Source organism: Monodon monoceros, unplaced genomic scaffold (genome assembly GCF_005190385.1).
Source record: "Monodon monoceros isolate NGI ecotype Baffin Bay Population unplaced genomic scaffold, NGI_Narwhal_1 Super_Scaffold_11, whole genome shotgun sequence".
NCBI classification, from domain to species: domain Eukaryota; kingdom Metazoa; phylum Chordata; class Mammalia; order Artiodactyla; family Monodontidae; genus Monodon; species Monodon monoceros.
The window spans coordinates 70,899,457-71,378,186 of NW_021703767.1; the positions used below are offsets into that span (position 1 = coordinate 70,899,457).

Genomic DNA, 478,730 nt, shown 5'->3' on the forward strand with positions numbered 1-478,730 from the left:
TTAATTTTAGTGGGAGAAAAAGAGGAAGTAGGGAGACTAGTCAGGAGGCTATTAAATGAAATGAAGTGAGACACGATGCTAGTGATAAGACTAGGGTGATGGCAGTCAGGATAGAAAAAAGTTAAGTCCATCTAAACTGTATGGAGGTAGGAGTGGCTACGGTGCTGTAAATAGATTGGATTTGCAACAGTGCAGTAATATTCTTACAGGTCTTTCCAATTCTGGTCTTTTCTACACTTTTCACAGATCACAACTCTGATCATGCCCCTTTGAAACTCAGAACCTTCCAAAGACTTTTCATTATTTATGGAATAAATTCCAAACTCCTCTATCCAAGAAAAAAATAGCATGAAGGTTGTTGTAATAGCTATAGGATTTAAAGTTATCCTTTTATAGTCCAATACTGACTGAGATAAAGATCTCTAAATAAGCAATAAATTCAGCCAGCTATAGAAGTAAGCCACACTTGGACTTCCCTGGTGGCACAGTGGTTAAGAATCCACCTGTCAACGAAGGGACACGGTTCAATCCCTGGTCCGGGAAGAACCCACATGCCGCGGAGCAACTAAGCCCGTGCACCACAACTACTAAACCTGCGCCCTAGAGCCCACATGCCGCAACTACTGAGCCTGCGTGCTGCAACTACTGAGGCCCATGTGCCTAGAGCCAGTGCTCTGCAACAAGAGAAGCTACCGCAATGAGAAGCCTGTGCACCGCAACGAAGAGGAGCCTCCGGTCGCCGCAACTAGAGAAAGCCCACGTGCAGCAACGAAGACCCAATGCACCCAAAATTTAAAAAAATAAAAAAGAATTAACTAATTCCACTACTGATGAAATAAACAAATCCTGAAATAATTTATTAAAAAAAAAAAAAAAAGTAAGCCACCCTCGACCAAGATCATCCAGGCTCCAATCAAGGAAAAGAATCCTTATGAGTGTACACCTTCACTGGAGAAATGGCAGGTGTGAAGGATGAACATGCCAACCCAAGGATAAGGGACAACATAGAGTCTGGAAAAGGCCTCAGCTTTAGAGAACCAGAAACTATTTTGTCATTGCTCCCAGTGGTGATGAGACTTGGGGACTAGCCCATGCTAACCAAATGCACAACAGACTGATGTGTAGCAACTGCAAAGGTAAGTGTTACTTAATATTGAAAAATACAGTACAGAGTACTCAAGTTTGGTGTCAGCACTTTCCATGCAAGAAACTCAACAGGATTAGCTAAATTATTACCAGAAGTTTACATGACGGTCATGGAATCAGAGCCAGGAGAGTTGATTAATAGATGGGGTTTTTTTTGTTTGTTTTGTTTTGGTTTTTTTGGCGGTACGCGGGCCTCTCACTGTTGTGGCCTCTCCCGTTGCAGAGCACAGGCTCCGGATGCGCAGGCTCGGCAGCCATGGCTCACGGGCCCAGCCGCTCCGCGGCATGTGGGATCTTCCCGGACCGGGGCACGAACCTGTGTCCCTTGCATCTGCAGGCGGACTCTCAACCACTGTGCCACCAGGGAAGCCCCCATTTAAGAAAATTTTTTTTTAAGTAAAAACTTTTTGTTGTACAGTAGGGTCTGAGTCTGACTTTCATTCAATGTCTAAGGAGAAAAGAGGGCATACAATTTGAACAAGGGAAATAAAGAAAGGCACTTTTTTTTTAATGCCTTCAAAGAAGGATATGTTCATCTTTTTGAAGAGTTTAAGGTGCATTCCCCGGTATTCCAGCTGGATGATGGATCAATGCATCCTTCCACGTGGAAAGAAGCTGCATAGTATAAGTGGTCAAGAACATGGGCTTATGTGTCCATGCACATGGATACTGATTGCATGCATGTGACCTTAGGCAAGTTACCTAAACTCTTTGTACTTGTTTCCTTGCCTGAAAATGGGAGTAATAACATTTCTGCTATGGATTGAATTGTGTCTCCCGAAAATTCATCTAATCTCCAATCAATGTGATGATATTCAGAGATGGGACCTTAGGAGATAATTAGGTTTTGATGAGGTCATGAGCTTGGGGCCCCCATGATGAGATTAGTACCCTTGTAAGAAGAGACACCAGAGTGCTCTCTCTCTCTCTCTCTCACGGCCCCCTGCCATGTGAGGACACAGGGAGAAAAAGGCCATCTGCAAGCCTAGAAGACAGCTCTCACCAGAAACTGGTGAGTTTGATCTTGGACTTCTAGCTTTCAGAACTGAGAAAATCAATGTCTGTTGTTTAAGCCATCCAGTCTATGGTATTTTGTTATGACAGCTGAAGGTAAGACAATCTCCCTTTTGAGTGATTATCAGCATTAAATGAAATGACACATGTAAAGTCTGACACATGACATGCTACGTGCTTAGCAAGTGTTAGCCATGGTTACTAGAAGAATAGGGTTTACCAAGTAAAATGAATGGTTGTGTTTTGTGAGGGCACCTTTCCCCTGGACATCTCTGAAGACATCCGACATATTTCTATGGTAGAATACCAGCTTTGCCTCCCAGATGAAATGGAGTTTTCCAGAGGTAACAAAAGAGATCTGTCAGGGTCAGGATACGTAAATGAAGAGTCCTAAGAACGTTGCCTGGAATCACCAGCTTGTGGGTGTCTGGGTGAAAACGCAGGTGCACGGGGTGATCCCTGTTTCAGTGTCACCCCCTCACAGAGGCCTTCCCTGACCACTCACTCTGTACAGAGTAGCAGCCCTCCCCATTTCTCCACACTTTTACCCTGCTTTAGTTTTCTTAAAAGCACCTGACATTATATGATTTGTTGTGCATTTTTTGTCTGCTCACTAGAATGTAAGCTGCACAAGGAAAGAGTCAATTCTTTTTTTTTTTTTTGAAAGAGTCGATTCTTTTTTCCCCACCTCTGTCTCCCCAGTACTCAAACATCGCCTGGTACATGTGTTGAATGAATGAATGAATTTATGATAGTGGTTAAGGACACGAAACTTGGCATCAGTCTTCAAATCTTGGCTCTGTCACTTAGGACATGTGATCTTGGGCAAGTTACTTACCTTGATGAACCTGAGTTTTCTCATCTGTAAAATGGAAATAGGATGAAATAAGAAAATATATAGAAAGTGCTTATCACAGTGCCTGGCATCTAGTTAGCACTGAACCAATGCTGGCCACGTTTTCTCTTTCTCACCCTGATGGGCAGAGGAGGGAAGAGTAATTTATTTCCCTGAAGCACAGGAGACCTGCTTTCTCTATGAGCCTGCAGCTGTGGCAGCTGGAATGAAGAGCTGGACAGGCTGCAGAGAAACTGGAGACAGGAGGGGAGTGGGAAGCAGTACTTAATCCCATGAGAGCTGCTGTGAGAATAAGACTGTGGACCCGCAATTTCTATTTTTTAAAAAATGAAGGAAGGAAAAGAGAAAAACAGAAATTCTGAGAAGACAAAATGTTCACATTCACAACAGATGTGACTACTACTGTGGTGAAACAGAATTTCAATGAACCAGGAGCCCCATCCTCCCTGCTTCCAGTTTAGACTGAAATCCTTAGCCATTTCCCAGTCCAATGGGGTGATTCAGCTGAAGGGCTCTAAGCTAGCGAGTGTTTCACTGGAAACACTCCCCTGCCAAGCTCAAGGCTCCTTGTGGGAGTAAAAGAAGCAGACACTCTCAGGGCTTTTGTTTGAGAGGAGGAAGGAACCTTGACAAAGAGAGACTGGAGCTGTGCTCAGAGTTTGATAAAATGATTTTTTTCCTCCCTTTCTTTGCCTCCCCCAGCACCTCTCCCCTGAATCCCTATTGAACCTGAAAGTATTTTGCTTAAATAAACAGTAGACAGTGACATTAGCTCTTCAAACTGTTATAAAATGAGAACACGTGTTCCTTCAATGTGATGTGCTCAGCCTGTCTGTTTTTAGACTCATTTGGCTATAGTGCAGGTAGAGTTTTGCTGACAGAAGCCCATAAAAATGCAAAGTCAATGGGAGCCACATGACCTTTCCATCATCAACTGGTGAATACCCTCGGAAAGGAGAGAAAGAAAAGCCAGCTAATGCTTTATCATGAAACCACATGGGTGTGCTGGGGGTCAGCATGCGAATTTACTGTTCCCATCAAGTAAGTCAGCTGACAAGAGAACATTGATTTACTTGACAGGATATGTGTTAACGTCTCTTTTGAAAACACCGCATCCCATCACCAAAACAACAACAACAACAACAACAAAGTAAATACTAGGGTAGCATTTTTCAATGTGTGCTCAACACAATATTGCAGGATATTAATAGGTGTTACTTGATTTAAATTTTTTCTTGCTGTGATTAGATACATTTGAAAAACACTGATTTTTTTTTTTTAACACCGGTTCCTTTATTGCAGGACTTCTTGGACGATTTAATATGCTGATGTACATCATATATCTTTCTAAGAGAGATAGAAGGTGCACTATTTCCCAAAATTATTTGACCACAGAACTCCTTTTACATAGAACATCTCCCAGGAAGAGTATCCACAAAGTTTACAGGTTGGGATACCCCTAGAAAGCAAGTAGAATCTTATGAGGAAAGCCACCCAGATTAAATTTACCTTATTTTGCAAGTTTTAGCATCATTTCTCTCCACAACCTCCCCTGATTCTGCATGGCTTAGAATTCTTAGCATGAGAATAGTTCCCCTGGGTGGTGATTTTAGGGTCAAGGTCTCAGATGCGGCCATAAAGCCCCTGGCAGGGAAACAGTTGCAACTTCAAGGCTCTAAGCATTGAAAAGATGGTGTTTCTCATATATAATTCCAAATAAAAATAATACTAACCTGTGAAACAAATGAAAAAGAGCCCAACAAAGTTTGGATTTCCCCCATCAAACTCTGGAAATACTTGGAAGGGCAGGGCTTTATGGTGTGCCAAGCAGCTACCTAGTCTGCTCATTGGGTGGCCCAGCACTGCCCTGGAGAGACGTCTTCCCGCCTGGGAGAAGGGAGATCCTAAGGATCCTCTTTACTGGTCTACCCTTGTACAAATGGACTTAATTCAATCTCTTTCCCATCTGTGAAAGGAGACTCAGGAAGGTGAAGTGGTAGAAAGCTTGTAACAGGAAGGGAGCTAGAGATATAAGCCCACTAACAGGCCTGGGGCAACAGGGAATTGGTCCTAGTTCAGCTAAGTGGATAGTGGATTGTGTATTGGATGGTTTTGCCTTGGGCCCTCTTTTTTTGTCTTTTTTAAAATTTTTTCCGGTCTTTTTTTTAGTCTTTTGTTCTGAATAACTATCATGGATTCTACACTTAAGGTCTCTGTGGGGCAATGTCTGCATTTACATGAAGTCTTTAATGTAAATCTTTGATAAGCAAGAACAGACATAATCTCTTTCATATAAGAACTCCTCCATTCCCACCCCCCCTCCCAGATTCTGAGCACCTCGAGGGCAGATTGCTAGATCCTGAGCACTTATGGTATATTAACGAATATATGTGGAATCTAGAAAAATGGTACAGATGAACTGGTTTGCAAGGCAGAAATAGAGACACAGATGTAGAGAACAAACGTATGGATGCCAAGGGGGGAAAGCGGGGGTGTGGGGTGGTGGTGGGATGAATTGGGAGATTGGGACTGACATATATACACTAATATGTATAAAACAGATAACTAATAAGAACCTGCTGTATAAAAAAATAAAATAAAATTCCAAAAAAAAATAGTGATGGTTTCTCCTTTTCCTCATCTTCTTGACCTAAAATGAGGTCTGCCTAGAGAAAAGGAGATTAAATGGTCTCAGATTTTCAAAGCCAATGAATATTGTTTCTTATTTCTTCTCTGAAAGCCTTCATTATAGTCACTAATTGAACAAATATTCATTGCACATGAATTAAATGCCAGGTACTCTGCTAATTGCAAAGGTAACAACCATAAATAAGACATAGTTTCTGCCCCCAAAGTCTATGTATAGAACTGGGAAGGCAGATCTTAAACAAGAAATTTAAAATAAGTGAGAAGTGTCAAGATAGATGTATCGGGACTTCCCTGGTGGCACAGTGGTTAAGAATCCGCCTGCCAATGCAGGGGACACGTGTTCAAGCCCTGGTCCGGGAAGATCTCACATGCCATGGAGCAACTAAGCCCGTGTGCCACAACTACTGAGCCTGTGCTCTAGAGCCTGTGAGCCACAACTACTGAGCCCGTGTGCCACAACTACTGAAGCCTGTGCGCCTAGAGCCCGTGCTCCGCAACAAAAGACGCCACTGCAATGAGAAGCCGACGCACCGCAACAAAGAGTAGCCCCCGCTCACCGTAACTAGAGAAAGCCCGTGTGCAGCAATGAAGACCCAAAGCAGCCAAAAAATAAATTAAAAAAAAAAACAACAACTCACTTACTTAACAACAACAACAAAAAAAGATAGATGTATCAATAGTATGGAGCCTGAGGAAAAATAGATTGGTGGGTGGGTGGGGTTTTTTTTAACCTAATGTAGCAATCAGAGAAGGGCTTCTTTTTTTTTTTAAAATATATTTATTTATTTATTTATTTTTGGCTGTGTTGGGTCTTCGTTGCTGCGTGCAGGCTTTCTCTACCTGCGGCGATCGGGGGCTACTCTTTGTTGCAGTGCGCAGGCTTCTCATTGCGGTGGCTTCTCTTGTTGCAGAGCATGGGCTCTAGGTGCGCAGGCTTCAGTAGTTGTGGCACATGGGATTAGTTGCTCCGCAGCCTGTGGGATCTTCCCAGACCAGGGCTTGAACCCGTGTCCCCTGCATTGGCAGGAGGATTCTTAACCACTGTGCCACCAGGGAAGTCCCAGAGAAGGCTTTCTTGAGAAAAGTGATATGTAAGCTTATAACTGGAAGGATGAATTGAAGACAGAGTGAAGCAATATTCCAGGTAGAGGGAAGAACATGTTCAAAGATGAGAGGGAAGAGATATAAGAGGAACTTAAAGGCCAGGATGGCCAGGTATCAAAAGGAATATAACAGAAGATGAGTCTAGGGAGGTAGTGAAGGATCAGATGCCAGGCCAAGGAGAAATTTGGACTTTTTCTAAAACACAAGAGGAGCCATTGAATGATTCCAAGCAAAAGAATGAATTACATGATGAGATTTAGATTGTTTAATATAGAATAACATTCTTTCTAGACCTATCTTCTACTTGGACCTAAGTACACCCTTGCCCTGAATTAGGTTCTTAGGAAGGCTTCTGTTCCCATTCATTGCTGGATTTTAAGTAGAAAAATGACAGCTGGCTCCACTGCCAGGTCTTGCAAGCCATAAGATACAAAAAGAAACTTCCAGCAAGGAAGTCTTCTTCCCCAGATGACTGTGAGAGAGGTAAGTGATGGATCTTTACTACCTGTTTGCATTTCTCTATTTTCTGACTCTCATTTGGCCAGAAAAAAAGGCATGAGAATTCTCTCCTAATTGTTCCTTTCTTTTCCTCCTACCATCGCTATAGATTTTCAAGTGGTATTGGGCAACCATACAACCCTGTCTAAAGTTGCTCAACAGCATCAAGGGACATTCTGCTCCTTCTTTCCATCTTTCAAAACAACTCTGGCTTTGTCATAAGCTGTACTTTTTATGGCAATTATAGTTGTTCATGACACTTTCACCTGCAACAAAACCTATTTTAGCTCTTCTGAACCATTCCAAATGTTTTAGAATTTAACTGATCAGATCTTAAACCAAGTTCTCATCTGTTCTCAGAACAGAACAGGTTGAAGGCATTTCACACAGACCGCAGCCCAATAGTATCAATTCATCTCAAAGAAGCATAGCAGAGAGACAGTGTCCTCAGCCATGCAAGATGTCTGATTCAATGTGCTTTCAATCCTGCAGAGCTTGTGGCAACAATTTCCTTGTTATTCTTGGCAATTTAAGTTACCCTTTGTGAAATCAGTAGTGTTGGTAGGCCACGCTGCTAATTATTTGGAGTGCCTGGTCAGGCTTCCAGAGGCCAAGATCAGCTAGTTCTCTAATCTGTCTCCAGCCCTCCCTAAGCCTGAGCTCTTCAGGCTTCTATGATCCTTTCTCACTGCACCATGTTATTTCATGCTCAGCTTTTTTTTTTTTTTGCGGTACGCGGGCCTCTCACTGTCGCGGCCCCTCCCGTTGCGGAGCACAGGCTCCGGACGCGCAGGCTCAGCGGCCATGGCTCACGGGCCCAGTCGCTCTGCGGCATGTGGGATCTTCCCGGACCGGGGCACGAATCCGTGTCCCGTGCATCGGCAGGCGGACTCTCAACCACTGCGCCACCAGGGAAGCCCTCATGCTCAGCTTTTAATCAAGATCCAAAGAGCCAAACATGATATAGGCTTTGCTAGTTGAACAAAAGGCAAAGAAAATATCACACTTGGAATTGTATGTATCTTGCTATTGAGGGCAAATTCTGTGATGACTCTCTGCAGGGTAGAAAGTAACAGATTTTTTTTTTTTTTTGGCCTTTTTAGTTAACAAGAGTCACAGACACAGATGCTGAACAGGGTCAGATAAATGAATGCAGTAGGCCAGGTGGAGACTGTAGTAAGTGGGGGTGTGTGCCCCACCTAAGGAGAGGAGCACTACTTCATTCCAACAGACTGTCGCCAGAAAGGCCCAGTGAAGCAAAATCTTCTGATTTTCTAAGAGAAGCCAGAAATATGAGCTTTAATGTGAAAGCCCCTCAAGTTTTACATGTTCACCACTATTTCAAAAAATTGTTTAATATGTAGGAATCAAAACAAAAAGTGTTTGTGACCAGATTCGACCCATAGGCCACCAGTTTGGCTTCATGTCCTTTGCAGATTCATCAGGTTGTCACCTGCACTCATTCAAGTCATGGGCAAAATTTTGACCAGGACAGAGCCTGGTAGAGTCTTCCCTCTGGATTCACATGTATCCAATCAATCAGAACCGTTTGGTGTGGTGGAGTGCCTCCATTCTCACCCAGCTTATATTTCTCCACCTAATTTGAAAGGCTGTTATAAAAGAGATTTGGCTGAAATCCTGTGGCTACAGCATTTCTCTATCCTATGTTCTAGCAGCCTTAATCTTAAAGAATTACCCAAATTAAAAAAGAAAAAAAGGGCTTCCCTGGTGGTGCAGTGGTTGAGAGTCCGCCTGCCGATGCAGGGGACACGGGTTCATGCCCTGGTCCAGGAGGATCCCACATGCGCGGAGTGGCTGGGCCCGTGGGCCATGGCCGCTGAGCCTGCGCATCCGGAGCCTGTGCTCCGCAACGGGAGAGGCCACAACAGTGAGAGGCCCGCGTACTGCAAAAAAAAAAATTATCCAACAAGTTAGTGGCTGAGCTGAAACAGTGTGGTCTCTGCTATCCCAAATCTCCCAATCTATTTGGAGACATGAGAACATACACCTGAAACACAGTCAAGAGGACTGGGCTCTTCTCTTCTCCATCAGTAGAGAGAAAATGGGATACGACAAGGGAGGGCCTTAGAGGGACACAACCATGATCCAAACTTAATAACAGAGCTGCAGGTAGGTAAAAACCTCTTTGGCTGAATCTACTTTGACCGTGTCATGTGCTTTCCTGTGACTTTTTCCTTCTGCAAATTGGAGGAAATGAAATTTTAAGTATGGGCTGTTAGTCATTTGAAACAGTTTTCCTCAGCATCTGTGGAATCTCCTTCCTAGAAAGGTTGTTATAGTTGGCGCAGACGGGCTGTAAGGAAGATCTGGCAGGAGATCTGGGCCAGATAGTAATTATAGTCCCTATAGCCATAATCCTTTAGCAATGAGGACCAAGAAGGATGGCATTTGTTTCAAGTATCCATGACGAGGAAGATTTCATACTTAAGTGTTGCTTGGTCCCAGGTCAAAGAGGTTCCAGCCACATCTCCCCAACTTATGCCTGTGTCGTGCTTTCACATCACTTGTGTGTAGCTTAAGAAGGGAGGAAAAGGACTTCCCTGGCAGTCCAGTGGTTGGGACTTCACCTTCCAGTGTGTGGGGGCGTGAGGGTTGGATGCCTGGTTGGGGAGCTGGGAGCCTCAGGGTCAAGGAACCAAGGCATAGAACAGGAGCAATATTGTGACAAATTCAATAAAGACTTTCAAGATGGTCTACAACAAAAAAAATCTTTAAAAAAGAAAAGGGCAGAAAAGAGAACTCAAAAATGGATCCACCACTACAGTTTTAAGACACTTCTTAGGAATCCTTTGTTCTCTCGAGTGAAAGAATTTTTTACTATATGACTAAAGAACTAACCATTATTAAATCTGCACATACTCAGAGCTTCAGACAGTTTAGCCTACAGCAGTGCTCAAAAGCTTCTCTGCCCATCTTGAGTTCCAGCCTCCTGTGATGCCATAACTCTAATATCACAACTGACCTCCTGTCCTCATCCTTGTTTCTAAAATCTGAACAAAGAACCCTGAGCTCGGCTTTAGGTGGGAGACATGGGGTGTCTCCCTGACTATGAAAGTATGGGAGACCCTGAGATGAGTCTACAGGGAAGATACTGGGAAATCTTGATCCCTGCAGGGCTTTCAGCAAAGAATTAACACCAATCTGTTAGGTACAGAAACTGAGGAAGATGTGACCCCAAACCAACCTGACCCAGACCTTGGAAGGGTTTCAGTTATTTCGAGTGTTATCAAGAAGCCACTAGGAAGAGAGTTGCCACAGAGAGGGAAAAGTGGAGAGTACTTGTTTTAAGCCTCAAATGTCCAAATGACCTTCCAGGACCCAGTGGGACACTACCTCCTGGGTGCTGCGTGGTCCATCAGCTTCATGTGTGAGTTCTGAAAAGGCTCTTCCATTCAGCCCAATTTCTCCCCTTTGTCACCAGCTTCTTCTTTAGGTCCAGGCCTCAGAGGAAAAATAAATCACATTTTCATCCTATTCACCTTTGCTTCCCAAGCATGTCCATGAGAGCTGTCTTAGTCTGTCTGGACTGCTATAACAAAAATACCATAGGCTGGGTGGCTTAAACAACAAACATTTATTTCTCACAGTTCTAGAGGCTGGAAGTCCAAGATTCAGTGTCTGGTGAGAGCTCTCTTCCTGGTTCATAGCCACCAGCTTCTTTCTTGCTGTGCCCTCACATGGTGGAAAGGGCAAGAGAGCTCTGCAGCCCCTTTTATGAGGACACTAATCCCATTCATGAGGGCTCCATCCTCAAGACCTAATCACCTCCCAAAGGCCCAGCCTCCTAATATCATCACATTGGGGGTCAGGATTTAAACATATGAATTTGAGGAAGACACAAACATTCAGACCAGAACCAGAGCTGTGAGAGTTCTTCCCTACATCAACCTGGATTCTGATGGACTGAGTATTGTTCTCCATAATCCTGGTTTCAGTCCTGAAGTAATCTTAAAGAGTTACCTTACCATCTTATACATCCCTTAACTCCTGGAAAAATCAATTTAGCCATGACAAGATGATGGTTATCTAGCTTTTTAAAGACACAGTGTTTTTCTTAAGCAATTTATTGAACAACTATCTGTACAAGCATGTTCATAGTTTATAATAAGAAAATTAGTAACAGCCTAAATATCCATTAGTAGGATAATGTGTTGTTCCTGGAAGAGCTTCTGTATCATTTAAATTTTTGAGAATGAAAATGCTTTCATATTACTTGTGTCAAGTCATTGCTGTAGCCTTCTAAGTGGTCCCCTACCTTTGTTCTCGCCCTTTGTAATCGTTCTCACTGCTTCTTCTGTGATCTATTAAAATGCAAATGTGACTGTGGCACTCCTGGGTTTAAACGGTTTGTGCCTCTTTGTCTACCCATCACATTCGAGCTCCTCAGTGTAAGAGTCCTCATGATCTGTCCCTGCTCTCCTCTGCAGCCTCGGCTCCTGTGCCTGTGCTCTGCTTTTCCTACCACACATGACTTGTCGCCATCCCTGAACCTATCAGTCTCTTTCACAGCTACATGGCTTTGCACTTGCTCTTTAAAAAAAAATAAATTTATTTATTTTATTATTTTTTTGGCTGCATTGGGTCTTCGTTGCTGCGCGTGGGCTTTCTCTAGTTGCCTCGAGTGGGTGCCACTCTTTGTTGCACTGCGTGTGCTTCTCATTGCGGTGGCTTCTCTTGTTGCGGAGCACAGGCTCTAGGCGCGCAGACTTCAGTAGTTGTGGCACACGGGCTTAGTTGCTCCGTGGCATGTGGGATCTTCCCGGACCAGGGGTCTAACCCATGTCCCCTGCCTTGGCAGGCAGATTCTTAACCACTGTGCCACCAGGGAAGTCCCTCTGCTCTCTGCTTTTAGTACCTTCCTCCTCCTTCTCCAAAATCAAATTCTAACATAACGTCCTGCTCTACTCTCAGAAAAAGAAGCCCACCTGTTCCAACAGCCACTATGGGCTCTTAGCTCGCTCTGCACAAAGTGTCTGTGTTCACGCTTCGCCTGCCCCTCTAGAGTGCGTGCTCTTGGGAGCTGAGAGGTGTGTTCATCTCATATTCCCCACTGAAGCACAGGCCCTGTTGGACGCTAAATATTGAATGAATGAAGACATTAATGAATGAACAAGTGTATGATTCTTCTAGTGCTTATATCTATTAATTCCTGGTGTTTGTTTTAGGCTATACCCAATTATTTAAATCATGTTCACATATATAAAAGTATTGGGCTGGGGAAAGAGAGGTCCCATGCAAAGTGTTCATTCTCAGCCTCAAACCCTCTGACAGATGGACCTGCTCACAAGAAGAAAGCTCATTTGTGATCCTTAGCTACCCAAAATCTTCTGTGACACTTGGAACACATCCGGGGACTTAGCTGGGATACACTATGTCTTTGGGGGGATCAGAATCATCTTAGGATTTGAGCCAAACTTAGCCCACGCCACTCATTTGGTTTTTTTGTGCCAGGACAGCACAGGTATGGGGGTCGTTTTTTTTCTTAGGCCGCGCCTTGAGGCTTGCAGGATCTTAGTTCCCAGACTAGGATTGAACCCGTACCCTCAGCAGTGAAAGTGCGGAGTCCTAACCATTGGACCTCCAGGGAATTCCGTAGGGGTGTTTATTGTCTAAACCTGTGGCCAGAACAATTTTGAAGTCTGAAAGTATTCCAAACATGGTTAAAATGAATTCCCCAAGATGGCTTATTTGCGTATGTGTGTGAATTTGCCTTAGGAATAATTGCTGACACTGACGAAAGCACTGACCTCTCAAAGCACACCACGCTTGTAGCACAGCACTTATAGTGCACTTAACAATTGGTCCTCTACAGCCTCACTGGAAAGGAAGTTCCACAGGGCCAGTAGGTTCATTTGTTCCATAATTATTGATACACAGAAAAGAATATATATAACATACATGTAAGTTATGGAGCATAGCACTATTTCTTATCTTTCTATCCCTACTGCCTAGAAAAATGCTTGGTACAATAAATGTATGTTGAATAAACAAATGATTCTTTTATGAATAAGTGAACCAGATAGAACAGCATCTCCCAGATTAAATACCCATCAGTTGTCAGATAGCTAAAGGCATTATTCCAAGGTGGACTTAACTCTCTACTATATGTATGAGAACCAAATTTTACTTTCCAGACTGATCCTCTTCCTGTCTACAGTTTGCAAGTTCAGTAGTGTGAGATCTCTATCATAGGGCTACACGGTGGAGACAACATGGCGTGACTGAAAGACCACTGACTAAAGGCAGACAATTCTTTAGCCAGAGCTCTACCATTTTATAGTTGTATGACCTTGGGCAAACTATACACCATCCCTAGGAATCAGTTCTTTAACCTATTAACAGTGGGTTATTAATACTTACCTGCTGGAGTTTCAGGGAGTGTAAATGAAATAACATCTGATGTTAATTACCTTCTCACATTATTTCAGGTAAAGAAACCTGTCTAAATATTTCTAGACAGAAATCATTGACCTCTGCTATTGATGGCGTACTGGAAAGTAGCTTAAAAGCTGTATTTACAGAGTTGCCATCAACCTGGGGGTTTCTGCTTCCCTCTTAAATTCATGGGCCATATCGGATTTCCTCCTTATTACCTTGCAGTTGCATCTTTCCTTGGTGGCTTTATATTGCTTTTTGCCCTTCGTGGTAGCTAAATCCTACACACGGCATCCATGGAGTTTTTGTCTTTCACATATTCCTGAGGAGTCACTTTGGTTTTTCCCCTTGATTTAACCTTAGAGACAAATCAATAGGTAACTATGGTTCTCTCCTGAACAGTAAAAGAAAATGGAAAAAAAAACAAACAAAAGAGAGAGCGAGAGAGAAAGAAAAGGGAATTTTCTGTGTGGTAATTCTCACAGTTTATGGTAATGCCATGGCTTTGTACTTTTTTCTGATGGACACACCATAGTTCAAGCAGTTCAATTTGGTTCTGCATAAGCAGTCCCCTCTTCTGGAATAGGTTATGTATTGTGAAGTGTAATTACAAAGCCAGTCATTTAAAACTCACAATGCCAGTGCCCACAGGAATGAGGTTACCCTGGGTCACTGGGTTCTCAGGGCAGTCCACAAAAGTCTATCTAACCCTGAACGTTGCTGGCCTGGAGCACAAGATGCAGCTACTCCCAATAACTCTGTACGTCCTTGGCTCTGCAAGAGGAGAGAGGGCACTCTGTGTTCCAGCCCCAGGTGCCAGGGACACAGCTCTCCCTTACTCCCTACTTGGCTGGGCCCTCAGCTAGGGGTTGGGCTGTGCCAGGGAGGGGGCTGGGGAGAAGGGCAGAAAACTCTGGGCACCAGTGCCAGAAATTTGACTCTCTTAGAACCTCATTCTAGTCCTTCAATAATAGTAATAATAATGACATTTGTATGGTGCTTTATGATTTACAAATGACATATTTTCATCCTTATATCTCACTGGTCTCATTTGGTTCTTACAAGTCTGTTGACAATTTGTAATTGTTATAATTTCATTTAACAAGCAAGAAAACTGAGGTTCAGAAGTGAAAGATTTTTTCTAAGGTCAGTGGGGAAGGGTGTGAAAAAAAGACCAATTGCCACCCAAGCATGGGTGCTTTTGACTAGGTCTTCCTCCACGCCCACGTTTGTATTTCATTTATTTACAAAACACTTCATGTTTACTAGGTGCCAGGCACTGTTCTAGAGTTCTACAAATATCAGCCCACTTAATATGGCTCAGTCCTGAGTTAAGTTTTGCCTTATTTTCTTTTTTACTTTTAAACTTGTGCCTTGATCACCGTGGATTCATCTTAGAAATGGGTGGTGACTTTAACAATGTTCCCCAGGGGCACATGTTTTAGTCAGATGGGCTTGGACTACTGTGTCAAGTGATCTCTGACTCTCATATTTCTGTTATCAGGTGAATTGTTTTCAAGAGTCAGACTCTGCCACATAGTTTAAATATGACGTGAGCCTTTATATTCGCAAATCCAGCAGGCCTCTCCATCATAGCCTTTTTTATTTGAAGACAAAAGAAACTGTCTCCAACCAGAGCTAATGTCTCAGCCAATGGAATATTGCCCTTAATAAACCCTCTACTGAATATTTCATCCGAGTCTGGCAGTTCTGTGCTTCTTGGCGCCTAGAGAGTATTTGACCAGCCTAAGAGGAGAGTAGCCCAGCAGCTACCTGAACAGGATCTGAAATAGACCTCTGGCTTTGAATTCTGGCTCTCCTTCTTTCTATTTTTGATCTTCGGCAAGTTATTTACCCTATCTGTGTCTCAGTTTTCTCATCTTTAAAATGGGGACAGTAATAGTGCCAACCTCACAGTGTTGTTGTGAAGCCTGTCCCATTCTACAGATGAGAAAATTGAAGCTCAAGGAATGGTAAGGAATTTTCCCAAGACCACACAATTAGTATGTGCTGGAGCTGGGGTTTGAATTTAGAGTTGCCTGTTTCCAAAGCACATACTTTACCAGCTGTAGGGATAGATTCAACTCCTGGCCAGGTGGTCAATCAGATGTGCTATGTTGAGAACAATTCTGAGACTGCATTGGAGCTGAATGGGAATGAGTGTAGGCACAGGAGGGGAGATGGCATATGTCATTCCCACTCGGCACATCCACTGATAGACCTGGATATCATTTAGGAAGGGGGCCCCAGCCTGGGAGCTCCTGTAGGGCAGATGCCACATCTTATTGGTATCTGTCTCCCCAGCTCTTAGCACAGTGCCTGGCCCAAAGTAGGTAGTAAATATGCATTGAACTAGATTGAATCAAGCTGTCCAAAGACTTGCACCCTGAGGATAGGTCCTCTGCACTCTGGATTTGGGCAGCTTCCTTCTGTTTGCCTTAAAATAAGGCAAACTTCTAGTCCTAAATGAGACTTGGGGAGGCTCATATGTCCATATGTTAAGACCTTCTATAGCTTCCACCCTTATTTCAAGGGCAAATTTAAGTGTAAAAATGATACAAACAAGATATGTTGATTTTATTTGACTTCAGTCACTACAATGAAACAACAGCCAGTTTATCCAGCCAATTTATCTTCCTCTCCACTATGCCTACTCACTCTTCCTCCACTCCCAATTACAAAGGCAAATGGATACTATCTTAAGTGTGGGAAGTAAGAAGGACTGATGGGTTAGAGTTTAGAAGTAACATCCTATCTTTGGAACATAGTCAGCCTGGGACCATTGATTCTGTTTCATTTTTCCTTCCTGATTTAAAGAGTAGTGGAAGTCTGGAATGTTTATTGTTTCATGAGAGTCTGGGTAAAAGGAGTATTTGACTTGGTTTCATAAGCAAACCCTGCTCATCTACTTAGGTGTGACCCAGGCGGAGTGCACTCTGGAAAACTTGCCCTTCAGAGTGTTGTTCTTTGAAACCCAATCTAGTGTGTATCCCTAGAAGGAGGCATGTGGTTACCATCTTCTTCCTTTAAACTAAAATGGTATTTAGATCCTGCAGCATGAGGAGACTGGCTTAATGAAAGCAAGAAGCTGGAACAGATGACTTCTTCAATCTTCTTTTAGCTTAAAAAATATTATTGGTCACTTCCTCTTAGCCAGGTGCTATGCTAAATGCTTTTATGTACATTATCTCACTTAATTCTCATAACAGCTGTAGGGGGGAGGTATCATTACCTTACTGTACAGATAAAATCTTAGACTCCAGAAGGTTAAGTGATTTGCTAAGATTGCATAGTTCCCAAGTGGTTAAACCTCATTTATTCAGTAAATGTTTGTTGAGCCTCTGCTTGTTGCCAGGCACTGGAATAAACTCTAGAAATACTGAAATGAATAAGAAGTAGCCCTGCACTCAAGAGCTCCCAGTCCAAAGACAAAGATGGATCTCCAAATGGATTATATAATCAAATGTAGTAAAGGAGTGATAACTGTATGGAAGGGGCATCATGGGAGCACAGATAGAGGAACTCGACCAGCCTGGTAGTCAGGGGGGTCTTAGATGATGAAAGAGTAAGCACTGAACTGGTGAAGGAGGGTTAAAAAGGGACAGACTGCATCCCAGGCATTGGGAGGGGGCAGCACAAGCAAAAGCATGGAGATGAGAAACAGCATTAAGTGTGAGATCCACAAATGTGGGGATTGCTGGACTAGTGTAGGTGTGGAGATGGGGCTGGCATGGTAAGCAGGGGCCAGGTCAAGGTTGTCCCTGTAGTTTTGCTTTTCCAATGACCTATACTCTTCCCCTTGAAACTTATGCTCTGTGAAGAAGCCTGTCCCCTGCTGAGAATCCTGAAATGGCCCCAGGGACTTCCCTGGCGGTCCAGTGGTTAAAATTCCATACTTCCACTGCAGGGGGCACGGGTTCGATCCCTGGTTGGGGAACTAAGATCCTGCGTGCCGCGTGGTGCAGCCAAAATAAATAAATTAATTAATTAAATTAAATTAAAATGGCCCCAAACAGTTACTCTTAGGTGAAAGTTTAAATCGGATAGTCTACTGGGAGGGAGGGTGTTGCTGCAACCCAGAGAATCATTTCTCCTCTAGGAGGCTCCTGGGCCATCTCTTAGCGGATCACGTATCTAGCCAGATAAGAAATTGAAGAGCTAGGGACAGAGAATAGAGTCACTGTGTAACAGTGGGTGACTCCTCTGAAGCCCACACCCTCAGTGAATTGTTGCGATGCAGCAGTTAACTTTGACCTCTCCCCTCCCACCCTGGCTTTCTCTCTGTCTCCATCCTCCTACAAACTATCTATACACCTCTGCCCTTTTCCTGTGTTTGTCTTTGCTGTTCCTTCTTTGAGCTTGCATGGGATGCTTGTCATCACTGACATGAACTGAATGTATAAGGCTTGGCCTCCACAACAGCGTTTCCTAACTGAACTGCAGTACAGTCAAATCAGCGGCATGAATCCTCTGGGACCCAAGATTAAGAGGATGAGATGAAAGCCTCTAAGTGGGAAACACAACAGCTAGATCAGAGTTTCCCAAAGTGTGGTCTGTGGACCACCTGCATCAGAAGTGTTTCTGTTGAGTGGAGATTATAGGGTCCCAACCCAGGCCTATCGATTCCAAATACCTTGGAATATAGCCAAGAATTCTGTATTTTTAACAAGCCCACTGGAAGATCCTTTATATGTGTGTGTGTGTGTGTGTGTGTATGCATATATATATGTGTGTCTATATATATATAAAACAATTGCCTAGAACAGGAATCACAAAATGGCAGCCATAGATCAAACTCACTTGCAGATCTATCTTGTTTGGCCCTTACCGTGTTTTAAAAATCAGAACATTTTACTCAAAAATCTAGATTTCTGGCTTCTCTCTATAGAGGCAACCTGGAGCCTATATTCACACAATGATCATCTGAAGCTAGCTACGTAAGGACCATCCTGTTTCATTCAGCATGCTGTCAGTCCCCAGAGCCACCAGGGCCTCCCATGGCTTAATATCCTCACCTTTGACTTGGGCTCCTCCAGGACAGGTACCAGGTTTTTGTCATCCATGAATCCTCAGTCTCTAAAACCAAATTTACAGAAGAGAGTGAATAAATGATGTTGACTAAATGAATGGGCACAAGCTTGATGAGAAACTCCTCTTGGTTTGGATAACTTAACTGCAAGCTAAAAAAAAAAGCCCTGATCTTGGGTGCAGGACACACAAGTTCTCATCCTGGTTCTACTGCTGATATCTTTGGCTATATCACCTCACTTCTCAGAGTCTAAGTTATCTTAACCATAAAAAGAGTTATAAGGATAGATTTGATTCTAAATTCTTCAATCTCGAACAGCATCTCTAAGTTGCGGGTAGTTTCCATTTTAAAACTGTGCGTGGTAGAAGAGGATATTGTGAAACTCAGCCCCAGCCAGCGTCTCTCTCTGAAGCTCCACACTCACAATGCCATCTGTTCACAAGGCAGTTTGGAATCTTAGTCTGACCTGAGGAGGTAGCTGACTCTCTGCATAGTCACAGAATGGTCGGTATTTATGGAGAGAGACTGGGCTAACGCCTTCAGTTATGCACAGATGAAGTCCAAACACCTCAGCACAGTGCAGAAGGCTCTTCATACTCAGCTCCCTGCCAGATATCCCTGTGACGCCCCTCCTTTCACCAGCAGTACTCAGTTACCTAGCTGCCCCCAAACCCATGTTGTTTCTCCCCTCTCTGCCCTTGTATATAGTCTTTTCCTCACCCCATTCAGCCATCTAGTGAATTCTACTTGGCCTTTAACACCCGGTGGAAAGACCCCTTTGGGAAGTTTTCTAGCCACTGCCCCTGAACCCCTTCTCCAGGCCTAACTTTTCACTCTCTCTCCTCAGTACCTTTAACTTTGCCTTGTACATGTCCCTGTCATTACATCATCACAGCTCTCCTTTATGTGCTGGCTCCCCTACTAGACTGTGATCTCCTTGAGAGCAAGGATCTAGGACATGTCTCAGAAGCACAACCAATGCATGTTGAATGGAGGCTCACCAGCCCTAAATCCCATATGCTGGAAGGACTGCACCTCGGCGAAGAGCTGACCATTAGCCCTGGTCTTGCCCACATTCCCCCTCCCCCAACACACACACTTATGCATTTTCAGATGCACAGCTCATGGCTGAGCTTTAGAATGACAGGTGATGTTTGCCACGAGTTGATTATCCTGTGTTTCAGCATCAGTGCTGCATAATGTTAATTGTAGGGATTATGTGTAAATGATTACTTTCTGTAGCACTTAGCAATAACGGCATGGCATAGGTAGCATTTCCTAAATTGTTATGAGGAATCCTCTAATCCTCTTTTGGAGAATGTAAATAGACACTGTATTAAAACAGTAATCCTGGGCTTCCCTGGTGGCGCAGTGGTTGAGAGTCCGCCTGCCGATGCAGGGAACGCGGTTCGTGCCCTGGTCCGGGAAGATCCCACATGCCGCGGAGCGGCTGGGCCCGTGAGCCATGGCCGCTGAGCCTGCGCGTCCTGTGCTCTGCAAAGGGAGAGGCCACAACAGTGGGAGGCCCGCGTACTGTTGGGAAAGTCTGAAGACTTTATTAGCATATTAAAGGTTCAGATGTCTGGCGATAAAGAACGAAGTTTAATTTTGTTTCACTCAGTGTTTCCAAAGCTCAGTGTTGAGGAATTAATACTGAATTAGAAGTCAGAAGACTTGAGTTCTCATTTCCCCTCTGCCAATAATGCAAACGTGTGATCTTGAACCAGACACTTCCCCTTTTGGAGCCTCAAATTCCTCATTTGTAAATTGAATGGATTGAAAAAAAAATCTAAAATGACATGTCTGGATTAGATTATTTCTAGCAGCGCTTCTAATCCCCATTTTCTATCCTGCTCAGAAGGGATGAACAACTCTGGTTTTGATATCTTTGCTGGGCTAAAAGGCTTACACAATGATTACTTAGCTACATGCTTTCAGTTCTGCTCTGCCCCACCCCCCGGAACAGCTGGGCAGGACCTAGGATGTTCCCTTAATGCAGCTGTTTCCTGTGGAAGGCCAGATCTGATGGGAAATTATCTGGCAATTCTGAGCTGGCTGTGCCAACTCCGGGATGACCTTTTTATTTATTTATTTTCTGGGACAATCTTTAACATTGTAAGGATCAGCCATCCACTTTTCTTCTGCTTTGCAAGGAATTCCCCATTGCAGGAATCATTGCCCCGAATATCCAGAAAACAATAAATTTGATAGTAAAGTGAAACTCTGGGTTAAGGAGGAGCTGGTGGGTAGGAGAGATTTGATAGCAATCATCAACCAGGACCCTAAAAACCCCAAGTACCTGCCAGGAGACCAGATCCCCGAGAATGTAGTGAGGAGAGTAAGGCCCAAAGTTCCCCTGGTCTTGAGAGAAAATATAGCCAAACTGGTTCCGTTTAAAAGTACATCTGGCTGGGCTTCCCTGGTGGCGCAGTAGTTAAGAATCCACCTGCCAGTGCAGGGGACGTGGGTTCAAGCCCTGGTCTGGGAAGATCCCACATGCCGCGGAGCAACTAAGCCTGTGCACCACAACTACTGAGCCTGTGCTCTAGAGCCCACGAGCCACAACTACTGAGCCTATGTGCCACAACTACTGAAGCCCGTGTGCCTAGAGCCCGTGCTCCGTAACAAAGAGTAGCCCCCACTCGCCACAACTAGAGAAAGTCCACGTGCAGCAGCAAAGACCCAACGCAGCCAAAAATAAATTAATTAAATAAATTAAAAAAAAATAAATAAAAGTACATCTGGCTGAAGTCAGATTTTGGAATCACAGAGTTCATGTGGACAGGGGTCATTGGTATTTCCTGCTGATGGAGGCCCTATTAGCGTGACGTCATGTTCAGAACAGAAAGCCCGCACTTGCTGCTCTGAAGGGTAGCCCCCAAATGGCCACTGTTTAAGACTCACATTACACATAAGCAGAATGGTGGTTCCCTCTGGATATCATCTCGGCAAAGTCAGAAATACCATTACTCAGAATAATCTGTAGCCAGGATTTTCTTCTTTCGTAAGGTACCACCACTCCAAGATCGTTCCTTCTTTCCTTTCCTTTCCTCTGTCCTAAAAAGTTACAGAGCATTCATCCTAGAGTCATATGACAAAACTAAAACAATTTAGTGTGATGCTCTTTATTCCAGGGAAAGCAGTCCATGGACTGGGGAAGTACAGGGCCTCATCAGCAGTGGACTGCTCTTCCCAGGGATTTTGGGCAAGAGCAAGTTTTGCATTAGAAGTGGCAACACGAAACAGGGCATGACTGGCTAGGAGGCCCTATTTTCTAGGGTCAGGTAAACCAGCTAAAGCTGAGCTGGAGGACTGAGATTGGTGTTAGGCTTCCTTGACAGTGAGGCATTTCCCGTAAGTGCTGCTGACTTAGGTTTAGATTTGGCGGTGAGGGGGTGGGGCGGGGGTGGGGCGGGCACTGGGCTGCCTCCATTTTGTGGGTCCCAATAGAGGAATTAACTTTATGGCTGTATTACAGATTTTGCACTGGGCACCATGGTATGTCACGGAGCCCACGTGGGTGTATGTAGTACAACTCTTATAGGGATTGGGTCCAAAAGTTAATGTCTAAGGCAAAAATCAAGTATTATCAGAAATACCCTTGAAAATATTTAAAATCATCCCCAAGGGTGGTGAAATGGTCACACTATGAGAAGCACCAGGACAGCTGAGGGACCTGAGTTTAACTGAGGGATTCTGTCATTCATCCCACACTTCTCCAGGCCATTGACTCAGTGTGTGGAATGGTACTAGTTAAATTACAATGTCTCTCTCAGAGTTTTATTTGTTTTGTTCTGTTTTGGCTGAAATTGAACTTGTGTAAGCTACATATGTGTATGTCACTCATTCGGTGAAATACATAGAAAAATACCTACACTCATCCTGCTAAGTAAGGTTACTCCCCAGGAGAGGACTGGGATTGGGGATGCTAAACAAAAAGAGGGTCAAAGAGGACCTCAGGCTTCTCTATAATGTTTTTATTTTTATTTAACACAGAAAATGCATTCACATTTTTCTTGTGTAACATGAAAAGATCCCTGACTACAAGTTGCTCACTATCAGAGGGAGACAGGCATGAAAATAAACAATAATATAGATAGTTATAAGTGCTATAATAGCATTTATGGGAGGCCACAGGGGAGGGGAGCAATTAATTTTTCCCTGCTACTTAATCTCATCCCTGTCCTTTTATTCTGTGTTCAAGGAAATACAGTTGAAGCCCTGCTTATCTTGCTTCAAGGTGACCTAGATAAGGCTTGGACATTTTTGCTTGTCTTGCTAGGTCCCTCCCCTGCCCCAGGGAAGGGCAGCTCTTATAGTATGTAGGGCTAGGAGAAGCACATAGACATTAGAGGAGGCATCTGCTTGAGTTTTCTAATCTGCCACGTTTTTTTCTGCCATCACAGGGATCTTGCTAAGGGTGAGAGGGGACCTTGGACATTGGACCTCAGTGTGTTGGCCCACTGGTGGGCTCACTCTTGGCAGTGACTTCTCCTCCTCTTTGTCCTTTGTGAGGTAGAATGGACAAGAATTATTATTTCCTTGTTATGGACTTGGAATCAAAGGCACAGGAATCAGAAGCAGAGATGAGAACCCCACACTGGGTTGCTCCCCAGCCCAAGGCCTTGTCCATCTAACCCTTCACGCTCTCACTGACCACTTCAGAAGGCAGTTATAATAAGCTCTGAAAGTAGAACCCTTGTGAAAATTAATAAAGGGGAACCTCAATAAAATGGAGTTGGGAGGCCAGAAAGGGGAGCTCTTGTGCATGTTCCACTCAACGTCAACACAGATCCTAACAGGAAGAGACATACCTTGCATCTCAGGCAGGAAGTTACACTACTTTAGTACCACCATTAGGAGGAAGATTTTCTCCTTGCATGGCAACAAGTCAGCCAATGAAAAGCCACTATACTTAGAACACCAAGTTTCTTCCAATGGGCTTTTTGTTTTTAATAGTCCCTCTCAACTTCCCTTCTCCTCTATAAAAGAGTTTCCTCTCCTCTGCTTTACAGGACTTACATGTGGTTCACCATAGTTGCATTTCCCAAATTGCAATTCTTTGCTGTTCCTGAATAAACTTGTTTTGCTGGTAAAATAACCAGCAGTTTTATTGTTTTAGGTTAACACCTAGAATCCATAGCAACAGAACCATAGGAAGTCCATTGGATATATGTTCAGAGTACTTTCCTGACACAGGCTATATAGCGTGAGCTCTGTTCCAGACCTAGTGGGAAAACTCTACAACTCTTTTCCTGGGAATGAGGTCCTTCTCAAGTTGTGCTTAGTATACTAAGAATTGCAGACCTGCCACAACTAGGACCTGATGCAACCAAATAAATAAATATATATATATTAAAAAAAAATTTTGCAGGCCCTAGACTGAGATGGAATTCACCACATTTTATCTGTGAGATCCTGAACAGATTACTTGACCACCCTGAACCTCAGCTCTTTACCTGTAATATGGGAAAAAACACCACCCTCCTCACTGGATAACCGTGAGGAATGAAGAGAAGTCAGATGCCTGGCCCAAGGCAGGCATTCAGCATATTCCTACTCAATCTTTGGATCTTTCCTACAGGGGGTATTGGCTGCACAAACACATGGTAGGACTTGCCTGGTTTGGTGAGTTAGCTTAGTGTGAAAAATCAAACCTACAAGGTATTCGAAACATTAATGTTTGCACCCATGGAGAGGATCTTCGTTCAAAAGTGCCTCTTTTCAGACTAACTTGGGCCTGAAAGAATAGAGAAAGAAAGAAAGAAGGAAAGAAGGAAAAAAGAAGGAAGGGAGGAAGGGAAAGAAAGAAAGAAGGAAACTTTGAATGCGTCATTTTTATTGCTTCTTTTTTTTCCACACACAGAGAAATTGAGATCAGTTGGCCGGGGCTGTGGACATCCTGAACTCATCTTATCTTTTTATACATTTCAAGAAGCGATAAAGTGCTTTTATCAGTGTTCGATGTTGGTAATGACTGCATTGTGTGGTTTTCCAAAGACTTTCTCTTGGATGAAGGCATTTGATGATGGAGGACATTGGCCATTAAAGTTTTTAGGCTTCTGTCTCAGCAATAAAATGAGATGAGGATGTATGGCAGCATTTATACATGGTTTTCCTCTAGGATTAATTCTAGAGCTCACTGTCCCCAAAGATCTTTACTTTTAAATTAGCTGAAACACTTTGGTTGCCATAACAGAATTCATTTAAAGTGGCTGAAGGGAAAAGTGAGAAATATATATTAAAAATGATTAAAGAAGACAATTTAGGTGATACAAACAAACCTTATTTAACACTTCATGAAGCAGGCAGCCTCCATTCCCAAGGGTCCAGAGAACTGCAAAACGGGGCAGAAGGCAGATAGCTTTCATAGGATAAAGAACAAAGAAGAGAAAAATAGAAAATATTTGATGAACTGGGGCCACACAGTCAACCTTGTTCGGGGTGAGAAGGAAGAAGAACATAAGTATAGAGCCCAGAGCTGGATTGGCACTTGGGGGTTGGCTGACTGGATATGCTGCATTTCTGATCACATGGAGCATTTACGGGGCCATGAAAGTTATCTAAATTTCCATTTGCTGACATGGTACCCTGGGAAGGGGTAGCCTAGAAATTTATTTCAATATGTATTTGTATACGCTATATACATGTTCATGGATATGCATATTTATGTATATGTATATTCTATGCATGTACACTATGTATAATGTATAAGGATATGTATAGTCCTTTCTTATGGAATCTGAAGACAGAAATACACTAAAGCTGTAGAAGACGAAACTGCAGAGGCATTGTTGGGCCATCTTGCATGTCTGTTGAGCTCTTCTCTCCTCCCCTCCCCCTCCCCTGGTGTTATATAGCTGTTACCACTCTCCTGAGAGAGTGACTGATGGATATGGTTCCAATTAGTTCTGAGTCAGGGCTGATTAGATCACAAATTCTAATTCCTGGCTTGGGTAAGGTGTCCATCCTGGCCAATGAGCTACTATAGGCAGAGAAAATGAGATACCCAGTGCAGAACTGGCTGCTGGAGCCTGTCCTTAATGGAAGGAAGACACATTCATTACAATTTATGACCAAGGACTGGAGATCAATCTGGACTGTGTATCAACACGGCATAAAGAAAGCAAACATGACCAAATATGAACAAATATAACCAAAATGACCTGAATCATGACTGAGAAGGATAAACAAAACAAGGGCCTGCCTTGTGGGTGGGTTTAGATGGAGAAAAGGAAGCAGGGTTTGATGGCAGTAAAAAAAAAAAATGGGATGAAGAGAATCCTTGTGTATGATACCTGGAGGCAAAGCGGCAGGATAGTGTCACTAAGAGAGAGGAAAAGCGAGCAGGAAGGGCAGCTGGGGCCACTGCCTTGCTCCCTAGAAGAGAATCTCCCCTAATTACTCCCACGTAAGCATTTTGAAATCCCTTCCCCTTCCAACATCCTAATTCTAAATAAGGTCCGTGTCTTTGATTTCCCATCTTCTTCCCTAATTAAAGGAAAGCATTTGGGGCTTCCCTGGTGGCACAGTGGTTAAGAGTCCGCCTGCCGATGCAGGGGACACGGGTTCGTGCCCCGGTCTGGGAAGATCCCATATGCCGCGGAGTGGCTGGGCCCGTGAGTCATGGCCGCTGAGCCTGCGAGTCCTGAGCCTGCGTGTCCGGAGCCTGTGCTCCGCAACAGGAGAGGCCACAGCAGTGAGAGGCCCACGTAGCGCAAAAAAAAAAAAAAAAAAAAAGGAAAGCATTTAAAAGAAAATAAACAGTGATGGCAAAAATAATAGCTTCTGAGGCAGACATTGCTATCCCCATTTTATAGACATGGAAAATGAGTCTCAGTGTGATAAAGGAACTTTCCCCCAAGTCACACGGCTACTAGACAGTGACACGAGTCAGACCCAGGTGTGCTGATTGCTGCCCACCACACCTCAGTGTCCTGTATGGGGGGGATGAGGAACTGTGTCAGCTTCCTACTGCTGCTATAACAAATTATCACAAACTTAGTGCCTAGAAAAAGGCAAATCCATTATCTTACAGTTCTAGAAGTCAGAAGTCCTAAAGTCAAGGGGTTGGCAGGACTGCATTCCTTCCAGAGGCTCTGGGAGAATGTGCTTCCTTGCCTTTTCCAGGTTTGATAAACTACCTTGCATTCCTTGGCTCATGGCCTCTTCTTCCATCTTCAAAGCCAGCAGCATTGTGTCTTCGAATCTCTAACTCTGCTTCCATCTTCTCTCACTCTGATCCTCCTGCCTCTCTCTTCTAAGGACACTTATAATTACACTGGGCCCACCAAGATAATTCAGAATAATCTCTCCACCTCAAAATCCTTAACTTAATCACATCTGCAAAGCCCCTTTTGCCATGTAAGGTGACATATTTCACAGGTTCCAGGATTAGGATGTGGACAGCTTTGGGGACCATTATCCTGCCTCCCACATGACCCACATCTGTGTCACTGACCACTGTACCCCCAGTACCTAGCACAGTGCTTGTTGCTTATAAAGTGCTCAAGAATATTTGTTAAACTGATGAATGAGGAACAGTAAAACAGACTAATTTCAAATCCTATCCTCTGCTTCTGTCTGCTTTTATATTTTTATTTATTTATTGGCCATGCCACGCTGCTTGCAGGATCTTAGTTCCCCGACCAGGGATTGAACCCGGGCCCCCGGCAGTGTAAGCAGAGTCCTAACCACTGGACCACCAGGGAATTCCCTGTTTGTTTTTATTTTAATTTTAGTTTTTGGTTCATCTATCTTATGATATGATAGGACCAGAGGGACAAACTCTATGGCTGAGGGATCAGTTCCTCCAGTGAGCCCCGAATTTAAAAATGGACAAACCTTGATACCAGAGTCTATCTTCTTAGGTTGCGAGTAACTCTAGGTTGTAAATAAACTCTTCAAAGTGCAGACTGACTGCCTGTGACCTACAGCGGTGAGGCCTTCAAAACACTTAAGTTCAAAATAAACCACAAACAAACAACCCAATTTTAAAATGATCAAAGGACTTGAATAGACATTTCTCCAAAGAAGATAGACAAATGACCAATAAACATATGAAAAGATACTCAACATCATTAGCCATCAAGAAATACAAATCAAAATGTCAATGAGATATCACTTTACACCCATTAGAAGAGCTACAATAAAATTTTAAAAAATAGGGCTTCCCTGGTGGCGCAGTGGTTGAGAGTCCGCCTGCTGATGCAGGGGACACGGGTTCATGCCCTGGTCTGGGAAGATCTCACATGCCGCGGAGCGGCTGGGCCTGTGAGCCATGGCCGCTGAGCCTGTGCGTCCGGAGCCTGTGCTCCGCAACGGGAGAGGCCACAACAGTGAGAGGCCCGCGTACCGAAAAACAAAAAAAATTATAAAAAATAAATGTCAGGGAAGATGTGGAGAAAGTGGAAACCTCATGTATTGCTGGGAATGTAAAATGGTACAGCTGCTGTGGAAAACAGTTTGGCGATTCCTTGAAAAGTTAAACGTAGAAGTATCATATGGCCCAGTAATTCCATTCCTAAGTATAAACCCAAAAGAATTGAAATCAGGGACTCAGTGTCAATGTTCATAGCAGCATTATTCACAATAGTCAAAACGCAGAAACAATCCAAATGTTCATTAACAAACGAATGGATTAACAAAATGTGATATATACATTTAATGTGATATACAATTAAATATCTTACAGCTGTAAAAACGAATGAACTTCTGACACATGCCACAGTATTGGTGAACCTTGAAAATATTATACTAAGTGAAATAAGCCAGACACAAAATAACATATATTGTATGATTTCACTTATATGAAATAACTAGAATAGGCAAATTCATAGAGACAGAAAGTAGATTAGAAGTTACCAGGGGCTGGGGGAGTAGGGAAAGGGAATTACTGTTTAATGGGTACAGAATTTCTCTTTGGGGAGATGAAAAATTTTGGAAACAGATAGTGGTGATGGTTGCACAACACTGTGAATACACTTAATGCCACTGAACTGTACACATAAAAATATTTAAAATGACAAAACTGAGGATATACGTATTTTGCCACAGTTTTTAAAAAAAATAGTAAAAAGGGCTTCCCTGGTGGCACAGTGGTTGGGAGTCTGCTTGCCAATGCAGGGGACACGGGTTCGTGCCGCGGTCCGGGAAGATCCCACATGCCGCGGAGCGGCTGGGGCCGTGAGCCACGGCCGCTGAGCCTGCGCGTCCGGAGCCTATGCTCCGCAATGGGAGAGGCCACAGCAGTGAGAGGCCCGCGTACCGCAAAAAAAAAAAAAAAAGTAAAAAGTAAATACATGAAGAAACCATGAACATTTTCTGTCAGGGAAAGAAGAGCTTTCAGTGAAACAACACTGCCACAGTGTAAAAAGCATCAGTCCTCAGACTTAGAAAACAAAATTATGGTTACCAAAGGGGAAAGGTGATGGGGGAGGGATAAATTAGGAGGTTGTCATTAACATATACACACTACTGTATATAAAATAGATAATCAACAAGGACCTACTGTATAGCACAGGGAACTCTACTCAATACTCTGTAATAACCTATATGGGAAAAGAATCTGAAAAAGAATAGATATATTTATATGTATAACTGAATCACTTTGCTGTACACCTGAAACTAACACAACATTGTACATCAACTATACTCCAATATAAAATAAAAATTTAAAAAAAGTATAAGGGGACTCCCCTAGTGGCGCAGTGGTTAAGAATCTGCCTGCCAATGCAGGGGACACAGGTTCGATCCCTGGTCTGGGAAGATCCCACATGCCGCGAAACAATGAAGCCCGTGCACCTCAACTACTGAGCCTGCACTCTAGAGCCCGTGTGCCACAACTACTGAAGCCTGCACGCCACAACTACTGAAGCCCACACGCCTATAGCCCGTGCTCCGCAACAAGAAGCCACCTCAATGAGAAGCACGTGCACTGCAACGAAGAGTAGTCCCCGCTCACCGCAACTAGAGAAAGCCTGCGGGCCACAATGAAGACCTAACGCAGCAACGAAGACCTAATGCAGTCAAAAATAAATTAATTAATTAAAAAGAAAAAAGCATAAGTCCTATAAATCCCAAGATTCATAAAGGACAAATGTTTAATTACCGGGGCTTGGGGGAGACAAATACTCTGAGGCCTTTGTAGTATAACATAGGGTGCAGCTAAACTAGTTTTATCAAATCTTATCAGCCTTAGGGAAAGACCTGGGACTGATATATGTGAAGTTGTTTAACAATATGCTGATTTTAGGGTTTAACGAAACAAAGCAGGAAAGACAAGAATTGGCAGGTGTTGTATCTTCCATCTGCCTGGGATTTAAGACAGTGGGAACAGAGTGTACTTGTGATGATAGGACATATTAGAAAGTACAAAGGGGGAATTTTGATGAGGATGTGGCAAAAAGAATCGCAAAGGTCTTTAAGGCAAACAATAGAACCGATTATATACAGAAAATTTTAATATGTAATCATAAAAGAGTTCAAAGCCATGGAACCACCAGATATATTTGGTCTATGCAGTGTTTAAATTAGTTGCTAATGGGAATTCCCTGGAGGTCCAGTGGTTAGGACTCAGTGCTTTCACTGCCACGGCCCGAGTTCAATCCCCCGTCAGGGAACTAAGGTCCTACAAGCCACGCGGTGTGGCCAAAAAAAAAAAGTTGCTAATATTTAAAAATAAAAAGATTTTATATCAAATTATGTTTTATAGCTTCTCTTGAAAAATTGGAAGATCTGTCAAAACTGGGTCCACAGCCTTTCCTGGAAACAGGACTGGTGCTGAGAGGCAGCTGCGCCCTTAGAAGGGTGGGGTGGTCTCCAGTTTGTCCCTGGAGCTTCAGCCATACCATGGGCATTGGAATACCACACTGCCTCCAGGACCAGTCCTTTCTGAAATATCTGGTTCTTTAAAATGGAAACTGTGTTTTTGCTCTTATTTCTTTTGCCTTAGGAGATAGAGCCAAAAAAAATATTGCTATGACTTATGTCAAAAAGTGTTCTGCCTACGTTTTCTTCTAGGAGTTTTATGGTTTCAGGTCTTACACTTAGGTCTTTAATCCATTTTGAGTTTATTTTTGTATATGGTGTGAGGAAATGTTCTGATTTCTTTATTTTTTTTCCTACTCTTATTTTTTTTAATTTTTATTTATTTTTTATACAGCAGGTTCTTATTAGTTATCCATTTTACACACATCAGTGTATACATGTCAATCCCAATCTCCCAATTCATCCCACCACCACCACTCCTCCCACCACTATCCCCCTTTGGTGTCCATACATTTGTTCTCTACATCTGTGTCTCTATTTATGCTCTGCAAACCGGTTCATCTGTACCATTTTTCTAGGTTCCACATATATGCGTTAATATATGATATGTTTTTCTCTTTCTGACTTACTTCACTCTGTATGACAGTCTCTAGATCCATCCACATCTCTACAAATGGCCCAATTTCGTTCCTTTTTATGGCTGAGTAATATTCCATTGTATATATGTACCGCAACTTCTTTATCCATTCGTCTGTCGATGGGCATGTAGGTTGCTTCCATGACCTGGCTATTGTAAATAGTGCTGCAATGAACATGGGGGTGCATATGTCTTTTTGAATTATGGTTTTCTCTGGGTATATGCCCAGTAGTGGGATTGCTGGGTCATATGGTAATTCTACTTTTAGGTTTTTTTTGGCTGCGTTGGGTCTTTGTTGCTGCGCGTGGGCTTTCTCTAGTTGCAGCAAGCGGGGGCTACTCTTCGTTGCGGTACGTGGGCTTCTCATTGTGGTGGCTTCTCTTGTTGTGGAGCACAGGCTCTAGGCATGTGGGCTTCAGTAGTTGTGGCTTAGGGCTCTAGAGCGCGGGCTTAGTAGTTGTGGCGCATGGGCTTAGTTGCTTCACAGCATGTGGGATCTGACCAGGCCTTGAACCCTTGTCCCCTGCATTGGCAGGCGGATTCTTAACCACTGCGCCACCAGGGAAGTCCTTATTTTTAGTTTTTTAAGCAACCACCATACTGTCTTCCATAGTGGCTGTATCAACTTACATTCCCACCAACAGCGCAAGAGGGTTCCCTTTTCTCCACACCCTCTCCAGCTTTTGTTGTTTGCAGATTTTCTGATGATGCCCATTCTAACTGGTGTGAGGTGATACCTCATTGTAGTTTTGATTTGCATTTCTCTAATAATTAGTGATGTTGAGCAGTTTTTCATGTGCTGCTTGGCCATCTGTATGTCTTCTTCGGAGAAATGCCTATTTAGGTCTTCTGCCCATTTTTGGATTGAGTTGTTTGTTTTTTTAATATTGAGTTGCTTGAGCTGTTTATATATTTTGGAGATTAATCCTTTGTCCATTGATTCATTTGCAAATATTTTCTCCCATTCTGAGGGTTGTCTTTTCATCTTATTTGTAGTTTCCTTTGCTTTACAAAAGCTTTTAAGTTTCTTTAGGTCCCATTTGTTTTTAGTTCCATTACCCTAGGAGGTGGACCAAAAAAGATCTTGCTGTGATTTATGTCAAAGAGTGTTCTTCCTACGTTTTCCTCTAAGAGTTTTATAGTGTCCGGTCTTACATTTAGGTCTCTAATCCATTTTGAGTTTATTTTTGTATATGGTGTGAGGAAATGTTCTAATTTCATTGTTTTACATGTGGCTGTCCAGTTTTCCCATCACCATTTGTTGAAGAGACTGTCTTTTCTCCATTGTATATCCTTGCCTCCTTTGTCGATCCTTGCCTCCTTTGTCGTAGATTAATTGACCATAGGTGCATGCGTTTTTTTCTGTTCCATTGATCTACATGTGTGTTTTTGTGCCAGTACCATGTGGTTGTTGTTGTTGTTTTTAAATATTTATTTCTTTATTTATCTTTGGCTGCATTGGGTCTTTGTTGCTGTGCTCAGGCTTTCTCTAGTTGCGGCGAGGGGGTCTACAGGCCACAAGTGCTGGCGAGGATGTGGAGGAAAGGGAACATTTGTAAACTGTTGGTGGGAATGTAAATCGGTGCAGCCACTATGGAAAATAGTATGGAGTTTCCTCAAAAAACTAGAAATAGAACTACCTTATTACCCAGCAATTCCACTCCTGAGTATATATATGAAAAAAATGAAAACACTAATTCAAAAAGATATAACCACCTCAATGTTCATAGCAGCATTATTTACAATAGTCAAGATATGGAAACAACCTAAGTGATGCCCATTAATACAGGAGGAGGGAATGAAAGTACACTGTGGCATGCACTGACTAACCAAAACATTCGTAGGCAAAAGAGAGAAAGCTTGCCCTGAGGGGAAGATGTGTGAAGAAAGAAAAAATTCAGAAGCACTAGGCTTTATGATGGATGCCACTGATTTGGGGGCAGAAGCAAGGAGAGATGAGAAAATTGGGCAGCAATCATGATAGAAACATGTCGGACAAAGAGGTGAACTTTTTGTCTGTGAGACAAGGGGGATTCAGAGATGTGTGACACTCTTACCCACAGATGAAGTACTTGGAGAAGCAGACTAAAAAGAAAAGGGAAAAACTGACCCTAACTCTGAGCTGGACCTAGAACTCACTGCTGACTAAAGAACTGTGGCGAATAATAAGATTTAGTTTTTCCAAGAGGAATTTTGTTTATGTGGGAGAAAAAATATAAATCAGTAAAATCATTCCATAAGCTTGTATGTTGTATAAAATATCTCTGGGGATCTCCGGTAATGGAGATATCTAAATGTTTCTCTTGGATTATTTAGCAGTGAGCTGCCAGGAGGTAAGGGGCTGAATGGAATGAGCTTGGAATGGGTTCTGTGATTAAGAACCCTCATAGAGAAGCTGAGGCAGAAGCTCAGTCAATTGAGCACAGTGTACCTGTGACCCTGGCAAGTGAGGAGCTAGGTTCCCAATCCCTAGCCCAACTTCACAGTACCAAGGAAATACTTCCAGCCAGGTTTCATATTGGGGGGCAGGGGGGGATGGGGAAGGGTAACCTGGCAGAAGTCACAGGTAAAGCCTGCTTTTTCTGATTCCAGGAAGCAGGTCCATATGTGTACAAGAACATAGCCGACAGCTATATGCCTGTGTGAATTACATCTGGGCTGTATGCACAGAGCTGAATGATGACTCATGTGAGGCCTGGAGCCTTTGGTAGTCAAGATTTGCTCTTGCTTTGCTAAACTGAGTGGTAACTGTGATTGCACACAATTTTGGTGAGGTGTGTTTTGGGGACTAGGGAGAGAACGCTGCTTTGCAAACCCTAAGACAACATCAACCCTTCTCCAAAGACTGTTAAGTAAATCCCCATGCCAATTTCTATGTACTGGGTTAGTACCTGTTTTTTGAGCTTCTCAGTGAGATCAGAGGGGAAAATTCCAATGAGAAATCAAAAGACTCTTGGGTAAAAGCATCCTTGGGCAGCTAGGGTGAAACTCTTCATGTCCTCATGCTGGTGCCTTGCCCCTATTCCTAGCTGGTTTATCAAGTCTTACGCTGCTGCTTCAGGCCTCAAAACCCAGCCTCCCATGGTTAAGAGAAGATTAAGGAGCTGCCCTGGGGATTAAGGTCTTGGGCACCAGGCTCAGACACAAACAGAATCCTAGGTTCACAGTGGAGACTTTCCTAGCACCCAGGATGCTCTCAAAAGACTGGACTAGGGAGGTTGATCAATTCTAGAAGGTATTGGTCGTTGAGAACAGGCACCATAAAACAAGAGCATCTTGCTCATTTTTTTTTCCCCCCAAAAGTTCAAGAATTATTTATTGAGTATCTACTATTGGCTGGAAATATTTTCAGCTCTGGAAGACATCAATGAGAATAAAAGAGATCTGTGCCTCAGAGAGCTTACATTCTAATAGGAAGGGGTGAGCCCCATGACATTCTTCACAATGTTTCTGTCTCTGCCTGTCCTGCTACAGAGGTAGAGTGGGAAAAAACATTTGAGACTTGTCATATACTCATTTTGATCTACCTTGCAGAGCAGGCATATGATGGGGAAGGGCTACTGTGGGTTTGAGATTATCCACAATTGTCTAGCATCCTTTTTTTTTTACTGCTTGCTGTTCTCATTGACTGAATAGTATTGTTATCACCAAGACTATAACACAAGTTTCACTTTGACTGAGCTTAGGGTTTGAGGCATAATATGGCCAACCTTTTACAAGCCTATAGGCCAACTATCACTCCCAGACTTTTTCAGATCACCCTCCTTGCACTTGCAAAGCTGAACCAAGAAATCAGCTCCACAGGGGGCCTTCCTTTCCACACCCACAAGACTCACCCTTGTAATGTTAATAGTTGCCAGAGTCCACCCTGAGAGTCTGCTGCTCACTCCAGAGTGAAGACACAGAACTTAAGGAGAAGAGTTTGGTTAATTTCTAAACTTTCTTGAATAATTATTTATTAATCACTCACTCCGTGCCAAATGCTCTCCAGGTACTAGGGGTGTAAGGGTGAGCTTAAATGGGTAAAGGGTCTGTTGTCATAGAGCTGATAATGCTATTGAAGGTGGAGAGAAGCAGAAAAAAATTAACAATGTCCGTCAATGTCTTCTACACATAGCACTTTTCAAATTTTAATGTGCATTCCCTAAAGGGAAGTTTCTCAGCAAATGGGAATGAGAAGGCATTAACCAATATAAAAATGAAAAGAGGGCTTCCCTGGTGGCGCAGTGGAAGCCAGGTTTCAAACAGGCCCCAAATGGGTAGCATATGATGCCAGTGTGTCTAAAATCATTCAGCAGAGGTGCTGGTATGCACATACTTGAAACTTAGCAAGCTCTTTCCGTAAGATTCTTACAGCAGAAGGTGACTATGTCTTTTTTGCTTAAATCTTCCTCCTCCCCGCAGAGAATGGAAGGAGCAAGCAGATGAAACAGAGACAGAGAACCCCAAATGGCCATAACCCACCTCAGTGGCAGAGACTCAAGTCCTCAAAATTTCCTTGTGTTGAGCAGAAATTCACTTCCTATGGATCAGGTCTGTACTTTGAAGCCCACAGAGAAAGAACTTTCTCTTCCCAATGACAACCCTTAGGCTTCTGTTCTAACGGAGGAAGCTCCCTATTTCCTTGATATACATATGTTCATTCTAGTATGCCAGTTTCCAGGCCCCCATCATCATCGTCATTTTGTTCTGATTTACTCAAGTTTGCCAATGTACTTTCTTTTCACAGTATGATTTTTTAAATGAGGTATAATTGACATATAACATTATATTAGTTTCAGATGATAAAATAATGATTTGATATTTGTATATATTGTGAAATGATCACCACAATAAGTCTAGCTAACATCTGTCACCACACATAGTTACAAAAACATTTTTTTTCTTGTGATGAGAACTTTTAAGATCTACCCTCTTGGCAACTATCAAACATAATTTGCTAATATACTTTTTAAAATATGGCACTAGGAGTTGAAATATTTTTTCTTGGGAAAGAGTAGTTATGCTGCACACATAATGTCTGACAAGGTAGAAGGAGAGAGAGATGGAGGTAATTTTAAAGAAGTGAGCTCAAGGACCAGAAAGATGGCATTGAAGATGGCACTGATGGTATTCGGTATTGAAAAACTGGGAATAATTGCTCAAGTGTAAGATGATTTGGAGTTGGTTATGCTTCCCGGTGGGAAACAGGAAATACAGATCTAGAGGAAGAATAAGAGATTAGGATTGAAGGTATAGATTAAAAGGTCTTTAGCCTAGACATGGCAAGAGTAGCTAGTCCATTGAGAAAGGCGGAGAACTCCCATTTGGGCATGAAGGCGGAGATGAAGGCGGAGACTCCCATTTGTCTAGGATGACCAGGCTGTGCCAGATGTTCTCCTAGCATTAGCATTACCTAGCTTTACAGTTTTGTAAGGTGGGAATTACCCGCCTTCATGAGGAGAGTAAAAGGTGAAGTAACTTGCCCAAGGCCACCCAATTACTAAGTGAAAGGGCTGGGAATCCAACTCAGGTGACTTCTCAGGGAGTGTGATGAGTGCCTCAGGAACTTTTCCCCAAACTAGTGGTGTCAAGGATCAGTCACCGAGCACTAGGGCATGAAGGTTTCCCAGGTGGTCTGTAGACTGAGTGCAGATTTAGTGCTTATGAAACAACAAAGTCCACAGTTTATTGGGAGGCTGGGTAGCACAGAACTTAATGGTTAGGAACACAGGCTTTAGAGAGATCTGGCTTCAATCAGGCTCTGCCCCTTGCTTGATGTATGTTCATGGGAAAATGTCTCCAACCTTAGTTTCTTCACCTATGAAATGGTATTAGTAATACCAATTTTATAGCATTGTTATAAGGACTAAATGAGATCATGTTTGTAATGGATGTATTCACATATCCATGTAAGTAAAATGTGTATAAGGAGTATTTATAGTGGAATCTAAAAAATAAAACACATGAATATAACAAAACAGAAACAGACTCACAGATACAGACAATAAACTAGTGGTTACCAGATGGGAGAGGGGCAAAATGGGGTAGGGGATTTAGAGGTACAAACTACTAGGTATAAAATAAATAAGATACAAGGGGGTTTCCCTGGTGGCGCAGTGGTTGAGAGTCCGCCTGCCGATAAGGCGGACATGGGTTCGTGCCCTGGTCCGGGAAAATCCCATGTGCCGTGGAGCGGCTGGGCTCGTGAGCCATGGCCGCTGAGCCTGCGCGTCTGGAGCCTGTGGTCCGCAACGGGAGAAGCCACGACAGTGAGAGGCCCGCGTAACGCAAAAAAAAAAAAAAAAAGATACAAGGATGTATTGTACAACAGAGGGAATATAGCCAATATTGTATAATGACTTTAAATGGAGTATAATCTATAAAAATATCGAATCACTATGTCGCACACCTGAAACTAATATAATATTGTAAATCAACTGTACTTTAATAAAAAAGAGTATGAGAAGTGCTAAAATAGCAAGCATTTGACAAAACGTAGCTATTTCTTTTCTTTTTTTTGGTCTTCTCTTGTACTTTATTATATGTCTTTTCATGATTTTTTATATTTTATTGAGGTAACACTGGTTTATAACATTACATATTTCATGTATACAACACTGCATTTCTACTTCTGTATTCAGTACAGCATGCTCATCACCAAAAATTCAGTTTGCTTCCATCACCATACAGTTGATCCCCTTTATTCATTTTGCCTTCCCCCTGGCCTCTTCCTCTCTGGTAACCACTACTCTGTTCTCTATATTCTGTGTGTATTTTTGTTTGGTTTGGTTTGTTCATTTATTTTTATTTTTTAAATATTCCATTTATGAATGAAATCACATGATATTTGTCTTTCTCTATGTGACTTATTTCACTTAGCATAATGCTCTCAAGGTCCCTCCATGTTGCCACAAATGGCAAGATTTCACCTTTCTTATGCTGGGTAATATTCCATTTTATATACATCTATATATCACATATTCTTTATCCATTCATCCATTGATGGGTACTTAGGTTGTTTCCATATCTTGCTTATTGTAAATAATGCTGCAGTGAACATAAGGGTGCATATATCTTTTCGAATTAGTGTTTTCTTATTCTTTGGATAAATACCCAGAAGTGCGATAGCTAGATCATATGGTAGTTCTAGTCTTCAGTTTTTGAGGAGCTTCCATTCTGTACTCCACAGTAGCTGTGCCAATTTATATCCCTACCAACAGTATATGTCACCAATGTCCTTGGGATATTGATAGGGATTACAATGAATCTGTAGATTGCTTTAGGTAATATAGACATTTTAACAATGTTAATTCTTTCAATCTATGAGCACGAAATATTTTTCCATTTATATGTAAGTTGCCTTTTCTCCACATCCTCACCAACACTTGTTATTTCTTGCCTTTTTGATAATAACCATTCTGACAGGTGTGAGGAGATATCTCATTGTGGTTCTGATTTGCATTTGCCTAATGATTAGTGACGTTAAACATCTTTTCATGTTAGTGTTGGTTGTCTGTATGTGTTCTTTGGGAAAATGTCTATTCAGCCCCTCTGCCAGTGCATGTGAAACAGGGCGCACCTTTCTATTTGATTCTAACAATTCAACAGATTAGAAATTAGAGGCCTTTCTTTTCTTTTCCAGTAGGTGGCGCCATAGCACAAGTTTTTGGTTTCTCTTGTCTGAGCTGCCTCAGGTAAGAGACAGAACTTTTCACCCTCCACTGCCTCCATCAGAGGTGTGGGCCCATGTGGTCCTTATCCCTGCTTTTGCCTCCAGGGTTGTTGGTGCCTTTGCTGCTGCCAGTGACCACCTGAAGCACCAGGATGGTGGGTGCTTCCTCTGCAACTCATCTTACAAGTTGCAGGCTCTGTGGCTCTCAGCGGAGGGGCAGGGTGGAGAGGGGAGCCAAGGTCATTAAGGCACCTCTGCTGTGTCTGGTGTTAGGTTCCTGGGCTCTGCCACTGCCACTGTGGTGTAGGGTGCTGGAGTCATGGGTGCTTCCACAGCTGGAGGGACAGGGTCCGAGGCCCCACTATCACTGCTGCCCAGTTACCTATGGCCATGAGTGCCACTGTAGCCAAGAGGCTGGAGTGGTGTGCACTGCCTCTCCTGCTGGGCTTTGGGCTCAACTGGGGCTTTGGGCTCAACTGCCACAGCCAGAGGGCCAGAACTGTAGGCACTGCCTCTGCTGTTCCCCCAGTTCTACCTCCTCTATGTGTTCCAGTCCACCCACCCTTAGTTGTACAGATGTGTGGAATTCTCTGGCATCCTGATATGTTGAACAGAGGTACCGTGTTGAGTTGTGGATGTTTTACTGGTTGTAGATTGAAGGGGAAATACAAAGATGGTATCTTCTTCTACCATGTTGCTCTCCCAAAGGGTAGCTATTTCTTCCTGGGCAAATTTTCATCTGTCCCTGGCACTTAATATCAAGCCTCTTTCTAAATTGGAGAATGGGCGTGGTGGATTGTAATGTGTCACCTTGGCTAGGTTAAGCTACTTTTCCCAAAATTCCCTTCCCTGTATATTTCCAGTTAGGATTGTTCACAGAGACATTCTTGCTGGACATTGAGGGCAGAAGTAAAGCAATAGCCATTTTGCAGTTCACACACATTGTTACTTATTTGCTGGCTCACCTTGCTGATGTGAGGCATCAGCCAGGCCTGTACTACGCTATCTTCCTTTGGATCCTCCTACAGAATCTCTGGCTTTTGGACCAGGTGTGTGTGTTTAGTTCTGTGATGAAGGGTCCCAGCTTCTCCAGGACATCTGTACCATCAAGGTCAGAGGCAACAAGGACTGACATGGTTTTATTGTGGGCTCCATCCTGTGTTTGCTCTCTTCCACTTTACATCCAGGCTCTCTTTCCAACTGCCTGTCTATTGACTATATATATCTCCTAGTTAGGGTTGATAGATTTAGTAAATAAAAATACAAGTTGCTCAGTGAAATGTGAATTTCAGATAAACAACAAATAATTTCTTAGTATATCATTATTTGAAATTAAAATCTGTGTGTCCTGTTTTTGGTTTTTCTTTGCTAATTCTGGCAACCCTAAGGGTGGGAGAGAAAGTGACTAGAGAAAGATAAGATTGCTGTGCAGAACCCACTTGAGTGTACACACATTCAACTGAGTACTTTACCCTAGCAGGGCTCAACTGCCCAGGTATAAGTTAAGGCCAAGGCTGATAACTGAGTTCATCCAAAGTTGGAATTTCACCAAGTGGATCTTGGTAAGAAGCACAAGACAGTTTAGGGCAGTAGTTTGCAAATTTGAGTTTCCAAGAGCATCACTTAGAGGACTTGTTAGAACACAGATTGCAGGGCCCTACCCCTAGAGTTTTGATTTTTTAAAAAAATTAATTTACTAATTTATTTATTTTTGGCTGCGCTGGGTCTTTTTTGCTGCTCATGGGCTTTCTCTAGTTGCACTGAGCAGGGGCTACTCTTCGTGGTGGTGAGCGGGCTTCTCATTGTGGTGGCTTCTTTTGTTTCAGAGTATGGGCTCTAGGCATGTAGCCTTCAGCAGTTGTGGCTCGTGGGCTCTAGAGTGCAGGCTCAGTAGTTGCGGCACACAGGCTTAGTTGCACTGCGGCATGTGGGATCTTCCCGGACCAGGGCTCAAACCCGTGTCCCCTACATTGGTAGGCGGATTCTTAACCACTGTGCCACCAGGGAAGCCCCACCCCTAGAGTTTTTGATTCAGGAGATCTAGAATGGAGCCCAAGAATCTGCATTTCTATGGGAATTCCCTGGTGGTCCAGTGGTTAGGATTCCAGGCTTTCACTGCCAGGGGGCCAGGTTTGATCCCTAGTCAGGGAACTATGATCCCCAAGCTGTGAGGCGTGGCCAGAAAAAAAAAAAAAGAATTGCATTTCTCATGAATGCAGCTGGTCCAGGGGACCATACTTTGAGATCCACTGCAGTAGACTGAAATGGGAGAACATGAGATCTAATGTAGATAAGGGGGGAGAGTAAGGATGGAGGAGGCTGAGGGGGCACAGAGGGTATAAGAAAGAAAGTTTGTATTCCTTGTCTTCACAGTGAGCAGAAGACTGTGATGGCTCCCTCCAAACGGTTAGCTGTTCTACTTCCTTCTAGCTTTTCTTTCCTCTAATTTTGGATTATGTACTGTTCCTGTCTTTCCTCTAATGCTGGCATCTGCCTCCTTTTAACCAGGGAATTTTTGAAAACTCTGGTGTCCAGTCTGATCTATGGGAAGCTGGGCATGAAAACAAATGCACTGATGGAGGCAACACTGCCACAGAGGTGCAGAAGTGAAGGGGAAAAGCCTGTGACTGGTAAAAACTGTTCCAGGGAAAGCATCCAAATTAACTAGTTTTTCTTCCCTCTGAGAAGGTTAGGAATTGGGAAAATCCAAAGAAGGAAAGCTGGGTGAAATGAGGAAAGTAGCTAAGATTTTGTTTCCAGGTGAAGCTCTTCAGGAGCCAAAATATTCCCCACAGGAATCTTCACTACCAAGTCCTTTCTAAATCCTTAGCTATGTCATGGAATAACACATTTTAACCAACTCTTCAAGGAACGTGGCCTTTAATGAAAAGGATCTAGATTTTAGTACGTATATAAATATATGTAACATGCTGGACTTACAATTTCCAAAATTTACAAATAGCTCATACAACGCAACAACAACAAAATAACCCAATCAAAAAATGGACAGAAGACCCAACTAGACATTTCTCCAAAGAAGATGTACAGATGGCCAACAGGCACATGAAAAGATGCTCAATACTGCTAATTATTAGAGAAATGCAAATCAAAACTACACTGAGACATTCACAGAAAGATAGACAAAATGAAAAGGCAGAAGACTTTGTACCAGATGAAGGAACAAGATAAAACCCCAGAAAAACAACTAAATGAAGTGGAGATAGGCAACCTTCAACAAAAAGAATTCAGAATAATGATAGTGAAGATGATCCAGGACCTCGGAAAAAGAATGGAAGCAAACATCGAGAAAATGCAAGAAATGTTTAACAAAGGTCTAGAAGAATTAAAGAACAAACAGAGATAACAATACAATAACTAAAATGAAAAATACACTAGAAGGAATCAATAGCAGAATAACTGAGGCAGAAGAATGGATAAGTGACCTGGAAGACAGAATGGTGGAATTCACTGCTGTGGAACAGAATAAAGAAAAAAGAATGAAAAGAAATGAAGACAGCCTAAGGGACCTCTGGGACAACATTAAACGCAACAACATTCACATTATAGGGGTCCCAGAAGGAGGAGAGAGAGAGAAAGGACTCGAGAAAATATTTGAAGAGATTATAGTCAAAAACTTCCCTAACATGGGTAAGGAAATAGCCACCCAAGTCCAGGAAGTGCAGAGAGTCCCAGGCAGGATAAACCGAAGGAGAAACATGCTGAGACACAAAGTAATCAAATTGACAAAAATTAAAGACAAAGAAAAATTACTGAAAGCAGCCAGGGAAAAATGACAAGTAACATACAAGAGAACTCCCATAAGGTTAACAGCTGATTTCTCAGCAGAAACTCTACAAGTCAGAAGGGAGTGGCACCATATATTTAAAGTGATGAAAGGGAAGAACATACAACCAAGATTACGCTACCCAGCAAGGATCTCATTTGGATTCGACAGAAATCAAAAGCTTTACAGACAAGCAAAAGCTAAGAGAATTGAGCACCACCAAACCAGCTCTACAACAAATGCTAAAGGAACTTCTCTAAGTGGGAAACACAAGAGAAGAAAAGGTCCTACCAAAAACAAACCTATAACAATGAAGAAAATGGTAATAGGAACATAAATATCGATAATTGCCTTACACATGAATGGATTAAATGCTCCAACCAAAAGGCACAGGCTTGCTGAATGCATACAGAAACAAGACCCATATGCTGTCTACAAGAGACCCACTTCAGACTAAGGGACACGTACAGACTGAAAGCGAGGGGATGGAAAAAGATATTCCATGTAAATGGAAATCAAAAGAAAGCTTGAGTAGCAATACTCGTATCAGATAAAATAGACTTTAAAATAAAGAATGTTACAAGAGACAAGGAAGGACACTACATAATGATCAAGGGATCAATCCAAGAAGAAGATATAACAATTATAAATATATATGCACCCAACATAGGAGCACCTCAATACATAAGGCAACTGCTAACAGCTATAAAAGAGGAAATCAACAGTAACACAATCATAGTGGGGGACATTAACACTTCACTTACACCAATGGACAGATCATCCACACAGAAAATTAATAAGGAAACAGAAGCTTTAAATGACACAATAGACCAGAGAGATTTAACTGATATTTATAGGACATTCCATCCAAAAACAGCAGATTACACTTTCTTCTCAAGTGCACACAGAACATTCTCCAGGATAGATCACACCTTGGGTCACAAATCAAGCCTTGGTGAATTTAAGAAAACTGAAATCATATCAAGCATCTTTTCCGACAACAACACTATGAGATTAGAAATCAATTACAGGGAAAAAACCATAAAAAACACGAACACATGGAGGCTAAACAATACGTTACTAAATAACCAAGAGATCACTGAATAAATCAAAGAGGAAATCAAAAAATACCTAGAGACAAATTACAATGAAAACACAATGATCCAAAATGTATGGAATGCAGCAAAAGCAGTTCTAAGAAGGAAGTTTATAGCAATACAAGCCTACCTCAAGAAACAAGAACAATCTCAAATAAATAATCTAACCTTACACCTAAAGGAACTAGAGAAAGAAGAACAAACAAAACCCAAAGTTAGCAGAAGGAAAGAAATCATAAACATCAGAGCAGAAATAAATGAAATAGAAACAAAAGCAAAGATCAATAAAACAAAAAGGTAGTTCTTTGAGAAGATAAAATTGATAAACCTCTAGCCAGACTCATCAAGAAAAAGAGGGAGAGGACTCGAATCAATAAAATTAGAAATGAAAAAGGAGAAGTTACAGTGGACACCGCAGAAATACAAAGCATCATAACAGACTACTACAAGCAACTCTATGCCAATAAAATGCACAATCTGGAAGAAATGGACAAATTCTTAGAAAGGTATAACCTTCCAAGACTGAACCAGGAAGAAACAGATAATATGAACAGACCAATCACAAGTAATGAAATTGAGACTGTGATTAAAAATCTTCCAACAAACAAAAGTCCAGGACCAAATGGCTTCACAGGTGAATTCTATCAAACATTTAGAGAAGAGCTAATACCCATCCTTCTCAAACTCTTCCAAAAAATTGCTGAGGAAGGAACGCTCCCAAACTCATTCTATGAGGCCATCATCACCCTGATACTGAAACCAGACAAAGATACTACAAAAAAGAAAATTACAGACCAATATCACTGATGAATATAGATGCAAAGATCCTCAACAAAATACTAGCAAATAGAATCCAACAACACATTAAAAGGATCATACACCATGACCAGGTGGGATTTATCCCAGGGATGCAAGGATTCTTCAATATATGCAAATCAATCAATGTGATACGCCATTTTAACAAACTAAAGAATAAAAACCATATGATCATCTCAATAGATGCAGAAAAAGCTTTCGACAAAATTCAACACCCGTTTATGATAAAAAACTCTCCAGAAAATGGGCGTAGAGGGAAGCTACCTCAACATAATAAAGGCCATATACGACAAACCCACAGCAAACATCATTCTCAATGGTGAAAAACTGAAAGTATTTCCTCTAAGAGCAGGAACAAGACAAGGATGTCCACTCTCATCCTAGCCACGGCAATCAGAGAAGAAAAAGAAATAAGAGGAATACAAATTGGAAAAGAAGAAGTAAAACTGTCACTGTTTGTAGGTGACATGCTACTATACATAGAGAATCCTAAAGATGCCAACAGAAAACTACTAGAGCTAATCAATGAATTTGGCAGAGTAGAAGGATACAAGATTAATGCACAGAAATCTCTTGCATTCCTATACACTAACAACGAAAGATCAGAAAGAGAAATTAAAGAAACAATCCCATTCACCACTGCAACAGAAAGAATAAAATACCTAGGAATAAACCTACCCAAGGAGACAAAAGACCTGTATTCAGAAAACTATAAGACACTGATGAAAGAAATTAAAGATGACACAAACAGATAGACAGATATACCATGTTCTTGGATTTGAAGAATCAATATTGTGAAAATGACTCTAGTATCCAAAGCAATCTACAGATTCAATGCAATCCCTATCAAATTACCTGTAGCATATTTTACAGAACTAGAACAAAAAATCATAAAATTTGTATGGAGACACAAAAGAGCCTGAATAGCCAAAGCAGTCTTGAGGGAATAAAACAGAGCTGGAGGAATCAGACGCCCTGACTTCAGACTATACTACAAAGCTACAGTAATCAAGACAATATGGTACTGGCACAAAAACAGAAATATAGATCAATGGAACAGGATAGAAAGCTCAGAGAGAAACCCATGCACCTATGGTCAACTAATCTACGACAAAGGAGGCAAGGATAATACAATGGAGAAAAGACAGTCTCTTCAATAAATGGTGATGGGAAAACCAGACAGCTACATGTAAAAGAATGAAATGAGAACACTCCCTAACACCATACACAAAAATAAACTCAAAATGGATTAGAGACCTAAATGTAAGACTGGACACTATAAAACTCTTAGAGGAAAACATAGGAGGAACACTCTTTGACATAAATCACAGCAAGATCTTTTTTGTTCCACCTCCTAGAGTAATGGAAATAAAAACAAAAATAAACAAATGGGACCTAATGAAACTTAAAAGCTTTTGCAAAGCAAAGGAAACTACAAATAAGATGAAAAGACAACCCTCAGAATGGGAGAACATATTTGCAAACGAATCAATGGACAAAGGATTAACCTCGAAAATATATAAACAGCTCATGCACCTCAATATTAAGAAAACAAACAACCCAATCCAAAAATGGGCAGAAGACCTAAATAGACATTTCTCCAAAGAAGACATACAGATGGCCAAGCAGCACATGAAAATCTGCTCAACATCACTAATCATTAGAGAAATGCAAATCAAAACTACAATGAGGTATCACCTCACACCAGTTAGAATGGGCATCATCAGAAAATCTGCAAACAACAAAAGCTGGAGAGGGTGTGGAGAAAAGGGAACCCTCTTGCACTGTTGGTGGGAATGTAAATTGATACAGCCACTATGGAGGACAGTATGGAGGTTCCTTAAAAAACTAAAAATAGAATTACCATATGACCCAGCAATCCCACCACTGGGCATATACCCTGAGAAAACCATAATTCAAAAAGACACATGCACCCCAATGTTCACTGCAGCACTATTTACAATAGCCAGGTCATGGAAGCAACCTAAATGTCCATCGACAGACGAATGGATAAAGAAGATGTGGCACATATATACAATGGAATATTACTCAGACATAAAAAGGAACGAAATTGGGTCATTTGTAGAGATGTGGATGGATCTAGAGACTGTCATACAGAGTGAAGTAAGTCAGAAAGAGAAAGACAAATATCGTATATTAACGCATATACGTGGAACCTAGAAAAATGGTACAGATGAACCAGCTTGCAGAGCAGAAATAGAGACACAGATGTACAGAAAAAACGTATGGACACCAAGGGGGGAAGTGGCGGTGAGGGGGTGGTGGTGGGATGAATTGGGAAATTGGGATTGACATGTATACACTAATATGTATAAAATGGACAACTAATAAGAAACTGCTGTATAAAATATAAATAAAATTTAAAAATTTTTTTAAAAAGAATGTCTCTGTGTATAACTGAGTCACTTTGCTGTACAGCAGAGACTGGCACAACACTGTAAATCAACTACACTTCAATAAAAAAAGGTAATAATAAAATATGGAAACAGAATGCAGTGCTAAAACTAGCCTGAACTCTTACAAAATATAATCAGACAAAAAGGCTGAGCATGGGGCAGAGAATACTCTTCTATATTAAAAGAGGCTAAAAAGACTTAGCAACCAAACATGTGAACCTTGCCTCTGAACTGAAATAAAAATGCTGTAAAGACATTCTTGAGACCAGTAGGGATGACACGACTGAATGGCTGTTTATTTCCTTGGATGTGATGTGGTGCTCTAATGGTGTAGAGTGGGGTCTCTCAGCCTCAACACTTTGGGAGACAGATAATTCTCTCTTCTGGGACTTTAGCAGTATTTCTGGCCCCTGCCCACTAGGTGTTAGGAGCACTGCACCTGTTCAGGTGCAACAAGCTGAAAAGTCTGAGACGGTTTAGAATAAGGAATGAAGGGTTGCATCACATCATGAATTTACTAAAGAAACACCTTCAAATGGTTAAATGGTGAATTTTATGTTAGGTGTATTTTTTCTCAATAAAAAAAGTAATTTAAGAAAAAACGAAACTACAATGAGATACCATTTCACACTGGCCATCATTCAGTAATGGCCATCATTAAAAAGTCTACAAATAACAAACGCTAGAGAGGGTTTGGAGAAAAGGGAATGCTCCTACACTGTTGGTGGGAATGTAAATTGGTGCAGCCACTATGGAAAACAATATGGAGGTTCCTCAGGAAACTAAAAATAGAGTTGCCACGTTACTCAGCAATCCCACTCCTGGGCATACACCTGGAGAAAACTATAATTTGAAAAGATACATGCACCCCAATGTTCATTGCAGCACTGTTTACAGTAGCCAAGACAAGGAAGCAACCTAAATGTCCATCGATGGAGGAATGGATAAACAAGGTGTGGTATATATATATACAATGAAATATTACTCAACCCTAAAAAAGAAAAAAATAATGCCACTTGCAGCAACATGGATGGGCCTAGAGATTATCATACTAAGTGAAGTAAGTCAGACAGAAAGACAAATATATCACTTATATGTGGAATCTAATAAAAAAATGATACAAATGAACTTATTTACAAAACAGAAACAGACTCACAGCTCTCGAAATCAAACTTTTCGTTTGATTTCCAAAGGGGAAACATGGGGAGAAGTGATAAATTAGGAAATTGGGATTAACATATACACACTACTATATATAAAATAGATAACTAACAAGGACCTACTGTATGGCACAGGGAACTCTACTCAATATTCTGTAATAACCTATATGGGAAAAGAATCTGAAAAAGAATGGATGGATATATATGACTGATTCACTTTGCTGTACACCTGAAACTAACACAACATTGTAAATCAACTATAACCCAATAAAAATTTAAAAAAAATAAAGGATTAGAGAAAAAGTGATAGTAATTGAGGACAAGCTTATACATAACTGACATCCCTAAAGAGTAAAACTGAAAATAGTAAATTAAGGTAAAATTCGAAAAAATCATTTGAAATTTTTAGACTTGGATCTATGGAATAAAAAGGTACACACTGCCTGCCAGGAAAAATAGACCCAGAACAGTCGTGACCAAAACATATCTGTTTACAGAAGCTTAAACCTTTAATACATTCATCCCTCAGAATCCGCAGGAGGATTGGTTCCAGGATCCCCTGCAGATACCACAATCTGTGGAGGCTCAAGTCCTTTATATAAAATGGCAGAATACAGTAGGCTGTCTGCATCTGCAGTTCCATATCTGCGATTCAACCAACTGGGGATAGAATTTATGCAAATATGGAGGGCCAGGGCCAACTGTGCTCTTCAGATCTCAGACCCTATTCACCTCAGACAATGGTGACTTCCCTTTCAGGACTGGGAACTCAGCCACCAAACCTAACAAACGTGCTCCCGCTTCCGTCCATGTCCTACTCACAGTGGAAGGTGCAGTGCATTCTTCGTGCTCTGCTCCCACCTTCTAACCTCTCAGAGCCTGACTTGATTGGGCATCTGTCTTTTATCTTAAGCCTTTGTTCTCTCCACTCTTTCTTATCAGCATGCTATATGTATTATCCCATCAATTTCAAGTCTAAACTTCACCGTAAATAATCGCTTAATTGTCCTCCTCCTTCACTGACTCCAGGACAAAGACCATATCTGTCTGTTTCTTGTGTTCCTATGGCCCAGCAGAGTGCCTGCCACAGTTGGTGCTAAATACACGTTGAATATAGTAAGTACGCAACAAATACTTCTTCAATGTTCAGTCACTAGATTCAGTATCTCCACTGTGCTAAGTGTCAGAAGGCACTCTCAAGTGCACTTACACCCTGGAGGCAAGTACAAAAGGCAGCCCCTCCCCATCCAGCATTACAAGGTCTGGTCATTCTGCATGCACACTCTTGCTCCCCTGGCCCTTTCTGTTTCCCTCGTCTTTGACTCATTTCTTAGTACCCGATTCTTAGGCCTTCATTCTCCCTTGTATTTAGACTTACCTTCACTATCTGTTTCTTCCTCTGGGCACTAATAAGTTCCGGATCTATGCCTTTGGCTTACTTTTAGCAGCTGAATGCCACACCCGGACCGGTGCCTGCCCTCCCTGGAGCTGAACTGCTGCGGTTCCTCAGCTCAATAGACTCCAGTCTGCTCATTTTCACCACCATGCTCCTGGGCCACAGTGCATGGCAGCCACACCAGGCATTGTCATTCCCAACCTGGAATTGAATGGTGGTATGAAAATTACAAAACAGCAGGAGCGAACTGTAGGGGGAGGGGAGTTTCTGCCAAATTAATAAATTAGTGAGAACTGCTGGCTCCCTCCCTCCAAATCAATCCTTGAGAAATGGAGGGGTAAGACTCCCTCACCACCACCCCCAGTTAATAATACCACCAAATAGATATGCATATATACTTCAGAAAACTGGGCTGTTTTGAAATGGTAATGGGGAGACAGGAGGAATGGTCAGAGCCTGGGGTGGAGGGCAGCTGTGAGAGGATAAGTTAGAAAAAAAAAAGGAGGAAAAAACCCCATCTATGGAGATCCAGCATGGGGCACACTGCTGGTGCCAGGGTTCTGGGGCAAAATCCCAGAGTGGCAAAGCCACAGACTCACCTCAATCAGGCTGAGGACTGATTTGCCTCAGATATTTCCCTTCTTCACTTTTCTCTTCATCACCATGAGGCTTATCCCTAAAGATTATTTAACACCTGTATAGCACTTACAGGCTCCCTCTTTACTCCTCTGTCAAACCTACTGTAAGAAATGCAGATTTTACACATTTTATTTACTTAGTAACAAGCATAAAGCTTTACAACTAACCAAATCATTTTATAACAGTGGCATAACCTGTTTCATCTGACCTCTGTTAAGATTCAAGGCTCTGGGGCTGGTCTGGCAAGCTGTGCGGAGGCGCGCGACATTTGCTCTATTCTCTGTAGCTACCTCACTTCCATTAAATTTTCAGACCCTCAACCAAATATATCAAAGTCTTCACTGTGTAAACACTAATGAGCACTCATGTGTGTAAGCACATGTGAAATCTCTTTCAGTCAACCTGTAGCCTTCTTAAAATGTCATTAGGAGACCTAATGGGGTGGGGTGAGGGGGGAGCCAGGAGATGTTCAGATATTGTGATTTGAATATTTTCAAATGAGACAATGTCAGAAAGTTGAGTTACTGTTTCTGTTGAAATTGAAAAAATTGTTAGTGGCACTGAGTGTTAAAATGGCATCGAATCTAAGATATACTAATGTCTATAGGCAGAAAAAAACATTTCTATACATATAAAATGAGAATGGGGACTTCCCTGGTGGCACAGTGGTTAAGAATCCACCTGCCAATGCAGTGGACACGGGCTCGAGCCCTGGTCTGGGAAGATCACACATGCCACGGAGCAACTAAGCCCGTGCACCACAACTACTGAGCCTGCACTCTAGAACTCGCGAGCCACAACTATTGAGCCCGTGTGCCACAACTACTGAAGCCCAGGCGCCTATAGCCCATGCTCCGCAACAAGAGAAGTCACCACAATAAGAAGCCCACGTGCCACAACAAAGAGTAGCCCCCTCTCGCCGCAACTAGAGAAAGACCATGCACAGCAATGAAAACCCAACACAGCCTAAAATAAATAAATAAATAAATAAATAAATAAATAAATAAATTTATTAAAAGAAAAAAAAAATGAGAATGGTATTGGTCATCTACCAGAACATCAGATGGTGTATTTGGACTTCTATCTCCAAACAAGTCCAGTTTATTTCAAACATTAAGGAACAAACTTCTGGCAGAACACTAACAAGCTGACTTAAATAAACTGCTCCATTTCAACGTATCTACCAGACAGTTGTTGACAAAAGACTCGTTTATGTATTGACGCCTATTAAATAAGATATATTCTATGAACATACCAAAAGGTAGTATAAACAGGTAATGTATGAGACATAGACACTTTGTCTTCAGTATACCGTACAAATAATATTGAATTTATTCAACTACTTGAAGTAATTTGTTGTACATAGTTTTAGCTACTTACATGAAATATTTAAAATGTTAAAAAATCTAAATATTATCATTAAAATTTCCCACAAAGATCTCAGCTCAGCAAGTAGGTCACAGAAGCTGTGCTCAGTCCATTTCACAGTTCTTGGCTCCAGGCCACAGGACAGGATGGCTCTGAGTGCACATGGTGAAGGCACGCCCCAGGTACGTTCTCTCAAACTACAGTCAGTTTATGAGGAAGAATCACGCTCCACACTCCACAGCCACAATTTACTTGCCGCTACCAAATGGAGTGCGGTCCTGCGGTGAGACTCCTGCCCCACAGCACAGAACAAATGGGACAGGAATAATCTTCAGCCAGAGACAGCTGCCCTGAATTGTTTTAGTCGGCTGTCTTTCCTGCTTAACTATTTGAGGAGGGTTATTCCCTGTAGCTTTACATAAGACCTGTCCCTATTCTTTAAGTAGGACAATTTTACTCCATGTAAAGTAAAAATTGAATTATGTTTCATAATAAACACCTCATCGTCCCCATATAGAGTGCATGGCTGTGTTTGTATTCCTCATCCAGGTTTAAAAAAATTGATGGTGTTAATTAAGTAAAGACAAGACGCAGATTAGTTTCCATTTTTATTAAAGCTGTGTTTTTTCTAAGTAATATATTACACTTAAAGTTAAATACCATAAATATAGTTCTTAAATCTATTTTATTTATTAAAAATGTAAACAAAAAGAAAATAATTCACCACTCCCTCCCCAACCCTGACTAAATGTATCAAAAAAAAAAAAAAGGTCATCCTTTCAGGTAAGTTCTTTCTTCAGAACGAGTAGCACAGACTTTATTAAAATATGTTAGTCCTCTTGGGCTGCAGGGACATGGCACGGATGACTGGTGCCAACTGTGAAACAGGTCTGTGGGGCTGTGACTGAAGTCCACCTCCTCCTGCCAGGACTACTCAAATGCCCGCAGAAACGGGCTCTTCTCTCACCATTCAGTGTCCAACGACAAGGACAGCGCTAAGGCACTGAGCACAGGACACTGTGATGAACATGGTGTGTAAGCTGGCATACTCCAGGAAGTGGGTCAGAGCCAGCAGTGACCTAGCAATTCTGCATGAATTAGTCATGCAGAATATTAGAATATTCTGAATATTCATGAACATTAGTCACAGAATATTAGAGCTGGAAAGATTCTGAGAAAGCATCTAGTCATTTTACAGATGGTCTCAATCAGTGAGTCTTCTAATACTGAAGAGAATATTGATAAAATTTTATGGAATACTCTGGTATACTTATTTATGTATCTTCCTAAAACTATTTAAACTTCATTAATGTTTCACTTTCAAATACTGATAAACTCTAAACCAACATATTAGGCTGAAACTAATTTTAAGCATAATTTATAACATTTTTAGAATGCCTAGTTGATCTTAACAAAAATAAGTATCCTTAAGAAATAAGTAAGGGAAAAGGATGTTTTTCAGGAGAATACAGAGGGATCTACATTAAGACTACCTAACTGCTTTCCAGTTTCTTTAAAGCTATCAGCTCAAGTCTAGTGACAAGGCTTTTGCTTCCTTCCTGTAAATTCTGTTCTTGAAAACCTGAGAGACAAATTCACTTGTTAATTTTGACATTGGCGGGGGGAGGAGGAAGGGTGAGCTGTGACAAAGCGAGAGAGAGGCATGGACATATATACACTACCAAATGTAAGGTAGATAGCTAGTGGGAAGCAGCCACATAGCACAGGGAGATCAGCTCGGTGCTTTGTGACCACCTGGAGGGGTGGGATAGGGAGGGTGGGAGGGAGGGAGGCGCAAGAGGGAAGAGATATGGGAACATATGTATATGTATAACTGATTCACTTTTTTATAAAGCAGAAACTAACACACCATTGTAAAGCCAGAGAGATGTAAAAAAAAATAAAATTGATATATTATTTAAATTGAAAAAAATACTATCAAAATGAAACTAAGTCTGAACTGAAAACTGAGGTAGTCAGTTTTTATAAGGACTTGACCCTTTTGAGTCAGAAAGGGACTTCAGTCTACTATCCTCAAATCAGCTATCCCCATTCCCCTTCCCTGCCCCACCTCACTCCCACCATGGCTGCAGTCTGCATGGTCTCTTTCTCAGTGAACTGGTTTTGTGAACATAAAGAGCATTACCTGCCACAGGATATTGAAATTGAGGTCATCTCAAGTTCTTCAGTTCAAAACTTAATTCTAGCCTGCTAATTCTGCATTGAAATTTCAGATTTTAAAAATCCTTCTTTTTAGAAATTTAGAATTTTATCAGTGGTCTTCTAAATCTTCACTGAGTATACTATGCAGAATCAGTGATAAGCAACCACTTTCAAGACTTGTTGAAGAGGAAGGAAGACACCAGCACTGTTAGTTACCCTCAAAAACTCAAGATTTCTTAACACCATACTTTACCAGGTTCTACGTTTGTGCAGAGAAAACACTGGGCTACCAGATTCCAAGCTTAACAAATATATATATAGAAAAAATGTCATCTATAATATTTTCTTCAGAAAGTCATTAGTGCAAATATAATTATATCAATAAAAAGTAAAGCAAAAATATATTTCAAGTATAAAAAGCACCATGCTCAGAAACAATACTACCTAAATGGCATTACTGCACAACAGTCAAAATATAATTGAACCTATCACTGTGAGTCTCAAATATATTATGAATCCATATTATTTTTGGTGAAATTCTTTGTACAACTTTGCAGGATGATTCATAATCACATTGGGTATATAAGTTTAGATTTTTATAACTTTCTTTAAAAATATACTCTACATTTTTCTCTGACTTTTCATGATTTAAAGTATGCAGAACGTAGGCAGAAACACCATTGGTATTAGATTTTCTTCAGCTGAGGCTGGCTATGCTAGAGACCCCCAGCTTTTCACAATGACAAATACCTCCAATTTAAAATTGTAGGCAAATAAGTATTTTAAATGTATGCATTTTTTTTAAAAAAAGGTGACTTTCCTCTATGCTGGAGTTGCTGTTTGGCTCCAGTGCCAAACAATAAGTTGGAATTACTCCTTAGTAATTATGCTGTTTGTTCACTTAGCAGTTTCTTAAACTGAGTGCTCAATAACTGTATGCTGAATTAAAGGGCCAACCAGTGAATGAATGAATGCATGTCCAAGGGCTATGTTTCTAATGCCACAGGACTTCATTAGCTTTAGAGAGAAAAACTGGGCATCATTCATCATTAAAGATTTTCAAATTGGGTTTACTAAGTAGGGTTGGTCAGCTCTAGTACAAGAGCAGAATTGCCTCTGGGGACCAGAATCTATGGGTGACAGAAAGAGTGTCAAATACAAGAGGTAAAAGACATTACCTCCTTTTAAAGCAAAGGCAACCTTCTGACTTCTGTGGACTAAGCCATACCCTGTGTGGTAAAGGGGACCCTATTGGATAGGCCCTACAACCAAACCTACACTTTGCTATAAACAATTCAGACCATCTTGTTTTGACTTATATCTTTTCTTCTTACACATAAAATAATTTTCAGATAGTCAAATTCTTCTGTAACAACTCCTAAGCCCACTTGAAAATAACTGCATACCTGTCTATACCAGAATTTCTTTTTATCTTCATTGGTCAAAAAGGAAAGTTCTATTTTTGTTGGATTGCAGTTGTCATAACTATTATCTGAAAAACATACAATTAGGTTTTCTTTTATTTGCATGTCTTCAATGTTTTCACAGGGCAGAGTATTTTTCTCTCTCTGCTTCCCAGTTTTTCAAGTCATTATTAAACTAATGGAGAATACAGCTGGAAGCTACTCTCTGAAGATCAATTAGTACAGATACAGCTACCAACACCTAATGGTTCAGCAGGAAACTGCCACACAGCTGGTTTGAAAAGGCTAGCATGGTTAAATCATAAGATTTAGCAAAACATAATTTTTAAAAAAAACAATGAGAACAATGATTTAGGTGTACCATATACAGTCATTAAATTCAAAATAGGTATAATAGTGATGTAGAAATCCCAATTCAAGTTATTTTCTGTAAGTCAAAGGACAATTTATACTTTTGAGGACAGGGTCCACAACTTATAACCTTGCAATGATTAGCTGTTCTTTAAATTATTGCACCAGTGATGAACTTTCCCATTGTTTTAGGTTAATGAAGATGCTGAGGTATGTAATAACTGAATTTTTCACCTATTATCCCATTTTCAAAGGAAAACTTCAAGAAGAGTATTTATCCTGAAAAATAAAGAGACTTGGTGATTTGGAATTCCTCCTCCTTCTCCAAACTTTGAGGCTGTTGGGTTGCTGATGAGGAGTGATTGCTGTGAAGCTCTGCTTCAAGATCTGATTATGGTCAACACTTCCAAGCCAAAGTCAGGAATGCCACTTCTGCCATCTGCATAGGCTGGCACTCGCCCAGATTTTGTGCTTTGTTCAGAGGAACATGACACAAAGGAATGTCTTCAGAATTCACTTTTCCATTCCTAATGCCATACGCACAGAAGAAATCCAGCCAGCAGAGGAAACAGATTGCCTAGCAGAAGCCAAAGGGTAACCACTGGGCTAGAGGAACAGGAACAGAGATCTAGGGTTGAAAACAAAAAATTGACTTTCCACAGACATTTTTGGAAAAAATTATACCAACTAAAATGTTGACAGATGAGTAGAGGTAATTATTAAAAGGTGAAGAAGGACTACCTTGAAGAGTAGAATCAAGAGTGACTTCCTGAAATCCATATATGCAAAGTCTTTTTTTATATTTATAGAAAAAGAACAAAATATTTATGTAGGAGAAAAGAAGATGTACCTACCATATCAAGGTTCAAAATCAGCACCCAAGAAAAGACAGGGTAGTATCCTGGCAAAGCTAAAGATGCTACACAGGAAAGTAAATGAAATTCTTGGCTATTCTGACATGGGATGCTGGACTCTCTTCTATTCTACCTTGTCCCTTCTAAGTAGGGTGACCCTATAATTTATCATCCCATATCAGGACATTTTGAGATAAGCGTTGAAATAAATTTCTAGTCTCAAGATGGAGCCTCTCCTGCCCATGGCGCCAAAACAGCAAATTAAAACTTAGATAACTTTCATGTTTGTGTAAATGCTCCACTTGACCAGAACCACAGAATATCCAATCAGCCAATCTCCAACCACCGAGCCAGGGTGGGCTCTATACTTATTTCTTTGTTCCTTGATCTTTCTAAATAAGGTTAGATACTTAACCCCGGCCCATCAACCTAAGCTGAGTACTTCTTCCTTGTTTCCTGCTTGTAGCCCTTTTCCCTTATTTTACAGTTCTCTGGACTCCTGAGAGTAGAGACTGCCTGTGTGAAATAAAATTTGCTTTGATCAACTAAATTGTTCTCTTTGATAATTTTAACACAAGGGAATTATTAGTAATCATACCAGGACAATAGGCACGTGGACTGTCCCAGGCAAAACAGGACATACGTTCCCCAATCTCTAAATATCTACCCATCTATCCATATCACCCCAGGCTTGATTTGGAAACAGCAGAAGATTCTATGAGTTTTGGGCAGTAGGAGTATATTTTAATTTATCTAAGAGTTGTTCTAACAGCTAAAACTATTTCCCCCAAACAATTCTCAGAATAGAGTACATTTTTTAGCAGTCAAGAGACCAGGTCAACCTGACTTTATTTCAGGATGAGTTGTCCTTTCTACTATTTTGACCAATAAAGAACCAAGCAAGCTTCAAGTCTGACTTGCTTAAAAGGTAAGAAAAAAAGGACTGGTTTTTCAGCTATAGAATTAATAAAATGATAATGTTAAGGCACTGGAGCTTGTTCTTCTGAGAACTATACAGTGTGGAATAAGTATTTTAAAAAACTATTTCACTGTATGTAATACAAGTAAACCATGGAGAACTTATATTCTTCCCCAATGGAACCAGCTGGCAATCGTTAAATGTTAGAAAAATCAATCCTTCTCAAAGTATGGTACCTGAGTCAACAACATCAGCATCACCTGGGAACTTCTCAGGCTCCAACCCAGATCTTCTGAATCAGAAACTCTGGGGGTGAGTCGTAGCAATCTGTGTTTTAACATGATTCTGATGCATGCTAAAGTTTGAGAACTTCTGAGCTCGAGCTGCAATGTCCAATATGGCAGCCATTAGCTATAAGTGCTATTTAAATTGAAATTAACCAAAATGAGATGAAATATTTAGCTCCTCCATCACAGTAGCCACATTTCACATGTTTAATAGTCACATGTGGCTAATGACTATTGTTTGGGACAGCACAGATTATAGAACATTTCCATCACCCCAGAAAGGTCTACTGGATAAGTTCTGGCTAATGACTATTGTATGGGACAGCACAGATTACAGAACATTTCCATCACCCCAGAAAGGTCTACTGGATAAGTTCTGGCCTACAACATCAGGTAGAGTGGTCTTGGCTGGAATAAGAAATAGACCCTGGAATCACTAATAACACAGGCATATCCCTTTATCTCCCGATTCTCAATTTGGCACAAAGGAAATAGGAGGAGAACTGAACTAACTGTTGTTTATCTACTGTTGGTACTAACATTTAACAAGCTATTAAAATATTAATGGCCGCTCTGGAACATTTGTTGTCCTTCAAAAACACTGCACTTTCTGTGACAGTGCTCTTTAAAAAGGAAAGATACAAAGAGCGTGTTTCAAAATGAATCAGAGACTATCAGATCTCGGTTTTGATCTGAACCTCATTAGCCGTGACAGTGAATATATCACTTAATCTCTTTATACCTTAGTTTTCTCATGTGTAAAATCATAATTCCTACCTCATTAGGTTTTGTGATGATTAAATACAATGATATAGACATAAAGCACTCAGCAAAGTGTCTAGCATTTAATAAATAGAAACAAAACAACCTCCAAAATCTGAAGAGATCAGAAAATTTAGAAATAAATCTTTCATATTCACTAGTGGAAACTATGCCTAAAAGGTATCTATTCCTTTTTTTTTTTTCTAAAAGTCATCTATTCTTGTAATATTTTATACATTTTTCAAAACTGTGGTGGTGATTCGGAGGTTACAATCCTTTTTTGAGCATGCTTCCTCATAGAACTGGTTAACAGGGGAAGAAATCACAACATAGTACCACAGTATCAGAAGGGTGACTACAAAGAGGGAGCTGGATAAGAAGTCAAGTCTAGGGCGCAGGTTGGTGGAGGGGGTGGGGTCATTTGCAATCTCTACTCCCCACCTCCTTTCAACAGGTTCACTTGTCTTTGCCATGCTCCAAGGACAGGAACTAATCACTTCACAGGTCCTTGAACTAGTCTGGCTTTCTCCTCATTTCTACACGTTTTACTGTACTCCTAAGATTCTTACCCCTGAACCAGCTGGAGTAACTCTCTCTTTAACTCAACTCTAACTGCTAATGGCTCAATCAATGCTCATCTCTTGGACACTGAAATGATGATATTTCTTATAGTTAACTCTGAGATTAGGCCTGAGCATGGGAACTCCATCAGAACCACCTATTTGTAGACTAGCAGCCCTTTAATTCTAGCCAAAGCAATTTAACAATAACAAAATCAAGTCATCCTATCACTTCATATGAAAGTTGACTAAGAATATTTAACACTACATTTATCATATACCGTATCAAAAGGACCTGAGATCTTTTAATTCATTGTGCATTACTATTATAACTGCAGAAAACTCAGCTGGCTCACAGGAGTTAAGTGAAAAGAGTTAACACAGCAGGCCTGAGATGGCCATCATTTGAAAGTCCTGTTTGCAAGGACAGCCTTTAGCTGGTGTCTGGGAAGTGGTTTCTTCCAGACTTCACCCACTGTCCCCTTTCCCTTTGCTGATTCTGCTTTGTATCTTTTTGCTTTAACAAAGCTTAGCCGTAAGTACAACTAGAGGCTGAGTCCTTTGAGTCCTAGAGAGTCATGAAATCTGGGGGTGGTCTTAGGCACCCCTAACACAAGTATTAATCTCCCCAAATTCACCCTCTACTTATAGCCCATGTCTTGATAAAGGCCCCAGAATGTGGGAAAGAAAGGGAATTAAATTTTAGAGGTGAAGAAACTTTGAGCTATAAAGTGAACGTAGCCCTTTGTTTTCAACCAGACCATGGAGCAAGCAAAGGGCTATACAGTTCCATTTAAAAAATACCTCCAGTTGAGAAAATGAAACATGGCCTATTCCAAAATATCAAACTGTCATAAAATCTCATAGGTCATTTAATTAAAATATCATAGACCATAGGTCAAAGCTTTCATTGAGAGTTCATGAGTTCTGCTTTTAAAACTCTTAGAAATGGGTCATCAGCCTCAGTTTGCACATCTTCATCAACAGGGAATGCACTCTTCTCAAGAGAGTCCCTTCTATTCCTCTCCTGGTTCTAAAGGATTTTACTGGAATCTGTCTCCCTACAACTTTAATTCATTGTTCTCAGTCCTACTCTCTGGAGTCTCACAGAATGAGTAATATATCTCTCAGTGAAAACCACTGTCTTTGCCAGCCTGTCTTTCTATCTCACTGCGTATATTTGCATCTCCCTGCACCTTTCTCTTCTTTGTGGGCATGTCAATCCCTTCTTTGAGCATCTTTTCCAGTGACTTTCCCGCTCTTTCGCCTCACCTAGTTATAATATAACTAAAATATATTTAATTGCTTTTTGTATTCATGAACAGAATTTTTACTCTTACTTTCAAAATGAATGGCTGAAACATTAACTTTTTGTAACCTTCAATGAATGTTTTTGTGCAAGTCAGAGGTTCTTCACATATCGAAAGTTTCCTCACCCTCACTCTTACTGAAGAGAGGTGTCAAGTCTACCTACCTTCAATTTCTAACCATGGAGGGAAGGCGATCTTCCCATAAAACTGCAATTAGAAGAGAAGACGCGCAACCTATTTTAGAGCTTCCTTGCAGGGCATTTTCAACATCTTGTAAGAAAAGTCCTTCTCTGTACTCCAACCACAGAGACTACTCACCTAGGGGTAGAGCTCGGGTCAAGTTAGTAGTTGGAGGATCTGTTTCTGGGGGACAGAGCTCACAGAAGTCCCAACATGATGGGCAGAGCAAGTTTCCATCGTGAATCCAGCCATTCATCTGAATACTGACGGGGAGGACCTGCCCGGCCCGACTACACAAATATGAAGTATCCTGAACCCAAACCTTCAGACCTTGTGGAGAACAAGAAACCTTCAAAATGTGAAAAAAAAAAAAATCAGATCAGTAAGATTCTAGTATGTGAGCCTTCTCCCTCAACTGTAGGAAAATATGGCAGAATTTACTAAAAATGCTGGCTATAAAAGACAATTTGGAATGTGGGCCTCATTTAATTTCATATAAAGAGGGTTAAATTATTCATGTTCTAAAAGAATTTCACTCTGTGGTAGTAGTAGTTCTTAGACTTTTTGTCTAGAACCTTTTAAAAAATCTAATGAAAGCTACGGACACTTCCTGAAAAAAACAAGGTAACATACAGCTTTACATACAATTTGGATTCACAGACCCCTGAAGCCAAGTTATCAATAATAACATTTCTGTAGATTCTAGTATCCTCCTATAATTCAGGTTAAATGTCTGTCAAAGAGCCATGAATCATGTCACTTTTTCTACAAGTTGCTAAATTTTGTAACTCAAATTTTTTTAGTTGTTTTAAATTATAAAAATAGGGCTTCCCTGGTGGTGCAGTGGTTAAGAATCCGCCTGCTGATGCAGGGGACACAGGTTCGAGTTGTGGTCCGGGAAGATCCCACATGCCGCACCCAACTAAGTGCGTCCAACTAAGCCTGCGTGCCGCAACTACTGAGCCTGCGCTCTAGAGCCTGCGAGCCACAACTACTGAAGCCTGTGTGCCTAGAGTCCATGCTCCGCAACAAGAGAAGCCACCACAATGAGAAGCCCGCACACCGCAACGAAGAGTAGCCCCCGCTCTCCGCAACTAGAAAAAGCCCATGCATAGCAACGAAGACCCAACGCAGCCAAAAATAAATAAAATCAATTATAAAAACAATATATGCTCATTGTAAAAAAAAAAAAAGCACACTGTATAGAAATGACATAGTAAAAGTTTGTTATTCATTATCCCTATCCCAGATCCTCTGCTCAGAGATGAAAATGGTCACAGTGATTTTATACAACTGGTAACATCTTTAAAAGCAGGATTCATATCTCATATACAAGGGGTAACTAATGAAATCAATTTTAAAAAACAAACATATTAAAGTTAACTTTAAGAAAATTTATAATGACTGTGTTGTCTTCAAAGTTGTTTTTTTAAAATAAATTTTATTTATTTATTTATTTATTCATTCATTCATTCTGGCTGAGTTGGGTCCTCGCTGCTGCGCACGGGCTTTCTCTAGTTGCTGAGAATGGGGGCCACTCCTCATCGCAGTGCACAGGCGTCTCATTGTAGTAGCCGCTCCCATTGTGGAACACAGGCTCTAGGTGTGCAGGCCTCAGTAGCTGTGGCATGCGGGCTCAGCAGTTCTGGCTTGTGGGCTCCAGAGTGCAAGCTCAGCAGCTGTGGCGCACAGGCTTAGCCACTCGGTGGCATGTGGGATCCTCCCAGACCAGGGCTTGAACTCTCATCCCTTGCATTGGCAGGTGGACTCCCAACCACTGTGCCACCAGGGAAGCCCTCAAAGTTGTTTTCTAAAAAGACTTTACATTATGCTACTTCACCTTAAATATTTCTGGATCTTCTCTCCTGGAACTATCTTCAAAGAAAGTGCATGGTTCTGAGTATGTTTGATGGTGGCAAATTTTTACTTTGCAAGTAGATGTAAATTTTGGAAATACCCAAAACTTGCCCAGATCCAAGTCTGGTAAAGGCAGTTGACTAAACTGATTAAGACTAGGTCAACATAGGTATGATGTAAAATACTGAAATTGACTTCTTAGAAGGCTATTAAACTATCTCTAAAAGCAATTTAAAAAGGAGTTCCAAAAGTGTTTTTCAACAATGGAGTCATTTTAAAAACAACTCTTTTCATCAATTAAGTTTAAATATAACATTCATTTGGAAATTTAAGTTATGATAAGCTATCAAGAAAATAAACAACAAAGTGTAAACTCTTCTATAAGTCTGTCATTCAATGACCCACACCCAGTAAGTATCACCACAGCTGCAATGCAATGTAATCATTCTTTTAAGTGAGACTAGACTGAGTATTGTGCTTGGTGCTGAAAAGGATACCAAAGAAGTCCATGACACAGTGCCTGACCTCTAGCAGCTTTAATTGAGGAGAGAAGGGTAGGATATACAAATTTCCCCCCAAAATTAACAGTGTCAGACTGTTTTATGATAAAGATGTAATAAGAGGCAATAAGAAAAAGAACAACAAAGATTAGAAAGTTTCATGGAATAAAGCATTTATATTCTAAAGATGTGCACAGGGCTTGCATCACAGTGAGGGAGACATGTTGTGAGCTGGTGGGCTGTGTCAGAGTCCAAGTGGGTGAGGAGAGTAACCGCATAGGGGTGGATGAAGATGGAAAGGATGTGAACAGAACAAATAATAAGCATATTAAGGACAAAGAGAACCAGATTTCTCACTGCTTGAAAGAAGAGTTACAAATATGGGAAGGGAGAAAACTAAAATGAATTATTCGGTGTTAAACTGGAATCAAAGATACTGGTACAAACTCGTGGTTATATATATGCACATGTATGAGTATATATAAAATTACATACACACATATATTTCCTAGCTCTGTTCACCAAGAAGGCCTGGGGAGCAGCTGTATCCCAACAGCAATGAACAATACATCTAGCACCCAGACTTTTTTTTTTTTTTTGCAATACGCGGGCCTCTCACTGTTGTGGCCTCTCCTGTTGTGGAGCACACGCTCCGGACACGCAGGCTCAGCGGCCATGGCTCACGGGCCCAGCCGCTCCGTGGTATATGGGATATTCCCGGATCGGGGCACAAACCCGTGTCCTCTGCATTGGCAGGTGGACTCTCAACCACTGCACCACCAGGGAAGCTCCCCAGACTTTATTTTTTTATCTTTTAAATAAATTTATTTATTTATTTTTGGCTGCGTTGGGTCTTTGTTGCTGTGCACAGGCTGTCTCTAGATGCGGCAGGCGGGGGCTACTCTTTGTTGTGTTGCTTGGGCTTCTCGTTGAGGTGGGTTCTCTTGTTGCAGAGCACGGGACCTAGGTGTGTGGGCTTCAGTAGTTGTGGCATGCAGGCTCAGCAGTTGTGGCTCGCGGGCTCTAGAGCACAGGCTCAGTAGTTGTGGCACAGGGGCTCAGTGGCTCTGCAGCATGTGGGTCTTCCCGGACCACGGCTCAAACCCCTGTCCCCTGCATTGGCAGGTGGATTCTTAACCACTGGGCCACCAGGGAAGTCCCTAGCACCCAGACTTTAGTCTCTAAATACCTCACTCCACTAAAAGAAACAAGAGCTCCTTGGAGAAATGATTAATTCCAGGGCTGTGGCAAAGAAACTGAAGATGAGCCTAGAATATCTTGTGCTAGAAAGCAAGGAAATAGTTAAAAAGATAGGACAGCCAAAAGGACACAGGAACCAACCTGAAGGGCTCCCTCCCTTTGGCTAAATCTGGGGCAACTTAAATATCCAAATAAATAATGATAGTAATGGTAATACCCACTGAATAAAATGCAATCTGTGAGTCAATACAGATTTAAATGCATAAATTAATAAAATGAAGGTATGATAATAAATAAGTTATTGATATAGTACTTTTCCCCCCAAATACTTATTAATTAAAAAGGGAATTAATTAAAAGAGAAAAACAGTAACTTGACAGTGGAGAAGCCTGGTAGATACCAGCAAGTTAACATGACCAGCAAAGGGACAAATCAAAGAGTGCACCACCAGGGACTTCCCTGGTGGTCCAGGGGTTAAGAATTGTCTTGCAATGCAGAGGATGCTGGTTTGATCCCTAGCTGGGGAACTGGGATCCCACATGCCATGGGGCAACTAAGCCCGTGCACCACAATTAGAGAGCCCACGTGCTGCAACTAATGAGTCCGCACACCACAACTAGAGAGAAGCCCGTGCACTGCAACGAAAGGTCCTGCGTGCCACAACTAAGACCTGATGCAGCCAAAATAATATTAAAAAAAAAAAAGTGTACCACCAAAAAAACACAAGCATCACTTCTGTGATATTACTGCCCAAAACATATTACATGAATTTAATCATGAGGCAACATCAGGCAAACCCAAATGGAGACACATCATAGATAAGAACTGGCTTGTTATCTTTAAAAGTGTGAAGGTTATGAAAGTCAAGAAAAGACTGAGGAACTGTTCCAGATTGAAGGAGACCAGAGATGTGACAACTACTCAATATGTGATATCAGTGCAGATCCTATTACTACACGGACATTATTGGGACAATTGGCAAAACTTGAACGGGGTCCAAGAATTAGATGTATCAGTGTTATTTCCTGATTTTTTTGGTAGTACTGTGGTCATATAGGAGGATGTCCTTGTTTATAAGGAATACACATTAAAGTATTTAGGGGTGAAGGGGCAGACTATCAGCAATTTGCACTTAAATGACCAATATTTTTGTACCATTCTTGCAACTTCTCTGTCAAAATAAGTAAAACAAAGAACAGAAAACAAAACAGCTAATCCAAATGCTAATTGTTTGGAAATCATGCACATTTTCCCATATAAATGGTTGTGAGTATTAAATTAAAAAAATTAACCGACAACGCTAGGTACTACAGGGAAGCCAAGTACATTCAGTCTTTGTAGATGGTATTACAAATCTATGTAATCCCTTTGTGGTGGTGGTGGTGGTGTAGAGAAGACATTAAAACAGGCTGAAAAGGTTATCCTCCTATTATAGTTCACACTGTTCCAGCTTTATCCCCTTTATCCTAATAAAAAGGTAAAGCATGTAAATATACTTACAAAAGCATTTTTATATAGTGAAAAGTGAAAATTAATTCAATATCTCACAGGAAAATGACTTCCCTAATTATGATACTTTAAAATGATGCAATGTTCTACAGCTATGAAGAACAGTAAGTATTATTATTGGGAGAACTTGGAAAAGGTATCTTGGTCTGTATAAAAAGTACTAAGTCACTAAAACAAAATTATGTATTCTGATTACAACTAGATCAAAACTATGTATTTAAGCAATACATAATCTTTAATAGGATGAATTCATCAGAAAATGGTTGCTGGATTATAGTTGTCAGATTATAGGATTATAGCTGGAAAGTATTTTTAATTGTCTTTTATAAGGTTTCAAAGGTAATTTTACATGAATTGTATGGTGTGAGTTATACCTCAATAAAGCAGTTACCAAAAAAAAGAGTTAATTTTAAAGAAACTTTAAAAATAATAAGTTAAATTGTTAGCTACATTAGTCCATTTAACTCTTGTAGGTGAAATGGCACAACAAATTCTTATGTTTGAGTTTTCAGGATCACACTCTCTTCCCTGATGTCCGTTAGTAGGGTATGGAATATTCATTAGGTTTGATGCTCCTAAGTTACAGAATGCCTGTATCTCAGTAAGTTCTACGGTGATGCAGTCATTTAATATCAGACATGCAAATAATAAATTAAGAAAATAGTAGTTTGCTCTCTTTGGACTTCTCATTTCAAAGGAAAAAAATCTACTATTAATCAGTAGTTGATTTATTAATTCTTAAATACATGCTTTCTTCAGATTTTACAAAATAAATTATAGCTTTTTTTCCATTACAAATTAGTTTCAAAGAACAAAATTACAGAACTTCCCTGGTGGCACAGTGGTTAAGAATCTGCCTGCAATGCAGGGGACACGGGTTTGATCCCTGGTCCGGGAAGATCCCACATGCTGCGGAGCAACTAAGCCTGTGCACCACAACTACTGAGCCTGTGCTCTAGAGCCCGTGAGCTACAACTACTGAGCCTGTGTGTCACAACTACTGAAGCCCACTTTGCAACAAGGAGAAGCCACCGCAATAAGAAGCCCACGCGCAGCAGCGAAGATCCAACGCAACCAAAAATAAATAAATAAATATTTAAAAAAGAACAAAATTACATGTTTCCTAATATTTCCTTAGGATCTATGCCCAGAGGCAAAATTGTTATAAAAGTTGCTGATATACAGCAACTATATATACTTTTTAAACAGAGAAGGGCAATTTCTCTCAAAGAAATGACAATATTTTGACAAAACACAAATATACAAACTAATATTTACAATGAATAAGTTAAAGTATTAATAAGTAGAAATAAAAGATATAAAATGTATTTGAAAATATAAAAACCATATAATGAGATACAATTATGTAATATTTGGTACTGTTATTAACAATCATATGGTTTACCTGATAGCATCCACTCCCCCAGTCCGGGTAACTCAGCTTCCTTTCACACTTTTCCATGACAAATGCTGATTTCTGAATTAGACAAACTGAATGAGGTCCATACTTTTCAGCACCATAGTTTTTAAAAAGGTCTGAAGCAAATCAGAAAAGTTTTCTTTATTAAAAATTGACTTTGGGCTCAAAGAATAAGAAATTGAAGTATTCCACTCTTATAATTAAAAGTTGCTTTAAAAATAAAACATGTTTCATGGAAATTTTCAATTAAAAAAAATCAAGACAGAGGGTTCCAAACTCAAACTGGATTCTCAATAAAGCAATTAGTAGGATAATTATTATATCAGAAACAAGAGATAAAATTGGGCCTAAAGCAACTAAGTTAAATATATAGAGGAAATGGCACTAAGAGTCACCTTCAATGGTGTCCTAAATAGGAGTCACTTCCCAAGTGACCCAGATAGGATGAGGCCAAGTGATTTATATAATGAAGATTTTTTTTGAGTGCTGCAACTTTTGCAAGACGTTCTTGTAGTTTCAACTTATGCCATCTCCTGGAAGTCAATAAATGACAGGTTGAGCTGGTCTTCTTAGACTAAGCACAAACCTGCAGAGGTATGGGGCAGACTAAATGACCCCTAACTAGCTAATGGACAAAGGAATGAAGTCCTTAAAGTCTAGAAATTAAAAAAAAAAAAAAAAAGCCTAGGAATAATTTTCTCTCTTTGCACTTAATACAAGTTTCACCTTTTGAAAGCAGAGTTCAATTAGCCCATTTTGAAATATTATAAAGATAAAAATTTTATGTCAGTTTAAAAAATCTTAATTGTATAAGCTAAGAAATAAAATGTAAAACAATAAAACAGAACTTTATATTTCTTTATGAATATTTCAAAGTCTTCAAAACACATAGTGATCATTGTCAAAAAAAAGAAAAGAGGGGTCAGGCCAACCCTCAGGCCAAATCCTGAGAAATACCTGTTTTTATAAAGAAATTTTTATTGGAACAGAGCTATACTCATTCACTTACATATTATCTGTTAACTGCTTTCACACTTAACAGCAGAGCTGAAAAGTTGCAACAGAGACTGCATGACCCATAAAGCCTAAAATATTTACTATCTTGCTTTTTATAATAAATATTTGCCAACTCCAGCTCTAAAACATTAAAATGTGGTATCTTTGGCAAACCCATAATTGACAAATATGTGCATTTCTTTTGCTGTAACATGCAACTGTTGCGTAGTTATGTCATTAGACATTTATTAAGTAGGTGTGATGGGAAAAAAATGACTGTACAAATCCAGTTACATCTGCCAGGTTTAAGAATAAAAGGAAAAAAATTATGGAAATTTTAATTTTAAATGATTTAGTCTGAAATAAAGTATGGAATGGGGGCGAGGAGGAAAGGACCAGGTTGAAAATTTTGATGACCACAGGCAGAAAAACTACTTATTGCTCTTGATTAACAAATCAGATGTGAGAACATTTTGTTTACAAAGGTGGTTAGTATGAGCTATAACTACTATTGCTGAATATCCAATTGCCATACTGTTTATTTCCTTGATGACCTGTTCATTTACTAAATGGGAATAAATAAGATGGCAATACTAGCCATGGGACAACAGTATTATTCTGATATCTGGAGAATGACACGTTATGTTTAAATTACATAAAATGCACATTCCTCAGGAGAGGAAAGAATAGGATACCTAATACGATTTAATAAAAAGAGTTCTGCATTGGAGGATCTTGCACTGACATCAATTAAACGTATTACTTAGTAGCTCTTCCCTCATCTGTGAAATTCGATAATATCTTCTCTATGTCTCTTGTCAGGTTTTTAGAAGAACAAAATGAAATGATAAAAGTGAAATTGTTTTGCAAATGAGAAGTGTCATGCAAATATAAGGTATTACTAAATGGTAGTGTGTGTACACCCATGTGCAAGTATATCTAATAGCTAACAATCCTTTCTATGTGTTGTAATTCTAAGCACTTACTGTATTAATTCATTTAATTCTCACAACTCTATGACAGGTATTATCCCTTTTGTACAGAGGAGAAAACTGAGGCACAGAGAAGTTACTTTGAACAGGTGGATAGCAGTGGAACCACAACATAAACTCAGACAATCTGGCTCCAGGGTCTGTATCCTTAACCACTATTTTGTATTGCTGATATATACTTTTAATATGTATATAACATTTAATTTCACTAAACTACTAACCTGGTTGATTTTCCAATACTCTACAATCTGAGCTGCGCTGATATTCACCACTTAAATGCCAACTGAATTCCTGACTGAAAGGGCAGTAGTCAGCAATTTCTACTGAACCACCATAATAAGGTAGATCTTCTGCAGGTACTCCACTGAGTTCATCAAAGTACTACAAAGAAAAAAATATTAGGAAGGCAGGAGAGTAAGAAACATTCTATATAATCAAAACAAAGCCCACAGGCAATTTATAGCAACCAATTAATGCTGTATAACACAAAGAAGATATTAATCTATTTTTTTCATACATAGTACAACACAAAGATAGTTAATATACTACCTGAGGGGTATTTTGAGGTTGTTGTAGTTTTTAGAAATAATCAAGCTAAGTAAATTAGTCTGTTTTTTATTAGATGACAAATTTGACTAATGTTTTAAAAGGATGAATAGGAAGAGTTTTAAGAGCTGACAAAACACAAAACTAATGCATAGAATTAAGATGTTTTAAATTTAATGTACTTCAAGTGTTTTTAGAATTAATTTATATGTTGTTTTGACAAACTTGAAAAACCATAAGAAAATGAATGAGATTATATATATAAAATACTTTGAACACCAAAGGAACAAGGTATCAGATAAATTTTAAAGATTTCACATTTTAAATTATATTACTAAGTGTAGAAATATATAGTTGCCATCTTCTGGTGTCTAAAGCACTCAGTGTGGTCATAAACATATGTAGGAAGCTCAAAATTTAGCAACAATCACTTTAAATTCACTTCTGAGATATCATTTCTGACTAATGGGTCCTTTGTCAATGGCAGGCAGAGCTGAGGCTTTTTTTAGAAATAGCCACTTCAACAAAAAACTTAAAGGTCAAATCAGAGATTCAGACTGGACACATGGGACCATTTCCTTCACCTTTCAGATCTCATTAGGCAAACTTTTCTAAAGCAGAACTTTCAAGTCTTTTAATTAACTGGACTACAGTACCTTAGTTACTCTATTTTATTTCCTTTTTAAAAAAATTTTTTATTTTATAATGGGTGTAGTTGATTAACAATGTTGTGTTAGTTTCAGGTGTACAGCAAAGTGATTCAGTTATACATGTATCTATTGTTTTTCAAATTCTTTTTCCATTTAGGTCATTACAGAGCATTCAGCAGAGTTCCCTGTGATATACAGTAGGTCTTTATTGGTTATCTATTTTAAATATATCAGTGTGTACATGTCAATCCCAAACTCCCAATCTATCCCTCCCCCTCCCCCTTCCCCCCTGGTAACCATAAGTTCATTCTCTTAAGTCTGTGAGTCTGTTTCTGTTTTGTAAATAAGTTTAGTTGTATCATTTTTTAAAGATTCCTCATATAAGTGATATATTTGTCTTCTTTGGTTAGTTTCTTTCTTTAAAGAACCTTGTTTTTGATATAAAGACGAAGACTTTGGAAATAATTAAAAAGAAAATACAAACAATTTATAAAAAAACAGATCAAAATAGGGACTTCCCCAGTGGTCTAGTGGTTAAGACTCCATGCTCCCAATGCAGGGGGCCCAAGTTCGAACCCTGGTCAGGGAACTAGATCCCACAAGCCACAACTAAGACCTGGTGCAGACAAATAAATAAATATATATATATATTTTTTAATAGATCAAAATAAATATTCTAAATGTCTCTTACCATTACTACAAGACATTGCTAGATATTAATTAATTGCTATCAATTAACACATTGGTTATAAAGAAATGGAAGAATTCTTCAGTTTTTTCTAACTTACAGAAAACAAATGGGGGCTTATAAATTGAAAAACTTAAGAGAATTCACTCTTCTAATTCAAAATGGAGACTTCTTTTTAAAAGGCTGATTCCTGAAACCGTGCCCCAAACAAGTGTTACCTGGTACTCCTGAGGTAAAGGTTTCGGAAACTTCTGCAAATTACACACTGCAACTGCTCTCTGGTCCTGTCTGCAAGTTAACTGCAATGGATTACTTCTGAGCGTGTTACAGTAAGGGCTCAGCATTTGTCTCCTGTATACAAAGGTAAAACACCATGGTATCAAACTCTGAACAAGATATTATAAGTCTATTCTAGAGTTTGTCTTTTCCATTACAATTTCAATATGTTTTAATACCTTAAAACTAATTGCTAAACCAGCTGTAAGTTATAAACTTACTTTTCAAAGCACAAAGGAAATGCTTAATGTAGGTGTGAGGATTAATGCTAGATATATGACTATTTCACTGTTACTAAATAAGGTCCTATTTATCTCTTTCTCCACTTTTGCCATAAAATGGAGTCCCAAGGCCCCTAACCAGTCTCCCTTCTTCTCTCTACCTTTCAGAGTCTTCTTACATTTGTTTTATTTATAATGTCTAAGGGTTTTAGTTGTACTTAGAAGGAGGAATAGGAAAGAGTACATCTACATCTTCCCAGAAATGGAAGTAGGACTTGTATTTTTATATTATTTTTAAAAAAAGGTTTCCCGGGGGAGTTCCCTGGCGGCCTAGTGGTTAGGATTCTGGGTTTTCACTGCCATGGTCCGGGTTCAATCCCTGGTCGGGGAACTGAGATCCTGCAAGCTGCACATGGCACCATAAAAAAATTCCCCAGGTGATTGTGATGCATTCAGACTAAGGAACTATGTTGGGGAATAATATGATGTTATATCCCGCAGGCTTGCAAGCCTGGTAGATGCCCAGCCTCCAGACTGAAAAAAGAGCACAGAGACAGTGACAAAGACATCAATGGTTTATTCTTACACATCTGAAACAAAAGCATCCTGGCGTGACACCCCACCGTGTATGGCAGGCTGCAGGCAGGACATGGCAGCAATCTTCCCTACTCAGGGGAGAAAGGGGCTACCATTTATGGGGGAACTGACGTCAGGCGGGCTCATCAGTTACCAGGGAAGCCAGCAGCTGGGGTGGAGGCAAGCATGTAGGCAGTTACTGATTAAGCCCTATAATTCAGAGAATTGGATAGTCGTGTGAATGAAGCAGGGACTGGTCGAGCAGATGAACAGAGAGCAAGAGGACAGCCATCTTGAATGGCCTGACCATATACCTTTTATTTGGCATTTTACGATTAACAGAACTTTCAAATAGTATATAATCTCATTATTTCTAAAAGGAACCCTCCAAAGTAGACGTAGTATCTTCATTTTACTGATAAGTAAAAAGTTTGAGACAATTAGCTTGCCCAAGATCATACAGCTGATGAAGGACACAGCTGAGACTTCAATCTCTCTCTCCAAGGCCAGTGCCTTGCTCATCACAGAAGTACCTGGTGATGGGTACTTGTGTTAAAGATGTTATTCTTATCTTTTGTCATCTGGGCTAGGCCTCAAAGCAGTTTAAATCACTCATAGTTTCTACTAAGGAGTCTGACGTCTGAGTTACAAGCCTGCTGTGAGAAAAGCTGCTCCTAAGCAGTAGCAGGAAGCACTGCAATTACTTTGGGGACAGCTAGTTAACTCCAGCACTACAACCTGATCTGCCAGTGTAGCTGTTCCCAAATTTTGCTGCACATTAGAATCATCTAGAGAGATTTTTAAAGTCTCCATGCCCACCTTGCACCCCATACCAATTGAATCAGAATGTCTGAAGGCAGGAATCAGGCATTAGTATGACTCATAAAAGGACAAACTGATAATTTGAAATTCATCAAAATTAAAAAACTTCTGCTCCACAAAAGCCGTATTAAGAGAACTAAAAGTCATATTGGCATAAGACACGAAGAGACATCTCACCCAAGAGGATACGTAGATAGCAAATAAGTACATGAAAAGATGTTCAACATCATTAGCCATTAGGGAAATGCAAATTAAAACCACAATGATATATCACACTACCTTTCAGAATAGCTAAAATAAAAAACGGTGACGGGGGCAGAGTCAAGATGGCGTACTAGGAAGATGCGGAATTTTCGTCTCCTCACAACTAGGGCACCTACCAGGCTCCCGTGGGGCACCATGGAGACCTAAGAGGATGGGAAGAAACCCCAGTGACTGGGTAGGATGTGGGGCGTGGGGGAAGTGACGGGGGAGGAGAAGTGGAGGCGGGATGGGACTGGCACCCCTGACGGGCGGCTGGGGAAGGGGAAGGGATCCCACACCCCAAGGGGGAAACGGGAACCACTGGGAGGGCAGAGGATCAAAAGGGAGCGTGGCCAGGTTTCCCCTGCCCACCTGGACCCCCAGGAACCTGTTGAGAACCCAGGCCTGATCCTCTGCCCACCTAGGCCCCCTCCAGCCACAAGGGTCCTGAGGGAGTGGGAGGGAGGGAAGGGGGAGCTAAAGTAAAGGCTGGACCTACGGGACGGGCAGCCCTGAGGGGTTGATGGGGGAGGGGAAGGAGTTCCTACACCCAGCGGGACCCACCCACAGTTAGGGGTCCAGCCCAATGGTGGACAGCCTGGGGGAGACAGTGGGGGAGGGGTGCAAAGGAACAGGAGGGAACGGGGCCAGTGCCTTCCCTGTCCACTTAAACACCAGGAAGCCTGCTGGGCTCCCAGGCGTAATCCTCTGCCCTTGGAGCCTCCCTCCTGCCACACAGAGCCCAAGCCCCGCCCCTACACCCCCACCCACAGCCCCACCTCTACACTCGGAGACCCCCTCTGAGACCCCCTCCAATGGCGCTGGGCCTAAACCCCACCCACACCCCCTCACGCAGGGCCCTACGTCCAAACTCCGGAACTCCACACTCCAGAGGTCCTCCTTTCGATGTGCTGCCTCTCCCCTTCTGGGCAGGTCCTAAGCAGAGGCCCCGTCCCATGCTCAAATTTCACCCCCCACCCGCCTAGGTCCTGCCCCACCCTAAACTCCGCCTTTGCCTAAGTTCCACCTCCACCCCCCCAGCCTAAACTGTGCCCCCATAGCCAAGGCTTTTTCTTTTTTCATCTTTTAGATTGGGGTTCTGTTTTACCTTGTTGATTCACTGTCGTTGATTCTTTTATATTTTTCCTAATAAAGCTCTTATTTTTCTAATTTTATTTTATTCTTTATACTTTGTTAATGATCTCTCCTTTTGGCTTGTTGTCCCCCTCCCTTTTTCTTCTTTTTTTTGCTATGGTTTTATTTTACCTTGTTGCAGTTGTTTCAATTATAGTTTTATTTTTCCTGATGTATTTTTATCTTTCTAATTTTATTTTGTATTTTATTCTTTAATACTGTACTGTTCCTTTTTTTCTTTCTTTCTTCCTTTTTTTTTTTTTTTTACTGTGCCATGAAGCTTGTGGGATCTTGGTTCCCAGGACAGAGGTCGGGTGGGAGCTCTGAGTCCAAACTGCTGGACTAACAGAGAACCTCAGACCCTAGGGAATATTAATCAGAGTGAAGCCTCCAGAAGGTCCTCATCTCAGCACCAAGACCCAGCTCTGTCTAACTGCCTGCAAACTCCAGTGCTGAACGTCTCAGGCCAAACAAACAGTAAGACAGGAATAAGCACCACCCATCAAAAAAAACAAAACAAACAAACAAAAAGAAACGACAAAAAAATATGTTACAGACGAAGGAGCAAGGTGAAAACCTACAAGACCAAATAAACAAAGAATAGGAAACCTACCTGAAAAAGAATTCAGAGTAATGACATTAAAGATAATCCAAAATCTTGGAAACAGAATGGAGAAAATACAAGAAACATTTATCAAGGATCTAAAAGAACTAAAGAGCAAGCAAACAGTGATGAACAACACAACTACCAAAACTACAAATACTCTGGAAGGAATCAGTAACAGAATAACTGAGGCAGAAGAACGGATAAGTGAGCTGGAAGACAGAATGGTGGAAATAACTGCCAGGGAGCAGAATAAAGAGAACAGAATGAAAAGAATTGAGGACAGTCTGAGAGACGTCTGGGACAACATTAAACATACCAACATTCAAATTATAGGGGTCCCAGAAGAAGAAGAGAAAAAGAAATGGTCTGAGAAAATATTTGAAGAGATTATAGTCAAAAACTTCCCTAACATGGCAAAGGAAATAGTCAATCAAGTCAATCAAGTCCAGGAAGCACAGAGAGTCCCATACAGGATAAATCCAAGGAGAAACATCCAAGACACATATTAACCAAACTATCAAAAATTAAATACAAAGAAAAAATATTAAAAGCAGCAAGGGAAAAGCAACAAATAACATACAAGGGAATCCCCTTAAGGTTAACAGCTGCTTTTTCAGCAGAACTCTGCAAACCAGAAGGGAGTGGCAGGACATATTTATAGTGATGAAAGGGAAAAACCTACAACCAAGATTACTCTACCCAGCAAGGATCTCATTCAGATTCGATGGAGAAATTAAATTACCTTTACAGATAAGCAAAAGTTAAGAGAATTCAGCACCACCAAACCAGCTTTACAACAAGTGCTAAAGGAACTTCTCTAGGTAGGAAACACAAGAGAAGGAAAAGGCCTACAATAACAAACCCAAAACAGTTAAGAAAATGGTAATAGGAACATACATATTGATAATTACCTTAAATGTAAATGGATTAAATGCACCAATGAAAAGACATAGACTGGCTGAATGGATACAAAAACAAGACCCGTATATATGCTGTCTACAAGAGACGCACTTCAGACCTAGGGACACATACAGACTGAAAGTGAGGGGATGGAAAAAGATATTCCATGTAAATGGAAATCAAAAGAAAGCTGGAGTAGCAATTCTAATATCAGACAAAATAAACTTTAAAATAAAGACTATTACAAGAGAAAAGAAGGACACTACATAATGATCAAGGGATCAATCCAAGAAGAAGCTATAACAATTGTAAATATTTATGCACCCAACATAGGAGCACCTCAATACATAAGGCAAATGCTAACAGCCATAAAAGAGGAAATCGACAGTAACACATTCATAGTAGGGGACTTTAACACCCCACTTTCACCAATGGACAGATCATCCAAAATGAAAATAAATAAGGAAACACAAGCTTTAAATGACACATTAAACAAGATGGACTTAATTGATATTTATAGGACATTCCATCCAAAAACAACAGAATAGAGGACGGCTTGAAGATGGCAGAAGAGTAAGACGCGGAGATCGCCTTCCTCCCCACGGATACACCAGAAATACATCTACACATGGAACAACTCCTACAGAACACCTACTGAAGGCTGGCAGAAGATCTCAGACCTCCCAAAAAGCAAGAAACTCCCCACGTACCTGGGTAGGGCAAAAGAAAAAAAGAAAAAACAGAGACAAAAGAATAAGGACGGCACCTGCACCAGTGGGAGGGAGCTGTGAAGGAGGAAAAGTTTCCCCACACTAGGAAGCCCTTTCGCGGGCGGAGACTGCGGGAGGCGGAGGGGGGAGCTTCGGGACCGCGGAGGAGTGCACAGTGACGGGTGCGGAAGGCAAAGCGGGGAGATTCCCGCACAGAGGATTGGTGCCGACCGGCACTCACCAGCCCGAGAGGCTTGTCTGCTCACCCGCCGGGGCGGGCGGGGCTGCGAGCTGAGGCTCGGGTTTCGGTTTCGGATGGAGCGCAGGGAGAGGACTGGGGTTGGCGGCTTGAACATAGCCTGAAGGGATTAGTGCACCACGGCTAGCCGGGAGGAAGTCCGGGGAAAAGTCTGCACCTGCCGAAGAGGCAAGAGACTTTTTCTTCCCTCTTTGTTTCCTGGTGCGCGAGGAGAGGGGTTTAAGAGCACTGCTTAAAGGAACTCCAGAGACGGGCGCGAGCCGCGGCTAAAAGCGCGGACCCCAGAGACGGGCGGGAGACGCTAAGGCTGCTGCTGCCGCCACCAAGGGGCCTGTGTGCGAGCACAGGTCACTCTCCACACCCCTCTTCCACGGAGCCTGTGCAGCCCGCCACTGCCAGGTTCCCGGGATCCAGGGACAACTTCCCCGGGAGAACGCACGGCGGGCCTCAGGCTGGAGCAACGTCACGCTGGCCTCTGCCGCCGCAGGCCCGCCCCGCACGCAGTGCCCCTCCCCCCCCCCCCCCCACCCCCGGCCTGAGTGAGCCGGAGCCCCCGAATCAGCGGCACCTTTAATGCCGGCCTGTCTGAGCAAAAAACAGACGCCCTCCAGCGACCTACACGCAGAGGCAGGGCCAAATCCAACGCTGAGCTCCTGTGAGCTGTGAGAACAAAGAAGAGAAAGGGAAATCTCTCCCAGCAGCCTCAGAAGCAGCGGATTAAAGCTCCACAATCAACTTGATATACCCTGCATCTGTGGAATACCTGAATAGATAAGGAATGATCCCAAATTGAAGAGGTGGACTTTGGGAGCGAGATCTATGATTTTTTTCCCTTTTCCTCTTTTTGTGAATGGGTACGTGTATGCTTCTGTGTGAGATCTTGTCTGTATAGTCTTGCTTCCACCATTTGTCCTAGGGCTCTATCCGTCCATGGTTTTTTAAAAAAATTTTTTTTCTTAATAATTAATTTTAATTGTAATAACTTTATTATACTTTACCTTCGTTCTTTCTTTCTTTCCTTCCTTCCTTCCTTCCCTCCTTTAGACAACGAATCACCCCAAATTGAGGAGGTGGCCTCTGAGAGCAAGATTTATGATTTTTCCCCCTTTACCTCTTTTTGTGAGGGTGTATGTGTATGCTTCTGTGTAAGATTTTCTCTGTATAGCTTTGCTTCCAACATTTGTCCTAAGGTTCTATCCGTCCCTTTTTTTTTCTAAATATTTTTTAATTCAATAACTATATTATACTTTATTTTATTTTTACTGTATCTTCTTTCTTTCTGTCTTTTTTCCTTCTTTCCCTCCTTCCTTCCTTCCTCCCTCCCTCCCTCCCTCCCTCCTTTATTTCCTTCTTTGCTTCTTTCTTCCTTCCTTCCTTTCCTCCTTTCCTTCTTTCTTTCCTCATACTTCTAATTCTCTCTACTTTTTCTCCCTTTTATTCTGAGCCGTGTGGATGAAAGGCTCTTGGTGCTCCAGCCAGGAGTCAGGGCTCTGCCTCTGAGGTAGGAGAGCCAACTTCAGGTCACTGGTCAACAAAAGACCTCCCAGCTCCACATAATATTAAACGGCGGAAATCTCCCAGAGACCTCCATCTTAACACCAGCACCCAGCTTCACTCAACGACCAGCAAGCCAAAGTGCTGGACAACCTATGCCAAACAACTAGCAAAACAGGAACACAACCCCACCCATTAGCAGAGAGGCGGCCTAAAATCATAATAAGGCCACAGACACCCCAAAACACACCACCAGACGTGAACCTGCCCACTAGAGAGACAAGATCCAGCCTCATCCACCACAACAAAGGCACTAGTCCCCTCCACCAGGAAGCCTACACAACCCACTGAAACAACCTTAGCCACTGGAGACAGACATCAAAAACAACGGGAACTACAAACCTGCAGCCTGCAAAAAGGAGACTCCAAACACAGTAAGATAAGCAAAATGAGAAGACAGAAAAACACAGCAGATGAAGGAGCAAGATAAAAATGCACCAGACCTAACAAATGAAGAGGAAATAGGCAGTCTACCTGAAAAAGAATTCAGAATAATGATAGTAAGGATGATCCGAAATCTTGGAAATAGAATGGACAAAATGCAAGAAACAGTTAACAAGGACCTAGAAGAAATAAAGATGAAACAAGCAACGATGAACAACGTAATAAATGAAATTAAAAATACTCTAGAAGGGATCAATAGCAGAATAACTGAGGCAGAAGAACGGATAAGTGACCTGGAAGATAAAGTAGTGGAAATAACTACTGCAGAGCAGAATAAAGAAAAAAGAATGAAAAGAACTGAGGACAGTCTCAGAGACCTCTGGGACAACATTAAACGCACCAACATTCGAATTATAGGGGTTCCAGAAGAAGAAGAGAAAAAGAAAGGGACTGAGAAAATATTTGAAGAGATTATAGTTGAAAACTTCCCTAATATGGGACAGGAAATAGTTAATCAAGTCCAGGAAGCACAGAGAGTCCCATACAGGATAAATACAAGAAGGAATACGCCAAGACACATATTAATCAAACTGTCAAAAATTAAATACAAAGAAAGCATATTAAAAGCAGCAAGGGAAAAACAACAAATAACACACAAGGGAATCCCCATAAGGTTAACAGCTGATCTCTCAGCAGAAACCCTACAAGCCAGAAGGGAGTGGCAGGACATACTGAAAGTGATGAAGGAGAAAAACCTGCAACCAAGACGACTATACCCAGCAAGGATCTCATTCAGATTTGATGGAGAAATTAAAAACTTTACAGACAAGCAAAAGCTGAGAGAGTTCAGCACCACCAAACCAGCTTTACAACAAATGCTAAAGGAACTTCTCTAGACAAGAAACACAAGAGAAGGAAAAGACCTATAATAATGAACCCAAAACAATTTAGAAAATGGGAATAGGAACATACATATTGATAATTACCTTAAATGTAAATGGACTAAATGCTCCCACCAAAAGACACAGATTGGCTGAATGGATAGAAAAACAAGACCCTTACATATGCTGTCTACAAGAGACCCACTTCAGACCTAGAGACACATACAGACTGAAAGTAAGGGGATGGAAAAAGATATTCCATGCAAATGGAAACCAAAAGAAAGCTGGAGTAGCAATTCTCATATCAGACAAAATAGACTTTAAAATAAGGACTATTAAAAGAGACAAAGAAGGACACTACATAATGATCAAGGGATTGATCCAACAAGAAGATATAACAATTGTAAATATTTATGCACCCAACATAGGAGCACCTCAATACATAAGGCAAATACTAACAGCCATAAAAGGGGAGATCAACAGTAACACATTCATAGTAGGGGACTTTAACACCCCACTTTCACCCATGGACAGATCATCCAAAATGAAAATAAATAAGGAAACACAAGCTTTAAATGATACATTAAACAAGATGGACTTAATTGATATTTATAGGACACTCCATCCAAAAACAACAGAATACACATTTTTCTCAAGTGCTCATGGAACATTCTCCAGGATAGATCATATCTTGGGTCACAATCAAGCCTTGGTAAATTTAAGAAAATTGAAATTGTATCAAGTATCTTTTCTGACCACAACGCCATGAGACTAGATATCAATTACAGGAAAAGATCTGTAAAACATACAAACACATGGAGGCTAAACAATACACTACTTAATAATGAAGTGATCACTGAAGAAATCAAAGAGGAAATAAAAAAATACCTAGAAACAAATGATAGTGGAGACACAACGACCCAAAACCTATGGGATGCAGCAAAAGCAGTTCTAAGAGGGAAGTTTATAGCAATACAAGCCCACCTTAAGAAGCAGGAAACATCTCGAATAAACAACCTAACCTTGCACCTCAAGCAATTAGAGAAAGAAGAACAAAAAAACCACAAAGCTAGCAGAAGGAAAGAAATCATAAAAATCAGATCAGAAATAAATGAAAAAGAAATGAAGGAAACAATAGCAAAGATCAATAAAATTAAAAGCTGGTTCTTTGAGAAGATAAACAAAATAGATAAACCAGTAGCCAGACTCATCAAGAAAAAAAGGGAGAAGACTCAAATCAATAGAATTAGAAATGAAAAAGGAGAAGTAACAACTGACACTGCAGAAATAAAAAAAATCATGAGAGATTACTACAAGCAACTCTATGCCAATAAAATGGACAATCTGGAAGAAATGGACAAATTCTTAGAAATGCACAACCTGCCAAGACTGAATCAGGAAGAAATAGAAAATATGAACAGACCAATCACAAGCACTGAAATTGAAACTGTGATTAGAAATCTTCCAACAAACAAAAGCCCAGGACCAGATGGCTTCACAGGTGAATTCTATCAAACGTTTAGAGAAGAGCTAACACCTGTCCTTCTCAAACTCTTCCAAAATATAGCAGAGGGAGGAACACTCCCAAATTCCTTCTACGAGGCCACCATCACCTTGATACCAAAACCAGACAAGGATGTCACAAAGAAAGAAAACTACAGGCCAATATCACTGATGAACATAGATGCAAAAATCCTCAACAAAATACTAGCAAACAGAATCCAACAGCACATTAAAAGGATCATACACCATGATCAAGTGGGGTTTATTCCAGGAATGCAAGAATTCTTCAATATACGCAAATCTATCAATGTGATAAACCATATTAACAAACTGAAGGAGAAAAACCATATGATCATCTCAATAGATGCAGAGAAAGCTTTTGACAAAATTCAACACCCATTTATGATAAAAACCCTGCAGAGAGTAGGCATAGAGGGAACTTTCCTCAACATAATAAAGGCCATACATGACAAGCCCACAGCAAACATCATCCTCAATGGTGAAAAACTGAAAGCATTTCCACTAAGATCAGAAACAAGACAAGGTTGCCCACTCTCACCACTCTTATTCAACATAGTTTTGGAAGTTTTAGCCACAGCAATCAGAGAAGAAAAGGAAATAAAAGGAATCCAGGGCTTCCCCGGTGGCGCAGTGGTTGAGAGTCTGCCTGCCAATGCAGGGGACACGGTTTCGAGCCCTGGTCTGGGAGGATCCCACATGCCGCGGAGCAACTAGCCCTGTGAGCCAGTTACTGAGCCTGCGCATCTGGAGCCTGTGCTCTGCAACAAGAGAGGCCACGATAGTGAGAGGCCTGCGCACCGCGTTGAGGAGTGGCCCCCACTTGCCGCAACTAGAGAAAGCCCTCGCACAGAAACGAAGAGCCAACACAGCCATAAATAAATAAATTAATTAAAAAAAAAAAAAAAAAAAGGAATCCAAATCGGAAAAGAATAAGTAAAGCTGTCACTGTTTGCAGATGACATGATACTATACATAGAGAATCCTAAAGATGCTACCAGAAAACTACTAGAGCTAATCAATGAATTTGGTAAAGTAGCAGGATACAAAATTAATGCACAGAAATCTCTGGCATTCCTATATACTAATGATGAAAAATTTGAAAGTGAAATCAAGAAAACACTCCCATTTACCATTGCAACAAAAAGAATAAAATATCTAGGAATAAACCTGCCTAAGGAGACAAAAGACCTGTATGCAGAAAATTATAAGACACTGATGAAAGAAATTAAAGATGATACAAATAGATGGAGAGATATACCATGTTCTTGGATGGGAAGAATCAACATTGTGAAAATGACTCTACTACCCAAAGCAATCTACAGATTCAATGCAATCCCTATCACACTACCAATGGCATTTTTCACAGAACTAGAACAAAAAATTTTGCAATTTGTATGGAAACACAAAAGACCCCGAATAGCCAAAGCAATCTTGAGAACGAAAAAAGGAGCTGGAGGAATCAGGCTCCCTGACTTCAGACTATACTACAAAGCTACAGTAATCGAGACAGTATGGTACTGGCACAAAAACAGAAAGATAGATCAATGGAACAGGATAGAAAGCCCAGAGATAAACCTACGCACATATGGTCACCTTATCTTTGATAAAGGTGGCAGGAATGTACAGTGGAGAAAGGACAGCCTCTTCAATAAATGGTGCTGGGAAAACTGGACAGGTACATGTAAAAGTATGAGATTAGATCACTCCCTAACACCATACACAAAAATAAGCTCAAAATGGATTAAAGACCTAAATGTAAGGCCAGAAACTATCAAACTCTTAGAGGAAAGCATAGGCAGAACACTCTATGACATAAATCACAGCAAGATCCTTTCTGACGCACCTCCTAGAGTAATGGAAATAAAAACAAAAATAAACAAATGGGACCTAATGAAACTTAAAAGCTTTTGCAAAGCAAAGGAAACTACAAATAAGATGAAAAGACAACCCTCAGAATGGGAGAACATATTTGCAAACGAATCAATGGACAAAGGATTAACCTCGAAAATATATAAACAGCTCATGCACCTCAATATTAAGAAAACAAACAACCCAATCCAAAAATGGGCAGAAGACCTAAATAGACATTTCTCCAAAGAAGATATACAGACTGCCAACAAACACATGAAAGAATGCTCAACATCACTAATCATTAGAGAAATGCAAATCAAAACTACAATGAGATATCATCTCACACCAGTCAGAATGGGCACCATCAGAAAATCTACAAACAATAAATGCTGGAGAGGGTGTGGAGAAAAGGGAACCCTCTTACACTGTTGGTGGGAATGTAAATTGATACAGCCACTGTGGAGAACAGTATGGAGGTTCCTTAAAAAACTACAAATAGAACTACCATATGACCCAGCAATCCCACTACTGGGCATATACCCTGAGAAAAGCATAATTCAAAAAGAGTCATGTACCACAATGTTCATTGCAGCTCTATTTACAATAGCCCGGAGATGGAAACAACCTAAGTGTCCATCATCGGATGAATGGATAAAGAAGATGTGGCACATATATACAATGGAATATTATTCGGCCATAAAAAGAAATGAAATTGAGCTATTTGTAATGAGGTGGATAGACCTAGAGTCTGTCATACAGAATGAAGTAAGTCAGAAAGAGAGAGACAAATACCGTATGCTAACACATATATATGGAATTTAAGAAAAAAAAAATGTCATGAAGAACCTAGGGGTAAGACAGGGATAAAGACACAGACCTACTAGAGAATGGACTTGAGGATATGGGGAGGGGGAAGGGTAAGCTGTGACAAAGCGAGAGAGAGGCATGGACATATATACACTACCAAATGTAAGGTAGATAGCTAGTGGGAAGCAGCCGCATAGCACAGGGAGATCAGCTCGGTGCTTTGTGATTGCCTGGAGGGGTGGGATAGGGAGGGTGGGAGGGAGGGAGACGCAAGAGGGAAGAGATATGGGAACATATGTATATATATATATATATAACTGATTCATTTTGTTGTAAAGCAGAAACTAACACACCACTGTAAAGCAATTATACTCCAATAAAGGTGTTAAAAAAAAAAACACAGAAATATAGATCAGTGGAACAAGATAGAAAGCACAGAGATAAACCCACGCACATATGGTCACCTTATTTTTGATAAAGGAGGTAAGAATATACAATGGAGAAAAGACAGTCTCTTCAATAAGTGGTGCTGGGAAAACTGGACAGCTACATGTAAAAGAATGAAATTAGAACACTTCCTAACACCATACACAAAAATAAACTCAAAATGGATTAAAGACCTAAATATAAGGCCAGACACTGTAAAACTCTTAGAGGAAAACATAGGCAGAACACTCTGTGACATAAATCACAGCAAGATCCTTTTTGACCCACCTCCTAGAGAAATGGAAATGAAAACCAAAATAAACAAATGGGACCTAATGAAACTTAAAAGCTTTTGCACAGCAAAGGAAACCATAAACAAGATGAAAGACAACTCTCAGAATGGGAGAAAATATTTGCAAATGAATCAACGGACAAAGGATTAATCTCCAAAATATATAAGCAGCTCATGCAGCTCAATATCCAAAAGCAAACAACCCAATCCAAAAATGGGCAGAAGACCTAAATAGACATTTCTCCAAAGAAGATATATAGATTGCCAACAAACACATGAAAGGATGCTCCACATCACTAATCGTTAGAGAAATGCAAATCAAAACTACAATGAGGTATCACCTCACACCAGTCAGAATGGCCATCATCAAAAAATCTACAAACAATAAATGCTGGAGAGGGTGTGGAGAAAAGAGAACACTCTTGCACTCTTGGTGGGAATGTAAATTGATACAGCCACTATGGAGAACAATATGGAGGTCCTCAAAAAACTAAAAATAGAACTACCAAATGTCCTAGAAAACCCACTACTGGGCATATACCCTGAGAAAAGCATAATTCAAAAAGAGTCATGTACCACAATGTTCACTGCAGCTCTATTTACAATAGCCAGGACATGGAAGCAACCCAAGTGTCCATCAACAGGTGAATGGATAAAGAAGATGTGGCACATATATATATAATGGAATATTACTCAAGCCATAAAAAGAAACAAAATTGAGTTATTTGTAGTGAGGTGGACGGACCTAGAGTCTGTCATACAGAGTGAGTCAGAAAGAGAAAAACTAATACCGTATGCTAATACATATATATGGAATTAAAAAAAAAAATGGTTCTGAAGAACCTAGGGGCAGGACAGGAATAAAGACACAGACATAGAGAATGGACTTGAGGACATGGGGGGGGGGAAGGGTAAGCTGTGACAAAGCGCGAGAGAGGCATGGACATATATACACTACCAAATGTAAGGTAGATAGCTAGTGGGAAGCAGCCGCATAGCACAGGGAGATCAGCTCGGTGCTTTGTGACCACCTAGAGGGGTGGGATAAGGAGGGTGGGAGGGAGATGCAAGAGGAAGGGGATATGCGGATATACGTATACATATAGCTGATTCACTTTGTTATACAGCAGAAACTAACACAACATTGTAAAGCAATTATACTCCAATAAAGATGTTTAAAAAAAAAAGACAATACCAAATGCTGGTGAGCATGTGGAGAAACTGTTATTCCTCATACATCGTTGGTTGGAATATAAAATGGTATAGCCATTCTGGAAAAGAGTTTGGCAGTTTCTTACAGCACAAAACTTGCAACTACCGTATTACACAGTGATTGCACTCCTAGGCACTTATTCTAGAAAAATGAAGATTTATGTTCACACAAAATCCTGTACACAAAAGTTTATATCAGCTTTATTCACAATAGCCAAAAACTAGATACAACCCAGATGTCAACATGTGAATGGTTAAACAAACTGTGGTATATCCATATCATGGAATATTATTCTGCCATAAAAATGAGCAAAGTTTTGATATACACAACAACTGGGTGAATCCTCAGAAAATTATGCTGAGTGAAAAAAGCCAATCCTAAAAGGGTATATACTGTTATGAGTCCATTTATATAACATACTTGAAATGACAAAATTACAGAAATGCAGAACGGATCAGTAGTTTCCAGGGGTGGGAGGGAAGTGGGTATGGTTACAAAAGGTCAATAGGAGGGATCCCTGTGGTGATCCAAATATTTTGTATCTGACTGTATCAATGTCAATATCCTGGGTGTGATATGTACTACAGTTTTGCAAGATGTTACCAATCAAGGAAACTGGATAAAGTACACATGAGATCTCTATTTTTTCTACAACTGTATATGAATCTACAATTACCTCAAAAAGTTTAAAAATATATACATTTGTAAATAAATGAGTGTGTGTGTGTGTGCGTTTCCCCCAAAATTGGAGACTGTATTTTTTAAAAAGCTTGCTAGGTAATTATGAGATGGATCCAGATTAGAGAACCACTATTCAAATGTTGCTTTATGTTTTTGATACTGAATCAATAGTTGCATCTATGTTTATGAGTGCATTCTCTGAAGAAAACAAATAAGAATGCTAGAGTATGCAAAATTTTGCAATATATATATTTATGAATTACAAGGTAAACAGAAATGTTTTATGGCTCTGGTGCTCACACTGTAGATTCTTTTGGTATATGCTTTAAAACAATACTGTGGCTACTTATTATGATATTATCATAAAGAACTGTAGTAGATGGTTTTCTACACATTTTGAAATTGAACTGTTTAGACCACATTTTGAAAATAGGGACACTATAGGCTCTGGATAGAGAACAAAATCAGGAATAAACTGTGTCATCAAAGACATTAGGAGGAAATGCATCCTTACTTTTGTCTCTGCTGATCAATCCAGAATTTACAGCTCCTCCTGACAAAGTCACAGCCCAATCCTCGGCCCCAGTCTAACTTCTCAGCCATGCTGTAATTAGCTTTATACCAGCTGTGGAAATAATTGAAACAAAGCACTTTATATTACTGTCATTTAAAAAACAACTCCAGCATACCAATTACAAATCTCAACAATGAGCAAACTAGAACCTCAAAAAGGACTTCGGTGACCATCCCCACAGATGAGCATTTACAAACAAAGTCCTTGCTGCACTGGATCACTGCAGCAGGGACTGTGAAATTTTAGTCTTGAGGAACCAAACCGTGTTCCCATTGTAATTTTCAAAGATGATATAAGTCACAGAGGAGAAAATGATTAAGGTGTGAGACGAGAATAAAGGGCAAAGAAACAAAGAGAATGAGAGAAAAAGAGAAGGGAGTAAACTGAAGAAGAAAAGTAGAATTACTAGTTGTCTAGCCTTTACCTAATCTGATCCAGTTGGCCCTAGTTTCTTGCTTCCCTGGCCTTGAATTTGTGATATTCTATCAATATGGCTCCTGCTTGTGACTAAACATTACACCATTATAATAAGACAAATGAATACTATGGCCAATACATTTAAAATGTTCCAATTTCAGAGAAAAACCACAGTGATTTATCGATACTTTCCTGGCAAAATTAATCAAAGGCAATGAAACTACTTTTAGTTTTTCTTCTTTATTCTTAATGACAAGATTAGTTTACAAGTTATAAAGCTATACAAAATAGCTTCTTTCATGCTTGTATTATATCTTCTCCCCTTAGAATTACCAAAACAGTAATAAATACACAGGCTCAAAAGTTGAGGGAATGATAAGAATCATCCCCTCCACTCTAGCACTTCCCACAAAATCTAACAACAGCAGAAATATGTAACATAGCATCTTTCAAAACCTTCTCCCCTTTCAAAGAACAGAACACTGAGAGAGAAACTGAAGAAATAAAGCCTGGCACTCCAATACCAAAATGCCTGAAACCTCTGCAGCTACAGTGTAAGTCACCTTAATTAGCTAACTTGGTATCACAGCAGGTCAAGCTGCTCGGATGGTAACAGGTGCCCTCAATCTTGCACACTAGCAAGTATTTTAGCAGTGCCTAGGTAAGGAAGTCCTTCTCCCAAAGGATAAAATATAATGTAATTAGATTCCCTTAGGAATTACCATATCTAGTATAGGTTGATGAGTGCAAAGCATAGTATCAACACTGTCATTAAATCATCTGCTAGGCACTCCAGCTACATTTCTCGAAACCTCCTTCATGTTTTCTTTGCAGTTCTTCCTGTACTATTAGTCAACAGTTATTAAGCACTTCTTATGTGCTAGGCACTTTGCTAAGTGTAGCTAAGGCTACAGCAGTGAATAAACACTTTCTGCCCTTGTGAACAATATAATCTAGTGGGGAAGGCAGATAACAAAAAGAAAATTACAAGTGTGATAAGTAGGACAGGGGTTAAGTACAAGGTGATAATAGGAGCACACTGATAGGGAAACCTAAGCTAGTCTGGGGAATTAGGAAAGGTTTTTCTGAGGAAGCAACTTTAAGCTAAACCTAGAAGGGTGAGCACAAGTTAGCTGAGGGAGCAATTAGAAACAAGATTTCTTGGTGGCATTAGTGGGTTGTGAAATCAATTTAGTGGATCTTAATCAACGTTTCTTTCTCTCTCTCTTTTAAAATCAATAGAATACATCTGTAAAAAAAATTACATATTAAAATAAAAGATTAAAAAATAAAATCAATAGAAAAGAGGACTACATTGTAGATAGTAAGGGTAAATATTGTTTCGTGAAACTTTGAATGATTCAGTTGTTTTTAATTAATTAATTTTGGGCTGCACTGGGTCTTTCTTGCTACGCGCGGGCTTTCTCTAGTTGTGGTGAGTGGGGGCTACTCTTCATCGTGGTGTGAGGACTTCTCACGGCAGTGGCTTCTCTTGTTGTGGAGCACGGGCTCTAGGCGCGCGGGCTTCAGTAGTTGTGGCATGCGGGCTTCAGTAGTTGTGGCCTGCGGGCTCAGTAGCTGTGGCTCACGAGCTCTAGAGCGCTAGTTGTGGCGCACAGGCTTAGTTGCTCTGCGGCATGTGGGATCTTCCCGGACCAGGGATTGAACCCATGTCCCCTGCATTGGCAGGCAGATTCTCAACCACTGTGCCACCAGGGAAGTCCCGAATAATTCAGTTTTACATGTAATAGCTAATACTTAATTGGCCCTTACAATGTGCCAAGTACTCTATTAAGGAGTTTACATGTATCAACTCATTCAAGGCTCATAAAACTGTATGAGGTAGATATCACTTTTTATCCCTATTTTATAGAGGAAAGAACTGAGGCAAGGATACAACTAGTAAATGGCAGAGCTGAGATTTGAATCTAGGGTTCTGGCTTCAATGTTTTTGAGCTTTTAAAAAAAATGGAAATATTCACATATCATAAAACTTACCCTCATAATATGTACAATTCAATGTTTTTAGTATATTCACAAGGTTGTGCAACCATTACCACGATCTAATTTCAGAACATTTTCATCACCCCCCAAAAAACTATGTACCCATTAGCAGTCACTCCTTAGTCCCTGGCAACCACTAGTCTATTGCCTGTCTTTGTAGGTTAGCGTATTGTGGACCTTTCATAGAAATGGAGTGTGGTCCTTTGCGTCTGGCTTCTTTCACTTGGCATAATATTTTCAAGGTTCATACGTCTCGTAGCATGTATTAGTACTTCATTCCTTTTTTTAAACATTTTTAGAGCAGTTTTAGGTACACAGCAAAACTGAATGGCTAGTACAGAGTTCCCATACACCCCCTGCCCTGCAACACACATACCCTCCCCCTACTATCAATATACTGCAACAGAGTGCTACATTTGTTACAATCAATAAACCTACATTGACACGTCATCATCACCTAAAATCCATAGTTTATATTAGGGTTTACTGTTGGTGTTGTACATTCAATGAGTTTGGACAAATATATAATGACATGTAGCCATCATTATTCTGTACAGTATCATACAGAATAATTTCATTGCCCTTAAAACCCTCTGTGATCTGCTTGTTCATCCCTCCTTTCCCTTAACCCCTGGCAAACACTGATCTTTTTACTCTCTCCATAGTTTTGCCTTTTTCAGGATGTCATATAGTTGGAATCATACAGTATGTAGCCTTTTCAGATTGGCTTCTTTCACTTAGCAATATGCATTTAAGGTTCCTTCATGTCCTTTTATGGCTTGACAGCTCATTTCTTTTTAGCTCTGAATAATATTCCATTGTCTGGATGTACCACAATTTATTTATCCATTCACATACTGAAGGACAACTTGGTTGCTTCCACGTTTTGGCAATTATGAATAAAGCTGCTATAAACCTCTGTATAGAGGTTTTCTTGTAGGCCTAAGTTTTTAATCCATTTGATTAAATACCAAGTAGCATAATTGCTGGGTTGCTATGGTATGAGTATGTCTGGTTTTGTAAATCAATGCCAAACTATTTTCCAAAGTGGCTGTATCATTTTACATTCCCATCAGCAGTGTATGAGGGTTCCAATTTTCCCACATCAATATTTGCCATTGTCTTTTTTTTTTTTTTTTTTCTTTTTTTGGGCTTGCTGCATGGCTTGTAGGATCTCAGTTCCCTCACCAGGGACTGAACCTGCACCCTCGGCAGTGAAAGCGCGGAGTCCTAACCACTGAATTCCCTGCCATTGTCTTTTTTATTATAGCCATCCTAGTGGGTGTGAAGTAGCACTGTGGTTTTCATTTGCATTTCCCCAATGATGCTGAGAATCATTTCATGTGCTTATTAATCATTTGTATATCTTTAGAGAAATATCTATTGAAATCCCTCACCAATTTTATTTATTTATTTGTTTGTTTGTTTGTACGCAGGCCTCTCACTGTTGTGGCCTCTCCCATTGCGGAGCACAGGCTCCAGACGCGCAGGCTCAGCGGCCATGGCTCACGGGCCCAGCCGCTCCGTGGCATGTGGGATCTTCCCGGACTGGGGCACGAACCCGTGTCCCCTGCATCAGCAGGTGGACTCTCAACCACTGCACCACCAGGGAAGCCCCCTCACCAATTTTTAAATTGAGTTGTCTTTTTATTTCGAGTTGTAAGAGTTCTTTATATATTCTGGGTACTAGATCCTTATCAGATAGATAATTGGCAAATATTTTCTCCTTTTGTGAGTTCTTTCCACTTTCTTGATAGTGCCCTTTGAAGTACAAGTATTTAATTTTGATGAAGTCCAATTTATCTATTTTTTCTTTGGTTGCTTGTGCTTTTGGTGTCATATCTAAGAAATCACTGCCTAATCTAGTATCATGAAGATTTACACCAATATTTCCTTCTAAGAGTTGTATAGTTTTAGCCTTATATTTAGGTCTTCAATCCATTTTGAGTTAATTTTTATATATCATGTGTGGTAGGGGTTCATTCTTTTCTATATGGATATCCAGTTGTCCCAACACCATTTGTTGAAAAAACTATTCTTTCCCCATTAAATGGTTTTGGCACCCTCGTCAACATCTTTACTCTTCACCATTATATATGTATGTGTGTACTTTGGTGGTGATGTATTTCTCACTGTGTGAGACACCATGCCTAAAAAACTTCTAAACAACATTTTGCAGAATGTGTGAAGGGCTTTGGGCAGTAGAAAGGACCACCTGAGATGCAGGGAGACATTAAAAAAAGGCAACTATAGTAATCCAAGGAAAAGATAATGGTGGCCTTGATAAATGTGACCCAAAAAGTAGACAGACTCCTGGGATACTGAAGAGCTAAAAATTAAGCAAGATTTATGATTGATTAGATGTGAGAGGTAGGGAGAGGGAGTTGTCAAGGATGATTCCCAGGTTTCTGGATGGAAACATGATAATGTCTTTTACTGGGAGAAGAAACTTAGCTAATCTACACTGAAGTCTTATGGATTTATGAAAATTAATTTCCATATCTACAATTTAAAATGCTGCCAGATACTTAGAAACATCTGGCTCATTTTTCTCTTGCATCAGAAAAAGGAAGAAATGCTTTAAAATTCACCAGTGCCATGGTTTCACTAGTCACTCACACACTCCACAGTGCTTTTATATGCTACTGGTATCTTAAAGAAACTAGCATTATTTACAGAAGGGCTATAAATAGGTTGTTGAACAGAGCAGCAGGACCACTTTTGTTGGCCATTGCTTGTTAGAGATAAATAGGAAAGAGCTATAATGGCACTAAAAGGAATCCAGCATTTTTTTTTCTTTTCAAAACTACGAATTTCCCGGGCTTCCCTGGTGGCGCAGTGGTTGAGAGTCCGCCTGCCGATGCAGGGGACACGAGTTCGTACCCCGGTCTGGGAAGATCCCACATGCCGCGGAGCGGCTGGGCCTGTGAGCCGTGGCCGTTGAGCCCGCGCGTCCGGAGCCTGTGCCCCGCGGCGGGGGAGGCCACGACAGTGGGAGGCCCATATACCGCAAAAAAAAAAAAAAAAAAAAAAGAATTTCCCTACTTGGTCCACTGAAAATGACGAGAAGCAATGACAACCCAGTAGAAATGAACACAGTCCCTAGATTGTGGTTTCTAAAAGCTATTCTCCATCAAAAGGAACATTCCAGTGCTCCTTGGAAGACTGGCTAATGCCAGATGTAGGATGATATAGGGTATGTGCAGATCAGCCTGGTACATCCTGCTATACCAAAAAGCAAGGAAGCTATCAAAAACTGAGACTTGTTAAAAAAAAAAAACCCAGGAACCCACAGCAAAAAAGACTCCCACCGGAGTCATTTAAAAACAGTATTCTATTGCTTTACAAGAAAGTTCTACTGCCTTAAAAACCAGGAATCTATACATAAACCAATTTCACTTACAATTAAAAAAAATTGTTTAGGTAAGCTTTTCCTTCATACCCGCATGGCCTCTACTTATTAAAAAATCTCATAATGCCAGGGATTTATTTCTATTCATTACTATACACCTCAGGGTCTCAAACATTTACTGAATGAATGAATGGAGCTGGTACAGGTAATGGATAGCTAACTGCACAAAATTTAAAAAATAGGTACATTTTACTTCAGTGTAAAATGTCAGTATTTTCTTAAGCTAATGTTTATTTCATCTTAATAGTAATCTTAATATTCATTTCATTTTAACAAACAATTCATATAAAATTCTCACAGCTGTCTTACCCAGTGTCCTCCATTAACGCCAGAGTGATTCGAGAGAGGACTCGGTTCTGGGTGTGAGAACCAGTCATTGCTTCATTCTGAAAATCACCAACAGATTTTAATTAGAAGACTGGACTCCTTGCAAGTCCCAATAATTTCTGTGAGTGCTTTGATGTATATTTAAAATGTTGCAAGTGTGAGGGCTGACAAAATACTGACTTAAAATAGTGGAATACATAAGTCGTCTTTAAGATGACAAGACTGAAGCTTAAAGCAAAATCTACTTTCTGCCTCAAATGTCTACAGTGTATACAATTTCCCTGTAATGATAGATAACTAGCATTTAGAACTCTGTGATAAAAATGAAGATAAATACATGGAAACAGAAATACTATAAAAACATTACACTATTCAGGCAAAGTAAAGTGGGTGGTTGAGACAGATGCCCAGATAATGGAGTGGGGAATGGAATACTTGCCTGAATTACAAAGAAAATGCTTTTATAACCAACTTCCTATACTTTGCGATCACAGAAATACATATTAATATGCAAAACAAGTATCACAGAATCATAGGATCAAAGGAGTTGCCTGAGGGAACCAAAATATCAAGGTCTACTAACTACCCAATGTCTTTTTTTTTTTTTTCCAGTGTCTTAATTCGTATAATAAAATTCCTACCAGGAGGTCACCTAATGGTAAGGACTTCACTGTCTCTCAAGGAAGCATATTCTATCTTTGGGAAGCTCTGATTATTCCTTTTTTTGGGGGGGGGGGGCGCCTGTACGGCTTGCAGGATCTAAGTTCCCAGACCAGGGATCAAACCCATGATTTGATCAGCAGCGAAAGCACAGAGTCCTAACCACTGGACTCCAGGGAATTCCCGTATTCTGCTAACCTTTATGTTGAACGCTGGATGGCCATCTCAAGTACTTTAATATCATCTTTTAAAAAAAATAGTTCAAGGACACAAAGCTCATTTCAGAGGAAAGGCAGCAGTTAATGAAACTAATAAAATGACTACTCTCAAGTCTTCTATTGAAAACTAAGTAAATTTTCATTTCTGGACAATCTACAGCTTTCTAAAGGGAATCACTTGAGAAAACTGCTTAAGGAAAATAAACTTATTCCCATGTGAGAAATAAGTGTACATGTCTTCCGTAAGTTTTTATCACTGTTACTTTGTGGTCACCTAGATAAGAACAGTCAGCACAAGCATTAATTTCACTCTTTTCATAATTTTGCTAACTTGGATCATGGTGTATGTAACCTGCAACTATTTAATTATTTAAACAGACGTCTAAAACAAAAATACACACACACACATACACACACACACGTATACACCCTTTGACCCAGAAATTCCATTTCCAGGGATTTGTCCTTCCTTTTTCTATATAAACAAATGTGATCTTGCATTAACTTTCTAGTTCTGCTCCCCTGGAAACCTAATAAGGGTGGAATGTCAACTGTGTTACTAGGCAACAGGACTTAAGGAAAAAACACCACCTGTTATGCCTCTAGACTTGGGATTACTATAAATGAACATGAATACCTGTTGGTAAACCACAGTTTTGGACTTCTCTGTGTGCAGTGATTCTTATGGGTATGTCCCTTATAGGCATCTGGAAGTTATGTCTATGAAACTGTTAAAAAAAGATGTTGGTTCTTATTTGGGACATGGTACTTCTAAGCCAGGCTGGTTCTTGCACCCCTCTATTACGGTCTTGTGCTTATGGTATTTGAGCTGGAGGGAGAGGGAGAGAGGCATGGATGACAGCCGTTAGACTACTGTGTAGAGCACTAGAGAAATGCCTGACTCTGACATGCTGACATGCTGTACTTTCTTTCTTGTATCCTTCTAATGGTTTTTGAATGTGACCTGTTTAGGTCTTATAGGTTTGACTGACTGTTTAGTTGAACCAAAGAACACCTACTGGAATGCCACTCCTGTAAGGCACTGAAGATATAAATAAATTGCTCATTACAACATTTTTAAGACAAAAAATTTAAAACATAATTATTCATTAAAAAGGACTGTTTTTACATTCATATAATATTATGTAGCTGTTTAAAAGTAAGTAGATCCATGTATACAGTCTATTCTACTAATGCATGTATTTTTGTAATGTAAATGAGCTCATGTGAGACTAGTAAATAAAGGAATGACATCAGTATAAGATGGAATCATGTTGGTTCATAATGATTCCTCTCTGGATTTTAATGTTTTATGCAATGGAGCAATAGCAGCTAAATTAATCACTTTGCTTGTACACCTGAAACTAATACAACATTGTTAATCAACTATGTTCCAATATAAAATAAAAATTAAAAAACAAAAAACCAAAATACACTAAGACAGCAGAACAGAGGAATGCTGTGCTGTGTATGATGCTCATTCACTCCATGTTCTTCCAACTGGCTCAGTATGGCCAGAGGCTTTGTCTTCGAAGTGTTTGTTGCATTGTTCTCTTACCTTTGTACATTTTACTCTTGTCCCCAATATTCAGATTTATAGTCTCCCATCTACCTACCATTGCCTTTTGCTATTGTTTAAGGTAAAGAAATACTAGAGTAAATATAGGAGTTTATTTATTGGAAATATGATGTCTTTTCAGACTGAGCTAGTACTTCTATTATGACTTATTGCTTTTGTTAATAACCTGGTATTTGTGTTTCCTACAATCCTTGTTACTTTTAGTGTTTGATTTTGAAGAAAGAGGTTCCTTAGGATAGCATACATTGTATGATAGCAGAAGCACTTATACTGCCTTGGAAAGATGTCTAAGATATATTGTTAAATGAAAAAAGTTGCATAAATGTATGTATGAACCTATTAAAAAAAAACTGTGTGTCAGTGTTTCTGTCTGTCTAGCTAACATTTCTGGAAGGATATTTAAAAAACTTAAATAGTGATTACATCTGGAAAGTAGATCTGGAAAGCTAAAGGGGAAAGGGACTTTTTAAATTTTTTTACTTTATAACCTATTATATGTTTGAATAAGTTGAGTACGAATTCTTTTATTAAAGAAAAAATATGTCTAGTAAAATTCTAAAATAAACTAACCTCTAATAATCGCTTTTCCCAATGATTGAGCTCAGTGCCCATACCACCTTGATTTTCAAGTTCCATTCCCTCCAGAATTGGACAGTTAAAATGTTTTCGTGCTTCATCCTAAGAATCAGAAAAAAATAAGTAAATAAACCCTACAAAAGTACAACATAACGGCAAACTCCTTACCACACTGGATATAATAAAGTAGTTATTGAAGAATTACTTTGGTGAGAAGAGAGAATGTCTTTTAAAAATATAGTTTTTGTTTGTTTGTTTTTGTTTTTTGCGGTACGCGGGCCTCTCACTGTTGTGGCCTCTCCTGTTGCGGAGCATAGGCTCCGATGTGCAGGCTCAGCGGCCATGGCTCACGGGCCCAGCCGCTCCACGGCAAGTGGGATCTTCCCAGACCGGGGCACAAACCCGTGTCCCCTGCATCGGCAGGCGGACTCTCAACCACTGCGCCACCAGGGAAGCCCTAAAAATATAGTTTTTAATATAATTAAATATTTTGATACTGTCACACTCTTCTTTCCTATTGAACTACTATTTCTCTTAATATTTTTTCCTCTATTTGAAGGTTTTGGCTTTAAGTCATATATTTCAAAAAAGTTATAGACTGGTATGATTGCCATTTGCAACTGTTGTGTCAACAATGATTTTAACGCAGGTATAAACTGCTCTTATTATGGATATAGTTTTTGTAAGAAAAATAAGTTGTTCATTAGAAAACAATTTTGTTCATTTGGTTTCGTCTGTCCTTCAGTTAGAGATTTCCAGGGATGGGAAATATCCCAAGAGCAGTGCAAAAGTTCAGACGTCAGAAGGAGCTGTGTGTAGTCAAGGAAGGGGGAGAAGGGAGAATAGGTTTCTGTCATTAAACAAGAGGGTGTGATGATTAATTTTATGTGTCAACTTGGCTGGGCCACAGATAACTGATCAAACATTATTCTGAATGTTTCTGTGAAGGTGTTTTTGGATGAGATTAACATTTAAATTAGTGGGCTTTAAGTAAAGCCGATCACTCTCTGTAACATAAATGGGCCACTCAGTTGAAGGCCTTCATAGAACAAAGGCTGACTTTACCCCTGAGCAAGAAGGAATTTTGCCAGCCGACTTCTTCTGGACTCAAACTACAACTGTTCCCTGAGTCTTCAGGTTGCCAGCCTACCTCACCAGATTTTGGACCAGCCAATTACTTAAAATAAATCTCTTTATCTCTTTCTCTCTCAACACGTCCTGTTGGTTCTGTTTTTCTGGAGAACCCTGACTAAAACAGACTCCAAATGAAACGACCAGCAATTATGCATATAGTACCAGGGATCCTAAGAGGTATCACAACAGACCACTGGTATCACAACTTAAAGCAGTGGGTAGAATGCAGCCATAAGAGTCATGGCCAAATTTCTGTTTCCTCAGATTGTGCTTGGCCTGTAGCTTTACTGTACCGCCTTTATATTATGTTTCCTACTACAGGCTTTGAAATTTAATCATTAGATCTTAAACAATAATGATTAGTAAAGAAGGGACCATAATGAACGAAAAGAGCAGATGGCTCATGAGACATTAGGTTCAGTGATACTCACAACAACACGAGGTGTTACTAGAAGATACACAGTGTGAGGAACTCTCTTATTATCTCGAATATCCCACAATCTCTCCACTTTTCGAACTACTTTATCACTCCATTGATATAATCCAAGACTGCAATTAAAGAATAAAAAGACAGTCCTTTTTGCAAATTCACCACCACTTTAAGTGTAAAAGTGTTTATGAATATCAATATGAAATTAAAATATTTGAGCTTACTATACACCAAGTGCAAGCAAAGACTTGATAGCATTTTCTAATTTAATCTTTTCAATAACTTTATGAGATTATCATCACTATTTTGCAGGTAAAGAGACAGAAGCTTAGAGAGATGAAGTAACTTGCTCCAATTCAAATAGCTAATTTTTGGCTAAGATGACAATGAATTACTTGCTCTTAACAAATTTACTGGATAAAACAAAAGCATGTCTAGAGACATATCCTAGTACTGCACATAACAAAACTTAACAAAAGGTGACATTTTAAGTTAGTGGGAAAGCATAATTTACTTAATAACTGTGCTGTAAAACTGTTTATCCTACTAGGAAAAACAAAGTTAAATCCCTATTTTACTCCATATACAGAAATAAATTCCAGACAAATGTCAGTAAAAGCAGCAGAGTAAGGACCCCTGAACTTTGTGAAAGCAATAGGGAAAGTATCAAAATTGGCCAAATGAACTTTTTCAGAACTCTGGAAATTAACCAAAGGCTTGTAGTAATCCAGGAAGCACTTCTTTAAGAAAAATGGATGAATCTCAGTAAGAACAGCAAGCTTTGTGGCATTTTCCCAAGCCCTCTCTCCAGCTTTGTGGCAGCTTTGAAAACCAACAGCCCACAATCATGGTGAAAACCAGCAATCTGGCAGCCAGAGGGAACAGAAGGGGGTTGACTGGCAGAATGCATTAAAAAAAAAACATGATCCAACTATGTCTACAAGAGACACAGTTCAGAGTCAAGGATACAAATAGGTTGAACGTAAAAGGATTAAATGCCTTTTATGCCCATGCCTTAGAAAGATTATTAATTCCTTTCCTTTTCCCATGGCAAGGCAATGTTTAAACATAAATAGTGAACAAAGCCAACAAGAAAATAATCAGTTTTTACCTCATTAATAACTTCAATATCCTCTTCATCATTCACATTTCAAGATTAATGGTTTCTCCAAATAAATAGGTTAGGGCCAAATCCGACTCTTTCTATGTCTAACACCTGAATTTCATATTATTATATTAGTCCATTTATACTGTAAGATTTCCTGCTTTTGAGGAATATCCAGAATGTAAGAAAGCACTGCAAATTATCAGCTTAACAATGGTTCCTGTGTGTAGTAATCTCTCTCCTCCTTACCTACATCACTGTGTAGATGCTGCCTATCTCACTATTTATGTGTTTCCCATAAAGACCACAATTCTTAGGAAAGACCAGACTTCTCCCATACCACCAAATGAACACAATCTAGGAAGTAAAACATGTATTTCTACATTAGAATTGTTTCTTCACATGTACTCTAAAAAAATACTATGATGAATAAAGTACTATCTGTTTTAATATTTACTTCTAGCTACCTAAATGGAGATCTTCGTGTGAGAATTAATTTCTCACACGAAATTACATCCATATACCACTACTCTGATAAAGATATGAAAGAGTGTCAGCACCCCGAGAAGGTTTCCTTATGCCCCTTCTCAATCTGTTCAACTTGTATGGCATTTAATAGCCTGCGGCTTCAAGTAAAACTACTAATCTGTCTTTTATCGTTGACTGTTTTTAAATTCCATATAACTGAACTATGACTTTTTTTTTTTTTTGGCTGCGTTGGGTCTTTGTTGCTGTGCACGGGCTTTCTCCAGTTGCAACGAGTGGGGGCTACTCGTCATTGCGGTGTGCAGGCTTCTCACTGCAGTGGCTTCTCTTGTTGTGGAGCACGGGCTCTAGGTGCGCGGGCTTCAGTAGTTGTGGCACACGGGCTCAGTAGTTGTGGCTCACGGGCTTTAGAGCACAGGCTCAGTAGTTGTGGCACACTGGCTTAGTTGCTCTGCAGCATGAGGGATCTTCCCAGACCAGGGATCGAACCCGTGTCCCCTGCATTAGCAGGTGGATTCTTTTTTTTTTTTTTTTTTGCGGTACGTGGGCCTCTCACTGTTGTGGCCTCTCCCGTTGCGGAGCATAGGCTCCGGATGCGCAGGCTCAGCGGCCATGGCTCACGGGCCTAGCCACTCCGTGGCATGTGGGATCTTCCCAGACCGGGGCACGAACCCATGTCCCCTGCATCGGCAGGCGGACTCTCAACCACTGTGCCACCAGGGAAGCCCATGCAGGTGGATTCTTAACCACCGCGCCACCAGGGAAGTCCCTGGACTACGACTTCTTTTATTGAACCTTGTAACTGTGATATTCATACACTTTATTGCATGCAGCAGTAATGTGTTCTTTTTAGTGCCTTGTAGTTTTTGGTTACAGAAATATATCACGATTTATTTATCCATTCTTCTACTGATGGACCTTTGGGTGGTTTCCATTTTTTGTTTATTAATAACAAAACTGCCATGAATATTCATTTACATGTCTTTTTGTGGACATGTGCTCTTAATTTAGAGATTTATTTTTTATATAAATGCATGCAAATGGTTATAGTTCTGTGACTGATATTCTATATAAAATTCTTGATAATTTTTTTTTAGTAATTCTTGGTATTATTTCTTTTAGGCCCTGAACCTCTAGGTCACTGTTAATATGATGTGCTAAATAAAATACCAGTTAACATGTAAATATTGCCATGTACAGGCAATAATTATTAAAAAACCAAACTATAACCAACCCATATTTTCCCATGGCCTGACTCTCCTATAAAGTAATACAAGCTACAGACTGGTGGAAAAGAGCTCTGCCTGGCAAAGAGTCCTGGCTCTTTGGATAAATCACTTAAGTTTTCTCCATCTTGATTGTTTCATCTGTAAAATGAAAAGGTGAAGCTAAATGAACTCTTCTTTTTTATTGGAGTATAATTGTTTTATAATGTTGTGTTAGTTTCTGCTGTACAATGAAGTGAATCAGCTATGTGTATACATATATCCCATCCCTCTTGGACCTCCCTCCCACCCTGCACCCCCATCCCATCCATCTAGGTTATCACAGAGCACTAAGCTGACCTCCCTGTGCTATACAGCAGGTTCTCACTAGCTAGCTATTTTACACATGGTAGTGTATACATGTCAATCCTAATCTCCCAATTCATCCCACCCTTATATCCTATCTTGTTTTAATAAGATAGGACATACAATCTTCTTAGGCTAGCCATAAAGCCACTATTATTTATGGAACTTAACATGCTATGATTCTCAGTTGCTAGTCTTAGCACTCTCCTAAAAGAGAAGAACAAGAACAAAAAAAACCAAATACCTATAGTTAAAAGGTGGGAGACCATCTGCAAATCTTGAAGTTAGAGGATTTCCATCTTTATCATGGTAGAATGCAAATAGCCCAGCAGAGAAACCCTGTAAGAAAAAGTTCAAAATGTCTTACAGTGAAAAATATCAAATCTGATTATAGATATCACAACATGCCACTATCAAAAGAGAACACTGATACAACCACATAAAAGTGTCAGGCCAATACTTCTACAGGAACTTGCCATATACTGGAAGTGGACTGAAATTAAGTGTTTCATATTATGAATTTTAAATTTCAATTACTTGAGATAATTCTAAGTGAGGAAACCAAAAGTAATAGTAACAAAGACATTCTTTGGTTGGTATAGGCAATGCATTTATTTGTTTAAAGACTTGTTTATAATAGTTGGTCCTCTTCACATGAACTTACTAACAAACTCTACAATTGCAACCAGGGAAATGTTACTATTAACAACAATTAACAATACAGTTTAGAGCAGGGGGGTGTGCTAGTAAGATCACTCATAAAAATTCAAAGTCTTTGATACCAAAGTCCATATTTAATATATATCTATATCTAAAATAAAAAAGACTATAAATGTGTGTTTATGTGGGGGGGTGTATACTTCGGAAAAAAGACTGGAAACATATCGAAATGTTAGCTGTGGTTCTTTTGGTGGTAGAATAATGTGTAAAATCATCTGTATTTCTAAAAATTTTTTACAATGTGAATTTGTGTGTTTATAATCACATTTTTAGACAGTATTTTAAAGAAGTCTTCAATTTTAATAAGATAGTAGCTACTTCACATAAAGGTATTCAAATTCCCATTCTCTATCCCCTCTCCCAAATAAGATGAGAAAATGGGCAAAAAAAAAAATTACTGACATTTGATATCTCCCATTTCATTAGTGAGATTTCTTTTCTTACTTTCTTTCCTAACCTAATAACTAAAACAAAGTGCTTTTGTAACTACTAATTTAAGTATGTTTTTTTTCTTTTCTTTCTTTTCTTTTTTTGCGGTACACGGGCCTCTCACTGTTGTGGCCTCTCCCGCTGCTGAGCACAGGCTCCGGATGCGCAGGCTCAGCGGCCATGGCTCACGGGCCCAGCAGCTCCGCGGCATGTGGGATCTTCCCGGACCAGGGCACGAACCCGTGTCCCCTGCATCGGCAGGCGGACTCTCAACCACTGCGCCACCAGGGAAGCCCTTAAGTATGTTTTATACACTGAGACTATGCTATAGTTTATATCCAAATAACTAACAATCACAAATGATCACTTAATTAATCTATTTCTTTGGCAAATGTCTTTGCTTACATAACTGTGGCCTGTGTCATTCAAGGCTTGCCAAATGATTAATGGAATCCAGAGTATTCTTTTATTCCTACATTTCTTCTTTTTTAATCTCTGAAGATGCAAAGAACATTTAATGGAGTCAGGTAAGAAAATCTAAACAGTTTTTAATATACAATTCACTGAAGTTATATAAAGCTTAAAATAGTATGCTGTGCCTCATCTTTCATAATATTCTAAATACACATTTTTTTCCACAATATCAATTTGAAAATTTTTCTAAGCACTCACATTTCAGAAGGCTTATCTGGTATTGAAAGAACCAGGAATGACTGTATTTGATAGCTAGAGCATATATAACTTTATAGGGAATACGTGTATTTGTTAAACATTTAATTCTTAGCATCCTCCAGGATGGTTTTTGAGACAAACTAATATTTTAAATTTCCTAGGTTTTTACAATTTTTTAGAATAATTCAAATACACAAAAAAGTTTAAAAACCTAATAGAAACTTATGTATACTCTTTAAGAGGATTTAAGATATTCGTTTTGCCAGATTTTCTTCAGACTTTTTTTTAAGAAATAAAACACTGCAGAATAAATATCGTTGAAGGCCCATTACCTTCACCCTTTCTCTTCCCACTTTTCCCAGGGGTAATCACTACCTTAAAGTCAATGTACATAGTAACTCTCACACATGTTTTTATATTCAATGGTGTCTGACTTTAATTTGAGATTCCCTGATTGCTAAAGTAAATCTGAATATGTTCTCATATACTTCTTGGCCAATTGGACCTTTTCTTTTGTGACCTGCCTGTTCATAACCTAATTTACCTCATGTCTGGGACCTCTGCATTCATGTTCACTTATATACTAGACTTAAAACCTGCTGTTTTTTTCCGGTTCTCTCAACATCAAGTATCTATTGTTCTTGGAGCTTAAAGCTTAAAATGTTACTTAGAATGATGCTTGTCTTTCATCACAATAGCAGGTTTGACTTACTTTTTTAATAAAAGGAAAAGAGATGATTCATTTTAGAATCTCCTTACTTGAAGACCAGAAGTGCTATCTGGATACACTAGAGTTTCACTGAATTATCCAAGGTATTTGCTGATTTAAAGACTGAGGTCATACATAATAGCTCATGAAATAAGACTAATAAATGATAGTCACTAATTTTATTATACCTTACTATGTAGAGCATGGTGCTAAGCCATTTATGTTTCATCTTATTTAATCTTCAAGAAAAAAATCCACTGTAGTATGTACTACTATATTCATTTTATAGATGAAACAGAGGCTTACAAAGGCTAAATAATTTGTAATAGATCCCAAAGATTTTTAGCAGTAAAGCTAAGGAGATTCACACCTAGATCTGTGTGATCCATTCTCTCCCTCTCTCTTTTTTTAAATAATGTACTCTATAGTGGATGCTACCATTTTTTTTAAAATTTTTGTTTTTTATAAATTTATTTATTTATTTTTGGCTGCGTTGGGTCTTCGTTGCTGCATGGGGGCTTTCTCTAGTTGCGGTGAGCGGGGGCTACTCTTCGTTGGGGTGTGCAGCCTTCTCATTGTGGTGGCTTATCTTGTTGTGGAGCACCTGCTCTAGGCACGTGGGCTTCAGTAGTTGTGGCATGTGGGCTCAGTAGTTGTGGCTCACGGGCTCTAGGGCACAGGCTCAGTAGTTGTGGTGCACAGGCTTAGTTGCTCCGTGGCATGTGGGATCTTCCCAGACCAGGGATTGAACCTGTGTCCCCTGCACTGGCAGGCAGATTCTTAACCACTGCACCACCAGGGAAGTCCCATTCTCTCTCTTAATCACTGCATTTTACTCCCATCTATTTTCTAAACACATGAATGACATCAGGAGGACATTTCCTAGGTTTTAGGCAACTTTATTTAATTCCCCAGACATACTGTAAAAGTTTACTACTTTGGACCAATTGGGGAAAAGCAAAGTTCTGAATCAGTTAATATATATAAAATTCAGAAAGTCTAAATAGACCAAGGACACTTTTAGAAATGAGATCTCTGTAAGAGATAAGATCTATAATTAGCATATCAGCTATCATTTTAGATGAAAGTGAATTTTTTTTAATTACTAAGTTTCTTCTTAAGAAGCTTAATCATTCTTTCAAAACTCCTATTTGCCCAATGGATTTACTTGTTTCATTATTTTACGTAGTATAAGTCAACCGAGCTGCTATCCTAATCATTAAAAATTGTCTACTGGCAGAGGCCTATTCAACTAGGTTTTACTGAACACGATCTAAGAAGCCACAAAATCTTAAATTTTAACACATACATCAAAATGAGAGTATAATCAGAAAATCAAGGCATGAAGGAGAGAACAATAGTTAACAGCAAAATTTACCAGGGCATGAAGAATCTCATGTTTCACTGTAGACAGCATCCCAACAAACTCCTGAGGCTGGGTAGAGATCATATTTGGACACAGGTTAGCATATCCTGCAATTGGCCTGTTAAAACAGACATTAAATTTTTAATTATATTCCAGGACAATATGTATTATACTTATTAACCTATATTTTTCTATCAAAAACTGATCAAGGTCAGAAAAATCTTTGTGAAATATCAAATGTCATTTTACAACATAACATCTAACTTTCACTATCTTTTACTTTCAAGACATATACCTGTGTTCTCCTATGACATGGCTAATCAGCAGCTGTTCCCTCAAGAGGACAGAGTCAGTTAATTATACTTCAGTGTGGATTTGTAAAGTATGTCAATATGTACCCAAAAAGGGAATGAACTAAAAAATTTAAATTATAACACTATTTTTCTTGCAAAATTCATTTCTGACTTCAGCATTTCACTATATATATATAGGCACAGGGACAGACAAGTAGGTAGAGAGGAAAAGTAGGTACAAAAGAGGACAATAAGCAAATCATTCAGGTTGCTGCAAGTTGCTGAACCTTCTGATTTCCATTTCACTATCTCCTTTCTCCTGTCCCAATAATGCCTTCATTAACATAAATTTTTTTAAAATTTATTTATTTTTGGCTGTGTTGGGTCTTTGTTGCTGCACATGGGCTTTCTTCTAGTGTCGTGAGCAGGGGTTACTCTTCGCTGCAGTGCGCAGGCTTCTCACTGCAGTGGCTTCTCTTGTTGCAGAGCACGGGCTCTAGGCGCACGGGCTTCAGTAGTTGTGGCTCGTCGGCTCTAGAGCGCAGGCTCAGTAGTTGTGGCGCATGGGTTTAATTGCTCTGCGGCATGTGGGATCTTCCCGGACCAGGGCTCGAACTCATGTCCCCTGCATTGGCAGGTGGATTCTTAACCACTGCCACCAGGGAAGCCCAACATAAAGTTTTTTATCTTCCTATTATCTTCTTTCATACAGTATTCTATACCTTCTAGAATCTACAGAATTCTATATCTCTTTCTGAGCCTAGAACTTGAGAGTCCAAGAGCTCACGAGGACCCACAGTAATTCAATCAGTTTCACCACGCACCCACCTGCCTTTCAAAAGCTGTGACAAACAGTAAGGAACCCCAAGGTATTTCTCCCAACACTACCTCAACATTTTACTATAGAAATACCACAAACCTCCCCAAATGGTGATGGCCTATTTACAGAGTAACATTTGCCTTATTTAGTTAAAAAAACATACAGTGCACTTTCTTCATACTTGAAAACAACAGATTTGCACTTAGAAAAGGATGAGTATAATTCACTCACCAAAATATTGCCACGGTGACCTCTAAGATATAAAATAAACGTCACTATCAGGCTTAAACCCTGTCAGGGACTTCCTACTGCATTTATTTTTTTTTTTATTTTTATTTTTTCCACGGTACGTGGGCCTCTCACCGCTGTGGCCTCTCCCGCCGCGGAGCACAGGCTCCGGACGCGCAGGCTCAGTGGCCATGGCTCACGGGCCCAGCCGCTCCGCGGCACATGGGACCCTCCCGGACCGGGGCACGAACCCGCGTCCCCTGCATCGGCAAGCAGACTCCCAACCACTGCGCCACCAGGGAAGCCCCCTACTGCATTTAGAATGAAACAGACCTGTCTACTTCTCCCTCCAATGCATCCCCTAAAGCTCTCATCCTCAAGCACAGTTTCCACTGGAGTGGCTTCTAAGAGCAACAGGTAGACACAGCATTTTCCTAACATAAGCTCTTTCTCCAGCTCTTTATTTGGCTGAAGCCTATCGATTTTCAGGTTATATCTAAAGTTTCACTTTTTCAAAGAGGCCTTTTTTGCCCAGTTGATCTAAATTATGTTTCCCCCTTTTGTTCTCTTTTATGTTGCAACACCCTGTCTTTTTCTACAAAGTATTTATCATATTTGAAGTCACATGTCTATTTGTATCAGTATTTAACTAACATCTGACTCCCTCTGTAATTTGTAAGTTCCATGAGACAGGTACACGTGTCTATTTTGTTCACCTAGTCTGCTGGCAACATATTAAGCGCTCAAATATTTATGGAATGAATTAACGCAATATAGCAGTTTTGAAGGAAAGTTTCACTTCTATCAAAAAGATTCAAAAAGAACAACTTAAGATATTGCTCTTCTAACATCAACATTCTCCTCATAAGCAACCAAAATTTTCCCCATGTATGAGAATACATACATGAGTAGCTTCAGATTCACTGACACGAGGAACATTTATTCTTTCAGCTAGTCATTCATACCTAAAGTGAACCAAATGTTCAAGTGCCTTAAAGAAATATAATAGCAGTGAAATGAAAGTGATATGCATCTCTGGGCTATGGGATTCTCATCTATGTGATAACTCCTATGTTGGATTCTCTCCCCAAAAGACAATTAGATACTTTAAGTACCTTCAGTATTATCAGATGCTGAAAGGAGCTGAACTAATCCAGACCCATCTCAGCATGGGATTTTATATCCCTCTCCCTACTTCCCCAGGGAAGCCATTTTGTTCCTAATACATAAGGTTCACTTTAACATGTCTTTTGTTTAAAAAAGTAATAAAAGCTCATTGGAAAAAGCTATATATCCAAACATATAGAAATGTATGAAGAAAAAAGTAAAAATTCCCTATTTTACAAACTACCACCACTAAATTCCACTATCACAGGTAACTGCTATCAACAATTGGGGTGCTTTATTTTTTAAAGTGACCAGCCATCCTGGTTTGCCTAGGACTAAGGGATTTCCCGAGATATGGGACTTTCAGGGCTAAACCAAGGGTACTCCCGAGAAAATTGGGATAGTGGGTAATCCTAATTATTTTTGACTTTTACCTTAGCACATTCAAGTCCATACACAGAATTTTTGTTTGTTTTTTTTTTTGTTTTTTGCGGTACGCGGGCCTCTCACTGCTGTGGCCTCTCCCGTTGCGGAGCACAGGCTCGGGACGCGCAGGCTCAGCTGCCATGGCTCACGGGCCCAGCTGCTCCGCGGCATGTGGGATCCTCCCGGACCGGGGCACGAACCCATGTTCCCTGCATCGGCAGGCAGACTCACAACCACTGCGCCACCAGGGAAGCCCCATACGCAGATTTTTAAAACAAGTATGAAATCGTATTATGTACACTGTTTTGCAATGTTCTTCTGACACTCAACAGTATACTAAAAATGAGATTGTGTGTGTGCACAATCCATATGGTTTAGGTCAAATTAAGATAAAGAGCCATGATTTTGCAGCACTGCTATTATGAAGGTATATTTCTCAAAGACACCTACTTTAAGAAGTATCTCATTTTATCAAGTAACTTGTCATTCATTTAGCACTTCAAATACCATATTTCCTTGATATTGAGACACCAGTAATTATAAAATATCATAAATTTAATGACAGCTTCTCAGGAAAAGAGGAACAATCTATTAAATACATATATTCTTTTTACTAAACAATAGTACATATACATCTTCAAAACCACATAGCACTTCCTTCTTCAGTAATATATTAAATATTTGACTCGATGCATTCTCAACATTCAGAAGCTAAAGATTTTTGAGTTAATTTCATGGATCAATAATTATATAGTAACATGCTAACAGACTGCTTTCATAATCCATGATGCTGATTTTGACCTCCTTACCACCTTCAGTATTGACAGTATAATTCTGAAGCATATATTAGTGTTTCCTTTGTATTGGCTACTTGGTCCTACTAATAATTTCATTTTTTCCTTAAATTAATTAGCTATCAATAGAAGTGAAACAGCTCTTTAAAGTCAGCTAGTATTTTGATAGGTAGATGAATGTTCAGGAACTCAGCAACGGTCCTTACATTCACTGGACCATTGAATGTGGTCACATTAATTCTCCTAGATTTGAGAACGTCACATACAAACTATACTGAGACATACCAGTTTCTACTGCCTTTAACTGATTTGTCTGGTGTGTAACAGGCAATCTTCTGTATGCATAACAATTTTATTTCAAGGCTGCTTCACTGAGAAAAAATTTTTAGAATATTTTTTAAATAAAAAAGAGGGAGTGGCTAGGCCCGTGAGCCATGGCCACTGAGCCTGCGTGTCCGGAGCCTGTGCTCCGCAACGGGAGAGGCCACAACAGTGAGAGGCCTGCGTACCGCAAAAAAGAGAAGAGTCTTTTTTTTTTTGGCCAAGCAACATGTGGGAGCTTAGTCCAACCGGGGACTGAAGTGGTTCCTCCTGCAGTGGAAATGTGGAGACTTAACCACTGGACCGCCAGGGAAGTTCCGGGACTCTAAATTTTTTAGAGACAATTAAGCTAAGTGAAGGACATAATCATATGACAATTAGATGAACAGTTATTTTGAACATCTTACAATTCAGCAAAGAAGTACTAAAATTAAAGTTCAAATTGTTTCCTTAGAGAGGTGTCATCACTTTCAAAGAAAATTCTATTGACAGTAGACTTTTCCTTTGGAATTGGTACTTATATTACCATATGCATAGCAGTTGTATAACCTGGTTCCCTCACCACACCCCAATCCAGGCAGTATGCCATTTCTTACTACTGGAGGTAATCTCGCAAATGCAAACTTCTTGTACTCTCAACACTTAGAATATGGTTTAAGAGTTCTTATTTTAGATCTTGGGAAATAAGTCTCAGGGGAAAGTTTACCTGTCCATTTTTGCTTCCTGCTGACAATAGGCTGCATAAGAGATGATGTTTTCATGGCTGCACCTCTCAGTGGCCAGAGCACCAACATAAAGAACAAAGTCTGCATCCCGGACTCCCTCTTGGTCTGGCACACCCACTGCTCCACAGGGCCACTTACCCCCACAGCAGACTCTGCATTGCTATGCCCATGGGGGACAACAACGGAAAAACAGACCAGAGATGAGGTTAACTATCAGGACTTTTAATTTATAAAGAATCCAGACTCTAAATATGTATGATTTAATTTTTATTTATTATCCTTCAGCTTTTATCAAAATCCATACCTCTCTCTACTCAATTCCTATCTCTAATTTTAAATTTATTTTATTAAAATTTCTACTTTATATACTATGATCATAAATGTATAATATTAATTAAAACAAACAATTGCTATTTATAAAGGGCATGCAACCAGGGTACAAAAAAGACAGCAACAGAAAAGGTTTTATTAAACCCTGAAACTAGGTGAAAATTACAAGGGACCTTCTTGTACACATTTTTTTTAGCAATTTCCCGTGAATCTATAGTTACTTCAAAACTAATTAATAAAAAACTTTATTACTGGAAGTATTTTCCTATTATAAGTAATTCATGTATCTTGTTAAAAATTCAGATAATACAAAAGTATATAAGGTAAAAAGTTAAAGTCATCTTGTAATATTACCTTTGTTTCTAGTTTTCTAAGCAAACTTTGCCCTTTTAACATACATTTTTTAGAGAACTTCTTCTATCAAAGTTCCTAAACAATCATAATCTCCAAATTATAAATAGGAAAATCAGTAAATGGTGTTTTTTTTAAGGCATAGGTGATGCTTGTAGAGAGAGAAAAGACAGAAATTCTCATTTCATTACATTGTTTACTCTTGCTTCTCTAACACATGTATTTATAATTTTAAAATTCAATTACTTTAATCTGTTAATAGTTGATATTAAGAAAAGCTGTGATTTAATAGCATTCTTTACATGATCTCTCATTTATTTAAAAAAAAAAAATCAGGACCCCCAAGAAGATAAGTAGAAAGCAGAATTTGAAAAAGCCAAAAGAATTAAAAACAAAAATACCTTAGAAAAAAAGCAAAGAAATATGCCTTAAAATGTCTAGGAAATATCTCTAAATGTCTCAAGAAAAGAGATAAATATGTAATTAACAGGTTGTTTCAATTTTTAAACATGTTCCCAAAACCCTCTATGCTTTCAAGAAATTTGATAAAAGAAATGGAAGCTGAGTAAGTTAGCTGTATTAGTGCCAATATACAGGGTTCTAAAAGCCTTTGGTGAGCTTCAAATACTCTGAGAAAACAATTATAAAGTAAACTTCAACTATATGCTTAATTTTGCTTACAAAGTCAATGTTTAATAATGTATTCATTTTCTAAAAGTAATAAGAGAATACAGCTCAATAGAGAAAAGCAGCTAAAGCAATAATCATATTTTCCAAAATATAGGTATAAATAAATTGGCTTTCTGGTTTACACATTTAAACTTTTTATATTTTTTCTGATACAAATAATAGATGCTTAATATGAAAAATCAGAACATTACAAAACTGTATAAGTTAACAAATAAAAGCCCCCCATAATCCAACTCAATGAAAACCATTAAAATTTTATATGTGTCTCCAGATTTTTTAATATATGTATACCTCCAGATTACTTCATAATTTTTTATATGTGTGTATACACTTCTTATTTTTTATGCTTTTATTTCAGCTTTATTGAAAGCTGAATAATTGATGATAATTTTTAATTTTTAAATGAAATAGACTAACTACCCATACTGATTTACAACTTTTTTTCCATTTAAAAGCTTAACTATCTTTCCAAATCAGTATATAAAGATCATTTTGTTCTTTTTTTTTTTTAATATTGTTCATTTATTTTGGCTGCACCGGATCTTAGTTGTGGCATGCAGACTCTTAGTTGCAGCATGCATGTGGGATCTAGTTCCCCAACCAGGGATTGAACCTGGGCCCCGTGCATTGGGAGCAAAGAGTCTTACCCGCTGGACCACCAGGGAAGTCCTTCTACTTCATTCTTTAACAGCTGTGTAGTGCTCCATTATGTGGTTATGCCATAACTTAAGTAATATTAATATAGGCATATTTATAGTTTTGCAAAGAATATCCTTGAACATATATTACATAGCTATAAGTATTTTTATGGAATACGTTTCCAGGTTGGGTTAAAGCATATACATTATTTTTATTTGAAGAGATAATGTTAAATTGCCCTTTAAAAATTCTGAGGTATATAGCTGCTAAAAGATGTTTTGGAGGGCAAAGATAAAGTCCTAAGCAGAAACGATTCAGCAGCCTCAGAGATAAATTGAAAAAAGAAAAAAATAATTAAATTCACTTGAAAACCAATAAAAGAATAAAATCAGCACACCTAACTGTGATTACTTTTGGTAGAGAATGAAGCTTTTGAACTTAAGTCTGTAAAATCTTCTTAGTGACAATCACAGATTGAAAATCTGTCATAAGTTTATCCTAAAGAATAAGAACATTGCTAAGAGCAGGGTGAAATACCTGGAGGTGCTCCTCAGGCACTATAACGGGGCCACATCTTGTATGCTCTGCGCATTCCCCAGTGCAGCATCTATGGTGATCATTTTCCTTCCGTAGGTATTGGTATTGGTTTGTTGCACATTGTCTTCAGTTCATTCATACATCAAAGTTTAATTACAAAAAAAAATAAAGATGAGTTCACAGCAGTTAAAACATTGTAAAAAACTAGTAGCTGCTATATTTATTTCATTTATAATAGCTATTATTTTAGTTAGAAAAGTAGTCTAATAAAGAATTTTGGTTCCATGGCAAATCCTTCTGATCTGGGTTTTCAAACACTCAAATACTTCAAAAGCCAATACTGTACACATGAAGGAAGGGGATATGGGAAAAAGCCAATACTGTACACATGAAGGAAGGGGATATGGGAAAAAGGGTACAAGCTATACCCAAGGAAAAGATCCAGTGGGTCACCTCATAATGGAAAATCGGGGAAAGAATGATTACCCAACAGATGCTCTTTTATTCTTTTTAAATATCTTACAGTTTGGTCTCCAGGAACCAGCATAATAAAATACTCCAGCATAAAACTCACAATTTGCCATACTGACAGAGTGGGGTGGGCAGAGTACTAAATAACTGAAGAAAATGAACTGTGTGTAATGTGACATACCTACTAAGTAATATGGTGCCCGCAGGTCTACGAACCTGAAAAGTCTTCTCTAAATAAGAAACAGCTTGTGGAAAAAGTTTGGTCTAAATAAAAGTTGGAAAAAAAACCAGTCAGAATTACAGCTAAAAGATAAACTATATTTAAAACAAGTAAGCATAGGATATTAATGACTAAGGGGAAAGAAGGAAAAAGCCTTATAATTCTGGAACATAGGTACTAGTCAAAGGTTGTGTGACTAGGGCTAGGGAAACATTGAGTCTAGGTGCGAAGGAATTTCCTCATTTACTAGTTTAGTTTGGAGGAAAGAACACCAGAAAGTTCCTTCCCTGCCCCATTTAAATAGAATATTATAAAACATAAATCACAACTATTAATATTACTTTAAATTTGAGACCGATTTAGATTATTCCAACATGAAGGTAGTTTATGTTAAGAAAATCGTATATTTAGAAGATCTACTTTAGCCTCACCCATTTCTGTGACCCATAATGAAGTGGCTTAATGTGTGTGTGTGCCTCTGTAACAGTTAAAAAACTTATGAGGCTAGCACCTCTATAAATGACCTTGGCATTTCATACTATCAGGCCAATTAATCTTCACGAGAATGAGCATTTCCACCAAGAGAATAGTGTTCTCAATGTTTTTAAAACATCGTCTTTTTCATCCTATCCGAAGCATGCTCTGCTCCCCTAAAACTTAAGAGGACAAGTAAAAATATGAGAATGATTTAATATCAAATTATAAAATGAGAAGACTAACTTAATATCAAATATGAACAAAGTTTTGGTGAGTGCATCATAAAAACACCTTGGTGATAATAGAAATACATTCACTACCAACACCTTTTATTCAGTCATTCACAGAATAGTCATGTGTATGTTTTTCATTACTGAAGTAAAATTTACATACAATAAAATGCACCATTTTAAGTGTCCAATTCAAGCTATGAGTATTTATTACATACCTTTACAAGATGTCTTTTCTCAGGGAGCAACCTGAAAATGATGACATAAAACATAAAGATTGCCATGCTGAGGGCAAACCACTATCTCATTTTTGTTCAGAATGCAACTGGCAGGAGTCCCAAGGAATGCTTTGTGGAAGCATGCCATATCAGTCCCTCTAAATCTCAATGAACATTTAAGAGTTGATCACATACTGTCTCATTCATTTGGGAAGTTAAAGATAGGGAAAGACATCACCTACTCCCAATAGCTCTTCATAAACTACTACAGATTCATAATTTATCTCTTTTCTGGACACCCTCTTACTCTAAATTAAAAATTAGGCTATATCATCTCTCTGGTTAATAATTTTGTAAATGTTCTTACTATTGTATATATTAGTATTTTGTCTTATTGTTCCTCCAAGTACTTAAGTGCCCTCCAGGTCTGTTATTGACCACATAAGTAGACATACACTGGTGTGCTTAAATTATTCATGATGTATAGATTTAAATCATATCCCATGGCCTTCATCTTTCTAAACTAAAAAGCATATTTAGCTTAATTCCATTTTGAGGGTACACTAGCATCTACTTCCATTTATGGAACTCCAGGTAACAGATGAAAATATTTTCAATAGTTTGATTCTTAATAAAAAAAGATGACAAGGGCTTCGCTGGTGGCGCAGTGGTTGGGAGTCCGCCTGCCGATGCAGGGGACACGGGTTCATGCCCCGGTCCGGGAGGATCCCACATGCCGCGGAGCGGCTGGGCCCGTGAGCCATGGCCGCTGGGCCTAAACGTCTGGAGCCTGTGCTCCGCAAAGGGAGGGGCCACAACAGTGAGAGGCTTGCGTACTGCAAAAAAAAAAAAAAAAAAAAAAAGATGACAAATAATGATGTACTTACTCTTCAATACTTTTATCGTAGACAGTCTTGATTCTTAAATGTTCATTAACATCCCTCTTTATAATATGATTTGCCTTAAGATGGACCTTATTTATGACCTGAAAAAAAGGAACAGATTTGAAAAAAATGTATAGATTAGTTAATTGAGGTCCCAACTTAAAATTAGTAAACTAAATTTCAAGTGTAATACCCAGAAAAAATACAAGAACTAAATAAACTGAGAGACAGTTCATGCTCATGGATAGGAAGACTCAATATTATCAAGATGTCAGTTCTTCCCAACTTCATCTATAGATTCAATGCAATCCCAGTCAAAATCCCAGCAAGTTATGTTGTGCATATCAACAAACTAATTCCAAAGTTTATATAGATGGCAAAAGACCAAGAATAGCCAACAAAATGTTGAAGAAAAAAACAAAGTTGGAGGACTGACACTACCTGACTTCAAGATTTACTATAAAGTTACATTATCAAGACAGTGTGGTACTGGCAAAAGAAGAAACAAATAGACCAATGGAACAGAATAGAGAGCCCAGAAATAGGCCCACATAAATACATTCAACAGATCTTTGACAAAGGAAAAAAAGCAATACAATGGAACAAAGATGGTCTTTTCAACAAATGGTGCTGGAACAACTGGATATTCACATGGGAAAAAAAAATGAATTTGGAGACAGACCTTACATCTTTCAGAAAAATTAACTCAAAATGGATTATAGACCTAAAATGTAAAACACAAAACTATATAAAACTCTTAGAAGATACCATAGGAGAAAAACCAGATGTCCTTGGATATAGTGATGACTTTTTAGATATAACACTAAAGGTACGATCCATGAATGAAATAACTGATAATTTCAACTTTATTAAAATTAAAAACTTCTGCTCAATGAGGGTTAACATCAAGAGAATAAGAAGACAAGCCATAGACTGGGAGAAAATATTTGCAAAAGACAAATCTGATAAAGGACTATTATCCAAAATATACAAAGAACTCTTAAAACTCAACAGTAAGAAAATGAGAGACTTCCCTGGCGGTCCAGTGGTTAAGACTCTGCGCTTCCAATGCAGAGGGCCCGGGTTCGATCCCTTTTCGGGGAACTAAGATCCCACATGCCATGCCCAGCGCGGCCAAAAGAAAGAAAAAGAAAATGAACAATCCAAGTAAAACATGGGCCAAAAACCTTAACAGACACCTCACCAAAGAAGGTATATAGACGGCCAATAAACATACAAAGAGACGTTTCACATTATATGTCATCAGGGAAATGCAAATTAAAACAACAAAATATCACTATACACCTATTAGAATGGCCCAAATCTGGAACACATACTATACCAAATGCTGCCAAGGATGTGGAGCAACAGAACCCTCATTCATTGCTGGTGGGAATGCAAAATGTACAGCTACCTTGGAAGACAGTTTGGCAGTTTCTTACAAAACTAAACATACTTTTACCATAACCACCCAGCAATCATGCTCTTTGGTATTTACACAAATGAGTTACAAACTTATAACCAAACAAAAACCTGTTCATGGATGTTTATAGCAGCTTTATTCATAATTGTTACAACTTAGAAGCAGCCAGGATGTTCTTCAAGAGGTGAGTGGATAAATAAACAGTGGTACATCCAGACAATGGAATATTATTCAGAGCTAAAAAGATGAGCTATTAAGCCAGGAAAAGACATGGAGAGACCTTAAATGCATATCAGTAAGTGAAATAAGCCAATCTGAAAAGGTTACATACTATATGATTCCAACTATATGACATTCTGGAAAAGGCAAAACTATGGACACAGTAAAAAGATCAGTGTTTGCCAGGGATAGAGGGGTGAGGGATTAATAGAGCACAGAGGATTTTGAGGGCAGTGGACCTACCCTGTATGATACTGTAATGATGGCTACATGTCGTTATACATTTGTCCAAACACATAGAATGTACAACACAAAGAGTAAATCCTAATGTAAACTATGGACTTTGGGTGACTATGATATGTCAATATAGTTTCATCAATTATAACAAACGTACCACTCTGGTTGGTGATGTTGATAATAGGGGAGCCTATGCATGTGAGGAGGAACAGAGTATTTGGGAAATCTCTGTACCTTCTTCACAATTTTGCAGTGAATCTAAAACTGCTTTTAAAAAATAGTCTTTAAGGGCTTCCCTGGTGGTGCAGTCGTTAAGAATCTGCCTGCCAATGCAGGGGACACAGGTTCGAGCCCTGGTCCAGGAAGATCCCACATGCTGTGGAGCAACTAAGTCCGTAAGCCACAACTACTGAGCTTGCACTCTAGAGCCTGCAAGCCACAACTACTGAACCCACATGCCACAACTACTGAAGCCCATGTGCCTAGAACCCCTGCTCCACAACAAGAGAAGCCACCGCAATGAGAAGCCTGCGCACCTCAATGAAGAGTAGCCCCCACTCGCCACAACTACAGAAAGCCCGCGCGCAGCAACGAAGACCCAACACAGCCAAAATAAATAAATAAATAATAGTCTTTAATTTAAAAAAATGAAGATGAGAAGACAATGGAACAAATAGTTAAAGCACTAAAAGAAAGATATTCAATACTGAAGTGTATCTCCAATGAAACTACCCTTCAAAAAGGAAGAGGAAATAAAGATATTTCAGATAAACAAAAATTGAGAGAATTCATCACCAGCAGACCTCCACTACACGAAACACTAAAGGAAGTTCTTCACGGTAATGGAAATGACACTAGAGGGTAACTTGGATCTTGTCTTAGTTCAGGCTTCTGTAACAGAATACCATAAACTGGGTGGCTAACAAACAACAGAAATTTACTTCTCACAGTTCTGGAGGCTGACAAGTCCAAGATCAAGGCGCCAGAAGACTGGGTGCCTGGTGAAGGCCCGCTTCTTGTTTCTTAAGGCCATAGTCTGGTTGTATCCTCTGGCAGAAGGGGCAAGGAGCTCTTTCATGACCTAATCATCTACCAAAGACCCCATCTCCTAACCATTATATTGAGAGTTAAGCTTTCAACATATGAATTTTGAGGGAACACATTCAGTATATACAAGATCTGTAGGAAGGAATGTGGACAAGTGGAAATGTTAGATAAGTAAATACAAAAGTCTATTGTGTAGAAAACAGTTAACATAGCAGGCCTAAGACTACTATCTTTAGAAAGACCTGCTTGCAAGTTTGACCTTTCACTGGTCCCAGAATTTGAATGGTAAACTGTCCCTACACTGACATAAAACTTCCCTAAGCAATAAGGCAGTCTCACTGTGCCCAAACTGTTAACAGAAATAATACAGTTTATGCTGAACATCTGTTTACTTCTCAGAGTCAGGAATGTTAGTGACTGAAATTGTGCCTACATGAACCATCTCCAATAAAAACCCTGGACTCCTAGACTCAGACGAGCTTCCCTGTAGACAACAATTTGTACTTGTTCTTACAAGTTACTGCTAAACGGATTAAGCATGTCCTATGTGACTCCACTAGGAGAGGATTCTTGGAAATGTCAACAAAAATTCAACTAACAATCAAGTTAAGAAGAGAAAAGGGTATTTAATTTGGGCCAAACTGAGGATTATAACCTGGGAGATAGACTCTCAGTTCTGAGAACTGTTATGCCCATTAGAAGTCAAAGGCACAGTCATATACATTCTCAAGACAAAGAATCATACATCAAAGTGACATACTGATATTTTACATAAAGTTCACCAAAGATATATAGTCCAGGTAAGCACGTACAAAGGCAAAGAGAACAGTAAGTCACTACGGCCCGCTACAGAGTTGGGAAAGAATGGTATTCTTTTAAGAAATTACATTGCTAGTGCCAGAAGAAAGGGAAAAAAATTGATCTTTATGATCCAGCAGGCATTCCCATCTTTGAGGAGGTCTGGTTAATGTGTAATTCAGATGCACACGAGGAGGGAGGGAGGAGGCCCAAACGGACACAGAGACAGAACCTTATGTTTAAATTTTCTTGTCCTGCCTTAAAATACACATTTTATTTAATCAGAAGCTTGTGTCCGGTTTCCTTCAGTTTTTGCTCTGGGAGCCATTTCTTTTTACTGATTGTGCTTGATATGTATCCTTTCACTGTAATAAATCTTAGCTGTGAGTACAACTACGTGCTGAGTCCTATGAGTCCTTCCAGCAAATCACCAAACCTGGGGTGGTTTGGAGACCTTCAACACAATTACACACATATTTCTTTTCTTCTTTTCATTTCTTTAGAGACATTAACTGTTTAAAACTAAAATTATAAAATTACAATTGTGAGAGTTATAATATATGTAGAGTTATTATATATTATGGTAATAGCAAAAGGACAAGGAAATAGTGACACTATACTGTTGAAAAGTTCTCGTATTTAACATGACTATAAACTTTAAGTAGATGTCATAAATTCAAGATACATATTATAATCAATAGAGCAAACATTCAAAAATATATTGTACTTTACTGTTGGTTAATTACACCTCAATTTAAAAAGTAAAGCAAAGAGATACAGCTAAAAAGTAAACAAAGGAATTAAAATAGAACACTAAAAAACAGAAGGCACAAACAGTCAAGTGAAACAAAGAGAAAAAAATAGCTAAACTGCCAATCCAAACTCAACCATGTCAAAAATCACATTAAATGTAAACATTAAATGTAAAAGGACTGAATATTCTTGTTAGAAAGCAGAGACCGTCACACTAGAGAGAGCAAGATGCAACTATTTGCTATCTATAAGAAGCCCATTTTAACGATAAAGACAGAGAAGTAGAGAGTATAAGGATGGAAAAACACACATCATGTAAACACTAATCAAAGAAAGCCAGAGTGGCTATATTAGTATTAGACATTTCAAAACAAGGAGTATTAATTACCAGGAATAAAGAGAGGGGCACTATGTAATGCTAAATGGGTCAATTCACCAAAAAAATAACAATGTAAAATGTGTAAACACCTAACAGCAGAGCTGCAAAATACGTGAAGCAAAAACTGAAAACTGAAAGGAGAAATAAACAAATCCACAATTATAGCTGGTGACTTCAACATTCCTATCTCAGTAATCAACAAAAGTAGACAGAAAATCAGTAAGGACATGGGAGACCTGAGCAGCACTATAACTAACTTGACCTAAATGACATTTATAGAATCACCTGCCCCAACATGAGCAGAATGTACATTCTTCTCAAGTACACACAGAACGTTAACCTGGTTAGATTTTTGGCTATAAAACATATTTTACTATAAAACAATCCTTAAGAAATACAAAAAACTGAAATCATACAAAGGATGTTTGCTATCCATAACTAAATTAAACTAAAATGCAATTAGGTAAAGATAACTGGGAAATCTCCAAATATTAGAAAATCAAACTTTTTTTTTTTTTTTTGTGCCGCACCATGAGGCCTTCGGGACCTTAGTTCCCTGACAAGGGATTCACTGTGCCCCCTGTAGTGAAAACTCAGAGCCATAACCGCCAGGGAATTCCTGAACAACAAACTTTTAATTTATCCTTAGGTTGAAGATGAAGTCACAAAGGAGATCAGAAAATACGTTTAATTGAATGATGATAAGATTATAAGCAATTAATATTTTTTAAAATACATTTATTTATTTATTTTTGGCTGTGTTGGGTCTTTGTTGCTGCGCGCGGGCTTCCTCTAGTTGCAGCGAGCAGGAGCTACTCTTCTTTGCGGTGCAGGCTTCTCAATGCTGTGACTTTTCTCATTGTGGAGCATGGGCTCTAGGCACGCGGGCTTCAGTAGTTGCGGCACAAGGGCTCAGTAGTTGTGGCTCATGGGCTCTAGAGCACAGGTTCAGTAGTTGTGGTGCATGGGCTTAGTTGCTCCGTGGCATGTGGGATCTTCCCAGACCAGGGATTGAACCCGTGTCCCCTGCACTGGAAGGCAGATTCTCAACCACTGGGCCACCAGAGAAGCCCAGCAATTAATATTTGTGTAATGTAATTAGTGTTTAGAAATTTATAACTTTAAATACTTATATTAGAAAAAATAATCTCAAATTAATGACCTAAGCTTCCATCTTAAGAAATTAGAAAATGAAGGGCAAATTAAACTCAAAGAAAGCAGAAGAAAGTAAATAATAAAGAACAGAAATCAATTAAAAGGAAAACAGAAAAATGATAGAGAAAAATCAATGAAACCAAGTGGCGGTTCTTTGAGAAGATCAATACAATTGATATATCTCTAAGCAGACTAAGAGAGCAGATACCAATTACCAATATCAAGAATGAAACAGGACATATCACTATAGACTTTACAGACTGTGATATTGTGATTTATAATAAAAAAATATATATTTGGTCTTTGTCCCATTTTTGGAATTTCCTAAGACCTCTGGAATTTCCTAAATGATAAAAGTGATCAGGCGTCTTTTGTCATGTTAATGAGGTAACTTTTGGAAGCACCTAAGGGTGGAGACTGGTTACCAGTGGAGCCAAGTATGTGAATAAAAGATTGGAACTTTCAGTCCTTTCCACTCCCTCTAACCTCTGAGGAGAGGAGAGGGGCTGGAGATCAAGTTCAACCACCAATGCCCAATGATTCAATCAATTATATCTATGTAATGCCTACCTAAAACCCAAAATGATGGGGTTTGGAGAGCTTCCAGGGTGGTGAACACATGGAGATTCCGGGAGAGTGACATGTTCAGAAAGCACAGAAGCTCTGTGCCCTTTCTCCATACGTTGCCCTATACATCTCTTCCACCCGACTGTTCTTGAGCTACATTCTCTTATAATAAACCAGTAATCTAGTAAGTAAAAATTTTTTCTGAGCTCTGTGAGCCTCTTTAGCAAATTAATCAAAACCAAAGAGGGGGTGGTTGGAACTTCCGATAGCTGGTTGGTCAGAAGCACAGGTAACCCCTTGGACTTACATTGGATCAAATGGGGGAGAAGGGGCAATGCTGTAGGTCTGAACTCTTAACCTGTGGAATCTGATGCTATCTATGGGTAGACAGTGTCAGAATTGAGTTGAATTGTGGGACACTCACCTGGTGTTGGAGAGTGGCTTGGTGATGTATGGAAAACCCTTGACACATTAGAATTGGTAACTCAGAACCCTTTACAGACATTTAAAAGATCAAATGGGAACATTAAGAAAACTGTATTTCCATAAATTTGACAACTTTGATGAAATGAAATTCTTTGAAAGATATGACTTACCAAAACACAATCAAGAAGAAATAGATAACCTCAATAGTCCAATATCTATTAAAGAAAATAAGTTCATAGTTTATAACACTCCAATAAAGAAAATTCCAGGCTGAGATACCTCCATTCATGAATTCTACTAAACATTTAAGGAAGAAACAATACTGCTTGTATACAAACTCTGAAAGTAGAAGAGGAAGAAATATTTCCCAATTCATTCTATAAGGCCAGCATTACCCTAATACCAATCCCAAAAAAGCTACAGAAGGAAAAAAAACCAACTACAAACCAATATCCTTAATGAATACATATGCAAAATCATCAAAAAAACACTAGCAAATGAAATCCAGCAAAATGTAAAAAGGGTAATACATCATGATCAAGTGGGGTTTTATCTCAGGGGGATGCAAGCCTAGTTCATCATTCAAAAAATCAATCAATGTAACTCACAATATCAAAAGAATAAAGAAGAAAAGCTACATGATTATAACAATTGATGCAGAAAAGACATTTAATAAAATTAAACACCCATTCATGACAAAAACTGTCAGCAGACTAGAAACAAAAAGTAATTTTCTTAACCTGATAAGGCACATCTACCAAAAATCTACAAACTAATACTTTTCTTTGCATTAAAATTTTTTATAGGGACTTCCCTGTGGCGCAGTGGTTAAGAATCCACCTGCCAATACAGGGGACACAGGTTCGATCCCTGGTCCAGGAAGATCCCACATGCTGCGGAGCAACTAAGCCCACGTGCCACAACTACTGAAGCTCACGTGCTGCAACTACTGAACCCACACACTGCAACTACTGAAGCCCGTGTGCTCTAGGGCCCGTGTGCCACAACTACTGAAGCCCGTGCAACTAGAGCCCATGCTCCACAACAAGAGAAGTCACCTCAATGAGAAGCCCGCATACTGCAACGAAGAGTAGTCCCTGCTCACCGCAACTAGAGAAAGCCCACGCGCAGCAGTGAAGACCCAACGCAGCAAAAAAGAAAAAAAAATTTTTTAATACAATTTTGAAAGGTTACTTTCAATTTACAATTATTACAAAATATTGGCTATAGTCCCTGTGTTGTACAATACATCCTTAAGCCTATCTTATACTCAGTAGTTTGTAGTTCTCCCCTCTCACCCCCCTCACTGGTAACCACTAGTTTGTTCTCTGTATCTGTGAGTCGGCTTCCTTTTTGTTATATTCACTAGTTTGTTGCATTTTTTAGATTCCACATATAAGTGATATCATACAGTATTTGCCTTTCTCTGTCTGACTTATTTCTCTTAGCATAATGCCCTCCAAGTTCCTCCATGTTGCTGATAATGGAAAAATTTTGTTCTTTTTTAAAGCGGAGTAGTGTTCCATGCAACTAATACTCTTAATAGTGAAAGACAATGTTTTCCCCCTAAGATCAAGAACAATGGAAAGATGTCTACTCTCACCACTTGTATTCAATGTTATAATGAAGGTCCTAGTCAGTATGATAAGGCAATATTAACATTAAATATTTGTAATAAGCAAAAGATACATATTGTAATCCCTAAAGCAAACACACACACACACACAGACACACACGCAGCATGCGCACGAACCCCACAGACAAGTGAAATGTATCGATAAAAGGATGGAAAATTCTAATTGTAAGCAAGGTGAAATGGCTATACTAATATCAGCAAAGCAGACTTCAAGACAGAGAGTATCACCAGAAATAAAGAGTAATATATTGTAATAATAAGGGGTTAATACCTCAGAAATACATAATTACAAATGTGAATGTACCTAACAATAGATTCAAAATCCATGAAGCAAAAGCTGACAGAACTGAAGGAAGAAAAAAGACATTTATAATCTTAGAAATTTTTAAAGACTCTCTTAGACAAAACATTTTAAGAATATACAAATCTGTAGCCAATATTTTGTAATAACTGTAAATGGAATATAACCTTTAAAAATTGTATAAAAAAAGAATATAGAAATCTGAAGTGTACCATCAATCGCCTCACCTTTTTGACATGTATAGAAAGCTACACTCAATACCTATAGAATATATATTCTTTACTAGTACACAGAAGAGTTTAGCAGGATAGAGCGTATGCTGAGGTATAAATAAAACAATCTCAAATTTCAAAGAACTGAAATCTTACAGAAGATACCTCTAAATTAGAAATCAGTAACTATAAGATATCTAGAAAAGGACCACATATTTAGAAATTATATATTAAACATTTTTAATAATCCATGGATCAAAGAAAAAATTACCAGGGAAAATAAAAATGAATTATCACTTTGAATGAAGTGATAATTAAAATACAATGTGTCAAAATCTGTGGAATGTAGCTACAGTTGTACTTTGAGAGAAATACAGGTCATTAAATGTTTATGGTAGAGAAGAAAGAAAAGGCTAAAAAACAATGATCTGGGACTTCCCTGGTGGCACAGTGGATAAGACTCCATGCTCCCAATGCAGGGGGCCCAGGTTCGATCCCTGGTCAGGGAACTAGATCCTACATGCATGCCGCAACTAAGAGTTCACCTGCCGTAACTAAGGAGCCTGCAAGCTGCAACTAAGAAGCCCACGTGCCACAACTAAGGAGCCTGGGAGCCGCAACTAAGGATCCCATGAGTCACAACTAAGGAGCCTGCCTGCCACAACAAAGATCTGGTGCAACCAAATAAATGAATAAATAAATAAACATTAAAAACAAAAAAGAAAAAAAAACAAACAAAAACAAACAATGATCTAAGTTTCCACCTAACAATATGAGCAAAGTAAATCCACAGTAAGTAGAAAGGAAAAATAATAAAGAACAGGAAACAATGAAATAGAAAACAGTAATTAAAGAAAACTACCAAAGCTAACAGTTGGCTATTTAAAATGATTAATAGGGACTTCCCTGGTGGTGCACAGTGGTTAAGAACCTGCCTGCCAATGCAGAGGACACGGGTTCGAGCCCTGGTCCAGGAATATCCCACATATCGCGGAGCAACTAAGCCCATGGGCCACAACTACTGAGCCCGCGTGCCACAACTACTGAAGCCCGCATGCCTCAAGCCCGTGCTCCACAATAAGAGAAGCCACCACAATGAGAAGCCCACGCACTGCAACAAAAAGTAGCCCCCACTCATTGCAACTACAGAAAGCCCATGTGCAGAAACGAAGACCCAATGCAGTCAAAAATAAATAAATAAATAAATTTGTAAATAAAATAAAATGATTAATAAACTTAATAAGCCCTTAGAAAGAATGGACTAGAATAAAACAGAATAAACCCAAATTACCACATTAGAAATGAAAGCATGCCTATCACTCAGATTCTACAGACAACAAAAGGATAAATTATTATGAACAATTTTATGTCAATACATTTAACAATTCAGATGAAATAAAGTCCTTCAAAAACACAAGTTACCAAGACTGACATAAGATCAAATGGATACTATGAATAGACTTGTATGAGAGAAACTGGATTTATCGATCCCTACATAGTGGTTTCTTGGGGCCAGAGTGAAAACATGGGTTTTCTGCAAATGAGCACAAGGGATCTTTCTGGGGTGATGGAAATGTTCTAAAACTGGACTGTGGTGATGGTTCTGTAGATTTGTAAATTTATAAAAATCACTTAATTGGACACAAGTGGGTGAATTTTATGGCATATAAATTATAGCTCAATAAAAGTATTTAAAAAAACAACTCTCTACAAAGCAAACACTAGATCCAGACAGTTTCAGTTATGAATTATACCAGACATTTAAGGAAGAAATTTTCTTTTAGAAAATACATGATAGAATTTCCCAACTCATTATGTAAGACCAGTATAATTCTGCTATTAAAAGCTAACAAAGGGACTTCCCTGGTGACGCAGTGGTTAAGAACCTGCCTGCCAATGCAGAGGACACGGGTTCAAGCCCTGGTCTAGGAAGATCCCACATGCCGCAAAGCAACTAAGCCCATGAGCCACAACTACTGAGCCTGAGCTCTAGAGCCCGCGAACCACAACTACTGAGGCCCGCATGCCTAGAGCCTGTGCTCTGCAACAGAGAAGCCACCGCAATGATAAGCCCACGCACCACAACGAAAAGTAGCCCCCACTCACAGCAACTAGAGAAAGCCTGTGCTCAGCAACAAAGACCCAACGTAGCCAAAGATAGATAGATAGATAGACAGACAGATAGAAAAATATTTTTAAAAGCTAACAAAGAAGATGGCAGAGTAGAAGGACGAGCACTCACTCCCTCTTGTGAGAGCGCCGGAATCACAACTAACCATTGAACAATCATTGACAGGAAGACACTGGAACTCACCAAAAAAGATACCCCACATCCAAAGACAAAGGAGAAGCTGCAATGAGACAGTAGGAGGGGCATAATTACAATAAAATCAAACCCCATAACTGCTAGGTGGGTGACTCACAAACTGGAGAACACTTATGCCACAGAAGCCCACCCACTGGAGTGAAGGTTCTGAGCCCTATGTCAGGTTGCCCAACCTGGGGGTACGGCAATGGGAGGAGGAATTCCTAGAGAATCAGACTTTGAAGGCTAGCGGAACTTGACTGCGGGACTTTGACAGGACTGGAGTAAACAAAGACTCCACTCTTGGAGGGCACACACTAAGTAGTGTGTGCATCAGGACCCAGGGGAAGGAGCAGTGACCCCATGGGAGACTAAATGAGACCTACCAGCTAGTGTTGGAGGGTCTCCTGCAGAGGCGGGGTGTGGTTGTGGCTCACCATGGGGACAAGGACACTGGCAGCAGAAGTTCTGGGAAGTACTCCTTGGCGTGAGCCCTCCCAAAGAACCGGGTAGGCTCCAGTGCTAGAGCGCCTCAGACCAAACAACCAACAGGGAGGGAACCCAACCCCACCCATCAGCAGACAAGTGGATTAAAGTTTTACTAACCTCTGCCCACCAGAGCAACAACCAGCTCTACCCACCACCAGTCCCTCCCATCAGGAAGCCTGCACAAGCCTCTTAGATAGGCTCATCCACCAGAGGGCAGACAGCAGAAGCAAGAAGAACTACAATTCTGCAACCTATGGAAGGAAAACCACATTCACAGAAAGATATACAAAATGAAAAGGCAGAGGACTTTGTACCAGATGAAGGAACAAGATGAAACCCCAGAAAAACAACTAAATGAAGTGGAGATAGGCAACCTTCCAGAAAAAGAATTCAGAATAATGATACTGAAGATGATCCAGGACCTCGGAAAAAGAACGGAGGCAAAGATCGAGAAGATGCAGGAAATGTTTAATAAAGACCTAGAAGAATTAAAGAACAAACACCTAGAAGAATTAAAGAACAGATAAACAGAGATGAACAATACAATAACTGAAATGAAAAATACACTAGAAGGAATCAATAGCAGAATAACTGGGGCAGAAGAACGGATAAGTGACCTGGAAGACAGAATGGTAGAATTCACTGCTGTAGAACAGAATAAAGAAAAAAGAATGAAAAGAAATGAAGACAGCCTAAGACATCTCTGGGACAACATTAAACGCAACAACATTTGCATTATAGGGGTCCCAGAAGGAGAAGAGAGAGAGAAAGGACTCGAGAAAATATCTGAAGAGATTATAGTCGAAAACATCCCTAACATGGGAAAGGAAATAGCCACCCAAGTCCAGGAAGCACAGAGAGTCCCAGTCAGGGTAAACCCAAGGAGAAACACACAGAGACACACAGTAATCAAACTGACAAAAATTAAAGACAAAGAAAAATTACTGAAAGCAACAAGGGAAAAATGACAAATAACATACAAGGGAACTCCCATAAGGTTAACAGCTGATTTCTCAGCAGAAACTCTACAAGCCAGAAGGGAGTGGCATGATATATTTAAAGTGATGAAAGGGAAGAACCTACAACCAAGATTACTCTACCCAGCAAGGATCTCATTCATATTCGATGGAGAAATCAAAAGCTTTACAGACAAGCAAAAACTAAGGGAATTCAGCACCACCAAACCAGCTGTACAACAAATGCTAAAGGAACTTCTCTAAGTGGGAAACACAAGAGAAGAAAAGGACCTAAAAAAACAAACCCAAAACAATTAAGAAAACAGTCACAGGAACATACATATCAATAATTACCTTAAACGTGAATGGATTAAATGCTCCGACTAAAAGACACAGGCTCACTGAATGGATACAAATAACACCCATGTATATGCTGTCTACAAGAGACCCACTTCAGACCTAGGGACACATACAGACTGAAAGTGAGGGGATGGAAAAAGATATTCCATACAAATGGGAATCAAAAGAAAGCTGGGGTAGCAATACCCATATCATATAAAATAGACTTTATAATAAAGAATGTTACAAGAGACAAGGAAGGCTACTACATAACGATCAAGGGAACAATCCAAGAAGAAGATATAAGAATTATCAATATATATGCACCCAACATAGGAGCACCTCAATACATAAGGCAACTGCTAACAGCTATAAAAGAGGAAACAGACAGTAACAGAATAATAGTGGGGGACTTTAACACTTCACTTACACCAATGGACAGATCATCCACACAGAAAATTAATAAGGAAACACAAGCTGTAAATGACACAATGGACCAGAGAGATTTAATTGATATTTATAGGACATTCCATACAAAAACAGCAGATTACACTTCCTTCTCAAGTGCACACGGAACATTCTCCAGGATAGATCACACCTTGGGTCACAAATCAAGCCTCAGTAAATTTAAGAAAACTGAAATCATGTCAAGCATCTTTTCCGACAACACTATGAGATTAGAAATCAATTATAGGGAAAAAAACATAAAAAACAGAAACACATGGAGGCAAAACAATACGTTACTAAGTAACCAAGAGATCACTGAAGAAATCAAAGAGGAAATCAAAAAATACTTAGAGACAAATGACAATGAAAACACAATGATCCAAAACCTATGGGATGCAGCAAAAGCAGTTCTAAGAGGGAGGTTTATAGCAATACAAGCCTACCTCAAGAAACAAGAACAATCTCAAATAAACAATCTAACCTTACACCTAAAGGAACTATAGAAAGAAGAACAAACAAAACCCAAAGTTAGTAGAAAGAAAGAAATCATAAACATCAGAGCAGAAATAAATGAAAGAGAAACAAAGAAAACAAGAGCAAAGGTCAATGAAACTAAAAGTTGGCTCTTTGAGAAGATAAACAAAACTGATAAACCTTTAGCCAGACTCATCAAGAAAAAGAGGGAGAGGACTCAAATCAATAAAATTAGAAATGAAAAAGAAGAAGTTACAGTGGACACTGCAGAAATACAAAGCATCATAACAGACTACTACAAGCAACTCTATGCCAAAAAAATGCACAATCTGGAAGAAATGGACAAATTCTTAGAAAGGTATAACCTTCCAAGACTGAACCAGGAAGAAATAGAAAATATGAACAGACCAATCACAAGTTATGAAATTGAAACTGTGATTAAAAATCTTCCAACAAACAAAAGTCCAGGATCAGATGGCTTCACAGGTGAATTCTATGATACATTTAGAGAAGAGGTAATACCCATCCTTCTCAAACTCTTCCAAAAAATTGCAGAGGAAGGACCACTCCCAAACTCATTCTATGAGGCCACCATCACCCTGATACCAAAACCAGACAAAGATACTACAAAAAAAGAAAATTTACAGACCAATATCACTGATGAATATAGATGCAAAAATCCTCAATAAAATATAGCACAGAATCTAACAACACATTAAAAGGATCAAACACCATGATCAAGTGGGATTTATCCCAGGGATGCAAGGCATCTTCAATATACGCAAATCAATCAATGTGATACACCATTTTAACAAACTGAAGAATAAAAACCATATAATCATCTCAATAGATGCAGAAAAAGCTTTTGACAAAATTCAACACCCATTTATGATAAAAACTCTCCCGAAAGTAGGCATAGAGGCAACCTACCTCAACATCATTAAGGCCATATACGACAAACCCACATCAAACATCATTCTCAATGGTGAAAAACTGAAAGCATTTCCTCTAAGATCAGGAACATGACAAGGATGGCCACTCTTGTCACTATTATTCAACATAGTTTTGGAAGTCCTAGCCACAGCAATCAGAGAAGAAAAAGAAATAAAAGGAATACAAACTGGAAAAGAAGTAAAACTGTCACTGTTTGCAGGTGACATGATACTATACATAGAGAATCCTAAAGATGCCACCAGAAAACTACTAGGGCTAATCAATGAATTTGGTAAAGTTGCAAGATACAAGATTAATGCGCGGAAATCTCTTGCATTTTTATACACTATCAACGAAAGCTCAGAAAGAGAAATTAAAGAAACAGTCCCATTCACCACTGCAGCAAAAAGAATAAAATACCTAGGAATAAACCTACCTAAGAAGGTAAAAGACCTGTACTCAGAAACTGTAAGACACTGATGAAAGAAATCAAAGATGACACAAACAGATGGACAGATACACGATGTTCTTGGATTGGAAAAATCAATATTGTGAAGATGACTATACTACTCAAAGCAATCTACAGATTCAATGCAATTCCTATCAAATTACCAGTGGCATCTTTTACAGAACTAGAACAAAAAATCTTAAAATCTGTATGGAGACACAAAAGACCCTGAATAGCCAAAGCAGTCTTGAGGGAAAAAAACAGAGCTGGAGGAATCAGACTCCCTGACTTCAGACTATAGTACAAAGCTACAGTAATCAAGACAATATGTTACTGGCACAAAAGCAGAAATATAGATCAATGGAACAGGATAGAAAGCCCAGAGATAAACCCACACACCAATGGTCAACTAATCTATGACAAAGGAGGCAAGGACATACAATAAAGAAAAGACAGTCTCTTCAATAAGTGGTGCTGGGAAAAGTGGACAGCTACATGTAAAAGAATGAAATTAGAACACTCCCTAACACCATACACAAAAATAAACTCAAAATGGATTAGAGACCTAAATGTAAGACTGGACACTATAAAACTCTTAGAGGAAAACATAGGAAGAACACTGACATAAATCACAGCAAGATCTTTTCAGATCCACATCCTAGAGCAAAGGAAATAAAAATAAACAAATGGGACCTAATGAAACTTAAAAGCTTTTGCAAAGCAAAGGAAACAGCAAACAAGATGAAAAGACAACCCTCAGAATGGGAGAAAATATCTGCAAACAAATCAATGGACAAAGGATTAATCTCCAAAATATATAAACAGGTCAAGCAGCTCAATATTAAAAAAACAAACAACCCAATCCAAAAATGGGCAGAAGACCTAAATAGACATTTCTCCAAAGAAGACATACAGATGGCCAAGAAGCACATGAAAATCTGCTCAACATCACTAATCATTAGAGAAATGCAAATCAAAACTACAATGAGGTATCACCTCACACCAGTCAGAATGGGCACCATCAGAAAATCTACAAACAACAAATGCTGGGGAGGGTGTGGAGAAAAGGGAACCCTCTTGCACTGTTGGTGGGAATGTAAATTGGTACAGCCACTATGGAGAACAGTACGGAGGTTCCTTAAAAAACTAAAAACAGAATTACCGTATGACCCAGCAATCCCACTGCTGGGCATGTACCCAGAGAAAACCATAATTCAAAAAGACACATGCACCCCAGTGTTCATTGCAGCACTATTTACAATAGCCAGGTTATGCAAGCAACCTAAGTGTCCATCGACAGATGAATGAATAAAGAAGATATGGTACATATATACAATGGAATATTACTCAGCCATAAAAAGGAACGGAATTGGGTCATTTGTTGAGATGTGGATGGATCTACAGAGTGTTTTACAGAGTGAAGTAAGTCAGAAAGAGAAAACAAATATCGTATATCAATGCGTATATATGGAACCTCGAAAAATGGTACAGATGAACCAGTTTGCAGGGCAGAAGTAGAGACACAGATGTGGAGAACAAACGTATGGACACCAAGGGGGTGGGGTGGTGGGATGAATTAGGAGATTGGGATTGACATATATACACTAATATGTATAAAATAGATAACTAATAGGAACCTGCTATATAAATAAATAAATTAAATTAAATTAAAAAAAAAACTAACAAAAACTTCACTAAGAAAGGAAACTATAAGCCAACATCATTCATAAACATAGATGCAAAAGTCCTTAATCTATGAGCAAATTGAATTCGGAAGTGTATTAAAATGATAATACATAATAACCAAGTAGCGTCTATTCCAAAAATGCAAGATTGATTTACTATTGGAAAATCCAATGTGATATACCATATCACACTACATATTATATAATTCCATTGATATAAGCTTAGTTCTAGAATAGGCAAAACTAATTTGATATGAAATCTAAATCTAATACCAAAAGAAAAAAGGAACAATAGTAGCCTTGGGTGGATGGGAGAGACTGATTGGCACAGGACAGGAACTTTCTGGAGACTTGAAAATGTTCTACATTGTGATAGAGTTGTGGGTTTTACACGAATATACATGATTGCATTTGCTACATTTCAGTATATATAAACCTTACAAAAAATTTTTTTTAAATAACAATAACAGTGGGAAGATGGGGAATGGGTAGAAGTATATGAAACAGAACTAAGAGAATACTGTTAAGTGCTGAAGCTGGGTGAAGGGTCATGGGAGTTCATTATGCTATTCTGTTTGGGGGTTTGCTTTAATTTACATAATAAAAACAAAAACAAAACAAAACGTAGAGTTTTTAGTTGAGAAGAAAATATATGAGTCAAAATGTTTCGTAGTTCCCCATTACCAATAAAAAGTTACTGTAATTTCCTGTTGCAATTAACAGAAGTACAGTCACTAGTAGTACAATGAATAGTAATTGCCTATACTTTGTGTCCAAGCTAAAGCAAAGAGATTGGTTAGAAGGACTTGCTACTACATACTCTACGAATAACTAGTAAAATTTATTAGGAATATGAACTCTCAAGAAGAACTTAATAGCTTGCTTTGAATATCTGAAGCACTATCACTATTTAGCTTGTTCAGTCAAGAGCCATAAATAAAAATAGTGGATGGAAGTTTCAGGAAGAGTTATCAGCTCTATATTTTTATCATATCTGGCCGTGTCATGCGGCATGCGGGATCATAGTTCCCCGCCAGGGACTGAACCCGTGCCCCCTGCAGTGGAAGCTCGGAGTCTTAACCACTGGACCAGCAGGAACGTCTGTGTTTTCAGCTCTATAAAAAGAACAATGATCTCTCCAAAAAGCAAAGAGGCTGCCTTTGGAGATAACTTCCCTATTTGTGGAAATGTTCAAATATAAGTAGATTTGTACACTGGCAACAATCACAAGAAGAAAACAGCTATTAAGGTTCTTTCTAGTACAGAGATTTTGCAGTTCTCTGAACTATTTTCTCTTCTTTTGATCTAAATTCAAAGAGAGAAGGGCAGGGCTTTGTGGGAATGTCTTTTAAAAAGAATTCACTAGGTGGGTGGGGGGAACTGAGGAGATGTTTTAAGGGTACAAACTTGCAACTAGTAGATAAGTCCCAGATATCTAACGTACAACATAGTGATTATAGACAACAATACTGTATTATAAACTTACAAGTTGCTAAGAGACTAAATAAAATAAAATAATTCAGCCAGAATGCAGTGTCATGATAAAAGCTGTAATACAGCCACAAACCCCAAACTTAGTATTCTGGCATATATGGTTATGAACAGCATGCATAGAAATTTTTGGAAATTATCACAAAAATGAATGGTCTTAGATTTCTGGGCTGACCTGAAAATTTCTAGATTAATCTTTCTTGTTAAAGTAATAAGACAAATTATAAAATCAATCACAACATGCAGCCCTGACCCAGGTACTGTGTCTTCTTTCCTCAAAGAATACTGATTATTGTGGGCCCTCCTCTGATCTAAGTACTGTGGAGAAACACTAAAGTATAAGACACAAACCTTATCCCAAGGAAAATTACAATTGAACTACAAAGGCACAAACCATCACCACACAGCGATACTTGGTTAAGTGCCAGAAGAGAGTACAGATAAGACGTACTGTGAAATGGAAAGAACATTCTACTGGGGGTGGTTTCAGCAGGCTGCCTTGAGGTTAAGGAACTCAGAATGAAAGAATTTAGACAGGAATAAAAATGTAATGGGAGGGAGGCAGGCACTTCCAGGACAGGAGAACAGGGTAAAGCAAGCAATGTGATGAAGTAACTTGAAAATCAACCTGAATTTTGTCTCCAGAGAATCCCCAGTATCCTCTCAATGCCTTTGTCTAGCTCTCCTATCAATTTCTTCTCAAACCTTTAGATCAGTGGTTCCCAAAGTGAGGTCCTTGTACAAGCAGCATCATCAACTATCTGGGAACTTCAACTGCAAACTCTGAGGCCACATCCCAGATCTAATGAGTCAGAAGTGGGCAGAGGGAGGGAATGGAGCGGCAATCTGTGTTTGAACAAGTTTTTCAGGTGATTCTGACGGCCCGTTCAAGTTTGAAAACGATTGCTCTTAGGACTACCTGATAAGCACAACCCACCGCGCAGGAAACTGATGACGTTCTGAGCGCCTAACTGAGCCACTTTGCTGGGTGCAGGAAGGGAGCTGATACCAGGTCCCAGCCCTCTAACAGTTCAGTCTCTGGCCCAATCTCGCTTTCTCCTCCAGTACCCCTTGTTCCAATCACCATCCCCTATGCCATCGCCTCCCGTATTACTTTACCCTCACAGGGCCCCTCTGTCGCCCTACCTCAGACTCAGAGGGGACGTGGTGCCGGCAGGGAGGAGAACTGCCCAAGGAGACAGGAATAGATGTAGCGCTTGCCCAGAGCCCGCCCAACAGGAGTAAAACGCCTCGGACCCATAAAGAACCGCTCCAGTGCCACCGGCTCGGGCCCCGGCCTGAAGTCGAGGAGCCCGCTCTTCCACCCGTCTCGGCCGCCATCTTCAGGCCGAGCATCGTTACCATGGAGTACGTGACGCCTCCGCGCCCAGCGCCAGCCCCGCCCCTCGCCTCTCCAGGCAGGTGGAGGGACTTAGCGGTGGAAAGGTGCTTCTTGATTGGCTAGCGTCACCCATAAGAAGTTCACCGCGGAAGACGCTGAGTTGCATCACGTCCATCGCGTCTCATTCGCGCGAAACAAGCCAATAAAAGCCACTTGGCGGCCCACGTGAGCTGAGCTGTGGGAAGACTAGTGGGTGCTGTTGGTAATGGGATGTTGATATGTCGGTGTCCTTACTGAGGCAGTTTTTCACTTTTTAATTCAGTTATTCACCGAAAAGATATGCACTCACTAGGTGCCAGGTGCTTAGACACATGCAAAATCTTTTATGGTTAGCTCTCTGTATAAAAGGTAAGTGGAATGTAATTTTCATTTTTACTTATCCTGAGTCACCAATTCTAGACCTACTTTTTAAAAAAATTTAAGTGTAGTTGATTTACAATATCGTGTTAGACCCACTTAAATGAAAGTCATTTTCTGTAAAATCAAATGTGTTCTTTACTATTCAAGCCCATCCCTTAACTTCTATGAATGTAAGAATTGCAACTGCATTAACCCCTGAGACTAGGTAGATCTTTGCCATTAAGGCAACTATCTTAAAAATTGAGCCGTGAGGAACTATAAGAAATTGTAAGTTGGGACAAATCTCCTTGTGGCCCACAAAACAAAGAATTAAAACCAGGGACTGAAAGCACCGAGCTGTAACAGTCATTCCAGGAACTTTATATTGTAAATTACTATGCTAGGAACTGTAGTAGAAAAAAAAAAAAAAGGACAGAAAATCCCCAAGAATTTACAATTCATTGGTGAAGATAATGTACTTTAAAAAAAAAAAAAAAGAAAAAATGGTTGAGGCATTTTACCAGTAGTAGTAGATGTGTCTATCATCCCACAACTAGTGGAAGCTGGGATTTCAAACAAAATATATCACTTTATAACGTACTCTATACACAAAACCACAAAGAAATTACGGATTGTGAGTAAAGAATGATACCGGTCATCTCAGTTTCCTAGCGGTAAAGGCAGTGTCATGCTGGTGGAGGGGCAGTTTCAATAGTCTAAAGGACAAGCTGCTAGCCGTTTTAAGTTCATTTCTGTGAAACATTCAACTCCTCCAATGTAGCTTTGGCTTGAGGACTGCCTTTGCACTGACTAAACCTCGCTATGGGTGCAGAAAAGCATAATACAGGCTCTCACTCCCCCCACCCGTCTCCTAGTCCCCCAACTTTGTAAATGCACTGTTACCCGCTCAGCAACCAAAGCTAGGAAGTTAGTTTTGAAGACTCCTCTCTACAATCAATTGGTTTTAACATTCGGTTAATGTTTAGTCTGCTCTATTAAAGTACTCAAGTATCTCAGTTAAGACTGCAAAGCCTACCTGGTTTTCCCTTCCTTCAGTTTACGCTGGGTTGCCACAGGGATCTTTCTAAAATATGAATCTTGTCACCTGTCACTCAAGCTCTTCAGTGACACTCTAATACAAGAATATTGTTAGAACTTCCCTGGCAGTCCAGTGGTTAACACTCAGTGTTTCCACTGCAGGGGGGAAGGCTTCCATCCCTGGTCGGGGAACTAAGATCCCTGACATGTCATGGGCAGTGTAGCCAAAAAAATAAAAATAAAGACTAGGGCTTCTCTGGTGGCGCAGTGGTTGAGAATCTGCCTGCCAATGCAGGGGATGCGGGTTCGTGCCCTGGTCCGGGAAGATCCCACATGCCGCGGAGCGGCTGGGCCTGTGAGCCATGGCCGCTGAGCCTGTGCATCCGGAGCCTGTGCTCCGCAACGGGAGAGGCCACAACAGTGAGAGGCCCACGTACCGCTGAAAAGAAAAAAAGACTATTGTCTAAAATCCTGGCACCTGGTAGTTTTCTAGACTTACCTTCCAATTACTTCCAATTGGTTTCAGTCACACTACATAACCCAGTTAAATTGTTCAAGTGCCTTCTGGTTTCGCAATGTTTGTGCCATTTCCCTTTTCTGAAGTACCACCCCCAAGCATCTCTTCCTCTATTCGACGATCCCCAAGAGTACAGCTATTTAACTGGCACAACAAAGTAGTTAACCTTTAGTTTATGTTGGCTGTTTTTTTGTAAATTATGTTTTGGCTCCGTTGGGTCTTTGTTGCTGCTCACAGTCTTTCTCTAGTTGCAGTGCGTGGTCTTCTCATTGTGGTGGCTTCTCTTGTTGCGGAGCATGAGCTCTAGGCGCACGGGCTTCAGTAGTTGTGGCTCATGAGCTCTAGAGCGCAGGCTCAGTAGTTGTGGCACACAGGCTTAGTTGCTCCGCAGCATATGGGATCTTCCCGATCCAGGGCTTGAACCCATGTCCCCTGCACAGGCAGTCTTAACCACTGTGCCACCAGAGAAGCACCACCCCGCCCCCACTTATTTTTTAATGTCTTTTGGTTGTGTCGGGTCTTAGTGCGGGCTCTTCCTTGTGGTGCTCGGGCTTCTCTCTAGTCATGGCACGCGAGCTTACTTGCCCCGCGGCATGTGTGATCTTAGTTCCGCGACCAGGGAGCGAACCTGCATCCCCTGCATTGGTAGGCGTATTCTTTACCACTGGACCATCAGGGAAGTCCCCTAACCAAATTTCAAGTTGTGGGGCCATGAAATGAACTGCTTAGATCCCACGAAGAGAGCATAATTGACCAATGACTCCAAGCTGCTTCTCGTTACCATCCACCTCATTTGTCTTGAGGCCATGGCTCCCAAGGGTTGCTGCCAGACAAATAAGACTGGCAGTACAAACACAAGCCCCTTTTCGGTGACTTCCAACAGCAATTTTGGCTTCAGGGCCACCATTAAACTAAGCAAACCGTAGAACTGCTGCGCGCCTTCATGCTAATCATTTTTTAGAATCTGCTTCTTAGAGAAAACAAATACAATTAAAATCTGTTAAAAGGGGTGCTGTTTGGTAAACTCCCAGTTTTCTGTTGGTATTTTCAGTGGAATGTCAAGATCTGTTGGTTAATAAAAGGAGTACCTGCTACTGCATCAAACACCTAAATCCACCATACTCGAACTGATGCCTTGGTTCAAACTTGTATTCAGCACATTCTGAGATTTAAAATATTCTGCAGCCCTGCTTAGTTGCCTTTGTATCATGCCAAAACGTCTCAATCCTGCACTTTACTATTAAAACATGGAGTAAAGGACAGCAACCCTGTCCAGGCAATCCTGACCACCCCCCACCAAGATTTTTTAAGGTATGTGGCAATTTAGGGACACATTCAACTTACACATTATTCCCAGTCAAGTGTTATATACTGGATGCTTTGTCCAGTCACAAATCCCAAGGATATCTCATCTAAATGAGCTGCCAAATACCATCAATATAATCCTCAAATTTCTCCCAACTACCATTTTTAAGCCCCAAGTTTCCCAACCAATCTATATTAAGCAAGTGCATGCTACTACAAGGTACGTTAGGAAGGTAAGATATTTTCAGTTTCTTTCAATTTAATGAGGGAGGTAGTTACCAGTACCACAGCTGAAATAAGGGGAAAAGTTATAGATCCATTTGATGTGGAAATCTGGAAAAATTTCATGGTGTATATCAATACTGGCTAAAAACTGACTTCTACCCTTCCTGTGGGTACCTCCACTTGTCCAAAAACTTTTCATAGGCTAGGTTCCAGCATTCCATCACTGTAAACCTTCCAAGATACTCCTTTCCACCGTCCCCAAATAAAGCTTATTTGTAACCTTCCCCCCAACATTTAAGGTCTTATATTAAAATACATCCTATCCTCATCAAAACCCTCCTGTTGTCTAAATCTCTGTAATTGCCATATTCTCTGGGCTCCGGTATACTCTGAAAATGCCCGATAACCACCACCATTTAAGCACTTCGCAACTGAATTCAGGGCAAAGAATTTTTTAAGCCGTGTTAACAAAAATACAAGGGAACAAATCCACACTTTTATTTATTTACTTTTCAGTAAGTTTAAATCCTTGAAGGGTACAGCATCTGGTGGGGAGGGGAAAGAACATAATGTCATTAAGTGCATGTTATATACAAACAGTTATTGAATACCACAACATGAATAAATCTCCCATTGTCCCATTACCCATCTCTGAAAGGCACCCAATGACTTATAGCCTACTGGGAAGGGAACTAAATTTTTAGAGCCTTCAGTTTCTAGGTGAACATTCTTTAAGAACCAGTACTGGGAACCTGAGAGTCCATTTAATTTTGCTTCCTCTAACGATAGTAAAAACCTCCTCTGATAAGAAATCTCAACTGCTCAGCAGGGTTCAAAAGTACCTTGTGACCCCAAGGATGTAGCCATGTCTATTAAAAATAGATCCTAGGGCTTCCCTGGTGGCGCAGTGGTTGAAAGTCCGCCTGCCGATGCAGGGGACACGGGTTCGTGCCCCAGTCCGGGAAGATCCCACATACCGCGGAGCGGCGAGGCCCGTGAGCCATGGCCGCTGAGCCTGCGCGTCCGGAGCCTGTGCTCCGCAAAGGGAGAGGCCACAACAGTGAGAGGCCCGCGTACCGCAAAATAAAATAAAATAAAATAAAATAAAATAAAATAAAATAAAATAAAATAAAATAAAATAAAAATAGATCCTAACCGAAGAAAACAGGAGCTATCCTGTTAAAAATATCACAGAATCTGGAGTTGAAGTCCTGGGACATGAGCATTGGTTTTCCTCTATAAAATAAAACTAATACCTATTTGAACAAGACTGTCATGATGAAGAGATCGGAAATATTAATTATGGCAGGAAAAGGCATGTTGAATTTTTATTTTCTAGCAATTACTTCAGAGCCCAATAAATATATTTGCCATAAAATTGTTCATTTAAATAGGTGACCCTCGAACAACACAAGTTTGAACTGTGCGGGTCCACTTATATACCCAGATTTTTTTTCAGTAAATACATACTGCACAATCCGCAGCTGACGATCCACAGATGAAGAGGCCAACTGTAAAGTTGTACGTGGATTTCTCACAGTGCCCCTAACGTCTGCGTTGTTCAAAGGTCAACTGTGCTATTCCCCACCACCCCCAGGCAGCTTTAGCAATTACCTGAAATCTAGGCACAATCCATTTGAACCCTTTGCCTTCACTTTTCTTACAATGCCAAGAAAATGTTCCATAATACATTTACACAGTAGCCCCTAATTTTACAGCATGATCTATTGGTGACATTTTATAATCACAATAGTCCTTAGTAGTCAAAGCCAAACACCGTGAGCTTAGTTTGATTCAAAAGGTGCCACATTGCTAATAATGTACTTACCACACGGATTCTGTGTCCAATGGCCTTAGCAGGAAGGTTGCTTCGGAATTTGGCACGAACCATGCCACTGTTTCCATGAGCACGAGTTATCTTTCCCCAGATTACTCTGGTTTTGTTAGGTTTTCCACCAGGAGTTACTGTGTTGCTGATTTTAAAAGATTTAAAAAGGCATGAGAACCCAGACAACCAGTACAGTGTGGTACAAAATCAAGGTGACTTCTAGACCAGTCGCCCTCAACCCTAGCTTAAACGGTAATAGCTGTAATATGCGGAGGGGGCAGGGAAGGGGGGGACAAGAAATGTGAGGACATTTTGAGTGTAGGGAGAGAGGAACTTGTTTTTAATTTTAAATAGCCAGGGAAGGGCTTACTAAGAAGCTAACACCAGAAAAAAGACTCGAAGGTAAGGGAACAGCTTGTGTTAAAAACTGAGGGTGTGTCCCTGGCTTGTGGAAAGGCAAACGATGCCAAGAGATGAATCCTAGCTGGGTTAAGAGAGGACAGAGGGAGCCCTGAATGCATACGGTCTTAGAAGCTCCTTAATGACTTTAGCTTTTACTAAATGAGATGGGGAAGAGTTGGAATTTGAGCAATGTACAGATGATTTGACTTATAATTTTAAAGGATTGGGAAATCCCTGGTGGTCCAGTGATTAAGACTCCACGCTTTCACTGCCAAGGGCCCGGGTTCAATCCCTGGTCAGGGAACTAAGATCCTGCAAACCACGCGTGGGAAAAAAATTTAAAAATTTAAAGGATCACTCTGGTTGCAGGAGGAAAGGGGGATGGGGGAGATGAAAACATGTTCCCAAAGATCTTTTAAAAAACAATTTAAATACACAATAGTCCACCCATTGCTTCCACCCCCGCCCCCACCTCTATCCCAGAGATTTTAATTGATCTGGAATGGGTTTAAGAACCAATGCTCTAGAGATAACATCTTTAAACATCTATAAAAATTGTAACTCCAAGAGATCAACAAAATGAATTAAGCGATATGAAAAATGCTCTATAAAACCTTAAGATCATAATACAAGGACCTGACGCCTTCCTTAAAACAATAGCTGTAATTTTTCTAAGTGCAGAAGACACCTATATTCAACACTAACCATGAATTTCCTTGAACTCCCAAAGTAGAAACCACAACAGTACCATTTACTTAACTAACTTCAAACGAGACCAATCAAGTGAAAACTCAAAAAGCACAATACTATCAACTTACTTCTTTGCTTTGTACACGTAAGCACATCTCTTGCCTAGATAGAATTCAGTTTCATCTCGAGCATATACACCTTCAATTTTCAGGAGAGCTGTGTGCTCCCTCTGGTTCCGTAGACCCCGCTTATAGCCAGCAAAAATGGCCTTGGACCACAGCCTAAGACAAAATATACTGTTAATCGTAAGCTGTTAAAAGATCTCGCTTAACTTCAACAAACCACACGTATGATTTGGCTTGTAATGACAACCACCTAGAAGTTACCTATATAGCAAACATCTAAAATTTTTCCCCACCAGTTTTAAACTCACATGTAGGCTCACGCCTAATAAACTACAAGTACAAAGCAATGATATTTAAAACGCATACCTTCCAGACATATTTGTCGTTTTAGAAGTCCTGTTCCCAGCAGGCCTTAAAACAAAAATAAATCAGTTTAAAATCTTGCAACGCGCGTTTCCCACCTAGTCTCCTCTGGAATAGCGCCCCAAACTCAGAGAATACCTGATAACTAAGGAAATTCCAAAAGGAAGACAAAACCTAAAGTAGCAAGACAGTACACTACAGGAAGTAACTCCTAGAAACCCCAAAAGAAAGCCTTAATAAAGTTCACGCCACGATCATGGGAAAAAAAAAGATCAAGGAGCCAGAGAAGCACGCAGAGAACAAGACTTTTAAACACTGAATGGGAAAGAAAAGCTAAGGAAAGACACAGTAAACAGGCAAAGCCAGGTTTGAGGTGGGAGTAAATGAACAAAGAACCCTGCCTAAAAGTGCCACTGCTGCCAGACAAAATGCATCTATTTTATATTTTACTCCGCTAGGGACCGCAAGCAACTCGTTACCGGAGCACCCATTCTCGGAGGTCAGGGGACCAGCACCATCAGTCCCGTATCTCCTCCATCCTGTCCTCCCTGTTGCTGGAATCCATAGAAATCATCAGCTGGTAGAGCCTCGGAGCCGCACCAGCATCTCATGAGAAGCATATAGCCGAGCCGACCCCACTTATTTGCCCCCAAAGTTCAGCCGCGTAAACGCCACACACCTCCACAGGGTCCAAGATGGCTGAAAAAGAAACAGAAGGCCCCGCCGCGTGGCCTCGTGGGTAAACACCTCTCCGCCCCGCCCCCCCATTTAGGTATCTCCCGCCACCGCCAAAAAAATAAGCTTCAGAAATCGTCTTCTGACTGAAATAAGCCACGTTCAAGAGCACTCGTACAATTCTTTCCCTAAGTCCTTTTATCTTTGTAAACTGCAACATGTACTATATACTTTGGAACAGAGGGAGGCAAAATGGTAGCCAGCTAAAGAAGAAGAACAGGTCCTCCAAAGCTCTGCGTTGCCATAGAAACACCTTAGCTTGGTTCCGGCGGCGTCGGGTGCTGTAGCGGGAAAAGTGAAGCCCGACTGGAGGACTACCCCCGCCTCGAATACCCCAGATTTGATTCGCCAGCAAGTGGGTATCTTTCCTTCTTACCACATAGCAGTAGGGCGAACGGAAACTCTCGGATCCTAGCCAGGAAGAGAAAGACTGCGAACACAAAGGCAGGAGAAGAGAGCTCTTCCTTCTCTTTATCTTTTGTCCCCCACCACCCCCTTACTCCTTTCCTCCTTCTACTCCTTTATCTCTTTCCAGAAATGACTTAAGTTCTTACCGCCAGTCTTCATTTTGACTCCGAGGGTGAACAGCACTGTCCTGAAAAGGCTTTGTTGCCTTTTAAGGAGAAGTCATTCAGCTGCCAAACTCTGGCGGCGCGCAGCACCGTGGTCACGTGCCATAGGTCTTCAGTAAATATTCGTAGACTAGAATGGGATAGCTTAGTGGACGTGAAAAATTTACATTTCCTAACTATTGCACATTTATGTGTTGCCCTATGGATTCATTCCTTTTGTCAGCAGTTTGTTGAATGACTGACTACCATGTACGAAATTTTGTTCTTGGCTCGGAGGAGACTGCAGTAAACAGAACAACAGAAAGCTCTGCCCTCATGGAGCTTACATCCTAGTAGGCGGAGCAAGACAATGAGCGAGTAAAATATATGGCACATTAGAAGGTAATGTGAGAAAAAATTTTCTCTCTGGAGATTGGCTCCAGATGGGGCAAATGGCAGATACCTAGAAATATGCCACTGATTTAAGCTGGTACCTGATGGACCAGTGGTGAAGAGGTGAGGGGAAGAGTCGTTCAACTTGAAAGAATAGCATATGCAAAGACCCTGAGTTGGAAGGGAGCATGATTCCATAGGAGAAAGAAGCCCACTGAAGCTGGAGCCATGAGAGCAATAAAAGGGCAGTGCCAGATGGATCTGGAGAGGAACAGAGGAGCCCAGATCATGCAGGCCCTATGGTCCAAGTTAAGAATTTTACTTTTTTCCCCAAGTTAGTGAGAAACCATTGAAGGGTTCTAAGGAGAGACATGATGAGATTTTCAACTTTAAAAGATGAGTTCTTCATTTCAAAAAGATCACTTTTAATTTGGAAGCTGTGGGGCTTCCCTGGTGGCGCAGTGGTTAAGATCGGCCTGCCAATGTAGGGGACACGGGTTCGAGCCCTGGTCTGGGAAGATCCCACATGCCGCAGAGCAACTAAGCCCGTGCGCCGCAACTAGTGAGCCTGCACACCACAACAACTGAAGCCCGTGCGCCTAGAGCCCATGCTCTGCAACAAGAGAAGCCACTGCAATGAGAAGCCCGCACACTGCAACGAAAACTAGCCCCTGCTCTCTGCAACTAGAGAAAGACCCAATGCAGCCAAAAATAATTAATTTTTAAAAATTTGGAAGCTGTTAGAGTAGTTCAGGCAAGAAACAACAGCTATATTCAGCATGGTGTTGGGGGAGATGGAAATTGAAGGTAAAATCCACAGGACCTCATGGTGGTTTGAATTGGGGGAATGCTGACGTCAGGATGGCAGGAAGGAAGCAGAAATGACTCCTGAGTTTCTAGTATTGAGGAATGAGAAGCCATAACAGAACGAAAGCACTGGATTCTACATAAGCATAGTCCCATCTTACCTATGTGAGGCACACTTACCTATGCCCCAGGCCTAAAAAATGGAAAAATAAAGAAACAACAACACAGCAAAAAACCAAAATCTTAACACCATGCTATTTCCTCCTAAGACTGTCCTTGAACCAGAAAATTTGGCTAGTTTGGAGTATCTTTTTTTCAGTTTACATAAAGATTCTTTAATTTTTGCATATAAGATGTTTGTTGCATGAGACATACTTGTAACTGCCCTCCTCAGGATCACTTTACTGTGGACAAAATCACACTGGAAACTTACCATTCATTATTCATTCAGTATAGAGCAAGAATCTCCATAGGGTGTTCTCATTGTAAAGCTTATTTAAGCAGAAAGGACTTTGGTTTACTGAGGAAGGGTAACATCTTAACAGCAGTGTTAAACTGATTTTCAGGATAAATATAGTTTTTCTAAGTGTGATCTCAGTTGTTTTTCTAAGTCTGGGTGCAATGAATTCTGTTAATCTGGCAGATCAGGGAAATGGAGCCATCAAATTAAATATTTTAGTAATCAGAATAACAGAAAAGTAAATTTGTTATATAAAGATTACCAATTAATACTCAGAATATAATTAAAAAACATACAAAAGCCATGCTGGACACTAATTTACCTTAAGAAACTCGAAGATTATATTTATCTGCCAGTAATTAAGCTGACCACTTAATACACCTGTGCCACACGGTGGCAGTGGTTCTTCCATCTCCGGGACTGCTCTGCTAAGCCAAAAGGGGAGATAAGCCACAGCACTTGTAATTCTTTTCCTCTTAATGGAAGAGTATAGAAATAACTTAAATGTCATTCAACATTCCCTTAAACTAATCTCAATGTTTTCTTCCCACTTTAGGTGACTGCATTTTTGTGAGATTATAAATGTACCAAGGAGGTTAACAAAACTAACTCAAGAAGAATGGAAGAGTATGTTCCAAATTCCAATTTATTATATATTCATATGTATATATATAAAAAAATATATATATATGAAATGCCTTATGTTAAATTTCCATGTATTGTTTACCTATGGCTGTGTAACAAATTACCCCAAAGCTTAGTGATTTAAAATATAAACATTTATTATTTCACACAATTTCTGTGGGTCAGGAATTTAGGCGTGGCTTGGTTGGATGGTTTAAGAATTTGGGAGCAGCTTAGCTGTATGGTTCTGCCTGGGGATTTCTCATAAGTCAAAGTTGGCCAATCATCTGAAGAGTTGACTGGGGTTAGAGGATCCACTTCCAAGATGGCTCACTTACAGAGCTGGCAAGTTGATGCTGGCTGTTGGCAAGAGGCCTTAGTTCCTCACCCTCATGAACCTTTTCACAGGGCTCCTTAAGTGTCCTTGTGACAAGGCATCTGGATCCCCACAGAGTGAGAGATATGAGAGAATAATGGAGAAGCTTTAATGTCTCAAATTCACCTAGCCTTGGAAACCACAATATTCTTTTGGTTACATAGGTTAGTCCTATTCAATGTGGGGAAGACTACCAAAGGGCAAGAGTACAAGAAGGTGAGAATCATATGGTCCATCTTGGAGAATGGCTACTACGTTCTATTTTTCACTAACCATGAGACAGTTTTGGTTGGCATCTAAAGATGTTGCTAGAAAAAAGTTTATTTTAGCCCAAGTTCAAATTGGTTAAGCATAGCCAAATAGCCCAGGCTACATACCTTTATTAACCAGTAAGTTGCTTTTCTTTGGAAGGTCAGAATGTTACTGGCAGGTATTTAGCAGAATCATCTGCAAACTACTTTTGTTCATTATCTTGGTTATATTATATGACAAAATGGACTTTGTAGGAGCCAATCTACATGCTGCCTCTGCTTCTGAGTTTAAGTAATTTTTAAACATTTGGTGGCTGACTTATTTTTTCCTCCATTCTTAGAGGTCAGCTGGAAGCCTCAAATCTTCCTCCAAAAATCTGGCATTCTGAGGTGAGAGTGTCAGTGACAGGTGAACCACCTACTGCTGTAGAAGAAAATGAAGAAACAGCCAAAGAAACAGCCGTAGAAATCATCCCAGAAGTCATGGAGCCACTCTCCTTTCTAGATGTACTGAGGATCTCTGCAGTTCTGGAGGACACCACAGACCAGCTCTCTATTCTAAACTATATCATGCCAGTTCAGTATGAAAAAAGAAAAAGTATCAGCGTGGTATATACATTCAGCATTACTTAATTTTTGCTTTCTTTTCTTTTTATTTCTCCATCATTGTCAGTACCTATGCCATTCAATTTAACTTGGGAAATAGCACCTTCATATCAGATAAAGGGCTACAGTAATTATCTGAGATATGTACTCTCAATTAATGGAGTGAAATAGACATAGCTCAAGGTACATTACCAATCAGAATATCCTTTTCTTCCAATATATTGGCATTATTCTAAAAGGCCTATAGAGAAATCAGTATAAATACAATATATATACTGAGGAGATGGAACAAGTAATTGTGTTGTCTTACCTATCTTGTATTTCTCAGCTGCTAAAAGCTAACTGAACACTAGAGGGAGGAAATTCAACTGGACCCTGTCAATATTGCTTTCATCTAAAATGACTTTGTTATTGCTAAATATCTTGCAATCTGCCTTTTTAAATATCCAGCCACATCATTGTGTCAGCCATTACATTTTCAATGATGTTATGGACTCCTCCTCAAAGAACCACTGAGTTATCAAAAAACTCAGCTTGGTAGTGAGCAAAATCTTTATGAATTCTTAAGCTCTTATAAGTTTTAATAACTTGGGTTGTAGATATAAAATAGAAACAATTTATAAATACAAATACATATTTATTACGTTTAACAAAATTACATTATATAATTTGTACAGAATATATTCTTATTTCTGATTCTATGATAAATGAAAATTGCTATAAAAATGAGAGGGTAAATTGATTTTCATGTCTAACAGAAAAGAAGTCCATATGTATTTGACTAGAAAATTAAATTTCCCTTTAATTGCCCCTTACGATTTTAAATTGATTTTATTTTTATTTATTTTTGGCTGTATTGGGTCTTTGTTGCTGCGCGCAGGCTTTCTCTAGCTGCGGCAAGCGGTGGCTACTCTTCGTTGTAGTGCGTGGGCTTTTCATTGAGGTGGCTTCTCTTGTTGCGGAGCATGGGCTCCAGGCGTGCGTGCTTCAGTAGTTGTGGCACGCGGGCTCAGTAGTTGTGGCTTGCGGGCTCTAGAGCGCAGGCTCAGCAGTTGTGGTGCACGGGCTTTGCTGCTCCGTGGCATGTGGGATCTTCCCGGACCAGGGCTCAAACCTGTGTCCCCTGCATTGGCTGGCGGATTCTTAACCACTGCACCACCAGGGAAGCCTGGCCCTTATGATTTTAAAGTTATTATTATTATTATATGTATAACCTGGGTTTATACAGCTTTTATAAAAGTTTATACAAAATTTTAATAGAACACTGGATTTGGAGTTGGGGACCTTTATTGTTTAATTGTGTGCTATGGGCAATTCATTTCGCTTTCTTGGTCTTAGTTTTCTCATTTGTAAATTGTGATAGAGTTTTTTTTTAATTTTATTTATTTTTTGGCTGTGTTGGATCTTCGTTGCTGTGAGTGGGCTTTCTCTAGTTGCAGCCAGCAGCAAGCAGGGGCTATTTTTTGTTGCAGTGCATGGGCTTCTCATTGCAGTGGCTTCTCTTGTGGAGCACAGGCTCTAGGCACGCGGGCTTCAGTAGTGTGATGGAGTTTTAACTAAATGATCCCTTCTAATACTAACATTCTATGAGTTTTGAGGTACTTTTAAGACATTAATGGGTATTATAGGAATTAGTTTCCTTATTAACTTATGAAAAGCAAAGATATTGGAAACCCAAGAACTAAGCCTTTCAATGCTTATTTAAAATGAGTCTAATTCTTAAATTAAATTAGTTAACAAATAGTACAAAAGAGACTAGTGTTTCCTTTCTATTGTCTCCTTCAGTAAGAATCAAAAATAAAGAGGGAAGATATTCAGTTAACAAGATAAAGTTTTATCAATGATATTTACTGTCAGCCTTTAAAAAAGGGTAATTTTCCATCATAGAAACTCAACAGAGAAGGAAAAACCCAAATTTATAAACAACATTCAGTAGTGGTCACCACTCCAGTAAACAAAAGAACAAAACTTTTGCAGTTTTATTCTGGTTTATGATCTTCACCCACAAAATTTTCTGACTTAACAGAGGCCCTACTTATGATTTTATAGAAGTATAAAGAGTAATGGTTTGTACTCTTATTCTGATTAATAGCAGCTTAAAAGCCCCTTTCACAATGTTAGTTCTATAACTTTTAAAAATTGTGACCCTTAAAATAACTTTTTGTTTTTTTACTTTATAGTACTATAGTTGTTCTAACTCATAAATTTTTATAGTACCATTGCCCTATAGGGCATAGGATATATAATTAAAAACCTTAGTATGAATGTGAATGCTTTCTTTCTCCAAAAGCTTCACATTGTTGAGCCTTACAATAACAACCCTGGGATGAAAGTTTAGTTAGCATTATCCCTCTTTCACAACCATTTTTATAGCTAAAGATATTTCCAAAGAGTTTTTCATTCATTAGAATCATGGAATGGAATGATGAAAAATATACTAATGTACCAAGTTCTACCAGAAGTGGGAGTAATTGGTCCAAAGTTTGGAAAGAGCTCCCTTGCCCGGAATACTGTTTTTCTTATCTTTTCCCTTAGGATCTAATACCCTACTGTACAAGGAAGTGAATGGACCAGAATATTTAGCTAGTTCCTTTAAGTTCTCTTCTGAAAATTCATATTTATTTCTGGTAATCAGTACATCAAGCTGTTTAACACGTTTGCTTCCTTTTCCAGATGCCCAAGCACAAAGGTAGAGGAACAATGGTTAGGATGATCAGAAAAAACAAACTTTCCAGGCCTTACATTTCCCATTCCCTCCCTAGACAAAATCTAGAGTAATAACCATCCACATACTTAACATTTTCCTTATGTACAGATAAGTTTCAGTTTAACTGTTGAAATTCTATGGCGTCTGTTCTCTTTGTAGTCAGTCATATAAATTTTAATTTAAAGGAGTATTTTAAAATTTAATTCTTATTTAAGGCAGCATTTTGTTTTGTACTTGCCTACAAATGTTTTCCTCAGATCTGAATCTTTGCTTATGGTTGATATAAGGAAAAATGCTGTTGAGTCTGTGTTTATTAACTTTTATGGATAGTTTTTTCTTTTTCTTTTTTTAACATTTCTGGTCTAATTGAAGTTTAGCTAAGGAAAACCTAGGCTTTTTTTTTTTTTGCGGTACGCAGGCCTCTCACTGTTGTGGCCTCTCCCGTTGCGGAGCACAGGCTCCAGACGCACAGGCTCAGCAGCCAGGGCTCACGGGCCCAGCCGCTCCATGGCATGTGGGATCTTCACGGATCGGGGCACGAACCCGTGTCCCCTGCATCAGCAGGCGGACTCTCAACCACTGTGCCACCAGGGAAGCCCAGACCTAGGCTTTTAAGTATCAATATACATATGAAACTCTTCTGTGCATAGGATCAGCACAAGAATTTAAGTAATCATATCAAATGCTGAACTTGCATAGTTCTGTGTACTGTTCTAAATACTTTCTTTGTTTCTTTCTTTCTTTTCTTTCTTTCTTTTTCTTTCTCCCTTTCTCTCTTATTTCTCTCTTCCCTCCCTCCCTCCCTCCCTCCCTTCCTTTCTTCCTTCCTTCCTTCCTTCCTTCCTTCCATCCTTCCATCCTCATAATAACTACTGGAGGGCAAGTACTATTATTATCCCTATTTTATCAATGGGAAGATGGAGGCATAGAGATGTTAAATAGTTGCCTAAAGTCAATGTGGTTTATCTGTTTAAAGTAACATAGGGCCAGGATTTAAACAAGGAAGTCTGGTTTCAGAGTCCATATGCACAGCATAATTGCTGTGTTATATGGCTTCCCATTGGCTCAAGATTTTAGCCACAGATTAAATAGGAATCATCAATTGAAAGACATATCCTGTTCCTATGGTAATGCTTATCCCTTAGTATTCAAGTTTGGGTTTGAAAATTCCCCACATGAACTTCGAAATCTGTATCACACCACTAAATATACTATCAACTCCTACTCTTTGGTATGATTCTCCTTTCATTCTTTATACAGTGGGCCCTCCATATCCGCGGGTTCCACATCTGCGGATTCAAGCAACCATGGATCGAAAATATTCAGAAAAAAATTCCAGAAAGTTCCAAAAAGCAAAACTTGAATTTGCTGTGTGCTGGCAGCTATTACATAGTATTTACATTGTATTAGTTATTATAAGTAACCTAGAGATGATTTAAAGTACATGAGAGGATGTGCATAGGTTATAAACAAATACTATGCCATTTTATATAAGGGCCATCAGCATCTGAATTTTGGTCTCCTTGAGGGGCGGGGGGTATCTGTCCTCTACAGATACCAAGGGACAACTGTATTTAAAATTCATGTGTTCAGTGAACATTTGAGTCTTTACTGTACTGTAGACATTCTTCTAAACAAGGGGATTATAAAGATGGCCACATTTATTTAATATCCAATCTTGTTCGAAAAAGAATTTGAGGTGCACCAAGATCTCTAAGACACTGTCCCTTCCCTCATAGAATTTACAATCTAATGGAGATATTTATACAAATAATTACAAATGGTAAATGTCTGCTAATAGAGATGTTTCACAGAGAACTTTACCTTTGGTCATAAAGTTTACCAGGTTGGGGAATGACAGAGAGTGGGAACGTTGTATAAAGTCAGGAGGACACAAAACAGCAGAGCATGTAGTTTGATGTGGCTGAAGAAAAGAGTAATTTTCTGGTGGTAATATTATAAGAGGTTCAAAATGTAGGCAGAGGCCCTCATATAGCATTGTTTCTTTATGTTTTAAAAATCTGTCTTAACGTGAAACATCATTTATTGCTTTTAGAAGAATAACAAAGAAATAAATTTAGAAGGAAAAAGCTTAGAAAAACTTTCACTGGTCTCAAAACCCTCAAAAATATCCGGTCCATTTGTACATAAAGAAGAGCCCAAGTTACCAGAAATCAGACAAGGAGGCCAGTTTAACAAAGTGCAAGATCTTATCTTCAAAAAACCTACAAGGCAGATCATAATGAATACAGAGACGCTGAAGAAAATTCAGATTGATAGGTAAGGAACGATAGCATATTTGGAAATGTGATAATGTATTTCTAGATGGCTGAAGAGTGGGTCAGGGGTGGCTCACTGCTCTCTTCTTTTATGGGTTGGTCATTGTATCCGAGTGACTGCAGATAATAGGATTAGCCAGACTACCTAGGGCAAGTGTGGTACAGTTGAAAGTATGGTGGCTGTATGGTTGGGCAAGTTATTGAGCCTTTGTTTACAGTTTTTAAAAATGAGAATAATGGGGCTTCCCTGGTGGCGCAGTGGTTAGGAATCTGCCTGCCAGTGCAGGGGACCTAGGTTCGAGCCCTGGTCTGGGAAGATCCTACATGCCGCGGAGCAACTAAGCCTGCAAGCCACAACTACTGAGCCCGTGTGCCACAGCTACTGAAGCCCGCGCTCCAAGAGCCCGTGCTCCACAACAAGAGAAGCCACCGCCATGAGAAGCCTTCTGGTGAGGGCCTAAAGCAGGGGTCAGCAAGTTTTTCTGTAAGGGGACAAATAGTAAATATTTTTGGTTTTGCAGGACATAAACTCTCTGTTGAAACCACTCAACTCTGCTGTTATCCCATGAAAGCAGCCATAGATGATATGTAAACAAACGGGCAACGCTGTATTCCAATAAAACTTATTTTCAAAAATAGACTACAGGCTGGATTTGGCTAATGGCTCTGGGTAATTGCTACATACCCTTATTTACCAAAAATTCTTACCGTAAGGTTATACCCTCTTTTAACTTAACAGGCTTCTTTGTCAGCAAGCCAGTTGACAGCAAAAAACTGAATAATGAGACAATGGAAATTGAGACTGCTTTTAAGAAACCCTCAGGATTAAAGCAGTTTAAAATTTGGCTACTTTGAGAGTGTCTGTCTCTTACTAATGGATAAAGTACCACAATAGCTACCAATTTGTGTCAAGCATTTGGCTGAACCTTCCTGCTAATCCTTACATTAATGTTTCAAAGTTGCTATCATTATTCTCATTTATTTATTTAATAAATTTATTTATTTATTTATTTTTGGCTGTGTTGGGTCTTTGTTGCTGCACACCGTCTTTCTCTAGTTGTGGTGAGCAGGGGCTACTCTTTGTTGCAGTGCATGGGCTTCTCATTGCGGTGGCTTCTCCTTGTGGAGCACAGGCTCTAGGTACGCAGGCTTCAGTAGCTGTGGCATGTGGGCTCAGTAGTTGTGGCTCGTGGGCTCTAGAGTGCAGGCTCAGTAGTTGTGGCGCATGGGCTTAGTTGCTCTGCAGCATGTGGAATCTTCCCAGACCAGGGCTCAAACCTGTGTCCCCTGCATTGGCAGGCAGATTCTTAACCACTGCGCCACCAGGGAAGTCCCTGTTGTTTGTTTTTAAATGATGTGATGATCATATGGCTTTTTTCTCCTTTTGTCTTTATCAATGTGATGAATTCCATTAGTAGATTTTCTAATACTAAACTATTTTTGCATTCCAAGAATAATTCCATAACTTAGTTATGATGTTCCTTCTGGGTCTTAACTTGTGTGATTTCTGTAGCCCTTTGGGAATGTAGGGAAATTTATTGATTCATCTTTTTTGTTTCTCCTTACAGGCAATTTTTCAGTGATGTAATTACAGAAACCATGCAGGAGTTGCAAGATTCAGGCACTTTCACCAGTCTCCTGAAAGCTTTGGGCAAAGAGAGGGAAAACAAAATGCATTTCTATAATATCATTGCCAGGTCAGAGTAATTTTAGTTTTATTTGCTTTGCTGCATTTTAAAATTCTATAAAATTCTTACTGGAAGTCTTAGATTTCTAAAGCAAATCATATTTTTGCTTTTGAATGAAGATAACTAGAAGTCAGAAATTTGGGTTTTATTCCTAGTTCTGCTGGTAACATAACTCAATTTCTGGGCTTCAGTTATCTGTGTCTACAATATATAAAGTACAATATATGTACTATAAATGGGTAGTGCATAATCTATGCTTTGTTTTGGCAACGACAATCTCAAGATTCTAGTTAAGTTCATGCTTTCTTTTTTTATAAATTTATTTATTTTAGTTATTTATTTTTGACTGCGTTGGGTCTTCATTGCTGCTCACGGCTTTCTCTAGTTGCGTTGAGCAGGAGCTACTCTTCATTGCAGTGCACGGGCTTCTCATTGCAGTGGCTTCTCTTGTTCTAGCACACACAGTGAAGGAGTTCAGAGCCTAGAGCTGGGACCCTTACTTGCTTACATTGCCTGTAGTTGGAGGTCGGTGAGGAACATTCTCATGTCCTCCACAGCAAGTTACCTCAGCATTCTACATGCATTTTCCTCATCTGTAAAATAGGGGTAATGATAAAGACTACCACATAAGGTTATTGAGAAGTGCTCAGAATAGAAAGGAGTCTTCTTTTTCCTCTTCCTCTTCCTCCTCTTAGCCTTTTCTCAGCAGCAGCTATTTTAGATATAACACAGTCTTTTTTTAAAGTGTTACTGAAAGTTTGCTCCATGGACCAGCACCATTAGCATCACCTGGGAACTTGGTAGAGAAACAAATTCCAGGGCCCCCAACCCAGACCAAATGAATGAGAATCTCTGGGGTAGAGCCCAGGAATCCCTTTCTTAGCTTCTAGGCGAACCCTGTGCACACTAAAGTTTGAGAAGCACTACTCTAAACACAAATTATTCTTATTTCTCCTAGGGAGAAAAATGGAAGAAAAAAGATAAAATCTCTTCAAAAACAGCTACTTAATGTCAAAAGAGAAAGGCAAGCTGAAGTACAGGTAAGAACTACCCGGGCAACACCAAAAGTTACTGAGCTAAAACAGCTAAACAGAAGTCATCTTTCTCAAGCAAAAAAAAAAAAAAGAAGAAGTTATGTGTAGGAAATTGTTGTTTCTCCTGGGGTGCCTAAACTATTAGAAATATAAAGACAGTAATTAGATGTTTGGCCTGGAATGTACAATTATGTCCAGAATCAACCTCTGGGAGACCCTAACCCTCTGGAGCTCTAAGCCTGTTCTTACCCCTCCCAACCAATCCAACCACATGACCCACTCCTTCCCTCCAGGAGACCATGTCTCAGGCAGTCTCTTGTATGCCAAGATCCCAGATGGGAGACTATAGTCCTAGGTAGGACATTAAGCACATTACATACCTCCTTACACCTGATGGTTAGGGTTAATAATGTCATTTGCATTATATTTCAAGTACAGAGTGGATTTATTGAGCTTCTGTGGTCATTAGGGCCTAACCTTGTGTCTAATCTCTATAAGAAAATGCATCCTGAGTTTTAAGCAAGTGACTTGCAAAACGCTGTTTGGGCTACAACCTAGACAGTTAGCAATTAGTACCATTAGGATGACTAACACTATTAGCAGTTTAGAAAGTTACAAAGTATGGCCTAACACCAGCTTTTCACTGCCTAGCTAATTGGACAAGTTTATGCTTCCGATCAGGGAATCTTCATCATTCCCTACACAGAAGTTAGAATAATATTTGAAAAATATATTCAGAAGAATTGTCTAAAAAAGGTCACTAGCCTTTCTTCTGAGATACTATCTTTAGGTCTTCTGACCTAAAGGTCCGTTTATTTGTTCTATTATCTCTCATTTTCTATTATCAATTTTGAACTACCTTTGGTATTGATTTTCACTTCATTATCCCTATTAACCCTCTGTTTATAGCCTACATTTTTAGAAAGGCATTTCTTTTTAAATTTTTATTTATTTATTTTTGGCTGCATCGGGTCTTAGTTGCAGCACGAGGGATCTTTGTTGCAGTGCATGGGCTTCTCTCTAATTGTGGTATGCGGGTTTTCTCTTTCTAGTTGTGGGGTGAGGGCTCCAGAGTGCGTGGGCTCTGTAGTTTGCAGCACATGGGCTCTCTAGTTGTGGCACGCAGGCTCAGTAGTTCTGGCACACGGGCTTAGTTGCCCTGCGGCATGTGACGACCCGCGTCCTCTGCTTTGGAAGGTGGATTCTTTACCACTGGACCACCGGGGAAGTCCCCTGAAAACCATTTCTGCGCCACCCTCCCCCGCAAAGGCTTCATTAAAACTGGTGTGCACTTAGGTTTTCTCTCTAATGAATAGACTTTTTCAGAGGTTTCCTGGCCTTTTTTCCCTCAAAAGTTCTACCATTATTTAAAACTTCCTCTTTTATTTCTTAACTATTAAAAAAGAAGATATTTGTATCAATGTCGTTTTAAGGCTCCAAACCAAATAGTATCAAAAGAGACCTCAGCGTTGGCACTCTGCCAATCAACTCCCCTTTGCTACTATCACAGCCACTGTTTTTCTCTTTCTTTAAACATTTTAAATTATATTGTTGGGGACTTCCCTGGTAGTCCAGTGGTTAAGACTTCCCCTGTGAATGCAGGGGGTGCAGGTTTGATCCCTGGTGGCAGAGCTAGGATCCCACATGCCTCGCAGCCAAAAAAACCAAAAAACCATGAAACAGAAGCAATATTGTAACAAATTCAATAAAGACTTAAAAAAATCAATATATTGTTGACAGCATAATTTTCCAGACAACAGGTAGTACTAGGTTGTGAAACTTACCTTCTTGGATTACAGTCTCAGCTGTTACATTCAGACACAGTAAAACTAAAGTAGAATATCACTCAGCTATTTTGATCATCAGAAAAGGAGTAGATAAACCAGAACTAGAAGATGCAAGGCAAACCTTGAATAAAAACCAGCTATCAAGTGCTTCCCTGGTGGCGCAGTGGTTGAGAGTCCGCCTGCCGATGCAGGGGACACGGGTTTGTGCCCTGGTCCTGGGAGATCCCACATGCCGCGGAGCGGCTGGGCCCGTGAGCCATGGCCGCTAAGCCTGCACGTCCGGAGCCTGTGCTCCGCAACGGGGGAGGCCACAACAGTGAGAGGCCCTCATACCGCCAAAAAAAAAAAAAAAAAAAGCTATCGAGATGAAATCAAGTTAAATCCCTAGAGTTACTAAAAAGCCAGTGGTCAAGTCAAGGTTGGAAAACAAGAAGACAGTTAGGAAGTACATGGATATTAGAGACCTGTGGGTCAGAAAATGATGACAGTAATTAGGATGGCAGGTTTGAGTGTGTGAAAGTATGTCTGGAGATCACTGGAATGTGAGGGAGCAATTGCCTTACGAAGCTTCCTACTGGGTCCCCAGGCAAAACGACAAAGTCACAAAGGAAAAAAATCAGGTTGCTGTTAGACTTCTGAACATCGGTACACGAAGCCAGATAAGTGGAGCAGTGTTTTCATGAAACTCAAGGGGAAAAAAGAGAGACCCAAGGTCAATATATAAAAATTAATGTATCTTTTCCATATATCAGCAGCAGACTTAGAAAAAGAGATTGAAATATATATATTTACAATATCATCAAAAATATCAAATATCTAGCAATGAATCCAGTGGCAACAACAAAACGTGCAGGACTTCTTTGCAGAAAACTATAAAACAGTACTGAAAAATTAAATAATATTTAAATAATTGGAGGGATATACTATGTTTATGTTTATGGATTGGAAGACTCCATATTAAAAAGATGTGGATTCTTCCAAAATTGATTGATACATTGAATTCAATCCCAATCAGAATCTTGATTGGATTTAATTTAATTACTTATTTACTCATTTTTGTGAGACTTGACAAACTGATTCTAAAATTTATATTGAAATGCCAAGGACCAAAAATAGTCAAGACACCATTAAAGAGAACTTGCGGGACTTCCCTGGTGGCACAGCAGCTAAGAGTCTGCCTGCTGGTGCGGGGGACGCTGGTTCAACCCCTGGGCCGGGAGGATCCCACATGCCGCGGAGCAACTGGGCCCATGCGCCACAACTACTGAGCCTGCGCTCTAGAGCCCACATAACTCAACTACTGAAGCCCGCACGCCTAGAGCCCGTGCTCTGCAACAAGAGAAGCCACCGCAATGAGAAGCCCGCGCACCACAACCAAGAGGAGCCCCTGCTCGCCGCAACTAGAGAAAGCCTGCGCGCAGCAATGAAGACCCAATGCAACTTAAAAATAATAATAATAATAAATAAGTAAAAAAAAAGAAGTTATTATATTATGTAACTATTTAAAAGGTTATATAACATTTGTCTTCAATTACCCTGTGCCAAGTCAAAGGCATCTAGTTTTAACGCTATTGCCATGGGCCTCTGATTACTCTGGTTCTTCTCTGTACAGCTGTTCTGCACAAACTTACAGCCTTCCATGTTGACAATGTGGAAACAGAGGAAGATATAAAATGCTTACAGGCTATGACTGTAAAACCATGATTAAGTCATACTAATAAGTGAACCCAGGTGTCATGCTGTTTCTTCATCTTCCAATATGCAACAAAGATCCAGCATAGAAATACTGAGTTATAGGCCAAGGATCTTCAGTTGTATGAATTCCTTTTAAGATTCTCACTAAGAGGAGATCTGCCTTCACCATAACCCATTATCATAACCCTGGCTGTCCATGGTGTCTAGAGCTTTCTCCATGATCAATCATGGACTGATGCAGCATATTTGTGGGTTTTCAAAGCAGACCAAACTTTACTTCCAAATCCCCAAACTGCCTTCAGATCTAGACTTCTGGACTTGTTATTTGAATTCAGAGAAGCTTTAGTAATGGAAAGAAGCTGTCAACCAATTAGAGTTAATAACGCTCCGATGGCTGCCACAATATTGTGAGCAGAAGTCTTTTTTTTTCCCCAGCCACAGCGTGGGGCTTGTGGGATCTTAGTTCCTCGACCAGGGATCATTGAACCCAGGCCCATGGCACTTAAAGCACTGAGTCCTAACCACTGGACAGCCAGGGAATTCCCCCAGAGGCTTTTAATGGTAGTGTCTGTTTTCATAATTGAACACAAAGTAGGGAGGAGAGTACTGGTTCCTGAAATTTTGGGGAGCTGGAGAAGATGGAACTTGTCTTATACCTCAGGCTGCCTCTTTGGTTGGATGGAAAAAGGAAAATGGAAATGTGGTCTATTAAAGTGATAAAAGCCACGGGAAAAAAATAGAGTTCTGTATTAAATTAACATTTATATTTGCCTGTCCGTCTGTAACTAAGAATACTGGCTGATTCTATGAGAGTCTATGAATAAACTGAGTCTAATAGTCTCCCGTTCTAAAATGCAGATGAAGCATGATCAAGTCAGAACTTCTAAAGTTTCAGGCTCCAATTCCACCCACTGCTTTCATTTCCATTTGAACTATTACCTTTCCAATCACACCAATTTCCTCTTTTCTTTCCTTTTGTACTAAAATTTTCGCACACTTCACTGTCTTGGATAATCTCTTCTGAGTAAACTTCTTAAATGTGATAACTATATACTCCAATAAAGATGTTAAAAAAAATGTGATGCCTAAAACTGTACACACTATTATAGATGTCTAACCACAACAGAGGATAGGGGAGAATTTTTTCCCTGTTATATGAACAGTATACAGTGCCACAAATTGCGGTAATATAAACAAAGAGGAAGCACTCCAAATGCTTTTCACAATATTGTATGGCAATATTCTTTCATGATTGTGAAGATTCTGAGGACAAACCATTAGAAGAAGCACAGTAAAAGGAAGACTCTGAGAAATCTAAAGAATACAAGGGAAGGGAGGCACCTTTTTACAGTGCTGCTATTACAACAACCAGTGGTGGGGCCCTAACCTCAGGTTCTCATGTTAGAAGCTGGGTAAGCCTCTAATGAAAGTGTTGGAAGACAAGTTAGGTCTTCACAATTCTCAACTTACAAGATTCTTCTGACCAAAATCAGGACTTTACTTTCATCTTTGCTTCTTCTTGGAGTCAGTCCAGAGTTCTAATAATCAACAGGGTTTTGAATTCTAATGTCTCTTACGTATCATATACCAGCTTTGAGTTGTTTGCAAATTTAACAAGCATGTTTTCTCTATCTGTATTTAATTCTTTAATCCATTTTGGAGCCTAGAGTTCATCATCATCATGTCAACCTATTCTCTTTGGTACTTTTTCTATTTCTGGCCCCCCAAAAGGAAATTAGTCATTAAAGAATGCAAAAAGCTGAGGGTATGAGTGAAGAAAAGAGCGAGGTAACATGTGAAAATTAGTAATAGTGTGGCCAGAGAAAAAACAAAGTATGGCTTGGAGTGTGGAGCAGTTCAGGGATGTTTTAAGATATCATGCAAAGCTTCCAAGATAGCACAGAGCTTTCCAAAGTGCAGTCAGTGACCATGGATGGCAATGGGGTTGCTGAGTGAAGAACAAAAGGATGAGAAATCGGTAGGACTGTAGTTGATGTCGGGCTACCCAATCTAGACATTCGTGTGAACCCAGGTGTAAGAAACAAATTTTCATGATTAACTCCTGCTAAGGAAGAGGTACAAAATGCTCTTCATCCAGCCGTAGAATACAGATGGTCACTATGAGGGTCAAAGGCAAGAATTTGTACTCAAAATAACTGAGCACCATTAAGAAGATCCCTCTCAATATTGCCATTAAGATTTTAGGGTTCTAGGACATCCAGCTTGTGGCCTTTGACTCCTTTTATGACTGGTCAAAATGAGTAGAGGTGGGTTCATATCCTTCATGGTTACTGCATCTAACCTCAATAATCATGGCAAAGCTGAGGTAAGTGAAGGACTTCTTTAACAGCCGACCTTCTCCTTGAAGGCTCAGGCTTCTAGCTTACATAAGATGTATCTCTATATGTATGTATGTTATCTACCTATCTCTACTTCCAGTTTTCCAGCACTCAAAATTTAAGGGAAATGAGAATCCCTAGGCCCAGTGGGGAAATAACTCCTTGGAATCCTATTCTGAGAACATCTACCCAGTGCTATATACCTCTGTGGCAGCTCCAGCATTGGAAATGTTTATTATACATGCTGGAGTCAATAGGATGAGGTAAGGGCAAACTGCTTTAAGAAACTCTAGATCAGCATAAAATCAGGCATTATTGCTGCCTCAGGACTTTGGCATACATTTTTCCTTTTTCTTAGAATTCCCCTCAACCCCACTTTTTTTTTTTTTTTAATTTTACTTTATTTTTTGGCTGTGTTGGGTCTTCATTGCTGCATGAGGGCTTTCTCTAGTTGCGGTGAGCGGGGGCTACTCTTTTTTTTTTCCCATAAGAATTGCCATTTATTCCCGAAGTTGCCAAAATCATCACCAAGGATTCACCGAGGGGTGCATGAGGGGACGAGGAGGCTCAAGCACTGATTGAGGGGCCAGTCAGGAGTTGGGAGGGAGGGAGATGGGTGGGGAGACCCCCCCGTTGTCCCTCCCCCTTCTAATGCTGTGGGCAGGGGTCCCCCTCCGGCCGCATCCCTCCCCATCCCCAGGTCCAGTTTCTCTCCGGGGAGGGAGGCAGGGTCGGGGATGGTGGGGAGAGGGTGTAGTGTGAGTGGGCCCCAGGAGGGGGAAGGACGCTGGGGTGGGGGCAGGGGTCCCCCGCTTCACATGCACTCACAACATTGGTCGCCCAGGGAGCAGGAATGGGGGAAGCCCCCTCCGGCCCTGGATTATAGGAGGAAGGGTTTAGTGTTGGGGGCCAGAGATCCCTGGGGCATCATGGGGGGGGCAGGCCAGGGCCCCTGCCAAGGGGAGAGATGTACGTCGGCAGCACTCCAGTGACCGGGGGCACAGGGCTGAGCCGGAGCTGGTTCAGGGTGAGTGTCACCGGGGGCGCAGGCTGGAAGGGGTTGGTGATGGAGGGGCCGGTGGCCGGGCCTCCACTCGGCAGGAAGGGGTTGGAGGCCTTGGCTCCTGGTGGCGTGGGGTCTGGCCGGCTCACCAGCGAGTCCAGGTCCACCAGGGCGGCATTGGGCCCCAGGAACGACTCAGGGGCCTTCCGCGTGGGCGGCGTGGGCGTCGGGGCGGCTGCAGGCGGGGGGGGCTCCCCACAGCCTCGGCCAGAGAGCCCCCGACCCCGCTCATGTCAAAGGCACCGGGACTGCGAGCGGGTACCTCTCCGGCGAGCAGCTCCAGCTCCCCTCCTCCTGGCCCACAGTCTCCCTCTTGCTGTCCTCTGTGGCCATCTGCAGCCGCAGGTCGTCCCCATGGGGGATCCGCTTCTCCTTTTCGTGCTCCTCATGGCTCAAACTAAGGGCCAGCTGGACGTCATCCTCAGGGCCGCAGGACGGGGTCTGGTCGGCCTCCTTCTTGCTCATGGCCAGGGCCAGCTGGAGCTGCAGCTCCTACTCCCTGCTGCTCTGCGGCCAGGCCTGCTCTGCCTCGGGCGGTCCCAGAGCCCACGGCTGCGGAGGAGGCCGTGGCGGTCTGCGCCAGCTTCTCCTTCGTCTTGAGCGCGTGGGCACGCTCCTCCCGCACCAAGTCCTCGTGGCGCAGCAGGGCCACCAGCTGCTTGGCCTTCTCACGCACGTTCACACCCTGGTCCTTGCCGTCGCGGTCCACGTACTGGAAGTCCTTCAGCGTCTGCACGGCGTACGTGTTCTCCTTGCACTGCTCTGACACGCGCTCCAAGCCCATCTTGATGAGGTACTCCATCAGCGTCATGGCCTTGTAGACGTGCAGCCAGTTCTTGCCGTGGTCGTTGAGCCGCTTCCAGATCATGCTTATGATCTCCGAGAAGGCGACGACATTGTAGGTGAGGTCGGCAATCTCAGACATGAGGGAGCTGGACGGGCCCCAGGGGTCGTTGCTCGTGGCCTCCCGAGCCTTGATCTCAGCCTCCGAGTAGTTGTGGACGATGTTCTTCATCTGGCGCCGCAGTGAGGAGGCCGACATGGTGGCTGGCGGTGGGGAGGGGGGCTGGCCCCCCAAGGCATGCAGAGACAGGGCGGCGGGAGGAGGGAGGCCGCGGCAGGGACTGGCAGGTCACCGCATCTCCGGAGCAGCCCGGTTGCAGAGCAGGCTCTGACCACACCGTCTACAACCTTTCCAGCACGCTAGCCACAGGCAGAGACCTACGGAGATCTCCTACAACCTGAGTCCCCGGGGAGGTGGCTGGCCCCTGCCTTGAACACAGGAGAGCACGCACTTGGAGACAGATGTGAACAGCTGAAAAGAGATGGCATGGGTGCCAAGACAGACCCAGCCAGACACACTAAGACGAAGAGCTGATCTGACAACTAACAGTAGGAGACTGAAAGGAAAGGGAAAGAGAGAGAAGAAGAAAAAGAGGCACAGAGAGAGCTGGGCAGACAAAGACAAGAGAAACAGATAAAGAAACATGGAAAGAGAGTGAGGCAGGCGGGCAACGAGAAAAGACGGCAACCCTGAAACGAAAAGAGGCAGTAACCTGGGACAGGGAAATAAGAGACAAGAAAAATGGAGAAGAACACGAAATCTGGGTTTGAGATTCAGTTTGCTCAACTCTGAAATGAAGGAAAAGATTCCACCCGGCAGAACTGTTGATTAAATACAATGGATACATAAAGTTCTTGGCACTGCGCCCCGTGGGTAGTAGTTCAATAACGTTGGCTACTTTTATTGTCAGAGAAAAAATAGAACTATTTCTAAAAGGGTGGCCATCAGAAAATGTGCTATCTTAACACCGTGTGTTTATATTAACGGGCAGTAGAAGATATATTCAACCTTCACAGCAAAACTAAAACTTCACAGATAACCGCTTAAAACAAGACTACGTTTTTCAAAATTGCTTAGCCCAAAGAGAATTACTAGATCGAATAAAAGACAAATCATACGGCAAAATTCTCCAAGGGGTAGTCAGATATCAAACGATATCAAAGGTCACCTGTCTGGAACAAAAAAATCTACAAATAATAATGGAAACCAGAGCTCCCAGCAGTTAACTACACACTTACTACGCGCCAGGGTTAGGCACTTTAAAGCATCACCTCTGTTATTAGGCAAAGCTGCCCTATTACGCAGGAAACATAAACACACTAATTTTAAAGACTAGGAAACTAAGGTTTGGTGATAAATCACCTGACAAATCTTACAGGCTCGCAAAAAGTGGGCCTCTGATTCCAGAGCCGGGTTCTTCACCAAAACTAACTCAAGAACCTGGGGTAAGGGGCAGACCCTAGACCAAACGACAGACCCGCGGAGAGGGACTCGGGCTTGGAGGACACGGGCACCAGGACAAAAATGAGATGGGAAGACGGCGGGGAGAGATGCACAGAGACTAGAGACACATGGCGAACGGAGACACCAACATTAATCCTGACCCTCTGACGCCGAAACGTGACAGAAAGGCAGAACAAGACTGGGACAGACACACGGTGACAAATGCTTTGCAAAAACGCCGAAAGAGACACGGACAGGAGCAGAAGGTAGGCCCGCGGGAGGCAGCGGCGCTGACACACAGACACAGGCAGACGCGGGAGAGACGGAGAGCCGGGGGCGGCCCAGGCCGGCCGGGAGCAGACACACAAAGGCCGCCGAGACGCCCGAGCGCGCCCGCCCGCCGCGCCCCTGCCAGCGCTCACCTCGGTCCCCTCACGCCGCGCTCCAGGGGGTCATGGCGGGCAGCCCCCTGCCCCCGCTCGGCCTCCGTGTCGCGGGGCGCGCGCCGAGCCGCGAGCGGCGGACGCGGGGCCTCCCTCGGGCGCACGCGCGGACGCACTGAGGGCCGCAGGCCGACGGCCCCGACGCCCGGGAGGGGCGCGGAGAGCAGGGCGGGGGCGGGGGCTACTCTTCACTGCGGTGTGTGGGCTTCTCATTGTAGTGGCCTCTTTTGTTGCCGAGTACAGGCTCTAGGTGCGTGGGCTTCAGTAGTTGTGGCACACGGGCTTAGTTGTTCCGCAGCATGTGGGATCTTCCTCGACCAGGGCTCAAACCCGTGTCCCCTGCATTGTCAGGCAGATTCTTATCCACTGCACCACCAGGGAAGCGCAACCCACTTTTCTTACCCTTCAGGTGTCAGAGTAAACATTCCTTTCTCAGAGAATCCTTTCTTGGACTATCCAATCTAACATAGGTCTCTCTTGTTATTTTCTCTCATAACCTTTTCTTTCATAGCATATTGCACATTTTAAAAAGTTTAAAACTAAAAGTTTCCTTTTAATGACATCTTTCCCACTAGATTGTAAGCTCTGTGAGGGCAAGGACCATGTCTATTTAGGCCTTTACTATTTACCTAGAGTCTAGTCCAATGCCTGATACATAATAACTATTTTAAAAATGAATACCAAGGCCATTAAATTGCCAAGCACTTATTATCAAAAAGGCCTGATATTACAAGTGTTGGCAAGGATGTGGAGAAAAGGGAACCCTCGTGTACTGTTGGTGGGAAAGTAAATTGGTGCAGTCGCTATGGAAAACAGTGTGGAGATTCCTCAAAGAATTAAGAATAAAACTACCATATCATTCATTTATTCCACTTCTGGGTATTTATCCAAAGAACATGAAAACACTAATTCAGAAAGATATACGTACCCCTATGTTCATTGCAGCATTGTCCACAATAGCCAAGATAAGAAAACAACCTACGTGCCCACTGACAGATGAATGGATAAAGAAGATGTGGTACGTATATATACACAGTATATATACAATGGAATATTACTCAGCCATAAAAGGATGAAGTCTTGCTATTTGTGACAACATGGATGGACACTGAGATTATCATCCTAAGTGAAATAAGTCAGACAGAGAAAGATAAATAACATATAATTTCACTCATGTGGAATCTAAAACAAACAAACAAAACAAAAATAGATGAACAAACCAAACAAAAACAAACATGTAGAACAGAGTAGTGGTTACCAGAAGGGGAAAGGATTAGGGGTGGGAAATGGGTAAAGGGGGTCAACTGTATGGTGACAGATGGAAACTAAACTTTTGGTGGTGAGCACATTGTAATGTATACAGAAGTTGAAATATAATGTACACATGAAACTTACATAATATTATAAACCAATGTTAACTCAATTAAAGAAAGAAAAGAAATTGCCAAGCACTTTGGAACCTGTGAAGAGTTTTCACACATATTGTCAATTAATCCTTATAATTACTTGCTAAGATATTGCAGGCAGGGTAGATATTAATGTTTCTATTTTAAAGAAGGTAAGACTTAGAGAGTTTAACTGATGTGGCCAAATTCACACAGCTGGTGGGGCTTGGGTGGGAAGTTAGGTCTTCTGATCATTTAGTTCAGTGCTCTTTCCACCAAAATGAGATAGTAATGGGAAATTTGTGTGGATACAGGGTACCCAAATAGTGTGCCTAGGAAAGAATCTCACCGTCCTGATGCTGAGAACTACTTATCTTTCATTTTCATTTATACCATCCATGATTATTGGGTAAATTTCCCATAGTGTGATAGCAGAAAAATAGACCCAGTTCCTTGTTGAAATATAAGAACAAAAGGTAGGTTCTCTGTCTAGCTGTGACTGGCTGAGGCCACACAGCAGCATAGGGCTGCTAGCCTTGCCCGGCTACTGCAGCACAAGGGTGTCAATTGGTCCCGCCCAGAACACTTCAGTTCTGCCCTGCAAAGATATATTTAATAACTGATTGGTGTGCCCCTTTAATACAAGAAAATGGAAATTGAACAGCCAGAGGAAACTTTCCCAACACCAAAACCAATGGTGAATTAGGTAAACGCCCTGCTGAAGATATGGAAGACGAACAAGCTTTTAAAAGATCTAGAAACACTGATGAGATGGTTGAATGACGCCTTCTGCTTCAGAGCAAGAATGCTGGGGCAGTGATTGGAAAAGGAGGCAAGAATATTAAGGCTCTCCGTACAGACTACAATGCCAGTGTTTCAGTCCCAGACAGCAGTGGCCCCGAGTGCATATTGAGTAACAGTGCTGGTACTGAAACAATTGGAGAAATTCTGAAGAAAATCATCCCTATCTTGGAAGAGGGCCTGCAGTTGCCATCACCCACTGCAACCAGCCAGCTCCCACTCGAATCTGATGCTGTGGAATGCTTAAATTACCAACACTATAAAGGAAGCGACTTTGACGGCGAGTTGAGACTCTTGATTCATCAGAGTCTGGCTGGAGGAATTATTGGGGTCAAAGGTGCTAAAATCAAAGAACTTTGAGAGAACACTCAGACAACAATCAAGCTTTTCCAGGAATGTTGTCCTCAATCCACTCTGACAGAGGAAAACCTGATAGGGTTGTAGACTGCATAAAGATCATCCTTGATCTTATATCAGAGTCTCCCATCAAAGGACACGCTCAGCCTTATGGTCCATCCAGAAGGGATTATGATGATATGAGCCCTCGTCGAGGACCTCCTCCACCTCCTCCTGGACGAGGGGGCCCGGGTGGTGGCAGAGCTCGGAATCTTCCTCTTCCTCCACCACCACCACCTAGAGGAGGAGAGCTAATGGCCTATGACAGAAGAGGGAGAGCTGGAGACTGTTATGATGGCGTGGTTAGTTTCAGTGCTGATGAAATCTGGGACTCTGCAGTAGATACATGGAGCCCGTCAGAGTGGCAGATGGCTTATGAACCACAGGGTGGCTCTGGATATGATTATTCCTATGCAGGGGGTCGTGGCTCATACGGTGATCTTGGTGGACCTATTATTACTACACAAGTAACTATTCCTAAAGATCTGGCTGGATCTATTATTGGCAAAGGTGGTCAGCGGATTAAACAAATCCATCATGAGTCAGGAGCTTCGATCAAAATTGATGAGCCTTTAGAAGGGTCCGAAGATCGGATCATTACCATTACAGGAACACGGGACCAGATACAGAATGCTCAGGATTTGCTGCAGGACAGTGTGAAGCAGTATTCTGGAAAGTTTTTCTAAGTCTAGTGAAGAACTGAAGGGGTCCTGCATCTTTTTTTTTTTTTTTTTTTATCTGCTACTGTTTAAAAAGCCAACATTCCTCTGCTTCATAGGTGTTCTGCATTTGAGGTGTAGTGAAATCTTTGCTGTTCACCAGATGTAATGTTTTAGTTCCTTACAAACAGGCTTGGGGGTTGGGGGAGGGTGTGCAAAAACGAACATTGAAATTTTGAAACAGCAGCAGAGTGAGTGACTTTTTTTTTTTTTTTTGCGGTACGCGGGCCCCTCACTGTTGTGGCCGCTCCCGTTGCGGAGCACAGGCTCCGGAGGCGCAGGCTCAGTTGCCATAGCTCACGGGCCTAGCCGCTCCGCGGCATGTGGGATCTTCCCGGACCGGGGCACGAACCCGCGTCCCCTGCATCGGCAGGCGGACTCTCAACCACTGCGCCACCAGGGAAGCCCGGTGGTCATTTTTTTTTAAGATGGTCATTTTTTAAATGGCTGAATTCCCCCAACCTGCCCCCAAACTAAACACTAATTTTAATTTTCACTCCTCTTTTGGATATAAATAAATGCATCTCTTCTTGGACTTAGGCAAATATCTTGACACATTCAGTTCTGGTGATTTCTTAAGTGATTTGAAAGTCCATTGCTTGGGAGGAAATTCCACCACACATTCATGCTTCTAATAAGCTGGAGATTTTTCTTTGTTTTTGCAAATGCTTGCCCCTACTTTGCAACGATTTTCTGTTTGTAGTTGTGAAGAACCAAGGTGGGAAGCAGTACAACAGATGGAGTAGTTGGTATAAGAATATACCAGAAGCCTAATGGTGGCAAGTTTTATTAATCAGAATAATACTTGGTTATATAAGTGACTGATGCTAAATAAATTCTGATTATTTTTTATTAGATAATTTCTCACTTATAGACTTAAACTGTCAGCTTGGTAGTGTCTATTAGTTAAACTTTTGTTTTTCCATTGTATGCAAATTGAAAGAAAGAATGTACCATTTCTCTGTTGTATGTTGGATTATGTAGGAAATGTTTGTGAACAATTCAAAAAAAGATGAAAAAAGTTCCTGTGGATGTTTTGTGTAGTATCTTGGCATTTGTATTGATAGTTAAAAGTTCACTTCCAAATAAAACTCCCATAATGCTAGATTTGATGTGTGCCCAATTTGAACAAGGGTTGATTGACACATGTAAAATTTGTTAAAACATTCCTCTTGTAAGGAAATACAATAATCTTAAATTATATATATAAAAAAAAAGAACAAAAGGTAAGCTTAAGCCACTGACTGAGCTGAATGGAGGTAGAATGTATTTTAATTTAGAAACCTGGTCTTACCTCTACAGAGTCGGCATGAATATATTGCTCACCTCAAGGACCAGTTGCAAGAGATGAAGGCAAAAACCAACATGGAGAATCGCTATATGAAGAGAAACGCTGAGCTGCAGATTTCCCAGACCCAGAAAAAATGTAGCAAAACAGAGGAGCTCTTGCTGGAAGAGATTGAGGTAATCACTGTTAATTAGGAATGAATCAGGTAGCTGGCAGTCAAGCTGTCGCTCCTGATTTGCCTCAGCTGACAAAGGAGGAGAGCGAGGGAGACTTTCCCAATCTTTGCTCTCTCTCTCCAGCAACCCTAACATTTGAGGTTAAAAACAAAAAAAGAATGAGGACTTGCTTTTTTGCAGGCAGAGATTCTGATGGGCTGTAGCTTACATCTCCTGGTTTTTTGTAATGACTTTGAAAATTGGTTGTACTTTCTTCTCTTGGTCACTTTATCCTTACTTTATAAAACCACTTGCCATTTCTCCTGGTAATTATAGGGAGAGGGCAAAACAAGATGTTCAGCAGCTGCAGGTTTTTGCTGCTACTTTTCTCACTCAACCAGTATCTTTCATCCCTCCATTAAGAAATACAAAATCTAGAGGGCTGAACTTCATGCAAACCTACATTTACAGAAATGAGAAGTCACAGTGAAAAATGTCAGGAGAAAGAAACAAGGGTAGACCCTCATTAGAGGAGGAAGACTAAATGGCTAAAAGAACAAGTGGTCGGTGAGAAGGAGCAAACATCAGTAGAGCGTATCACCTGTGTGCAGGAGGCGACTCCTTTCTCTGACTTATTTGAAAGCTTACTTCCCAAGTGTGGCTTAAGACTATGACAACAAACTTTTTTCTTGCACTCTGGAATTTCCTTCTGTAGGCCTGAGAAGCTTGTGCCCTTGAAGCATTGTTTCTCTCCTTAAATGGATACCAGTTTCCAGGCCACAGGATTATGGCCCTTTTGCTCTGGGCAGCTGCCTGTGTCTAGCACAGTGCCAGACATGGCTCAGCCATGTTGTGAACGTGAATTGAGTTGAAGGGAACGGAATTGCTGCTCTGGAGCAATATCTCAGAATCTTAGGATCCCAGCTGGTAGAGAAGACCTGTACTACTGTCACAGCTACACCCCTGATCTTGAGAACTCACTTTCAGCCCCATTGGGAAGAATTCCTGACTTTGGCTTGTTGTTCTCACAGAAACTAAGGCTGAAAACTGAAGAAGAGAACCGGATTCATGCAGAGATTGAAATATTCCTTAGAAAGGAGCAGCAGGTGGGTCCCCAAAACTTTCTTATCCTCTGACATGTTTGTGTCCTGCTTATAAAATACCAAGGACAGCAAAAAAAATTTAAGGAAAGAAAAATCAACCATGATTCTACCAGCCTAATAAATGAGCTGTATAGCCCACTTTTCTTTAAAAGTTATCCATCTGGATAAATATTTTATAAAGCTGTAATTTGAGTACAGGTAAAATTTTGTCTTATACCTTTATCATTTGGCACTATATAAGAAACTTTTCTTGTTCCTATATTGCTTCATAGTCATAATTTAAAACTAAAATTTCCTGATTTCTTAAAATTATAAAAATAGCATATTCTTAGTTGAGGGAAGATTTTTAAAAAATTGCCAATTGGGGACTTCCCTGGTGGCACAGTGGTTAAGAGTCCGCCTGCCAATGCAGGGGACACGGGTTCAAGCCCTGGTCTGGGAAGATCCTACGTGCCATGGAGCAACTAAGCCCATGCACCACAACTACTGAACCCACATGCCACAACCACTGAAGCCCGCACGCCTACAGCCCATGCTCCGCAACAAGAGAAGCCACTGAAATGAGAAGCCTGTGCACCGCAATGAAGAGTAGCCCCCACTCACCACAACTAGAGAAAGCCTGCATGTAGCAATGAAGACCCAACACAGCCAAAAATAAATTAATTAATTTTTAAAAATTTGCCAGTTGGTTTTTTACTCATTTTTCCATTTTATTGCAGTCTCTTCATAAAATAATTTTAAGTGGTTTTATAATGTTCCATTGAATGGTTATTCCATAATTTGTTACTCTTTTGTTTTGGATATTTAGATTATTTCCAAAGTTTCATTATTATAAATAATTCAGTAATGAAAGCTTTGCCCAAATAACTGTTTTATTCATTGCAATTACTTACTAAAAGTAAATCTCAAGCATGAGATTATTAATTCAGAGAGTCTGTTATTTTGTGACTTTTGATACATAATGCTAGTGCTTTCTGTTTTACACTGATATCAGCAATTTATGCAAGCACTAATTTCAAGGTATCCTCAATAGAACTAGCCGTTTTCGATTTTTTTTTTTTTTTTTTTTTTTTACTTGCAGGATCTGGCTTTAATGAATTTGAACACAAGGCACAGTTTTCCAGGTGTATGTAAATATATGTCCATTTTAAAATTGCTTTTTGCTTCTTCCATCTCTAATTCTTTTGGACAGGAATGAAAGAATGTTTAAATTCTTTCTTATTCAAGCAAGAACTTCTTTAGCCTAATAGTCTTTTGTTGCCTCCTAGATCTTGGTGAGTTTTCTGTGGTTAAATGATGCTTTTAATTTCTGTATCAACACAAACTGTCTTTGTTGGTTTCTCCAAAATAGTATTTTCTTCCTCTAGTGTGTCATTACAGTCCCTTTTGGCTTTTGTTTCTTCCTCAGGGAATAAATGTGTGTGCTCCGTGCATCCCCTACATACAAAATGCTGGATCCGGGATTCTAATCCTTGGCATTTAGGACGATCCATTAGGGGCTTATAAATGCGCATTTTCACTCCTTCTACAAAGGCACTGGTCTGCTTTATGACAGAGGGCTTAACATTCCTCAATTCTATCACTCCATCCATCTTTGGTCCTGTCCCACAGTGTACTGCAATGTTTTAGATATTTTTAAAAGTCTACTAATTTAATGAATTGTCTTATTTTGCATTTTTTGCTTACTAATAGAATTGACCATTTTTCCATGTATTTATTTACTTATTTCATTTCTTCTTGTCTGAATTATATATGACTGAATGGTTTTAATTAGTATTTCCAATACTAATAACAAACCAAGCTGAATGGAACCTTTCAAAATATCCCTGTTGGATGAATAAGGAAAAAATTTCCAGCTTACTCATGATATAGCCTGCCTTTGAGAAACTGGATGAATTTTCAGCAAATAATTCTAAATCTGTGGTTAAAGAAAATAATTTCTAGATGCTATCTCACAGGACTTTACTGAAAAATATATCAGTAGGCTATTAGAACCTGTACCCCTGTAATTTCAGGATTATGTATCATGTTACCTGTTTCAAATGTTAGAAGTATAGCAGGTATTTGATGACGATCAGATGAGTGGGTGGACAAATGGATGTTGGATGCATGAAGTTAGTGTTCCTCACATCTTCGGCCTAATAACACAAGTGATACACAAATACTTTTTAATGAAAAATTGGAAACAGTACAGAAATACATAGATTTTCAAAAAGCGAAAGCTTTCTTAATCACTTCCCTTTCCAAAGATTTCTTCCATATTCTTTTCCTTTCATGTACATATTTGTGTATGTACCTAAATACTTGTTTTTAGTATTTATTTATATTTGTTTTTGACATAAATGGGATCATACTATATATGTTTTTCCAGACTCGGTTTTTTTAAAAGAATTTACTTTGTCTTTAATGTTTTCTTTTTTTAAAAAATAGATTTATTTTTGGCTGTGTTGGGTCTTCATTGCTGCGCATGGGCTTTCTCTAGTTATGGCGAGCGGGGGCTACTCTTCGTTGCGGTGCACGGGCTTCTCATTGCGGTGGCTTCTCTTGTTGTGGAGCACAAGCTCTAGGCATGTGGGCTTCAGTAGTTGTGGCACGTGGGCTCAGTAGTTGTGGCTCGCAGGCTCTAGAGATCAGGCTTAGTAGTTGTGGCGCACGGGCTTAGTTGCTCTGCGGCAGGTGGGATCTTCCCCAGCCAGGGCTTGAACCTGTGTCCCTTGCATTGGCAGGCAGATCCTTTTTTTTTTTTTTTTTTTTTGCGGTACGCGGGCCTCTCACTGCCGTGGCCTCTCCTGCCGCGGAGCACAGGTTCCGGACACGCAGGCCCAGAGGCCATGGCCCACGGGCCCAGCCGCTCCGCGGCATGCGGGATCCTCCCAGACCGGGGCACGAACCCGAGTCCCCTGCATCGGCAGGTGGACCCCCAACCACTGTGCCACCAGGGAAGCCCGGCAGGCAGATTCTTAACCACTGTACCACCAGGGAAGTCCCTGTCTTTAATGTTTTCTAAGGCAGTACAATTGCTATATAACATGCCATGAGGGGGTTATACCAAAATTTAGGTAACCATCCTTCTGTCAGTGGACATGTCTCTAAGTGCATGGTATATGGAAATTCTATTCATTTTTGTAATATTGTTCTAGATCCCTTATGTCCTCTCATATTAGTTTTAATGGTTTTTCAGTTGATTCATTTGGATATTCTAGGTAGAAAATCTTATTGACTGTAGATAATAACAATTTTATATTTTCCCTTTCATTATTTATATGTCTATTTCCATTTTGTGGCTTATTGTACAGATAGAGTGGCAAGTGTGATGTTTTGTAGTAGTAGTAATAATAATGTGGCCCCGTTTTTCTATTCTTGGTTTTAATGATGTTTCAGTCAGTATTACACATGAATTCATAGTCATGCCAAGTTTCTCATGTGCAAGTTAGGGTTCCTTGGGAAAGAATAAGACCCTGCAACTTAGAATGGGAATACCTAGTTGGACTCAGATTTATGTAATTGACAGTCTTGAACCCCCAAGTCACTGTAAGCCTCTCTTGCCAGTGGAATTAACCTGCCCTCCTATGTCTGAGATTAGTCTTCCTTTTCCTGAAAACCCTGTGATAATAACTTCATCTGAGGCAGATGCCTTGAAAAGGGATGCTCATTCTCAAGACCGACTGCAATCACCCCTTTTGTCCCTGGATCCATCACTAGGGTCAAATCTCAGCAGATCCCAGGTTGATAGATAACTCAGATAACTATAACTCGAAGGAAATAGCTTACACTCCAAAAGAATTACAAGACTTTACTGATATATATTGACAGAAACCCAGGGGATATGTATGGGAATGGATTCTAAGCGTGTTAGACCAAGGAAGGTGGAGTATAGCACTATTACACATGAATTCATAGTCATGCCAAGTTTCTCATGTGCAAGTTAGGGTTCCTTGGGAAAGAATAAGACCCTGCAACTTAGAATGGGAATACCTGGTGGGGATGATGGGCTCATGGAGTGCCAGAGGACATGTGGCAGCACCTAACTACCAACGCGAAGGTGGACACGATTGCCACGGAGCGCAGCAGAGAGGTACTGGTAATCAGAAAGCCTTTGCCCACAGGGTTGTTTGGCAATGACTAATTAATTGTGGTATCTCTAGGAACAAAATTGATGGGCAGCCTGATAAAGCATTACTTGATCTATATAACAGAAAAAGGTCCAAGTCTAGTTGCCAAAAACCTGATTTGAGTCACCACAATGAAGAGTCAAGACCTCTCATCCAGTTTCCAGACTAAGTAAATTCACAGACCCAGAGCACCTTGATTGAAGGGAGCAGGTCCCCCTGAGGATGAACTCTGCAGCACTGCTGCAAATAATACAAGTGAATCTTCCTCCAAGCCTTACCCAAGGGACATGTGGCTACTTATTAGAGTGACTATGCACTGGAAAAAAGGAAATATCCAGACCTTTTGAGATTACTAAACATTGGCTCTGAATTGATGCTAATTCCTAGGGACTCAAAACAACACTGTAGGCCCTCTTCAAAATGGGGGATTATGGTGGTCAGGTGATAGATGGTGACTTAAGTCTGATTGGCTCTGGGCCCACCTGTTCTGTGGATACACTCTGTGGTTATTTTCCCCAGTTACTGAACATAGGATTGGAATAGACATACTTGATAACAGACAAAATTTCTACATTGGCTCTCTGATTCATGGAGTGAGGGCCTTTATGGTAGTAAGGGCCTAGTAGAAGTCTCTGGAACTTCCCATCCCTACCAAGATAGTAAATCATAAGCAGTGCTGTACCACTGGTGTAACTGTAGAAATTAATGCCAACATCAAAGGCTTCAAGGTGGAGGTAGTGACACTTGTCACATCCCCGTTTAACTCAGCTGTTTGTCCTGTGCAGTTGAATGATCTTGAAGAGTGACTGTGGACTAATGTAAATGTAATCACATGGTGACTCAAATTGCAGCTACTGTTCGAGATGTAGTATCTTTACTGGAGAAAATCTTCAATGGCCACTGGCACTTGGTAGGCAGCTATTAACTTGACTAGGGTCCCTGTCTCCAAACTAGTTTCGAAAAAACTGCAGAAGCAGTTTGCTTTTACCTGACAGGGCCAACAGTACACCTTTACAGTCTCGCATCAGGGCTATGTCATTTCTCCTTTCTCTGCCATATTATGGTCTGCAGAGATATTGCCTGCTTTGACTTTCCACAAAACATCATATGTTTCACTGCATTATGCAGTGAAACATATGTTCACTACATTATGTTCACTACATTATGGTGATTGTATCTGATGAACAGAAGAAGCAAGGATTTTAGATGCCTTAGTCAGACGTGAATTAGAAGGTGGGAAGACAAACTCTATTTCTGGTACTAATTCTATATCGTTATGGTCCAGTTAGGTGACAGAAGCCACATCAGTAATTTGAGCAGAGAACACTTAACAAAAGAATCATTAACTGGTAATAAGGAATTGGCTACAAAGGAGGGATAAAAGAGAACTCTAGGGCTAAAGGACAGTATGCAAGGAAGGATGTTTGCTTTGTTGCCCTGGGTCAGAGCTGGTTTACACCTAGTAGGGTAAAGCTGGCAAGCAGGGAACTGTGGACTGTGTTTGGCAAGCAAGAATCCTTCTGCTGTGTCAGCAAAACTTGGTGAACAAGTGCCACTGAATGTCCCACACCCATGCCACAGTGAGCTGTGCCCCTGAAACAAAAGAGGAAGCACACTGGAACCAAGGAGAGAAGCTCTTCTGTCATGTCCCTCTGGCGCCCTCTACTGACAAAGCTTCACATTTTGCAAGCTTGCAAAACAAATGTTTACTGCAAGCACCAAGTTTCACAAAGTGGGGTCAGTGAAGGATGATTTGGAGCTGAGAGGATGGTGATTTGATAATTGGCACAAATGGGGATCGTATGACGTTTGCACTGTAGATTTATGGGAGGTAAACCTTATCAAGTTAATAAAGTTTCCTTTTAGTTATATATTAAGTTTTTTTTTTCTTCTTAATCGGGAATGAGCATTCAGATTTATGAGATGGTTTTTTTTAATCCATTGAGATGATATGATCTTTTTCTCTTTTAATATGTTAATAAATTAAAACACATTAATAGATTTGTTGATGTTGACTTTGGGGGATAAATCCTACTTGTTCATAATTTATTATTCTTTTACTAGACAGTTAGAATTGTAGATTTTTATTTTGTATTTATATATTCTATAAATGAGATTAACCTATAGATTCATTTTTTGGTGCTTCTTTGTTGTATTGTGATCAGTTATGCTAGCTTGGCAGTTTGAATTGGGAAGCTTTTCATCTTTTTATACTCTGAAACCTACAAAATAAAAATAGAACAAAATAGATTACTATTTGTTCCTTGAAACTGGTAAATTCAGTCATAAACAGTCTTGCTGGGTATCATTTTAAAGGAGATATTTGGCTCCCTTTTCCATTTTTTAAAATGATTACTGATGTCTTTACTTAAAAAAAAACTCTTTTTGAGTGATTTTTGGTAACATATCTTCCTAGAAAATAATCCATTTCATTAAAACATTCATTTCAAATTTATTAGTATAAACGTGATCTATAGTCTCTTACAGTTTAAATTTTTCTATTATTTCTGAAGTTATCTTTTCCATCCTTTACTTTAAAAAATTTGTGTCTTCTCTCCCATTTTCTTGCTGAGCTTTGTCAAAGGTTTGACCATTTTATTGGTCTTCATAAAATCCATCTTATGGTTTTATTGAGCAAATCTGTTTTGTTCCCTGTCACATTGGTTTTTGCTTTAATTTTGAGTAATTATGTTCATGTATTATTTATAATTATTTAATTATATAGTTACTATAATTATGTATAATTATTTTCTTTGAGCTTATATTGCTAATCTTTGTCTAGTTTCTTAAGTACTCAATTCATTTATTTTCAAATTTTATTATTTTCTTTTTAAAAAATTTTTGCCTGCGTTGGGTCTTTGTTGCTGCACACGGGCTTTCTGTAGTTGCAGTGAGCGGGGCTACTCTTCATTGCGGTGCGTGGGCGTCTCATTGCAGTGACTTCTCTTGTTTTGGAGCACGGACTGTCGGTGCATGGGCTTCAGTAGTTGCAGCACGCGGGCTCAGTAGTTGTGGCTTGCAGGCTTAGTTGCTCCACGGCATATGGGATCTTCCTGGACCAGAGATTGAACCCATGTCCCCTGCATTTGGCAGGCAGATTCTTAACCACTGAGCCACCAGGGAAGTCCCTTATTTTCTTGTAAATGCATATAAACCAACACTTTTCTGAGTACAGTCTGAAGTTTTAATAAATAATGCTTACATTGTCATTCCTTTCCAAATAATTTGAAATTTATTTATTTTTCCCCAACATTTTATTATGAGTGTTTCCAAATATACACAAAGTTGAAAGAATTTTACAGTGAATGCCCTAAAGCCCATCTTCTAGTTATGATTCTACCATTCACATTTTATTATTCTTGCTTTATCACGTCTATACATCCTTCCTCCATTAATCCATCTTACCTTTTTTGGGCCTTTAAAAGTAAATTGTAGGCATCATAATTTTTAGTTTACAATTTGTTATTTCCTTTTGTTGTTTTTATTATTATTTGTTATTTCCTTTTTAACCCTAGTTATTTAATAGGGTTTTTTTTTTAACGTCTTTATTGGAGTATAATTGCTTTACAATGGTGTGTTACTTTCTGCTTTGTAACAAAGTGAATCAGTTATACATATACATATGTCCCCATATCTCTTCCCTCTTGCGTCTCCCTCCCTCCCACACTCCCTATCCCACCCCTCTAGGTGGTCACAAAGCACCGAGCTGATCTCCCTGTGCTATGCGGCTGCTTCCCACTAGCTGTCTATTTTACGTTTGGTAGTGTATATATGTCCATGCCACTCTCTCACTTTGTCCCAGCTTACCCTTCCCCCTCCCCTTATTAATAGGGTGTTTTTTAATTGTCCAAGTAGTTAAGGTTGGAGAGGAAAGAGTGCAGGCTGTCTTTCTATTGCTCACAGCAATGCTTTGACCTTTACACTCTTACTGTCTTCCATTATGGTCTAGGAATGTGAAATATAAGAGTTATGCTTATTGGAATTTGTAGAGCTCTTACTTGGGCTTCATATATGCTCACATTATATGACTATTTCATGCATATTTTAAAAGAATGTTTTCTCTGTTAGGTACAAAGTTGTGGAATTGTCTATTAGTCTAGCTGTCAAATTCTTCATATTGTTATTTATTTTGGTCTACCTGAGCTATTAATTTCAGAGAGGTGTGATAGTCTCCTAAGATGATTGTGGATCTGTCAATTTCTTACATTTCTAATTTTTTGCTTTATATATTCCAAAAATATGTTATTAGAATATAAAAGTTTATAACTGTAATATCTTCTTAATAAAGCTTGCCTTTTATCAGTTTAAAATATCCCTTTTTGTCTCATTTAATTATTCTTGGCTTGAGTTCTGTTTTGCCAGATATTAATTGCCAAACCTGCTTTCTTTTTGCTTTGATTATATTAACTGTGGTTTTTAAAAATAGCTCATAGTTGGATTAAAAAAATCTGAGAGGTTTTTTTTTGATAGGGGAATTTACTCCAGTTAATTTTATTGTGATTTTTCATTTGTTTATACTTAATGTTTCCATATATATATATATATATATATTTTTTTTTTTTTTTTTTGCTCTACGTGGCCCTCTCACTGTTGTGGCCTCCCCCGCTGCGGAGCACAGGCTCCGGATGCGCAGGCTCAGCGTCCATGGCTCACGGGCCTAGCCGCTCCGCGGCATGGGGGATTCTCCCGGACCGGGGAACGAACCCGCGTCCCCCGCATCGGCAGGCAGACTCCCAACAACTGCGCCACCAGGGAAGTCCTGTTTCCATATTATTTTATGTTTCCTGCTTTTCAAGCTTTCTAGTTGTTGCTCTCCTTTTTAAAATTATTTTATTTATTATTTTTTTGGCTGTGCTGGGTCTTTGTTGTGGCGCGTGGGTTCTTCTTTGTTGTGTCGTGAGGGCTTCTCTAGTTGTGGCACGTGGGCTACAGAGTACGCGGGCTCAGTAGTTGTGGTGCACAGGTTTATTTGCCCCACAACATGTGGGATCTTAGTCCCCCAACCAGGGATCGAACCCGTGTCCCCTACATTGGAAGGCAGATTCTCATCCAATAGTGGAATTGATCGAATTTTTATTTCTTGATTTCCAACTTTCTAGTGCAAACTTCAACTATTTGCATACCGCTTTCCTGGTTTTGTAATATCTGCATACCACCTGTATTACTACTATTTTCTAGTTAGTTATTCACCTAAACAACTATATCAATTTATTTTCAGTTAAGATAATATTATTGCTATAAAAGGAAAGCCAGTATCATTTGCTGTAAATAGAAATTAATGTAAATAGAAGTGAAAGAAATATCAGATGATGTTATTACATTTCAGCCAGCTCCTCTTGCCTGCCTGGAGCCTGTTCTCTTTTTTTTGATTAAAAGAAAACGAAAGTGTTAAGATTTAGAAAGATGTTAAAGACATGATTGCAGCAAACGGACAGGCTCTAAGTTAATCAGAATCACGGATTGTGATTGATTTTTTAAAATATCATGTTTACGTACCATCTAAAGGCTCCTCTTGATGTCTCATTCTTGAGGTACATGCTTCAGGAGTTTGTCATACATTCTTTTCTTGTAGTGGTAACCCTTAAACATTTAGCTCTGTTCTTTCTATTAAATCTAATCAATATCTCTATCTACTTGCCTTTATTAAGGCAAAGCTTTTACTTACATCTTCTCTTCCTCTCCTACATCCCATGTTGAAATCATTCATTATATATTTCTATTTTACAGATGATAGAATTGAGGCTTTGGAGAGTTGAGTAAACTTGTTTGAGTGCCAAAGTTGGGAGTTGAGCCTAGGCAATCTGCCTTCAGAGCCTGTGCTCTTTCCACTAGACTATACTGCCGAATTTGGGGTTTAGTTCCAGATTATGATTTATTACTAAAAATTTATAACATATAGCTTAAATATACATTTTACTATTTCTTATTCATATCTCTTTCATTTTATTTTGCTAAAGTATATCCTTGAGGGACTTCCCTGGTGGTGCAGTGGATAAGACTCCTTGCTCCCAATGCAGGGGGCCCAGGTCTGATCCCTGGTCAGGGAACTAGATCCCACATGCATGCCGCAACTAAGAGTTCACATGCCACAACTAAGGAGCCGGTGAGCTGCAACTAAGCAGGTGGCGAGCCTCAACTAAAGAGCCCACAAGCCGCAACTAAGACCTGGAGCAACCAAATAAATTATTTAAATAAATATATTAAAAAATTAAAGTATATCCTTGAGTAACTCTTTCAGAAAGACCAGGTATATTTCTTTCTTCCCCTCACATCTGAATGTGAGGCTGGCTAGGAATAGAATCTTAGATTCACATTTATTGTCTTTTAGACTTTTGAAAACATTGTACACTTCTCGACTATTATTTAGTCTTGGCAATCAAAGAGATGACTGATGCCATTCCTACCCTTCAGAATTTCTACCTACCCTTTATTCCTTTCCTCTTCACTGCAACTTCTCTTATCCAGACATGTGGAAGGCCCTTTTCCCCCGTTTTATTTTAAAAAATATTTAAATATTTGTTTATTTTGTGGCATGAGGGAACTTGGTTGCAGCATGTGGGATCTTTAGTTGTGGCATGTGGACTTCTTAGTTGCAGCATGTGGACTCTTAGTTGCAGCATGCAAACTCTTAGTTGCGGCATGCATGCGGGATCTAGTTCCTTGACCAGGGATCAAACCCAGGCCCCCTGCATTGGGAGTGTAGAGTCTTACCCACTGGACCACCAGGAAAGTCCCCCCCCCACCTGTTTTAAAATTGATAATAACACACACAAAGTACAAAAATATTAAATATATAGTTTGATGAATATGGCTAAGCACCCCTGTAACCACCATCCAGATAGAGACATAGAGCACATTTACAGCATCCCAGAAGTCTCCCTCCTGCCCCATTCCCAATCAATAAACTAACCGTCCCCCCAAAAGTAACCATTATTCTGACTTCTATCACTATAGAAAAGTTGTGCTTGTTCTTCTACCTTATATAAATGACTTCATACAGTATATACTGTTTTGTGTCTGGTAGAGCCATATTTTAATGTTTTTTTCCAAGTAGAAACTTGAGGAGAAGCTAGAGTTCTGGATGGAGAAATTTGATAAGGACACAGAAATGAAACAGAATGAACTAAATGCTCTCAAAGCTGCTAAGGCCAGTGACTTAGCACACCTTCAAGAACTTGCAAAGACGGTAAGGAAGCAGAGGCTTAAATACTGTAAGGCAGAGCAAGCACTGAGGAGTGGGTGGTAGCTAAGCAACAGTAGCTGGGGGATACTCTTTTTGGTCACAACGTGGTATGCCTGTAAACCACTAGGATTCTTTCTTGATGATGATGATGACGTCCTCGTTGATGGGGACAATAATAGCAGCAGCCGACACTTTATATTGCTTAATCTGTCCCAGGCACTTTTCTAGTATTTTACATGTATAACTTATTTAACCCTCCCCAAACTCCTTGAGCTAGATACTGTTTTTATTTCTACTTTATGACCTCTGAAGATAATTTATAAATGATGATTTATAAAAAGCTTCTGATTATGGTTTCATCATTGAATAAATGTAGAACTTCTCAAATTTCTCTTTTAAAAGATGGCTGCTATTTGTAGGTATACATTCTATTAATTTTTTTAATTAATTATTTTGATGTCATTAGCCACACATCAAGTTAGTATTTCATTTTTTTTTTTAAAGAAGAGGGCAATTTTTTAAATTAATTAATTAATTAATTTTTTGTTGCATTGGTCTTCGTTGCTGCGTGTGGGCTTTCTCTAGTTGCGGCGAGCAGGGGCCACTCTTCGTTGTGGTGCGTGGGTTTCTCATTGCGGTGGCTTCTCTTGTTGCAGAGCACGGACTCTAGGCGCGCGGGCTTCAGTAGTTGTGACGTGCAGACTTCAGTAGTTGTGGCTCATGGGCTGTAGAGCGCAGGCTCAGTAGTTGTGGCGCATGGGCTTAGTTGCTCCGCAGCATGTGGGATCTTCCCCGACCAGGGCTCGAACCTGTGTCCCCTGATTGGCAGGTGGATTCTTAACAATTGTGCCACCAGGGAAGTCCTGGCATGGTTCATTTTAAAGTTTTATATTAAAAATGCAGGGCTGGGGAGTTCCCTGGTGGTCTAGTGGTTAGAATTCCAGGCTTTCACTGCCATGGCTGGGGTTCAATCCCTGGTTGGGAAACTGAGATCTCACAAGTCATGTGGTGCAGACAAAAAAAAAGAACACAAAAAACCTGGGCTGGCTGGACCACAGCTTAGTGAGCAAATTCTGTAACATATGATTGATGTCTACTTTTGCAGATAAGGGAATATGAACAAGTCATCATTGAAGATCGTATAGAAAAGGAGAAGACCCGGAAGAAGATAGAACAGGATCACTTGGAATTAGAGAGCAGCATAAAGGTAGAAAACTGGCACCTTGGTAATTGGCATCTTGGGGCTTTTTCAATTCTGTAGCTGGCCAAACACTGAGGAATGCAGAGCATCTTTCGTTTATTATCACACGTGGAACAGGGAATCTGTGAGGAAGCATGGCCTAAAAATTGGGCTTTGCCAACACACGGCCCGTGGTGCAGGGAGACAGTTAAGAGAAAAGGACATGCCCCCAATTTTTAATCCAGGAAGGAAGAGGTGGTTAGCAGTGGAAGCAAAACCTAGAACTTGTGCCCAGAGGTCAAACTTATGAATACTAGTTCTAACCAAAACAGCTCTTAAAGGAATTCTTTTTAATATACTACTACTTCTTAAAATCCTATTTATAAATCAGTCCAGGCTATCTGCTGGGTTCAGATCAAGAGCTGTTTTCAAAAAAGGTGAAGGTGATTAAGTAGCAGTTCAGAAAAAAAGAGAGAGAGTTTTATATGAACTTGTGTATATTAGTGATGATGAAACTGGCAAGTCAGATTCTGGGAAATATTTTCAAGCAAGAATAACGTCAGCTGGACTAAAACTGTAGTTTTGACAATTGCTCTTCTCTCTGAAAGAGGAGTATCTGCTGAGACCCTACAGTGTGCAAGCTGTGGTTTAGGATGTATATTAGGGGGTGTATTAAGACAGTAAACTTTGAAAAGTACATTCAGGACCAGGTATTTAAACCCAAACTTGAGCTTTCCATTAGGAGTCAGATGTGTAGTTAGCAAGTATTTATTGAGCTTCTCTGGTGTTTTCTATTTGTCAGGATTCCTCGATTTAGAGCAAAACGGTAAGAGGTAGCTGAAGACCATTTTTGTTTTCTTTTCATTAGTGGATTTGCTCCCAGTCTTTGAAGCTTAATCTGATTTGAAAGTAGACCAGACTGTATTTAGAACAGTTGTGTCTAATGACTAAGATATTCAAGGGAGCTAACTAAATCCTTTTTGAAGGGGAGTTTTGATCCTTTCATCAATCATTAGAGATTGAAATGCACCAGGAAACCTACTGAAATCACTAGATTATCTGCACATTTTTGACTGAGTGCTTGCTTTTGCCTGTGGTCCAGGTAACTAGCATTGCTTTTGGATCAAATGGTTGTTAGATTTGGGGAACTTGGAAGTTCATAAAGAGCAGCAGTACAAGGGACTCAGGTTTCTAAGTGTAAAGGAAAGATAGGCCTAATCAGATCCCTTTTCTTTAGTTTTACTCCTTGAAAACTTTAGAGTCCAGGGCTTAAGCTCTGAGTCCCGCACAACAGGCAAGCACTGCTCAAAGATAGCATGCTTGGCCACTTCTGTGTCTCAGAGACCATCTTCACAGAAGTTAGTTTATGAAGAAACAATCCCCTTATGTAGAAAGAATGCAGCTTGTCAGGCATACTACAAATTGTACCCACTTCCCTGTCCTCTTCCAGCTCCAGGCCTGGTGGCGAGGCACTGTGGTGCGGAAGGAAATTGGTGGTTTCAAAATGCCCAAGAAGGACAAAGATGATGGCAAGGATTCAAAAGGTAAAGGTAAAGGCACAGACAAGGACAAGCGGAGAGGCAAGAAGTGACCAAGTTATCTTCTGTCTTTTCTGCTGGTGTTTTGGAGGTCGGAAGGAGGACCTGAAGGGAGTAAGAAATATCTTTTACCATCACAGATAACTCATCTACAGGTTGTTTCTTATTTGGACATTCTCAGGTGAGGCCTAGTTATACTAGGTCACCTTGACTGTTATACTAGTTTTCAAACCCTTAATTAGGATTATACTGTGGATTCAGAGCTTCTTCATAACTTGAAAAAAAAATTCCTGGGAAGAAATATTTCTAGGAGTCTTGTGAAGATTCCTCTCGCTCTTTCTCACCAGAAAAAAAGTACATAATCCTAGTTATAGTGATACATTAAAACTTCAGTAATTCCTGTAATGTCTCTGATTCTGACTTTATTCAACTTGCCTATAGTGAAAAATGGCACTTAGGAGCAAAGAGTGTCATAAATGACACTCTTTTTTTGGCATCTCATTTATTTTTTTATACAGCATGTTCTTATTACTTATCTATTATATATATATTAGTGTATACATGTCAATCCCAACCTCCCAATTCATCACACCACCACCCCCTGCCACTTTCTCCCCTTGGTGTCCATACGTTTGTGCTCTACATCTGTCTCTATTTCTGCCCTGCAAACTGGTTCATCTGTACCATTTTTCTAGGTTCCACATATATGCATTAATATACAATATTTGTTTTTCTCTTTCTGACTTCACTCTGTATGACAGTCTCTAGGTCCATCCACGTCTCCAAAAATGACCCAATTTCATTTCTTTTTATGTCTGAATAATATTCCATTGTATATATGTACCACATCTTCTTTATCCATTTGTCTGTCGATGGGCATTTAGGTTGCTTCCATGACCTGGCTATTGTAAATAGTGCTGCAATGAACATTGGGGTGCATGTGTCTTTTTGAATTATGGTTTTCTCAGGGTATATGCCCAGTAGTGGGATTGCTGGGTCATATGGTAATTCTATTTTTAGTTTTTTAAGGAACCTCCATCCTGTTCTCCATAGTGGCTGTATCAATTTACATTCCCACCAACAGTGCAAGAGGGCTCCCTTTTCTCCACACCCTCTCCAGCATTTGTTGTCTGTAGATTTTCTGATGATGCCCATTCTAACCGGTGTGAGGTGATTCCTCACTGTAGTTTTGATTTGCGTTTCTCTAATAATTAGTGATGTTGGGCAGCTTTTCATGTGTTTGTTGGCAATCTGTGTACCTTCTATGGAGAAATGTCTATTTAGGTCTTCTGCCCATTTTTTGATTGTTTTTTTTGTGGTACGCGGACCTCTCACTGTCTTGGCCTCTCCCGTTGCGGAGCAGAGGCTCCAGACGCGCAGGCTCAGTGGCCATGGCTCACGGGCCCAGCCACTCCGCGGCATGTGGGATCTTCCCGGACCGGGGCACGAACCCGTGTCCCCTGCATTGGCAGGCAGACTCTCAACCACTGTGCCACCAGGGAAGCCCCTATTTTTTTTTAATACTGAGCTGCACGAGCTGTTTATACATTTTGGAGATTAATCCTTTGTCCATTGATTCGTTTTGCAAATATTTTCTCCCATTCTGAGGGTTATCTTTTCTTGTTTATAGTTTCCTTTGCTGTGCAAAAGCTTTTAAGTTTCATTAGGTCCCATTTGTTTATTTGTTTTTATTTCCATTACTCTAGGAGGTGGGTCAAAAAAGATCTTGCTGTGATTTATGTCAAAGAGTGTTCTTCCTATGTTTTCCTCTAAGAGTTTTATAGTGTCCGGTCTTACATTTAGGTCTTTAATCCATTTTGAGTTTATTTTTGTGTATGGTGTTAGGGAGTGTTCTAACTTCATTCTTTTACATGTAGCTGTCCAGTTTTCCCATCACCATTTATTGAAGAGACTATTTTTTCTCCATTGTATATCCTTGCCTCCTTTGTCATAGATTAGGTAACCATAGGTGTGTGGGTTTATCTCTGGGCTTTCTATCCTGTTTCATTGATCTATATTTCTGTTTTTGTGCCAGTACCATATGGTCTTAATTACTGTAACTTTGTAGTATAGCCCAAAGTCAGGGAGTCTGATTCCTCCAGCTCCGTTTTTTCCCCTCAAGATTGCTTTAGCTATTCGGGGTTTTTTGTGTCTCCATACAAATTTTAAGATTTTTTGTTCTAGTTCTGTAAAAAATGCCATTGGTAATTTGATAGGGAATCCATTGAATCTGTAGATTGCTTTGAGTAGTATAGTCATTTTCACAATGTTGATTCTTCCAATCCGAGAACGTGGTATATCTCTCCACCTGTTTGTGTCATCTTTGATTTCTTTCATCAGTGTATAGTTTTCTGAGTACAGGTCTTTTACCTCCTTTGTAGGTTTATTCCTAGATATTTTATTCTTTTTGTTGCAATGGTGAATGGGATTGTTCCCTTACTTTCTCTTTCTGATCTTTCATTGTTAGTGTATAGGAATGCAAGAGATTTCTGTGCATTAATTTTGTATCCTGCAACTTTACCAAATTCATTGATTAGCTCTAGTAGTTTTCTACTGGCATCTTTAGGATTCTCTATGTATGGTATCATGCCATCTGCAGTGACAGTTTTACTTCTTCTTTTCCGACTTGGATTCCTTTTACTTCTTTTTCTTCTCTGATTGCTGTGGCTGAAACTTCCAAAAACTATGTTGAATAATAGTGGTGAGAGTGGACAACCTTGTCTTGTTCCTGATCTTAGCGGAAATGGTTTCAGTTTTTCACCATTGAGAATGATGTTTGCTGTGGGTTTGTCATATATGGCCTTTATTATGTTCAGGTAGGTTCCCTCTATGCCCACTTTTTGGATAGTTATCATAAATGGGTGTTGAATTTTGTCAAAAGCTTTTTCTGCATCTGTTGAGATGATCATATGGTTTTTATTCTTCAATATATTAATATGGTGTATCACATTGATTGATTTGTGTATATTGAAGAATCCTTGCATCACTGGGATAAGTCCCAGTCGATCATGGTGTATGATCCTTTTAATGTGTTGCTGGACTCTGTTTGCTAGTATTTATTGAGGATTTTTGCATCTATACTCCTCAGTGATATTGGTCTATAATTTTCTCTTTTTGTAGTAGCTTTGTCTGGTTTTGGTATCAGGGTGATGGTAGCTTCATAGAATGAGTTTGGGGGTGTTCCTTCCTTTGCAATTTTTTGGAAGATGGGTGTTAGCTCTTTTCTAAATCTTTGATAGAATTCACCTGTGAAGCCATCTGGTCCTGGACTTCTGTTTGTTGGAGGATTTTTAATCAGAGTTTCAACTTCATTACTTGTGATTGGTCTGTTCATATTTTCTATTTCTTCCTGGTTCAGTCTTGGAAGGTTATACCGTTCTAAGCATTTGTCCATTTTTTCCAGGTTGTCTATCTTATTAGCATAGAGTTGCTTGTAGTAGTCTCTTATGATGCTCTGTATTTCTACGGTGTCCGTTGTAACTTCTCCTTTTTCATTTCTAATTTTTATTGAGTCCTCTCCCTCTTTTTCTTGATGAGTCTGGCTAAAGCTTTATCAATTTTATCTTCTCAAAGAACCAGCTTTTAGTTTCATTGATCTTTGCTATTGTTTTGTTTCTATTTCGTTTGTTTCTGCTCTGATGTTTATGATTTCTTCCTTCTACTTACTTTGGGTTTTGTTTGTCCTTCTTTCTCTAGTTCCTTTAGGTATAAGGTTAGATTGAGATTTTTCTTGTTTCTTGAGGTAGGATTGTGTTACTATAAACGTACCTCTTATAACTGCTTTTGCTGCATCCCATAGGTTTTGGATTGTCGTGTTTTTGTTGTCATTTTTCTCTAGGTATTTTTTTATTTCCTCTGATTTCTTCAGTGATCTCTTGGTTATTTAGTAACGTATTGTTTAGCCTCCATGTGTTTGTGTTTTTATGGTTTTTTCCCTGTAATTGATTTCTAATCTCATAGCGTTGTGGTCGGAAAAGATGCTTGATATGATTTCAGTTTTCTTAAATTTACCGAGGCTTGATTTGTGACACAAGGTGTGATCTATCCTGGAGAATGTTCCGTGTGCACTTGAGAAGAATGTGTAATCTGCTGTTTTTGGATGGAATGTCCTGTAAATATCAATTAAATCTCTCTGGTCTATTGTGTCATTTACAGCTTGTGTTTCCTTATTAATTTTCTGTGTGGATGATCTGTCCGTTGGTGTAAGTGAAGTGTTAATGTCCCCCACTATTATTGTGTTACTGTTGATTTCCTCTTTTATAGCTGTTAGCAGTTGCCTTATGTATTGAGGTGCTCCTATGTTGGGTGCATATATATTTGTAATTGTTATATCTTCTTAGATTGATCCCTTGATCATTATATAGTGTCCCTCCTTGTCTCTTATAACATTCTTTATTTTAAAGTCTATTTTATCTGATACGAGTATTGCTACTCAAGCTTTCTTTTGATTTCCATTTGCATGGAATATCTTTTTCCATCCCCTCGCTTTCAGTCTGTATGTGTCCCTTGGCCTGAAGTGGGTCTCTTGTAGACAGCATATATATGGGTCTTGTTTCTGTATCCATTCAGTGTGCCTGTGTCTTTTGGTTGGAGCATTTAATCCATTCATGTGTAAGGTAATTATCGATATTTATGTTCCTATTACCATTTTCTTCATTGTTATGGGTTTGTTTTTGGTAGGACATTTTCTTCTCTTGTGTTTCCCACTTAGAGAAGTTCCTTTATCATTTGTTGTAGAGCTGGGTTGGTGGTGCCGAATTCTCTTAGATTTTGCTTGTATGTAAGGCCTTTGCTTTCTCCATCAAATCTGAATGAGATCCTTGCCAGGTAGAGTGATCTTGGTTATAGGTTCTTCCCTTTCATCACTTTATCATGCCACTCCCTTCTGCCTTGTAGTTTCTGCTGAGACATCACCTGTTAACCTTATGGGATTTCCCTTGTATGTTGTTTTCCCCTTGGTGCTTTTAATAATTTTTGTCAATTTGATTACTGTATGTCCCAGCATGTTTCTCCTTGGGTTTATGCTGCCTGGGACTCTCTGCACTTCCTGGACTTGGGTGGCTATCTCCTTTCCCGTGTTAGGGAAGTTTCCAACTATAATGTCTTCAAATATTTTCTTGGGTGCCTTCTCTCTTTTCTTTCTGGGACTTCTATAATGTGAATTTTGGTGTGTTTAATGTTGTCCCAGAGGTCTCTTAGGCTGTCTTCATTTCTTTTCATTCTTTTTTCTTTATTCTGTTCCATGGCAGTGAATTCCACCATCCTGTTTTCCAGGGCACTTATCCATTCTTCTGTCTCAGTTATTCTGCTATTGATTCCTTCTAGTGTAATAAATGACACTCTTATGAGCAAAAGTGGTGTTCAGTAGGAACTACAAGATGATGTTTATCAAGTGTCTAGAATATTACATACACAATAAAGTTTTAATAAAGGTTGGTTCCTGCCTGCCTTTTAAATTTATTATCACTTTACTGTTTTTATGGGGGGGTGTCACATGGAACATATATCTTATTATAAGCTACTTCAGCTCCTTTTCTGGGAAGTAGGTAGGGACATAAATGATAAATACAAGATAGAAGTGAGATGTCAGAATATACAGCCCACACATAGGAAAGACAGGGGACACAGGTCAGTGGGGAGATGAGTTTGGAGATATTGCTGAGATGTGAGACAGTAGGGCCTATACCTGCTTTGCTTACTCAATAGCTCTCACCTTATGGGGTATTAAGACTAAAAGAGGTAAAGCATGTGAAAATACCTAATCTGTGACTGGCACATAAAGCTGATTGTCATTCTCTCTCTCTCCCGCTAAAAGAGAATGAGCCCATTGGGTCATTCTTGCCTTGATTGATCAGAATAGAATGTCTTGGAATGCTAAAGCTCTCCCTATAGCATAGTTGGTAATTTCTGAGAAAAGTCTTTCAAATGGGTCACATATATTTCAAAATTAAGCCTTATATCTAACTCCAAATACAGGACACTACTGATATGTATACTTCCTTAAAAAAGTATATTTTGAGCTCAAGGGACCATTATGAGGACCCAGTTTCTACTGATATTCCATCAAAGAATTTACCCTTTTGTTTTTGCCAAGGAAACCATGCTTTAGGTATGAACATTTTCAAATCAGCCTTTATTTCATGCTATTGAAGTGTTGTCTTTTATTTTAATGTCAATGTGTAAAGTGGCATACAGGCAATTTAAAATTACATGATACTGACATATTTATTCTTAAACTTATGCATTATATTTACAGACATACAAATATAGGACAATGTTTTACAAAATCTTTTACTAATTACATGTTTATAACATTTTCAGAAATAAAATGAAATCTGCTGTAAACCACCTTACTGCAATATGTATATAAAAACGTTTCTGAATGTCCATGTTCTCCTTCATTTCTATAACCATTTAAGCGCTTAATTTTAAAAAATTCATCATACTCATCAGCGTAGTCACACATCATTAGTCACTGCTGGACTTTTATCAAGTAGAGAAATCAGACTCCTTGATTAGCTGTGAGGCTGTATTTTCAAAAGCTATTAAGGAAAGTGACCCACTACTACTAAGTGTCCTATTCTATTCTAGCCAAATACAAAGGCCCTTTCTCCCATGAGTTGTTTCCAGAGAAAATTGGTTTGGAGTGCTAAGCAAGTATGAGACTGAAAGCCCAGCAACCTGCTGACTTAAAATCTCCACCGTGAGCAGGGGCCCTGGTGGGCGGGCACTTAGCCTTTTCTTCATTCACTCTTCAGCGCTGGGAAGGTCACTGCTTCAGTAGGAAGTTCATAAATGGTCAGGTGGAACTGTAACAAAGTCATCTTTATCTTATGTTAGAGTCTAGCAAGGCTAAATATTAAATTTTCTTTCCAGTTAAAAAAAAAAGGTATATACAAAACACTGAGTACAAAAATTTTCCAACAAAAACATCATGACTTGTTTTGCATCTTGACATAGAAAAGACATTCAATATATTTTTCTTTCATTATCAACCAAAACTGTAAACAAATATTTTCTAACTATTCAAATATAAATTTGAATTAGTCTGATAAAAATATATGAATAAAGTTTCATGCTATGTATAAAATTTGAAATACGTTGAAAATTCTAATTATTCCTATGGGAAAATTAGTCACAAATGTTTCAAATGTTGCATTATGTATGCTGACTGGGATTATTCCTTGCAACTATGTGACAAACAGTCCTGTCCTTTGCTGAGTTTCATTTCAAATGGCTGTCTGTAATTTGGAGATTGTACTGAGGTTTAATGTTGACTAGAAGTAAAAATACCTAGAGTTTAAAAATATACACAGCTAAATTCTAAACAAGTCCTATGACTGGTGGGTCTGTTTGGAACTGTAAATATAATGGGGTCTGGCTCTAAGCAGATAAAACACATTTTACTTTTGTTTCATAAGGACCCTGAAGGATTGGGCTTTGAGCTCAGATGTTTTGTGTTATATAAGTTTAAACCTGTGACAACAAGGAGAAAACATTATTTTGGCCAGATACTCAACATGATTTTATCCAGAGTTACTTTTAGATGCTGCTACATGATAAAACAAGAGAACATTATTCTTAAATGTATGTACTGGTAAAGAAACCCCAGAACAGTTAACAACAGGAAAAAACCTAGATAACTAGTATCTTCACTTACTCTCTTTACTTGGTTTACAAAGGCAGTGAATACCAGAAGATATCACTGACAACTAAGAAGGTCTCAAAATATAGGGGAAGAAAGACCCAAGTGGCTTAGACTTGAATTAGGGCTCCTGGTTTTGTGCTGTCTGAGCCCTTGGGCCCTTTTACTGCACCCATAATTGAGTAAACAAGGCACTGGTGGGGGAGCTAGATGGCTAGATGAAAAGACAGCAAGCTGTTTTTAAAACACCACAAGTGCTTTAACTCAGCTACAGAAATTGGCAGTTAGCTGAAAGAAATGTAAGAAGCTTGGCTCTTCCTTTATTTTCATAATCTTCTGTTATTTGGGGAGCTGGAAGTGCATCTGCTGTGACTGGAAGGTGTTCGCAGGTCCAGGTATCCCGGGAGCAGCTTGCAGGGGAGAAGGGGTGAGCTCAGTGAAGTCAACACACAGGATGCAGAGTGTCACAAGCTACCAGCCTAAAGATCTGGACCCTGTGTGTAGAGTGCTTGATTATAATATTTAGATAATAGTGGGATGATACATGGAACCATCCTCTAAGTGGTGGTGGACTGGAGCTGGGGGGAGGTCTAGGACACTGGCCTTAAATGCAACAGTATCTGTTTCATTGTTTTACTATGCAAAATCTAGACCTTCTACATTATTTTTATTTTACCTTGGACAGAACAGTCCAAGTAGTCATAACAGAGCTGAAAAACACGGTGAAGTCATTACTCCCCCCAAATTATACAAATATCTAGCTTGGAACAATGGTTTCCACTATATGAAACACCTGGAATATTTGTTGAGATGCAGATACCCAGGCCTCACTCTAGACCAACCGAGTGAGAATCTGTACTTTAACAAATTCTCCAGGAGATTCTAATGAAGAACCACGTTTAGAAACTAGTGGATTCCAGAGGGCTTGAAAACAGGGAAAGATAACAGCATGGCTGTGCCTTCAAGAGAGACAAATATCCTTCTGAGAAGATAGTCTTCAGTATGTGAAAGAGCCTACTCTCTAGAAAAGCACAGCCAGGTTAGGCTTCAGTGTTGGGTTCTCAATAATGACAGAATTAAGTTTCATTTGTGAAAAACAACCGTGTCTTCATAAACAATTCAATGCAAATGGATATAACCTCCCCTAAAATGGAGAAATGAAGCAAAATATTCCTGTTAGGAATCATGGAAACAGTCCCTTTCAAGAACACATAAGCGCTTTGTTAAGCAGACGGCTCACAGCAGCAGTCACGCTGTCCTGTTTCGTTTTGGCCAGGCCAACGCCCACGGTGCTGGGAGTCCTTACACAGCAGATAACTGGTGCTGCTGCTGCTTGGGCGGGGCAAGTTCCAGGAGAGCCTGGACCGTCAGCGCAACCTGGCTCAAACCCTTCTCTTCTAAAATGTGGAGAGGCAAACATAATTGCTCCTGAAATGGGACAATGTAACATAAAAACAAACAGAAGAGAAAAGAGGATGAACATCACAGAACTGAAAAGAAAAAATAAGCATCTCTTCTCTCCCTCATAATAATGAACTGAGATACGAGAAGTCAGTACCTGAGAATCTGACCTCTGTTAATATGAGTTACAGAGATGGTACCTGACACTCGTCACTTTTTTTTTTATTAATACATCTAAAAGTACATCCAGATCATTTTGAATATGAGAAAATGGACAAGTTACATACACTTTTACATACAACAGAAGATAAACATACTACTATGGAGTAAAAGCAGCATCCTTCACCCCTCATAAATAAAAGAGCAATGCAGATTAGTAAAATGAGGCAGGTGAAAATAGAAAAACAGTTCCAAGTTACTGGATGGCTGAAGCCTAAAGATATAACATTGTAGGAGAAAGTGCTTTGGAAATTACAAACCATAGGAATGCAAGATAGTTTCATGCCATAACTCAGACTACACGAGAGAGGAATGCTCTCTACATTATAGTCCTGACTATGAAAATCAGGGTTCTCAGACCAGGCAGGGATCACGGGAAGAAACTGAAGTATATCCTTGAGATTTAGAAGTATTTGAGAAAATGTCCCCTACGCTGGATAATTCACGGAAGGCCCAGTTTGAATTACTTAAAAACTTGAATTACAGAACTTAAATAAAGAAATCATATTTGAAAAAGTATTTTATATTCTGGTATTTAAGGTATTTAATGGATTAAATTATGCTGGAGAACTATGATGTGAGCTTAGTCATTGAACATGAAACATTGTTTCATGTTTCAAATATTTCAAATATACATATTTCAATATATATATTTGAAAAGCATTTACATATTTGCTTAAGCAAGTTAAATTACTTCTATCTTGTTTATTACCTCATTAATGTGTTTGGTTAATCCTTTCTTGTAAGACAAAAAGGCATATCATAAGAATAACATCTATCATTGATTAGATGAAAGAAAGAAGAGGTTACTCTTGAATGAAAGTGGAATTCTGGTTCTACTGTAAAAGACTATACATACTTATTAAAGAAGATAACTGGATTTTTCTCAGCTTTTCATTGGCACTTAATATATTATTAGGAAGTTTTACAAAACCAGTTGCAATAAAAAATATAACAAGTATGTTTTATGAACCGTTATTGGTATTTGTGCTTCTTAATCACTTTCTTTTTATTTAATACTTACCTTGATAAAACAAGGTAAATGGAATCTTTTGATCTTAAGAAACTAGCAACTTCGTATAAATCTTCTGAGTACAATTGAAGTACAGATTAACTATACTTAAAATGAACCTGCAGGGTGCTTTACTCTGGAGGGAGACATATTTCCTCTGAGGTCGATTCCTTGATCTCCGTTTCCAGGGGTGCCCTGCGACCCATAAGCCCGTGGCTTACACATTCCCTCAGTGGCTTATGCTTTCCAGATGCACATTTACCTTCTAGCTGGCTTAGAGCGAACTCTGTTCTCAAGAGAATGCACCATTACTCCCCCCAAACCACATAAAACACCATGTGTTTTTTTAAAGGGACAGAACTTCACAAAACTGAATGATCTCTGACTCAGAGACATCTTAAAAACAAAAAAAAAACCTCCCCCCAACTCCAAAAGGCACTACTGCTGTTTTCAACACAGTGTTTTCAATGTTTCAGCATTAAAAATAAAAGGTTTTTAATGTGTTAAATAATTTTCCCATTTAATATGAAAGAAAACCAAAGCAATCAGATCCTCAGATTGACTTCTACAACATGATATGGTTCCTCACAATCTTCCTTCATACATGAGTTCAGTTGTCCAATTTTCTTAACAGAGTTCAGAGATTCCTGAATGTTCAGAAACACTATTTATGAGAACCAGAATCTGAATGCAATTATAAAGTACTTTCAAGCATTAAGGCTAGCAGCTAATATACTAAGCATTCTGAAAGAGGCATTCATCACCTTGGGTACAGAACAGAGACTGCTGCCTAATTCTTTACCTGCTACTGTTCAGATAAAATCTCCTCAACAGCCTATCAAATATAAGTTCACCTATTAAGATGGTTCAAATATATTGGAAATTACATAAATTCCAATTTTAAATTCTAAATAGGATTCTAGAAGTGAAGTTAAAGATAACAAACATAATAAATGTGCAGACAGGTGCCTACCCCTGAAAGGTCAGCTCCAGATAATTTGCTTGTGTACTGTTTCCAATGTACACAATGGGCTCAGAATAGCAATCTAGGGAACCTACATTGTCTTTGGACTGACATTCTGATCAAGTTAAAATTACTAAGATTAAATGGCCAGTGCCTTGCAGATGTCCAGAGAGCAGATGCTTACTAGGTGGACTTGTGCCTACCAATAAAGACAGACTTCAGGATTTCAGGGCACAGCTCAATGCAGAGATCCAAGTGACCGGGTGCTCCCCAGAACAGAAGGGGTACAACTGTTTCCTCGTGAACAGCTGTTGAAAAGTTCAGCAACTCATAATTTTAATACTTCTCACAATTTCAACACTTAAGTTGTATTGAGGCATGGAAAGAAGGCCAGATGGAAATTTTATTATGCCATTTGGAAATAAAGTCCTAAGTCATATTCTAACAACAGGCTCAGGATTGTATTAGTAGGCCCTGCTCAGCATTTATGATAAGAGAAACAAGGCCACATATAGGCCACGAGAATGGACAAATGAGCAGAAGAAAATATACTGGTCTTTCTGCTCTTTGTTAGCAATCATAAATGCTTCCTAATGTGATGAGCTGCTCATCTGGACACACGAGGAAAGAAGTTATCTACCTTATTGGTTAGCTCTTTGATGGCTAACCAATTAAAAAAAAAGCACATATGTAAATACTTTTGAATGAGAAACAAACCTCCTTTACCAAGCACAGGAATGAGGTGGAAAAATCACTGCAATGCACTTTCGGCTAGAGGGGGAAGATCCAGTAATAAAGCATACAGAGAGTTAACATTAAAGCACAATAAAATGCCACAAAACCCAAAAGCTGGATAGATAGAGAGACAAAACTGGATTCTTCTGAATGTGCCCCAAGAGAAAGTAGTGTTTCAACAGTTCTTTTTACGCTGAGGTTTAGCTGAAGGATGTCAGAAGGGGAACAAAGATTGTCCTGTCCAAAGTGTGAGCAGGAAAGGAAAACAGAAAAATAAAGTCAGTGGATCAGAAACACAGATTTGAGTATAGAATTCAATATGATCATCTCAGTCATATTCAAAGAAACATATCCCATAACATTTTTTATTATGATGAATCAAAATGCTGAAAAACAAAACCACAAAGAATCCTCTATGTTCTCAGCTTGATTTTACTACTAAATAGCAGAATAAAGTTGTTGGTGATTAGTCTGAACATTCAGGATAAAATGAACAGAGGTGGATGCTGACTTAGGGTTATGTGAGGCCTGAGAGTGGCTGAGTGGGTGAGGCAACCTCTTTCTCGACTCATTCTTCCCTATTAACAAAAAATAGGCCAGAAAGCAAGGACAAAACCTGGGGGTGGGCTGAGGAGAGGGAAGTTTTTGGAGAAAGCCAGGTGAGTCAAGAAGGTTCAAAGAATGAAGAAAGCATAATAATCAGGGGAAATTTATTACCTGGAAGTCAGGTGTACTGAATGACTTGGTGTTCCTCTAAAAATCAAGTCCATCTTAACTAAGTCTTGTTTACTAATTGTACAAAATAAATCTAGAGTTGTAATGGGCCTTAGAGATCATCCAAACCCTCCAGTTCACAGATTAAGAAATTAAATAAAAGCATTACTGGACTTGATAACAGGAAAATATTCTTTCACACGTAACATATAATAACTCCAGAACATAAGATATTGGACTCAGAGGTTTTTATCACCAACTATAGTTTTTTGACTGTAACATATATTTAATAAAAGCATAATAATAAAGAGACTATCCATATGCCCAACCTTATTGGAGGTTTTTAACAATCACTTTATTCTTCAGTGTTTCATTCATAATTTAACTTGTAAACATTTAAAAAGTTATACTGAGAAGGGAAATCATTCACCTTTGTATATGTTTTCTGGACAGAAGATCTGACAAATTTTTCAATATTAAGTTTTATGTTATCTGTTTTCAAAAGTGATCATTATTACATCCCTGATTTTATTTACAAGTGAAACATAGCAGGTGGTCATGTTTAGGTAAAGGTCATAATGCCCAGAAGTAGGGGAGAACAAAGCAAGAAGAAGAGGTATAGGTTTCTTCTTCCCTCCCATGGCAGAGGGACCTGAGAATGCTAGTTTAAACCTACGAGTTTGTATTTATTCATTTTCCTTCATTTTGTTTTAGGCAAATGATCAACTGTTTTAGCAGAAGTAGCAGCATAACAGGAACCCATCTAAAAGTGTTAGTGATGGTGGTGGTGAGACTTGGGTGGAAGGCAGGAGTGGAGAAGGAAGAGGTGGCCCATGTAGAATGTCCATTTACTCTTTCTGGTAGGGGGAAAGGGGGGGGAAGGAGGATGTGTCAAGAACTCCAGTCTAAAGCCACCCTGGAAAAATACCCAGTCTTTTATTTTAGTACCTAGTCTTTTAAAATTGTATTTTTTCTATCTCCTGCCTTCAAATAAATACTGTTAACCATTGCTTGGCAAATGGTGGAATAAAATGCATGCTTTAAAAGGCGCACTGTTTTTGATTTTGTTGACTGATGGCGGTTATATTCTAAAAGAATTTCAGTGTATAGACTTTAAATCTGAGACAGATGACAGTTCTGTAAAGCCCAGAGTACATGTACAATGACTGTAAGAAGTCCTTTACAGGTTTGACATAGGCTAAGTGTGCCAGCACGTCTTGCCGTGTGGGGCCGTTTTCAGCACTCTTCTCTCTAGGTATGTGGTGCCTCTTTTTAATCACTCATATTTTTCCTCTGGTCCCATTACCTGCACCAACCCATGCCACATTCTCTTGTTCAAAGACACTGTTATGGAACTGGGGCAGGTACTGGGCATGCTTGTGATGGTCAGGTAGGATCATCTCAAGTAGGCATAAGGGAAACACTGAATGTTAGAGTGTACATGTGAATATTAGAACCTGCCTATTTAATATGGAGAAATGTATGCTGTTTATCTAGAAACCTTATTAATGCTCTCAATATGTTTAAAAATGGTTAGTTCTAAAAGAGATGATGAGCCTTCAGAAAACAATATGAAATAAAGGCAATACATTTGCTTTGAATTTGTCCACAGGAACAAAAAAGATCCTTGCCAACTACCACTAAATGTAAATTTCAGTTATTTGATAACTCAGCTTAAAAAAATGCAAAAGAAAAAAGTAAAAAATAAGTAGTAGAATCACAATCTACTTAATAAAAGGAGAAAAAGCACTCATGGGAATTAACACTGGCTAGTGCAGCTGCTCTGTGGAGCTGGGCTCCCTTCCACTTTGTGAAAGAGCTGAAAGGGAAAGGTGTTCATTGGACAAATGATGCTTTGACCTTCTCAACTCATGTTAGTTAAAGAGAGGAATGGTGAACTGGGTAAAATGAGTCATTGTCAGGAAAAGCCCTTGGGACAAGGGCTTAACTTTGAGAGAAATAGTGGACTTGTTGAGTCCAGGGGCCAATACCGGGTTTCTGACAGCTAATTAAGAAGGTGATAGAAAAGTATCATGTTTTTCTCCTTGAACGTTGGACAAAATATGGTGACAAGAACTGTAATGGTTGTAGTTAATGAAAAAAGTATCAAATGGCACCAGTTTTTATTTCTTTAAATTTATCTATATATGCCACTACATATAATATTTTTTAAGAGTGCCACACTTAACATAATTGTTTTTTAAAGGGTAAAAGTTTAACTATTTGTACTATTAAAGGGCAATAAAGCTCTAACTGAGGAATCTGGAGGCAAAAAATCTCAAGAGCGGGACAAGTGACTAGAAATGGCCTCTTGTGTGTTCAGTTCCAAAGAGCTTAGTGGAAAACTGGTAAAGTCTGAATAAAGTATGCAATTTAGTCAACAGCACTGTCTATGTGTTTATTAGTTTGGATGACATACTATGTTTACATTTATGTTAGATGTTAACAGTCCAGGAACCTAGGTGAAGTGTATACAGTTTCTCTCTATGATATTTTTGCAACATTTCACAAAGCCTAAAATTATTTCAAAATAAACATTTTTTAAAAGCATTAAAGCAAGTGTTAAAAAACTGAAGCCAACTGAAGCATTCTTAGTCTGAGATGCACTTGTTCTGAAGCACAGACTCTACTGTGTATGAAGTTGTACACAAGTCAGTCAGCAAGTGGGGGTATTAAGGAAAATATCAGAATAACTATTTTTGATTACTTAGCATTAATTACTTACTACAACATACTGAAATTCATGTGTATATGATTTCTTTGCTTGGTCCTTGGAAATAATTAAGGGAAACTGCTCAAAATATAATGACTGACTCTAGTAACACAAAATCATGTTAGTAATTATAAACTTAGCTCAGAACTACCCTGTAAGATTTTAGATACCTGCATTTCTAAAAGATTTTAAGAAAATAATACCCACATTTATTTAGCAACATAAAATATGATAAATTTATTACCTGAGGTACACCAATTTTTCTGCAGGCTTCGAGGAAATTTTCCACATTTCGTCTGCATTTTGCCATTGTTAATTTAGGCTGCAAAGGAAAGAAAACATGGTGTTATTAGCAAAGTTTAAAAAAATTTGCAAACTAAAAATACTCTTGCCAACTGCTTCATAAACTGAATGTTCTAGACCAGAGGGTCAGCAAACTTTTTCTTAAAGAATCAGATAATAAAGATGTTAGGCCTCACGGCCATATGATCTGTTGCAACTACTCAAACCTGCTAAGAGCTTGAAAGCAACCACAGACAATATATAAACAAATAAGAGTGACTGTGTTCTAATAAAACTTTATTTACAAAAATAGGTACTGGCCTGTGGCCCATAGTTTGCCACCCCCTACTTTAGACATTGGGCTTTGATTTTTGTAAGGCAAGTGCTAAATAGAGAAATTTTAGGAGGATGATTTAATTTTTTTCCACTTTAAAGCAATATACACCAAAGAAAATTTGGAGGAATAACAAGAAAATTAATTACCCACAGCTCAGTCATTCAAATATAATCATAGTTATTAACACTTTGGTTCATTTCCTTTCAGTCTTTTTAAAGAAAACAGTAATAATAATTAAAAAAACAATGGCCTTTGCTCATAAATATGTTGCAGATGCATCATGTCTCTACTCAATGGTTATATTTAAAATTTTTTAAACATTTGAATTTTAAAAGATTGGATTAAAGAACCATTTTCCAAAGGGTGAAAATTTCCCATAGGAAATTTCCCTAGTCACTAACTAGTAAGCTTGCTTTTCTGAAAAGATTTCTGATGACTAGAACATAGTTGTATCACATGACCTAAAGTGATAAAATTTTTTGCCAAGTGGGTTATCATGTAAGAAAGAAATCTGAATCTCATTTCCCAAAGTGATTAACAAACTCAATTGTTCAAATTCATCTGTTGGTTTAAGTATCAGGCATGGAAGCCAAACATTTGCAGGAAATCTGACCTATGGTTGTTACAAAGCAGATGAAAGCCTGTACCATCTCTAGAAAAAAAACGGTTTCACTTGTGAATATCTGGGTTTTCTTCAAAGACGGAATATCATACTGTTGCCAAGAAGACGGGAAACAAGATAACTACATAGTAATGGCTGAACGTACTATAATCTTGGCCTGAGAAACCTAGCAGACACTAGGATTGGCTTTATCATAAAAATTTTACAAAAGGCAACAACTGAGATGGAAGGAGAGTAATAATAATTTTAAAATTTCAAAGTGAAAAGCTTTCAAAATTAAGTCTAGAAAGAAGATAACAGGTTTCCATGGAGAACACCCCTTCTTGCCTATGCCAAGTTCTTCTGTAACTGAGGTAAAAAAGTAAAAAAAAAAACAAAAAAACCCCCAAATGTGAAACATAAATAGAATCAGAATCTTCTTAACAGAAGGAGAAGAACAATCATAGGGGTTCACACTTGCTAATTCACGCTGCAGCTGGGCTCCTTCTCTTAGACTTTTTACATGTGAAAGAGCGGGTGTTCACGGTAGGATTGATGCTGTGGTTTTAACTCCTTGCTAGTTAAGAGGGAGGTAAGGTGAATTGAGGCGTAATAGGAAATTCACTGTGGTGAAAGCTATTGGGACATGGGCTTAACTTTAAGAGAAACTGGGCAAAGAAAACATAGGACAACTGCTTTTCACTTAGAAGAATTTTTCATTAGCTAGAAACTCCCTCTCCATATACCAGTAGAAATGGAAGCAGAATCAATGCAACTAGCTTCCCTTATTCTGAAGGGACCTTAGCTAAGCAGACCAGGATCTTGATCTGAGTTTGGGAGAGAAGGCTAGGGGCGTCGTGTGCACAGGTGGATCATGAATGTGAGACTCTAACAAAAGAAGGGGACCTGGGCATTTTGTTCTATGAAAGAAGGACCCCTACATTTCTGAAACATCTCCCTTAGATGTTGGAAGGACAGAATGAAATAGGTCTTACTGCATAGGCAGAAAAACAAGTTTCCTTCTGTGCAAAAGAAAGGATAAAAAGATAGAGTTCGTGTTGCTAAGTAAGAAACTGGTCCAAGAGTCACCACCATCTCAGACAAAAAGAAAAGAAAGCTCAGAATAGTGATCCTGGGGTCCAACTCAGCATTATCTCTATGAGGAGTACTAGCACCCTAAATGTGTGTGGGTCAGGGGTTAAGGAGTAGAATAAAAAGATTCCTTTGAGATTTCCCCTACAAAGAGCAGATTTCTGACTGATGAAGGGGAAATGGAGTGGGGAACCATAATCTGTCTCCAGTTATTCCTTCTCTTAGCATTTGTCTAAATCCCAGGGATGTAGGTCAGTGTTTCATAATTGGGATACAACTCCTTCTTCTAGTCTGATGAAAGCTGTGAATCTACTCTTTGGAAGAATACACATGCATACAATTTTAGGGAGTTCAATGAGTGCTGGAAGCCCTAGGAGTGCATGAATCCCAGGCTACACATCCCCGCTCTGTATGTGTCCAATGGAATGGCTAGTTAAAAGGACCCAGGGGTGTAGACTCCCTATCACTCTGGAGTGTAGAAGGACTCATGATTTTGCCTTAAGTCAAGTATCAGAGGAACCTGCTATCCCCAAAAGCTTTTCCAGAACTTCGGATGACATAAAACATGGTTTTGGATAGCCATGTAGAGCCTGTTTCATTTCTGTAATGTACAGCCCGATCTGAATAAGAAATCTTATGTGGGTTTTTGGGGAAGACAGTAAATAATTTCAGCAAGAGGAAAGGAACTAGACTGAAAGGAACAAGAAATAAATGATTTTGCTATTTGAAAATTGAAATGATTCAGCATTTTTTCAGGTCATCTTCCTTGGTGATATGGTTCTTTCAAAGAGTTGTCACATCACAATATTTGTAATGATTTTTTTATATGATTCAATGTGCACTTCTAACAACGTGAACTGTACTACTTAAAACCTATGCCTATTGAACAACCAAACAGCAGTTTATCATACATCATAGATCCTCCCCAAATAACAAAGAAAGATGAATTATAACCTAATGGTTACAAGCACAAGTGCCCTTCTGAGTTTCTTTTGAAATACCTGGACTTATGACCTCCCCTTACAATGAGGGATCATTTCTTGAACTGGGGGGGGAAAAAGCCTGGTTCACACAGTACATCATGAAAGTGTTTTTTAAGTTACACTCAGATCTAATTAGCAGGTTTTCAAAGAATTACAATAAATCACTATGTGTTAATGTAGCCACAAAGAAACTGCTACGGTTTTTCATTTGTATTTGGCTTTAATTTTATATTCTCATCAGGAAAAATCTCTAAGAAAGTTAAGTTACAAAGCTCTCTGTATGGTCAGAAGAACAAAATAAGGGGAGAAATAGTCTAATATGAGGGAGAGCAATTCAGTATGAAGGAAAAATAGATATAATAAATATTTATACTGAAATCTAGTACTGTAACAGTATCCCTATTAAAGCAATATTGACTTATTCATAATAATCAGTATCATAATTTAAAAGCGAGGGTTTTTTTTTTTTGCTTTTAATTAAAATACTGGATGGTTTTCATCTGGTTGACTCAAAGTCCATTTTTCCACCCCCAAATGTTATAATTTGGGAAGTTTTACATACTGAGGTGTTTCTCAACTTTATAGGTCATTTATTAACCCAAAAGATATCCTCTTAAACAATTTTATTTAGTAGGCCTACTTGCTTTTTTTTTTTTTGCGGTACGCGGGCCTCTCACTGTTGTGGCCTCTCCCATTGTGGAGCACAGGCTCCGGACGCGCAGGCTCAGCGGCCATGGCTCACGGGCCCAGCCGCTCCGCGGCATGTGGGATCTTCCCGGACCGGGGCACGAACCCATGTCCCCTGCATCATCAGGCGGACTCTCAACCACTGCGCCACCAGGGAAGCCCCAGGCCTACTTGCTTTTAAGTGTCGAGGATACTATTTCAGGAAAGACCTCTTTTATTTATTTTACTTTTTAAGAGGAATTCATGTTCTTGAGAGAATGGACCACTTGTAACTCATCTCTGTACCTTTCATCCTATTCAGAATACCTACCACTGACTAGCTGCTCAATAAATATGACTAAATGTTGTTGTTGATTTCATTAGCAAGTTTTAAATGCTCTAATTTCATGTTATATCATGTTTCTTTGACAAGAAGGTCCATGTATTTTATGTCTCTAAGTGGTTTAACATTGATAAAATAGTTCTATTTTTCCTGTATGTAAATATTTTACATTCTTAAATGAAAGGCACTATGTTTGGTTGATGAAGATAAAGAACCTCAGTCACCCTTGCTCTCATATTCCACTTTCTACATGAGCTCCTTGCTACTTCCTAAGTATTTCCCCTGAAAATGAAGAATGATAGATTTGTCTTTCTTTATTACTAAAAAAATTTATTTTTCTTAATTCAGTTGACAGAAACTGGGAAGAATGCAAAGTATGAATAAGCCCTTCCCCTTCTGGCATTGCCAAATAGCATGTCAATTCCTGTTCTCTTAATCACCACCTTTAGGAGCAAAACCAAGTCTTTCAAGTCTTTGGGGGCATAGTTGATTTGGTAGTGCTACTGTTCCTCTCTGCCTTTTCTACACAAAGCTGAATGCCTGCTTTCTGAGGTCACTAAATAAAAAATGGCTACCTATTTTCTTTAGAAGCAAATGCATGACTCTGTTTTTGGATATGCTAGAGGGGAAAGGGGCATATCAGCCTCTTGGGACCTTGGTAACAAAGCAGCTTTTATAATTAGAATCAAAGGTCCTTGGGAGGCTTAAATGATTTGCATCTGGGGAGGCAGCAAGATGAATGTCCAGAGTGGCAATCTATAGGCCTAGATACAACTGCAATTTGAGTAAAGGATTTGCACCAGGAAGTATGTGCTAAATAACAACAAATGACCAGAAAATGAGATGAGGGCAAAACCTTTGAAAAGGTTAGACACTGCTAAGCATGTTACAGATGCACAATATCCATTCAGACTCATCAAAAGAGCTGTCACAACATCAAATAATAATCAAATGCAATGTGGAAGCCTTGATTACATCCTGTTGTGTGTGCATACTAGCGAGGGGAGAGGAGCAGAGCAGCCATGAAAGATATTCTTGGAACAACTGGGGAAATCTGAATATAACTTGTGGATGCTATTGGCGCCTCACCCAATGTCTCTTTTCTTAGCCTGTGCATCCATCCTCATTTCCTACCCCGACTCCCTGCTGGCTGCTAAGGGCTCAGAGCTGTCCCTTCTCAGTTTCAGCCCGATCCCATAGGGAGCCCTGTGAATGAATCACATCACACTCCCACCTTGAGGAACAGGGCTCAGCCACCAGATTGTTCATCCCTGGCTTCAGGCTATGGGTAAGAGCAAGGTGGCCTAGGAAAATTCTCAGAAATATTTAGGGGGTAAGGTGTTATAATATCTCCAACTTTTAAATGGTGCAATTAAAATACACACACACATGAACACGCATAAATATAGACAAAGCAAGATGGCAAGATGCAATGAATGTCAGCTCTAGGTGGAGGCTTTAAGGGTATTCTTTGTGTTATTCTTTCAGTTTTTCTGAAGGTTTGAAATCTTAATAAAAACTTGAAGGTGTGCGCCGCAACTACTGAGCCCACACGCCACAACTAGAAAGAAGCCTGCAATGAAGAGAACCCCTGCCACGATGAAAGAGCCGCCTGCTGCAATAAAGATCTTGCGTGCTGCAACGAAGACCTGATGCAGCCAAATAAATAAATAAGAATGGAAAAAATATTAAAAAATTTTGAAGGAAGAAAAAGGAGAGTTGTGTCAATCTAAAACTTGCTCTTTCTCTTGTGGGTTGCCATCCTGATACTGATGTCCATATCTAACCAGCAGTCAAAAAAAAAACCTGCCAGTCATCTTGAATGCATATTCTGCCTCATTTTCCACCTGAGGTTGGTCCCTCAATCATGTCACTTCTACCCCTGAAATATTCATCATTCTAAACTGCAATTATAATCACATTATTCCTCTCAAATTCTTTCTGTGTTTCCTGATTGTCTACACTAAGATAAACTTCTATCTCCCTGACATGGGACATGAGGCCCTTGTCACGTGGCCCTCAGCTTACCTCTCTAGCTACATCCTCTGCCATTTACACCAACACCTTGTGAATGATCTATTCTGAACAACTTAAGAAATCCTTGAATATGCCATGATCTTCCTTAGCTTTTTAGTCTAGAAATACTATGCCCAGAATGCTGTTCTCCCTCTCTGTACTGCTGGCAAATTCCTACTCATACATCAAGAATTAGTTCAAATTTTACCTCCTCTGGGAAGGCTTTCCTGAACTTTCCAGACAGAGTTGAAGTGGCCCCTTTTTCGTATTCCTATAGCACACTTCTTACATACCTCTTTTATAACATCACACACAGCTGTAAGTTATTGTTTACATGCCTACTTTTTCTCTAGTATAAGTGAGACCCGGAAGGCAGGGGCTGGACTCTATTCATATTTGTACCCTTAGCATTCTGCACAGTGCCCGCCTCTGTACTTAACAAATGTCTGATGAAGAGCCAACTTTTTTTTAAGCATTATAAACTTACTACAGCTGGTGAGGGAACGTGAATGCTTGGGACAGATCGAGGCCGCACATGATTGGCCAAATGGCAAAGAACAACACCATCGGTTAGAGCTGCTCCAAGATCACAAGGCAGAGATACTTTTAACCGGTACTCAATATGCTAAAAGAACAGGAAAATGTGAAATATATTAATTCAAGAGTGGTTGACACACAGGACATAATGGAGTCACAATGGAATATTTTTAATTAGAAATCAAGTTAAAAAGCAAATAACTTAAGTACCACAATCTCTATTTTATCTTTCTATCCTAAGTCAATAACTTAAGGAGATCATATATATATACATACGTATGGCAGCCAGGCGACAGTGCTGCAAAGTTCCACAACAGAATTCATTTACAATTTTCTGACTAAAAAACAAAAAACAACTAGATCCAATTTTAAAATAAACACTACGTATGATGTAAGTGTGGTATGTATCAATATATGTATATGTGTACATACATATGAATTATTATTACTCTAACAAGATTTCTTTAAATCATGAGGCAGAAAAAAATTTTAAATGAGTAGGGTCAGGGGTTGAGCTTTATGGAATAACCCATCTCATTTTCCTAGTAAACAAGTGAAAAAATTCATCACACAATGGGCATCACAGCACACAATGGACACTTGTTGATTCTATTAAAAATTATAAGTCAAATGAACAAGTGATGCCAGGATTATGGGCTACACCAGTATCACTGAAAAATGTAATTCAAAGGCAATGTACATACTTTCCGTAGTTGATCTATTAATTCCAGCTCTTCTTCTCTCTGTCTTGAATTCTGTCTTGTTACCGGATCTTTAAAATCAGTGGTAGGTGCAGAAGATGAAAGAAGGGGTGACGCATGACCTAAAAAATATTGGTACGTAAGATAGAAAGTGACTGCCAGTGCTGCAAAAATACTCAGATCCACCTGATCACAGTTTCCTTGAAAGTACAGCACTTTCTACTTCTGGAGTGACCTTTTAAAAAAAGTTTTTATTATGGAAATTTAAAAATATGCACAATAATAGGGAGAATAGTATAAAAACTACCAAATGTCCATTACCCATTTGGCTCAACTACTTTGTGTGTTTGATTACATCCATTTAAAAACGTTTCTATTGAAAAATATTGCATGCAAAAAATTAGACAAATCATAAGCAAACAGCTGAATAAATTATCATCACAAAGCAGACACAAGCAAGTCAATAAATGCAACATTACCAACACCCAGGAGACCCTCTCATGTTCCCTACCCATCAGTATCAGTACCCAACAGTTATTTCTAGTACCACAGGTTCTAACTATGTACCTCCTGGCTTCTAACACCACAGATTAGTTTTGTCCATTTTTGAACTTTCTACATATAAAACCGTATTATATGTGTGTATGTTTTTATGTTTGGCTTCTTTTGATCAACATTATAAGATTTATCCACGTTGTTATGTATATTAATGTGTTCATTTTCATTGCTTATTTAGTATCCCATGGTACAAATATACACAATTATTTATCCATTCTATTGTTGATGGACATTCAGTTTGGGGCTATTATGAATAATGTTGCTATGAATAATTTGGACATATCTTTTGGTACAGATGTGTACATATTTCAGAAAGCAAAATTGCTAGTCATAGGATATACAAGGGTTCACCATTAGCAGATAATGTAAACAGTTTTCCATGCTAATTAACAATCCCACCAGCAGTGCATCTCTGGTTTGAGTTTAAATCTCGCTGTGAGTTTATCTATCAGTTATGTTAAAAATAGTTATTTTGGGAGTGAAATGTCTGTTTCCACTTCTAGGTAACTTCTTTGGGGGTCAGGCAGAAATTTGCGACATTAACTAAAAACCATGAGACTAAATAGTTTGGTTTTTTTTAAATTACTGATTCATTTCTTTAACAACACAGAAAACAGCTTTTACCAACAGAAAAATCTGAAAAAGAGCATACTACAGAGAGAAGGGACATTCCCTGAAGCCCTGAAAGAGTAATTTTTTTGTTCAAACACTATAACCTGCTTTTAGGTGGTACTGAGAAACTTTCTGACCAAAATGAATTCAAACAAGATTAAGATTCTCTTCCTTTAATATCAGTGAGATCACAGACAAACGCAGAGTTTAAAACTTTTGCCTTGGTGACATCTCAGGGTAGAAGTTTATTTATTTATTTGTTTGTTTGTCTGGCCTCACCGTGCGGCTTGCGGGATCTTAGTTCCCTGACTCAGGGTTGAACCAGGGCCCCGGCAGTGACTGCGCAGGGTCCTAACCACTGGCCTGCCAGGGAATTCCCAGGGTAGAAGTTTAAAAGCATGTAATGTATAATGTCATTGTATAACCACCATCCCCCAAGCCCCCCCAATGCCCCTTTTAGCACTGCCACCTACCTTTATTTGTTTCTGCCCTGACAGCTCCTCTGAAAAGGAAGCTTTCAGGGCGCTGGGCCTGGTTTCTCTGAATAGCAGCAGGAAAAGAATATGCAGGGGAATGATGAACTGAATCAGCATGGAAAAGCAAAATAAGATTAAAGAAGATGGAAAAAAATTAAATATAATAACAGACACATGACAAAAGTTCAATAAATGGCAAATGAAGAAAAAAGTTAAATATTGCAATGACACAAAATGATAATTTTGTTTATTAATAGAAAATCTGGTATAGAAAAGTAACCTCCAGGACTTCCCTCATGAGCTAAAGGTTAAGACTCCACGCTCCCAATGCAGGGGGCCCAGGTTCGATCCCTGGTCAGGGAACTAGATCCCGCATGCCACAACTAAAATATCCTGCATACCGCAACTAAAAATCCCACATGCCGCAACTCAGACCTGGAGCAGCCAAATAAATAAATACTTAAAAAAAGAAGAAAAGAAAAGTAACCCAGAAAGTGGGGAGGGCTGCTTGTATGTATTTTTATTCTTATTTTTTTGGGGGCCGGGCTGCACAGCTTGTGGGATCTCAGTTTCCCAACAAGGGATTGAACCTAGGCCATGGCAGTAAAAGCCTGGAATCCTAACCACTACACTACCAGGGAAATCCCTGTTTGTACTTTTAATTGTCATGTTACTTTTGGTATTCAATAAAGGCAAAATGAATGTTAATATATTAAATATAGTCTCTTGCAAACCTACAGCCCTGCTAGCTCTTGCTCATTTTTTCATATCAAATGGCTGAGTGGTTGAACGACTAGTTGAATTAAAAAGTGAAAAATGTGCAGAGTTCCCAATTTTGTGCCTGATTTCTCATTTCAGAAAAGGAAGCCACAGCCATCTAAGGAGCAATTTATCAGGAAAATCCTGGTAAAGAATTATAATTGGGAAGTGGTTAATTGCACTTTTGTGTCTATTACCTGTTTCTGTTGTAGGTGAACTTGATATAGCATTAGATCTGTGATCATTCTGTGGAGAAACATAGATACATCAATAATTATTATTCAAGAAGAGGTACTTTCCACATTTATGGAAAGTACCTCTTTCCACATTTGGGATTATATCAATAAAAGAAAAAAAACATGCAACTCTCCTCCAAAATTAAGTCTAGAAATGAGAATTCGTATAATAATTCTGAATATTTTTTAAGGCCAAAGTTTCTTTAAAATTAATTTTTATTGGAGTACAGTTGCTTTACAATGTCGTGTTAGTTTCTACTGTACAGCAAAGTAAATCAACTATATGTATACATATATCCCCTCTTTTTTGGATTTCCTTCTCATTTAGGTCACCACAAAGCACTGAGTAGAGTTCCCTGTGCTATACAGTAGGTTCTCATTAGTTATCTATTTTATACATAGTATCAATAGTGTATGTATGTCAATCCCAATCTCCCAATTCATCCCACCACCTCCCCAAGGCCAAACTTTATTTAGTTCTAGAGAATATAAGATTTATGTAATGCATTCTCTAAAGATAGTCCTATTATATAACAGGCCTTTCCTATGACTGTGAAAAATGAAATCATCCTAAGGCAGAAAATTTTATTGGGGAATGTATAGAAGAGAATAAAATTTTATTTTATAATAGTATTTTTCTGGCATACTTTCTAAAGTATTCCTACCCCCCTCCTTGAGTAATGTTTTAAGAAAGAGTGATGAAGGTTTCTTCATTTCAGTTAGGAAATGAGGTATTTAAAGATGATAGTTGTATTTCGAGACTAGTATTTGAATCCAAGATGTTTTTAATTTATTGACCAAAGGAACTGTAAAGAAGGAGGAAGAACTAGCTCAACTGGTATAGAGTATACCTAAAAAAAGGGAACGGAGTTAAGCTAATTTAAAAGGAAGCGTTGGTTAGCTGGGTTAAAAATATTGAAGACTTGGCAGAGGAGTAGAATCAAGAAAAGCTAGAATAACAACAGGTTTTCAGGCCTTGATAGCTAGTTATATTCAATAACCATTGAGTTGTACTCAATAATTTATGATAACTGAGACACATTTTTGAACAGAATGACTTTAAAACACACACACAAATACACATACACACTCCCATGTTCTTTTCTCCCTTTTGGTTTTCAATATTTTCAGAAATCTTTTATCTGAAGTTGGAGTTGGGTCAGGTGAGATTAATGATGACAGGAAATTTTAACTGCTATAAATAAGTAAATAAACAGAAGCCATGCTGTTGAGAAAATTCTTGGACTGATCTGAAAGACAATTCTGTGGTAATGTTTCCTTGGTTTGATACTCTTAGACCGAGAATTAAGACTTAAAAAGTAAGCTGCGCTCCTGAGTGAAGCAATGTATTACATCTTCATTAGTGAAAAAGACAACATGTTCATCAAGTTTAAAGATGCCAATAAACTAAGTTTAGGATGCTGAGAAGAAATGAAAATTTAAATAACAAATTTAATTTAAAATAAGAGCAACAGGCACTAGTAAAAGGAATAAATGGGCCAATGAGGCAAAATACTATCCTTATTTTCAAGGAAGATGAGGTAGGAAGGAGAAAGCTAGGACCAATGGTACAAACAGAAAAACATAAAAAGTAGAGATTATTCCAGATACAGAGGAAAAAAATTTTAAATTTAAAAAGGCCTATTACAGTGAGATAGACTAGAAACTTTAACATAGTTAGGAATAAACAATAAAGTTATTAGACAACTCTATTAGATTAGAAGGAAGAGCTGAAACACATTCCACTGAATGGCAGCAAATGTTCTCTACCTCCAGAAATACCAAAAGATAACATACAATTGGGTGTAATGAAAAACAAAGCCAGAAAAGAGGGGACTTACAAAATGGTGATTTTAAAAATATATTTTTATTCAAACTATAAATCTAACTGGTTACATTCTAGGATACTGAAATAATTAGTTCAAATCACGCTGAGGCCATTGACTGGTGTATCTGAGAACTTTTGGAGAACTGGAGAGCAAAAAATGGAAACTGATACAAAGTCAACTTTTAGTGCCTAGTTAAGCAACAAAAGAAATAAAATCATGCCTAAATATAGTATATACCTGCTGCAGAGTAACTGAGATACCAAAAAATAAAGAATAAATATTTTTAAACTAATCATTTGACAGTGCAGCAGGTCTGACAGGAAGAATGTTAGACATTACACAACTTCTGGCACATTCAGATTTGGCCTTACTCAACTAAAATTCTAGGGGAGGATAAGCCCCAATGCCCTAAGGTATCCATTGAGTGTAACGAATTAACTTTTCTCCTATATACCTAGAATGGTACTAGTTATATACCTTCCTTGAAAAAATTTTGAAAACAGTCCCTCAAATAATTTTCTTTGTAGTTCAAATAACAAACCTAGCTGAGAAAGGCTAGCAAAAGGTTAATATAGAAGAGCATTATAAAGTTTTATCAGGCGTCATCCAGGTATGTGTAGCTTCAATAATAACCAGAGAGAAGGTTTATCAGGTTTACAGATGTTATAAAGTTGGGGTCAGCATTTAGAAGGACATGATGCAAGAATTTGAAAATATTCCGGGAAATTAGAAAATTTTAAATGTTTCAAAAGCAAAATTAAATATTTAGGAAAACAAAAGATACAAAGTTTAGAAATTAATTATCATTTAGGAATATAACTAAAACATCTGAGAATTACAATGGATACACAGCAAAATGAATACCAAAATGGAAAAAGCCGACCTAATGCTCAGCATAAGACGTGAATAACCCTTGTTTCATGCTCAGTACTATGTGGGCTCTAATGAGGGATATATTTCTAGTTGGGAACTGTGAAGCCAAAATGGAGGGCAGAGAACTTGTGAAAGTTCCTAAGGACAAACAGGCTAGGAAAGGCACATAAAAGGGCCAAAGCTTATTTACGGAGAAGACACGGGTGGCATCATAATAGTTTTCAAATATAAAGATTCTCCACATAAGGACTGCTAAGTAACTAGAAAATCTCCACTCTGGAAAGAAAAGAAGAAATAGGTGTAAACCACAGGAGGACAGATATAAGTTAGACAAGGAGAGGACCTTGTTGACAGTCAGGATTATGAATCATTTCTTAGGTATCATATGATAATAAGTATGGAATTACCATCCCTAGAGGCCTTTAAAAAATAAAATACCACAGGTTTTTAATTTAGACTTCCAGGCCATGTGATCTCCATTGTAACTATTCCTACTCTGCTTTTAAGTGCAAAAGCAGCCATAGACAAATGGGCGTGGCTGTATGTCACTAAAACTATTTACAGAAACAGGTGGCCTAGGGACCATAGCTTGCTGACCTCTACTGTAATAGGGTTTTGGCAGTGACACTTTGGGGGACTGATACTCAAATTATTTTGCATGCACATTAGACAACAGAGTTAACTCAATATCATATTATTAACCAAAGTAACATAGTAACTCATGACAAAAAAACCCCAACCCTTTGATAAGAAAATTAGAAGGACATTTCAAACAAAAATCTCAATATAAAGGATTAACAAAGGCTCTATGTTTCTGGCATAATAAAACTTCCAAAAAATTTCAAGTGAAATTAATGTTAAACTTAGCTTCATAAGTTTAGTTATATTTCATACAATTCTAGATTTCAGACTGTTGTTAGACCAATCCATTGGGAAATTTAAGACCTCCCGGGCAAATCCCCTCCTCAAAGTTCCTGGTAAATTACAGTAACAAGATATACCTTAAGAGGCCTGAAGGCAGAAGAATGAGGCAGGGTAGCAGCACAGCCCACTTGATTCACACCTGACAGCGACTAAATTGCAAAAGAGAAAGAGAAGAAACAGAAGGCAGCATTTATGTTAGCAAAACGTCAGACAGGCAGGCAGGCAGATCTTGTCAGTAAAATTAGAAAAGGAAAGGTCACTGACAAACTTTCAAGTGGTTTACTAAGATATTGATAGGGCAGAAAGAGAATAGTTGGGGGGAAAAACCCTGTAATTTATTAAACACAGTTTTCCACCTGTTTAATTCAAATTATTTCAATACCTCATACCACATTAATCAAGAAATGAAAGGCATGACTTATTAAACATGATTTTATATAGAAAAAAAACTGAGTACATCAAATTTTTTTTAGCAAAATAGCCTTAGAAACAAATGAGTCCTGTGCTGTTCCTACGACAGGGGAGACAAATCCATTTTAACTCATTTTAACTGATCAAAATTGGCATGAATAAAAGCAACATCTTTTCAATATTAATCCAAATTAGATTTATTATAATTCAGTTTAATGGCTCTGATGTGAGAAGCCAGGACATGAGGATTTTGCATCACACCTTAAGGATGAACCAAAATTTCACTTCTGCTTCTGTAAAAGTCCAAATGACCTCTGAGAAGTTAAGTACAATTTTCCTTTTCTTTGAATCCTTTATCCTTTCACCAGCCTACATAAAACTAGTTAGATATATTAGAGATATAATTAGAGACAGTAAGTGTTAGAATCCATTGTACAGAATTTTTATTACAGATAAAAGCTGCTCAAAACATGACAATTTTTTCATTTGGTGGGGAGTGGAAATCAGAGAAGACAGAACTTTCTCAAAGGGCGTTGGGTAAGATTGTATCTATTAAAAATGCCAAAGGCTTAAAGATATTAAAGTCTTTATAAGTTAAATAATTTTTAAAAATTTAAACTACAATCACAAATATCTGAATCATGGGATAAATGAACAAGAACACATGTGGTGTTTAGGAAAAGGTGAGTAGGATGGTCAATATAATAAATACAACTATATTTTTAATGAGCTGATAGATAGCAACGTCTTTTTCGTGTGTGCAAAACAAAGCATGTAACACACACTGCAACGTTATCTTAAGGCAGAAGAAAGTGAGGAAAGAAATGTACCAAAGAACAAGGCTGTGACAGCAGTCTTACATTGTATATGCCTTCACCTGTTTAGATTTCCTGGGCCTCCTTACGATCAAATGGACTTGAATTACTGTCAATCTCAAATATAAAAAGGCTAGGGCTTCCCTGGTGGCGCAGTGGTTGAGAGTCCGCCTGCCGATGCAGGGGACACGGGTTCGTGCCCCGGCCCGGGAGGATCCCACATGCCGCGAAGCGGCTGGGCCCGTGAGCCATGGCCGCTGAGCCTGCGCGCCCGGAGCCTGTGCTCCGCAACGGGAGAGGCCACAACAGTGAGAGGCCCGCGTACCGCCAAAAATAAAAAAAAAAAAAACGCTAAAAGCCACTATGCTGGCAAAGAAGGAAAAAAGGATGGAAGGAAGAGGAAGTGAAATGAGCCTAGATCCTTTCTAGTATCTAGAGATGGGATGTAGATACATATGGGACATATATGAAAGCAGCAGAAGCCTGAAGGGCAATCCTAAGAGAATGTTAGTGTAACTGATATTAAACATTACCAACAGTTATTTCAAATCCCATACTTCAAGGTCTTTAAATCAAATCCAACATTTACTTGCTATATCATCAGAACTTATCTTGAAACAATTTTTTTTGAGATTTTTTTTTCTGATTGTGATTCTACTTTTTATTTTTTTATTTTGGCCACACCATACAGCTTGTGGGATCTCAGCTCCCCGACCAGGGATTGAACTGGGGCCACTGCAGTGAAAACGCCAAATCCTAACCACTAGACCACCAGGGAACTCCCCTAATGAGCAATTATTAGATGTACAGAATACATCAGAATTATTCACTCAGGAATTATTTATTAAGCAACTAATATATCCCAGGAATTATGGTAGGGATTGAGTATACATAGGTAAGTGCAACAGAGAATATCCCTGTGCCCATGAAGCTTACAGTAGTAGTCTATTGCGGGTGGGGGAGAGGGGGAGATACAAAACAATAAACACCCACCTAAAAGTGCTATGAAGAAAAAAAAAAACAGTGGAGACAAATTTGATTTGGGGGTAGGGGTGTTGCAGAAAAGCCATTTTAAGGGTGTGACATTTAAGCTGATACCAGATAGATCAGTAGGAATTAACCAAGGGGTATATGCAGGGAATGAGAGGCATTCCATGCAGAGGGAGGAGCATTTGCAAAGATCCTGAGGTGGGAAAGGGCTTGCCATATTTTCAGAGCTGAAAAAATGCTGATATAGCACGACCCCAGAGATGAGAGATACATAGTACCCAGAGTACACAGGAGCTTATAGGCCATGTTAAGAAGTTTGGAACCTACTCTAAAGGGTTTGTAGGCTGTGTTAAGAAGTATATGGATTTTGGAACTTCCCTGGTGGTCCAGTGGTAAAGAATCTGCCTTCCAGCGCAGGGGACACTAGTTCAATCCCTGGTCGGGGAACTAAGATTCCACATGCCACGGGGCAACTAAATCTGCACGCCACAGCTACTGAGCTCACGCACCTCAACGAGAGAGCCTGTGTGCTGCAAACCACAGAGTCCACAGGCTCTGGAACCTGCGCACCACAACTACAGAGCCCATGTGCTCTAGAGTCTGCGCGCCACAACTAGAGAAGAGAAAACGCTCGTGCCACAACTAGAGAGAAGCTCACATGCTGCAACTAAGACCTGACACAGCCAAAACAATAAATAAAATAATAAATCTAAAAAAAAAAGTATATGGACTTTATTCTACTATATGAAGCCACTGAAAAGTAGTTTTGAGAAGATCAGAGGTATGATGTTAAAAATGACTATTTTTGTAATACATGTTGGACACTATTTGGCATGCAAAAATATGTGAGACATGGTTCTTGTTTTTAAAGGCCGTCTAATTTAGGCCAGACGTGAATACTGTTAAGTAAAATATAAGTGTATGTATTTTGAAAATGGCTGAAATTACAAATTTCACGCTAAGGGGATTTTATTGTTTTTCCAAATTCCACTTTTTCCTTGACAAAAATGCCTGGGCATTCAGCACTTACTATATGTGTTATTAAATCTCATCTTCAGTTTCCTAAAGTGTTTCAAAGTGTTTTCAATTACAGTACGGGAGGCAATATAGCACAGTGTTCATGCACGTTCCCAAGTCACCTGGATCTAGATTTGAACCCAGCCTTGTATTTACTAGCTGTGACCTTGGAGAAGTCACATTCTGGACAAAACATTCTGTGCCTCAGTAATCATTTGTAAAATGGTGATAAGTTTAACCTTAACTCTTAAGGCTGCTGTGAGGAGTGAAGGAGATAATTCTGGTAAAGTGTCTGGATCACCATAGGCTCTCAATATTTTTCTACATTAAATTGTTATTTGCTTCTCATGCCAATTAACTTTGACTAAAACTCCAGAGGCTTATTTCTTTATAAGACTGCCAGTTAAAATGTGCTTTAGCCATCTTAAAGGAAATGATGATTACAGAACACAGAAATTCTGACAATGAAAGTTTATGTAATAGAAATCTCATGCTCAAGTATGCAGTTCATGCAGTAGTATGCACAATGGCGGCAGTTACTAGCTCCTAAGACAGGAATTACTACAGACAATAGGCTTTTGAATTGCTAGTTTTCAATACTATGGTGAAAAAAATAACATAAAACATGATGGGAAAAGCAATTATGTACATGGTTAGAATTCTCTTGCAAAGCTGACAGAAGTAAGACTCTCAATAAAGCTCTGAAGTTATACTCATTTTCAGCTGATGAAACAGGCAATAAAAGTAAACCAGTGTGTTTTAATGTATCTTCTAAATTTGCATGGGTCCAATAAAACCAAATACAAAATTAAAAAAAAAAGTAAACTAACATTAAAAATGATCAGTAGTGGGGCTTCCCTGGTGGTGCAGTGGTTGAGAGTCTGCCTGCCGATGCAGGGGACACGGGTTCGTGCCCCCGTCCAGGAAGATCCCACATGCCACGGAGTGGCTGAGCCTGTGAGCCATGGCCGCTGAGCCTGCACGTCCGGAGCCTCTGCTCCGCAGCGGGAGAGGCCACAACAGTGAGAGGCCCGCGCAAAAAAAAAAAAAAAAAATCAGTAGACAGCATTCCAAGTTAATGTTTCCCTGAGTTTAAGATATAAAATGGGATCTCAAAGTTTGGGATTTTCAGTAGGTTAAAACAGATAATAAAATAGGATGCCAAATATACATTTGTATAATTAGCATCATGAAGTAAGGGAACCATTCATCATACAGGTGACTTATAAGACAAAACAGTGATTAATAAAGTTCACCTGGAATTAGAAACATTTAAAAAACGAATATATTATTCCCTCTCCTCCAAACACACATACAAAGCCAATATGGTTCTCAATGCAAATGTTTTACTTTTGGAAACACTAACAAAGATATTTGAATCATATCTGCAGAACACTTGGAACACTGGGTAAATCATGAAAAGTAATGTAGGGAGACAGTTCTAGCTATTTGTAAAGCATTTAGTAATGATGCTCATCATGTTTTATGGTATTTAGATCAATTCAGAATGAAAAGTACAGTAGCTATTCCCCAAATCTCTAGACAAAGCAATGTAAAATTCCATTTTGTGCAAGGTTCTTACCACTAACAAGGCACTATCATCAGTGTGCTGAGACCTTCTGGATGGGAAGGGACACTGGAGAGGTGGAGAAAAATGAAGCAATGTCAAAAACAAGCTATGCACACACATGACGAGTTTCACAAATACACAAGCAAAGAGACATATTAACACATACTTGTGAAGATGCTGACATACAGGACCACATTCACAATCATTCAGAATTCATGCATTAAAATAGCTAATAAGTTGTTTCTGAGTAACGATTTTCTCCCAAAGAACTTGATCTTATTGCATAAAAACTTTCTAAAGCAAGGAGGGGAATAGGAATTATTCTCTGTTCTGAGAAGAGAAAGCTGAAGATGTAGCAGTAACATAAAGAATTTGTGGTCATTTAGTGAGCTAGTGACAAATTCAAAACAATAAACCCATGAGTCATGATTTCTAGTCTAGGCATCTCTTCATTACCTTTCTCAGACAAAACAAGGGTACAACTGGAAATTTTAAAACTATACATGTTATTTTCCTGAGGAGCTTTAGTTTTCAGATAATGAATTACTCCAGAATGACCAGTAAGGAAATGTTGGGTAAAAAAGAAAGAGTGTATTAATTTATCAAACTTTGACTGCCAAAGGTTTGTACAGAGTTATTACCATGTGAAGAAAAGACAACTGAAAGTGCTTGAGTGAATCTTTCAGGTACTATACCAATGCATAAGCTCTCAAATAAATAACCAAAAATAGTTATTATATGTCCAATAAGATTAAAAAGAACTTTATAATGGATAATTTAAAACATTTCAAACAATACATCTTACCATTCCAGAAACAGTTGTGCTTTGAAAACATTGTGCTGAAGATTGATGCTTGTAAAGCCCCATGTGTTAGGTTTTCAAATAACTTATTTTACAAAAATCAAAGTCAACACTCACATGAAATAATGCCTTTATGCATTTTTTAAGGAAGTAATGATCATAAATTGAAAAAGTAAGAAGGCAAAGGTAAAGGAAAATAGCTAATGAAAAAGCCAAGTACAATAAAATATTCATTTAGTAATAAGCTTCATTTTAACAGGTCAAAATAGGTACACAGATTTTTAAAAAAATAATGAATCATAAATTTTATTTCAAAATGTAAATGTCACTAAACGTGCACACATGTTAAAACAATAAAATTTACAATCTAGTTTATTTTTTTCTTTTTGCATAGGACATCATTATAATACAGAATCTAGGTGCACAGATTTTTAAAAGGTTAATAAACAATCTTACATGTTACATGTTACTTTGAAACGAAAATGTACTACTTAATATTATAAAACTAATGTGTACAATCAATAATATACACACTTAGGAAATGAGCACTGAAGCTGAAATACTATGTAGAGTTTTTTGTTTAATACCGACACCATTCACGTGTGCCAGATACAGCTCTCAGGACCATCTCTCATTACACAGTAGCTCTGAAAATGGATGAGGGAGATGATAACTCTGCTGGGGATGGGAGGAGGGAAATAATCTCCAGACGGATGTGTATAGATTTAAAAAACCCCAATCTATAGATTCTGATAAACTTCCCGGCCTGTGTCTTTTTCTCCCTAGTAAGGAGAATTTTGTGAGGGGAAAAAAGAAAATGGCAACATTTTGATCACTGGAAACATATGATAATCACATGCAAAACATTTCATTTTCATTGCAATAATAAAAAGTTCCAAAGAAAGGTGATTATATAAACTTACCTCACCGTCTAAGGGGGGGTGTTGTTTTTGTGGACTTTGTGACGCTTTTTGCTATATAACCCCACACCCCCCAAAAAAGGGAAGCTGGTCAGAATCTAGAACACTGGGAATGAAAAATGCTATTTACTAAAATGATCACTCACATTAATCTCTGTATCTCTTGTGTATGGTATTTTTCTAGATCTACTGGTTAGGAGACGCTGCCCTTTCCCTTAAATAGCTTACAATTTAAAAGAGGAAAAGCAAAAATAAGCTGACAAACAGTATTTTCCTGTGTCTATAAGCATCTATATAAACAGAAATTTTAAAAAACTATGTTTTTTATATGTACATGGATATAAACACATTCATAGAGAGGTAATCTCTCATTAAATTCTCTCAATGAAATCATCCTCTTTCTTTAATGGCTTCAAATATCACTCTAATGCTAACAGCTTTAGCTCTCTCCTATCAGCCAAATTCCAGGCTCGCATTTTCAAATGCCTGTGGACACTCTCTACTTAGAAACCCCACTGTCATCTCCTGTTCAACATAACCAAAAAAACCCCTCAATTTCCCATACTAACTGGGTATTTCCCCCCAATTTGCTAATTTCTGTTATTATGTCAATTAATAATATCACAGTATCTGTATAGTGAGTGTTTTACAATGTGTTCTTATGCACAGTATCTCAAGTGATTCTTCTTACTCTGTGAGATAAACAAACATCATAATCATATTCTTTTAAAGATGAGAAACTTGAGGATAGAGAGGTTATATGATATGTGCAAGGTTACAAAGTTAGTAAGTAGCATAATTGAGATCTGCACCTATGCCTTCTGACCCCAAATCCAACATTCTTTCCACAAAGCTAACTGCCATTAAAACCATTCTTTTAGCCTCAAACCCTTGCTTTGGAACCTTTTTTTTTCCACTCATTTTCAGTGATTTATTTAACATTCACTACACATCTATGTAAGACATAATGATGCTTCTCTTGAAATCTCTCTTAGAGTTAATTTATAAACCCTTTGTGGTAGTAGGGGGTGCAGCATACACCATGCTAGTAAATAGGTGAAGCCATAATAATTCTGAAATAATTAATAGTTAAACATTAAACATATGAAGAAAATAAAGGCACAGAATGGCTCAGTAACTTTCCAAAAGTCAAGCACATACCAAGTAGCAAAGCTGGATTCAAATTCAGATATTTCCGATTCTAAGCCCTTACCACAGGACAACACTGCCTTTCCTTAGGAAAATTAGAAATCATCTAGTCTTATTCCTTCATTTTGTACCCTAATCTAATTATTGCAATTACTCTCTATTTCATTTTCCTTCTTTCCTCATCTCTTTCTAACATATTCTAACATGAGTAGATTAGTTTTTCAGAAGTACCTTCCCTGTCTTTTCTCCTGCTTAAGAACTAAAATTGTTCTTTTCTGCCTAATTGTTCAAGATCAAACGCTAATTTGACATTTAATCAAGGCTATCTACAATGTAATTATCTCTTACTAGTTATATGACTTCTACAGAAGGCAAGCTAATGAGTTAATTTATGTAAAATGCATAGAACAACACTTAGGACATAGTATGTGTTAGCCATTATCATTTACTGAGAGTCAGTATAGCATTCTGGTCATAGACCAGGGTTTGGAGCCAGCCTGTCCTTATTTATTTATTTTTCTTTCCAGTTTTATTGAAATGTAACTGACATACAGCACTGTATAAGTTTAAGGTGTAATAGCATAATGATCTGACTTACATACATGATGAAATGATTACCACAATAAGTTTAGTGAACATCCACCATCTCATAAAGATAACAAAAGAAAAAGAAAAAAAATGATGAAATGATGAGAACTCTTAGGATTTACTCTCTTAACAACTTTCACATTTAACATGTATTTTGTACATTGCATCCCTAACTCTTATTTATCTTATAACTGGAAGTTTGTACCTTTTGGCCACCTTCAGCCAATTCTCCTTCCCCCATGCCCTGTCTCTGGTAACCACAATTCTGACCTCTTTTTCTATTAGCTTGTCTGTTTGTTTGTTTTTGAAGTATAACTGACCTACAACACTATGTTAGTTCCTGGTGCAAAAGACAGTAATTTGATATTTCTATATATTACAAGGTGATCACCATGATAAGTCTAGTTACCATCTAGACTTTTTTTTTTAAAGAAACTGTTTATTTTCCATCAGCTTTATTTCCATTTTCTGTTCAGCCTGTCTTGATTAGAATCTTTGCTCTGCCACTTACTAGCTGAGTATTTGACCTTAGGAAAATTGTTATCCTCCCTGAGCATCAGAGATCATCATCACAGGCTTGATACATTTGAAAAAATATAAGAGAATTTATTATGTGTATGGTACTTAAAGAAGATATACTTTGGCTAGAGTTATGAAACAAGAGAGAAAGCAGCTAGAAGATGAGTGATTCATTTGTTCAATCATTCATTTAAAAAATATTTATTGAGCTTTACTAGGGGCTAAGACCTGCTTAAATCTAGTGATATAGCAGTGAATAAACATGACAGACATGGTCCCTGTCTTCATGGAGTTTACGGATAAATGGGAGAGACACATATGTCACACACGTGTGTGTGTGTGTGTGCGTGCGCGCACGTGCGTGCGTGTGTGTGTATGTTTTTGGCCACACCACGTGGCTTGTGGGATTTTAGTTCCCCGACCAGGGATCAAACCCAGGCCCTTCGCAGTGAGAACGTGGAGTCCTAACCATTGGACCACCAGATAATTCCTGGGAGAGACAGATATTAAACAAGCAAAAATATAAATAATTATTTAACTATAAAGAAAAAATTCCAAGGCGATTTCAGAACAAAAAGACAAGTAACACAGGCAAAAAATTGAACCAGGTTTAGAGGCAACTATAGAGGCTGATTAAAAAAAGAACTGTTAACAGGGGTTGTTAATTGAGTAGATGTGGAGAAAACAGAAAGTAAAGAATCAAAGATGACTGAAGTATTAAACCTGTGAGCCTTGCAAATTTTTGGTATTCCCTAGAGGTAAGGAAGTCAGTGATAGGTTCAGATAACAATAGTTTATATTTGCATGGCACTTTACAGTTTACATATAGCATTTTCACTTTCCTGATGCACTAGAGATTTAGGAAATGGCAGCTGGATAGTAAAGTGATATGTCTAACGACAGACAGGTAGTTAAGAGTAGAGACTATCACTGTCCTAAAAGCAAGATCAATCACTTCTGATTGTCCTCAAGCCTATCTACGTATGAGGACAATTAATCTAATCACAAGCAGGAGACAGTTATACTATTTACTCAAGACTTCTTATAATTATCAACTCTTTTTTTTTTTATTAAGACAATAAAATCTGACATCCTCAGAAAAACAAATAAGCACTTACTTCTAAGAAACGTTAGGAATATCAGTCAATGAATCCAAAGGACTCACCTTGACAAAGTCCAGGACAGCATCTCTTTGAATCTGCTTGGTCCTTATTTTCTCTTCCTCATACTGTAGGGCAGCAAGTTGTGCCTCTCTCCGAGTACGTTCTATTAATTGTTCTCTTCTCCGATGAAGTTCCAAGTCTGCATGTGAAAACTAGAACAAAAGTATCATTTTGCATATGCAAGTAGCGATAAAGATCAACTTACCAATATTCTTTATCAATTTGGGAAACTACTGCTGACCCAAGCAACTTTTACTTTGCAGTCACCTAGCATTTCTTCAGGTGTGCTTATTGCTAATCTTTTCCCATCTTTGCACTGTGTTCTTACATGTATTATAAAGACTTATTTTCTGTCTGGTGTCTAAAAACACTGTTACCAGCATAAGTTGCACATATTATATTAACTGTAGATTGAAGAGACAGGTAATGAAATTTATAGATATTTGGCAATTAACTGTAATTTAAGTATTATAAAAGAAGAAAACCATCTTAATTAAAAAAAACCCACAAACTAAAACTGAAAAAAATGTTTTTACCTGATTATGACTTGGTGATAGTGATAAGAGAGAAGATGGCTCAGCTGGAACCCTGACCCAAAAAAGAAAAAAAGGAAAGAAAAAACTCTTTGATAAGACAGACAGATAGATAAAAGACAAGTGGAATTTTATTGTTAATGCAGCCTTCTATTAATCAGCAGGCAAACCGTCTGGTCAGCACTGAAAGACCAATTGCATTTTGTAAACTTGAGCCCAAGTCACTAAATTAAGCTACAGGAACACCTGATGTCTCCAACTCACATTTCACGTGACGGTATCACTGATGAAGCTACAGATAGCTAACAACTGTCTATGTCAGCCAGCGCTGACAATACGGTTATTTGAGATCATTTCTCAAACAATATCGTTTCTTTACAGCACACTAAGTACTACAATCTTCTTTACTATCATGACTGAAACAAGATACGTGTAAATGGAGATGGTTTATACACAAAGCCATTTTATCAGCAGAAATCTGGAATACTACAGAACCTGTAACTGCACGTTTAAAGCACTCCTACTCCCATTTTAATTGAAGGAGCAATTTTAACAACAAAAGTAAAGATTTTGTTGATTTTTATCTTTTAGAAAAACATGAAACCTGATTTGATGCTTAAAAAAAAAACAGTAAAACTTGCTTCTCAGTTTTATCAGTGCTAACTCTTATACTTTGATATATATTCCCTGTTGTAATTCCTGAATTTTAAAAATATAATATGTAAGAAACCAAAAACTTAAGCTATTCTACTATACTCTTTCATGCCACGTTTTTTCTTATATTCGTTCCAAATCTTTGAAGTTTTCACAAAATTCTTTTTTAAAAAAAATTTCTAGCCATTAAAAAAACTTTTGACAGAATAAATTATGTTTATAATTTTTAAAAGGAACAGAATAACTACCAAATAAATTACTTAATAACTTCCTATACAAGGTTTAAAATAACGTTAAAGCTAGGGAAAAGCTTCTTTAATTTTCTACTAATCCTTGTCAACCCTTATCCTAGCACTCCTAATCAGTGCATCCTCAGTCACAAGTCTGACAAGATAAGAGGAGGAGAGTGGGTTGGTAGGGTAAGACTTTTAACTGGGATATAACCAATAATGTGAGATGAGTGACTCCAGTACTATATACTAGTCTGGGAGAAGAATAACTGGCATTAACTGCAAATTTGTCCCAAACTACTAATTTCACTGTTAACATTTCCTATAGCTTTTATTGGCCATCTGTAGATAAACTACACCAAAAAACCCAGAAAGGACCATGTAAACCCATCTCAAGTGGGTTTATGTGCCCTGATTTGAACACTATGTTTTAATAATGTTTTTCAAGCAAAACCTTTTAATATACACCTTCTTTCTACTCCCATTTCTTTACTCTCTTTTTATACCAAAACCTCTTTAAAAAGCTGGTTAAATCCATTGTTTCTACTTCATTTCATCCCATTTTATTTTGAACCCACACCAATCTGGATCTGTCCTCACAACTTCACTGAAAACTGCTCTCTTCAAGTCTGAGGCTTTACATGTCCAAATCCAATAGTTAATTTCTCAGCCCTCACCTTACTGAACCTACCAGCAGTATGTGAGACACTAACTGCATCAGTCAATAACTGCATGGAACTGAATTCTGCCAGCAACCTATATAAGCCGGGAAGTGGATTCTCCTCCAGGGTTCTCCAGATAAGAATCCAGGCCATCCAACACCTTGACTTTGGCCTTGTGAGGCCGTAAGCAGAGAAACAAGAGAAGCCTGCCCAGACTTCTATCTCTCACAACTGTAATATAATAAATAGGTATGTTTTAAGCTACTAAATTTGTGGTAATTTGTTATACAAGCACTAGAAAACTAATATATAAGTCAACTGAGCAAAAAGCTGGCTTTCAGTCAGTAAATTTAAGAAAACTGAAATCGTACCAAGTATCTCATCTGACCACAACGCTATGAGACTAGATAGCAATTACAGGAAAAAACTGTAAAAAATACAAACACGTGGAGGCTAAACAATATGCTACTAAATAACCAAGAGATCGCTGAAGAAATCAAAGAGGAAATCAAAAAATACCTAGAAACAAATGACAATGAAAGCACGACGACCCAAAACCTATGGGGTGCAGCAAAAGCAGTTCTAAGAGGGAAGTTTATAGCAATACAATCCTACCTCAAGAAACAAGAAAAATCTCAAATAAACAAACTAACCTTACACCTAAAGCAATTAGAGAAAGAAGAACGAAAAAAACCCAGAGTTAGCAGAAGGAAAGAAATCATAAAGATCAGATCAGAAATAAATGAAAAAGAAATGAAGGAAACGATAGCAAAGATCAATAAAACTAAAAGCTGGTTCTTTGAGAAGATAAACAAAATTGATAAACCATTAGACAGACTCATCAAGAAAAAAAGGAAGACTCAATCAACAGAATCAGAAATGAAAAAGAAGTAATGACACTGCAGAAATACAAAGGATCATGAGAGACGACTACAAACAACTATATGCCAATAAAAATAGGACAACCTGGAAGAAATGGACAAATTCTTAGAAAAGTACAACCTTCCAAGACTGAACAGGAAGAAACAGAAAATATGAAAAGACCAATCACAAACACTAAAATTGAAACTGTGATTAAAAATCTTCCAACAAACAAAAGCCCAGGATGAGATGGCTTCACAGGTGAATTCTATCAAACATTTAGAGAAGAGCTAACACCTATCCTTCTCAAACTCTTCCAAAATATAGCAGAGGGAAGAACACTCCCAAACTCATTCTACGAGGCCACCATCACCCTGATACCAAAACCAGACAAAGACACTACAAAAAAAGAAAATTACAGACCAATATCACTGATAAATATAGATGCAAAAATCCTCAACAAAATACTAGCAAACAGAATCCAACAGCACATTAAAAGGATCATACACCATGATCAAGTGGGGTTTATCCCAGGAATGTAAGGATTCTTCAGTATACAGAAATAAATCAATGTGATACACCACATTAACGAATTGATGGATAAAAACCATATGATAAACTCAACAGATGCAGAAAAAGCTTTTGACAAAATTCAACACCCATTTATGATAAAAACTCTCCAGAAGGTGGGCATAGAGGGAAACTACCTCAACATAATAAAGGCCATATATGACTAACCCACAGTCAACATCATTCTCAATGGTGAAAAACAAACCATTTCCTCTAAGATCAGGAACAAGACAAGGTTGCCCACTCTCACCACTCTTATTCAACATAGCTTGGGAAGTTTTAGCCATGGCAATTAGAGAAGAAAAAGAAATAAAAGTAAAAGTAATCCAAATCAGAAAAGAAGAAGTAAAACTGTCACTTTTGCAGATGACATGATGCTATACAGAGAATCCTAAAGATGCTACCAGAAAACTACTAGAGCTAATCAATGAATTTGGTAAAGTAGCAGGATACAAAATTAATGCACAGAAATCTCTTGCATTCCTATACACTAACAATGAAAAATCTGAAAGAGAAACTAAGGAAACACTCCAATTTACCATTGCAACAAAAAGAATAAAATACCTAGGAATAAAACCTACCTAAGGAGACAAAAGATGTGTATGCAGAAAACTATAAGACACTGATGAAAGAAATCAAAGACAATACAAACAGATGGAGAGATATACCATGTTATTGGATTGGAAGAATCAATACTGTGAAAATGACTATACTACCCAAGGCAATCTACAGGTTCAATGCAATCCCTATCAAACTACCAATGGCATTTTTCACAGAACTAGAACAGAAAATTTTACAATTTGTATGGAAGCACAAAAGACCCCGAATAGCCAAAGCAATCTTAAGAAAGAAAAACAGAGCTGGAAGAATCAGGTTCCCTGACTTCAGACTATACTACAAAGCTACATTAATTAAGACAGTATGGTAACCAGCACAAAAACAGAAATATAGATCAATGGAACAGGAAAGAAGGCCGAGAGATAAACCCACGCACATATGGTCACCTTATCTTTGACAAAGGAGGAAAGAATATACAATGGAGAAAAGACAGCCTCTTCAGTAAGTGGTGCTGGAAAAACTGGACAGCTACATGTAAAAGAATGAAATTAGAACACTTCCTAACACCATACACAAAAATAAACTCAAAATGGATTAAAGACCTAAATGTAAGGCCAGACACTATAAAACTCTTAGAGGAAAACATAGGCAGAAGACTCTATGACATAAATCACAGCAAGATCTTTTTTGACCCACCTCCTAGAGTAATGGAAATAAAAACAAAAATAAACAAATGGGACCTAATGAAACTTAAAACCTTTTGCAAAGCAAAGGAAACTACAAACAAGACGAAAAGACAACCCTCAGAATGGGAGAAAATATTTGCAAAGGAAGCAACTGACAAAAGATTAATCTCCCAAATATACAAGCAGGTCATACAGCTCAATTTCATAAAAACAAAAAGCCCAGTCCAAAAATATGCGGAAGACCTACATAGACATTTCTCCAAAGAAGATATACAGGTTGCCAACAAACACATGAAAGGATGCTCAACATCACTAATCATTAGAGAAATGCAAATCAAAACTACAATGAGGTATCACCTCACACCAGTCAGAATGGCCATTATCAAAAAAAACTACAGGGGCTTCCCTGGTGGTGCAGTGGTTAAGAATACACCTGCCAATGCAGGGGACACGGTTTCGAGCTCTGGTCCAGGAAGATCCCACATGCCGCGGAGCAACTAAGCCCGTGCATCACAACTACTGAGCCTGTGCTCTACAGCGCGCAAGCCACAACTACTGAGCCTGTGTGCCACAACTACTGAAGCCCGCACGCCTATAGCCTGTGCTCTGCAACAAGAGAAGCCATTGCCATGAGAAGCCCACACACTGCAACGAAGAGTAGCCCACACTCGCTGCAACCAGAGAAATCCCACGTGTAGCAACGAAGCCCCAATGCAGCCAAAAATAAATAAATTTAAAAAAAAAACTACAAGCAATAAATGCTGGACAGGGTGTAGAGAAAAGGGAACCCTCTTGCACTGTTGGTGGGAATGTAAATTGATACAACCACTATGGAGAACAGTAAGGAGGTTCCTTAAAAAACTAAAAAACAGGAATAAAGATGCAGATGTAGAGAATGGACTTGAGGACATGGGGGTTGGGGGGTGGGAAGGGGAAGATGGGACAAAGTGAGAGAGTAGCATTGACACTGACATATATACACTACCAAATGTAAAACAGGTAGCTAGTGGGAAGCAGCTGCATAGCACAGGGAGATCAGCTTGCTGCTTTGTGACCACCTAGAGGGGTGGGATAGGAAGAATGGCAGGGAGACGCAAGAGGGAGGGAATATGGGGATATATGTATATATATAACTGATTCACTTTGTTATATAGCAGAAACTAACACAAAATTGTAAAGCAATTATACTCCAATAAAGATGTTAAAAAAAAAAAGCTGGCTTTCACCTTGAGGGTGGGTGTATCATATCCTGGGAATCTTGGGCTTTAATTATGATGGATACAGGAGGCAGGAAGGACAAAAGATAAAGCTGAGGTCCCCCCACTACAGGGAAATGTAACAAGAAATCCTTGCATGACACTGGAATCTCAAATGACCACACTTTCAATATAAGGACACATGGTAACTAAAAAGCTATTTTGAGATAAATTTCAAAGATATGAAATGTAACTAAATGGCCATGACCTAACCAATAAGACTAAAAAGTCCAAGTTATAAGACTTCTTTCATTATTCTCCCTACATTTTCTTTATCCATCTATATTTCAGTCTCCTAAAGAACTTCAATATCCTGTCAAGTGTAAGTAAAGAATGATGTATGACACTATCTACACGGTAAATTTACTGTTGTTTAAGAATAGGCATATCAAGTCTACCACTTTAAGATTTCATAAAAACAGAAAGGAAGCAATAAAACCGAAGGCTGGGAATTTTTCAACTATTGTCATGCAGTTTATGACAAGAAACTTTTTGGAATTCAAGGATAAGAAGCAGTACTCTTGAAAAAAAAAAGAAGCAGTACTCTAAATGGCCAAGCTAAGTCTAGAAATATTGTGTAAGGCACTAATTGTAGATAAAAGATCACTTCAATTGAGATAGGAATGAGGAATATATTGCTGTCTCTGTCTGTGGCTCTGTTTCTAATCAAAAGTTTAAGTAAAATAATTGCAGGACTCTGGAAATTCATTTAGCCCTCTTTATGCATAAATCCAGACATATCACTATAAAATCTCACTGCTGTTAAGTATCTTCAAATCAAATAATTATACAGGTAATGGTTTAGGTGATCTGAATTTAGAATGAATAAATCAATTTTACTTCTTTTTCTATTACCTAAGCACAAAGGTATATTTCACTTAGCTCTCAATACACCATATTTAAAACACATAGTATCTAAACATCTTCATTATACATAGATCCACACAAAACCAAAATCATTTCATTACCTAATTACTGAGTTTTAAGACAGAAAGAAATAAGTAGAATTGGCTTTTCAAACCTGTTTTGATGTGAATATCTTCTCGTGTCTTCTGTTTTTTGAAATTCCCTCACGGGTACTGGCTTTACTGGTGAACCCTAGGCCAAAAAAAGAAAAACAGATCAATTTAACACATGTATCCACATGTATCCAGAAAAGTGTAATTACACAGCTCATATTCAACTTGGCATTTAGGGATCTGTATATTACACTAAAAATATTTTAACAGAAACTTCAAATGTGAATTTTCATGTTTAAAAGCATTATAGGCTGTATTACTGCTTTGGTAAAGCACAAAACTGTTCACAATCCAAAAACATTTATTTTAAAAAGAGCAGATTTTCTTCACACTGTATTTTATTAATTATAATGACCACATAGTAATATTTACTAGATGATAAGATGTGAAAGTTGAAAAGGATCTTAGAGATCATCTAGTACAAACTTCCATCTAAAACAGGAATTCCTACCAACCCTACCGTGACTTTTGCTCAGCCTCTCTTGAATATTTCTAGTAATCGGAAGTTCACTGGGGAGATTACATTTCTTTACTTCTTCATCATCATAAATCGTTACTTATGTTAGTCAGACAAATAGTCCTGGGGATGCTGGTGGAATACCAAGATAAAGCAAAAAGTAATTTCTATTTATGGTAAAATATGATATTAATTAAAAGAGAAATAGTGGCAATTTATTTATAAACTGAAGGGTAAAGGTCATTTCAAAAAACATTACCAAAGAAAATTAAACTGGCTTAAGTTATATGGAATATATACTGAAAAATAAAATTATAAATCAAAGGTAGAGGCTCATGGGATATCACACCACATATTTTGTCAAATGAGAATCTATAAAAATAATATAATCTTACTTCAACACCAAAAATAATCATCAAAATGGGTATTCTGGAAGGGGAAAAAAAAACTTATCCAAAAAAAAAAAACCACCCTAAAAATCAAATGTAAAACTATTTATAGTCTATCTCCAAGAAATAGGTACATCACAAATAACTAGAAAATCTTCTTTGGTGAGTTACTCCAAAGGGCTAAAGCTGACTCCTGTAAAGTCTGGGCATAATGATCATATTAAATGAGATACAATTCTAGAATCTTGATGAGAGAATAATTACTCTAATTTCAGTGAATATGACTTTTTAAGTGAACAAAAATCTCTCCTAGTATGTTAACATCAGTGACTTATCACCCTGGTTTTACAATACTGCAATTACCTAAAATTATTGCAAGGGGTACATGAAATTTTCATGACAAAATGAATGTAACATTGGTTTAATTTAAAAAATAAATATGTCATAGTCTATAAATATAAGTCATACCTTATTTATCACAGTATCACTATGTATGTGACAGGCATTATGATAAAATTAAACAATAGCAGAGTGTTTAAAATCTCAAATTGTTTTTAACAACCCATGTTTAGGTAGTATCCAAGAATATAAAAAAGTATTTCTTCACTGGTTATTAAACCATTTAAAATAATACTGCTTTATTTTATTTTTATAGGTGCCAAACTTTAGAAAGCCTTATGACACAGAAGTCATAAAGAGCCTTATGACAGAATCATAAAAACTACTATATATAGTAGGTAGATGGAATCAAAAAACTTATTACAAATTAGCCAATATAATGGATTAAAGAAATGATACTACAATTTTTCATCAGTAGTATAACGTGCATTTTCACTTTTAGTAGAAACACCTCATCTACACAGCCTAATTAACAATAAAAAGGTCAAAGAGACAGACCACAAGAAAAAGGATTCCCTTTTAGATTATAATGTGCATTGTTAACTTAAGCTTTATTGCAAAGTAGTTGCCCTCTGCTCTAGCAGAAGTGCTTATAGCCTGAACCACAAGTAGTTTCATTAATCACAGGTACACACTGCTATCTGTAGGCTGCAGGACTTTGATTTACAGCAGTTCACTTTATCTTCTGGTTTCACTTTTCGAGGTTTCAGTCACCCACAGTCAACCATGTTCCAAAAATATTAAACGGATAACTTCAGAAATAAACAATTCATAAGTTTTAAATTGCACGCTGTTCTGATGAAATCTCAAGCTGTCCCGCTCCATCCCACCTGGGCTGTAAATCGTCTCTTTGTCCAGAGTATCCTGCCTGTTAGTCTGTTAGTAGCCGGCTCAGTTAGTCTCTCTTGGTTAACAGATTGACTGTCGCAGTATAGCAGTGCCTATTTTACTAAATAATGGCCCCAAGTGCAAAAGTAGTGATGTTGGCAATTCGAATATGCCAAAGAGAAGTCATAAAGTGCCTCCTTTAAGTGAAAAGGTGAAAGTTCTTGAATAAGGAAAGAAAAGAAACTGTATGCTGAGGTAAGATCTATAGTAAGAAGAAATCTCTCTGTGAAATTGTGAAGGAAAAAGACATACATGCTAGGTTTTTTTTTATATAATGTATTTTAATTAATAGCGTAGTACAGTTTTTGTTTTTGTTTTTTTGTTTTGTTTTGCGGTACGCGGGCCTCTCACTGTTGTGGCCTCTCCCGTTGCGGAGCACAGGCTCCGGACGTGCAGGCTCAGCGGCCGTGGCTCGCAGGCTCAGCGGCCGTGGCTCATGGGCCCAGCCACTCCGTGGCATGTGGGATCTTCCCAAACCGGGGCACGAACCCTTGTCCCCTGTATTGGCAGGCGGACTCTCAACCACTGCGCCACCAGGGAAGCCCTACATGCTAGTTTTGCTGTTGCACCTCAAACTGCAAAAGTTACAGTCACAGCATGTGATAAATGAATGCTTAGTTAAGATGGAAAAGGCATTAAATTTGTACAATGAAATATTTCGAGAGAAACAACATTCATATAACTTGTTACAGTATATTGTTATAATTTTTCTATTTTATTATTAGTTATTAATCTCTTACTGTGACTAATTTATAAATTAAACTTTATCATAGGTGTGTATGTATAAGAAAAAAACATAGTACATATAGGGCTCAGTACCATCCGTGGTTTCAGGCAACCATCCACTAGGGGTCTTAGAATGTACACCCTGTGGATATGGGGTGGGGGGAATACTTACTGTACATAACTTTATCCAGCTTTAAATACAAGAATGTCATTTGAACACCAGCAAAAAATACTGTGTTCAAAAGCCTTCAGACAGGAAGACCAAGGGTTTTTTTTTTTTTAAAGAATGATAATAACACTCTATAACATGTCCCACTTGAAGTGACTATTCGCTATTTCTAAAAGACTAAATACATCATTCTCCAAAAAGGCCCCAAGTGTTTCTCAAATAATCCCTGCTCAAAGCCTGGGACCAACTCCAGACATTAACATCACACACACTGAAGTGCAGCCATTTTATTATGCTGACTAGATACACTGAAGAATGCTATTTCTACTTGAGACCCTTGGGGAATTGGCAGAGATTTTTGCAGTGGGCTTGAATGCTCATTTGTTTTCTAAGGCAACTCAATGCTCCACTATAAGAGACATCCAAGAATTTTAATGGCAAACAATTTGTATTCTGTGTGACTTCACATAAAAGCGCCAATATAATTAAGCTCATCATAAAAATTCTATGGTTAAGTTTGTATGTTGCTCCAAAAGTCAGCAGTTTGGTTCAGTTCTTAATTACTGATCAAACTATGATTTACCAGTTAATAACAATAAAAAAACAATAAGAACAACAATGAAAAGCATCATATTCCTCTGCATTTTCTTCCAAGGCATAGGATACTCTTAGGACTTCTTTTATTCCTTCTTCAAAATTCTGAAATCTGTATTTTTATTTGAAAAATAAACCTAAACTTACTTGAGAGTATTGTCTGATTTTAAAAATAAATCTGAAAAACTCAGTAATAAAATTGGAACTAAATATAATAAAACAAATAATTAAGCCTAAACCAACAAATCACTGATACGACAGAAATTTATACTGTCATAAACTGTTTTTACTAGGGGATAGCAAAAAATTTAAGCTTAAGTGTGTATACTACCTCATGAGAGATTCGCCGTTGTTCAATATATGCCATAAACTGTGAACTGAGGCTGTCTGAGTCCAGGCCCTTGGGTGGTCTCACTTCTTCCTCTTCTTCCTCTGCAGTACAGCTGTCAATATAGTCAATCTGATCCAGATCATGTTCCACTGTTCATACGACACATATACACACAGACATCAGAAAAAACATTCAAATTAGATAGCCAACAAAAACACTGAATTGCATTCTTTCCTTTTCTGTAACATTTTCTATGCTGAAACTGGGAGGAATAAGTTTAAATTTAATAAGCCTTTATTATTTAGTCCATGGCCACTCACAAAAATAGGCTAAAGAAAAAATCTTAGTCCTAATTCACTACAAAGAATGCAGTAATTGATGGTAATTATTGGAAAACAGACCTCTAATATTTCTCTTTTCTTTAGACAGCTCTTGACTATTTTAAACAAGACAGTTTGAGTTTGTGAGACAGATAAGAATAATAATTTTTTAAAATCGGAAAATATATATTCTTTTAGTTTTTTTTTTTTTTTCATGTTTTAGGTTTGGGGCTTAATCATACCTCTTTAAAGAGCTGGGAGGCAGAAAACCTAACACAATCAACTCAAAATAAAAGTGAAAAGACAGGAGGAAAGTGGACTTGGTGATAAAGAAGTAGATACTGACGACTGTTCCCTTTCCTGTAACTGTTGTCCATAACTAGAACAAGATTTATTTTCCTATTTAGAAAATTATTTTCTAGAGGTCAGTATTGCAGATATTTTGTAGCAGTTTGTGGATGGAAGGAAATCATTTGAGGAATTTTTGCTTCTCAAAATGCTCTGGGGTGAGGAGAAGAACATAAATAACATATAGCTACATCATTATTTCTTCTAACACAGTTGGGTGCACCCCATTAATTTGTTTTTAAGTTTAAAAAGTAACTATTTTTAAAAGCCACTTTAAATGGCACACTAGAAAAAAAAAAACTTACTACTAAGACGGTTTCTCCAGAGATGTATTAACTCCCAGCCATTATTGTATGGTGGTCTACAGGCTGCCTAAAAGTTGCAGTTGCTGGGAATAGTAAATTTGAAGAAGTCTATTTCTTAATTTAGTTTTCTGACTCAATTATTTCTAAATAATTCCATAACAGCAGTTAATATAAAAATGAATTGACTTATCATAATTATATAAATAGATAAAAGGCTGAAAAGGTTTTAAGTCTACATCCATGTTAGAAACCAGGTACATAAATGCATTTTTCCAGTGTGCTACAACTTGTGTGACTAAATCAACAGTTCATTTTATAACTATCTCCCAAGAAAGCAGCACCAGTTTTTCATACTGTCTAGACCAGTGCTATCCAAGAGAAATAGAACGTAAGCTATGAAAGTGAACCACACATGTAATTTTAAATTACCTAGTAGCTACATAAAAAAGTCAAAAGAAAAGGTGACATTAATTTTAATAATATATTTTACTTTGTTCAATATATTTAAAATATTATTATAACATATAATCAATATAAAGTATTATTGATGTTTTACATTCTCTTTCTCATGCAACGGCTTCAAAATCTGATGTGTGTTTTATATTTATAGTACAGCTCAATTCAGAAAAGCCACATTTCAAATGCTCAATAACCACATGTGGCTACTGGCACAGATCCAGAGATTATTTTAAGTCTGAAATGAACCAATGGGAAAGATATCTCATACAAAAGCAAGATTAAAATGAAAAGTACTGAAATGGTAAGTGACAAGAGTAAAAAAAGAATATAAGATGGTAAGGAAAAAAAGGCGGGGCAAACCATTTAATTGAACTCATCATTCAGAGATGAAAGGTCTTCTTAGATAATATAATAGATTTCTGGAAAATCAAAGTCATTTCTCCCTTATAGCTGGCCCTTAAAATTTAAACATTAGGATTTGGTAATTCAAACTAAAGCAATATTGAATGGAATGCTAAAATCAAGAGTCTGCTGCAGAAGCACAAGAAAGCAGAAAGAGCTCCGTTTGTTAATGAACTATAAAAATAAATTAAAAAATTTTTAATTTAAATTACAAAATTTAAAATACCAGAATAAGGAAAACTTGGATTCAGATGCCCATGAAGAGCACAATTCCAGACGAAAGAAAAGGCAGACATCAAGGAATGCACTGAATTCCTAAAAGAGGTCAAATAATGACCACAAAGAGAATCTTTAAAAAGGAGAATAGTAGGGCTTCCCTGGTGGCGCAGTGGTTGAGAGTCCGCCTGCCGATGCAGGGGACACAGGTTCGTGCCCCGGTCCGGTAAGATCCCACATGCCACGGAGCGGCTGGGCCTGTGAGCCATGGCCGCTGAGCCTGCGCTCCGCAACGGGAGAGGCCACAACAGTGAGAGGCCCGTGTACCGCAAAAAAAAAAAAAAAAAAAAAAAAAAGGAGAATAGTACTTCAAAGAAGATCATGGTTAAATCAAGATTAAAAAAGATCTATTCCAGGTAAACTGTCTTTAGTAAAGTTTCCTCCCAAAATAAGAATAAGGGAAAAACATTGTATTTTAATTGCAAGTCTGAAACAGAGAAACTGAAATTTAACCCTAATAGAAAACATTTTTTTTCTAATCAGATGAGAAGAGGAGAGAGGTCTTTAAAGAAAGACTGGAAGAAGCTACAGATACACAGATAAAAGGAGTGGATGTGAAAAGGCCACTTAAAAAGTCAGAGAGATTATAAAGACTTTGGATCTCATCAGGAATCATGTTTACCTCCACCATTTGTTACTATTATACTGCTGCGATTCTCCTGGTACTGGCTTTCTCTTCGTAGTCTCTGTTCTTTAGTAATTTCTGCTACTCGAAGAGGCAGATCTGAAAATTCATCTGTAGGCTTAAAAAAATAGCAGAAACATTAAAATAAACCATTTCAAGTTTTAAGACAACATGGTACTTAAAGCACAGATATAATATAAATTCATTAGAATTTATATTTAAGAAGAAATAGCAAAGTAGTTTTACAGATGCATCTAGAGATGCACATATTATCCAACAATATGAATGTACTTTATGCCACTGAAATCACTCTTAAAAATGGTTAAAATGGTAAATTTTATACGTATTTCACCACAATTTTAAAAAAGAAGAGGGTATATATGACTCTATATACATACACATAGGAATTTAAAGTATTGACATAAATCTATCTGTATTGATATAGCCACAGTCATGTACACACCCACCCACGCACAAATACCCAAGCAATTACAAATGACAAATGGGCTGTATTCCAAAATTAACTTGCTTTAGACTCCCAATAAAACAATGTTACAAATGGTACATTACTAGTCTTGCTAAACAAAACCTTAATCATTTAACCTAATTTATAGCTAAAATATTATACCTTAGTAATTTAAAAAGAAGAGAGAAAACATAATGCTGATAATTAAAAGAGAAAAATGAGGGACTTCCCTGGTGGTACAGTGGTTAAGAATCCACCTGCCAATGCAGGGGACATGGGTTCGATCCCTGGTCTGGGAAGATCCCACATGCTGAGGAACAACTAAGCCTGTGCGCCCTAAAGCCTGCATGTCACAACTACTGAGCCCACGTGCTGCAACTACTGAAGCCTGCATGCTGTAGGGCCTGCACACTGCAACTACTGAGCCCGTGTGCTGCAACCACGGAAGCCCGCGCGCCTAGAGCCCGGGCTCTGCAACAAGAGAAGCCACCGCAATGAGAAGCCCACGCACCACAACGAAAACCCAAACGCAGCCGAAAAAAAAGAGAGAGAGAAAAATGATATAATTAGCTGAGAAAGTTACTTATTTATCTTGAGCATGTGGATACTCTTCATTAAGGTTCCCATCTCATTACCCATCAGCCTAGAGTTCTATTTTCTCACCTTACAGTACCCTTTCTACCACCTCTGCTCAAGATTATACAGGCCCTCAACGTTCAGGTTTCAGTTGTAACTGGCTCAGTTCCCATTTGACCGTCCAGGATATAAAATTATTTATACAACACAATGAGGTAAAAAACATGTAAAACACACATGGTAGAAGATGGTAAAGAAACATAATATCATTTCTGATGGTAGGACTATGTGGGATTTTTACTCCTCCCTTGGCTATTCTATATTTTATATAACAAGAAATTGAGTCCAGTTAAGACACTTAACCATTTTCATCATTTTATTTTTCCTTAAGTTATAACATGCAGAATAGAAGAAACACTTACTTCATTCCCTGACCATCTCTTATCACCACTGTCCACACTATTGAAACCTGAATCAAGGGCTCCATAGGGGCGACCTGAGTATAATTCTTCGTGGCTGCCAAAAAGAAACTTTAGTTGTTAATGTAAAGTTTGAGATTTTAAAAATTAACATTTGAAATAAATCAGATGCAATTTTACTAATAAACATTTTCATGGCATTCAGGGACTTAACTATTTAGAATGAAATGAATATTCGTTTAACTTTTTAATATGAAAAATTCCAAATTCAAAGAAAGTAGATAGAATAGTATAATGAACTCCCATGTACTCATTATCCAGCTCTAAAAATATCCACATTCTGACTTCATCTATTCCTCCAGTCATTCCCAATGCCCCCCTCAATTATTTTTAACAGTACTCTTTTTCTTAAAGTGAAATTTACATACATTTAAATGCACAAACCTTTGACAAATGAAAACATCTTTGTAACATACACACCTATCATGATATAGGACATTTCTACTTTGCCAGAAAATTCCCACACATCTCTTCCCAGTCAACTTCCTTTACCTCACCACTATGTGCTCCTAAGAGGCAACTACCATTCAAATTCTTTTCACCTGAATTAGTATAGAACATCCTCAAAGCTGTCCAAGATCTAATTCCTGGAACCCATAAATATGTTACTTTACATTGCAAATGGGGATTAAGGTTGCAGATAGAAGTAAGGTTGCTAATCAGAGGACCTTAAATTAGGGAGATTATCCTGAATTATCTGAATAGGCTCGAAGTAATCACAAGGTTCCTTAAACATGGAAGAGGGAAATAGAAGAGGAGGATTCAATGCTGGCTTGAAGATGGAGGGAGGGGACCAAGAACCAAGGTAAGAAGACAGCCTCTAGAAGTTGAAAAAGGCAAGGAAATACATCCTACTCAATGCAGGATGGCAGAATGCAGCTCTGCCATCATCTTAATTTTAGCTCAATGAGACCAAGATTTAGACTTCTGACCTACACAACCATAAAATAATAAATCTGTGTTGTTTAGGTCTCTAAGTTTGGGGTGGTAACAAAAGAAAAGTAATACAATTAGTTCTGCTTATTCCAGAATGCATAAAAATGGTATATGTACTCTTTTTCTACTCAGCATCATGTCAGTGAAATTCTTGATGTTTTTAATACCTTGGAGTAGAATGGATGAATTGTATGGTAAGCATAGGTTTAACTTAAAAAACAAGAACAAAAAAACCCTGCCAACCTGTTTTTGAAAGTAGCTGTATCATTTTGCATCCCCACCAGCAATGTATTGGAGTTCCAGCTGCTAACACTGTATTCCCAGTCATTAATTTTAGTTATTATTCTGACGGGTATAAAATGTGGTGTTAATTTGTATTTCTCTGATGACTAGTGATAATTAACATCAGTGATATTTAATACCTTTGTATGTGCCTATTGGCCGTTCATTTATCTTCTTTTGAGAAATGTCTGTTCAAATCTTTTGCCCATTAAAAAATGCAACATCAATAATCTTAAAAATATTTTGCTAAGTAAAAAAGGCCAGACAAAATGCTACATAATGTTCGATTTCATTTCTATGAAATTCTAGAAAATGCAAAACTATACTGACAGAAAGCAGTGAGTGATTGCCTGGGGCTGAGGGTGATAAAAAAATATATATCGTGATTGTGTTGGTAGTTTTGTGACTGTATTCATGTACTAAAACTCACTGAATTGCACATTAAAATGGGTAAATTTTATTATTTGTAAATTTTATCTCAATAAAGCTGTTAAAAAAAATGTGCCAATCCATTTTTCCAAAATGGAAGTTCCAGTTTTACTTTTTACATATTGTATTACATAAGCAATATGAGAGCACTGGTTGTTCCACATCCTAACATTTGCTGTTCTCAGTCTTAATTTTATTCCTTCTTGTAGATGTGCAGTGATATCTCATTACATTTCGATGATGACTAGTGATAAGCACCTTTTTGTGTGCTTATTAGTCATTTATATATCTTTCTTCGTAAAGTCTATTCAAGCCTTTTGTCCATTTTTCAACGGGGTTGTCTTTTTTTTTAATTAACATCTTTACTGGAATAATTGCTTTACAATGCTGTGTTAGTTTCTGCTTTATAACAAAGTGAATCCGTTATACATATACATATATTCCCATATCTTTTCCCTCTTGAGTCTCCCTCCCTCCCACCCTCCCTATCCCACCACTCTAGGTAGTCACAAACCACTGAGCAGATCTCCCTGTGCTATGTGGCTGCTTCTCACTAGCTATATATTTTACGTTTGGTAGTGTATATATGTCCATGCCACTCTCTCACTTTGTCCCAGCTTACCCTTCCCCCTCCCCATATCCCCAAGTCCATGCTCTAGTAGGTCTGTGTCTTTATTCCCGTCTTACCCGTCGGTTCTTCATGACCCTTTTTTTTTTTTTAGATTCCATATATATGTGTTATCATACGGTATTTGCTTTTCTCTTTCTGACTGACTTCATTTTGTATGACACACTCTAGGTCCATCCATCACACTACAAATAACTCAATTTCATTTCTTTTCATGGCTTGAGTAATATTCCATTGTATATATGTGCCACATCTTCTTTATCCACTCATCTGTCGATGGACACTTAGGTTGCTTCCATGTCCTGGCTATTGTAAATAGAGCTGCAAAGAATATTTTGGTACATGACTCTTTTTGAATTACGGTTTTCTCAGGGTATATGCCCAGTAGTGGGATTGCTGGGTCGTATGGTAGTTCTATTTTTAGGTTTTTAAGGAACCTCCATACCGTTCTCCATAGTGGCTGTATCAATTTGCATTCCCACCAACAGTGCAAGAGGGTTCCCTTTTCTCCATACCCTCTCCAGCATTTATTGTTTCTAGATTTTTTGATGATGGCCATTCTGACTGGTGTGAGATGATATCTCATTGTAGTTTTGATTTGCATTTCTCTAATGATTAATGATGTCGAGCATTCTTTCATGTGTTTGTTGGCAATCTGTATATCTTCATTGGAGAAATGTCTATTCAGGTCTTCTGCCCATTTTTGGATTGGGTTGTTTGTTTTTTTATTATTGAGTTGCATGAGCTGCTTGTAAATTTTGGAGATTAAACCTTTGTCAGTTGCTTCATTTGCAAATATTTTCTGCCATTCTGAGGATTGTCTTTTGGTCTTGTTTATGGTTTCCTTTGCTGTGCAAAAGCTTTTAAGTTTCATTAGGTCCCATTTGTTTATTTTTGTTTTTATTTCCACTTCTCTAGGGGGTGGGTCAAAAAGGATCTTGCTGTGATTTATGTCAGAGTGTTCTGCCTATGTTTTCCTCTAAAAGTGCGATAGTGTCTGACCTTACATTTAGGTTTTTAATCCATTTTGAGTTTATTTTTGTGTATGGTGTTAGGGAGTGTTCTAATTTCATACTTTTACAAGTACCTGTCCAGTTTTCCCAGCACCAGTTATTGAAGAGGCTGTCTTTTCTCCATTGTATATTCTTGCCTCCGTTATCAAAGATAAGGTGTCCATATGTGCGTGGGTTTATCTCTGGGCTTTCTATCCTGTTCCATTGATCTATATTTGTTTTTGTGCCTGTACCATACTGCCTTGATTACTGTAGCTTTGTAGTGTAGTCTGAAGTCAGAGAGCCTGATTCCTCCAGCTCTGTTTTTCATTCTCAAGATTGCTTTGGCAATTCAGGTTCTTCTGTGTTGCCATACAAATTGTGAAATTTTTTGTTCTAGTTCTGTGAAAAATGCCAGTGGTAGTTTGATAGGGATTGCATTGAATCTGTAGATTGCTTTGGGTAGTGGAGTCATTTTTACAATGTTGATTCTTCCAATCCAAGAACATGGTATATCTCTCCATCTATTTGTATCATCTTCAATTTCTTTCATCAGTGTCTTAGAATTTTCTGCATACAGGTAGGTTTATTCCTAGATAATTTATTCTTTTTGTTGCAATGGTAAATGGGAGTGTTTTCTTAATTTCACTTTCAGATTTTTCATCATTAGTGTATAGGACGCCAGAGATTTCTGTGCATTAATTTTGTATCCTGCTACTTTACCAAATTCATTAATTAGCTCTAGTAGTTTTCTGGTAGCATCTTTAGGATTATCTATGTATAGTATCGTGTCATCTGCAAACAGTGACAGCTTTACTTCTTCTTTTCCGATTTGGATTGCTTTTATTTTTCTTCTCAGACTGCTGTGGCTAAAACTTCCAAAACTATGTGGAATACTAGTGGTGAGAGTGGGCAACCTTATCTTGTTCCTGATCTTAGTGGAAATGGTTACAATTTTTCAACATTGAGGACGATATTGGCTGTGGGTTTGTCACATATGGCCTTTATTATGTTGAGGAGAGTTCCCTCTATGCCTACTCTCTGCAGGGTTTTTATCATAAATGGGTGTTGAATTTTGTTGAAAGCTTTCTCTGCATCTATTGAGATGATCATATGGTTTTTCTCCTTCAGTTTGTTAATATGGTGTATCACGTTTATTGATTTGCGTATATTGAAGAATCCTTGCATTCCTGGAATAAACCCCACTTGATCATGGTGTATGATCCTTTTAATGTGCTGTTGGATTCTGTTTGCTAGTATTTTGTTGAGGATTTTTGCATCTATATTTATCAGTGATATTGGTCTGTAATTTTCTTTTTTTGTAGTGTCTTTGTCTGGTTTTGGTATCAGGGTGATGGTGGCCTCGTAGAATGAGTTTGGGAGTGTTCTTCCCTCTGCTATATTTTGGAAGAGTTTGAGAAGGATAGGTGTTAGCTCTTCTCTAAATGTTTGATAGAATTCACCTGTGAAGCCATCTCATCCTGGGCTTTTGTTTGTTGGAAGATTTTTAATCACAGTTTCAATTTTAGTGTTTGTGATTGGTCTTTTCATATTTTCTGTTTCTTCCTGTTCAGTCTTGGAAGGTTGTACTTTTCTAAGAATTTGTCCATTTCTTCCAGGTTGTCCTATTTTTATTGGCATATAGTTGTTTGTAGTCGTCTCTCATGATCCTTTGTATTTCTGCAGTGTCATTACTTCTTTTTCATTTCTGATTCTGTTGATTGAGTCTTCCTTTTTTTCTTGATGAGTCTGTCTAATGGTTTATCAATTTTGTTTATCTCCTCAAAGAACCAGCTGTTAGTTTTATTGATCTTTGCTATCGTTTCCTTCATTTCTTTTCCATTTATTTCTGATCTGATCTTTATGATTTCTTTCCTTCTGCTAACTTTGGGTTTTTTTCGTTCTTCTTTCTCTAATTGCTTTAGGTGCAAGGTTAGGTTGTTTATTTGAGATGTTTCCTGTTTCTTAAGGTAGGATTGTATTGCTATAAACTTCCCTCTTAGAACTGCTTTTGCTGCATCCCATAGGTTTTGGGTCATCGTGATTTCATTGTCATTTGTTTCTAGGTTCTTTTAATTTCCTCTTTGATTTCTTCAGTGATCTCTTGGTTATTAATGTATTGTTTAGCCGCCATTTGTTTGTATTTTTTACAGATCTTTTCCTGTAATTGATGTCTAGTCTCATAGTGTTGTGGTCGGAAAAGGTACTTGATGCGATTTCAATTTTCTTAAATTTACCAAGGCTTGATTTGTGACCCAAGATATGATCTATCCCGGAGAATGTTCCATGAGCACTTGAGAAAAATGTGTATTCTGTTGTTTTTGGATGGAGTGTCCTATAAATATCAATTAAGTCCATCTTGTTTAATGTATCATTTAAAGCTTGTGTTTCCTTATTTATTTTCATTTTGGATGATCTGTCCATGGGTGAAAGTGGGGTGTTAAAGTCCCCTACTATGAATGTGTTACTGTTGATCTCCCCTTTTATGGCTGTTAGTATTTTCCTTATGTATTGAGGTGCTCCTATGTTGGGTGCATAAATATTTATAATTGTTATATCTTCTTCTTGGATCGATCCCTTGATCATTATGTAGTGTCCTTCTTTGGCTCTTGTCATAGTGTTTATTTTAAAGTCTATTTCGTCTGATATGAGAATTGCTACTCCAGCTTTCTTTTGATTCCCATTTGCATGGAGTATCTTTTTCCAACCCCTCACTTTCAGTCTGTATGTGTCCCTAGGTCTGAAGTGGGTCTCTTGTAGACAGCATATATACGGTCTTGTTTTTGTATCCGTTCAGCCAGTCTGTGTCTTTTGGTGGGAGCATTTAATCCATTTACATTTAAGGTAATTATCGATATGTATGTTCCTATTCCCATTTTCCTAATTGTTTTGGGTTTGTTATTGTAAGTCTTTTCCTTCTCTTGTGTTTCTTGCCTAGAGAAGTTCCTTTAGCATTTATTGTAATGCTGGTTTGGTGGTGCTGAACTCTCTCAGCTTTTGCTTGTTTGTAAAGGTTTTAATTTCTCCATCAAATCTGAATGAGATCCTTGCTGGATAGAGTGATCTTGGTTGCAGGTTTTTCTCCTTCATCACTTTAAATATGTGCTGCCACTCCCTTCTGGCTTGCAGAGTTTCTGCTGGAAGATCAGCTGTTAACCTTATGGGGATTCCCTTGTGTGTTATTTGTTGTTTTTCCCTTGCTGCTTTTAATATATTTTCTTTGTATTTAATTTTTGATAGTTTGATTAATATGTGTCTTGGCGTGTTTTTCCTTGGATTTATCCTGTATGGGACTCTCTGTGCTTCCTGGACTTGATTAAGTATTTCCTTTCCCATATTAGGGAAGTTTTCAACTATAATCTCTTCAAATATTTTCTCAGTCCGTTTCTTTTTCTCTTCTTCTTCTGGGACCCTTATAATTCGAATGTTGGTTCATGTTGTCCCAGAGGTCTCTGAGACTGCCCTCAGTTCTTTTCATTCTTTTTTCTTTATTCTGCTCTGCAGTAGTTATTTCCACTACTTTATCTTCCAGGTCACTTATCCGTTCTTCTGCCTCAGTTATTCTGCTATTGATCCCTTCTAGAGTATTTTTAATTTCATTTATTGTGTTGTTCATCATTGCTTGTTTCCTCTTTAGTTCTTCTAAGTCCTTGTTAAATGTTTCTTGCATCTTCTCTATTCTATTTCCAAGATTTTGGATCATCTTTACTATCATTATTCTAAATTCTTTTTCAGGTAGACTGCCTACTTCCTCTTCATTTGTTAGATCTGGTGGGTTTTTACCTTGCTCCTTCATCTGCTGTTTTCTGTCTTCTCATTTTGCTTAATTTATTGGGTTTGGGGTCTCCTTTTCGCAGGCTGCAGGTTCGTAGTTCCCGTTGTTTTTGGTGTCTGTCCCCAATGGCTAAGGTTCGTCCAGTGGGCTGTGTAGGCTTCCTGGTGGAGGGGACTAGTGCCTGTGTTCCGGTGGATGAGGCTGGATCTTGTGTTTCTGGTGGACAGGTCCACGTCTAGTGGTGTGTTTTCGGGTGTCTGTGGTCTTATTATGATTTTAGGCAGCCTCTCTCTAATGGACGGGGCTGTGTTCCTGTCTTGCTAGTTGTTTGGCATAGGGTGTCCAGCACTGTAGCTTGCTGGTCGTTGAGGGAAGCTGGGTCTTGGTGTTGAGATGGAGATCTCTGGGAGATTTTCGCCATTTGCTATTACATGGAGCTGGGAGGTCTCTTGTGGACCAGTGTCCTGAAGTTGGCTCTCCCACTTCAGAGGCACAGCACTGACTCCTGGCTGGAGCACCAAGAGCCTTTCATGCACACGGCTCAGAATAAAAGGGAGAAAAAAATAGAAAGAAAGAAAGAGGATAAAATCAAATCAAATACAGTAGGATAAAATAAAGTTATTGAAATAAAAAATAATTACCATGAAAAAAATTTTTAAACTAAAAAAGTAAAAAAAAAAAAGAATGTATGGACTGAATCCTAGGACAAATGGTGAAAGCAAAGCTATACAGACAAAATCTCACACAGAAGCACACACATACACACTCACAAAAAGAGGAAAAGGGGAAAAAATAATATATCTTGCTCCCAAAGTCCACGTCCTCAATTTGGGATGATTCGTTGTCTATTCAGGTATTCCACAGATGCAGGGTACAACAAATTGATTGTGGAGCTTTAATCCGCTGCTTCTGAGGCTGCTGGGAGAGAGTTCCCTTCCTCTTCTTTGTTTGCACAGCTCCCGGGGTTCAGCTTTGGATTTGGCCCCACCTCTGCGTGTAGGTCGCCTGAGGGCGTCTGTTCCTCGCTCAGACAGGACGGGGTTAAAGGAGCAGTGGATTCAGGGGCTCTGGCTCACTCAGGCCGGGGGGAGGGAAGGGTATGGATGCGGGGTGAGCCTGTGGCGGCAGAGGCCAGTGTGACGTTGCACCAGCCTGAGGCGTGCTGTGCGTTCTCCCGTGGAAGTTGTCCCTGGATCCCTGGATCACGGGACCCTGGCAGTGGCGGGCTGCACAGGCTCCCGGGAGGGGAGGTGGGGACAATGACCTATGCTCGCACACAGGCAGCAGCAGCCTTAGAATCTCATGCCCGTCTCTGGGGTCCGTGCTGATAGCCGTGGCTCACGCCTGTCTCTGGAGCTCCTTTAAGCGGCGCTTTTAATCCCCTCTCCTCACGCTCCAGGAAACAAAGAGGGAAGAAAAAGTCTCTTGCCTCTTCGGCAGGTCCAGACTTTTTCTCGGACTCCCTGCCAGCTAGCCGTGGTGCACTAGCCCCCTTCAGGCTGTGTTCACGCCGCCAACCCCAGTCCTCTCCCTGGGATCCGAGCGAAGCCCAAGCCTCAGCTCCCAGCCCCCACCCGCCCCAGCGGGTGAGCAGAGAAGCCTCTCGAGCTGGTGGGTGCTGGACGGCACTGATCCTCTGTGCGGGAATCTCTCTGCTTTGCCCTCCGCACCCCTGTTGCTGTGCTCTCCTCCGCGGCTCCGAAGCTTCCCCCCTCCGCCACCCGCAGTCTCCGCCCGCGAAGGGGCTTCCTAGTGTGTGGAAACCTTTCCTCCTTCACAGCTCCCTCCCACTGGTGCAGGTCTCGTCCCTATTCTTTTGGCTCTGTTTTTTCTTTTTTCTTTTGCCCTACCCAGGTACGTGGGGAATTTCTTGCCTTTTGGGAGGTCTGAGGTCTTCTGCCAGCGCTCAGTATGTGTTCTATAGGAGCAGTTCCACGTGTAGATGTATTTCTAATGTATCTGTGGGGAGGAAGGTGATCTCCGTGTCTTACTCTTCCGCCATCTTCTCCCAGATCTGGGTTGTTTGTCTTTTTAACATTAAGTATAAGCAGGTATTCTTTAGATATTCTGGATAGAAGTCTTTTGTCATACATGTATTTTGTAAATATTTCCCCCCAGTCTGTGGTTTGTCTATGTTTTCTTAATATTTTCTTTTCGTAAATAGATGTATTTAATTTTCATTAAATTTAGTTTATCATTTTTTTAACGGTTATTTGTTTCTGTGTCCTCAGAAATCCTTGCCCACCCCATGTCACAAAGATATTCTTCCATATTTTCCTCTAAAAGTTTTATAGCTTTAGTTTTTACTTGTTTATAGCTTTAGTTTTTACTTGTTTTTAAACATAGTTTTAAAAGTTAGCTTAATTTGAAGTCTAAAACATGATAAGGACTCTGTTAAAAATTGGTCTATTAGCATTTCATTTAGTAAGACTGCCTAGGTTGAAAACAACTTTCAATAGTACAAATTTAAAATATGTAGTGTTCTTCTGGTATCGGATTTTTTATTCCATGTATTCTTAGTTTGTGTACATAACTTTAAAAAAATTATTGTGTCATGCTGTCACAATGAATCAGAACGTAAGGTACAGGGAAGGAGCAATGTATTTGGATTTCACAGATAATCCAACCAACTATTAGCTCAAAGAAGTCACTTAACCTTTGTAAAATGAGGTTAAACATTCTTACTCATATGCCTTCACATAAAGTGGAAGGTGTTAAGTAAAAACAAAAGAACAGAAACAAAACCCTATGTGAATGTAAGACATTTTTATAACTTGTCATTTATTTTTACTGATAAAGATCTTACTTTGTATGTATTTAGTAATATACAGACCTATTTGTCCAATGTGCTAAACATGCTCTGATTATAAAGATCCAAAAATATAGGTATTTTCCAGCTATCTAACTCATTTTCCTACCCTCCACTACAAAGATCATTTAGCAAAATAAGTGTCTCAGTATAATTCTAAAATTACTTCTCTCCAAAAAAAAGTAGTGAATTTCCCCCAACTTCTTATCTTGAAAACATTCGTATCTATACAAGAGTTGGGAGAGTAATACAATGATATCTATTTGCCCTTCATCTAGATCTCCCAATTGTTAGCATTTAAGTAAAATGTTTTATGTGTACTGTCTAAATGACATGTCTGCTTTTATGCCTGTTTTAGAGTCCAGATCTTAAGGACAGGTACTGTGTGTGTTTTATCACAGCAAAGTCAGGCCAAGGTACCTAATTTTAAAAGCTTTCTGATGAAATATATATTTAAGTCATACTTAAAGAATTCTTTTTTGCAGATGCCAAAAGAAATACATGTATTTCAGGATTTACTGAACAGTACTTTTTAATATTATGTAAAATTTTCAAGTAAAGATTTTCAGATTTCTAGAGGATACTGTTTTATATAATGTACTTTCTGTGAAGTGACCAATTAAGGTAAGCCTAATTTTACTGTGCTATTTTATAAGAGGGCAACATAAAGAGAATAGAATCTTTGCCTTAAGCTATTATTTTATCTTCTTTATTCAGTTACCTTTAGCTTCTCCACATATTTGCTCTTTCTCAGAGATTAGACTGATAAGATTAAAGTGAGACATAGGTTAACCAACCCTCCAGGTTTGTTCAGGATTTTCCTGGTTTTAGCACTAAAGTCCTATGTCCCAGAAAACTCCTTAGTCACAGGTAAACTAGGACAGATGGTCACCCTATGTATAAATAGGGCCCTTGTGAGGCCAGGAAGAGTTGTGCCAGCCAGGTTCCAGCTATGTCCTGTTAGAAAGTCCAGTCTCTTTAGTAAACTACCTAGCATAAAATGGATTCAAATGCTTATGTTACTCTGTGTGGCAGGGAGATGAACTGTGAATCAGTATAGTGCAGTAAGGAGTTTAAAATATGGCTTTTTTCAAATAATTTAACAGATCTGGACTGATAACTTGGCACCATCATTTCTTAGCTATGTGACTTTAATTAACCTGTTTTACCTCTTTCAACCTCTGTTTTCTCATAAGTTTAAAAAAAAAAAGATTAACAACACCTATCTCACAGAGTTGCTATAAAGATTACTTGAGAAAATATAAGCTAAGGACCTGCACAAAGCATTAAATAAAAGTTATCATTCTATGAAGAATGTGTCCTTAAGAGAGAGTCACTAAATCTGCTTCATTTGAGTTTAGTTCACCAAACATTTATTGAATGCCAGGCAGTTTTCCAGCTGCTTAGAATATAAATATGAATAAAGGATCGCCACTGCTTTCACAAGCTCAGGCTTGTTGTAGAGAATTCATTCCACTACCGGGGTTACAGAGGCAGGACTTTTCTTACCAGTGGCTTAGTTGTTCCTTAGTTTTGGCTCACTGCCACGTCATCATAAATAAATATATTTAGTCTAAAGCTGCTTAAAATCATCACAGCAAAAAAGCATAGTTCACTTTAGATCACCATTTTAAAAAATGTGTGCCATTGTATAAAATAAGAAAGTTACACAACAGTGTAAATTGCTAAAGGAGTTGGAAACATTTACATCTGAAAATGAGTAAAAACATTTGTGACCTTTATAAAATGATTTAAGAAAGACTGTGTGTTGTTTTTATGCTACACAAAAGTAGTTAGAAAGTGCAACTAAGGATTGAAATTACCACAGCAGTAACTTGTACTGAATACCTGAAGAGCTACAGGATTAATAAAAATTCTCTTTAGCAAAACAGAACTCTTAGACTAAATTTGTCCAAGATCACAGTAGACAGCTAATAACTCTAATGCCTAATATTCATATAGGGCTTTATGGTCAGCAAAGCACTTTCAAACACAGGTCATTTGATCCTCACAACTACTGTTAGAAATATAAACAGGGTAAAGATCACATTGAAGAAACCAAGGGTCAGAGAGGTTAAGTGAACTGCCTAATAGTAAAGAGATCCAGAGCTAGAACTAAGGCCTTCTGAATCCATGACTGCATTTTGAATAAATGCACTGCTAACTACAATGCAGTCTTACTAATCTGTACCTTAGTGAGAAAGACATGAAAGTATGATGTCTCATTTGCTGGTGCATGAGGAGTTGAAGGAAATATTTTTGTTTTATATATATATATATAAATAAAGTAACATAACTCTGGAAAAAATGGAAAATGCAGAAGACAGATTAACCTAGGGAGCATAATTAGGGATTATTATAGGGAATGGAATATATTAGATCTATAATTACTAATTCCTTTGGAGAAACATGACACGTTTATGCTATTTAGACTTCCCATTTAGGAAAGGTTTCTCTATTGACTCAAGCCTTCCTGTATCTCTTAGCAAATACACACAAGTCTCTTCCCAGGATTTCTTGATATGTTTTTAAAGTAAAATAATGAAGTTGGTATATTTAAAAAAAAATTAGGCCAAGACTAATTAGTCTTCAAAACTAAGGATAGAGTCACAGAGAGAAATAGGTTCTGCAATTAGCACTGCAGCCCTCAACCAAAGCTCACTGTTCATACAGGTAATGATGCTTCCTCCTTGGTTTCTTCAGGCATACCATCATATACACACACCCAGTAATCATTATTCATATCTTACACACAAACCTCAAAGGCAACAGTAGCAGTTTAATATTCCTACTCTGCTATTTCTGGAGAGGAATACTTTTCCTTCCCAAGGATTACTAACTCCAAGGGAGGAAATAAATTAGTGTATATATAAAAGAAAACCTACTTTTATTTGTTGTACATCTATTTTAAGAGTACAGGAGTAGAAACTTTTAGAAATATTTAAATAGGAAAAACAAAACTTTCTTCTATAAATAAGAAACAAGAGTTCCATATTATAAGTAATGAACTGAGGTAGGAGGAAAAAGAAATGAAAAGGAGATAATGGAGAAAATTTTAAATTCTTGGTATTAGTGGTCTGGGTCTCCTCATAGCCACCCCCACTGCCAAAATCCTTCCTCTAAGAGAGGTCTAGATTAGCACATAGTGTGTAAGACCTAATCCCTACCATCTGGCAAAACCTTTTATGTCTTCCTTAACACCACATATGTGCTTTCAGTCCTCTCAGAGTTAAAAGGGTTTATCTATCTATCTATCTATCTATCGGCTGTGTTGGGTCTTCGTTGCTGTGCGTGGGCTTTCTCCAGTTGCGGCTGAGCCCGTGCACTGCAACTACTGAAGCCTGTGCGCCTAGAGCACCTGCTGCGCAACAAGAGAAGCCACTCCAATGAGAAGCCCCCTTATGCCTCATTCACACAGAATCTTCCTCCCTTTCAGAGTTTATCACTAACTTGAATTTTTGAATATGCATCTACTTTTTTGTTTTTTTTTGGCTGTGCCACACAGCTTGCAGGATCTCAGTTCCCTGACCAGGGATCAAACCCAGGCCCCCTGCACTAGAAGTGACAAGTCCTAACTACTGGACCACCAGGGAATTCCCTATGCATCTGCTTTTTACAGTTTTTTTTTCCTTCAAATTATTTTTGTATTTTTAATGCCGGCTTTTAGAAACTCTACCAAAATAGAAGTTTGTTAACTTAACTCTACCAAAATAGAAGTGTGTTAATCTGTTTTAGACTAGGACACTGAGAATGTTCCAAGTTCCAAGAGAAGGCCTAAAGCGTTCTCTTTTGAGTTCTCTTTTGAGTAAAGTCTATGAATATTACTGCACCTTCACTGAGACATCAATTTTGCCTGTTAAAAGGCTTTTTGAATTTAATTCCTGATACTTAAGATTGTTCCATTGGTTGGGAATGCCAAAAAGTAACTTTGTAAAAGTCAGGTGTTATATGTAGCTGAGGGATTCACAGACTTAAAAGATCGTGAAGTGACATTAATGGTCATCAAATCCAACCCCTTCACTCCCTCTGGGAAAAATGAAGCCCAAAAAGTTTGAATGACTTGCCTTAAGTCACAGAGCTAGTTAACAGGAGAGCCAAAGTTAGTATTCAAGTCACTTAGACCAGTAGCTTTCAACTGGGGACCCCTCAGAGGATATTTGGCAATTACTGGAGACAGTTTTGTTTGTCACTTTGGAAGGTGCGACAGATGCCAGGGATGCTGTTAAACACTTTCCAATGTATAGGACAGCTCACCACAAAGAACTGTCTAGTTCAAAATATCAACAGTGCTGAGGTTGAGAAACCCTGACTTAGGACTACACTTTGTCACATCTATGTAATCAACTTTTACTTAATATAAGCATTCTGAGAAAAATTGTGTCAGAATAGGATATTTCCCTTTGGTCAAACAAAGAGTCAGGTAAATTTAAAGGTTCAGATTATTTGATTCTCTGTGAGATGGAATATAATAATAAAAGAATACAACATACTCACCAGGAGCCAAAACCCATGGGTCTTCTATCATAATCTGGCAGATCTGGAGCAATCTTACAAGCCTGTATGTTCAGGTATTTAAATATGTGGATTTTGCCTTTTATACATATCTAAACAAAGTAACATATAAATACAACCAAATTATTACTCATCTGAAATATATGTGTCCCCTAGCATTTTAAAATAAAAATACATTTTTACTTAATGTATATTGGAAATAGAAGGCATTTCTATCAAGTATATACAGTAATATTAAAAAATGTACTGATTATAACATTATATCATTTGTTACTTTAGGCGTTTTAAGTGATATAAATGTAGGTTTTTGTTTTCTAGTCACTAATAAGTTTCAGTAACATATAAAATAAATAATTTATGATTATAAACACTGTTAGAATACCAAGTAAACTTATATTGATTGGTTAGGCATAGTCAGGGATTTAAAGCATTGCTCCCCATGGATTATATTGGTAACTTTTGTTTTTAGGAATCCAACAATCATGCACAATTACGTTTTCAATCTTACTTCCTGTAAGAGAGAAAAGCAGGAAATGATTAAAAAAGTTATATACACTTCTGTTGCTACCTACTGACTTCTGTCCCACAGTCAACACACAAATTCTTTAGGATTATGAGGCCTTTCTATAGTTATGAAGTTTACTCATAAAGTTTAACAGTTGCCATACAGAGGCTTGTACAAGACCATCAATTAATTGCAGAGTAAGGAAAGCTACAGTGAAAAATATAAGCTGGTCAACACTTTTTAGACTACAGAATGTCTAGAATCTATTTGTAAAGCTACCTTATAATAACTTTATTAAGTAGTTTCATTTCAGTCACTGATAAACAAATGACCAAACTGACTAAACGAGGAACTTAAGATTTTAGAAAATAGGAAAGTACAAAAACAATGGTCATGAGAGATACATTGATGATCTTTAGTTCTGTAAGCTGAGTATTTTGTCTTTAGCATTTACATTGTCTACATTTAAGTTTTACTAGAAAGAAATAACTCAAATTTTATTAGAAAAAAACTTTAAGATTCCTTCAAATTAAAAAGAAGTCAATTTAGTGAAAGGAAAAACATTTTTGGAATATTACCTATCTTCCATCCCATTTATTCAAGGCTTCTAAAGAATACATATAAGTTATGAATTTATTTTAAAAGAACTTAATTTCTAAAAAAAAAAGATAAATACATATAACTTTTAAACTTCATCTTTTGTCAAAAAAGTTCATAACATACTTCAACTCAACTATGGTTTACCTGTGCAGGAGGAGATTGTAGTGGATTATTATCTAGGGTGATCATCTGTAGGTGCCTGAGATTCCGATAACAAACAGGGATTGTTGTAATTTTATTGCAGGAAAAGTCTAACCGTATCAAAGGCAACTCTGCTAGCTCTGCAGGGAGATAAGGTGGAAATAAACAGTTAATGATAATTTCAAAACTAGACAACTTTTTTCAGGAGCTTCAAGCTAAATATAATGGATTTAACATAAGTATTCACTTGCATTCTTTCTTAGTGATTAACTGATATACAGCAAAGTGGCATAAAATGAAATCTAGTTGCTTAGGGATGGTAATATTAATGAAAAGCAAACTGTTTGACCCCTTATAGAACAACAGAAAGTCTTAGAAACCGGGTCTGATCCCACAGAAAGGTGTGAATAACACAAGGATTACACGATAATCTGTATAAAGAACAGGTTAGATGCCTAGATCTTCAATCCCAACTCATGCAGCTAGGTAACTACTCCTTTCCAATCATGACAGGAGCTGAACTGAAAGGCTCTGAACTCAAGGACCGCAGGCACAATGGAAAGTCAGGATGAGTTCCCTGCTGAAAATGGAGGATTTAAGTAAAAGTCTACAAACGTGACCACAAGACCTTAGCACCTTCCTCCCCAACCTTACCCCATCCCCAGCTCCTGACTGGCAGTAGTTAGGAACATACACAACACTGTAGAAGAAGGAAAACATCTTTCTCTGGAGAAACTATATTGTTCCATACAAAAGGCCTTTAGATATTGATAGGGAGTTTCCCCCAATAAAATATCCAGCTTACTGCTTAACTACTATTATACAATTCCTGCTCAGTATACTTGGAATTTCTAAGTAGCTCTATACAGACAGTACATGATCCACAGACAATTAGAAGAGCCTCCAACATGTAAGACAGAAATCAAAACATGCAAGCCAATCGAAAAAAAGGGCTCTGAAAAAATAGGTAATGTATAGGAAATAAAAGAAAACTTTTAAAAACTAGAATTAATGTCTCTAATTTCAGAGAGATAAAATACTAAATTACTGAAACAAGAAAGGAATGTTTTTTTAAAAAATCAGAGAAAGGGCTTCCCTGGTGGTGCAGTGGTTGAGAGTCCACCTGCCGATGCAGGGGACATGGGTTCGTGCCCCGGTCCGGGAAGATCCCACATGCCGCGGAGCGGCTGCGCCCGTGAGCCATGGCCGCTGAGCCTGCGCGTCCGGAGCCTGTTGCTCCGCAGCGGGAGAGGCCACAACAGTGAGAGGCCCGCGTTCCGCAAAAAAATAAAAAAATAAAAAATATGAGAAAAACAAGAGTTCTTAGAGATGAAAAATACGATGGCAGAAATTAAAAATTCAGAAGAATGGTTAGAGTATAAACGGTTGGAACTGTTTACCACCTGGTTAAACAAAATGATGAAGAAATGGACAATAAAAAAGATAAGAAAACCATAGGATCAATTAAAGGAGTCCAATAGCTAATTCACAAAAATTCTAGAAAGAGAAAACAGAGAAATCGAAAGATAGGAAATTATCAAAAAAGAGATATAAGACAATTTCTTATATCTTATATCGAAGGATGTGAATCGAAGGATGTGAATCTCTGGTTTAGAACGAAGGATGTGAATCTCTGGTTTAGATAGAAGGATCTATCTAAATGAAGGATGTGAATCTCTGGTTTAAGATAGAAGCCCACCAAGTATCTAGTTTATTGAATTAAAACAACTCATACTATGGCACATCATCATAAAACTTCAGAGCGGTAGGGAAAAAAAAGGGAAGACCTTAAAATATTCCAGAGGAAAAAACTGGTAACAAACAATGGACTGGAATTAGGAATGGCATCAAATTTTCCACCTTTTTTTTTTTTTTGGCCATGCCATGCAGCATGTGGGATCTTAGTGCCCCGACCAGGGACTGAACCCATGCCTCCTGCAGTGTTAAGTCTTAACCCCTGGACTGCCAGGGAAGTCCCTCAACCATTAATTTTTAAAATTGAAAGCTAAAAGCGAAAAAAGACTTGAAAATCATTTGACACAATAATTTTCAACCAAGAATTTATAACCAAATTATTAATCAACAGTGAGCACAGAATAGAGATATTTCTTTTCAAGTGAAATCTCAAAAAATGTTTTCCTATGACATGTCCTCAGGAAATTACTAGAAGATGCCCTTTTAGCAAAACAAGGGAGTAAAGTAAGAAAGAGGAATTATTTGTCAGTTATACCTCAATAAAGCTGAAATTAAAAAAAAAAAAAGTAAGAAAGAAGATATGAAGTCCAGGAATAAGAGGAATAAGAGTTCAGCAGGGGCTTCCCTGGTGGCGCAGTGGTTGAGAGTCCGCCTGCTGATGCAGGGGACACGGGTTCGTGTCCCGGTCTGGGAAGATCCCACATGCCGTGGAGCGGCTGGGCCCGTGAGCCATGGCCGCTGAGCCTGCGCGTCCGGAGCCTGTGCTCTGCAACAGGAGAGGCCACAGCAGCAGTGAGGGGCCCGCGTACCACAAAAAAAAAAAAAAAAAAAAAGAGTTCAGCAAAGAAGAAAAGCTAGGCAGAAAATAACAGAGAACAACCAGTCCAGACTGGAAGAGAAAGAAAAAAGGTTCAATGAGGGAGATATTCAGGGGAAAAAAAGAAAGATACATAATCTGATTGGTTTGACTAATAAGGCTGCTGGAAAAAGAGGGAGGAATTAGCCACAGGTACATAAAAAGCTAAGTAAATTTTTTTAAAAAGGACTTACTAACTCTAGAAAAACAACAATAAAAACAAAATGTCAAAGTTGATAAATCCAGCAATAGCTGTAAAAGCAGATCACTTAGAAATGTGTCAGCAAATAGTAGTGGAAAGAGTCAAAGGACTTGAAGGTATATGCTTCTGGCCATTGAAACTGGAGAGAGGAATGGCTGAGGCAGGAGAATGCTATTATTTATTTTAAGCTTTTTATTACTATTTGACTTTTTGAATAATGTATTTGATAAAAATTAAAATTAATTTAAAATCAAAATGACAATATAACAAAAGATGTAATATCTTTATCTACCAAACTGTAATACGTTAGAGATCACCAAGGAACATGAACTTCCACACTAACTTGTGTAGGTGTTGGATGAAGCTTTCCTGTCATCTCAGTTTAACTGAGTATGCTGAGATTACAAGATAAGTCTACAAAAAAACATTTGAAACTATCTGTGTGACAATTTTCTTGGTAATATGCATTCAAAATAAGATAGAGAAATAAATTAGATGATAAAACTATCAGACTGCAATCATCATCTGAAATCCCGGATTTTCATTTTCACCAAAACCTCAATTGTTTTGATTAATTTCATATTAAGTCAGTATTATTGTATTAGTAAGCCCTTAAAGATCAACCACAGTAGGTGGGTCCTGAGTAGGGGGGTAATCCTGATAGAAATTTTGAGTTATATGTCAGTCATGATTTTGGTCGGTCCTGCTAATGGCCTGCATTCCCCCTGCTGAGGTGGTAGAAGGCAGAACCAGGAGGAAATGAGGAAGGCTCTGAAGATAAAAGGTATAAAGGTTACTGGACAAGCCTACTGAGGGGAAAGATATGCAGGATTTTGGGTAGTATGGTTGCAGTAAATGTATAAAAGTGGAATGAAAATCACTTTCTGAGACGCTTACTCGGGACCAAAAAATGTCAAAGCTACACACACTAGTATATTAGAACTCAGTATCATACAGGATCAAATTGGTATAAACATCTGGATTCTACAATGCAGCAAAAGCATCATTAGTTAATTCAATATTTACTGTACATTGAAAGTCGTATTTCGTAGAAGAACCTAGATAATCACTGTCATGAAAACATCTTCTAAAGATTCCTTATCTTTGAGACAGACATTCTGAAATGTTTATAGATGAATTTTTGGAAGTTGTTTCAAATTAATGTAGAGGACAGAGCAAGAGAAAGAGGACGGGAGTAGAGCTGAAACAAGAACTTCCATGAGCTAATGACTGATGTAGTTGGGTGATTCATTGCTCTCATTTAGATATGAAATTTTACATAATAAAATTAAAGAAATATATATTCTGATTTAATAAAATAATGATTTTCACCATTTTCACTTTCTCTTGTAGCTTTCTCTTTCATGAATTTATATTTTTGAACGACTGATCAACTATACCTAATTAATTTGTTTAATCATTTTTATCATTCAAATACATGTACCAGAACTTATAGTCAGCCTAAGACAACCAGTCTCCTAGTGCAGTCTCTCACTCCATTCATTATTCATTTTACACATCACCTCCACACAGTTAATTAGCCTCTATCTGAACATTTCCAGTGAAGGATAAAATTATTAAATTCAAATCAAGTCCATTTTAAGTCAGTCAGTGCTAACTGCAGGAATGTTTTCATTATACTAAACTATCCCCTTATCAAAAACATGTTATGTTTCTCCTAAGTAGTTATGCCAACTGAAATTTCCAGTGATCTTACCCTGAGTTATTGATTATATCAGTTAACAGGATCTAAAATTACAATCACTGTTAAATAGTTATTGGAGCTCTTCACTGAAGAGTCTAGCTTTTAAAATCCACAACGGAACAGATAGCACATATTAAAGAAACCATTACATTTCAAATACTGGCTGTAACTTTTATACATTTTTGAAGTGCCCATCAGTCTGAGAGATCTTTAAAATAAAAAGGCAAGAAACAAAACAAAACAAAAAAAACTATTTCACAATTTCTTACCTTCAGGCAAACGTACTAAGTGATTTCTTCTTACATTAAGGTCTCGCAAGGCCTCCAAATTACCAATTTGGGAAGGGATTGTTTGAATTTCATTGCAGCTCACATCCTATTTCAAAAAGATACAAAGTAAAGAATTGTACTAATATTACAAACTTGCATGCTTTAAACTATCTGTAAAATGAGGTTGGACAAGATAATACCCCTCTTGTTGTAAAAAATACTATGATTCTGCGTCCAAGAATAATCCCATAGTTTGCAACAGCATTTAATTTTTAAAATGTATAGGCTTTTGACTGACTCTATACACTGTATATAGATCTACATTAATTTTGTGAGAACTAAAATTAAATGACTTAAGATGTGGACAGGAGGCCTAGAATATCAGATCAAATGAAAATGTTGGTGAAAAGGTTAAAAAAAAGGTATTAAAACAGATCTTTAGGACAATATTTTTATTTTATATTGTTCTAAAGAAACTAGAAGAAAAAACAAAACTATGATAAAAATTATAATGATAAAATTATTTGAAAGGAAATCCCATTCTCAAAATACAAGTTCAACTATTCAAGAATATAAAATAAAAATGCACTGAAGATGACTCAAATCATTCTTTATCAAACTGAACATGAGGGAAAAATAATAAAGTACATATAACTCAAAGGCTATGGAAAAAGTAGATACTATTCTATTAGCAGCTCATCAACCTGATTCTAATACATATATTAGGTAGGACTTCTGGTATCTTGGCAAATAGCTTGATTCCACTGGTTCTGAAAAGAGACTGACTACAAGGTTCCAAGATTGATAATTTCAGGATTCCATAATTCTGAGACAAGCCAGAATTTGTAAACCCATGCATAGCAACAAGAAGCTGTCTAGGTTAATAAAAGCTCTAAGATGCCACAGTAACACTTAAAATTCCTCCAATATATAAATAAAAAGAAAATACTGAGACTTGTTATTAGGAAAGACCACTTACAAAAAACTTCAATAAGCTTCAGACATTATTTTTAAATTTTCCCAAAATATTCTCAGAAAGAAATAATACTATTTTTACCTTTCCTACCCATTCATGATTGAAGTAGAATCAGAAGCTAGACTTCTTAGCCCAGTGCTCTAGGTATCAAAGCTAAAAGGGTTCTACAAGAAGTCAAGGGATCACTGGTTAAGAATCCACCTGCCAATGCAGGGAACACGGGTTGGAGCCCTGGTCCGGGAAGATCCCACATGCCATGAAGCAACTAAGCCCGTGCACCACAACTACTGAGCCTGTGCTCTAGAGCCCACAAGCCACAACTACTGAAGCCCGCATGCCTAGAGCCCATGCTCCACAACAAGAGACTGCACTGCAATGAAGAGTAGCCCCTGCTTGCTGCAACTAGAGAAAGCCCGTGTGCAGCAACAGACCCAACGCAGCCAAAAAATAAATAAATAAAGAAGTGGAAAGGATAGGAAGATTGAGTCTGAGCCAGAAGGGAATAGCAATCTATAATATCTCTCTCAGAAAATATGTATGTTGAAAGACAGCAGTTTACTTTCACTAAAAAAAAAAATGAAGGAGATAAAAAAGTTAAAGAAGCAATAAGGATGCTGCAGAAAGACCCACGAGGGAATCAGGAGCATTACGATTATTAATTTTTACTCTGCCACAAGCTGTTTTTTATGACTGAAGTATCAACTCACTTCTTTCATAGAAAGCTAAAAGCACCTTCTGTGAGACATATGTATCTTTTAAGCATTTAGGATTCAATAACTAGAAACAGAACGTTTAAATAGTGGTCTAGTATCTAGACTCTAAATTTAATATATTTGTGAGTTCTTATATGTGACCTTTTATATTCATAATCCACCTGAAAAAAAAAAAGTGACCCAACATGTGGTCCAATTAGACTTTTACGTGTACAGTCAGTTGTCCCTCAGTATCTGCAAGGGATTGGCTCTGAGGATACCAAAATCCATGGATGCTCGAGTGTCATACAAAATGGTGCATAATTTGCGTATAACCTACATACATCCTCCTGTATGCTTTCAACCATCTCTAGATTACTTATAATACCTGATACAACGTAAACACTATGTAAATAATTGTCACACACGGCAAATTCAAATTTTCCTTTTTAGAGATTTCTGGAAAAAAAATTTTTTTTTAATTTTATTTCTTTTTTTTTGGCCATGCTGCATGGCTTGTGGGATCTCAGTTCCCCGAGCAGGGATCGAACCCACGCCCTTGGCAGTGAAAGTGCAGAGTCCTAACCACTGGACCACCATGGAATTCCCAGGAAATTTTTTTAAAAAATATTTTTGATTCACCGTTGGTTGAATCCACAGATGCAGAACCTACAAAAACAGAAAGCCAACTGTACTTATTTTTTGTTTATGATGTACATACATCTTTGTTAATAAACCTACATGGAATTATACTCCCAAATCTCAATGGACATAATTGTATTTGACCATTTCAGAAATATGAATCATAGGTTCTGGAGTTAAGGTAGACTGGTTTCAAATTCTACTTCAGTTATGGAACCTTTGGAACCTTTGGCAAATTACTTAACCTATCCTGAGTGCTGGTTTCCTCAGCTATAATATGATGATAACAATTCATAATGTTATTGTGGTGATTAAATAAGAAAAGTCTTATTCCCATGCCCAGAACAAAAGCACTCAAGAATAACAAGAAGTGGTAGGTGAAGGTTAAGCGTCTTAGAAAATATAAAGAATAGCTCACTTTAGAGTGGGAGCTAGGTTCTAAAGATAGCCTATAAGGTAAAAAAGTAAACCTGACCTTTGTACTGCCCATTCCCTATAGGCACTAACCAAAAATCAGAATATTGATGCTACTAACAAGATTTAATTAAAAAAATTCAAACCCTTTATTAAATTATGTCTCAAAAGTTTAATAACATAGAAATCACTTAATATTGATTAGAACCTGATTAGACTTTGATTAGACTTGTACTTTCAGTTCTTTCTAATTTTGTGTTGAAGCACTTGAGAGCTCATCAATCAGTAAAACTTCATTATCAGTACTTGAAAATAACTCAAAAACACAAAAGAGTATGTGTGTGTGTGTGTGTGTGTGTGTGTATATATATATATACACACACACACACATATATACAAAACAATAAAAAAATGAAATATTAACTTACAAGTTCTGTTAAATGTCTGAGATGTCCAATTTCTTCTGGAAGTGAGACCAATTTGTTATTACTAGCAATTAAGACTTTCAATGGTAAATCACACAAGTGTACTGGCAATGTTGACAGCTGGTTTCGACTAAATGGGTAAGTAGAAAAACAGAAAAGTCAGAGCCCACCACTGAAGGAAAAAAACTGCCATCTTTCTCATTCTATACTAAGTATACTAATAAAGTTAAGTCTTGCAAGGAACAAACAGGATATTAGATTTGAGTTCGAGTCTTCATTTCCTCACTTGTCAGCTTTTGTGTTTTTAGGCACAGCATTTAATTTATCTGCATCCTACACAGATTCCTCATCTGTAAATCACAGGGCTTACAGGACTCTTGCACCACAAAACTCCTTTATAAATAATGAAGTGCCATATAAACAAAACATATTATTATTTTATTAAATTTATATAGGAAAAAATGATTTTAAAATAGGGTAGATAACTAATATCCTCTCCTCTTCCTTCCAAAGAGTTATATACAAAGTGTCTGTAATTTACTTCCCTCATCATTACATTATTATAACCAAATGTACATAAACGACCCAAATATAATTCTATGGGAAATAAGGGACAGATTGTGATTTCAAATATATCATATTAACTGAAGGATAGGTAAGGAATTTTTATTTATACAAAAATATACAAATCAGAACTGAAAGTAAAAAACACATCTATCATTAGGATAAAAATAAGTTAAAATTTTACTTATGCAGATTTAACATCTTAATCCTTAGTAACAATTGCCCCCCCTTTTCAAGATCTTTGATGATTTTACTAACACAGATCATAAGCCTTTAAAACTTTTAAAATCTAATAATTAGACACTCACATACAAAACTGTCTACTAGTGCTACTTTGATCATGGGAAAAAACTGAGAGAATAAATATCCAAGAGGGAAAATGAGTTTCAGAAATATATACACTGTACATTAAAATGATTACATATAAAAATATTTCCAAAGGATATTTAATGAGAAGGGGAAAAACTCATTTAAAAATTTGACTAAAAGCCTACAAAAAAGTAAAAGTTCACCTATAATTATATAACTCAAACACAACATTTTGATGAATTTCCTTTACTTTTCTACATTTGTTTGTCTTCTCCAGTCAACATTTATAACTTTTATAAAGAAACAAAATAACAAAAGATTTCTTGTAAGACGTGAAAAAATGGAGTAGGTGAGTTGAAAAAATGCATTTATATATTTAGAACTTAGTACACAAAAATACGTAATCACAAAAACCAAACAAAGTAATTTCAGATGTACTATTCTCATTTGATGAAGCTTATTTGAAAATGTAATCGTAAAACCACTGCTACAAGACTGCTCCAAGTCTATTAGGCTAATGTCTCTTAGAGTTTGTTAATTATTACAAACACAAAGACAAAGGGAGAAACTAGAGGGATATAGAAAATACTGCTAATTTAGTCTAAGAATATGTCGAGATACTGCTGATATAAACAGACAATATAAATTTTTTTTTAATTATTATTTTTATTTTTTGGCCGCGTGGCATGTGGGATCTTAGTTTCCCGACCAGGGATTGAACCCGTGCCCTCTGCAGTGGAAGCATGGAGTCCTAACCACTGGACCGCCACGGAATTCCCCAGATAATGTAAATTTTAGTGAAAGGGAAGAGGAAAATTGAAAAGATCACACAAAACTAAAAATTAAAAGGAAAAAATCCTTACCTAATATTTAAGAACGTTAGAGCTTGCAAGTTTAGAATTGCCTCTGGTATATACCGAATACAATTTTGGTATAAATTGAGATTCTCAAGAGAAACGAAGTGACATGCTTCTATGGGAATTTCTGAGAGGCGATTTCGTGACAGATCTGAAAGAAAAAATAAATTAAGTTTAAAATCAATCCTTGGAACTTATTTTACTGAAATTTTAAATAAAAAAGCAGGTTTCATAATTGTTTGAATTTCCTAGAACTCCTATTGTGGAGACTGGTCCAGATTAAATATTCAAATATTAAATGATTGAATAAACCATTTTAACATATGCCTCTATACCTGTTGCTGGGAAACGCTGATTCCTTTTGGGTCTCTACACATACTAAAAAATAAAACCATTATTCTTTGCAAGTAACATAAACTGCAAAGGAATACCAGCTTAAAAATTACATCACAGATCATGCTAAGTACCAAATATCCTAGAAAACAAATGGATCCCTAAAATCCACCTTCCCAAAAGCTCAGACAACATTCTAAGGTTTTCAGAAAAGCGAAGCAAAACGAAACAAACAAAAAAATTGTCCCTTTCTTTACGGAGCAGCTAGGCCCGTGAGCCATGGCCGCTGAGCCTGCGCGTCCGGAGCCTGTGCTCCGCAACGGGAGAGGCCGCAACAGTGAGAGGCCCGCGTACCGCAAAAACAAAAAAGTATCACTGTCATGTCAAAAGGACTCAGGAACCATCTTTGCTCCCACTGGCTAAAGATGAGATAACCTGAGCTTCAATAAAGATAATAATTGCAGCGGAAAACAATAATAATAATTGCAGTGAATTGAAATCTATCACATATTACTGAATTTATCCTCCCCAAAAGATGATAAAGAACCAATTAGTTACCTTGTAAGCTGATAAAGGGGGGGGGGAGCAAACATTTACCTTGCCTTCCCTATGTGAACTGTATCACTGAGTAACCAAATAGATAAAGGGAAGCATCTTTATATAAGTGTTTTAGCTATAAATGAAAAATAATGCTAGAATATAGCATTTTGCAACTCTCAATGAATTAATGGATCCAGAATTGAGTATTAATGACTGTTATCTTTACAAAAAGATAATCAGAAAGTATATGCCCCCCATTAGAAGAACAGAACATCATTTATGGTCTTGCCAAAGGGACAGAACCTGAGTCAAATCAAGCTTTTCCATCAGCTGCAAACTTTCAGAAAATGAAGAGGACAAAGAAGTATGCTGAAATACAGTCACTCTATCAGTAACCATTTAGATTTAATTAAATGCACTGTGAGATTCATTTGATCTCTACTGTTTTCTCTCTTCTTCTGCCCCTTAAATTCTCTGTTGAGAATTATTTGGTGAGAATCCTTTAACTTTCCCTAGACGGAGGATCTGAATTCCTGCACATCTGCAAGTACCTTGCTTTCACCATAACAAGTGAATGATATTTCAGCTAGGTATATATAGACAATTCTTTTCTTGGTAATCTGCAGACGTTATTTTACTACCTTCTAGTTTCCAGTGTCACACTGAGTAGTCCAGCACATATCTGATTATTTTTCCTTTGTAAGCAGCTTGTTCTTTGTCTCCCTCCACCCTTAAATTAACACTCTGGTCCAGAACTCAGTTGGTTCTTTCAATCCTTCTTTAAACCAGAGAAATTCTCCTCTATTATACCTTTAGTTGTTGCATCTACTCCATTTGCTCCTTCTCCTTCTTTGTATTTTTTTTTCTGTTTTGATATACTCTTCCACTTAATGTTCCAAACCACGAATCTGAGTCTCAACAGTAATCATTCTCTCCTTAAATTAATATATAGAAAAGTTTTTCCCCTCACTTTTTAATTCTTTCATGCTATGATTAGAAGCATGTCACCCTGTTTCTCTTGAGAATCTCAGGATAATTTAGTTTTGTTTTAATTGAAGCATAGTTGATTTACAATGTTGTGTTAGTTTCTGGTGAATAGAAAAGTGATTCATAAAACTTTATACTTTTTCAGATTCTTTTCCATTAGAGTTTGTTACAGGATACTGAATATAGTTCCCTGTGCTATACAGTAAGACCTTGCTATTCGTATCTGCTAATCTCAAACTCCTAATTTATCCCTTCCCTCCCCTTTATCCTTCGGTAACCATAAGTTTGTTTTCTATGTTTGTGAGTCTGTTTCTGCTTTGTAAGCAAGTTCATTTGTATCACTTTTTTAGATTACACATATAAGTGATATCATATGATATTTGTCTTTCTCTGTCTTACTTCACTTAGTATGATAATCTCTAGGTCCATCCATGTTGTTGCAATGGCATTATTTCATTCTTTTTACGGCTGAGTAATATTCCACTGTCTGTGTGCGTGTGTGTGTACACACACGCACACACACATACACACACACACACACACCACATCTTTATCCAGTCATCTGTCAATAGACATTTATGTTGCTTCCATGTCTTGGCTATTATAAATAGTGTTGCTATGCACACTGGAGTGCATGCATGTATCTTTTCGAATTAGAGTTTTCTCCGGATATATGCCCAGGAGTGGGATTACTGGAACATTCTGTTTTATTTGTTAAACTTGTCATCTATCTCTTCGAATAGTTCTATTTCATTGAAGTCACTTCTTCTAGATGTAATCCGTGTTCATCCTCTCTGGCTCCTGGAGTTCCTTTAAATGAATTATCTTCCTTTGCCAATTCATGGCTTGCCTCATCTTTGGAGCTCAGATCAAGCTGCTAGAGTACCATGAATGGCATTCAACATCAAAACAGTGGAAGCAAGCTCCATGATGCACTGGAACTAAGTTTCCCCTCTGGGGTACAGTTCTTCCTGAGAACTCAAAAGTTTTGATAACTGCCATAGGTTTTTGTCTCTTATTTTCATTTGGATCCCAGTATATCCCCCAGACTCACATATTCCCTACAGGTCCCACCAGCCTGTGAGCCTACAAGTTGCTTCACTCTGAAGTAGTAGTTAGTAACTGAAGTTGGGAAAGACCACCATCTTACCAAAATGCCTCCCCATATTGTATTCATTAGGAAAAGGTTAAAGCCCAGGTAACAGAGGGCATCAAATATTTACAAATAAAAATTTCCTACAGGGCTTCTCTGGTGGCACAGTGGTTGAGAATCTGCCTGCCAATGCAGGGGACACGGGTTTGAGCCCTGGTCTGGGAAGATCCCACATGCCGCGGAGCAACTGGGCCCGTGAGCCACAATTACTGAGCCTGCGCGTCTGGAGCCTGTGCTCCGCAACAAGAGAGGCCGCGATAGTAAGAGGCCCGTGCACCGCAATGAAGAGTGGCCCCTGCTTGCCACAACTAAAGAAAGCCCTCGCACAGAAATGAAGACCCAACACAGCCATAAATAAATAAATAAATAAATTTAAATCATATGGGCTTCTAAGAAGACCTCTGCTTAAAAAAAAAAAGAAGATGCATCTGTAAACTGTCACCCACGCTTGCTGCCCTCCCTTAAAAAAAAAATTTCCTACAGAATCACATGGTAAATAACTTATTTAATACAAAATACAACAAAAATTATTTTATAAATTCCTATTTAAATTTTGTTAGTATGATTTTAAAAACTGAAGAAATGAAAGAAATTAATTTCAATTACAAACTGCTCCTTAGGAACTTCCCTGGTGGCACAGTGGTTGAGAATCTGCTTGCCAATGCAGGGGACACGGGTTTGATCTCTGGTCTGGGAAGATCCCACATGCCGAGGAGCAACTAAGCCTGTGCGCCACAACTACTGACCCTGTGCGCCACAACTACTGAGCCTGTGCACCACAACTACTGAGCCTGTGTACCACAACTACTGAAGCCCAGGCGCCTAGAGCCCGTGCTCCACAAGAGAAGCCACCGCAATGAGAAGCCTACGCACTGCAATGAAGAGTAGCCCCCACTCGCTGCAACTAGAGAAAGCCCACACACAGCAACGAATATCCAATGAGGCCAAAAATAAATAATAAAATAAAATAAATAAATTTATTAAAAAAAAAGTGTCAGCAGAACTTCATTCTTTCTGGAGCTTCTAGGAGAAAATCTGTCTTCTTCTTTTTCCCAGCTTCTAGAGTCTGTCTACATTCTTTGGCTCATAGCCCCCATTCCTCCATCTTCAAGTCAGCAATATCAGGTGGAGTCCTTCTGATGCTGCCATCTCTGTGGGTCTCCCTCTTCTGCCTCCTTCTTCCACTTTTAAGGATCCTTTGATTTGCCCACCTCCCCCTGCTCCCAAATAATCAACGATAATCTTCCTATTTGAAGAACAGCTGATGAGCAACCTTAATTCCCCTTTGCCATGTAGTGCAACATATTCATAAGTTATAGGGATTAGGATGTAGACTAATCCCTACATCCTACATCCTAAGGTGGGGGGAACATAATTCTGCCTAGCACACCTCTCAACTTTCTAAAAGTAGAAGCATACTTTATGTGTTTTCTTTTGTGACCTTCTCTCAACATTTGAGATTCATTAATGTAGTTGCATACTGCAGTAGTTCCTTCATTTTCACTGTCTTCATACTATTCTATATGAACGTGCTACAATTTATTTACTCATTCTACTACTGATGAACATTTCGATTACACACTGAACTAGGAGAGAAAATGCTATGTAATAAGATTTATGTATCATCAACTTCAAAAGAGCATGCCAAATTGTTTTCCAAAGAGGTTGTACCAATTTACACATTTACCAGCAATGTACAAAGAGTTCTTGTGGCTTCATATCCTTGCTAATACTTGTTATTGAGATGTTTTAATATTTATTATGTTTTAAAGATTTTTATACAGTGGCATTTCATTGTGATTTTCATTTCCCTGATTATTGAGGTACAACAGCTTTTCATATGTTTATTAGCCATCTAGATTTCTCTTTTTGTAAAGTACCAGCTCAAGTCTTTTGGTGTGTTGGACATCTTTATAAATTCTGAATATGAGACTGTTATCAGTTATATGTGTTGCAAATATGTTCTCCCACTCTGTAGCTTGAAGTTTCACAGTCTTTGTGGTGTCTTCTGATGAAAGTCTTTAATTTTAATAGAGTAAAACGTTTCATTAATCCTTTCCTTTATGGTTAGTGGTATTTGCAGTTTTAAAAGAAATCCTTCCCTACTCCAAGGTCACAAAGATATTCTTTTCTAAAGGTTTTAGAGCCTGACATTTAATTTACCAGGAATTTATTTTCTAGTATGATGTGAGGTAGGAGGCCAATTTCATGTTTTCCTACAGGGATACCCATTTATCCCAGTGACAGTTATTGAAAAGATCATCACCTCCCCCCCCAACTATTTCCCTATAACACCTGTCATATATCAGGTGCCTACCTTTGTATGGGCCTGTTTGGGGGCTTCTCTAATCTGTTCCATTGCACTACTTATATATTCTTATGTCAATATTACACAATCTTAATTACTATAGCTTACAATGATTCCTGAAATCTAGTAGAGTGATGTACTCCTACATCACTTCTAGTAGGACAGGTATTCCTTCCTCTTTGTAGTTCTTCAAGTGTGTCTTGGCTTTCTAGGTCCTTTGCATTTCCTTGTAAGTTTTAGAATGAGCCTGTTATATCTCATAAAAACACTTGTTCGAACTTTTACTGAGATTGCACTGAATCAACCATCAATTTGGGAAAAAATGACACCTTTACTTGATTTATTCACAGGTCTTTATGATTTTATAAATGATATATATTTTTCAAGTTTTATTTTCTAACCATTAGTTACTCACAGAAATAAAATTGATTTCAATATATTGATTTTGTACCTGGCAACTTTGATAAATCTTTTTATTAGTCTATAAAATTTATCTGTAGATTCATTTGGATAGCTCCAAATCCACGATTACCTAGTTCTGTGAATAATGAAAGCTTGTTTCTTCCTTTCTGATATGTACGTACGTACGTATGTACGTACGTACGTACCTACCTACCTACCTATCTATCTATCTATCTACCATCTAATTCCCTTACAGTGCTGGCTAGGACCTCTAGTACAATGTTGAATAAAAGCAGTAATTGAAGGTATTCTTGTCTTGTTCCCAATTTCAAAGGTTTTCTGTAGATATTGTTTATCAGATTAAGGAAATTCCTTTCTATTCCTAGTTTGCTAGGAGTTTATCAGTAACAAATGTCATATTTATCAATCTCTTTTTCTCCATCTATTGAGATGATCATAGGATTTTAATCTTTTACTACATTAATATTGAATTTTACTCTTTATTCCACTATTATTTATTCCATTAGTGTAGAACTGATTTTTTTCCTTATTAAAACTTTATTCTATCAGTATGATATTAAATTTACTTTCTAATGTTAAATCTTGTATTCCTGGGATAAAATAAATTTAGTCATGATGTATTAGTTTGGGGGTATTCCCTCTTTTTCTATTGACTGAAAGGATTTATACAGCTTTCAAATGATTTCATTTTAAAAGCTTCTTAGAATTCACTGGTGAAGCCACCTGGGCCTACGTTTTCCCTGAAGGAAAATTTTTCACTATTGACTGAATTTCTTTAATATTAATAAGACAAAGTTTTATATATATTTTCTTGAACCAGTTTTCAGTTATTACAGTCTAGGAGTTTGCTATTTTCATCAGAATTTTCCATTTTATTAGCATAAAGTTGTTCATAATATCTTCTTTATTTTTTTAATGTTTACAGCATCTGTGGGGATGGCTCTATTTTCGTTTCTGACTTCGGTTTTTGTACCTTATTTCTTTCTTGAGCAATCTCATCAGAGATTTGAAAATATCATTAGTGTTTTCAAAGTATCCATTCTGGCTTTGTTAACCCTATTCATTGTACAGTTTTTATTTTGTTAGTTTCTGTTCTTACCTTTATCATCTTCCTTTCATTGGGGGAGAGGGGTTGTGCTATTCTTTTCCTAATTTATAGAGATGGAGGCTTAGCTCAATAATTTTTAGACTTATTTCTTTCCAAAAATATGCACTTAAAGCTTTTATAAAATTCCCTTTAAGTGCTGCCTTAGCTGTATCTCATGAGTCTTTATATATACGTTTTTTAATTAGAATATTCAATTAGAAAATATTTCCTAATTTCCGTTATGATTTCATCTCATTCTGTTAGAAATGAATTCCTTAATTTCTGAACATATAATGATATTCTACTTATCTTTTTTGTTAGTGATTTCTAACAACTGTATATGGTAAAAGAACATGCTTTATGTGATTTCAATCCTCTCTTGTTTGTTTATTTTCTTTACGGTCCAGCACATGGTCCATTTTTATACATATTCTATGTGAGTCTGACAAGAATATTTATTCTACATTGGCATAATGTTCTAGTTATGTCTACTAGGTCACATTTGTTTAACTGCATTGTTCAAGGCTCGTCCTTACTGATTTTTTTTTGGTCAGTTTTTTCCATCAACTGCTGAGAGAGAGGGGTATATTAGTCTTTCATTTTTATTGCTATGTGGAGAGGGGTATATTAGTCTTTCACTTTTATTGCTATGTGTCTATTTCTCTCTTTAATTCTTCAACCCTTTCTTTATGTATTTTGGACTTTTGTTATTAGGTACCTACAAAATTTTAAATTATTATTATCAATTTTTTTTTTGGCCACACCATGTAGCATGTGGGATCTTAGTTCCCCCACCAGGGATCAAATCCGTGCCCCCTGCAGCGGAAGCATGGAGTCTTAACCACTGGACCGCCAGGGAAGTCCCCAAAATTTTAAATTATTACCTTCCTGATAAATCAAACTTTTTATAATTCTTAAGTTACTTCTTCCATTCCCAGTACTGTAATTTGCTTTGAAATCTCTTCTTTTGGTTGGTTTGGTGGACTTACTTTAATGTGACTCCCCTGATCCCTATTTACACCCTTGTATAATACCCCCTCCTCCACTTGAGTGTAGGTGGGACTTCAAAAGTAACTAACTTGCTCCTAACCAATAGAATACTGCAAACATGATGTGATGTCATTCCCGTGGTTACGACTGTCTATCTGATCTGTCCTATCTCTGTTGCCAAATTTGAAGAAATAAGCTGCTGTGAATTCTACAGTTGCAAGGAAATAAATTCTGCCAACAACCTGAGGGAGACTGGAAGCAGATCCTTCCCCCGTCACACCTCGAGATGAGGACTCAGGCCTGATCAACACCTTGACTGAAGCCTTGCAGCAGACTAGTCTAAACTGTGCCTAGACTCCTGATTCAAAGAAACCATGAAGTTCCTTAAGCTGCTAAGTTTGTGTAACTTGTTATACAGCATAGAAAACTAACACAGTCAATATTTCTACAGAGTACCTTTTCCTATTCTTTAATTTCGAACTTTCTGGATCATTACACTTTGAATGTGTTTCTTATAAACAGCACATAGGTAGATTTTGCTTTCTTTTCATTGTCTGACAATCTTAATCTTTTAACTGAAGCACTCAATATTTAACATAATTACCCAATATATTTGGACTTTTTAAAAGGTCATGTTATTTATGACAAATGTAGTTCATTGCCCTTTGAATATCTATGCTCTTTCCTTCCTTCTTACTATCAGAATCTCAATTGTGTTGAAAACAGCAAAGGGCTCAGCTAGACCACTGACTGATATTTCCAATTTTATTAATCATTAAAGTCCAAACAAAGGAAATAAAGACTGATATAAAATTTAACCATATTTGTCCTGGTAACTAAATTGATGTAGGAAATTCTCATTTATAGCCAGTGTCCTGAGTTTGTATGTAAACTGAATGCTTTGAAACTACCTCATGTTTTTCCATAGAGGGAAAAAAGACTTCTTAGCTATTGAGGGCTAACTTTACACACAATGCCAATGCCAATGCCAATGTTATATATTCGCAAATATATTCCTTTTCCAGTATTTCCTATCTCAGTACATGATGCTTTTGTCTATCCAGTTGCTTAAGTCAGAATTCTGGAAGCATCCTGACACCTTTCTTTTTTTCCCCTAATCTAATCCTATTAACAAACATTGTCAGTTTCTTGGTCCAAATATATCTTGGGCCTCTCCGTTTCTCTTCATCTCTTTGTCACTGCCTCTTAGAATTGTTCTAAGAATCAAATCAAACAATGCATGGAAAATTACTTCATATACTGTAAAATGCAAAGAGGCACACACGCATAAAGCCAGCTTCAAAAGGCTGACAGCCATACAGCAAAAACAAATAACACCCATCCCCCTAATTTCAGGGTATTGTACTCTGCAATAAAATATTACAGAGTACAATACAATAATTTATGATCTTCGGTCACCAAAAAGAATATTGCTTTCAGTATACTCTACTTTTAAAAGGCAAAAAAGGTAGAAAACATTTATTTAAAGATTTACATTAAAATGTTTAAAATAGTTTCCTTATCTTTCAGTGAGGTTAAATAAGCAGACAGGTTACTGTATCTTTGTGTCACTAGAGTAAACTTGCTTTCACACATACAGATAAGACTAGTTATTGCCACACAAGCCCCCTAAATTTCCATCTCTGTGTCAGTGTAGTCAGTTGTAGGCTGTTTTCCAGATTGCAAGCTCAACTGAGATTTGCCAAGTATTGTAAACAGCCACAAACTGGATAATAAGCAACTATGCAATTAAGCTATTAAGTTACTTCTATGTATCATATCCTGAATGTGGCCTTGGTCTTGCACCAGCCATTATCTTTTCTGCTAATGCTAGTAATATGAGCCAACAACTATACCACTCTGGCATAGCCCTTGGATGTATTATTCAGTTGAGCAAAGCAGAAAAAGCCTATTTTGGCCTGATAAAAATATGAGAAAAATTTTCGCTAAAAAATGTACCATGGAAGTTTCAATTAACTAAAAGAAATATTTCAATGGAAAAAGTTTTAAGACATTTTGTTTGCAATCAAATGCCTGATTATTTTCCTAATTTACAAAAAAGTTACCCTCAAAGTTAAACTCATCTCAGATCTACTTTAAGTTTAAAAATAATATGTCTAAAGAGAAAAGTCTAAAAAAATAGTAAAAAGAATCTTTAATATTAATGGGGGGTGCACAAGAATGATCACTCTAGATTCACATAGCAAATATTCACTGAGTAGGGACTATGTCTGTTTTGTTCAACTCTGTATAGTTGGCACTTAGTAGTGCCATAGTACATAGCACATAGTAGGTACTCAATAAAATATTTATTAAAAAAAAATCAAATAAATGAATGAAACAAAAACTCCAGAATCAGAAATGAGTAAGAATCCTGTCCTCCATCTTATACAGCTTCATCTATGGTAAGACTAATAACGTAATTAATATACTGATAAAGGACCAAATCACAATTTTACCTTTATGATTTTTTAAAAAATACTACATAACCTGGATTGAAAATTTATTTCCAAAAAAGTGTTACATAAAATGAATCAAATCCAACTCTTGAGGGAAAAACTATTATATGTATCAAACCATAGATAAGTATTTATAATTTTAAAAAAAGCTGAGATAGGTTACAACCATAAGAAAGAGTGGTTAAGGTATATAAAAAATGACATCGGGGGGCTTCCCTGGTGGCGCAGTGGTTAGGAATCTGCCTGTCAATGCAGGGGACACGGGTTCAAGTCCTGGTCTGGGAAGATCCCACATGCCACGGAGCAACTAAGCCCATGCACCGCAACTACTGAGCCTGCGCTCTAGAGCCTGCGAGCCACAACTACTGAGCCTGCGTGCCACAACTACTGAAGCCCGTGCGCCTAGAGCCCGTGCTCTGCAACAGAAGGGGCCACCGCAATGAGAAGCCTGTGCACCACAACAAAGAACAGCCCTCACTCACCACGACTAGAGAAAGCCCGTGCACAGCAACGAAGACCCAACGCAGACAAAAATCAAATAAATAAATTTATTAAAAACAAAAATGATGTTGAAACTTTTTTCCATTTTGAAGTACAAAATGTTTTTAATTTATACCTTCCTATTTTAAAAAATAGATTTACATTGATTTATTGACTTGTTTGCTGCATAGACTCATGGATTTTCATTTTATTCAATGTTATAATCCATTATGACCCAGACCTGATTAGGAGATCTCCCCTTTAAACTAGCTCCTATAGCTTTTTGATATGCCATCTTCATTTTTTTTCGCATTTCGTTTTTTTTTTTAATTTATTTATTTTTTGGCTGCGCTGGGTCTTTGGTGCTGTGCATGGGCTTTCTCTAGTTGTGGTGAGTGGGGGCTACTCTTCATGGCAGTGCATGGGCTTCTCATTGCAGTGGCTTTTCTTTGTTGCAGAGCATGGGCTCTAGGCATGTGGGCTTCAGTAGTTGTGGCCTGCGGGGTCAGCAGTTGTGGCTCACGGGCTCTAGAGCGCAGGTTCAGTAGTTGCGGTACACAGGCTTAGTTGCCCCGCGGCACGTGGGATCTTCCCGGACCAGGGCTTGAACCCATGTCCCCTGCATTGGCAGGAGGATTCTTAACCACTGAGACACCAGGGAAGTCCCTAGCATTTCCTTATATTCTGACACAGCAAGATGTTCCAGGCTTATCTTGCAACTTCTGTGCCCCAGTTCTAGAATCAGCTATTTTTCACCCTTGTGTAACAGCAACATCTGTGGCATTAGATTTGTGGGGTAGGGGGCAAAAGGGAAAACCACCAATCCCAAGGGAAGTTTCAGAATTAATGACCGTTGGGTTTTTTTTGTAAGCCAGTAAGCTTTATAGCGGTCTGTTATACAGCAACTGAAAAACAAAACAGAAATTGGTACCTGGAAGTGGTGTGTAACAATAAAACATCTGGCACTGGCTTAAAATGAGGCAGCAGGCAGTGGCCCTAAGGGGCCTCCCAGTGCCTGTTAGAGGAGGCTGGAGGGCAGTGGAAAAAAAAAATGCTATTGAAGGCTGGAGAAAAGGGTACCCTAGTTCTGCTCTGGCAGAACAATTAAAGAAACTATAACCTGCCATATCATGATAGGTACAGAGGTTATCTAAAGGATTTAAATCACCATAAATACATGTGGCTATCTGTAGTGAAACATGTTAGTTGAAGAGGTATATGACAATAAAGATCACTAAGTATTAATCTTAAATCTTGATAAGAAAGGGCATATATATATTTACACACATACATATGTGTATATATTCCTGTAATTTTCTAAATTTTTCTCCCCTCACTTATTTTTACATATCATTCAAATGTATTACATATTTTTCCTTTTCAAATAATGCAGAGAAGATAAAAAAAGTCAACCAACTTAAAAGACTCTCTTTGCTCACACAGGAAAGAATGTGAATTTCTGCCTAGAATGGATTCTGGTTTTATATAATATTGGAAAATAAACTCAATTTTAGAGTTTACAAAGACCATCCTTAAAAGTGTTATCCAATTCTCATAATATTTTCTTTCATCTTGAAATATGGCTCATTACATACCCTGCCAATAAAAGTTTTCAAAACTACACCCCAAAACAATGCAATTTAGAGAAAAACTATTATCTTAAATAAGACCTAAGATATAGCCAGACTTCAGCCCTAGCTCTACCATTTATTATATATATCTTAAGCTCTAGAACATTTCAGAATCTTTTTCTCTAACACTTTCACTGAGATGTTTTCAATTATTTTACTTTTTTTTTTTTCAGGTAAGAAGCAATGTTAAAAGGTACTTTTTTCTTAAGTCTATTTCTCCCATTAACTGCTCAATAACTTTATGATTTTATGGATTAGGAGTAGTTGATTCCTACTTTCGGGGGACAAACCTGGAGCCCAAAGATGACAGTAATGTGGCTTCTTAAACTTGAAAAAAGTTTTTGGGAAACACTTATTTAACTGATGTGACATTTTCCTCCCAGCTAACTTTCTGACTTCCTATTTCTGTTTGAGGCTGTGAAGGTCAAAAGGTCCAGAAAAATAATATAATTATTTTACTAATATGATATTGCTCACTCCTCATAAGCTGGCAAAAAGAAAAAAAAAACCCTAATTCTTTATAACACAAAAACTTGTCAATAACTTAAATAATTTTATAAATTAAATCTCTTAAAAGAAAATAATTATAAATATCTAAGTAGTGTTTCTGTGTTTAGTTCAACAAATTCATTCTTTGCTCTTAAAGAAGTCTGCTCAATTTTGCCCCTTCTTTCAGATACAGTCAAACTGTTACAATCACCATTCTTCTTCTTTTTTTTTTTTGCGGTACGCGGGCCTCTCACTGTTGTGGCCTCTCCCGTTGCGGAGCACAGGCTCTGGACGCGCAGGCTTAGCGGCCATGGCTCACGGGCCCAGCCGCTCCGCGGCATGTGGGATCTTCCCGGACCGGGGCACGAACCCGTGTCCCCTGCATCGGCTGGCGGAATCTCAACCGCTGCGCCACCAGGGAAGCCCAATCACCATTCTTGATTCTCCTTAGTGCTGCAGGAGGCACCCTTTTTTTTTTTCAGACCAGTGTCTGACTTTTATAATAAGGTGCCTGAGATCATTTCCTTTGACCCATCAGATCTAATATCGTACTCTCCTCTACCTGTCTATTCTTCTCCCTATTCTCATGTAAGCTATCAGAAGAAAAAATGTGGTAACACTTCCATTAAAAGGAACCACCTATTTGAATCACACCCAAAATAAGTTAAATTCATTCAACCAATTAATGCAAATATTTTAAATTTAAACTTAAATAACTGTACTTATTCATTTCTACTGACATATAGTGTTCTTCAGTGTTTCCAGCTCTTATGCATGTGCAGGTTACCTAAAGCACACAGGAAAAAGGCGCCAAATCTCTCATTTAAAGAAATAGATGTTTTAGCCATTGTGTATTGCTTATTATCATAAATGTAAATATATAGTGAGACATCTTTAGGATGTTTGCTCAGCTCACAATGTTCTCAATTTCTCCCTTTCATCCACAGGGGCTGGCTCTCCTTCCCTCCCAGCTTTTCAGAGTCATATATACCAGTAACATTTACCCTGGGAACCCTCTCAAAGGAAGTAACACTGAACTCCAGGGCTCTCCTCATTCTTGATACCCTGGTAAACTCCTGCCCCTCCTTTAAGAGCCATCTCAAGCATAATCTCATACTTCCCTTGACTTGTCTAGGCACTCAAAGGATTTGCCCACTGTGTTTCTATTACTCTAGTGTAGCAATTATCACACAGCAGGGTAATTCTTCATTAGATTTTAAGTTCCTTGAGACCAAGAGCTTTGTGTCTTTAGCATCTAACACAATATCTGACTTATTAAAAGGTCAAGTTTATTTGCTAGAATTAAGTTAACTCAGTGTGCCAACACTGGATATATCATGCTGATCAACTCTCTAATCAGCTATTTTTAAATTAAAAATTGGAAAATTAATTATTTCTGAATAAACAAAGTTTGGTAGATAATTAATTAATTAATCTTTAAAATGTGGGCTCCATGAAGGAAATCATAAGAAAAGATCCTTAATAGCAGTAGAGGAAATACAGGAGAGATACCTACAGACCAGGTCAGATTACACCCACACCACCACCAATCCTCTACAACGTGAATTAAAAATAAAATGGGTAAATCAATGATAGATTAATATCCAGAATGAATATTATACACACACACACACACACACATATATATATCTAACACTCAACAACAAAAAACAAACAACCCAATTAAAAAATGGGCAAAGGACTTGAACATTTTTCCGGAGAAGATATACAAATGGCTAAAAGGAACATGGAAAAACACTCAACATCACTAATCACTAAGGAAATGCAAATCAAAACCACAATGAGATACCACTTCATATCAATGAGGATGGCCATTATTATTATTTTTTTTAAAATAAATTTTATTTATTTATTTTTTACTGCGTGGGGTCTTTGTTGCTGTGTGTGGGCTTTCTCTAGTTGCGTCGAGCGGGGGCTATTCTTTGTTGCAATGCGAGGGGTTCTCATTGCGGTGGCTTCTCTTGTTGCAGAGCATGGACTCTAGGTGAGCGGGCTTCAGTAGTTGTGGCGCATGGGCTTAGTTGCTCCGCAGCATATGGGATCTTCCCCAACCAGGGCTCGAACCTGTGTCCCCTGCATTGGCAGGCGGATTCTTAACCACTGTGCCACCAGGGAAGCCCGAGGATGGCCATTATTAAAAGCGAAAGCCAGAAAATAACAAGAGTTGGTGAGGATATAGAATAATGGAACCCCTGTGCATTGCTGGTGAGAATGTAAAGTGGTACAATTGCTATAGAAAACAGTAGAGTGGTTCTTCAAGAAATTAAACATGAAATTATGTTTATGATCCAACAACTACACTTCTGAGTATATACCCAAAAGAACTGAAAGCAGGGACTCGAACAGGTATTTGTCTACCAATATTACAGCTACGTTATTCACAATAGGCAAAAGGTGGAAACAACCCAATGAACAGTCCAAATGTCCATTAACAGATGAATGGATAAACAAAATGTGGTATATGTATAAAACAAAATACTCTTCAGCCTTAAAAAGTAATGAAATTCTGATACATGCTACAACACGGATGAACCTTGAAAACACTGTGTTAAGTGAAACAAAACAGACACAAAAGGATAAATATTGTATGATTCCACTTATATGACAGAATACTCAAATTCAGAGACAGAAAGTAGAATGGTTACCGGGCGTAGAGAGAAGAGGTAATGGAGAGATACTGTTTAATATAGTTTCACTCTGGGATGATGAAAAGGTTATGCAGATGGATACAGTGGTGATGTGATGGTTGCACAACAATGTGAATCTACTCAATGCCACTGAACAGTAGGCTTAAAAATGATTTAAATGGTAAATTTTGTTACATATATTTTATCACAATAAAAAATGTATAGTACTCAAAGTAGAAAATAAATGTAATCTGCCTCTTTTTAGTGATATGTACGTTAAAAATCTTCCTCCAAAATTACGGACTTTTCTAAAAGCTGTATCTTACACCTTGGCAATAAACCAAATAATACAGAAATTAAAGAAACAAAAATTCAAAGTATTCTGGGGACTTCCCTGGTGGTCCAATGGTAAAGAGTCCACCTTACAATGCAGGGGGCGCAGGTTCAATCCCTGGTCAGGGAACTAAGATACCACATGCCATGGGGCAACTAGGCCCGTGTGCTGTAGCTACTGAGCTTGCACACCTCAACTAGAAAGCCTGCATGCCACAAAACTACAGAGCTCATGCACTCTGGAACCTACACGCCACAACTACAGGGCCCATGAGCCCTGGAGCCTGCACATCGCAACTAGAGAGAGAAAACCCGCACGCCACAACTAGAGAGAAGCCCGTGCGTTGCAACAAAAGATCCTGCATGCCTCAATGAAGATCCCGTGTGCCGCAACTAAGACCCAGAGCAGCCAAAAATAAAGAAAAATAAATAATAAATAAATCTTTTATAAAAACCCAAAACTACAGAAAGTATTCTGTAATCCCAAATCTCAAAAAGTTAGTTTCATAACTGTGTAAAAAAAAATGTAAATTGTTTATTATCTCTTTCCTTCCTAACTCCATTTCTTTTTCCCAGGGGAAAAAAAAGTGTTTGATATTTCATTCTATTCAGCTTTGTAATTATAACAGTAGAACTTACTTCTTTAAATCTCTAAAGCTAAGTCAGTCCAAACACAAATTAATGTTTTCAACTGTATGGCATTTATTAAGAAATGCTAGTAGTTAAAAGTTAAAAGTCTTATGTTCTTCTAATAACTCCTTCAGGCCATCCCACGCAATGACATCATCCTTACCAAATAAAGCCCATTATGCAATACCCACATATACAGTACTATCACTTTGTATGAGAACAGTCACTGTTGTGAATGTTAAAAGGGCCTGAGATTATGACAAATATTCTGTATAAGAGATTTTTAACACTAAGCTATACAAACTTCAGAAGAATATTATAGGGATAATATCCTTTAACACATAAAGAAATGGTAAATACAAATTATTAAAAGTTTCTAAAATACACATTCAATATGAAATAATACAGTAAGAAATAAAAACTAAAACTCTTAAGGAAGGTCAAGTCCTTAAAGAATTATATAAAAGTAATAACTTAAAATATGATTTGGTAACTATTTAACAAATCCCAATGATACTGTTTAGGGTGCTTCCCACAGGCTAACAAATACCAAGGAGAAAGAACATAAACATTTGCCCATTAAATGAAGATACTGTGATGGCTGATAAAAGTTTGTTACACTTTTTAAACTTTCTCTTTAAGTTTGCTCCAAAATTTTAAATCCAAAAAACACTCTATATTTAGTTATTTCCTTTATGCTTTCAACCACTATGCCACTGACATGAAAATTTTGTTAAGAGAATGCAATAAAAATCATTTTATTTTAGCTATTAATTATACAACCCAGAAAGGTCAGAAATGAGAATACTAGATATAATGCTTTTCATTTTAAAGTCATATTACTTATATATGGATATTCTTTTTAAATTGTTTTTAATTAAAGGTAGTAAATTTATATAATTTTAAATGCCAATCAGTGACTTCTGCTTCCAGGAAGATAAAGCTGATGTACTTTCCCCTATTACTAAACTAAAAACCCTGGCAATCACATCTAAAACAAACATAAGATTCTAGGGCTTCCCTGGTAGTGCAGTGGTTGAGAGTCCGTCTGCCGATGCAGGGGACACGGGTTTGTGCCCCGGCCCGGGAAGATCCCACATGCCGCGGAGCGGCTGGGCCCGTGAGCCATGGCCGCTGAGCCTGCGCGTCTGGGGCCTGTGCTCCGCAACGGGAGAGGCCACAACAGTAAGAGGCCCGCATACCTCAAAAAAAAAAAACCCAAAAAACATAAGATTCTAAAGGGTTAAACAAGACAACTAAGGACTTCAAGACCCAAGGAATGACATGGTGATCAGTTCCCTGGGTTTTCTTTTTGCCTCATGTATCCTAGACTTGGAGCTGACATCTCCAAGTTGGCGATCCAGAAACACCAATGGGAAGAGACAAAAACAAACAAACAAACCAACAAAAGCCTGCTTTCTCTATCCAAAGGACCAGGAAAGGGGCCACTTAACAAGACAGAAAACTTTTAGACAGTAACCACTCTACTTCAGCCAAACGTCTCACAAAAAAATTGTGGCCTCATCCCACCCATGGAACAAAGGCTAACTGGGAGCCTAAACTTCCACCCTTGCAGAACTGTAACTTAAGATTTTAGTGGCTCCCCACCAGTCTCCACTGGTGTGGTATCAAAGAGGGTCAAGGAAGGAGCCGGGACTTATATGCCTACTAGAAGGTAATGTGGCCCCACTCCCCATCATGTGGGATCAGTGGAGACATTATGGGGAGCCTGGACTTCCACCTCTAACCAGCAGTAACGAGGAGCCCTCTGCCTTCCTGCTGGCGTGAGGTCAGAGGAGGACTAGGAGAGTCAGGACTCTGACCACTGCCCACCTGTTGGAGAGGCAGAAAGAAAAAACAAATGGTCTGTCATAAGATTGCTCTTCTTTTTCAGAAAGCAAGGACCTTGAAGAAATCTCTTGATTCCTCAGAGGAAGAAAATAATGGGAAGTGTATAGGGTATGTAGCAAAAACTTCAAGGACTGAAAAAATTTCAAAATCTCAACACGATGCTAATTTTAATTTCTACATTAGAGTATAAAAATTCAGACCACCATGAATGGTGTCATTACTAAGAAAAAAAGATTAGGCACGTTTTAAGAGGGAGTGCCACTGACCTATCTGACTTCTGAGTGAAGCAAATACTTTAATAAGATCCAATCTCTATAATTAACAATCCCCAAAGTCAAAAGCAATGTGAACTAGAAGGGCCCAGGAATTCAATAATAGGGATGTTGATAATCAGCAAAAATGAAGTAGACTGTTAAAAATAAGTAGAGAAAATCCATTAATGTCTTATTTTTGTTTATAACATTGGAATTCATACTGAATGATGACCACCTGATATGACTATTTCAGGGAATACATATTTTTTAATGTAAGTTATGAATGTGACTATCACAACTTATTTTCCATTTTTACTTTCACACAGCAGCATTTACAGAGATGCCAAAATGAGCCTTATTATGAGGTAGATCTTGGTTTTAATCAGTTATAAAATTGAAAGTATAGATTATGATCAAAACAAATTTTTAGATGATACAGTGATATCTTTTTATGTTTCTCTCTAGCACCTTAAAAGTTAAAACTTCATAAACTCTTTGAACAAATTTATTATAATCTCATCACAACAAACTTTAACTGCAGCATGTCTGGCCTTCCCTAAAATTAGGAAATCTGGCCATGGTACTATAAAGAATTTCTTTACAATAAGGTTTAATTTGTTGTTAATAGAAGATCACCAGGTTAAATGAATGCACTGTCAAATCTTTTTAACATAGTAACATGCTACTAGAAAAAAAAATTGTTAGAAGTAACTTGTTTTCCCATCTTAAAATATATGACTATTAATATGACTTGCATATATAAACCTGAAAAGGTAAAATATAGAAATCTAAGAGTTTCTATGTATTCCAAAACCTAAGGGTTTCTATATATTATTCCTTTTTCATTAAAAGATTAATGCCTATTTTTTTTTTGTTGTAGTTATACAGACTGACCAATTGTCTAGATTAAAATACTGAGACCAGTAACTTGTTACTAGTACAAGTAAGAAAGGGAAGAATTCCTAATAAACTGCTAATATTTTTAGAGTGTATGGGGTTTAATTTTTGATCTCTATTGAAATGTTTAAACCTACTTCCAGGCCCATATTTATACTTAATTTCACAGAAACGTCTTATTAGGTATATTATATCCTCAACAAATACCATAAAATGAAAATATTCAGTTGACTGTTTATTCAAAAATTTTTGACAATTTCAGTGTAATGAAAGAATTTCAACTTTGGATTTATAATTTACTATGGTGGGGTTAATTTCTGTCAGTACTTGAGATGTATCATCAGCCTTCTTTCACAATGGAATCCCTTTACTGACTTAGTATTTACTTTAAACATGTATTTGTCTTTCTTTTTTTAAGTGCTTAGCCTAAATTTATTTTTAAAAGCATGAAATAGCACTTGTTTAAAACTTAACATTCTTGTAAAATTCTCTGCAAAATGTATGCAGAATTTAAATTATGGCCAAGTGTATTATCATTACCCTATTTAAAATTTTAATCAGCTTTCCAGAAATGGTTTCTTCATAGTGTAATTGTTAAATCAAATTGAGGATTTACTGGTAAAAATAACAGGTTATTTTATTCACCAAAAGGATGAAGACAAAGTGATAGTCAAACAACCTTTTTATTCTCCAATTCAGTCATTCCATAAAACCAATTATAGTCTTAATGCAGTTTTTAAATATCGCACTGGTAATCTTTTTCTTTTTCAGGTGTGCAAAATTAGAACTTTATTTCTCTTTAACTGAACTTAACACTTGTTGTGGATTGAATTTTGTCTTTCCAAAAAGATATGTTACAGTTCTAATCCCCCAGTACCTCAGAATATGACCTTATTTGAAGACAGGCTCTTTACAGAGGGAATCAAGTTGAAATGAGGTCATTAGGGTGAATCCTAATCCAATGTGATCCATGTTGTTACCTTAAGGGGAAAACTGGACACTGACATGCACTCTCAGGGAAAACACCACATGCCAATGAAGGCAGAGATCAAAGTGATGCTTCTAAAGCTAAAGAACACTAAAGACTGCCAGCAAACCAGCAGAAGCTAGGGCAGAGGCATGGAACAGTTTCTCTCTTGGCCCTCAGAAGGAAGCAACCATGTTGATACCTTGATCCTGGACTTCTTCGCACTGGTAATCTTCTATACTTTAGCTCACTAATGATGACCAAAGTTTCCTAGCCTCCTACTGGATAGCAATTTGGTCTCATTGTTAATACTTGAATGTTCAAATCCCAAATTTCTATTTTACAGAACATGTGTAAAATTGCTAAATACCGATTTTATGTAAATGCTTTTGCTGATCATTATTTCTTCACAATTTAAAACAAGATGTTTCTAGCAACTGTCTGAGATTTTTTTTTACTATCTCAAGAGGCTCCCCCTAACCCCAAATTAGTACTTAACTTTTAATTACTGACAAGAGCAATGCCATCTATTTTTAGCACAACTAAATCTAGGTAAATGGATTTTTACTTTTCATTGCAACACTCTATATTTTCATTTAAACTATGATACAGTTGCTCCTTTTCTCTCCTGCTTGTAATGCTGTCTCCCAACACATTTTAAAGAAGAGAACTAATTCAAAAATAACCAACTACAAACTTTGCTTATTAATATGAAAGGCTATTTAGAGCAAAAACAAATTTTGTTTTAGAAATGGCCAAGTTTTAAAAAAGCAGCAACTATTTCTGCATTCTCATAAAGTCTTTTAGATGAGCTTGACAATCATCAGCTTTTGAAACGTGAATTCCTATTGCCAGAGTAAAGGTCTCATTTCTATAACACCATGATACATTGAATTTTTTCCAGCCCTTCTATCCACCCTCTGTCCACTGCCTGGAGAGGCCCCAGGGCAGTCAGTTTGGAACTGAGCGCTGAATAAACCAAAAAAAAAAAAAAGTCTTACTGGAAAAGCTATCAAGGATGCTGAAGTCTAAGAAGGCCTACACACCATGCTTTACCACTTTGCATACATATTACCCAGGAAAAGCAATAATGTATACTGAATGATTTGGAAAAATAGCTCCCCCCACCATTTTTGTTTTCCACATATCCTAGGAGTGTGGGATGCTGAAAAATGTATGTAGGTTGATAAAATTTTGGTACATATTTCTAAAGCTGGGCTATGATAAAAATATTAAAGAAATTTAACAAGAAGGGTGAAAAATTAAATCAAACTTAGAACTCTAATTTGACTTAGCTAAGAGAATTATCTTTGTAGTCTGGAGACCTGGGTTCTAATCTTCTTTTGTTGGTGACATATGCTGCACTGGGATGATAAAGTCACTTTATTTTGAAATGTGAAAATTGTGTAATGAAAAAGGATGAGAACTCTGTTTTTTGAAAAAGGACATTGTATATATTTTACAAATATAATTATTAATGATGGAAAATTTGCAGCCAAACAAAATATTTTTATTTGATAGCTTCTTACTTTAAGTAATATAAAATCTAAAGATAACTAAAATAAAGAATTTCTCCAGAAATTTTAAAAGAAATCCTTAAAATGATAATCCAAAAAGTCAAAGTAAAATGAAACTTTTAAAGTACAATCAGAAGGAAACTAAATCATACATTATAAAAAATGACTTCAACAAAAAACTCTGGGAAAACATGATACCAATTACCAGTAGTAACCAATCAACCATCTTTATCTTCTATATTGGGGGCCACATGTCCATTTAGAACCATGGCAGTACAATGTATCAATTTAATCCTGTTATATATATTTTATGACTCCATAATGAAATGTAAAATAAGACTGAAAAAACTGAAAACATTTTGTAACAAACTGGGGTTGGTTTATTTTAGATTCAATATATATTTAAAAAAACAATCTCTATATATTTTAAAAAACTAGGGACTTCCCTGGTGGTCCAATGGTTAAGACTCCGTGCTCTCAATGCAGGGGGCCCAGGTTTGACCCCTGGTTGGGGAACTAGATCCCGCATGCCACAACTAAGAGATCCCACATGCTGCAACTAAAAAGATCCCACATGCTGCAATGAATATCTTGCAAGTGGCAATGAATATCCAGCGCGCCGCAAATAAGACCTGGTGCAGCCAAATAAATAAATATTAAAACAAACAAACAAAAAAAAAAACAGGGGGAAAAAACCTATATCCATTCCTAAAAGAGTGCCTGAGACATAGGCACAAAATACATTCTTACCAAATAAATATGGCACTGAATTAAACAGGGGAAAGAAAGGAGAAAAAGAAAGGAAGCTAACTTTTGCTGAGCACATATAAGCACTAAAACATTTGTTAATTGTTCCGTATGGCTATAATCTTGTTTAATCCACAAAAATGTCCTTACAGAAGCAGGCATTGTCCTGATGAGGAAACTGCCATTAGGAAGGTTAGGAAACATGCCTATGGGTCACACAAAGTTATAAGTGAATGAACTGAAATTCAAACCTAGATATCTCTGAATTCAAAGCCCATGCATAAATATACTTACACAAAACATTATCATACTATAAATTACTATTTTAAAATGCTGAAAAACAGGCATACGATTAATAGGCAACACCATTAAGCTAGTGAAAATCAGGATTTTTAAAGAGATACCATTTAATATATGATATCATACAGCACCATTAAATTACTTCTTCAGACAGAGACTCTTACTAAATATTACCTTTAAGATCCATAGGGATTATAGATTATATAACTACAGTATACTTATACCCTGCTGTGTCACTGGACTGGATTTTCCTTCACATCTTAAAATAGGAAGGCTGAAAATTATAACGGGAAGCGATAGGGGTTACTTTTCTAAGTCTTACTCATGCTCCCTGGCCTGCTTTTCAGTATCTGTTGGAATTTTTATTCCTTTACATTGGGGGGGAGGGGATTATTATAAATTTTAAGAGGTATTTAATAAAACTTTTAATAAAATGTTTTTATATTGTGAACAAAACTTTACTCCTCCCCCACCACTCAATGGTTTCTAAAAAGCAAAAGGCAGTTTTCCAGTTTTAACAATAAGTATGGTGGGGGAATGATATAACAAAGTTTCCATATAGCAGCAAGCAATGCACTAGGACTTCCTATGCAGAGTTGTAACCACAAAGATTTTAAAATATTGGCCCTTCAAAATTGGAACTTTAGAATTTAGATAAATTCTTTAGTTTGTGAACTGTTAAAAATAACTGATGCCCTGAATTTAACAGAGAAGTTTTAGAAATAATTATATAATTACTATGAGATTTTCTATGTTCCATGGCAATGCCTATCAAACTTTAGCATGCATCAGATTGACGTGGAGGGTACGTTATGACACAGATTGCAAGGCCCTATCCCAAGAATTTCTGATACTATAGGTCTGGGGTGAGACACAATAATATGTATTTCTAACAATTTCCCATGTGATGCTGTTGCTGCTAGTCTAGGAACCACACTTTGACAACCGGCGCTCTATGGGAAGCTAGGGTAAATCCAACAGACTTGTGTATTGGTAGAGCAGGGCTAGGATTTCTAGTCCAAGACAATAATTTGAATGTTTGCAACTAAGAGCAATATGATTTTTCTTCTTTCTATTTTCTCAGAGAAGCTAAATGATTGGTATTCTGTAATTATCTCTGTTTCTGTGTTTGTCCGCATTTGGAAAATATACTAAGAAACTTGAACACTATATTACTATGAAGTTGCAACTGCGATATATTTATGTTGCTGTAAGGTTTCTTCCTCCAGAAGAAACTGGAGGAAGAAATAACTCAAACTTTTGATACGTACTCTAATGATAATCGTTGATACGTACTCTAATGATAATAGTAACACAACAGGTTAAAGAAAAATGGAAAGTGCTGAGTCATACCAAGAACCCTGGCAAAGTAAAAAATTATCGTTTTGACAAGGCAGCATAATGTAAGACAGCAAAGAATATACTGTATTCCGCAAAAACCATCACTTGCTGAGGCACAGAGTACATGAAATAATTCAATACTATTTATTCTTGATCATAATATTATTTTACATGGAATTTAAGCAATGCTTGTTAAATTACTTAGTATGTTAGTTTAAATACATTTTGCTAGAAAGTCATTATGCATATGAAATATTCCTTTGTTTAAAGAAAGAAAATAAATCTTTGGTGAAATTGGTCCTGATTAATCTACGGGATACACATAGGAAATCAGACTAACTACACTGAGGACACTAAGGAAGTTAAATTCAGGAGCCTTCAAAAATATGGGTTCAGTGGCACCATATACATGAGATTTATTGAAAATGAGCAGTCACAAGGTGACATTTAAATGTCAATATTTCTAAAGCTTTTGATAGTACTTTCACTCAAAATATAGCTTGGTATAACAATATATAGTAACACGGTACATAAAATATGACTATACTGGTATGAAGGAAAGGAAAAGCTGGTAACTCAGATTAGAACATAAGTGAGACTCAACTGAAGAGCTTTAATACTAGAGTAAGAAAAGAATTTGGTCAAATAGGAGTTAAAATTATCCACATTCATGACTTTGTAAGGTTCCTACTCCTTCACATAAAGTATCTAAGTTGTTCCTGATGCCATCCTGTCTGGTATCAGTTGTCATGTGAAATGATATAAAAGGAGGCTCCAGTAGACAGATCGTAATCTTGTATCCTATTGCTCACTAGAAGGAACCAAGACTGCTTAAAGATAACAGATGCTTTATTTGGGGGAAGGGGGGAAACAAGATGGATCTAGAAAATCTTTTTGTTCTTGGAATGCAATTTTCAAGTTCTCAGCAGCAATGCTGGAATGGGGAAAGGCTTGCTCAAGAGGAGGGCTCCCACATGGGAAGGGTTTAGGCAGTGACATACGAGTATGGAATACAACAGATAGAGCCAGTTATAAACTTCTTGAATCTCTAAGAAATCCTTAAGTCCAGAAGGATCCTAAAAAGCAGAGATAACATAAAGGGTGCTGTGAAGAAATCTATACCTATTATGAAAAACTGTCTTTTGTGACAAAAGGAGAGGATAATCAAGATACAGATTCTATAGAAAGTAAGTCTTTAAGCTGTGTTTGTCATTATGTTATGTTGGAAAATAAAGAAGTGTTTACAAATTGCAAGCACTATGATAAGACAGCAAAATTAATAAACTTATGCTGGTTGCTGTTGATCTGACCTCAAGAATATTGTTTCTATCGTTACTAAACAGTGTCTTCATAAGCAAGATAAACAACTGAACCAGTAATAATTAGGCTTCTAAAAGCAAATACGAGAAACAAATATCCAATGAGAAATAAAAACCTGCTTACGATATAACAATTTTGGGTAGAAAGCCCCAATCCTCATAATAGAAGTGGGGACCAAAAAACACAAGAAGATTGAGCTGTGGACACAGGTTGGGGTTTCTGCACAAGCTGGCATCCTTACTACACCTATAGGATGACATACTAAGGCTTCTTTTTACCTTTTGAGCGTAACTTTGGCAGTGGCCCAGCTGAGCCAAGGCACAGTCCAAAAGGACTTGTTAACATCACATTTAATTCTAGCCATATACATATCCATGATATGTCCAGATCATGAGCATATCATATCCTGGAACAAAGTAACTGGTGGCATAACTTTCTTCTTTGCCTAGTGTACCTTTCCCCCCTTTTTTTTTTTAACAGACTGGTGTTGAGAGTGCTCAATTTGGTTGACCTCTGTGGCATGGGGTTAGAATAACTGGGGTCAACTACTTACTAAGCTCAGAGACCCTCTGGGAAAAGAAGAGCAACCTCAATTACCTGATTACCTGTAGAGCAGTGCTTCTCTAAACTGTAATGTTCTCATAAGCACCTGGGGGTCTTATTAAGATGCAGACTGCCGCTCCCCATGGTTCCCCATGGCTCACATTACCACCTAAACCACCCCACCCCCCCACCTCCCTGGTCTATGGAAAAATTGTCTTCCATGAAACTGGTCCCTGGTGCCAAAAAGGTTGGGGACTGCGGTCCTAAGTGATGCCACACTGCTGGCCCATAAACCACACTCTGAATAACAAAACTTTATAGACCCATAGATCATACTTGAAAATTTCAAAAGAAGATACTATGTAATAATAGTACCCTAGGAAAAGCAAGTCATAACAAAAAGAGTAATTATGACTTTGAATAGTATTTGTCAACCAAGAAAACAGAAAAACTTGTGTTACTGAAACCAAATAACAACCAAGAATTTTTCAATCCACATATGCAAGAGGCTCTGCAAACCTCAAGTAGGACACATATAAAGAAAGCCACATCAGGGACTTCCCTGGTGGTCCAGTGGTTAAGAATCCGCCTTCCGATGCAGGGGATGCAAGTTCTATTTCTGACTGGGGAACTAAGATCCCACATGCTGCGGGGCAACTAAGCCCGCGCACCGCAACTACTGAGCCTGCACACTCTACAGCCCACGTGCCACAACTAGAGAGAAGCCCCCATTCCACAATGAAGAGCCTGTGTGCGGCAACGAAAGATCCCGCGTGCTGCGACTAAAGACCCAACGCAGCCAAATAAATAAGTATTAAAAAAAAAAGAAAGCCACATCATAATCAAGCTGCAGAAAATCAAAGACAAAGGGAAAACAATCTTAAAAGCAGTCAGAGAAGAAACATCTTCTTACTCCCAAAGTAACATTGCCCCTACCCTACTCAACCCCACCCCTTCAAATCCATGGGAGCAGCTCAGCCCACTTCACATACACAATAGTTTGTTTTGTACATGCTATAAAAGGAATCCCTCGTCATCTCTAGCATCGCTTCAAGAAATTCCTTAAGTCTCTGTCTTCTAATATCCTTCCTTTTCAAGAGGTCACAGCTCTCTACCCTTGGGTTCCATACTTCAGACGGTCTCCCATTTCCCATATTGCCTCAAAGTAGGGCCTAGAGTGCTTTCGGATATTTAACATTAAATTCCCTTTCTCCAGGACTTCCCTGGTGGATCAGTGGTTAAGAATCCACCTACCAATGCAGGGGACACGGGTTCAAGCCCTGGTCCAGGAAGATCCCACATGCCGCGGAGCAACTAAGCCCATACGCCACAACTACTGAGCCTGTGCTCTACAGCCCGTGAGCCACAACTACTGAAGCCCGCACGCCTAGAGCCCATGCTCCGCAACAAGAGAAGCCCATGCAATGAGAAGACCGCTCGCCGCAACTAGAGAAAGGCTGCGCGCAGTAACGAAAACCCAACACAGCCAAAAATTAAAAAAAAAAAAAAATTCCCTTTCTCCTACTGAAAGATCATGAAGAGGCTAATCACTGTCTGAATCACAGCAGTCTTTAAAGGAGGAATGTGAGCCTACTAGCCAGGGGCTACATCAAATGATCCACTGGAGTGTGGAAGAAAAACATTAGAACTTTTATTTCTATTTATGCTTAAGTTCTCCCTTAAATTTTATGTTTCATGTCTATTTTATAATACATATAATTTTAGTATATTAGTATATGCACGTAATATATAAATAAACATTTGTTGTCAAAAATTTCTTACTATGGGGCGAAAATGACAATAGAATACTGTCCCTAGGTACTGGGATTTGGGACACAGCAGACAACTGAAAGGACAGGAGGTAGGCAACACTGTTCATCCTTCTTCTGAAATTAATGCAGCCTTCAGATCTTAAAAAGACACTGAGGGTACTCTCAGAATTAAAAAAAAAAAAAAAAAAGGAAAACTGAAGGTACCCCTTGAAAAGAGTCAATTAATAATCTTTTCCTCCTCTCCCAACTGAACAAGCAATAGAACGTTTAGTTGTAGAAAAGTTACACTAATTACAATCGGTAAACTGCCTATCGTCACGTCATATATATTGCTTACTGTGCATTATGATAATTATACACTCCACTAAAGGCCTGACTGGTTACCTGATTTTAGTATTAAATACAACTTGTAGTTAGACACATGCCATTTTTTTAGGCTGCCCAGGATCTAAACACTATTCCTTTTCTGAAAGAGTTCTTACCTCAACAGAAGCTGAAAAATGCCACACAGTATGCTTGCTTTCCCAAACTCTCTTGCAGCTAGGGGCACAGGCACATGATCTAGGTTCCCCCAGGCAGACACATCCTCCCCTTACCTTGAACTGGAAGCAGAATGGAAACAATACATCCCAATTTTCACAGGTAGTGGTGGCAAACGCTCCAGTGCTGGTATAGAGTCATCCATTATCATTCACTGGTGCTAGTGGTGCAAGTTGAGGTATCTGTCCCCAGGTGGCAATGCTTGTGGTGTCTTCACAGGATAAGTTCTGGCACATGATTTTGGGCATTATTCCTGGTTACTTATCCTTCCAGCCTGGTTCTCCAGTCCTCCCAGAGATTTTGTGGGCTACTCATAACCACAGCTGGTTTCTGCTGCTCGTAACTAAGACCCTGACTAACCATACATGCTCAATTTTCATAGTCTATTTCTTCATGTAAATTGGTTATCTATTTGTAACAACACAGTTCTTCAGTGACACTACCTTTAAAACAAATAAACCAACCTTTCAAGTGTTTATTCTACATCAAAGTACCCAGTTTTGCAAAATAAAGTCTGTATTTTATACTTAAAAAATTTGTTTTCAATTGAATAAAATCTTTGGCTTACCTAATCAAGATATCTTTAGGAAGTGAAAAATTACTATTTTCCTAAATGAATTTTAGAGTAAAGTAGCAGAGTCTATAGAAGAATTTCTTAAGTGGTAGCTCTTAGGCCAACTGCACCTAGAACTAACAGGTTGCTTGTTAAAAATGCAGCTTAATGGACCCCACCCCAGGTCTCCTGAATCAGACTCTCTAGGGTCTGGACTCAGGAATGTACATGTTTTTAAAATTGCAATGGGGGATTTTATGCACACTAAAGTTTGAGTATGGTCTGTCACTTGATAATAGATGACCAGAAATCACAATGTTATTGATCTAGAAAAAGGATCACATATTTACCAGGCTAAGAGTCTCTTTGGATATCTGAGCCTTACAAAAACTAGTAATTTTCAAAGTTATAAATACTGAATATACATGGAAAGCCTACTTCACTGTAAGGAGTTTAAAATTTGTTTTACTTCTTTTATTAGCAAATCAAGGTCCTATTTTGAAAATTTTCAAACACCTAAAAATTCTCAATTGCTACTGGTTATATTTTGGGGTACTTACTCTTAGCACATGTATCAATAACATCATCACTCTTATCCTCTATGACACCAATTAAAGAGGGCCTGAATACCTGACTTTTGACATAAAAGGCAAGTATATTCACTGGTATTATGCTTGAGAATGTTTTGATTGAATCCTACTATATCATTGAAGCGCCAAGGGTCCTCATTAAACCCAGTCACACAGAAGTCAGTTGTCACTATTCCCTAAACTAAGAAAGAGAATAGGCTCTTCATTTCCTGTTTTTGCCCTCTCATTCCCTCACCCTCCCATCCACCCATCCACGCATCCAAACAATAAACACTCAAAGGATATTTGGTATTGTACTAAGTGATGTACAATAAAAAGAAAGTGAGACAGAACCGTCTATGGTGGGAAGAATCCTAAATTGGCCCCCAAGATCTCCCACCCTAATCCCTGGGACTGTGAATATGAAATATACACTGATTACATTCCTTATGTGGCAGAAGGGATTTTGCAGATATAATTAAGTAATTACTAATCAACTGACTCTGAATTAAACAAAAGAGAGATAATCTGGCTAGACCCAATCTCATCAAATAAGTCCTCTGGCTGATAGCAGAAGTCAGAGATTCCAAGCAGGACACACCACTGTTGGCTTGAAGGTGGAGGCGGCCATGTTGTAGGAATGTGGATAGCTTCCAGAACCTCAGAGCAGCCCCAAAACAACAACCAGCAAGGAAATGGGGGCCTCAATTTTATAACTGCAAGGAACTGAATTCTGCCAATATCTGAATGATCCGGGAAATTCTTCCCCTAAGACTCCAGATAAGAGTTCAGCCTGGCCCACACATTGATTTTGGTCTTGTAAGACCATGAGTAGATAACTCAGCTAAGTCCAGTCTTCTGACCTAAAGAGATGTAAGGTAATAAATGAATGTTGTTTTAAGCTGCTAAGTCTATAATGACTTTTTTATTCAGCAAGAGAAAACTAATATACCTTCTTTAAGAAGCTCCCAATCTAGTATGAAAAAAGACAATATTGTTCATTGTGACAGTAAAAAATATTGTTCTTTGTGAAGCAAGAAAAGTGCCTGACTGGGGAAGGGGGATGGTAAAGAGAGGAGATGGAAAAAGAGAAGGTAAAAAAGAAGAGGTGCTATGAGTAATACACGAGTTAAGAATGAATAAGTAAGCCTAAATAAAGAAGTACATGAAAAAAGTAAATAAACCATAAATATACAATTTTTAAAATAAGTATACAGTGAACAACCATATAGGTGATGAATGTAGGTTAAAGAAGAGAGTATTTTCGGGCTTCCCTGGTGGCAAAGTGGTTAAGAATCTGCCTGCCAATGCAGGGGACACAGGTTCAAGCCCTGGTCGCGGAAGATCCCACATGCCGCAGAGCAACTAACTCCGTGCGCCACAACTACTGAGCCTGTGCTCTAGGGAGCCCACGAGCCACAACTACTGAGCCCATGAGCCACAACTACTGAAGCCCACGTGCCACAACTACTGAAGCCCACGTACCTAGAACCTGTGTTCCGCAACAACAGAAGCCATCGCAAATGAGAAGCCCGTGCACCACAACGAAGAGTAGCCCCCGTTAGCTGCAACTAGAGAAAAGCCCTCATGCAGCAACAAAAACCCAATGCAGCCAAAAATAAATAAATTTATAATAAAAAAAAGCAACAAGTAAATGGCATAGAAAAAATAATGTTATAAAGGAAAAAAAAAGAGTATTTTCAGTACTTCAGAAATACACGCACCTTTAACCCACTGCCTCCTTTCCTCTAACGTTTTCCCTTTCACCTACAAGTAACCATTATCCTAACTTTTATGGTAATCGTTTCCTTGCGCTTTTAGTTTTAGCACTTACGAATGATTATGCTTGTTTTTGAACTTTATTTAAATATATTTGTGCTGCATATATAGTGTCATATACTTCACTTGCTCAACATGTTTCCAAGGTTCATCTATGTAATTACATGCAGTTGTAGCTTATTCATTTTCACTGCTGTGAAATCACATAAATATACCATAACTGATTTACCCATTCTATTGATGATCATTTGGGTTGTTTCTATTTTGTCAAATACGAACAATGTTACGAACATTCTTATACATATGTCCTGGTGTACTTCTACAAGTTTCTCTGGGGTATGTACCTCAGAGCCTGGAATTTCTGGCTTACAAAGTATGTGTATTTTCAACTTTACTAAGTATGTTTCAACTCCCACTGGCACTGTATGAGTGCCCCCAGTTCTCTATAGTCGGCCCTCAGTAACTGTGGGTTCTGCATCTGCAGATTCAACCAACCTCGGATTGAAAATATTTGGGGAAAAAATTCCAGAAAGTTCCAAAACGCAAAACTTGAATCTGCTATGCACCAGCGACTATTTACACAGCATTTACATTGTATTAAATCTTACAAGTAACCTAGAGATGAATTAAAGTATATGGGAGAATGTGCATAGGTTATATACAAATACTATGCCCTCTTTATATAGGAGACTTGAGCATCCGTAGATTTTGGTATCTGTGGAGGGTCCTGGAACCATTCCCCTGAGGATACTGAGGGACAACTCTACTTTCTTTCTAGTACTTGGGACTGTCAATCTGTGAGAAGTACCTCAGTTTGGTTTTATTTTCCATTCCCTTGATTACTAATGAGATTGAGCAGGTTTTCACATATTTATCGGTCATTTGTAATTCCTCTTTAGTGAAGTACCAGTTGGTTTTCTCAGTTTTCTATTGTGTTATCTTCTTGTTTGTAGAAATTCTATACATATTCTGGATAGCATTTGTTTTTTGTATTTATTAGAAATCTCTTACTCTGTGGCTTATATTTTCACTCTCTATGATTGTAGGTCATTTTTAAAAACCCGTTTTTAATGAAAAAACTCAATTACCTAGTTTTTGTAAGAAATATGTTTAACCAGTTAAAATCCTTGGTTTAACATTTCCTTCAAATAATAAAAATCTACAAATTTACAGGAGCAAGGGAGAAAGTTAAAAGTAAGGAAATGCCTTAAATTTTTAGGACTGGTTTTATGATTCTAAAATTAGTAGCATTGCATTTGATATCACTGGCTACTTTAGGAACTCAACATAATGTTCCTTTTGTGAATTACCATATTAACCATATATTTTCTTCCGAGCTTCAGTGGAATAACTGCTTCATAAATGAACTGAAAAAATAATGAACACGTATGTTACTACTCAAAAGTCCTATTTCACGTTATAATATGCGATAATATTAACCATCTAGCCCCAAATACAGCCACGGTAAAAGGAAATGAACCCTAGGAAACAAATCCTTGGCCCCAACACTGCTGCCATTCTTCTAGTCTCAACATTGATTTTGTGATGATCTATAACACATCTTCTCACCTCTCCTAAAGGCACCATCCTACTATTTACCCTCCCATTTAAAAAACAATGCCAGTACAGTTGAGGTCAGATTTTTCCCCAAAGATAAATTTAAATCTTATTTCAGATGGCTTTATACCCAACAGCCATGATCTTCCCCATGGTCTCTGCTTCTCTTTATAAAACATGTGTCTGTTGCAGGAGGGGAGGGGAGTGGGGGTGGGGAAGGACACAAGTAATCTTTTTAAGTCTTTTCCATTGTGTCAGTACAATATAAAAATTGTGCTGTTCCTCAAGCAGAAGAGAAAGGAAGAAGCATGTGGATGAGACTATATTAGAGCTTTAGGATTTCTCATTCCAAACAGGAGGTAAAGCTATAAGAGGGGAGTTATAAATGTTGTTTCCTGAGATGTGTTCTTAGCATCCCACATTGCAATTCAATATGCGTATTTCCACAGAAACCTTGTTATAAAGAGTAGTAGTATATACCATATTATATCTATACTTGTGGAACTAGCATACTGGGGGTGGTGGGGGGAGAGGTGGATTACAGAAAGCAACAGAATAACATTATAGAAACTTATTTGGTTTGGTCTTCCTTAATGGTGGGTAATTTGAAGCCACAGATTTGTATTAAAACAAGCATGAACATATAATATAGGGTAGAATTCTTAATAAAATTCCAAGCCTTCAAATTTCAAGTTCCCTATTAAGGCAACTTCAAGTTCTATACCCCAGATCTTCTCTGAGATTAGAGGTACTTCAATAAAAATTTGTGTCATTAACACACACTCTTCATAGAGAGAGAGAGAGAGAGACATGCGGGAGATCACGGTTTTTAGGTATAAAGAGGTATGAAATGTGGTTAAGCTGACTTTCGTGTTTAGAAAAAAATTACTTTTTTTGTGGGTGGCCTATAAACCTAGTTGAATTACATACAATATGCAACACTGTTTCTATGAGTAACTGCTTTTGTAATTTTGTTTGTAAATTATGTTTACTTAACATTTTAAAAGTTGCATATAATTTGTTAGAACAATTTCACTTCTAGGAATTTATCCAATAAGAGATAATAATGAGAGATGTAAGCAAAGAGTTATATATATAAAGTGTTCATAGTATTATTTATAACAATAAAAAATTAGAAATAGTCTAAATGCCCAATAAAAGGGATCTGGTTAAGTACAAAGATACAATTAAATACTCTGGAACCATTACAATTCTATGATAAGAAAATGTTAATAGATATGACATAATATTTCTAATATACTATGAAGTGGAAATAAGCAAACCACAAAAAGCTGATACCATGTTTTTCAATATATACATACATGCATTAAAAAAAAAACTTGGAAGAATATGTCAAAATGTTCACAGTGATTTATCTATGCAGTAGTATTATTCCTTTTTTCCTTTCTCTACCTTGTGTATTTTGTTTTTCTAAATTTTCTATAATAAATATGTGTTACTCTTACAATTACAAAGGAATTCAAATTAAATATACAGGAGTTTATATACTTGCACAAAGAGCTTCTGATTGTTTGTCATCAGCTGGTTCTATGACAAAAGGACATAGAAGAAAATAGAATAAATATTTTCCCCTTGTATTTATATACTACTTTCTTACTGTAGTAAAAATTACTCCTCAAGATGCACTGAATACAGAACAAGGAGATATTATCTCTCATCTATCAGACGGACACAGATCAAAAAGAATAAAATCAGTGGGTGCAAAGTAAAGACAACTCATGTGCTACTGGTATAAATCTAAGCTGAACAACCCTTTTGGAAGCACAATTTTACAATCTGTATTTAAAAAACCCTAAAACTGTGCCTATCTTTTAACCAATCAGTTATATTTCTAGGAATTTATCCTAAGGAAATAATTAAACAAGTCTGCAAAGACATACGCACTAAGTTACTCTCAGCAATATCATTTGTAATGGTGAGAGTCGAAACAATCCCGAAGTGTGTCACGAGGGTCAATTAAAAGACAGTATATCTATAGTGGACTACTATTAAAAATTATGCTACAGATCTATATTTTCTGATATTGTATCTCATGTAGTGAAAAAATATTAGATGATAAAACAGCCTTTGTATGATCCCAGTTTTAGTTTTTAAAAAGTGAGAATGTGTGTATATATATATATATATATATATTTTTTTTTTTTTTTTTTTTTTTTGTGGCTGTACGCGGGCCTCTCACTGTTGTGGCCTCTCCCGTTGCGGAGCACAGGCTCCGGACGCGCAGGCTCAGCGGCCATGGCTCATGGGCCCAGCCACTCCACGGCATGTGAGATCTTCCCAGACCGGGGCACGAACCCGTGTCCCCTGCATTGGCAGGTGGACTCTCAACCACTGCGCCACCAGGGAAGCCCCGAGAATGTATATTTCATGAAGAAAAAGTCTGAAAACTTCAAACCAGGCTTCATTACCAGTTGTCTCTGGTAAGTGGAATTACAAATGATCTTTAGTGTCTTCTTTATAACTTTTTGTACTACAATGAGCATGTACAACTCTTAATATCGGAAGGAATGATTTTTAAGTATACTAAATTGAAAGTCTGATTAATCAAATAAAATTATCTTTGGCGTTTTCTACTCTTTTCTTATTGCTAAGGCTCTTAGAAGCTTCCTGATTTGAACACATAATACTCAGTGGATGATAAATGTGTCAGATATATAGTTAATGCCCCTATTAACAAAGATGACATGCTTTAACAGCAGCCTTTAACAAGATATTTCTAAAAGAAAAAATTATATATCCCCTCCCAGCCCTGAGATGCTAGCAAAGATCTTGTAATTATGATTGAGCCCCCATTTGCTGCTACCTCCTCCCTTTGCCTCTGGCCTTCTCAAACATATTTAGGTGTTTTCATTTCTAGTGACCATGGTGGCTTATTGTATTCACGGATATAGAAAGACACTGCCCAAAGAAGTATGACTTATAAAATAAATAATGCAGAAGAAAATTTCAATTCTATTCAGGGCAGTATGCCCCAACATCACTGTCCAATATAACTTTCTGTGATGAAAAAATTCTATTATTTGTGCTGTCCAACATAACAGACAGACAATAGGTCTGTCTAATGTGCTGTCCAATATGACACATGTGGCTACTAAGCACCTGAAATGTGGCTAGTACAACTAAGGAACCAAATTTTTTTTTAATTTTTAAAAATTTTATTTATTTATTTATTTTTGACTACGTTGGGTCTTCGTTGCTGCGCACAGGCTTTCTCTAGTTGCGGTGAGCGGGGGCTATTCTTCGTTGCGGTGCGCGGGCTTCTCATTGCGGTGGCTTCTCATTGCAGAGCGTGGGCTCCAGGTGCGTGGGCTTCAGTGGTTGTAGCACGCAGGCTCAGTAGTTGTGGCTCACGGGCTCTAGAGCGCAGGCTCAGTAGTTGTGGCACACGGGCTTAGTTGCCCTGCGGCACGTGGGATCTTCCTGGACCAGGGCCTGATCCCGTGTCTCCTGCATTGGCAGCCAGATTCTTAACCACTGCGCCACCAGGGAAGCCCAGGAACAAAATTTTAAAATTTTAACTTATTTTAATTTTAATAACCACTTACGGCTAGTAGCTACCATACTGGACAGCACTGTTGTAGAAAAATTCACAGTACATATACTGTGGTTGATACAAAATATACAAAAATAAGGATCCAAGAAAAATATGATTTCCACTTAAGACCTGGCATTCCAGTGCATATTTCCAAGACTAACAAAACCATAATTTTGTGGTTTACAGATTGCTTTTTTGAAAAATTAAATGGCTTCAGGCACTCCTCATTCTTCTTTACATGGGAAATAAGTACCCAGTTCTTTTTTCCGCCCCCACCCCCACCCCCCACAATTCTTTAAAGCCTTAACGCTCACGGCTTCAATAAGACTGTGTTACCCTGGCTCACCCACTACATCTCAATTTGTTTCCTTTTTTTGTGTAATCTTAGTCTTCCCCGTCTGCCATCAACCACAGGCTTTTTCCCAAAGCTGAATCCTTGGTTCCTTGTTTTCGATCTTCCATTCAGAAAAGATTTCTTACACCTTCGACTATGACCCTATTTGCCTTCCGTAAAACAGCACCACTTCACTACATATAATCTTAAACAAAGTCTTAATCTTTGAGACTGCTTCTCATCTGTAAAATAACTTAAGATGGTTACTACGGTTCCTTTGGCTTTAGGATTCTCCTAATTCTAGTACAGGCCTGGTTACAAAACTTTGTTTATGGTTTTTTCTCAGGCTGATTCCTCTTCTTGCCTTTTTAAATGCTGGTGTACCCCATGGTTGTCAGTGACCCTCTTTCTCCAAGAATCAGATAAATTCTTCATTATGACTGTCTCAAATTTATGCTATAGTTCTAACTTCACTCTTAAAAGTTCCAGATTTACATTTCTATTTGCTGCTAAAGATTAACTAGATGCGCTACCAGACACTTAAAGGTATCAGGCAAACTAAAGAAACTGTGTAGCAAACTTCTTTGTCAGTGGCTTAGTTATCAAAAACAGAAGTTTCAGGATCAGATGTATCTGAATTTGAATCCCAGTTCTGTCATTTATTAGCTGTGTAACCTTGATCAGATTAATCTCAAGTCTCCATTTTTTCATATGTAAAATGGGGTTAAAACTAGTACTTACAACTCATGGTTGTTGTATGTGCATTTTATATATACAGCTTAGTACAATACCTGGAATATGCTAACAGCTCAATAAATGTTCACTATTATTATCAGTAGCATTACCACCTTCCTAGTCCTACAGGTTTAATAGCTCAGTCAACTTGATGCATTCTGTCTCTTTAAAAAAAAATAAATTCAGTCAGCATTTGTACACTTTTATTTTCCAATGTGATCTCTGTTTTTCATTCCTGGATTGTTACTGCAGCCGGCCAAACAAATTACTAGATTTTTAATGCTTACAGGTTAGAGTCTCTTCTTGTTTTTGTTTCCACTGTATTACCTAGCATAATGCCTTACACATAAAGTTTTGCTATTATTAGACAATTCAAATAATCTTTACATCTATTTATTCTATTTCATTAGATCCCTTAAGTTCTTTGAGGACAGGGAGTGTCTTGGTCCTCTTTGTATATCTACACCTGAAAATCCCTTAGTCAATAAATGTTTGTTGAATGAATGACTGTTGACTACTCTCCCTCTCTCCAAACCTATCATCAATCTAGCTGCCTCAAATGCAAAAGATAGCTCTCATATTCTTTAATCCAACCATTTATTCTGATCAAGCTGACCTCCCCACAACTTCATCAAGAGCAGTCTCACTGTATTAGTCAGGACTCCTATTCTGTTTCAAAAAGTCTACTCAGAATAAGCAATAAAAGAAATTTATTAGCTTGCATAATTTGAAAGTCCAAGGATACCGCTAACTTAAGGCCTGGCTATTGATCCAAAAGTTCAAAGGTTACCATCAGAACTTGGCCTCACTCTTTCCATCTTTTGGCTCTGCTTTCAATTTATTGGCAAGCTCCAGGTTCACATTCTATTCTCTCAGCAACCCCAGAGTTCAAAGCATGCCTCTTTCTCAATAGTTCCAATAAAAAATTAACTCTCTCATGTGCTGACAGGAAAATGTGCCTATCTCTGAACCATCACTGTTGCCAAAGGGATGGACTACATTGACTAGCTAACCCTGAATTATGTGCACACCCTTGTGTCGGGGTGGGACCCATTCCACTGCCTGGAATGGCCTTCCTTCTCATTTCTGCCTCCCCAAATCCAAGCTACAACCTTTCTGCCCCCAAAAGTCTTTCATGATTTCTTTTAAGATTTTCCTTGTTCACTGGATCAAGTAACTCACTCCCAAATAAATATTTCCCTTTTTCTAAAGATCTACCTTTTAAAACAAACAGAAGGGGAAAACCTCAAAAAAATGCTGCATGATGAATTCTAATCATGTAAAGTTATAAATGGTATGGATAATATGTGCTGTTTCTTAAAATGTAAGGGCAGCAGCTCTACCAGATACATTCTATATATTAGGAAAGAACAGACTGTGTGGCAAGTTTAATATAACATTCAAATAATTTTTTTGGCTTTAAATTTTCTATAGGGCCCAAACAAAACATTTTAGCTAACAAAAGTTGGGTCTGAATTCAAAGCACCCTGTGTAACAGGTAGTCTATGGTTTTGGAGTTACCTCAAACAGGATTTCAGTTAGGCTCAAATCCCGGCTAACAACACCTTCCTTGGCCTTTAGCTACAGGTCTTTGAGCAAATTATCTTTCTCTCCCAACCTTGGTTTCACTATCTGTAAAAACAGGAATGGTGATATCTATCTGTACGTAAAAAGGCTGTGTGGCATAGTGGAGAGAAAAGAGTAAGATGGAACCGGGCTGAAATTCTACCACTAATATTATTTATATGATTCTCTCTGAGTGACTCATCTGTAAATTCTGAGTGATTCCTCATGTGTAAATGAGGGATAATAATATTTAATCCATTGGTTGTTAAGCATTTAACAAGGCAATGTATTTTAAACACCTACCAATGAATAGTAAACAGTGAAAACTCAATCAATGATGTTATCCACATCAAATCACCTCTTTAAAATAATTCAGAGAATATTTCAGTATTTTTGTACTTACCAAGGTCTGCCAAAAATTTCTTACACTTAATAAGTGATATTTCTAACATGCTAGAAATGAATCTAGTCTAATAGGTTATAAAGTACCTTGTAATCTTTTTCTTCCCCTCTACACTTTTTCTGGCCAGATAAAATGTCAGCCAACAAAAAATTTGGTTTATAAAGAAACTATTAAAGTAATAAAAATAAGTGTGGATAATAACAAATTAAAAATTCAGGGCATAGTAAGGAAAAAATTCATTGAGATTACTTATTATTCTTCATAAATGCCTTTGGGTTTTGTTAGTTAAAAAAATATTTCTTAAAGGCGAAACACACTGGTCCTAGAACTATTTAAAAGCAGGTAAGATAGTGAGCCAGATAAACTCCTGTGATCAACGTATTCTTTAACTCCACGCTTAATGTACTAATACTGAAATGACTCATGCCCATATGAAATCACTATGCTATCCATCTCCTGAACAGTCATATGCCATATAGCCATCTCCTGAACAGAATCGCGAAATCTGGGGTATGAATGACAATTTTAGATGTTGTCTCTCAGAATACATGCAAAAGCCAAGTGGCTGCTCATATTTACATCAGCAAGGAAATTTAATCTTAATGTCGTTCACTAAAAAATACAAACTATATTCAGTACAACTGTTTCCAAAAAGAGATTAAACAAATAGGTATTTGATTCCTTCCATTTTACACTAGAGCAAAAGTTTCTTTGGAAAGAATAGTTTCTTGAAGTAGTGTAACAGTTTTGCTTATCTTTCTAAAATAAGTGAATCATATGTAATACTTAGCAATCTTTAATAAGTGCACAAACATAGGAGAAGTTAACACCTTAGGAAAGGTATATGAAAATAATTACATCATACCACACTATATATAAGGGGATTGACTGTTTTTAATCTACTCCCTGAGAAAGCTATATTTTAAACACAAGAGAAACATATTATGTTGAACACCTCAGTAACCAGACATTGTTCTCTACAACTAAGAAAACCAAATACTACCTAATTTATTTTCTTTTCTGTGTTAAAAAAATATGTATAAGGCAAACTGATGTTTGTTTTTAAAAAGCATTAAATACAGATACGGTGGGCAACCTATGCATCTTTTCTAAACAGTTTTCTTCCTTCAACTTTTTTTAAGGGGGCCTGAGGAAAGAGGAAAGGAGTGAGAGTCTGAAGGTGGGCTCTCGTTATTTTTGCAAGTACATTTGGTAAGTCACCTAGACGAAGGGGAGAAAGAAAAGTTAAAGCGTTCGGGTTCACACTAAAAACAACAACTCTTGAAAAAAAACGCCTATGCGGGAGTCATGCTTTCCTGACAATGCAGCGACCAATGCGACTCCGATTAAGAGCGTGTTACAAACCTAAATCTTAGTAAAGTCAATTTGGCATCCCCAATACGAAAGGGCCTGCAAAAACCGGGGCGGAGCAAGGGTCTACCTCAGCAGCGGCACAAGTTAATTTTCTAAGAGAGTAAAACACTCCCCATCAGTCCCCTATGGCCCTCTTTCTCAAGAGATGCTGCTGTCCGCCTCGCCCCAGGCTCGGGGTCTGGCCCGCAGGCCCCAGGGCTGGGTGGGTTGGGGCAGTCGGCTTCTCCCCGGTACCCGGGTCCAGACCAGGAGTAATGGGACCAGTTAACGTAACGACCCGCGATTCTCCGTCCGCGTCGACTGCGGCGGCCTCCGACCGCGCCCCGGGCCTCCTGTTGGCAGGGATACCCCCCACCCCACTCACCCGCCCGGGTGGTGTCCGTCAGGTCGTGGTTGGCCGCTCCCCGGGGAAACTCCCTCAGTTTCCGGCCGCTCAGGCTCAGCACCCCGGTTACCGCCGCCTCCTCCAGCGCTCGGTCGAGGGAGCGGCTCCATGAGCCCGGGCCAGGACCTGGGCCTGCCCCGGAGTTCGGGCCGCAGTTAACAACGGAGAGGTTACCTCCCGACGCTACTGGGCCAGAGTACTCTGCAGCAGTAGCCACAGTGACCAAGCCCGCGGCCGCCATTTCCCAGCCGACAACTCTCCGGCCCGCCGGCTCAGCGCATGCGCGGCCAGATGATGGGTGGGCGGGGAAAGGGGCTTACAGACCCCGGACGGGTCCCTTGATGGGCAGGGCTTCAGTGCCGCCCCGCACATCCAGGCGCTGGCCTCCGCCCACGTGAGGTTTCCAAGGGAAATTAAAACGGAACTCACAAATCTGGAGCAGCTCCCTACTCTAGGCTCCCAGCAGCCTTTCTAACATGCCTCCACAAAAAATCTTCCAGACAACGTTTCTCACCAGAATTTCTCTACCTTCCTTCCTCAACACTGGAGGATTAGAGTAAATATTAAGGCTTAACACCGTTGCTGCCAGAAACTTTGGCAGTGAGAGGAGAAACGTTCGACTTCTGTCATTCTATAAGCCAAATGATCCTAATGGAGACTTGTGGATTTATTAACTATTATTGCCTGAGGGAAAAAGAAGTGTTAACCTGGCTCCCAAACTTCATAATTCTCATTGAAAGGGTTGTATAAAGCTTCTTCCTTGTACAAAATAGCTTCTTAAGGAAAATAAAACAAACACCCTAAATAGTACCTGTTCTTTAAGCAAAATTTTGTTGAACAAAGCTGGGTGAACGGCATTGAAGTCTAAAATTTTAGTTTGGAACCAAAATTAAGGAAGAGAAAATGATCTGACCATAATCTATATGTGGGAAATATAGAACTGAAGTTTTTTTTTTTAAATCATTCAGTTACTGAAAAAGTAGAAAATACCACTCCATTTGATTAAAAAATTTTTTGCCCATGCCACGTGGCCTGCAGGATTTTAGCTCCTCGATCAGGGATTGAACCCGCAACCTCTGCAGTGAAACAGTGGAGTCCTAACCACTGGACCGCCAGGGAATTCCCACCACTTCATTTTAAACCAATTAGACCTCACATATACTGCAACCAGTCTTCAGCATATTCTTGTTTCTTTCACACATTTAAGCCATTCCTGCTAAATGATGTATATCTCCCCTACAATCAACTAGTATTTTCTGTGGGAAATACCTAGATTATTATGTAATTATGAAATCCATTTAAAGGAATATCAGCATGAACACATCCAGGTATGATTTATAATGGTTCTTGTGGAGAACATTGCCACAGGCCAAAAAGTTCATGTCAGAGAGCAAAAGAAAATAAGGTTAGAGAGATCCTGTCCATCATTCAAGGTCGAGCTCTTCAATGAAACTTTACCCAACTCCTACATGGAAAAGATTGTAAAAATGTTTAATCTCGGTGCCAAAGCTGATTAGTATTGGTTGCTCGGAGAGTTGTTCTGTGAAATTTTTTTTTTAATTAATTAATTTTTGGCTGCGTTGGGTCTTTGTTGCTGTGCGTGGGCTTTCTCTAGTTGTGGCGAGCAGGGGCTACTCTTTGTTGCCACGTGCGGGCTTCTCATTGCGGTGGCTTCTCTTGTTGTGGAGCACAGGCTCTAGGCGCATGGGCTTCAGTAGTTGTGGCATGCGGGCTCAGCAGTTGTGGCTCACGTGCTCTAGAGCACAGGGCTCAGTAGTTGTGGCGCACAGGCTTAGTTGCTCCGCGGCATGTAAGATCTTCCGGATCAGGGCTCGAACCCGTGTCCCCTGCATTGGCGGGCAGATTCTTAACCACGGCGCCACCAGGGAAGCCCTGTTCTGTGAATTCTTGATACTCTGCTCTAGTTTCCTCATCAACAAGTTCCTCATTCAATGTCTCTTATGAACATGGTCATCCCTGGCAAGTAACATTTATCCAATGCATGAGTTGGTTTCTGTTATTCTGGACTCCTAAAATTGTTCTTTTACTCTTAGAAAGACTTTAAGCTATTTAAAGAGCAGGTCCTCATTTTATATTTTTTAGAGCTATTTCAACCACAATAATTAAAAGCATAACCATATATTCCATATTAATGTTACAATGCTATAGAAAGTTGCCAGATATTTAAAATGCACAGATGTCATCTATATTTGATTACCTATTACCTTCCACATTTACACCAAATTCTTCAGACAAATTCTGTACAATATGGCCTCATTCTTCCTATCTACCTGCACATCTCATTATAATTACAACATACCATGCTAATCCTGGTCTCTGAACTTCTGACCAAGTTTATAGACTTTTGTCACTTTGTCTAGCCAATTAGATTTTAAGGTCCTTAATATGTTTAACTGTATATAATTATCTTCCATATCCTAGGCTGAGTGTATCAATAGGAGTTTATGTGCTAATACAGCAGAGGAGGTTAGGAGAAAAAAGAACTACAATTTTTGAGAACAGGGTCTCATTAAGGCCAAAATATCTGTAGACATTAAGTGTGTAGATATTTGAAGGCCAAAGCAGAGGCCTGTGGATACAAGAAAAATGAAGATGCTATATATATACTATTATTAATATATGAGAAATAGTCCTACATAAAGGCTGGAAGAAAAGATAGATCAAGAAGTTAATTTTGAGCCTTCTAAGGATTTGTAGCTTCATCTACAAAGTAAAGGTAGAATATGAGGGAATTCTCATCCTACTCCCTCAATATTCTACATAAAGCAAGGGACAAGATCATCTTGTGAGAATGAGGTAAAGGAAATGGAGTCATTGTAGGGCATTCACCAGAGTCTAGTGATGAATAAAAAAAGTGATGAGAAACAGCTGCAAAAGGGCTGTGAGGGGGTTTCCCTGGTGGCGCAGTGGTTGAGAGTCCGCCTACCAATGCAGGGGACACGGGTTCGTGCCCCGGTCCGGGAAGATCCCACATGCCGCAGAGCGGCTGGGCCCGTGAGCCATGGCCGCTGAGCCTGCGCGTCCGGAGCCTGTGCTCTGCAACGGGAGAGGCCACAACAGTGAGAGGCCCGCGTACCGCAAAAAAAAAAAAAAAAAAAAAAAAAAAAAAAGGCTGTGAGCAAAAGGGATACAAGGATTTATAACTTATTCCACTACTGCTCTGTGGTCTGGAAGCAGGAGATGAAAAAATAGGCAATGGGGGTTACTGAATGTTAGGAATAATATAGAGAACTTCCCTGCTTCTTCTTGTGTATTTTACAGGCTGAAAGTTTACTCATTGAACACTAGGGACAAGAGTTTCACTCCAATCTCAGTAACTCTCTCCAGCTCTGCATCTCCCATCATGCAGAAATAAAGTCCTTTCCCTACCTTCACTCACTAGAAATATATTATGGCTACTCCTTTAAGGTCTCACTTTATAAACTCAAAGCAGTAGGATTAAAATCTTGGCCAATCCCACTCTCTTCAAATATAAAGCACAGAAACTGGTTTGTTGAATATATTCAATAAATGTTTGGTCTTACCCTTTCTGACTCCTTTAATAAGAATCACTAATAGTTGACTTTTTAAAACTTTATACAAGAAAATTTAGACAATGTGATTTTCTTCTTAGAGGAAAACAGAAGTGGAAGTAGAAATTAAACACATACACACTACGGAAACAGTTTTCCTATTCATCTTTAAACAATAGTAAACCTCATCCAAATACATTGAGAAAAAGGAATTTCAGTTCCAGAATGGTATCACATTTCCTTGTTTTATCAAGCTTTTAGCTGAATAGATTTCAGATAGAAAGTAAACTGTAATGGCAGGGAAAAAAAGAAACATTCGAAGCCAACAATTTATAAACAAATCTTTAAATCCCTATTAATGGTCTGCAATAGTCCAAAATTCTTGTTGTAAATGCTTCAGGTTTTTTGTTATCATTTCTAAAAAGGGGCTAACTCCAAACTGATTATGCAAAAAGAACCTGATTTTAAGGAAAGCTTAAATCACATGCTTCATTTTTTTTACAGCGGCAAAAAACAAGTAATCATGTAATTCTGATGAAACTTTGAAGGTAGACTGATCACAAATAAAGGAATCATTTTCTGCCTTAATACTGCCTGCATTCAGAATGTATGGTATTCATTCTCTGTAGTGCAAAGTCAGCTATTTCCTCTCCTCTTATCTCCTTAGAGTAATATAAATCAGAACAAAAGTTACCCTGACACTGTGTATGCTGTGTGAATTACAAAGCTATGACAGCAAAATATGATATACGTATCTATTATAACAAAAAATAACCACTGGGCAATAAAGTCTAAGTTTCTTCGAACTTAGAAGTGTTTTTTTTTTTTTCGGTACGCGGGCCTCTCACTGTTGTGGCCTCTCCCGTTGCGGAGCACAGGCTCCGGACACGCAGGCTCAGTGGCCATGGCTCACGGGCCTAGCCGCTCCGCGGCATGTGGGATCTTCCCGGACCGGGGCACGAACCCGTGTCCCCTGCATCAGCAGGCGGACTCTCAACCGCTGCGCCACCAGGGAAGCCCAGAAGTATTTTATGATTTGCTTATAATTAAAATTGTGGCGAAGTTTATGCCTATTAGAAAAAAATACATAATGTTTGATTAGGAGCACTGGCCTTTTCTAATAGGTCTACCTAATTGGAATACCAAAGTGATGAAATCTCATAGTCATCACTGGCAGAGTGTATTTACTTACAGTGCTACAAAGGCTAAAGCATGGCTACTACCAATTCTTAGGTATCTGACAAGCCACACACAATTCCACTACTTTCTGTGGGTATTCAATTCACAGGAAGTTTATTATGAACTGATAATTAAAAGATCTGAGCTTAAAAAGTGACTCTACCACACACAAGTCTTGAAAAGTTGGGTCTCACTGAACCAAGATGTAAAAAGAGGGGTTAAGCTGGATGATCTCTAAAGGCTCATTCAGTCTAATATACTGCATTCTAAGTAAATTCAATTCTCTATTCTAACTCCTCCTGGCTACTTCCTGTTGGAGCTATGAATGAAATAGTCAAAAGGTAGTTAGTGGGAGGTCAATATGAGTCTAGATTGATTTACCAATTTAATTGGTAGGTAGCTTTTCAAACCCTAAAAATTATAGTCATTACAAACTTCTTTGTAACACAGAACAATCTAAAAACCACAACTCAATCTTTACAGCTAAGAATAAACCATGTAAGACCTGTAATATTTTATTTGTTAAAAATGAACAGCTTCAGAATAAATCTAAATGCAACTTTTCCAAAAAATGCCAAAAAGTACAGTGTAAAGCATCTCCTCATTAAATATAAACTTTCATTTTGTGATGCACTGCATCAATGTTTTGGATACACCTTGATGCAAAGGGAAATTTAAGTTGCATCCTATTAAAAAAACAAAAAAAAGCTTTAAGAACTGAAAAAGGATAATTATAACCACATTCCAAGAAGGGAAAATTTTCCTCCAAAAAAGCATATTCTTTTGTTTATATACAACATGTTAGCACTCAAGAATTTTAATTTGAAAAAAAAAAAAGAATTTTAATTTGGCTGTAACAAAGGCAAGATTCTGTATTTAAAAAGAAAATGAATTACAGATGCATGAAGAGCAAAAGTTTAATATACCAAAGACACTTTGTTTGATACACTTAATATCAATATTTGGGGCAATTTTTAAGATTAAAAAAAGGCATTAATAATAGCTCTGTACAATAATATTTAAAATAACAAGAAAACGAAAACATCTTTATACCATATTTTCACAAACTGTTCTAAAGACAGCAAACTCGTGCTCAGTTGTTTTCCCTTTGCTTCAAAATAAGTTACCAGTAATTCTCAACCAGTCTAAAATGTATTGTTCATAGATCGAATCTAAGCATTCATACTTGCAAAAACGTTTTGCACTGAGTCCTCAGCCTATGGAGAGACTACAGTTTACTTTCAAATTGTATGACTGGCTTCCAATAATCCCTTATCAGTAGACTTACAAGCAAAATACCAGATATTAAGGATCAGATTTAATTCTTTGGTATAAGCAGGAAACTGTTATTGATAGCTTTCCGTGGCTAGCATAAACCAAGTAACCCAAGGAGCATGAGAGACAACGATGAAGTCTAGTACACACCGCAAAGCAGGCAGAAGCCATAACTTAATGTTTCGTGTTTTTTTAACAGGGAAAATCAACACTAATAATACACTGTTTGGAAACTAACACCTACTTAGAGGTTTCAACATTATAGCAAACCAGAAAGTTAAGCTTCAAAATGACCAAACTTGTAACGTGTAGTCTATTTTGCTGCGTTTTGGCATTATACCCTAACTTATAATTTACAACCATCTAAGGACGTTTAGCACTAGCTTGGCACAACGAACTAACTCCTCCTAACCCTCCAGAGTGTGGGGGGAAAACCCTCTTCTCACCATAAATGCCTGAACTTTATACAAGAAATCAGAAGCAAAGGTACAAAACAAGGTTATAATGTAACTCTTATCATTTTGCACTTTTTACCTGGTGACATATACATTTTTATTTTTAGAGCTGTATACTGTTTAATTTAGCAAACTTAAAGTTTAATTTATCTAAAAAGAAGTCTAGGGCTTTATGGCTAATTTTACTATCAAAATATCTAAGGGACTCAATCCATTTTAAAATTATAATTATTCTAAATATCATTTGAAGAATTCTTTGTGGACACTAGACTCAAGACTACACTAAATCCAAACAGTATACCTGTGACCTAGGTTTTAAAGTTTTTCTCCTCAGTTACCTGTCTTCCACCTGCTACTTCCTCTCATGCTTTCTTCATTTCCTAAACACAAATTATCAGATTTTTACACTAGACTTTCCTCAGAGGAGGCTATCAGATAACCTTGTAAACACCCACTTATAGCTTTCAAACACTAAAAACACTAACATTTTAAACTGAGCCTATGCCTAGAGTCACATTTCTTGTTAAAAGTTCAGCATTAAGGATTTACTTAATCCTTAATTTACTTAATCCTTAAACTCTGGAGGATTAACCTAAACATTTGAAAAATGAACCAAGTTCAGATATTCCCATAAACCTTAAACCCCCAAACTGGAATTCTAATAATTTTTTTATATCCCTAATGAAGAAAAGTCAATTGCACTTATTACATCAACACTATTAAAGAATAAGTGACAGCAACAAAGGGACCTACTTCAAATCCTGAAGACCAAGATTTACCATGGCAAAGTGTAAAACAATGGGCAAAGGTGATGAGATCCTAAATACCACTATCATAAAAATAATCAATTTCTATCTTTCCGCCTTCTTTCTGCTGCATGAGAAACCAAAGAAGTCAAATAGAGAATTGTTCTGCCTGGGCCAACCATGAAATCTTTAAGAACATATAGGTATAGTCCCTGTTTTTCTTTCAGGGCATTATTTATACATGTTAAAAAAAAACAACAACTTCAAAAATAAAAAATAAGAGTTATTTAGCCTTGTGAATATTTTGAAATAAAGTTTCTTGAATTTCTGTGATGCACTCTTCAAAGAATTCGATTTTTAAAAGAGTCATCACTCAAAAGTCCCTTTGACATGGGACCTATCCCACAGTTACAAAGCGGCTTCCTCCTTTGTTGAAAGTGAGAGTGGCTCTTTGTTCCTTCAGGATCCCAAATCGCTCATTTAAAGTCATCCCTGTCTAGAGAAAATGAAACAAAACAAAAATTAACAACTTAACTGTAAGCCACATTTGCTTTGGAACAATAATGTGATCATAATGGTGATTCACAGTAAAAACAGCTAACATTTCCTGAATATTTATATGTATGAACTCCTTTAATTCTAACAAACACCATATGAAATAGGTGAATTTAGTGAAGTTTAGAGAAGTTAGTTAAGTTGCCTACTTGCAGCTTTAGAATTGAAACTGACTCAGAAACCCTATCTCCTAACCATTATAATATTATGTACTATATAAAACACATACACTGTAATGCTTACAAGTATATACCCAAAGATTTCTCTATTTGAATTATTTTTAGGGTCTGCAAACACTGCCACCAACTCTAGTGATGCCTCTGATAAAAGTTATTTAGATTTGTGAATATTTTGAAACAAATTTTCTTTAATTTCTGAGTTCATTACAAATACTTATATCAAATTCAAATCAAAATCTGGTTTTGATTAATAGCAGAAAAAGCACCACAATTATACTTCATTTCTGAAAGGAAAGTAACAAGTGACAAAATAAAATAAAAATCAGCAAAATAAATTTGGTCGAATTTCCTTCCATACAGAAATTCTTATCTTCAGTTCCAAAGATTCTTATGTCAATGACAAAATGCAACAAATAAAAATTCTCAGCAAATTACAAATAGAAGGGAACTTCCTCAATCTGATAAAAACAACCTACTGCTAACATCATGCTTAATGGTGAAAAACTTAATGCTTTCTCCTCAAGCCTGGGAACAAGGCAAGCAAACATGCTCTCAACACAGAACTGAAGGTCTCAGCCATTATAATAAAGAAGAAAAAGAAAAGGTTTAAAGACTGGAAAGAAACTCTAAAATCCTAAGTAATCTATAAAATTACTAAAAGTAGTAAATGAATTTTAGCAAGATTACAAGATACAAGGTTAATACAAAAACTGTCAAAACCATGGTGAGATATACCACTTCACCTGCATCTGAATGTCTAAAATCAAATGACAGATAATAACAAATGTTGGCAAGGACATGGAAATATTCAGAACCCTCTTACATGCTGGTAGGAATGGTTCTGCAGCTACTTCTCCAGAAAACAATCTGGTACTTCCTCAAAGGTTAAACACAGAATTACAATATGAACTAGCAATCCACTCTTAGGTATTTACCAAGGAGAAATAAAAACATATACTCATATACAAACACACAAATGTATGTGAATGTACAGGTTTTTGTGTGAGCATATGTACATGAATGTTCAGAGGAGCATTATTCACAATAGACAAAGAATGGAAACAATCCAAATGTCCATCAACTGATAAATAAATAAAACACAGTATATCCATATGGTGGAATGTTATTCAGCAATAAAAAAAAACACAACTGATATTCATTATGGATAAACCATGAAAACACTATGCTAACTGAAAAAAGCCCATCACAAAAGTTCACATATTATATGATCCCATTCACATGAAATGTCTGAAATAGGCAAATCTAGAGACAGAAAACAGATAGACCAGTGGTTTCCTGGGGTTGAGGAGCATTAGGATATCCTATTTAATTCATTATACAACATTTGTTTTGTTAATTAAAATGTTTTCAGTGAACAGCCCAGAGAAATACAGGGAAAAAAAATTTACCTGTTTTCCAACACTATTTATGTCAAATTGAAGGGGGACACCTTTAGGAACTTTCTTTACATCAGATTGCTCCCGTTTTGTCAAGAATGAGGGCACAGCAGTACGAGTTAATCGTGGTTTCTGAGTTCTACCAGAAAAAAATTAAAAAGAGACCAGTTTAACAATCAAAAGAAGAAAAATAAATCATTTGGTACATAAGACATCTTGACTTGTACCCATGTTCAAATGTATGAAGGCTATCTTATTTACATTCTCAAAAGAAAAAAAAAACCAAAAACCTGGTTCTTTTTATTTTTTAAAGTATAGTTATTTACAATATTGTGTTAGTTTCAGGTATAGAGCATAGTGATTCAGTATTTGCAGATTATATTCCATTATAGGTTGTTACAAGATAATGGGTATAATTCCCTGTGCTACATAGTAAATCCTCATTGCTTATCTGTTTTATATATAGTAATTTGTACATTAATCCCAAACACCTAATTTTTTCCTTCTCCCTTCTCTCTCCCCTTTTGAGTCTGTTTCTGCATTGTATATACATTCATTTGTATTATTTTTTTATAATAGATTCCACATATAAATGATATCATATAGTATTTGTCTTTCTCTGACTTATTTCACTAAGCATAACATTCTCTAGGTCCATCCAGGTTGCTGCAAATAACAGCATTTCATTCTTTTTTATGGCTAATATTCCATTGTATACATATATACATACATACATACATGTATGTAGATATATACATATATATATACACACCATACATATATATGTATACATACACACACATATATATATATATATATATATACACACACACACACCCCACATCTTCTTTATCCATTCATGTCTTGACTACTGTAAATAGTGCTGTTATGAACATTGGGATGCACATATCTTTTTGATTTAGTGTTTTCATTTTTTCCAGCTATCTACCCAGGAGTGGAACTGCTGGATATGGTAGTTCTATTTTTAGTTTTTTTTTTTTTTTAATTTACTTTATTTTTGGCTGCATCGGGTCTTAGTTGCAACATGTGGGATCTTCACTGCAGCACACGGGATCTTTTGTTGCAGTGTGCGGGCTTCTCTCTCTAGTTGCGGTGCGTGGGCTCCAGAGTGGGTGAGCTTTCTAGTGGTGGCATGTGGGCTCTCTAGTTGTGGCTCACGTGCTCAGCAGTTGCAGTGTGCTCGGGCTTAGTTGCCCCACAGCATGTGGGATCTTAGTTCCCTGACCAGGGATCGAACCCATGTCCCCTGCATTGGAAGGCAGATTCTTAACCACTGGCCCACCAGGGAAGTCCCTATTTTTAGTTTTTAAGAAACCTCTATACTGTTTTCCACAGTGGATGCACCAATTTACATTCTCACCAACAATATCCCAACCGTTTCCTTTTCTCCACATCCTTCCCGACATTTGTTATTTGTAGACTTTTTGATGACAGCCATTCTGACAGGTGAAGTGATACCTCACTGTAGTTCTGATTTGCATCTCTCTAACAACTAGCACTGCTGAGCATCTTTTCATGTGCCTGCTAGCCATCTGTATACCTTCTTTGGAAAAATGTCTACTCAGGTCTTCTGCCCACCTTTTGACTGGATTGTTTGTTTTCTTGATATTGAGTTATATGAACTGTTTGTATATTTCGAATATTAACCTGTTGTCAGTCACAGCATTTGCAAATATTTTCTTGCATTCTGTAGGTTGTCTTTTGATTTTGTTGATGGCTTCCTTTGCTGTGCAAAAGCTTTTAAGTTAAACTAGGTCCCATTTGTTTATTTTTGTTCTTATTTCTTTAGGCTTGGAAGACTGATCCAAGAAAATACTGCGATGATTTATGTCAGGGTGTTTTCCCTTTTTTCTCTTCTAGGAGTTTTATTGTTTCATGTCTTAAATTTAGGTCTTTAGACCATTATGTGTGTTTTTGTTTTAAACATCTTTATTAGAGTATAATTGCTTTACAATGGTGTGTTAGTTTCTGCGTTATAACAAAGTGAATCAGCTATGCATATACATATATCCCCTTATGTCCTCCATCTTGCGTCTCCCTCCCAGCCTCCCTATCCCACCCCTCTAGGTGGACACAAAGCACGGAGCTGATCTCCCTGTGCTATGCGGCTGCTTCCCACTAGCCATCTATTTTACATTTGGTAGTATATATATATCAATGCCACTCTCTCACTTCATCCCAGCTTACCCTTCCCCCTCCCCATGTTCTCCAGTCCATTCTCTAGGTCTGCATCTTTATTCTTGTCCTGCCCCTAGGTTCTTCAGAACCACTTTTTTTTTTTTTTAAGATTCCATATATATGTGTTAGCATACGGTATTTGTTTTTCTCTTTCTGACTTACTTCACTCTGTATGACAGTCTCTAGGTCCAACCACCTCACTACAAATAACTCAATTTCGTTTCTTTTTATGGCTGAGTAATATTCCATTGTATGTATGTGCCACATCTTCTTTATCCATTCATCTGTCGATGGACACTTAGGTGGCTTCCATGTCCTGGCTATTGTAAATAGAGCTGCAATGAACATTGTGGCACATGACTCTTTTGGAATTATGGTTTTCTCAGGGTATATGCCCAGTAGTGGGATTGCTGGGTCATATGGGAGTTCTATTTTTAGTTTTTTAAGGAACCTCCATACTGTTCTCCATAATGGCTGTAACAATTTACATTCCCACGAACAGCGCAAGAGGGTTTCCTTTTCTCCACACCCTCTCCAGCATTTATTGTTTGTAGATTTTTTGATGATGGTCATTCTGACTGGTGTGAGGTGATACCTCATTGTAGTTCTGATTTGCATTTCTCTAATGATTAGTGATCTTGAGCATCCTTTCATGTGTTTGTTGGCAATCTGTATATCTTCTTTGGAGAAATGTCTATTTAGGTCTTCTGGCCATTTTTGGATTGGGCTGTTTTTTTGATATTGAGCTGCATGAGCTGCTTGTATATTTTGGACATTAATCCTTTGTTAGTTGCTTCGTTTGCAAATATTTTCTCCCATTCTGAGGGTTGTCCTTCGGTCTTGTTTATGGTTTCATTTGCTGTGCAAAAGCTTTTAAGTTTAATTAGGTCCCATCTGTTTACTTTTGTTCTTATTTCTTTTGGCTTGGGAGACTGATCCAAGAAAATACTGCTATGATTTATGTCAGGGTGTTTCCCCTTTTTTCTCTTCTAGGAGTTTTATTGTTTCATGTCTTACATTTAGGTCTTTAGACCATTATGAGTTTATTTTTGTATATGGTGTGAGGGAATGTTCTAATTTCATTGTTTTACATGTGGCTGTCCAGTTTTCCCAGCACCACTTGTTGAAAAGACTGTCTTTTCTCCATTGCACATTCTTACCTCCTTTGTCATAGATTAATGGACCATAGGTACATGGCTTTTATTTCTCTCTATTCTGATCCACTGATCTATGTGTCCTTTTTTGTGCCAATATCATGCTGTTTTGACTATTGTAGTATAGTCTGAAGTCTGGTAGGGTCATACCTCCAGCTTCGTTCTTTTTTCCTCAGCAGGTGCTTTGGTAATTTGCGGTCTTTCGGGGTTCCATATAAATTTTAAGATTGTTTGTTTTAGTTCTGTGAAAAATGTCCTGGGTATTTTGATAGGGATTGCATTAAACCTGTAGATTGCTTTTGGTAATGTGGTCATTTTAATAATATTAATTCTTCCAATCCAAGAGCATGGGATTATCTTTCCATTTCTTTGAATAATCTTCAATTTCCTTCATCAACGTTTTATAGTTTTCAGCATATAGGTCCTTCACCTCCTTGGTTAAGTTTATTCCTAGGTATTTTTTAAATGTAATTTTAAATGGGATTTTTTTTTCTTTAACTTTCTCTTTCTGCTTTTCATTATAGTGTATAGAAACACAACAGATTTCTGTATATTAATCTTGTATCCCGCAACCTTGCTGAATTCCAAAAAATACTTGGTTCTTGACTGACTAATCTAGAGACTAAAATTTATAAAATGCTCACAGAATACCTCTGTAAGTAGAACTACAAACTTTTCAACAATTTGGAAGGACTGGCGATTTCCAAGTCTTGATCTTCTACTAAAATAAAGCAACCTCTAAAATCGTAGAGAATCATCCTAGGTTTTCATTTCAATCATTAAAATGGCTAGATAGTTAAAAACAAAACTCCATAAACCTAGAAAGTTGAAAAAAATTTTTATTATTTTCTTTTCTTTTTACAATATATTCATCACATCTCACAGAACTGATTTCATAACCTACTAATGGGTCACACACATAATGTGAAAAATATCAACACAGAGATATTTTCCTCTGCTGTGTTAGAAGCTTGAGTACGTCTGCAAGAATTTCCAAGAAACTAGCCAATCTGCTAGACTACTGGCTGATACAGGACTTTAAATTTTAAGTATAGAGCTTAGATTTTCATTCCTGATACTTTTTGATGTGAAAAATTTAAGAGTGCCAGTTATGGTCTGGTCTATGGCTAGGTCAACTATCAGGTTGAATTTGATGATATGGTTTTAGAACTTTCTTGAAATGCATCCTTGACCTCCGGCCCTGTGCTTTAAGTCTCACATCTTGCCTGTCAAATCAGGGTTCAGTTCACCCCCCATCCCCTAGGCAACATCACTTCCCGCTTCAACCTAGAAAGTTTATAATGCAATACATATAACGGAATGGTTAACTAAATTAAGGTCATCTAGATAAAAGAATACATTATGAAGCCTTTAAAAAGAAGGTAGATCTGTATGTAATGAAAAGTAAAGAAGTCCAAAGCATACTGGGGGGAGGGGGAGAAGGGAGCAACTATGCATGGTATTATCTCATTTATGATTATACACAAGAAATAGATGTACATAGTATGTTATATGGGCACCGATTTTTTAAATAAATATATGAAATTGTTAAAAGTGGTTACTTTGGGGCTGTAGGACCAGGAATCAGGGAGCTTTTACTTTTAACTTTTTTTGTTATTTTTGATTTTTTTGTTTGTTGTTTTTGGGGGCCATGCTGTGCAGCTTGAGGGATCTTAGTTCTCCACCTGACCAAGGATTGAACCTGGGCCTCAGCAGTGAAAGCGCCTGCCGAGCCCTAACCTCTGGACCACTAGGGAATCCCCTACCTTTAATTTTATATTATACTATTTCCACTTTATACCACAAGTATTACTTTTACCCTTGTCTCAGTTTATCCTAACATGACCATCATACTTTGAAGAGAAGTCAAATATTTCTCTATTATCTTATATAGAGAAGTTATAATTTTTGCAAAATCTAAAAAAGACTTACACTGGGCACTGCACTGCTCCTGGATTATCAATGGATACAGTCAAAATTCCTCCATTTGTGGTGGAAGTCCGCCACCTAGTTTCAAAAAACCAAAAATTTCATTAAAATGACAGTTTATGAATCCTATAGTGTATTCCCCATTAAAACATACATTTTAAAGTAGCCATTACTTTTTCTTAGTTTTTTAGGAAATACAGAAACCTGGGCCCCACCATGATATAATTAATCAGCATCCTGGGTGTAAGAACTAGACACCTGAATTTATTAAATATTTTTCAGTGTAACAAATATATGCACATAAAAAAATCAAATAATACAGAAAGGCTTCTAATAAGAAACAACAGTCCTTTACCCCACTATTCTCCCTTTCTGCTCCCCAGAGGCAGCACTTTTAACCTTTCCTGTTTTTCCTGCTTGCTAGTTAGTTACTTCCAGTTCACTAAACAAAATGCATATGTAATACTATCTTGCTATGGTAAGGATTCAGCTCATTACACTATCCTCTAGTTTCTCTTCCTACCTCTAAACGTTTTGATGGCTATATCACTATTTTACTTCCATTATAACTTTAAATATACTAAAATCTCTTTTTTTAGTAGTGTCTCTTGACATTATCCCCTACCCACTTTGTATAAACGGACAGTAGCATCTCTAATTCCTCCCCTCCACCTCTTCACCCATTTTGTACCTCTCACTTTTTATCAGCTTTACTTTTATATTTATGTTGGTCAAAATCTGACATTTATATCACACTGTTACCAAATTAAGTATTTTGTGCTTTGTTCTACAGATTGATTCTTAAAGTTCAAAACAAATAAGCTGCATTTACATTATTACAATTATGTAAATACTGTTTATTGCAGAAGCAAATAGGTCATGATCATTATTTCCTTTCTTTTGGTTTCCAATGCCTGACTCCTGTGCAAAAGAATATTGCCAGCGTCAAGTTCAAATAGTTGCCTTTCTGACACGCCAATTGCTCAAAATCATGCCCATTATAGATGGCATCATATCTGGACAATGATCATGTTTTATATGCTCTGTTTTCACAGAAGTAGCCATAATTTTAAATGATTTAATTTTAAAACCTGATCATATTGATGGAGTGTTACAACTCACACTTGGGGAGTGCAATTCTAACAGACAAAAATACATTCTTGAAAAAAACCTTCACGGGGTAAGGAGAAAAAAACAATATGTGAAAAGAAAACATCCTATTGCTTTTAAAAATCTATAAATTTTCTAAAAGCGCTACTGGATTTTATTCTATTTATTCCCTGAATTGGTTCATTTGTATGAAAGCAGTTATAAAAAAATAAAGAGCTGTTTCATTAAAAAGGAATAAACAGGCAAGAAAAAAATTAAAATACAGAGTAATGTATTTGGTGCTAAAACTCACAACACTGACATGTGAAAATGAAAAAGGTTTTTGGGGAAAAAACAACAAAAACAACATAGGATTTATTTATTTCAGGCTCAATGGTTAATTCACTTTGGGTCTCATTTAATTTCTTTTCGACTGGGGTACAAAGTAATTTGGGTCACTACTATTCTGGGAGTTTTGAAATGACATCTTGAAAAACAAATTGAAACTTACTGACGAGTTCTCTTTGCTACTACATCGTCTAGCAGTTGTTCTGAGTTCAACTGGGCCTGAACCTGAAGGGAAAAAAAAAGCAGTAGATCCCATAGAAAGCAGAGGATCCCATAGAAAGCAGAGGATCCCATAGAAAGCAGAGGATTTGAATCCAAAGAGCTACCCTGCTCTGTAACTTTATAACCCAGTGTGGTGTGTGAATGCAGGAGAGGGGCATGTGCCTATTCTAACAACACCTCTTTGTTCAGGTTCCTGTATCAGAACAAGTAGTAAAAAGTTTATTCCTAAATAACATGTTAAATTCTTATAAGACACTGCCACTGAGGACAACAAAAGAGAAAATAGAAAAAAAAAAAAGGAATTAATCTAATGTCATGTTCTCCATATTCTAAACCCAAACCCTACCTCAATCATGGGCCATGTCTATGATTGAGGATTACTAGAGGTGGATGTTCAGGATCCTTTGTTTGGGTAAAAAGAAAACACTACCAAGGGTTTTTTATACCTTCAGGCCTCTCCTGAAAAGAAAAGTTGCCTGACGAGTGTCTTTCTGATGACTTAATTTATTTCCACTCCTGGTAAAATTGGCTGGAATATTATTTCTGCAACAAAAACACGTACACCATGAATAGTGTGGGCCACTTAACAACTTTCAAACATCTTGAAAAGATAAGCAAAAATATTTAAATTCTTAGGATGAAAATCTGAGGTACACTAAACACAAAGACTCTGAATTATACCCTTGTTACGTGAAGCTATTGAGATCTGATTTACAAATACCTCCCTCTGTAGCAGACTACATAACAATGTGGTTAATTCTGACCTAATTTTTCTTACAAATATTCAACTGTCTAATATTCTGACATATAAGGTCTCTTCTGAAGACACTGAAATAACATTTTTAATGCTACTTTCTAAATTTGGTAAAAGACATAAATGTACAGATTTATGAACAGGATTAGTCAAACCGCTGAAAACAAAAAAATGAAGAAAATCTTGAAATATACCATCTTTTCCAATTTTCTCTCCTTCACTCAGAAACCTTCATATATTAATATAAATCACACAGAAACTTACACTATTCCACTGTTTGCTCTCTCCTGCTTAGAACATTGTAATCTTAATTATATGTTTGACTTGACTTTCACCAATTCCTTTCTAGTTTCTATAGAAAGTTGGTAAAACATGAGAAAACAAATTTTCATTTCTGTCTACTTATTTTTATAAATAAATGTTTAACAGGTCACCTAATCTTACCTCCAAACTTATAGAGGCTCAAATGCAAAATTTCCCTGCCAGCCCAATTAACATGGGCTCATTAATGGTTCATGTAATTGACAAGCTCTTATTTGAGAAGTTTCCCTTTTCCAAAAAAGTACTCCGAAATGATTCCCAAAAGAAAAAGAGATGATAGTTGAATAAAGCTGCAATTGTAGCCATTCCACTTATTCAAAAACTTCATTTCAGGGTTTTTTGCTTTGAATTATCTTCTATAAAAGATGAATAAAAGGCATTTGAAACTGAAATAATATGAAAACTTTGCAGCCTGTCAACTACTTTATCCTTACAGAGAACAGAATACCATAACGATAGGCCACAATTTTTAAGTTTTGTTATACTTTTTTTTTTTTAATTTATTTATTTGGTTGTGCCAGGTCTTAGTTGGGCAGGTGGGCTCCTTAGTTGCAGCAGGCGGGCTCCTTAGTTGTGGCATGCAAACTCTGAGTTGCGGCATGCATATGGGATCTAGTTCCCTGACCAGGGATCAAACCCGGGTCCCATGCATTGACAGCATGGAGTCTTAACCACTAAGCCACCAGGGAAGCCCTGTTATATCTTTTTTAAATTAATAGAAAAATAATTTCAGCTTACGAAGCATTCACGCAAAATTCTTTCAGGTTTGCTTTTCCCACAAATAACATACACTGCTTTATTAAGAGCCATTGAGACTATATAACAAATTCAGCTTTCAGAATTCTCAATTTTGAATAATTCTGGAAGAGGTGTTTTTACCAAAACGATCACCTTTTGCAATTTTACTCTATATGTCAAGAAAGAGAAAGACACAGAGTTATGCTTTTTTAAAACGTTTATAATCAGTTAAATTCATCAATAACACTGGTTCCAAGAGATAATGAAGCTATTACTGAATACTTCCGTATTGGATTTTCAAACAGACATCCCAAATATCTGTCTTGAAAATGACTAGATACCTACAAACATCACTGCAAATTCATTTCTTTGAACTCTCAGGGCAAGAAGTCCATCTTTATTTAAGATGTATAACATAACATTGTCTTATATTTGAGTACTTACTTTCTATTTAACTGGTTAGGTCTCTTGAGAGCTGCAACTGGTTTTCTCTGTACTTCATTTTGTCTCAGAAGGTTTGCCTTCCTTTTTAACGCTGGAAAATATCTCTCTATATTCTTTCAGAAAGCAAGAAACTATGTTAATTAGATTGCTTTTTGCTCTATACCCTACTACAATAAACATTTCCGAGGCAGAATGGACAGGGACTGACCACTGCTTAGATGTACAGGTTGTGCTAAAACAACTTGAATATTTCCTGTCTAAGTGACGAAAAAGATAACTACATTACACTTAAAATACTTGCAACAAAAGAAGAATTCAAACAGAAGAATGAATTTTTTTCTATTTTGGTTATGTTCAGTTTGAGGTATTCTGAGGGATGCACAGGTGATGAGGAAACATGGCTCTGGAGCTCAAGAGAAGAACCCTCTAGAGAGCCAGAAATGTAAATTAGGGAATCTTTTATATAAATATGATTTTGATATCAAGTGAAGAGATAAGAGAGCCAAGATCCAAAACAAATGTGTGAGAAGGAAAAAGGGAGGTTGTGATAGCAAAGAAGTCTGAGTAGAAAAACAAGAATTAAGAAAATTCAATGTCATAGAAAATAAGCACAGGAAATGTCCACTTTTTCTCCCTCTACATATATAAATTCAGTCCATCATTAAAGCCTAATTCAGGTTTCCATATTTCCCATTAAGCCTTTTCTAAAGTCTCTGACAATATGGACTATATCTTTTATTTAATCTAGATTCTCTTATATTTTGAGAATCTGACAAGGGATTAATCTCCAAAATATACAAACAGCTCATGCAGCTCAATATCAAAAAAATAACCCAATCAATAACTGGGGGGAAGATCTAAATAGACATTCTCCAAAGAAGACATACAGATGGCCAAAAAGCACATGAAAAGATGCTCAACATCGCAAATTATTAGAGAAATGCAAATCAAAACTACAATGAGGTATCACCTCACACCAGTCAGAATGGCCATCATCAAAAAATCTACAAACAATAAATGCTGGAGCAGGTGTGGAGAAAAGGGAACCCTCCTGCACTGTTCGTGGGAATGTAAATTGATACAGCCACTATGGAGAACAGTATGGAGATTCCTTAAAAAACAAAAAATAAAACTACCATACGACCCAGCAATCCCACTACTGGGTATATAACCTGAGAAAACCATAATTCAAAAAGAGTCATGTACCACAATGTTCACTGCAGCTCTATTTACAACAGCCAGGACATGGAAGCAACGTAAATGTCCACTGACAGAGGAATGGATAAAGAAGATGTGGTATATATATACAATAGAATATTACTCAGCCGTAAAAAGGAACAAAATAGTGCCATTTGCAGAGACATGGGTAGACCCAGAGACTGTCATACAGAGTGAAGTGAGTCAGAAAAAGAAAAACAAACATCATATAATATCCCTTATATGTGGAATCTAGAAGAATGGTACAGATGAACTTATCAGCAAAGCAGAAATAGAGTCCAGATGTAGAGAACAAACTTATGGTTACCAAGGAGGGGAAGGGGGGAATGGGACAAATTGGGAGATTGGGATTGACATATATACACCACTAAGTATAAAATAGATAACTAATGAGAACCTACTGTTTAGCACAGGGGACCTCTACTCAATGATCTGTGGTGACCTAAATGGGAAGGAAATCTAAAAAACAGTGGAGATATGTATACCTGTAACTGATTCACTTTACTGTACAGCAGAAACTAACACAACGTTGTAATGCAACTATACTCCAATAAAAGTTAAAAAAAAAAAGAATATGAGAAGTATCACATAAATATCGATTGACTAAAAACCACAAAAATTACGATAGTCTTCATTTTCATGAATGTTTGGAAAAGAAGTAAATGGAGGAATAAAGAATATTAAGAGTACAGAAGAAATGCTATGAAATCAGACTAATGATGGCCCATTCTGAGCTTTGTATTTTGTCTTTAATAAAAATACCAAGGCTCATTTTATAGGTAAATGTAAAAGTTCCTTCTATGATACTACTGTCACATGTTGTTTTCCTTCAAAATACCTGCCATATTATAATCATATAGTTATTTGTGTGATAAATTATTTAATATTTATTTGAGTTCTCCATGAAGACAGGGATTTTCTATTGAGTTACTGCAGAATCCCTTGCGTCTAGGACATACTGAGTATTCAGTCAACATGAAGTAAATGATGAATACATGGACAAGAACTTTAACAATCCATTAATATATGGGGAATTTGTGTTCCATGAATCTAAGGTTTGTACATGTGTATAAAAGTGTTTATAAAAAATATCTAAGGATAAGTTTTTCTTACAGAATTTTGAAATAAAAATTATTCCTTGAAGGAAAGAAATTAAGGTAGTTTATTTTTAATGCTATTTTATTAAAGTAATATTTACATACAATAAAATTTTAAGTGTACAGTTTGATGAAGTTGGGTAATTACATGTAATCATGGAACCACATCATAATCAAGATATAAAACAGTACCCTTACCCTTAAAAGTTTCCCTGTGCCCCTTTGCAGTCAATTTCCTTCCCCCACCTGACTCTAACCCCAGGCAATGACTGATCTGTCACTATAGTTTAGCCTTTTCTACAATTTCAAATAAACAGAATCATAGTACATAGTGTTTTGTATTTGTGTTCTTTTGCTTAGCATGATGTTTTGAGATGTACCCACACTGTCTTGCGCATTAACGTTTATTCCTTTTTTATTGCTGAACAGAATTCCATAGTATGAAGATAAGGTATTTATAAACTGTCAAAATCAGATAAAACTACCCATTAGCAGAAGATAACTGCTATATATGTAGCAACAACAAAAATTTTTTAAGTTCACAGAAGTACTAAATGGTTTAGTATTATTAGTCAAGTTAAAAGTTCTACAAAACATAACATACCCTCAGTTTTAGGAAACTGTGAACCTAAAATAGAAAAGTTACAGTATTGACATTGACAAGGTTATATATTCCAGTAGAAGAATCCCTTACAAACTTTTACTTGGCAGATATTTTAAGCTGACTTTCTCTAAACAAAAGAAAATTCATTCTTAGAGACAACCATTCCCCTCCAGGCATAGCCATTTGCTCTCTCAGTAATTACTAGTAATGTAAATGAGTATGCTATCTTTCCCACTTAGTAATTCACTTCATAGGTAAGAAAATGTACATTTTTATTGAAATAAAATCTCACTAATTCATATAAACTGTGGAAAGGAAGAGAAAAAGTAACAAAAAGTCTAATTGTGGTCAGGACTTTTTTTATGGTATAAAATTTCTAAGTATATGCAGCAATTCAAGGACAATTAACTTACTTAGGTAATTTGTTTAATGAATAGAAGAGGATGGTTTAAGTTACTTATATGTAAAAAGAAATTTTCTAAACTGCTAGAAAATGATCTGCTTCACAAGTACCACAGTCGATTCTGTTGAGACATTAATCTGTATTCAGGTTGAGAGAAAGGTTCTTAAGAAACAGCAAATTTCAAACCATACCTTTTCCAAAATCATTCAAACTTTAAATAAAAGGATCTTACAATTCAGCACATTCTCTTTCAATTTTCACTATTTTTAAACAACTCAAAAGACTACCACATGTGGTAACTTAAAATTTTTACTGGAGCAAGTTCTGTAATAAAGTTTTAGAGAATAGCTGCTGGTGATAGCAGAATTGAAAAGTTAAGGGGTGAAGACAGTTGTGGTTAACCAGAATACAGATACTTAGGACAATTTAAGAAATGAATGTCCTGAATTTTTGTATTAAAATATGTATTACTTTCATAATCAGAGAAACAAAAGGGGTTAAAAAACAGCAGGGTGGAACATTAAATTCCTTGGTGGCTCAGACTTACTAAACATAAGAAGTTAAAGAAAAACCATTTGTGAAACTATTTTAAGTAATGCTTTATACAGCCAATTCAAAAATTACTCATTGAGATGTAATTAAAAATTCAGTTAAGATTTGAAAAGTAGTTAATTTATGGTGAGTAAATAATTGTAACTCTAATTAAAAGTATCAACTAGGGGAGATAGGTATCCGCCCAAGAGAAATGAAAACCTGTGTCCATACAGACTTACAGGCAATGTTCACAGCAACATATTCACAATACCCAAAAAAGTGGAAAAAACCAAAATGTTGTCCATCAACTGGTGAATGGGTAAACAAAATATTCATACAATGAAATATTATTCACTAATAAAAAGAGATGAAGTACTGAGACATGCTACAACATGATGAACCTCCAAAGTATTATGGCTAAATGCCAGCCCACATACTATTGTATAATTCCATTTACAGGCATACCTTGGAGTTACTGGGGATTTGGTTCCAGACCACTGCAATAAAGCAAATATCACAATAAAGTGAGTCACATGAATTTTTGGTTTCCCACTATATATAAAAATTTATATTTATGCTATACTGTAGTCTATTAAGTGTGCCACAGCATTATGCCTAAAAAAACAACGTACATACCTTAATCTAAAAATGCTTTATTGCTAAAAATGCTACGCATCATCTCAGACTTCAGCGAGTTGTGATCGTTTTGCAATAGTACCATCAAAGATCACTGATCACCGTAACAAATACAATGATGAAAGAGTTTGAAATATTGCGAGAATTACCAAAATGTGACACAGAGACACAAAGTGAGCAAATGCTGTTGGAACAATGGCACCAACAGACTTGCTCAGTGCAGGGTTGCCAAAAATCTTCAATTTGTAAAAAGACGCAGTACCTGTGAAGCACAATAAAGTGAAGTACAATAAAACAAGGTATGCCTGTATATGAAATATGCCAGAAAGGCAAATTTATAAAATATCTACAGCAAGTAGATTAGTGGTTGCCTGGGGCATATCACAGGGTATGACTGTGAATGGACTTGAGATTTCTTTTTAGAGTGATAGAAATGTTCTAAAATTAATTATTGTGATGATTGTTCAACTCTATAAATTTTCTAAAATTCAATGAATTGTACACTTAAAACAAATGAATTTTATAGTATAAAATTATACGTCAATAACCTGTTAAAAACTGCAGACACACACTATCCCGTTAAAAACTGCACACACACACACACACACACACACACACACACACACAGGGAAAGTCAAGAACCTCTAAAAAAATTTTTATATTTGAGAATGTGGAAATTTAGGTATTCTTCATGAATGACAATAATTATTATTTAATTATTGAATTTTTTATATAAGCCCCAAAGTACTATATTAAAAAAACCCAAAATATTCAAATAAAATGCTCTCTCAAGCTCATTCACAGAAATATTAGTACGAATAAAGGAAAAGGGTTTCTTTCTCTTTTTTTAATTGAGTATGGTTGATTTACATATTGTGTTCGTTTCAGGTGTAGAGCAAAGTGATTCAGTCATAAATATATATATATTTCAGATTATTTTCCATTATAGGTTATTATAAGATGCTGAATATAGTTCCCTGTGATAATACAGTAAATCCTTGTTGCTTATCTATTTTACGTATAGTAATTTGTATCTGTCAATCCCATACTCCTAATTTATCCCTCCCCCCCTCCCCATCCCCTTTGGTAACTGTAAGTTTGTTTTCTATGTCTGTTGAGTCTGTTTCTGTTTTGAATACAGACTCATTTGTAAGGAAAAGAGTTTCTGACTCAGGATTAGCCATCATCCTACCTTGTCACTTAGAGGTGGTCGATTCATAGGACTAATTCCTTTTCGAATTCCAGTTGCTTTCCTAGCTGCAAGGCCAGTGATAACTCCATAAGGACGTCTCTTTCCAGGCATCACTCTTCCTCTACGGCTCAGACTATTCTTACCAAAACCTGGAGGAGAGGAGGAAAAAAAAAAAAATCAATCTAAGACTGCAATTGAGTGACACACAGGTCACAGGATATTCTATTTCTTAAGTAGGGTGGAGGACATGAGAGTTTTTTTCATTTATTATTATTCATATAATATTTCTTATATTATTATATTACTATTTATATAACTTCTTTAAAATTACATAAAATATTTCATTTTTAAAGAGGCAATAAGCTATTGGAAAGGGTTCTGCTGCTGTAATGGACTGCAAAGGACTAGAGGATTCTCACATTTCCCCCCAGCTATCCTCTCTCTGGCATTACTTTCTCAACAAACAGAACAGTCTCAACTTTCCCTGTGCAGCATGGTGGCCACTAACCACATGTGGTTATTGAGTACTTGAAATATGACTAGTCTGAATTGAGATGTAACAAAAGAATGTATAATATTTCATTAATAATTTTACATTAATCATATGTTAGAATGATATTTTAGATGTACTGGGTTAAATAAAATATATTATTAATATGTGGTTCACATTTTATTTGTTGGATGGCACTGATCCAGAGTGGAATCACTATCTCATCTCCTATTTTCTTACGATGTTGCAATCTGGCTTCTTTGTTTTCAGTCTTATTATATTCAAACTGCTTTTGCTAAAGTCTGCAGTAAACTCCAATGGATATATATTTTAATCTCTGCGGCATATGACATTACTGACTTTGCTTTTCCATTATGTATCTTACCTATTTAAATACTTATTTTCTAATTATGAAAAAGTAAACGTGCTCAGTACAGAAATCTTAAAAACATATAAAGTACAAATAAGAATATAAAAGCCACCACCATTAGCCCACCACTTAGAGACAACAACTACTAACATTTTATATTTTTCTAGTCTTTTACTTGTATACATACATTTCAAATTAACACTTTTAGTTTCAACTGTCTTTAAGCAACTCAAAAGACTATCACATGAGGTAATTCACAATTTTGTAGTACCATGTGACCAGAAAATGGACTGAGTCAATCTTCCAGCAACCAAATTTCACTACTCCATATACTACTCTGTAGTCTACATTAACACTGTATTGTGAATATTAATCCTATGTCTTTAATATTCATACTAATAATCATTTTAGTTACTTCTAATGTTACACTATTATAAATAACATTGCAATAACACTACAGATAACATTTTTATACACATCCATGATATTTCCTCAATATATAAATTTCCAAAGATCAAAATGCTGTATCAGAGAGTAAAGCAAATTCTAAAGGATTTTGATTCGTATTGTAAAAAATCCCCTCCAGAACGACAATATTTATTTATATTTCCAGGAACATAAGGGTGCCACTTTTTCCGTATCATTGACAACTTTAAATATTATTCTTTTTAATCTTTATCATTTAGCGTTTGAGGTAAAAAAAAACAACTTGTATTTGGTAGTTTACTAGTAATAATGAACACTTTCCATGGGTTTTTTGACTATCTGTATTCTTCCATTCACAAACTATCATGTTCATAAACCAGTTTTCTAGGGTCAAGTTCTAATTTCCTTTGATGCTTTGATAGAAGAATTACTTTAAATTTATAATTAATTTATCAAGAATCGACATTTTACAATATTCAGGAACACGTTACGTCTTTCCACTTATTCAAGTCTTCTTCTGTCACTAATTGGCTCAGTAAAGTTTCAAGCTTTTCCTCCCATAGGTCCTGCACATTTCTTGTTAAGCTTATTACGAGGTATTTTATACATTTGTTGTCAATCACAAAAAAAGATCCCTTATCTATTAATAATCTTGTCATTCCTGGGATTACAGAAAGCTACTGAGGTTTTAATTAATAGCTTTTAATCAGCCATTCCACTGAATTCACTTATTAGTTCTAATAGTCTTTCAAATTATTTTCTTGGGATTTCTGAGTGACAATCATATTACCCACAAATGATACTACCTTCTTCCTTCCAATAATTATACCTCAAATTCTTTTACTTCTTAATGCAATGGCCAGAAATTCCAGAGAACTATGCTAAGTAACAATTGTGATATTGGGCATGCTTATCTTAATTCTAATTTGGGGGGGAATGTCTTTAGAATGGAGTCCTGTATAATACTATACACCTGCAATGTGGTAACAGGTCTACCAACCTGTTTCATAGTCAAACTAAACAAAGTTAAAGTAGTTTACTGTAGGATTTCTCAGGACTGTGTGTGATGAATCTCTTAAGCCATAATCATGTATATGTCACTGTCGAATTTATCTAATTCCATAATGCTTTTTTGTGGTTTACCTACTTTGAGACCAGAATTCAACTAGACAGTTAGAAAAACCTGTTATGTTATGATGGTTGAACCATTTACCAATTTATTGCCTTTCAGCTCCCAATTCACTCTTTACTGTCCCGCTTCTGTTACTGGAACATTTCTCTTACCAGCTGGCACGATGTTAAGCTTTGTCAGCAGAGGGCACTGGAGGGACTCTAGAAGAAGAAGGAGCTTTTCTTCCAAGTTCCAGCGTGCACCTCAAGGCTTGCTCCTGTGGCATAGGACACCCAGTGGCACTCATTATCCCTCCCCTGAAAGCTGAGACTATGGTGAGGCAAGAGAGGCGCCTAGGGCATAAAATCTGAGAATGAGTGACACCTTAAATATTAGGCCCTCGGAATCTATCTAGATCTAGTCCTAGGCATCACTCTAATTCTGGCCCTGCTCATCCTCCAGTGAATTAAAGCTGCATCACCTCTGTAGATCACTTCCCAGTGAATTCCACCAGCACGGCAACTCAGTGTGGTAAGGAGTTCTTGTAGATTTGTTCCCTTTTTGGGTGCTCTGCCTCAGTACTAAAGGTGCTGATTTTATTACTTTTATAATCAGCAAAAAAGCAATAAAGATACAATTTTTTAAAATATTAGGATCAAATTATTGCTGTTCTATGTGTGATTCCCTTCTAGAATTGCAACCAAATGAAGATTAAGCATGTTGGGGAAACCTGTATATTCAAATTAAATCTACAACTACTTGCTATTTTTATTTGTATTAAATAATGAAGCAGCTACCACTGTGCTAGGCACTGTTCTGAGTACCTTAATTTAAATGAGCGCTTGATGAAATTGACGCTAACATCTCAATTTTGCAAGTGAGCAAAGTGAGGCAAAGAACAGTGACTACCCAGAGGGCACAGTTAGAAAATGGCAGAGCCATGATCTAAGTGCAAGTCTGTGGCTCGAAAAATTGAGCATTTTCCAAACTGTTATATATAAAAATTAAAGAATAATAAAAGGTAGAATATAATCTATGGTACATTTCCAAAGAGAAAAACACAGCTATGACAGAAAAAGCAGGCTCTGAGCTAGGTATTACAAAACAGGCAAGATGTGAATAGGAAGAGAGGCATAAAGTGACAAGTACAAAGACATGGGCAACCACAGTGATTTGAGAGACAGTCTAGAGAAAAGGATAAGAAGTGAATGGAAAACTACAATGAGGTATCACCTCACACCAGTCAGAATCGCCATCATCAAAAAATCTACAAACAATAAATGCTGGAGAGGGTGTGGAGAAAAGGGAACCCTCTTGCACTGTTGGTGGGAATGTAAATTGATACAGCCACTATGGAGAACAGTGTGGAGGTTCCTTAAAAAACTAAAAATAGAACTACCATACGATCCAGCAATCCCACTACTGGGCATATACTCTGAGAAAACCATAATTCAAAAAGAGTCATGTACCACAATGTTCACTGCAGCTCTATTTACAATAGCCAGGACATGGAAGCAACCTAAGTGTCCATCGACAGATGAATGGATAAAGAAGATATGGCACATATATACAATGGAATATTATTCAGCCATAAAAAGAAACTGAGTTATTTGTAGTGAGGTGGATGGACCTAGAGTCTGTCATACAGAGTGAAGTAAGTCAGAAAGAAGAAAACAAATACTGTATGCTAACACATATATATGGAATCTAAAAAAAATGGTCATGAAGAACCTAGGGGCAGGATGGGAATAAAGAAGCAGACCTACTAGAGAATGGACTTGAGGTCACGGGGAGGGGGAAAGTTAAGCTGGGACAAAGTGAGAGAGTGGCATGGACATATATACACTACCAAATGTAAAACCGATAGCTAGTGGGAAGCAGCCGCATAGCACAGGGAGATCAGCTCGGTGCTTTGTGACCACCTAGAGGGGTGGGATAGGGAGTGTGTGAGGGAGGGAGATGCAAGAGGGAAGAGATATGGGGATATATGTATATGCATAGCTGATTCACTTTGTTATAAAGCAGAAACTAACACACCATTGTAAACCAATTATATGCCAATAAAGATGGAAAAAAAAAAAGACTATACTTGAAAGGGAACTGAGGGGGGGCTCACCGAATTCATGATCAGATTATAACAGTCTAGAAGCGGTTATCTTATACTGAATGGAAGAAAGAGAGAGAAGGCAGTGAAACCATTTCAGATGCTATCGCAACACTCAAACACAACATGATAAGGGACTGGGAAAGGAACAAAGAAATTTGAACGTATTCCAAAAGAATGAATGAATTAGTAGAACAAAGAGAAAGTTTAAAGAGAGGAGGAATCCATCATTATACCAAAGTTTGAGGCGTAGACGAAAAAGACTCATGAGAAAATCTCATTAACAAGAATAAAAGGGGAGGGAGAGGGAAGGATTGGGAGTTTGGGATTAGCAGATACAAACTAGCATATATATAGGATGGATAAACAACAAGGTCCTACTGTATAGCACAGGGAACTATATTCAATATCCTATAATAAACCATAATGGAAAGAATATGAAAAAGAATTTATCCATCTATAACTGAGTCACTTTGCTGTACAGAAGCAATTAACACAACCTTGTAAATCAACTATACTTCAATAAAATTAAAAAAAAAAACAAGAATAAAAGGAGACAAGTATGGGATAGAATTCTATTCCTGGGTGCCTTCTATTTCTGACTGTTATAGTCATTGTTCCCATACTCATCACCCATTCTACCATCTTTTTTTTTTTTTTTTTTTGCGGTACGCGGGCCTCTCACTGTTGTGGTCTCTCCTGTTGCGGAGCACAGGCTCCGGACGCACAGGCTCCGGACGTGCAGGCTCAGCGGCCATGGCTCATGGGCCCAGCCACTCCGCAGCATGTGGGATCTTCCCGCACCAGGGCACGAACCCGTGTCCCCTGCATCGGCAGGCGGACTCTCAACCACTGCGCCACCAGGGAAGCCCTGTTCTACCATCTTTTCTTTCTTTCCTTCCAGTGGCTTCTTATCCTCTACCTTCTAACAAGCCTAGATCATCCCTTCCTCCTTCCTCCTTTTCTATCTTTGAACAAACTTCACTAGCTCTATCTCAGTTTTAGCAATGGTTGTATTTTTCACGCTGTCACTGTCATGTTTCATGCAATAGTCTTTTCTTGGTTTTCATCCAGTCAGCCCCTTTAGAAAGTTCTCATCTTTCTAGAGTACCTTCATTCTCATTACTTCAACTACTACCTCTATGAAGGTCCTTTCACATTTTCAGCTCCACCAGAGCAGCAGTTTAACACTACTAGCCATGTATGAGAAGGACATATGGAGCTTAAAAAAAAAAAAAAAAAAACAAACCCAGGCCCTACTTCTGCAGATTCTGGTTCAGTAGCAATGGAGTGCAGCCAGAGCATCAGTCTAATTTATAAAGCTCCACAGATGCAACCAATGTTGAGAACAACTAAAACTAGACACATGAATTTTCATCTTTTCTTTGAATCGTTAGCCCAATCCCTTCATGAATTTCTTTCACACACACATCAAGCTGCCTAAATAATTTCTGTAGTCTGATCACTTACACAAAGGTTTGAGGGATTTTCTGGGAAATATCATATCACAGAGTGTATGCAATCATATTACTGGCTCCTTTTAAAGAAGCATACAACTATTTCTCTGTCTCCTCTACCTCTAAAAGAAATAGCATCCTCAAACTTTTCGGTCTCAGGACCTCTTTATACTCTTAAAAATTACTGAGGACCCCAAAGAGTTTTTGTTTCTGGTATTTCTGATATATAGGGTTTATGTTTACTGCTATTTACCACACTACAAATGAAAACTAAGACATTTAAAAACTATTTGTTATTTTATTAAAACAACAATAAACTCACAACATGTAGGGCAAATAACATTTTTAATGAAAAATAACTACTGGATTCCTAAACAAACAAAAATATCTAATAGGAAGAGTAGCATTGATTTGCATTTTTGCAAATCTCTTTAGTGTGTGGCTTAATAGGAGATAGCTAGATTCGCATTTCTGCTTCTGCTTCCAATATGTTTTATTTATCACATGTCATGTAGACTTTGGAAAGTCCACTGTACATTCATGAGAGAATAAGACTGAAAACACAATGTCTTAGTATTATAGAAATAGTTTTGACCATGTGAACCCCTTGAGTCTTGGGGATTCCCCAGGATCTCTGGACAGCACTTTGAGAACTGCTGTTGTATAGTATTCCATCCCTGAAAGACATTTAGGTTGTTTGTACAAGTATGTATTGAATGACTAAATTATATTTCAGGTACAGAATTAGGAAGACTTTATTCACTTGTCTGTTCAGCCGTCAAAAATAAATTATTGAGGGACTCCTCTGGTGGTGCAGCAGTTAAAGCTCTACACTCCCAATGCAGGGGGCCCGGATTCGACTCCTGGTCAGGGAAACTAGATCTCGCATGCCACAAGTACAAGCCTGCATGCCACGACTAAAGATCCTGCACACGGCAAAGAAGATCCCGCGGGCCGCAACTAAGAACCGGTGCAGCCAAATAAATAAATAAATAAATTTTAAATAAATAAATAATTGAGTATTTGCTAAGGGCTCTCTGTGCTACTTATTCCCTTACCTCAAGCTAACATCCTCACTGACATTATAACGTGGAAATCTTAACTTTTACAAACCAATTAGAGCTTAAGAAAATCCCATACCTCTCTGAACATTCAGCGACAGCAGCAGCTGTTCTATTTTAGGCCCTAACACATGTAAGTGGAGAACATACAAGCGCAATTTCAATCTTAGAAAATCCTAAGCTGCCACTGGGTATCCTTTAACTCAAGGCTCAGATTATAACCCCTGTAAAAGTAAAGCTTTTCCGATCCTTCATGAATCAGATCCTATTTCACCTTATCCATTAAATCACCACTAATTTTCTTAGGACAAAATCCCTATCTAAAATCCTGTAGTACAATCAGAATTTCTCTTATGATATTTCTTAACTCTATGTTTTCTACCTTATCTCTGTTACTAGAAATTCCTTGAAGTAAAAGAGTGCATCTTTACATACCCTGACAACCTGGTCAGTTCAGAGCATTTATCAGGTATTTAACAAACGATTAGCATAAATAAATATATTTCTGGCTTCTATGAACTCTGAAATTATTTTAAAACAAATCATATATAAAATATGGTATGTTGAGTAACATTTATAAAAAACCTTTAAATATAAATCACTGGAATTAAATATTAATTTTCTATAGCTAAATACCTATTACAAGATTTACTTACTTGGGTTCAGCTATCCCAGAAATTACTAGGGAAGAATAAATTCTTCTGCAGGGTCTAATCTTAGTTACAGGCATATGTTAAGGATATGTTGGCATATTAGCTATTAAACATAGGATTAATTATGTTCAACCTACTGGAGATTATTTTCTATGGTTTTTAACATATAGGATAAAAATCAACTTAGGAATTAGTTTATCAAACATTTTTTCACATGTGTAAAAAAGATCTAGAGTTTAAAAAATCTGAACAAATGTTTATTCTAAAATGCTGATGTGGGCTTCCCTGGTGGCGCAGTGGTTGAGAGTCCACCTGCTGATGCAGGGGACACGGGTTCGTGCCCCAGTCCAGGAAGATCCCACATGCTGCGGAGCGGCTAGGCCCGTAAGCCATGGCCGCTGAGCCTGCGTGTCCGGAGCCTGCGCTCCGCAACAAGAGAGGCCACAACAGTGAGAGGCCCGCGTACCGCAAAAAAAATAAAAATATAAATAAATAAATAAATAAATAAATAAATAAAATGCTGATGTAACTGCTAAAAAAGTTAATGAGTCACATATAATTAATAGTATTCAGTTACTGCCTTAAGTCTATTTTGGAACAAAATGTTATAAATAAATAAGCTTCTAGATTACCAAAAATAACTGTATATGTAGAGTTCCAAGATCATTAGACCATATCTAAAGCATTCAATTCTGTGTTACCTCTGGAGGATTTAACAAATCCTAAAGGTCCTGGATGATAAGATAAATAATCTAGAGGTCATTTTCTATGCAGAATAGTAGTCTCCACATATTTATAAAAGGTTTTCATACAGAAACCTGTTTCCTATAACTCTATAGAATTAACAGGAAGGCATGATTCAATTCAAATTAAGAGAATTTTCTAGTAAACAGTGCTGTCTCCAATAATGGAATAAGTTATGTTGTGAGGTGCTATGCTCTTTCACTGAATATATATAAGCTGGAGTTACAGAGTCATCCATCAGACAAACCTCTAACTGTGAAGGAGATTAAGACTTCATGATATGTAAGATCCTTTATAAATCTATAGTCCTAAATATAATAAAGACTTTATATACTGAGGTTACTTTAAAATGACTTAATGTTTTTAAGAAATAGTGTTATCACCTATTTAAGGAAACCTGAATTTTTACCAGATTGTAAGATTAAACAAAACTCTGAGAGAAGGAAAAATACACATCATAAAGGGTACTGAGATACTTCCTCCACGCTTTAAGTATGTATCAAAGGTAGTATACCATGAACCCACAAATAACGGCTCTTTATTAAAGCTTACTTGCAAAACTTACCAGAATTCTGTTGAATTCCCCATCTTACTCTCATCCTGAATTGCCGGGCACCACTTTGCTGGAGTCTTCTATTTAGTCTTGGGAAATTCTGTTTCTTTCCTTCCTTTCGATTCAATTTGATGATATCATCTGTGATAGACGAAATGTGATGATTACCTTCATTTTAACGTAATGACTCAATTACTCAGTCTCATTTTCTAGTTGATAGATTTCCTATGTCCCTAACTTCTTTTCTACTTTGAAAGCACTTTGATAAGTGGATAATAATGATATGAACATAAAAGCTCAAATCAGCCAATATATTTGGAGCAATGAACAATGGTTTTGTAGGAAAAGTTGAAGTCAACAGCCCAAAGCAGAGCTACCAACTAATGAAGATTTCTGTTATTCATAGTATTTCTTTCCCTAATAAATGAGCAAAAACCTGTTTACAAAAATTACTCATACTTACTTTCCATAATCACAGAAGTCTCCAGTTTTTAAAGATGACCACCTTTCAATAAAACCATTGGCAGTCAAAAAATAAATCATTCAAAGACTAAATTTCTAAGTTCACCTCAATTCAGCAAATATTTATTGAGTATATACTATGTGCAATGAATATATGTGGTAGGCTGTGCTGTAACAGAAACAAACAAAAGTAAAATATGATCCCTATTCTCAGCAAGTTTAAAATTGATGGAAACAGACATGTAAATAGTAAACAAAAAATTAAACAAGTACCATAATAAACGTATAGTACAAAAAGAAAATACTATTGGTTCTTTGCTCATTTAGCAAAGCAATTCAGGGTTACCTTATTTTTCTTTCTACACTCTTCTCTCTCTCTCTCCCTTTTTTTTGGCCGTGCTGCACGGCACGCAGGATTGTAGGATCTTAGTTCCCCGATGACCAGGGATCAAACCCGTGCCCTCTGCAGTGGAAGCGTGGAGTCCTAACCACTGGACCACCAGGGAATTCCCTCTACACTGTTCTAAGTCTCATTATTTCCCAAAACACTTCCAGACTGTCCCAAGGTAATTCACAAACATCACATTGCTCTAATACCACAACAGAACAATGTCAAGATCAGAAAACTAAATGTACTCCAGATCCCTATTTACATCTGTTTAAAGGAGATTACTAGAAGACAAAAAATACTCATTTAAGAATATCCAAACACTTTCTCCAAAGTTCCAACTCCAATATTAATTTTGCTGATTGAAAATACAGTAAATAAACCAAATAAATTGAACATCAACAACTTCTTAATAAAATTAACAAAACTAACCTCAGTTGTTTTTTTTCCCAAACTACTCTAAATACAAATAATCTAACAACTATATCAATATAACTAGTCTTTTCTGAAGTCAAAGAAGGAAATATAGATTACAGGGATCCTTTCTTATATATTACTACTCTACCTCACTAATCTCTAATCTTTTTAAAAATTTATTTATTTATGTCTGCAGTGGGTCTTCGTTGCTGCTTGTGGGCTTTTTCTAGTTGCTGCAAGTGGGGGCTGCTCTTCGTTGAGGTGCACCAATCTCTAATCTTTAAGACTCTAAACTACATTTAAATATTCATAGAAAATAATTCAAATCCCTTCAAAGTAGTTTGTTATCTTGAGATCCATCATTCAGCTACAAAAAAGTTTATCAAAGTTAAACACTCAAGAACAGTTTTTTACAAAACACAAAGATTTCACAAATATCAGAGCCATGAACATGTTAAATTCTCAGTAAGCAGAAAGGGAAATAGTTCGACACCACTTTCAAAACACTACTTTCCTCTAACAGGGTGCTACTTATTCTTCACCAGAAGTCTGAGATCTCAGAGCCATTAGAGTACCCCCCAAAAATGAACTTGGTCTGGGGAACCACAAAATAAAAAAAGGCAGAGCATAATTTTGACTAACCAGGCTGATTTAAAAACAGAGCATTATAGAGTATAAACATAACTAAAAATTAAAAGTAGAAAAGTATATCAAACATAAAATTATGTTTTCTATTTAAACATTTTATTATCTAAATCCTCAAGTTAAAAGGAGCTACCATGACAGAGAGGATTCTTCCAATCTAAAAGAAGATAATGGCTTTCTCCTAACCAAGGAGTAGACAGGGTAGGTATATATCAGAAATAAAAAAAAAAAAATCCACTATAAGCTACTTTTATAAAAAACTAGGGGTATACATGTGATAACAATAACAGTAATAGTAGTAACTGAGTACTAATAGGATTGTTCTGAAAACATGTATTCATTCAATTCTCATAATAATTCTATGAAATAACTATTACAATACCCATTTTCAAACTAAGATACTGAGGGACTTCCCTGGTGGTCCAGCGGTTAAGACTCTGGGTTCCCAATGCAGGGAACCCGGGCTCCATCCTTGGTCAGGGAACTAGATCCCTCACGCCGCAACTAAGAGCCCGCATGCCGCAACTAAAGGATCCCCGCATGCTGCAACTAAAGATCTGGCACACAGCAACGAAGACCCCGCGTGCCACAACTAAGACCTGGCACAGCCAAAGAAAAAAAGAAAGAAATTTCTTTTTTTTAAATTAAGAAATTGAGCCACAATGAGGCCAGCTACTGGTAACCTTGGTAGATAATTCCATATGAATATTCACATAAACCTGATAGAGTCAAAATTAAAAACAAAACAAAAAATTAGATTCTAAAACCTATGCACACTGGATAAAATGGGATATTCACAAAGCATAATAATTGCCTAAAATACCTATCTCTTCATCACATCTCCGTAAAATTCTCACTAAAACAAAACAAAGCACCTAAAAAAAAAAAAGGGCACCTGACAGAATGCTGTATGTTCTTAAGGGAGAAGAGAGACCAATCTCTTTTAGCTATCTGCTGCACTTCACTTCTATCTTCAAAGAGAATTATCCCTCAGTTTTCTTCATTTGAACATCCTAATCACTGAACAAAATACATACAAAAAACTTAGAAACTTAAGAAATGTAATGCTTATGACACTACATGGTTAACACTTCCTACATCTAGAGCTTGGTGCTCTAGAACCAGACTGAAATCCTGACTCCATCACTTACTTGCTGTATGACTGTGGGCAAGTTACTTAATTTCTCTATGCCTCAGGTTTTGTAAAATGAGAATAACAACAACGGCTTATACAGTATGTGTGTATATATATGTAAATATGGTGCTTACTGTGTACCAGGTACTGTTCTGAGCAGTTTACATTTGCTTATTGACTTATTTAATACTTACAGCAACCCTCTGAGGTAGTATCTCACCTTTTTACAGATGAGGCACTGAGAAGCAATTTGCCCAAGATCAAATGGCTAATAAGTGGCAGAAGCAGGATTTGAACTGAGACAGTCTGGGATTCAGGATTCCATGCATGCTCATTATCATTAGGAGTAAGTACCTCAATAGGGTTATTATCGGGATAATTTAACACATATAAAATGCTTGGTCCAGTGCTTGGCAAGTAGTAAGCACTCAATAAATATTCATTATTATATTTTTTCTTGGCTTTAATTCAAAAGATTTCTCATTTCTCATTTCTTTAGAGGTCACTACTGACTAGCAGTAGTAGGCAAGACTTGAGGCCAAACCTATGATTTCTGATGATTTGCTTAATTCACATCTTGGGTTCTAACTTAAAACAAAAACAGAAACCAAGAGGTCTTGACTTTTGACTACGAAATTTGCAGAAAAACCACAACAAAAAAGAAAAATATCGTCCTCGGAAAAGTTACACCTCTGTATCCCCTAGTCGGGTACTTTTCAAATATCCGAAAAATTATAGGCCTGAGGCAGAGCTAACTAACCACATTTAATACCAAAACCTGAATCCCGACAAAAACGGAATTACTTTTAAACCAACCAAGCCAAACAGAGACTAGTCCCTCAGTGGTGTTAGGTCTGAATTTTTAATTGAATCGCCAATCTCCCTGCTTTTTACCTAATCGTCACCAAACCACCCCACTCTTTTAGATCTATGCTTTACTTGGCTTCCCATCAAACCCTCCTTCGGTTTTCGCTTCGTTTTTTTCTAATTTGCTAGCTTGAAGGACTCGATGAGGAGACTGTGCTTTTCTAGGCACCGCCTAATACACCACCATCCCACGAAGTCCTTCCTAACTATCTTTTCTTTCTGTCAAGCGCCCCGGCCCCGCGGTGGCCCGGCCGTCTGGAGCCCGTCAGAAACAGCCAACTCTCGGGACGTCTTGACGCTTCTGTGCGGCGCCAGGCGCAGGCCCGGGCGCATAAAACGCCCAACCAGCCCTTCTCGGGAACCACGGATTTAACCGAACCCGCCGGGCTCTCAGAGCTTCCTCAGAAAGGACGGCTCCGTCCGACCCTTGCCCTCGCCCCACGATAACGCCCACCGCGCACAAGCCTGAGGTGAAACCCGCGGAGTTTTCCTCACAAAGAGCCGGGGTCACCCGCGAGCAGTGGCTACCCTTTGTGGGGGGGGGGGGGCGGAAACAGGATCCGCACTCCTCTGCCTTCCCAACCTCCCGGCCCGAAGCGCCCCCCGTCCCCTCAGACACAGCCCCGCCGAGGAGACGCCCGAGGCCCTCGGGCTCGATCCTGACTCCAGAAAGCGCTCCCCCCGTCCCCACCGGCCCCCGCTTGGTTCCGCCCACCCGTAAGAAAACTCCATCGACAACTGCAGCCAACCGCCCCTTCCCCCACAAACCGCGGTACTTGGTTCCACCCACACCTCCTCCCACTCCAACTCGGTGCGACTCGGCTCCTCACCCAAAGACATATCAATTTTGTCCAGGTTTTCATTGCTGCGGGCTTTCGGCGGCGGCGGCGGGGTCGCGGTGGCTCCCATTAACCGGGTACCAAACCGGTTCATAGCTGGAAACGTCGCGCTGGAACAGTCAGCGAAGAAGGCCAGGGGCTGAGGCCTGCCACCTCCCACTCACGCACGCAGACTAGCCGCACCGACGGAGCGCGCACGCGTGCTGGCTGCGTCCTCTCCCACCCGCGGCGAAGGGCTGGGGGAGGAACCAAGAGACGAGCGGCTGGCGAGAGTGGCCCCAGGCCCCGGACTCGCCCCTAGCGCCTCTTGCCGGACCGGAGGAAACATTGCACCCGCTGCTCTGGCCGCTCTCGAGGGGCCGCTGTTTTAGCAGTTAGCCTTTCCGCCCAAATTATGCTGGACCCTGAACACCTCAGAATCACATGCCTTAAATGAGATCATGTTCCTCCGTGCCCTTCGAGTCCCTCCTGCTACAGAAAGGCCCCCTAAGCTTTGGTACACACGAACCTTTCACACCCCACTGCAGAGCAGCCCCAGAGGCTGCGAGCGTGGACTGCAGAACTGCGCCCCAGCTCCCCTCTTCACCGCCAGCACGCGGAGCAACACGTCCGGACGCAAAGCAGAGGCTGCACTGATACTTCTTGCGTCAGCATACTCATAAAAGTAAATGTTAACGTTTCCCGTATCTGTACCACTTCTCAGCCGGCGCTCTCAAAACATTTTGCACGGTACCTTATTAAGACCTCACTTTCCCTCGGGAGAGCGGTAAGTACCTCTGCTTATTTGGCTGCATTTTTCTCTAATTCACTTGCGTTGGGAATTGATAAGGGGATTCATTTTCTTTCTAATCATCCCTATGGGAAAACTTATTAATATTCGATGAATTCCTGCATAGTAACTTTTTTTCCTGTTAACAAAACCTGATATTCTCTCTTTCTTACCTCCTTCTGCTCCAGATAACTGCGCTTGTGTGGAAGCATTTAGGTTATATTATCCTCATAGCAGCTTAAACTAAGACATTTGCATCTAAGAAAAAAATTAGGGGCAGGTATTCTGTTCATTTAGAAATCTCTGCCACCTTCCACCTCTGCACTTCCTAAAATTTCTCTTTGCATAGAAATGAACAAGTGACCTAAGGTATCTCAAACCCACAATAGCCTATACTTTATTTTTTTCCCCAAGACAAAAATACAACCATATGAGAAGAGTGAATCAGCTGAAGAGGCACCTATGAAGGGATGCAAGAAACTTAAATGGTGGAGGAAGTTTTGGACTCAAAAAGACCCATGAACAATATTCAGCATGTCAAGGAGAGTATCAGGTATGCTCTTAGCACAAAGTGCTTGATTTTATTACTGTTCCACTCTGCAGCTGCCACCCCTTTCCCAACTGCTAAGAACTAGGGAACTGGATTGTAGAGAAGTACAAGAGAGACCTAGGTTTTATTGAGTGAGTGGTTTCACTCACTTCAGTCATTCACCTTGTGAACTTGGGAGAGTGTCTGGGCCTCATAATCATTTTCAAAACAAGAAGTAGTTATACTAAATATATATTACACTTAATTATTTCTAAGATTCCTTACAGTTCTAAAATCTTCTAAGCACAAGACATTTTTCTACATACTATCCTTTTCTCACTAGAAATAACTTCTGCACTCTCTACTTATTTGAAGGAGCAAACTACAGGGAGGAACATTGGATTAAGTTCTTAATTTTATGGAAGAAAATTAATGCATTTAGAGTTTGGATACATTTTATACTTCAGGCAGTATAGGACAGATAATAAAAATCCCAAATGTGCAAAATCCTTCCCACATCGATTTATAAAAATTCCCTTTATCCTGGTCTTCTCCCCAAAACTGAAGCCCCATACCAAATCTCCTTAGCTCTAGAGGGAACATGCTCCAAGATTTCATGAAACAATCCTAGCTGTTGTATTTCAGACTTTCAGATTTCTCCAAGGGCTGAGGGTCTCAGAGTCTCAGAGCACCCTGATTCCAAAGGGAAAAACAAGAAAACAAGAGGCACCGGAATCAAGGATAGGTCAGCCACACACAAAACAATATAAAGCAAAAGAGCAACCTGAGACACACAGCAACAGTGAAGAGGGAGAAAAGCCAAGAAATCAGAGCTGGGGCTTGTCCAAGAAGTTGACCAGTCAGCTACAGGGCTGGAGTTAAAAGGTCAACCCTGCAATTTTCTGGGGCACGAGAGGCAGCTATTCATTTAATCCTATATTCATTGAGCACCAGGCATTGTAATAAGCCCTGGGGATAAAATGGTGAGCAAGATGGTTGCCGTCCCTATCTTCACATAGCCTGCAAAGCAAAAAACGTTTTCTGAGCATGTACTGTGAATAAGGTACTGTGCTGGACACTGAGTGGACAGCCTTTGTCTTCAATTCATCAGCTTCATCTAAGTCAAAATAAACATAGAATTCAAGCAGCTGCCCTTTCTGGAGGCTTGATTTCATACAATGTAGATCAGACAACATCTAGGATTGCCAGATAAAATACAGGACCAGTTAAATATGAATTTCAGATAAACAATGAACAATTTTTTAGTATAAGTTTTGTCCCAGGTTTCAGATAAACAGGAATTTTTTTTTTTTTTTTGCCACAGAATATCGCATGTAATTTTTTTTTTGCGGTATGCGGGCCTCTCACTGTTGGGGCCTCTCCCGTTGCGGAGCACAGGCTCCGGATGCGCAGGCTCAGCGGCCATGGCTTACGGGCCTAGCCGCTCCGCGGCATGTGGGATCTTCCCGGACCGGGGCACGAACCCGTGTCCCCTGCATCGGCAGGCGGACTCTCAACCACTGCGCCACCAGGGAAGCCCCACATGTAATATTTAGGATGTATTTACACTAAACAATTATTCGTTGTTTATCTGAAAGTAAAATTTAACTGGAGTCTTATATTTTTATTTGCTAAATCTGGCAACCTTAACAACACCATACTTTTCTATTAACGTGTTCCAGCTCTCTTTTCACAGTGTGCATAGAGATCTATATTCTCTTCAAAGGTAAGCACAACTCATATATTTAACCCTTAACTTGATTAGTTTGATGTATCTTTTTAGTCCCCCCCTTTTTTCAGCTTTATTGAGGTATAAATGACAGACAATAAAAGACACATACTTAAAGTGTGCAGTTTATACAGGTGTGAAATATATACCTGTGAAAATACCGCCATAATCAGGATAATAAATATTATCATCCCCAAAAGTTTTCCTGTGCTCCTGTGTAATTCCTCCCCCCAACCTCAACCTAAGTAAGCAACCACTGATGTTTTCTGTCACTATAGATTAATTTGCATTTTTTAGAATTTTATATAAATGGAATCATACAGTATATACTCTTTTTTGTATCTGGATTGTTTCACTGAGCATAATTGTTTCAAATCTGTATGCCTTTTATTATTTTTCTTGCCTTATTACACCGACTGGGGACTCCAGTACCATGTTAAACAGGAATGGTGAAAGTGGACATCTTTGACTAGTTCCCAACCCCAGGGGGAAAGCATTCAGTCTTTCACCATTAACTATGATGTTAGATTTTTTTGTTGATGCCCTTTATCAGGTTGAGGAAGTTCCCTTCTACTGGTTTGCTGAGAGTTTTAGTTATGAGTGAATGTTGAATTTTATCTAATGCTTTTTCTGCATCTGAGAAGACCAAATGGTTTTTCTTTTTAAATTTATTAATATGGTAAATTATACTGGCTGGTTTTCAAATGTTGAACCACCCTTGCATTTCTAGGATAAACCTACTTGGTCATGGTATATTATCCTTTTTATATATTATTGGATTTGGTTTGCTAATATTTTGTCAAGGATATTGTTTCTTTTTTCATGAGTGATATTGATGTGTGATTTCCTTTTCTTGTAATGTCTGTGCCTGATTTTGGTATCAGCTCTTATTCTTTTCAGAAGAGTATTTTTAGAATTCGTATGTTGATGTAATTTGTATTACAGTGGAATAATAAGGGAGCTAGGTATAATTTGTATTATATGTGGTTATAGTATGTATTAGGTATGACCATTATTATTATACCTAACTCCCTTAAGCTACTTGTATGTACAATACAGTTTTTCTTCTATTTTCTGCTCAATTCTTTTCATTACCCCCTTTGCCACTGTTTTCTGCTGTGGTAGCTTTTCTTGCCACCTTGCTACAGCTTCCTCTTTCTCTTTTATGTTGCCCTTTTCTTTTGTTTTAAGTGTTTATAGATGTTCTAGTCTTCTGCCTTTTAATCTCAGGATTCATTCATTCATGTATTGAAACAGAGTTTGAGTCCCTACTCTGGACAAGACACTGTGCTACACAATACAGCGTTACAGCCGAGGACATGACACGCAGGATAGCAGGCATAGCTGGAGGCATTACTAGTCTCCAGGTCCCTGGCCCTCAGTTTTCTCTGACTAGCAGGTAACCTGCTTGGATAGACAAGGGAGCTTGAAGGGGAATTCTTCCTGGGCTCAGAGGTTGGACCTCTAGCCCACTCCTTATTAGGCCTTGTCTTCTCTGGGCAGGGCAGGGGTCCTGTCAACCAAAGGTTCTAGGTCAATTCACTGAATGACTAATTGTGGAATTTTCTAAAGCTACACAAATTTACATAAATCACACAATTTCCCCCTAGTTATGTAAAGACTGTTTCTTTTAAAAAATATATCTTCGGACTTCGCTGGTGGCATAGTGGTTAAGAATCCACCTGCTAATGCAGGGGACATGGATTCGAGCCCTGGTCCGGGAAGATCCCACATGCCGCAGAGCAACTAAGCCCGTGTGCCACAACTACTGAGCCCACGTGCCACAACTACTGCAGCCTGCTGACCTAGAGCCCGTGCTCCGCAACAAGAGAAACCACCACAAGGAGAAGCCCGTGCACCTCAATGAAAAGTAGACCCTGCTTGCGACAACTAGAGAAAGCCTGCATGCAGCAATGAAGACCCATTGCAACCAAAAATAAATAAATACAGTAAATTACACACAAAATATATATATATATATCTTCAATTTCCTCAACTTGCAATAGATAGATTGGTAGTCTAGGAAGGCTCTGAAGAGCCATGATTCTAGGCTTCTCATGCTGTTGGACAATCTGAGAGTAAGTTGCATACATCATGATTCTGTAGAATATATCTCTAAGTATATTCTTTTATATAACCAAGGTAAAATGATCAAATTCAGGAATTTAACATTGACACAATTCTATTCTCTGACGTATAGTCAATATTCAAATTTTGCCAACTATCCTAATAAATATCCTTTGTAACAATTTTTTTTCCAATCTAGGATCCAGTCCAGTTTCATATGTTGCATTTCTTTGTCCTCTTTTGTCTCCTTTCATCATAAAAAGTTTGTCAGCCTTTCTTAGTCTTTTATGATATTTACATTTTTGAAGATTGAAGGCAGTTGGTGCATAGCTTGTCCTTCAATTTGGTTTTGTCTTATTGTCAGCCTCTGATTAGATTTGAGTTATTCACTTTTGTCAAGGATACTACATAAGTGATGTTGGCTCATTCTCAGTACTTAACATCAGAAGGCACATGATGTCATTTTGTCTTATTGGTGATCTTTAGTCACTCGGTTAAGGTGATGTCTGCCAGATCTCTTCATTGCAAAGATACTTTTCCCCCCATATTTAATGAATAAGTAATCTTTGGGGAGATGGTTTGAGACTGTGTAAATATTTCTGTTTTGGAAGAAACTTCACTGACAGCTTTAGCATCCATTGATGATTCTTGCCTGAATCAATTATTATGATGGTGGCTACAAAATAGTGATTTTCTAACACTATCATTCCTCTACATTCATAAGCTGGCATTCTACTGTGAAAAGAGCTTTACCTCCCTGCCCCCTTTCTTCCTTCCTTTTTCTATTTATTTATTTATTTGCATACTTGTTTATATATACATATACGTTTCCGTAGAAATTCACAGACTCATTTCATGTTCAAAAATTCTCTTCTGAAAAGCAAAGGGGTGCAGAGTGTAAGGGTCATGCTTACCTTTGAAAAGAATGTAGATATGTAGGCATATCATGAATTAACTCATTTTGATGCTCAAATTGCTTTTGACTTGGCAAGTGGGCGACATCCCTTAGCTTTAAAATTTTTAATATTTTAAAAAATGCTGCTAAGAATAATTTTAGTGAATATAATAAAAAGAAAATATTCATGACTATAATTGATATTTGTTGAATATATTCAAGAAGATTATTTCTTAAAACCAAACTTTTGGCAAATAAGTGTCATGAACTTTAAAAATCTGTTATTTGAATAAATGATTATTGAGTGAAATTTGCTTTCTGCCAGTGGTACTCTAGGACCAACTACCATTTGTATAAAAATTGCATCCTGGTAAATCTTGAAAACAAACAGATTAATCAAGATCAATAAAGTTCTTTAGATTTTTTGACTTTTAAAATATTAATTCAGCAAGCAGTTGCTAAGTAAGGCCATTACTTTTATGTGACACTATTGAACCCTGATGCTACATATTCTGGCATTTTTGACCTTTTGCATTTGGATCCCAAATGCACAAAATTGGGTTAATCACAATCCTTGTTTCATGATATACTGTCATCATTTTCCAAGCATGACCCATTTTCATTTGTTAGTTATTTTAAATAACTGATTATAATTAGTTATGGTTTCATAACTAATTTTTTATAACTTTTAATATTTATTTATTATTTATTTATTTTGGCTGCTCTGGGTCTTAGTTGTGGCATGCATGTAGGATCTAGTTCCCCGACCAGGGATTGAACCCAGGCCCCCTGCATTGGTAGTGTGGAGTCTTACCCACTGGACCACCAGGGAAGTCCCCTAGTTATTTTTAAAATTGTGCACCTACAAACCCATCACTCAAAACAAAAGCTAGAACAGACAATAACCCTATGACCTGGCAATTCCACTTCTAGGTATGTACCCAGGAGAAACCCTTGCTTATGTACAAGAGGTGACATGTAAAAGAATATTCATAGCAGTGCTGTTTACAATAGCAAAAACCTGGAAACATCCCAAATGCTCATCAGTGGAAAGCAACATGAATAAACTGGTGTATTCACACAATGAACTATTATATAGCAGTCAAAATCAATGAATTATAGCGATACACAATATAAATAAATCTTGGGACTTCCCTGGTGGCGCAGTGGTTAAAAATCCGCCTGCCAATGCAGGGGACATGGGTTTGATCCCTGGTCTGGGAAGATCCCACATGCCGTGGAGCAAATAAGCCCATGTGCCGCATCTACTGAGCCTGCAGTCTACAGCCCACACACTGCAACTGTTGAGCCCACACTCTGCAACTACTGAAGCCTGCTCACCTAGAGCCTGTGCTCCACAACAAGAGAAGCCACCGCAATGAGAAGCCTGTGCACTGCAATGAAGAGTAGCCCCCGCTCGCCACTAGAGAAAGCCCATGCGCAGCGATGAAGACCCAACGCAGCCAAAAATAAAAAAATAAAAATAAATAAAAATAAATCTTACTGTAATATTAAGCAAAAAAAAAGGCCTCAAAGAATAAATACAGCTTAATAGCATTTTTAATAAAGTTAGAACACAAAAATTTTTTAAATAATAATTTTTAGGAATATGGATAGATGCAAAAAAACTATATTAAAAGAGAAACAGTGGAATTATAAACAAGGGATTTAGGATATGGCTACCTGGGGTGAGGGAAAGCAGAGGGATAGGATGGGGGAGTGGGCACATGGCTAGTGTAGGTTATTGTCATGCTTATTAACTGACTGCTTTAAAGAAAATAAGTGTAGGGAATTCCCTAGTGGTCCAGTGGTTGGGACTCCTCGCTTTCACTGCTGAGGACCCAGGTTCAGTCCCTGGTCGGGAAACTAAGATCCCCACAAGCCACACAGCATGGCCAAAAAAATAAAAATGAAAAAAAAAAAAAAAGTGTAAACCCAGTCTTGGACATATGAGGAAATTCCTGTTTTCTAGAACTTTTACTACAATTTTAATTCTAGAATTTCCTGATACAGCTGACTGACTTTCATGTAAATATATGTTAAAATCATGTGGCATTAATTTGGGATTATACTTCATTCAAAAAATGAAGTTCATACATTTGTAGAAACAGAAGCTACTGAAATCCCAATAACCAACACTGCCCCTTTCTTAAAAAGTATAACACTTTGGTAGGAAAATATGAGATAGTTTGAATAAGAATATTTTTATATAAATGGAAATTGGAAATCATAATTTAATTAAAAAGCTCTTTCACTTTTAATTCACAAAAAATGTTTTCTCAAGTTTGAACATTTCTGAAAGTCATGTATTATTTTTAACAGAGTAACTAGTTTTTATGGAGTTAACCTAGATCTCTCCCTAACAGAGTAGTGCTGATTCTGTTGCCTTACCATGGCTCTAATCCCAATCTCCTTGTTCCCTACAGCCACTACCCAAGTTTAGGCCTGGACTTACAAACCCAAAGTCCACATTTAGCCTTCAGAATTTTTTTTTTTTTGGCCCATGTAATGTTTACCTTAAAATTGTTGCCAATATTTTAAAAATTGGAAATTGTACTTAAAAATGCAGATTCCAGCTTTATTAAAAAATCAGAATATTTGTCAACATTCAACTATAGCTAAGATGAGACTTTCCTTTTTGGATGAGGCATGGGGGTTCCAGTTCAGAGAGTTTCTGCCATTCTTCTACAACTGGCTGACTTCACTCATTGGCATTACACTTGGCCTTTATAGGGACTTCCAACCTCTTCTCATATCCATTCTTTTGACCTTCCCTCCAACATAGTACATACCCCATTACCTCTCCACATTGTCAAAAGTAGCTTTCTAAGCAAGTTTGAGCAAATCACTTCTTGATTTGCATGTCCTTGATTTGCTCCTAATTGTTCTTAGGATAAAATCCAAACTCACAATGGCGTCATGATCTGGTCTGCCTGTTTCTCACCTCTTCCCAGCTCTGATTACTACTCAGAACAAGCTGTTCCCAGACCCGCTTCCTCATGTCTGTGTTACTCTCTTCGCCTTCTCTTCCCTTCTTCTCCAGGCTAACTCATACTCATCCTAAAAGACTCTGCTCTGACATCAGTCCTCCAGGAAACCTTTCCCCAAAGCTTTTGCCTCCTCCCCTTCCTTTGTGATCCCAAAGCGACATGAACTCTTGCGAGTTTGTGAGTTCTTCATTAAAATTTTTGAGGTCTCCAAACACCACCAACAGGTGTTAAACCCGGGTAGGCTAAAGTGGGGTTAATCGTACTTGGATTAAGACCAGCGTTATTTTCGAGTCTAGACCTCTGACCGAGTATGGTTTCAAGGGTGAAGTGTGACAGACGTGTGTAAAGGTCCACACCAGTAAGAACTCCGGAGACTAGGGTTGGTGGGCGTTTCAGACCCCGGCTTCCCGCCGGGTGCACTACCGCAAGCTCGCCGCCAGGGTCTGAAGTCGCTGCGAGCGCAGCCTCTGATTGGATAGGGCGGTGTATGCCGGTAGCGGCCGGGCCTTCGAAGTGCTTGCTGGGAGTTGTAGTTCTTGGAGCCGGAAGCGGGGGTGGCTAGAAACAGCAGCTGAGGCAGCAGTCACTGCCTTTGCTGTCACCCGGCTGTAGTGCATCACTCTGAGCCCACCGGCCGTGGGTGCCTCCTCGGTTCCCAGGGGACTCTGGGAGCCCTGAGGGGCGAAGCGACGGGGACGCCTCTCAAGAGAAGAGGCGACGTCGCAGCCCCGGATGCGAGCAGAGGGCGCGGGAATGGAGCTTGGCGGCTGCGAGGAGGGCTTGCCGGAGGAGAGCAGGTGGGCTGGGAAGGGGCCGGAGATTCGCGGGCGGATTGATGCGTTGAAGTCCCGGGAGGCTTGAGAGGGCTCGGAGAGCACGGGGAGACCTGTCGGGCGCGACAGACATGAGGGCAACTGTTGTGGGCAACTTGTTTGGGAAAAAATTCTGAAAGGAGGGACGCGCAGGGCGTGGATAGGGCGGATGAGGGAACGGGCTTAGTGAGGGTGAAGGAGGGGGGTAGGGTATGTTGAGGGCGGGGGCTTGGAGGGTGGGCAGAAGTGGGTGAAGCTCAGATCCAAGGCTGCTGGGGAGGAGGTGGATATTGAGAGGTGCTGTAGTGAGATTTCATAGGCCAGAGTCTATACATAGCAGTAGGGGACAAGGTGGGTGCCCCGACTGAAACTTACGGTGACAGCAATTCGGGCCAATATTAAGAAGGTTGAAGTAAGAATTTCTGGGAGTAAAGGTTAGGCATTATGAGTGGCCTAGAAAGAAGCTTAGGAAAAATGAGTGTGAGGAAGGAGTGAAGGAGGGCCTGCGGAAGAAAGTGGGCGATTGTAATGGCAGTGGAATGGGGATGGGGGCTTGCTAGTGGGACTAGAAATTGCGTGCGTGCCCTTTGTCAAAGCTGGATCCCTGTCAGAGAGTAACAGGATCTCCCTGTCGTTTCCTTTCCATCCTTAAACCCTTCACTCCTTCCCCACAATGCAGCTAAGCAATTTCCCATTTATTTATATGAAACTGTTGTTATCGAGTTCATACCTTCTAGAAATTAGAGAATTTAAGATTTTAAAAGCTACTTTGACCGAATGGTGGCTTGGACTCTGGAGAGGTACTACCCCTATGTAGGGGTTGCTTCATTAATAACTCTGGTCTTAACCTCTTAAGAATCTGGAATGTACATCATAGAGCAGGAATGTGGGTTAAGGAAGTCTTTTTTTTAACATCTTTGTTGAATTATAATTGCTTTACATTGTTGTGTTAGTTTCTGCTGTATAACAAAGTGAATAAGCTATACATATACATATATCCCCATATCCCCTCCCTCTTGCATCTCCCTCTCACCCTCCCTATCCCACTCCTCTAGTGGGTCGCAAAGCACGGAGCTGATCTCCCTGTTCTATGCTGATCTCCCTGTACTCTGCGGCTGCTTCCCACTAGCTATCTATTTTACATTTGGTACTGTGTATATGTCCATGCCTCTCTCTCACTTCGTCCCAGCTTACCCTTCTCCTTCCCCTTCCCCGTGTCCTCAAGTCCACTCTCTACATCTGCGTCTTTATTCCTGTCCTGCCCCTAGGTTCGTCAGAACCATTTTTTTTTTTTTTTAGATTCCATATATATGTGTTACCATATGGGATTTGTTTTTTTCTTTCTGACTTACTTCATTCTGTATGACAGACTCTGGGTCCATCCACCTCACTACAAATAACTCAATTTCATTTCTTTTTATGGCTGAGTAATATTCCATTGTATATATGTGACACATCTTTATCCATTCATCTGTCGATGGACACTTAGGTTGCTTCCATGTCCTGGCTATTGTAAATAGAGCTGCAATGAACATTTTGGTACATGACTCTTTTTGAATTATGGTTTTCTCAGGGAATATGCCCAGTAGTGGGATTGCTGGATCGTATGGTGGTTCTATTTTTAGTTTTTTAAGGAACCTCCATACTGTTCTCCATAGTGGCTGTATCAATTTACTTTCCCACCAACAGTGGGAGAGGGTTCCCTTTTCTCCACACCCTCTCCAGCATTTATTGTTTGTAGATTTTTGATGATGGCCATTCTGACTGGTGTGAGGTGATACCTCATTGTAGTTTTGACTTGCATTTCTCTAGTGATTAGTGATGTTGAGAATCCTTTCATGTTTGTTGGCAATCTATATCTTCTTTGGAGAAATGTCTGTTTAGGTCTTCTGCCCATTTTTGGATTGGGTTGTTTGTTTTTTTGATATTGAGCTGCATGAGCTGCTTGTATACTTTGGAGATTAATCCTTTGTCAGTTGCTTTGTTTGCAAATATTTTCTCCCATTGTGAGTGTTGTCTTTTGGTCTTGTTTATGGTTTCATTTGCTGTGCAAAAGCTTTTAAGTTTCATTAGGTCCCATTTGTTTATTTTTGTTTTTATTTCCACTTCTCTAGGAGGTGGGTCAAAAAGGATCTTGCTGTGATTTATGTCATAGAGTGTCCTGCCTTTGTTTTCCTCTAAGAGTTTTATAGTGTCTGGCCTTACATTTAAGGAAGTCTTTCTTGACTTTTAAAAATATTCAGATATAATTAGAGTCTCAGGAGCAGCTGGGATCCAAAGACTGGAGGTGGAATATTTACCTCTGAGAAAATATCAACAGGGGAAAATTAATGAGATGTTGTACCTGGGTGAAGACCTGGCTGTTTTAAAGGGTGAGACTCCTCTTTTATGTGCACAGTTAGCCTGTGGCCTGCTGTACAAAACCTGGGCCGACAGGACCTTGGCGTTCCTGCCCGAGACTTGTGAATGATGTGTTCAGTGAAACTGAACATCTTACTTCCCTTTTCCATGTTTCAGTTTCTGCTTATGTATATTTGGCTACTTATTCTTCCTCCAGATGTCTGTGAAATGCTTCATGTGAAAGGTCCTATATACATTCTAAACAAATTTTAGGATTGTTTTTATTTTCCTCTACCAGTTCATGTGGGAGAGGCTGGGTTGGAAATTCAAATTTCCTCCCCATCTAGCTGAGTTTTTTATTTAATATATTTAACAAACACTTATTTACTACATGCCAGGCGTTGCTTAAGAGCCTTACAAGTATTATTTAATCCCCATAACAACTGGGTGAGATAGGTACTATTCAATATATTATCACCATTTGACAGGTGAGGGAGCTGAGACATAGACAGGATAAATAACTTGCCAAGGTCATACAGTAATCCTTGGTGGAACTGGGATTCAAACCCAGGCAATCTGGCTCTACTGTTTTTTTGTTTTTTTTTTTGCGGTACGCGGGCCTCTCACAGCTGTGGCCTCTCCAGTTGCGGAGCACAGGCTCCAGACGCGCAGGCTCAGCGGCCATGGCTCACGGGCCCAGCCGCTCCGCGGCATGTGGGATCCTCCCGGACCGGGGCACGAACCCGTGTCCCCTGCGTCGCCAGGTGGACTCTCAACCACTGCGCCACCAGGGAAGCCCTGGCTCTACTTTTAATACCTACACTATACTACCTTTCACTATGCTAATATACTGGGACAAAGAAATGTATAAGGTGATGAATTTTATAGCATTCTTTGCCTGTCATTTTAAGGCTATTAGGACCGCTCCTTTGCAGGTATCTTTTTCTGTTATTCTTTCCATGCTTGCCTCTTAATCAAGGAACTTTAGTCAAAACTTAATTTCAGTAGTGGGATTATCCCCACAAAATCACTCATACTGTTGCCATAGCCAACTCTCTGTGGGTGGCTAGTTAACTCAGAATGTTTTATTTAATGGGACTTCATGGCACTGATGGACTCCTTAGTTCCAGATAGTCAAATGGTAAATAAAATACATGCCTTGTGCCTGAGAATTGAGGCACTGTGGCTGGGTCACTGCAAACCTAACCCTTCTATGGCCGGTAAAACACCCAATTCAGAGGACATCTTGATGAGATGGCATCATTTTTTTTTTAATATATAATGAAGGATAAAACTGCTCAGTTATTTTCTGAAAGCAGTTGATGTAGTGAAATGTGCATAAGCTTTATATCCAGGTAGATCTGCATTTGAATTCTAGCTCTACGGCTTAACTTGGCTTATCCTGTTTAAGTGGGAAGAATGATGCCTTCCTGACAGGTAAATTGTGAGGATTCAATAACATAATGTGCATAAAGCTCCTCACAGAGTGCCTGATATGTACTGAATGCAAAAAATGTCTACTTCCATCTCCTCCCCAGTTTTTTTAAAATAAGGTTAGTGGGTGCTCTTCCAGTTGCTGTTTTCAATGGTATCATTGCTCGCTCTTCCTCCTTCTGTGGCTCCTCTATCCGAGTTGAACACACTGGGGACTGGGGTGTTGGCCTAGCTTTTAACTTCATCCTTGGAGTGGAATGTCATAGATACCCCTATTGTTTTCCATGTAGCTAGTCACCACTAGCAAAATGCTGTAATGCTTAGGGATGATACTTCACTTTTCCTAGGGTTTCCTAAATGCCAATTATTTGGAGTTTGTCTGGTGAAACTACTAAACAATTAAAGGAATGATTCTTCTTGCATTGCTCTGTCACCCTCAGCCGCCTTGGGCTATGCAATCTACTTCTGAGCTTGGAACCCGACTACTTCCACAGTTTTCGTGGTACAGTGAGTCAGATAGAGTCAGAATTCAAGGATTAAGGTACTTTTTTGTGTCTCCAAACTGAGCTCATTCTATTGACCAAAACCTTTTCCTCCTCTGTTCTCTATCTCAGTTAATAGTGTTTTCCATTCAGTCAACCAAGTCAGAAACCTCAGTGAAATTTGATACTTCCCTCTCCTTCGTTTCCCATACCCAGGCAGTCACAGGTCCAATGAGTTCTCTTTCTGAATTTTCTCTTGAAGCCTTTTTTTTCCCCCTCCATTTCCAAATATATTGGCTTATATTACCGAAAAATCCAGGGAGTGGTATTGCTTCAGGAATGGCCAAATGTAGGTGCTTAAACAAAAGTTTGTCCCTCAGAGTGAGAGAGTGGCATGGACATATATACACCACCAAATGTAAAACCAATAGCTAGTGGGAAGCAGCTGCATAGCACAGAGAGATCAGCTCAGTGCTTTGTGACCCCCCTAGAAGGGTGGGAGGGAGGGAGATGCAAGAGGGAAGAGATATGGGGATATAAGTATATGTATAACTGATTCACTTTGTTATAAAGTAGAAACTAACACACCATTGTAAAGCAATTATACTCCAATAAAGATGTTAAAAAAGAAAGTTTGTCCCTGTCTGTGTGCTCTTTTTCTCGATGTGTTGGCTTCATTCTCAGGCAGATTTTTCTTTTTTTTATCTTTTTTAAAAAATTTATTTATTTATTTATTTTATTTATTTTTGGCTGCGTTGGGTCTTGTTGCTACGCATGGGCTTTCTCTAGTTGCAGCGAGTGAGGGCTACTCTTCGTTGCAACATGCAGACTTCTCATTGCAGTGGCTTCTCTTGTTGCAGACCGCGGGCTCTAGGCGCGCGGGCTTCAGTAGTTGTGGCTCGTGGGCTCTAGAGCACAGGCTCTGTAATTGTGGCACATGGGCTTAGTTGCTCTGCGGCATATGGGATCTTCCTGGGCCAGGGATTGAACCCGTGTCCCCTGCATTGGCAGGCGGACTCTTAACCACTGCGCCACCAGGGAAGTCGCAGATTTTTCTACAGGATAACCCTTGGCGACTTCAAGTTTAGCAATCCAACCAAAAAGAAGACAAAATCAATCCCCATAGGTATAGCAAAAGTGAAAATTCTGGGGCTGACTCTTTTTGGACTGACTTATGTTCCTGTTCTTGTAATCAGGGTATGGAATATGTTGCTCAGTCAGGCCTAAGTTATATGCCCAACCCTGGATCCTAGGGTAGGGTGATATTTTCTTGGGACTTCATGGACCAGATTAAGTGCCAGAGGGGTGATTCCCCTGTGAAGAATCATTATTCTGTTATCAAAAGAAAGGGACATGAATTCTGGGCAGCTATAAACAAAATTATTCACTAAAGCCTTTATTATTTCTCATTGTGGATTCTCTCAGTAGCCTCCTGACTAAGCTCCCAATCTGAGCCCAGTCCCCCTATTCCAAGCAGCTTCCACATTGCTACCAGCTTAATTTTTCAGAAGCAAAGTTACTCTAGTATTTTGCTCAGAAATGTTCAGTGATTTCTCATTGAAAATAGAAAGTCAAAACTTCTGTGGTATTCAGTGTGAAGTTTCCAGTTACAAAACCATGGCATTCACTTACTCACATCTCCTTCCTCACCATTCTGATACTTGCTCCTCTAAATTCCCTGCATTGCCTCCTTCTTTGCCTGGAGAGCTCTTATTCGTCCTTTAAATAATGCGCCTTTAGAAGTCATCATTGACCTGCCCTTTTCTATCTCTCTTATTACAGCGCTTCTCACTCTGTAGCATTTTTTAAATGTACATGCCCGTTTCCCCCACTGCATTCTGAATATCCGGAGAGGTGGGGACTCTCCCTCTTTAACCACCATAAGCCTGGTGCCTAGCACAGTGCCTGACATATGGTTGGTGTTCACTGAATATTTATTTGCTCAAGGAATGAAAATGGTAAAATTTGGTCATGCTTCTTATGGTTGGGCAGGTGTCATTGGTTCTGTTGCTATTGAAAGGGCCTCTGTTTTTCCCTGTTTATTCATTTTTCACTTTTTCACGTAATTTTCATTTTCTGTTTCTTCCCTTTTGTTCCCTTTTTCCTTCGACCATGCTGTGGCAGCACTGGTAGCAAAGCAAGAGGATCACATGATTTTTGAGCAATCCAAACTGCTACTCCAATTATTAGTACAATTCTTCCTCCCCCCCCACCCCCCGCTGCCCCCCCCGCCCCTCCCCCCCCAAACATACTCTTGAAGCTTTTGGGGAAAATGCTATTGTCAGAACCCAGAAGCCGGAGGTGTATCAGCTGATAGCAGGAACCATAAGCTGAAGCTTTTCTCAGTATCTACCCTCCCCACAGCTGTTTCTGCTTTTTTATACTTGCTTTATCACTTCTTCCATAAATGGAATTTTTTTCCTGTTTTTTATTTTGTTTTGTAATCTTTCCTCCATAAACAACCTGCCTTGGTATTTATAGACCAGCTCTGTCCAACATGATAGCCACTTAGCCACCTGTGGTAATTTAAGTCTCAATTAATTAAAATTAAATAAAATTTTTAAATTTCAGTTCTTTAGTCACACTGCACAGACTTCAAGTGCTTAACGGCCACAGTGGCTAGTGGCTGCCATATTGGACAGCACAGATACAGAACATTTCCAGCATCACAGAAAGTTCAATTGAACAATGCTGCTGTAGATTTAAATCTGCATTTTTCAGGAAAGAACTGCAGCATGCTTACATGTTTTTAGTTCCTCTGGATCAGGCTCACTTGAAGTGTAAACTACACTTGATTAGGAGGAGAGAAGATTATTAAAGGAAGTCATCAATAGTAGTGAGTAAATAGGAACTTGGCAAACTATCTCTCAAAGTTTGTGGGGCCATATCCTTTGACAGTGAAACTCACAGGAACCCTGCTGGATTGTAGGACTGAGAGATGATTGATTTTTTACTAGAAAACAGCAGAATCCCATAATTTCTTAAGGGTTCTCAGACAGTCTCCCGGTGAGCTCTCTCATTTGGATACTTTTGAGAAGAAAGCAGTAATAGTCATATTGCCATTCCTCTTCACCCACCTCCCTCCAAGACCATGAATTTATTTTTGCCTCCTAACCTCCTAAGGAGTCCTTTGAGAGTTTTAGATTTTCCAAGGGTGTTTTTTTTTTTTCTATCTACTTTTGTTATTTGCTCGCTGTTTTATTGCTTTCTGGCTGGAGAATATGTCTGTACTACTTCTACTTTTGAGGATCTATTGACTTTTCTTATGCGTGTGCCTTAGTACAAGGCCAGTTTTCGTGACTGTTCTATGTGTGCTTGAAAAAAGTGTTCTTCAGGGTGTAGTTTTCTAGATGTTATAGAACAACCTTATTAATTATATATTATTCAGCTCTTCTAATCACTTTTTTACTTTTGGTTTTCATGATCTCCCATTACCATTGTTTTTTCTTTTCCATTTCCATTTTTCTTTTTATTATTTATTTATTTATTTTGGCTGTGCTGGGTCTTCGTTGCGGCACATGGGATCTGTAGTTGTGGCATGTGGACTTCTTAGTTGTGGCATGCAGACTCTTAGTTGAGGCATGCAGGATCTAGTTCCCCGACCGTGAATCGAACCCGGGCCTCCTGCGTTGGGAGCATGGAGTCTTACCCACTGGACCACCAGGGAAATCCCCGTTTTTCTTTTTGTTTTCTGCAGTTTTTGTTTCCCCTGTGTGTGTGTGTGTGTGTGTGTGTGTGTTGTTTTGTTTGATATATTTTGAGGCCATGTTATTAGATACATAAAAACTAATGAGAGCTATATCTTCATTATTCCCTCTTTGTCTTTTTAAATGATTCTTGCCTTGAATACAACCTTGATATTAGTATAGTTTCCTCCTGCTTTTTTGTTTGATTGGCTGTTTTGTTTTAAATAGTTGAGTTTATTCCATTGACACTTATTTTTATCTCATATCTGTTGGGTCTTAATTCTGTCATCTTTCAAAAATGATTTCTATAATGTTCTCCTGCTGTTTTCTTTCCTCAGCAGTATTTGAGATAGTTTAGTTTTAGTTCTAATGATGGTTATCTTTTACTTTAAAATAGTCTTCCTAAAACTGAGGCAACTGAGGCAGTGTCTTTCCTCCTTTGCCTTTGCTATTGGAGCGGAGGTGTATGCCTCCTTTACCTTGCTTGTAAAGCACTCTTCTACCCGGACAGCATACGGTGTGACTCTAAGGTAATGAGATTGGCTTTCTTATACGACTCACAAAATCAACCCTATTTGTTTGCAGTAAAACCTTATAAGTTTCTTTCATTCTATCCAGTAAGCAAATTTGATTCTCTGTTATATACAAGGCCGTCCAATATTGAGGAAGTCTTTCCAGCTATCCTGCTTCAGTGAGAGCACCATGAACATAAACAGGGCCTTGGAACCTGTGCTAAGAAGAAATTTGACCCTAGTTTAAATTCAGTGAAGATATTCTTTGTAGGTGGAACACTGTTACTAGTCTTAATTATGTCACAAACTGTCCAATCCCAAATTTTCTCTGAAGCAAAATGGGTAAGAAGGCTTTATACTAGGTACTCCTTCTGATTTAACTGGATTTATTAGATTTATGCAATGGAAGTTCAAAGGAAAAGGACAGAGAAAAGGGAAGTAATACTACTATTATTTGCTTGATGGTGGTGCTTTCTGTAGATTATCAATTACACTCCTTTATGAAGTAGTTGTTCTCTCCATTTTGCAGATGAGGGAACTGAAGCTTAAAGAGTTTAATGGCTTGCCCAAGGATGCACAGCTAGTTTGTGCAGAGCTAGGATTCAAATTCAGGTTGGCCTGACCGTGAAGCTTGTTCTCTTTCCACTGAATGACATTTTCTCTCTGCTTATTAAAATATAAAATACAAAAGAAATAGAGGGACTTCCCTGGTGGCGCAGAGGTTAAGACTCCACACTCCCAATGCTGGGGACCCGGGTTCGATCCCTGGTCAGGGAACTAGATCCCACATGCATGCCACAACTAGGAGTTCACATGCCACAACTAAGGAGCTGGCAAGCTGCAACTAAAGAGCCTGCCTGCCACAACTAAGACCTGGCACAACCAAATAAATAAATATTAGAAAAAAAAAAAGGAAATAGAAAAACCATGGTCCTTCTTCTTAAGGAAATCAACCACATACCGGTAAATAACAATGTTTTGGTTTTTTTTTTTTAAAGATTATTATTAAGAGAAATGGTGTATTGACAGCATGTGTTATGGAGTTTCTAACAAAAAAGTTGTTGCGGGTCAGATTATTTAGAACTTCTTGGGAGAAAATTGTACTAGAGCTGAACCTTAATCCCTGAATGGGACAAGAAGAGAATCACTCCAAGTGGAAAGGTCTCCATGGATACAGTCATGAGAGTAGGTATAAGTTAGCATGTTTGCATGTGGTAGAGAGAGAGAGAGAGAGACTGTATTCAAATTGAGGAGTACTGAGCAGGATGGAGAATTTTTGAACTCTGTACTAAGGAGTTTGCATATCACCAGTGGTAAGGTTTCTGACATAAGGGATTTTCCTACCTTTTGTTAAATCTACCCATTATTGAAATTCAAGAAATTTAGTATCATTAAAATTTAGTATGATTGGTGCCAATGGTTAGGTTCTCCTAAGTGCCCCAGAGCTGAGAGCTGAATAATAGAGTCAAGTATGTTTTTTCTATAAGCATATTGTTTATTTGAAAAGCATCATAAATATACTACATACTCTACAAGTTAAAAACTGTATAACTAAAAACAGAAAATATGGAGCCAGGTAAGAAGACAGTTAAACGCAAATTAAACGTGGTAGTTTCCTGCTACCTCAGTGTTACCAATAATTATTTCCCGGGACTTCCCTGGTGGCGTAGTGGTTAAAAATCTGCCTGCTAATGCAGGGGACATGGGTTCGATCCCTAGTCCAGGAAGATCCTACATGCCGTGAAGTAACTGGGCCTGTGCGCCACAACTACTGAGCCTGCACTCTAAAGCCCATGAGCCACAACTACTGAGCCCGCATGCCACAACTACTGAAGCCTGTGTGCCTAGAACCCGTGCTCTGCGACAAGAGAAGCCACCGCAATGAGAAGCACCCACACTGCAAGGAAGAGTAGCCCCCGCTCGCCACAACTGGAGAAAGCCCGTGCAGAGCAATGAAGACCCAACACAAACAAAAATAAATAAATAAATTTATTTAAGAAAATTATTTCCCTAGTTAGGTTTTTCCCTACTTTAAGAATGAACCCATTACTTCTTTCCAGGAAGTGCTTTCTGGCATTAAAAGTCCTAGGTGCTTGCCTGACCACAATCTTTCAGCATAAGATGCCTTTGATACTTGAGTATTTAAAAAATCCTTTATGGTATTTTCCAGCTTCTGGTTCACTAACTTTGTTCATATTATTGACCTTTCTTTAATTGCTAGCCTCAAGGAAGGCCGAAATAGTTCCTCTCTTCTCTACATTCCCCTTATATAACCAAAAGTAACCACTATTAACATATCACTGTTTCTCTCAGTATATTTATGTTAAGATCATAAATATAATTTTACATTCTGTTTTTTATACTTTTACATACTTTCATTAGCTTTGGAAATTGTTCCTAATCAAAAATTTTATTGGTTTCATGATATTCCACATATGGGTATCACACACCTCTCCTCACATTTCAGGGATCAAATCATTACCTGACTTGGAACAACCTGACCTTCAACTCTGGTCTCAGGTAGATACCATATTACAATGCAGATAACTGGCATACTGTAGATGGGATATGCTAATAAGTTGAAGCTGTTTCCTTTTATTACTAAAAAGAGTCTTGGGGGTGGAAGATATGCCAATATATATTTCATGCATTGAATCTCATTTTACAATTGCGCAGTATTTACTATTTATTTACTATTGATTTCACTTATTTTTAGTTATTAGTTTTATATTAGTTATATGGTATAACACTTCTTTAAAAAATAACATTTGCTTATAACTTTACTGTTTTAACCTGAGTGTTACTTCTAATTGTGATTTGGCAAGCTTAAGACTGAGTTGGCATTTAGGGAAACTTTTTCCTTGGGTATGCTTATTTGAGTTGCTTAAGCAATGCCTGTTCCTCTTCAAAGAATGTAGTCAAAATCCTCCCAAAAGAAAATTGGCAGGACTTTATTCTGAGATTGGCTTTGCTGTTTGTTGATAAATATGATTCAAGTAGAGATGGATTATGCTGTCCCTTGCCACTCGAGCCTAGTTCTTCCTTGACATAGGGTAATATGCTTAGAAAGACTTGCTTTTAATTTATGGTGGTTAAAGAAGAGCACTCTGTATACTTGCAGAAGTGGCCATACAAAGGGCTGCTTTGAGCCCAATATAGTCCTTGCCTGTGCCCAGATGAAGGTTACATGTGAATGCAAGATGATACAATCCAAATAATTATTACCAAACAGGTTTAGCCTAGGAAAGACTGACCTCACTTGCTAACAATCTGGGTAAAGAATGAGGAGGGATATTTTGTTTCTCATGGTGATCTATTTATTTGCATCTAAGATTCAGGTATGAATGGATTAATCCAGCCATTGTGTATGGGCTTCAGTTGAACTTAGTATTTCAGCTCTCTGAAAATGATAACAGTATCATTAGGGTAAAGGATCCTAAAAAGTAAAGACACTAAACAAACTAGCTATGTAAATCAAAAAATTTTTAGGACTTCCCTGGTGGCACAGTGGTTAAGACTCCACCTGCCAGTGCAGGGGACACGGGTTCGAGCTCTGGTCCGGAAGATCCCACGTGCCGTGGAGCAACTAAGCCTGTGTGTCACAACTACTAAGCCTGTGCTCTAGAGCCCGCAAGCCACAACTACTGAGTCTGCGTGCCACAACTACTGAAGCTCATGCGCCTAGAGCCTGTGCTCTGCAACAAGAGAAGCCACTGCAATGAGAAGCCCGCGCACCGCAATGTAGAGTAGCCCCTGCTCACCGCAGCTAGGGAAAAGCCCACGCGCAGCAACGAATACCCAATGCAGCCAAAAATTAATTAATTAATTAATTAAAAAAAACTTTTTAAAGTTTACTTTTCATCTATATGAGCATATACCAAATATAGTCGGTTTGGTACATCTTAGAGTAAGAGCCACCTTCTTTTGTAGCTGTGGTATCTCAAGGGCACTTCATTTTGGGGAAGAAAATTTCTTTAGTTTGTACAGAAGTTGTTAATAGATCTGAATGCTCAAGGTTTCTGGGGTTTCAATGCTCTTTGTACAATTTTGGAATCAAAGCCCTAGGATGATAGGGTACTTGGTGTCTACTTTCAGGATTTATTATGATGTTCTTTGTGTCTTTTTTTTTTTTTTTTTTTTGCGGTACGCGGGCCTCTCACTGTTGTGGCCTCTCCCGTTGTGGAGCACAGGCTCCGGACGTGCAGGCTCAGCGGCCATGGCTCACGGGCCCAGCCGCTCCACGGCATGCGGGATCCTCCCGGATCGGGGCACAAACCCATGTCCCCTGCATCAGCAGGCAGGCTCCCAACCACTGCGCCACCAGGGAAGCCCTATTATGATGTTCTTTGACAGTTAACCTTGTAAGATCAATACAGAATGAATCAGAACACAGATATGCAGAGTCACTTGAGGAACCAGACTGGCTCTCAGGCCTGCACCACTTGATTGTAACCTGTTGGAATGTAAAACTGTATCAGTCAGAACAGGCCAGATGCTTCCTGAGGAAGCATAGGAGATGGAGAATCCCTGAAGCAAAAGCTGGCAGTCAGTTGGCCTCTGTGATGGCAGTTTCACAGTACAACAATAAATGGCCTTTTAATGACCACCTCAGTCCTGTGTGCATCTTAGTTATCTTGAAATATCTCCCAGGACTGGGTTAGAAATAGAACAGGGGAATGGCCAACAGGTATATGAAAAAGTGCTTCACATGACCAATCATCAGGGAAGTGCAAATCAAAACCACAATGAGATATCATCTCACACCTCTTAGAAGGGCTAGCATCAAAAAGACAAGAGGCGGGCTTCCCTGGTGGCGCAGTGGTTGGGGGTCCGCCTGCCGATGCAGGGGACACGGGGTCGTGCCCCGGTCCGGGAGGATCCCACGTGCCGTGGAGTGGCTGGGCCCGTGAGCCATGGCAGCTGGGCCTGCGCGTCCGGAGCCTGTGCTGCACAGCGGGAGAGGCCGCAGTGGTGAGAGGCCTGCGTACCGCAAAAAAAAAAAAAGACAAGAGGCAACAAGTGTTGGCGAGGGTGTGGAGAAAAAGGGACTCTTGGTGGTATTGTAAATTGGGGCAGCCATTATGGAAAACGGTATGGAGATTTCCTCAGGATATTAAAAATAGAATTACCGTATGATCCAGCAGTTCTCCTTCTGGATATATATCCAAGGGAAACAAAATCACTCTCTTGAAAAGATATCTGCACCCCCATGTTCATTGCAGCATTATTTAAAATAGCCAAGACATGGAAACAACCTAAGTGTCCATTGACACATGAATGGATAAAGAAAATGTCACACACACACACACACACACACACACACACACACACACACACGCGCGCGCAGAGGAATATTATTTAGCCATAAAGAAGGAAATCTTGCCATTTGTAGCAACATGGATGGACCTTGAGGGCATTATGCTAAGTGAAATAAATCAGACAGAGAAAGACAAATACTGTATTATCTCACATATGTAGAATCCAAAACACCCAAACTCATAGAAATAGAGAACAGATTGATGATTACCAGAGGCAGGGGATGAGGGGGTGGGGGAGATGGGTGAAGGTGGTCCAAAGGTACAAACTTATAAGTCACTTTGGGGGTGTAATGTACAGCATGGTGATTATAGTTAACAGTACTGTATTGTATATTTGAAAGTTGCTAAGAGAGTAGATCTTAAAAGTTCTCATCATAAGGAACAAAATTTATAACTGTGTGAGGTGATAGATGTTAACTAAACTTACTCTGGTAATCATTTCACAATGTATACATAAATCATTATGTTGTATGCCTTAAACTAATATAATGTTATATGTCAATTATTTCTCAATAAAACTGGGGGGAAAAAGAAATAGACTCAAATGTTTAATGATATAAGGTTAAAAAAGCCTGGTGTCTCCCAGTTTGAATAAATTCTTGGTCTCAAAGCCTTCAGAGGAGAAAACCAGAGTGAGATCCATTTGGCTTTCCCCTTTTGGATAATACTCCTGTACCAGACCTAGCTTCATTCATTTTATTTTATTTGTCTGCCTTTACTCTCTTCATCCACTTTTTAAAAGTGGCTCAGAAAGTGTACAAAATGTATGAGAGTTACAAAGGATTCCAGTTCAGAGCCCTCCTACCCTAATAGGTATTTAAATGATATTAAAATAGTTATAGTGAAAGTTCCTTGAAGAAATTATAACCATTCCCAGGACTGTCCTTGAAGAGGAAAGAGTAGTATTCTAATAAGAAATGAAAGGGCTAGATAAAGTGTACAACATAACAATTGGGGGCCCAAGAGAAGGAGTTTGACACCTCATCTCCTCATGTTTTCCTTATCCAGTTTGATTCTGTGTATCCAGTTCTTTTCACTCAATTGCAGCTGGTTTTGAATTTTTATTGGGTTGGAAGCTGTGTTGAGAAAATGCTGGGAATTGGAGAGGAACCTTGACAATGATCTAGGGCAATAATTTTCAAACTTTTACACTAAAGTACTTCACATGGTCCAAGGGAATAAGCCAATAGTTGATTGATTTGGGGACACGTCCTAAGTGGCTCAGTGCAAGCTTAAAACATTTTGTCTCAATTTTAGGTTAAAAAATTAAGGGGGAAAATCATGGGCAATTTGTATTCTTATCCATAATATTTGTGTACAGATATATGTACTTAGTACTGGAAATATAGTTAATAAAAAGTTGTTTTTGGCTTTTTTTTTTGACAAAAGATTTCTGGTTTTCAGCAAATGCCCTCATCTCTTTATATATTGCCCATGTAATGTCATTGTCCAGAAACGGATCTTAATGGGTCACACTCCTAGAAACAGGGTTATAGGCTACTTACATGAGGATGGAATGATAGTAGATGAAGATCACCTTACAAAGCACAATATGCCATGTAAATATGAGGGCTTTATATATATATGTTTGTTTGTTTATTTATTTTGGCTGCACCGGCTCTTTGTTGCAGCATGTGGAATCTTTAGTTGCGGCATGTGGAATCTTTATTTGCGGCATGTGGACTTCTTAGTTGCAGCATGCAGACTCTTAGTTGCGGCATGCGGGCTTTTTCGTTGTGGCATGCAAACTCTTAGTTGCAGCATGCATGCAGGGATCAAACCCAGGCCCCCTGCATTGGGAGCGCAGAGTCTTACCCACTGGACCACCAGGGAAGTCCCAATATGAGGGTTTTAAAACAAAATCTTAGTGTTCTTTACAACTTCAGTCCTCTCAGAATTGGGTCTTATACTCAAGTAAAAAATTAATAGGGGAGAGAATGTTAGGATGTGGGGCAGGAGGCTTCTTGTCTTAGACTTTCTTTGACGTGGTCAGGATCAGGTACAACAAAGTAACTAACCATTGGTATAATTGATGCCCTTGCAGGAGGGAGCACTGGCAGTTGCTGGGTAATTTGAAGACTACTGTGGAGGGTTTAGTATCAGCTAACAGCCCCAATGTCTGGTCCAAGTATGGTGGCCTGGAGCGACTTTGCAGGGACATGCAGAGCATCCTCTATCATGGGCTCATCCATGACCAGGTATGTAGATCCCTTCTTTTCTTTTTGTGCCAGATTGGCTGAATCACTTGTTGGAAAGAAATAGTTGCATTAAGTTGTTGGCAGGGAGAAGATGAAGGCAACTAGTCTCTGAGCCCTTGAGAGCAAGACTATAATACACGATAACAAGGAGGAGGATAAGGACAACGATGATGAATCATTGAGATATTCCTCTTAAGAGTATCCTAGGACACATCTGAGAAATATTTACAGGATATTGTCATTTTTAGACTATCCTGTGAGCATCACTTTGTTGATAACTTGTTGACGCTTGTGAATGATAGTTTTAGTTATAGCTTACGTTTTCTTCTATGTAAACTTTATTGATGTTGTTTCTTTTCCTAAGTATCCTCAAACACTCTAATAAGCTTTGAGTATTAAAAATGAGTGGAATCTACTAACACTCGATGGTTTCTGCTTTAATTCTCAATGGCAGTTACTCCAATGTTTTAAATAAGGTTTGGTTCTGGATAAAATTGTCAAGTGGGTCATTGGATCTGATCCTCCTACTTTTTAAAAATCAAACCTCACAAATATGTGCATAATTTGTGTTCCCAAACACTCATGCTGTTCCCATGTAAGGCCTTAGTATTCTTTCCTGAAACTCTTTTTTTCTAAGCCAGGCTTGTCTTTCTTTTTTAATCAGAATTTATTCTCAACTAGCAGTCACACTGGAAAAAATTAATTGGTATTAAGATATTCATAGTTGATAGGATTTAATGTGGTACCCTCCCTTCTAAAAATATGTATATATCACCTCTGAACAAACTCTTTAAACCAGTGTTCTTGTTGAGTTTTTTCAGAATTCAGTGGAAAAGTTGGCTTAGGTTAGATTTTCTTTATTCAGAGTAAGTTCTAAAAATGAGGCCCTCTTTCTAAAGAATTTTGAAGATATGGGGAAAATTTTTATCCTTTAAAGAGCTGAATCTTAATGGTCATCATTATTAAAACCTCATTCCAGGAATTTGGAGGCAACATTGTATAGTAGACTGACAGAAGTCTTTGGAATCAGACAGAACCTGGATTGAAATTGCTCAGGTCCTTGGGCGAAAAAATGACATGGTAGTAATAATTATGGATTTTTGAGTCAGACTGCTCTTATTTTATCTCAGCTTCACCACTCTGTGGTATTGGGTAAGTTACATAACTGTTAGTGCTTCTGTTTCCTCATTTGTAAAATGAGGCGGTAACACTGGTATGTACTTCATAGGATTGTTGTGAGAATTAAATGAGATAATACCTGAAAAAGCTTTAGAAAGTGTAGTAAGTTGTCTGTCGGTCTTAACTATTAGGTGATATTAACTTTTTTGAGCCTTTTCTCATCGTTAGAAATGTTGATAATATTATTTATATCATAATGTTTGATGGAAAGGTTAAATGAAATGGCATACAAATTTGCCTAGCACAGTTCGTGGTACATAGGAAATAATTAATAAATGTTCCCCTCATTTTTTTTTAAGCTTCAAGTTACATGTTGTCCTATGAAAAAAATATGACCATTGGAATTTACAAAACAAATAATTTAACCCACTGCAATCTGGTTTCTGCCCTTACCACTGTTGTTCTTGCTACTGAAGTTTAAGTAAGTCCATGTAACCAAATCCAGTGAACATTTCCCCTTTGAGCACTGTCTTGTGTTCTTCACTGTTGAACATCATCAGACCTTGCCTTGTACTGCATTATTCCAATGTTATGGAGACCTTCTCCTACCTCTGTGATCACTCTTTCTTATTTTATGTCCGTGGAATCTCTTCCTCTCGGATTTTAGTTTTTAATACAGTCCAGTCCTATGTCCTTATCTCTTATTACATTGTACATTTTCTGAAACAGTCTCCTTCACTTGTGTTGTTTTAACTGTCACCTATACACTACCTACCCCCAGCTCAGACATCTCTGCTGAACTTCAGATCCACAAGGCTAGCTGTCTGGCTATCTGCTATACATTATCATCTGGCTGGCTGTCCTATAGGCCAAGTAAAACATGACCCAAAACAAACTTACTTTCTCTCATAAGGTTGCCCTTCCTCCTGATATTTTTAATACTGATCTGTGGCATTGCCAGCTACTCAGTCTCCCAAGCCAGAATTGGGAACCACGCCAACATGTTTTACAAAAACCCAATACAAGTTTCCCAGACTGATGACCAAGATAGCTACCAGATTAGAGGCACTGTCATTTAGTGGTTAAAGTACTTTCATCTCGATAGCAAAAAAAGTTCTTTTCTTGGCTCTATTACTCATTTTACATTGTCATCTGGAGTAATCATTTTACTATATTTGAAGACAGTTTTACCATCTGTGCCAGAAACAGAGTATGTGTCATGATGAAATAGTAAAGTCAGTGGAATTCCCAAGTGGAAGATGCTTGGTAAATGCAACACAATATTATTGTTATTAGTAAGTAATAAGATCTGTGAAGGTACCTGGTCAGCAGAATGAAAACTCTTAAAGGATACGGTCACCTACAAAACAGCAGTAGTGTTAGTAAGTGCAAGCAGAGCAAACCAGACAAATCTGTCATACACACATACATTTAGCAACTACAGGCTCTAGTGGGAAGAATTAAAGACAAAAGATCCATACCAACTTCACTGCTGCTCAGTTCTGCCTTGTAAAGTCCTAAAAATTAAAGTCTGTATTAAGGACTTGTTTTTCCTTTTCATTTCCTCCCTAAAGATTAAGGCTTTCAAAGGCTTCTGGCTGCTGTGTCATCAGGAAGCTATTCTGGGTGTTGTGCTCTTGGAGGGGGGAAGGGATACAATGATTCATGCTGGCCATATCTCTTCCGTGCTTTCCTAAGGATGTGTTATGGAATGTGAAGTGTATTTTTTTAAATCACTCAGGGCCTTAGGAAACTCTAACATCGTGACCATATTCTTAGAGGGATCTCGTTTTTCTTGACATCCTGCATCTGGGCTACCTTTTAGTCTTTCCATAACGCAAGGTATATTTGATAACTCCTTCTCTGCTGCTTAGAAACGTGGAGACGCTTAATCCCTGAGATTTCTCAGCTGACTAGAAGTGCAAAGATTCCCCCCACCTTTTCCAACACTAAGAAGAAACCTGTACTTTGCAGTATAGATGGCCCAATTTAAAAAATAGCAATAATAACAAAAAAGACCTCTGGGTATATATATATATATATATATATATATATATATATACATATATATATATATATATTTTTTTTTTGGCCGTGCCGTGTGGCATGCAGGATCTTAGTTCCCCGACAAGGGATCAAGCCGGTGCCCCCTGCATTGGGAGTGTGGAGTTCTAACCACTGGACCGCCAGGAAAGTCCCTGTGTATTTCTTTTCTGAATATATAAGTAATATACATGTTTTTATTTGCTGAACATTTGGGAAATACCAAAAGAGTTTAGGAGAAAGTTAAGTTATTACCCATAATCTCAACATCAAGTAATAACAATCACTCTTTAACATTTTGGTAGATTCTCTTATATTTTTCTATGCATGTACATGCTTTTTAAAATATTAAGATTATACTGTATCTATTACTCTGTAACTTGCTTTAAAATATTTAATTAAAATAGACAATACAGGGAATTCCCTGGCTGTCCAGTGGTTATGACTCCACGCTTTCACTGCTGAGGACCCGGGTTCAATCCCTGGTCTGGGAACTAGGATCCCACAAGCCACACTGCGTGGCCAAAAAAAAAAAGAGAGAGAAAATAAACAATACATTTATATGGTTAAAAAAACAAAATGTGTAAAACCACATGCAGTAAATATCTTGTTTCCTTCCAATCCCATTGGTAACTACTGTATTCTAGTTTCCTTCCAGAGAATTTTTATGCTTATTAGAGCAAATATGAATAATTTTCTTTGCTACACCTTTTGATTTTTCGTACAAATAAAAGCATACTATAAACACTACTCTACACCTTGCTTTTTTCACTTGATGTGATTGTAATTCATCGCAATCCATTACATAAAGAGGTTCTTCATTCTTTTTTACAGCTGTCATTTTATAATATTCCATTCTATGTATGTACCATAATTTATTTAATCAGTCTCCTGGTAATAAACATTTAGATTCCTTCCAAGCATTTGCTCTTAGTAACAATGGTACAGTGAATAACCTTGAGTATAGGTCATTTTGCCCTTTACCATAGGATACTCCTAGAGGTAGAATTCTTAGGCTAAAGGGTATATGCATTTCAGTTTTGATAGCTATGGCGAAATTGCCCTCCAGAAAGTTATGTCTGTTTACGCCCTCAGCAGCATTGTATAAGAGGATCTGATTCTTCATACCCTTGACCATATAGGGTGTTATTAAACTTTAAACTGTCGCCAACATAATAGGTGAAAAGTTACATTTCTTTTACTCTGAAAGATGTTTATAAGAGCCATTGAAGTATTTTTCTGGGACTTCCCTGCTGGCGCAGTGGTTAAGAATCCGCCTGCCAATGCAGGGGACACAGATTCGAACCCTGGTCCGGGAAGATCCCACATACTGCAGAGCACCTAAGCCCATGTGCCACAACTACTGAGCCTGTGCTCTAGAGCCCGTGAGCCACAACTACTGAGCCCACGCGCCACAACTAGTAAGTCCACATGCCACAACTACTGAAGCCCGTACGCCTAGAGCCTGTGCTCCGCAGCAAGAGAAGCCACCGTGATGAGAAGCCCGCACACTGCAATGAAGAGTGGCCCCTGCTCGCTGCAACTAGAGAAAGCCCACGTGCAACAATGAAGACCCAACACAGCCAAAAATAAATTAATTTTTTAAAAAAAGTATTTTTCTGTGAACTTTTCCCTGTATTACCCCCATTTCCTTAGATTGTCAATCTTTTCCTACAGATTTGTAGAATCTCTTTATTTATTAAGGGAATTAGTTATTTGTCTGTAATGTGTATTGCAAATATTTTTTCCTAGCTTGTCTTTTGACATTTCTTTTTGTTGTTGTTGTTGTTTTCTTTGAATTTTTGTATTTTATTTTATTTGTTTTTTTATACAGGAGGTTCTTATTAGGTATCCATTTTATACATATTAGTGTATATATGTCAATCCCAATCTCCCAATTCATCCCACCAGGACCACCACCCCCCTGCCACTTTCCCCACTTGGTGTCCATACATTTGTTATGGTGGCTTTTACTATACAGAAATATCGGATTTTTAGTAAGTCAAATTAATCATTTCTCTTAGGGCTTCTGGGCTCTGTTTGATGCTCTGAAGGGGCTTTCCCACTATATGATTATTAAAACTGTTTCTCCATGGTTTCTTCTATTACTTTTATGGGTTAATGTTTTACATTTAAACCATTCTATCTGTAATTTATTTTGAATATAATTAATTTCCTTGGCACATGGATCTATTTCTGGATTTCTGTTATGGTCTGTTCTCTATTTGTGTGCTATCACCACTCAGTTTTAATTATTGTAGCTTTTCATTACGGTAGGAGTAGTCCCTCACTCATATAGCATCTTTTGTTGTTGATTTTTTCCCCCAACATTCACCTATTTATCATTTTATTTTCTTGTTAACTACCATATCATTTTTTGATAAGGACAGGAAAAGCCTTACACATGACCTGGATCATTAGCTGATTGATTGAGGGAAATTAAACATTGTTAAAATACATCACTCAAACATTTTATTTTAATTTAAAACATCCTAAATTTACATTTAATTAAGAGTCTTTGGGTATAGGGTCAAACCTCTTCTGTGAGAATGAATCCACTGATGGAGTTCCATATCATCTTTCTTGTATAAATTACACCCATAATACATCATACAGGACTTCCAGCTTCCATTTCTTTATGTTGGACTAGCAATTTAAAGATCCTATAATATGAATATAAAATGTTCTACATTTTTAGGCTTTCTCCCCCCAACTTTGAAATTGTCTTGTCCCTACTTAATTTGACATCAAGTTTTTATTCAGGTTTTTGTGTGTACATAAGTAAATTGCTGGATCATATGGTAAGAGAATCTTTAGTTTGAAAGAAACTGCCAAACTGGTTTCCAAAGTGGCCATACTATTTTGCATTGCCACTAGCAATGAATGAGAGTTCCTGTTGCTCCACATTCTCACCAGCATTTGATATAGGCATTGTTCTGGATTTGGGCCATTCCTTTTTTCTTTCCTCCCATTTGGGCCAATTTAATAGATGTGTATTGTGTTGTTTTAATTTGCATTTCCCTGATGACATGATGTGGTGCCTTTTTTCACATGCTTATTTGTCATCTGTATATCTTCTTTGGTGAATTGTCTGTTAAGGCCCATTTTTTTTTTTTTTTTTTTTGTGGTATGCGGGCCTCTCACTGTTGTGGCGTGTCCCGTTGTGGAGCACAGGCTCCGGACGCGCAGGCTCAGTGGCCATGGCTCACGGGCCCAGCCGCTCCGCGGCATGTGAGATCTTCCCGGACCAGGGCATGAACCCGTGTCCCCTGCATCGGCAGGCGGACTCTCAACCACTGCACCACAAGGGAAGCCCAAGGCCCATTTTTTAAATTGGATTGCTTGTTTTCTTATTGCTAACTTTTAAGAGTCCTTTGTATATTTTGGATAACAATCCTTTATCAGTTTTGTCTTCTGCAAATATTTTCTCCCTGTCTGTGGCTTATCTTCTCATTCTCTTGACACTGTTTGTCAGAAAGCAGAAGTTTTAAATTTTAATGAAGTCCAGCTTACCAGTTCTTTCTTTCATGGATCATGCCTTTGGTCTTGTATCGAAAAAGTCACCACCATACCCAATATAGGTTTTCTCCTATGTTATCTTCTTGGAGGGTTATAGTTTTCCATTTTACATTTAGATCTGTGATTCATTTTGAGTTAATTTTCATGATGGGTATAAGTGTTGTCCAGTGTTTCAGCACCATTTGTTGAAAAGACTATCTTTGCTCCATTGTATTGCCTTTTGCTCCTTTGTCAAAGATATTTACATTGGTCTATTTTGGGGCTCTCTAGTCTGTTTCACTGATCTTTGTCTGTTCTTTTGCCAATACCACACTGTCTTCATTATTGTAGCTTTATAGTAAGTCTTGAAGTCAGATAGTATCAGTCCTTTTTGAAGAAAAACATTGTTCTTCTCCTTCAGTATTGATTGGCTATTCTGGGTCTTTTCCCTCTCCATATAAACTTTAGAATAATTTGTAGATATCTACAAAATAACTTGCTAGGATTTTGAATCAGATTGCATTGAATCTATACATCAAGTTGGGAAGAACTGACATCTTGACAATATTGAGTCTTCATATCTATGAACATGGGTTATCTCTGTAACTTAGTTCTTTAATAGCTTTCAGCAAAGTTTTATAGTTTTCATCATAGAGATCTTGTATATATTTTGTTAGATTTATACCTAAGTATTTCAATTTGGGCAGTACTAATGTGTATGGTATTATTGTGTTTTTAATTTCAAATTCCACTTGCTTATTGCTGGTATATAGGAAAGCAGTTGACTTTTATATATTGACCATATATCCTGTGACCTTGCTATAATAACACTTACTAGTTCCAGGAATTTTTTTGTTGTTGATTCTTTCGAACTTTCGAATTTTCTGCATAGGCAACCATGTCATGTGTGAACAAAGACAGTTTTATTTCTTCCTTCCCAATCTGTATTCCTTTTATTTCCCTTTTTTTTTTTTTTTTTTTGTCTTATTGCATTACTGGCAAGGTATTTCCTGACTTCAGGGACAAAGCATTGATGGAACCAATCCAGAAAAAGGGTTCTTGTTGTATGACCAAAAGACTGGCAGCTGGTGTTTATCTTTTCGCTTCAAGGCTTGAGGGTTAGCAGCTTCATAGATAAGGGCAATTCTGATCATAAACCCAACTACATTTACACAAAACAGTGGAGTAAGCCTGTCCCTTCCTTCTTAAATCCTGGTGCTTGCTTCTCTTCCTTACTAGTAAATGTCCTTTGTGGCATTTTTTTCCCAGAATAGGACACTTTCATCTGCATTAAAATCCTGTTCAAGCGAGAGAGAGGCATGGACATATATACACTACCAAAAGTAAGGTAGATAGCTAGTGGGAAGCAGCCGCATAGCACAGGGAGATCAGCTCAGTGGTTTGTGACCACCTAGAGGGGTAGGATAGGGAGGGTGGGAGGGAGGGAGACACAAGAGGGAAGAGATATGGGAATATATGTATATGTATAACTGATTCACTTTGTTATAAAGCAGAAACTAACACACCATTGTAAAGCAATTATACTCCAGTAAAGATGTTAAAACAAACAAACAAACAAAAAAAAAAACCTGTTCAGGCAGATATCCTTTCTCCTCAGTTATTTTCTTAATGGTGTCTGTGAATTTGTCTGCTGCCTCTTGGTCAGCAGAAGCTGCTTCTCCAAACCTCTTTCTGAAATTTTCAAACCATCCTTTTCAGGCATTGAATTCCCTAGCTTTAGATCCTCCACCTTCTTTTTGCTTTCAGTTGTCACATAATGACTTTGCTTTTTCTTGAATCATATTAGAGTCCATAGGTATGCCTTCCCTATAGCAATCGTGTACCCACATAAAAGCTGAATTTTTCAATATGAGATTAAAAGGTATTTCTCAAAAAGTACAAGGTTTTTGGGCCTGCTGGAGTAGCTGCAGGCACAGCTTCACGAATTTCCTTTTCTTTTTTTACCATGGTCCTTACACTGGATTCACTTATCTTGAAATGGTGGGTAACTGCACCTGCAGGCCTCAATCTACAGTGCATATCAAGCAGTTCAGCTTTTTCTTATAATGTCATGACTTCTCTCTGCTTCTTGGGAGCACTCCCACCATCACTAGTAGCACTTCGTATGGGTCCCCTGGTGTTATTCAGGGTCTTTGGTATTACACTAAACACAATGGAAAATACACAAGAGCTGGGCAAGGTCACTTTTTACTGCAGTATGTAATTTACTGGAGAGACGAACCGCTCATACAGAGATTATTAGTGTCACACGGCATTTTGAGTGGACACTCACAACACTTGAGCTCACAACAATAACAACAGGAGGTGGCTACAAAATTATTATAGTAGTACATAATTGCGTAAAATTAACTACTGTTAATTTTATGCAATTATTTAATACTGCTTCTTAACGTTTGTTTATATTTCTCCTGACTGCACATGGCACCATCTATGGTCCATAAGTGTTTGTGTGTGTAAGTTTTGATAAACTTTAACTTTTTATAATATGTTTGTATATATTTTATGGTAGTAAATGATAAAATAGGATAACATCTACCTATATTTTATGCATTCATGAGATCTCTAACTTTCCTAATATTTTCAATATTTCTAGGCTGTGCAGTTCATCTGCAAGTTATTTTCAAATTGTTGCACATCTCCAATAAATTTTCCAATATATTTATTTTAAAAATCCACTTATAAGAGGACCCACCGTTCAAACCCGTGTTGTTCAAGGGCCAACTATATAGCCTTCTATATCATATGCATTGTATTACCTCCTCAAAAGAACAATTAAAATAATTTTTAACAATTATTCTTTAAAAGGGTGAACATCTGTATGTATTCCTTTTATTGCTGCTGAGAACCTTTGTTGAGGCAAGGGAAGGTTAGGCTTTGCTTTTTTTTGGCCGTGCCGCACGGCATGTGGGATCTTAGTTCCCTGACCAGGGATCGAACCCACGCCCCCTGCATTGGAAGTGTGTGAAGTCTTAACCACTGGACCGCCAGGGAAGTCCCAAGTTAGGCTTTTCTTTTTCCTCTCTTTGAATGTCAGTACGAGAACTAGATGTGGTCCAAAATGGTAACAATTTGTTTACCTTCTGTGTCCCTGAAACAGGTGTATTGCCGCCAGACTGATTACTGGCAATTTGTGAAAGACATCCGCTGGCTCAGTCCCCACTCAGCCCTTCATGTGGAGAAGGTAAGAGGTGAAGGTAACCACAAGGCTTTGATGTTTGATGTTCTGTATGAAGAGTCTCCTAGGCTAGAAGGATGGCATATGTCAAGTTTCCTATTAACTGAGGAGAGGAAATTATCCCTGTAGGACTGATTTGGAGGGGAGGATGATTTACTTTAAAAAATAAGCTTTGCACACCCATTGTTCTAGGCCACTTTCCCTCCTCTGGGGAAGACCTGAAAAAATTTTGTTATTTTCAAAAGATTTGCAAATATGGGACCAGAGTGAAGCTTTTCAAAATCTAGGACAAATGGCAAGAAGTTTCCTGAATGGTTGGGGGTAAGTAGGACTGATATGCTGATGACTGTTTAAGGAGAAGAGGATGCACCAAATAGAAAAAAAATGTGAGGCTTCTGGAGACCAGTGTCAAATGGAGCCTAACATGTTCCCAACAGCATTGGAGAGTAGAGTAGCACTTCCATCCTCTCAGCTCAGCATAATACCCCTGATTCCCAACCAGGGACACGGAGCTCCAGGAGGTTAGGTGACTTGGCCAGAGTTACACAGCTAGTTCCACATCAATCACAGCCACATTTATATATTTATTTTTTTAACCCTTGCCTATGGAAATTTTCAAATACATTCAAAATTAGAAGAGTGTAATGAACCCCAAAATATCACCCATCTTCAATACTTATTGATTCATGACCAGTCTTGTTTCATGTATATCACACCCACTGACAGATTCATTGCCAAGGTGATGTCTGGAAAAGTAACTTATTTTTAAATGATCAGGGAACCAAATCACAAGGTGTCACTCTGGCCTTTTTTGTGAGAAAAGCCCAGAGCCCAGTGATTTTCTTACATGGATTTTTTTGTCCTTATCACTTTATTTTTCCCACCAAACCCCCCTCTAACTTTTTCTCTAAAATATATCGTGGGACTTCCCTGGTGGTGCTGTGATTAAGAATCTGCCTGCCAATGCAGGTGACACAGTTTCGAGCCCTGGTGCAGGAAGATCGCATATGATGTCGAGCAACTAAGCCCATGTGCCACAGCTGCTGAGCCCATGTGACACAACTACTGAAGCCTGCGCACCTAGAGCCTGTGCTTCTCAACAAGAGGAGCCACCACAATGAGAAGCCCGTGCACCGCAACAAAGAGTAGTCACTGCTCGTCGCAACTAGAGAAAGCCCGCGCACAGCAACAAAGACCCAATGCAGCCATAAATAAATAAATAATTTTAAAAAAATAAAGTAAAATATATTGCTGTAGTCATTTCCTCCTAGAAGCTGCCTGAAATTGCTGTCCATACAGTTTTTGCAGTGATCCTGAACTATGAGACTTAGCTTTTAGAAACAGCCAATAGAAGGAAGTTCCAAATAGAGAAATGCTGTGGCGAAAGCCAACAAGACGTGCTCAGCTGATTTCTCTTTGGTGAAGAATGTTTGGGGGCATTTTTCCTAGATTTTTTTACCCCAGGTTTTTCTTGCATTCTTTTCTGGAGGCTACCTGAAATAGAGGACTCTGTGAGAGAAGCCGAGATGTCAAGTTCATTCTTCCTCTGAATACCCTGAGAATAGATGCTTCTTTGGAGTTACAACATAAAGAGACAGACGCAGCAGCTTTGTCCTCTTCAGGAGCTGCATATCACGTCTTAACTGCTTAGTTCCTTTCTAGTGGCCCAAACCAGCAGCGGAGACATTAATTCTTTCCTTCCCTCTCCTTCCTCTATAGCCTGTAGATGTTAGCTGGAGGGCAAATATCTCTGATTACCTCCTCTTACCTGTCTCAATTTAGTTCTCAGGTCATTAGGCCTCAATCTTGCTGGATTTACCAGGAAATATATATTTTTAAAATTAATTAATTTATTTTTGTCTGCATTGGGTCTTCGTTGCTACGCGTGGGCTTTCTCTAGTTGCGGCAAGCGGGGGCTATTCTTTGCTGTGGTGCGCGGGCTTCTCATTGCGGTGGCTTCTCTTGTTGCGGAGCACGGGCCCTAGGTGTGCGGGCTTCAGTAGTTGTGGCACGTGGGCTCAGTAGTTGTGGTTCACGGGCTCTAGAGCACAGGCTCAGTAGTTGTGGCACACGGGCTTAGTTGCTCCACGGCATGTGGGATCTTCCTGGACCAGGGCTCGAACCCATGTCCCCTGCATTGGCAGGCGGATTCTTAACCATTGCACCACAAGGGAAGCCCTGGATGTATATTTTGACTCATGCTTCTTTGCCTCCTAGTTCATCAACTTGCAGGAGAATGGCCAGAGCAGCACTGACGGCATGAGTGAGCGTGCCGTTGCGGAGCAGTGGCTGCAGCATAGCTTGCAGTGCCACTGTCTCTCAGCCCAGCTCCGACCTCTGCTGGGGGATAGACAGTATATCAGAAAATTCTACACAGGTGGGTAGAGGTCACAGAGCCAGTACTGGTACATGTACTTCCTCATTCTCTTCTACTTTACTCTTCCTTTATAGACCCACTGTTACCCCAGGGTCTCATACTTTTACTTGATGCCATAGAGATTCTAATCAGAAACATGTATCTAGTCTTCTCTCTAACATAGAGATTCTAATCAGAAACATGTATCTAGTCTTCTCTCTAACTTGCTATGTAAAATGCAGTCAAACTTTATGCTAAGGTATTTCCCTACTCCCATATACGCAAATCAGTAAAAGAAGCTACTATTTACTGAGAGTTTCCTATGTTCCAATCACTGTTATATATTTTTTATACATATATACCTAACAGCTGCCCTGAGAGTTGGGTATTGATACCACTGTTTTCCAATCAGGGAAGCAGAGCTTAAGGAGGTTAGGTGACTTGGCCAAAGTCACCCAGAGCCAGAGTTCAAATCTGAGTCTTTCTGATTTTGAAGCCTCTTGTCATGGCCTCTGCTATACTGCACATGAGTTAGCCTCTTCTGTACATTATTTGTCCCTAGATCCCCTCTGTCCACAGTGGTATGATTCTCCTCAAGTCATCTTTGCCTTTTCCCTCTTTCCTTCCCTGAGCTTCTCCCAGGGCCATACAGGGAGGCTGAAGTTCTCCCTAATGGGCTCCATCATTGCAGTAGTTTTCTCTCCCCAGATACTGCTTTCCTGCTAAGCGACTCCCATGTCACGGCCATGCTCCAATGCCTAGAAGCAGTGGAACAGAACAACCCTCGTCTCCTGGCTCAGATTGATGCATCTATGGTAAAGTGGCCAAAGAATTATCTGTGTCTATGTTCTGGCCTCCTAGACCTCACCATGATGTAACTGTATGTAGCAAACTACTTCACTTAGGCAATTGTGAACAAAAGGCTTTCATTAAGAACAAAAACAAAACCAAAAAATCTTAGAAGAGGAGGTACCATTAAGTACCTATTGAAGTAAAATGTCTATTTGTAAGTAAGCTTAAGTCTATTTGAGGAGAGAGGTGTCTATTTTTTTAAATCCTTAAAAAAATCTGTAGTCTGAGTAAGCACCTCCTTAAGGGCAGGCTTGATAAAATGCTAGGGAGAGGAGGGATGATTTTGAGTCAGGCTGGCTATAGATAGGGTGTCAGATGTAGTGTGGCCTGATGTTACACAGGATCATTTTTGTCCAAGAATATTTTGTTGTTTTATGTTGCTTATTATTAACTCTCTAATTCACTCATCCCGTCACTAATATCAGTGCCTCCACTAGAAAGGAATCACAATCCCTATTTGTTTTGTGAGGGATCCCCTATCTCTCCTGGTTTTTCAATTTCAATTCTTGCTTACCATCTATTGCATACTTTCTACGTGCCAACATGCATCATCTCATTTAATCCTCAGAACTCTATAAAGTAGGCATTAATCTCATTTTATAAAGGTGGCCACTGAGGGACAGAGTAGATAAGTCACTTGCCCAAAGTTTGGACCAAAGAACTTGTAAGTGATAGGGCCTGGATTTGAGCCCCAGCGTATCTGACTTCTAAGTGCATAGTCTTAAGCACTTTGCTGTACTGCCTCCATGATAAGCATTTCTGGTCTGACCACCTAGGATTCCAGTGCAGAAGCTGTGGTGTATGGCAGGACTTTGAAGTTTCAAAGTTGTATGCTCTAATAGAGGATACCTATGCTGTATCTACTGGCCCTGGCTGCAGTTCAGGCCTGCTGCCAAAGGCCAGTTCCTACCAGCGTTTCTGTAGTGCTAAGTGCTCCTCTTCTGAGGGCCTCTACCCTTGACTCTGACACGTGTTCTTTTTTTGTAGTTTGCCAGAAAGCATGAGAGCCCGCTGCTGGTGACAAAGAGCCAGAGCCTGACAGCTCTGCCTGGTTCCACGTACACCCCTTCAACCAGTTATGCTCAGCATTCCTACTTTGGGTCCTTCTCTAGCCTCCACCAATCCATACCCCATCATGGCTCAGGTATGGGGGCAGCAAGGGGTAGCCAAGACATGTATCCCCAGGCCTGGAAAGCAGAGGACTTAGTGGGCGCTCACAGGCTGGCTATAGATGGAGCCTTGGGTTGATGCAGTTTGTCAAACTTCATGTCTTAATATGGAAATCTTAAAGAGGTATATAGCAACTAGCCTAAGATAATTCAGTAGCATCATTAAAGTAACAGAGTCAAGAGATGTTTTTAGTTTCCCCTGGGTTTCTGATCCGCATTGCCAGAAGGCATTTCAATGATAATAGCTAACATTTATTCAGTGCCTGCCATGTGCCAGGCTCTGTTGTAATCAATTTGTATATATTATCTCGTTTGACCCTTAAAACAGTCCTACGAGGTAGGTGTTATTATTATTGCTCACGTTATAGATGGGGAATGCATACTAATAAGCAATGAAGCCACTGTCCCAAGAGCTTATGCTTTTGACTTAGCTGCTTCTAAGTAATTTTTTGCTTACCTTGAACGATTTAGCCTTTTCTGACGTGACACCATGTGTCCTGGGCACCCAGTAACAATAGGGAGTTTGGTCCTTAGTTGTGGAGAAGCCCTTCACAGGCACCAAAGGCTTCCACCTCACCTTTCCTTTCCCTTTCTTTTTATATCCTAGAAAGAAGATCTACTTCCTTTTCACTCTGTGGCCCATGCCAGAAACCTCAAGAAAGCAGAGGACATGTCTCGCCAGCAGAGGATCAAACCGTCCAAGCCCCTCTGCTTCCAATCTCTGCATTAGCTGGGGACTCCCCCTCGACCCCAAATGAGATGAGCTCCAGCACTCTGACCAGCCCCTTAGAAGCACCCTGGGTCAGCAGCCAGAATGATTCCCCAAGTGATGCCAGTGAGGGGCCTGAGTACTTGGCCATTGGCAACCAGGACCCCCGAGGCCGGACCGCCAGCTGTCAGAGTCACAGCAGCAATGCTGAGAGCAACAGCTCCAATTTGTTCTCCTCCAGCAGCTCCCAGAAGCCAGATTCTGCTGCTTCTTCTCTAGGGGACCAAGAGGGAGGTGGGAAGAGCCAGTTGTCCAATGTCCTTCGCAGGTCTAGCTTCTCAGAGGGGCAAACACTCACTGTCACCGGTGGAACAAAGAGGAGCCATACTCGATCCCATTCGGATACCAACATTGCCTCCAGAGGAGCCCCAGGTAATGATAACCACCAGCCCGTAGTCAGTAAGGCGGCCTCCTGAATTTCAGGTGGAAGGGAGAGTTTGTTCTTAAGGGTCTTCAGATGGCAGAAAGAGAAGTTATGTTTCTGATGATATGAAGAGTATATTGCTTATAATGAAAAAGAGAAGTTTGTAATATAATGTGGATACCTAAGAAATCTCTCTGAGAATATTTATGTTTGTTCCTTTATACATTGCTAAATAGTAAATGCTTTCCTGGATTCTTTCACTGGTCCTTTAGCACCAGAGGATAGTGTGACTAATCACAGTCCAAGTTTTAAATGCATCTCTCAGACAGAGGGAAAGTACTAATGATCTTTAAAAATAATCCCGTTAAATTCCGTCCCTTCCTGTGATTCCTGAGAAGTTTGGTCAGGATATAATAACAATAAGAGAGAGGCAAACTGATGTTAGGGTTTCCTTATTAAGACTAGAGATGTAGTGAGTATGGGGTGATGGGACCTAGTAAACAAGTAAGTGGGGTTGACTGCTCCATCACTAGTTCAGGTTGAAAGGCAGTTGGGTAAGGAGGCCTTGGCTACTAGGACATCCTTCACACAGACACCAGCTGCTAGCAGAGAGCACCTTAGGCATGGCCAAGGTGGTGTCATTGCTTTTGCCATTTCCCTACTATCATCTTTCCTAGGTTGTTGGTGTCTGGCAGGCTTTGATTGGGTTTCATTCGTAAGAGCATCTCCATAAAAGCAAGTAGAAGGCCGATTTGTGCTCAAGGCCAGTTCTGGGTGGAAAAGCCTCAGAAATAAAATATAAAAGTAAAGTATAAAAAATTAAGAGCAAAAAAGGAAGATTTCCTTTTACAACTAGAGCTGCTATTGATTTCTCTTTATAATTTCTAAAAGGTGAGAGCAAAGGCCTTCATCTGAAACTTCTGAATTGCAAACTTTTGTCTCTGTTTTCCCCTCAAGAATGTGGTTTGGCTCATTGGAACTCGTTAGAACAAAAGTCTCCAATCAAAGCCTGTCTTCCCATGAGCCTTCGTAGATGTGAAGAGTACTTGGGTTAGACCCTTACTTCACATCTCCTGGAGCAGTCTGCTATACTCCAGGCTACTGGTGTTTGAGCATGTAAAACTCCCCTGCCCCCATTCTTGCATCCATGCGGATTCCAGAAACTGCAGTAACCTGCATTGGAAAAGGGAGCCAGAGAAAACCTAAGCAGAAGGATCTGAGGGAGTGTGGGTCATGTGCAGCTTCTCGTACGAGTCATCTTTCCCTCTGCGCTAGGGTTCCCTCTCAGGAGTTAAGCCCCAACCTTTGCTAGATAAGAAGACATTCTTTTTCTCACTCTGTCTATTCTCGTGTTCTGGACTTTCCTCTGCACCTGTCTGTCTACATACAGGAGGCCCCAGGAGTATCACCATTATAGTTGAAGATCCCATTGCAGGTTTGGGAGCCAGTCCTGTCTGTCCAGCCCCCGCCCCCACCTCCTCGTGTTCTTCTGTGACCATCTTGCTTAGTTTCGAACTTCCTTTTCCATTCTGGTGTCAAATCAAGTCTGGCTGGCCTGGTCCTGTAGTTATGGTTAGACCTGTTGGTAAAATAATACCATTGTTTTGCATGATACGTTTTTTGCCCACGACTTCCAAATGCCTCATTCAGTCTCTCAACAGCATCCAGGAGATAGAATCAAGACTTGTCAAGCCTGTATTGCCCAAAGGTGAATCTGAGGTCTGCTGTTTGTCTAAGACATCATGATGAATCAGTGGCAGAATTTTTCTTATAACTGAGTACTTACTACAAATTACTTTATTTTCCATGATTTAACACCAGAATGTGTTTTCTCCTCTTTCTGTGGTCTTGGATGTGAGTGCATGTTTTTGCCTCTCCTGGAGTCCCCTGTTTCCTTTTTCTTTCACCTGTCTTCCTTCCCCTGTAAATTTCTCCCCCACCCCCTCATTCCAGCCATTGCACAAGGTTTTTCTATTGACTTAAGTCTATTTCTTTGGTTTTCACAGTGTTGTTCAAACTGCATATTGTGTTACATTCTGGGTACATCATGCATGGAGATATTGATGCTAGAATGTGTCTGCAAGACTGAGTGGTAAGGGAGAACTGAAAATTATGGCCTCCTGGTAATGGGTGAAGCTACTGGCTGTGTTAGCTTGGCAAAGAGGTTAAAGAGGAACAAGTATGCGAGACCTTTGTTTAGAAGAGTCTTGTTGTTCTTAAGGAGATAAGAAATTGTAAGGTGACAGATTTCAAGTCAGTATGAGGAAATTCTAAGAATTAGAGCTGATCAGTTGAATGGGCAGCATCAGGAGGTAGTGAGCTCAGTGAGCAAAGGCTGGATGGCCTTTACATGCTGTAAAGGAATAAGGTTCTGGTGCTGGAGTTTGTGTTGTGCACTGAGTTTGACTGGGGACCTCAAAGTTGCCTCCAAATCATGATTTCTTACCAAGGCATCATGGTGACTGCTGGTTTGTTGTGAGGAGCAGAGCCCACTGCCAGGACCACCAAGGGAACACAGAGTTATCACTTACCACGTAGTAGCATTTTTTGTGAGAGGAGCAGCTGACAAATTGGCACCATCTGTCAAGGAAATGGGTTGGATGCTGCTCAATCATTAGTTCTCCCAGCGCATCCTGTTCATTTCTCAGGCACCCACCTGCTTTGCTGCCTGCTCTTCTTTCTGTGGCACTGGGAATTTTGTGTTTCCCTTTGGAGAATATCAGTTTCCATTTCCTGTGAACCATGCCTGCTGCTATTCCTCCACTCTCAACTCTCAATGTTCCTTGAAAACTGCTACCCAGACACTTCCTACTTTGCCAGGCTTCTCATGAAACCTCTCCCTTCCTTCTCCAGGAAGGCTGGGTCTACAGCCCTGTGGCTGAGCCCTTTGGTTACAAGGCCATCATCCTTGGCTTCTCTAACATTGTCTTGATGCTTCTTTTAAGGACATTGCTGGGTGTTATTTTGTTCTGCCAGTTCAGAAGTGGGTTAAATTTGTAGGTATGACAAATTTACATTTCAGGTGCAAGAAGGGCCATATCCTAGTGTTTCTTAGTGAGTTTAACCCTTCTGATACTGTTTTAAAGTCTAGTGTCAAGGTATCAGAAAAGTTTCAGTGTGCTTATCTCCATGTGAGGACTGTTTTCTAAATTGGTTTGTCAAGAGGGTAGAAATTGGCTGATATTCCTGGAACATTTGGTAAGAAGATGGAAGAAGAGAGAACTAAATTCATGAATCCACTTTGATTTGATTCTTTTTCGCCTCTGTGTTGCCGCATTCCAGGTCATGTTTTCTCTTTTCCCCTTAGAATATTCCGACTTCCCACCTCCCTTCCTCCATGTGTTCCTGCATTCTTGGACTGTTCCCTGTTGGTGTGCCACCTCTCTCCTGTTTGGGAGGGCATTGGGAATGGGAGCAGTTAAATATTGAAACTCCAAAGTTGGGAATGTATGTGTCACTCACCTCGCATGTGTGTTTTTACTCCCTGGTGGCCACTGACACTAGAATCCTGCAGTGATAAGTCGAAGTTGAGAGGCCCCTTGTCCTACTCTGGTCAAAGCAGTGAAGTCAGCACACCCAGCTCTCTGTACATGGAGTATGGTAAGTGAGTACTAGGAAGGCCAGTGCTGCAATCGTGTCTTTGCTCTGGTCCCCCCATGCCTGCCACACTCTGAGCTGTGTAGCTCATCTTAGCTCTGTGGAGGGTACACACCATACAGTCTCACCCTCCCTTTCATTATTTTCAACCCCTGTGCCAGAAATCACACTACCCTGCCATTTCTCTTTCTCCTCTCTGCCTTAGGGGTCCCACTGTCTCGTGCTGTGGGTGTTATCACCGTGAATGTCTGGTGAGCCAGCTGGAATGGCTCTCTGAGTGGGTGAGAGAGACCTTGAAAAGAGGCCTTTGAGTGTCTAGGCTTAATTACCGAAGATAGGCTCCACATGGAAATCATCCACAGGGAGAGCCATTTCTTTCCTTGTCTGACTCACAGCACAGGTTTTTTGGTTTCTTTGTTTGTGGGTAGGAGGACGAGTATGTCATCTTTAAATTTAGGTGGTCAAAGGGTTGTCTCCAGGCTCTCTCCATTTATTCCACCATTCTCTAACCCAGGGGCTTAGTGCTCTGGGATTCCGAGATTCAGAGAAATTCCTGTAGAAGGTAGACATCTTTCCAACCTGTTATCCGGGAAGGCTTGGGAGCATCTTTAGTGTTAAAATCATCAGACTTCTTAAGGAAGCTTGTCTGTAAAGAAGATTTGCTTTTCAAAGCAGGGCTTTTCACATCCACATTCCATTTTCCCACAGAGGGCAGTCAGTACCTGTGCTCAGGAGAAGGCATGTTCCGAAGACCATCAGAGGGACAGTCCCTCATCAGCTACCTGTCTGAGCAAGACTTTGGCAGCTGTGCAGACCTGGAAAAGGTGAGGACTCTAAGGAGCCACTGAAAAGCCCTTGAGTTGGGAGATCTGGTCTGAGGGCTCCAGTGCCATTTGTCCTAAAGAGGTTTTGGGTACACAGCAATAACATGGGTGTAGACTACAGTACAGGTAAGTCACAGTAAAGATAAGCTCAACAAGTTCTGTCTCTGGAAAGCTCTTCTGGGAGCCTATGCGCCTCACTGAGTCCAGAGATATTACTGATTTTGTCTTAGAAGCTACCCTGGACAGAGAAACATTGAATTTTAGTCACGTGATTACTGTTTCCTTGACCCTGGAACCTTAGGTAAAGACTGTCTTCAGAATCAACTTCTGTATTTTGTTCTAAGGCTCAGATATGTGATAAATGATGTCCCTGTAGCATTTTATAGCTTACAAAGCACTTTATCTTGAGACATCACATTTACCTTAATACTTTGTATATAAGTGTATGGTTTTAGGAAAGACCTGACCTCTTCTCTGTCATATTTTTATGTGGAAAGTGGGACAGGAAGGCCAGGCATGGCCAGATACGAGAGCAAAGAGAATGTACAACAGGTTTTCTGGCCATCAGCTTTCATTATAGGAGCAGTGTGCATTTCCCCTGGGTGTTTTGAGTGAAAGCAATGCGCGTTCTGGAAGCTACTTTCCAAGAGTATAATCAGTGAGGTGGCCCCTTTTTGGCGCTCTTCTTCCCCAGGAAAATGCCCACTTCAGCATCTCAGAATCCTTGATTGCTGCCATTGAGCTGATGAAGTGCAACATGATGAGCCAGTGCCTAGAAGAGGAGGAAGGGGAGGAGGACAGTGACAGGGAGATCCAGGAACTGAAGCAGAAGATCCGCCTTCGTCGCCAGCAGATCCGCACCAAGAATCTGCTCCCTGTGTACCAGGAGACTGAGTATGGAAGTGAGTGAGGCTGTGAACGCCTCTTCCTGCTTCTTCAGGCTTCAGGATAAGGCTTAGTACCTCGTGGGCTTTCTTTTTTGTCTTCGTATGTTCATGTGAGATGTTACACACAAGCCAAGGATTCCTCTGCTGTCAGAAGGATTTTCTATGTTGTTCTAATTTTCTTTTTTTCTACCAGACCAGAGTCCTAGAGCTCATCCATTTCCTACCTCTACATGTATATTATAAATTATCTTATTTGTGTTATACTCTTACATGTTATTATCTTTTCTAAGAAAACAAAGTCCCTATTATTCCTATTGCAAAGCACACAGGAATTAAGAAAGTACAGTAATTTTTAAAAAGAAAAATCTGGTAAATGTAGTATTCTTAACTTGTTCTATATTATACCTATTGTCTATATAGCTTTAATTTACAGCTGTCAGTTTAAAATCGGCATGTCTGGCAAAGAAAATTAAACTTTAAGAGTTTTATAAACTTTCTAGGTTGCTAAAGAATTTATTTTTCTACTATATATGGTATAGACAAAGCTCAAAACTATGCACAGGAAAAAAGCCTGACTGTTTCTTTTGGAAGTAGGCCGAAAAGAGAATTTTGAGAACTGTTCATGTCTTCAGTTCATTTGGTCATAACTTTGCTATTGTAATATGTGAATCCCAGTTTATTTAAGCTATTCTCTTCTATACTGTGTTAATTTAACTTTCATGTACATTTAGTACAACTTTTGTTATTAAAATTAGCATTTACCATTTTCCAAAAAAAAGAAAATATATATATATATATATATATATATATATATCAGAAATATCTTCCAAAAAATAGGTTTCTGATATGAGGAGAACTAAGGCCACTGGTTCCAGATTCACTTTCCAGAGAGTGGTACTTTCTGCTCACATGAAACTTTTTAGGGGATCAATCAAGAAGGGGAAACTAGCAAGAAGAGCTAGTTTCCATTTCCCCAGCATAACTCCCAGCCAAGGTTCTATTTACTTCTATGTTCAAGTCATACCAGGTCCCTTTTGTTGTGACCCTAGAAAGAGTAGGAGACCTCTTCTGTCCTATTTATTACTTTTTTTTTTTTTTTTTTTTTTTAATGTAACAGGCTTTCGGGTCACTTCCAGCAGCTCCCAGTTCAGTTCACGTGATTCAGCACAGTTCTCTGACTCTGGCTCTGCTGATGAGGTTGATGAATTTGAAATCCAAGGTATGAATGAACACTTTTCAAGGGAACTTTCATTAACTGTTTCTTTTAATTTGGAATCATAGGCTGAGAAGCTTTCCCTAAGCAGGGGGTCTTCATTATGCTTCATTATGGTATGTTGTCGGCTGTTGTAAGAGATAACTTCTCTTGTTAAAAACAAGGCCTATTTAAAATTTAAGCAGAAAAGAACACTAAAAGGAAGTATTCCATTGGAGTGGGATGGCTATTGATGTCACCATGATGCTTCTTCCTCAGTTGCACCTTTCTCTCAGATCCTCACTCTAATTCCTGCTACTAGCAGTCCAGAGCTAGCCCACATCTACATGAAATTAGAATTCTATTCTCTTGTGTCCTATAACACAACTGAAATTGTTTCAAAGTGTTTAAAAGGAGCTTTATTATAATCCAAAGAGAAAGTGACAGAAAGAGTCACTGGGAGGGAAAAAGCAAAAAGGGGAAAAAAAAAATCAAGTTTACAAAGTGGAGCTTTATTTCCTGTCCTAACCAGCGCTAATTTGCATAGCAGAATCACAGACTCTTGTCGTGAGCTTCTTCTTAGAGAAGGGGAGGGGCTCTTATCTGGAAAGGCAGTTGTGTTAAATCAGGTTAACCCATGATTAATGGGTTAATCCATTCCTGAAAATCATAAATTTCTTCAACTTCCTGTCAGTGCAATCAACAAATGAACAGATGGAAAACCAAACAGACAGTTCAGGGATGTAAGTTCTTCCCCCATGGCTGGAACCAAGACTAATTTTCTTATAGAGATGACTTGTGTCTAGTTTTCCATTGTAACATGATGGTAAATAGATCTTTTACTGCATGAGGCTCTGATTTCCTGTTTACGCCAATCTCGAGAACCCATTCAGCTCCAGGTATGGTAGCTGAGTTTCTTCCCCATTCAGAAATACAGTATTTACACATATTTTTCCAGGTCTCCAGGAAGTCTTCCTTCTGTGTTCTCCTTAATGCATCTGATTTCTATTTATAACAATGATAGTCACTTAAAACTCCATTTTTTCCTTTGTATGTGGTTTTCCAACAGTTCTCCAGTTCTCTGACACCAAATGAGTGTCCTACATTTCAATTCTGACACTAATTCCTGGAGTTAGCACAGACCCTACAGATTTAGGATTCAGTCCCACGAGATGGCTCCCTCTTCAGATGCCAGCTGCCAGTGGGGTTCCCAGGCTGTCTGTACTTCTCCCTGGCCAACTACCAACCCAGGGGTTCCCACAACTCCCTGCTCACGTTTCATAATTCACTAGAATGACTCACAGAACTCAGGGAAGCACTATACTTATGGTTACAGTTTATTATAAAGGATACAAATGAGTAGTCACATGAAGAGGAGGTACATAGGGCAAGGTCCCAAAGTATCCTGAGCACAGGAACCTCCGTCTCCATGGAGTCAGGGTGTGCCACTCTCCCAGTACCTCGATATGTTCACCAACCAGGAAGCCCTTCCAAACCTCATCTTTATCAAGGTTCATTCAGTAAGCATGAGTGATTAAATCATTGGCCAGTGGCAACTGAGTTCCTGAGGTGGGGCTAAAAGGCCTGATCTTCTAAATAGCTTTTTCTTCTGGCAGCCAACCCCATCCTGAAGCTATCTGGGTGTCCCCATGAGTCATTTCATTAACTTAAGCTTGGATATAATGGAAAGGGGCTCATTATGAATAACAGACATTCTTATCACTCAGGAAATTCCAAAGGTTATAGGAGCTCTGTGCCGGAAACTGGACAGAGACCAAATATATATATATTTTTTATTATACCACAGTCTGTGATTGACTTGATCTCCAAATTAGAAGAAAATAGGAGGGCTCTGCCCTTTCTCTCAGGATCAGCAGTTGGAATTTCATGTGGGTAATAATAAGGTAAATCCAAAACATGCTACTTCACTAAGTGTGGAACAGTCCACTTGACTATAAAGTCTGTTCCTTGCAGCAAAGCAAGGAGCCAGGGGGAGTTGTTCAGACTGAAAGGAGCCAAATTTGAAATAGCCTGCCTGGGGGTGGCATGAGGTGCACTCCTACTGGAAACTGTTGCAGCATTTGTGGCCCCAGAGGAGGTGTTTAATCACCTAACTCTCTAGTCAGTTCAGACAGAAATCCTTAAAGGAAAAGACCTTAGGCATGGCTTGTCAACCTCTAGGCCAGATATTTCTCTGCTGTGATAGACTGTCTTGTGTATTATACAGTGTTAAGCATCATTCCTGGCTTCTCTACCCACTAGATGCCAGTAGCATACCGCCCTTCTCCCCAGTTGTGACAACCAGAAGTGTCTTCAGACATTGGCAAATATCTGCAGTGGGTACAATACCCTCCCTCGTTGATAACCACTGCCTTATGAGGTCTTTAAGGCTAGGCTGGTTTGGGGAGGCAGCAGTAACTGTCTCCCAAGCCAACGTGAGAACCTAACTATGGATGTAGGTTTCTAAAAGCAGTGCCATCTTTTGGAGCAAAAGTCAAGTCCTGATTCCAGGAACATGTGGTATAGAACTGTCATTCTCATCAGTTTACTTCCTGTCTGAATACTAAAGGGCACCCTTTTATAATCATTATTATACAGATGGTAGTGAAGGATCTAACCTGACTCACATGTCAAAGAATGGACTCTCAGTATCAGTGGCCTCGCTGTTTTCAGGTAGCCTGTGTTGGAAGCGTGGGTGTGCTCATACATGCATGTGTGTGAATGTTTGCACCAGCTTTTGTACATACCTGTGATACCTGTCAGGGTTATGAGGACTATAGCGTCTGGAGAACTATCTGGGGAAAACTGGACTTAAGCTAACTGGGAACAAATTAGATACTAATTTTCTTTCTTTTATTATTTTTTATTTTTTAATTAAAAAATTTTTATTGGAGTATAGTTGATTTAAAGTGTTAGTTTCCGCTGTACAGCAAAGTGAATTAGCTATACATATACACATATCCACTCTTTTTTAGATTCTTTTCCCATACAGGTCATTACAGAGTACTGAGTAGAGTTCCCTGTGCTATACAGTAGGTCCTTATTAGTTATCTGTTTTATATATAGTACTGTGTATATGTCAATCCCAATCTCCCAATTTATCCCTCCTTGCCTTTCCCCCCTGGTAAACCGTAGGTTTGTTTTCTAGATCTGTGGCTCTATTTTTTTTTTTTAAGTAAGTTCATTTGTACCATTTTTTCAGATACTCATTTTCTTTTTCCTCATAATACCCCAGCAATCCTCACTGAGATAATCCTTGTTAATCCTTCCCTACAGTGATACTTTTAGATTAAGTGGTCATTGTGGCTGATGGAGATAGTGGACAGTTTAAGAAAGGAGTGGTCAGGTGAAGAAATTACACTTCAAACCTATAGCTAAATACTGCCACACATTCAGACAGCAAAAGTCCGATAGAATGGTATGAAGCTTAGAGTCTCTTTAGAGTTTTGAATTTGCAGAGCCAACTTTCAGAAAGCTATCTCTTCTAGGTACTTTGTATACAATTAGGATTTATTGCTGCAAATGTTTGGTCTTAGTAACTGCTTTGTGATCCAAACAAGTAGACTTTCTGTAGGTGGAGTTGACTAAAAGTAGTAGTTTTCTGTTCACAGTGGCTTTAAAACACACAAACAACAAAATTCAGGGCATTTATTAATTTGATTAATAGTTAATTATTTTATTAATTAAAAATTTTAATTAACAGTTAATTTTAACGGTTAATATTTTCAGCCACTAGAGTTTGAAATAATTACATGTGTAAGATTAAATTAAGATTTAGAGAAATAAAAGTAATTAGGTACCTTTTAATCCTGAACTGTTGTAATTTATTCTAACAGTCTTCTCTTGCTTGAGAAGTAACAATCATAAGTCATTTTTTTTTAGTTTGGTTTTTTTTTGGGTTTTTTTTGGCCATGCCACATGGCTTGAGGGATCTTAGTTCCCTGACCGGGGATCGAACCCAGGCAGTGAAAGCGCTGAGTCCTAACCACTGGACTGCTAGGGAATTCCCCTAAGTCACTTTTAAACTGGTTTCTGATGTGTTTACAACCAGAATCGTTTGCATGTGCATTTACTGACTGTCAGGTACTTCTTGGTTAGAGCATAGTCGTCAGTCTGCTTTAACCATAAGGCATACTTTTTTTTTTTTTTAAACATCTTTATTGGGGTATAATTGCTTTACAATGGTGTGTTAGTTTCTGCTTTATAACAAAGTGAATCAATTATACATATACATATGTTCCCATATGTCTTCCCTCTTGCGTCTCCCTCCCTCCCACTCTCCCTATCCCACCCCTCCAGGCTGTCACAAAGCACCGAGCTAATATCCCTGCATAAGGCATACTTTTATTTGGTCTTCCTAGCATCCTTTCTTCACCCATTTTGGGAGCTTTAAAGCATTTTTTATACACCAAGAATTTGAAATATTTTTCAACTAAAATACTGTTTTTTCTCATGATCCACAATCCCAACACATTTTGAGGGCTTGGAGGGAAAGCAATCAGAACAACCCTCTCTCCAAAGTAGTGACTTGTTTGACTTTCTACACACAGATTCCCGATTATGAAAGCATAATTTTTTTAACATCTTTATTTGAGTATAATTGCTTTCCAATGGTGTGTTAATTTCAGCTTTATAACAAAGTGAATCAGTTATACATATACATATATCCCCATATCTCTTCCTTCTTGCGTCTCCCTCCCTCCCACCCTCCCTGTCCCACCCCTCCAGGTGGTCACAAAGCACTGGCTGCTTCCCACTAGCTATCTATTTTACATTTGGTAGTGTATATATGTCCATGCCACTCTCTCACTTTGTCCCAGCTTACCCTTCCGCCTCCCCGTGTCCTCAAGTCCATTCTCTAGTAGGTCTGTGTCTTTTTTTGTTTTTTTTTTAGATTCCATATATATGTGTTAGCATACGGTATTTGTTTTTCTCTGAAAGCATAATTTACAATTCATCCTTCTCTACTGTAGGTTTCTTTATTGCTTTTTGTTCTTTTTCATTTGTTTCTGGTCTTTAATCAAGTTTATTACTGGGGACCGAATTCCTTCTAACAAGTGTCGGTATACTTCTCATTAGCAGTCTTCTTGATCACGTCCAGAGGCTTACAGATGCTTTTCTTTTTGATCACCTTAAGTAATATATGCTATTGAAGAATCTCTTGGGATTCTATCAGAGGAAGGTTATCAGAATCCATAACACCCGTGGAAAAATTACTTAAGCATTGTAGTACAGACATCATCTATGATAAATACTCTGCATAATTGTAATACTTTGCTTAATGTAATCATTTTTCTTAGATCCTAATTCAGCAAGTAGACCTTATGGAGCAGAAGTGTTTATGAAGGAAATAGTTTTGAAAGTTACTTCCTCCTCACAGTAAAGTGGATGTAAACTTGTGATCATAGCTTATTCATAGAAAGCTTTGTATTCGTTAACATCTATTCCCTTTTTAAAAAACCATTTTACTGAGGAATAATTACACTTCAAAATCTACCCACTTTAAGTGTACAACTCACTAAATTTGAGTAAATTTACCAAGTTGTCAACCATCACCGTAATCTAGTTTCAGGACATCTTCATCACCCCAGTAAGATCCCTCACGCCCATTTATAGTTAATTTACATTCCCACCCCAAGTCCCAGTCCACCACTAATCTTTATACCTCTATAGATTTGTCTTTTCTGGACATTTCATGTAAATGCAGTCACACAGTATGTGATCTTTTGTGTCTGGCTTCTTTCACTTCATCTGTATCTTCTGATGGTGTCTGCCAAATTGATATGATATCATTCATGGGCTCCCAATTCCAGACAGTCTTTTCAGCGTCTTTGGTTTTAGGATTTTGTTGTTGTTTTTTTCCTCCCTTCATCCTTTTCCACTACAACTTCATCAATTCTTCTTTATCCTCCTTCTTTTAGAATTTCAATCTCTGCATATATGTACCTAGTCAGGGTCCAGTCAGGAGACAGAAACCACATGATAACTTGAATAGGGAAAATTTAATATAAAGAATTATTAACTCTGATGGGGGATTGAAGTAATGGGAGACTGGCTCATAAGGAGTAAAGAGAACTCTAAGGAATACAGGAATAGCAGATAGAGGCAGCAGTCACCATCCCTAGGGCTGAGATAGAGCCCCCAGGGGAGGAACAAAGGTAGAAGAGGGCCATACCCCGAGGCTGCGATCCAGACCTCCTTGCTCGCTGGATGGTGGAGTTTTCTGAAGGTGCAGAACTGCCCTGAGAGAATGTCCTGGCATGTTGTCCATGAGGGGTGCCATGCCAACAGCCCTCTTCAGGAAACCATTCTCTGGGGTACAGGAGGAGGCTGCCCCCAGGGGGTGCTGTGCCTCAGAACTCAAGGGGTGCTGGGGGAAGTGGTTCATGGGAGGGGCCAGGCCTGCACCACCGGCTCGGAAGCTTTCCCAGAGGTCCAAGCGAAGCCGCTTATGAAAAGTACCATCAGTGGCACCCTGCTGCAAAGCCTCCTGAAGCCATGCTTACCCTGGGGAAAGTCACTTGCACCACAGGAGTCCTCTTACGGGAGCGCACCAGCAGCCAGAGAAACCCCTTCCTCCTCCAGTGTCCCTCCAGCGCCCTCTACTGCCGAAGCTGAACATTGTGCCAGCTGGCAAAAGATCAGTGTTTTCAAGTCCAGCTCCATTATCACAGAGCAGACAAAAAGAAGGGCAGGTTGGGAGCTGAAAGGCAATAAATTGAAAACTGGCACAATATATAAAGAGGAAAGTTCATGAACTATATTCTGGGCAAGTTTTAAAATTATATCCAATTCAAAGTAATCTGTTGCTCCTCCCCACCTTCCCTCTTTTAATAAATTGTTTTCTCCTTCTAAGGCAAGAGTAATTGTGGTTCTCCATTTTAAAGTGTTTCCTCTTGAGTCAGCAGTTACAGAACATTCAGTAGAGTTGGATTTCTGGATGTGTTGGGTATCCCCTTAGGTGCTAAAAGGAAAACGGGATGCAAACCAACATCAGATTGGCCAGTAAATTCTGAAGTTGACTCTATTCTTGTGCCTCACTTATTTTGTTTAAAAATGTGCAGATTTTGCTAGGGTACCAAGGTTTTAACCAGCTCTTCCTTGATCGTCCCAATACTGGTATCTGGACATGCAAAAATTCTTCTTAAAACCTGTCACTATTTTTGTTGTTGTTTGTCTTTATATTTTTGAACTTTTTCCAGTCAGTAGTAATAGCTTTATCCTATCTAAAGCATCAGACACATTTGAAATCAGTTCTTGTTAAAGAATTGATAAAAAGTTTCACAATTATGTTAACTTCCATTCGGAAGGAGTGCTTCTCAGACTTCTTTCTCAAGTGCTCTCATTTGGGGTATGTTTAATCCATTCAGTTGAGTAGCTTTCTTCTGCCTCTTTACTCCTTAATTATCCTAGACCCTGGTCTACTTTTGTCCAGATCCTCAACTAGTGTTCCAGCCACATTAACCTAATGAGCTGCTTGTACTGACTAGGGAGTGAGCAGGGCACAACGCAGAGGCCTAGTACGCGTGAGGCCTTCATGGTACTGACCAGTGACAGGTGTCATGGCCCTTTGGATATCAGGCGCTGCCTCTCCCTCTCCGCTCTTGGGGTAAGATCCTCGCTTCCAAACCCGTGTAGTCTTCTGCACTCTTGGAAATATTCCTGATTAGCTAGGACATCACTGCACCTCTGGTAAAAAAGAAGAAACATGATAAAGTATGACTTGACTTTATTTTCCAAAGAGGAGAGAGTGTTATTTTTTCTCTCAAAGAAAAGAAGACTTCCTCTCTGTGAGGCTGAAGAACTGCTGAATAGTTTTTATGAAGACAGTGGTTTTCAGGAACTATGAATTGTCAACCGCCTCTCCTCTCTGGCGTGCCATGTTTTCTTTTGTAGCCTGGCCCTCAAGTAACCATGTTGGTTAGCTCTTTATTCAAGATACCTGTCTAAGATTTTTGTCTGGTTTTTCCTTTTCTATCACTCATAAACAGGCTGAAATTTGCCTTTTGCTTTTAGACAATTTTTTATTTAGGAAATATTTTTTGGAAACCTATTATGTACAAAGCTCTTTGAGGATTTTAAGGACAAGGCAAGACTTACGTATGATCCAAGGCAGTTTAGTGTTACTCAGATCAACGTTGCAAACCCAATGGCCTATGAAGGTCTACTATTGCCTAGAGTTTTTTCTTCTCTTCTAGCACTATTTAGAATGGAATACAGAGCTAGCCAGTATATTGGGAACTGGATTTGAGTGGCGCAAATTCAGACAGAGTATATGATATACATGAACTTCTTTGTTAAATGAAATAGGATTTGTTATTTGCTAGTCAAAGATTTTGTTGCTATCTTAAGTTTTTCTATGCTTAGAGAGCATATGAAAACAGAGATTTCAATTCTTTTCTCTTATTTGTGTTTATAGCTTTGAAGACATTGATTTTTCAGGAATATTATTTGAGAATATGCTGTTATACGGAGCACTGTGTTAAGTATTTCAGGGCCAAACAGAAGAATTAGACACGATCTCATTTCCTCACACCGAGATATTATAATCTAGTGGTACATACAAACGTATATGTATACAGAGGAAACATGAAGAACAATTGAGCTACTCATGGCCAACTGCAGAATGATGTCATGTAAGCTTAGCGCTCTATTGAGGGGCTTAAATGCAGTAGATTGATCATTGTGTAGGTTTAATTAGGAAAAGGTCTTTCACTAGGCATCAAAGGAAGTGAGGGATGAGACTTATCAGAACAATCTTGTTTTCGTGACTTGAATAGGCAGTATCTGCTTTTCTTGAACATGACTGTTATGTTTCACATTCTCCCCATTAAAAGTATTTGGGTAGATGAGGTCTCTAGAGATTTAGGCATATCATTATTAGAAATTCTTTTCAAAATTCTTTCTTGGAAATAGACTTTGGAAAGTCTGCCATAGTTTCCTAAAATTATGTTTGAGAGTTCTTTAGTAAAGATCATGTTGAATAGCTCCATGAAAATTTGTTGTTTACCAGGCATCTCCGGGGAGTTGCCAAACCATAGAGAAGTTCTTTTTTTCCTCTGTGCCACCGGACAGGAAGGGAGTCTTTCCGTGAAACTTTGTTAAGGACATGGAAGACTTCTCACATTCAGTGGTTAATAGCAATAGTGGTCAGATGTTAGAAGCAAAGTTTCAATTCCACATACATTTAATGAGTAACCTCTATGACCTAAATTCTGTGTTAGGTACTGATTCTGGTATTAAAAAAAGGCTAGATAGAGTTCTTGACTCTGAGAGTTTATCATTTAAGAGCACTTGAGATTTAGAGAATGAGAGAAATTGGAGTAATTTGTTGCTGCTTGGTAGAGAGTGTGTCCCTGTTTGCCTTAGAATGCTTCACTTTCTCCTAAACTGCTTTGCACTAAATGTGAATTTGTGTTTCCACCTGGATTTGTAGCCACTTTGACCTTCTCAATGCTATGCATAATGTCACCAATTCAGTCTGTTGTGACTTGAACAGAGCCAAACTATAAATTGTATGTAAAGCTTCACCTGGACTCTGCTCCGTATCCTGCATAGAATGTAGCACCTAGCTGCTGCCCTGAGTGCTTAGCTGGCAATAGCTTGGACTGATTTCCATTATTATCCCTTACCTCCTCCCTTTCCATTTCCTGCTCCCCTTAACTCTTGTTTGCGTTTAGATGCTGACATCAGAAGGAGCACACTCTCAAACGACAAATCATGTGTTTCCTCCCAGTCCTTGTAAGTACTTTTTTTTTTTTAATACAACTTTGGGATATGTCGAGAAACAAACCCAGGTCTTGGCATATGGATGGGAAGGCCATGGGATGAAGCCATCTGAATTCACAAAGAGGCAAGTTTAATGTGACAGGCCTGCCTGATGGTGGTGAGTCCAGGGAAGAGAGCAGAAGATCATGGGATCAAACAGGCTGGGCTCCGGTGGAGGCAAAGCTCGCAGTGTGGATTATTCCTTCTCTGCTAACTCTGATTATACCAGAGGCTCCCAGAAGATCAGTTCTCAAAAGAGAACAGTGATCGTGATTTCTGATTATGAAATCAGATTGAACAGGTTCCACGTAGACTCAGCTAGAGGAAATAGTAGTTCATGTGGGAGTGACAATAGTCTTCATAGTCCACAAAGCAGTTTGACTCACTCTATTTTGTAAACAGGTGTTGTCATCTCCATTTTGCAATTAAAGAAAGTGAAGTTTAGGGCTTCCCTGGTGGCGCAGTGGCTAAGAATCCGCCTGCCAATGCAGGGGACACGGGTTCGAGCCCTGGTCCGGGAAGATCCCACATGCCGCGGAGCAAGTAAGCCCGTGCACCACAACTACTAAGCCTGTGCTCTAGAGCTCGTGAGCCACAACTACTGAAGCCCGCGTGCCTAGAGCCCATGCTCCACAACAAGAGAAGCCACCGCAATGAGAAGTCCGCGCACCGCGACAAAGAGTAATCCCCACTTGCTGCAACTAGAGAAAGCCCGCACGCAGCAACGAAGACCCGACGCAGCCAACAAATAAATAAATAAATGAATGAATAAATTAATTAATTAATTAAAAAAAAAAAGAAAGTGAAGTTTAGAGAAAGGATTTGACAGAATTCTTAAGTAGCAGTGGGATTTGAGCCTAAGTCTTAAAACTATGTGTGGACCTGTGTATTTTGCTCTATACTCACATGTCTGAGGATGATGAGAAAGGAAGCTGAGTGGACTGGGGGTGCTGTGAGTGTTCTCTCAGTCCATAAATCAGTGTGTATGGTATTGGGTCCTGAAGTTAGGGCTCCCATCCTCCTGTCTCTTCTCTATGCTCAGTCTTCCTTGACTCTCTGTTTCAGCTCTCACTGCTTCCTACACTCCACGTCTGCTGAGGCAGTGGCCATGGGGCTCCTGAAGCAGTTTGAGGGGATGCAGCTCCCAGCCGCCTCAGAGCTAGAGTGGCTTGTTCCAGAGCACGATGCCCCTCAGAAGGTACATTCTTCAAGTCTTTTTCTCCACCCAGCGTCGAGCCCCAGGAGGCTGTGAGCCTTTCTGATACTGTTCTCCTTTATTACACGTCTCCAGTTTAGAATGAGCCTCCATGTTTCCTTCCTTACTTTTAGAAGCCATTCATTACAAATGTATGTCGGATAAATGAAGGAATGCGTGCACGCTTGCCTAGGTTTCCCCTAGCCATCGTCAGGATAGGAGATAACGGCTCCTCCAGTGTCCTTATTCCACATGACTGCTCACTAGACCCGGGGGCAGCACTCCTGTGTTGTGACCACCTTGAGACACTGGAAAAGTGAACTATTCAGGTTCTTCTTTGCTCTGCAGTTGAATAAGGCATGAAGCACCCTGGCACACCAAGGGTCCCGGGCTGGATTCAGGGACAGCATTATCAAGGGGTGCTACCACACTGGGATGCCATTTCTGTTCCTTTTGATTCTTGGAACCCAAGACCCTCACTTCTAGTAGCCTGGTGCCTTATCATTTATTTCGAGGGCCAAGGTTCCCTGAAGCCCTTGCTTATGGTGTTCCTGAAACGGCTTTCATTAATTATGCTTCTGCCATGGCCAGAAGGGTCAAGCATATGTATTCCCCCAGATTGTCCGTGGTGGATCACCCTGTGCTTTTCTCCTGCAGCTCCTGCCCATCCCTGACTCACTGCCCATCTCACCAGATGACGGGCAGCATGCTGACATCTACAAGCTACGTATTCGTGTTCGAGGCAACCTGGAGTGGGCCCCACCCCGGCCTCAGATAATTTTTAATGTTCATCCAGCCCCAACGTGAGTAGTCAGTGGCCGTGCCATTTGGCAAACAGATACATTCTCTTTGGATTGTCAGAGCCTTCTCTTCACCCTATTGTCCCTACCTGCTGCTGTACCTCCCATACAATTCTAAAAGGCAGAGGGAGAGAGTTACCTACTTGTCTGCGAGTTTTTTTTTTTTTAATATTTATTCATTTATTTATTTTGGCTGCGCCGAGTCTTAGTTGCAGTATGCGGACTCTTAGTTGCGGCATGCATGTGGGATCTAGTTCCCCGACCAGTGATCGAACCTGGGCCCCCTGCATTGGGAGCACAGAGTCTTACCCACTTGACCACAAGGGAAGTCCCTTGTCTGCGAGTTTTACTCTTAGTCCTTCCATTCCTTCCCAGAGCTAACCAGAAATGAGGTCTTTTTTTTTTTTTCGGCGGTACGTGGGCTTTTCACTGTTGTGGCCTCTCCCGTTGCGGAGCACAGGCTCTGCACGCGAAGGCTCAGTGGCCATGGCTCATGGGCCCGGCCGCTCCGCGGCATGTGGGATCTTCCCGGACCGGGGCGCGAACCCATGTCCCCTGCATCAGCAGGTGGACTCTCAACCACTGCGCCACCAGGGAAGCCCCAGAAATGAGCTCTTTTATCACTGGCCTCCCAACCTATTGCTTTGCTCCCAATAGTTTTATGAGCTTTTTTTTTTTTTTTTTCCTCAAGATGGATGGATGCTTTTCTTTCCTTTTGTGCTCTCCTCTTTACTATTTCTCACCTCTTACATTTGTACAGAAAGTGTGGTTCATTACTGGGGAGAGTCACTGCCTAGACCTAAATTCTAACCTTACAATCCTTGGTTTAAATTGGTTCTCCCAATAGGTTCATTTTGTCCAACTCTAAAAAAATAGGTGAATTCCCCTCTCTTCCCATCCTTATGGGAGCCCTGTATTTGTATCCCCATCCTTTACGTCTCAGAGACCTCATGCAGCTGGTATCTGCCAATCCCCTCTCCTTCCCGTTTCCTCAGGAGGAAAATCGCTGTGGCCAAGCAGAATTACCGCTGTGCAGGATGTGGCATCCGGAGTGACCCTGGTGAGCGTCTTCTCTGACCTCCCCTGCTGCCTCCAAGGGCTTTACCCTGTCACACACCTGGGCGAGGGAGCTGGTCAGAGAAGTAGTAAGAGGAGGTGACAGAGCAGAACTGGGGAAAGGGAAAGAAGAGGCCTGGAGGACGGAAAGGGGTACTACTAGGCAGCAGTACTGGTAATCAGAGGGCAATGATTTCTGGGAGCCCATTACCAGGATTGTGCCCTGGAGAACGTTGTGTGCCCTCAGCCAGGTCCTTGGAGGCTGGATCTTCCCAACTCCGGCAGCACTTGTTTCCTCAGCGGCCTCCAGGCTGGGACACAGAAACTACAGGCCCCACTGTGTCGGTTTCTGGCAGCTTTGGGAGCTCAAACAGAGGTGGCTGGAGCCCACTGGCCATCCCTTCCTCCTCTTTCAAAAGGAACAGCCGGGCTGCCTCACCAGCTTATAGATGGGAAAGCCACCTCTGACCTTCTGACTTTCCGTCGTTTTCAGATTACATCAAGCGGCTGCGGTACTGCGAGTACTTGGGCAAGTACTTCTGTCAGTGCTGCCACGAGAATGCCCAGATGGTTATCCCCAGCCGAGTTCTGCGCAAGTGGGACTTCAGCAAGTACTACATCAGCAACTTCTCCAAGGACCTGCTCATTAAGATCTGGAACGATCCTCTCTTCAATGTGCAGGACATCAACAGTGCCCTCTATAGGAAGGTCAAGCTGCTCAATCAAGTCCGGGTAAGACCCTTGAAAAGGTCACGTCGTAGATTACCCTCTGTTCATAGAGGTTGCCCAATATCACCACACTCCTCTTTGTCGCTATGGTAGCGCTGTGACCATCTCATCATTCTCACTTTCTGTACGTACTTCTTCATGCCATTTTCGAGGTATCTGTCTAGTTAGAGTCTCGAACCTGGCAAGGCAGCTTGAAAGCTATAGATAACGATGGCAAAAGCAGGATTTCTCCCTTCCCTGAAAATGTTACTGAACGGAGAATGGGGTGTCGGGTTGGAAGTTCGGATTCTGGACTTCTCAGCAGCTCCCAGCTGTGTATGTGATCTGGGCAGACTGACCTAGCAGAGGGCCCTGCCCTGACTGGGGGTGCCTTTGAAGCGAGTTGTCGAGTTACAGGTATAGAGAACAGTCTGGCTTTGGCTGCCTCGTGCAAAGCCTCCAGACACGCAGGGTTTAAAGGTACTGGCCTTTCTAACGGTGGTTTCTCTCCTCTTTACACCCCTCTGACTCCCCACCTACCACCACAATGCCATTCTCTTCAGCTGCTGCGGGTCCAGCTGTGTCACATGAAGAATATGTTCAAGACGTGCCGACTGGCCAAAGAGTAAGTCTTGTGTGGAGGCCAGAGGCCTCTGGCTGAGCTAATGTCTCTGAAAGAAACATGTCCCAGCATTTGGCCCTTGTTATGTGAAGCAGGAGAGTAGGGGGATCTTGCAGAAAATTCCAGAAATGGTCAATGAGAAGCCTACAGCAGTAACTGTGTCTGTGTCCCTCTCTCTGGAAGGGGAGATCTGGTTATTCTACCCAGGGCAGGCCCACCACTCTTTGCAGGCTGACATGCATCACTACAGAAGGGCGTAAAAGTCACTTCTGCCCTCCAGACACCTGGTGGTATGGAGGGTTGAGGTGGCCTGGGCTGGCTGAATGTTACCCACCCTCAGTACTCTGCCTAGGACGCTTTTCTTCCCTATCCTGCTTCTGGATAGAAATCCTTCTGCCCTGATGTGCCACACAAAGTGTTCGTTCTCCGCTCCCACCCACTTCCCCTCATTTCCTGCAGGCTTCTGGACTTCTTTGACACAGTTCCAGGCCACCTGACAGAGGATCTCCACCTGTACTCGCTGAATGACCTGACTGCAGCCAGGAAGGGAGAGCTGGGGCCCCGGCTCGCTGACCTCACCAGGGCGGGGGCTGCCCACGTAGAGCTATGCATGGTAAGAAACTCTCACTTTAACGTGCTGCTGGGCCCTTGCTTAGGGACACCGAGAGTAGCGTGCATCCAGGGTTCTTGGCATTTAGTTCCAGGAAGTTGAATTGGCTTGTCAACACTGTGAGAAAAACTGTACAGGATTGCTCTTCCCTGGGTTGCTGAACAGCTAAATCATCCAACTCTAAGGAACCTAGAATTAGAAGACGATCTGGTGCTGGCATTTCTCCTAGGAAACGGGCAGGGCTAAGCAGGCCTTCACTAAAGAATTGTCATGATGTGAGAGGAGGACCCTGGATTAGATTCTGGAGAGGGACTGGGTCTTGGCTTTATCATTTTCAATCACTGTGATCAAAGGAAATACTTTGCCCTCTCTGAGGTAAGCCTCAATTTTCTTGTCTCTAAAATGGAGATAATGATTAATACCCACTGTCCTTTCCTCTCAGTATTTTTGAGGATTGATGAAATAATTTATGTGGAAGCATTGTGTAAACTTAAGTATTCTGTAGATGCAAGTTATCATTGTTCTTGATGTATCCAACATACCAGAAATTCATAAATTCCATATTTAGAATTTCCTATCTTAGAATATGTCCAGTTTGTGTTCCTGTAACAGTCCCAGAATTAGAGCTTAAAATAGGGCATATGTAGAAGTCCCATGTAGCAGGGGGCATTGGAAAGACTTCACTGTAACCTGACTCAAGGCTGGGTGTTATTTTGGAGAACTGTACTTGCCTTTACATTTTACCTTAATTGGTTGTGTTTCCTATTTCAAAATTAAATCATTACCCAGGCTGGAATTTTGACTTTAGGAAGCCCTTTGTTCCTTCCTTCTTTTCATCTCTTCTTTGAGAACCACTCTCACGGCTGGAGTTTCTCAAACTCATGCCTCTCTTGTCTTCACCTTAAAGCTTTGTCTAACACTGCCCGGCAACACTGCCCAGCCCTGGCCCCAGTTTGGCTATCATGCTAAGTCCAGCCTGGGTCTCTTTCCTGAAGGTGGGAGAACACGTTCGAGTCCCTCAAGACTTATTTATATTTTGCTCCTCCCCTCGCTTGTGTTCACCCTCTTGGCCAGTTCCTGTGGTGTGCTTTGCCTCATTTTGCTGCCTGTGTCTTTCCTCTCCAGCTCTGCCAAGCCAAGGGCTTCATCTGTGAGTTCTGTCAGAATGCGGATGACATCATCTTTCCCTTTGAGCTCCATAAGTGCCGGACCTGTGAAGGTGAGGGCTGGTGCCCGGTGTGGGGTGGGCAAACAAGACAGAACACAAGGCTCATTTATTTCCCGTCAGCCACCCCTACTAGTAAGAGTTTGGTTTGGTTCAGCAGCTCCCTGTGTTTCCCCACAGGTGCACCAAGCCGTGGTGTGAGAAGGGTTACGGCGGTGACTTGCTTCCAGTTCGAGATAATACAAATTGTTCTTTTCTCTCTCCCCTTCCCAACTTGAATAGAGTGTAAAGCGTGTTACCATAAAGCTTGTTTCAAGTCTGGAAACTGTCCCCGCTGTGAGCGGCTGCAGGCCCGGCGGGAGTTGCTGGCCAAGCAGAGCCTGGAGTCCTACATGTCAGACTCTGAGGAAGAACCCACCGAGGCCTTGGCCCTGGAGGCCGCCATCCTGGAGACCACCTGAAGAAAGCACGTAAAGCGCTCTTCCTAGGGGCTAGGGTCACACAAAGTGCAGAACTGAGCCACCTTTTTAAGGACTTTCCCCACTTGTTTTTTTTTTTTAATTATTATCATCATTATTAATTTTTACGACCTGTCTAATGTCCATGTACAGTCAACCTTATTTAGGTTGGTGGGGTCCAGTCTGTTGTGACAATTTATAGGTACCAAGTATTTCCATCAGAACTGACACATGGGTCCCTAAGTGAAGCTTCTAGTGCCTCTGTCAGGAAAATGGACAGGGAGACCCAGTTCTTCCGACATCCATGGCCTTCTCCACTTGGACCAGATCTGGTTTCAGCTGCATCTCAAGTACCATTTCCAGTTTTATTTTGTTGTAATTCTGGAGCTTCTGAGCCAGGCCTTTCTCAGCGAACTCACTTCTCCTTTGCTGCTGAAACAGGAGGATGGAGTTTTCTCTCTCCCAGTCCTGGAATAGGGTCAGACTGCCCTGAGGAGAAGCAGCAGAGAATGGGACTACATCATGGGCATTCTTATTTAGGTGTTTTTGAGGCCATAAAAACAGCATTATTGCTACCTTAGAATTTTCAGAGACCTCAAGGAGGCAGTGATGACTTCCTTGTTTGAAATATTCTAGGCATAGATGATGTCACAGGCTGACTTTCTTTATCTACCGTGGGGGACTTGACACGAAGAACAGAACTGATACTTAGACCAGGCCCATTTCTAGCATAAGTGACGCTACAACTCTGTTGTTTAAGGAGCATTTATTCAGTCAGAGGGGCTGTTGGCCTCCTCTTAGGTGATCAGGTCCCTTTTAGTCAACATAGCTCTGGTGCAGGTTTGATCTTTCAAGCTCAGGCAAGTCCCTGACACCATCCTAAACTGAGGACAGAAACCCCATCCACCATTTTATCAGTGGGTCTCTTGCCACTGTGTCCTCTGTTAGGTGGCCAGTGTGGTTCTGAGTAGAAGCCTGGCCCAACTCCGTGCTCTCCCTCCGCTCCTGAAGCACAGCTGGTACCCTCCCTGGTGGCTGATCTCTTGCGTTAGTTTCTTTTGTCAAAGTTGAGGAAAAAGCTTCTTGCTACTCTTTAGCCTGGTGATATTCATATGTTCACTCATCCTTTTCTTATTACTAACTTTAACACACACACGCACACACACACACACACCCTTTTTTAATGTGTGTTTTGATGGGAAAAGTTTTTGCTGGGACCGAGTATATGTTTGTCATATTCTTTAAGTTGCTGTACTTCCTGACCTGTGTGTAAAACACTGGTCAGGATCACTTGCTCTGAGGGCTGGCAGCTCTGTGAACTAAAGCCCAGAGCAGTTTTGTTTTGGGACTGACTTCTTCCTGGATGCCTGTCTTTCCATAGTTGGTTGCTTGTAAGAAAAACTTGCTGTGGGTGCTGCCCCAGGAAGCGGAACAGAAAGTTGCACATGGTTGGTGGAAGCTGATGAGTGCCTGAGTTGGAGGCAACCAGGAGTCTCACAGGAAGTCGAAGGGGCAGTAAAGTAATAGCCAGAGCTGAGGCTCCACCAGGACAAGAGGGCGCGGGGAGGAATTGACCTCTGGTGTTGGTCCCTCTGCTTCAGACTTGGGATCTGAAGGCTACTTCAGGCTGTTCTCCCTTCAGTTCGCGGGTGGGGCGGAGGGGCTGTGAAAGCCAAGGCCTCCAGCCCAGCCCAGTTTTGAAGGGCGGGCTAGAAGCTCCCTTGTCCTTCAAGGAGCTTTGGGAATGACCCTGTGAGACTCAAGTCTCACTGAGGATTAGGCCTCGGATTCAGACTAAGGGCTTTGTGAAGATGGTGAGCTCTACTTCCACTTTTGGTTTAAATTACATGTCTAGCTCCTTACTCCAAGTCACTACACTGGAGGAGAGATATACCCTTATTATTGTCGTGTGTGTTTCATATAGCATAGGATCAAAGGATGGAAGATGCTGACACTGTTTCTAAAGCTGGGCTCAACAATCTCACCCTCCTGGTTTTTCACTTATTTTTCTCCACCTCTCTCACCTCATCCCTTTAGGTTGCATATCTGTTTTAGTGACCCTGACACTGTGCTGTCATCACTGTCCAAATACCCATTTATTTATTTATTTGAGAGTAGGTGGGGAGAGGAAAGAGGATGGGGTTTTTTGAAAGCACTTTGCAACTTATCAGTATCTGAAAATCCCTGCTGTTGTGGGGAGAAGCTTTGAATGCACTGAAGAGAGTTCCTTCTGAATGAAATGGGAAGGAAGAAGTGTTTTTTTCTAGAAATAAAGGGAAAAAGAAGTTTGCTTACAAGGTGGAGACAAGATTTAAGACATAGCAGAAGAGTGGAAGGCAAATATTTTCCACTTAAATGAGGCTGTTATTGACTTTCTCTACCAAAGCTTTAGAGCTTCTGTTGAATTAACATAAAAGGAGCAAGAGTCTAAATGGAGATGTTCTGGGGTGTGTACAACTCGTGTTCCAAACTAGGTTTCTACCTGTTATAATTCATACACAGCCTGACAGTTCATTGTCGTCATTAATAAACTAAGGAAATGAAATTCTGCCTTTTATTTGCCTGCCTTGACTATCAGGAACTGGTATGGAGTGTCCACTATAAAGCAGGCGTGTCTGAAAATTCAGGAAGTTTCTGTATATTAATGCAAAGAAAACTGGACCTTACAAGTCAGGAAAAATAGATTGGAATGCTTTGTCACTGACTTGCTGTGTGACCTTGAGCAGATCACTTCACCTCTCTAGATTTCTATGTCTTTGTGTATGAAGCACTTTGTGGCATTTTCCAATGCACGGGGTGTGCCCCCTACCTGTCCCCTTGGTGTAGCTGTCGCTTAAAGCGAGGTAAATCTTCCTCTCCACAACATATGAATTGTCTTAGATGCTTCAGTTCCCACTTCTGTGAACAACCAGCTCTGAGTTTCTCTTTCATGCTCCTGGCCTGCTGGAGCTCCAGCTCTACCCTGCAACTTTCTGAACACTTCCCCCTTCGATGTCCCTTGCTTAGCTCCAACCAGTATGTCTAAAACCAACATAAGTATCATATTTCCCCAAACCTAACCATTAGTCACCCCGGTTTGAAAATTTAGTTTCTTCCTCTCTGAGTCAGGTGGCACTTTTGGCTGGGAAAGCATTATCTCCTTCCCCACCCCCTGTCGTCAAGTTATGTTGATTTTTCTCTTTAAAGTAAATGTACCTCATTCCTTTTCTACCACTAGCACGCAATTTCAGCTTCTTAAATCTCAACCATCGCCAGCCACTGCCGTCTCTTCCTATTTAATCATCCGTCTAATACTTGGGTACCTACTGTGTGCTGGTTCCTGTCCTAGGCTCTGGGGCTATCGCATGGAGCAAAACAGAGACAGTCCCTGCCCCTTAAGGCACTCAGGGTCTTGTGGGGGAGACAGACATTGCCCAAAGTTACCAAAGTGAATATGTAATTACAAGCTGTAATATCTATGAAGAAAAAGAGTCAATGCAGTTAAAAAAATAAATAACGAGGATACCTAATTTAGATTGGAGAGAAGTAAGGCCCCTGAGAAGGTGATACTTCCACCAAGACCCCCAAAATGAGGCTCAGAGTAGGGAGAAAAGGGCTCCAGACTGGGACTAGCATATACTGATGGTCCTAAGACAGAAGGAGTTTGGGCAAGGAACTGCAAGAAGGACTTACTAAGAATTTCAGATTGTATTGTAAGAACATGGGGCACCAAAGATTTTAGATTTTATTCTGAGAACATTGGAAAGCCATTGAAGAGTTTTAATCAGAGGAGTGAGTGATCTGGTTAAAATGTCAGCATCCGCTTTGCAGAAAATAGAGTAAAACACGAGTAGAAGCGGTAGATATCCTAAGGAGATGGCTGCGGTAGTTCAGGAGAGGAATTATGTTCGTTTGGATGAGGGTGTGGCATAGCACTGTCACTGTCACCTCATTAGCCCAAAACCTCTAAAAACAAGATAAATTCCAAATGTTTTGTTCTGACTCTGACATTTTTAAGCAGGGAGCAAAAGGCTGGGGGTGGGGGAGTGGGGCAAGATATTAGAAAGATGCTGGGATACATTACAGAATCCAAGGAAAGTTAACAACTAAGTTTCAGGAAGGGCAGAGACCAGGGCAGCTCTAGAACCTCAGCTGCAGGACTTGCCATCCTCTTGAGTCTGCTGCCAGCGAGGCAGGCCAGACAGTAGACTTACGGCTGTGCTGGGGACTCCCTACTGAGGATTGGGGGTACACCACAAAGAAAGGGGAACTGTGAGCTGGGCACTCATCCTTTCCGGCATTGACTTTGTTATTCATCATTTTCTGTGGCCCCAAATGTTTGTAGGTTTACTATACCCTCTAATGGTGTAAAGAGTAGGCATAATTTTTATAGCATCCTGGTTAAAGTGAGGCCCAACCCTACTTCCTTTTTCCTTTGAACGTTTGGCCTAGAGGATGGGAGAAGGGGATCAATATGCCCACCACCATATCCTGCTGGCTCTTCTACCTGGTCAACTACAGTCCTCTCCCATTTCTGATCTCCAGGGTATCAAACTGTTTGCTTTTAAAGCTTTAGTGAAGCAGCTGCCAGATGGTCCACGCATTCCAATTGTGAGCTTGACGTTCTTGGGATCAGAGATGAGTATGATAAAAAGGAAAAAGAATCTACCTAGCACTAGTATTCTAAGAGCGTGGAGAACACGAGGATGTGCTTTGCATATACCCTTGCCTCCCTCAATTCTGTGGACTTCTTCTGGGGGAGGAACGGAAAGCAGAGAGCTGTGCTCTGGTTTTGGATGTACACTTAATACCAGGCCAGCGAGGTGAGAGTTCCTGTGTTAAAAGAAACCTTGCATGGTCAGAAAGTTCTTAGGATGTAGGTGGGAGTTTTAGTGACCAGCCCTCCAAGAGGCTACAGCAGACCAGTAAGACTCAAGCCTGAAACATAGCACAGCACAGATATCCTGTAACCATTAGGCAACAAGCCCTAGGAAAGTCCTGTCCTTTTCTCTCACGGCTCCTGCAATTTCTCACCTGTTTTCCTTTTAAACAGTGATGCCTATAGTTCCCAAATGGTTTTATTTTCCCACTGGCCCACTGCAGGAACAGCCAGACTCCTGGCTTCGCCTTCAAGCTCCTGTTTCCACAGCAAGCACAAAACAGCACTAGCAGTGGTAAGGGGCAAACAGGGAAGTAAAAGGCACCTCTCTCTGCTCTGCCCCTCACTTCCCAGCCTGTTTCTACTTAGAAACTGAAGAAAGAAATTCAACCTAGATGCCAACAATGGGTCTGTCTACACAAAGGTCTAAAAGAAGAGTTGTATATGTCTCTCTTAACCACCGGAAGCCCTCAACCACAGAGCTAACCAAAAGAAACTTCCTGACAAGGTGAAAAGCAAGAATGAGGCCTGCAGAGGTAAAGGGAAAAACAGAGCTTCCCCTTTCTCTCTCTTTCTCTCCCTCCCTCTCTCTTTCTTTCTTCCTTATTTAATATTTAAATGTAGTTTTCTGATACATTCACATGCTTAAAATCCACAGAAAGATATACAATGAAAAGTCCCTCCCATTTCTGTAGCCATGTGTCCTGTTTCTGCCTCACCCTCTTCGGTAGCCACTCGTGACTTTTCTTTTTATCCTTACAGAGTTTCTTTATGCAAATACAAGCAAATTTTATATATATATATATATATCTCCTATTCTTCACACTTCTTTAAAAACTAGCATACTGTATACACATTTCTGTCTCTTGCTTTTTTTCTCCCTAACAGTATATCGTAGAGAATTTTCTATATCACTACATGAAGAGTTTCTATATTCTTTTTTATAGCTGTACATTTTCCATTATATGGATAGATTATAATGGATTCAACCATTTACCTATTGAGGAACATTTAAGTTGTTTCCAATCTTTTACTAATACAAACAACGCTACAGTGAAAAACCTGGTCATATGTCATTTCACATGGGTGCAAGCATATCCGTAGGATAAATTATCCAAAGTGGAATGGCTGGCATAAAAGATTCGTGCATTTGTAATTTTGATAAATGTTGCCAGATTGCCCTCCATAGTGGGAATAAGGAGATTGGAGCAGTGGGAAGGACAGAAAGCATTACTGTGGAGTCATACTCCCCTGCCTAAAACTCACCAGTATTTCTCTCCCCATAAAGTTTGGTTTCTTCTCCTGGCATGTAAAGGACCTTCAATACATGACCACACTTTAGCTTCATGGCCTGATCTCCTGCCACTCCCTGAACTACTAGCGGTTTCCTAAATACACCTTGATCTTTCCTCTTTTAAAGAAGGAACTCAGCTATATCACAGCGTTCCCTGCCTGCATTCTACTGTACCCACCCACTGTGAGCCCTTGGCACTCTCTCTAAACTTCCTGTTAGAGCACTTCTCACACAATCTTGTTATTTAGTATTTTCCCAAATAGAACAAACAAACAAGTAAATGAATGGAGTGAATGAATGAATGTAAGGAATTGCCTGTTCTATGTGGAGGCAAGTGGACAGATGAAATGACCCTTCGAGGGTCTTTCCTGACAAGGATTGCCTTTGCTACAGCAGTGGTCCTTCCTGTCCTCTTTAATCACCCTAAGCTCGTTAGTGTTCCCTCTGCAAAATCCCAATGATATCCCCAAAGACCCCACACGAGCCCTTCCAAATTAAGCCAGAAGAACCCATGCTGAGGTCTTAGGCAGAAAGGAGGCCCTGACAGGGTCAACCCATATTGGGGTCCTGTAGTCAGATGAATTTAGTCAGTTTTCCTCTTTGCCACATGGATCTCTGTAATGACTGTTCTTCACCTTTTTACTACCAGCAGGAGCAGGTCTGATTTCTTCCAACCTAAAGAGCCTCAACTCACACAAATCTGAGATGAATATGAAGCCAACTGACCCTGGGGCTCTCCAGTCTCACTGCACAATTTGTCTTTAGGGTGTCCCTGCTGTTTTTCCCCAGATCAGGGATCCACAGGGGACTCTACTACAGACCATTCTGGGGGTACCCATGCCTTCAGAGTCTGTGTGGGTTCAACTATTCATAATAGTTGGGTTCAACAAATAGACATGACCCTTCCTGGAGAGTGAGAAAACCACTTGGGAAACATTCTGTTCTTGATAGTTTTTCCCTCTCTGCCTGTCAGTGGGAAAAAGAATGATCAGAAGTACATTGTAGGACATGGGACAGGATTGTTCTGACCTTGCCTCTGATTACCTCCCGTCTTAGCTTTCTTATCTCTTTTCTTGCCAGCAAATATCTACAGTGATTACTTTCCCAAGTCTTGAAGTGATGAAAATGTCCTCATCTCCCTTCTCCTCCCTCAGCTTTGTCTGCGACTGTTTCTGTTTTGTTTTGTCCAGCAGCCATTATTAGAGTAGATAGCATTCCAAATGTACTTCACTCACTTTATTATTAAACTGTCAGCTTTTCCTTGCCAGGGACTAAACCAGGAGATACAAAGATATTTCTATGTCCTAAAAATACCCTAGGTATTTAAAAATTGTTATGTCTACAAGGTAAGCAGAGAGAAGAATGATAAAGCTGTTTGAAAGACTGCTGAAGTTGATAGAATATCCAAATGTTTTCGAATCAGAGATTAAAAAAAATAGCTTACAGTACAGAATCTTTACTTGTTCTGAGGTTCTTTGTTTATTACAAACTAGGTGTGGTTCACAGGAAGCCAAAGCTTGATTTCCAGCAAGTTCTCAAACTTCTCTTCTCAACATTTAACTTAGACTTGAGATCTTCATAGGCCAAGAGTGAGAAGACTGTTCAGCAGGGGAAAAAAAAAAAGGGCTACTGAGTTACATTGCCAGCCCAGCATTCATTCATTCATTTATTTATTCATTCGTCTATCCATCCATCCATCCCAAATAAACATCTATTGAATATATACTATGTTTCTGTATTCCAGACACCAGGCCAGATCTGGAATACAAAGAATCGTAGAACATTGTTTCAAAAGATGTTTACAGAAGCATAATTTATGAGAGTACAAAGTTAATGGAAAATATCCAGAAGTAGATGGCGATCATTAAAATGATGGTTATAAAGACCAGGATGAAAAAAAAAAAAAAAAAAAAAAAAGACCAGGATGGTAACATGAAAAAAACCTTATAACACAATGTTATATGAAACAAAAGAGAAAAAGTTTATGTCAAATATTTATGAGTCTATACTAATAAATAAAGAATTGAATAAATAAATAAATTGGGAAGAAGAGACAAATCTTCCTGACAGAATTCCAAACAATATATGTAAATCCTATGCCCCTCCAGGAGGTGGAGCTTAATCCCCTCTCCCCATGAGGGTGGACTGGAATTAGTGATTTGCTTTTAAAAAAAGGGCATGGAAATGGAGAAATAGCAGCTGTACAGTGGACAAAGCTGGCCAACGTTACCTTAACCAAGTGATCAAGGGTAACATCACCAGGGGTGCCGTTTGGATATTATGCACCCCTGTGATGAGATGGGCACATCGCCACGTGGTATTCTTTCCAAAAATCCATTGCCCCAGTCTAATCATGAGAAAAACATAACACAAACCCAATTTGAGGGACGTTCTACAAAATACCTGAACAGTACTCCTCAAAACTATCAAGGTCATGAAAAACGAGACTGAGTAACTATCACAGACCAAAAGAGCCTAAGGAGACATGACGACTAAATGCAATGTGCTATCCTAGATTGGATCCTGGAACAGAAAAGAGGACATTACTGGCAAAACCGGTAAAATCTGAATAAGTCTAGAGTTTAGTTAAAAGCAATGTACTATGTTGGTTTCTTAGTCTTGAAAGATGTAAGATGGTGACATTAGCAAAAACAAATTGGATGAGGGGTATATAAGAACTCACTGTCTTTGCAACTTTCCTATAAATCTAAAATTGTTCCAAAATAAGAAGTTTATATATAGGCAAGTATATATACCCCCTTATTGCAATTATAGAAAAACATTCATGGAAAGAAAAATACACATGGGAAGAGAAGGAAATACATAAAAGTAAGTGTAGCTCTGCAGAAATTATGGAACTATGGAGTGATTTTTTTCCTTTTATCTGCCAATTGAAATATCTGTAAAGTGGTCATATTATTTTTTATAATTTAAAGAGTTCACTTTGGTTTGGTTTGGTTTTAGGGAAAAAATTCTTTCCCTCGAAATGCAGAGGGAATGTACAAAAGTATATAGACACTGGGGGGGGGGGTCAAGATAGCTATTGCTTTAAAATACCCCCAAATATTATTCTGCACAAGATGTGCTGACCCACGTTGGCCCAGAAAACATGGAGAGCTCCTTCCTTCTTTCTTTTTCTTTTTTTCCTTCCAGTTTTGTCCTTCCTTCTTTTTCTCCCTGCCTCACGTGCAGTTCCTCTGAGAACTGGTGCCTCTGTCCAGCCCTTCTGTCCTGAGAGCACACAGGGAGAGGACACCTTGGAGTTTCCATAAGAGCCAGGGACAGAGACAAGGCTAGTGGGAATCAGGAAAACCCTCTTGAGGTTTTAGAATGGAAGGTCCAGATAATGACCATCTGGACAGTTCTCCAGAGGCCTCTAGGATTCCAGCTATTCCAGAGACTACAAACAGCACTATTTGACTCTGGCATGGAGCTCCCATCAGCACCCGTGAGCAGAAGCCATTCCTTCATTTGCACTTACTTGCCCATACCATACCCCTTTTGGACCCAAGTAGAAGTAAAGTCTTTAAAGGCAAAGAGTTTACCAGCCAGACAGAAATACTTATCCAGCTTGCCTTCTTTCCATAATATGCCAGTCAAAGATCCCAGAGAACAGATAGATAGAGCAAGCCTTCTTTTTAGTTCTTAATTAACATCACCCACCCACCCCCAAAAAATGACCAGAAATAAGTTCATTTTTTTAAACCTCTGACCAAGGAGTAGGCACATGGATCAAGCTGGATTGCCAAAACTCTTTCCCTAGTCTTGGAACCTTGAGCAAATAAGACAATGACCAAAAAAGTAAGTGGGCTGGCGCTTTCTCATTCTAGCATGGTGAAGAGACTGTCGTTCCTCTCTCCTGGCTTCTGGGGCCGCCAGTTTCCTATCCTGTTCTGAGTCCAGTTTTTTAGCTTAACCTTCAAATCTTTTTAGTACATTCCTTTTTCTTAAGTTAGCAGGAGCAGATTCTGTTGCTGGCAAGCAAAGAACCTTGGTATAGGCAGTGAAAGGGCCACAGTGACAAATTATGCAATTAAATATTGGCTTTACTTGTCTGACTTAAACTGATCCAGATCATGGATGTGTGATTCTTTTCATCTACCATGTAAATGACTCAGTGCTTGGATGCAGTTCCTGCCTTTTAGGAATTTACAGTTTCGTTATAACATAGGACGTACACAAACGAAATCATTACATATGGATTTTTTACTGTGTGCTGAACACTATTCTAAAGTTTTTACATGTATGACTCATTTAATCCTCCCAACGACACTATGAAGTAGGTACCATTATCATTTCCATTCTATAAAGAAGTAATTGAGGCACAGAGAGTTTAAATAACTTGCCCAAAGTGACAAAGCTAGTAAACAATGGAGCCTGGATCCAAATACAGCCAGTCTGGTTCCAAAATTCCCACTCTTAACAACTATGTTATACGGGAATGAATGTTAAAGACAAAGTTCTGGAAGGTCAGAGAAGGGGGAGATCAATGTGGCCAGACTGATCAGGGGAGGCCTCAAGGGCCTCTTGGTTCTGGAGCTGGGTGGGAGGCAGCGTGGGATTTAATCTGAGAGGAGGGAGAAGCGTCTTTTGGGACAGAGAGGAGGGTCAATGCAGCAGGAGCAAAAACAAAGCTGAAACTGAAAACGTTGTTTAGACAACTATGAGACATACAGAGAAGGGGGTCTTTTGGAAAGCGTTCAAAGAACAACTGGATAGTTAGCGGGGAGGTCAGACCATAAAGGGCCTTGAATGACAGGTCAACCACTATGACTTTACCCTACAATGAGGGCCCCTACAGCTTTTACAGGGAATAGCATTTGGGAACATTATTTTGTTATAGAAAATTGAAAGCATACACAAAGATATTGAGAGTAGAATACTGAACCCCCGTGTATCCTTTATGCAGCTTCAGCAATTACCAGCTCACAGTCAATTGTGTTTCATCTATATCCCCACCCTCTACCCCTATCAAGATTATTTTGAAGCAAATCTCAGACATATTAATTCATCTGTACATACTTCAGTATATGTAGAAAATCCCAAGGAATCTATTTTTTAAAACCCTCCTAAAACTAATGAGTTTAGCAATGTAGTAGGATATAAGATAAACATACAAAAGTCAATTGCATTTCTGTACACTAGCAATGAACACGTGGACACCAAAATTAAAAATACCATACCACTTACTAAAAAAAGAAAGAAAAAGAAACACTTAGGTGTAAATCAAACTATGTACAGGATTTGTACGCAGAAAGCACAAATTTCAGATGAAAGATATCAAAGAAGATCTAAATGAATGGAGAGGTATATTATGTTCAAGGATTGGAAGAGTCAACATAGTAAAGATGTCAGTTATCTCCAAATTTATATACAGACTTAATGCAAATCCTATCAAAATTTCAGCAAGATTTTTTTGTTTTATGGACAAGGTTATTCTAAAATTTATATGAAAAGACAAAGGACAAGAATAACAAACTATTTTGAAAAAGAAGAAAGTAAGAGGAATCAGCCTACCCAATTTCAAGACATTGTATGGTTACAGTAATGAAGAACTGTGTGGTAGGGGCTTCGCTGGTGATGCAGTGGTTAAGAATCCGCCTGCCAATGCAGGAGACACGGGCTCGAGCCCTGGTATGGGAAGATCACACATGCTGCGGAGCAGCTAAGCCCGTGTGCCACAACTACTGAGCCTGCGCTCTAGAGCCCGTGAGCCACAACTACTGAACCCGTGAGCCTAGAGCCTGTGCTCTGCAACAAGAGAAGCCACCGCAATGAGAAGCCCACACACCGCAATGAAGAGTAGCCCCCGCTCGCCGCCACTAGAGAAAGCCCGTGCGCAGCAACGAAGACCCAATGCAGCCAAAAATAAAAATAAATAAATAAATTTATTTTAAGAAAAAAAAGAACTGTGTGGTACTGGTGGAGGTATAGACACAGATCAATGAAACAGAATAGAGAGCCCAGCAATAGACCAACGCACATTATGCCCACCTGATTTTTGACAAAGAAGCAAAAGCAGTTTGATGGAAGAAAGATAGCCCTTTCAACAAATGTTGCTGGAACAATTGGAAATCCACAGACAAAAAAAAAATGAACCTTGACTTAGTATCACAGCTATACAAAAATTAACTCAAAATGGATCACAGACTTAAATGTAAAATTATAGAACTTTTAGGGGAAAAAAAAGAGAAAATCTCAGGATCTATGGCTAAGCAAAGAATTCTTAGACTTGACACCAAAAGCATGATTTATATAAGGACACATCAAAATAAAAACTTTTTCTCTGCAAAAGACCCTGTTGGGAGGACAAAAACGCAAGCTACAAACTGGGAGAAAATATTGCAAACCACACATGCAGTAAAGAGCTAGTACCTAAAATACATAAGGAACTCTCAAAACTCAACAGTAAATGTATGTCAATTATATCTCAATTTTTAATAATTAAAAACTCAACAGTAATAATCCAACTAGAATATGAGCAAAAGATATGAAGAGACATTTCACTGAAAAAGATACACAGGTCGCAAATAAGCACATGAAAACATGGTCAATATTACTAGCCATTAGGGAAATGCAAATTTAAACACAAGATATAACTACATAGCTATCAGAATCACAGAAATTAAAAATAGTAACAATATTAAATGTTGGCAAGGATGCAGAGAGCCTGTATCACTTGTTTATTGCAGGTGGGAGTATAAAATTGTATAGCCACCCTGGAAAACAGTTTGTCAGTTTCTTATAAGACTAAGCATACAACTATCCTACAACCCACCAATTTCACTGTTGCACATTTATCTCCAAGAAATGAAAATACATATTCACACAAAAATCCATGTGTGATGTTAATAGCAGCTTTCTTAGTCAAAAACTGGAAACAACCCAGGTGTCATTCTACAGCTGAATAATTAAAAAACTATAGTACATCCGTACCTTAAAACATTACTCAGAATTAAAAGGAACAAACTATTGATACATGCAACAACCTGGATGAGTCCCCAGAGAGTTATGCTGAGTGAAAAAAAGTCAATCCCCAAACATTCTGCATGATTCCATTTATATAACGTCCTTGAAATGACAAAAGTATAGAAACAGAGAACAGAGTAGTGGTTTCCAGGCGTTAAGGAGAGGGTGGGGGCAGGGGGGAAGTGAATGTGGCTATAAAAGGGCAACAGGAGGGATCCTTGGCGATATTCTGTATCTTTACTCTTTCAATGTTAGCATCCTGTTTGTGATGTTGTATTATAGTTTTGCAAGCTATTACCATTGGGGGAAATGGGGTAAAAGGTATGTGGACTGTGTCTGTATTATTTCTTATAATTGCATGTGTGTCTACAATTATTTCAAATTAAAAGTTTAATTTTAAAAATTGATGTTATAAATTGCCATGAGAAAGAATCAGCAGATGTAATAGGAAAATTCTCCAGGAGCTACAGAATTTAGAGCAATATGAAAGGGAATTTAAAATAAATATATTAATTTACATGGAAATGGAAAGGGCTAAAAATAGACAAGGAAATGCTAAGAAGAATAATCTTGCTCTAACAGACATCAAAATGTGTTCTAAAGCTATCATAATTAAGATAGTGTGGCACTTGTGTAGGAAAAGACAAATTAGAACAACGAAACAAAATGGGAAGTCCATAAATAGATCTATACATATAAGGAAGCTTGATATGCCACAGAGGTGGTATCACAAGTCAATAGGGCAGTGATAGATTATTTGGTAAATGATTATTTAATACTGGTTATCCATATGAAAAAAAATTATTTTAGATCCACACCTCAAGTCAACACACAGAAAAATTCTAGGTAAAGACCTAAATGTGAAAAATAAAATTTTATTACTGTTGTGGCTTAAACTGTGTCCCCCCAAAAGATCTGTTCAAGTCCTAATCCTTGGTACCTGTGAATGTGACCTTCATGAAAATAGGGTCTTTGCAGATGAAATCAAGGGAAGATGAGGTTGCAATCCCTGACAGCACTCACTCTGGTTTCTCTGATTCTGCTCTTCCCAAAGGCCTGGAAAACCCAGGAGATGGGAGAATTGTTTTTTTGCTGTGTTACCTCTGCTTGGGCAAGCTATTCCAAGCAAATGGGACACCTGTGCCCCTGGCTTGGTGCCACCTCTGCCCCTGCCAGTGACTGCCCAGGTGCCAGCTGGCTCCTCCCTGGGGGTGCAGATACCAAATGAACTTACTGGGATGGGTGGGTATTAAAAGTCCTGGCCTCGGTCCCTGAAACACTGTCTCTGCTTGATGCCTGCAGCCATGTGGCTGGTTCTCCTCCTCCTGCTGTGGCTGAGCCCTGCAGCCCCAAACCAGGAGACAGGTGAGAAGCCAGGCTAGCAGGTCGAGGGGACCTGGCCTCTAGTCTCTTTTATTTATTCATTCATTCGTTTAATCAACCATTTTTGTCCCTGGCATGATCCACCTCCTTATGTTCACTGATTCATTAATTAAATAATTCATTTATTCAGACATTTACTAAGCATCTACCAGTGCTTAAGGTGGCTTCTCTGTGTACCCACATTCATATTTATAAGTTGTCCTTGGATGATTCGCTTGGGAAGGTCTGTTTTGGTTGGGTAATCAAGAGGAATGTCCAGAAGAGGTGCCTATGAGTAGAGGCAGCAGGGGGCTCTGGAATGTGCACTGTCGGGGGATGGGAGTGTTACAAGAGGGAAGGTGGTATGACAAGCCCAGATCCAGATTAATAGGCAGACTCACTGGGCAACTACCAGGCACCAACCCATTTGGTTTGCTAAAATATTCCTGGAAATCCAATGGGATGGAGAAAGCTGTATCTACCAGAACCTCTTTTGGGAGAAAACTAGATGTCATTGCTAGGAATACTTTTCGTAGGGGTGGGAGCCTCAAGGTGCATGCTTAAGTAATAACAGATGTGTTAATAAATTGCTTGTAAAAAGGACTTCTGAGGAAGGGCGGGGCTTCAGATTTGCTGAGTGGGGTTCGCAATTTGGGGGCTGGAGCAGTATCACTGGGAACTGTAAAGGGGAGGGGGAGGCTGCCCAGTGCCCCCTTTCCACACCCTGCCCCAGCAGGGCTCACCCTCTTCTCTATAAAACTGTCAAACAGGTTTAAAGAGTGTTGTTCTGGAGGGGTGCCAACTATTAGCATGGGGTTCTTCACCCAGCCTTGTTTGGGGCTGTTCCTGGCCTCACAGCTTGTCACTTCTACAAGCCTTTTAGACTGAAGCCAACGAGATGGTCACACAGGAGTCCCTGAGCTACCACCTCTTCACCAGGAGTCTGTTTCCTGGTGGGCTCACTGGCCCTCCACCAACCCCGCGGCTCTCTCCTCTTACCTGTGGTGCAGCACTTACCATACAGTATGATGACATTCTGGTTACTTGTAGTATGATGACACTCTGTTCACTAGACCGAGCTCTTAGAAGGTGTTTCTTTGGAGGGTTGGGTTGGACAGGGCAGTGGAATGTATGTCCATGATCCACCATGGTACCTGGCTCAGAGAGTCACTCAATAGAATAAAATGAATAAATGAATGAATGCATGAGTGAGTGAATGGGTGCTTGGTCACCATGGGGTGGACTTCCTTTCCCTTATTGCACTGTCATTTTTCTGATGGGACCAGTCAGCGCTGTCAGGAACTGTAAATCTGTCCTGGCCTATGGACACCCTGGGAGCTCAAGTGTGAGCCCAAGTCCAATGCAGCTCTTTTAAATTAAATTAAGTATAAATTATTTGACACCAGAACTACAGAGATACATTTCCTGCCTTCAACCAATTGGTAGGAAGGCAGATAAACATACCTTCAGGAAAAAGATCGTAACAATAATGGAGACAGGGATTAATGCTATGTTAGAAACTGAAATCAATAGATTTTAAAAGTAAGAGGAAAAAGTTAATCCCAGGAAATGCAGTTAATACCTACGTCCCAGCTGGGGGGATGTAGGAAGGCCTCTCAGGATAGATCAAATTTATTTTTAAAAAATTTTTATTATGGAAAATTTGAAACACACAAAAGTAGAGGGGATAGTTAAATGAACCCAATGGACCTATTGGCTAGCGTGAAAATTATCAACACCAAATTCTTATCCACCATATTAAAAAAATATATAACCACAATACCTTATCAGAGCTGAAATAATTAAAATAATTACTACCATTTAATACCTATTAGTGTGCATACTTCTCCAACTATCAAAAAGTCCTTTTTGCAACTGGCTTATTCGAATCAGGATCCAAACAAGGTCCACACATACATTTAGCTGTTATATTCTTAAGTCTCTTTAAATCTATATCAGCTCTCTTCCTTTTTTTTTCATGCTGTTTATTTGTTGAAGAAACCAGGTCATTTGTCCTGTAGACTGTCCTGAATTCTGGATTTGTCTGACTGGATCCTTGTGGGTGCTCCTCTGTCCCCTGCATTTCCTGAAATCTGGTAGTTAAGGTTCATTTCTTTTGGTAAGTATATTCTGTAGGTGAGGCTTTGTACTACCTATTGCATGGAGAAGGAGACAGGCAATGTCTAGTCATCTCACTTCTACTGCTGTTAAACTTGATCAGCCAGATGCATCCGTTTGTAGGTCCATTATAAAAGTTCCCCCTCGACCTTTCTCTAATGGTTTTAGCTTCCACTGATGATTGTTACCTAGATCCATTTTTTCATTAAGGATTGCCACATGGTGGTTTTCTAATTCTACCATTGATTCTGCATTTGTTAGCTGGAGTTCTTCTATAAAGAAGACCTTTCCCTTGTCAACTATTTGGTTTGTGTGGAAAGACTGGATAAATGATTCTTCATTTATCACTCTCAAAATAACAAGCTGGTTCGTTAGCAACCCTGGGAAGGTTGAATTTAATCATGACCTTGAAGGATAAGAATGTTTTCTTCTAGTGGCTATGAGAGGAAAGGGCCTTCCAATCAAGGAAACAGCTTGACTAAAGGCTCAAAAGCAGGAATATGCAGGATCTTTAGAGAATGGCCCAGAGCAGTGGCAAGTGCAACCAAAGGCTTTTTGAAAGAAAAAGCCCTGAGCCTGATGTGGTGGAAAAAGCAAGGGGAAAGTCAAAATTGCTGGTTCCACTCCCAGCTGTCACCCAATCACTGCTTGTGAACGCTGCTTTTCCATTTTTAGATCAGTGTCTTTCAAACTTTTCTGGCCACGGTCCACATTAATAGAGATATTTTACGCTGTGATCCAATACTTACATACATATAAAGAAAAACACAAAAATTTCAGAAAGAACCCCAAGCAACTTACACTTCTATATACAATATACAATATATGTAGATATTTTGTATCCTATCCTATCCTATGCTATCCTATCCTATTCCACTCCACTCCATTCCACTCCATCCCAAACTGTTAAAATAAATGCTGGTTATGACCACTGACTTGATCACTGACCCCCAAATGGGGTACAGCCCTCATTTGGATGGTCCCTGGGGCTCTTTGCCGGCTCCAATCCTTTGATCGTTTCCTGGTCGTGGTGACAACCTGACACTGAACCAGTGGGAAGGGGGATGATATGAGAATGGAAACTGATCATTTGCAGGAGGCTCCTGAGTAGAACATGAGGCAGAAGCCAGACCAAACTCAGAGGCCACCATTCCAGCCCAGCCCACCATCATCTTGAGAGATCTGACCTCCCTGGACCACTGCCCCCCTTTCACCAGACACCTACCTGCTGGCCCCTGTTTCCACAACAGGCTGGGTTAGCCACACCTGACCCCGCATCCCCTCAGAGGCCCGCTCTCTGCTGATCCTTTGGACTTTGGAAGGTCGTCAGGCTTATCCCTAAACAAAGCCCCAGGCAGGTGCTAACCTAACAGGAGGCAATTGGGAAGGTCAAGGTAAAGTAAAGGGAAAACAACATTGAGAGTCCTGGGCATGAGAGTACTGGGGCCCCTTCTGCTCTGAGCCAAAGACTCACCAGGTTACCTGGGCCACGGTCTTAAAGAAGATGAACCCCTTCATCTTGTAGTGGATAAGGAATGATCAGATAATAACTGAGTTGAGGGCTGCCCTGGTGGCGCAGTGGTTGAGAATCTGCCTGCCAATGCAAGGGACATGGGTTTGAGCCCTGGTCCGGGAAGATCCCACATGCTGTGGGGCAACTAAGCCCGTGAGCCACAACTACTGAGCCTGCGCTCTAGAACCCGCAAGCCACAACTACTGAAGCCTGTGCACCTAGAGTCTGTGCTCCGCAACAAGAGAAGCCACCGCAATGAGAAGCCCAGGCACTGCAACGAAGAGTAGCCCCGTCTCACTGTAACTAGAGAAAGCCCCGTGTGCATCAACGAAGACCCAGTGCAACCAAAAATAAAATAAGATAAATAAATCGAAATAATAATAATAACAATTGAGTTGAACACCTTGGGGAAATGGTAGGAATTGGGGTTGGTGAAACTGTTTTGTGAATAGCGACCTTGGAGGACTTCCTCTAACTTTGTGGGGTTTTTCTACGTCCCTCTTCTCACAACTCTTCTGTCGTTTTCTCTATTGCCTCTGTGTCTTCCTTGCTGTCACTCCCCTGTCACACTCTTCTTTTTGTCTCTCTTCTTGCTCACTCTTCTCTCTTAGCTCTGTCGCTCTCCTTTTTTTTTTTTTTTTTTGCGGTACACGGGCCTCTCACTGTTGTGGAGTACAGGCTCCGGACGCGCAGGTTCAGCGGCCATGGTTCACAGGCCCAGCCGCTCCGCGGCATGCGGGATCCTCCCGGACCGGGGCACGAACCTGTGTCCCCTGCATCGGCAGGCGGACTCCCAACCAATGCACCACCAGGGAAGTCCTGTCTCTCTCCTTTTAATAGCAACTTTATTGAGATACAATTCACATAATGTAAAAGTCATCCTTTTAAAATATACAATTCATGGTTTTTACTATATTTACAGAGTTGTGCAACCAACACTATTACCTAAGTTTAGAACATTTCATCACCTCCCAAAGAAACACCGTCCCCATTAACAGTCACACCCTTATTCACCACACCTCCCACCCCTGGCAGCCATTAATCTACTTTCTATGGATTTGCCTGTTCTAGACATTTCACAGAAATAGAATCATATAATACATGGCCTTTTGTGGTTGACTTCTTTCGTCTAGTGTAACATTTTCAAGGTTCATCCATGTTGTAGCATGTATCAGCATTTCATTCATTTTTATGGCTGAATGATATTCCATTGTATAGAAATTCCATATTTTGTTTTATCCTCTCATCAGTTAATGGACATTTGAATGATTTCCACTTTTTTGCTATTATGAATAATGTTTCTATGAACATTTATGTACAGGATTTTATGTGAACAGATATTTTCAATTCTTTTAAGTATATACCCAGAAGTGGATTTGCTGGGTCATATGGTAACTCTACATTTAACATTCTGAGGAACTGCCAAACAATTTTTCAAAGTGGCTGCACCATTTTACACTTCTGCTAGCCATGTGTGGGGTACCAATTTCTCCACATCCTCACCAACACTTGTTTATGTTTTTAGCCATCCTAGTGGATGTGGAGTGGTAGCTCATTGTGTTTTTAATTTGCATTTTCCTGATGATTAGTGACGTTGAGCACCCTTTTATGTGCTTATTGGCCATTTGTGTATCTTCTTTGGATATATTCTTTGCTCATTTTAAAATGGGGTTATTTGTCTTTTTATGTTGAGTTTGTGAGAGTTCTTTACATATTCTGAATAAAATTCTCTTATTGCATATATGGTTTGCAGATGTTTTCCCATCCCATGGGTTGTCTTTTCACTTTCTTGATAGTATCCTTAGAAGCCCAAAACTTTGATCAAGTCTACTTTATCTATTCTTTCTTTTGTCACTTATGCTTCTGGTGTCATACCTGAAAAACTACTGCTAAATCCAAGGTCATGACAATATCTAGAGTTTTACAGTTTTAACTCTTACATTTAGATTTGTGATCCATTTTCAGTTAATTTATATATATGGTGTGAGGTAGAGCTCCAAATTCATTCTTTTGCATATGGATATCTAGTTGTCCCAGCACCATTTGTTAAATCTGTCTCTCTTTTTTTTTTTTTTTTGCGCGGTACGCAGGCCTCTCACTGTTGTGGCCTCTCCCGTTGCAGAGCACAGGCTCCAGACACGCAGGCTCAGCGGCCATGGCTCATGGGCCCAGCCGCTCCGCGGCATGTGGGATCTTCCCGGACCGGGGCATGAACCCGTATCCCCTGCATCGGCAGGCGGACTCTCAACCACTGCGCCACCAGGGAAACCCTGTCTCTTTTTAATGTCCCTTTTTCTCCAGGCAGCTGCTCCCAACCCCAGCCCCTCTGCTGCCTTGGAATGGATCACCACTGCAGGAGAGGAAGCTGCTACTGTGATGAATTCTGCCATGTGGTACCAGACCGCTGCCTGGATCACCGTGCCCTCTGCAACACTGGTAACTCACATGCAGGCTCCGTTCCACCCCCAGCAGAGCTGGATGCTGTGATTGACAGAGGCAAGCCCCTTGCATGTATTTTAGGCCAAGGCCAGGGTGTGGACTGGATGGCTTCTAAGGTCCTTGACATTCCCAAGATCCTGGCATTCTGTCCATTTCATATCAAAAGTGCCTACACATTCCTCCCCACTTTCTTTTCCCCACTGCTCCTTGCCACCTGCTGCTCCCCTCTGAGCCACTTTTGCAGGTCCCACAAGGAGAGGTTCAGCTGTTGGTGACTGGGGAATAGGGTGGGGAAATAGGGTGGCTGTGTTGCACCTAACTGTCCCCGCTTCTCTTGCAGTACAGATGCCTCTTGACCTGTCCCATGTAGACTTCTGAGGGCAGACAGGAGTCTGCAGAGAGGTGCTGGGGGTACTGGGCAGCAGCAGGCGGTGGGAGGCAGGGATGAGGACAGGATCTTTCACCTGTGTTTTTCCGCTCCTCAAACTATCAGCATGGTGCTGCAGGTGGTGCTGAGGAAGGAGAACCCGCCCAAGCCCTGCCAGAAGCTATCTAGACTGGATGCAAAGCATGGTGAGTGCCCTGGAGATGCTCCTAGAAGGGGTGGCTGGCAACCTACTCCTGCCTCCCTGGCCTCCAAGCCCCAAAGTCAAGGAGCAAATACCAAAGCAGGCAAAGAGCCTGAGCTGGTCGCAGCACTGTTGCAGCCACAGTTTTAGGGTAGAAGCCAGGGTTCCTGCCCATGAACACTGACACTGAATTTCATATAATTCTCATGTGTCATGAAGTAATATTCTTCTTTTGACTTTTTTCAACCGTATAAAAATGTAAAAAACATTCTTAACTTGTGATCTATACCAAAAACCGGCAGCAAGACAGATTTGGTCCACAGACTGTGGTTTGCTGCTCTCTGCCCTATGTTCTTTATTTTCCTTTTGTGTCCCGGCTTCAGCCCTGACCTGTCCAGCTCTCTGCGCAGCACTAGAGGAGAGCCCTCAGCCCCCACCCTAGCATATTACAGCGTTGGGCAGAAAGAAAGGCAGTATAGCGCGATGGAAAGAGCTTGGACTTGGGAGCCAGATAGACCTGGGTTCAAATCCTGGCTGACCTCAAGCCTTCAGTCTTCTGAGCCTTTCCGAGCCTCCCTTTCCTCATCTGTGTCCTAGAGCTTGCCTTGTAGGGCCGCTGTGGAAGGGCCTGGTTCTTGGTGGATGAACAAGAGAGAGCGGTTATTTGGGGAAATGTAAATAAGCTGGAGAGGCAACAAGCCTTCACTTACTGCTCACTTAGGTCTGGCAGCTTCTCCAAACCAGCCCCTCTCCATCTCCATGAAGGGACTCAAGAAGACAGCCTGACGCCTCCCTGAAGCTTCTCCCCCACTCGGTACCAGCAGGGCCCTGGAACAAAGCTCAGCCTCCCCTCCTGGGGCCATGATCACTGGGCCCAGGGGTGCTTGTCTCCCAGCTGCCACCCTGTGTGCTTCCCCATTGGTTCAACCAGAGGAAAAACGGAAACCTGCTGTTGTCGTAAACACTGTTAAATGTGCATAGAATCAGCCATACAAACTATAAAACAGAAATTTGGCTCACAGTATTTATTGTTTTGTGATGGTTACACTGAATATAGCAAACATTTCTTGAAAGTAGAAAGTAAGAACCTAGCAGCCCTGTGGCTAAGTAATTCTTGCCCCTCTTCTCAGTGTTCCTTCCTGGGCTCCATAGTATTGCCTGTAAGTCCTAAAATAGCCTGGCCTGAGCCCTGTGGCCTCTTGCCCACCCCCTTCTCTTCCCACTGTGACAGGAGGGGCAGGGTACCTTCCTCTGGTGTGCCGGGAGTGGCATCCCTGGGGTCTCCTCGTGTGCAGGATTTCAGAGCACTAGAAAAATGATGCCAGGGGCTTTAGGGTCTGCCAAGCCCATCCTTTCCTCCCACATTTGCTCTTCCTCCTGTCCTGTGCATGGTTCCCTGTCCTCCAGCTTCCTGGACTCTAAACCTCAGGGTCATCTTTTACTTCTCTCTGCCCCTGGTCTTCTTTTGCAAGGTGCCAAGGCTTTCTAGTTCTGCTTCACAACACAGTCCACATCTGTCCCCTTTACGTCCCACTGCTGAAGTCCTAGGTCACAGCCTCACAGTCCTGGTCCTCTTGCCCTAACTGGTCTCAACCCACATTGTACCACATTGTACTGCCCAAAGCAGAGCTCTGGTTCTGCCAGCTCTCCATTCAGAAACCACCACTGGCTTCCCATTGTCTCTAGAATAAGGCTAACCTCCCATGCATAGCATGCAAAATCCACCACACAGCCCCAAGGCACATTTCTGGCCTTATCTCCTGCTAGCCTCGGGGAGAGACAGCCCGGGGCCCTGTTTGGGAAAGCCCCACTCCTACCTCCAGAGCCTGAGATCTCCCTTGCCAGGAAGAGTTTTTCAGGTGAGGCTCTGTGGGATGTGGCCTCTCCAGCTGGGATCATCCTGTGGGCCTCATAGAGAGCCCAAAGATGCTGATTTGTGGGCTCTTTCCTCTTCTTGGGTCAGTGCTCATTCTCCTTCCAAATGCCCAGAAACTCCATCTCCTCCTTCACTTGTCTCTCCTACATTATCCCCCATCCCAAACAGGGTCCCCATAGATGTTCCAGTACTGGCACAGATTCCTCGCTAGTCAAGTGTGCAGGTGTGTGCACATGTGCATGCAAATTTTATTTCTACCTGGCTCTCCATCCTCCCTCCCTGTGTTCTTCAAACCTCTTCCCTGTGAAAGTCATTTCCCTGGCAGCGGCATACCACCTGGGCAAAGCCCTGAGAAAGCAGAGGGCTTCCTGTAATGTAAATTAAAATCACAGTGTTAACAGGTGATTCTTTTAATCCACAAGAATGTCTAAAATTAAAAGGACCTGTGGTACCAAGTGTTGATGAGAATGTGGAGCAACTGGAACTCTCATACATTGCTGGTATAGTATAAGCAGGCACAATCAATTTGGAAAACTGTTCGATGCTGTATACTGAAGATAAACACATGACCCAGCAATTCCACTCCTGGATATATATATATATATATATATATATATATATATATATATATATACCCAAGACACATACAAGAACGTTGATAGCAGTGTTATTCAGAATAGTGAAAGACTAGAAATAATCCAAATGTCCATCATTAGGAAAGTAGATAAATAAATTGTGGTATATTTATACGATGGAATACTACCTAACAATAAAAAAAGAATGAAGTGCCATTATATACAACAAAATGGGTGAGTCTCGCAGGCATAATGTTAAGAGAAAAAAGCCAGATATAAGAAATTATATGTGCATAATCCCATTTATATGAAGTTCAAAAATAGGCAGAACCAGTCTATGGTGATAGAGGTGGGAATGGTGGTCCTTGGAGGGATACTGACTGGAAGTGAACACAAGGGAACCTGTTGAGATGCTGAAAGTGTCCTATATCTTGATCTGAGCGGTGAATACATCCTGGGTGTAAGCACATGTAAAAATTCATCACGCTGTATACTACTTGAGGTTGGCATAGTTAACTATATGTTGGTTGTACCCTAATAAAAGAAATGAAAGAAGAGAGGGCTCCCTAGAGGTTTCTATGCTACAACCCAAGGAAATAGGGGCTAGGGTATGGAGGGGTCCATTCTCAGGGCTTTGCAAACTTAAATGATTCCCACCATCTCTCCTTATCTACACATTTTGAACCTGTGGGGACCCACTCAGACCCCCAGAGTTGGTATAAAGATTATTTTAAAGAGGAAACATTTGACCTACAGAAGATGCAGAAAGAAATGTTATCTGAACTTCCCTTATCTGACTAAAACAGAGCCTTCTAAAAATACAGCTGCCATAAATCTCCCTCCAAGGGATTTTCCAGCCAATTTTAGCTGCCGTGGAGACAGACTGCCAATAGAACCTTCCATATTTTCCCACAGAGGTCCTAAGCCCTATGCCTTTGTTAAGTGCGGTGTAGAACCCTTTGTCTCTGGTTATTCAGTGAGTTACTCATTACTAAGCAGCTCCCTGGTGCCCGTGTAAACAAACGTTGTCTTTTCTCCTGTTCATCTGTCTTTTCTTAGTTAAGTTGCAGGCCTCCAGTCACTGGACCCAGGTTGGAAGAGGAAAAAGGTTTTCCTCCCAACAAACACAGACCCAAATGGCGCTGGTGACAACTCCATCCTTCCATTTGTTCAGGCTGAGAAGTCTGTAGTTTTCTTGACTTTTCTCTTCCTTTGACAGCCCACACCCATCTGGTAGGAAGTCATGTTGGCTCTGCGTTCAAAATATATCCAGAATCTGACCAACTCCAACCTCCTCTGGTACCACTATGGTCAGAGCCACCCTCCTCTCTTACCTGGACTAGGGCAAAAGCGTCCCAACTCTATTCCAGTTTCTATTCCAGCCCACAGCTGCCAGAGTGGTCCTTCTAAAACCCAGGTTAGAACCCGTCACTCCTCCGCTCAAAACTCCCCAGGGGCTGCTCCCACCTCACTCCAAGAACCCAGCGCCCAAGGCTGGCAAGGCCCTTTGTCACCTATGTCTTATCACCCTGCTCCCCTGCCCCCCAACTCTGCCCTCTCACGTGGCTCCAGCCACACGCCCTCTTTTGTGCTTCTTGAACTAGGTCCTGCCTTAGGTCTCTGGATCTTTCTCTAGCAGTTCCGCTGCCTGGAGTGTTCTTCCCCACGTATCCACTTGGTTAACTTTCTCACCAGCTTGGAGTCATTGCTCAGATCCCATGGTGCTATTTGATACTTTAATCTGTCCCTCACCTCTCCACGCCACACACACCAGGTTCTTCTTACCTGTCTTTTTTTTTTCTTTTTTCCATAATATTCATCCCTTTATTGTTCACTTATTAATGTTTGCCATCTCCTTTCACTGGGAAGTTAGTTCCATGAGGGCAGGGATCTGTTTTACTCAGTGCTGTATCCTGGGTGCCTAGAACAGTGTCTGGCATCTAGTAGGTGGTCCATATATGTCTGCTAAATTAATAAAACTAGCCTCCTATGCTCATTCAGGGTGAGAGCTGAGTTGGGCTGAACAAAATGTCCAGGAACTTTCTGGATAAGACTATTATGCCCCCAGGGCCAACAGTCATGTGTCCAGGCTTGGAAATTCCCCCAGATACAGGGGAAGATGGACCAGACAAAATTCAGCAAAACTCAGGAAAGCACTCAGCCAGGCTTCCCTTCTAGCAGGTTCCTGGTTAGATCTCATCGTAGACAACTGGGCTAGAGCTGAGCTGTTGATCACTTAGAGGATGAAAAGAGAAAGGAAATGGAGAAGGGAAGTCTGTGGTGGGGGTGCAAGGGCACCTGGAGTACCTCGGTCTGTAGATTAAGCCACTGGCCGCTAGAATGAGGAAGTCCCTTTCCCCGCTAGGGTGGGGCAGGCAGGTGGGCCAGGAGGGGAGGGAGGCGGCTCAAAGGAGTTGCATTCTTTCTGGATTTCTCCTCTGTCTTCTCAAGGGTGAAGAGTCACACCAGATCACTCATTACTAGATCGGGTCAAACAGAATTCAGGTCACTGCTATGGCCCTGGGGCCTCCTCTCCCCACCTACCCACCCCCCAAGGGGAAATCAATTCTCCCATTTTATAAAGTGAAGGACTGAGGTTGAATGGGAGGGTGGAAGGGCTCAGCCTGGCAGGAGTACTATACGGATTAACAGTGTGGTTGGAACTGGGGTCCAAGATCCCTGACCCCAGGTGCTGGGCTGCGTCCCAGACAGACCCCTCAGTCTCCTCTCATAGAGTCTTCCTCCCCTCATCCCACCCCCGTGCCCTAGAATGACTCCCTTCTCCTTCTAGGCCACAGAGCCCTTTATCCCAATGGAGGGTGAAGTTCTAGAAGACAGTGGCTCACACCAAATGCAGGACCTCAGACTTCATGGCCAAGAGGACCTCAGAGGTCTTATTGACAGAGGCCCAGAGAAGGCAAATAACTTATCCAAGATAAGTTATTCTCACTGCGGTGGCTTCTCTTGTTGCGGAACACAGGCTCTAGGCGCGCAGGCTTCAGTAGTTGTGGCATGCGGGCTCAGTAGCCCTGGCTCACAGGCTCTAGAGCGCAGGCTCAGTAGTTGTGGTGCACGGGCTTAGTTGCTACGCGGCATGTGGGTTCTTCCTGGACCAGGGCTCGAACCTGTGTTCCCTGCATTGGCAGGCGGATTCTTAACCACTGCACCACCAGGGAAGTCCCAAACCTAGACCTTCTGATTCCACTTTAAATTTCCTTCCAGCTGTGAGATTTTGTGATTTTTTTGACACCTGTTCAGCAAGCTTTCCTCTACTCTGGAGCTGCTTTCATCACAAAACTCTTGCCCTGAAATCCCCAAGATACCTTGTCTGGCCACTGGCTGTGGCCATAACAGCTTATGTCCTTGGCCCTTTGAGGGGATAAGATTCTTCACTAGGGCATTTGGAAATACATTCTGCAACCTCATTCCCCGTCTTGTGGCCAAATCCCCAAGGTTTCCTAAGTAATCACCCTCAGTGTCCCTCCTCCCAGGCCTGGGGACTCAGACCAGCACACTTACACTTTCCCTTCTCCCAGCTGTGCTCTTCCTACCCCACACCTCCAGTCTGGCCCAAGACATGATCCTGCCTCTGGCTGGGATGCAGGATCACAGGATGTAAAGATGGAAGGATGTTAGGGATCAGAGTCCTGCCCCACACTGGAGAGCTGTCTCCTGCAGACCTCAGGGGGCTGTTCCTTCTCTCTGTTGCTTGAGGATCTGAGTGGACATCAGGGCCTTCACTCATTTACTGAGCACCTAAAATGTATATGTTTTCAACAAGCACCAAGTATGTAGCAGGCACTGTTAGAGACTTTTTTTTTTTTTTTTTTTTTTTTTGCGGTACGCGGGCCTCTCACTGTTGTGGCCTCTCCCTCTGCGGAGCACAGGCTCCGGACGCACAGGCTCAGCAGCCATGGCTCACGGGCCCAGTCGCTCTGCGGCACGCGGGATCCTCCTGGACTGGGGCACAAACCCGTGTCCCCTGAATCGGCAGGCAGACTCTCAACCACTGTGCCACCAGGGAAGCCCATAGAGCCTTTTTATCTCATGTGAGCCTCATGAAACAGCCCAGTGAGGTAAGGATTATGCCCATTTTACAGATCAGGAGGTTGAGGTTCAGAAAGTTCTTCAATTTGCCCTAGATTATAGAGCTAGTAAGTCTAGAATTAGGAATAAAATCCATGTTTCTCCAACTAGAAGTCAAAGCCCCATGCACAAGGGGAGAGGGAGGGGGGAAAGGCTGTGGGAAGGGGGAAATGTGTGTGAAACACCATCTTCCATGGCCTCCCTGCCTGCAGGACCCAGGGGATGAATATCACTGTGGAAATGATTCCATATCTTCAAACCAAACTTCAGAGAGGGGGGTGTCAGTGGGCAAGGGGGGCAGGAGGGTTAGCTCCTTGTCAGCCCTGACACACAACCTGCCAGCTCTCAGCCTGTGCACTTGTGATCACCTGGTTACATCCTGGAAACTACCCAGCCACACCTAAGCAGGTGGCCCGCCCTTGCTCCGCGGGTTGAGCAAGCAGGAAAAGGTGACAGCAAGAGGCAGTGGGCAGATCTGCTGGGCAATGGTGGCCGGAGCCCCAGCTAGGATGGGCTTTCTCTGGGGCCTGGCTCTGCCCCTTTTCTTCTTCTGCTGGGTGGCTGTGGCTCCTAGGAGCTCCGCAGGTAAGGAGGCAAGAGGGTGCCTGTGGGCTTCTCTCCTGACTCTGGGTGAGAGCTTCTGTACTGCAGCCCTTTGTGGGTGAGGGTAGCTCTCTCAGGTTAGTTATCATCAACCATAAAGCTATATACATGAAGTATTAGTATGGCTGATAGTATGCAATGGCACTGGGTCAGCTTAAGCATGTGGGACTCTGCGGTCCATACAAATGTGAGGTTGCTGTTGGTTTGTCTTTATGCCTGTGAGGGTGTGAGTACGTGAGGCGGGGAGATTGTGGGGGTCAGGGAGGTGCAGGCTGGTGATAAATCTGATTAAAGCCTAAGAATGTGGCTTGACAAGATTCTTTCTCCTCCAAGTTTATTTTCTAGCATGGATTTCCTTCAAAAACCCATTTTTGTGTGAAAAGTCTGACTGTCACAGGCTGCTTGTGGAGGGTGGATTCTGAGAGAGGCAAGGCTTTTATGAAAGAAGAGAATGAACATTGATCTGTAATAGGAACTGTGCGAGGCTTGTCACATGCATTATCTCTTGTAAAAATAGACTTTATATTTTAGAGCAGTTTTAGGTTCACAGCAAAATTGAGCAGGAAGTACAGAGATTCCTATGTATCTTCTGCCCACCTCCCCACAGCCTCCTCTGCTATTAACATCCCTCACAAGAGAGGTACATGTATTACAATCGAGGAAGCTACACTGACACATCATTACCATGCGTTATCTTTTAAGACTTTATTTTTCAGAGCAGTTTTAGCTTCACAGCAAAATTGAGAGGATGGTACAGGGATTTCCCATATACTCCCACCACTATCTTTTTTTTTTTTTCTTTGTGATCATCACTTTTTTTTTTGACATGGATATACCCATAACGTTTTATTGAATGAAAAAAGTTGTAACACAATATATAGTTTGATGACATTTTGACATATATACACTACTGATACTATGTATAAAATAGATAACTAATGAGAACCCACTGTATAGCACAGGCAACTCTACTCAGCCATCACTATCCTTTTAATCCTCACAGTTAACCCTGTGAGAGAGATACAATTCTCATTCTTACTCTCGTCCAGCCCCCCACCCACCGTGAGGAGACTGAGGCTTCTTACTGGGATTAAGTAAATTGTCTGCAGAGCCAGGCTTTTATTCCACACATACCTAACCCCTGGACCACACTGCCTCCTGCATGCACTCATGATCTACCAGGCTTGTGCTGCACTTTTTTTTTGTTGTTGTTGTTGCGTTGGGTCTTTGTTGCTGTGCACGGGCTTCTCATTGCGGTGTCTTCTCTTGTTGCGGAGCATGGGCTCTAGGCGCGCGGGCTTCAGTAATTGCAGCACGTGGGCTCAGTAGTTGTGGCTTGTGGGCTTAGTTGCTTCACAGCATGTAGGATCTTCCCAGACCAGGGCTCGAAACCATGTCCCCTGCATTGGTAGGCGGATTCTTAACCACTGTGCCACCAGGGAAGTCCTGTGCTGCACATTTGACATTTAATTTAATGTAATGTTCACAATCCTATGAAATAGGTACCCCAGCTCCATTCCACAGATGGGAAAATGTAGGCTTGGAGCTGGGAGAACTGGCCAGGTCACAAGGTTGGTAAGCAGCAGAGCAAGCAGCAGAGAGGGGACTTGAACTCAGAGTCCAAGTCCAGATGTTTTCCTCTCCACCAGTTTGATTTGAGGAATGGGTCAGGAGAGCTGCAGCATTCTAGAGCTGTAAAGAGCCAGGGTGGGCTTTGATCTGTTTGAGAAGACCCCCAGTGGGTAAGAGAGTTGTGTGGGGGGTTGTGAGGGCTCCAGAGATGAAGAGGCTATGGGTTTGGGAAGCATGAGGAGGTTTCACTGCAAGATGACCCCACAAGGCTCCCAAGAAAGGAAGAAAATGTGTGAGGGGAGGTCAGTGGTCAGACCCCACAGCTTGAGCTTCAGGCTGTGTGGGCGGCTGCAGAAGGGCTCTGCCTCCACCTGTGGGGACTGAGAGGCTCAGAGAAGTATCTTGGGCTTTGAAGTAGAGAGAAGCAAGTATATTTCTGTAAAAGCGTGGTTTGTGTGTGTAGGTAGACCGCACTGAACAGGTAATGAGAGCGAGTGCCATGACCACCTAATCCTCATGTGGGTACAGCCTGAAACTCTCGCTATATGAAAGTAGGTTGTGTGCTCTCAGGTGACTCCTTGAAAGGACATGGTCAGGGAGGGATGCTTAATAACCCCCTGCAGGCTTTGGAATGTAAGGGCTTCCCCATTCCCCTTCCCCTCTGGTCCTCACCCCCACAGCAAGGCAGGTATGAGGCCATTGCTGGTAGGGGACAGAGTCAGTTTTTGCACCAGTAAATCATCAGACTCCAGAGCTGGTAGACAACACACCTGGGACTAGAACCCAGTCTCTTGCCTCCTGGCCCAGTGATGCTTCATTATCCAATGGGAGACATAAGAGGACAAGCCGAGGACCTGTCCTGACACCCTAGGTAGAGGTGACCAAATGGTCCTGGCCCTCCTTTGGGCCCTTGGGTACTTTGGGACCAGTAGGTCTCAGGAAAGACCATCTTAAACCATAAGAACCCCGAAAAAGGGTGCTTATGTTTTCATCTTTTCCTTCCAAGAGTAGGGTTACTAGATAAAATACAGGGTGTCCACCTAAATTTGAATTTCAGGTAATGAGTTTATCAGTATAAGTATGTCTTAAATATTACATGAGAAATACACATACTAAAAGAATTTGTCATTAAAATAATTCCTTGTTTATCTGAAATTCAAATTCAAATTTAACTGGGCATCCTGTATTTTTATTTGCTAAATCTGGCAACCCTCCTCAAGAGGCACCATGGCCTACATACAGAGAGATCCCCTCTCCCTCTGTAGACAAGAGAGGCACCCTTGTCAGCTCCTAAATATTTGCTGTAGCCTCCCCCGGGCAATGTGTGCCTGCTGGCCCTCCACTCACACGACCTCAGAGTGTCGGTCCAGTGAGCAGAGACATCCTGCCCTGGGGAGACACGCTAGCAGCATCTTTCTAAAAAGTACAGTTTTGCTTCACCTGGCTCCCTGTTTCCTGTGGAAGACGCTGGGTTCATCACTTCTGGCGTTCTGGGGTTCCATCCTTGCCGTCTAAGGCCCGCGTTCAGGAGAGGCTTGAGCAGGTGGGCAGCTTGCCCTTTTCCTTTGCTAGAGCCCTGGGGGCTCTGCCTGCTTCCCTCTTTTGCAGCAGCCATCACCCACACTGTCCAGGAAATTCCTCTCCTCCAATCCCCGCAGCTACCTCTCAACACAAAACCACAGATGTTTCTTGTGGTTGAAGTGTTTTACTTCCATGGGGAAACAGTCACTGGATGAGAAAAGAATTGATAGGAAAGTGACAAGGGGGTGGTGGTGTGATGAGTTGGGAGATTGGGATTGACATGTATACACTGATGTGTATAAAATGGATGACTAATAAGAAAATAAATAAATAAATAAACATTAAAAAAAAAAAAAAAGAAAGTGACAAGATTCTTCCAGAAAGTTCTAAGAGTCATGGTCCCTGCTATGCAGTTCTTGGCTCACTTGGGTCCTCTGCCTTTTTTGCTCCCCCTTGAAGCTGGATCCTGGCCCTACACATTCACTCGGATGGTTTCAGACCAATAATCAACTAGATTCTGGGGATTGCTTGCCTCATGTGGGCCATCAGAGAACATCATTCAGGGCAATCCCAGTACCGTGGCTGCCACATGGGCCTGATCTTCCCAATAGTGCCTCCTCTTCCTTGAATATATAGATGAAAAATAGGGTAAAAGCAGTCTCCCTCCCCACCTTCCTCCCAGCAGTAGCCAGGGCATAAGCACAAGAGCTTGTGTGAAGTCAGTGCCCTGGGACTCATAGCTCACAAAGTTGGTCTTACCCAATACAGGCCCCAGCACCAGTGAACCAGGCCACACAGGAGTGCCTGCTGTGACTCCAGGGGTCAGGACGAGCTCAGAGGGAGTCTTCCAGACCACTGACCTCACTGAGACCTCTATGTCAAACCATATCTCTTTGGAAACTCAAACCCTAAGCACCCAGACCTCTGATACGACCTTCCTCCCAGGCAGCACCATTTCAGTAGCAGAGAACAGGGAAAACAAGACCATGGCCCTCATAAAAATAATGCCTTCCAAGTCCTCGGCTGTGATCACCACTCCTATGGAGACATCAGCCACAAGCGGCAGCCCCACGGGACGTGAAATGACCACAGTTGAGACTGTCACAGGCACTGAGCTCTCGAAAGCCGCCTTTGACACCCTTTGCAATTTCGACAGCTCTGAAGAGGCAAAGAGAATCATGGTAGACTTCTTGAAATTAGCTCACACCTCTACAGAAGCCGAGGCCTTGTCCTCAGAGGGCAGCGCTTCCTCTGACAGCTCAGTTCCAGCCATCACCGCCTCACAAGCCCTGTCATCTGACATCGCTGCTCTGGCTAAAGCCTTGGTTACCTACAACATCAACAACATCGAGGTGATCGACTGCAGTGTTACAGAAAGAGAAGCAACTACCAGCATCCCTGGGACCTCAGACATAGATCGCAGCCCCACAGGAGGAAAGGCCCTGCCTACCCCCGAGACATCCGCTTTGCCTGACTCCACTGAAGCAAAATCACACCTCGCCAGGACCACAGCCTCTGCTGAGACCTTGTCAGCAGCCAGCACCACAGAATCAGCCACACCTGACATCATACTTACCATCAGTAGCACCACGGAAATGGAAACAACAGCCGCCAAGGCCACGGCCCCCAGTGGAACCTTGGTGACAGTTAGCATGAACCTGTTGGAAGAAAACTCATCCCTCTCTGTTGAGACAACAAGCCACACCGAGGTCTCAGGAGCAGTTACAATCTCCACAGGGACTGCGTCAACAGTAGGCGAGGTGACTTCCCCTGCTAGGTTCTCAGCTACGGTCTACAGCCTGTCTGAAGTGACTACCATCATGAGTTCCACCCGCTCAGAGACTTCTACCACTGACATCACATTCAGTGCGCCCGCTCCCAACAGCAGGAGCCCTCTTCCTTCTGTCCATCCGGCTACAGCCAACAGCAGTCAAGAAACAAACATCACCTTAGCCAAGACCACAGCCTCTGCAAAGACCTTGAAGATAGCCAGCACAGCTGGAGGGAAACCCTCAACAGCCACGTCCACCAGTGCTCAGACAAGTCTGACAGATGTTACTGCAGGTGAGCGGCTTCCCCCATGTGTGATTTTTGGGGATTTGGGGTTTGGAGTCTGCATGTTTAGGAAGTAGGGAGAAAGGAAGGATCTGGGGGCCTAGTCTGAGCCCTGTCTCTGATGTCACCTCTTCATGATCTTCTAGTGGTACTTGCCAAAATCAGTAGCGAGCAGAATTAAGGTGGTGTATGGAAAAAGTGTGGAGAAATGGTTTGGGATCTTGTCTCTGCCCTTAACAACCTGAGTGACCTAGGACAGGTCCCTCTCCCTCTCTGGGCCTCAGTTTCTCCACCAGTTGCTAGAGGAGGTTGCGATGAAGTCCTTTCCATCTCTGCCATTCTACGGAGTTGACTGTTAAGTAACTACTGTGCACCAGGCAAGGACCCAAATTTTACTTAAAATACACAGCCCTCATTATCTGAACGCCTCTGGTTCAGCCAGGGCCATACCATATGGGCACCTGGCCCAAATTGCTGCCCTCTGAGCAGCTGGGACCCCATGAAAATGGAGCTCACTGGATGCACTTGCTGGGATTGGTGCCATAAATGGTGACTTAAAATAAATAAATAAATTGGGCAAAGGTTTGGGAGTCTAAAGCTACATCTCTGGGCAGGACAGGAATAAAGACGCAGACCTAGAGAATGGACTTGAGGACACGGGGAGGGGGAAAGGTAAGCTGAGACAAAGTGAGAAAGTGGCACGGACATATATACGCTACCAACTGTAAAATAGATAGCTAGTAGGAAGCAGCTGCATAGCACAGGGAGATCAGCTCGGTGCTTTGTGACCACCTAGAGGGGTGGGATAGGGAGGGTGGGAGGGAGGCTCAAGAGAGAGGGGATATGAGGATATATGTATATGTATAGCTGATTAACTTTGTTATACAGCAGAAAATAACAGAAAAATGTAAAGCAATTATACTCCAATAAAGACGTTAAAAAATAAATAAAGCTACATCTCTAAGACAACAGATATTTCTTGGAGAAGAGGTGCCTTGTCAGCCCAGCTCCCAGTCAGCCTATAGCCTTCACCTACACTTCCCATCACTCTTTCCTCGCGCCTCATCCCTGCAGTATCCTCAGCTTGCACTGCCTTTTTTGGGGGGTGAAATAAAAATATTAATCACAACCACGTTATTGAATATCTTTTGTATTCCAGGCAGAGGTGATATAAAAATATTTCACAGCTAGTGAGCATTGGCACCAGCTGAAGTTTCTCTCTGATGCCAGGCAGTAAACTACTGTATGAGCTTTGCATGTTATCTCCTCTAACTAAACCTTCAAAACTACCTTATGAGGTGGGTATTCTTACACCCCACCTGACAGATGAGGAAATAGATTTAAAGATGGTAAAAAAGTAACAGTGGACTTCCAAGTCTGTTTGATTCCAAAACTCAGTCTCCTGTTGTGCTTTTATTTTTAAAGGCTCAATTTATTAATATATTTTTATTTTAAAAAGCTTTTATTTGTTGATTAGATGATACATTCACATGATTTGAAATTGAGTAAGTACAAAAGAGTACACCGTAAAATGTCTTTCTCCCATTGCTGTCCCCCAGCTCCCCAGTTTTCCTTATATCCGTAACTGATGGTATCACTTTCTTGTGAATCCTCTTCTGGACATGACATATGCATATGGAAGCATAAGAGGGAAGATGGAGGATATCTACATATGATATCGATATAATATAGACATAGATACTATATCATATAGATATAGAATAATATCTCTCATCTTCCTTTTCATGCAAATGGAGCATGTGTTAAACACAGATCTCTGAGACAAGGCCATTCTTTTTTATGGCTTCTCGGTATTTTGTTTTACCATAATTTATTTAACCAGTGTTTTATGGATGGACATTTAAGTCTTTTTTTTTTTAACATCGTTATTGGAGTATAATTGCTTTCCAATGGTGTGTTAGTTTCTGCTTTATAACAAAATGAATCAGTTATACATATACACATATCCCCATATCTCTTCCCTCTTGCGTCTCCCTCCCTCCCACTCTCCCTATCCCACCCCTCTAGGTGATCACAAAGCACCGAGCTGATCTCCTTGTGCTATGCGGTTGCTTCCCACTAGCTATCTATTTTACATTTGGTAGTATATATATATGTCCATGCCACTCTCTCACTTTGTCCCAGTTTACCCTTCCCCCTCCCCATGTCCTCAAGTCCATTCTCTAGTAGGTCTGCATCTTTATTCCCATCTTGCCCCTAGGTTCTTCATGACCTTTTTTTTAGATTCCATACATATGTGTTAGCATACGGTATTTGTTTTTCTCTTTCTGACTTACTTCACTCTGTATGACAGACTCTAGGTCCATCCACCTCACTACACATAACTCAATTTCATTTCTTTTTATGGCTGAGTAATATTCCATTGTATATATGTGCCACACCTTCTTTATCCATTCATCTGTCGATGGACACTTAGGTTGCTTCTATGTCCTGGCTATTGTAAACAGAGCTGCAATGAATATTGTGGTACATGACTCTTTTTGGACATTTAGGTCTTTTCCAGTATTTTGTTATGACAAACAGCACTGCAGTAAATAGCACATTTTTCACATGTGTGTTATTTTCTGTAGGATAAACTTCTAGGAGTGCAATTGCTGGATCAATTCTAATAGTATTCTAACAGGAAGAAATGACTAAAATGTGGCAGGTAAAGGCAGGCATATTAGGGCTCAAGAAAAGACGGAAGTTGCCTACAAGCTGCTAAGTCAGGAAGGCTGGATTGAAAGACCTCTGCCAACCTGGAGCTGGAAGCACTGGCTGAGTGCATCCCCTCAGAGACCAGCCTCTCTGCAGCCTTCTCCCCGGCTGGCCCCTTTCCCAACAGCCCCATCCAGGCCTCCAGACCTTGAGAACATTCTAGATCCACTTTCATTTCTCCTTCCTCACACTACTCTTTTGACTTCTCCAAATGTGGATGGGGCCTCTAGCCATCATTTCCTTCCCTCTTGTTGGGAAGACACTACGATGGGTCCAGTTACTGGAGAGAAGGAATCCTTTCTCTTTGCAGTGAATAGAGGTAAGATCCTATGTGAACACAGACTCATTTACACATGAGTGTGAGCACACATATGCAGCGTGGGGACAGAGACTGGGTAGCACAGTTCATATCTTGATTCCTGAAATGACTTACCCATATTTTCATCTTCCCACTGTTCTCAACTTGCAGGTGAGGATGGAGGCTTCCTCCTCCTGAGGCTGAGCGTGGCCTCCCCAGAAGACCTCACTGCCCCCAGAGTGGCAGAGAGGTTGATGCAGCAGGTGAGTGGCACTTTCTGTGCCGGGGAGTAGAGGAGAGTGAGAGGTTCTTGGAGACCCTGGGGAAGATCTCCAGGATACAGAAGATACTGTACACTTGGGAGGGTCTATTTTCTTATGGAGTATTAGGAGTGAGATCTAAAAATCCCTGTCTGGCTTTGCTTCTGCCTGTTTTTGTATTCCCCTTCTCTGCTATGTAAAAAAAGATTCTTTCCCTAATCCCAATTTCCTCAGGCTTTAGGAAGATCAGGCTTTCAGGCCCCTGGGAGAAGGTCAATGTTATAAATGGGCAGATAGGCAGGACTTCAGTTGCAAGTGGCGGCAACCCAACTCATCATAGCTTATACAGTAGGCAAGGTATTGGCTGAGAAACCGAGGTGGCTGTCCAGCTTCAGTTATGGCTGGATCCAGAAGCTCAAACAGGATCATCAGGATTTTCTCTTTCTCTCCCCCTCTTAGCTCTGCTCCCTTCATTCCTCAGAGTCTCTTCATATGTAAGGAAATGTGGCTGTGACAGCCCTAGATTCACAAGGCACTTACCTCTCCCAAGATCTGCATATCGTACTAGGGAAGGACGGATCTCATTGACCTGGAAGGGTCACCATGACTGACAGCCCGACCTGAACCACATGGAATGGGAAGGAAAGGTCCCAAAGGAAATAGGGATATTAGACAGAAAACAAAAAACAAACCAAAAAACCCCCATAGATGTACGCTTTAGATGGGGACCCAGATTATATTTGTAGAAGTTGGGAAAATTCTCCTAAAACCCAGATCCCTGGACAAAGCTTCTAGTGGTGGAATTCTAGGGTTAGGGTTTTGGGGGATGGTGTGAGTCACTGGAAGGTTAGAATGAGTCAGCTCAGCATAACTCTTGTGCCCCCATCTTGCTTCCAGGGGATGATGGGAAGAGGGAATATTTGGGCCCTAGAAGTTCTCTTAGTGGAAGGGGGGCTTATCAGGACTCCCATAATAAGGAGGTCCCTGAACATGGCATGGGGCTTTTAAGTGGGAGAGCCAAATAAGTGACAAATTCCCACTGCACATGGATAATCCAAGTAGCAAGTGTGAATCCTGGTTGAAGAAGGAAGCCAAGGATATGTCAGATCTGAGCCCTTCAAACTGGAAACTATTTCAGGGGTCAGAAAGAAGCCAGGGAGATAGGAGCAGATCAGGAGCAGAGGTGCAAGAACCAGGCCATGCAAGTGTTGGGTGTCAGTTCTTGTTGGGAGCTGGCCACTGGCGAAAGGCTCAGGGGTCAGATAAACAACAAGCATGAGCGCCACGTAGACTTGAGTGTGAATTCCAGTTCCTAACTGTGTGACCTTCGGTAAGGTACTCCGTATTACTTTCCTTCCTTGTAAAATGAGGCTGGTACTACCTGCTTTCTAAGGTTACTGTGAGGTTTAAATGGCATGAAGGACCTAGCCTATGCCCAGCCTGCAAGAGGTTCAGAAAGTGCTGCTGGCCTCCTAATATGTTCCCTTTTGCCCACCAGCTCGACCGTAAACTGCATGTGTTTATGTCTTCCATCCAAGTCTCCCTGCTGCGTGTCAGGAGGGGCTGAAGAACATCAGCTGTGATCAGGCACTGCCATGTGTGGAAGCGGGCAGTGCTGCCTGTGGCCTGGGCCTCAGCACGACTGGAGCCATGTTAGCTGGAAGGTTCACATGTAGATCAGCAAGCCACGGCCTTACCCAGTCATGGCAGTGGGACCCTGGCTCACATATGCCTGGGTGTACGTGTGTAGGGAGGGGGTGGGGTCTTCGCCTGTTCCAGAGATGTCCTTGGACTTCCCCTGTCATGTGTGTTGTGTTTCAGTAAAGAGTGACCTGATCACCCATCTGTCACCTGCTGTGTGCTTCCATCCTGCATTAAAATTACACTCAGTGTGGCCCAGGGTCACGTTTTTATGGTACAGGAATTTTGTGCACCCTCACTGCTACCTCCCTCCTTCATGCTCCCCAGGTTCTCAGTTTGGACCTTGATTACAGCACTGACTGAGGCTGGCCCTAGAGCCTCTTGAACTGTGAGCTCCTTCAGAGCAGGAACCACATCTGTTTATCTCGGTATCCCTGGAACCTAGCAGAGCACCTGGCCTGTAGTAGGATCACAGAGAATGCTTGTTGAATGGACTTGAATTTCAAGTTTTTGACACAAGCAATCCTCAATTATTCCTCCCCCATAGCTCATAAGTCATGTTGTTTTTAAAAATTAAACTTGGCTTATTTTTTTTCTATTGTAGAAGTAAAACTTGCATGTAAATTTTTGAGAAATTCAAAAGTAACCAAGGGGTGGGGGGAAAGGAAATGAGAAGTGGGGGAAGAGAAAGAAAGAAATGTCTAAAATCCCACCTCTAGTTGTCTGGAGTTGTCTAGTTGTATGTAATACAACCATTGTTAATGTATATGTTCAGCCTCTCCACGTGGGTGGCTCTGAGTGGATCTCCACCAAGAGGTACCTTACATTCAACATTTCCAAGATCAGAGTACTAACCTTACCCCTAAACGTGCTCTGCCTGCATCTTCCTCATCTCAGTTAATGTCAGTTGCATCCTTCAGTTTGTCAAGCCCGAATCCTTGGAACTATTTCTTATTCCTCTGTTTCTTTTTTTTTTTTTTCACATGTTATATCCAATTCATGAGGAAATTCTGTTGGCTCTATTGTCATCAAAATATGCCCAGCACATGAGCCCACCTCACCATCTCCACTGACTGCTCTCACCCTGGTCCAAGCTGCCATCATCTCTCACCTGGATGACTAGTATCTTCTTATCAAGCCTCCCTGTCTCTACCTTTTCCCCCCACTCCCTATCTAGTCCCAGCACATCAGCCAGAGCTGTCTTTTTATAATGTAAGACAGACTGTACCAGTCCTTTGCTCCAAACCCTCCCATTTCATTCAGAGAAAAAGCCACGTTCCTACAATACTGCAAAACTGTCCACGATCTGCACCCCTCCACCAGCCTCTTGAACTTGCTCACTGCACACGAGCCGCACTGACTTCCTTGCTGTTCCCTGAATGCATGCTGCTGCTTCAGGACCTTTGCATGCACTGCTCAGTCTGCTTAGAATTCTTCTCCTCCAGATATCTTCTTGGCTAACTCCTGCACCTCCTTCACCTTCTCAGTGGGCCTACCTAACCGCTCTCCTCTGCTTTGATTTTCTTCATAACACTGATCACAACCTAACATAATACATGTTTTATTTGTCTTGTTTATTATCTGTCTCCCTCATCTAGAATGGAAGAGTTTGCACACTGCAGCATTCCTAGCATCTAGGATAGTGCCTGGTACAAAAAAGGCTCTCAGTAAATATTTGTTGAGTAAAAGAAGGAAACAACAAGACAACTTGGATATTGCTTTGAATAAGGGGAGTGTGTGTTTTCAATTGACTCCCTTCCTCTTGCAGAGTGGGGCAGAATGAGTTTTATAACGTAGATTGGACAAAAATAATTCAAACATTCATCTCGGCATATTTGTTCAGCACCTACAACAGAAGAAAGACTATGTTGTGTGCCTTGGGGGATTCAAAGATGTCTCTTCCCACATGGATTAAAGTTAGTAGGGGGAGGAAAACTCCTACTCATGCTTAGAAGCCCAGATCATCCACTACTTCCTCATGGTGGTTTTTCTCAAATTCCCTAAAGGGGAGCTAACATGCTATGTCATGATTTATTTATTATAAGTTTGTTAAATCAGGACAGAGCACCATATAGTATCCATCCCTGTAGCCACAGAACCTAGCACAAAGCCACGGAGGGCACTCAAATGTTTTCTGAATGACTTAGAGGACGGGCCGTGTGAGCAGATGACCATGAAATATGGGCACTGAGCTCCGAATGGTAAGAAAATGACATTCAGTGTTGAAGTAACAGAAGATAAATTTAATGATATAATTATTAAGCTGCACTACAGTTAGGCATGAATTGAGAGCAGTTTATATAACACTGCTGTTACAGAAACCCAATTTTTAAATAGTTTTTCTTGTTTTGCACTTATTCAAACAGATGATACCTAATAAAGTGGATAATTTAATCTTAATTACATACCTATAAAGACATACATGTACATACAGTGTTGATTACTGTTATTATTGGAAGCCAAAAATATCTGTAAAATATGGGATACACCAATTAAAAGCATTTAGGAATTAAAGTGTATAATTATGCTTGTGTGTGTGTGTGTGTGTGTGTGTGAGAGAGAGAGAGAGAATTACTGGAAATGACCAAAGTTAGCAAACCAGCAAGAACCAGAAGTGCCTGGAGAAAATTCTCCAGTTATTTAAGATTCAAACGTGTATATATATGAGATGAAAATGCCACGTGTTTCACAAAGACAAAGGTGGGCATGGACCTAAACAAGACAACCTGTCTAAAGTCTCCTGTGACTCAGCACAGACTCAGAAGGCAAAAACGCAAGGCCATGATGAGGACAGCGTGAGGTGGAACTTTTCTGACAAGAGGCTTCAACTGAAGCTTCTGCACAGCCCGTCCTTCCTTCATCCCTTGTGAGCGGGACTGGCCACCAGTTAGTGGAAAGCAGTGAATGGTAACTAATCCCATGGGTGCACCACAAATTGAAGTGAGTGGGCACGTTTTTTGGTATCAATAAATAAGTACATCGGTATATCATACCAGTGATCGATTATGTATCATCCTGGTCATTAAAAGCTGGACCAAGGGTGTTTCTGAAAGGTTCCTTTGAGAGCAGGGAAGGTTGGGCAGGGGAATCTGTGTCTCTGGCCAAGCATCTCCCCAGACAGCTCCCTTCGCTCCCCCAGTGCCCACTGAGGGTGTCTCAGCTGCTTGCCACCAACCGGGGGTAGGGGTGTGTGGTCTCTCCTTCCTCTCTGCTAAGCCAACACGTGCCTGAAGCCCTGAAGCAGAGCCCATCAGTTCTTTATTCCAGGTGCATAAGTGACAGAATCACACAGCCGGGGAGTTGATGAAAATGTGCAGCTGTGTCCTTGATCTAAACGTACCATTCAGAAGAAGCCTTTCCTTCCCAGCCAGGAGGCTGTCCCCCTCAGGCGCCGTCCTCCTTTCTCAAGACTCCCTCTCTCTACATGCCCAGCGCCTCAGCCGTTCTGACCGGGTTGCCAGATAAAATACAGTACACCCAGTTAAATTAGAATTTCAGATACACAATGAATGCTTTTTAAAATATATGGGTATCCCAAATATTTCATGGGACATTCTTATAGTAAAAAATTGTTTGTGGTTTATCTGAAATTCAAATTTAACTGGGCTTTCTGTATTTTTATTGTTAAATCTGAAACCCTACTTTTAATGCCTCCACTTCCACCAGTGTCCCCACCTCTTCCCTTTTCCCAGTCTGTGGGTTTCCTTCTGCTGTGGCAAGCCCCCAGCCTTTTCTTAGGCTTACGGACAGCTCCACTGCCTCTGGCAGGATTGTCCGTGATACACATTCTGTCTTTCTGCTCCACCTCCATTTCTCAGTGGGAGGAGAAGAAGCTTAGTGTCTGAACATGGATGGGGGGAGGAAGGACTTCGGGTTTGGGTGCCTTGCTCCCCGTTTCCACCTTGCTTTTGTTCTATCAGGTTTCCCTTTAGCAGGTTTGATGACACAAAGTATCTATACTAATCATGTGTTGCACAGCATGGGTAAATCCCTTGCCAAGGGTCCTGACTGGGTTGAGGATGAGACGTAAATTTTGTACCTTACCCTAAAAGACAGCCTTCCCCTACCTGACCTCAAGTCCTCATCGCATAGCTTAGTTTTGAGATTGCAATGGTCAAGGCACGGCAGTCTCGCCAGTCCACCATGCTTCCGTCATCCCTCCCTCCTTGTTTTACATTCCCTTCTTTCTAACTGTTGGACAACTCCCCACCCCCCATGCTGTCTGTCCTCAGTGCCATATGTGTTTAATTCTTTTGATTTAAATTTGTATTATTTTTTAAGTTAATAAAATTTATTTTCAGAGTAGTTTACGTTCACAGTAAAATTGAGCCAAAAGTACAGAGAATTCCCACATAGCCCCTTCCCCCCACACACTTACAATCTCCCCCACTATTGACATCCCCCATCGGAGAACATCTGTTACATCTGTTACAATCAACGAACCTATGTTGGTTGACACATCATTAGCATCCAAAGTCCATAGTTTACGTTAAGGTTCACTCTTGGTGTTGTATGGGTTTTGACAAATGTATTATAACACGCATTTGCCATCGTAGTGATGTACAGAATAATTTTACTGCCCTCAATATCCTCTCTGTTCTGCCAATTCATCCTTCCGTCCCTCTTAAGCCCCTAGAAACCACTGATCTTTTTACTCTCTCCATAGTTTTGCCTTTTCCAGAATGTCATATACTTGGGATCATAAGCTATGTAACCTTTTCACATTGGCTTCTTTCATGCAATAATATGCATTTAAGTTTCCTTCATGTCTTATGGCTTGATATCTCATATCTTTTTAGTGCTCTGTAGTATTCCATTGTCCGGATGTACCATAGTTTATTTACCTGTTCATCGACTGAAAATCATCTTGGTGACTTCCAAATTTTGGCAATTATGAATAAAGTTACTATAGACATACATGTATAGGTTTTTATGTGGATATAAGTTTTCATCTCTTTTAGGTAAATACCGAGGAGTGCAATCGCTGGATCATATGGTAAGAGTATGTTTAGTTCTGTAAGAAATTGTCAAACTGTCTTCCAAAGTGGCTGCACCACTTTGGAATTCCCAGGAGCAGGGAATGAGAATTGCTTTTGCTCCACATCCTTTTAGCATTTGGTGTTGTCAGTGTTCTGGGTTTTGGCCATTCTCATAGGCGTGTGGTGGAATCTTATTGTTTTCATTTGCAATTCCCTAATGATGTATGATGTTGAACATTTTTTCATATGCTTACTTGTCATCTGTATATCTTATTTGGTGAGGTCTATGCTCAGGTCTTTTGCCTATCTTTTAATCAGGTTGTTTGTTTTCTTGTTGTTGAGTTTTAAGAGTCCTTTGTATATTTTGGATAACAGTCCTTTATCAGATGCATCTTTTGCAAATATTTTCCCCCAGGCTTGTCTTCTCATTCTCTTGAAAGAAGTTTTTAATTTTAATGACGTCCAGCTTATCAATTCTTTCTTTCATGGATCATGACTTTGGTGTTGTATCTGAAAAGTCATTACCATACCCAAGGTCATCTAAGTTTCCTCTTATGTTATCTTTTAGGAGTTTTATAGTTTTGTATTTTACATTTATGTCTTGTTCCATTTTGAGTTAGTTTTTGTGAGGGGTGTAAAGTCTGTGTCTAGAGTCATATTTTTGCATGTGGATGTTCAGTTGTTCTAGTACCATTTGTTGAAAAAGCTGTCTTTGTTTCATTGTGTTGCCTTTGCTCCTTGGTCAAAGATCAGTTGACTATATTTATGTGAGTCTATTTCTGGGCTCTTTATTCTGTTCCACTGATCTATTTGTTTATTCTTTTAATAACACCACACTGTCTTGATTACTATAGTTTATAAAGCACTTAGCTTAAAAGTAAGTCTTGAATTAGGTAGTATAGGTCTTCTGACTTTGTTCTTCTCCTTCAATATTGAATTGACTATTCTAGGTCTTTTGCCTCTCCAGAGAAACTTTAGAATCAGTTTGTGAATATCTATAAAAAATCTTGCTGGGGTTTTGATTGGGTTTGCATTGAATCTGTAGATCAAGCTGGGAAGAACTAACTTCTTGACAGTATTGAGTCTTCCTATCCATGGACATGGAGTATCTCTCCATTTATTTAGTTCTATGATATCTTTCATCCGAGTCTTGTGGTTTTCCAGATATAGACCTTGTATATATTTTGTTAGATTTATACCTAAGTATTTAATTCTATTGGTTGGTTGCTAATGGACATGGTAACGTGCTTTTAATTTCAAATTCTATTTGTTTATTGCTGGTATACAGGAAAACAATTGATTTTTGTACATTAACCTTGTATCCTAAAACCTTGATAAAATTGCTTAATAGGGGCTTCCCAGGTGGCGCAGTGGTTGAGAGTCCACCTGCTGATGCAGGGGACGCGGGTTCGTGCCCCGGTCCGGGAGGATCCCACATGCCGCGGAGCGGCTGGGCCCGTGAGCCATGGCCGCTGGGCCTGCGCGTCCGGAGCCTATGCTCCGCAGTGGGAGAGGCCACAACAGTGAGAGGCCCACGTACCGCAAAAAAAAAAAAAAAATTTCTTAATAGTTTCAGGAGGGTTTTTTAGAATCAATTCTTTCAGATTCTCTACATAGACAATCATGTCATTTGTGAACAATGACAGTTTCATTTCTTCCTTCCCAATCTTTATACCTTAAAAAGAATTTTTTGTGTGTCTTATTGAATTAGTTAGGGCTTCCAGTACGAATGTTGAAAAGCAGTGGTAAGAGGGGACATCCTTGCCTTATTCCTGATCTTAGCTGGAAAGCTTTGAGTTTCTCACCATTAAGTATGATGTTAGCTGTAGGATTTTTTTGTAGAGTGTGTGTGTGTGTGTGTGTGTGTGTGTGTGTGTGTTTTATCAAGCTAAGGAAGTTCCCCTCTATTCCTAGTCTGTTGAGAGTTTTCATCAAAAAAGGGTGTTGAATTTTGTCAAATGCTTTTTCTGCATCTATGGATATGATTATGTGATTTCTTCTTCAGTCTGTTGACATGATAGATTACATTAATTTATTTTAAAATGTAGAACCAGACTTGCGTACCTGGGATAAATGCCACTTTATTGTGGTGTATAATTCCTTTTATCCATTGTTGGATTCGATTTGCCAATATTTTCTTGAGGATTTTTGCATCTATGTTAATGAGAGATTGGTGTATAGTTTTATTTTCTTGTGATGCATTTTTCTGGTTTTAGTATTAGGAAAGTGCTGGCCTTACAGAATGAGTTAGGAAGCTTCCCTCTGCTTCAGTCTTCTGAAAGAGATTATAGAGTTGGTAGAATTTCTTCCTGAAATGTTAGGTATCAATAGAATTCACCAGTGAACGTATTTGGGCTATGTGCTTAATTCTTTTTTATTTTTATTTTTTATTTTTTTGCCATGCCACCCAGCACGTGGGATCTTAGTTCTTCGACCAGGGATCGAACCCTTACCCCCTGCAGTGGAAGCACAGAGTCCTAACCACTGGACCACCAGAGAATTCCCATGTGCTTAATTCTTGATAAGTGAATGCTGGGATTAAATGAATGTGGTTCTATATGGAGACTTGATTACACTTGGGGGCATTTGAGGGGAAGACGACAGACTTGTACATATTGGGAGGCGCTTCACCTGCTGGGAGAAGTCGTTCTCTATGTAAAGCAGACAGTTTGGAGTCTTTGCTCAGATCAGAAATCATATTTCTCTTGGAACTTCTCCCAACACCACTTACTCACCTACAAGTCTGAGCCTGATCACCAGGTTTGTATCATGTGACCTCTTTTCCTACTCTGTGGTTACACTTGATTGGACCAGGGATGGACAACTGACACAAGCTGGACCAATCAGATTCTCTCTTCATGGATTTGGGATATAGGACCAAAAGGCAACTACCCAGCTTCTGCACAGGATTGGAACTGAGGTGCTCTGGACACAGGAGGTGTGGACCAATTGTCCTTGGAGTTGTTATACCAGATATGTGTAAAGTTCAGCCTGCTAAGAGAGAAGGTTGAGGTGGAAACTGATCAGGTTCCTGGGAAAAGCAGAGAGAGTGGGACTGAGGGAGTACGGGGTGGAGCAGCTCAAAAGACTCTAACTGGGGCCCAGGAAAGGACAGAGAAAATGTATCAGGGGTTGGGTACCCTAGATCTAAGGATGGGGTGGTTCCTGGAAAGGGAGCTGAAATGATTTAATCCTTCCTCCAGGGAACACTCCAGATAGGAAGAGGCACTGCATACTTATCCTCTTGAAACTGATGGGCAGAGACCAGCAAGGCAGGGAAGGGTCCTGGGAGAGAGTTGGGGATACTCCATATGGGGGTATCCTTACCACTCTCCTCAGAGGGCCAGGCCTTGGCTTGTGTTGGGGGGAGGGGAAGAAGGGGATGTGGAGACTGAAGCAAAGATCCAAGTCTGGGCTGGAGTAACCGAGCTTCCCAACATAGAGTAACTGAGGGCTGAAGCAGGACTGGGTCCAACCGACCTCTGCTCCCTCCACCCTCTGTATCAGGCCCTTTAGCCACCAGAGGAAAATCATGAATGAAATCCATGGCTTTGGGAACACAAAAAGTCAGAGGGATTTTATTTAAATAAACTTTAATTAGAAGTAAACTGGAGACTTTTGTGTGCAAATGTATTTTGGTTTTTAATTTAAAGCCATCACCCCATCAACTCTGGTGTGTGCACGTAGTGTTTCTGTAGGTCAGTGTCCTCTGTGTGGGTATGTCTGTGTGAGAATCCATCTGTTTATATAGTAGGCCTTTATGGCCTCTTCCTTTCAGCCTCTGTGTCTCCTGTTCTGACAAGGTGTGGTCTTTATTATTCATTCCCATTATTCATTCTTCTTAAAGAATCCTGAATCCGCATCAGTCACCTTACTTTTTCCAGGCTCCCTAAACCACGACGCCTGGGAGTGTGTGCAGGTGAGGCTGGGGTAGCTCCTGAGGTATCATAGGCCACCGCAGCCCGTTCGGGGCAAAGCCTCAGCTTTCCGAGCCCAGCGGGTAGGAGAAACGGCTCCCGCAGCAGCCCCGGAAGCGCAGGAACACAAACAGCACGACCCCCAGCAGCAGGAGGGCGCCCAGGGCCCCGAAAAGGATCCCGAAGAAGGCGTCGAGTTTCAAACTCAGGTGCTCACAGCGCTTGCCCCAGGGCGTGTAGATGGAGAAGGGCTCACAGCTGGGGACAGAGAGAGGGGACACGGTCAGCAGGTGGCTCGGCCTCCCCATCCCTCCTCTCTGTCGGGCCAGAGGAGGTTTTCCACGATAGGCTCGGCTCCCCTCTAGGGAAGGGGCGGAGTCAGCCCTGACTTGGAGCTGAGGGGAGGCCACCGGGCTACCAAGGAGGGCGGGGGATGGGGGAGGGGTGGTGAATTCATCTAAGGTCGCCTCCACAGGGACTTCGGGGAGGGGGCGGGGCTGGCCGCAGGTGAGCATGCGCAGTCACAAACCCTGCCTACCCCCGGAGAGCTGGGGTCCGGTGCTAGGCTCCACCCGCCCCCTCCTTGGACTCAGGAGCGGAGAGGGCTGGGCCCATCTGCAACTGCAGTGGGAACAAGCGTAGACGGAGGGCACTGATGTGACAAGAGGGCCCAGGTGGCGCTGCCCCTCTCCATGGCAGGCCTGCGACCTAGTGCACTCCCCTCACAGGAGCCCCTCAGACTGCTGATGAACCGGTGGGACAGAGGGCGCCAGTTTGAGAGGGCCTCCCCTGTTACTCTTAAGGAGGGGCAGGGCCGGGCCTAGACACAAGACAATGGGCTCCTTTTCCACAATGAGGCAGCAGGCTGTCCACCCAAGAAGCAAAATCAGGTGGGAGAGTCTGGCTTTGGAACCCCGATCCTGTTACTTAACTTGTTGGGTACCTTAGGCAGATTCCTTATCGTCTCTAAGCTGCAGTTTTCTCATCTTTAAAGTGGTCATAATATCTACCCAGTAGCTGGTTTGAGTTGCATAGGTAATATAGCAACTTTTTCATCCGCACAGTTTAGGCATGCACACATCTTCTTTTCCATTGTCCCTTTTCCCTCTGATCCCCTTTCTCTTAATTACAAACGGAGCCATCCTAAATTTTCAGACACCACGAGGTACCATGGCATTTCCGGACCCCTTGCAGCTTGGATTCCCAGCACTGCCCTCCGCCTCCTGCCCCCAGCCCCGCCCACCTGCAGCGGGGCCCATCGGGCAGGTGCTGGCACTGGCCTCCGTGCTCACAGTAGCCCTCACTGCAGGGGGACACGCAGGTGAAGCCGCTCTGGGGGTGGAAGACCAGATGGTAGCCCTTGTATCCGCTGCATTGGAAGTAAGTTTCCAGCGTGCTCACATTCACTGTCAGGTAGGATAAAAGTGAATATAGAAAGCAACCGATTAACACCAGATCTATACCTTTTGGATCAAGAATTCCATTTTCAGGCATTTATCCTGAGAAATAATTGGAAACACACATGAAAACTACATATGTTCATGGAAGACCAGAGCAGCATGGTTAATAAGAGCAATAATGTTCAACAGGAGTGGTTTTGTTAAATATTGTGCAACTGATAAGCACCACGGTATGAAAAATGCATTGATTAAGAGCATATGCTTTGAAATCAGCCAGACCTGAGTTGAAATTCAAACTCTACTACTAACTGGTTGTGTGGTTTAGGGGAAATTTCTTAACTCTTTCAGCCTCAGTTTCCTTATTTTTAAAAGGAAACTACCTTGCTGTAAATTTTAAATGAGATAATATATGCAGATAATATAATATAACAGATAATATAACAGTGCCTGACACAGGAAGCCCTCATTAAATGGTCACTATTAGTATAACATTCTTTTTAAAATCTATTATAGCACACTATATTAAGACATATTGTAAACTAATATATGAAATTGGAATGTGTAAACAATATACAAGATAATATGTTCACAATTATTTCAGTAATGAGGAGGTTAACAAACATTAGGCATGATTTGATCCCTTTATTGTAAACAAATTTATATGTGTGAAGGTTCCTATGCATAAAAGAAAATTCAGAAAAATAGGTGCAAAATGGATTTGTCTTTGGGGACAGGGATTACAAGTGATTTTTTTTTCTTTTTGTTAATTTGTGTTTCCTAAAGTTTCTACAATAAACACATTGTACTTGTATAATAAAAATTGCGGGATGTTTGTTTGTTTGTTTTCTCTAACAAAAGGCACAATCAGGTCTGGGGTGTCCTCTTAACCCCAACCCTACTCCCCTACCACCCATACACATAGTAGTTTGGAGAATTTCACATCGTTGCTCCTGGGACGGAGGAGGCTTAGCCTAGATTCTAAAAGAAGCTCTGGCTTGGTCCTGGACCCAAGTAACGCAGCAGCTTCTGTTGGGTTTGACATACTCACTGCCCTGTTCTCTGCCTGACTCACAAAATACGGTGGGCTATTCCTTTCCTTCCCTGGCAAGCTTGCCAACATATTTCATTCCTGTTCCGGGATAATTAGGGGCTGTCAGAATTGAAAGGGACCTCAGAAATCCCATCTCATTTTCCAGATGGGAGTGTGGAGGCCTAGATTGGGGATGGCTTTTGCATGGGGTCACACTCTTTCAGGGAGGGGATATATCTGCCCCTGGGCCAGGTCTCCAGCCTTCAACTGAATATCTCCAGCTGGAGGGCAAAGGCAAAAAGAATGTCCTTGTTTATGTTTATAAAGTACAACGGTCTTTTAACCAAATCATTAACAATTTTGTGGAAAGAAAACCATTAGCAGTGACGGTCAGGAAAGCAGCAGTTGGAGTAATTGCTCTGTGAAACTGTACACGTGGGGATTCATCAAGCAGTATTTTGTGCGCCTGTTCTTGAATTTAGAAGGCTGGTGGGTAAAATGTTCACAATTTCTCTCAAAAATTACAAACAAAAAAAACTAAATTAACTTAATTTTTGTCTGTGGCTTGCTGTAGAACACATTTCAGCCATGGATTTGTGTGGGCTGCAGATCTGTGACAGGCTCCCTCTGCTTACCTCCCCCCTCAGCTATCCCACTAGCTGTCCCCAAGACAGTGACTCACGAGCCATAATACTGTACACGTCCCTCCTGTAGATGGGGTGGAAGGTCACGTTGTTCCTGGGCCCCGCACTTCTCTTCCACCTCCTCCACGGAGTTAAGAACACCTCCACCACTGCGTCTAGCAGCTGGGTATTCAGGAAGTTGATGACAGGGCCCCCAGGGCGGTACTGGAACTCCGAGATGATGCTCCAGCGGTGAAGGGAGCTTCCTGAGGCCAGTGCTATTGGGGGTCCACTGTATGGGAGGGGCAGAGTGAGGGGCCAAGGGGTGAGGAGTTTGGGGGAGGACCCGGCGACCAGGTGGGGATAGTCCCACTTACATTTGATCCACTTGTCTGTTCCAGAGAAAGGCCCGCACATCCAGGTTCCTCAGTCTATAGGCCACCTAAGGCAGGGGATGGGAGTTGGGGTGGGAGGGTGGAAGTGAGGGTGAGGCCCAATCCAGAAAGGAGACCCTTCCCACTTTAATGCATATATTCATCCCTTTCTGTTTCCTTCTTCCCTTTTTTATTTTTTTCTGGCCACACCCTACAGCTTGTGGGATCTCAGTTCCCTGACCAGGGATTGAACCCCGGCCACAGCAGTGGAAGCCTGGAATCCTAACCACTAGGCCACCAGGGAACTCCCTGTTTCCTTCTTTGAAGATGAGGACCCAAGACACCAGAATGTTTCTTATGCATTTCTGCATCCCCACACCCCAGCCTAGCCTGGTGACTGGCACAGGTCCCTGCTTAATAGAAGTTTGTTGGTGAGTGAAGGACTTTACATATCCTCACCCCCACTTCCTATCACAAGGGGAGAATCTGAAATGAATGACCTCTACCTTGCCTCTGATCCCCGATTTACCCACTCATTCTCTCCCCACGTGTATATTGAACAGAGATTATCTTTAGCCAGTCCTAGGGGATGGTCAAGTGTGAGGGATGTCAGTGTGACTTAGGAACAGTCCATTCTCATGTCCATTCTCATGTCTAGTCTGGCGCAGTAGACAAATGTTAACAGATTTTACCGTACGGAGTGTGGAGTGCTGTAGTAGTAGTAGTAGCAACAGTAGTAATAATAATTTGGATAATTTTTTTTAATACATTGTGTTTTAGGCACCGTGCTGAGTGCTTTGCCTACATTATCATTTAAACCTTGACACAAACCATTGACATAAGTACTGTTATTACTTTTATTTTTACAGATGGGAGTTCAAATAATTTGTCTAATTATTACACCTGCTCTAGTGAGTGGTAGTGTCAGGATTTGAACCTGGGTAGGGTTCTAGAGCCTCAATAGCTCAACTACTGTGCTACTTTGCCTGTGATTGGGGAATGGACAAGGGCATGGAAGCCTAGAAGAGGGAGGCCCAGTTTCCTCGGCGAAGTCAGGGAAGGCTTCCTGGAGGTGAAATGCTCTCTTGTGTTTCCTCCATATAATATCCAAGGGCAGGTCTTGAGGGATGCTCGGAAGGAAAGGCTGCATTGACTCGGCCACCCTGGACTCTATTCATTGCGAGTTGGTCATTCTAACCCCCTTGGAGGTCTCTGTCCTAGGCCTTCCTGCTTTCCTCACCCCCAGCCTTCCCTGGGGCAGGAGGCTCCAGCCTCCTCTGGCAGTTGAATCTGGACGGATTATGAGATGCAGAATGCACAAGCCATGGCTAAGACCCCACCCAGAACCTGCCAAGACCCGTCCCCCACCCAGAGCTGGCCTGCAGCACTGACCGAGGCATTGACATCTGCTTGGGAGGCACCTTCGTCTTCAATGAGTGAGAGATGGATGATCCTTAAGGGAAGCTCTGGAGATGAGAGAAGGAGGTTCATAATCACCTCACAGGTTTACCAGAAGGATCAGCAGAAGTGGCCAAGTCTGCTGACCCTCACACAAATGCATGTTGGACTATGATCAAGGCTTCCCTGACTCTTGTCTTGCTGAGCTGTGAGGTCACCTTCGGTCTTTCCTCAGCAGACTGCTCAGGCCCGTGGTTCATGCTGTGACAGCTGCCCCCCACTCGCTCCCATAGCCTACAACTTACCACCACCTGAGGGAAATTTGGAGTTGTGTCCTGTGAGTTTGAGGGACTTAGCCTGGCCCCCAGAGCCCCATATCGTCCCCCAAGGAGAGAGAAGTGGGGATGGTGGAGTATCTGGTTGTACCTAGACGGACGGTTGGAGTGAAATTGTTCCCAGCCAGGAAGCAGCGGGTGTCGGTGAAGGCTGGGGGGCAGGTGCAGGCGGGCTGGCAGGCCAGAGCCTGGGAGAGGTAGCAGTGGCCATTGTTGTAGCAGTAATTCTCAGGGCAGGACTTGTTCTGACAGAGGAAGGGGTTCTCCAGAGCTGCAAGGGGAGCAGAGAGGTCAGCAACACCTCTCTCAGCAGCAAGGGGCAGCCCCCGGCCCAGGGAAAGCTGCTCCCAGGACAGGCTTGATTTCTTTCCCGCAAAGCCCACTTAAACTGCATTCTGCTTGTGGGCCACTCTGAACCCCAAACTATCCTTCTTCCTTTTCCAGACATTTCTTTGCCGGGCGACCCTTATTCCCCTGCCAGGTAAGGGTTCTCCCAATTCTGCTGAGGGAATGGAGTGTTTATCAGACCCTTCCCATCAGGAAAGGACTCTCTTTCAGGAAAGCCCACCGACCTGTTTTCTTCACTTCCATCCCCTTTTCTGCCTTTATAAGGCTGTGGTTCTACCTCTCTGGTCTCTGCTCAGAAGATGCAGTGGTCTCTAGATTTCACTGGGGCGCTTCAGGGGGCTTAGTGGAGGCCTCACCATGATGCCCTCATGACTCTGATGGCTCAAAGGTCAAGCAACAGATGGTAGAAGGAGGACTCAAAGGGAAGACGAGGCACACCTGCCACCAGATACCCATGGCAGCACCCCCGCCCTCCCATCCCCCCCTCACACAATGTCCTGACTAGGGAAATGCAGAGACCCTGGGCCTTGCATCTCTGAAAAACCCCGGAGCCTGAGGGCCCCACCCCAGCTTACTTCTGGCTCCCTGGCTGCTGCTAAAAGTTCCCTGCCCTCTCCAGGCCATCTTCAGTCTTTTGCCCGGGGTTTCCCCCAACAGTGTCTCAGGGCTTCTCAGCTCTGGCCCCTCCTCCATGCCTGTACAATCTCTTCTCCTTCGGCCTCACACCCTGCCATACCCACCTTACCTCCTTACCATACCTACCTGTATTGAACATTCTAAAGACTTGCTGGAAAGGGGGGAGAAATGGTTCGCCCAGTTGTCTTAGGCCCTCGAGATGTCACCTGTCCCCAGAACCTCCTCCTGCCGAGGCCCTGTCCCCAGCTCACGTGCACAGTGACGTCCATCCCCAGTCAGGTTCGGGGGGCAGGCCTCGCAGCCCTTCCCGGAAATGCACTTCACATTCGGGAAGCACTGCTCTTCACAGGGGTCCTTGGAGCGGTTGCAGTAGCGGCCTGTGGTGTTCCCGTCACACTTGCAGTCGGCCACCTGGAATAGGTTGCTGATCACTGGGCGGCCAGGAGGCTGAACCATTAAGGGTTTCTGGGGTGTTGCTGTACCAACCCCTCAGGTCTGAGAACCCATGGACCCTGAGTCCTTGTCTTAATTCTGCCAGTATCCACTGAGCAGCTTCTTGAACAGGCCCTGGGCCTGCACGTCCCTGTCAAAGGCAGACCGTCTTCCAGGCCACGTGGCCTCCCTGGGCCATCCTTTTCCTGAGCCCTCTGCCTGGCCTTTGCCCCGGGATCCCAGCCTCTTCCCTCTTACAGCAAATCTCCTTGCCTGAAACCCTTCCTAGACAGGGGCTAAATAAATAAATATTCTACTATCCCTGGAAAACTTGATCCTACGTAAGCTGCAGTTTCCTGCTCTCTCTTCCCTTGCTGACTCCCAGCCAAGAAGGAGGCTCGTTGCTGAGCACAGTGAGAGCTCGCAACAACCAGAGAAAGGGCACAGGGAGGGGAATCGTCCAGATCCTCATCAAGTTCCTCATCTCTCTTTTCTATCTCGCCTACTGAGATGACGCTGGAAAGCTCCCCGAAATGGAACCCTTTAACACTGGATATCTTGGGATATGTAAAATAATATATTGATTTTAATCCCTTTTCCCCCCACTCTGTATTTTTTTCCTTTTCTGCCTCCTAGACTCCTCCACCTCTCTCCCTTTCAAGTAGGAATTCTCTGCTCATGCTTCAGGAGAAGGGTGTGTGTGTGTGTGTGTGTGTGTGTGTGTGTAAGAGGTGAAGGAGGTAGTGGGGTATTGCCAGCCGAACACTTTCCTTTCTGACTCCCCCCAAAAAGTTAAAAAAAAAAAAAAAAAGCAGATGGGGCCAGATTCATGGACTTAGGCCAAGTATCTTGGCTAGAAACTTGAATGGAGAAGGATTTTCTTCAAACTGCAAAAGAGTTGTTTCTTTTATTTGGAGGAAGAGAGTAAAAGGGGAAAAAAAAAACGTTTTGGGGGGACCAAGATCAGAGGGATCTGTACTTCTCTTCCCAACACCATGAAGATGAAGCCCCAGAGAAATGGCTACGCAGTGCTTCTAGGCAGATGGGACCCTAAGCCACTCTGCCTAAGCCACAAGGTTTCCTGTGTCTGAGCAACGCACAGAAGCCACAGAACACTCCCCTATGTCTGAAGGGAGGGTGCATGGAGCTGTGATCCATGTAGACTCAGGCCCAGGGACCACATGGGCACCTTCCTACCCACATCTTACTGTCTTACTTCACTGTCTTACTCCAGAACCATGGAGCTGGCAACCACTGGGCAACTCTAAGAAAGACTGAGGTGGAAGTTTCCTGTCAGCCTGGCTAAATGGGAACTGGGAGATAAAAATTCAGTTGAGCTATAAGCAGTAAAGAAAGTTCTATTTCTTACACTTGTAAGTTTGTGGTCCGAGATTGTTGTCTGCTCTACTCACCTACCACAGCTCCACCCGCCTCCCATCACACACATTAGCACAGAGGAGCTGAAGGACGACATCCTTTCAGTTCCCACTTCCTTTCCCTCAACTTGGAACCTCCCCCACCGCCCACCCTCTTCACCACTCACCTCCAGGGAGGAATCACCCACCCAGCTGGTCTGGTTGTATAAACACTGGCTCTCTGCCTTGCACGCACAGACCACTGTCCTTGGCTTGAGTACAGACGACAAGTTGTCCTTGGCACTTCTTGCTAGAATCTCCAGAGTAAATGGTCCCAGCAACTTTGGTGTCCATAGCAATGTCCCATTCTCTGCCCCAGGGAAGACGAGACTGTTGAGAGCTGGAGGCCTCAACTGCTCTGCTCTCCGCCACCCCAAGAGCTGATGCTGGACATCCCCCCCACCCCAGAACACCCCTCCAATTTTTTCCGGCATTTCCCTGAGCAAGGCTGGTTTCCTGGAGTAATCCTGATCACGCTCCGAGCTGGAGGTGGCACCAACCCAACTCAGTGATCGTAGGGTGGAACCTCACAGAGGGGGAGGCAGCTGCTCCCCCTGAAGAGACCCCAAAAGGCAACGCTGCCTAGGCCTGCACCAGGATGGGACATCCAGGGGGGATGGAGGACGAAGGCCAGGATCCTCCCAACACTTCCCCAGGCTACACTGCAGGCCCAACTGACTTCAGCTTCATGGCATCCTCATCCCTCGCCCTGATTTCTCACCCACTGCTCTCATTGCCTGGACTTTTGACCAGCCACCTTCAGACACCAGACTATAGTGAAACACTGCTACCTATCAATAAAGACTCTTCTGATCCAACCTGTCTTATGTTTTTCAAGAAAATAGGAACATCTCCTTAAAACAGTAGATTGAGAAGAGCTGATAGGAGGGAACAAACGAGCATAACTTCCAGGCCAACACTCTTCAGGACAGGAGCCCCATGGAGGAGAAAATCTCCTGATACTGTTAATTTGGCACCTGAGGGGATGCTATATGGAGCAACAGGGTACAGCCAAAGCGGTCCCTTCTTATGCACAGAGAAAGAAAATGAGTCAGAGAGGTGCTCAGAGCTCAGAATAAGGTCCCTAAGGGCTTTGGTTTTAGCAAAGAACAGTCACTAGCTTAATTAGTGCTGGCAACAGAAGGCAAGCTACATCCTGTGGGCTTTGACTCTTTTTTTTTTTTTTTTTTTTTGCCGTGCCTCGTGGTTTGTGGGATCTTAGTTCCCAAACCGGGGATTGAGCCCGGGCCCACCACAGTGAAAGTGCTGAGTCTTAAGGACTGGACTGCCAGGGAATTCCCTGGGCTTTGACTCTTGACCCAGATCATGGTTACAGGCCTGAAACCGGGTCTGTACACCATTACTGGGAGGGAAAGATGGAGCTTTGCTTGGTCCCAGCGCAGAAAAGCAGATAAAGAGAGGCAAAGTGAAGTAAACATGGTTGACAAACATAAAAATAGTGAGAAAGGTACCAAATGAAGTTATTTGCATTTCTTTAAATCTCGTTCCATATGATATCCTTATTTTAATAGATATGAAAATGTTTTAAATTAGTATTTATTCATTGTTATGTTTATTCTAATAATTTGTTGATTGCATAAGGATGATTGCATATTATAAGACTGAGATGAAATGATCTTTGAATCAGTTGTACATGCCCAGAGGCAGTCTAGCTAGCCAGCCAAATCTCCATAAGCCCATCACTGCTATTCACTGGGGGCACCTATTTGAATTACAGGGATTATTCCCAAGAAATGTTGGTCCTGGATATTCCAATGGAAAAGTGACATGAAGTTGCACAGGGTATAATAATGCAAAATTACCCGAAGCTTGACTGTGACCTCGTCTGCTACAGCCCCAGCCAAGGATTCTTACCAAAGAGCTTGAAGTCAGTGTAGTTGTTTCTGAGAGCGAATGTGACGTCCTTAGTGCTGCTGGTGTAATTAACCACCTTGGCCTGTCCCATGTAGGCTTCCATCACATCAGGACCCTCAATAGACGGGGGGTACTGATCTGAGACACAAAGAAGGAATGCGAGATGTGAGGCAAGATACTCTCTTGTCTTCTGAGCCTCCTGTTTCTTCAGTCCTCTCTCTTGTGTGAGGCATTGCCTGGGCTGTGACCTACCTCCAGAAGAAGGAATTATTCTGTGTACCTGCTCTCAGACACATGCAGAGAAGGTTGTGGTTGTATTGCCCACACACCCAAATCTTCATTCTCTCTTTTATCTTCTCCTCAAACAGGATTCAAGTTCTTTCCTGATCAGAATGCTATTCTGGGCATGGTATGAAGTGAATCAGATGTCAGCATTGCTCAGACCGTTGTGGAGTTTTACCTTTGGAAGAGGGCTGTAAACCATGAGGGTAACATCTGATGGGCTTTGCATTTGTCAGGAAATGGAGAGGGAGTAAAACCTTTGCACTGGTCTCTGTGTTTTGGAGCCCTGCTATTTCCATACAACTGTGTATTCACTCATTCAGTCAGTCAGTCATAACAAATATTTATTGAGCATCTACTCTATGGCTGGAACTGTTCTAGGTAGTAAGGATGCAGCAATGAACAAATAATAAAAAAGATATCTATGAAAATTAGAAAATATGTTAGATAGTTTTAGATACTAAGGAGAAAAAATAAAGCAGGGAAGGCAAATAGGAAGTGGGGGTGAATGTGAAATTTTAGGCAGGCTAGCCAAGAAAGGCACTGCTGAGAAGGTGACATTTGAATAGAGACTGGAAGGAGGTGAGGGACGAGCCTGTGGCTCTCTGGGGGAAGGGCATTCCAGGCAAAGAGAATAGCACGTGCAGTGTCTCGGAGTCGGGTGTGAGCCTGGCATGTGTGAAGAACACAAAGAAGCCAGTGGGGCTGGAGTGGAATGAGTGAGGTGGGAAGTCCTAGGAGAAGAGTTTGGAGAGGCAATGGGGCCAGATTGGATAGGGCTTTGAAGGTTATCATAAGGACAGGGCTGGGGGATCATGGGACGGTTTGAGCAGAGGAATAACATGAGCAAAAGAATCTATTAAGTTTTAAAAATGTGTAGCTTAAAGGAGTGTCATGGAAGGGGGTCACCTCAGCTGCCCCCTAACTCTGCACATGCCTCCCTGGGCCTCGTACCACTTACTCAGGGTGGTGTTCATCTGCTGGTATCTTCTAAAGAGCATCCCAGTGTACAGTCCAAGGCTTTTGTTTCCTGTGGCCAGGGCATCGTAGATGCAGTGTGTATCTCCATTACACTTGGAGGTCAAATTTTCATTCAAAGATTTGTTTCCCGACAGTTGTGAAAAGAAGACAGGGGTGAAGTTGGAAGGCAAATGGTCGTCCCTCTTGCCAAAAAGGCTTGTTCCGTTGATTTCCCCTAAAACACACAAGGTGCGATGGTGGTGGCACCAGGGTGGGACTCCAGCTATATTTCTGCTGTGTCCACCCCTTACCCTTACTTTATATGGTTTGGGTGGGGGAGGGGTATGTGGAAGGACAGAGTGACTTCCAGCTTCTGAGTCTGGAAGTCCCCGCTCTCGTGAGTGAGGGCCACCCAACTTCCTTGTCCTCTCTTCCAGGTAGAGAGACGCAGGTGGGACGGAAGTGGAGGGGACAAATCTGAGGTGGCACCAGCATCCTCAGGTCTCTTCCTTCCTACTCCCCTCTCATAGAGGACAGGGGTCTGGTCCCCACAGGCCTGAGGGAGGCAGTGCGGCAGCTTCCGTCATCCTGGCCCTACCCCATCTGCCTGGGGACCTTGAGGCTCAGACTCACAGGCCATTCCATAGTGAAAAAGCATCTCCTCGGAGCTCCCTGGGGGAAGGGTGGAGCCATTGGGCATCCTGAAGTCGTCATCTGGGTTGCCGTTCCAGAAGCCTGAGGGACAGAGCAGGGGTCAGCCACCCTGGGACTGTGGCCCTCCCTTCCCTGGGGAGCATCCAACAGGTCACATGGAGATGTGGGGAGTAGGGGGCCTGCGAAGCCTCTTTCAGTTGCATCTGTTGTCGGTTCAGTCCTCCAGGAGGCCAGGAGAGGACTATAGCCTCAGAGCCTGCCCCTGTGCTTCAGGGAAGAAGGAAGTGAAGGAGGAAGTGGGGAAAGAAGGGAGGGAATGTGGGGGATGGGGGAGGGTGGGAAGATGTGAAGCCAGAGGGAGGGAGGGAGGGAGGCAGGGAGGGGAAGGGTGGCTGCTGGCCCCATGCTCCCCAGAGCCCATCCTCAATGCCCCCTCCCCCCCGCTGCCCTGGACCCGGAGCTTCAGGAGGACGGGAAGTGAGCCTCAGAGGTAGCTGAAGAGCTACCTCCCTCCTCCTTCCCTGCTGCTCTGTACCCTCAGGCTCTGTTCCAAGGAGGCTGAGAAAGGAAACTCCACCTGTGATATCCACAGGCCCACTGGAGGTGGAGCTGCTTACGGGCTGGGGGGTCTGAGCTCCCACGGCAGAGGCAGGCTCCTGCCTGTTCCTTACCCATGAGGCCCTCTGTGTGGTTCTGATACTCCTCCGGGAGGCTGCAGGATGCGTGGAGGATGTTGGAGATAGCGATCACTGAGATGGTCACTGCCCCATCAAAGTTGGCTGATACTGTGGAGCCATTGCGGGTCATTACAACTCCAGAGGTGTTGAACATCTCCTGGCCTGGAATGTTGGGAGACAAATGAGGAAAAAGCCAGCATTGGAGCCCTGGAGGCCCAAGACTTGGCAGTAGTGAAGTTTCAAGATGCAGCGAGGAGACTAAGAGCAGCTGGGAGATGCCCTGCCGGGTCCTACTCCAGTGGCCCCAAACCACACTCACAGGACACCTTCACGGCCCACCCCACACCCTTCTCCCTGGGGACTGAGGACGGGCTGGAGGCTGTCACGGCCTCAGGGGAAGGAGAGAAGTGAGGAGGGAAAGTTTAAGGCCCGGCTCTGGTGAAGGAACTGCTCAGACACAGCTGCTGGAGGGACAGCAGGGGTGGTGACCACGCTGCTCTTCCCCGACGCCACTGCCTCTCCGCCCCAGCTCCCTTCTCCCTGGTGCTGGGCACCCTGCTGATCCTGACCCAGGGTAGCAGGAGAGGGCAGCTGACGGCTGTCCCCAGCCTACCTTTTGCACCTTCATGGTTAGTCTCAAATGTTACAGTCTGGTTGTTGAGCCGAACGTGGATTGTGTCACTGGGCTCAAGGAGCCATTGAACCTGGAAGGGAATTGGCAGAGGCCTAAGACCGACCTGCAGGTGGGCCCAGAAACTGAGGAAGGAGGCTGCGCAGAGCTCAGAGCCTGGGGCTTGGATGAAGGTGAAGGTGATGGGGAGTGTGACCATGAGGTGATGCTAGCTACCATGTGTGAGACGCTTGGCATGGGCCAGGCTCTGAGCGAGGCACGTTTCATAGATTAGCTTTTAAATCTCACAGCGGCCCTGTGAGGTAGGTAATATTATCATCCCCATTTTACTCTAAGGAAAAAGAGGCACTGGAAGTTAAGTTGTTTCTTCAGTCTCACAGCCAGGACCCTAATCCCGTGTCTCCCGGGTTGACTCTTTTTTAAATTATTTATTTATTTTTATTGAAGTATAGTTGATTTACAATATCATGTTAGTTTCAGGTGTACAGCACAGCAATTCAGACATATATGTATATGAAGAATATATATATATATAATTCTTCAGATTCTCTTCCCTTATAGGTTATTACAAAATATTCGGTATAGTTCCCTGGGCTATATAGTAGGTCCTTGTTGGTGATCTGTTGGTGATCTATTTTATATACATACACAAATGTTGGTGTGTATGTGTGTTAATCCCAAACTCCTAATCTGAATCACTGCGCTGGCAGGATGCATCCTCCCTCCCTCCTGCTCCCTTCCCTTCTTCCTTCTCTTTCTCCTCCGGGGCCTCAGTCTCCAGCTGAAGGTCCCTGAGCTAAAGGCTCCCTGCGAGGGGAGGGCCCCGGCCCCATTCACCGTGATGGGGTCCAGGCTGCTGGAGTTGTATTCAGCGGCGAAGGCAATGAAGTTGGTGGCCTGGGCCGAGCCGGTCTGGGCAGTGCGGCCCTGCAGCAGGAAGGAGGAGTTTCTATCCTGGGTCCGGACCAGCAGGAAGTCTCCCAGCCCATTGAAGGTGTAATTGGCACCATCCAAGGTGGTGATGTGGGGGTCCCCAAACATCCATGCTGGAACAAATGAGGTACCAGGTTGGCAGGGCAGACCAGGGAAAGACCTGGGAGGCTTCAGCCTGGAGAGGTGCTCATGGAGCATTTAACCCTCCACGAAAGCCCTCTTGTGCTTGTGTGCCCACTCATGTCCTCTCATTACCTCCCCACCTACCACACCTCTCCCTCCGCAGGGCTGTGTTTGAAGTCCCTCCTCTGCCACACTCCGCACACACCTCCACCTTCCCTTGTGGTCACAGTGCTGCCCCAGGAAGCTTCTGCCGCCCTGGTCCAGACCCCGAGGGGCTACTCCTCCCCAGATCTTCCACTTCAGCCCTGCCCCAGGGCTGGGCTCCGGCAGCCTCACCTGGCCTCGGGGGCTGGTACCCAGCGCAGCTGACGCGGGGCCTCCTGAGCTGGTACAGGGCGCAGAAGGAGGGCTTGTCGTTGAAACGGCAACACCAATTCTGCGGCTCCAGTTCTTGGTCTGTGGGGAAGAGCAGCGGGTGGGGGGAGATGAGGGACCTGCAGGACCCAGCTGGGAGGTTTGGGCAGGATGATGTGGGCGGCAAGGGCATGGTTGGCAAATCAGGCCCACATGAGTTCAGATCCCACCCTGCTTAATGACCTTAGGCCATTGACCAGTTACTATGTCCCTTGTGGGCTTGTCAGAGCCACGTGGAGCAAAGCCTCTGGTGGGCAGGCACAGGGTCCTTCCTTTCTTGGAGTGGGGGGCGCTGAGTCCCACTGCTTTCCAAGTGCTGGGAGTGGGAGGCTGTGGCTGGTCGTCTGGGGACTAAGGAGGCTGCTGAGATTGCAGGGAGGAGGTGGGGAGCACATGCTTACCCTGGGCCCCCAACCCTGTCCTCTCTAGCTCCTTTGGAAGGTCTCTGCGGGAAACGACCCCATGTCTTCCCCCAGACAGCCTGCTAATCTGGGTCAGACCAGGCCCCTCCCCTTCCCTAGAAAGATGTCCCTACTCTGGGCTGGGGTTATGGGCCAAGTGGAGATGGGGCAAGAGGAACTCAGTCAGAAATCCCTAGGATGCCAGCTGGAAGGGATGTCGGAAACTTCCTAATCTTACAAGATCAGGAAATTGAGGGGAAGCAGCTGGGAGGAAATGCGGAAAAGAGGCTTCATTCTGTGGGTCCCACTGCTGACGTGGAGCCCAAGCTGGTCTCTGACAGTGAAGAACAGAAAGCTCCAGAAAAGGCGGGGTTGAGTTTTCCGTGGACACACTTACCAAACTGCCAAGGACTCTGCACTCTCCAGCCTTGGAGAAGCTCTCCCCAGGGTCCGTAGCTGCAGCACACGCCCCCTCTCCAGGAGGAGAAGCTGCACAGCTGCCTGCTGCCAAGGCCCGACCAGGCTGCAACAAGCCCAGACACACTCAGGCCCAGGATGCCCGTGGTGGTGGCGGCAGTGGGGTCGGGGTGCTTCCAGGGAGGAACTGAGGGTGCCCCGGAAGGGAAAGGTCAGGCATGGCCAGAGGGAGGGGGTGGGCTTGTGGGGGACACTGGGGGTGCCTTGAGAGATAGGAAGGAGGCGTCACCTATGTTGATGGGCTGGAATCTCAAGTCCCATAGTCCCTGCCTCCAGGAACACGGGCAGGAGATCTGGTTCCAGCCCCAGCTGGGCCACTGAGACTCTCTCTTCAACCACTGCAGGCACTGGAGACGGTAGTTGCGCTTTTCTTCCTTGTGTAGCTTGTAGATTTGCAACCCTCGGAAGCCTGGGGGAGCAGAGGAAGAAGAGGTTATCCCAGGGCCGGGGGCCACAAGCTCTGATTTAGCTTTAGGGACAAGCAAAACTCATAAATGCACCCTCTGTATGTCACTCCCCCAACTCTGGACAGCTCTTCCAGGGATGAACCCAACTGAGACTGGCAGGGATTCCTCCCCAAAGGCCCCTTTGATGTGACGGTCAAAATCCCAAAGCTTGGATCTTAGGGTGAAACCCTGGGACAAGTGATGGGCAGGGAGAGCTCACCTATACCCAACTCAGAGCCAAACCCTGGCCCTGAGCTTCACTCCACCCCATTCTCTACCCTCATGTCTGCTACTCTAAGCTCTAATACCTGCCAATCCCCCCAAACCAGTTTCTCCTCATGCACCCTATATCTCAGTGAGTGATGCCACCAGCCACCAGCTACATGCTCAGACACTTGCACAGACATGCCAGTGGCCAAAGCAGCCAGGATGGAGGCTGAGGCTCAGAGGTCAGCTGGGGAGCCACAGGGAAGGTGGCACATGAAGCAGACGCTTGCTCCGACAGTACGAGGCTGAGGAAGCTTCCTCTGTGCCCAGATGCCATCCTTGGAAACGAGAAGTAATTGGGAGAAGAAATCCTGAAGGGGGTTTGAACTTCAAATAGACCTTTAATTAACTGTAAGTTACTTACCACCCACCCCAGCTGCATGAGAGAGAAATGGGGCTCCAGAATACAAAAAAATGCAATAGGACATAATGTATTAGATTTTGATCCTGTTCCCACACAAAAGAAGAAATTATCAAGATAACTACAGCTTGATAAGGTTTTGAAAAGGATAATCATTGTTTGTGATTAGCTGTTCGTGTATCTTCTCCACAATGGCCTGGTATCGAGGGAAACACACCAGATACTCGCCCCCAAAACACACACACACACTATCACATTGCGCCCCCTACATCACAAGCGGCTGCATCTGGATAGAAGGGACTTAATCTGATAGGATAGCTTTCTCCACAAGATGGCACTCATGATTTGACTCAGCTTCTGTTTACCAGAATTTCTTGCCATAGAACAATTAGAACTGGATTTATGCTTCACAGTTTACATGGCTAATTTCTAATGCTAAAATATCTTTTGTTCTATCACATTTTGGAAACTGTAATTTCTTTCCCTTTGGGGCCACCAGACAGTACAAGTCATGGAGGAGGCCCATGGGACCTAAAGTACTGGCCTTCTTACCAAAGAGCTCTCTGAGACCAACATAGTTGGTCTTTATTTTTTTCATACTTGTGGCTCTTAGCACTGTATCCAGCACACAGCAGGTACTCAATAAATGATGACTGAATGGATGTTAGATCCCCTGGAACTCCTTTTTGGTAGATCCATTAAGGGATCTCATCTGGGTTCTCTCTCCAGCTCTAGGACAGGACACTTGGAGAATTTTCCTAACTGCTCATTCATGTGCCCACCTCCTGCTGTACCCCGTCCTCACTTTCAGGATCTGGGCCCCCTCTCATAGTCCTCCTGGGTTTGGCTCATTCCAGGGAGAAGACTCTGTACTGCATGAGGGTGCAGGAGGTACGCTGCTCCCTGGGCAGTGCCAAGTCTGGATTCCACCTGTGGGAGGTCAGATTGTGCTGGAAACACCCTTTGGGATGGTGGAGATACAAGGGAGCTGCCCCTCTAGGACTGTCATGGCACGCGGAGTGTGAGACAGAAGAGGACTTGAATCCCTCCAGTGTGATAAGGTGGCGCTTTTACCTGAGTTGGAATCCAGGAATTGGTCTGGACGATACTTCTTCCACACTGGCTGGAATGTCAATGGGCTATTTTTGAAATACCCATCTCCACTGCAGGCAAAGGAAAGAATCTCTGGCCTCTGTCACACACAGAGTCTTTCCCCTCAGTCGGCAAGTTACTCATTCATCTGGCCGGTCAGTCAGCCCACTCAGTCCAGCCGGTCATTAGTTATCAGCTGGTCAGTCAGCTATTCAGTCAGAATCACTGACTCCCAGCGCTAAGCAGGAGAGGGAAGGAGGCGGATGGGGCAGGGGTTGGAGGCCCTAATTTATTCCACATCAGATGGAGAACTGCAGGAAACTGGTCCTGAGACAGGGGTGTGAAAGAAACAGCTCAGGCCTCCTTCCTGTTAGTTTCCCTTCAACTAGGGGTTGGAGAGGGGGTGCTGTAGGGGACGGCTGGTTGTGAGGGTTAAGAGCAGTCTCTGAGTTAGGAGGACCTGGGCAATGGGTGCTCCGCCCCTCCCCACACACCCCAGGGTGGTGTTTAAGCGCCACTCCAGGAAGGAGGAAACCCTGGAGCAGAACCCTCAGCCTCTCTGGGTGCACGTCTCAGAGCAGCGACTCCGGATCCTTTCTCCCCTTTGACACAGGACAGATGAGGCACATGGGCATGACACCTTCCATGGGTGCACTCAGAATGGTGTGAAATTCCTAGCTAAGTTGGATAATTCCGCTACTTTCTCCTCCAGGGCACATCAAAAAGCAAGTGAAAGCAATGTAATTATAGGGGCGATCCTGAACACACTCTCGGAGAAAAACCCTTGCAGCAATTACCAGTAACAAATTACATGTGACCTTCACAACTGATTGCACACACACCATGGCTCGGAGCTGTTGTGTCAGAGAATGAGCCATCTCCACACTTGGGAACCCACGCCCGCATCCACGCGCCATCCACCTCTCTGCTCTCCATCTTTGCCACTGACCCCACACAAGCTGTTGGTGCCCCTGGGCGAGAGGTTAATTCTCAGCCCATCAGAAGTCAGGAAGGCAGATTTCAGCATTATATTTTGGATTCAACTTCCTGCTTTGCCACTTCCCAGCTCTGTGACTTTGGGCAATGACTTGTCTATTTGTACCTCAGTTTCCTTACCTGCAGAATGGGTAGTAAATGGTATCCCCTTCATGAGGTTGCTGTGATAGTCAAATGAAATAATGCCTATTAAGTACTTGGTGTAATAAATGTTGGCTGTTATTGTGATGATATTTGAGAAGTCGAGAGAGGTCAGCTAATGTCAGTGGAAATCCTAGAAGTGAAAGCTCTGGGAATTATTATCACTGTGCACGGGGATTGGGGTAGGAAAGAGAATGGCAGGGTGAATAGGGATCTTTTAATCTGAAACAGCAAGAAATGGGAACTGGAGTCTGTGTGAGTCAGAAGTATTGGCAAGGAGGAATCCTGCCTTGTCCTGGGTGGGGATGGAGTGTGTGTGCAGCGCAAGCCCTGCTCTGCAGGGCTCCAATTATCTGCTCAGGGCTGACAGCCCCTCCCTGTCCTACCTGGAGAAGCCCATCAGGACAGGGTTGCCTGGGTGCCGGGTCACATCCCACTGCATACCGCCGCTTTGGTAGAGAAACATGGCGTAGGACCTGCTCCCGTCTGTGGAAAGGATGGCCTGGTAGGTGTTGGTCTGGGGGTTGGTAGGAGACAGACATAGGGATGCCTGTGAGAGATCTGGGATGTCCCACCACCCATCCCACCCCCCACCCCCACCACATCCACGTCACCTTTTCCTGGCCTACCCAGAGCAAAGGCATGGGCTTAAAATATAAACAAGTTTGGAATTATGCACAGATTTCACCCTAACTGTCAAAGCACCTGCCATGGTGGATTTGCCTTCTTTGTGACTTCTTTCCAGGGAGGGAAGGTAAAGGACTCTGGGTTAGAATCCAGTTAGAAAAGGGTCTGTATGAGAAAGCTTCAGCAACCTGAGAGGTTAGCCAAGACACTCGAGAGCTGGGAGAGGCCTGAGGAACTTCCTCTGGGATATTTAAGGATATTGTCCCAACGTCCCCTCACCCTAAATAGCGTGGAGGACCACACAGGTGAGACTGGAGGTTCTCTGAAGGTGGGTGTCAAGCACTGGGTTTGTACAAAGGAGGTAAGCAATGAATTTGTTGAGCCAATGAAGAAATGAGTGACCTTTTAGACCAGACACAAGGAATAACTTTGTGACTGTCCGAGCAGTGAGGCCCCAGAGAGAAGATTAAGGAGAGCCTGTGGTGTGCCCCCTTCCACTGGATGCATTTCAGTTGAGAGCCAGAGTGCGGAGTCAGAAAAACCTCAGTTCCAGGCCTGGCTTTGTCATTTCCTAGCTGGGTGACCATGAGCAAGTTGTTTAACCTCTCTAGCCATCATCTCCCTCATCTCTAATATGTGAATAATAATATTAGGTTGAGCCATATAAAATTGCCAATAGGCAGCCACTTTTGACTAACAGAAATTTCATGTCCCATGTTTCAACTCCTAATACCCAGTGCTCTGGGCTGGTGTGATGTCATATAAGAGAAGCCCTGAGGCACACCTGGCACGTGGTAAGTGCTCAGGAAACAGGGTGGGTGGGGGGGGGGTTGGAGGTGGAGGGATGGGGGATGGGGAGGCGGGGAGGTAGGCCCGGAGGGGAGTGCTATAATCAGCCATCTGTCCTTGAGTCAGAGAGGAGTTTAGAAGAGTGGGCCCTGCCTAGGATTCTAGGATGTCTGACTTCCAGATGGTTCACAGGGAAGTGCCCATTGGTCCACTCACCCCGATGGTCCCCGAGGCAGGATAGGCGGGGACGTGGACCCACGTGACCTTTAGCGTCCACCTGGCTTTGTAGTTCCAGGTGTTTGTTAACCTTTTAATCCAAGACTCCACCTCCCTCACTAGCAGGTTGTATTCATCATAGAGAGTCTCGTATTCCTAGAAAAAGAAGGCAGATACGGTCAAGGAAATGAGGGTCCCAGCTCAATACTCCTGAGGGACCCCCCACTTTCTGCTCACTTTAGCCCACCTGTGTCTCCCATCCTTCCCCCTCCCAGGCCTACATTTTCAAAGTTAGTGCCTGTGACCTTAAGATAGATCCAAATGCGGGCCACAGGGACACCTGGGGTGTATGGAGTGGAGAGTCGAGGCCCAGAAACCCAAGTCTTCTGGACTTGAACTTGTGCATCTCTTAGCATAAGCTGGCTCTGACTGTGCAACCACCTGCGCCTCTTTGTACCTCCCTATGTCCGGCTGAAGGCTCCTTGAAGACAGGCATGTATTTCTTCACCTTTGGACCTTCTACAGTGCCTTGTCCGTGGCAGGGGCACGATCCACATTCGCCTACGGTAGCTTTCATTGTGCTGGTACCTCCCACTGACTGGAGTCATAAACCCCACCCAGGAGCACACGCAGGGTCCCTGCTTGATTCAGCCTCGTTAGGATGGACCCCTACAACCTCATTCTAAAATCAAACCATGGATCGCTGCACCGCATCTCTGTCACCTGCAGTCTTCCTGTGGTTGTGTCCTAGTCTGCTTCCTTCCCGCCCTCATATTTAAGCTTCAATCCCTGCCCACACTGAGCCCGGGCTCTGACAGCTGGAGCACTTTCAAGGTCCTCCACACAGCCCTTTGTCTCTCCTTGGCTGCTGCAGGACCCTGAGTGCTGAGCTTTGAAAGGCCCACCTGGTAAAATATGGTTCCCCGGCTGCTGGAGAAATCAGCATCGTCCCAGAATGGAGCCACCAGGGCCACAGGATCCCAGGCTGTAAAGCCTCTAAGGGGAGGGTTGGGGTAGGAGAAAATCTGGTACTCTGACTCCGGAAAAATGATTTGGCCATTATCTGTGAACTGAGCACAAAGGTTCTTCTGGTTAGCATTCAGGGAGGGAGCATCCCAGCCTTGCGTCAGCTCCTGGGATGCATGAGGGTAGAACTTCAGAGATTTCAACAACCTCTGGAAGGTCTCATCCATCTCCCTGCCTGCCGGGAGAGGCCCTGTACATAGTTCTCCCACAAATACTCTTCATCCTTAGGCCGTTCCTCACGTCCTAAGTCCTTCCTAAGGTGGTAGGTTTTGTCCTGCTTCAGTGGCAGACCCATCTACAGACCAGCCCATCATCATAGAGCAGACGTCTCTGGGTAAATCCCCTTAGCCCCACCCCTGAAGCTTGTGCTATATCCGTTAGAGCTAAAAGAATTGATACCCTCACCTCATCGCTGTGTCACCCTTTCACAGTGTGTCCTGACTCAGCCCCCTCACTGAGGGCCACGACTGCCATTCAGCTCTCCTCCGGGAGACATGAAGTATCAATACTTGGACCAGGGAACCAGGAAATAATTATAGAAAATGTGAACAGCATCAAAGAGTCAATTTTCCCAAGCAGAGCGTCCTACTCAATAAAAGGGCCCATGAAAACGGTGGAGAGCTTACTGGCCCCGGCACCTCTCTACTGAGGTGACAACACTTCTGTCCACCTGGGTGGGGAGGCCTTGCCTAGCTCCCTGTCTTCTTCAGCTGGTGCCCTACCATTAAAGATGGTGCATGCAAACTGAGCTAGCGGCAGGGACACAGTAGGTGCCTGAGCAGTGCTGCTTCCATTCTCCTGCTCGGTCATGGTCATGTTTGGTCATGGTCACAGGGATGTCTCTGAGGCTTAGAGGGAGAAGCAAGGCCCGTGGAATGCAGGTCGTGGGTCCTTCCCTTTGGGCTTCAGTCGGGGACTCACATAGAGGGAATCCCGGAGAGAGGAGCCGAGGGGGAAGCCAATCTGGGGTTTGAAGAGTGGCGAGGTGAAGTCCACAGTCCTCTTGACAAACTCCTGGTCTCCAGCACACAGCCCATAGGGGAACAGGGAAACGCCTGGGCCGGTACAAAGAGGAGCAGGAAGTTCTCATGGGCCCTGATGTCATCAGGGCTGGTAGGGGCCCCCAAGAGTGTCCCCAAGCTGCTCCTCCTCCCTTGCCCCCCGTTCCCCTAAGTGGGAGCCATCAAGGACTCCTCTCTCCACTTGCATTCAACCCATCTCCTCATTTTACCCCTGAAATGGTATACTCAGCCTTCCCCAGTTTGAAGAAAAACAGGTTCTGCTGTCAGAATACCAACAAATTATTCTGTACCAGTTATGGTACTCAAAATTCTTTTAAGGGTGAAAAGACAAAATTCCTCCAATGTAGTGAAGATGAGTAATTGAAAGATCATTTCACAGAATGAGACTTGTTCCCTAAGATGGTATTTCTCTAGGTAAACTTAAAATCCCCGTAGAATTTGTCATCAGATCCCCCATGGAGGTCCTTGGGCTCCAATCTGAGAAACCTTGTCCTAAACCTTTCTCAAATGGGCCTCCTCCTTTCCATACTGGCAGCCCTCACCTGGTGTTGCTTGGAATACTGCAGCAGTCTCTACACTGCTCTCCTGGCCTCCTGCAAATTTATCCCCCACCCCAGCCACCATGGCACTGTTCATAAATGTAAATCACGCCACGTCCTCCCTGGTGCATGTTATCTACAAGATTCCCTCACATGACAGCTTTGCTTCTCAGCACCCTTCCCCTCACTTCTGGTAACCCCAAATGCTTTACGGATCTCCTCCCCATGCAACATTAGGACTGCTTTTCCTGTCCATGCCTTTATTCCAGCTGTTCAGGCCCTCCTGCCTGCCTGGGGCACTTCCGCTACCCCAGCTCCTATTCACTCTTTCCAGGAAGCCTCCTCTTCACCTTGACCCCACCGCCCACCCCTGACATTCCCTCGGGCCTTCCAGTGTGTGCAGCTAATATCCTGGGCTTATTCCTCTAATGGTACCTACTGAGGCAGCAGCTCTGTCTCTTGCTAGACAGCACCTTGATCATTTCTGTATCTCTAGCTCCTAGCCCAGCACCATGTGCAAAGCCAACCCTCAGCACCCAACTCTGATGCTCTTGCATTGCCCCTGTAAGGCCCTTCTGATTCAAAACAACAGTCTATGAGCAAGCAGGCTAAAACTAAGCACTCAGTTACCCACCCCTATCAAGGGGGTATGGAGAGCGGCTGGACTTCCAATGGCCCAGGTAGGGCAGTGGAGAGATCCACAGAACTGGTTCCCCCAACAAGCCGTGAGGGATTTCACTGGTAGATCCAATCCAGCTGCCACAGCTACAACCTCCACATCTAACTCCATCCTCTCCCTCCCAGGGTGGAGCGGCTCCAGCTGTGTGGAATCACTTGCCTTTCTCGGGCTTGATAGGGACTGGGGCAGCTGTTGAACAGGTGCCTCTGGAAGTGCCAGCAGTGGGAGTGGTAAGGGTCTGGGAGGTTGTTGAGGGTAGTGATGTTGCTGTGCTTCTCCCACTGTCTGTCTTCTGTGAGGTTACGATTGTTCCTGGGCAGGCAGGGAAAGAAGACTGGAGTGGGCTTTACAGAGAAAATAGCAGAGTTAAAGAGAGAGACTTTAGGAGCTGGGAGAGACAGCTAGAAACCTGTCTGTCTTCTGGTCACACCCAAATCACTCCCTGCAGAAAAGTAGTTATCTCCTGGGGTAGAAGGGATGATGAGCCTGTCACCCACCATACCCGCCACTGACTTCATCTTCTCGTGGACCTGAACTCCAGCCTGGCAGTGCTAACTCACCTTCCTCTCTCAAGCACTCCTTGAGGCTGAACTGAGCCAATTGGGCCACTGTAAGAGGCCAAGACCCCGGAGTCCCCACCTACCTGATGTCTCAGTCTTCACGGCAGAGCTTAAGGATGCTGTGGATGGTGGAGAAGTGCTGGTAACAGACAGATGAGTGGGGTGACCTGTGAATAGGGTGGTGGAGCTCCAGGTGACTGCAGGGCCAGGGGCTGATTGAGAGAATGAAGAATTACTGGTTGAAGTATAGAAACTCGATATGGTCTGAGCTGTGCCCACATTACCAAAAGAAGTAGAGTCAGAGACAGAATAGTCTGTGGATGGCTGTAGAGTAAGCAATGGACTCTTAGAATACTTACATGCTGAAGAAGTATCAGGAGTGGTATTGAAGGAAAGGTAGCTTGTCGGTGGAAATGATGAAGTCGGTGTGGATCCAGCTACACTGTTATGAGTACTTGTAGAAACCATATCTGTTGGCTTTGTAATAGGATGCATAGTAGAGGCTACTATCTGAACAGTTGCAAGATGCTCGGAGGTGGGTGTGCTTGACTCGCCCACTGAGGAAGTAGGGACGTGTGTGGTATTTGTCGAGGAGCTATTGTCAGGACCTATAGGGGGAATGACCCCAGCAGTCGTATTTTCATTGGTGAATGAGCCTGGGGTTGTTGTAAGAACTTCTCCACTTGTGGACAATATTGTGGAAGCAGAACGAGAGGCTACATCACTCAGGGTGTCTGTTGAAGCTGGTGAATTGATCATCTCTGATGTTGTAGGAGACGTGTTGCTTACACTAAATGGAGAGAAATTTCTGTCTGTTGAGGTCCGTGCTGTCAATATTTCTGAGGTTGTTGCAGGTGTGCGGCTCACCCTGGCTGGGGAAGGAGTGATTGTTTCATCTGAAGAGGATGTCTCCTGGGGAGTGCCTTCTGTAAGAGTGTGTCCACGTGGGGATGATGAGAGGGTTGATGTGATCACATCTGAGATGGTAGTGGTTTGACTTTCTCTGGTGGTTTCCCTGCTCTGAGCCTGGTGGTCCTGAGAAGATGCTGATGTTTCCTCAGTAGAAGTGGTGGAAGAGGGTAAGGTTGATTGGTCCTCTAGTCCAGTTTTAACTGAGACTGTTGAGGCTACTGGAGTGATATTTCTCGTTAGAGTTGGTGATGTGTCCATTGTGTGTTCTACAGTGGTGTCTGTTGAAGCTGGTGATGTCATCATCTCTGATGTTGTAGGAGACGTGTTGCTTCCAGTAGATGGGGAGAAATTTCTGTCTGTTGAGGTTGGTGTTGTCACCATTTCTGATGTTGTCGCAGGTGTGCGGCTCACCCTGGCTGGGGAAGGAGTGATTGTTTCACCTGAAGAGGATGTCTCCTGGG

At 40.1% G+C, this 478,730-nt stretch overlaps 8 protein-coding genes and 2 pseudogenes across 21 annotated transcripts in view; 5 read left to right on the forward strand and 5 right to left on the reverse strand.

Annotated features, from left to right (window-relative positions):
- Positions 1-55,386: 55,386 nt before the first annotated feature.
- Positions 55,387-134,193, reverse strand: LMLN (leishmanolysin like peptidase). Its single transcript, XM_029213590.1, has 17 exons — positions 133,975-134,193; positions 114,112-114,209; positions 113,225-113,255; positions 112,261-112,343; positions 111,609-111,732; positions 109,043-109,221; positions 104,360-104,465; positions 100,696-100,790; positions 97,291-97,408; positions 95,720-95,827; positions 92,675-92,751; positions 86,473-86,583; positions 70,816-70,948; positions 68,935-69,094; positions 66,711-66,841; positions 60,378-60,588; positions 55,387-55,995 (listed from the first exon to the last, which is right to left on the reverse strand). The coding sequence occupies exons 1-17, from the start codon at positions 134,191-134,193 to the stop codon at positions 55,895-55,897; spliced, it is 2,085 nt and encodes a 694-aa protein (XP_029069423.1). The 3' UTR covers positions 55,387-55,894.
- A 3,935-nt stretch (positions 134,194-138,128) lies between these two features.
- RPL35A (ribosomal protein L35a) lies at positions 138,129-141,764 on the reverse strand. Its single transcript, XM_029215559.1, has 5 exons — positions 141,742-141,764; positions 141,066-141,110; positions 140,703-140,855; positions 139,483-139,627; positions 138,129-138,199 (listed from the first exon to the last, which is right to left on the reverse strand). Exons 2-5 carry the CDS (start codon positions 141,074-141,076, stop codon positions 138,176-138,178), a joined length of 333 nt encoding a protein of 110 aa, XP_029071392.1. The 5' UTR covers positions 141,077-141,110; positions 141,742-141,764; the 3' UTR covers positions 138,129-138,175.
- A 323-nt stretch (positions 141,765-142,087) lies between these two features.
- On the forward strand, positions 142,088-183,452 carry IQCG (IQ motif containing G). Its single transcript, XM_029214603.1, has 11 exons — positions 142,088-142,156; positions 144,565-144,635; positions 145,601-145,868; positions 150,629-150,852; positions 152,420-152,548; positions 153,498-153,579; positions 167,791-167,952; positions 168,963-169,037; positions 180,201-180,332; positions 181,435-181,536; positions 182,960-183,452. The coding sequence occupies exons 2-11, from the start codon at positions 144,628-144,630 to the stop codon at positions 183,098-183,100; spliced, it is 1,323 nt and encodes a 440-aa protein (XP_029070436.1). The 5' UTR covers positions 142,088-142,156; positions 144,565-144,627; the 3' UTR covers positions 183,101-183,452.
- LOC114890757 lies at positions 165,222-166,455 on the forward strand (annotated as a pseudogene).
- Positions 183,453-189,178: 5,726 nt separating the features above from the next.
- LRCH3 (leucine rich repeats and calponin homology domain containing 3) lies at positions 189,179-304,283 on the reverse strand. 9 transcript variants are annotated; one of them, XM_029214142.1, is made up of 21 exons: positions 304,003-304,283; positions 262,679-262,823; positions 260,946-261,072; positions 257,794-257,899; positions 253,070-253,206; positions 251,803-251,912; positions 237,401-237,494; positions 235,934-236,054; positions 233,202-233,350; positions 229,251-229,327; positions 222,756-222,807; positions 222,222-222,371; positions 218,804-218,854; positions 217,091-217,144; positions 212,353-212,424; positions 208,611-208,659; positions 207,652-207,759; positions 206,012-206,130; positions 205,258-205,395; positions 198,695-198,772; positions 189,179-192,120 (listed from the first exon to the last, which is right to left on the reverse strand). In XM_029214142.1, the coding sequence occupies exons 1-21, from the start codon at positions 304,262-304,264 to the stop codon at positions 191,995-191,997; spliced, it is 2,325 nt and encodes a 774-aa protein (XP_029069975.1). In that variant the 5' UTR covers positions 304,265-304,283; the 3' UTR covers positions 189,179-191,994. The 9 variants fall into 9 exon arrangements, 8 of the variants coding, with proteins under 8 accessions (XP_029069975.1, XP_029069968.1, XP_029069973.1 ...); XM_029214141.1 differs by lacking the exon at positions 189,179-192,120 and adding an exon at positions 195,049-195,260; XM_029214135.1 differs by lacking the exon at positions 212,353-212,424.
- Positions 304,284-311,164: 6,881 nt separating this feature from the next.
- FYTTD1 (forty-two-three domain containing 1) lies at positions 311,165-342,141 on the reverse strand. The gene is made up of 9 exons (XM_029214699.1): positions 341,938-342,141; positions 337,206-337,334; positions 328,225-328,373; positions 322,541-322,653; positions 320,730-320,826; positions 320,225-320,286; positions 318,628-318,702; positions 313,355-313,481; positions 311,165-311,707 (listed from the first exon to the last, which is right to left on the reverse strand). The coding sequence occupies exons 1-9, from the start codon at positions 342,038-342,040 to the stop codon at positions 311,609-311,611; spliced, it is 954 nt and encodes a 317-aa protein (XP_029070532.1). The 5' UTR covers positions 342,041-342,141; the 3' UTR covers positions 311,165-311,608.
- A 297-nt stretch (positions 342,142-342,438) lies between these two features.
- RUBCN (rubicon autophagy regulator) lies at positions 342,439-411,591 on the forward strand. 5 transcript variants are annotated; one of them, XM_029214333.1, is made up of 22 exons: positions 342,439-342,712; positions 343,130-343,268; positions 367,554-367,707; positions 377,486-377,569; positions 379,781-379,940; positions 380,628-380,734; positions 381,759-381,915; positions 382,548-383,081; positions 386,578-386,673; positions 387,379-387,494; positions 388,189-388,396; positions 389,499-389,600; positions 392,172-392,246; positions 399,254-399,314; positions 400,407-400,539; positions 401,194-401,339; positions 402,332-402,396; positions 402,886-403,124; positions 403,664-403,725; positions 404,182-404,335; positions 405,458-405,551; positions 405,780-411,591. In XM_029214333.1, the coding sequence occupies exons 2-22, from the start codon at positions 343,201-343,203 to the stop codon at positions 405,956-405,958; spliced, it is 2,994 nt and encodes a 997-aa protein (XP_029070166.1). In that variant the 5' UTR covers positions 342,439-342,712; positions 343,130-343,200; the 3' UTR covers positions 405,959-411,591. The 5 variants fall into 5 exon arrangements, with proteins under 5 accessions (XP_029070166.1, XP_029070168.1, XP_029070170.1 ...); XM_029214335.1 differs by lacking the exon at positions 392,172-392,246; XM_029214337.1 differs by lacking the exon at positions 386,578-386,673.
- Positions 411,592-420,314: 8,723 nt separating this feature from the next.
- On the forward strand, positions 420,315-426,783 carry LOC114890290 (annotated as a pseudogene).
- Positions 426,767-444,985, forward strand: MUC20 (mucin 20, cell surface associated). 2 transcript variants are annotated; one of them, XM_029215408.1, is made up of 4 exons: positions 426,767-427,081; positions 438,079-439,374; positions 442,553-442,644; positions 444,140-444,985. In XM_029215408.1, the coding sequence occupies exons 1-4, from the start codon at positions 427,003-427,005 to the stop codon at positions 444,206-444,208; spliced, it is 1,536 nt and encodes a 511-aa protein (XP_029071241.1). In that variant the 5' UTR covers positions 426,767-427,002; the 3' UTR covers positions 444,209-444,985. The 2 variants fall into 2 exon arrangements, with proteins under 2 accessions (XP_029071241.1, XP_029071240.1); XM_029215407.1 differs by lacking the exon at positions 426,767-427,081 and adding an exon at positions 433,971-434,199 and having other exon boundaries at positions 444,140-444,984.
- Positions 444,986-451,751: 6,766 nt separating this feature from the next.
- MUC4 (mucin 4, cell surface associated) overlaps positions 451,752-478,730 on the reverse strand; it is a 47,246-nt gene continuing 20,267 nt past the window's right edge. Inside the window, exons 2-24 of the mRNA XM_029215409.1 lie at positions 476,957-477,109; positions 475,479-475,612; positions 474,437-474,601; positions 473,532-473,687; positions 472,286-472,416; positions 470,745-470,833; positions 468,826-469,005; positions 468,517-468,642; positions 467,641-467,760; positions 467,086-467,294; positions 466,231-466,321; positions 465,612-465,779; positions 464,920-465,021; positions 464,288-464,521; positions 463,045-463,182; positions 461,298-461,479; positions 459,574-459,733; positions 458,430-458,609; positions 457,998-458,071; positions 456,609-456,673; positions 456,291-456,523; positions 454,422-454,584; positions 451,752-453,436 (exon numbers count right to left, since the gene is read on the reverse strand). Coding sequence (XP_029071242.1) covers positions 453,241-453,436; positions 454,422-454,584; positions 456,291-456,523; positions 456,609-456,673; positions 457,998-458,071; positions 458,430-458,609; positions 459,574-459,733; positions 461,298-461,479; positions 463,045-463,182; positions 464,288-464,521; positions 464,920-465,021; positions 465,612-465,779; positions 466,231-466,321; positions 467,086-467,294; positions 467,641-467,760; positions 468,517-468,642; positions 468,826-469,005; positions 470,745-470,833; positions 472,286-472,416; positions 473,532-473,687; positions 474,437-474,601; positions 475,479-475,612; positions 476,957-477,109 — 3,449 coding nt within the window. The 3' untranslated portion in view covers positions 451,752-453,240. The remainder of the gene's footprint in view (positions 453,437-454,421; positions 454,585-456,290; positions 456,524-456,608; positions 456,674-457,997; positions 458,072-458,429; positions 458,610-459,573; positions 459,734-461,297; positions 461,480-463,044; positions 463,183-464,287; positions 464,522-464,919; positions 465,022-465,611; positions 465,780-466,230; positions 466,322-467,085; positions 467,295-467,640; positions 467,761-468,516; positions 468,643-468,825; positions 469,006-470,744; positions 470,834-472,285; positions 472,417-473,531; positions 473,688-474,436; positions 474,602-475,478; positions 475,613-476,956; positions 477,110-478,730) is intronic.

Coding starts and splice junctions, on each gene's coding strand:
- RUBCN (XM_029214333.1), top strand. CDS start 343,201: ATGGTGGAGGAAGTTTTGGACTCAAAAAGACCCATGAACAATATTCAG. Junction 383,082..386,577: donor TGCCTCCAGAGGAGCCCCAG/GTAATGATAACC, acceptor CACTGACACTAG/AATCCTGCAGTGATAAGTCG. Junction 399,315..400,406: donor TGTGTTTCCTCCCAGTCCTT/GTAAGTACTTTT, acceptor TCTCTGTTTCAG/CTCTCACTGCTTCCTACACT.
- RPL35A (XM_029215559.1), bottom strand. Junction 139,628..140,702: donor TACGTGTACAAAGCAAAGAA/GTAAGTTGATAG, acceptor TTTTAAAATCAG/CAACACAGTAACTCCTGGTG. Junction 138,200..139,482: donor TTGGACACAGAATCCGTGTG/GTAAGTACATTA, acceptor CCTCCCCACCAG/ATGCTGTACCCTTCAAGGAT.
- IQCG (XM_029214603.1), top strand. Junction 180,333..181,434: donor TTCAAGAACTTGCAAAGACG/GTAAGGAAGCAG, acceptor CTACTTTTGCAG/ATAAGGGAATATGAACAAGT. Junction 181,537..182,959: donor AATTAGAGAGCAGCATAAAG/GTAGAAAACTGG, acceptor GTCCTCTTCCAG/CTCCAGGCCTGGTGGCGAGG.
- MUC20 (XM_029215407.1), top strand. CDS start 434,100: ATGGTGGCCGGAGCCCCAGCTAGGATGGGCTTTCTCTGGGGCCTGGCT. Junction 434,200..438,078: donor GGCTCCTAGGAGCTCCGCAG/GTAAGGAGGCAA, acceptor TACCCAATACAG/GCCCCAGCACCAGTGAACCA. Junction 442,645..444,139: donor CAGAGAGGTTGATGCAGCAG/GTGAGTGGCACT, acceptor TTTGCCCACCAG/CTCGACCGTAAACTGCATGT.
- FYTTD1 (XM_029214699.1), bottom strand. CDS start 342,040: ATGAACCGGTTTGGTACCCGGTTAATGGGAGCCACCGCGACCCCGCCG. Junction 320,827..322,540: donor CCTAACCAGTTAAATAGAAA/GTAAGTACTCAA, acceptor TTTTTGTTGCAG/AAATAATATTCCAGCCAATT. Junction 311,708..313,354: donor TAAATAGTGTTGGAAAACAG/GTAAATTTTTTT, acceptor CATTTTCTCTAG/ACAGGGATGACTTTAAATGA.
- LRCH3 (XM_029214141.1), bottom strand. CDS start 304,264: ATGGCGGCCGCGGGCTTGGTCACTGTGGCTACTGCTGCAGAGTACTCT. Junction 257,900..260,945: donor TCAGACATTTAACAGAACTT/GTAAGTTAATAT, acceptor TTTTTGAAATAG/GATGTGAGCTGCAATGAAAT. Junction 207,760..208,610: donor TTCACCTACAACAGAAACAG/GTAATAGACACA, acceptor ATGCTGATTCAG/TTCATCATTCCCCTGCATAT.
- LMLN (XM_029213590.1), bottom strand. CDS start 134,193: ATGGTAACGATGCTCGGCCTGAAGATGGCGGCCGAGACGGGTGGAAGA. Junction 86,584..92,674: donor GCGTTAATGGAGGACACTGG/GTAAGACAGCTG, acceptor TTATTTCCACAG/CTGGTATAAAGCTAATTACA. Junction 55,996..60,377: donor GACCCGAGCTCTACCCCTAG/GTGAGTAGTCTC, acceptor TTTCAACCCTAG/ATCTCTGTTCCTGTTCCTCT.